Source organism: Podarcis filfolensis (genome assembly GCF_964270895.1).
Source record: "Podarcis filfolensis genome assembly, chromosome: 3".
Lineage (NCBI taxonomy): Eukaryota > Metazoa > Chordata > Lepidosauria > Squamata > Lacertidae > Podarcis > Podarcis filfolensis.
In genome coordinates, this window is record NC_139606.1 from 79,121,926 (window position 1) to 79,643,153 (window position 521,228).

The 521,228-nt window shown below is 40.8% G+C and overlaps 4 protein-coding genes and 5 long non-coding RNA genes across 58 annotated transcripts; 7 read left to right on the forward strand and 2 right to left on the reverse strand.

Annotated features, from left to right (window-relative positions):
* Window positions 1–101,420: 101,420 nt before the first annotated feature.
* CEP170 (centrosomal protein 170) lies at window positions 101,421–175,883 on the reverse strand. Of its 34 annotated transcripts, none has more exons than XM_083604224.1 (20): window positions 175,131–175,261; window positions 161,205–161,349; window positions 157,602–157,691; window positions 156,845–156,926; window positions 155,949–156,004; window positions 154,075–154,237; window positions 152,746–152,880; window positions 143,553–144,023; window positions 140,472–141,109; window positions 129,614–129,763; window positions 122,109–122,235; window positions 119,775–121,625; window positions 116,347–116,397; window positions 114,540–114,666; window positions 113,477–113,624; window positions 110,932–111,099; window positions 108,415–108,503; window positions 105,499–105,592; window positions 104,771–104,822; window positions 101,421–103,850 (listed from the first exon to the last, which is right to left on the reverse strand). In XM_083604224.1, exons 2-20 carry the CDS (start codon window positions 161,307–161,309, stop codon window positions 103,564–103,566), a joined length of 4,884 nt encoding a protein of 1,627 aa, XP_083460350.1. In that variant the 5' UTR covers window positions 161,310–161,349; window positions 175,131–175,261; the 3' UTR covers window positions 101,421–103,563. The 34 variants fall into 34 exon arrangements, with proteins under 34 accessions (XP_083460350.1, XP_083460348.1, XP_083460340.1 ...); XM_083604222.1 differs by having other exon boundaries at window positions 113,447–113,624; XM_083604214.1 differs by lacking the exons at window positions 116,347–116,397; window positions 175,131–175,261 and adding an exon at window positions 175,743–175,883 and having other exon boundaries at window positions 113,447–113,624; window positions 114,540–114,774.
* On the forward strand, window positions 126,898–133,536 carry LOC310758302. The gene is made up of 3 exons (XR_014545688.1): window positions 126,898–127,250; window positions 130,689–130,740; window positions 133,407–133,536. It is a non-coding gene; the product is annotated as an uncharacterized lncRNA (long non-coding RNA).
* SDCCAG8 (SHH signaling and ciliogenesis regulator SDCCAG8) lies at window positions 174,957–269,267 on the forward strand (the record flags this gene model as incomplete). Of its 5 annotated transcripts, none has more annotated exons than XM_083604262.1 (17): window positions 174,957–175,500; window positions 180,068–180,214; window positions 180,293–180,378; window positions 181,356–181,469; window positions 183,996–184,118; window positions 184,959–185,078; window positions 187,641–187,705; window positions 188,560–188,748; window positions 190,334–190,472; window positions 194,394–194,546; window positions 195,125–195,259; window positions 197,339–197,455; window positions 205,556–205,698; window positions 224,346–224,473; window positions 229,292–229,400; window positions 233,814–233,945; window positions 268,059–269,267. In XM_083604262.1, 17 exons carry the CDS (start codon window positions 174,972–174,974, stop codon window positions 268,210–268,212), a joined length of 2,583 nt encoding a protein of 860 aa, XP_083460388.1. In that variant the 3' UTR covers window positions 268,213–269,267. The 5 variants fall into 5 exon arrangements, with proteins under 5 accessions (XP_083460388.1, XP_083460391.1, XP_083460390.1 ...); XM_083604263.1 differs by lacking the exon at window positions 174,957–175,500 and adding an exon at window positions 176,240–176,393; XM_083604265.1 differs by lacking the exons at window positions 229,292–229,400; window positions 233,814–233,945; window positions 268,059–269,267 and adding an exon at window positions 212,916–212,965 and having other exon boundaries at window positions 224,346–224,440.
* Window positions 260,711–262,041, forward strand: LOC310758326. The gene is made up of 2 exons (XR_014545716.1): window positions 260,711–261,708; window positions 261,938–262,041. It is a non-coding gene; the product is annotated as an uncharacterized lncRNA (long non-coding RNA).
* Window positions 269,268–271,196: 1,929 nt separating the features above from the next.
* On the forward strand, window positions 271,197–275,397 carry LOC310758305. Its single transcript, XR_014545692.1, has 2 exons — window positions 271,197–272,864; window positions 272,903–275,397. It is a non-coding gene; the product is annotated as an uncharacterized lncRNA (long non-coding RNA).
* Window positions 273,336–382,960, reverse strand: AKT3 (AKT serine/threonine kinase 3). Of its 6 annotated transcripts, XM_083604323.1 has the most exons (16): window positions 382,444–382,960; window positions 373,257–373,400; window positions 326,860–326,985; window positions 321,632–321,743; window positions 319,924–320,068; window positions 315,646–315,777; window positions 314,625–314,690; window positions 312,412–312,480; window positions 310,705–310,827; window positions 304,962–305,090; window positions 301,122–301,336; window positions 299,186–299,273; window positions 294,114–294,173; window positions 285,094–285,196; window positions 278,682–282,234; window positions 273,336–278,414 (listed from the first exon to the last, which is right to left on the reverse strand). In XM_083604323.1, the coding sequence occupies exons 2-15, from the start codon at window positions 373,300–373,302 to the stop codon at window positions 282,149–282,151; spliced, it is 1,500 nt and encodes a 499-aa protein (XP_083460449.1). In that variant the 5' UTR covers window positions 373,303–373,400; window positions 382,444–382,960; the 3' UTR covers window positions 273,336–278,414; window positions 278,682–282,148. The 6 variants fall into 6 exon arrangements, with proteins under 6 accessions (XP_083460449.1, XP_083460450.1, XP_083460452.1 ...); XM_083604326.1 differs by lacking the exons at window positions 273,336–278,414; window positions 278,682–282,234 and adding an exon at window positions 295,404–295,518 and having other exon boundaries at window positions 285,146–285,196; window positions 382,444–382,958; XM_083604327.1 differs by lacking the exons at window positions 273,336–278,414; window positions 278,682–282,234 and adding an exon at window positions 295,404–295,500 and having other exon boundaries at window positions 285,147–285,196; window positions 382,444–382,958.
* On the forward strand, window positions 302,940–320,408 carry LOC310758304. Of its 2 annotated transcripts, XR_014545690.1 has the most exons (6): window positions 302,940–304,592; window positions 304,709–308,958; window positions 314,153–314,243; window positions 315,229–315,604; window positions 317,131–317,259; window positions 320,265–320,408. It is a non-coding gene; the product is annotated as an uncharacterized lncRNA (long non-coding RNA). The 2 variants fall into 2 exon arrangements; XR_014545691.1 differs by lacking the exons at window positions 302,940–304,592; window positions 315,229–315,604 and having other exon boundaries at window positions 307,839–308,138; window positions 308,790–308,958.
* A 54,209-nt stretch (window positions 382,961–437,169) lies between the features above and the next one.
* Window positions 437,170–445,199, forward strand: ZBTB18 (zinc finger and BTB domain containing 18). 5 transcript variants are annotated; one of them, XM_083605723.1, is made up of 3 exons: window positions 437,170–437,524; window positions 439,771–439,854; window positions 441,661–445,199. In XM_083605723.1, exons 2-3 carry the CDS (start codon window positions 439,842–439,844, stop codon window positions 443,241–443,243), a joined length of 1,596 nt encoding a protein of 531 aa, XP_083461849.1. In that variant the 5' UTR covers window positions 437,170–437,524; window positions 439,771–439,841; the 3' UTR covers window positions 443,244–445,199. The 5 variants fall into 5 exon arrangements, with proteins under 5 accessions (XP_083461849.1, XP_083461850.1, XP_083461851.1 ...); XM_083605724.1 differs by having other exon boundaries at window positions 439,798–439,854; XM_083605727.1 differs by lacking the exon at window positions 437,170–437,524 and having other exon boundaries at window positions 441,661–442,348; window positions 442,461–442,593.
* A 28,903-nt stretch (window positions 445,200–474,102) lies between these two features.
* On the forward strand, window positions 474,103–483,323 carry LOC310758973. 3 transcript variants are annotated; one of them, XR_014546142.1, is made up of 4 exons: window positions 474,103–474,241; window positions 480,487–480,666; window positions 482,277–482,442; window positions 483,134–483,323. It is a non-coding gene; the product is annotated as an uncharacterized lncRNA (long non-coding RNA). The 3 variants fall into 3 exon arrangements; XR_014546143.1 differs by having other exon boundaries at window positions 482,280–482,442; XR_014546144.1 differs by lacking the exon at window positions 482,277–482,442.
* Window positions 483,324–521,228: the final 37,905 nt, after the last annotated feature.

The following is a 521,228-nucleotide window of genomic DNA, read 5'->3' on the forward strand; positions in this document are numbered from 1 at the left end:
CTCTTCCTTACTTCCACACAATCAGTGTAACGGCTGGGATGTGCTAGTTTTGCATGGTGAGAGGCAAGCAGAAAACAGAGTTTAAGTGCAATTAAATAGCTGAAAGTGGAGGAAACAGTATCTGTTTAGGAATCTGATGCAGGATCGCTAGTTGTGGTGCATTTCAAAGGAGCCTGCTTGTTTCCAATAGGCTCTGCTTGTAGATTTGCAAATGAAGCCAAATATGACATAGGCACCCCACGATCTGAGTGGCCTCTCTTGCTAAAGAAAAACAAAACCTTCAGCATCTCCCATGGACTCCTGGGAAGCCCATATAACAGCACACGGTGGAGGAAAAAAAGATAACCTATAACACCATCTTTCTATTGCAGGTATATTTCCCATGGTGTTTGCAGCAGCATTTGCTGTGGCTCATGCTATAATTTAACTTCCATCTGTCTGGTTTCCTTTATCCATCTGGGAATTGCCACCATTAAAGAGGTGATGAAATTTTGTCAGTATTCCCCCAGGGCAGGCTGTTTCTGTCAGGCAGAAGGTGACTGGCAGAAGCCACCTGCCCCCTGAGACTCCTGCAAGAGACTGAATGTGCGGGCAGGAACAGAGGGCATGGAGAGAAATGCAAGCAAGCAGCACAGTTGTTAAAAGGTAAAGAGAACCCTGACCATTAGGTCCAGTCGTGACCAACACTGGGTTTGCAGCGCTCATCTCGCTTTACTGGCCGAGGGAGCTGGCATACAGCTTCCGGGTCATGTGGCCAGCATGACTAAGCCGCTTCTGGCGAACCAGAGCAGCACACGCAAACGCCGTTTACCTTCCCGCCGGAGCGGTACCTATTTATCTACTTGCACTTTGACGTGCTTTCGAACTGCTAGGTTGGCAGGAAGCACACCAAGGTCTAATCTGGTTCATTTGAGAGGCTGGGTCAAGAAGATCCTCACATCCCACCCCCAAAAAGGAAACTGCTTTTTACAGCCACATGGCACATGAACTCAACACATGAAGTGTATTGACTGAGGTGTATTGATGTGGGAATCTTCACCAGTTGCGATTGTGCCAGAGATGCTACTGTTCAACATACAGAAACACTGTCAAGAAAATGGAGGCAACCTTAGGGTAGAATTGGGGCTAAAGTAGATGCCATGAGTTAGGAATGGGAAACCATTTCAGATGTTGCTGGGCCACCACTCTCATCATCCCTGACCATTGGTCACACTGGCCACATCTGCTTGCAAGCTTCACCCACTTTTTGAAAAGGAAAAGAAGTTACAGTCATTTTTAGAGATACCCTCCCTTGTTCTCCCTGTGGAAAACAGAACTTTGTTTTTAACAGATGTAATTTGGTCCTAAATAACAAGTTGAACTGGAAAGAGTAGTTCCAAAACAGATTAGTCTCCTTCCCAGAGCCACAGATACAAGTCAAATATTGTGGTCAGTGCATACCTTTAGAACATGTAGCAAAAAAGAAAGAAAGAAAGTCACCAGCAGTAGCTACGGTATTTAGACATCTTTTGTGGCCAAAATATGACTACTTAATATTTATGATTTAAACTGAAGGATGATCCCAAAATGTATGACATGAAGAATAATTGAAAAGCTTTTTTTAAAAAAAAGGAAGATGAAGTAATGGCATGATGGCAACAGAGCTGGCCATATTAATTAACATGCTTGCTTGCTTGCTAGCTAGCTTGCTTACTAGATTTGTATAAGGCTGCCCAATAGCATTGTTCTGTGGTAGCTCACAGTCATAAAATGATAAAGGTAAAGGTAAAGGGACCCCTGACCATTAGGTTCAGTCGCAGACGACTCTGGGGTTGCGGTGCTCATCTTGCTTTACTGGCCGAGGGAGCCGGCGTACAGCCAGCATGACTAAGCCACTTCTGGCGAGCCAGAGCAGCGCACGGAAACACCGTTTACCTTCCCGCCGGAGTGGTACCTATTTATCTACTTGCACTTCGTGCTTTTGAACTGCTAGGTTGGCAGGAGCAGGGACCGAGCAACGGGAGCTCACCCCGTCGCGGGGATTCGAACTGCTGACCTTCTGATCGGCAAGCCCTAGGCTCTGTGGTTTAACCCACAGCGCCACCCACGTCCCTCATAAAATGATATAATACAATTAAAATTCAAAAAATACTACTGCTACTACTGTATAGTAAAACAACAACTTGCAAGATTAAATATTTCCATAAGAGTGAATACATTCAGATCACACACACACACACAGAGAGAGAGAGATTACACAAACAAACAGTAGTTCAAATCAGTAAATCATGTATTATACAAAGGGGAATAAACATGTCTTAATCAGACCCAGGGTTAAAGAAACAAGACATAAGTCACAGGTTGAACTAGGGCCACATTTTATTTAAAATATATGCAGGGGGAAATGAGAAGAGCAGGAAGCTAATGTAACTTCAACATTGGGTGAGCAAAACCATGTCCATTTCAAGGGGCATGGCAAGTCATAGCCTCAGAGCCTGGGCCCCACATTATGGTGAGTAAGGAGACCTTCCAGAAACACCCTTCACCTTCAAAGGGTGACCACCTGTTACCTTATCTAACCTTAACATTTCCCACACCTCTCTGCCAACCATGTGGCCAACTTAACCATGCAACCAAACTAACTTATTTAACAGCACTGCCCCCTAAACACCAACATCCCTGAAACCAGCACAGGTGGGGGGGACACACCCTGTTTGCTAAGGTGCAGGTGCAGGCAGGCAAAAAATCCCCACTTAGCCCTGAAGTGAGTGGTGATCCTACACTGGAACAAAGAGCAAATTGGGCAGGTGTGGAAAGATGGCCAGAGAGGTCATTAGGGGCATGGCCAAGGAATATTAGAGCTGCAACCACACTCTCCAGATGCCAGCGCTGGGGTGTATGTATGCATGCACCAAGCAGCCCAGTTTCCCCCTATCCTGGGCCGGCCACAACAACACTCCCAGATGCAGTGTTGTATGTCTGGTGTGAGTAGACTTGCAGCTCATGAGACTGGACAACACGTCTCAGGAATAACAGCTGTCTACTTCTTACCTATGGCAAGTGAATCACTTTTAGATAGGTATGGATTTCCCAAAATGGGGAAATTAAGGCCAAATTAAGAAGTCCATGGGCTTAATTTGACCCACAGGGCCAGAGGTTCCCTATGAACAAACTAGACTAAGTTTGCTGCTGATTGAACTTGGCAAATCTTGCCCTGCTGTTATTTCTCTTAGGAACTGGCATCAAAAGTTTTCCCACATTTTGATGAAAGAAAACATGTTTATTAGATCATTTACGTATTTTTTATTTTCCATTCCAGCCTGAAAGCAGAGGGTGATATTAATTTTAAAATGAAGATTACACAAAGAAAAGCATTAGAGGACAACATGGGGGTATAATTTGGAATATAATTAGGAGCACAATTATATCGTCCACATTTTATTTCTTAATAGAATACCTTGAGGGCTATTTTGTATATTAATGGGTAGTAAAGATTGTCAAAAAGATCTGCTTTGGGGGGGGGATCTGTTCATTATCTCAGATAGTGGAAACCGCTGCTAACATAGTGGAGAAAACCTGGACTGCTAGTGAAAGCATTCAGAACTAAGCTTTATTACTTTAGTGATTAAATACTAAAGTGGCTTTCACATACCAATAGATAAGTACTCCAGAGAACAGGAATGAGATAAAGGATGCCTTATAATAAGGAAAAAGAAAGGCTGAATTATAAAATCTGTACAGTATTTAGACTGCAAAAAAAAAAATGCCTTTATTTAGTTGTGTGGTTTCCTATAAGACAAGCAAATCTTCAAGTCATTTGTTTGCTTCCATGATGTGCTTGGTAGTCTAGCAACTGGACACATTAGCCGAAGTTTATCAGGTTTCATTCTGAACCCCAGGCACTTTCATGGAAGGCATATGCAGATATTGCTATAGTTTGAAGCTATGACTCATCCAGTCCAATTGACTTTAATGATAGAGAAGCACCTTTGCTCAGAGCACAACGCCTCCCAAGGGGTAACCATCAAAACCCTCAACTCATGAAACCGTTAAGCAGCTTATTATGCTTATCCATGCCTTGGAGATGCAAGGCTTTCTTCTGCTGCCTGATAACATCCATACTCATTTGATTCAGGCAAAGATGTTTGCTACTAGTGATACTGAGGTGTGCTTTAGCGCCTGGAAAACCAGAGCTCCTTTATTTTACTTATTGCATTTACTTTCTACTAATGGTCTCCAAGACAACTTATAGACAAATTAAAAACAGTGCAACTCAGGATGAAACAGATCCAGCCTTCATGACTCCTCATTTCCTAGTTCTGCTGGATCTCCTGTTTCCTAGTTCTGCTGGATCTCTCAGCAGCGTTTGATACCATCGACCATAACATCCTTATGGACCATCTTGAGGGGTTGGGAGCTGGGGGGCACTGTCATACAGTGGTTCCGCTCCTTCCTCCTGGGCTGTGTTCAGAAAGTGGTGGTGGGGGATGAGTGTTCAGACCCCTGGGCTCTCACATGTGGGGTGCCTCAGGGTTCTGTCCTCTCCCCCATGCTTTTTAACATCTACATGCAGCCGCTGGGAGAGATCATCTGGGGGTTTGGGCTGGGTGTTCATCAGTATGCAGATGATACCCAGCTCTACCTCTCTTTTAAATCAGAACCAGTGAAGGCGGTGAAGGTCCTGTGTGAGTGTCTGGAGGTGGTTGGAGGATGGATGGCGGCTAACAGATTGAGGTTGAATCCTGACAAGACAGAAGTACTGTTTTTGGGGGACAGGAGACGGGCAGGTGTGGAGGATTCTCTGGTCCTGAATGGGGTAACTGTGCCCCTGAAGGACCAGGTGCGCAGCCTGGGAGTCATTTTGGACTCACAGCTGTCCATGGAGGCACAAGTCAAATCTCTGTCCAGGGCAGCTGTTTACCAGCTCCATCTGGTATCTGCCTGCGGACTGCCTTGCAAGAGTGGTGCATGCTCTGGTTATCTCCCGCTTGGACTACTGCAATACGCTCTACGTGGGGCTACCTTTGAAGGTGGCCCGGAAACTACAACTAATCCAGAATGCAGCAGCTAGACTGGTGACTGGGAGTGGCCGCTGAGACCATATAACACCGGTCTTGAAAGACCTACATTGGCTCCCAGTACGTTTCCGAGCACAATTCAAAGTGTTGTTGCTGGCCTTTAAAGCCCTAAATGGCCTCGGTCCAGTATACCTGAAGGAGCATCTCCACCCCCATCGTTCTACTCAGACACTGAGGTCCAGCACCGAGGGCCTTCTGGCGGTTCCCTCACTGCGAGAAGTCAAGTTACAGGGAACCAGGCAGAGGGCCTTCTCGGTAGTGGCACCCTCCTTGTGGAATGCCCTCCCACCAGATGTCAAAGAGAATAACAACTACCAGACTTTTAGAAGACATCTGAAGGCAGCCCTGTTTAGGGAGGCTTTTAATGTTTGATGTATCACAGTATTTTAATATTTCCTGGAAGCAGCCCAGAGTGGGCAGGGTATAAATAAATTATTATTATTATTATTATTATTATTATTATTATTATTATTATTAGATGGCATAGCTTGGGATGGGTCCTTGGGATTTTCCAGAGTGACACCACCTATCCATAGGCAGCACTCTTCACTAGGCTCAGCCACCTTGGTTCTTACCTTGGTGGAATATGTCTTTGATCTCTGCCCTGCCCACCACTGGTATGTTGTCTCCAGAAGATTTCCAAGAAGGGAGTGAGGCCTTTGGGCTGAAAAAGGTTCCCCAGCCTTGGTGTAACTCAGTGAATACTCATAAGAAATCTTAGGTAGAATATCTCCTGGTTTAACAGTTAAGGAGGCTACATCCTTTTGGCTCCCCAAGAAGATGGTAGAACTCTTGCATTTCTCTATCAGCCTTGGGTAGCATCTTTTATGCATGACTAGAAGGGACATGGGTGGCACTGTGGGTTAAACCACAGAGCCTAGGACTTGCTGATCAGATGGTCGGCGGTTCGAATCCCCACGATGGGGTGAGCTCCCGATGCTCGGTCCCAGCTCCTGCCAACCTAGCAGTTCAAAAGCACGGCAAAGTGCAAGTAGATAAATAGGTACCGCTCCGGGGGGAAGGTAAACAGTGTTTCCGTGCACTGCTCTGGTTCGCCAGAAGCGGCTTAGTCATGCTGGCCACATGATCCGGAAGCTGTACGCCAGCTCCCTCGGCCAATAAAGCAAGATGAGCACCACAACCCCAGAGTCAGCCACAACTGGACCTAATGGTCAGGGGTCCCTCTACCTTTACCTTAGAAGAACTAAGCATTCTGCATTATACATAGGGAATATGGTGAACAGATACCCGAGCTGATACCTGATCTGACTTTCAGTAATCTTTTCTGTATTCTGGTGGATACATATGTTCTTAAACCATACACAGAGACTAATTCCAAAGAGCTAATGTGCTACATCAGATGTCCTCTTGAATGTCTTGCTGGCTTACACTAGTGGAGCCATATATTATTTTAAATATTAATGCAAGGATCATTTCTTCCAACATAATTAAACTTGTGTAAAAGCTTAGCCAACAAGATTTTATCTACTGCAATACAGTACAGTGGTACCTCGGGTTACAGACACTTCAGGTTACAGACTCTGCTAACCCAGAAATAGTACCTCGGGTTAAGAACTTTGCTTCAGGATGAGAACAAAAATTGTGTGGTGACGGCGTGGCAGCAGTGGGAGGCCCCATTAGCTAAAGTGGTGCTGCAGGTTAAGAACAGTTTCAGGTTCAGAATGGACCTCCAGAATGAATTAAGTTTTTAACCCAAGGTACCATTGTACTCATTGTCCTGAACCCTGGCCTACCTGGCAGCAAGTCAGTATATCAAGTCCCTGAGTCCAGGGTCAATCCACATGTCCAAAATCCAAACCAAAGCACAGAAATCATGGAGCATCCAAGCTGAGGTCCATCAACATCAGGCATAGGCAAACTTGGCCCTCCAGATGTTTAGGGACTACAATTCCCATCATCCCTGACCACTGGTCCTGTTAGCTAGGGGTCATGGGAGTTGTAGGCCAAAAACATCTGGAGAGCCAAGTTTGCCTATGCCTGATCAACATGGGCTGTTGAGCAGACACAGCACCTCAGCCCTGCTTCCCTTTTATACTTTGTATGCTGATTGCAGCATCTGGGCTTGATGAGGCAGGTGACCCTCACCTGTCCTGAGCCTAATCCAGCTGAGGAATCACACCCCTCCTCCCAGAGCTAGTGAGCCCCCCTGGCCTGCTAGGGCTGTGGGCCCTTGCCTGCCTCTATCTCCTGGAGCACCTCGCCTGCTGCTCCCTACGCCTCAGAGCCGCCGTTTTCATGGAGACAGTTAGGAAACGCTATCATATTGTAAAATGCTCAATAATGTTTTCTTGACAGCTGACCACTAACTGTGACAAAGTTTATGAACCTTTTTGCACTATCAGATTCTGCAAGGACAGATTATCTTGTCACTGATACTTTTGCAATGAATATCAACAGACACATTTATGTGCTCTTTCTCTTATGCAGCAATCATTTGACTGTGTTTATATTTACATAAATATTATTTGGCAGTGCCGCAGTAGTGTTCATTTTATTTTCTTGTAGTATACACTGTGCTGGGAGTGAACTAGATCATGCATACATAAAAAAAACTCAGCCTAGCATGAAGGCTTATCCAATTCCCATGAAAATCAATCAGTTCAACAGCAGGTCGTTTTTATCTGTTCTTTGTAAAGTTGGGTGAAATTATTGCTATTTCTTTTATGCCAGTTTTCAATACGATTCTGTACCTGAGTTCATCAGCTTTTTCTGCAGCTCTGCCCAGGGGATCATGCCAGCAAATTCCCTCTTGCACTTGGTGCCATTAATGTGGAATGCTTATCATGCTTCTGAGCATAATTTATATGACTGTGGAAACACACTCACCCCTAAATTGCCCTACACCACTACATCATCCTAAAACAAAGCCTTGTTGCATTTTCTGTTATGACTGCAAAGCAACCTAAAGAATATTGCCTTCTGTTCTCACCAGTATTTCATTCAATCCAAAGTCTAAAGGCCTGCCTTTTGAGAAAGGCTGAAGACTATGCCTTGTGTTTTGAATCTGCATATAGTGTTGGGCTGACAAACGTTCTGCCTGAGCCATACAACCACAACTGGTGCCGCCATTTTTTTCAGCTGGTAGTGGGAAGAGCAGGGAAAATACCTCCAATATGGCACCAGACATTCGCATTATGTTCAGCTTTCCTAGAATGGTTGCTCTTGGACAGCAGTCTCCTGTCCAAAGCGGTATCTCCCTAGAGCAGGGATAACTAGTCTAGCACCCTCCAGCTTTCATTGGACCACAGCTTGTATCATTCCAGACCACTGGCATCGCTGACTGGGGCTGATGGGAGTTGTAGTCATTCAATAGCATATGGAGGGCACCACATTGCTCACCCCTGCTCTAGAGTAACTGCCTTAGGAAGCCATGCTCAACATTTGTGCCCAGCAACAACTTCTTACTTTAAAAAAACAACACAACACTGTATGTATATATTGCTTTTCCACACAATGAAATTTTGTACACAATTTCCTCACTCTCCCTCCCAACTTCCATTGGAGGTGGAGCAGGCCAACTAGGTGAATCTTTCAAACAGAAGAACTCTGATGCCAGTCCTGAGTAGTTAGAGACATGAAATGAACAAAGACCATCACATTGCTTTGTTTGATTTTATGTTATTTTCCCCACTTCTGGCTGTTCTATTAGAAATGCAGGTTGCACTTAGCATATCAATGTTGTTTATTTTTATGTAGGGCATTTCTTATTTTTCAGAACCTGTTTACAGTTTTCTTCAATCAGAAAGTCCACATTTTCAAGATAAAGGATGAACTCTGCTCTCTCTAGCAATGATGAGTAGCAGCTGTTGTCAGCTCATTCTCTCCGTGAACTCTTATTTATTTCTTAATCTTGACAGTTGGAAAGCCTTCACTCATGTGTACCCTATTTTACTGTTCCATATTTTTTACTGCTCTGCTATAGTTCAGAGCACCAGTCTCTTGCCAGCCATCATTATTCATGTTCACTTTTTAAAACGAAGGCTGGGGAGGTGTTTTTTTAAAGGAATATAATGATAATTATATGTTATGCTTTTATTGCAAAGTTCTAATAAACAACAGGTTAAAATGTGGGATGCGGGTGGCGCTGTGGGTTAAACCACAGAGCCTAGGACTTGCCGATCAGAAGGTCAGTGGTTCGAATCCCCGCAAAGGGGTGAGCTCCCGTTGCTCGGTCCCAGCTCCTGCCAACCTAGCGGTTCGAAAGCATGTCAAAGTGCAAGTAGATAAATAGGTACTGCTCTGGCGGGAAGGTAAACGGCGTTCCCGTGCGCTGCTCTGGTTCGCCAGAAGCGGCTTAGTCATGCTGGCCACATGACCTGGAAGCTGTACGCTGGCTCCCTTGGCCAATAAAGCGAGATGAGTGCCGCAACCCCAGAGTTGGTCACAACTGGACCTAATGTTCAGGGGTCCCTTTACCTTTAAAATTTATTTAATTAATTTCAATCATCTCATTTCCTCCCAAAAGATCCCAATGCAGCAGACAACAAGGGAGAAAAAATACAATTAAACTTAAAATAAACAAAACATTTAAAAACATTAAGAACATCTTTAAGAAACACTCCAGACTACCAAATAATTTAGGGTTGTAGCCAACTCAGTTCTGCTTAGAGCAGATCCATTGAAATTAATGAGCCTAGGTTCACCATGTTCATTAATTTCATTGGGTCCATTCTAAGCAGAGCTAGCACTGGATATAGCCATTAGTTTCTCTACAATCTGCTCTCATTAAGAAAATATGTCAGTTATATAGGAAAAGTCCAGCTATTTGAATACCAAAGGGCATTATTAAAAGGGTGGGCGGAGAGAGGTATAAGCCCCAGGAATTTTGTGCCAGGCCACAGATCTGCTGCTAAATTACCAAATTAAACTCTGCTTACAGGGTAAGTAGACATCCTGCCAAGAAAGTGGCAAAAGCTACCTACTTTCTCATAATTAGCCTAGGGGAGGATGATGGTGGTAAAGCTTCTTGCATCATCATGGACCAGTCACTCCCTTGCAGCCTAACCCACTTCATAGGGTTGCTGTGAGGAGAGGGGAAAGGCACAAGGCACATGGGGAAACATGTTGGCACCGTTTCCCAGGATTAGCCCTGAGAGCAAGAACCAGCAATTGTCCCCCACACGGAAGCCAGTCCAGATCTGCACCTATACACATAAATTAGCATATGCAAATATTTTGCAAATTTGTGCCTTGTGCCTGTGCCCCAAGTCTTCCAAGTATCTAGCAGCATGGCTGCTGAATACCATATCCATAATTATTATCCCCCTGTCTAGAATTCTAGTCTAATAGAATTTGAATTTATTATAAAGAGCATTGGGAAACCAGAGAGCCAGCCTACACAGAAAACAAAGTGGTAGACAGTGTTGAGTGCATTTTTCAGAATGCGATAGTAAATTCACATATTTTTTGTTCTCATACAAACATGCTTCGACTTTGTGCTTTATCTACGATGTGCAGCTAATTACTTTTTGGAGGGGGGAGCAAGAAGAGCATTCAAAAATATGACCTAACTACCCCTATCGAAAATGCTACGTTCCAGAATACTGCCACCTCAATATAAAATGCAGAATGGCTATCAAAGACAAATGTAACCAATGAAACCATTTCTGTTCCAAAAAGAAATGTCCTCTCCTCTTACACCTATATATCTCTAGGTGAACACTCATAGGATTAAGAGAGCTATGTTTCAATAGAGTGAATAAAGGCAAGATCACTTTGGGCCATACATTTGATATAAATCTTCAGCAAGCTGGCTGTCTAAGATAGTAAATGTCTTCGACTTGCATGAAAAGCACATCCCTAAGTTGGCTGTTTCTGTCTCACTTTTTTGTTTTTTGTTGTTTTTAAAATGCTGGTGTTATCTGATTAGTTCAGCTAAGTGCAATAGACAGAATGCAGATGAGATCATCCAAGCACCTTCATCTTCACCAGTTGATGGTGTTTTTCCACATCCACGCTGGTTCTCCACCAACAATTGTGATGGAAGAATCAAACAAGTAATTAGCCAAGCTGCCTCAAGCATCATAAACCCTTTGGAAAAACAATCCCCATTATGATCAGTAATGAATTTATCCTGAATCGCAAAGCCCTCCTGCAAGTGGCCTCAGTAATGTAACTGCTTGGGTCCTAAGATAAACTAACTTGGGGATTGTGGCAGAGCTGCGTTCTCTAAGCAGGAGGTTCCCAAGTCAGCTATTGACGGTTCTCCCAAGGAAACTGTTTTCCTGAACAGTGTGGGATAGAATGAGCGGGACTACTGGTGTCATGATCCATGCAAGAGGATGAGATTCAGGGTATTTCTAGCTTCTTGCAGAGATAACATGGTCTGTAGTTGCCTTAGGCTTAGGAGTAGAGGCTTCAACCAGCACTGCTGCCTTTGGAGCTGTCCAAGGTCCTGTTCTTGGTGCTGATACTGACTGCTTTCTTGTAAACCTCATGCTCTCCTCAGCTGAGCAAAAGTAAAATTCACATCCATTGCTCTTTCCACTTTTGCCTCTGGCCTCACTCAGCACAGAAGTGTGGTCTCCAGAAGGCTGTCCAGAAGATATGAGGCCACTGGGCTGACAAAGTTTCTCCACTCCTGATTTAAAGGATGTTGAGGATGAGTGTGTGTGTGTGTGTGTGTGTGCGCGCGCGCGCATGTGCCTCTTTCTATGAATAAATCTCCCCAGTGCCTGGGTCAGTTGTGATCCTGACATAATGCTTTGCAGGCTGGTGGTTCAATCTATGGCATCTACATTTTAATAAAGGATCAGGTACCAGCAGGGAATGTGAAAGATCTCAGCCTGGACAGCTGCTGATAATATTGATCTAAATGGACAGTCTGACAGCTTCCTATTTTCCTAAGCCCAAGGACATATGATTGCTGTCGCTGTGTTTTAAATGCTGAAGCGCTTTAGGATGGGAAACTTCCTTGGAATCCCATGTAAGTTACTCTGACTATAAATGTAAGGAAGTGAAATAGTAATGCTTAGTATTAGCCTAGATTATGCATCATCCCAAAATAAATTATAAACTTATCAAATTTTTATTAGGCTTGACGTAAACTAACTGTCCCCACTGACAAAATGCCAAGCTGAATAATTTTTCCTGACAAGTTTCAATTCAATTGTTTGTTATGCACTGACCCCTCTACTGAAGTGTCTGTGCTCTTTACATACTCCCATGGACATAAGCAAAAAATTCCTGAGATTAGACATGTAGAGCCCAAACCCTTGCTTCCTTTCCCCATTTTAATTCAAATTTATGGGTCAGCAAGTGATGACAAACATCTAGACAATCCCTTGTTTCCCTTTTTGGTCCTGTTCATTTATACTAAATTTCATTACCACTCAAAACCTGACCACGTTTCATTCATTGTAGAGTAAAGAATGATTTTAATAGTAACCAACAGTTTGAATGGACATTAAAAAAAAAGAACATCTATCAACAAAGTCGATGTAAGCAATGACATTTTCTTAAGTCTTGTTCAGCTAAACTCCTGCTCTATTTTGCATGCTCAATAATTCTAAGTTGTTTGACAGATTCAATAAATGCGGCTGCTTCCTATTGATTTAAAAGGGGAAAGGATCTGGAAAAGTCATATTACTCTATTTTGTCTTTGTGTGTCAGGTGAAATCCTGGTGGCTTGTTCCACAAATCTTTGGCTACAATATGTCTTTGAAGTACAATGAATGATGGATACCCATCTAGGCCTGCTGCTGCCATCTATACATGTGCAGAACATTTACAGAAATAACTTGGTGCTTTAACAGAAAGGAGCATCAGAGCTTAAAAGGCTTCTGGTGAGCCTGTTTCTGGTAGTAAAAAACCAGAAAGCTGGTGTCCAACACTGACTGTAATAATTTATGTGCAACTTGCTCTTTACAGGAATTTGGCAAAATGGTGGATAAGAACATGACAAGTGCAGAAAGGAGGACAGGAAGAACCTTCTTATCTCACCAGCACTTAATTAATATTCCCGTCATTTTTTACCTATGCAGAACAGAGCAGCTTATTGTCTCTTTCCCCTCCAATTAAATTGTTCTTTCTTTTAACCATTCAAAACCCAGGTAACAGTACTGTTAGTATTCTTAGTAATTACGAATGTTAACAAAACAATTTTAATGAGATACATTTTCAAACACAGATTTATTAGTTGTCTGTCTGGAAATGTTTCTGCCTGGAGTTATGTCGATCCTGAACCGTGCTTCATGGATTTTGCAATTTTTTGTTTTTTCCATTCCTCATTATAATGTTCTGTGTTGTTGTTTTTCTATACTCATTTAGATTAACATGCAACCATGGTGCTCCATTTTTGTCATCGTAATTAAAATAATCATGGATGCAAGTTTTATAATTATAAGCATTCCTAATATAGTTAGAATTTCATTCTGGAATGTTAAAAAGGGCAGTGGAGAAGCTACTACTGGTTTTGTTCCCACTGGTGGTAGCCAATGTAGGGCCCTGGAACAGGGTGTTAAGAAAGCAGGGAGGAGGCAAAGCAGAGTCAGCAATGAATCAGCCAGATCCAAAACCAATCCAAATGCTATTCTCTTGAGTGTTCATTATTCAATGATATGTATTAACGTGCAATGCATATCACCTTTTAAAAGCTTCTTTCTTCTCCTCAAATGCACATTAAATATTATGGTATGCCTGGAAACAAAAAGCAGAAAATGAATTCCCCTTCTTTCTCCCCATTCTGCTCTAATTCTTAAAGCTCTTAGCAAGTACTGATCATTAAATTTTCACAACACAGCTCTGTTTCATCTATTTTGCCTGCATCTACTGTCAACCCTTTCAGCTTGTCAGGCAACACTTTCAAGTTTTCCTAAAAGGTGTGCTCATTTTCTCATTCTTGGAAATATTGCACTTATTCTGTCAGCTGGATCTTTCTGTAAGAGCCTTGACAGATGTTCAGAAAGACTGTCCTTACTAACAAAACCTGTGATGGTTCTGCTTCTGCTTCTTCATTCTGGCAGACCATAACCACACCTCTTTATGTGGGACACAGGATTAGTTGCCCTAAAGGATTGTGGATAAGCAGGAGAAATTTTGCAGGCTTTAGGACTGGGTCTGAGGAAGATGGGGTAGGAAGGGCCAAAGCTCATTGGGAGAGTGCCTGTTTTGTTTGCAAAATGTCACAGGTTCAACATTTCCAAGTAGAGCTGGGAAAGACTCCTGTCTAAAATGCTGGAAAACTGGTCAGGGTAAACAATACTTAACTTAGATGGGCCAGTCATCTGCTTCAGAATTTGATAGTTCCCTATGCTTCTGTGTTCTTATGTCCAACTGAAAACAATTGTCAAGGCTAGAGTATAGAAAGGGCATGAGAAGATGGAGGTGGTGTATACAGAATGAGCAAGGGTGATCTGAGATGCTGACTCCATGGATTTTGTAACATCATCATCATCATCTTTATCCCAGAAAACTGAATGAGATGGGACATTGTTCTGATTCAACAACCCCTTCTTACGTTCTTAAGTGGTGCAGGTATTGCATAAAAAGGTTGTGCCCATATTGGCCTACCCTTTAACATTTTTGCCTTTAGGTTTAGTCAATCTACCTTTGCTTTGGATATGCCATACATTTTGAGACTTTGAGGTTGGTTCTAATGGAGAGATCGCTCTACTTGTGAGGAGGAGGAGTGGATGTTATGAGGCTTTCTGAGGTCTCAGACAGACCAGGGTGGGTGGGTGATCCCTTGTTTTCAAGCAGTATTTATAGAAACATTGCCTTTATAAATGGCTGAACTGACTCATTTTGCATTGTTAGTCAAACTTAAAGATAAAGAATATTGTTTGAGGATCATCAAAAGTGATTTTTTCCCCTGAGTAGTTAATGGCATTTTGATTATCCTTGCCATTAAATTTCAATAACTCATCATTTTGCCAAAACTCTTTGGGGTTTTTTTTGTTTTTGTTTTTTTAGAAACCAAAATCAGAAAATGAGCTAAACCATTCTAGCCATCTGCTAAGAGAAGATGAATAAAGCATACAGTTTCTAGTTTGAGAGTGCTGTCCACTGGGATATAATATGAACTTTGGACCTAAGGAAACTGTGTTATATGAAATCTGAATGGCACAGAGAGTTAAATCTGTCTGTTACAGGTGACTGACTAGATGATCAATAAAACTCCTTCCATTTTTGTAATTCCAACACTTCACAGAGAATTCTATTGATTATTATAAATACTATTTGGTTCTTGAGTTGGGGTGAGTGGGTGCAGAGACAAAGTATAAAACCTTCAACATGATAAATCTAATGTACATTGCCAATTAATAAAATAAAAAAATGAGGGTTATTATGCAGATTTCCATTGTACATTTTCCTTCATTTTGGAAGGGAATAAGTTCTAAGGTAAACTCCCTATTCCTCCAATGGTAAGATGAAAACAAGGAATATTCCATGAAGCAGTTAACACACATGGAGTATAGGACTGTTCATAATTAAAATAATGTATTCCATTGTACATGGGTCTTTATAAACTATCTAAAAGATTCTTTTTCATTGTTTGGAAATTGCATTATTCAGATTGTGCTTTGTGTTTGACACTGATGGCCTATATTTACTGCATGTGTACCATAGACTGGGCATATACGTTGCATATAGATTCTTTGAAACTGACCTTGAAGTGCGCATCCTTGAACAAAGGAACTTCAAAGAGAGACTGTGATGTGAAATGATTGGATTAAAATGCATCAAGAGGTTCTACGCTACCATTTGGGGACTGAATTGGACAAAGGTTTTTTTAAAATCACATTACATGTCTTAATCGGCCATATGTTTGTGTCATCACCAACAACGGTTTTGTGCATGGCCAATGTGAATAGCACAATTATCGCTGGATATACCGTCTGCGTTCCATTTCCCTCTGACCTCTCTGTTTACAACCCCACCCAACCAAACTTATTTATAGCTGTAATTTAGGATAACACTTCATGCATCTGATGAAGTGGGGCATTGCTTGCAAAAATGTATACCGTTTGTAGCCACTGAGGTGCTACAATACTCTGTTGTTTTTGCTGCAAGAGACTAACGCAGCAACCCCTCTGGAAATTGATTATAGAATGATAACACATCACCCGTACATTGCTTATAGAAACAGAACAAAAACATGGTTCATAACCTAATTGAAAGCCACTTACTGTATCTTATAGAGTTGCAAAGAAAACTGTGCCATTGCAACACCATCCCATTGTACTGCATGTTGCAAGCATTTATTAGCTGCAATAATAGCTGTGACCAACTCCACACTAGCCATGATTGCTCCAACAATGACAATATTAATTATGTGTAATGTACTGCACATCCTCCTTTCTTCTAAATGATAACTTTTAAGAAACAGTGATATTAAAAACTGGTGATTAATTAGCTGGTAATTGCATGTACAGAACAACCTAAAATGAACCACGTAGGGGGTGGGGAGCTTGAACGGAATTTTAATGTCTTGCCTTTGAGATACGATGCTGTAATTTATTTCACTGAGCTCTGCAGGCTCCGGAAGCCTTTCATGGGGATTTACAGATATTGAATTCCCATTGACTAAAGGAAGCTTCCACTATAGTTTGATGGCACTTAACGACAGTACAGAGAAATGAAAGTACAAGGAGAAAAGTAACAAAGCACAGGGGGAAAGATCTTCAAAGTTAGAAACAAATCCTGCTCTATTGTTCAAACTAAGATCCTTGAAATGGTGTCCACACACACACACACACACACACACACACACACACTCTGGGCAAAAGGGAATCCTGACCCTTCCAGGGAGGAGGAAGAGGGAGACAGTATAGAGGACTGACCTGCTGAGAGCTAGAAGGACCCTGCCCTGCCTCTCTCCACCTGGCTTGGGGCAGGGCCTGACAGGCTCCATAAAGGATTGCTGCTGCTCAACAGAGAGGGCTCCTTTTTAAAATTGTTTTTATTTTTTATCTATGTCATTTTAAATTGTTATTGATATTAATGTTGTATTTTTAGTTTTAGATTTTATGATTTATGTGGAAATGGTTTTCCATTTGGTTGCGTGCCTTTTGATGTGTTTTGTTTATTGCTTATGACTTTTGTTATGTTGGTAATTATGTAAATCTTGTCATGTTGTAAGCTGACTTAACTATGGAAAGGCGGCATACAAATAAAATGATGGTGATGGTTTACAACAGGGGTTTGAGGGAGGTAGCAGCTTAGAGGCAGATGAGGGGGAAAGCTGGGAAATAATGGGAGAGCTGGAAAAAACACCCAGCTGACATGTTGTCATTAGAAAGCATTCCAGGCCCTTTATCTCCCAGAACCTGGCAAGCCTTAAAAGTAGGAGAGCAAAGAGCTCAAAGAGAGAGGGCACGTAGTAGCACCCAGAGAGGAGACAATGGACAAGGAAGTGGGAGAGACGGGGTTTGGAGATTCACCCGGGACAATGCCATTATCCAAGAGGCTGGGTTCTATAGTCTCTCTGTAAAGACAGAAATAAAAAAGGACAGTAAGAAACTTTTCCTTGTCTTTATTCTTTCCTGGGCAACCAGCCAGGAGCCACTGACAGCATCCTGACAACTACACTTGAATTGACCCATAATCCCTTTAAAGCCACTGAGGCTGGAACTAATAAAACAGAATAAAATCAAGTTGTCTCCATCTTTCATTGGGAAATTTATAGTGCAATCCTACACGGAATATATTTTGGCTGAGGATTTGGAAGAAGCCCCACTCATAGCATCACATAGGAAGCAGTCTTATACTGAGTCCATCTAGCTTGGTATTGTCTACACTGACTGGCAGTCTCTCTCTCCAGGATTTCAGAGAGTTCTCCCTCAGTCCAACAACAGCATTGAGGAAGGGTGGGGTAAGCATACTCCCAGTCGATGCTGTGTCCCCTTCCCTTCAAGGAAAGTCATGGCATAATGAAAATTGGGGTTGTCCTGCCTAACTTTGCTTTACTGAGAACCACAAGGCACATAATATAGGCAAGACAGAGTCATATTATTTGAAGAGATACTATGAAAACACTTGGGCAGTGGTTGCTGGTGTCTTTTGCATCATCATCGACGCAATACAGTGGTACCTCAGGTTACATACACTTCAGGTTACATATGCTTCAGGTTACAGACTCCGGTAACCCAGAAATAGTGCTTCAGGTTAAGAACTTTGCTTCAGGATGAGAACAGAAATTGTGCTCTGGCAGCGCGGCATCAGCAGGAGGCCCCATTAGATAAAGTGGTGCTTCAGGTTAAGAACAGTTTCAGGTTAAGAACGGACCTCCGGAACGAAGTAAGTACTTAACCCGAGGTGTCACTGTAGTTGGTAACCACAGCGTAGGATGTGCACACATTACCCCCTTCTCTGGCTCCAGTGCGAATTAAGTACTTAACCCAAGGTACCACTGTAATAGTGTTTGGGTGGTGGATTTATACTGGACTGTCCACACATCATTCTGCTTTATTAGCTGTTCTGCAGTATTTCCCCAGTGCTGGCCCAAACATGCTGGCCCAAACAATGTTGAAAGTGTGTTCAAGTATAACTGCCTTGATATCATCATGAGCACAAATCATCATGAATGCACAATAAAAAGGATGTCTGAAGGAGCCCCAAGTCTCCAACACTGCAGAAGAAGGCTGACCTGGTTAGTCCTCTGAAACTTCTTACTTCTCAGAGAAGTATGGAACGTATAACCATATGATTACACCCCTGCTTACGAAGATTTCAGAAAATAAATGCATTCTTGGGAGGGTAGTCATCTTGAGGTTTAGAACACTTGATTTTAAACCAGAATCCTTTCACACATCTCTACTAGTTAATCCCATGTTTGTGGAGCCGTGTGTATGTTATATCCTTAATAAAAATGTTGAAGCTTGTTTAGACTACCTAAAAGCAGCTGATGAGAGACTTTTACACACAGTTTATGATCAGCTTAAAAATCCAACCGAGTGCTGCCAGCTGTAACAGAAGAGCCAGTTCAATTTGAGGAAATGGTTTGGTACAGAGTGCTGACTTTATAGCATTTAGAAGAGAAAAGTTCAGTGCCAGCATAGTTGAGGGGGAAATGAACAGGTGTTGCGACTGCAGGAAAGTCCAAAACATGGCTTTTTTATCAGCACTGGCATCTGTTTCACCTTCAGCAATTAGAAACTGACTAATGGAATTCCAGCTACTGACGCCGCGCTGGGAAACAAGAAAGAATGAAAGAACAACAAATAAAGAGCAAGCCATGAAATGATGGGACTGACGCCCTGATTGCCCTCAGAAGCGCTTGAAATGACTTTAAAACATACACACACACAATGAGGGCCATGGCTGAGGGTCAACTCAAGGTCAGCAAGGCAAAACTAGTAATGATTCTGATGGCTCTCATCCCCTCTCAGCAAAGCGCTGGTTCTAGCAAGTTGCTTGCACTTTGCAAAAGAGCCTTTGAGTTGCCAGATTTCAGTGACAGAAACCTTTCAAAGTCAACAAATTGCAATTAAAGTGAAGTCTGAGGTCAGAGCTAGGCAGTCCAGGTTGAAACCAGCAATATATATATATATTGCTGATATTGGGTTTGTTTTGTGCTGAGATCAGGAAGCTGCCATGGTCAGTATGAAAGGTGCTGAAACCTTCCCAATCTGGATCAGGTAGCTTGAGCAGGGGATCTATAATCCACCCCAGCAAAGGTAATACCCAATTGAAATCTTGCTCTCCAAGGGGGCATCACTTTTGCATTCCTTCACTGATCAAGTTCTGTGTAGCTTAAAGGGCTCAGAAGACTGGGCAATCAGCTGATTAACAGGATGAACATATGATTGCGTGGGTTCCTGTAGATGAGATTGTGGTTGCTGTCCTCAGTCCTCCTGCTTAATGGTGTGGCTCAGAGCATGGTCTGCACCCAGATTTGCAGTTCATCTCTCTCCAAACAAACCATGAGCTGTAACCATCATTAGTTCTTGTGTTTACAGCTCATGGATTGTCTGGAGGAGAGAAACCACAAGCCTGGGTTTGTACAGTATGCTAAGCCAAACCAAGGCTTGGCTCATGGCGCAGAGCAGCAGGAAGACTGGGGGAGGAGCACAGCAGCCACAATCTCCTATTTGGGAAACCACACAAATTCATGCCAAGCTATGGTTTGTCTTAGTGTTATGGCGGGAACCAATTCAATGGGATGATGCTGAAGCCTTGTATTATGTTATTAGAAGGATTCTCAGCCCCCACCTTTCTGCAAATTCCCAGGTTGGCTTACAATTCTAGTGCAGAATACCCTCTCACAGTGCTGGCAGTCTACACATTGCCTGTGTGTGATATGCCAGGGAAATAACAGAGGGATTTCTGATGCTACAGCTGCAGTCACTTCCCTATGGTTGGTACCACATCATATCCATAAATATGCAAAACTGCATTGCTTTCCTAGTTCACATGGATACTTCCCATGCCAGCGCTGAAACACCATCCTAGTCCCTGTCACAGACATGAAAATTGCACACATTATTCCAGAAATGTTTTGAATGTTTTTATTGCAACTGATTACTCAACAGAATGGAGAGGCTACGGGATGGGGGACAAATTAGATTCAGTTCACACTTATAGGTGAACCTACTAAATTTGCACTTTTCCAATCAATACATGAACCATCCTTTGAAATTCACATTTATTGAAATTTTGTAGTGCAGTTCTCTAGCCAAGTAATGTGTACAGAATGCACAGAAAAGTACAGAAAGCATGGGCAAAATGCACATATCAGTGGAAAGAACACAAGGGAAATTGCTTTGCAAAACTGCACCTATTAGGCATAATTTTATACAAACAGTAATAATAATAGTAATAGTAATAGTAATAGTAATAATAATAGTAATAATTTATTTATACCCCACCACTCTGGGTGGCTTCCAACAAAAACTTCCCTAAACAGGGCTGCCTTCCCACATGATCAAGCCGCAGGTTGCTACAGCAAGGATAACTAACTTAGTAGAAATTTATAGTAGTAAATTTTCATGAGGACTTTAAAAATAAATAAATCACAAACTGATGTAGAAATGTGAAGAACTTAAGAGTGGGAAAATGAGAAAGTGAGAAAGACCGAAACTGACAGATCCGCCCATCTGTAAGGGGCTGCATTTCTATTTAAAACCAGGCAATGATTAACTGCACTAAATATCTGAGAAGACCCCTGACTGTGCAGAGCCCACGCAAAGGCCTTGCCCAGGCATGAGGCTGTCTAGGATGGCAGCCAAAATGAGCAAAAGAGCAATGGGTCTGCAGTGAAAAATGCAATCTGACCAGCTATTAACTACAATTAGTCGTCAGCTATTATTGGTGATTGTGGGGCGAGATAATCATGGCTTCGTTCTCTGAGTGATGGGCGAAATGTTTTTCCAAAATGCCAGGAGGACGCCTATGATAGCAAATGCCCTCAGATTATCTAATTATTGTGAAGTGATTTTTAAATATATATTTTTACTAACCAAACATTGCCACCCTATTATGCAGATTCAGTGTTAGAAGGATTCCACAGTCACAGTTAGGGAGAATATGTTTGCCAGAACGCCCCCAATTAAAAAAATAAATAAATAAACAAGCAAACAAGCAGCAACATGAGCTCTGCCTACAAGAAAATCAACAAATGTGGCCTTACAATGCTTTGGCATTTAAAAACCAATCAGTATGTTTCCAGATACTGATTTCCCCAGGGATCCTGCTGGTCATGTCCATCAAAGACACTCTTTAGCAAGAACACCAGCAGCTCACAAATGTGATAGGTATTGCATGTAATGGTCTGGGGATGAAGGGGTCATAAAACTGCTTGGCACCAAATAGCTCAGCTCTTCAGCCCCTCACTGGCTCTTCTTATGCAGCAAGAAAGGAGGGTCAGCGCAGGAGAGAAACAAGAGGGCAAGGGCAGGTCCCTGCAGGTTCACACCAAAGCCAAACATCTGCCTCTGCTTCTCTTCTTTCTTCTCACTGACTTGACAGCCACGCTCAAATTACAGGGAGGTGGATGGGGGAGCTAGGGCAGATGAGGGGAACCTCTAACTCATGGGCCAATATTGGCCCACAGTGGTTCCAATTTGGCCTGTGAGGTGGGGTGGCATCCCGTTGATGGGTGGGTGATAGCAGCTGATGGACGTGGAATTGGAGTTCAATTCTTTGTTGACTACATGTGCTGGTTTCCAACACAGAAATCAGCAGGATTTAACTTGCCGCTCATCAGCTGATAAGTGAGTGATGGTAAATCCTGTTCACTTTGGCTGCACAACTCAATTTCCTATGGGGCGCCAGCACAAAATGTACTGTTTTGATAAGGCAATGGAGGCATAGGCAGGCTTGTAAATTAAGGGCCCCCAATTTCCACACATCCCATAATTTGCTCACTGTTTGATAGTGGAATGTCCAAGGTTTGCTAACTCTGTCAATGCCTTCTCCCCTGGCTAGACAACAACTAGATGCAAAGAACAACTTGCCCCATTCATGGGCTTGGATCCTTCACTGTATTGTATTGTATTGTATTGTATTGTATTGTATTGTATTGTATTGGTAAATTTGTGTACTGCCTTTCACCCAAAGATCACAACATAAAAATTCAAAATGAGAACATAAAATAAACAATAAAACAAAAACCAAACCAAACCAATAACCCCCTTCCCACAAGCACATTTAAAAGGCTATTGAATGTTAATCTTCCAAAGGCCTGATTATAGAGAAACATTATCACCTAGTGCTTATAGATATGTTTTGAAAACGGTTTTGAAAACGGTATAGGTGCAATTTATTCAGAACAAAAAGCAAAATTAATTGTGAACAATGTAATTTCAGAAGAATTTAAGATTGAGAAAGGAACACGACAGGGCTGCCCAATTTCCCCACTGCTTTTTATATCGGTACTGGAGGTTTTGCTCAATATGATTAGAAGGGATCAATTGGTAAAGGGTATACAAGTCGGAGCCAAACAGTATAAATTGAAAGCATTCACTGATGCCTTGGTTTTAACATTACAGGAGCCAGAATCCAGCACCAAAAGAGTGTTACAATTAATTCAAGAATTTGGTCAGGTTGCAGGTTTTAAGTTGAATAAGCTGAAAACTAAGGTGCTAGAGAAAAATCTAACAGTGACTGAAAAAGAGAGGTTCCAGAAGGAGACAGGTTTAATATTGGTTAAGAAAGTGAAGTACCTGGGGGTTAATATGACTGCCAAGAATGTGAATTTATTCAAAGATAATTATGAAAAATGTTGGATGGAAGTGAAAAGGGATTTAGAAATATGGTCAAATCTGAAGTTATCATTGCTAGGACGAATTGCTGCGATAAAGATGAATGTATTGCCAAGGATGTTGTACTTGTTTCAAGCATTGCAAATTTTGGACAAGATGGACTGTTTCAAGAAGTGGCAAAGAGACATTTCTAGATTTGTCTGGCAGGGCAAGAAACCCTGAATAAAATTTAAGATTTTAACTGATGCTAAAGAAAGAGGTGGATTTGCCCTGCCAGACCTGAAGCTTTACTATGAATCAGCCGCTTTTTGCTGGCTGAGAGAATGGCTGCTTCTTGAGAACACGGACATTTTGGATTTGGAAGGTTTTAATAATGTTTTTGGGTGGCATGCAAACTTGTGGTATGACAAGGTCAAAGCGCATAAATCGTTTAAAAACCATATTGTCAGGAAAGCACTATTTAATGTGTGGATAAGATATAAAGATTTGCTTGAAAACAAAACCCCAAGGTGGTTGTCACCAATGGAAGCTAAGGCTCTGAAAAAACTCAATATGGAGGCAAATTGGCCGAAGTATTGGGAAATTCTGGAACAAGAAGGAGATAGATTAAAACTGCAGAGCTTTGATAAATTAAAAAACAAAGTACGAGACTGGCTTCACTATTATCAAATAAGGGAGATATATAATTTGGACAAAAAAATTGGTTTCCAGGTGGAAAAATCAAAATTGGAAACAGAATTGTTAGAACTAAAACTAAGAACCTGTCAAGAATGTATAACTTGCTGTTGAAATGGAATACACAGGATGAAACGGTTAAATCTGTTATGATTAAATGGGCACAGGATGTTGGACACAACATTATGTTTGCTGACTGGGAACAGTTATGGACCACAGGTATGAAGTTTACGGCATGTAATGCCTTAAGAGAGAATATTATGAAAATGATTTACAGGTGGTACCTGACTCCAGTCAAGCTTGCAAAAATTTATCACCTGCCCGATAATAAATGTTGGAAATGTAAAGAATGTGAAGGTACCTTTTTTCACCTTTGGTGGACATGCCCAAAGATCAAGACCTTCTGGGAGATGATTTATAATGAAATGAAAAAGGTATTTAAATATACCTTCCAGAAGAAACCAGAGGCCTTTCTCTTGAGCATGGTCGGCCAGTTGGTGTTAAAGGAGGATAGAACTTTCTTTATGTATGCTACGACAGCAGCAAGAATATGTATCGCAAAGTACTGGAAAACACAAGATCTACCCACCCGGGAAGAATGGCAGATGAAGGTGATGGACTACATGGAACTGGCTGAGATGACTGGCAGAATCCGAGACCAAGGAGAAGAGTCGGTGGAAGAAGAGTGGAAGAAATTTAAAGTCTATCTACAGAAATATTGTAAAATTAAGGAATGTTAGAAAGATGTTGGAATTAAACTATGTGGTTTTAGCAGAAAAGATATAAAGGATTAAGTAAAGAGGAATTGATAACAGGTGAAAATGTAAAGTTACAATATATTAAGATAAAATATTAAGATAAAAGCAAAAAGGGTAAGGATTTGCTGAAACAACTACTGAACTAGAATACAAAAAAGGGAGGTGAGAGGAGGTCAGGGAAATAAGTAAATGAAAGATAATAGATGGAAAGACTGATTTGTTTTTAACTGTTTTTATTTTCTGTATTTTGTATTTTTTGTTCTTTTTCTTATTTTTTCTTTTCTTTTTTCTACTTTTGTAATTTCTTTGAAACTTTAATAAATATTATTAAAAATATATATATAGATATGTAACGAAGGTGCCAGGCAAGTCTCCCCAGGGAGAGCATTCCACAAATGGGGAGTCACTGCAGAAAAGGCCCATTGTTGTGTTGTGACTTTCTCAAGGAGCGAGGCACACAAATAAGGGCCTCAGATTATGATTAAAGGGTCCAGGTAAGTTCAAAAGGGGAGAGGCGGTCCTTGTGGTATTTTGGTCCAATCACTGTGGGATGGTTCCATGGGTGAGTGACGGCTGTGTATAGCTGCAAGTATATCTTAATGGGATCTTTGTGACCTGTTCTCATGATTCATGTATAAGCAAAGGGGCAAACGGCTTTGCTTTCTTTACAAAATCATCCATATCTCACAGATTTTAAATACTTGTGCTGCAATGTGAATGCAGCCGCTAGGGAGTCAGCCCTTCTGAACTCAATGAGACATAACTTCTAAATGAACATGTTTACATATAGACTTCTCTTGGTGGAGACTGGTCTTTAAATACTGGAGACAGATATATTCATTGCCCTGTCTTGATCATAACAGTAGCATTAGACATTAATTGCCTGCAATTATTGAATGCAGAAAGGAAAGAGAAATTAAATGCAGCCCCTTAATTAAATGGAAAGAGAGCTCAAATGTGTGTGCTTTGGCTGACCTTGACAATTGAACTGGCACTGCTGAGGGAGATCCTATTTCAGGGGCAGAGCTGATTCACAAGGAACACGGGCCAAAGTGTTCAAATTTAGGCATTGGCACCAAATTCCATAGTTAGTTAAACAAGTCTGCTGGTATTCAGCTCCTGTGGGATCCCCTTCCTCCCACAGCCACATTCTTAAAATTCGTTCTTAAAGTGAAGGTTGGGAACGCTGCTAAGGCTGCAGCAGCATATCTGCTAGTTACAAATAGGATTGCATCTAAGCGGTCTTTGTAAGGTGCAGGTGGTCATATGTGCTTGTGGGGCACAATTCCAAGGCGCTGTTTGCATCCCTCTGACTCATGCTTGGTCATTCTCAAAACTATAACTATATATTATTTCCTACTGTGCTTTGAATTTGTGAGTGCTTTGCAACTTTCACTGAGATTTGTGGGGTTTTTTTTTAAAAAAGAAATTAGTGCATCTAAATGTGAATGCAAAGCAATTAGGATGGAGCATATTGGAAACACAAACATCCAGTTTGAAATTCCGGTTGGTAGAGCAGGTGCACATGTGCAAATTCAGAATCATAGACTTGTAGAGTTGGAAGAGACCCCAAGGATAATCTCAAACAAGAATCTCAACTAATGCATCCATGTCAGATGGCCATCCATTAAGTATAAAATGTTGTGAGAGCAGAGATGGAGGATGGCAATGGTCCATAGGAGAGTCATTGTGACATATTTGTCCAAACAAAACTTTACATTTTGTAGAGCTTCGGGGACTAAGGACCCTCTGGCCAGGACATAGTCAAGTAAGCTACCTAGAACTTATGCCTGAGAAGTGACAAGAGTATTCAAGCGGACCCTTGAAATTGGCAGACAAGATGAAGCCTCTGGATTGGCCATTCCTAGCATATGGTACCTATATGGTGTCCTCTTTTTCCCCTAATCATAGCACCGTTCATTTTATTTCAGCCTGCAATCCCCATCAGCTGCACATGACCTCAGACACCCTGAGCAAGAGAATACCTGCTTCTGGCGCAATCCTGCACCATCATCTGTGTCAGGATTCCTGCAATTTTCAGGTTTCCACATCTTACTAGTATATAGCTGTTTATATTTTATTCTCAAATGACAATGATGTGTTTCATACTCAAACTGGCAAAGGCCAGTGACTGATGTAAATAAGTACCTATCACTACCATATCTCTGGGGACTGATGCCCATGACCCTGCCCAGTGCTTTTTTCTGGGGGTACGCAGGGGTATGCAAACCCCTAAACATTTTGTGAATCTAAGTTTGGCCTCATTGAGGGGCAGCAGTTCAATATGAGGAGGAAAATGAGAGTAACCCTAAACATTTTTTTAAGAAAAAAAGCACTGCTTGTATTGCTTTTAAAGGGATTTTTAAAAAATGTTGCTGTAAGCCAGCCTCATGTTTTGCAAGAGGGCAGTAGAGAAATGCTCTTTAAAAATAAATTAGAAGGTATACAATCTAGTGAAAAAGAAGTCCAATTGATTTCAGCAAGAAAACGGTGAGCATATGCTTAACTCTCTTGTTGAAATCAATAAGCTATAAATGTGATTCACTTTGCCCATCGTGACTAGGTGCTTAACAAGCTATGGTATTAGCATTCGCACATGAAATAGGGGCAGAACACAAAATGAAGTCCAGATTTTACAATACATTCCTAGAATAAATCACACAAACCAGCCATGTCAACTGAAAGTATAGTTCGGCTCCATATTTCAGCTCCCTAAATTGATAGTAACTATGTTTTAGATAGGTACATGTGTTAAACATTAACGTATAGATGCTAAATATTTGCTCTTTAAGGCCACAGCCACACAATACAGTTAAAACCCTCTTATATGCTAGTTTGACAGTCACGTGGCTTCCTGCAAAGAAAGGGTGATGGAAACTGTAGGTGTGAGCAACTCTCAGCACTCTTAACCAACTATAGTTCCCAGTATTCTTTGGAGGAAGTTGTGACTGTTAATGTGATATAAGAGTGTTTTAATTGCATGGTGTGGATGTGACCCAACATTATAGAAAATGTATGAGACAATTAATTCCCATTACTTTTCTATCTCTGATTCCGATTCCCACCCCACACCCCCACGCAATCATATAGTGCCTGGAATAAACAAAAGCTAGAATGCATTTTTTCTAGGGGAAAGAGATGAAAGCCGGTAGTACGTTTCCTGCTGCAACCTTTAGCAAGCACTTACTGTAATTAGTCACAAATATACTCCAGTATCTTGAAAGTTCACTCCAACATTTAATTCCCCCCCCCCCATATTTAATACTTTCCTTCTTTAACTGCACTGTCATCAAATATGAATATTGAAGTTGTGCCTTAAATGTGGGACTTCTACTCTTTAAATTCTCTGCTGCTTTTTATGTCTTCACTACACTGAGATAACGAAAAGGGAAAGGGGAAACATTGCAAGTGTACCAATTGAGCGATGATGTAAAGCAGGCTCTTCTGGCGCTCTTGCCCTTTTCTTATATAAAAACAAGCTTCCAGGATCCATTTATAGTTTGAACACTATCTTTTAAAATGCTCATTAATTCAAAGGATTATCTTTTTGCTGCTGCTCTTGGTACAAGAATAAAATCTTTTGTTAGAATGCTTAACACAACCTGGGGTTATTCTGAGGCAACAGCAAGTCTGCAAAAAGGATTTCTCTTGCCCTGATTTTTTTTTTAACATCACCTATAAAATGTTCTGATTTAAACATAGATGTGAAAGGTTCAGCAAGGGTTCTATAGTTCCACAGAGGGCAAAGCAAAAGCTTATATGTTACAGCTGCTGTTACCTCCTAAAAGTTGCAGCCTTTGCTGCTTTTCTGATTTAAGAAACACATTTCAAACCTTGGGCATCAAGGTGAGTGGGGTGGGCTAAATTTGCACAGAAAGGGGAAACGTTTTTATACCCCTGTTGCAAATCAGAAGACAGGCTTTAATGAAAGTATTCCACATATTAGCATAGTAATAGAAGGTGGAAATGAAAATTCAATGAAAATGTGTACTACTTGCCATCATTAGCAGGTATCTAGGGGTGTGAAATAGTTGTGACGTTAAAACAATCATTATGATGAGAACAGAATAACACGTGTTGCTGAGATTCTGACTACAGCTTCCAAACCATGATAACTGAGATTTCAAAAAGAAGGACCTCAGAATTTGGCCTCCATGTGACAAGCCACACACTCAGCAATTACAGCCTCAGGTTTCAACGTGACACCCTCCCCACCCCCATAACAATTGCAGAAACAGGTGCCTGTTATCCCACTGGAGTACCAATCAAATACCTGTAGCAAAAGAAGGGGTGAAACTCACAATTCTTAGGGCTCTAAATGATGTAGTCAGTTCCAACAGCAACTGCTCCTCCTCCACACTGCCCCCAGTCCAATTGCTCCCCAGTCCCTTCACTCACTCACCCTTGCCACTTCATTCCTTTCTGTACACTCCGAGTCCAGAAAGAGAGGATGGATGAGTGGTCAGAAAGCAGCAGCGACAAGGAGGGAGAAGTGGAAACAAGATGGAGGATAACTGCAGCAACAACAGCAGCCACTGTCCCTCACTGTGTCCCACAGTCCTCCAGCCAGTAGGGGACGCCAGGGCAGCTTCTCGTGTGTGTGTGTGTGTGTGTGTGTGTGTGTGTGTGTGTGTGTGAAACAGCAGAGGAAAAAGCCCACTAAAGTAAATGAGAACCTTTTGCGTAAACATCAAGGTATTCTATTATCCAGCCAATGAGCGGAGATCAAATGCCTAGAATGAAAACATAAATAGAACGAAAATGGTAGAGACTGAATGCCTGTTCTCACAACTGTTCCTGAGAATGACAGGTGGAATATTTAGTCAAAAGTGTCAACTTCTACTCATGCTAACATGGGAGTGCTGACATCATTTGCAGATCTCAACATGGATCCACCACAGCAACGGTTTATAACAGCATGGGAATGGCAGATCCATACAGATAGCAGATCAACACAACCAAGCACCTCACATAGTGAATCATATTTTGTATCAGATTGTTATGTTTTGCATTTAAAATGAAAACAAATGAAAATAAGTACATAAATGGACAAGTATACGATGTGGCAGGGTGAATAAACATTCACATAAGCTGACTAAAACTGCCATTGTCAAATGCAGAAAAGGATTTGATTGAGACACTGTAACAAAAAGGAACAAAATGCAGGATCTGCAACAAGGCTGACTGAAAACTATTGCTCTTACTGATGTCTTGCTGTTCACTACCTGATTCCTGATTGGCTGGGATCACAGTAAGAAGGAAGACGCCATGAATAGTGGAGGGAAATGTTTCTGAAGAAAAGCAACTAGCAGAAACAATTGCATTCAACAGGATCAAAAAAAATTATTGATCTCTATGTTGTTCAGGAAGCATTTTTACCCAACCCTTAATGTTTTGTTTTAGCCATCAAACTCTTAATACTAATATAGGCTTTAGAAGGCTCCTCTTCTACAGTAGTAGACCACACACACTGCCAGCATCTTCCTTCACATCATTATTAGCATAAAAACCACTCACTCTTCTGTAGACTCCTCCTTGCCAGTTTCACTTATTGCTGTAGCCACTCACAACTGGGCTCCCTGCAGAGGCACAACATGCCAGTATAAACAATGGGTTGTCTCACCAAATTTCTATTGCAATCAATGTCAGTATTTTGCTGGCCAGTCTTCCCAGTCCTTCCTTGTTGTTTTCTGCTTCCCATCATTGCTTGCTGTTTTGTCCCAGTCATTGTGTTCATTTTCTGCTTTGCTCTTGACTCTGTTTGTTACACTTAAGAACTATGTTGGAAGAAGTCAAGCACAGCGCTATACTACGCACAGCAAATGAAGGATTGCTCTGACTTGAATTGGCAGGAGGTGCTAAGTTCAGCTCCGCTCAGGGGAATTTCCGTCAAGCAAGAACCAGCAAGCTGACCAGTTTAAAATGCTGCTACTAGCGTTTTTGATACCTCAGGAATTCAAGCAGGCTATATTCAGAACACAAAGAACAAGACTCAGTACGTCTGCAGTATGTGCTACATGAAGGCAGATATCTATCTAAGCTGCCTTTATCCTCTGGAATTCTTAATATAGAATATTCTTGTCTCCTAATTATACTCCTTTCTTTCTTTCTTTCTTTCTTTCTTTCTTTCTTTCTTTCTTCTATTAGGAAAAAGTGTGCAATATCCACCTCTCAGTTAAGCTAACTTCCATTCATTCAAAAGCACCAGGATTAAATCATACATTTTCTATTATGTCATTTTACAAATGCTCAAAGCAAGCCAGTAATCAGTTTCATAACTTGTTCGCTTTATATCTTTGGTGAAAACTTTCCACTGAAAAACCCGGACAAAAAGAATTGTGGGCAGAAGTAAGAAGGTAATTCAGTGCCATATCAGAGAGGCCTGCTGATGGCTAGAGTCTGCAAAGGGCTCTTGGGTCCAAACCTAAGACTTTCAATACTGCAACATGAACAGGCAGAGGAGGAGGTAAAGGCACTTTGTCAACATGAATGAGTCACTGGTGAAAGGGAGAAAGGATAGCAAAGTGTGTTCCACTGTGTTTAGGTTCCATTCTGATCAATATTTCAGTGAGTGGTTTAGAATCTGATGGCCTCTTCAGAATCGAGGATCCCAAGACCACTGCAGACAAGAGCAGTCAACACTACTTTCCTTACATGTAATAGTACGGAGCTTGAGCCCATCCATTCTCCATTTCAAATTTTTACCCACCTTGATTTGTAAGGTATTGAACTCTTGGAATCCACACCAAACATTTTACATATAAATACTGAGAGCAATGTAACCCAAGGAGAGAGCTGTAGCCCAAGATAGGGAAAGAGGTGATAAGGGAATAATTCCTAGCTACTTTAAATGATTTCAAATACCCAGGGTCTGATAACTGCACCCAAGCATGCTAAAGAAGCTTGCAGATGTAATCTCAGAGTCTATAATCTTTGAAAATTCTTGGAGACTAGGTGAGGTCTCTGCAGATGGGAGGTGGGGTGCAGATGGGAGGTGGGCAGATGTCCCCATCTTCAAAAGTGGGGGGGGGGGAGAGATCCAGATAACTACCAGCTGATGAGAATCAACATTGATACCAGGAAAGGTCCTAGAACATATAATTAAACAGTCAGCTTGTGAGCACTTAAAAAAAGGATGCTGTGATTACTAAGGCCCATCATGGGTTTCTCAAAACAACTCATGCCAGATGAATCTCATTTCCTTCTTTCTTTTTATTGTTACAAGCTCGGTGGATCAGGGGAATGCTGTGGTTGTAGCGTATCTTGATTTCAGTAAGGCTTTTGACAAAGTCCCCCATGATATTCTTGTGCAGAAGCTGATAAAATATGGGCTGGTTGAGGTAACTGTTAGGTGGATTTGTAGCTGGTTTTCTGATTAACCCAAAGAGGGCACATTAATTGTCCCTCACCATCCTGGGAAAAAGTGACAAGTGAGGCTGTCCTTGAAGCAGTCCTGTCTCCCCTCTAATATGCTGGATGGACCTCATGGTGTGGGGACTTTTTTTAGGCAAGCTGGAAATCAGGCAGTCCTACAGTTTTTCTGCTTGGAGACACATGGGAGGGACCTCCTTGAATAGCTGTCCTTTGGATTAGGAATGGCTGAGTGGTGCAGAGTGGCCAGAGAAAAGGAGATTGACAAGAAAGCATAAAATACATGTGGGACAGGAAAGGGTGTACAGCTTTGAGATTTTGAGAACCATTTTTTAAAGTGCTAGATATTTTCAGTGGACTGGTGGACTAGCCACCAATGCATCTAATTTTGACCAACCCTCAGATCTTAAAACAGTCCCCTCTCCATTATTGGTTATGGATGACAAACTGAGCAGGAGTGAATGTGATGATGATCCTAAAAAGGGCATGCACTGATTTGTGTCGCTGTAGCAGAAATGTGGCATTTAGGAGACAGGAGATGGTGCTTAAATGCAGCTCTGGCCAGAAATCCAGCCAACTGGACAGTGTTCAACCACAAGTAATGAAAATGACCAAAAGTTTGGAATGCTAAACCGATAAGATAGCCTGACAAACTTGGCATAGCTGCTGTAGAAAACGTAACACTAGCACAAGGAGGAAAATAATTAATTATCAAAACTTGAAAGTTGGATGAACTACAATAATAAGAAATTGCTTCAGCAGGTCAATGAAAACAGACAGACAAGTAGTGATTAATTTTCATTGTACTTTAAATTTCAGGAAGAATGGGGGGGCAGGTTATAGCAGGCATAGGCAAACTTGGCCCTCCAGATGTTTTAGGACTACAACTCCCATCATCCCTAGCTAACAGGACGAGTGGTCAGGGATGATGGGAGTTGTAGTCCAAAAACATCTGGAGGGCTGAGTTTGCCTATACCTGGTTTATAGCATACAGATACATACATACTCGCTACGGAGTACTGTATCAAGTAGGAATTGTGTACCAGTAGCATCTTTTGGACTTTGGAAATAGCTGAGGCATGTTACGTTACTGTTTTATTTATATGCTGACTGTCTCCCAAAAAGGGCATCAAGGTGGCCTACAAAGAATCACACACTAGTTCAAATACAAGCAATACAAATGACAGAAATTCAAGATAGGGAGGTAGGGAAACTGGCTGGGAAATCTCTGGCACTTATATCCAGTTGTGAACATGTCGCCCTGCTCCTGACCTCCTGAGCTCTGTGTCTACTGGAGAGCCTGTGCCATGACTTGCCTGCATAAACATTTCTTTCTCACTTATAGGTCTTTATCTGTGTGTTTTGGAGGGAAGCCAAAGCATGGGAAATGAGAAGGGTGGGATCATCTTTGCCTCAGGCAGCAAAATGTCTTTGGCTAGCACTGCCCACAAGTTGTCCTGAAATGTGGAGAGCCACAAAACAATACACCCCCCCACCCTGCCTGGAATCAGGACTAAGCCTTTGAAATTACTACACTGACGTGCCTTTCATTGAAGCGGAATCTTTTTCAAGTGGCAAAGACAAAAACAATAAAACCTGAATGGCCTCTTCTATATTAATTATTAACAACACATACTCTGCCACTGAAATGCCCCTACTGGAGCAGACAGAAGCTACTTAAATGCTCTTATTCTCTTCATAGTTATATGATGCCGCTGTGTTTTATATCCAACTGCAACCTTCATTGCGGTGACTCATGCATGCAACCCAGACAAGAGACTCCATCCATTCTAGGAAACCAGTATATCAGCTTCAAAAAGTAATTTCTCTGACAAGAACTGTAAGTGATCCATACTTCATTGTAAAAATGTATATTTTCTATTGTAAAATCCCCAATCTGTCAAGGACAATTTGAAATTCACTTGTACATGCAAGTTGGCCTCGTAGGCATAATCAGCATTGCACAAAACTTTTGTGAGGCAAGAAAATCCCACATCCAGGATAAAGGGTTTGCCCATCATGCTTCTATGTCAAGCACAGATTGCCAGACAAAATAACTATTTAGTGTTAGGGATGTAAGAAGGTATCAGTTTCCGTTTTGACCCAGGCTCATTGTACATAATGTTGTTTCCATTGTGCTGCGGTTTAGCTTTTGACAAAAGTGATGTTATTTGACTCACCGTATTTATTTATTCTTCTTTGTTAGATTTACACCTCACCTTTCTACCCAATGATGCTCAAATGGTGCATCTTGCCCAAGGACCCCCCAATAGCTGGAGTTGGCACTGTCTCAACCCCAGAAAAAATGGCCCCATTGAAACTGGGCAGCATAAGACTCTGAGTGCTTAAAAAAAGTGCATTTTTACAAGTAGATTTAAATTGCTTTTGAGCCTTTCCAGAACTATTTATGTGAATGTGTGGTCCTCATCAATGTGAAATAGAAAGCAGGAGAGAGGCACTTTAATTAGAACAGGAATTCTGGCTACTGTAGGTCTTACATTAATGGTACGAAATGATTTAGAGAAGAAATAAGTCCACTTGCATCAAAGCCATTGATATCAGAAGGATATTTGATGAGCAGACTGAGTATGTTTAAAGGTAGAGGAGATCATTTTCAGGGCCCTGACACATTTGAAATCTGAATAATGATTTCCAGTAAGGTTTGCCAATTAATTTCTGCATTTTATATATAAGACTTGGTGTAGCATAAAGGTCCAGTTTTAACAGAGAAGCTTGTTAAGTGATCTATCTCTAGGCTTAGGTCACATCTGTGCTGTGAGGATAATAAGACTGATGTACTTTAAAGGGTCCTTTGAACACTGAAGTGTTATGTGCATACAAAGTATTATTTTTAATTATGACAGAGTTTGGACAAAAATTCTATTATTTTGTCTAACTAGGAACATAGGAAGGGCCTCTAGGATCAGGGCTGTCAGATCACAGCTGTCCATGGAGGCACAGGCCAATTCTGTGTCCAGGGCAGCTGTCTACCAGCTCCATCTGGTACACTGACTGAAGCCCTACCTACCCGCCCACTGTCTCGCCAGAGTGATGCATGCTCTAGTTATCGCCCGCTTGGACTACTGCAATGCGCTCTACGTGGGACTATCTTTGAAGGTGAATCAGAAACTACAACTAATCCAGAATGCGGCAGCTAGACTGGTAACTGGGAGTGGCCGCCGAGACCGTATAACACTGGTCCTGAAAAACCAACATTGGCTCCCAGTATGTTTCCGAGCACCCCCATCGTTCAGCCCGGACACTGAGGTCCAGTGCCGAGGGCCATCTGGTGGTTCCCTCACTGTGGGAAGTGAGGTTACAGGGAATCTGGCAGAGGGCCTTCTCGGTAGTGGTGCCTGCCCTGTGGAATGCCCCCCCATCAGATGTGAAGGAAATAAACAGCTATCTGACTTTTAGAAGACATCTGAAGGCAGCCTTGTTTAGGGAAGTTTTTAATGCTTTATGTTTTATTGTGTTTTTAATATCCTGTTGGAAGCCACCCAGAGTGGTTGGGGAGGCCCGGCCAGATGGGCAGGGTATAAGTAATAAATTATTATTATTATTATTATTATTATTATTATTATTATTATTATTATTATAGTTCATCTAGTCCAGCATCCTGTTGTCACAGTGGCTAACCAGGTAAACCCTCAAGCAGGACCCATGGACAAGAGCATTCTCCCCTCCTGTGGTTTCCAGAAATGGGTATTCAGAAGCATTACTGCCTCTGTCCATTGATGACATCTATGACTGGAGGTGAAACAAAATGGCAGACCCACGAGCGTAATCAGCAGAGCAATCTTTTATTGCAAATATGCTGAACCTGAAGATATGCCACCACCACATTAGAACATTCCCCCACATCCAACACATGCTCAACTCAAGAGGAAAGAGAGAAATAAGCTGGAAATAAAATGCCTGGCGCTATGAAGATGTCACCACTGTTCATCTGTCCTAACATAAGGTGGAAGTGATGCCCCCACACTGCCCAGGAATGGAAGGAGCCAAGACTCCTGTGAGCCTAGAGGTGTGGCCATGATGATAACACACCTCCTCAATATGTACAATGCACATGACAGTGCTGGTGAGCAAAGTGCCTTTCCCTCCACAGTTCCCATTACAGAGGTCTCCATTGTATGCTCCAAGGGCGTACAGCACGGTACCAGAGAGCTATCACTCCATGTCATGTAGCCTATCCCTCTAGTTGTGGTCTTCCTGTGTGGGGTTTATATACTGGTGATGGTGTGCTGTGATTGGCTGTTGCATTATACTGTAACCTCTGCTCTGCTGTATTGTGGCTAGGTGGGAGAGGTGATCATCCACATGGCACAGAGCTTTTTAAAAATTGGTTTCCCCACCACTGAAATCAACGGGAAGGAAATCCTTTGCATCAGATCTGGGGATGGTGTCAAGTTGCACTGTGAGCAGGCATGGATTGAAGAAAGAGAAGATATAGCATGAGGGTGCCCCTTCTCCATGTTGACCATGACTCCACCTGCTTTTGGCCATTCCATCAGCATGCCTACAGCAGCAAAGGAATTTTGCTAGGGGAGCATTCTTCAAATACATCGGGGAAATCTGACTGCATACCATGGTGGTGATGTAGCTGGTGTTTCACAACCATAGGACGGTTCCCACCAAATCCCAAAGCCCCTCAACCAGTGCAGCTTCAAAATAGGATGGCACCCATACTTTAGCATTATTATTTTTACCTGGATATTATTGACATGAATTTTGCTTTGCTTCCGATTTATATCTCTTGCAAATATTCTCCATAATCTGCTGGTCAAAGAGACATCAGCTTCAAATTCAAAGATGTGTGCATGCAAGTTTATCTTTATTGTCAACCTTCCTCTCTCCAGAATGCTGCCCTGAATTTAATACAGAGAATATAAAACTGAGCTGATGTCTGCACATAAAAGCAGAGGACAGGAGCTGAAACAGAGAGTTGGCAGTCCTACTCACCATAAAGAGTACTGCTCTGTGAGTTCAATGAATCTTCTATCTGCAAAGTCAGGGGGCTGCAAAGGACCCAGTCATAATATATTACAAATACCAGCCCATCAGGTTAGATGGGTCACAAACTGTGCAAGCCTGCCCTCTGGTCATCTTTGAGCTGTTCAAGCAGTATGTGTTGTAATTTATGGGAGCTCAACTGCCCACATACCCAAGGGTATGCGTAAGAACACTGTGCATATATACAAAGGCATTAACCTGAAACTGTTGCTGGAATGAGTCAATACCAAGGGGCACAGTAGGAACAGAGTCTGCACTGTTCTTCATTATAGACTTATCCAGATAATATTTTCAACATATAAAGAAGGCTTCAAAGCAAACAGTGAAAATACCAGTCCCAGGAAGCAGAAAACCAGAAAAACAGCTAGTTTTTTTGATGGCAATGGTAGGGGGTGTGTGAAAATCAAAAGTAGTTTGTTTTATGCATCAAATCCTGGGACTGTGCTACTTCATGTGTCATGTTTTATCAACAGAATGTAATTGGAAGTCTTTGTCTTCTAGAAAGAGAACAGAAGCAGAAATGAACTATTAAGCCTGAGCAGCGGCATTCTGAGCTTATTCCTATGTCAGAGAACAAGAGAGTGTGGCGAATCACTTTGAGTATGAAAAATAGGAAAAGTCACACAACTCCTATCCTCAAGTGATGCCCACTACGCAAGAGAGGAGCATGATCAAAAACCAGTTGTGCCACACATTGTAGTACTATCATCTTACAGCAATGAAAGTTCACAGAATAGTGAAATTCTAATATATACATTTTGAACATGAAAATGAAAATGATTACTCTTGTTTTATACTGAGGACCAAAGGGAACCTTTTACCATTTTTTAAAAATGGCACGATGTAGCTATACACAATCCTATTATGGAGAAACTGTGTTATCATAACCCCATGATAACAATTTGTATGCTATGCTTCCTTCCAAGGGAGTTCTAGGAAGCAAACTTTTTTTAATAAAAAAAAATTCTAAAAACAGTTAAAAACATTGTCTCATTCAGTGATCTCAGGGCTGCCATGAACAGTGTCCTTCACCCATCAAGTCACATTTTGAATCTTCTATGAGTTTTCCAATCCACTGGCAAGAATAGTCTCTAAACAGAAAACAAACATTTCATAACTAAGAACAAAACACAAAATGGCTGAATTCCCTCAACTACAGATTTCTGTGTTCTAAGTAAAATATGCATTTTGAGTTGATTATAGCAATGCTATTTTTGGATATATAGATAGAAACAAATAACACTTTATCAAACAAGTCATAGGTATTGGCAGTATCTTACATCACTTTTATGTTTCAGGGTAATTGGTAGCAAGAACAGAAAGACAAGGCTATGCTAACAGGTTCCAACTTGCATATGTTTGGTGAATCAACTTGGTAGAGGCTGATTAGTTTTGAAATCAATGACTACAGACAGTTTTTGTTAGTGGTTCTTCAGGCAGCACATTTCCACAAAAATGTGGAAAATTCAGACATTCATCTTTGTAAAGTCACTACCTAGTTTCTTTTCCATCATTGTCCTTTGTTTATTGTAAATGAAAACAAAACAAAATACTGCAGTAACTCCCCAGGTGAATGAATAGGCTTCAAACTATATATTCGTATTTCACAAAAAGTGTATGCTTCACTATAGTTTTATCAGCATGTGAAGAATGTGTTATGTCCTACATTTGTAATATAAGGCAATAGGAAATGCTTATTTTTCTAGGTAAAATGGTTGTGATAATTAGCCCAGAAAATCTTTATGTAGCACTCCTGGCACTGTTTCCCAGGATGTTTAGGAATGAAGATAGTTGATATCAAATTACAGAATGTCTGTATCTATGAAATCTTCGACAGGATGTTTAGGAATAATGGTACCATTCATCTATTGTAATAGTGATATCGAACATTAGTCACTGAGTAAAATTAAATCAATTGATTTCCCTGGGTCTTCTCTGGGTATGCCTTAGCTGACTACCAGCCATTTTCATTCATGACTTAAGCTAATGAATTAGGCTGCCAGTCTTTCCTCCCATCCAGATACAAAGTTCTAAGTGTGGGTGAACCCCTTTGGTTCTTCACTCATCCGCATGCAGACATGTCCACCTGTCATGTAGCCACATCACAGGAAAAAAATACAGGCAATGCATGTTGAAGCCATTTATTACTTTAATGTGGCAGATCAAAAAAGACCTCTGGAACACCCACCCTGTTTGTTATTCTAACTGAAGATGCAATCAGTTCCTATCTGGATGTATTCTTTTCTGCTTTCATTATTTTTAGATCTGTGCCTGTCAAAACCTCATTAGAGAACCTCAACCTAAAATGCTCTAATTATTCCCAAAGAAATGTTTAGAGCACGTAAACAAATATCTGACAGATTGTTTTTTAAAAAAATGGAATAGCTTGAAGACATCAACATTATAATTCCCTCACATAGCAAACACATATTGTCAGTGCACACAATATTGTACTCACAAGAAGACTGCTGAGAAACATGATGGAGGTATCTGCATGAAGTTTGCAGAAGTACTTTTTTCACCTGAAGAAAAAAATGAATCAGAAACCACACACATCAGCTAAAAAATCAGTATGTTCAGTAGCTACCGCGTGCCAGTGAGAAACAAAAAATGAAAAATGTGGGTGGGGTGGTGGTTAAAATGGAATATCTGGAAAAGGCAATGACTGGAAGCCTGAACATGAGTGATCCCTTTAGAAGGTAAGAATAGATTGCAACATTTTGCTACAAATCCCACTTTAATTTGTTCTATATCTAAGCTGACTCCTATATTTCTATATTTCTATAGTTCTATATTTTAAACTGACTCCTGAGGCAGTATTGTGTAAATGCTAAAAGGGCATTTTGTATAATTCTGAAACAAAATGGGGGGGATGTGTTTCATGAAAACGTTTGCCCTTTGTGCAACTCACCCCACTCTTGCTGGTTTTGAACCCCACTATCAAAGGGTTTTGAGGGGGCAGGTGTCAGAGGAAGACTGAGGAGATCCTTAGCTGCTGAGGCAACAGGGTCTTGTCCTGATCCAGTGATTCAGCTGACTGGTTGGAAGAGAAGACAAACCTGCAAATGCACATCCCATTGGAAGTCATGCAGTGTGTCTGGACAACACTCACATGTTAATGCCATCCATCTACAACACACTATTTGTGATGAGGGGCGTAGCTTGATGTATCTCCGGATGCAAAGCCCAGTCCCCATTCTGTCCCCAACTAGTCACACAATGAAGAGAAGAGGAAACCTAAAGGGTGTACAGTTTGTTAACACGGACTGAAAACATTTCAAGCCAAGAGGCTCTTCCTCAAGGGAAACAAAGCCTGTCTTTTGAGATGAGCTGCTCCAAAGAGTTTGGGGTGCTAATTTTCATCATGTTACTTCAAAACCAGTTGAACAAATGAATTCCTGCTGTCCATCTTTTGAGGATCCCTCTTCTTATCCTTTCCTGTACTGATGTCCTTCCCTCCCACCTTTTTCTTCTTTCATGTGCTCATAAATACTTATGAGTGACTCCACATTGCTAGAGTTAGATTAGGGTCAAAGTATCTTGCAATTCCATGTTGACAGGCAATGAAACTGCCCATGAAATGTAACAAGGCAGGAGGGAACCTTGATCCAATTGTCTGGGAGGTTCCTTTCCTTCTTCCGCACCCAAAGTAGTAGCAGACGAGAAACAACAGCTATGAACAGGTAAAACAAAACAAAAAAACCAGTGAACAGAAAGTAGGTTCCTCACCACTAAATGAGCGCATATATCTACAGTGGTACCTCAGGTTAAGTACTTAATTCGTTCCGGAGGTCCGTTCTTAACCTGAAACTGTTCTTAACCTGAAGCACCACTTTATCTAATGGGGCCTCCTGCTGATGCTGCGCTGCCGGAGCACGATTTCTGTTCTCATCCTGAAGCAAAGTTCTCAACCTGAAGCACTATTTCTGGGTTAGCGGAGTCTGTAACCTGAAGTGTATGTAACCTGAGGTACCATTGTGTGTGTGTGTGTGTGTGTGTGTGTGTGTGTGTGTATATATATATATATATATATATGCTTCCCTATCCTCCCAAAAAACCTGAGCCTCTCTAAAATTCAGCACTGGCTTCATTTGCTATTAGGCCTGTTTAGGCCTGTACTCCTCGTTTTCTTCTGAGCTCTTGTCTCTAAGCATCAAACAACTGTGTAGTGATCTATGAATATGTCAAGGTCATATTTTCAAGTCAGCCTGGGAAAGATTTAGCATTATGTTATGACAGAGAAGGTGGTGTTGCGCATACCAATTTTCAATAAGCAAAACTCCACATTGTGTACTAAGCTGTTGTACACTTAAAAGGATTTAGAAATCCTGCTTGTTTATAAATGCTTCTTTGGTTTGCTAATCAGGGTATGATGGCAGTATTATCACCGGTAGCGTGAGATTCGGCAGTATGATCTGGAACAATAGTGTAATCCTTTCTGTACACAAAGGATGGTTGCAAAACCATTTTATTGATTAAAAATTCTAACACACACGAGGCATGAGAAAACCTCACCAGAATCTATATTTGAACCTGCCTTCGCTCTCTCTAGTATTTAGAGCTCCTAAAGGTCAAGGTACCCCTGACCGTGAGGTCTAGTCGCGGACGACTCTGGGGTTGTGCACTCATCTCGCTTTACTGGCCGAGGGAGCTGGCGTTTGTCCACAGACAGCTTCCGGGTCATGTGGCCAGCATGACTAAGCCGCTTCTGGCAAACCAGAGCAGCGCACGGAAACGCCATTTTACCTTCCCGCCGGAGCAGTACCTATTTATCTACTTGCACTTTGACGTACTTTCAAACTGCTAGGGCGGCAGGAGCTGGGACAGGGCAACGGGAGCTCACTCTGTCGTGGGTGTTCGAACTGCCAAACTTGCGATCAGCAAGCCCTAGGCTCTGTGGTTTAGACCACAGCACCACCCGTGCCCCTTTAGAGCTCCTAAGCTTTGTGTAAGCCCTGAACTGGAACTTTTTTGGACTCTGTTGCACTGGAGCACGTTATACAACACAAAGCAGATTCCCTTAAATTTCAAATAATATCTAGCCTTAAGACTGCCCACATGGGGTACAGCAGGGGGCCCAGATTTGTAGCATTTAAAAAAATGAAATCTATCAAATATATCTGAAGAAAGTTAGAGCAGAAAATGCAGAGGCAGCTGTAAGGCTTCAGTACTCAGCAGGCAGGCACTGGTGTTGCTAGGGGCGCTTATTCACTGTTGCTAAGCAATCAGAGGAAGAAAAATATGGCTGCTTCCATGTGGATATGGAAGGAGCACCCCCCCCCAAGAGCAGAAAAAGAAGGAGAGGCTAATGTTTTCTGGCCTGAAACTGGCTAGAGGAGGATACAGGAGTATGTCTGTCCTCCACACACAAATTATTTCATTCACTCCCCAAGTGTGCTGCCTTTGCAGAATGGAATGTAATTGGCTGGCTTTGGTGTTTTTATTTTACTCAAAAGTAATTCCCCTGGAAAAAAATGAGGCTTCCTTCCTGCTTAGGAAAAAAATGTGCTATTGCAAGCCCATCCCCAGTTTTCCTTGTCCCCAGTCATTACTAGTCTGCTTGTCAGAATTGGACTGTCACTTATCAATATACAGTAAACATACACAATAACAGAAAATGATTCAGCAAACAGCTTACAGCAGCAGCAAGTTAAAATTCCTATACAGTGGTACCTCGGGTTACATACGCTTCAGGTTACATACGCTTCAGGTTACAGACTCTGCTAACCCAGAAATACTACCTTGGGTTAAGAACTTTGCTTCAGGATGAGAACAGAAATTGTGCAGCGGCGGTGCAGCAGCAGGAGGCCCCATTAGCTAAAGTGGTGCTTCAGGTGAAGAACAGTTTCAGGTTAAGAATAGACCTCTGGAACGAATTAAGTATTTAACCCGAGGTACCACTATATGTGAAGGGACGCGGGTGGCACTGTGGGTAAAACCTCAGCGCCTAGGACTTGCCGATCGTATGGTTGGCGGTTCGAATCCCCGCGGCGGGGTGAGCTCCCGTCGTTCGGTCCCAGCTCCTGCCCACCTAGCAGTTCGAAAGCACCCCTAAGTGCAAGTAGATAAATAGGTACCGCTTTATAGCGGGAAGGTAAACGGCGTTTCCATGTGCTGCGCTGGTGCTGGCTCGCCAGAGCAGCTTCGCCACGCTGGCCATGTGACCCGAAAGTGTCTTCGGACAGCGCTGGCCCCCGGCCTCTTAAGCGAGATGGGCGCGCAACCCCAGAGTCGGTCACGACTGGCCCGTACAGGCAGGGGTACCTTTACCTTTTACCTTTACCACTATATACTGTAGACATGGATACTTTTTGTTCATCAAAACTGGCAAAATGTTTTGTGTATGAGTTTTGCTGAGAGTTGTGAAATTGTGCATATTTGTTGCTGCTTGTATATTTTTTTAATCTCAGTTTTACTCATTCAAGGCTGTGTCTTCCTGTTCCCACTTTTATTTTCCTATCAGCCCTGTGTTTCTTTTGCTGCTTGATTTATTTTTCAAAATCCCCTCCCCAGCATGGTCCTTTACAAGCCTTTGAACTCAAATTGTAAAATCTCACACAAAATGTATAGCTTACGTTATGAAATGAAAACCCCCTACTTTGGAGCTGTAGAATCTAGGGCACAGAAATATGATGCGTAGCAACATTTGCCTAAGTACAGACATGTTGGATTGTTTTAGGCAGACCTCCTGGACTTTTACCAGCTGCAACCAGCTGAAAGCCAATAGATGAAGCTGTTGGCTGTGTGAAGATGCAGTGAAGGGAAAAGCTGTACCTCCCAAATTTCCTGCTGCCTTTCATTTATTAAAGGTGCATTGGCCTTTCCAAAATAAGAAGGGAACACTGGTGGGTGTTGCCCATTTTGACTGGCAGGGTGCAAGGCAAGGGACCAGAGCCAATAACAGGCAGAGCTGCCCCAGCTGGTTGTATGTTAGAAGACAGGCACGACCCCATTCGCCCTGCTGAACTAGTAGCCTCTCTACCTGGAAGACTATCCTAGTAATATCCAATAATAATCTTTACACTGCTAAGAGATCCACAAGAAATAAGAGCCACGTTCTTGGTGGGAAACTAGTAAATTACAATACAGTACCAATTTCATAAGAAGAAAAAAATGTAGCTGAGCTCTGAACACAAGTAAAGATTTTATGATGAGTGTTTTTTCCATAAAACCTGAACCATCTCACTGCACGCTAAGATGAGCTTAATGAACTCCTAATGTGGGACAAGTGTTTTCTATTAGTGCTTAGATGTTGTAAAATGTCATTTATAGAGAATTACATGATCATTTCTGGCAAATGGAATTCTGATCAATACAGCTATGGAAGCCAGTCTAGCTTTTAAAAAATCCTATTCTGCGGTTCGTATGCACATTAGTAACTCCTGAAAGATGGTTAGGTTATTATTATTATTATTATTATTATTATTATTATTATTATTATTAATGCCCCACCCATCTGGCTGGGACTCCCCAGCCACCCTGGGTGGCTTCCAACAAAGTATTAAAATATAGTGGTCTGTTAAACATTAAAAGCTTCCCTAAACAGGTATCATATCATAGCTAGTTTTTTTATATATAATTAATACTTTAATCAAAGTTTTTACTAAACAAACAAGCAAAACAAAAAAAACCCACAGTGAGAAAAAGTAAAGGTATCCCATGAGGTGCTGGACTGGGTGAACAATGGTGTCTCTCAATATCCAAAGAATAATCCACAGGAAGTTCCAGCAGATCTCTTGGGTGGGTCACAATTAATGTTGCTGGTTTGCCCTGCTCCTCTCTTTACCACACCCCAACAATGCATGCAGTGGTACCTCAGGTTACATACGCTTCAGGTTACAGACTCCGCTAACCCAGAAATAGTACTTCAGGTTAAGAACTTTGCTTCAGGAGGGGGCCACTAGGGGGTGCCTTGGAAGATGGCGGATATTAACATCTATCCAGCTCACACGAGGTAATTAGAGGCTGATTATGGGGAGTATATCAGTCTCCCTTCATCTCTCCAGGGGGGAGAGATGCTGTTTTCACCCGCTGTTGCCATAAATCACCCCCGAGTTCGGAAGAAGGAGGGGGTGAGGCACTGGGTGCACAACCCTCGGCGGGCCTCGGAACTCCTCCGAAGCTGCTTCCAGGTGCGTAACTAGTTGCGTTACTTAAAAGGAAAAAATTGGGAAAGATAACGCACATGCTTCAAGAGAGGCAGGAGGTTTTTATCTGCTAACAATTTTACCACTGAAAGGAAGAAGACTGAGACGGACTGAGATGGAAGATTACATCAAAGCACTACAAATATGGTATGTGGATTGGAATGCCGGAACTAAGGGGGGGGGGAACGACTTTTTATTTCTTTTGCTCTATGTGATTACTAATAACCCTCCCCCTGAAGATCTGTCACAGAAATTAATTGCGAATGGGACTAAAAATGAATTGTGTGGGAATAATTATGAACTTAAAGGTTTTACCCTGTGAAGGATTTGGAAAGAAGAAGGGCTCTCTCTTGTGACGCAGTAAGAATGGAAACTTGATAAGAGACCTGTGTTGCTGGAGTTGGTCTTGGGGAGGGCGAGCCGAAGATATATTATTTTCGAGGAGATTGCAAACTGGAAGGGGCAGCCCTCCTGGAAAAAGACTAATTTATGATGCAACAGGTCGGAAAAGCTAAAGAGCGAGTTTCTAGACTGTATTTCATCGGAACGACAAAAATGGCGATTACTCGCTCGAGCGGAAAGGACTGTTGGAGGAGAGTGATTTACGAGAGAGCAGCACAAAGCCCACACAGAAATACAAATAAGACTGTCTTTTTCAACCCACTTGCGGAGCATATCGGAGGAAAATGGAAAGGAAAATGAGTAATGACAAGTATTGAGAAGAGGAGACTGGAAACATCATTCTTAATATGGAAGCAGAACAAATATTCGAGGATTGGACTCCTGCCAATCAAGAAGCATGGGTACCCCCCACAAAAATTTATAATTTGGAAAACAATTGGATTATATGATATGTATTGTTATAATTTGGACTAATTGATTTGATGTGTTTAATTTGGAAATATGAAACTTAATAAAAATTATTAAAAAAAAAAAAGAACTTTGCTTCAGGATGAGAACAGAAATCGTGCTCCGGCGGCACGGCGGCAGCAGGAGGCCCCATTAGCTAAAGTGGTGCTTCAGCTTAAGAACAGTTTCAGGTTAAGAACAGACCTCCGGAACAAATTAAGTACTTAACCCGAGGCACCACTGTATTGTATTTCTGCAGGACTCTCCTTCATTGTCTTCATGACTTTAAGGAAGTTATGTGTAGAGTTCTTTTAGTCCTCAACACCAGAGACACAATTTTCCAGACAGCCCAGCTTCTCTTCCATGTGATCTGCAGAGGTCACCACACATGCATTTTAATCTCAGCTACATTGGTGGAACTTGTTTGTAGAACCTCCATAATGCAGTTGTTGGAAGATGAGGGTGTGGCGCCACCCAACACAGAATTGCAAGTGGTGAGACCAGCCTCTGTGTTTATACCGCCCCGTTTGGAATTGTTACAGCTGCACGTTTCCTCGGTAAGAGTGCAGTTCTAGCCCTTGCAACGTATTTTCTGCTCCAACACTACCTTCCTCCACAATAGTCAACTGAAAGCCCCCAAAGTACATTCAGCTTCCAAAACAAATTGCTGTAATCATATCAGGCCCTGAAGCTTGTCCTGCTGCTCCTTCTCAGGTGTCATATTTGACTGACACCTGTACTTTGAAAGGATACAGCCAGAAACGCATATCATCACTTGTTGTTTATTTTTTAAAAGCTGAAAATCAGATTTGCACAGCAAATGTCCATGCCAAAAATTTAAGGCTATGAACCGAAGGGAAGAAGAAAATTGCAATATACAGTATATGACTTACCACCTGGAATTTACAGTTATTACTTAATCCACAAACATCCTAGACTTTGTACTGAAGCCAATTGGAATAATTTGATTACATTTCAGTGAGCTGTTGACAGGATAGTCTGTTATTAAATGTAACTTGTTATGGGACATTCTCTACAAAACAGGAGCTCATCTCAAGGGGAAAGTTTAAAAGGCTATGCTATATTAAAGCTGATGAATCCCTTTGTTTTAAACTAATATAACATTTATACTGCAGTGGCTGTAAAATTTCAGGGAATGTTTTATTGGAGGTGCAAGATACATGGTGTGTGTTTGTACACATGCACAGATCTGTAGCTCCGTGGTAGAGCAAATACTCAGAGAATGCCAGGTTTGCTCCTCCAGACAGGGCTGAAAGAGATTCCTGTCTGACCGCAACCTGCACAACTGCAGCCAGTCACTGATACCATTCGGCAAGATGGATTCTCCACCTTTGTTTTAGTAGGAAATCTGAGCTGTCTTGTTTTATTCCTTTTCTAATAATTTTCACTGGTTGGATAGGTGTCTGTTTCCATAGATCCTTCCATGTGGCAACGGACTATAATACATACACAGCGCTAAGTGTATCGAAATTCAAATAGCTCAAGAGGTATTACAGTGTCCTAATCCAGGCAATATTTTGAGGAGGCTGAAAGATGACAGAATCACACTCTGATCATTGACTGATCCGCCTCCCCCGCCCCCCCCAGTTTTAGTAGTTTTGTATTATGTTTATATTTTTCATAGCTGTTATTGTTAAGTAATGGGATAAACCCTACTCCATTTTCACTTTTGGGTTTACAGGGAAGATGCAAAGGGTTGCTCAAAGTATGGCAACAAAGATTAAATATCCTCACCTGAAGGAAATGCAACATCCTTGGAAACAGGATTTTCATCTCATTAGTGGTGGCTCTCGTTTGAAGGCTGTTTCTTGTCTGAATTCTTTTTCATAAGCTGGGGCTGACCTATAACAGAAAGGTAACTTTCCAGTCTCATAAATGATTAAAATGGCAATTGGCATTAAAAATCCTCAAGTCTTTGATAAGAAGCTTCTATTTGCTTCTGGCCTGTTCTCTTCATTTGGCGCTTCCTAAGTTTTTCTGTCTTCCTGTTCTCCTGGTAGCTGTCCCTCCCACCCCAGTTTCTTGAAACAGTTTTCTGTTTCTCTTTTCCTTTCTAAGATGTAGCTTCAGAAAGTAAAGTAGTCTATCATTTTATTTAAGATTTAATATGGCGTCAGTGAAAGGCCATCCTTCATCCTAAAAAAAATGGCTTTTGTTCAATATTTTACCATAATCCTATTTCTTCTGTATGGGACACCATAGACGGAACAGATACAACTTTCATTGAGAGCCTGGTCCTATATGTACCTGTGTAGCAGAACATGAGAAGAGTAATCCTGAATCAGACCAAAGATCCTTCTAGTCCAGCATCTTCTGTTCAACAGTGCCCAACCAGATGCTCCCAGGAAACTTGCAAGAAGGGAGTGATGGCAATAGTCTTCTCCCACTATTGACTCCTGAAAAGGGAGGTTCAATTTACCTGTCATGGCTAATAACCATTGATAGACCTGTCCTGAGTGCACTTTTCTAATTGCCTTTATAGGTTGTCTAAGACAGGTGCCATCACTACATGCTGTGGCTAAGAATTCCATAAATTAATGGCACACGGTGTGATGAATTTCCTCCAATTGGTCCTGAAACTTGTGCCTGCCAATTTCAGTGATGACCCCAAGTTAAGAACACAAGAAGAGCCTGACTGCATCTGACCAAATGCCCATCTTGTCCGGCATCCCACCACAGTGGCCAAACAGATGCTCATGGGAGGTGGGACAGGAACCCAGTAGCATTCTCCCATCTGTGCTTCTCAGTGACTGGTATTCAGTGGCATACTTCCTCAGATTCTGAAGGTAATATAGCCATGATACCTAGTAGCCACTGTAGACTTATCCTCCATGAGTTTGCCTAATCTCCCTTTTAAAGTTGTCCAAGTCACTGGTCACCACCACATCTTGTGGTAGCTGCATGAAGAACTACTTCTGCCTTCTGCCTTCTCTGAATCGCCCACCACTCAGCATTACTGGATGACCCCAGGTTCTAGTATGGTGAAACAGGGCAAAAAACAAAAACACACACAAAAACTATCCACTTTCTCCACACCATACATAATGTTATACACCTGTATTGTATTGTAAGGTGTTATACACCTTACTTGCCTTTCTTCATCTAACATAAAAGGCTCCAAATGTTGCAACCTTTTCTCACAGGTGAGTTCTTCCAGTCACCTCATAACGAAAGATGGAGCAAGCTCATGGAAGATGGAGCAAGTTTGTTTTCTGTTGCCCCAGAGTGTAAGATCTTAATCAATGCATTCCAATTACAAGAAAGGCGATTCCAGCTAAAAATTAGGAAGAACTTTCAGTGATAAAATGTATGTGTGTGTGTGTGTGTGTGTGTGTGTGTGTGTGTGTATTATTTATATGCCGCCCATCTGACTGGGTTGCCCCAGCCACTTTGTGTTGCTCACAACAGAATATTGAAAACACAATAAAGCACAGAACATTAAAAAAAGGGCTGCCTTCAGATGTCTTCCAGAAGTCAGATAGTTGTTTATTTCCTTGATATCTGATGGGACTGTGTTCCACAGGGCGGGTGCCACTACCGAGAAGGCCCTCTGCCTGGTTCCCTGTAACCTCACTTCTCACACTGAGGGAACCACCAGAAGGCCCTCAGAGCTGGATCGCAGTGTCCGGGCTGAATGATGCAGGTGGAGACGCTCCTTCAGGTATACAGAGCCACAGGTATACAGGTATACATTTATTTCTGGCAGCAGTAGCTGTTTGATATTGGAAAGGACTACCTCAGAAGGCAGTGGACTCTTCTTCATGAAAGTTTTTAAACAGAGGTTGGATGGACATCTGTCAGGAATTTTTTGGGTTGTGATTCTTGCCTTGCAGTGGGTTGAACTAGATGACCCTTGGGCTAGCCTGTTTTGCATTTTATTCAGCTCTACAATATTCATTTTCATTTGCAGGAGTGGAAGGTATTCTAGACCTTTTCATAACCTGCCACAGTGCCTATGCTAAATATGTTAAATATATAGAGGGGAAGTGGGATTGACCCTGCTGCCCCTACTCCAGACATGCACATCCTTGGCACCCACATTCTGATGATATGGACATCCTCCATATGCATCTGGGATGAGTGCAGCAAAAAGGAAGGTGAGTTGCCCAGCTGTCATGAATGTGGGTGTTAGGAAATTTGTCCGCCTCTAACCTCTCGATTCACACAAGGTGCCACAAAGCTATTGTAGCCTTGACTACAAAACTAAAAGCCTGTCCGACGACTAGAATTGCCTCTGCCAAGCAAATGGAGAATGGAATATTGAACGTCCCCTTTAACTTCCCACCATTTCCTTTTATCTCATCTTGCAGGCAGCACAACCAAATGACAGTAAGTGGTCATTAACGAGAAATAAATATGACTTATCTGTTTTGTTTTCAGACTTGCATACGCTGGGAAATAAATGGCAGCGAGGGAACAGCAGGTGCAGCCACACCAGAACACCAATGAATTAAATTTAGCCCACTTTAATGGTTTTCTAATGACTTCACCCCAGCCCGTAATGAGGGTGGCGAAAAGCACAAAACCTAGGAATGAACCTTGCAGAATCACACTCGAGACATCTTCCCAATTCAATTTCCTGCTCACTGTTCAGTTGCTAACAGGTTGGAAAGAATGAGGTGGATAATCCATCTAGCTGCTGCTCTTCTGTTATTTCACGTTCAGCGGCCCAGTGCACAGATGTTTCTGCAGCAGCCTTGCAGGTGGCACAAAGCCTAGCATCAATTTTCCATCACGAAGACTGATGCTCTTCTGTGCCTGCCCTGCCCAGGAGTTCACATGGTGCATTCATTTGAACCGATGGTCGTATATTGCCACTCAGGTGTGCCTCTTCAGCATACCTGATTCCACTTTCCATTAAGGCACAGTTATATGTGAACTTCCCAAGCTGCAAAGGAGGTGGATTAAATTGAATCAAATGCTTGTCCTGATGTAGAAAATGTGAACTCAGACATTCAAGCCATGGCATGCTTTGCTGTGGTTTCTTGTTAAGAGCTCAGCGGTGGGATGCAGACGGAGAATTGCTTGAGCTACTAGGTGATCTCTGCCAAAGATTGTGATGGAATGGTAGGCTGCAGAATGCTCTTTCTCATTCAGAGCTGCTCAGAGCTGCTCTGCTTTATTTTTGCAAAGGATTCTTCTGCTAAGCACCACATCCTAAACCCCCATAAGGAAGGCATTATGGGGCACAGCTTGTCTCAGCCATATGCAATATGGGCCAGTATCTGCTGGGTGCAACTAAATTAGAAAGAACTAAAAGTCTTAGTTACACCCTCTCCTGGAAGCAAATGCTGTACCAATGGTTACTGGAAGTTGGTATGTATTATGTCAGATTTACATTCTATTCATTTTTATTTTTATTTCTTGTATTTATCTTTTTCTCTTTCCTTTTTATTTTGGCAAATTTGATTCTGTTCATTTAGGCCTTAATTGAGACCATAGATTTCTCTTCCACTACAGGAGTTAAATTAGCAGAGCAGAGTTTAAAAGATACTTGGATCTAAAGAAGAGTAGGCAGAATTGTAGTTTCCAAGCTTCTCAACACACTAGGGCAGGCAAACTAAGGCCCAGGGGCCAAATCTGGCCCAATCGCCTTCTAGATCTGGCCTGCGGATTGTCCAGGAATCAGCGTGTTTTTACATGAGTAGAATGTGCCCTTATATTTAAAATGCATCTCTTGGTTATTTGTGGGGCATGGGAATTCGTTGAGATTTTTTCCCCTTCAAAATATAGTCCAGCCCCCCACAAGGTCTGAGGGACAGTGGACCGGCCCCCTGCTGAAAAAGTTTGCTGACCCCTGCACTACAGCCTCCATATGACCCCGCCTGCCACTCCTGAGAGTCACAACTCTCTAAAATGGTGTGTGTGGAGCTGCAACAGGAGTCGGAAATTGTAAGAATTTGACAGAGTGCCATTACAGGCAACTCCTAAGCAGTAAAATGGAATGCCAGTGACCATTGTACATTTACAACTGAGAAAGTGAAAGGAAGAAAGGACCAATTTCAAGTAGCTGAGACAGGATTATTCTCAATAGTGTTGAATAGACTCCTCACAACTTCCACCGAGTTGTATGAAACTACACTAACTATGCCAGAACAGCAGAGGAAAGTAACTGTAAAATAAAGAATAAGAAAGAACTGTATTGAAGAAGCTGAAAAGGGCAGGTGTTTCAAGAGGTCCAAATGTACTGTCTCATGTATGCATCCCTTATGAAATTGTCTCTAATTACACGTTATCAATAACTGGCAAGCGCCATGGGAGGGGGGAAGAAGATTTTTGAAGCTAAATCATTATCCGTGTTTATATCATCAAAGTGGCAAGAGGTCTTCCGAGAATCAGTTTTCATTAACTAGAAAAACAAACACCCCAGAATAATTGGATGCAAAAGGGAGATTGCTCTGAAATCCTTTAGAATGGAGTTGAAGTCTGCTTTGTAAGTGTTCCTAAGTCCCTGGAAGTGTGTATGAGTCACTTTGGCTCACTCCGGAGGGTAGAGTAGCACAGATAATTAGATGTTTGAAGGGATACTTTCACATATCTCTGTTGCCTCCCCTGTATTGAATTTTATTTTGTGAGCCCTTCAGGCCTGGGATAAATCCTATTGCACTTTGTAAACAGCATGCACAGTAAAAGCATTATGTAAATAGTAAATATTAATAATAGGAGCTAGAAACTTTCATGTTTAAAGCTATTATTTAGGAAGAATTATTCAATGCCTAATAGTATGCACTATATATATATTTATTATCATCACCATCATTAGTACAGATTCCCAAAAATTTGCCCACTGAAGAGCTCTGGCTTTATTTATTTTTGCTAAAGCACAGCAGCAGAGGAGTTTTTTTCAATGTCAAAAGCTTTATTAAAAAAAATACTATGTTACTCTGCTACAACAACAGCAACAAGAACACAGAGATCTTCAGAACTCCACAAGCAACATTCTATATAGCTTCACACTGTGAAGTCTAATGGAGAAACAAGCACTAGAAAGGCCTGTTCAAATCTGGAGTTTGAAAAACAGTATTGCCCTAATATGGATTATGGAGGAAAGTAAACCGCTTTTATACCCAACTCGAAAGACCCTGACCTATATGTCTGCAATTTGACAGTCTTTATCCACCCCAAATGGACGGGGACTCTTGTGCCTATAAATTTCATCCACTTTGGCCAAAAGCAGAAAAATTATGTGTGTTTTTAGATGACTCATTATTGTGAATGGAGAAACTAGAGCTTTGCTTTATACAGAGCAACATGGAACCCAAGTAACAGACTGAGGCATAGAAAGCACAGAACATCTCAGAAACAGATCATCATTTTTTTTAATTGCAGGAATACAGAAAGAAGTCAAATCTAGGAGCTGGTACATACCTATACCACAAACCCTCTAGAAACCAGTGGAACATTCAAGCATGTTGATGGAGTCTTCAGCCACAATCCAGGTTGTTGTTGTTGTTGTTGTTGTTGTTGTTGTTGTTGTTGTTGTTATAATTTGTATACTGCCCTATACCAGTAGATCTCAGGGCAGTTCACAACATAAAATCACAATATAAAAAACCACAAAATACCCAATAATGTGTTATGGGATAATGGATGGGTGTAGTACACTTCTGGCATTTTGCACTATAGTACCCCTCTCCCCTGAGTTGCTCAACAGTTTTTTAAACTCAGCCAGAAGAGCAGGCACAAAACACATACCGTCTTGAGAGTAGGAGAGTATATTTCTTAAAGCATCTCATATTTTAACTGCTTTGAAGTGGATTGTTTAGGCAGTCTATTAATATGTGCTCTCAGCAAGTGCATTTACTGTGCATCTGTGAAGCTGGGATCGATTGAATTCACACACCTCCTTGGACAGAGCTGGCATTCTGGGTACGCAGAGCATGCAATGGTTGAGTGCAATACACTGGAGGCTTGAAGACATTAATATCTGGAGCTACTGTAAGAGGAGGATTCTGCTTTCATAGGAAGAAGTAATGATTCCTTCTCAGGCTTCCTGGCTGCTGGCACTCAGCGAGGAAATTTATGACAAGAGCAAGAGCTCTCGGCATGAAGGACACGCCATGGTCAAATCTCTGGGTGATGATATATGTGTATACACACCGGTAAATGTAATACTGTAGTATATCCATCACCTTGGGCATTGCATAACTCATTTCAACAGTCTGAGATAGTGGAAATAATAAAGCACAGATTTAAAAGAGCATTTCCGCAGGCAAAGAACATTCAAAACTGTGCAACTTACTAATGTCAAGTTTGGTTTAGAGGTGGATAAGTGCACAGCCTGGACGATTCAAACCCATTTGGACATATAGACAATTATTATTTATTTGATTTACTAGCTGCCCAACACAACACATTTCTTGGTGGCTTTATACACAAAAGCCACCATCAAGTTTAAAAATAAAACAATAGTAAAAACAATAAAATCAAATAATGAAAAACAAAACAACCTTTTAAACCCCAGGCACATAGAAGCAGAAGTGTGCATGATTATTTATATATTTATTGCATTTTTATCCCACCTTTCCTGCACAGAGCTACATGGTTCTCATCCTTCCCATTTTATCCTCACAACGACCCTGTGAAGTAGGTTAGACTGAGAGCGAGTGACTGTCTCAAGGTTTTTGGCTGAGTGGGGATTTGAACCCTGGTCTCCCAGGTCCTAGTCTGACTCTCTAAGCACTACACTACACTGGTTCTCTCTCTACACTATCATAATCTGGGGAAACAGTTGCATCTTAACTTGGTGCTGAAAGGATGTTAATGTCAGTGCCAGGTGGGCCTCACTGGGGAGTGCATTGCATAAACACCAGGCTGCAACCAAAATGACTCTCTCCCTTGTTGCCACCTACCAAACCATTCTCAGTGAAGGCGCATTCTTTGTTCATTTTTAAAGTTAAAATGCAGCACTCTTCTTTTTTCCTCTGCTCAGTACTTTTTTTGAAAAAAAGGATAAAAAGTTATTAGCTGTAACTCAGATCTTGAGGATGAATAAGGGACCAAAACAATACAATAACCCTCATAAATGAACAGGTGATAAAGACACTGCTGACATTTGTGCATAGGGAGGTTTAAATTTTAACTCTATGGGTTGCTATCAAACAAAGCCTCTCACAAGAGGTCATTCCAGATAGAACAAGGCTTGCTTCTCATGTTGCAAGATCTTCGAATGGTCAGAGCCGACCCAGTCATTAGGCAGTGAGGTAACCGCCTCAGGCAGCAGATGTTGGGAGCCAACATTCTCCTAATTTAGCATGTTGCCCTCAAGGGCCTCTCTAAACAGCACCCTTTAAACTATCCTGTTACCCTCAGGTGCCAGAGAGGATGCTATTCTATTTCCAGAGTAACATTTAACTGTTATAAGAATATAAAGAGAGCCTGCCGGATCAGACCAAAAGGCCATCTGATTCAGCATCTTGTCCCCACAGTGGCCAATCAGATGCCTATGAGAAGCCCATAAGCAGAACATTGGGGCAGCAGCACTCCCTCTACTTGCAATTCCCAGCAGCTAGTATTTAGAGACAGGACACCTCTGGAATGTGATGTACAATGCAGCTACCAAGGATAGTAGCCACTGACAGCCTTACCCACCATCAGTTTGCCTCATCTCCCTCTAAAGACATCCAAGTTAGGGGAGCAAATTCCACATTTTATGCTCTAGCTGGCTTGTGCGTGTGGAATGCAGGAGGAATCATCTCGTCCTTTGCTTCAGGTAGCAAAATGACTTGGGCACGTGGTACGCCCAGCCCCGTAGAAATGGGTTACATACTGGCTATTGGAGGAGCCAATCCTCTGTTTGTGTAAATTGCTATATGCAGACAGGCTGGGGAGTCGGGATTGCCTTTCATGTATGCATTAGAACAGCACGGAAAGCAACACTGAGGAATCCATGGCAAGTTGCCGATGCCCTTGAGAAGTGTGTCCTCTGGATGATGGAAATAGTGGTGCTTTGATACTGTGTTTGACTCACTTATTACTGAAATCTGCCTAATACTTCAGAAGACAGACCCACGGCACTGCGGTGCAACTTAATAGTCAGGTGGTCTCAGAGGTATGCAGTCCAATTTTTAAATCGAGCCGGCAATATAAAGCAATCTGGGTTACACATCCTAAGATAATAAAAATGCAGAACCACAATTACCTGCCTATCCTGGGAAAGAACGAGCTCTGAATACATATAACGCAGAGATAAATGGGAACTGTTAGGGCAGACTCTGAGAATGAGCTACTAAAATGTGTAGCTTTAAAGAAGACCTGAAAGATCTCTCAGATTCACTTTCCAACTGCAGAAAAAAAAATGTACAGATTCAGGAGTTTGTCAAACTATCCTACTGTCACCCAGCCACCAGTGCATGTATACTCAGAAATAAGCCCCATTTAATCCAGGTGAGTATGTATAGAGTTGCTGCCTACATCTCAAAAACTTTCCACAGTTCACTTCACCACCACAACAGCCCCCTACAGAGCCTACTGTTAGGAGCAGTTGCTCATTCAACTCAATTAGTTTACATTGTTAGCTGCCTCCGGTTCTCCACACCAATCTATTCAGGAAGCTTAACACCCACGCATCTTACCTGAAATAAATCAAATATGGCACTGTTGTGCCCTTTCAATTTTGCAAAGCCTAATGCAAAACACAGCAATTTCCCTGTGGCAGGGATGACCTGTACTCCTTCCTGAATGGCAATGGCCATCCCCCCTGACCATTGGCTATGCTGAGTGGAGCTGGTGGGAGTTGGTCCAAAAGCATCTAGGGCAGGCACCCCCAAACTCGGTCCTACTTGGGACTACTGTTCCCATCATCCCTGACCACTGGTCCTGTTAGCTAGGGATGATGGGAGTTGTAGTCCCAAAACAGCTGGAGGGTGCCTGATCTAGGGGGACCACATTTGTCTGCATTGGGGATCATCTCCAGACTGGACATGTTTGGCACATTCAAGGAGATAGCTGATCTACCTGTTACCCCCCCAACCCCCTGCTTCCAAATTATTTAATAGACTAATTGTTCCTTCCTGGAGTCAGGCCTGCTTAGCTTCAGTCATAGAATCGTGCCCTGTGTCTTCAGATGCATACTTTCCCCAACAATTTTACCCACTGGTTCTGGCTTCTGTTTATCATCTGTATAAAATGTATGCTCATTTCTTTAATGGCAGCAGTAAGCTGTTGTGATCTTTGTTGGAGGTAACAGCAATGGTGGGCGGATGCACAAGAGCAGCAGCAAATGTGGTGAGGAAGCAGCAGCAGTGAACAAATCTAAACTTCTGGATTTGCTTCTAAAGCAAGTTTGGCATTTGGAATCAAATTAGAACTGGCCAGATGAGGGTGTTACACAAAGCCACATGAACAGTCCTACCCTTTGCGTGTTCAGACCCAGAGACCTCCCCCCTAAGTAAAGACACATTTGGCTCAAATTTTAGTTTTGGTTTTTGGCAGAATTTAAGCCACAGCTTTATTGATTACAGTGAGTAGTTGCATAGGCTCTGGGTCGACTAGCTCCCTGCACTCTTGCAGGCAGCGCTGACCCAGGGCACCAGCATAGGTCAGCCAAGGGTGAACACCTGGGTAGGCAAAAAGCCAGGAATGGACTATGTTAACCCCCCAGGTGCTCCCCTGGACTCAGGCACGGGCACAACCCCCTCTCGGGGGTTGACCAAACCAGTTGAGTCCCTGGATTCCTTTAACGGAATATCCTTCACATAGGGATGGCGAGAGAGTTCTCCCATCTCTATCACCTGAACCAGTGCCTATCCGCAACCTTACAAGTTGTGACAATTTGCTACGCGGCAGGCGAAACCCAAATGGCAACAGCCAATCAGCCAAGTGGGGAAAATTCCTGCCGTGCCCCTGCCCCAACAACACATTACACACAACGGCATAGCAAGGTCAATTGGAAAAATTGCCCTAAAAGTAGGGAGAGGTGGGCGGGTGTTCCGAATGCACGAGCCGAAAGAGGAAGCTCTGGGTCACATGCATGGGTATATATAGGTCCTTCGATCCATTTGGACTGCGCCCCATTGGCCAGATTAAACCCAACATCGAGGGACCTACCAATCGGGTGTTGTGGCTATCCAATCTTACCCACCCACAACACAGGAGGTCGGTCTCCAGGTATCACCGCAACATGTGCCCTCTTTTAGGGAGGACATGATTTCTCAACATGGCATTACTGGTACTTGCACATGAGCCACGCCACCCAAAATGATGACGTGGTACCAAATAGGTTGGCTGTGATTTCTTGCAAGATGTTTAGCTCAATAGTTGGAAAACAGGTGGTGATCTCGTAGTTTTCATGGCTGCATGTGTGTTTTATGATGCTGAAGTTCCTTATTCAACAAAGAGTGTGCCAACAGTCACAATACAACAAAAAATATGAATTATAATGTCCCATATTATACATCTACCCTTTGAGTTGCATCATCATTCTCTGGGGCAAAAAGAATTATTTTTATGCAAATCCGTGTTAATACACAATGACCTCAGTCTGCATTTATAAATTAGGGAACTCTGGCTGTGCATTGGTCCAAATAAACATTGGACCACCCCAAATGGCACATCCACACCAACAGAGGAATGTCTCTGTGACAAGCCATAGAATGGAGTCCAGCCTACTGCTTTTGCACAAGATGCTGTCAACTATAGCAACCCCAAAAGAAACTTCTCAATTTCACACATGAAATGAAATGTTTATTCAGTTTGCTCCGGCGTATGTGGTCTGACTTGTTCATTTTCAAATTAGTCATCATAATGATCATCCATCTCTTCCTCAAATGGATGTTGGCCGTCCTCTGAACTTAAGCCCTGGTTATCACAGTTGGGGAGTTTGCACACATAATTATATTCATCACTGTAGACTCAAGTAATTATGCTTTAATACTTCTTCATGAAAATGGCTGTGTCTTATGATGGGGCATCTTGCCAATCCTGTTCAAATGGAAATTATGTTCCAAACTTGTTGAACTCATATTATATAGACCTCTCTGCTTCTTAACAGCGGGAGATGGCAGCAGGAAGTCAACAATGTATAAGCCTACATTCTTTTCTAAACAGCAAATCTTCTGCCCTTTTTAATTGTTGGCTTTAGGACCAAAAGGAGTTTTATTGAGTAAATATATAGTAGATCTTGTTTAAATAGCCAAGCTGTGCAAAAATCTGAAACAGCAAGATGAAAGCAGGCTGAACACTGCAGCCAGTCTCAAAGGTGAATTTGCCAACTGTATATCAGAAACGAATTGTCTGTTCACTTTACCTACACAGGAACAAGGAAAAGAAATCTGGGCAGGGGGAAAGGAAGAATGCTATTGATTAACGTGTAACTGAAGCCGAGCTGCCCTTTCAGTGCTGTTGGCAGGTGTTACTACATTAGCTCTGGATTCATGTGTCTAAACACATCTGCTGACTCCTCCTCCATGCTCAGGGAACAAGTGCTTCTGGAACACTGATGACTGACACCAATTCATCTCAGTCATCTGAAAACTTTGCTACACTCTAGAGGGCAGGGTTCTGCCTTGTCTGATGGCACATCTGACCTAGAACTAGTATGCCATATCTAAAACATAAGGGAACCAGGCGTGAGTAACTGGGGTTGTTTTGTCAAGATAGTGGTGTGCCCTTGTAAGGTACTCAAAGGAGCAACGTGGACAAGATCAGAGCTCTTCCAGAAATGAAGTTTTATTGAGAACATGCAAAAAAAGTGTGATCAAGTCATTCGCTATGGAAGGCTGTCCCAGAAATGGGAGAGAGAGGACAGGTACTGTAGCAGGGGAATACTGTCAATGCAGATGTGCATTAAACTGCTTCAGCTCCTGAAGACAGGGACGAGGGGAATGTTGTGGCAAAAACAAAAAAGCTGGTGGAGGAATAAGAGTTAAGAGGAGAATGACTTTATACCTACCATTTGTTTTTTTCTGCATGGGGCATGAATAGGAGAAGGATGGCTATACAGTGGAAGAACAGGCACCTGGCCAACATTAGTCAAAAGTTATGGTTTCTTAACAAAAACATGGTAGCTGGACTTACATTTTAGTGTACAGTGCTTCTTAGAAAGGTCATTTCCAGTCTCAGAATTCTCTGTAGCCAATATGTAGATTGGTACAGTAAGGCTTTGATTAGATTAAAACTGAAATGATTGGCACTTATTCTATCAATATATCTCACACTAACTGAACAACAGATGGAGCTACCCACTTACTTTAAGGTGCTTGCAAAGGAGAAGGCTGAATTGATCTAGCTGAACTAGAAGCAGAAGGAAAGGGGATGTAAAACTAGATGTTTCCTGATATGATGCTTTGAGGCTGGGCCTAAGCAGCTTAGAAACTATAAAAACTGTTGTCTGAAGCTCAGGAATGTGTCTTCTCCTCAAAATCCTGGCAACAAGTCCCACATCTGAAGGTACAAAGTGTTTTCAACTTTGCTTTAATCTTGTAAGTATTTAAGCTCTTGCAGTGTGAGAAGGTGACTGTCAGTTTTCTTGCTAATTAATGAAGTGCCTCAAGCAACATTAGCAGCCTACATGTTGGTTGTGTATTATGGTCTGGATGGTGGGCCAGCCGTACCTCCCACCTCCATATCGTGGGAATGTTAAGGATAGTAGGAAAGGATATATTAAATAAGTATTATACTTCCTTCACTCACGCTAGTAAGTGATGTAGCAGAGCAGATTCCCCTCAATATAGCTGGAAGCAAGTTTGCAGATTCGTTTAAATGTCTTAGTTAAGATTCTTTCCTGGTGTCCCCTTAAATCCCTCTTAAAAGAATAAAGACATGATAGTCTTTCTGAGTAAAGTAACAAAAAGTTTACTCACATTTCAGTTCACGATATGATCCCTGAAAGACAGGCTTTACTTAGTGGTTACGCAACAAAGTGTGAATTCATCTCATAGGGAGACTGAACTCATGTGCTGCTGGCTGAGAGCCAGCAGACAGCAAAATTACATTAAGACAATAAAATGGCTGCAGGAGAGCAGAATGGCAGCAAAAGATAGAACAAGACAAAACTGCAAGTGAGAAAATGCTCTGCGTGACTCAGCTCTTTTATGGAGCCAGCCAGAGCTACGCCCATCTCCCAGGTCACATGCAGGGAGAGGAAGCTCCAGACCAGTGGAACAGGACATTACACTGATTGGATGTTCCCCTGCCTTTGCCCACTCTAGGGAAATAAGGAATGTTGCATTTGACTGCACCAATGGATTACATCCCACACATATTTGGGTAAATAAATAAAAAATTGTCCAGTAGCACCTTAGAGACCAACTAAGTTTGTTCTGGGTATAAGCTTTCATGTGTATGCACACTTATACCCAGAAGAAACTTAGTTGGTCTCTAAGGTGCTACCGGACAATTTTTTATTTATTTTGACTGCATCAGACCAACACGGCTACCTACCTGAACATATTTGGGGAGTTGCTGATTGCTTGTGAGCTGTAGCCGCCTTGCAACTCTTGAGTAATCTGTAACTTTAATCCTAGCAGTGTGGTCCTTTCTCTAGCTACGTAAGCAGACCCAAAATGCAGCATGTCATGGTTCTGCATGGAAAAGGACTATCGGGAGGGGCCAACAGGGCGCCTCCTAGTTGTTGTTGGACTATAACTCCCACAGCACCCTTGATGCTGGCTGGGGGGGTGGGGGTGTCAATTAGAGGCCAACAAAAACTGAAGTCCACCGCACTGGCTATCCCAGAGTAGAGAAGAAGAAGAAGAAGAAGAAGAAGAAGAAGAAGAAGAAGAAGAAGAAGAAGAAGAAGAAGAAGAAGTTTATTTATACCCTGCCCATCTGGCTGGGTTTCCCCTGAAGGCCACACCACTGAACAGGACTGTTGAATGCAATGTCTTGTGCACACCATCAGCCTGCACACACAGTGTTGTGCAAATGACATTGGTGGCTAGAATTCTATGCAGATAGTAGATGCAATGCTAGAGGTAGTCATGAGAAAAGACTCCATCCTACTATTGGCCAAATTGTCTCCCATTTCAGTGGGATTCGGCAATAGAACCAAGACCACTATTAGCAGGTAGCATAAAATGCTGGTGGGAGCAAAAAAACAGAGTACATGCATTAGAATTTTTTGTGGGGGGGGGGGCGGACAATTACGTAGAGAAGAAATCCCTAAAGGGTAATGAACCAGAGAAGTAATGCAGGAGGAAGGTATTTTTGAAACAGATTGTCAAATCAATCTCTCATTATACGCTGCTGCTTTTTAAACAGCATGTTTATGTTTGCTTCTTTAACAACAAGCTTTTGCTTCAACAAGGGCACATATTTTACTGCTTTCCTCCACAATTAATATTTAAAATGTATATTACACACTTTTGTAACTAGAAAAAACTTGCTGCAGGGATATGTCCTAGTTGCTCCGTCGCCCAGCAAATTCAATATGAATAAAAGCATTTAGTATCCATTATTTTTTAGCACAACCACAATTTAGCCTGAGAATCTTCAATGCGGAGTTTTTCCCCACCAGGGAATGGGGCTTTAAAAAGCTTTGAACACCATTCATGGGGAGGTTTTCCTGCACAAAATCCATCAACTTGGCTGAGAGCAGTACAAGAGCACAAGCCTGAAGGAAACCTTTCTGATAGTTTGTGCCCATGGCCCCCCCTCCAGGGTTCGAGAAACAAGGAGCACTTTGCCCATTTCAAAGCAAAACACCAGCTCAGAAATGTGACTGCCCCACTCTTGAGTGCATTGCATTTAAAGTTCAATCCCTTTCATTTCAAGAGTTCTCATTTTTTAAATGCATTCAGACTTTGACAGCTTTAGAAAATGGATTCTTTTTAAAGGGGTTACAACTGGCGCTGCATTTTATTCCTACATATCAGTTTGGGATGTAGACTGTAGCACCGCTGTCTGTTGATAACTTAGCTTAAATTTACCATTTTAGAGGTCTCCCTACCATCTTACCAAACTAAACCTAAAACAGTATTGTTACATGCCACTCCCATTCTCTGCTGAGGGGTAGCAAGATTCCAGGGAGTTCCAGACATTTACTCATGGTCTGTTTCCTTTCAGAAAATGGGGCACAGTGGAGACTGTGGTCGCATGGGTAGGCAAACTAAGGCCCGGGGGCCAGATCTGGCCCAATCGTCTTCTAAACCCAGCCCACGGATGGTCCGGGAATCAGTGTGCCCTTTTATTTAAAATGCATCTCTGGATTATTTGTGGGGCATAGGAATTCGTTCATGTTTTCCCTCCAAAATATAGTCCGGCTCCCCACAAGGCTGTTCTGAGGAACAGTGGACCAGTCCTCTGCTGAAAAAGTTTGCTGACCCCTATGTGGTGTCTTCATGATACAGTGGTACCTCAGGTTACATACGCTTCAGATTACAGACTCTGCTAACCCAGAAATAGTACCTCGGGTTAAGAACTTTGCTTCAGGATGAGAACAGAAATCATGCTCTGGCAGCGCGGCAGCAGTGGGAGGCCCCATTAGCTAAAGTGGTGCTTCAGGTTAAGAACAGTTTCAGGTTAAGTACGGACCTCCGGAACGAATTAAGTACTTAACCTGAGGTACCACTGTATATGATTTATTTACAGATATATACAACTCGAGCCTACAATGGAGGGGCTCACTGCATCAGCATCCAAGAGGGCCGTGCTTCTCCCATAGGCACAGCTGCATCCTTGGTCCCACAAGTCACATCCCAGCTCACTAACCTAAGCACTGGCCTTTTCTAACACAGACAGAAGCCCCCACCCATTGGCCCTTTCACACCTAGTCCTTTGATCCTGGTGCTAATGACCCATTACCCCAGACTAACATCTCAAAGGAAATTACCTGACTCTATTAGTTTCTAACACATGTAGATTCTAAAGGTGTGGTGAGTTGTCTAATAAAGAGTCTAGGAACTTTGGCTACCCATATTAGTTTTTTCACACATGCTAATTCCAGAGAATTAAAAGCATCTAACACACATCTAAAAACACACAGGTCTAGTAGCAACCAGTTTTAACACATTGCCCTCAATTAAATTCTAACACTAACTTGATCTGGAATTTAGGGTGTCTTGTATCCATAGATTCATAATACTATACATGCATTATTAATCCAGTGTCAATTGCTGTGATATTAATGTTTTGTTGGATCCTGGTACAGAAGCGTCTATAAAGGAGGAGTCATTTATGGCGTGTGTAACTTCATCAAAGCTTCAGAATTATATAAGGAAATAACAGCATCAACCGCTTCACAAACTTATCAGTGAAAAGAGATTTGTTGTAAAAAGTTATAAAATGCAGTTATTAAGTTCAATACATGGTATACCTTTCTCAGTAATAGTCCAATTGTCCAGTATAATGAATGAAATGTGGACTAATGCACTGCTTATGGTTTGCTTGTTCACTCCATCTGGGTTTGTTTTGCTTTGTTATTTACTTAATGGTAAGCACTGTTTAGAGGCAGTATCCGAAGGGATTTTGTACCATATTTGAAAAATGCAACTAGACTGCATGATTTTACAAGCCACTTGTGGCTGATTCATATAACCTATTCCAAGTGTCAGGAAGTTGCTTGCTGTATACTGGAGGGTATGGAATAAAGTGGTTATAGAAATGAATCAGGTCAGCCCATAGGGAGCTGAAAGATGAACCTTGGTAAACTCACTGAAACAGGAATGCCAATGGCATTTGTTTTTTTAAAAATATATATGAAAATATGACTTTTTACTAGGCTTCTAAAATGTTTTAGATTTTTTTGTCCTATTTCTATTGTATTCTTCCTGTTTTGACTTTATATTTCCAAAGTTTGACAAAAAGGTGACTTGGCCGTTTAAAAAATACATCTAAATATTTATCAGTTCACTGCTTCCGTATGCCTTGTCCAGTCTAGAACCGTCTTTAAAATTACATTATGACAGAATAACCGACTCATGTAAGGTACCCTTATTCCATGTGGGGGTGTAGCACCCTGCTTGTGGTTAACGCTTAGCTGAAATGAAATATTCAACGCAGCAATAGATAAATTAAAATAATAATTTATTTGTCAGACAAATAAATGAGAGACACAGTGGTATATGGTTACCAAAGCTCTGCCCACTCCAGCCCTGATGGCCAGCACTTATATTTCCTCAGCCCAGCCCCCTTGCTCCTCCTTTGGCTGCCTCTGTCCAATCAGCCTGGTTGAAATTCCTATTGGCTGTTTGCTAGAACCAATCATAAAAGAAACACCCATTTCCTATTACTTTTTATGGGAGACAAAGAGCTATATTTCCTTCTATCCATAAATGGCAGACAAGTAGCCATATATCTTACATTTGCCTCAACAAGGCACCTTAATTATCAGATCATCTTTGCCCTATTGCCCTATTGCCCTATTCACTCCAAAACAGATGGCTAATGGTTTTAATTTTTTTATCTTAAACAGAGATCTTGGGTTCACCTTCTCACACACCATCAATGAAATAAGAATCTAACATAAGAATCTAACATTTCTTACTTTCTAAATCCTTTGCATAATTACATTTAAGCCAATATATTTCATACATAACATATATAGATTTTTAGAAGCAAAGGCCTTTTCAAAGTAAAAAGGAACTTAGTAAAAACACTTTCCAAAAGCAACCCCTTAAATTTACACCCCCCTTTCAAGCCAGCTGCTGTTTCTATTAGCTCTTGCCCTTTAACCTTATGAAAATATGGCTCAAGTCTAATGGGAGGCACATGGTATTATATTTTGTTAAACAATAAATCCTACTATTTACCAACTCTTAATTAGTGTTTTTGCAGCTTGATTGTATTCTGTAATATGTGGGGACAGTGTAACCTTTTTGCTCCCAGCCTATAATTCCCTTTTACAACTTTGAGAATTTTGGCTCCTGCTATAAATCAGGGGGGGCCTTGTCCAGGAGGATAAACATCTGCCAAAGTCTTTAGCCAGCTGGTCTTCTGCCTGGCATAAAAACACACAAGCATCTGCAAATATATTTTTAAGCTCATTTTAAAATACAAGTCTTGATCAGATGCCTCATGGGGGGGGTCACACCCAGGCTCCCAAGGCAGGAAAATGTGTGCACTGGCTGTTGCAGATGCATAACACCCTGCAAAATCAAATCCCCTGCATGTATCCAGAAGTGTATCTATGGGCAATTTAAACAGAAGACTCCGTGTGTGAGCACACACGTGCTTTATTGTAAACCCTTTTTCAAATCAGCAGCCCCCCTCATTCTGCCCACTGTAGTCCATAAACAGGTTATTTGAACCCCAACAATTATCACAAATGTCTTGCAATGTAGCCTTGGGAGAGAGGAAGCAGTGCTATGGCATTTGGCCTATGCTAGAGGTGGGGCATCTTTCTCTAGCCCAAGGCCCACATTCTTTTCTAGGCAACCTTCTGGGGGCCACAGCTGGTGGTGGGTGGGGCCAGAGGCAAAAGTGGGCAGGGCAATGAATGTAAAGTTTGTTTTTGTAAACGCATCTCTTTGTTCCATCCAAGCATCCATCCTTGGGCCTGAGGTTCCTCACCCTTATACATGTATCTGGATTAGTTCAGCCAGAAATGGGTTCCTTTTTTTAAAAAAAAACCAAATTGCAGTAAAATATGGAAGCACTTTAAAGTGAATATGCAATGGTCTATTATTGGATGGAAAATGCAGCCATGGGTTCTTCCATTTGTGTGTCAACTGAGACCCACAAACTGCCTTGTATATAGGCCATCAAGCGATCCTGACCTGAAGACAATACATAAAGCAGACTTGTAATGAGCTACTGCTCCTTCAAGAAGCCACACCACTTTGCTTTAGCGGTTTGCTGCTGAGTGCTTTTGAAATAAATTGGTTTTGAAACATGCTGCTGAGGAATATCGCTTGTTTCTGCATTCAGTCATGCCTCTGCAGAGGCCTGTACACTCCGGAACACCTGTTATGTTTCCCTAGCTTTCCCTTTGGGGCAACGCTTGTTGTTGTTTTGCTGCTAGACTTTGCCCATTAAAAATCGAAAGGTTCAGTGCTTTCGCCGGAAAAAGCAGGGAGGTGAATTTGTCTGCTCTGCCTTACCTCTAGCAAAATAAGAACAGCAAGAAGCAGGGAGCATATATCTTCTCATATCCTGAGTGTGTTGTGTGGGTCAGCACCTCAGCAGGAACACTGCTCAGGATTTGCAATACTGATCAGAACGTATCACATAAAAAGGTGCATAAAAGCTACTTGGTCGCTCACCCTTGGTGGCAGGTATGACCTTTCAGTCTGAAAGCAGTTCTTAAAAAAACAAACAAACCAGCAACAGCCTGCATCCTGCCAAGAGTTGAACTGCAAATGGAGATTTTCTGCCTTTCAAGCCAACCTTCTCCACAGCCACCCTCCTTACCCAGACCAGTTCAGCCAATGACTGGGTTTTAACTACCAAGATAATACTGGGATTGTCCACTGTACTCAAGCTACCAAAAGTGCACCATCTTTTAGAATCATAGAACTGGAAGGGACCCAAAGTGTCATCTAGCGCAACCCCCTGCAATGGACAAGTCATTGACAGCAATGACTTCAGGAAACCTATACTAAATGAGCAATCTGGTTTGATTTGAGAGAAGTAGTCGAGAAAAAAGACCAAGTGATCCAGGATCCATCATCATTGGATTCAGAGATCCTGTCTGCTCCTCAAGGTCCTTGACCTGAGGAATGTCTGGTTTACCCTCTGAGGGCTCCATGTCTGGTATAATAATAATAATAATAATAATAATAATAATAATAATAATAATTAATTTATATCCCAACCTCCTCAGCCGAAGAAGCCGGGCTCAGAGCGGCTAACAACAATAAAAGTAACACAGCATTCTAAAATCAATTCATTCTAAAATCAATTCAAAATCAAATTAATGGCAACCATTGGGCTAGAGTTCTGTGAGGATTACCGAAAGAGGGGGTCAGACTGTGCCTTGTCCAAAGGCCTGGTGGAACAGCTCTGTCTTGCAGGCCCTGCGGAAAGATGTCAAGTCCCGCAGGGCCCTAGTTTCTTGTGACAGAGCGTTCCACCAGATCGGGGCCACAGCCGAAAAAGCCCTGGCTCTGATTGAGGCCAGCCTAACCTCCCTGTGGCCCGGGACCTCCAAAATGTTTTTGTTTGAAGACCGTAAGGTCCTCTGTGGGTCATACCAAGAGAGGCGGTCCCATAGGTACGAGGGTCCTAGGCCGAATAGGGCTTTAAAGGTTAAAAGCAGCACCTTAAACCTGATCCTGTACTCCACCAGGAGCCAGTGCAGCTGGTATAGCACCAGGTATACCAATCAAGGGTAGGCACAACACCTGGCAATATACCCATTTCAAGATAGTTTAATTCAACTTGTATCCTTCCGCTCCCTTCTCCCTTGAGGAAGGTCCAAAGCTCAGTGGCATGAAAAAGGTCCCAGATTTATACATCTCCAAGTAGGGATCGACGCAAAAACCTGAATAGATAATACTGAGCTAAATGAACAAATGGGTACACCTACCAACCTCATTTAATTTTTCAGCATTTGTCTATTTGCCAGCATAGTGACTCATAGGTTGGGACTATGAGCTAACGAGTGGATTATTGAAATATCATAATCCACTGTGAATACTGAATTCTCCAGATTCAGTCCTAACCACCCAATAATGCAGAATTAAGATAATAAGCCATTAAGCCCAAAGAAGAGGACATAATACAGGATGTTCAGTTTCAAATACCATTAAATCCCATGCAATCAACTTAGCCGCAAAAGATTATACTTAAGAATTAAAAATACCATTGTTGAAACCTTTATATGAATCTTATTAGCAGAGCTTAGCAAGATTCATTGTCCAAGCATGGTTCCCACTCACCATATTAAGGTCACATAACTCAAAAACAGGAATCTATATGCAAAGCCTTCAGGTGATGTCAGAAGACATTCTTTGTTCTGCAAGTTTTGAACTGTCCTCAGGACATCTTGTAGCATAGCAAGTTATTCCAGCAGAAGAGAGCTTTTGATGACTTTTCTAGCACTTTTCTAGGACTTTTGCCTTTCCTCGAAACTCTGAGATACAATTCCCCCCTGAAAAACCATTATATTAACAGCTGAGACAGATTCTGTTTCAACCCAAAGAACATTCACAGAGAGAAGATATTTCATCCCATCAAGCAATTTGCAGCTATAATATTACAGAATGAAGCTCTCACGCATCTCAAATGATCATGGAAATGGGTGACTGAGAGCGTGCCCCTCCACACACCAGCAATTTAGATGGCAAGCTGCTGATCATTGATAAAAGTGTTACAATTATTTTTAGGGATGGTGACAAAGTTAATTAAAAGCAAGCAAAGGAGTGAGATCTGTCAGAGCAGAAACTAATCTCTGGCCTTGCATGTGAAAGCTCGCAAGCAGCCTTCGATACCAATCTTTGGATAAACTTTTCACCCTGACCTTCTCATCACTGTTCTCCATCTCCAAGCTTAAACTCATGACTCTGTTTGGCTCACTGTCATTGTTTTGTGCGTTGGAGCTGTCTGTGTGCTCTGTCTGTTATCTTTAGGTGATGATTTATCATCCTGTGCCCAGGCCTTGGCATCAAACAACAAACTTCCATAAGACTTTTTTTTTTTAAATGCAGAATCCCTTCATTCCTGTAAGCAATCAGCAGTATACATTGTCACAAGCAGAAAAGAGAGGAAATAACCAATCTTTTATTTCTGAAGTTGTCATGCATTTATTTAGTTTCTATCAAATGCACATCCTTTTCTTCCATTACCCATTCAGTGATTTAGTCTTATGCTGAATTAGAAATGTTTTAGAATAGTTTGAATATTTAAAATCTTCAGAAAATTACTAACAGAATACACTGTGTAGGAAGCAGGGGGTTTGAGAAAAGACAAGAATCTACTTGACTACTTTGTTTTAGGTTTATGGCTTGCTGCTCTAAAAATCACCAATTTTTTTTAGTGTTGCTGTGTTAGTATTTTCCATTATTTCCATACCCTTTCTGTCTTTGATTGCATTGTATATTTGTATGCACACTGAATACAAGTGGCACACCTACTTAAAACCAGCAGGATTTCTGCCCAGTTGTGTGGGTGTGTTTACCCGGCCACACTATTCCTCTCCCCTCATGTTTAGTAATAACCATAGCCTCTGGATTATCTGCTACTATTGACAGTGGCACCAACATTTTTCTGAGATACTGCATAGAACGCAGAAATGTCACAGTTTCTGCCCCAGGAGGATTACAAAAGAACAAAGTATTTGATAGGAATGATATTGATTCAGACTGTCAAAAATTTTGCTCATAGAGTAAAAAATAGTAGACAATGATCTAATCCTCAAGATTGGTTGGGTCTAAACTTTTCTTCTACAAAGGTCAAAGCCAGAAATAGCAAAGAAAGGATTGAGATATGCAACACATGGATTCTAAACACAGAGGAAAATAAGCAGTCATATATTATCTGTTCTGCTATACAACTGTCATAAAACCAGAATATTGCACAGAACTATACATTCCTCTTTAGCATGGTTAAATTAAAATATAGGTGTGGGGTTTTTTTATAAAAAAACCATGGATCCATAGCTGCAAAAATGATTCTCAATGTTACTAAATAACAGATATTTAGTGTCTAGGGAATATTATGGACCCAGAGAAAAAGCTACTGGGAAAACAAGAAAGCTTTTTCATACATAGTTGTAATAGGGTTGCCATATTTCAAAAAGTAAAAACCAGGATGCCCCGAAATTTCGCCTTTGAAATCCTGGTAATGTCCGGGAAAATCTGGATGTATGGCAGTTGTAAAATAGCCTCTGAGGTGTTTTTTTTAATGCTCATTAGTCAAGGCACTGATCAAAATTTTATTCCATGAGACTGAAAAAGCATAATTTCAATTTTGGGAATAGGAAAGGAAAGCCTGGCTCTTGGATACATACAATATTAAGTCACAAAATGTGCTCTATGTCAAGTGCATTTATTGTGATCATGCTATTTATTCATTTATTTAAACAATTTATACACCACTTAACAACACTAGTCTCTAAGCATCTTACAAGGATACAAATATATTATATATCACAAGTAAAGCTCAGCTAAAACTATATAATCAAACTTCAGTTAAAATGCCTGCTGGAAGTTGTTTTGATTCCAGCCCACTCACAGAATCAACTTGATTAATTTGCTGTATTATATTTTTGGTTCTCCCTCAAATGGTTCCCACCAGATGGTTGAATCAATTATCACTCTATATGTTTATTCCTAGAGATGAGAGAAATAATGAACTTTTTTCAGGGAGAGCAACAAGGTCCCAGGTTCAAGCCTAGCATCTCCATGTAGGGTTGAGAATACCCCATGCGCAAAACCCTGTGGAACCATTGCCAGTCAGTGCAGACAATGATGAGCCAGATAGAAGTCTGTTGTAGTCATGCAGGGGTCTAAATCACATGAGGATGGGCTGTCTCTCCTCTGCTTACCTTCTCCAATGCACAGAGCAGGAGTGGGATCAGGGCCGGATTTAGGTTTGATGAGGCCCTAAGCTACTGAAGGGAATGGGGCCCTTTATATGTCCAGCTGTCCTTTGTCACGAACAAATTGTCACTGTTTTTTGTGTTGAATATTTTAGGGAGCAGGCGGGACCCATTACTTACATCATAGGAGCCTACACAAAACACTGTTGCTGTATGTAGGTTTAATTTTATTTGTTTTTTTATCTTATATTTTGGAAAAGTACATCCAGGGTTTATTTTCCTTTAATTTTTGGGGGGTGCCCAAGAGAGTGGGGCCTTAAGCTATAGCTTGTTTAGCTTATACGTAAATCCAGCACTGGGTGGGATTAATCAGGGCTGAGACCAGTGGGTACAATTCTAATCACATGTGGCTTGAACACTTACTTGTAGTTTCATATTCTTCATTTAACTGCCACTTTAATGAGATTTTTGGACTAGAATCTAGAACTCCCTCCCTTTAAGAATGATATTTTACTGGTTCCACTTATTTGGTATTGACAGGGGCTCTACTGAGTACTTATGTGGTATACCCAACTTTCCACACAGCCCACTTGGCGAAATATGAAAGTCATTACAACAGATGCATCAATATCCAAAGCCACAATACTCCAGGATGACAGCAATATTAATTAGCAGGAATCCAAATATTCTGGGAGGTTAATTTCTCCCTGCACCACACATTATCGGAATTGTACTCCAAAATACTTAAAGGATCTCTCTCATGTCCAAGAAAAGTCCAGGGCACTCGTCCATTTCAAAGCTTTTTCTTCTTCCAAGGACATAAAATATCAGTTACAAACAATGAATATTTAAGTTTAGGGTTTTCATAGCTGATGGCAGCATGACTGAGAAGATTTAGAGACAAAAAGATGTGTATTTCAGATGTTGGGTGTGAAAATTGAAAACTAAATTCTGATTCCATGTTGCTTAAAGATCAGAGTTAATGAACTGAAAAGGAGTTAAACATTAGTTTTTCAGTTCTAAAGTAGTTAAAAGCAATTTTAACTAAGTTATTCTCACAAAGAAAAAAAACTTTTTTATTTAGTTATGTCCTGTGTTTCCTGCAGTGAGCTCAAGGTAGCACATATGGTTATTTTCCCACCTTTTATCTTCACAACAACCCTGTGAGGTAGGATAGGCTGAGAGGAGGTGACCAGCCCAAGGCTCTATCACTGAGATTTATGGCCAAGTGAGGTTTTGAGTCCAAGACCACTCTCAGTCCCCACACAAGGTATGGTGATAAGCCCACATCCACTAAAATTCTAAAAAAAAATCCAAAATGTCCTGAGAATGAGGCTGAAAAATGGAAGCCTTAGGGGTAGAACTCAGGACCAGCTGCCTTAAGAGTTGTTTGGCAACTCTTGGGAAAGGTCTCCCTTGGAAGGTGGTGGACTCTCCTTCCTTGGAGGTTTCTCAGCAGAGATCGGACAGTCACGTGCCGTGGATGCAAAACATCTGAGAAACAGGAGGACAGATTTCAACAGAGCTCTAATTCTGAAGCACATCAATGGAGGAATAGCCTTCTGGTACACTCAAATTTGTCTGGTTGGGATTCGATAAGCAGAATATCCCCATCCCACTCCCCTTTGTTTATATTAGCCAGATGTAATGCAAACTCTGAAAATGAAAAACACTCAGATGAAATACACTTAATAAATGTGCCGCCAACTTCTTGTTTTGCTCTGCAGAAATCCCATCCATGCAGCTTGTCTTCACAAATGTTCAGAGTGCAAGAAGCAAAACACATCATACTTTCCATGTAACTTGCTCAGGCTTTCCCTTTTAAGTGTTGATGGCATTCAGGAGTTAATACCACCCTATTTCAGAGTCTAGGGAAGAAATCATAAGAACAGGAGAGCCTAATGGACCAGGCCAAAGACCCATCCAGTCTGGCACTTTGTTTCCTCGGTGGTCACCCAGGATGCCTTCCTCGGTATCAACCATCTTGGGCCTTACAATCAGCAGGAGAGGTCCTGTTGATGGTGCCACTGCCAGGGCTGCGATTTGGCAGTGTCCCATGACAGGGCCTTCTTAGTGGCAGTGCCCCATTTATGGAATGCCCTCCTTAGTGAAGTGCACCAGTCTCCTTCACTACTAACTTTTAGGGAAGACATGCTACGTTATTTGTTAAGCTGCCCCCTATACAGGGATCCAAGAGACTGATTTCTGAAACCTTTGCTCATACATGGAAACAGGTATACTCCGGCAGAAATGGTTCAGTTTCTCTTGAGTGACACTAATAGCTACCATATATGACACATAAAGTAGTGCAAATAAGATTAGAGAGACAGATAACATTGCTGCAAATTGTACAGGAGATTTGGAAATTTAACCCAAAGTTGAACTAGGTCTGAGCTAGCTGGCAGAAGCGCTTTTTCGGGGGGGACTCAGGGGGACGCATACCCCTAAACATTTTGTGAATTGAAGTTTGGCCTCAATGAGGGGCAGTATTTCAATATGATTAGGAAAATGAGAGTACCCCCTAAACATTTTTTTAAAAGAAAAAAAGGCACTGGCTGACAGTATTACCAATTTCTCTTTCTTCGTATTATTGCTATATGTTTTATATTGTTTGCAGACTGGCAAATTGTAATCCTTAGTTACAGAGTAGGAGTTTTAAACAACCTAAAAACAGTTTAAAACTCCTACTCTGTAACTAAGAATTACAAACTGTTTTTGGAAGTTTTAATTGTATTATTATCGATATGTTTGTTGCCCTGGGCTCCTTTGGAGGAGGATGCAGAATTTAAATCTAATAAATAAGAAGGAAGACGGTATATGACACAGGCAAAGAAATCATGTCAACTAATAAATGCCAAGTATGTGTGGAAACTGCAGAGCAAGGAGAGTTTATCCATCTAGCTCCTCCTTGCTCCCATTAGACCAGGTGTGAGGAACCCTCGGCTCTCCAGATGTTACTGAACCACAATTTCCATCATCCTTGGCCATTGGCCATGCTCACCAGAGCTGGTGGAGGTTGTCATTTAAAGACATCTGGAGGGTCAAATGTTCCCCACCCCTGCACTGACCCATCTTCCACTGTTCTGGCAGTGAGCGGCACTCGAGGCCCCGCTGCCCCAGAGCAGGCAGTCACACATGCCAACAGCAGAAAATCCTTTCAGTGCTTTCCATGAGTGTATTTGCAGAATTGTGGCAACCTGGTTGATATTCCCTGGGAGCACCACTGTCCTCATTTGTGTAAAAGGGAAGGACTGAGGAAAGAGAGCTCCCTCTTGAATTGCTCTGTGTCAGCACTATTTCTCAACGGTTTGCAGGATAACGTGCAGGAACGGCAAACCAAAGTCGACACTCGAAGGCCTGGCACCTGGCACTCGGCCTACTTCTGTCTTCCCTTTGCTCTGCTCTGCTCCAAAAGAACTCCAGAAGCTGACAGGGGAGACGGGCTTTCTCCAAGCCTGACAGGTAATTAAATCTTCACTCTTGTGCTTGGTGGAAACAGAGCTAGACATCAGTATCTTTGCCAAAGCATGTGAGAAGTATTTCTTAAGACTTCTTGGTGACCCTGAATTCAGCTTCCTGCTTTTCACACATTAATTTAGCTTATTATTTCCAGAGTCCAATATCTGAACACCCTTCAGATTCCACTGGAATAGTCCTCATAAGAAATCCTTGCATTGACACCAGCTTCAGTTTGCCCTTCAGTTTAATCTACACGCAAAAGGTACAATCCAAGTCCAGTTTTGCTATTGTCACTGTGGAATCATAGACTTGGAACAGATCTTCAAGGTCACTTAATCCAACTCACAGCAAACTGCAGGATCTTCAGTTACAGATAGGTAGCCGTGTTGGTCTGCCATAGTCAAAACAAAACAAAAAAAATTTCTTCCAGTAGCACCTTAAAGACCAACTAAGTTAGTTCTTGGTATGAGCTTTCGTGTGCATGCACACTTCTTCAGATACACTGAAACAGAAGTTGCCAGATCCTTCTATATAGTGAGAAGGTGGGGAGGGGTATTACTCAGAAGGGTGGTGGGAATGGGTGATTGGCAGATAGCTGTGATGAGCCTGTTGACGACTCTTAACGACTGCAATAGGTCTTACAGGAAAAAGCAAGGGGTGAGAAGGTGAAAAATGGCAGGATCTTCAGTTTAGGATGCAACTACAGCATCTCTGGCAGGTGGCTGCCCAGCCTCTGCTCAAATACTTCCAGCAAAGGAGGATCCCACCACCTCCAAAGGAAGTCTGTTCTACTATCAAGCAGCTCTCAACATTAGTCAGATCCATTGAAATCTACTTCCCTGTAGTTTCCGGCCATTGATTCTAGTCTTGCCTACTGCAGCAGCAGAAGACAAGTCTGCTGAATCGCCTGCATCACATAACTTCAGGTACTTCAGGATATAGAGACTCATATTGAGCAAGTGTTGGACTATATCAGGTTCTGCACTGACAATGTAACACAGAGGCGCCGGATAAAGATCTACCCAAACAGGAAGCCCTGGATGACAAGGGAGGTCCAGGGGTTGCTAAAGGCAAGAAATACTGCTTTCAGAAGTGGAAATAAGTCGCTGTACAGCTTAGCTAGAGCGGATCTAAAGAGAGGTATCCGTGTAGCAAAGGAGGCGTATAGACAGCGGCTGGAGAATCATCTACAAAGTAACAACACCAGGCAGGTGTGGCAAGGTGTACAAGAATTAACAGGGTATAAATCCAAGGATTCCCTGGCAGACGAGGGAGGGGCATCCCTCGCAGAGGATTTGAATGCCTTTTTTGCCCGTTTTGAAGTAACATCTGCAGCAACACCTGCTGAGGCTTTACCAGCACCACCACCATCACCACTCCCTGGGAAGGCTTTGCCATCATCACTACCATCACCATCATCAGTACAAAGGAATGTAGCAGTCTCTGTGGAAAAAGAAGAGATGAGGAAGGTGTTGAAGGGAATCAACCCAAGGAAGGCCACAGGGCCAGATGGGGTAGCTGGAAGGGTATTGAGAGACTGTGCAGATCAACTAGCAGGAGTTTTCACTGGGATTTTAAATCGATCCCTAGCCCAGGCTATTGTTCCATCCTGCCTAAAGTCCTCTATTATCGTTCCAATAGCAAAAAAACCTAACCCGGAAGATCTGAATGACTTTCGTCCAGTAGCACTCACACCTATAATCATGAAGTGCTTTGAAAAGCTGGTACGAAATCATGTCATTGCCTGCCTACCAGAGGGACTGGACACATTCCAATTTGCTTATAAAACGAAAAGATCGACAGAGGACGCTGTGGCGATTGCCCTCCATGCCGTCCTTGCACATTTGGAGCAGCGGGGGGGGTTATGCCAGACTGCTTTTTTTAGATTTCAGCTCGGCATTTAATACCATTCTACCACAACGTCTGATGTCTAAACTGGAAGATCTGGGGCTTCCGTTATCACTTTGTGGGTGGATACTGGACTTTTTGTCAGACCGCTCCCAGAGGGTTCGGTTGGGCCCTTATACCTCTAAAATGCTTAAGACTAACATAGGAACACCACAGGCATGCGTACTCAGTCCGCTCCTTTATATTCTCTACACGTACGATTGTGTCGCTGCTCACCCTAGTAATAGGGTTGTCAAATTTGCAGATGACACAACCGTGATAGGGCTCATCCCTGAAAGGGAGGGTGAAACGGACTATAGAGATGAGGTGGAGCGGCTGACAGAGTGGTGCAGAGCTAACAACTTGCTCATAAATACAAGGAAGACAAAGGAGCTTGTGGTGGACTTCAGGAGACAGAAGAGCAATATCCAGCCACTTTTGATTGATGGGGTCTGTGTGGAGAGGGTAACAACGTTCAGATTTTTGGGCATTGAATTACAAGAGGATCTGTCCTGGAGTGTCAACACAAGGGGGCTTGTGAAGAAGGCGCAGCAGAGACTGTACTTTTTGAGAATTCTAAGGAAAAACCATCTTCCGCAGAAACTGCTGCTTGCCTTTTATCACTGTGCCATTGAGAGCGTGCTCACTTATGGCTTATGTGTGTGGTACGGAAGCTGTACTACCCAGGACAGGATGGGGTTGTGCAGAGTTGTTAAGGCAGCAGAGAGCATTGTTGGCTGCCCACTTTCCACCTTAGAGCAGATTTATGCCACAAGGTGCCATAGGAAGGCACTGGACATAGTAAAAGATCCATCGCATCCTGGCCACTGTCTCTTCGAGCTCCTGCCGTCGGGATGGAGATACAGGACGATGAAGACAAGAACGAGCCGTCTTAAGAACAGCTTCTTCTCCAGAGCGATCTCAGCCCTGAATGGGAAGCCTGGACTTTGAAAGTCATCTAATCTTCCTTGCTGTACTATACTGTATTGTTTTAATTAGTGTTTTTATGGAGCAGTCAAGTAATTTCGTTGTCCCTGAGAGGGGGCAATGACAATAAAGATATTATTATTATTATTATTATTATTATTATTATTATTATTATTATTATTATTATTTCAAGGCCACTACCATGTCTTCCATTGATCTTCACTTTTCCATACCCAACTCCTCGTGGTATTGATTTCCAGACAGCAAACCATCCTAGTCATCCTGTTCTGGATGCATTCCAAAAGACGTGGATTTTCAGGCACACTGAAAATCAGCTAGAAGACAGCCATGAACAAAGCCACAGATTCTACTTCTGCTCCAGAAGTTTCCAGTGCTGAAGACATAAGCCACTGTTCAGTTTGTGCATGCTGAGATCCACCCTGGTCGAATTCTGAAGCACAGTGGCAGTAGGGAAACCAGATTCCAGCAGATCTGGTCCATGGTTCCACCTCCCAATTCTACAGGCTTCATCTTCTCTCTCTGATCTCTCTCCTCCTGGCATGATCTGTTCCCTTCTTTGTTGATGCAATTGTATACTGAAATAAATCAGTTAGTGTATAAAATACTAAAATATTATTTGCATACTGTCACTAGAAAGTGCATTTGTGCTATTTTGCAGCTCCTATATGTTCTCACTGGGCTTGGTTCCATAGAAGAACTTCCAGCGAATTATGCCATTTGTCTTTGTGTTTGTGTGCGTCTGCAACAGAACAGCTATTCTGCTAGAATGGGTACATTTTTATTATCAAGCTTTTGTCTTCATACTGCATTATTCAGTTGCACCGAAGGCATTATAATTAAACGTGTGTTAAAAACAGCAACGGTCTGAAGATCAAGCAAGGTGGGGTTGGGGTTTTGGAAGGAAAGTAGATTGTCACTTTTCTCTTGCATAGTATTCAGTCCAACCTTGGAACTAACATCTGACAACATAATGCCATAGAATATTTACAGTTGCACCAGAAGTCGCTGGAGGGAGAGGAAAAGTGCTTTAAGATTGACAAGTCACACAGCAGCAGCATCTGTTCCATAGTGCTGCACCGGAGAGGAAACGAGCCAAAATCCTGGTGTGGGAATTCCAAAATCTCAAAATACTAAGCACAGCTCATCCACTGTGATTTACTAAAGTGTGAAAGAGTCACAAGGGGCATGTAAATGAAGAGTAACTATGGCATGGAATGGAGGGAAGTAGTGCAAGCACAGAAACAGCCAAAAAGAGATGGATGGAGCTATTCATTCTAATCAGTTCCGTTCATATGAAAGTGGAGCTTGTGAACCCAAGCACTAGAGTAACAAAAGCATCCCAACATTAATCAACCCCCAGTTCTCAGAGTTCCCAAAATGAACAACACCAGCAAAATTTGTCGTACTGGCATTTATCTGTACTGTCTGCAAAAAGCTATAGTAGAAGATCCATATTTGCAGTCAGAGTTCCAGTATCTGGAACACTGGAAGTAGAAGCAAGAGATGCTATCGGTGCTTCATTTGTCACACAAGAAATGTTGTGACTCCAGGATGCTCAGAAACTCGCACCCTCTGGCCCCAAACTGCTCTCTCTCAAGTCCTGGGTGTGTGTAGCAAAACCACTGTGCACAACGCACAAGCTGGGGAGGGGGTGGACCTGTCACCTTTCCAACCTACAAGTGCGTAAATTAATTTTTTTTGCATTCTCCAGTAACTTTTTGCATGAGCAACTTTACTCGTAAGTAACATTATGTTCCATTGGCTGAACCCCAAGGGGAAGAGAATTCTGGACTTCCCACAAAGCATCCCATAGGCTGCCCAAATCCAAGGAATGCTTTCTTGGAAGGAAGTCCTACTTGAGTTTTAATGAGATTACCTCCTCCGTTAATCAAATTAAGCATTAAATATGATGGGCCTAAGCACACTTAAATCTGCACTGAATTGAATTTTGGTCTTCGAACATGGAATGTGAAATCAATTATCCTCTAGCTGACATTCTAGATCAGAATACCGCCTTTCTGGTTTTACCTTAAATGCTGGGCGATCAATGCTCTGATTGAATTTTGGATCCTCTCTCGTTTTTATTACATTTGTAGAGCAATTATAGAATGACTGATTTGTTTTGTATGACTGATTTTCATGTATTCAAATGGTAGGGTGCCATGGCTGGTCTCCTCAATACGTTATCAGCAAACCACACAGAGAACTGAAGGAAACATTGTCACAAGCTTGCCGTACCCCAATTCCAGGAGTGCAAGCGCATCCGTGCAGGCTATTGCTTTCATTTGACTTGTTGTTGGCATCCATCTGTCTGGGGAGACAATGAAAGAGAGCACTTTTGGGGGTGAAGTCAAACTGTTGGAAGGTTGCAACTCCTGCAGTGGCTTTAGAGACCGATATGGGAGAGATATATTTTGTTGCAGCTGGGGCAGATGAAGGTGTCTGGTTTTGCTGCTGCAGATGCACCATGACGTTTCTTCTCTGTGTGTTCCTCCCAGTGGGCATTCCTCCTCAGGTCACTGCTGTGGATGCACACTGGAAACTTGAGGCACTTTATAATGCTTGCATTCATTGAGAATTATGTAAGTTGAGCAGAGGCAGGAAGTATTAACATCCTGACACACATTCTAGGTGGGTGGGCAAGGTATTTTACCCAAAAGATAAACACACACTCTCTCTCCTCGGGCCTGTCTGAACTTGTCTCCATGGGACTTAATGGCAGCCAACCAAACTGCTTTCTTTGTGCTCTTTCTACATTATTTCTCAGCTGTTAGAAAGAGCAAGGTTAGCCCCTTTCCAGAAACTTTCTGGCCATTTCCTTAATTGTGCAAAGGCCGGCTTCTTCAGGACCACCAGTGCATATGTCTGAACAACAATGAATGGACTAGGCCAGGGGTGGGGAACTATGACTCTTCGGATGTTACTGGTCTCCAAGTCCCATCAGCCTTTGCCAGCAGGGACAGTTGTTGGGGGTGATGGGAGCTGTATTCCAACATCTGCGAGAGCCACAAGTTCTTCATCCTTCTGGTAGGCTAAACTTGCCTAGCCAGGTTTGATCATCTCTTTTTTCATTTTCTTTTTTTCTTTTAAAGACTAACTCATAGGATTTGCGGGTGGGGAAGTCTCTGACTTATCACCCCAGCTCTTTGCACTGTATTTAGAGTGAAACTGCTCCTGTTATCTGCAAATTATGACACAGTGATAATACCTCAGGCCCAATATGCCATCAAGCTCATACAGCAGTCCCGTAAAGTGGCTCATTCATTAACAGGTGTAGTGATACAGAAAGCAGGGCATAAATTTTCTTTCCAAAAAAATCCATAGAACATGAAAAAGGCACCAAAGTGGAGCCTTTTCACCATTCTTCATTCTGCCTTGGCTCTTTTTATTGGGTTTTTAAGTCAGTGTGTTTGAACTGCCATACACAGCAACTTTCTATTGAAAAAGGAGCTTTAAAGTGTTGAGGTGGTAAATTGCTTATAGTGAAATATTTGAACTTTGGAAAGTTCTTTATTACCACCAGCCAAGCCTCATTACTTGTTAGTAAAGGTCATATTAGTAAATGAAAGAAAATTCAATGGATACCTCTTTGCGGCAAAAAGCAATTTCCCCCTTTGAAATGTAGTGACCTTTCTTGTTTTCCAATAAATAGGCCCACTTCTATCCCAAGATACCTGGAAAAATGATTTATTTATAACTTCTCCCTATATGCACACAGAAATATGAGTGTTCACTCTGGTACCACAATGCCTTCTTCCTCTTTTTAATAATCAGACCATAAAAATGATTTATTAACAGTGTTTCCTTACCTAAGCCAGGCTATATAACTTTTCTGAGTCTCTTGGGCTTGCCGATTGGAAGGTCGGCAGTTCGAATCCCTGCGATGGAGTAAGCTCTGTTGCTCTGTCCCAGCTCCTGCCAACCTAGCAGTTCGAAAGCACACCAGTGCAAGTAGATAAATAGGTACCACTGCGGCAGGAAGGTAAACAGCGTTTCTGTGCACTCTGGTTTCCGTCACAGTGTTCCATTGCGCCAAAAGCGGTTTAGTCATGCTGGCCACATGACTCAGAAAAGCTGTCAACGGACAAATGATGACTCCCTCAGCCTGAAGTGAGATGAGAGCCGCAACCCCAGAGTCACCTTTGACTGGACTTAACCATTCAGGGGTCTTTTACCTACATTTTTAACTTTTATATAGCCTTTCTAGAGATCTGGCCATGACTCCCAAGAAGCACCTTGTTAGGTGCTCCAATAAACTTCCTCTGCACAGAAGTGGCCTTTTTCTTTTGGTGGCAGCAATCTGATTGATTTGTAGATTAAGAAGCTCATCTGTACATTTTATATGAAAAATGAACTAAACCAGAATGCAGCAGCTAGACTGCTGACTGGGAGTGGCCGTCGAGACCATATAACACCGGTCCTGAAAGACCTACATTGGCTCCCAGTACGTTTCCAAGCACAATTAAAAGTGTTGGTATTGACCTTTAAAGCCCTAAACGGCCTCAGCCCAGTATACCTGAAGGAGCCTCTCCACCCCCATCATTCAGCCCAGACACTGACATCCAGTTCCGAGGGCCTTCTGGCAGTTCCCTCCCTGCGAGAATTGAGATTACAGGAACCAGGCAGAGGGCCTTCTCAGTAGTGGCGCCCACCCTGTGGAACACCCTCCCATCAGATGTCAAGAAAATAAACAGCTATCTGGCTTTTAGAAGACATCTGAAGGCAGCCCAGTTTAAGGAAGTTTTAATGTCTGATGTTTTATCACATTATTATTATTATTATTATTATTATTCTGTTGGGAGTTGAGTCACCCAGAGTAGCTGGGGAAACCCAGCCAGATGGGTGGGATAAAACAAACAAATGTTGTTGTTGTTGTTACAAACTCAGAACATAATATATTCTCTCAGCAGCTCAATAACAAACTGAGCATGAGGACAGGTCCACTCGAAAGCAATCTCTGTTTTCTAAACAGCTCTATGAGAAACAGATTATCCATGCTCCAGTCATGAAGTGACAGACAGATCATCCAGATAAAACTATTTAGCAGTGTCTGTTGGATAGAAATTATTTTTAATTGTGACTTATATTCCACCTGCTGATGGCTACAAGGGTAGGGTGGGGCTCTTAGGGGAATAGTACTACCTCTGGTTGGGAATATGTTGTTCGTGCTCCTTCTGGAGTTGCTTGTCCACCTTTGGTTCCCCATCCTGCACTTACTTCTCACATGTGGCTCCTGAAAGCTGTCAGCATGCAACAGCAGACACACCGTGGGAAGGGCTTCGACTGGCCAGCTAAACCAGATGAGGGTAGCAGATGGGTCTCAAACTCTTGATGACTTAGGGCAGGGGTTGGCAAGGTTTGCTGGCCATGGGCTGGATCACTCCCACGGAGATCGTCCATGGGCCAGACTGGTGCAGCGCGACACCAGAAATTGTGTCTGTGTGTGTCTGCGGGGCCGGAAATTGCTTCTGCGCATGCCCAGACGCCGAAAATCGCGCCTGTGCAGAACCGACTTCTGTTGTCTGGACATGCGCAGCCGCGATTTTCAGTATCTGTACATGCACAGAAGCAATTTCCAGTACCGCTTGGTAAGTCCCCATGCCGCACCAGCTTAGCACAGCACACGGGCGGTTCAGTTTGGGGGCGGCTTGTGGGCCGGTAAAACGGTCTTCGTGGGCCGCATCTGGCCCATGGGCCACACGTTGCTGACCCCTGACTTAGGGACTTCCCCTGCATGTGAAGACAGGCTCTGGCAGATTGAGTGGATGAGGCCAACAGTGGTTCTAACCTCCCAACATCTGAATCACTGCCGCTTACTGGGAGGGAGAGGTGGGCATGGTGCAAATCCAATGCTCCAGCTGGTGCGTTTACACCATGTCAAATTCTCTACCTCCTTGCCGCTCCTCCTTTCCCTCCCAGTGAACAGGTGCTGGGAGGTCAAGTAAATGCTTCTGCCTCCTGTGCCATCCATTACTGCAATGATATAATTGCAGTACCATCCATCAGGAATTAGTATCATAAAGAAATCCCAACCAACAATTGAGAACCAATGACCCAAAATTATCCAAAACAGCAGCATACAAAATGCAGGGGTGCCTGGTTGGTTGGTTGGTTTCTAAGAGAAAAATGTTTATGTCTAATCAGTTGCAAAGAGGACAAACTGCCAGGTACTTCATTGCCCTTTGAAAACAATGTGATTATTAGAGTTGGGAAAAATTAATGGAGATTAAAACAATGCATTGCAGTGAAACACCTAACCATATTTAAGAAAAGTACATGAAACAGATATTGGAGAAAAGATCATGAAAGAGGAAGGAATAATAGAGAAAGAACAAAGTTAAGCACAAGGGAACTCATTAAATGAATGGTCTTAGCCGCACATTACTCTGTGCTGGATTATATCAAGCAAAGGGGAAATGTCCAGGAAAGAGAAAGGATGGCTTAATCAGGATAGTCTTTATTTATTAATCCGAGTAAGTTATGGAGGAGACATTGTCAAGAATTTATTGCATTACGAGCGGAGCCAAGCTAACTGCCCTTGAGACAGATGTCTTCTCTCTAAAGACAAGAATAGGTAATGGAAGTGAACACTTCCCCATCCTTTCTCTTGCCCTTTAACTATGCTTCAGCACTTTTCTAATGTAAATGACAGCTGGGCTGAACAAAGGAGAACGTTTTTACGCAGGCACAGAAACTTATTGCCCCTTGGTCAGCAAGGGTGCCAAGCTGGATCACAAGTGATGGTGGCAGCAGTGGTTGCTCTTACTTGGTGGCCAATTAGAGCCTAAGGACAATTCTAAGACCATAAGCACATGCAATCTCGGGTTATTGAAGAAAGCAAACAAATCCATTCAATGTTGTTGTTTTTAAAAGAACCATTGCAATAAGCACGATTTCTTCTTTTCTCTTAATTTGGGTTGCACCAAATTAACCCATACCTAGGTCTTCTCAACTTGTATTCCAAGGGCATATGATATATGCTCTGATACCTGCTGCAGAGGGACACGGGTGGCACTGTGGATTAAACCACAGAGCCTAGGACTTGCCGATCAGAAGGTCGGCAGTTCGAATCCCCATGACGGGGTGAGCTCCTGTTGCTCGGTCCCTGCTCCTGCCCACCTAGCAGTTCGAAAGCACATCAAAGTGCAAGTAGATCAATAGGTACTGCTCCGGTGGGAAGGTAAACTGCGTTTCCGTGCACTGCTCTGGTTCGCCAGAAGCGGCTTAAGTCAGGCTGGCCACATGACCCGGAAACTGTACACCGGCTCCCTCAGCCAATAAAGCAATATGAGCGCCACAACCCCAGAGTCGGTCATGACTGGACCTAACAGTCATAGGTCCCTTTACCTTTACCTTTACCTGCTGCAGAACCTGGGCTTTCCCTTGAAATTTTCGTCTGGCTGTGGCATCAACAGGGAGGGCGCGTTGAGATTGGGTGGGTATTTGAGGGTGGGATTTGACAGTGTAGCAGCAAATCTAGGTTGCACAATTAAAGTGGATTTGGTGGTCTTGCACAACAAACTCACTTCCTTCCCCAAACCTGACGTTTTGCAGTAAGGAAAGTGGTGGGAAAATACACTGGAAAGTGAGGGGTAACAGTTGCCTCAGGCAATGTCAATCTAAACAATCAGGATGAATGCTCCATTAAAAAAGTCATCTGGAAATGACCGAAATTAAACTTTCTCCCCCTACCAACTCAAGGCTAACCAGGCATCTCTGTGGCTGTTATTTATATAATAAAAACCAGTTTTAATTCATTTAAGTCTATCTATTCTATTGTGGTTTTAACTTTCTGTATGTTTTAAATAATGACATAAAACAATAAAATCACTAAAAGATTTATCTTTTTTGAAATAAATACAATAATTCATGTTAACATCATATCTAGTTTGGTCCTCACTTGAGCCGCTATGTCTGTGCAAAAAATGGAGATGTGGTTTTTCTGCATTCTTTAAAGGAATGGAATAATTTGCAGGAGGATAACTGACATTCTTCTGCAAAATATGCCTCAGTTGGTGTGGAATACTTATCCTCATTTAAAGGCATAAGATGCACTCCTATATAGCCAATGCATTCTATTTGGAGCGACATTAGGCGGGCCCATTAAGTCATGCCTCTTTATCCTTTACTTAAGAGTAAAAGTGCTGTAGAAAAAGTCTCTGCTGCATTGCTTTTGAAGAATGGGTTCGATTACCTTCTCTTAACAGGTCCTTGACATTTGCAAAAAACATCAGCCTACAAAATGCAGAGATGATTACTGAATGTTAATAACCTCTGTAGCCCTTCAATGACCTCAAATTGGTTCCTTTGCCCGTTGCAAGCTCTTTACTTATTGCCTCTACCTGTGAAATTTTATGGGAAACTTATTTTATATTTTTGGCTATTTAAAATGTATTTGTTCTGCAATGTATGCATGCAATTTAAGACAAATGCAATTTGTATTTCGTTGTGCTTCATTGATTCTCTAACTTTATACTAAATTACAGGATTTATTTGGGTATATTTATTATCATTTTAAAATGTTTGGGCAAAACAATGCTGTCTTATGGATGGTGTGGGGAAGGGGGAGATACTATGTCAGACTGGCATAGTGTTAGGCTGATTCTATGGGTGTGTGGGGACTCAGCTAGACTGGTAAAGAAAAAGCATTTTATATACACTGAATACGCGATATAACACAGTGACACCAGATGGCACTGTGGAGTCCCATCTTTCCCTACCGGATTTCCCTGTACGAGTTTACAACGTGTTTAACTGAATCACTTCTCCAGTTGAATCTCCGATTGAATCTCCAGTTTCCATCACCTCAGCTGGCATAACACTGCTAGTGGGACATGTTCTGTCTCCACTGTTTTGGGGAATGTTAAGTGGAAATAGTCCTGCTGTACTCTGGTTCTGCTTCCTGTAGGCATTTGAGAACAGGATGCTGTAACAGATGAGCCTTTGGCCTGGACCAGCAAGGCTGCTCTTATGTTTTCATGGCATCGATATTCTCAGAGTTTTCTGCTGCTCTAATGGGGAATCTGAGAGTGGTGGGGGGAAGGGCTTGGGTGCAATCCTGTGACCCTTTGGAGGCTGGTTGTATATGACTGACATGTGTGCATATGACCAAACAAGATGCCTTCATTTGCCACTCCAGGATTTAACTTCAGAGACCCCAGGGAAGAAATTGAACCCTGAAAAACGATGCTAGCAACTAATATTTAACAAGGCAACCCCAAATAGCAGAAGGGGGGGGGAGGGAGAGTGATTTACTACAGAGTACAAGAAAATTTAAAGAGAGTTGAAGCATATGAGACTGATGTATGACATCAAGACAGATAGCGTTTTAAGGTCTAACAAGAAGATTTATTTCTCTCTAGGGTGACGGGGGGTTGTGAGGATCAGACACTTAACATTAAATATTTCCACATTCTACATGCCCTCATTTGCACGCTGTTTTAATCTAAATAGTTTATTAGTTGTTCACTACCTGTCACCTTGGGGACAAGGACACAGTGAGCTCTTCATCTTTGCCCTTCCACTGCCTGCTCCTCCTTACAGCTCCTGCTCAACCCTCTATCCTTTTATCATACTCCTCATGTTCTGTGTACTGAATTAGTGCTGGGAGGAGAGAGCAATATTATTTTGCTGCTGCAGCAAAAGTGCTTCTGACAAAAGAAGCTGTTCTAGGCAGCCACCTGGGGCCCGTCTCAAGATAGGGGTGCTGAATCAAATTTTAGGTATGAAACATATGCTAAAGGGACAGTGTCTGAAAGATGTCCTGTAAAAACATAGAAAGAAGGAGTGTTACAGTTTGCTCTGTGGAACTCTGATGCTCTGATATAAGTTACAGTCATTTAAAAGACAAGATTGTATATTTGCCTGAGTTTAGTAGGCCTTACTCCCAAGTAAGAGGGCAAGGGATTTCAATTTTAGGATTATACCGTAAATCTGTCAAGTTTAATGACTTCAGCTGCTTGATGTTTGACATGTTGTTGAAATGCCTTCTTGATTTCAATGACCTTAAGGAGGAGCAAAAGTATATTTTACATATTAAATCCCTATATGTTTGTTAATTTGATACTTGATTAAATTTTGAGCACACAGTATTGTTTTTAAAACACGGACTTTCAAAAACCTGAAAGTGATCATTTCTGTTATTTTTAGAACCACACTGAGCATGGGGATTCATTACAACTATACGCATTATTCATCGTTCCTTATTGTTTTGTTAATCCCTCAGTTATTAATTTATGATTCCTCTGTCTCTTCCATTGCAAGCAGATGGCAACACTGGAAGCACAGGGGGACATTAAAATGCTATTGTTTTTAGGAATAAACTTCTCTAGCTCCACAGCTTTCAAGTTACCTCCTCATAGATTCTTTAGGATTTCCACCAAAATAGTACTGTAAATGATGAAGATACTATCAGAATACAAGGACACTGAAACATGCACTCACTTTCCTTACAGTAAACTATTTGCAGTAGCTGTGACAAATTTGGTTTCCTGCCAGTGGAAAGGTAGTTGGTGACAATCCTCACAGGATCCTTTCCTCTACTGCAGGAGAATGGAAACGAAACTGCAAGAGGGTACACCTAGTGGGCAGGGCAACTCTTTTGCCAGCTCGATTTCCTGCCGGCTCCACTATAGGTCATTCTTGGTGGCAGCAAAAGAGAAAAAGCAGGAACGCCAGTTTGGAAGAGATTTTCCTTGTTTGTGTATCATAGGTGCCTAGTACATAAGGTGAATTGTCTGACATTTACATGTTTAATAGTAGACAGCTAGATGGTGTAAAATAATTTGTTCCTGAAAGTGAAATTCTGAGGTGCAAACAGATTGCATACATTCCTTAAGATACTAAGATAAGTTGGTGATCATGATCCCGGCATGGGAGATTGAAAGCAAAAGCAAACTTTTGTCTGGGTATTCAATGCAATTTAAAACGCTCCTATTGAATTGTTAGAATGCATCTATCCACACCAACTTAGGACTTCCCATCTTTTGCACTCAAAATCTACCCTATTCCTTTACACAGAACTATTACAGTGGTACCTCTGGTTACAAATTTAATTTGTTCTTAAGTTGAAACCGTTCTTATCCTGAGGCGCACTTTCGCTAATGGCACCTCCTGCTGCGTGCGTGCCCCTGGCACGCGACTTCCACTTGCATCCCAGGGCAAAGTTTGCAACTGGGAGCAACTACTTCCGGGTTAGTGGAGCCCGTAACCAGAAGTGTTCATAACCAGAGGTACCACTGTATAAAGGTAGAGATAAGCAAAGAATACTCTTTTCTGTCACTCTAATGTGACTGATGAGGGACGCGGGTGGCACTGTGGGTTAAACCACAGAGCCTAGGACTTGTCAATCGGAAGGTCAGCGGTTCAAATCCCCGTGACGGGGTGAGCTCCCGTTGCTCGGTCCCTGCTCCTGCCAACCTAGCAGTTCAAAAGCACGTCAAAGTGCAAGTAGATAAATAGGTAGCGCTCCGGCGGGAAGGTAAACAGCATTTCCATGCGCTGCTCTGGTTTGCCAGAAGTGGCTTAGTCATGCTGGCCGCATGACCCGGAAGCTGTACACCGGCTCCCTCGGCTAATAAAGTGAGATGAGCGCCACAACCCCAGAGTCAGCCACGACTGGACCTAATGGTCAGGGGTCCCTTTACCTTTACCTTTAATGTAAATGGGCTGCTTGCAAACTTTGCAGGTACTTTAGGGGGTTTATTTCTTTGTGAACATGATTGTGTGTATGTAGCTGGAGCAAAGTTAGATCACTGTTGCTTTTAGAATTGGCGTATGAACATTTTTAGTGCTTCTTGATGTTTATAATTCTTTTGGCTCTTTTGTGATACCAAGCTTTTTTACATTGCAAGTAATCTTCAGACTTCTTTGATAATAGGTGTTGAACAGCTGAAATATATCACAAACTAACAATACAGAACTGTAATCAGATAGCATAATAGGAACTGTCTGAGTGAACAAATCAGGTCCAGTAAAACCAAATGTCTTTCAAAAGTAATGAGGCATTTCTTTTAAAACAGCATCACTGCAGAGCTGCTTTATAGCAGAGGAAAATATCAGCAAACCAACAGCTCCGGCATACAATTATACTTGCTACATTAAACTTTCTAGTACTACGCAAATGCTTCCCTTGGCTGATGTCTCCAGAGTCCAAACTAAAATAAAAGTGGAAGCAGACAACCCAGAAACTCAGTACAAACATGATAGCAATTTAATGAATCCCAGCTGAGCAAAGATCTGAGCGTTCAAAAACGTTTCTTTGAAGGATGCCCAGAATACACCACGATAAGTAAGTGGGATCCATTCTACCCTGATTCATAGATCTTTACCAAGAGAGAGATCCCTATGTACTCAGCTGCTGGACTACCTGTTGGTTGACATTTGGTGGTGGAGGGGCAGCCATGCACTGTCTGGAAAAAACTCAAAAGGTTGGAAAAACAACGCCCTCGCTAGTTCCTAGAGACTGGCCTTTGCAGAAGAACGCAGGCATCAGGAGCTTTTGAACTTCAAATGAAGTATGGTGATGCCTTGCTAGGCCATTTCCAGGCAGAATGAGCAATTCCAATGCAATTTCTGTGAGTGTTACTTGGCACATTAGCTTCCACGCATTCCTGTTATTTCAGGCTGCATGTATACGACCTGCCACAAAGTAGCTAGGTTGTTCTTTTTCAGATTCAACCTCGTGGGAGGGGGGATGCATGGAAACATAGTGTTTCTCTTGATGGGGTAACATTTCCTCTGAAGAAGCAGGTACATAGCTTGGCGGTCATTCTGGATCCATTGCTGTTGCTTGAGGCTCAGGTGGCCTCAGTGGCACAGAGTGCCTTCCATTAGCTTTGGCCGGTGGTCCAGCTGCACCCCTATCTGGACAGGAATAACCTAAGTTTTGTTGTCTATGCTCAGGTAACATCTCGGTTGGACTACTGCAGCACATTATACATAGGGCTGCCTCTGAAGATGGTTTCAAAACGTCAACTGGCACAGAGTTCAGTGGCCAAGTTGCTCACCAGGGCAAGATGGTTTGAGCACATGAATCTCGGATGAAGGGCAAGGTAGATACAGTGGTACCTTGGGTTAAGAACTTAATTCATTCTGGAAGTCCGTTCTTAACCTGAAACTGTTCTTAACCTGAAGCGCCACTTTAGCTAATGGGGCCTCCCACTGCCACCACGTGATTTCTGTTCTCATCCTGAAGCAAAGTTCTTAACCCAAGGTACTATTTCTGGGTTAGTGGAGTCTGTAACCTGAAGCGTCTGTAACCCAAGGTACCACTGTATTTTAAAAATACATAAGTAAGAGGGGGAAACCAGGATAGATATAGGGCAGTGTTAGATTTGTGGCTAATGTTGTGCATACAGTGCTTCCTAAACTTGCTTGGAACTGGGCATGAATACAGGAAGCGATGCTGTACCCTTTGTAACTCAAAAGTACGTTGTCTGCTCTGGAGCAGGGTAAGGGGAAATCCTCAAGGCACTTAGGGTGGCAAAACCAAACTTGTGCCATCCCTTCCTTTGTTCTGTGGTTGAATGTTTCTCTGCAAAGCTAAGTCCGCCTGTTGCGAGACATGATCATCCCCTTGCACAAACTCAAACCATCAGTCAGAGACAGGAGAGTTTCAATGGTGAGCTTCAGTGCAAGGATGCCACAGTATCTCGGTGAGAACATTTTGCAGTATCTCACAGATCTAAGGGGTCAGCAAACTTTTTCAGCAGGGGGCCGGTCCCCTGTCCCTCAGACCTTGTGGGGGGCCGGACTATATTTTGAAAAAAATATATATGAATGAATTCCTATGCCCCACAAATAACCCAGAGATGTATTTTAAATAAAAGTACACATTCCACTCATGTAAAAACACGCTGATTCCCAGACCGTCTGTGGGCCAGACTGAGAAGGTGATTGGGCTGGATCCGGCCCCCAGGCCTTAGTTTGCCTACCCATGAGTTAAAACACTGACAGATTCACGACGATAGCTTTCATTTAGATTTTGCCGAAAGCTTGTGTACTATTGTTCCCGGGAGAATTTGTGCTAGACTTTATACCGAGAATGAGCAACACTTCTGCTGTTGGGGTGTAATCTTGGGGAGGGGGTTAGTGCGGGAGTCAAGCCCTCACCCCCCCCCAATCTGTTTTTCCTGCACATCTGAACTGATAGCTTGCAGAGGGCTTTTGAAATTAGACAGAAGGCAGAAGGCAGCCCAGGGCCACAGATTACCCACCCTTTACTTTATACCTCCACAGTCAGAGACAGCAATGAGTGTTCTCTTGTGCTCAAGTCCTGCCTAGGGGGTTTCCCACAGGCATCTGATTGGTCATTGTGAGAGCAGGATGATGGATTAGATGGGCCACTGGCTTAGTCCAGCAAGCTCTTCTTGTGTCCTTATGGGAACCGTTTCCTGATTTCATTCATTATAGGGCCATAAATTCTGAAAAATTCAATTGATTTTAGGATGCTGGCTAGAAGGCTAAAATTCTAAGCATAGTTATAAATGGTCTTCTGCTTTCATGGTGACATGTATTCTTGCATACACACACAGCTGATAAAATGTCTACTCCAGTTGCTTCCCAGAAACTGTATTGATTTTCTTAGCAATCAGGGGATAAAACAATCCTTAATGACTTTGCTTAAGAACCATTCTTCTTCAGTGGACAAAAAAATAACCCTTTCCATCCCTCTTTGTTTGTATATCTAACAGATTGTTAGATATACATTGCTACAACAGAATCAAAAGAAAATGTCTAAATATACACATTATTCACCTGACTACTGTTCATAACCAAATACCATTCATGGTTCTTTTTAGAATATTTTAAAAAAAAATATTATTTCTTAATTGTTTCACACTTGGTTGTAACAAAACCTCAAAGTAGTTTACAAAAGAAAAAGGAAAGTAAATCATAAGAAAAGGATATGTTGAAGCCCGTTCATTCTAACTTGGCAACAAACAAGTGGTGATTATTTTCTCAATAGCCTTCTGAGTCTACATAACTCAAATAGACAACAACCCCCTTAACCCAACCATGACACCTCTTCATATACTTAACCATTAGGGAAGAGAACTATCCAAGGTCAGCAGTGGGGAATTAGTGGTCCATAAGATGTGGCTGGACTTCAATCCCCATCACCCCAGCCAGCATGGCCAATAGTCGGAGATTGTGGGTGTTGTGGGCCACAGGTTCCCCAGCACTGATGTAGATGTTTGTGGGGAACTCAGGACTCAAGGCACATGCACATCTATCCTGGAACAACCTCTGATAAATTCGCCATTTATAACTTGCCCTATCACAAGGCATCAAGGAAGTTTACAGCAATTTTTCATAAGCAAGATGGGGATCCCATAATACACTTTCAAATTATTTGATCAACAAACGTATGAAGGACTGGATTGCCATTGGCAGCAGGATGTGTTTGGGGAGATAAATATTTCACAATTTTAAGGGAGTGCATTCAGGCATTAGCCTCTGGGAAATCAATCATTATCCATGATTAATGGCTGCCTCGTAGTAAACAGCCCAGAGCAACAGCCAAAGATTAACATGACGTCCAAATGCCTATATTTTAAGTTTGGTTGAGCAGCTGTGTTTGTAAATCAGCTGTCATGTAAAATGCCACCAAATGCAAGTCATATTCTGAAGTTGTGATTTTGTTTAAATGAGGCTCAATAAATAATTGGAGCAGATTGCTTAACTTGCGGGGGCTTCTATGACACCATTTATCTGGCACATGGTGTTGAATAAAATCAGACTGCTAATAGACCATGTTCAGTGAACTGCATTTTTTCTTGCAAACTCAGTGATTTTAAGAACATTCCACAGAGACAATAATGAATCAAAATTCAACACTGGAGTTTTAATCCTTCAAGGATGAGACTTGTACTCAGTTTGCCTGACCGCTATTTGCATATTGAAATTAACACTTGATTCTCTTCCCATTGCATTGTACATGTTGACTTCTTGGTCTTGCGAATGTATCAATAGCAGTCCCAAATACGACCCATAAGAAGAGGGAGAAACCAACATAAACTTACAATCAGCTTGACTTCCAAAGAGAATGAACACCAGAGCCAAACAGTTGCCTCAGAACAGTAAAAGAATCAACCCTTAGAAGCAAAACTATATATGTATAATATTCCATGTTCGACTCAACTGTCCATTGATTTTATTGGATGGCTATAGTCTGAGTATTATTATAGAGATAATCAATGTACATAAAAGCTGTTATACACATTAACCAAACATCACGAAGAATGTGCACGTTAGACTGAATCTAGGATCATCTAGTCCAACCCCCTGAAATGCAGAAATATGCAGCTGTGCCATATGGGGATTGAACCTGCAAACCGAGTGTTATCAGCACCACTCTCCAACCAACTGAGCTGTCCGGATAAAGGACCCCTGACAGTTAAGTCCAGTAGCAAACAACTCTGGGGTTGCGGCGCTCATCTCACTTTACAGGTTGAGGGAGCCGGCATTTGTCCGCAGACAGTTTTTCCGGGTCATGTGGCCAACATGACTAAGCTGCTTCTGGCGAACCAGAGCAGCGCACGGAAATGCCGTTTACAAAGGAGCAGTACCTATTTATCTACTTACACTTTGATGTACTTTCGAACTGCTAGGTTGGCAGGAGCTGGGACCGAGCAATGGTCGCAGGGATTTGAACCTCTGACCTTCCGATTGGCAAGCCCTAGGCTCAATGGTTTAGATTGAGATATGGAACTACTACTGCACTCCGCTGGGATGTGGGTGGCGCTGTGGGTTAAACCACAGAGCCTAGGACTTGCCGATCAGAAGGTGGGTGGTTTGAATCCCCGCAACGGGGTGAGCTCCCGTTGCTCGGTCCCTGCTCCTGCCAACCTAGCAGTTCAGAAGCACATCAAAGTGCAAGTAGTTAAATAGGTACCGCTCTGGCGGGAAGGTAAACGGTGTTTCCGTGCACTGCTCTGGTTTGCCAGAAGCGGCTTAGTCATGCTGGCCACATGACCTGGAAGCTGTACGCCGGCTCCCTCGGCCAATAAAGTGAGATAACTGCCACAACCCCAGAGTCGTCCACGACTGGACCTAATGGTCAGGGGTCCCTTTACCTTTACTGCACTCCAATTCAAAAGATTCAACTGCTTTGAGACCTGCCTGTACAGCGTGGTATACAAATTAAATAAATAATCAGTATCCTCTCTCATTATCATCTATTGCAACCAGCTTAGATCTCTGGATGATCTGCAGTAGATTAGCAAAGGATTCTGGTTCCCTATTGCTTAGTAAGAGGCACAACAACAAAACATTTCTCCCCCATCTAAATTAAGCTGCTGAAATGAAGGAGACTAACCAGGAGCGGAGTTTTGTGTATTCTGTTCTGGTAGGGAAAACAAATTCCTAGGTTCGGAATGTTTAATTTTCACTGCGTAACAAGGATGGGAAACCTGTGGCCTCCCAGATGTGGTGGGACTACAACTCCCATTGTCCCTGCCCCCGACTATGCTGACTGTGGCTTGATTTTTTAATCCCAACATCTGCATTGCCACAGGTTTCCCACCCCAGTATATGTGGGGGTTTTTTTACATCTTGCTCTAGTTGTGGTTGTAAGTAGAAAAAACACAGCAGATCTGAAAAGTCTGAAGTCTGCTCAACGCTGGAGTAGACAATGCTGGGTTAAGCAAATAAATCCAGTATAGCACAACTTTCTCACTTTATTCCCACTTGCCTGGGAATAAGCCCAGTGGGACCCAGTGGGATTTCTGAGCAGAACAGTGTCAGATTACAGTACACTGTTATTCCTAACATCTCATACTTATCAAATATTTGCCATTGTTTTACAGCATAGCAGGAAATGCGTTAGAAAATGACTGTGCACAAATTCATCTCGATTTGGATCATATTTCTGAAAAGGTAGGCCAATGTGCCACCTAGTGTCTGCGAATGTTATCCAACGCATTAGAAACAAAGATATCAGGCAATTTTTACTGCAGATAACAGAAGCCTGAAGCCACCTCACAATTGGCGTACTGTGCATTGTAAAGAGACAAATACTCACTCCCCCAATCAAGTGCTTCTGCTTATTTATTTACCACCTCTGGGTTCTTAGGATGGCAAAAAGGAGGTGATCATCCTATTTTATCCTCCTGTAGGTTAATCTGAGACATGGTGACTGGCTCAAAGCCGGGAAATTGCTTTGTGCAGTTGGCAAAGTGGAACAGATGCATTAGGGATGCTCCACTGTACAGAGCAGTGTGTGTGTGTGTGTGTGTGTGTGTGTGTGTGTGTGTGTGTGGAGTTTGCAGCAGCTTTCATTCCCATGAGTTCATTTGTGTCATAGTTAATCAGGCCAGGGGAACCTTTGGCTCCTCAGATGTTGCTGAACTACATCTCCCAGCAGCCCCTGAAAGCATGGCACAAAGTCAAGGCTGATGGGAGTTGTAGTCCAACAACACCTGGTAGGACAATGGTTCCCTACCCCTATTATAAACACATGCACTGACAAAAGCAGCACTAACCCAAAGTAATCTTGATGCGATCATACTTCTAATTGCATTAAGTTGTTTTAAAGTGGTTGCATGCCCTGTTGTGTGCACTGATAAAACACTGAGGGGCAGGGCAGGAGCAGCTACAATCTGCTAATTTATATTTAGCTTCTCTTGTGGGTAAACAGAAAACTGACAGTATGACTATCTGCCCCCTAGTGCAACAGAGGAAGCGGCAGGTCTTTGACTCCAAGAGTTTTTAATAAAATAACATGCTGCTTCTAAAATGAATAAGGTTCCATACATCTGCGATGCTACACCTTTTATAGTAGAGGTTCCTCATAAATTCATCACCCCATGTTAAATTTAAGTGCCGCTAAATCTTATATTATAGAATGCCTCAGCTGAAAATAATGAGACCAGAACAGAGTCCAGCCCTTAGATTTCAGCTTGCTTTCATGACAAGCATTAATTGGTCTGACTCTGACCAAATATTTACATTTCTTAAAGGGAAAAAGCATTATGTAAACATGCAATTTCTACTTTTCCCTGATAGTTTCTGTGGCATTCTAGAGCTACTCAGCCTGTGTTTTAAGCTCATGCTTCAATCACCTCTCTTTATAACCTAACCATGGCCTGGGCCTGGGCCTAAGCAGTGTGTCCCGAACTACCTGGCAGAAAGTCAGTATGCCAAGTCCAAAGGTCAAAGTCCAGTGGTCAATCCACACAAGCAAAGTCCAAAGGTCAGGAAACACAGCCCAGGGTCAATCCAAGTAGCCAAGTCTGAAGTCCAGCAGTTAGGTTACAGCCCAGAGTCAAACAGTCCCATAGAGGTTCAAGGGCAACCAGGTCAAGATCCACCATCATGGGCAGTTGAGCAGACACAGCACCTCAGCTCTGCTTCCTTTTTGTACTTGATTGCAGCATCTGGGCTTGATGAGGCAGCTGACTCTCATCTGCCCTGAGCCTAAGCCAGCTGAGGAATCACACCCCTCCTCCCAGAGCTAGCAAGCCCCACCTGGCCAGCTAGGAAGCTGGGCTGTGGGCCCTTGTCTGCCTCAGCCTCCTGGAGCACCCCTCGCACTGCTTGCTACGCCTCAGAGCCTGCTGTGTTTGGGGAGACAGGGCCCCCTCTGGCTTTGGTGATGGGTCCTGTTGTTCTGGCTCCTGTGCATTGATCCCTGTTCCCTCACCACCCTCTGTCAACCTGGGAGTACTTCCTTCTCCATTCCCTCCTTTCCCCGGTGTGTCCTAGTCCCAGCTACACCTCTTGCCGGGATCCTCTTCTTCCTCTTCCTCCTCCCACCGTCCTGCCAGTTCATGACACAGTGGTTAGTTTGAAAAAGAGGTGATTCAAGCATGTCTAGAAGCAAATTACTGTAATATGCTCCCTGGCACATTGTACAAACTGAGCTATAATTCTTATAACGTGAGACATTCCAGGACCGAGTTCTGGCACTGAAAACAAATTCCAGAGCTGAGCCATTTGGTAGGATTTAAGACCTTGAGAAGATAAGAACAGACTATGCAGTCCTGCTGTTTCTTTCTTTTCCACAACAGGATGGGCTTGTTGAAAATCAGCCAGTCTTGATTCACTTGAGTAAAAGAAGGGCCTTGTGGAGAAAAACTACAGCCACCATTCAGAGAAATGTGTAACTCAATGTGTGTGCTCATTGCGGTTTCTTCTTCCTCTCTAAACAGCATGACCTCATGACAAGGCAATTGGGCAAAGCACTTTTGTGGTGATACTGTGTTGATAATTTTGGCAGATGATCCACAAGTCCCTGAAAATGGTTCAAAAGCTATAACCAAGGAGACTTTTTGCAGATCAAATGCTTTCCCCTCCTCAAGAGAACATGTTAGAGTAACATTGTGCTTATGCCAGTTCTTTGACAGTGAAGTGATGCAGGCCAAATGAATGAATTACAGAGGCCTCTAATGCAGTATTGACACAGTAAGCAACAATGGCAGAGATGCCTTCCTTCTCTCTCTCTCTGCGCCACTCCTTTTCTCCCTCTCTTATCTAGAACCATAATCTATATTCAAAGCCACTGTTAGGCAGGGATAGGATGATCTCATGACCCATTGATTGGCATCAGCTCTACTCAGTGCTTTTTTTCTTTAAAACAAAAAAAAAAATTTCCTTCCAGTAGCACCTTAAAGACCAACTAAGTTAGTTCTTGGTATGAGCTTTCGTGTGCATGCACACTTCTTCAGATACACAGATACACTTCAGTGTGTATCTGAAGAAGTGTGCATGCACACGCAAGCTCATACCAAGAACTAACTTAGTTGGTCTTTAAGGTGCTACTGGAAGGAAAAAAATTTTTTTGTTTTGACTATGGCAGACCAACACGGCTACCTATCTGTAACTTTTTTCTTTAAAAAAATGTTTAGGGGTACTCTCACTTTGACTCAAGAAAACCACCATTTTATAGTTCAAATTGGGAAAAATAAATACAGTAAATGGACAAAAGTATAAAGATTCACAAAATGCTTAGGGGTATGTGTCCCCTCAGAAAAAAAGCACTGGCTCTACTGAAGGCGAGGATCTGTATCTCTCTCTCTCTCTCTCCGTCTCCTCCCTTGCTAGTGCCTGTAATGCTGCTACAACACAGTTGGTTGCACCAGCAGAAAACATGTCTGATCCACTCTTTTTTGCTGGCTCTGCACTCCATAGCCCATATTGTTATGGTGGGTTTCCCCAATCCTCCAGATGTTGGGGGGAGGTGCATGCAGCAGGAAGTGGGGAGTGGTAAAAATCTGGTGTGCCTGGCACTAGCACAAATCCATTAGTTTCTACAGTAAACTAGTGAGTGGAAGGGAAGGGAATTCTCATCCAGCTCTTATTTAAAAGTGATCAGGAGAAAAACTCTGGGTTCATAATGCTCACCTTTGGATTGAAAACATTATTAGTTGCTAAGATTCAATAGAAACTTTTATGGTATCATTACATTTGGTGAATACACCTTGAAACTGTGGACGTGAAGCCTGCCTCTTAGCAGTATTCAGAAGTTCAGCGCAGGGCCAATTAAGGCACAGTGTGGCCACTGTGCTGAATTTTGAGCCAAATTTTGATTAACAGGTATATGAAAATACATAACTAAAATGTGGCACAACACACAGGAAGTCAGCCAATGTAACATGGTCTTTTATGTGTAGTCCAAATACACATAGTGAAACCCAAGCCCCTGGGAAACTCCTTACTAGAGCATACTCTAGTTTTAAGGGCCATTCTCCACCTGCTATAACCTATAGCAGAAATAGGAATGGATTGTGTGATTTCTGGACATATGCCATAAAGTTAGCCAGTAATATTGTATCCAAAATATCAAAGAGAAGGATTGGTCAGATAGTCTAAGCACCATTGGGGATAACCCTATCAGTTTGAACCATGTTGGCACGCAGTCTTTTTAATGCCCAAGATAAAGGTGTCAAGGCAAGCATCCAGGTGCTTACCATGTCTATAGTGGTGTAGTTTGTCTTAATAGATGGTTTACTTCCTCACAAATGGTTACTCCAGGTACTGCCCCCGCTTGGCTCCAATATGAAAAACGAAGTCAGGAATGAGGCAGAAAATGCCTGGAACTGAGTAAGAGAAGCTATGGTGCTGGTAGATAAAACTAAAGCACCCTCTCCGGTATGCTATATTTACTGTTAGGATATCCCCACCCCAACAAACTGGACAAATGAAAAGAAAGGCATTTGCAGGTAACTAAGATTTCCCCATCATAGGCTGTTTAAATAATATTTAGGATGGATACATGATCTCAACGATGCCTTTTGCAGTCTGTGTTATGCATATAGAGTCTATATGCAGGTTGCACCCTAAAGCCAGTGTAGCAGCTTCTAGGACTGAAAATATGAAGTAGGCTCAGTTATGGCAAACCCCAAAGTTCAGGGCTAGCTCAAAATGAGCTTGTCCATGGTGCTGGCCATTATTTATCATTGTTGCTGTTATTACTGTTATATTTGTATACCATCCACTACTTAAATCCTCTGGGTGGTTTACAGCATTATTAAAAGTACAAAATAATATAAATGAAAACCAATTCTAAACAATACAAATCAACACACAAACATGCAAATGTCAGCACAAACACAGCAGCATAAAATCAATCTAGAACAATCATAACATCAGAAGGCGAAAAGACACCGGTGCAAGGAATTAAGAGACCAAAAATGCCCGTCCGTTACAAATTTAGAGACCTGGGAGAAGAAAAAGGTCTTCTTCTGATGCCTAAAATGCCCCTTTTTGAATTGTAAGCATGAAATCAGGGACTGAATTATTTTTTTAGAGATCTCTAAGCTTCTGTGGGAGCCTTTTTTTTTTTACGGAGTAAGATGCAAATACTTTAAATAACTAAAAGAAAATAGAAATATGGTGAGCCTTTTGGGGGGTGGGGCATTTCATACAGAGGGTGCCACCAGCAGCCATTTTCTTTCCCCAAACTTACCCTTGTGAAAAGGAGGTTCTAAAAGCAGGGAAGGTGCATATCGACAGCCTCATAATTTGAACGGCCTGGGTGTTCAAACAGAAAGCCCATCATTTCCAAGAAGTCTGGGCAATGACATTCCCAGTTGTGCCTGGCTCAAAGGAATTAGTTAGGAGGTACTGAGAACTCCATTTCTCATACTCGCTTCAGAGAATCAATGCCATTTGAAGCATCCAGACCTTAAAAATGAGGTTGGTGCTTTAATCAGTCTCCAATAGACCTCTATAAACCCCTCTTGGCAGCACATTCAGGGAGTAGGACAACCAATGGAGAGTTCTTCTCTCATTATTAAAAACTGCAAACAATCTGGATTTTTTTTTCTGAGAATGCTCTATACTAATTACAAGCTGAGCCAGGAGCCTTTGCCCACCACTAGCACAGGAAACTTAAGATGTTTTCATCTAGATTTATGTAATAAAAACAAGCACAGAGGGATTACCAAGCTTTAATTAGCCATACTGCCATATTTCAATCGCACCCCCAACTCTACAGTGGGTACCCAGGAAACCATGAGCAGAACTCTGTTCACAGAAAGGGAGTTCCCATATTCTTGAATAGTGCAGGATATGCTACAGGGAGCTACAATTGTCAGGGTCTGCGGGAGGGGGAAAGAGAACCAGAAGTACAGATGCCCCTACTCTGCACCTTTTGTTTATGTAATGAAATTTTCCCTGCAAAAGGAGTAAGGATTTATCTATATGCAAGCTTGTATTGCTACATGTACATTGTTTTTAACTTCTACAGATCTCTGTATGAACACCTATTGTAGAATTAAAGTGGTTTTATTGTCCTTTGCACAAACATTGTCCAAAATTCAGCAAAATTAATTCTCAGACACAAAACACACAGTACATTTAGGAAAATATCCCTTCATAATTATTGAACTTGATTCAAAGCACATCATGAACATTTACTGGTTCACACAGTTAATCACACATGTATATCAAGTTATTGTATAAAGTTCCAGAAACACTTTATTTAAAAATGGAGCTGTAAATGCTTGTAACATATATAATAAATGTAACAAAAAAATAAATAAGGAGTATGCATTCATACAAAGAACATTATAAATGCAAACATTTATTACAGAACACAAAAGGTGTAAACCTCTGAAAAAATAAAAACAATTGTGTGAAGAGTGTAAATGTTTAATTTTTCCATATCTGTTTCCTATTTTCCCACATAGGTGTGTTTGTGGTTCTTCTCCCAAGCACTGAAATGAGAAATGATGATGGCCAAAACCTTGTAACTGCTCTCAATGTATTTTGTTGTACACCAGTTTAAATTTTGACAGCATCTGTAAACAAGTGTTTTCCTGATCTCTGTCAATAGTGAGTGGGACACAGAGTTTGACAAGAGGCAGTTTCCAATTTTAAAGCAAAAAAACAAAACTAAAGCCAATATACAACAGGGTTTTGGGGTTTTTTATTTTTATATCTCTACAAAAAATGTTTTTGTATATTTAGTTGGTCAAACTTTGCAATGACTTCCAAAATCCTGTACAGTTTAAAAATTGTACAGGAAAAAAGTAGTTTTAAACAAGTGACACATAAGATTATTGCTGAAATATTAAAGACTATTTCATAAAAGCTTCAAAATTGTATTTGTAACCTTAATATATAGACTGATGCAAAAACAGGAAACTTCCAGTTCTCAGTTGCATTTAACAGAAGATCTTGAAATTACAGTGTTCTGGAAATATAGGGTTATTTACTTTTGTTATTATTTCCGAAAGTTAAGTTACAGGGACAACTTTAAAGATAAATAGGCTTATATGAGATATTTTGTTAGCTTTGCTGTTAAGCATTATAAGCAAAAGGGCTACATTAGCAGTTTTCTTCCAGAAATTCTTATAACATATAAGACAGAGACTTACTAGAGAGTCTACAGGAAAAAACATGAACAATTTGGATGTCTGGAGTCAGTCAATTGACCAGATTATCACTATTCTATCTCCAAATCTTTTGAAGAAAATTTTACAACTCATGATCATCTCAAGGAGCACTTATAAATGCATTTTTATTTGACCTTGGTGACACAGCATGAGAAAGGATTTAAAGGAATAGACTTACAAAGCTATACATTTAAACTGGTTTCATAGTTCCAAAATGATGACATTTCATTCTCATCAACATCAAAAAGACATATTGAACAGGATCAGCAAGGGCCAAATCTAGACTTTTGGGAGGTGGATTTGCGCCATTGTCGTGGTGTCATCTTTTTTAAAATAAGGACAGTTATGATCACTTTTCTATGTACATCCAAGTTATTAGCCCCTATTGATACTGATATGTTCACCTTCAACTCCCACCAAATTCTTAGTGCAAACATAATATTCATGTAAACCTCATGACAATTTACATAGCAATGAAGTTCTATAAATCACAATGGTTTGAAATCTTCAGTATGCAACAATGAATGCATTGTCAAGCCGGTCTCTCCTTATATTGTAACGTGTCATGGTATTAAGATGCAGGATATCCTAATTCAGATCCCCTTACTCAGAATCAAGTTTAAATGATCAATAATTTCATACAAATTTGAGTGAAGAGGTTTAATCACAAATCAGCTTGGCACAGGAGACTCAGAAATTTAATAATGCTGGACTTTCATCTGCTTGCATATCATTTTAACAGTCTGCTGAAACTAAGTAAACTATGGAGGGAAAGGTTCAAAATAAGTGCTTGCAAAGCCCATACAATTACCACAAACTGCATTCTATGTCAATACCAATTTTACCTTAATGAGTCAGGAGGTGTGCGACATCCAAAGCATCACAGCTAAGTAGTTGGTATAACAAAGCAATGGCCCTTTTACCAAACTTTTTGTTACTTTTTGAACGATGATGCTAGGACTCTTTCATTGAATTCTGCACATTCAATACTAAAAGTTCTGACAGCATGTTGTCATTCGCGCAAAGTTGGATCTTCCTCCTCTCCGTCTGGATTGAACCGATTGAAATGTATGCTGAAATCATGCTCAGATTCAACATTGCCAAGTTCAGTTGAGGCTGGGGCAATGGTGGGTCGAACAGCTCTTGCTTCTGGCTGGCAGTTTGGCTGGATCTGAGGGTGGGCACCTTGAGAAACAGAGCTGGACTTCTGCTTAGGCTGAGCTGCTTGGACAGCGCTCGCCAATCCCAAATTGCTCATCGCTTCCAATGTCCCATCAGGATCAATCATTGAATTTATCACTGAATAAAGAAAGAGGGGGAGAGGTTGGTGAAAAATCACTATTAGGATTTTTTTCATTCAGCTCATCTCGTGGGATGGAGCCATTACAATAGCCACCCGAGCAGCAGTGTTGCTTTCATGTACCAGGAAGGGAGAGGCAAGGTGACAGGGAGGTTGTGAATGCACTGGTGTATCCAATCAGATGCTCTTGCCACTGTGTTCTTGCAGCCCCAACCTTGCCCATCCTGATAAGTGGCATAGATACTGCTGCTGGGAGGCTGTTGCACCCTGGTGATCAAGCCACTCCTGGTGCCAGAGTTTCTTATGACGGAGGGCAATATTTCAAGTTCTCTTAAGGATAAAACCTAATCAGCTTTATGCAAAGTTCTGCAGGGCCAGAAACATGAGGAAGGAGGGGCTTTGGATGGCAGGACAGGACCCGTGTCTGTGGTCATTGAAGAAGCAAGGATGGGTAGTGGTGCTCCCTGTAGTCATAGCAACGCACTCCTGTCAGTTGCCAGGGGAGGCAGCTGCAAACTGAGCAGTCACCTGTGGAGCCGAGAAGACCTTTCCCACCCATATAACAATCTATTGTGAGATCCACTATTTGCCCAGTAGCACACTGACAGGCATTCCACTACTATGTCTATAGCAAAAACTAAGGTCTGGAGAACAGAAAGTAGCGACTCCGGCAGTGAGCAGTAGGGTCGAGTCACTATCGATTCTCGCCTAGTAACTGAATAGATAACCTTGAAAGTGGGGTTATCTATTCTTTTCATCTATCATTCTTTTCATCCCCTTGTCTCTTTCAATATCCTCTATAACTTCTGTAGGATTGTAACTTTTTAAAAAAAATATCAAATCAAAAGCCTGACAAAACAAAATTATTTGTATTCTGGAAACCCTGATGTTCGCAACAACAGTATATAATATTAAATACCTTGTAGCTGCTTCTCAACTCTCTTCAGTTCTTGCAATATTGATGATATTTCCTGCATCAACACATAAAAAGCATTAGGTTTCATTAAGGGAAAAGCCACATTTTTTCACAGTATGTACATTACATTAATGATTGTACATATGTTAGGGGGAATGTAAGTCGAGTAGTTTATGTGCATAGCAGCTGGCTATTGTGCACCTTAATCAGACTTCATGGAGAAGACACAAAGCCTATCACACACACACACACACACACACACACACACCCCTATGTGTGTGGTTTGGCTGTATCTATATATCTGTCTGTATATTGTATTGTTTTGCTGTTTGCTACCCTGGGCTCCTTTGAGAGGAAGGGTGCGATATAAATTCAACTTATTAATTAAATAAAGACTTAAAACAAGGTGAAGAACTTTTAAAGCAGCTATAGTCTCAGGTACATTAGAAGCTGTCTTATAAAAAACTGGTCTACCTCATTCAGGTTTGTCTACACAAACTGGTATTGGCTTTTCAGGGTTTCAGGCAGGAGTCTTTCCTAGCATTACCTAGAAATGCAAGGGATTGAACCTTGGATCTTCCGCATGCAAGGAAGATGCTCTGCCACTCAGCTACAGCCACTCTTAGTGAAAAAGCATCCAAAATCGATCATCTTTAAACCTTCAGCAGCTGAGGACTGCTTCCCCTTTTCAACATTCTTACTTGAGAATGACAATTATTATTTCATCCTACCATGCTTGATGTTTTCACAATTGGGATTTCACTTTCAGCTCGTAGCTTCTTTTCAATGTCTTCCCAATTTCGGTCTTTGTCCTTAAACAAGACTCTGTAGCCAAAAAGCATGGAAGAGTGATTATAAGCCTTATGCTATAAAGACTTGCATGACTGCCTAACAATAAAAAAAATCACCACCTGCCTTAAAAATTCTAATTGAACACAACTCAAAATAAGATGGGCATTTACAGTCTTGTGGCAAGCCTATATTGTTCTTGCTCTTACTTGCAGGGGAGACAAAATTACGGAGCAATTAATTTTTACCCAGTTGTCATTTTCTCTTCAGAGTACGCACACAGACAAATCTAAACATTCCAAATGTTTTCCATATTTTGTAACAAACTACTTCGTAGTGGCTGTACTTCCAGCACTCTAGGAAACTGGAGGATGGAAGTACTGGCAAGGTGAAAAGAGGAATATCTCTTTTGACCTTGCTGGGACTGACACAGGACTTCATGGGTAGAGAGCTGGGAATGCACTCTCTAATAAAAATGGAGATAGGAACAGCGGGGGGCATTCCATAGGAGGAGGGAACAATTCCTTAGGGGATAAACTGATAGACTTTCATGATACATATATCCAAGGACTGGTGCCAATAGGAAATTTGACCATTAGAAAAACAGAGAGATAGGCTTGTGATGGGAGTGTACACTTCATGGTGACTAGCCCGCTTGATATAAAAGTTGTGGAGGTCATGCCTCATCTAGATAGAGTGGATGACAGTGCCTGGGAAGACTCAGCTGCCATGGTGCATGTCAGCACCAATGATGTGCTGTGGTCATATGCTCCAGAAAGCTAAGTTTGGTATGTGGTCATATGCTCCAGGAAGCTAAGTTTAGATTGCTAGGTAGGAAGTTGAAATTCGGGATAGTGTCCACCTGGGCATAGCAAAGAACATTAGGTGAAAGGACCATCAAGTGCAGCATTTTCACTCACTCAGCAGACAACCAGTTACTCATGGGAAGCCTGCAAACATATTCCGATTGCAAGATTCCTTTCCTCACCTGCAGTTCCCAGAAGCACCTATTCAGAGGCACACTGCCTCCAACAGTGGAGGCGGCAGAACTGCTATTTTTCTAGGAAAAGAGGTGCCAGAACTCACCATGAACGCCTCCCTTGTTCACTTAGAATGGCAATGGTGCCCCCACCTGAGAGGTGCCGGAACGGAGTTCCAGCTGGAAAAAAAGCCCTGGCTAGTGTTCATTGACAAGGCTTTTATATAATAATAATAATAATAATAATAATAATAATAATAATAATAATAATTATACCCAGCCACTCTGGGCGGCTTCCAACAAAATATTAAAATACAATAGTCTATTAAACATGAATGTGTCTAGGCCCCCTTTAAAGCCAGCTTAATGGCCATCAATGCATCTCGTAATAGCAGATACTATGGAATGTGCTGTGAAGAACTTTCTTGTCTGTTCTGAATCTTCTAACATTAAGTTTCACTGCATGTCCCTGTGCACCAGTATTAAGAGACAGGATCCACTTTCTCCCACAACATACACAATCTTATATACCTCTGTCATGACCATCCCTTACTCACAAGAAAAAAACCGCCTCTTTGTCAAAAAGTAGTGCAAAATATCTTGAGAAACTCACATAACTCCAGGAATAAGTGCTAGGTCTGAATTAGGCAAGACTTACTTGACTGAAATTATATTTTGGCTATTCTGAGCAATCCAGGATACTTGGTTTAAAATGCCATTCACAAGTTTCAATGAACAAAGCACATTTCAAACATTTTCATGAGATATAAAAATACTTTTAATAAACGAGTAGGAAATAGAGTATCAGAATAGTTTTTCAAGTTTCTGGCAAAGAGTTCATAGTTAGAGAATTAAAACTGAAAAGATGAACATTTATTTTAAAACTCGTGTAGTTAAACATGTTATACAGACAAGTACTACTTTTATTTTCGTAACACTGGTTCTGGATTTGAGCAAATGTGAAGGATCAACTCCCCTCTGTTCCATATAGAAGCAGTTTTCCTCCAGTGCTATTTTGACTAAAATTAGTAATGGGAATAAGAAGGCGATATTTTCTTGCTGTATTTTTTTTGAAAATTTGAGGGAAATGTTTTAAGATCTCACACATACAGTACATGAAAATGGTGTATATTTGCATACATGTGTCCTTACTTGGTCCTGCATTTGGCTCACTACTTTCTTCATAATCTATCATTTACAACCTTTCTACACTTAGTGTGGGGATTTCTTTTTCTAGGTCTTACATACCCTGCAAAGCATTAGCTGAGAAAATCATTTTGTTTTTGCAGCCTTCCCAGTAAGCCCTATCTGAAAAATCCCATTTGGTTCTTCTCCTTTCAATTATTTTGCACTTGGCATGGTCCTCTTAGATGTTCTCAATGTGACTTGATTATTAGATTTTGAGGAAAATGGGGGGGGGGGACACACCACTTTTCCCACTGCAAAGTTCAGTGAAGCCAGCATATGCAGACAGCCCTGTTCAGGGAAGTTTTTAGTGTGTGATGTTGTATTGTGCTTTTATTGTTTTTTGTTGGGAGCCACAAAGGCAACCCAGCCAGATGGGAGGCATATAAATAAATAAAAATTATTATTATTATTATTATTATTAGCCAGTCACTGCACATTACAAGAATATTGTTTTAACACTATATGCCCCCCTTCCCCTGTGTAAATGAGTTCATTGTTAATAGCTCAATTTTTAAAATACCAGTACTACTGCTAACAATAATATTTTAAGAAGACAGGAAGGGCCAATTTCTTCCTATTAAACCAATGATTTTACATGGATTTTAATGGAACATGATCTGCAGTCAAAAGAACACAAACATTTTAATAATATTTTTTGCAAGAGAATTTTACTGATGAGGGCACAGATTACCTTATTTTGCCAGCTGTTTTATCTATAGACTGTCTAATCTTCCGGGAAAACTGGAAGACTGAGGACAACAGCAAGGTATCTCCCATAACCTGAAAGAGTTTCAAAAGACAATTGTTCATTTAAATAATACAGTTTCTAGATCACCTTCTAAAAATGTAAGTGACAATATCATGGCTTTTTCTTCCTAAACGATTATTCTCATGTCATATACTTCCAATTTACTTTAGTTGGAGCACAAAACAATATTCAAATTTTTAAATCCATGCAACTTGTCAATATATGGAAATTGTCTTTAGCCATAAACATAGCTTTCATTGCAATATAAAAGCGCATTCATAAATGGAAAAATAACACTGACTTCAGCTGGCTAGATTCAATTCCCTGGTATTTGTTATCAGTATTTTATAAATTTACTGTTAGTATTAGTAAATGTTTGTAAAATAAGACAACTTCCAATAAACAAAACAATGTGCAGAAAAAGTTGAAATGTGAATTAAAAAGTATTGCAATTGAACAAGGGAAGAATCTGCTCTGTGAGCTACATAATGAAACATACAGTGGTACCTCTGGTTATGTACTTAATTCGTTCCGGAGGTCCGTTCTTAACCTGAAACTGTTCTTAACCTGAAGCACCACTTTAGCTAATGGGGCCTCCTGCTGCTGCCGCCGCGCCACTGGAGCACAATTTCTGTTCTCATCCTGAAGCAAAGTTCTTAACCCGAGGTACTATTTCTGGGTTAGTAGAGTCTGTAACCTGAAGCGTATGTAACCTGAAGCGTATGTAACCCGAGGTACCATTGTATTCAATCCAACTGTGAACTATCCAATGGCCAGCAGAAAATAAACACATACAAAACTCAATGGAATGCCTGCTGAATCATGCTCTGGACCCCACTCACCAGGGGCTCTTCTTTGTGTCCTTCATGTAGAGATGTGGAGGGAGCAAGATAATATTCTGGGCTCACTTACGTAGCCAGTGTACAGTACTGCTAAACCCTCTGGGATTCGTACCTAGGAAATCATTAGGAGGCCTGGCAAGACACTTTGGCATTGGCACTATGATTTGTTGCATCTGTCTGTTTGGTGGTGAGCTCAGGTGCCTGGCTCTTGTGGTGCTCCCCACTGTGGGGTCCCCTTTAAAGGATCTTGTGGTGTCACTTGAAGGTCCTAGGCCGGGGTCAGCAAACTTTTTCAGCAGGGGGCCGGTCCACTGTCCCTCAGACCTCGGGGGGGGGGGGCGGGGACTATATTTTGAATTAAAACAAAAATGAACGAATTCCTATGCCCCACAAATAACCCAGAGATGCATTTTAAATAAAAGGACACATTCTGCTCATGTAAAAACATGCTGATTCCCGGACCGTCCACAGGCCGGATTTAGAAGGCCCCCGGGCCTTAGTTTGCCTACCCATGTCCTAGGCTGTCGTAGGAGCTGGCATGCTGGTCACATATCAGTGTCACAGAATGGACCACACTACTGGTTCATGTCATTATGTACCTAAGCTGGGTGGTGGTACTGGTTAGCATTACGGCTGTCTGATGACTGGAACTTTGCCCTATGCCTAAGCAAGCATGGTTGGCTATAATCAATAAAAGTTGTGGCCTTTTTCATTGTTGTCTCAAACACATTGACTTGGATATCAGACTTTGCCAATTTTGACACTGCTGCCACAGCTCCCCATACAACATTCTTCTGACGGACCCCTAATCCTCAAGTATGGCTTTTTAGGGGCACAGTGGGCAGCGGTGGGAAAGCTTCATTCTGCGAACTGGTCTCACAATATTGCCACTGGTCTCACGATATTATGATTTGATGCTAGCACACAGTTATTTCCCATTTCATGACATTTTGGTTCACAGTCTGGTCTTTTCCACTGTTTCTAAAGTATGTTTCCTGTTTTCACTGATGCTTACATTGGGCCACACTGAGCTTTTTCTTTGTGAGACTAGGGATAATCTTCCCAGTCTGTACTTTCATAATAAAACACAAACATCAAGAGCAGCAAAAAATAATACGCAAGACAGTGCTAGGCAGTTCTACACTTGAACCAAAGCAAGATGACAATTAAGAATAGCCAAATTTAGGCTCATAGGGGCTCAAATTCTCACTCTGCTGTGAAGCTCAAAATGCATCTTGGGTCAGTCACTATCTCTTAGCTAACCCCATTCACATAAATGTTCCAGGGATAATATGGAATAATCCCACCTAAACTACTTTGAGCTCCTAGGAAGAACAATGGAATATAAAATGATAAAATGAACAAAGTAAACCCAACACCTCACCCCAAATTTGTCTTCCTCCTCAGCCTTCTGCCTCACTAACTCCAAATCCCTGCCTCTGTCTCACTAGAAACTGCCTAAGGGGTGCAGGGGATGAGCAATGTCTCTTCCTTATAGAGGTAGTTCATGAGGTAGTTTATCATGTAGTGCTTTGGTACTTAATGTTCAAACAGGAAAGTTATTGGCTCCCTGGGCCTTTCACTCGGCTCTTTATGTAAAGGAATGGACAATACTTACTTCATCCCTACTCCAGGTTCGACGACGTGTAATTGTGGGGGGCTCAGGTAGGTCTGTTGTCTGTGGTTTGGAATCATTAGGTCGAGTGCTGCCATCTGGTGTTTTTGCATTTACCACTGGAGGAATCTTCCTGAAGTTCAGACTTTCATCAAATACACGGTCTACTAGCTGAAAAAAAAATTAAATATATATATAATTAGTGAGAAAGCTTCACTTTAAAACCAACCAGAGTGGTGCATTATGAGGCTCGTCAGTTTAGATGGGTTTGCCACTAAAGAACAGAAGAAATCAAAATAATAACTAGAGTGTTCGATTTACTTGTATATTAGAAAACAAAAACAAAAAAATCATTTAATTTTGCCAAAACATCAGCAATTATTTTTGTTATGAATGCACAGAAATAGATATTAGGTTACAAATGCAATAGTGGTGTATAACTGCAGAACAAAAGAGAAAGGGGACTCATATTTATTTAGTAAAGATGTAAGTTCACATTATCTAACTCAGAGAAAATGCATATTTACATTAGCAGAAGCTTAGTAGTATGGTTAGGAAACAATAAAAAGAAACCAACATGAACATAATAAAAATTACACCACTTACACACAAAACATACCCTGCTACTCACAAAAAGGTACATAGAACATAATGTTGTTAACCGAGGCTTATGTACAAGAAGTTGAAATAAATCAAGAGTAACAACACAACAGGTGAACAGAAAACATCCAGGGTTGGCACTGAATTTAGCATTTAAAGGGTTGTTTTTACTAGATTAAATCTTGGGATTTAGTGCTTACCACCAGCCATCCACTACCTGAGAAAAATAAAAGAAACTCTACTCATACACCCTAAATGTTGTGTTCTAGAGGCATTTTCAAATTCCAGCCAGCTGATTATTCACTTGAATTTGTCAATGCTCAGTAATGGAAAAAAAAACCTTAATAATAACACAAAACCTTGTTTCTCATTTCTCTCTTTTATCCCACATATATGCGTCAGACACAAATATGGATTCTCTCTCGTTGTTGTCTCTGCAAATATGTTATCTCGTCAGAATCTGCTCTTATAGCTGGTTCAGATAGTCAAATCACCAGCTCACGTGACTGGTCTACTCTTTGGGAACAGTGTTAAAATTGGAAAAGGCTTTCTCAGCAGCAGCTTCTATGAGTTGAGACTTCTACATTCCCAGCACTTGCTGCTGGTGGAAGCTGCCACAGGACATCCGAGTGTCTTTAGTTAACTTTACATTGTTTCCATTAGATCAGCGGTGTGAGTGATTCTGACCAAGCTGTAGGAGTCTTTTGTAAATGGTTCAACATGTATTTGACTACTCCGCAGCTGGTAGCTGGTAACTCTATTCTGTTTTTCCTTCATTGTTCTACCTACTGAAAAGTGATGCGGGTGTGCTAAGGCAATCGTTCCACCAGGGCAAGTATATTAGCTTGCCAGATGGAGCAATTTCCCTCTCCTTTCTCCTGTGCACTGTTCTGGGGGTTCTTGAAACACCCCCTCAGCCAATTTCAAGGGGGATGAGGAGGACAGGGGGCAAACCTCCATTGGGGAAATGGAAGTGCTTGCACAGGACTTCTGCTGACAGGACTAATTAGTTGTATCCTGCCTACATTTTCCATATCTGAGAATTCCAAATTACTGTTGAAACAAACCCTCACACTTAGAAGTTAGATGGAGGCAACTCTAACAAAGAACTTTTATCCAATTGCTAAATTTTTCTCAGGAGCTTTTTGTTACTATGGTGGTGTGTTACTGGATTGCTCCTTAAAATACAGCTTCCCAGGAAAGTGCCAACCCTGAAATCAAACCAAATAGTTAAAAAAAGACAAACAGTAATACTGTTAAAAAGAGTTGACTTTATATTTTAAAATACTCTCACTGGTGGTCACAATATTGACCTGAACATGCAGGTTTTGCATATAGAAACAGCATGTCAGAGAAATGTATGACAGCATGAAATCATGCTAATTTAAATGTTTATGACAATTGTTATAATTAGGAAGGATGGCTTATAAATTGAATTAATAATAATAATAATAATAATAATAATAATACAATAATATATTAGGGAGGGGAACTTCAACTCAGTGAGTGAATCATTTAAAAGATTGGTAACATTCAGGGCCATCTAAGACCAATGAAAATGCAAAGCACCTCACCTTACGCACAGTATTTTATAATCCCTGTATATAAACAAATCTCTAATGCTTTCTCTTTACTAGGGAGCATTGAGATACTACTCACTTGCATCTGAGGCTATGACAAAGAAACAAGCAAAAGGTCTTATGTTCAAAGTAAACAGAAAAACCGACCATGTATTCACAATATGACTGTTCTTGCATTGGCCATTTTAACCACTGGGATTAATTTTTTTTTAATAGGCAACAATCTTAAAATTAAAGGAAGGGTATGCTGAGAATATGGAGATTCATGCACACACAGGTGGAAATAATTAAACTTATGTCAGAAGGATAAAGCAAAAGAAATAAAGAAAAGAAAGAACCTTATGCATTTCTCCATGAAGATCTCCTACCTCTTCTCTAGTGTCTATGGCAGAGCCAGGGGTGGTGGCAGCAGTGCTTACTGTGGTACTAGGAGCAGTGCCTGATGAAGTCACTGAATCTATCTCTCCTGCTACATCATTGATTTCACGTGCGATGAGAGCCAGGTCCTGACTGATCCTGTTAATAGTTAACACAGCATAATTTATCCCAAATAAAAAACCTCAGAGTTCAAAGTTGCTGTTCCTTACAATATGAAACATGCTACTGTTTTGAGTATTTTCTTCTAATCATAACTATCATAGGTAAGAGTGTTTAAAATAACTTCCAGCTTTGGTTGCTCTGGCAGATACCTAAGAAACACGGCTGTGCAAATTCATCATTCTTCTGCTATAATTGCACAAAATGCATCTCAACATTTTAAATACCTGAAAGCCAGGGCTGTACATCTTACCGTGTGCAAATGGGTCATTACAGTATATAGTTCCAACCAGGGAGAACTGCAGTGGCTTATAACCTAATAATTAACCCAAACCTATGGATTCAAGTTACAAGAAAGGAGATTCCAACTAAACATCAGGAAGAACTTTCTGACAATAAGAGCTGTCCAACAGTGGAATGGGTTACCTTGGAAGGTGGTGGACTCGCCTCCATGGAGGTTTTTAAGCATTTGTCATGTGTGATTTGGGTGGCATTTGTCATGTATGATTTAGTTGAGATTCCTGTATTGCTGGTGGTTGGACTAGATGACCCTTGGGGTCTCTTCCAGCTATACAGTTCTATGATTCTATCACTTAATTAACATTAATTAACGAAGTCCCAACATACTGGCACTAAGTAAATGTTAAATAGTAGCTACTTGTACACGTTTGTGAAACCCATTATGACAATTGGGGATTTAGGGCTGCATTTAGGAACACTATGATAGTATCTTTCACTGACAGTAAAGTAAGTTTATAGTGCTTCTGTGGTAAAGAAAATCAATTTTGTTTGAGTATAAACCCGGTTACAAAACAAAACACATTTCGTAATGGTCATTGATTTAACCGATAAGATGCTGTTTTTAAACCAAGTAATCATCCCTTGAAAGCCAACCTTGCTATTTCTTCTCGATGGGCAGTCCAATCTCGAATGTAGTCTTCCTGTTCCTTTATCCTATGCTTGAAGATATTGCTACTTTGCGTTGGTGTCCCTGTGCTCTGCAATCGAGTAGTTTTCAGGGCTGGAGAAGTACGTAGACGGGCATGTTTAGGAGAGTTACGGTTTGATCCAAATTCATCTTCCGAGGTGGAAGCATAATCAGTAGGAAAGCGCCTCCATCTTGAATTTACTAAATTAGTTTAATTATTAAAAAAGAATTATTATTGTATCTACTGCAAGGAATAAAATGATTTTAGATTTTAGAAACATCATGACAACACAACAGTTGTTGAATTCCAAACCCAAAATACCTTATACAAAAGTGTTTGCTGACTATAGCATAAAAAGAAAGCTACTAAAATTGTGTTAAATAATAAATGCTAATTTACAAAAATGTGAAAAAGGAAGCTCTTTGTACAATGGTGAGTTAATAAGTTAGGAACGCTACTAGTCTTCTATCTAAGAGCATGATATATATATATATATATCAGAACAAGGGCCCAATTCATTGTCACTTTCCAACACAGTGAGTGGTACTTTTTCTGCAAATTTTTCTCATTGTCAAAAAGCCTAACTTTCCATGAGATAATATAGGCATTGAGTATAAATAACTGAAGTAGTGTAGTTGCCAGAGGGGGGTGGAAATATCAAGTCTATTGAATATGAAATTCAATTTTGAAACATTAGGTGACATCCACCAAACATTGTAAGAGCATAGTGGACTTGAAATAATAATCTAATGTTACTTTCCTGAGGAACAGGAGTAACAATAGCAGGCAAAATGCTCATTTTCAGTCAGATGTTGGGGGCTGCAGGAAGAAAACACTTTTCTTGTCCACCCCTCCTCTTCCCCCCCGAAAAGGCTGTCCAGACTAATATAAATACAAGTCCTTGGAAATGTAACAGTACCCAAACAACCTAAGGGAACTGAAGATTCAAAACACTAGCTTTGTAGGTCAGTTACCTTGAATTATGGATCAGTCAGATAGCATGAAAGAATGTGGTGTCAAAAAGCTTGAAGTCATTTTTGCCAAGATTTGTTAAGTGCACAGATGACACTTTTAGACAGTACAAGTATTACTGTTCAGAAATAATTTAAATAAAAATAATTTACAATACAGTGCAATGTAAATTATTTGCATGTGTTGCAATGTAAAAATAATTGCAATGTTTTCAGATCAGATTATAATAATAGCTTGTAAAGATACATTGTGAATTTAGAATATAGCATTATTCCAGTACAATTAATTGAAGAATGAAAATATTTCATTGCCAGATAATATGCAGATGCTAATGAATAAGTCAGGCTTTACTTATTTTAAATTATCTAAAGTAGTTTTACTCTACCCTGCAGATGAAAAAGGTTCCTAGTGTGGCTTTCACATATTAATAAGACACACTGGAATATAAACACTTTTGCAGTTTCTCATTCTTAGTTTAAAAAGCTTTTTTAATAAGCAGAAAAAGCACTTATTTCTAAAAGCATGCAAAACAATCACTGAGGGTCAGAGAGTTGTCATGAGCTGGACCCGATTGTTGTTTTTGTTTTTTTGTAAAACATTGCAAATTGATTTGAATTTCCCTTTATTTCCCAGTTACTTCAATAGTCAGAGTATTTTTTTTAAGTTATAGTTTTATGAATTTGGAGCTAGTCCTGTAACCCAGCATTGTACAACATGAGAATTTAAAGTAATTGTTTTCCAAAAAACCAAATATTTAGGAGTGAAATCTTAGAAACAGAATATGATTTCTAGTACTCTACCACTGTAAGTTTCAACAGCAGGATCTGGGTCTGGGAGAAGACGGTATGCCTCTGTGTACAAAATATTTGTTTATCATATTAATGAAGATATACAGATTTAAAGCATTTGCTTGTATTAAGTAATTCCACTATTTTAAAAACACAGACGTGGAAAAAAATTGAACTGATTTTTGAGAATTCTGTTAAATACAAACTTAGACATCCAAATAACAGGCTACAACATAGCCAGGAAGAGACACAAACAGGAGTAACTTTCTTAATACTCATTTTAGTTCCATCAGTACCAAGAAGGCTAAAAAGCCTGCAAAAGAGTTGCTGCTCTGCTTTTTCTAACAGGAAACATGAGCTTGCTGTTTCGCAGAGATCAATGAAGCAAGCTCCCATTTCTCCTTAGCATAAATCTTTGTGAGCTGCAGAGAAGTGACTCTTGGGCTTCTTGGAACTTAAGAGATCACTTTTCCACTCTTTCCAAATGTCTCTTAAACAAGGAAGGACATAATAACCCGGGTGGCTGCAATGATATCAGAGGAGCTTCTGAGAATTTCCCAGTTGAACAGCATTTCCCAGTAGAACAGTAACTCTCTTGTGTCCCAAGAAGCTCTCTGGGTCAACAGACTAGAGCTACAACGGTTCCACAGGTAGGGCCCATTATGCATGTAACGAGCTCATGGAAAGGATGCATGAGGAATATATTGTCTGAATTTAGATGCAAACTGACCAGATCCACATCTTCATGACTAATGTGGAAATCAGAAGAGAATTGTTTTGTACCTCGATGAATTTGGCAATGAAATACTCAACTCAAAAAAATATATTGAAATACATTAAAATGGGTAATTTAGGTTAAAAAAGATTGAGAAATGCATATACTGAAATAGAATACCTATTTCAATATGTATTTTGTGGTAAGTATGTACAGGTGGCAACCATTTTGAGTGGGGGTTCCATTCCTGGCCCCCTCGTGCATAGGCCAAGTGTGCATAATCTCGCCCCATTTTCAGGCCACTTCTGGGGTTGGCAGTGACCAGCATGTGCGTGATTGCACATTAATTGGATGCATGTAAAATGGTCACTGCCTATAATTGAATGGCTTGCGACCCAAAAACCTGAAGGATCAGTTCTTCCCATTCCAGCCTGCCCATGCCTTAAGATCATCTGTTGACACTCTACTTCAAGTCTTCTCTACTGGAAGATCATTATATAATTAAAATGGACAGGGCTTTGTCAGTGGTGGAACCCTAGGTTTGGAATGTACTCCCAAAACAAGGGTACCTGGCATCTACTTTACAATCCTTTTGGCAACAGGTTAAGCCTTAAAAAAAAATCAAAAAAATCTAGGCATTTTAATTTGAATAATAGCTTACTTAGTTTTCCTTGTCATTTTTATCTGCTGTCTTTTATTTAAGATTGTTAATGTCTTTATCTTATTGTACTAGGAATTTACTAATTCATTATTTATATCTGCTGTATACTGCTCTATAATTGAACTTGGTGAAGGGATTATTAAAAAAAAGACAACAACTTCTAACCTGCTCTTGGTGTGATGCAGAATTAAGGAGATACAGTGGTACCTTGGGTTACAAACACCTCGGGTTACAGACTCTGCTAACCTGGAAGTAGTACTTCGGGTTAAGAACTTTACCTCAGGATGAGAACAGAAATAGCGTGCCGAGGGTGAGGCAGCAGTGAGAGGCCCCATTAGCTAAAGTTGTACCTCAGGTTAAGAACAGTTTCAGGTTAAGAGCGAACCTCTGGAACGGATTAAGTACGTAACCAGAGGTACCACTGTATTCAGTCTCCAACGGAAATTAAATTTCTCTTTGCAGTGGGGAAATTGAGAATTCAACTCTTTTTTTACTTTCTTCTCAATAAGTAACGTCTGAACAAATGCAGTTACTCATCCTGTATAAGAAGCATTACATATCAGAGCTGTTTTACAGCATCTAACATTGCGACATTTATTTTATTACTGTTTTTATTACCATATTATTACTATTGCCTATTTCTATATTCCTTCTTTTTTTTTTCATTTTGTAACTTGGATGTACTCTTTGATTCTGAGCCATCACTCTCTGCATACAGCTTTAAAGTTTTTTCAGTGAGTTTTTTGGAATTGTAAAACTTATTTTATTCCTTTAAAATATCTCTAATCTAGTCAGGCAGGAGAGAAAAAACTGAGGGGACTGCGCCTGCCTCCCAGAATTCTTTGCTCTCCTGCCTCCGTCGTGTGAAGAGAGTCATAACCCAACCCATTCGGGTCATCAGCAACCGCGTCAAATTATCTCTAGCCTACCCTTTACTGCAAGTGACCCCATTATAAATTATATAATGTTAGTTTATCAATTAAGAATGGGATTTCAGTTGTTGGGATACAATGATGGCAGGAAAAGGATCGTGCTTATTTTGTGCACCCAAGGATCTAGAGAGAGTGGGTAAAAATGGATGCCACCCAACATGGTCTCAAAAACCCAAACCCTGATTTACAAATAGTTTAAAATGACAGTTGCAGAAGTCCTAATGTCTCCAACAGAATGAAATTGTATCTACAAATGCTTTTTACCTAGTTGCGTATCATTCTCAAAGATAGCTAATAGGCCTTCTATCCTGTAAACATGATTCATATAGCCTTGTGTACACACAATATTTTTTTTCTATCTGGCTGCAGCTGCTCATACTATGCCAGATGCTACTCTGGAGGTTTTCCCAAACCCTTGGGCACGGCTTTTAGGTATAGCTGAATGACTATGATGAAAGAAATGCCCTGGGAACTCCTAGTGCATGCTTGGCCGTTAAGATCTTGGCCTGAATGTTTCACAAGGTGATGGATATGCAAATAATATAACCCCCAGATGGAGGCAGACAAAAACTAGTTATGCATGAAGATAATCCATGTGTAGACTGCTGCATTTCAGTTGTTTCCACGTGCGCTATACCAAACTAATGACTAGGTTAACATGCCTTTTCAGAGGCCTGTTATGAAATCAGGTAGTAATTCTCAGTCAACTGGAGAACCAAAGCCAAGTGTGATTTCTTATCTTTTCTTGGTGTATCTTAGCTACTGTAGATGCAATAGATAATAATCACTCGCCTCTCATAATCCAAATCCAAGTTCAAAATGCTATGCACTACAACACTAGATCTGAAAAAGAATCCTGACATCCCAAACATTATTAGTCTTACATGTTCCAGTTTTATAGCAAAAAAGCATTAATTTGGTTAAAAAGCTTATGAATAAATCAGCCATTGAGCAGTGAATCAGATCCAGCCAATCCCTTACCAAATCCCTTACCAATTTTCATTAGATTCAGCAACTTTAAAGCTACACTTTATTATTAAAAATGCTCCATGTATCCATGTAACCCTATCAACTGAAAAGTGAATGTGCTGACAGGATAAATTATTGAATTAAGGTTGAAAAACTCTCGTACCTGCTGAAGAATTATGAGCTGATGACAGAGATTTGGATTTGGAGTCCGAAAGGCGAGATATGCTGTTCGCTCTCATTCTAGGAGAAACTTTAGTGCTGTCTGCTGGTGGTGTTATCCTAATGCCACTTCTAATTATGGCTTCTGGAGTACGAGATGATGTCGTGCTTCTAGACATTGTTGCTTCAGAGTCACTACGCGCTGATAAAGAACCAAGTCTATTTCTCCGTGGCTGAGCAAGCAGGTCAATTCTTGAGATATTTCTCCTTCCAGATGGGGGTTTGGAAGTAGAACTTGTAGTAGACACCTCAGAAGCAACGGATGCTTTATCCGCATCCGCCAGTTCACTATCTGACACTTCACCAAGTCGCGCTCGACGTAAGAGAGAAGTCCTTGTGGGGCGAGGCCTTGGGAGAGTGGTTGATTTACTGGACTGCCCAGCTGATGCTGGAGAGGTCCTCAACTTGGCTGACTTGATACCTTCTGTTTTGGAATGTAAATGTTCATCTGCTGAGGTAAAAGATGTCCTTCCATGCGATTTGCCAGAGCATGTTTCCTGGTCGGAAGATAAGATATCAGAAATGGCAGAATGAGGTACGCTGGAAGTTTGGTCGTCATCTGTTAAATCTACAGAAGGCTGCCTTATTCTTCCACTGCTCTGCACAACCTTGCGTGCATCACCTCTCGAACCAGCATCTGAAGAGCGGCTTTTTGTTTTCTTCTCAATTTTGTCTCTAGCACTTGTAGAAGATGACTTTGAAGCATCCTTTGAAGGTGAACCAGTGGAGCATCTGTCTTTGTACAGGGTACTAAAGCTTTTTCGTTTCTGAGATTGCTTTCTTTCACTGTCTCCAGTAACAAGGCTAATTGTACTAGCTGTATCCACATCTGATTCAGGCGAAATCGAATTATCTCTATTATAGCTGGGAGTATCAGGTCCTTCGTCAGTTTTGTTTTCTTCACGCAGCTTCGCTTCAAGAAAAGCCATTACAGCTTCAGTGTCCTTTAAGATAAGTGTTGTATCTAGACTAGAGTCTGTTTCCACGGAATCACTTTTCTCACTTATTCTACTAGTGGATGTTAAAGACAATGATGGCGGAGTAGTTCCTGTCTGTTTATTGATGTGAGGGATCAGTTCTATAGGTATATTTGTGCTTGGTTTATCTATGGTAAAGCTGCCTTGTCTCACCAACGGCTTCGATGATTCTTTTTTATCCCCACTAAACCCTTTTGGAGTTGGACATCTTGTTGCATCTTCCGCTTTCCTTCTTTTCCCGTCACTTTGCACCACTTTACTTTCTGCTTTGCCAGAACCACGCCCTGACGCTTTCTCTTTATTGTCTGCTTTATGAGAAACAGGCGGCTCGTCTCTACTTCTTTCAGCTTGGTTTGGTGTTTTTGAAGAAGATAATTTAGTGGGGGTCCAATGTGCTACCTCCTTTTGTTCCTGCTGCTTAATTTTAGCCAAAGCTTGTTTTACCACCGATGTTTCTCTGCCATTTTCACTCTTCTCTTTGTCAGAAGAAAAGGAACTGTTGGAGTGAAGCAGTGCCTTGTCTGCTTTAGGAGACAGGCCATTCATTGCCCTGCTTGCTTTAGTCACGCTCCTGTCACTAATTTGCCCTATTTCTTTCTGGGTATGAGTTGGAGTTTCTTTCTCTTGAAGTTCAGTGTCTTGTTTTTCACCTATCTCCGATCGCTGGTGGGTTGTAACCTTTGTTCTTTGTCCTTCTGTGGCATTTTCCTCCTTCGGCAGCTGTGGAAGTGTTCGCCTCTTTCTATCTCCTTGGCTGGTCAAAGAGGCAGCAGAGGCAGCACTTCTAGCTGACAGGCCAGATTCACTGATGTCTGTATCTAAAACCAAATAAAATGTAGGAAAATCGGGAGAGGGAAAACATGTTAAGTAAAAGTACTTGTGTGGGATTCACCTGACAAGCCATGTCAGTGGAAGCCCTGGGCAAGGACTACCACTTCTGTAATAAGGAATACCCCCACAACAGCACCATAGCTGTCAACCTTCCCTTTTTTGGTGAGAAATTCCCTCATTTCAGCGCCGTTCCCCCACTGCTTCCCGCTGCTATCCTGGTTTGTTAGATATCCCATAGACTGTCTCCGGGACAGGTGAGGCTGAAATCATTACAGATGATTTCAATTGAAATTTAGAGGGAGCCTCATTTACTCTTTTTGTTTTGCTTCCCAAGGCTTTTAGCATCAAAATTCTTTACAAAGCACATGCTTTTAACAAACACTATTGCTTAAGTGGTTATGAGAAGACTAACAATTGAGCGATAAAGCATGCTGCTAGTAGTTGCTATGAAAGATAAATATGTATAGTACCATTTTCTAGAGGAGCATGAGCAAATGATTCCATCCGTACTTCACTTTCTTCATGTTTCGTATGATTAGCAGCCAGACTAGCCCACTGTGACACCCAGCGCTTGCTTCCAGATATACCAGTGCTTTCCTATTAACAGATTTCAACACAAATCATGCTTACATTGATTTAGTCATTTTAAAGAAAAAAAAATGGAAAAACATTCAGAAAATTAAGATCTTGGAGAACAAGTCTGCGTGCGTATGTGAATGTGCATGTGTGTGTGCGCGCACACACACACACACTCAGATTAAGTGAAATCATGATTCAGTCATTACCATACATTGACTGATGCCTTTACTGCAAGACTAATTAGGAAGGAGTGTCATCTAGTAGTGAACTTGTGGTTAGAAATTGGCAGTGGGCAGTCATTTCTTGGCTTAACAAACAGACATATAAGTTTTATACACCTATACATGTAGCTGCTTTGATCCTCCCTACATGAGTGGGGAAAACAAACCAGGAAGCTACAATTTACCATAGCTGTCCATTACAACTGAACTGCAGAACTATGGCTGACTGCTTCTGAAACAAGCCAATTACCAGAGCTTCACAGTCTGGCTTGCTTAGAAGGCATCAACCACATTTTCCTAGTTTGAACTTAATAGTTAATGGCAGCTTTCTGACTTGTCACCTTGCTTGCATGAAGGAAGTAGCAAAACTGGCTGCAGGATGCATATCCACCTCCCAGCCAATTTGATAATCCAAACATAGCCAGGGGCATCTATCCATCAAAGTTGCTATATTAGCCCTCTTTTATGCAAGTTTAGCATGTACGTCTGACTTTGCTGTTGATTAAGGCTATATTACACAGGCATTAGCACTGAAACATTCAGAGGCTACGAGTATACACGTGGAACATATATAACCACTCAACATAGTACCCTACAGGTTGGGATTTGATCACAGTGGGGTAGGAAAGCATAAAATAATGCCAATGCACTTCACATTTGGCAACCAATGTGCCCCTTTGGTTTCAGATAGTACAGAGGTAGATGAGTCTAAAAAGCCCGGGACACAAATTTCCACAGTTCTCTAGTGGCTATGGTGGCTCATTTGCTAGAAATAATGTATTTTGCGCTAACTCTGGAAGTGTATACTCGATTTTGACCAAACCACATGGGAAAATCTGGTGCAAGGCCAAGCTTTGCAGTGTTTGCCCTGCAGTCGAGATCACAGATCATGTATTGCGAGACTGTATTTAGCATAGCATGGAGAGGGAGCTTATTTTTAATTCTTATAATAAAGCTCCATAAGCTCAACATCAGTTTACTCTGTGAAAGTTATTTCAAATGGTGGGGAGAAGTGGGTCAAATTTAGGCTGGTCTTTGTAAGTATTTTTTGAGGCTTCGAGACTGAGTGAAAATATAAAGGACTCTGAAGCTGCAGTAAGTTCCTTGTCCAGTAGGTGGCTGTCAAAGCGCCTACTTAGGCTCTGCTGTGCCATCAAATTACAGCAGAAGCTGCTTTAGTTTTCTGAAGATTGTAAAACATGTGTGCAAAATGTTAATTCACGTGAAAGGACTTTGTATTTCCTGCTCTTGCATGTGTCATATTTTCTCCCTCAAGAACGCAGAAACCCATCTCTTCAGTGATGCATCTGCACAGCACTCACTATAAATCCCTTTAAAACATTATTCACATGTAAAATATGGACTGAAGCAAAATCAGTAATTAGAGGAACGGGTTGGCTTCAAAGTGCTGAGCAACTGTGTGGGAAATGATTATACCACAACCCTCTGTGATAGGCTGATGTGTGGAGATAAAGGCCCAAACTAAACATCAGACACAAACAGCAGCTGCTGGTGGGTGGTTGATATTTATCAGGATTGCAGCAGCCAGGGAGAAGAGTTTCTTAACCCTTTCCCTCTCTATGGTCCCAATCTGAATCTGCTATTTGCACTGGAAGAAAATTACTCCATTAGCAGCCGCGAGTGCCAAGTTTGGCCTAAGGATAACGAATATGGGGCTCTTATACAACAATATTCATGGTTCAGGGGAAAGAGTTTAAAAGAAATTTCTCAAACTTTATCAATCTGTACTATCCTACGGATTAAATTTAGTCTGTGGATGGTCTCAAATTCATCTTTGTCACTGCAGGCCCAGGTAGCCTCTTTAGCAGTTTAGACCCTGCATGACAGAAAAAAGTTATCCTGTCCCTGGTAATGTCTAGAACTGACTATTGGTAACATTTTGTAAATGGTCTGCCTTTGAAAACTATTTGGCAAATGCCCTTGGTGCAGAATGCAGATTCCAGGTTACTGTCACTGGTTGTTTTGAACATACCACACCAATACTTATAAAGAACTTCAGTGGCTGCCAGTTCACTTCTTTCTTTTTTTTAATAGTTTTTTTTTTGTGTGTTTCTGAACCCAATTCAAAGATCTGGCGTTTGCTTTTATAGTTCTATGTGGCTTGAGGTCCAGCTACCTGTATTAACTCTTATTCCTCTGTCAACCAATCTGTGAATTGAGGGAACCTTCAGCGGCTCTCCTAGCAGAAGCCTCAATATGAAAGGCAACTAGAGAGAGGTCCTTCAGGATTGTGACACTTGGTTCCTGGAACTCCCTCTACAGAAACAAATGTGATCATAATTTTGGTGCCAGGCAAATATGTCGTTATTTATTCAGTCCTTTGCTTACACCGTTGCCTTAATATACTTTTATCTGAACCTTGTATTTTATTCAACTTCAGTAAACCACTCTGGAAACAACACCTAAGGATAATATACAAATCTTTCACAAGTAAACAAACATAGCAGGTTGGTTGTGGGTGACATTCTCAGGGTCAGCTAATAAGAAACATAATTGTCATAAGATTGACTTGCATGCATTCATATGGGAAGAAAATATGCATGAACTCAAAGCCCCTGAATTTCTGTTAACTAAAAAAAAGGTCAAAAGGGCTGTCTCAACTGTGATTGTGTTTAACCAGGTAGCTACCAATTCACAGACTAGTTTCTTCATGTGATCATAGCCAGTTTGTTAAATTCTGTGGCACAATTCATGTGGTATGTATAAGTAGCCTCCAATATATTGTTAATTTCTAAATAAAACTGATCCAAATTTCAGTGCACTTATTTCCTATACCAAAGTAATTACATCACCATAAAATGAGTATTGTCACAGACACAGAGATGTGAGATTCTGTAACATCTTATTTTATATTATAGGAATACTTTCCAATATAGTCTCCTTTGGAAAAAACAGAATTATCAAATATTCCCATCAGTCTCAATGGGACTACTCCAAGGTAAGCAGTTTAAGAATGATAAACTGACTGAATTTTGGATTCTATCCTTGTCTGTTCCCATAGCTGCTTATTCCACATTTATATTCCCACCCTTACAAGCCATGTTTTTCATTATACAGTTCTCAAAATGAAAGGGATAGGAAATGACAAAAATAAATGATTAAACAACAAGACAGGTGTTTTTAAAATATAAAATAATTCCTTGAAAGGATAATCCTGCAAAATAGTTTTGCATCTTTGAAATATTAAAAGGGGGGGGGGGGAGAAAGAGTAATGAAACTTGAAAAGTCTGAGATTTCTCAGTATCTTAATGCAAAGGAAGCTTAGTCAAAAACCACCAGTAAAGGGGGGGGCACTAGGTGGTGCATCGGAAGATGGCTGACAATAACATCTCTCCGACCCACACAAGGTAATTTGGAGGCTATGATGGGGGTAATTAGCCTCCTTAACCCCCCCAGGATTGTGGGGGGGACGGCCCTTGCCTGCTGTGCCCTATACCACCCCCAAATTTGTGGGGGTGGGGGCACTAGGCACAAAGCCCTCCTGTGGGATTCCGGCACTCCTGGACGCCATCCCTGATTCGCGTCGCTAGTTGCAAGCATCTTCAAAAGAAACAATTTGGACGAGATAAATTGCACATGCTTCAAGGAAAAAGGGGAGTAAAGACTGCTGACAGAAGAGATCTCTGATAACAAGACAAGAATAAAATATGAGAAGATACGTCAAGATACGGTACGACAAATGACTGAAGGGGGAAAAACCTGCCTTCCTTTTTCTTATGTGATTTAACAAGAATCCCCTCCCCTAATGAGTCAGAAACTAAGGACTTAAGCTGTGGATTTAAGGCTGTGTGGAGATAAACTTTCGAACCAAAGCAATGTTTTAAGATGAAGCTGGAAAGCTAAGAGTTTTGGAATGACGCAGTTAAAAATGCCGTCGCCATTTTGGGAGGCATTGTTGGAGCTCTTGGGTCTGGGAGGAGAAAGAGAGAAATAGAGTTGTTTACATATCGTGGATCAACTCCTCGGTGGGACTTAAGAGCGACAAATGCCAAATTTATGATGGAAAGAGCGATGCTATCTACGAAGGAGATATATGGAAACCATCTGGACTTAGTGGAGGAACGGGAAGTCTACACAGGATTATTATTTTGCTTATCGGCTTAAGGAGACTAACAGAAGAGATCGTAAAGGAAAAATAGAAATTATATGAACAAGATATGATGTGGAAACACCAAGATAAGACTGGATAGAATTATGAACTTTGTCTGGACTGATTGGGACTGATTTGGACATTAACGCAGTAATAAGAAGATGATTTGAATCCCCCTTTGGATCTTGAAGTATGGGTTCCCCCAACAAAATTTAAAAATTTGGCTTTGTAATTTGGAATTATGTGATGTGATTTAATTTGATGTGATTGGCCAGTTAATAAAAATTATTTAAAAAACAAAAAAACAAAAACCACCAGTAAAGGATTAACTGTTACAACATACCGTTAGACAATGTCAGCAATAAAATAAAATACTTTAACTTCTCAGAAGTTTAATTCCACACATGATTTCCCTTATTCACCTTCTGAAGTTCTTCCAGGAGCCTAACCTAAAGCTCTCTCAATTGTTGGTAGTATTCAAATTATAGGACATATAGAATATGTATGCATTGGTTGCTATGGGTATGTTATGGCGTCACTTGCTACAGATTCTACAAGACAGGAACATTCTTTCTAAACCCTACTGAGAAAACTTCAAGACATGTTTTTATTTGGTATTCAAAACCATGGTACTTTTAAGTAATACCTCAATGGAATAGCTTGTCTCTGGAGGCAAAATTGAGGAATGGTAAGATATTCAGGTAATTTGATTTGCTGGGGCAAAATGGTGAAAGTTTCAGGGGTGATCAATATATTGCCCATGAACTGCACATAGGTCTTAAACCACCTTTAGAGCATTCCCAGTAACTCCAGCTTTCATTTCAACACAAAAAGCTTGTAGCTGTTCCTTGTTGCACTGATAAATTCTGGAATGTTGAAAACAGGATGTCCCAATATTAAGGGTTCAGAAACAATGAAACAAGCCCAAATAATTATAGAAAGTCTCTTTCAAGGCTTGACTCAGAGGAAACAGTTCCTGAATAGTAATACTTGTCATGGGCAAATGCATACTGGCATCTGCTATGTTCTTGGCAATGTTGCATAAATTTTACTATTCATAATCAAAATATGAATTTTTCTTATCCTCTCATGACATATTTGTGAGAAAGTTGCCTGCCTTAGAGTTAATATAATATAGATAGTATATCAACTTCTCAGGCTATCACCTCCATCACAATTCCTTTAGTTTTCTCTAAAACCCATATTCCAACTAAAACTCACAGAATATGGGTTGTTCTGTATAAAATGGCTACTTACCCAGCTCTGGGATGGGCAGCAGTTGTAGCCCATCATAGCTTCCCCTTTCCCCCCTGGGGAGTGAAAAGCCTCTTGGTATTGGCCAGTCATTGAGTCCTGCCCTGGCAGGGCACTATGAATGGCGGGATAGCCCACCAATGCCAAATTTGAACTGCCCAATGAGGGGCAGGCACAGGGGCAGAGCCTGGGTGCGGATTGGAGTGCAGAAATCTTTGCTCTGGTCCACCAGCCAGGAATAAAAGCCTCCTGAGCCGAGTCTTGCAGCTCAGTCAGCCAAAGAGCATAAAATATACTTTTGCTTCAGAATGCAAAGTAAGATGTTTAGAGACTTGCAGTAGAACATTTGCTTATTTTCAATTTTTCCATTCTATAACAATGAGATAACTTTATAAAATGGTGTTCACTGTGTTCTTGAAAATGGATTTTAGTAAAACACCATGCGGGTCAAAATGTGATTTGGAAACAGTGGCATGGTCAGACTTTTTCTACTTGGCATTGAGATTGCCCACTTAAGAGTATAGTACCATATTATAGTGTAATAATAAAAGTTTTGAATAGTGATGAATGGCATGGCTGAAAATTCTTTTCTGTGGTTCCTCCCTCTCAGCCCCCTCCCCTAAACACCATACTTCAGATTAATAGTGCCACTTCAAGATACATTGTAAATCCCTCATTTTATTTTTGCTATCTGTCAATGAACTTGACTCACTTAATAACTATGGGTTTTTTTAAAGGAAAAAAACCCCCAAAATATTAAGATACTGCTTGGAGTTTTCAATATAAATCTGATACAATATATCATCTTATATAAATCATATAACACTGAATATGGGTATTAAGGTTGCATACTCACATTTAAAGCACATCCCCTCTCAAGAATCATTGGATCTGTTGTTTACCCCTCACAGCACTACAGATCCCAGGATTCTCTTTTTTTGGGAGGTGGGGATGTACTTTAAATGCATAATGCATAAACAGCCAAAGAAACAGAACAGATGCTGCTTTACAACAGTTCTGGAAAAGAAAGTATTAGAAGGAAATTCAGCTCCATGTGTCAAAAATAACTGTGTATAAGAAAGGTAAAAATAAGGATTAGTAGAAGAGTAGTGTAATTTCTTCCCATATCTAAGCTTATGGAACGATGTCATTATGCATAGCAAAATCAGGTTAACAGTTACACATTTTATCTTGGATGTTTTTATCACCCCTTTCCCTTCATGTTCAGTTGAAACATACAGATGCTTATTGCATTTGCTGCTCTCTGTAGTTCCATCTATGGTTGCAGGAGTCTTTTTTGGTGTAAGAAAGTTTGGCTTTACTGTCATTCCTTAGACCTCCTTCGTGAAACTCTAAAATATTACTAGATACTATCAAAAGTTGACACAGAGGTTTATTATAGACTTAAATGCTATGCTGATTCCTGGGCACGATGGCAATGCCTTTGCAAAAGCACTGATCCATGAACTTTCCATCTGCAAAGATCAACGTCTTTCCATCTGCACTCACAGTCTGCATGTCCTTTTCCTTGCATAATTGCAAATTATATCTGCACAGTGGCATACATAAATGAAGTGCTGCACAGAAGAGCATGCTATGTAGTATGCGCAAAGGTCACAAGTGGCCATGGTTTTGCAGAGAAGAGATATAAGCTCTAACAAAGAAATCAGAGATACAATAATTTAAAAATTAGTTCATATTCTCTAAGGAAGCTTTGCTTGCTAGCTACTTAATATTGACTATATTAAGGTCCTCTCCTTTGTTGGTAGAGTAGAAAAAAGAAGATGACCCATCAAAAATTGAATTCTACCTCTGTGTCAAGAAATCCAGTTGTACTCAGTGGTCTTTTTTCTTCCAGCACTACTGTAGCAGAATTTATAGCCCAATCTTTTACTAAATCTTTCTGGCTCTCGTTGATAACAGGCCTATTATAATCCTGGCTGTCATCCACTCCAAAAACCTGAAAATAAAACAAATAATCACACACATTAACTGAAAGCCTTCCCAATTAAATTAAATTTGAATGTATGGGTGGTCCTCTAACAAATCAGTTAGCCAGTTAAAAAAAGAACAGAAACCTGAATAGCTTGTTGTGAAGTGTAAATCTTGCCAACAATTTGCTATTAAAAATAGTTTTGCAAGCAGAACTGATATGTTCCAGTTCTAGGGAAGGTTCAAGTAAGTTAACTATTCTTATTTTTCTAATGTTAGACTAATATGAAAAGAAGAGGGATGACCTAACTGTAAAAATAAAATAACTTCAAAATACTCTTTGAGGATTTTTCAAGCTTTTAATTTGTATATAAAGCTATGTTTATGCATTATTTGCTAACATCATGTGGATTATAAAGATTTCATTGGGTTTAAGAAAAATGTAGTTACTCTTGAGATATCTCCTCAATGTGCACAGTTACATATCAGTTTACTTGTGTTCCCTTAAAACGTGGTTAAGTTTGTGCATGCCTGCCTGAATGCAGCAGGCGAAAACAGCCCACAGCAAGGAAGCTACCATCAAGAGAAAACAATTACGCAAAAATCAATGGTAATTGACAAGAAGGGGACATCAGTCTTACTAGTAAAGCGAGTATGAGGTGATGCTGAAGACAGCTGCAGATTCCTTCTGCACTATGAGGAAAGATGTTAAAATACTTAAATTCTTTAATTCTATTGCAGAAACCAAAATGTGCCATCAGCACCCACAGTAGGCAAACATTACTCCTTAACACAGCCTCCAACTAATACCACATATTATTATATTAACTCTACTTTGTACTTATTAATAAAGTTCCCATCCTCTTCTCTTCCTTTTTTGCTGACTGATCTACAAAGGAGTTTACAACATCAGCTGAGTATACCATTTACCTATTTCTGTGTTTCTGTCATAGTACCAGCTTCCTTGTCCAACTTCCTCTACTCCACAGCGGGCTAGGGACAAAGGTAAGAGCTGTTTCCTAGTTCTGCTGGATCTCTCAGTGGCTTTTGATACAATCGACCATGACATCCTTCTGCACCGTCTAGAGGAGCTGGGGGCACTGTTATACAGTGGTTCTGCTCCTTCCTTCTGAGCTGGGTCCAGAAAGTGGGGGGGATGAGTGTTCAGACCCCTGGGCCCTCACTTGTGGGGTGCCTCAGGGTTCCGTCCTCTCCCCCATGCTTTTTAACATCTACATGAAGCCGCTGGGATAGATCATCAGGGGGTTTGGGCTGGGTGTCTATCAATATGCGGATGATACCCAACTCTACCTCTCTTTTAAATCGGAACCAGTGAAGGCAGTGAAGGCCCTGTGTGAGTGCCTGGAGGTGGTTGGAGGATGGATGGTGGCTAATGGATTGAGGTTGAATCCTGACAAGACAGAAGTACTGTTCTTGGGGGACAGGGGGCAGGCTGGTGTGGAGGACTTCCTGGACCCGAATGGGGTAATTGTGCCCCTGAAGGCCCAGGTGCGCAGCCTGGGAGTCATTTTGGACTCACAGCTGTCCATGGAGGCACAGGTGAATTCTGTGTCCAGGGCAGCTGTTTACCAGCTCCATCTGGTACACAGGCTGAGACCCTACCTGCCCACAGACTGTATCGTCAGAGTGGTGCATGCTCTAGTTATCTCCCACTTGGACTACTACAATGAGCTCTATGAGGGGCTACCTTTGAAGGTCACCCGGAAACTACAACTGTATTACAGTATTTTAATATTTTTTTGGAAGCCGCCCAGAGTGGCTGGGGAAGCCCAGCCAGATGGGCAGGGTATAAATAATAAATTATTATTATATTATTATATACAACTAATACAGAATGTGGCAGCTAGACTGGTTACTGGGGACGGCTGCCAAGACCACATAACACCGGTCCTGAAAGACCTACAATGGCTCCCAGTACGTTTCCGAGCACAATTCAAAGTGTTGGTGTTGACCTTTAATGCCCTAAACGGCCTTGGCCCAGTATACCTGAAGTAGCATCTCCATCCCCATTATTCTGCCCAGACACTGAGGTCCAGCGCCGAAGGCCTTCTGGCGGTTCCCTCACTGTGAGAAGCAAAGCTACAGGGAATCAGGCAGAGGGCCTTCTCGGTAGTGGCGCCTGCCCTGTGTAACGCCCTGCCATCAGATGGCAAAGAGCTAAACAACTACCTGACATTTAGAAGACATCTGAAGGCAGCCCTGTTTAGGGAAGTTTTTAATGTGTGACATTTTAATGTATTTTTAATGTTTGTTGGAAGCTGCCCAGAGTGGCTGGGGAAACCCAGCCAGATGGGCAGGGTACAAATAAATAATAATAATAATTTCCAAATTCTACTTACCTTTAAAGCTCTATTCATATGCTATCCATGCATAGAAGATACACGTACATAACAAACTAGGGCCATGCTTCCTGCCCCTGAGGTATGTGATGCTGGAGGCATGTGATGCTGGAAGGAGCATGCAACATGACCCGCCACCCCTATGTATTGAATCCATGTCTGAGTAAGGCTCAATTGTCTCCATTAACTCATTCCTTCTTGTTAATGTTCTTCTTTCAGTTAAGCAGACTTCATCTCTCTGCTTATTTACCACCAGATAGGAGAATGCCCCTCCTACATTTTATTTCCCCCCCTCAAGATATTTCCAGAGCTACCACAGACAGTTTTTCTGGGTCATGTGGCCAGCATGACTAAATCGCTACTGGCGCACGGAGGACCGTGACGAGTGCCAGAGTGCACGGAAACGCCGTTTACCTTCCTGCCACAGCGGTACCTATTTATCTACTTGCACTGGCATGCTTTCCAACTGCTAGTTGGCAGGAGCTGGGACACAGCAATGGGAGCTCACCCCGCCGCAGCAATTCAAACCGCTAACCTTCCAATCAGCAAGCCCAAGAGGCTAGAGCCACCACCCCAGTTTTAGATAATACTTTCTACAGAATGAAGTACAAATAACAAAATAACCTTTGTTATAATGGATTCAATGATTTCTTAAATAAGGATTTCAGGCTGTATCCACTGCTGTCCACGCACGAGCAGAAGAGATTTCCACTCATGCAGTGGGACTTCACAGTCATCTCTCTCCCCGCCCCCTTTTACATAATCTCAAAATTTGCTCTGCAGGGCCAAGGAGTTATCCAGGTTAGGAGGAGCAGATTAGGGTAGTGCATGCAGGAAGGAGAGGAAGGTGAAGTTCCATTTTGTGAACTGAGAAGGCCATATTATGAGTCCTAGTACTCCTGGAATTCTCTGGTGATGGCACAGCATAAAGGGCCTCCCAGACAGATCGAGTCTTCAGCAGAAAAGTAGAGGGAGAAGCACTCTTTCATGATGATGCTAAAAATTAAAATGCATGGGATATATACTATTCAACCTTTTCACACAGATGTTTGACAAACCTGAAGTAACAATGAAAATGTTATTTTCAATCTGTTTTACCTCTGAAAAAATCAGCACATCAACATGTCTAAGTATGATAAGAAGGAAAATTAACACTATGGTGTAGGCTTCCAATAGCTGCTTAAGCCAGTACAAGGAGCTTGGGTATCCCAGTGGATTTTCTTTTTATGGTTGTGTAACAGCGTTTTACTTTCTTGACAGCCAACTCCCTACCCCACCCCCTATATCACAGACTGCTTTTAGATCTTATAGGTTTCAGAAGAAGCTCACCAGATGCTATGAGGCTCTCTGAGAAAAACCCTGTCCTTGAATTAATGAACTTGTTACATTTGGATCCTGGCCACCATTTTAAAGTGATATTTAACCGAAATAAATTATTTGTCTACAGACAAGTGACATTAAACATTTAAGAAAAAGCAAAAGGGTACATGTTATTAAAGACTATTTTGGGAAAGATTCCTGAATACGTTAAAAGTGAACACAAATTATCTACTCTCTGTTTTTATAATTGTATAGTCTATTGTTGTTACCTGCCTTGGGACCTTATGGAGAAGGACAGGCAAGAAATCTTAAGCATACATACATACATACATACATACATACTAACTACAGTGCCCTGAGCAAACCATCTTCATTTATTCCAATCAGTTTCACTGAAGATCAATTTGAAAAATTCAAACATTTAAACATTTGGAAGTTGCATAAATTATTTTCTCTAATGTATACCTTCTGAATTATAAAGTTATATGTATATGGGTATACAGTTCTCAGAAAAGATCCAGGTAAGAACACCTTGCATTCTGTGATCTGCTCCCAAGAAACTACACCAAAAATCAAAAAGCCAAAGGGTGATTTAGACTTGTTTCAAAATATGTTTGCCATGTGACACAGGGGCAAGTATACTGTTCATGCAAAAGCGGCCACTGTCAAAAGCAGTTTGACATGGCATAGGGGATCAGTTATTTAAAACAAAAAAAGCCAAAAATTCCACTTTGTGCAGCCCTCTTTGAGCATGCCCAAAGTAGCTCCTTGAATTGCAGATTAAGTTTTTTTTTCGTTGTCTGGCAAAAGTAGTGGTAGTAAACTAGACTGAAACAAACCAAAACAATCAATTGCTCAGGCCACAACCCTACACACACTTACTTGGAAGTTATATTATTGAAATATAATTCTGATATAAATTTAAGATTGGGGTACCACTAATTCAAGTAGTTTGATACAGACCTGGCAGAAGTCCGTCATCAGCCAGATCAAATTGCTTCAGGACTCTCAATTTGGCAAGCCTTTAGAAAATATGAAATTTCAACACTCACCTTCAGAACCTGCATGAGCCTTACCATTGTAAACAAATGCACAACAGTGATGATGCAGCATTCCTAACACTATTTCAAGAATTCCAACAGGTTTTCTAACCCCAAAACCTATAAATCATTGCAAATAGTCTGCTCTGTTCTTCCACCACTGGTCATTCATCCTCTGTTGCTCATGATTACTATTTCATGCCTCCACCTCAGCAATATTATTATGCTATGCCAGTTGAAAGTGTGCCGACTAAGTCCTATTGTGAACAGGAGGTAATGGTAACTGTTGTGTGACTCACATATGTGTTGCTGCCTTTTAAGCCTTCTGGGGGGAAATTTGCTCCCTTCTGTTTATTTTTGTAGCTCATGCCTCAGTGTTCTCCTGGGCATGCCTGATTATCTGCTTTGAGTGTGGGTGGTCTGGTTTTGGCTCCAACCCAGTTGCTACAACTTAGTATCAGAAGGGGTGATACATAACATCTAGATCTTTTTATATTGTTTTACGCCAAAGAATTGATGCTTTTGAATTATGGTGCTGGAGGAGACTCTTGAGAGTCCCATGGACTGCAAGAAGATCAAACGCATCCATTCTTAAGGAAATCAGCCCTGAGTGCTCACTGGAAGGACAGATCCTGAAGCTGAGGCTCCAATACTTTGGCCACCTCATGAGAAGAGAAGACTCCCTGGAAAAGAACCTGATGTTGGGAAAGATGGAGAAACAGAGGACGAGATGGTTGGACAGTGTCCTCGAAGCTACAAACATGAGTCTGACCAAACTGCGGGAGGCAGTGGAAGGCAGGAGTGCCTGGCGTGCTCTGGTCCATGGGGTCACGAAGAGTCGGACACGACTAAACAACAACAAACAATATTGTTTTAATTCAATTAATGTTTAATTACCTTTTAATGAATATCCTTTCTATGCTTTAGCATTTTCTATTTGATCTGTGTCATTGTATTTTTATCTGTAACTCACCTTGCAAAAAAGGTGGGGTACAAATAAATATAGTAACAGTAACAACAACAACATCTAGAAGCCAGTTTCAGAAGGCAAATGGCTGCACTACTGTAAGACTAGAGAATTTTAAAAGTTTAAAAATGTTAAGTTTTATTGTGGATTACTTCCTTTCTGTGACCAGTGCAAGAATAAGCCCATGCACCTAGGGTTGCCACATGGAAAATGGAGCAAACTTGTTTTCTCCCACTCTAGAAACTAGAACAAATGGATTCAGTTTACAAGAAAGAAGATTACAACGAAATGTAAGGAAGAACTTTCTGACAGTAAGAGCGGTTTCATATTGGAAGGGCTCCCTCAGGAGGTGGTGGGTTCTTTTTCCTTGGAGGTTTTTAAGCAGAGGTTGGATGGACATCTGTCATGTATGCTTAAGTTGAGGTTCCTGCATTGAAGGGAGTTGGGCTAGATGAACCTCAGGATCCCTTCCAACTCTACAATTCTATGATTTCATGATCTGGTGGCCTGCCACCGCATTGTGCAATCCTCTTCTAGTTTTGTTTGAGAGTAGGTCACACTCCTAAAAACACATCAAACTAACAAGTTATTTGGAGGGACCACAGCATGTGTACTTATGTTCTGTGAAGCAGGTGATAATGCCAAGGAAAGTGACCTAGAACTGCAGGATAAATTTAGGGTGCAAACCAGAAAAGTGCAGTGAGGTCTGTGTTCTTTCAACCAGAAATCTCTCTCCAGCCAGCACAGTTTTCTTCACCTGCCATAAGCACAACTAGACAAACCAATAGGAATCTGGTAAGTGAAACTTGTAGGGAGACTGTAAAACACAGCTGAATCCAGGCTTTCAGCTTGCCACTCTCCTACTTGCTTAAGGCAGGCAATATCTGCCCCCAGGCAAGCAGCCAAGTGGAAAACTGCACTTGCTTTTCTTTCCACCAGCAGAGCAGTTTTCTGCTGCAAAGGCAAATGCTGCACTCATATCTCTCCAATTCTTCTGCTCTCTGGATGCTGAATAGAGAAAACAAAGGGAGAGCCACAAATACATCCCACAGCATTACACTTAGTTTTCTTATCTGGGGAAATGCAACAGCACAGTGCCTGCACGCACCTCCTCACTGTTGGCATTAGAAAAAGAGAGTATAATGTTGTGTTGCTGCAGTTGGAGAAAAACATTGACTAAGTACCAACCACCAGTGAGAACTCTCTACTGTATTGTTCAACTCTTCTATTTCTGTTACCCACGTACAGATGGTATCCCCATCATCTTAAAATGTTTATTTTAACTTTAAATATTAATAAAGCAACACTGGTTTTTCTTAAAAAAATCTCAATGACCTCTTAAAACAATCAAGTATAAACATTTCTACCCCATATTTTGTTTAATATCATTTCAAAAGTATTTCAGGGAACAATCCAAGGTCTTCACACCAGGGTCAACATTTGAAAATCAGTCACGTACTATGTTATGGGGATGGGTGATCACTTCTGTTTCAGATAGTAAGTTATAATAGTTGCTTGTTACTTTCCCTTTCCACTGAGGACACAAAACACACGCTTCATATCAATTGAGAACTGCAAAGTACACACTTTCAACATGCCATATTTTGTTATTTTTAAAATAATCTATTATGATGATGGTGAATTCCCAGTGTATTTCTCCTATGTAATAAACTCCTCAATTGAATGAAAATTACTGGGACTTTAGAAGTGCACCTGACCCCACAATCTGGGAAAAAAAACTTGCTTTACGTTTTGTTGTTTGGTTCAAATACAATGCACGTTTCATTTATATATCGGTACCAGCTGAGCATGGTGCATTCATTATTCACAGTGTTGTGTACTGAATTAACTTGAAAAGAATTGGGCTCCAACTTTATATGAAATTGTATCACGAACAGCAGAAATTTAAAGTGCATATGCATCGTTTTCTTGACCTTTAACATGCTATTTATTCATTATTTCAACTTTTATGCTGCCTTCTCATATAAATATATAAAAAGCAGTATGCAGTAAAGTAACATGTAATTAAGAATTACTCATCTGTTGAGAAATCATTAAAAATCACAAGTTCATACACTTTTACATAAAATAGCCAGAATACACAAATCTTTCAATCCAACACAATCAATTGAACCAATGCTTCCCACAAAGTGAAACATTCCTCTTGTATTTCCTGTTATCTGCAGTAGTAAGAATTTATTCAGTTTCTCCAAGAGTGAATAATGGATATTTTATTTGGCATGATTCATTTCTGAAGCAACTGGTTCAAGTTTTGATCCAAAATAGGATACTGATGTGTTGAGTAATTTTAAAACAAAACAAAATATCTAGAGATCAAACAAAGTTCCTTTTCTATGAAACGAAAAGGAGTCCATTTTCCTAGTCCTAAATCTGCTCACTTTGAAAATGAAAGTAACATGGAAGTTACTTAATAAAAGTTAAGTAAATTGAACTACAGTGTTACCTCGGGTTACAGACACTTCAGGTTACGCATTTTCGGGTTGCGCACCGTGCCAAACCCAGAAGTACTGGAAAGGGTTACTTCCAGGTTTTGGCGCTCACGCATGCGCAGAAGCACTAAATCGTGCTTTGCACAGAAGCACCAAATCATGACCTGCACATGCGCAGACGTGGCGCTGCGGGTTGCAAACGTGCCTCCCACACGGATCACGTTCGCAACCCGAGGTTCCACTGTACTGAATTAAAAAGATACAGGAAAAAGCTACAATTTAAAAACAATAAAGGAAATTGGATGCTTATTTAAAAGATATTTGCCATCTGAAATTTCAGTTAGATTATGCATCTCTTTAATTAAGTAACCTGGTTTAAAAAGGAAATGTGAATCAAATGTCAACATTTTAATAATAACATTTTCACTATAGCTAAATTTGCCTGTCATACCAAGCCATAGTTTAGCACAACATGAATGAACTGGAAAAAGCCTGAGCAAGCCTTAGGCTCATGTGTTCCCCTCTCCTCCTGCCATGTGGCTGAGAGCCGGAGTTCAGAAGCTTTTGCTTTTAATTAGCTATCGAACCATTACTAACATCATCTATAGCTGGTTTCAAACAACCCAATTTCAAACTGGTTTCTGAAGCTGGCTTGCTTAAATGAATTCTACAATTCATAATTGGTGTAAACCAACATTCTAGATCTGGCTGACACAGCAAGCTATGGTTAACCAAAAGTGGGACTGAAATGTTCTGGACTCCTCCTCCCAACTGTGAAGAAAGGAGGAAATACATGAACCAGAAGAGGGGTTGAGTTTGTTGCAGCTGTCATAATAAATTACAGTTTAGTATGACATACAAACATGACCCTTGCCTGCATTTTGATGTAAAATTCTGAACCAAAACGTATCCGATTTGAGGTCAAGCATCATACTGGGTGGGAAGCACAGGCTTGGGGACCGAATGCTGCCCTCCGGTCCTCTCCATCTGCCCCCTGGGACTCTCCCCATGTCATGTCTTGCCTTCTTTGTAGGCCACACAGACCCTCCTTGGGCAACACCCATTACTGGCCCTGATCCACATCTCCCATGCTGTTGCATGACTGGAATATGTCATTAACTGTGATGACGCCTCTTGCCTGCCTGGATGAAGGTTTAAAGGGGGTATATGGAAAAGCGTGTGAAGAAACCTTTGACTTTTGCATGGCTGGGATTTAGTCCACTGTACATGATGCTGAAAAACAACAACACTGCTATGACTAATAAGTTCCAACCCTGGCTTCCAAACGTTCAAGGCTCTTAGGCTTCAGGTAAATGATCCTGCTTAGTATCCTTACTATGTTCAGAGAAAGCTAAAGAGAAATCCTTCCCCATTTCTCCCCTAAGCAGAAAGGACAAGCACCAGAAGGTTTGGTTTATGCTTTGGGGGCTAAGATAAAGTCTACTGAGTTGTAAGCCAACTCAATAAACAAGCCTAGAATGTAATAATGTAGGAACATAAGAAGCACCTGCTAGATCAGGCCAATGGGCCATCTAGTCTAGCAAACTGTTCTTACAGTGTCCAACCAGATGCCCAGGGGAGGCATGCAAGCAGGAGCTAAGCTCAACCACTCTCTGCCCACCTTTAATTCTCAGCAACAGGTATTCAGAGGCTTACTGCCTCTGACAGTGGAGGTGGAACATATCTACTAAGAATTAAGTCCTATTAGGATTAGAATTGGTGTCTAAATGGTTATAGGAATTATAGCATGCATGTTTAGGAAACTGTAACTAGCTCATTTTCTCACTAAATTATTTTTTATATATTCCTTGGGTTGCATCCAAATTTGGGAACCATGGGGATCTGCTTTCGCTAAAGGAAGGGGAATGATTTTTTTGGGGGGGCACTTCCTTCTTCTCCTTACAGCCCCCTGTAAATCTACTGCGGGTGGTCAGGGACCCTTGGGAGCAGCACTAGTGGTGGCCCTGCCAGTGGGCTGCAGAGGGTCAATATGGCCAACGCTCACAGCGCTAGTAGTCTCTTGTACCATTGTTCATTGTGTATGTGAGGTCATCCATGGCTATCAAAAGGAGAGCTAGTCCAGTAAAGTTGCCAGGGAAAGAACATAACACCAGGAGAGAAACTTCTAGAGGATGGCAGACTTCCTATCTCTGCTTTAAATGGATATACTTGACCAAATTATTAAGGTTCTTTTTTTAAAGGGCGAGAGAAGAATCTTGCTAAATATTAATGCTGAACTTTAATAGTTGCTTAAAAGTTTGTTTTATTACAAACTTGATACAAGACAGGTGGAGTATCGGGCAACATAATCCTTGCTTCATTCTTTTCACTGTATAGCCGTCAACATGGTTGGAAAATAGAAAAATCTGTTTAACACATAGTTCGTATGTACTCAAGAAGTAGGTTCAAAATACCCTATTGCTGCCTAGTACATAGCTTGCAATGAGGGATAAAAAACTAAGAGTTCAAAATGTGGCTTTAAAAATAATATATTTTTTAAAACACCCTGATTTATTAGAATAATTGTAGTTACTAGGACCCCACCATAAACACCATGGATTGGGGTTTTAACAATGGCACTCTTATTTAAATTTCTTACCTTATCAATCATCTTGCGAGCTTCTACTTCCTCAGCATTGGGGTTTTCCAGTTCAATAGTGTAAGTACCTTTATCACTTTGGTCATCCTCCTCCTTTTCAACGGCCACCGAAACGACCGGGCTTTTAATCTTTTTCTCCATGTCCTCAGTTGTACTTGGTCTATTTCCAAGACTTCCAGAACTTCTCAATAATGCAGTTTGTAAGAAAGGCAGTGCAGCAGAAGGCTCTTCTGACTTTTGCTTCAGAAGTTTTGCATGTACTGCTCTTTGTTGGGCGGAGCTATTCTGTGAAGGTGGTAAACTGCCTTTGGAGTCGCCTGATGCAGGTCTCACTTTTTCAGTTCTTGTAGGGGGTGCTGGAGAAGATGTTTCAGGGAGCAGAACTCCCACGTTTTGAGAAAAGGAATAAGATCTCCTCTTCCGGGAATGGCCTTCATCAAAAAACTCGATCATAAAAGCAGTCTGACTAACAGTTGGCTGGTCTGAATGTTTCTCTGTGTCCTGGGATTTTGTGTGCAATTTTTTCTGCTCAGCATAATGATGCCTTAACTGTTCTTCAAGTGCTGCCCGTCTACTGTAATGCCTGTGTGCTCCGGCATTTTCTGAATCGCTCTGTGTCCCATCATCATGTTTATTTCCTGCAAAGACAAAACAAAACATAGAAATCTAGCTCTACATGAGCAGCAGTAATGCGGAAAGAACCTCCGAAAGTTAAGTGAATACAGAGACAATATTTGCTTTTCTGTTAGAAGCTCAACTGTCTGTTAGTAACAAGCTCTGCAAGCTTCCCATAGCAACAACAGACACATTCAGACTTGCCATGCACAATGGAGTCTTTTGCCGGCTAATCAGTGAGGGAGATGCATTTGAATTGTCTTATTCAGAAAACGGTCAGTTCCCAATCATGCTTGATGATGAAATGTGAATGTGCTACAACAGCTATACCAAAATTAGCAGATCAGTATGCCTTCTATACTGTATTAGTACCTAGCTACAAATAACTCAGGAGCCAGAAAACAAACCTTTGCTTCTAAACATATTCCATGAAGGGTAGAAAGTAAAACAGGAGGTAACAACTGTACAGTTGCCACTATCAGTGGAAAGCTTTTGGCAAAAGCTTAGGTTTGGAACATTGAGTTGTTTTCCCAGAATAATTTTCCAGTTAGTTATCAGTGTGGTTTCCGGAATACAATTCTTTATTAGCAGCAATAAACAATTATGGTTTTTCCCCATATAACGAATGGAGACGGAGCAAAACAGGGCAGCTTTGGATTTTTAAAAGAACCCTTTTATGACTGCAGCCCTGTACCCACTTATCTGGGAATAAGTCCCTTTCAACTCAATGGGGCTTAATTCTAAGGAAACATTTAGGATTGTGAGATGCCTAGAGAAAACATTCTAGGTGAACACTGAATATTTGAAAGTAAAGGAAGTTTCAATGTATACACAATCAAACATTGTAAGAAAATATATATTTAAAGAGATTAACAAGGTCTTAATATGGTTATACAAACAACAGAATGTCTCAAGGTATGTCCAAATAATTTCTGGTCTGTGCAGTCCTGCACCAATTCCCGTCCCTGCTGGGCTACCTCAGCACACCTAAGGCATGCTTGGGATTTGGCTATTGCACAGCCTTCATTCATAACCATTCCTAGCCAGAAAACACAAGCCCTTTGTAGCCTGCTTTTGACCAAGAACTGTTGTGCCAGGTTTGATCTGCTGCAAGCAGTCGTTACACAGCCTTTTGTCCATGCAATTAGTTATCTGGAAGCTCATGCTAGAGATGGTCGAAAATGGCTGTGGGTTGCACTGCTAATCTTCAGTATAGTTAACTGGTGCAATATATTTATGAGTATAGCAGTTACAAACTGAGAAAATAAAAAAGCCCAGAATTGTAGTTAGATACAAAGATGCTCAATTTACAAAGTATGATAAGAAGGTAGTCCATCTTCAGAACATTGCGATCTTCCTGGGATATGGGCTCTTCAACCTGCTGTTCTAAATTTATATTTAGTAGTAGAATAAATGCTGATTATGGAAATTGCACTAAAATTGGCTTGAGAATTCATTAAAACATGCTAATGGTATCTTATGCAAATTTTGCTCCTAAAGAGCAACCTTCTTTTAATGCATAATATGCAGAATTACTCACAGGATACCATTTAAAGTTTTGAGTTAATTAGTTACAGTTCTGGAAGAATTTTCAAATAAGAGTTCTAACTTATATGAATTAGTTACAGCATTCTATTTTACATTGAGTGTGCCAGAGTAAGTTCCTTAATAGAAGAAATAAAAACACGTTTCAGCTGAAATAAGTTAAAATATATACTTATTTTTGAGTGAGTATACTATGTATTACCATTACCAATGTCTGATCATAAGATCAGGCAAACCATCCTGAGAGATTTGTATGAAGTATAATAATATAACTGCCAGTCAGCAGGAAGACGTAGGTGAGCAATAAAGTGAAATAATGTTTTAAAAATATGAGTTGTAAAGGACTTTGCTTTAGTAAGGGTAATCTGAAAGGCAAACCAAAGGAAAGTTTTTCAGTCAAACTTAAATCACTGAGCTGATAAAAAGGAATCAGAAAATTAGAAAACAATTTAAACCTGTTAAAATTATTAAGTTGAAGTCTATGACCTATATTCACCAGCTTTATAAAGCTTGATGAAATGTTCATCTCCATTTTTCTTATGTCTGCCCAAAACCCATTTTAAGCAGCTTGAATCCCCCCTTCAAACATTCACCACTTATTGAACATTAAACTTTATTGAAAAGTGATGCTTGAACATGGATGCATTTTTAATCTTTTTTTAATACAATATTAGCAAGTTTGCTTTGGTATTTGTGTTTTGTAAATGTACCAATGCTATAACATCACAGGCTTTGAATAAAAAGGTACAATTTGGGGGGGGGTGTCCTGGCAGAACTGGTTGTCACTTGATGCTTTGTCTAAAACATTCTGGTCTGTAAGAATTCTAACAGTGTAGTAAATGTGTACAGTTCCAGTTAGCATACTTACGGCTGAATATTCAAGACAAAGGAAATAAATACAGCTGAAATTATTTGTTTTACCTTTCAGTCTCTTCAAGTAGACTGGAACATCACTCTTAATACTTTTTGAATCTTCCTCTGTTGATTCCCAGATCATTGTTGGGGGATTGTTTTGTGCTAACCAGTTTGCCACTTTGCTCTCCGGGGCCATCATCACAGTTTGAAGCCCAGGAAGATCCTGGGCACCAGAAGGAGAAGGCTTCTTAGATTTGTGGCGCTGATCTGGAGTGAATTTTGTAACATGATCTTTGATGGTTACTTTTCCCGGGGTGCTGTCATCAAATTCAATAGTAAATGAAGCATGCCCTGCCCCTGCTATGTGTGTGTCTTTTGTTGGGATCTCATGAATAGTACCCTCAGGTATTTGGGAATGTTGATGGAATTCCTTTGTAGGGATTTCAAAATAACTTGGCTCCCTACAGAAAGGATAATTTTCTTCTTCACTTGCAGCTGCAGATTGCTCCTCAGCTTGCTTGCCATCTGTGCTGCATCCTATTAAGAAAAACAAAGAAATTGAAATTCTCCAATATCGCAAAAGCCGAGGCTTCAAGGAATTTCAGAGTTCACATAAAAGCCAGGAGACAATTCTTGGGAAGGACATAAGAAGAGCCCTGCTAGATCTTGATCAAAGGCCTATTTAGTCCATCATCCTGTTCTCCCAGTTGCCTGTGGGAAGCCCACAAGCAATGCAGAAAGACTGAAAAATATAGCTCCAGAATTGCAAGTCTTCTCTGTTGATAGTTCCATATTGAAGACAGGCATGAAAGTACGCACATCTAACCGAAAGAAAGCTCACTAAGAATGCCAAAGAAACAAGTTCATGGGTATCAAAAGATTACACAATTGAATAGAGCCATGGGGAGGGGTATCTTTGTCTTCTTCATTTGCATGAAGTCCTGAAGAGTAAATATGAACTTGGCTTTAATTCAGATTTGACTATATCCCTGCCAATGGAAGCAAATAAGCTAGATTGCAGTGACTCAAGACACTTCTGAAAATCCAATGCCGAAAGTACAGTGCAGGAAAGGAAGATAAAATTAAAATGGAATGTAACGTCTATAAGCAGTAAGAAACATGCAGAAGTTTGTAAATATCTTGCTTTTTGATGGATAAAGAAGCCGGAGAAGAGAGGAACAATGTACATTCTGAATAAATGCTAAATCCAAGCTTTTGTGGAGCTGCTAGCAAAACATTATGCATTCAGCACAATAAGCTTGCTTGCCAAGTATTAGAGATTTGAATGCACCACAAGCAACTGCTGCTGAAGTGAATACTGGTAAGTCGATTCCAATGGCTGAATGGAGCAATATCATTTATTTTTCAAGATGCACATAAAGTAACAAAACAGATAACTTTAAAACACTAACACATTTTAAAGAAATCTACTAACATATTTACTCTGTGGATGAAAATGGTACAATGTCATGCAAATGCATTTTAAAATGGGCAGCACAGCAAACAGAATATTCACAATGATTTTCAGGAGTCATGTCATTTAATTTTACTATCGTTTCTTTAGAAAGAAGAAGCTAAAAAGCTGGGGCTATGTTTCATGTTAAAGTGTTAATAAATTCCAGCGCAACATACAGCTGAAGACACTGGGGAATGAACGTTATTGGCAAGGGATCAGAGAACTGGTACACAGTATCCTGTGATCTTCAGCCTCAACAGAAAAGCAGCCGATGAGGTTTACTTTGTTTTACCACAGTGTTAAAATATAAAATGCTTGTCCAATTTTAAAAGATTATTCCAATTAAGATTCGCAGTTTTATGCAACATCTCCTGCCAAGACTAAACTAAGAACTAGGAAAATTGCTCTGGAATGCACATTTTTGCTCCACTTTCTGTGCGAAAAGATAGGTTTTTAAATTACTTTTAAACCGTCTATCTTTTCTACGGTAATTACCTTGGTAGAAACTGGTAAAGAGATTTCCTCCACCTCCCTTGCAATTAAGATCTGTAATACATCCACTTAATTAAGCAACAAAAATTGCTCACACAAGAACGCATACATTGGCCCAGATCAAAAAGTGCTCATGTGCAACTTCTCATGCTGCTAGGTGCCTCCCTCCTGCTTCAGCCCACATTTCCATATCCCATATTATTCTGGAGGGTACTATAACCTTCAGGAACAGCTTTACAGGGGACTCAGGTGGAGAATGGGGTTGGAATCCCCTGTTGAACAAGTGACATTCTGCTTTTGTATCTTTGGCTTGAGGCCACTCTATAAAATGTCTTGGATTTTTTTAGTTATAGCACAAGAGACAAAAGCTACCAGTATACTAACTTTGGTGGGTTAAAAAGTCAACTTCCTCCAGTTAGGTTTTTGGACCCTGAATTGATGTTGCTGTTGCTTTGGGGAGCTGTGCTAAATCACTTCTTAAGAGGGAAGTTGTTAATAGATTTTAAATATCCTTACCTTTTCTAGTAAGCACTGTAGCATGCAAAGAGTTAACAGTTCAAAAATGAGTTCTCTGCCAGGATACTGTGTACTACAACAGTGATGGGAAACAAGACAGGCAAGTTGCTTAACTACCATGCAATGCAGAACTGGATGTACATGAAATGAATGGTATCTGTACAAGAATGACAAAATGTGAGCTTCTACGGATTTGAAATCAGGAAAGTAGCCGAGGCTTCTGGAGATGAAAAACAGCAAGGTTTTGCTTTCAATGGAAAACAGCACAGTGAAGGAAGCAAGAAATGCTCAGGGCAGAAAGCTGGTAGGGAACAGGAGGATAATAAGAGCAGGTGTTAACAGCAAAGCCAGGAGCTAAGAGCGAAGCTGGGTAAAGTAGTAAGGGGTGGCCTGCAGGGAAGTCCATGGAAGGAAGAACAAAGACAGAACAAGTCTGTTTTGATATGTGATGCTTTCGGAGAAGCAGTTAGGATGGATTCTGGATTGAAAGAAGTAAAAGTGCTTGTTTATATGAAGGAGACGGATTCTGCAGGAGTGGGAGCTAATAGACCAGAAGTGCAATGATACTTATCATCTCAACTGTTCTAGGAAGAATTCAATAGCTGGAGATTGAAATATTAGCACTGTGCTTTATCAAATACACTCTGTTACAATATATTGTTTGGCAGCCAAGTCATTTCCAACTCTGCTATCTTCTTGTAAACTCTTCACTATTAAACAGGCAGCTCAGCGCTCCCAATTTTGGGGTGTGTTCATAGTTAAAACCTGTTAAAAGTTTAAAGAATTACAGTGCAATTTACAGTTTAACATGTACAGTTTCATAGAATCTGACAATCATTAAGAATGCAAGTAACAGATGCAAAGAAAACTGTAGTCAAGAACCAAGAAAATCAAATCAAAGAGATCTAGCTGGAAATAAATTATAAAAAGTTTGCAACCAGCAAATATTCACTAACAAAGCTAATCTGTAATGTTCTTTTTGGGTGGGGCCGGTTATAAAGGCATCATGACCTTAGCAGTTCAATAATTGTTTCAATGGTATTTCTTCCCTGTAACAGATTTTTAACTAGTCAGAATGTATAAATGGAGATTTGTTTCAGAGCTCTCTGGATAACCACGAGAAACGAGAAATATATAAGTGGCACAGACATATAAGCATAATTAATGTTTTGCTGTTGGTTTTGGTTTTGTTTTGTTTTATTAACCATCAGTACTTCTAAGTTCAAAAGTACCCCTAAAGTGTGTTTGCAACTCCCCATACCCAAGTCAATTAGAAAATGTGTTTTGATAGAAAGTTAATAGCATAAGTGAACCTACAATAAAAAGATGCTATGTAGACTGCTCTCATTCAGGATTCCTGCCAACCAGTCATGCTCTCTCCTATGATATTACATGTGTTCCTCATTTCCCCGATAATCAGTCAGTATTTGACGCCCAATAATCATATTCAATCCTCACTCCACTGTATGCAATTTTTCTCCAAAAGCAGGGTTGTGGTTTTAGATGAGCATTTTTATACATCTGCAGATCCTTGGATTACACTGAGCTGATACCTCTTCCTTGTGTATTGATGGTGCCATTTTGGCTACCTAAGGAATGGCACAATTATATATGATGAAATTTTACAAATGTGTGCTGGGGGTGTATTGTCACTGTTCCTCAAACATTTAAAGTGATGATATAAAGCTAGCAAATCTACTCAGTTAAAACATCATTAATCTATAATGTAGTACAGTGGTACCTCTGGTTACGAACTTAATTCGTTCCAGAGGTCCATTCTTAAGCCGAAACTGCGCTTATCCTGAGGTGCACTTTTGCTAATGGAGTTTCCCGCTGCGCACATGCCTCTGGCATGTGATTTCTGTTCGCATCCTGGGGCAAAGTTTGCAACCAGGAGCAGCTACTTCCGGGTTAGTGGAGCTTGTAACCTGAAGCATTCATAACCAGAAGTGTTTGTAACCAGAGGTACCACTGTATTTCTTCCATGGGGAAAATAGTAGTTTGATATCCGAGATATTCTTTCACAAAGAACAAAAAAGGATTATGCTATAAAGACAAGATATAAAGACTGAACATTTTAACAACTAGTAAAAATGGCTCAAGCGGGCATACAAGGGGAGACAATCAAATTTCAGATACACATTTAAATCTGGAAATCTTTGTTCACAATCCCTTACTTATGCTTACTATTAAAGAAGCTTGAGCCTTTCAGAAAAGTCTGATATTTATAAATAATGTGTTACAGATTTTAATCTAGCTCCAGTTTCAATGCACCAAAGTGAAGAACAGTATATTAGCCTCAAAGGTCACAGACTTTTGTTTGCAACTCTCCAAATAAGGTAAGTACAATTAAAAATGGATTGCTCAGTAGATTGATTTTGTTTCAAAACCACAGTCTAGTCAGCCATATTTGGAACTAGAAAAGACTTTTCCTTTGAATTAATACCCTAGATTGTATGCAATGATCATTTCATGGACAGCATGGAGGACTGCAGTAGGATCAGCATAAATGGGGTGCCACAGCTTGCACCAATGAAAGCACTTTTGATTAAGACAAAGCTACCATTGGATACAACCCACTGAATTTTCTCGTGTTGCTTATCATGCAGTGTCTGTTTTTCCCCTGCAAGAAAATCCAGTTACTATTATTCAATATTTATCCCAGTCTGAAACTAATATCAATCTGAAAAAATGTGCTGTAGGCTTTGGAAGGAGAATCCATTCCAAGAAGTGACTAATGCAACAGATAACTTATATACCTCTTTCATATTCAGGACCATAAATCATATCAATATTCTTTTCTCATAGAAGGGAAGGCTTGAATCAGCACAATCCATTATAAACTTGAGTTTTGGGAATCAACAATAGACTTCAGCACTCTTGGGAGATCAGACCAGAGCACACCATATTGATGTTTATAGAGTACTATATTTAACTGCCAAAGATAATTGAAAGCTTATAGCCTTGAAATAAAGTATGTTACTAAAAAGCTAGAAACATTCAGCACACAGAGGTAGGCATTTATTTTTTGTAAGGATTTATTAAAGTAAGATATAAAAAGTAAGGTGACAAATAAGAGTAGTAGGTAGTTTAAAATAGTACATTGTATGTGTAATGTATGTGTATCTGCACCATCCTAAATCATGTTTTCTGGATCCATAGCAGAGAAAACAGATCAACATTACCAAATATACCAAAAGTAAAGTCTATAACACCTGATCTGAGCCCACTGAGGTTTGCTTGCTGGAACATTTTCCATTACAGGTTTCTACTAAGGCTGAAAAACAGTAATACCAAAATAATCTTATTAACTTAAGTCTATAAAGGCTAATTGTATCTAGTTGGCTTAGCAGAAACTAATCTCCTCTATCAATCTCCTCATTAAACCATGCCCCATCTGCTATATTATATACGTTCCCTTCAAAATAATACCAATTTTCAGAAGTGCAAAGTGGTGAAGCAGTTTTGGTAAATTGAGTATGCCAGTTCAGGCTTGTTTTAAGTTACTTACAAAAGTTATTAACAAACAACCAAGGCCTTAATTTATAAACTAGCTGCTATGAAGTAGACCAAAATCTCACATTGAATGCCATTAAATCTATGCCCAAGAAAATATATTTTCTTATCATATTTATATAGCAAACTGCATGCAAACTCCAATGTAACATTTATGTTTCATGAAGAAATGACAATGAAGGACCGATTACATGTGAAAAACATAACAGTGGAATAAAACTGAAAGTTGATTCTGAAGATATATTTGCATATAGATTCTGGCTCATTCCTACTCATGGAACTTTCATCCAAAATGCAAGATAATTTTTCTTAATATTTTTTTACATGGAGGAAAAAGACTATGATTGATTGACCGGGGTGACATGCACAGCCTCAATTGTCAACAAAAGCTAGTGCTCCTGTTGATGTCTTAAGCTTGTTATGGAATGAAAAGGAAAGCTACTGATGTGATTGCTCCTGAGTGCCTCTCCAATCTGTAGAAACTTGGTACTCAGATGAGCTCCATCCTATGTAATGGGCTGGACAATGGTTGGAGTGCAGGTGGCACAAGTCCCAGAGTGAATGAAACCAAACACTGATTGGTGATAACTGCACCTACCATGTGGCAGTGGCAGCAGCAGAGAAAGTGCATTTCTCTGCCACCACTGCATTCTTGGTAAATCACCAGGCAGAGCTGTTTCAGTGGATAAATGGGCTTATTAGGTCCAGTCTAGTAATGAAAACATTGCATGGGGGCTCCAGCCTAATGACAGCATGCAAGTAACCTCTATTTCTTTATCCACTTTCTTCATATCAGGTCTAATCTTGTAAACTTCTATCATGTTGCCCCTTACTTGCCCTTTTTCTAAACTAAAAAGCTAAGTAATCTATGTAGGGAAGTTGCTCCAGCCCACTGATCATTTGTGTGCACTTATTTGCAGCGTTTGCAGCTCTACCATATTTTAGATAGATATATACACTTTTTAATTTTTGAGATGCGGCAACTAAAACTGTGTACTGTATTCCAAATGTAGCTGCACAGACTTGTATTAAGGCATTACAATATTTGAGTTTTCATTTTTGATCCTTTGCCTTTTTCACAGTTACTGACTCAGGTGACATTTTTGTTTAATGATCCACAGTAACCCCAAGTTCTCTTTCCTAGTTAGCGTACTTTAATTTAGAATCCATCAATGTACATGTGGTTAGAATAATTTGCCCCACTGAACATCATTTTATGCTTACATTGAACTTCATTTGACATTTTGTTGGACTTTTCACCTACTTTAGTATATTTTACTCACTGTCCAGTTTGATATAGTCGGACATGACTAAATGACTAAACAAGAATCTTCAATAATTATGGCAATAATTATGGCACAATCTGCAAACAGGGCCACCTTATTGCTTACCCTAACTCCAAAAGCAAGATTGAATATAAAGAATTTTGATATATACATGTCAGGTTTCCCCCCTTGAAACATTGAATATAATATTAATACATGATTAGAAAATGACAGAAGGCTATAATAACTATGTGGTTCTATCTGACTAAATTATACTTGGAGTAGAACCATTATATTCAATGAATGTTAGTCATCACTAACTCAGTTCTATTGATTTCAACAGGTCTAAGAATGACTTAGTTGAACATAACTGACAGGCCAACCTATTTTCAGGTGTAACAGCAAGAATATGGGACACATTAGTGAGTTTAAGTGGAGTTGCTAACTTTTGTTTTTACTGAACTAACAGATAATTACAGCTTGTCAAATAGCCCTTACTAAAGCCTAAACTAGACATTATGGAGAGATGTATAAGCACCACTAATATGCATTTCGCAGATAACTTGTAGAAACATAATTATATCATAATTTCCCCATCCCACTTGCAAGGGGTAACCAATGAAACAGAGCAGTGGGCAAGGATATGCTAATATGGTATCGTTTTCCAGCTACATGTTAACTGTGGAAACATGCACCCGCATGTATCCCCAAAAGCTTGGGCTATGCCAGGGATGGGGAACCCATGGCCCTCCAGATGAAATTGGACTCAACTCTAACTGCCCCAGCTGATATGGCCAAGAGACCAGGATGAGCTCTGTAGTCCAGTAACATTGAGGTGTGGGGAGTGTGGGTGGCATAGGCTCCCACTGCTAGGCTTTGCAGTACAATCCTGAATTTTTCTACTCAACAGGACTTACTTCTAGGTAAGTGACTATTACAGCCTCCCTAATTCACCAGAAAAGAACTCTATACCTACTTTTTTATAGTACAGGTATTTGAAATACTTAACATTATTTTAAAAAATTACAGTAACATGCTATAGAAACTGTAGACAGAAGCCATGCACAGCCAAAATCCAAAATAAAACTATTTTCAGAGAAACTGCTTTGTTTTCCCAAATATGTAACAAGAGACATATCTTTCCAATGCATACATTTTATTCACATACACTTTTCATTGCATAGATTTAGTAGTCTATATGTATATCCATATCCATTTTCGTTACTTAAATGTCTACTACCAAGTGGTTAATATTCTAAAATCAACTGGTTTGTAAAAAAATGTTTGGATCACATCAAAAGTATACAAATGGAATTCGATTGAGCACTCTCTCAATTCACTGGAGTATCTGAAAGGTACAAAAGCCAGTGGCTCAATTCCATCTTTGGCACATTAGTTCATGACAATATAATTCCTAGAGGAAACATTTCATATCTTTTAAGTTTTGTACAACACAAAAAATACACTGAATCAGAACAGCTCTTGGGAACAGACAAAACTTGTTTTCACTGAGAAACTGGCTTTATAGTTCCTAGTCCCCAATAATACACTTTTAGGTTGCAATCTTATACATATTTTCCTGGGAGTAAATGAGTGGGGCTTACTTCTGAGCTGACATGCATTGTTAATTTCCCCTAGATAAGTGAATGGCTGTCATTAATTCCTATGGAGGGGAAAAAACAAATCTATGACATTTGATATGACTGGCACATTGTGACCAAAACCTGCCACCCGGCCATTGCCACTGACTGATCCAACCTCCACTGAAAGATGTCAGTATGTACACAGACACAGGGCCCCACAGTTTAGTGATATTTTCTTCTCCCTCCCACACCAGAATGGCAAGTATTTAGTTAGTTTACATGAATTTTATGCTTGAATTTACTGTAGACATTGTTCTCTTACCATTATTTTCTTAGACATGTGGACTGACTTCGAATATATACCAGGCCTACCAGATGTGAAATGGAGGTGGGGAAAAGCTACAAATGGATCTGCTTATAAATAACCTTACCTAAAACTCCAGTTTCTTGTATTTTCTCCTCAGGTTTACTATCAGGTTTGTAACCATTCCGTTCTTCAGCTTCATCCTCACCCCACCATGATGGTTGCCCATATAATGGTGTGCCCCGAGGCATGGCAGAAAGATCTATATAAACAAACAAAATAGATTAGTCATTTGGAGCGGCAAGAGTGACACTATGAGAAAATGGTAAAGAATAGAATATGGATTGTGGCTAATGTGTTTACACTACTTCCAAAACCAAGATACAGAGTACATTGGAGCATGTAAACAGCCTAAGCTATCTACATTCTGGATAAAATGTGCTAACGTATTGCTTGCCTAGCTGCTCACACACATTTAACTGAGCTGTGCTCGTTTCCTTGAGGGGCAGGTGGAACTCATCAACCTGGAATCCGTCTAGGAGAAGGACAATTCTGATCCTAAACCTCCACTTCCTTGTGGGATATTTTGTGGGATTATCTTAGGGAGTAAAACCTACACAAATCCGGAGCGGAGTCCGGTTGGATTGTGCCTTGTACGCCTGTTTCCAACAACTCCTGCAGCCAACTGGTGCCAAACATATTGCTCTGCTTTCCTTTGGGTCACATCAGTGAGGCCGAGAGGGAGGTCTTATTGCCTGGCCAGCCCAGGACCTCCATACACACTGCTCAGGCTTGTGACTTCAGGAGGGTACTTTGGTGCTACTATTGCAGAGGTTTGACTTAACCCTTAGATGAACACTCCATTGTGTCTCCAGACAGATAGATGCTAAGAAAGAAGGCCCCTTTGCTTCACAATGAATAATTATTTTCCACTTTCCTTCTTTTAATTTTTTTTAATGTCTCCAAATATGCTAGTTTGGCAAAGAAATACTTGTTTTAATAAAAGTAATAAAGCATTCACCGGACTTCAAAGCTGATGCAACAAAATTTAATTCACTTTAAAATGAAAACACATACAATGTAATGTGTCAGATAGCAAAGCCAAGCTGATTTAAGAAATACAAGGGATCTGACAGTTAATTGTAGCTTTTTGTTTCTATTTACACCGTAACAGCCAGAAAAGCACACTGTTAAGAGGCAAGTGATACAGAATGAGGAGTTCTTTCCTATTAGGCCACTACACAGAATGGAAATTTCTTTGCAGAACTATAACAATTAGGTACTATAACAAAGTAAGAAACAAACCTGGCAATTTTTACAATGACATATGAGGCAATTAATGGCCCAACTCCTCTGTACCTTACCTAACTCAAAACATCTTACATCTTACAGTGGCTTCTCAAAAGTTAATATATTTTAATAGCTAGAACTGACAGTACAAATTCATTTCTCTCACCTGTCACTTTCTCTTCAGATTTCAGTGTGTCTATAACTTTGTGGTGCACTTCAGCAATGGGGTCTTGTACCTTTGGCTGTGTAGCTTTGGCACCGGTTAGCTTTGATCCTTCTGCCTCCGAGGATTTTTGGGATAGCTGCAGTTGACTTGTAAACTTCTCATGCTGTATATTAGATAATTCCCCATCAAGCAAAGCAACAGAACATTAAGTATTCAACATTAAGTTTTAATAAACTACTATAAAATGAATCAATCAAGGTATTCAATATAAGCCATATTCAAAGCAGACCCACTCAAATCAACAAACTTAAGTTACCTAAGTCCATTGTTTGTACTGGATCAACTTAAGTTGGGTATCACCCAATATATTGATTCTAAACCAACTGGTTGCATTTGCAGATAATACCAAGACACAGTTTGTGTTTCCTAGCTGTGATCTGTCTGAATATATGAACCTGGCCCAGGAAATTAACCATGGATTATTTACAGAAAACATACCATGGTTAGCTGTTAACTTATGAACTGCAGCTCACTTTAACTATGGTTTGTTGTTAAGTCAGAATCCAGGATCCTGATGTAATACTTGCTTGTGTTGACACCCCAGCCACTTGCTTGACAAGCAACTAGAAAAGAAGGCATGAGGCAAGGGTAGCTAGAAAATGAAATTGTTCCCGGGCCTGAGAAACTGTGATTGGTGCATTTCTACAAGTAGCCTTCCCTCCTTTCCTGCTTGACAACAGACTCCTTTGCCTGCTCGCCTTCTCTCTGACAAGCCCTTCTTTTCAAACCAACTTCCCTAGCTTTGCTACTGCTTTACAAAAAAATATACATTTAAAGGGACCTCCAAATTACTGACATCTATTCAGAACTTTATGGTCAAAACACAATTCATCTTAGGAGGTTAACATAGTTGTTACACTTATGCAGGGAAACAGAAATAACTTTGAAAAGGAAACTTTGAAAAGGAAACTAATATTTTCTATTTCACACTTTAGGGTCTCCCCACACATACACAAACGTTGTTGGGAATTATTTACTTCTAACCGCAATGTAACCCCAAACATTTCCAGCTCTATTTAACACAATAGGCAAAACAGCAGTTACTTTGGGGGCTGGTTGGGTGAAGTGATAATGATTCATTTTTGCTTGCTAGGAAATGTTCAGGGAACCATTTGGTAAAAAGCCTCCCTACTATGGATTGGAGGTGCTGGTTGCTAATGTGGAGTAGATGTAGGGAGAATTTCCTTCAGGGCATGCAAAAGCGCCTACAGGGAGGCACTAGTTAATTCAAACTGCAAGCATAGCAGCAGCAATCAAACAGCAGTCATACAAGCTCCCCAAATGCTTGCATGGGGGCTGCTGCTTAGTGAGAATCAGGCTTCAGGAGTGCAGCAGTCTAACCTGAGAAACAATAAATACGGGCTATATATTTTTACCTTAAGCACTTATTATTTTTATGTTTTATTAATTTTTTATTGAGAATTTTCAACATAAAATACAATAAAAACCAAGCTAATCTAAAAAAGAGGTAAGAAACAAACCAAAAGAAAAATAAAGAAAGGAAGAAGAAAGAAAAACTAAACCTGCGTGTAATACCAAGCCCTCTATCACAATTATATATTAATCTTTATTTCACACACAGAAGAGTGAGCTCTCCCTGCTCTCACCTGGGAGCCTCCCCCACTTCCCTCAGCCTCACACCCTGAGGAAACATATCTGGTCTGCCTCTCATGGAGGTGCTTTTCTCTTCTGTCCACCACTTTCCTGTGTGTATCTTCATTTATGCCAACTATAAATCTTCAGAGAACCAAACATACATATAGATAGAATGAACAGAGAGCTATCAAGAGTTAAAAGTGACAGAAAATGCATACCTTAAGGGCTTCTTCAGGAACTCTCATCTCTCCTCTGACTACAGTAAAAAGATTAGTATGTACAATGCGATAAGGAAACTTAGTGATATTTGTCCAAGACCATTAGAAACTTCAAATTTTATGATAAGTATAAGGTTTTGGGGAGCAAAATATTGCTTGCAGCCTCCAAGTTTTAGAATGACATTGTTCCTATTTATGAATTAAGGGGACTGCATTGATAAATATTCTATTATATTGTTCTTCATTAATTTATGCTAGCAAATTTATTTGATGTGAATGTTTGGCATAAGCAAAATAATTCCAGTTACTGTCAGCCAATGTATGCCCATAACAGCAAAATATAAGAGCATTTTAGGTATTTGCCTAATTATGACATCAAACGGAACCTTAACTTGATTTGAAACATAAAACAGGTAAAGTTGAGAGTTGCTTGTTTGCTCCCCCGCCCCCGGTCCCCTCAATATGAAACTTAATAAATTTAGTGCAAGGTAGAGGAGAGGGGGAAGTTCTGTTGCATGAGCAGAACCATAGTGTTGGCTACAACCTCAAAAGTCTGTACAACTATGTGGAAGACTCTTCAAGTATACCTGGCTTCTGTCAGTAAAGTCTTAACATATTGCTACACTAACAACCATGACAATTTGTTTTCAGTTATCTCAACATTTCAGAGATAAGATTTTTAATCCATTTCTTTCTGCCAGTTGGTTTGTGAATTCTGAAATGCACCTCTACTCTCTTATTATTGTTAGGCAGTATTTACATTTATACCCCACTCTTTTACAAGTACCCAGAACAGCTTACCCAAAAAAATAAATAGAATTGTTAATATGTAAATTCAGGAAGAAGAACTTTTTTAAAAGCCAAACATAGCACTAACTCCTTCTTTTAAAAAAGGATATCATATCCAAATCTCAATTTATCATCAAGTTTTAGAGTGATGTATGTCTGTTCTGGAATTCGAACATCATTCACAAATGTCTGGTGGAAAAAGAAGAAACATATTATACCTTCTACCAGTAATGAACTTCTAAATGTGAATCTAATTCTTCTTGTAAAGTCATGGTACCACATGTCACTATTCAATTGCTGAAAATGTTATAGAATCAACCTTACTTGCCCAATAAAAAAATCAGAAAGGATATGTGAATATATAGAGATCTGGCTTTATTTAATGCCAACATGCCCTGGGCCTATCATGAATTACTTACAATTAATCTGCTAATGAAATATGCTATAAACTTGCTGTGCTAACACAAGCTGTTCCCACAATAGCAAGATACCTTTCTCAAAAGATACATGACATTTATGATTTTGTTAGACTGGATCTAGGGTAGAACCCCATGAACTGGATGCTTCTGTGAGTAGGATGTGGGTGGGGTTTTTTTGTTGGTGTGTGTGTGTTTTTTGCTGATTCCTGCCTCCATGAGGACGTCAAAGATCTGCTTAAAGTTTAAGCCCCGCCTTTCTAAAACTGTGGGGTGCTTCACACACAATTTGTAATATGCCATAAGGGTATAGCGTTTAAAGTAATGATTCTTCATTTCTTTCAACTTAAGTCTCCATAACAAAGTAATCACAAATATTTGTTCAGAGCTCTCTAAATTGTTAAAGCTGAACTACATCCTGAAAACAGAACCATCACATTTATCTTACCCCATTCAGACTGCCTAAATCCTTTACCAAGTGTTCATCAGTAGAGGCATCATAGTTGACTACAGCATGTTGCTTGTCCACACTACGTGACTGAAATATTTAGAAGATAATATAACATTGTAATTTGTATTAATATAAATATGCATTAAAGTAAGGAATTAATAAAACCTAGTTGTTTCAAAGGACACCATGAAGCTACTAGGAAAAAGTTATGAGACTAATGTTGTGAAGGGCTTTTAAGGTTAGAGAAGGGAAATTTAACCTGATACAGGGGCTAAAAATAAAAGCCAATGGAATTGTTCAAAAACAGCTGACAGTGACAATTCCTAGAAAAGCTGTTTATTTTAAAGGCTGAGATTTGCATAATCTGCAGAGAGGTAGTGTGACTATCAGGAAGCTCAGCAAAACAGTGGAAATGGTCAGATCTGGAGGGAATACTATAGCTAGCTGTTCTTTTAAAACAGATAACTCAGTAGAAAATAGGAAATATTTGTTGTTTAATAACCTTGAATAGTAATGGAAACAGGTTTGTGGGCAATAAATCATCTAACATAAAATCAAGAATACTCTCTAAATAGTGTTCTCATCAGTATAGCATGTAGTGAAAAGGGTAATTAATGTGAACTTGCTTCCTCTATTCTCCCAGCTATGCAGATGAACTGAACATACAAAATTTTATTTAAAAAATAAATCAGTAATTGAACCAGAATTTTTATCCTGTTGGTGTTAATTTGGAGTACCATATTGGAACAAATTTGGAGACCTTGTCCAACATCCTTAACAGGAGTCTAACCTCCAAATTTGGAAGATTCCCATAACCTGAGATATGAACAAACTTTTATCACATGTGCACAGCCCCTTTGTTTCTCTGCTCTTATGAGCCATGATTAACCAGGAAGCATATGATTAATCACAGCTTATCTCATCAAACTGTAAAACTTTGGTTACCAGCTTCAGACCAAGACAGGATATTAAATACTCCCAGTTTCCCAAATTGGATGAAAAAAGGAAAGTGAAGACTTCCTTGTTTGCTCATGCTACAAAGGGGGAAACAAGGTGCACATGGAAAATGTTTGTTCATATCTTGGCTTATTAAGTTCATCTCATCTGAACCAGTTCTGTGTCAAATTACTTGTATGAAAACATCAGGTAATGCTCAAAAAAGTAAAGGCTAAGAAGCTTGTTCATATTTCAGTGTATTAAATTGATCGTCTGAACCTGGCTGAGATTCCAACACAGAGAGTAGTACACGGCAACTATTATGAGAAACTAACTTTGAATCTGCAATACCCTCAATGGAAATCTATCAGTCATGACTAAATTGCTTAGCACTAAGCGGCTGACTAGAGTACCATCCCTCTGATCTGGACATAGCTGTGTACCTCTATGAAGTGTATATGCAGTTCTATCAGTCATTCAATAATTTAGAGAAACTAGAAAACGGGATTCTTACTGTAAGTGCCTACCTGAAAAGATGTGTTTAACTGACAACAGCACAAATCTGCTTGAGTCAAATCTAGCCACCTACAGATCACACAAATTGATTGCTGCGAGTTACTCAGACTACACTGCGCTACCCTGATGGTGGCTGCATGTGCTTACTGAGTGCAGCGCTACTAGACTTCCCAGTAGCCTACACAGCTGCCTAGCCTAATTTCAACATTCCAGCAGAGACTGGTCACTTAAGATTTTTACAGCTATTTATCCATATTAATATTTTATATTTCTTTGTCGAAGACACTCAGATGTAGCTAAATGCTTGCTATGGAACACTGCTTTTGATGCCTTACTTAGATGGTGAATCATAATTATAAAAGCTACAAAGATGCTTTTAGTACAGAGGTGATTTTAATACAGAGCATGTTCTACTTCTGCAGGATCTGATTTCTTTCCACAGGGCCTGTAAGACAGAGTTGTTCCACCTGGCCTTTGGCTTGGAGCCAATTTGATTCCCTCCCTCTCTTTCTTTTTTCCTTTCCTTCTCCTCCTGCGATGAGGCTACATTTTAATATTTTAATGTTTCAATATTTTAATTTTGTTTTTAAGTTGTAATCATTCAACTTGTTTTTATTATTGCTTGTAAGCCGCTCTGAGCCCGGCCTTGGCTGGGGAGGGCGGGGTATAAATAAAAATTATTTTTATTTTTATTTTTATTTAAACATTTAAGTGGTAGCCAACTTTACTTCACAAAACATGTGAACTAAGATGTAAAACGATTCAGTTTTGAAGTCCTGGGAAAATGCTATTTTCCTATGCTTCCCTCAAAAAAATTTTTTGGGGGGAAACGTTTAAATAGTACTAGGAACATGAAGGGGGGGAGCCAGGGTAGTTGCTCCATGAATTGAAGAGTTGCACTTCTGGAACTACCATTAGCCTAGATCTCCTTGCAAAGCTTCCAGACGACAAGTTGTTCCAATAATCCAATCAAACATTAAAGCCATGTCTATAGCACTACTAATTTGTTTTGAAATTTGGAACAAACAGATCTGCAGCAGTGTGTACTGGATATACAGTGGTACCTCGAGTTACAAATGCCTCAGGTTACAAACGCTTCAGGTTACAAACTCCACAAACCTGGAAGAGTTACCTCAAGTTGAGAACTTTGCCCCAGGATGAGAACGGAAATTGTGTGCCAGTGGCACAGCGACAGCAAGAGGCCCCATTAGTGAAAGCACGCCTCTAGTTAAGAACAGTTTCAGGTTAAGACCTCTGGAACGAATTAAGTTCATAACTGGAGGTACCACTGTGTAACAAAGAGCATTGCTGCATTTTAAAGACAAACAGATGTGTAGCCTACAGTCTCTAGTTCAGGCATAGGCAAACTCAGCCCTCCAGATGTTTTGGGACTACAACTCCCATCAGGACCAGTGGTCAGGGATGATGGGAGTTGTAGTCCCAAAACTTCTGGAGGGCCGAGTTTGCCTATGCCTGAACTAGTTCAAAGGCTTTGAAAAGGGTTCTGTTCCACAAATGCTTAAGATACAATATATCCGCTAGTCTCCATACTGCTACAAAATTAATATATGTACTGTTCTGGAACTTGCTACTGTGTTAACAAAATTACTTTTTAGAGCAAAGTGTTTCATTATTTTAAAAAGTGTTTTCAGATTTCAATTTTTTCTATTTCAGGACTCGAGGAAATTAAAAAATGGGGGAAAGGGATTAATCCTGATTTTTTCTAGACCTTCACATTTCTATGAGCCTCAAACTTTAATCAGGAATTAATTCACAACTATAATGTAACCCAAATATTCTCATATTGCTACCCAATTTCCTGCTTGTCTGAAGGCTAACTGTAGACAGAAAGAGAGGTTATGTTCTCACTTCATGATCAGAATGGTCCATAGGTCTATATGTTTATTACTCAGCCACATGTCAGACTCATGCCGGGTGCACAGGTTCACTAACTAAAGCAAATTAATACTATGCAGTCACTATAATCCTGCTCCACAATGTGGAAGAAAGATTAATTTATTAGAGGTTAAAGACTGGAGCAGCAAAACACTTAACATTTCAAAATATAATCCTCAAAAAGAAATATGTATCAAGGGTATAAAACCCCAACTTCCAGCATTTCACAGTTGGGAGAACTGACACAATTACCTGTAACATCAGCTCACAGTCATCTCTTCCCACAAAAATCATCTCTCGTGGCAGCCTATGACGGGTGCCTCCACTGCTCACCAAAAACCAAGATGTTAAGCTCATTTTCTGCTTAGCTGATAAATCCTCACAAGGCTACGTCATCCTGCAATAAGAAACAGATAAAGAGAGAAATATTTTATAGTTATTTTTATCTTCAGTTCTTGTTCCTAATAGGGTTTCTATATTTTCCAACACAGAGAAGCTGGACAACACAACTAACACATGATTTTCAGATTTATATCAGCTATACAGATAGCTTCACAAGCTACCTTTTCATACACAGATGCAAGGAAATAAACATGCACACCATCATATGTGAAGGACACCCATCTATTTTTCCATGTATCACACATTGGGAGTCTGCTGCTATCAATCACAGCTGCCCAATACATGTACATAAATATGGTACATGAAAAATGTACACATTCCCCCCCCCCCACTATTGCACTGTGACTAGAGATGGGAGGGCCTGGGGGGAGCAGAAAAATTGGGGGGAGGGGGACCAGAAACCTGGGTTTCCCCCTCCCAATTTTTCTGTTTCCCCCCCAGACCTTCCCATCTCTAATTGTGAACATCATAGCTAGATCATAGCTCAAATTTCTTATTGTTGTGTGGGTGTAGGTGGCATGCATAAACATGAGACAGTTTCTCCTTATAGATTTATTCAATTTATAGGGATGAATGAAAGAAGTTCAGTAGCTTTACAAGGCTGTAAAAAAATTGATCATCGGTTTTCAGTAAGCAGAGGATGTTTTAACAACCTATGGCAAAAATTATTTCAAGTAATGATTTCTGCTTCAAGACTTCTCATGCTCTTGAGGATACAATTAAAATGCTACCACTCACACACGAGAGAGGTATCAGTACACTTGGGATAGTCCCAAGGTTTGCCAAAACTCCAAAAATCTTTAGTGAAAAAAAACCTAAGGAAGGAAACCCAAAAATAGCTCCGTACAAACTCAATGTCATAGAATGCTTACTGACGAGAGAAATTTTGGAATGCTGCCTTACTTGAGAAATTGACTAACAATGTTGTGACTACAAAGGCAAAGCCAAGCCAGAAAAAGATTATGGCACCCCTTTATTTTGTACACTATGAGTTCTGTTAGGGGAAATGGAACAAAGTGGCTAGAGAGGGAGGGAAGACACATCTAGATTTCAAGAGTTTAGAACTGCTTTAAAATTTTCAATGAAGTTTGTTTAAAAAAGAGAGAGTGAAGACTGATCTCTCTAATTATCAAGGTAGGTCATTTACAAATTGATGCAGAGACGGAAGAGAGTGCTGCCATAGACATCAATGAGAAAATTCAATGTTTTTATATAGGTAGGATTGGGTACAAGTACATCTACCCCACAGTATCCACCAAAATCATATACAAATTGTTGAAACAGGCCCATGAGAACCGATCAGGCTCAGTCAGCATGCAATGCTGAGTTTTGGATGGGGTAGGGAGGAAAGTTAGTATAGTAAGAATGATATGGAATGAAATGACATTAACCCTGAACTGAAGTGTGCCACATGCTACACTGTTGCTACAGGGGCCCAAGTGTTTTATTACCACCTAGCCTGATTTTGGGACTGCTCAAAATCTTGCTCGCTACTGTATGGCATTTTGGTTGACCTAATAAAGGTATTCTCCTACTAAGTATTTTGAAACAAATATTGTGCTTTGACTTAAAATAGAGCAGAATCTAAAAGATCTAGAAGAACACAAACAAGCAGACTATACTTTTAGCGATTGGCAAGATTACAAAACTACTGATAAAAATACAACTAGCAGTGAAACATATTAAATTTAAAAATGTAAATCCAAATAACATTATACATTGAGATTGAACAGGAAGGTTTTTAAAAATAAACAAACAAACAGAAACAACTAGGTCAGGACTGACTAATCAGAGCACTGAAGCAACTGTTGATGAACAGAATAAATTAAAACTCCTGAGAAGGGTTTGTATATTTTTTGTTTCTGGCAGTCACAGTAGCTTTAGGTAGCACTTGCAGAGATAAAAGGCTGACAGCAGACTTTAACTTTACTGCTACACCTAGCAATAAGCGAACTGGCAGAATAGTGACAGATTTGCAACCCAGATACATATTTTAAACGTCTTCTTAGAACTCTTACCAACCTACTGTATAAAAGCTGGTTGAATGAGAAACCAAGAACACAATCCTATGCATATTTACGATTAAGTAGGTCACAGTGGTACTTGTGGTCCAATCCACACCTGTTCAGTAAGATTGAACCATAGAACAGGTGGGGAATGTCAGGATCTGGGGCTGAATGCAGTTCAGTTGAACCCTCCCCAGACCACACCTAAGTTCCCCTAGGACACACTCCTCCCAGGTACTATGCCTTGTAGTTATTTTGCCTGGCTGGAATGTGTCCTGAAACTGTGCTCATTCTTCTAGCACATGCTTCTAGCACACATGGATGGGCATGTGTGTGTGCACTATGTGGGGATAGGTGCAGGAGTGTTGGATTGGCTCCACTACCATGCATATACTGCATCAACCTCCTCACCCAACAGCAACCCCACTGTTGGCAAGCCAGGTTTGTTATATATAAAACCTTGTGACTGAAATGTAGTCTACTGTACAAAGGTAGGTGTCATATCCATTGTTCTGTCCACTTTTTTGTCCTTGGGCTGAAAAGGTTTCCCCAGTTCTGCCAAGTAGGTTTTAATGGAAGAGTCGAGTCCATTACCAATTATGAAGTGCAAACATGCATTGCAAGGAAAATGCTAGATGGACCACTGTTGTCACTCTACAGAAAACTGAAAATTCCTAAAAGAGCTGTATTTGGTTCCCTGATAGAAACACATAAAAATGAAGGTGACATCACACTGAATTTAAATACCTAACATCAATGCATGCACACTTTTAATGGAATGCACTAACCTAATAAAGTGTTATATTTTGGCAGGTACTGCAGTTTTCATTTGAAGGGAGTTGCACTGTTTTTACAGCTTTGGGAATTACATTCTTTAGCTGCTTTGTACATAAATTATTCTATTCAAAAGTGTGTCAAACAGATGATGCAACAGCTGCAAAGCTACCAATAGAATCCACATAATTCAGAACTTTAACTCCACATTCTGTGGGTGTAACCCAGTCTGGAAAGAACAGTTTCTCTGCCTGCCAATATCTGAGCTAAAATATTATCAATGAAATTATTAAAATATGAAAACACCCCCACAGAATATGCCTGTGGTTGGGGGTTAGAAACAGCAGTTACCCCACTCCCAACACAAATACACAAGATCAAAAGTCCACAAGTCTTGAAGACAGATGACTTAGTGTCAAGCAGCTGCTCCTATTACTTTGGAGCATTTGGTCCAGCAGCAGCAGCAGCATTTAGGTCCCTCACCAAAGATCAAGTTCTACCCAGCCTTGAAACATGTGAAGTAGGCTAAGCTAAATGTTACTGTAAATGGCTACAGCTAAATGGCTGTATGAAAATTTGATTTTGGGTCTCCATAATCCTAGTCCAGCACTCTATGCTTTATAGGCAATGGCCCGAGTCACTGATGATTGCTTATGCTCTTGTCTGGAGATACCTACAATTATAGTCAGGAGAGTACCTTTGCTCATGACTGAGCAAAGCTAGCAAGCAAGCAAGCTGTCTTCACTCCTGCCCTAGGTAACAAATGGAGAAGACAGCTTGTCTCTAGCCCTACAGCAGTCAGGGGCAAACATAAAAGCATGGCGATATCTAAATAAAAATAGGTAAACTGTTACCCACAGAGTATTCTGGGTATATTTGACTGCTTCTAATAATGACCCATAAACTGACTACCCTTCAGTTTGACTGGTGTGCAGCCCTTGCTGGTAATGACTAGCTTCAACAAAACTTACACAATTGCAGATCTGTTCCAATTTGAATCACATGCCAGTACAACTATCTAGAAAGGCAGGAGTGAGGGGGAAACATGTTTATGAGTTTTTATTATATTAGGCAATATTTAGCTGATGCAAGTACTGAGTAAGAATGCATATTTCTTTTACGAAGTAGTTCAGAAAAAGACTCTTCTCAAGGCAAATTTTAACACTAGCCCATTTCTTGAATTGTAACGCACACCGAGAGCATATGAGAACACACCCGACATCTGTTTTGAGGTATCTGGTTTTTTTCAATTATAGTTGACATCTCCTTTTGTTTACTGCTCTCATGACAAAGACTTCATCATTGACCAATTATTTAAATGTATCCCATTTCATCTCTTAAGACCAACTCAAAGCCTATTGCATTCTCAGCTCTGCCTAAATTATTCAAGACCTGTTTTTTAAAAGCCTTAATTGGTAGATCTGCATCTTGAGATAAATGAAAGTGAACATAAAAGGAAGAGGCACCTAAGACTTAGACCTGATACATGCATACACATTATTTGGGATTTAGGGACCAATAGGCCAAGGGATTGCAGTTAATCCCACTACCCAACCTGGTCAGCTAGTTGCTAATTCATGCACTGCCTTAATTCAGTTCTGTGGTATGCATGTGTGTTACTATTACCAAAACAAGTATACATAGAAAGGGGGAGATAGAAATGGTAAGGATGCATGATCTTGCAAACTCATTATAACTGCCTAAATTCATCATGCTTCTCTCGGGCCTTGATGTCAATTTTTTGAAATAAAGATCATGCTCAATTTGAAAACTAATTTTAGTTCATGGATAATCTCTGATCACTTCTTCAAAGCAGAATTTGGTACTTGCACAAGCAGATAGGAAACTTAAAATAATACTGTTCATAACTATGTAAATTCTAGTTATGCAACACAGATTTGTTACTTATTATTAGCTTGTTTGCCAAATAATTTATATCTATCTAAATAAAAAAAGTATCAATATTAATCACCAGCAAAATCTCACATACCCTGTTAGTTTGCCATTACGAATATTTTTCACCTTGTAGGCTGATATGAGTTCACAGTATATCCAACTTTCCCCGATTTACCTTACCTGATATACTTATCTCAATAATACTGAAAACACCTTAGAATGGATATCACTTTCATCAGTAATACATCTGTATTTCCCTGCTCAAGTTCGTAAGGTCAAGATTATGTCTTTAATTCTTTTCATCCACTTATATGCTACTGCATCTAAAGGTAATCAGATTACTGCATGCACGTTGTGCCATCAGCTTTCTTCCAATTGCCCAAGGTACATTTCCACCTGATCTCTCATTGACAGGACTAGATTATGTTTCTTCTATCAAATTAAACAAATATACAGGGATTTTCATAACTTAATTTCTTTTGCACCAAATGCATGTATCCACTAATATTCCTCAGTAATATAGGAACAGTGTTTTTGAATTTATTTTGAGGTTCTTTTCTTTCATTTCCCTTCCAGTTTATCTGATATGCATTGGCCTCAATCCACCTGACGCAGATTTATTTGGGTTTTTTTAATTCCCACACCAAGTACCCTGGACAGTATGGACAAACAATCTATAATTGAGATGATGCACCAGCCACCCCATAGCACCTACTTCTACACTGCCTTGGTCTGAAGATGTGGCTCTTACATAACCCTTGAAGTCCTAACAATTATTCTCCTGAAGCGTCACCCACTCCTGCTCCACATTAATGCATGAGTGTGTAACTGAAGAATAGAATACGGGCGCTTAAGAAATTGCAAACAGCTCTCACAGGGGAGGCAGAACCACGGGAAGATCTGCCAGTCTTATCAAGGCTTCAGATGATTCCAAGCCTTTGTTCAGACACCTTCTCAAGAACAGCCAGCAGGGCCCACTGGGAGCTGCCCAGGGTCCTGATTTACCTTACCTTATCCCAACTATGATTAGTATTCTTTACTTCTTTCTCTGAAGGCCCCAAGACCAAGAAGAACAGGATAATCAGGCATCAAAACCCTTCTCACGTTGTAGGTGTAGAACCCCAATGCTTAACTGAACCAGACACATCTGATACCCCATGTCATGTTTTCTTGGCTTTGGCCCAGATACAAGCTTCGAGAGCTTGTAATACTCACCTCAAGGAAGTGCTGAGCACTGCAGCCCTGCTCCCCAATAAATCTACTGTGGGGTTAACTCCTCCTCCACCAGCAGTTTTCTTTTGCAAGCACAGTCTATTTGCCCAAAATGCTTCACCTGGCCAAATATCTGTGAGGCTTGCAAATAATCTGTGACTGTTCAATGTGTGTGTCTAAGATCAAATTCTCAAAGCTCAGAAATCAGCCAAGACATCCCAATTTTGAAGAATATTACTCAGATTTCAAAGCTGATCTAATCTCAAATTTGAACACCTGAATTTAAAAAAAAAATGTGAGGAAGGTGTTTTACCAAGTGATATATCATTGTATTATAGATGTTGTAGTCTGTTGGGTTGAGCAAAAGACACCCTTTTTTTCTATGTTCTGGTCATTGCTTCACCTACAAAGCATGGGATATGATTAATAAATAGGTTTCCTTTATGCCTACCAATAAGCCTTCTAGCTAGTATTCATAATAAACTAATTGAAGAAGGTACTCAAGCTTAAAGGGTCAGACCATTAAGCAGAAGCTTAAGCAACTATTTTACAGTCTGATTTGAGCCAGAGACACAAAACTTCTTTATTGTCCCCCATACAAGACCACCAGAATTAGAAAGGAAGTCCAGACCACAATTACATCAACTCAAAAGCAGAAACTATGTTTAACTGCTGATGCCCCCCTCCCTTCTTCTTTACAAACAAAAGATTGCTGCCCTCTTTGCCAACATCCCAGAACTTTCCCTAAACAGTGGCTGTTTCTGGAACCAGGACCCTAAATTCTGATATTTATCTGAAAGCATTTCTGACCACATAGGAATGGTGTGTTTCTTGGAGGTCCTCAAATATAATAAAAATGATGTGAAACAAAATTAAAAATCAGTCCCACCAGTGATGCAGGACAGAAAATTTCTCAAGCTGTTTTTAATATTCTTTTAATGCTGTAACCCACGCTGGGACCTTAGAGTGAAGAGCAGGTAATAAATAAATAAATCCCTGTACTTTCTTTTCACATGGAAATTTTTCTATTTCACAAATTCATTAACAGAGAACAGATGCCAACTGTGAATAGGATATTAGATGTCTGACTTTCAAACTTTCAAAGTTTTTAGGTTTGTTTACTAAATATAAGTAAAATGAAACATGCTAAGTGACGCACATAGAACAGTATGCTTAAGAAATTAAAATCTGGTATTTCTGCTGAATTTTAAATGAAGGTAATGTATTTACTTGAATTTAAAATTTGCCTTATAACTACCTTAAAGAAAATATTAATACGACACTAATGAATGAAATTACAATATGTCCATTTATAAACATAATTTTAAATTTGCTTTTTTCAAAATATCAAAATAATTGCAAACACAGCAGTGGCACTCACATCATGGTTTTCCTTATACCCACTCTTTAAATGGTTAATTTGCAGGATGCCATAACGCTATTTTCTAGTATCTAACCAAATGATACCATTCCGGTTGCAAAATAGCCATCAACAATGAAGAATACATTTAATAGAAGGCATTATCTGTGCCTTAAGTTCTCTCTTCAAACTGTATAATCAATTTTTTGGCTAATACAAAAAAAAATCAGAAATATTTTTACAAATATATTTACCCAAAGATAATCATTCTTCCTAGTAGGAGACAGTTCCTACTGAAAGACAGTTCTTACACTGAATGAAGTTTTTTTGGCAGCTAGACTATAAGCCTGAATTGATCACACTGCAAAATCAATATAGCAGTTTATTGGAATGAACAGACAAGGTTATATCGAAAGTTGTTAAGTCGGCAATGAATGGACCATTAATGTAACACAGCTATAGAAGATGAAAATAATTGAAAGCATGTTGAATGCGATCATAAAACCATTCTAAGAAGGCCATCACCTGTGCACAAGACCTGAATCACAGGTTGTGCAACTGTTATGACAGGGAATATTTATCAACTACTTGATAACTACTGAGGGAGAAATGTAAATGATATATACTCCTAGAAGATAAATAGTGTGACTTGTGGGTAGATGAGAACATGAAGGCAACAGCTTTGAAAGAGAATATATTGTGTAATATCAGCATTTTTATGAAAAATAGCTCATAAGTGGCAGGTTTCAGGGAGTGGCCTCTTTTTAGGGTCTATTTCTTTGTAATGAGAACAGGCTAAAGACTGATAGTGTCTTGGCTTGTTTGTTGAGAGATATATAACCAGCAAAGTTGAAGTAAGTAATCTATTAAGCAGGTAGTACAACCACTCATTATTTGGATTCCCAAAAAGCGACAGTTGTCACACACATATATGGACATGGACACATACACACACGCAGAGGTTTAGCTAATTCTGGCAGTGAATTCTTTCTGCTCAAATTCAAGCTACAATAAACTTTCTCTGAACCTCTCATTATCCAAAGGGTATGATATTGCAAAGACTGGAAAGAGAAGATATGGTAAAGCTTGGATATATATTTCTAGCTATTACTCTCTTTATTGTGTACAACATATGCAAAACCACAGTAATACAGTGGTACCTCAGGTTACATGCGCTTCAGGTTACAGACTCCGCTAACCCAGAAATAGTGCTTCAGGTTAAGAACTTTGCTTCAGGATAAGAACAGAAATCGTGCTCCAGTGGCGCAGCGGCAGCAGGAGGCCCCATTTGCTAAAGTGATGCTTCCGGTTAAGAACAGTTTCAGGTCAAGAATGGACCTCCGGAACGAATTAAGTACTTAACCTGAGGTACCACTGTAGGTACATTCACAGTAAGACAAAATGTGTAACATGAAGAAAATATGGTAAGGGAGAATTCTGTGTTAGGGATCGTTAAGAAAGGGTTTGAAAACTACACTGCCAAAATTGTAATACAAAAAGGTCCCATTTTACAAACAGTGCATTACCCGGAGATTGTTCATTGGCAGGTGTTGCATAAAACTATAGTAAAAAAGGGAAACCATGATGTGATCACCTGCTCCCTTATATTCCAGGCCAATCACTGTGGTCTTTGTGTGAGTCACTGTTGGTGGTCCTCTATGGCTCATGCTCACCAGGAGCTGTGTGCTCAGTGATATGGGACCATTTCTATGGAACTCCCTCCCAGCTAAAATCAGATGAGACACCACTCATTTGAACTTTCAGTCCTTGGTGAAGATTTCAACAGGCATTTTTTTCTGATTTCATGGTTAATTTTAATTGATTTTATCTTTATCATATAATCTGTAACATCACTGTACATCACTTAGACACTTAGGGTGTTGGTATATAAATTGTTGAAATAAAATAAAACAAGTAACTCCAAACCATGGAATTAAGAGCTGCTTGTCTGTTCAGCATTCCCATCTCTGGCTACAGTGATCTCAAGAGGCAAAGCAATGACCATTACCATTTGTTTATCACAAATTATGCCTTGCTATAATATCTGGCCGAATAATAATAATAAAACCCTGGAAACAACTGCCTAGGCAGATGTGTTTCAGCAGGAGAAATTCTTCTTCTGAGGCTGTTTTTGACATGCAGGTCTGGACTAATTTTGATTTGATTTCTTCAAGCTCTCTAATTTTGTTGGAGTCTTGAAGTTTTATCAGAGTGCTGGTAACATTTATGAAGAGCTAATATAGCACAGTGATTGCAAGCATGAGCTATGACCTGGGAAGTCCCAGCTCAAATTTCAGCTCAACTATGAATTCACTGGGTAGGGGTGAGCATAACAGCAAGCCTTCTGGATCAAACCAAAAGACCCATAAACTGCAGTATCATGTTTTCCACAGAGGCCAAGCAGATGCTCCATGAAATACAGAAGAAATGCATGAAACAACAGCCACTCCCCCATTCTTGTTTCTCAGCATCTGGTATTCAGTGGCAAAATACCTTTGAATATGGAAATCTTAAGAATAACACTCAAAATCAGATTGTAATATACTAATGTCAGTAGTATGTATACCTTACAGGATTGTAGTAAGCAGGGTGGGGGGTTTGCTTGTTTTAAAAAGACTTTAATATTTCAATTATTTTCAGTGGGTGGGATTCAACTAATGAGTCCCATCAGCGGAAATCATCCACCTTCCTCGCTCCCTGAAACTGGCTCAAGTGGGATCTTGAGAACTCATGGAACAGCACACGGGGGGGGGGGGGGGATTGGTCTGTCAGGCAAGCCAAAATGCTTGTCCTGACGGAATGAGAACGTTAGAACAACACTGAATTCCTCCAGTATTTTCTTTTTAAAAAGAGAAGTTTAAAAGGGAATTAGTATTTAATACACATATATATCAAACAATAAACATAAAAGTGAATCATGAATCATAGCTATCTATTAAACACCATGTTAACAGTGAGAGAACCATGTGGGGATCTGACTTCTAAGATTATAAATGACACTATAATTAATGTATTATATTTATAACTGTAGGCTTCTTATAGGACTGAGAGACTAGAAAATCACCAGTGTCCAGGGTCCAAGAGACACCATCCTGTATCTTACTAAAACCACTGTTTGGGGATGATAATGGGCTAGATGAGGACCAATAAAGTGAAGCTGGATGCAAACAAGGCAGAGGTTCTGTTGGTGAGGAGCTGACAAGTTCCTCTGATTGGTAGACTGGCTGTTCTAGATGAGAATGCACTCCCCTTGAAACATCTGCATAGTCTGGGAGTATTTCTGGATCCATCTTTGTCACTGGGCGCTCAAGGGGCCAGATGGACCTCCAACAACAATGATTCTTGGACCGGGAAAGTCTTGCCACAGGGATTCATGCCCTGGTAAACTCATGCCTTTTAGTGTCATATATTACACCTATAATCTGTGATCTGCATGCCACCCATTCATTTTTGAGTCACATATAAGGTGCTGTGATTTACTTTTAAAACCCTAAATGGCTTGGAGGACAAATACTTGTCAGAAGAGTTTTGTCTTTCCTGGCATTTGCCAGTCTTGCTATCTGAGGGTGATCTTAGGTTCTGACAATGGGTAAAGTCTAAGGGTGGGTGATTTCTCAGCTGTAGTACCCTGCCTGTGGAATTTCCTGCCTTTGCAAGCCTCTTTTGCTTTCTATGACCCTCCAAGGTTTGAGCAACTCAGTTACTGGCAAACATATTTTCTAACCACCTCACCCCTCTATGACACTAGGAAAGCTTCAACAGCGGCTTCATCATCAACACTGCAAACAAACCTTTGGGTATAGTCTAAATTACTAATACACAGTACAGATTCTTAGTTTTAAGTACTTGTTCATTGAAAGGCAAATGTAAGATCTGTCACTCAAAACACATTAATACTCAAGCACTGGGCCTTGATTTGAGCCAATCAGAACCTACTTACAAGTACAAAATGCTATTTACCACAAACGTATATTAAGAATAGTACAGTGGTACCTCGGGTTAAGTACTTAATTCGTTCCGGAGGTCCGTACTTAACCTGAAACTATTCTTAACCTGAAGCACCACTTTAGCTAATGGGGCCTCCTGCTGCCGCCGCGCCGCCAGAGCACGATTTCTGTTCTCATCCTGAAGCAAAGTTCTTAACCTGAAGCACTATTTTTGGGTTAGCGGAGTCTGTAACCTGAAGCGTATGTAACCCGAGGTACCACTGTAATAGTTGTGATAGTCATGAAGGTAGAATTTAAAAAAGGGATACAGATATCAGCCTTTTTAGTGTGGAGCTGCTCTCTACCATTCTCTCGAGACAAAAATGGGAATATGTAAAGTCACACAGGCATTTAAATAAAAGAAGTACAGCAGAGACAATGAGATAAGGTTAATATATAAAGTGTAAAGGAAAGGGAGGAAAGAAAATGACAACATTGTTTGTGCACATTGTAGGAAATTAGGGAGCTCCAGATCTCAAAACAGAACAAGAGCTTCAAAATAATTTAGCTAAAACAAAGATTTATGCTAATTACACTATCTTTACAGACATTCTCTCTACTCAAAAAACAGGAGACTTTATGAACTATGAGACCTTTTAAAGTTCCATGAAGATGAAGTATTCTAAAGTAAGAGACTACTAGTAAGAAAGTGAAGCAGCTGCTATTCTATCAGCACCCATGGTACAAATTATTCAACCACTGTTGAATTTTGTTGCTGGACCACATACACCAGTCTGGCCAGAGTGTCCAAAACAACAACCAAGTTGTTTAACAGATGTATATAAATAATCTTATGTTAAATATAATTCATTGCCCTAGAATACCCTTTTCAAGTGCAGAGTAGTACCAATGTGATACACCAGATCGGCACAATCCTAGTCATAGTTTAGGAACTTGGGTGCATTGCTTCAAATAAATATTTTATTAAGAATATCTTTTGCACTTAATGAATGTGAAAACAACTGAATCCAAGGGATTCCATTTTAGATAACACATTGTCTGGTTGCTCTGAAGTTCTGTTTTGTTTTTATCAGCATATTGTACTTGCTTTGGTTATACACAATATTGTTGGAAGCACTTGCTTAAAATTTGTTTAAAAGCTAACAAGTAGCTCAAATAGCAACTTATTTACAATGCAATGACTGCATGCAAGCATCATATTCTGAATAGTTACAGCCCATTTTTAACGTATTTAACAATTTCCTGATCAGAGGCTGAAGCAACATCATGCCTGATCCTGGAGACTAACTAGATTAAGTGAATCATAAATGCACCAGAACACAATTTTGAGCAGAAACACTCCTCTTCCCTTCCCCCATTTCTAGCATCAGGCTCCAAGTAATGAGTGGATGAGATCACAAAAGAAGGCTCATCTGTAGAGCTGTCATATGGTTTTCAGTCCAGTCAGCTTCCTCTTTCACAAAATACTGGATATTTGAAAACCAGGCTAAGATTTTTATTGCCTTTGTAACCAATCCATTTCACTTCCAAGAAAGCTGCTATGACTACACATATCTCACTCATGCACAAAATGAATGACTTGCAATGATGCCTTCCACAAAAGGCCGTTACTTTCCCGGTCTGTGTAGTTTTCGAGAAGCCATATGCATTTCCCTAGGGATCCTTTTCATACACAGAAGACCACAACGGAAACGAATTCACAAAACAATTATCAGAAGGAACATCAGCAGAAGGGAGGGGGGGGGAGAAAATGTGCATAGAAATGTAAATCCATGCCTCGTTTTAGATAAAGGCTGCTTACAATCAGAGCTGCATGCCAGGCTGAAAAACAGAAGCTTCAAATTATTATTATTATTACTAATAATTATTAGTATTAGTATTACTACTACTACTATTGCACACACCCGCCTTTTCTATTTATCGGCCAGATGGTTTTTGTCGTTGTTGTCGTTTCCTAAACGAGGGCCCGTAAAACGAATCGGAAGCAAATGGACAGATGAGAATCCACAGTGGAAAGGGAGGGAGGGGGGAGAGAGAGAAAGAAGGAAACCGATCCCAGAAGAAAACGCACAAAGCAAAGAAGCTGCACTCACGCCCCTTCTAGACATGTTTTCCACGCAGAAGCGTATGCGAGCTGACGAGAGGAGAACGGGCTCGAAGCCTCCACCCCACTGGAGAGAGCGCCCGGGGGGAAGGTTTGTTATCTTGGAGGAGGAAGGGGAGGAAAGAGGAAACGGTGGTTTTAGCAGCTCCATCTGTATCCAATCTGGGCCATTGCAACCCCCACCCCTCGCCTCCGTGCAGCAGCAGCCGCAGCCTTCTCTGTGGAGTCCCAGAGGGACAATGCTCAGCGGGCAGGAATAGCAGAAAGCCCCCGACGGGAAACGTAGCATTGGAAGAAGCGCCAGTGTCACTGAGGGGCATGCGAGGCACCCGCCTCCCCTGGAGGAGGAGGGCGAGGGCAGCAGGCGGAGCGGGAGGCATACAATGCGCCGCATTTAGGGCTCCATCCCCGGCCGGGGGAAGGGAAGGCGCCGCGGCGCTCGGGCGGAGGGGTCCCCCCGCCCGCAGCATCACTCACCCCGCTTGGGAAAGGCAAAAGCGCTGGCTCACAGGCCCACCATCTTCTCCACAGAGAGGAGGACGAGGAGGGGAAGGGCGCTCGCAGACTCCCCGCCTCTCAGTGCCGCTCTGGCTGTGTAAGCAACCGCTCGAACGTTATTCCCAGCATATAGCGGCTAACGGCGCGGAACAGGGGGAAGCTATTGCGCAGGCGCCGCCTCAGCTTGCCAGCGCGGGGGGAGAGAGAGAGCGAGCGAGAGAGGAGGGGGGAGGGGAAATGAAAAGAATGGATTTGCAGCGCCCCAGCACGGAACCACTGCGCATGCGCGCTTCCCAGCGAGCAGGCTCGCACTGCGCAGGCGTCCTGCTCCAGACAATGGGGAGCAGAGGTGATGATAATAATAATAATAATTAATAATAATAGTCTCCTCTCCATTGGGAAATAGAAATGTAGAGTTTGGAGGATACGTTAATGGGACGAGAAACATCATATTTTGTCCTATGCCATCGCTGCACACGCCTTGCTTCTGTGGTGGGCGTGAGCGAAGAGTAAAAAACGCGCCCGAGAGCGCGGTTGGGTTGAGGGGGAGGGATGTATTGTGCGCACGACCTCAAATGAGGATGAACGCACCTATTGTGGTACCGCTGGCAGCCGCAGACGTATTGTTCTACGTTGTTGTGGTACGAAACAACTACAACTCCCAGAAGCAACTGCGGCGAAGCCTTGTGGGCGTAACGCCATAGTAATGGCGCGTTGCATGCCGGGCAGGGGGCCTGGAACGCTTTCTGCCTCTTTAGCGCCGCGCGAGGCGGCGGGGCTTCCCGTCTGCCTCAGGGGGAGATGTCGTTGCCGCCTGTCGCCAGCTTCGTGGCCGGCCTGGGCAGCGCCTCCTCGCCCTCCTCCTCCGTCACCAAGCGGGTCCTAGAAAAAGACCGTTGCTTGGTTGTCTAGCAACGAGCTTCCTCGTGAGAGGCGTCGGAAGCGCGCCGCTCCCTATCCTGGGAGTTGTAGTCCCTCCGCGGTCAGCGTTCCCATACTGTTGAGCGGTAGTAGGAGCAAGGCTGGACTACAGCGACCGAGAGCCACCGGGGAAAGCCTAGAAAAAGGTTTACCTCACACGCCTCCTAATGCAGGAGTCTGTCGGGGCCACGGAAAGAGCGGCGGCTTGTAGCCCGAGACCCGCCTGGGGAAGCTCGCCGAGTTACTCTGCCTCCATGAGGGAGGCCGGAGGGGAGTCGGGCTTGGCGGAGTCTCTGGAGCGGTGTCAGCAAAGCCTGCACGGTGAGAGAGCGAGAGGCGGGAAGGCAGGTTGGGCTCGCGGGTCCTCCTTTCAGACCCCCCCCCCCATGAATTCCTGTCGCCCCCCTCAGTGCTGCTCAGCACCCACAGGTGCGCCTTGCAGCGCTTCGGGGATGCGTCTCTAGAAATGTGCACCAAGCCAAGCCCGTGGTGGCCCTCTGTGGGGCAGATTTCTGCAGGCGTGGTGGGGTGTGCCGCTTTCCACTTCACGCAGAACTGTGTGCATCAGGCTGAAAAGTAGCGGATTCTCCAAAACTGCAACTGCCAGCTGTCGGGTATTTGGTCTGCCTTGGGTTCACTGGTGCATTTTGTTTTTTGTTTTGTGTTTAATCGCGGTGACACCTCTTCCCACTCTGTATACCCCATATCCTGACCCTTCTGCCCTTATGTGAGACTCTCCCATGTCCTAAAGGCTCCTTAAAGGCTCTTCAGGGTCTCCCTTCTGATAAATGCCTTTTTATTGAGAAAGATGATTGAGCTGGTGGTTGCTGTGCAAGTTGCATCAACTCTTCAATGAAACTGATTTTCTCAATCCTTTTTTGGCCTGGCTTTGACACAGAAAGTTCAGTAGAAGGTGTGTGACCTGCTGATTCTCCTGAACCTCTGTGCTGCTTTTGATACCACTGACAATGGTGGCCTATATAGGCTGACCAGATTGGGAATTGGGAGGCAACAAGTGGTGGTGGTTCCCTTCAGAAGTTTTGCTCCTGCTTGGATGATTTCAGTAGATGGACTGCAAGTGGGAGGCAACTGCTTGACTTCATTATATTAATGTTGTCGCCCCCTCCCTGCCCCACACACTATTTAACATCTAAATTCAACCACTGAATGTGGTCATTTGTACCATCTGTACAGTATGACATCATCTCTGTTTGTTCTCTTTATCACACCCAAGTGATGTATGGGAAGTATTGAATGTTTGGAACCAAAAGTCAACCAGGAAGGTGGTGTTCAAGCTGTTTGGATAGTGTTGCACTTCCCCTAAAAGAGTGGTCCCAAACTATTTCCCCCACGGACCACTTGAAAAACATCTGAAGGTTTTTCCCTGTATGTTATAGCAGTTGTAATGTCCTATGTTAGATACAGTAGGATTTTAAACCGTATTGTTGTATGCTACTCCAATTTATGAGCAGTATGAGATTCCAGGGTCCGTGTCTTTATGATATATGGTTTATTTACACACATACACAACCTGAGCCTATGAAGCAGGGGTTCAGAGCACCCTAAAAGGGCTTTGCTTCTGTCATAGCTGTGGCTTTAGATTCAAACAGAAATCAAGAATTGCGTTTGGGAACCCTTGCTGTAAAAGAGCAGGTTTACTACTTAGGGTACCAGTAGATCCACTGTTTTAACTGGAGATGCCAATGGCATCTGTGGTACACCAACTTTGCTTGGTGCATCAGTTGTGATCCTTTCTTGTAACCTCTTCACTGAACTATCACAATGCAATTATGCAAGGCTAACTGGAACTGACTTTGAGGAACATACTGTGCTGATGCTTAAATAGCTGTGCTGGTAACTGGTCCCATTATTTAAAAGTTCATACTATTACCCATAAACTCTTAAATGGCTTGAAGGGCTGCCTTTTTTGACATGAGCTTGCCTTAATATTTTGTTCATTAGCAAAAACTTCCTGCCATCTAAAGTTAGGTGGATGATGACTGGCGGGGAGGATATGTTTTGTTGTGGTGACTTCTATTTGCAATGCTGTCCCTAGGGAAGCTCACCTAATACCATCTTTGATGTCTGTGATGATTTTTTTAAAAATCTGCCCAGGCCTTTTAGTATGTTGTAAAGTAAGTGTCAGTACTATCTTTATAGCACCATTGAATTTTATTGCTGTTTCTGTGCTTTCAATGTTTTTATGTGGAATTTTTGTTGTATTTATTGTTCTTAAATTGAATACCCCAACTGGAGTCTTGCACTGATAGGTAGTCTATAAATTAAGTTTTAAAAAGTGTTCAATGTTCACCCTTTGAGCACTTTCACCAGATCTGCTATGCTTCTGGGGTGACCGTTTTTCAAAAGATTTGGAAATGGCAGTTCATTCATTTTGTTTTTAGGCAAAAGTTCATCTAATTAAGCTACAGGAACATGAGGTTGTAAAAAAGTGATAACGCTAACTTAGAACGAGGTACTTGGCAAGGCCGCCTGCTATGTCCAATGCTGTTTGCACTCTTTCTGGAATCCATAGCTAATCTCATATGAAATAATAATCACATATCTTAGTATCAAGTATGGCAATGAAGAGTTCAAAACTGCACTTTATGCTGATGACAGCAGTGATGGAATTTTCATTCACTGCCTTTGTGAGTGTTTTTAGCACCCTCAGTGAATCCAATTATAAGTAACCCCAACCGAAAAAAGCAAACATTTTCTTATACAAGCAGAAAACAAAGTCATGCAGAATAGACACTCAGAAGTACCTAAGACATACCACCAACAAGAAAATAAGTTTCTTTTTTTTGCAAGTGCACAGCACAACTGTTGGAGGCTGCTCCTCAGGTCTGGCACTGCGATTATTGATTTCCTGTTCCAATTCCCACTTGTTCCTGCAACACTGCTAATGACTTCCACAGTAGAGGAACCACTGGGGCTTGCAGATGAGATGGATGCAAGTCAGACAGGTGGGCAGTAGATTGGCTATATTATGCCAGTTTGGTATTATATAGGTTGGGTATCTAGCAAGCCAGAGTTAGGGGGGCTAGCTGTCAGTTGAACTGTGTGATGTTGATGCACATTTTATGAAGCAGCCAGCCACCCATATTCCTGAGTCCTTTGGAATATTGAGCTGCTGATTTTAAACTAGAGTGGCTCCCTAAGCATAATTTGGCTGTTGTTGCAGAGCCATGTAAGATGCATATATGACACTTTGCACACATACCCAAAAAAAGGGGGGGGGGAGAATACCTTTTAAAAAAATAACAAAGATTCATAGTTGCCACTGGTGCATTAGCAAACATCTTTGTGGACACCTACCTGTGCTGTAATCCTATATCTCCTTAGCAGAACTCAGTTGGAATTATTTCTGAGTAGATATTCTTAAAATTTGCATTGCATAAAATGCTGAAGTACTTTGAATTTTAATCCTCTGCACTAACCAAACTCAGTTGAACTCAGTCTTCCTTCAGCATATAGGCACAAAACTAGTTTTTACCATTAGAATATTTCTTCCCAACTCTATAGGGTTGCCATATTTCAAAAAGTACAAACCAGGACGTTGTTGAGCTTTTTCTAGGAAGACTCCCAAGGTGGGATTTCTCTGTTTACTTGCCGAAGATCCAGGACATACCATGTTTAGAGTAAGAGAAGGAAGGCAAGTTTATAACTGTTTTGTGGGGGAAATGAAGTATATTTATAATATACTTGTGTAATAAAATACAAAAAAAGTAAACCCACTTATTTTCCTAATCATATTATAAGCTATTTAAGCAATATATACATCCTGTATAGTTGTATATTACTATTGGAAATAAGCTTTTTTTATTCTAATATTTTTCTCTTCCTTAGTTGTTTGTGTTGGTTTCTTCAGTGGTTGTTGTATTTAAGTATTAACTTTGCTAATTTCCTTAGGGTTCTAATGGTCAGTCTCATTACATATGTTCGAACATCAAGGAATGTCTATATAATTATGATTATAATGCTGCTGTTCACAGACCGCGCTACTAAAAGCTACGCTCAATTGAAGTATGCCTTCGGTGAAAAAGATCTGGCAATGGGAGAAGGTGCTCAGTTATTTTCTAATACAGATCCTAATGAGAGTGAGAATAAAGCTTGGCAGGAGCTACAGCACAACCATGCAGGTTTGAAACTTACATTTTTGGGTTTTGTTTCCATTTACAATGGCACGATTTATAATTTACCTTGCCGATTTTTTACAGTAAATCAACTTAAAACTTTATTACGACAACAAGAAGAAAAAGAGACTGAAACATCCCCATCGAGGAGGAGGAGAATGTCACCCACAGTAAGCATTATCCTCTTTTTTCTTTTTAAGGAAACAAATAATTACATGCCTGATGGCAAAGTATCTATAGAAGTAGCATTTATGCTGTCACACTTGGTGAATCACATAGACGTTCCACAAGGCATTAATGGGCTAGTTAAATGTGTTTATTAAAGATGTAAACTTTTAAATTCATTGCTGTCTAGCTTTACTTCAGCCCCATAAATCTGGCCAAATGTATGCAACATGCGCAGAGCCCAGCAGCAGGAAATATATGGAAAGCAAGTGATCTGTATTTACTGTTATTATAATATGTGAATAGAACACCAACTAAAGTCTGATGGTGTTCAAGGCAGAGGTGATGGAGTTCTGAGCTGCTCATGAGAGCCTTTTCATGCAGTTAAAGATCTGAGAGCCCATTCTAGTGTGTGTGTAATTATTATGTTATATATTATATTATTTGCTCAGGGGGTAGAGGCTGTTTGTAAAATGTCGTTTGCAGGTTGTTTAGAAGAATACTTAGACCTAATTTTTGCTCCATTGGAGCAATACTCAGCCTATCAACAGCAAGTAGACCATGTTGTCCCAAAGCCGGAAGTCTCTCAACAAGAATTGCTTCCATCTTGTCTGGATTCACTTGCAACATATTAACCTTTATCTATCACCTGAGAGAAGGAAGCCTGCTTGTATAAAAGTATTAATATCTGAGGAACAAAGTGCTAGGTAAAATGAAACTAAATTCAACAAATGAACGCTAGTGCTGGCATACTCTCTGTTTTAAGAGCTTATCCTAAGAGTAAAGTATTTATGATCTTCTAAGCACTCTTAATGAGCACAGAAGAAAATCTGGCTTTGATTCAATAATCTTACTAGATATCAGTTGCAGATAACACTTAATGTAAGTTATTTAATTTTAAAGCATTTGTTCAACATAAACATTGCTGGAGAGGGTCTTGCTTATAAATGCTTACTGTGCCTAACTGATTTATTTCCTGCAGAGAACATCTAATGCTACAGATCAAAATTTGCCTGCCCTTTGTGATCTCATTTCTATCATTAATGACCAGTCACAATACATTAACCACTTAGAAGCTGAAGTCAAGTTTTGCAAGGTATTGTACATTGTGCTTAACCTACTTACTACTTGTTCTGTCATGTGGATTACATTGTGTATATTCAGAATTGAAACAAAACATATCACCACAAGATAGATTATGCCATCTATTTCCTGTTGGTTAGAAGCAGACCTCAACCAAAAGATACAATTTATCTTCAGTCAAACATATCTTCAATAGGAACTAAACACATAGAAAAAAGGACTGTGAGCATTATGTGACAAGATGCTGGTACATTTCTGTTCTTCAGCCTCTTTAGTTGCATCCTTATCATGCTAATTGCATATCCAATTGCACACTTGCCCCACAGCACACATGTACTTGCAACCACATATTCCTCAGTTGCACACACGCCATATACATGCCTGTCACTATGTTCACATTTAACACTTGCAAACTCGCTGGCCTTCTCCAGATGACCCATGAGCATTTATCCTGATTTGCTTGCACAACTCTTATGTGGAGGTTAGACTACATCAAGCCTGTTTGTTTGTTTGTTTGCAGGGCAGTTATACAGCAAGGAGCATTCATCCTGCATTCATCCTGATTTGCTGGTGGGAAAATCATATGTTGAGCCCAAACTTTTCAGTGCATTCCCTGACACTTTCCAAGCCAAAAAAGTCTGTTTCTTTTTTTAAAGTGGATCTGTTACGTTTAGGCAACAGAGTGCTTTAATAATAATAATAATAATAATAATAATAATAATAATAATAATAATAATAATAATAATATCATCTTTATTGTCATTGCCCCCTCTCAGGGACAATGAAATTACTTGACTGCTCCATAAAAACACTAATTAAAACAATACAATATAGTACAGCAAGGAAGATTAGATGACTTTCAAAGTCCAGGCTTCCCATTCAGGGCCGAGATCGCTCTGGAGAAGAAGCTGTTCTTAAGACGGCTCGTTCTTGTCTTCATCGTCCTGTATCTCCGTCCCGACGGCAGGAGCTCGAAGAGACAGTGACCAGGATGCGATGGATCTTTTACTATGTCCAGTGCCTTCCTATGGCACCTTGTGGCATAAATCTGCTCTAAGGTGGAGAGTGGGCAGCCAACAATGCTCTCTGCTGCCTTAACAACTCTGCACAACCCCATCCTGTCCTGGGTAGTACAGCTTCCGTACCACACACATAAGCCATGAGTGAGCACGCTCTCAATGGCACAGTGATAGAAGGCAAGCAGCAGTTTCTGCGGAAGATGGTTTTTCCTTAGAATTCTCAAAAAGTACAGTCTCTGCTGCGCCTTCTTCACAAGCCCCCTTGTGTTAACACTCCAGGACAGATCCTCTTGTAATTCAATGCCCAAAAATCTGAACGTTCTTACCCTCTCCACACAGACCCCATCAATCAAAAGTGGCTGGATATTGCTCTTCTGTCTCCTGAAGTCCACCACAAGCTCCTTTGTCTTCCTTGTATTTATGAGCAAGTTGTTAGCTCTGCACCACTCTGTCAGCCGCTCCACCTCATCTCTATAATCCGTTTCACCCTCCCTTTCAGGGATGAGCCCAATCACGGTTGTGTCATCTGCAAATTTGACAACCCTATTACTAGGGTGAGCAGCGACACAATCGTACGTGTAGAGAATATAAAGGAGCGGACTGAGTACGCATCCCTGTGGTGTTCCTATGTTAGTCTTAAGCATATTAGAGGTATAAGGGCCCAACCGAACCCTCTGGGGGCGGTCTGACAGAAAGTCCAGTATCCACCCACAAAGTGATAACGGAAGCCCCAGATCTTCCAGTTTAGACATCAGACGTTGTGGTAGAATGGTATTAAATGCCGAGCTGAAATCTAAAAATCCACGTTAATTATTCTGGCCTAAATCTCTAGTATGAGGTTGAATCCCTGATGCAAAATACTGACAGTCTGGAGGTGGCCAGTGAGTCACTGAAGTAGACATGTTTTCTTTGCAGGTTGCTCTTATTATTTCTTGACCTTTTGACTAAGATGAAGTTAGTGTAATTTGCTCTTGTGAGTCTTTGCCTCTTATTCTCTGCTCAGCACTAAATAAGACATGCTTCTTCAGGTTATATTCATGACTTCTAAGGGTTTACTGATTTTGAGCTCTGGATACAGAAGGTTCTGTAAAGCTACCTAAGCACTGCCAGAGTAACTTCAGATAATAGAAATATGCATACTACAGTTTTAAGGAATGCAAAGTATCTACGCCTGGGCTGTTCTTGTTTTCAACATACTTTTTTTTATTGTGCTGCAGTCTGGTAGTTCAGAATAATCCTTTATATTCCAGGAAATGCTCTTCTGGTGTAGAAACCTTCCATCCATGTGGGAATTAGCCTCATAAGTGACTGAAATGTCTGACATTTGATAAACAATGCTCTCCCCAAGCAAAAACATGTTTCTTCACTATGTATTTAATCAGATTTTATGCAAAAGTGGACATTAATCTTTTATGCTACAGTCAAGGGGACCGGAACAGATTTGAGAAGAGCATTTCATTGCCGCGTTTAAAACAATTTCATTACCATCCTTTTTACAGTATACATATTTGACTTTATAGGAGGATTTATCTGAACTGAAATCTCAAATATGTACAGTTGTGCTTGAAAATGAGAAACTCCATGATAAACTGGAAGTAACAGCAGAGCACACTTTGAGAGAACAAACCCTTCTGGATGCCTCAGTAAGTTTTCTGGAATTTATATATGTCAGTTTATATTGATTATATACAGCTGTACTTCAGTAACAAATCTTTAAAATATATGGAACTTGAAAATACAAAAAAAAAGTATAATATGCAATAGCCACACAGGTTATTTTACTACAGTCATAGCTCGTGTTGCGTTCCGCTCTTGTTACGGACTTTCAGCTTACGAACGTGACAAACCCGGAAGTGTTTACTGTGCAGTTTAGTGTGCAGAAGAGGCACTCTAGTTGCGGACTTTTCAGGGTGCGAACGGCACCCCGAAACGGATTAAGTCTGCAACTAGAGGTACCACTGTATTTGTATTTGTCATGATCTGGTATGCACAGTGTTTTTATTCTTTTTACATAGAAGTGATATGCACTGAAAATAAAAGTGACTTTTGCTAGCCATAGGTGAGTGCTAAATTAAACCCACCCACCCCAATCACCCTTTGTTCTTTCTAGCTATACTTTTTCTGACTTAGAAGCAGAAGCACATAATTTTCCTTCCGATCATTGCACAAGCTGGATGTAATTTCAATTGTTTGGCTTTTCTGCCCCATCTCCCCAATACAGTCCTGAACAATTTCTTCTGGAAATCACGCAACCTTTAAAAAAAGACATGGGATATGTTGCCAGGGTGGGTTGCAGTAGAAGAGGGCAGCTTGTGGAAGTGTACTACTTGCATAATATTTAAATGCAACACAACGCTATTAACATGCCCTTTGTGTAACTTCATAGGATATCCCATTTTCATATACTGCGTAATGTTTTTGTTTGATGTATGTATAGATATGAAATGGGCACAGACACTGAAAAGCTATTGTTCCTGTTTCAGGGAAATACACAAAATGCCGGTGGTGATGATTCTCATGTTTGTGAAACTGCCAAATCGTCTCATATCAATGAGCAGGCTACAGCAGCTACATTTCTGGTCGATAAATGGCAGCTAGAACTGGTCAGTGCCTATTAGAAACCCACTGAACTATTCATATGGCATTATTTTATTTACTCTTCTGGAAAAGGAAATTACTTAAATGTCATCACAGAGAATTATGGATAAAACAAATACTTTTAAAGTGACCAACATAATACAGTTGGATCCACAGCTTGCAGAAGGGAGCTGGCAGAAGCTGATATTTCTGTCTCCTCCTTCCCCAAGCATCTCCCCAAAGCCTGAGGTTTGAAGACCCTGCTCACTTGTGTAGACGGTTGCTTGGAGGCTGAGGAGGAAAGTCAGAATGTCGGAATTCCAAAAATCTGTTGGAAGCTTGCAAACAGTGCCCAAGAGAACAGAGGGAGGGAAAGTTAGCTTCTGACAGTCACTTTCTTTGGATCTTTCTCTCAAACTAATCAATAACATGGAATGTGACTTTTGAGTTGGAGAGAACTGTTCCTCTGTATACAACTGGAGAGTTTCCTTTCTGGATCTGTTCAATGTCCTTCAAATTCAGCATTCTGGTCTCTGGCAGGGGCTGATCAGATGTGCCTAGAAACCTCACAGACATGATGCTTGTCCTCCATACTGAGTAACCAAGATACAGGGAGGAATTCAACATTGTGCATCTTCTGATCAGTCCATCAGTGCAAGCATTTTAAGTTAATTGATTTAACTATTTGCCAACTGTTGCTTGATAGAATGTTTTAGCAAAGTAATAATAATAATAATAATAATAATAATAATAATAATAATAATTTTTATTTATACCCTGCCCTCCCCAGCCAGGAGCGGGCTCAGGGCGGCTAACAACCAATAATAAAAACAAGTTGATTGAAATACAACTTAAAAAACAAAATTAAAATACAAGTAGTAGTATCTTTAATAAAATCAAAGATGTTAACACATGAAATTTATTTCCACATTACTTCAGGCATGTTACACGGCCCCTTCTGACAGTGTCTCGCCCCACCCCGCAGTCTCCCCCTTCTTTCTATTTTTTGTAGTGCCCAAGGCTACAAAACAATTGCATTGTTACTATTTTTGTCATATTTTTATTACGCTTGTTTTAAGATGATGATGATAATAATGATAATAATAATTAATAGTAATATTTATATCCCGCCCTCCCCAGCCGAAGCTGGGCTCAGGGCGGCTAACAACAATAAAATAATCCAACATTCTAAAAGCATTTCATTATAAAAATTAATTAAAATCAAATTGATGGCAACCGTTAAGCAAAATTCTGTGCAGATTGCCAGAGGAGGGAGTCAGGCTGCGCCCTGACCAAAGGCCTGGTGGAACAGCTCTGTCTTGCAGGCCCTGCGGAAAGATGTCAGGTCCCACAGGGCCCTAGTCTCTTGTGACAGAGCGTTCCACCAGATTGGAGCCGCAGCCGAGAAAGCCCTGGCTCTAGTTGAGGCCAGCCTAACCTCTCTGAGGCCTGGGACCTTCAGGATGTTTTTATTTGCAGACCGTAAATTCCTCTGTGGGACATACCAGGAGAGGCGGTCCCATAAGTACGAGGGTCCTAGGCTGTATAGGGCTTTAAAGGTTAAAACCAGCACCTTAAACCTGATCCTGTACTCCACCAGGAGCCAGTGCAGCTGGTATAGTACTGGATGAATGTGATCTCGCAGCGAAGACCCTATAAGGAGTCTTGCCGCGGCATTCTGCACCTGCTGGAGTTTCTGGGTCAGTCTCAAGGGCAGCCCCACGTAGAGCGAGTTACAATAATCCAATCTGGAGGTGACTGTCGCGTGGATCACTTGTTACTTACAACAAAGATCTGTTGTTACTGTAGCTTCCTCCAGTATTCCTTATTTTTTACTATCATGGGTCTCCTCGGTTACTTTGGTTTTAATATGCCTTTTAGCAAATGGTTCATTTAGAGCCTATTTTTCTGTTTGTGTGATTGGTATGTCAGCTCCCACTCATTCCATTATGACCCTCATGAATATTCATTGCTATACTGCAATTTGCTGCCCACACCCATTTATAGGGCTGCATAGAATGTATGTGTTCTGTGTTGTTTTCTCCTTCCCATAGTCATTCCTCCCTACCATCTTTACCTTTTTCTATTGTGGGCATGCATGCATGCAGGAAATACTTGTGTGTGCACTTGACAGGAAGGGAGGTCATGCCAGGTAGAATGGACAGATCCATTTCTGTAGTGACCCCATGGCTATTACTGTGTAAGCTCCTTACTATGATGCAATACAAACTCACTCCTCCTTGCTAGTTTTGGTAGGTGGGCTCTAAAAAATGTTTTTGCTATAGGGTCTAATAGGTTGTAGCCTCTGTTTTTAATCCTGTAGTGTTATGACTGCCTGTGATATATTGATTTGAAATGTTTTTACTAATATTCTGTTATTGTCCTTGTGTTGTTTATATATGTTATATGGTCTTAAATGCTGTAGGTCATGGTAGGAAAATACTATATTTTGAATGGCTGTTAATGTATACAAAATTCATTATAATTTTATTAAATTTAAAAAATAGGTCTTTATTATTATGATCAGATTTCTTGACATGTCTCTTACTTGTAGTTAAATAAGCCACTGTATTTATTTTGTTTTAAAGGAAAATCTAAAATGTCTCTATCAAGAACAGACAGAAGCACTTGAAGCTCAGGTTCTTTCCCTAAGGTAAAAAAAAAAATCTTTTCACTTCAGATTGGTATCTGCCACCTGAATGAATTTTGTTTTGTTTTGCCTCATTATAACTATCCAAAGTTTAGCATAATAAAACAATTTTTTTCCATCTCTGCCGTGCTAAGCAGCTGGTCCCTTACCTTTCTCACCCTGATCTTGCCACAGTGATCCATGCGACAGACAGGCTTGATTGTTGTAATTTGCTCAACGCGGGGCTGCCCTTGAAACTGACCCAGAAACTCCAGCGGGCGCCGAATGCCACGGTGAGGCTCCTTATGGGGCTCTTGCCACGGGATGATATCCATCCAGTGCTATACCAGCTGCACTGTCTCCCGTTGGAGTACAGGGTCAGGTTTAAGGTGCTGGTTTTAACCTTTAAAGCCCTATGCAGCCTAGGACCCTCGTACTTATTGGACCGCCTCTCCTGGTATGCCCCATGGAGGACCTTACGGTCCGCAAACAAAAACATCTTGGAGGCCCCATGCCTCAAGGAGGTTAGACTGGCCTTGACTAGGGCCTTTTTGGCCCTGGCCCCGGCCTGGTGGAACACTCTGTCGCAAGAGACCAGGGCCCTGCAGGATTTGACATCTTTCCACAGGGCCTGCAAGACAGAGCTGTTCCCCCAGGCCTTTGGCCCAGTCTGGACCCCCCCTTTTTTTTGTTATAAGACCCAGTATGTAAGTGGCCTACCTAACCCTTTGCACTGGCTCATGTAAGACCAGCACAAACAGTTGGGCCTGGTGAGCACTCAGATAAGGGGAACTCTGCTTCTGTCTTTCTGCCATATTGATGGTCTTTTATCCAGCCTTGTTTCTTGCTTATGGTGTTGTATGTCATTTCCTTTCTAGAAAAGAGTTATCAGAGTCTCAAAAAAAGTGTGAAGATCTGAGTGGAAGATTAAAGCATCAGCATTTGCTCAGTGCAGCAAGTAGTTCCATCAGAGTTGGTGGCCTTTGCCTACAATGTGCACAGCACGAAGCTGTTCTTTCCCAGACACATTCAAATGTCCACATGCAAACCATTGAAAGGCTAACAAAGTAAGTAGTGGGATAGTTAAATCCTGAATTAAAATAAATTATTGCAAGGTGATTTTTAACAGCATTTAAGTCATGATTTGGGTGTCATTTGCTGTGAGGTTCTGCACAAACTCCATTAAGTGCAAAATCCATTTTCTCCAAGGTCACCTTCCTTTCCACCTCTCTCACAACAGTGTGCTTTAGTTGTTTTTGCTGAAGTCTCGGAGGAGACTTCATGAAGAGAAATTGAAAACTTTGGATAGAATATCGACAAAACACGTTTCATGGGTGTTTCTCTTCCTTCTTAGCCCTCTACAAAACCATGTTCCTTGAAGCATAACATAATTGTGCTTTTATTTCTGTGTGGCCAGGTAACTTTTATAGCAAAAGCAGGAGAATTCACTTCAGTACTTTGTTTATGTTGTGTATTGCTTTGCATTTGACTTGAAACCCATTTCCAGGACTTCAAACCCCTGTTGTGCTTATCAGTCATAAAGCTAGTACGAAAAGGATTTTAGAAAGGTTGCTGGTGAGTTACTTCAGATATCTCTGCTCCACTCTGGGAATGCTGAGCCATTCAGGCTGCCAGACTCTCTCCATCATATTTGTGCGTCTAGGTTTTTATGGTCCCTAAGCTTATTTTTCTTACCTATGGTTCTTTTCTCTCCCTTGATGCAACAAGAAGTATTCATACAACATCTCTAGCGGGTAAGAACCTAATTTACATAAAAAGACCCAGTGTCCATCTGGACACCTAACAAGAAGATGGGAGAGGCATCCTAAATGCAAAGAATCCAAATTGTTAACTTTTTCTGTGTACTTTGAGAATAACATTAACATACGATTGCACCTTGAATGTAATAACTATCTATGGTAACCCAAGAGAAAGTTCCATTGAAATAAGTGTGATTTTCCTGTAAATTTAGATAGGATCAGTCTGTCAATTACTGACTGAGGGCTTGCATGAATAACCATTCACCATCTCTGACATGCATATCTAATAATCTAGGTCAGAATTGTACATTTGAAAATGTGCATGGTAGTATTGCTTTAATCATTGGCAACAAGCATTTTGCCTGCCTTGCATGTGTGGCTTATTCCTGTTCTTGCCTCCCCATTAAACATACGCTATACATCACAGAGAATAGTTGATTCCCTAGTTTACATTCTGTATGCATTCCTTTTATATTACTCTCTTTTAAACAGAGAGCAATGAAGAATCCTTTACTTTCTGGTTCTGTGCTGCAGATTATACAGCCTAGGGAATCTATTCTAGAGTTGTAAAGATTATCAGTGTAGTTGTCCATATTCAGTACTGTAGGTTAATGTGGGATCCATTCTTTATCATTGCTATAATCACAATTCTATTTTGTTGGATGCATTGAACTTCATGTATTTTTTTTCCTTGACTGTGTGTGTTCTGGTGGGATGCTGCCCAGTTTGCATAAATTGTGATGTACATGTTACTACTACTCAGCACATCGTGAGAACTCACATCGTAATATAAGTTTCAAAATGTTGCTAAAATTAAACACTGATACTCATTTTAAGTGGATTTTATTTCCTTGGTTAATTTATATATTTATTTCCTTTTAAAAAAAAACAGTGAGCGAGATGAGCTAATGGCAGCACTTTCTTCAGTCAGAGTAAACCTAAGTGAAATGCAGCAAAGGGAATCTAACGCTTATGAACAAGTGAAGCACGCTGTACACATGACGGAAGAAGCCAATTTGGAAAGAACTAAGGTAAAATAGCAATACCTTAGGCATGCCTAAGGATATACTTCTGATTATCCCTTGCTTCGACAAATAACAGAGAGACAGTTACCTTCAAGTCTACTGTGCTTCTCAGAGATGTCTGGCTAGCTGCTTTACAAATCAGAATGCTGGATTAGATGGGTCTTTGGTCTGATGTGATCGGGCTGCTCTTGCGGTTTTGTTGGGGTTCTGAGCCTTGTTAGATACTAAAGCAGTGACTGACTCTGCTCTCCGGATGTTTCATTATCCCTAACTAGTGCCTGTGCTGGCTGGGACTGATGGGTATTGGAGCCTAGCAACTTCTGGAGGCCCCTGAGTTAGCAACCCTTCGTACTGTAGCAAATATTACTAAGAGAGAGATGCTACTAAATAAAAATTACTGTGCTGCTCTGGCATAGATCAAGTGATATTTCCTTTCTTGCCCAACCTTCAGTGAAGTGCCTGTGTTTCCCCCCCTGCTCTCTATTGCATCTCTCACTCCCCAAATGTTGATTACTACGATACTTCCTTTATGTTTGTTTCCCTTCCTATCCAAATAACATTTTGATATGGAGGGGAAATGGGCATGGTGTATTATAAAAGTTGACCAATTAAACAACTAAGTTTCTTACACCAATATGTTATCTGTGGGGTTCGTGCCCAACAGAATAGAACCGGTCTCAGAAATATATGTCTTGGTTTTCATTCATCTTGAGAATTAAGAAGGAGTGTGTGTTAAGTTGGTTTTGCCTCCCAATGCCGTATTTCAGACAGTCTCCACTCATATTTCTTACAGGGCAAGTATTACAGTTTTCTTAGAAATGCTACTCCGTTCATTCCTCTCTGTTCAAATCGGGTTTTATGAACTTTGCTTGCTGTTGGTCAGGCTTCTAAGCTTTCAGAACTCATACAAGCACTGAATAATTTTTATCGTTTATTTTAGGGTGCAGTGTGAATAATATTAAACAGCTTTAAAAACATTTATGGTAGTGCGTTGTCTTGATAATGAGTGCCATCTGCTGTGTAATTAGTAAATTACCTCTAGTTGTGAGAGGTTTATAATCAAACATAACTTTCATGAAGGAGAAGATTATATTGTATAAATGGGAAAATATTTTCCCATACTATGATTTCAAATAAGTTCTGAAAAGAATACAACTGACCTCAGTTTCAAGACTTGTGGTTTGATTGTTTAAAATATTTATAAATCATTCAATGTTTTTAAAATCTTTTAAGTGTTCTACATAAAAATAGTAAACAATAACTTTAAAATAAAAATGCAACATCGAACAGTATTATTGTTGGCATCCATCTGTTTCCAGAGACAATGGAGTGCACCTCCAGGGGTGAAGTCAAACCACTGGAGAATCGCATCACCTGCTGTGGCTGCAGAGACCAGTAACCCATAACTGCTGCCTCCCGCATTGTTTTTGTTGTGTTAGCAGCACTGAAATGACCTCTCCAGGGCACAAGTGTTTGGAGGTTTTGGGCTGCCCAGACAACAAGACCTCTCTCCTCTCAGCCTCGCTGATGTGGTCCAAAGGGAAGTAGAGTAATATGTTTGGCACCAGCAGGAGTTGCCAGAAGGATTGAACATTATCCAACTGTCTTAGGGAGTCCACTCTGGATTTGTGTAGGGTTTACTCTTAGTATTTTTGTTCCCCAAAAATGTCCTGCAAGGCAGTTGGTAAAACAGTATAAAAGGATACAAAAACAGGAATTCATCCAAATAAAAACAAGGTCTGATCTTATTGGTCAGGGAGAGCCTAGGCAAAAAGATATCTTTAGAAGACTTTGAAGCAACCAATAGTTGCTGCTTCATATACAGCTGCGGGAAGAGCATTGAAGAGTAGAGGGGTCCATTTTCAGGTTAAAGTACTATGACATTCTAGAACATGCCGTACCATGAGTAGAAGGTTCCCCAAGTGATCTAAGTAATCTTACATGTCTATACAGTGGCAGATGGTCTGTTAGGTAACCTCGTCCTGTTCAGGGGTTTATATGTTTACACCAAGGCATTAAACATGGCCCAATGGCTGATTGAGGACTCTGTGCTTCATCAAGGGTTGTATCTAATGCTGCTGTGGCAGCAACATAAGACTGCTCACACACACAGTAGAGCTTCCCGTTGCTATCCTCCAGAGCAGATTTTAGGGGCGCACAGGGGGTTACAAGGGGGAGAAGATGAAGCCCTGTTTCGCAGTGTTCAAAACAACCCCGTGCTATTACTTTTTTTTTTTTAAGGCCACATGTAGACAAACACGAAACTGCTGCAGGCAAAGCCCATCAAATTATGTAAACAATTTTTGAGGATGCCATGTGCAGAGTAAGTTGCTTGAGGATTCCATGAAGCAGTACCAGCCAGTGACTCATTTACAGAATTGAATCTGCTTCTGTTCTACTCTGTCTTGGTTAGAATCACATTGTTCATTAAGTGGATCAGTGCCTGCAAAGGAGCTCAGAGTTCCTTTATTTTGAACAGTTGTGTACAAGAAGGTATTTTTACTTCTGCACAATAAACTAACTACCAAAATTTCCTGTTGTGCGTTGCTTCTGAAAGGATATAGGAGCTCTATTGTCCTTTGCTTTAGGTTACCCTAAAGAGAAGCAAAAATGGGGATTCCCCAGTGGGCATTAGGAACCCCCTCCCAGTGGGTAATGTGTTATTCTTATTGCCTGAAGCAGGAAAAATGTTGTCACGCCACAGGAAGCTCTGCAAATACCTCTCCCTTGAAGTTTCAATTCATTTCTCTTGCTTTGCTTATACAGTATAGCATTTGCCTAGTTCCTGTTCTAGCTTGCTATTTTTCTCTTCTTGCTCATTCTTACTGTTTTTCCTCAAGGTTTAAAAGAAGCTAAGAAATACCTGCCTTCCCATTTAATAATTACAGTTGTACCTTGGTTCTCAAACAGAATGCGTTTGAAAACCAAGACGCAGCTTCCGACTGGCTGCAGGAGCAGCGTCCTGCAGCCATTCGGAAGCCACAGAAACCGCGCTGGATGTTTGGCTTCCAAAAATCGTTCGAAAACCAAAACACTCACTTCCAGTTTTCGATTGTTCAGTAGCCAAACTGTACGAGTTCCAAGGTGTTTGGCAACCAAGGTATGACTGTATTTTAGAAATGCTTGTTTTTACGAAAATGCTAGTGTCACAAAAGAAAATACGATTTGCTTGTCAAGACTACAACTTCACTAAACTTGCTCTGAGATTGTAACCAGGCTTATGCTCTTAAGAAAGCATTGGGTAAGAGTACAGCAATTATATTTATGCTCAGAAAGTAAGTTTCTGAGGCTGCAATCCTGTAAACATTTACCCAGATGTAAGTCTCATAAAAAATCAGTGGAACTTATACCTGAGTAGACTTGTGAGTCTGGTTTTCATTGCATGCTTTGAGTGAGATGTACAGTAGTACCTCCGGTTATGTAACTCTCTGGTTACGTAAACTCCAGGATGCGAAAGCGGCAAACCCAGAAGTATTTGACTGGGTTTCGCCGCACGTGCATGCGCAGAAGCGGTTCTCAGGTTGCAGAAATTATGGGATCCGACCGGACCTCCAGAGCGGATCCCATCCGCAATCGGAGGTACCGCTGTACTCTAAAATTCACAGTGAATGTTAGCATACTTGCATCAAAATCCTGTTAAGCATATAGTCTAGTACTGATCTATTTCTGTTGGCAGTCACAGTGATCGGTTCTCTCTTACGGTACAATTTTGAGCAACAAGTGGTTCTTGGGCAAGATTTACAAAAGTTATATCTATTCTTGAAATATACTATGCATCTATATATAGCCATATACTAAATTATTTAACAGAACAATGTTTAATCTAGAATTTTTGCTTGTCAGTTCTACTTTTTCAGATTTAAGTCTTGTTCTAGTTTTAAAAATGAGCTATTATTTTCAGTCTTTAAAATATGACCATTTCCACAGGCTCTAGTCCAGTGTGAACAACTTAAAAAGGAGATGGAGAGAAAGAGAGAGCGTCTTGAAAGGGAATTAGCGATACAAATAGATAAGAGGGCTGAAGAGCGAGAAGCAGTTCGTGAAGAAATGAAGAAAGAAAAAGAGAACTTGTCATCGTTGGTATTTTAAACATTTTCTGTATAAGCATTTTGGACTGTAAACAGTTATGCATTCTGCTCTGCTGAAAGGCAGCAAAAGTTTGGACCTTTTTTGCCTTGTTTCATCCCCCACCCCCCATTAAAATTTCATAGCTAGTTTTTAAAGGGTGGGGAATCAATATTGTGTGATCTCCACAATCGGGATCAGCAGAACATAGCTGAATTCTCGTGACAAGCATGTGGTTGTCTGGTGGAAGCGGGGAAGCAGCAGTCACTTTACACTTAATTTTCACACTATTCCAAAAATATTAATTACCCCTGATGTGGACTATCTCTATATATCATGGTGTACATGTTTCCTCTATATTTCAGCAAATAAAATGTGTGTGAAGCAGCCCGGAAGTAACACATTTTCTGCATTTGCAAGAGTTTATGTATTGTTATTGTAAACTCTAGGTTTTGGGCTTCTTCTACCTTTTAAATAACAGTGCATTGACCTTCAGCAGTCTCTGAAAGCAGTGTATTTACCATTTGAAACATAACAGTTTTTAGCTTTGTGCTATCATTTTACTGGTTAATTAAGGTTTTGTTTTGTTTCAGGTTATGTCTTTATCTCAGAATGTGGCTAGCTTGGAGGGTCAGGTTGACAGGATTACAAGGGAGAAGATCTCTTTAGCCAATCAGCTGGAAGAAGCTCAGAAACAAAATGCCTGTCATGATATTGAGATAAATAAGGTAGAAATGCATTATGAAAACAGAGTAATCAACTGATATTGATATAAATAGAGAGTGGTTTGATGCCTTGTACGTTATGCATGCTAATTGGGCACACTTTTATGATTTAACTGTTGCAGCACTCTTTGGATAGGTTTTTTGTTCACAAAATATGCATACATATATTGATAAATCCTTTGTAGTACAGTCATACCTCGGGTTACAACGACCAGTTCTGTGCCAACCAAGAGCTGCTTGTATAAGGCAGCTTCCTTGTGTCCTATGTATAGCTGTCAACGTTTCCCTTTTTTTAAGGGAAATTCCCTTATTCCAAATAGGATTCCTCACAAGAAAAGGGAAAAGTTGACAGCTATGTTACAGATGCTTCGGGTTGTGCGATTTCAGGTTGCGCACTGTGCCGAACCCGGAAGTACCGGAACGGGTTACTTCCGGGTTTCGGCGCATGCGCAGAAGCACTGAATCATGACCCATGCATGCGCAGACGCGGCGCTGCAGGTTGCGAACGTGCTTCCTGCATGGATCACGTTCACAACCCAAGCGTCCACTGTGCTTTTTATTCTTTTATTAATTAGAAGACAGTCCCTCAGGTTCTGATCTAATTCTAGTGACAGCTTCCCATTTCTACATGTGGGAATGGGAGACCTGAATGTTTTATTCTTTATTCCGTAAACTATTCACAGAATGTGTTAGAATCATAGAACTGTAGAGTTGGAAGTGGCCCCAAGTGCCATCTAGTCCACCCCCCTGCAATGCAGGAATCCATGACAGATGGCCATCTAACCTCTGCTCATAAACCTCCAAGGAAGGAGAGTCCACAACCTCCCGAGTTGAGAGCAATCAAATATGGTCAATAAATAAACTTGGTGGAGAATAGCTATTTCTTAATAGACTCCGTATTAATTACACGAATTGGTCCATGTACTATGTGACAGTAGATCATTGCTGTAAATGCAGAAGGCGGAAATAGTCTTGTTTATAAAGCTAAAATAAAACTTTACACTTGACCTATCAAGCAGCAGATCATTCTTACAGGGCAGGGGGGAGGAGTATGTGTGCTTGTATAATTTTTTTAAAACTGGTGTCAGAGATACTGTATTGTGCATGCAGGCATAATTTGCACAGACACTTTCCACACGGCAATCATATTAGAAATAATGGGTGATATCCAGCCAAGTCATATGGGAATAGACTCACTGAAATCAATAAAACAATTACATTGATTTAAATTGGTCTACTCCAAGTATGATTTAGTTAGCTTTCACCCAGTGGTACTAGAAAAAAATATGTTGATGTTTGGATACTTGTACAATGCAGTATTTCCCACAGTTAGGAGCAACTCAAATATAAAGCCTAAATGTAATTTTGAAAAATTAATTGATTATGGCTATACCAACATGGAAGGGGGGAGGGTTGAGTTGTAACACTTGGGAGGTATTTGTGCCCCACGAAAAGTGCCCTGTTTCAATTATTTCAGAGAAGAGACTTCATGGACACGAATATATTGTAGCTTGTATTGAGGTGAGTGGGGAGGAAATGTGTTCATATTGCCAATTCTGCAGGGACAGCACTTGCTTTCTTGCTGTTCTGCACAGTAATGAAACTACCACAGGATAGCAATGAAGAGATGTTGTTTCTGTTGCCTCAGTAATGGAATGTGTGTTCCTCCCTTTCCCACTGGCACCCACTAAAAAGGAGGGAATGCAACTTTGTTGTGTCCAGCAATGCCACCACTTAGTGACAACATCACATCCAACGTGTGATCCCCTATTTGCTGGGATCATCTGGATTGATAAAATACAGAAAGAAATTGGTTCAAAGCAGTAGCAAATAGGGGAAACAGTAGCTGCGAGCAGTTGTGAACAGCCATGAAAAAGCATAGGATTAGGAGGCTTTTAACCATGTGGGCTGGTGAGTTTGCACCACTTTTATTTTGAAAATATAAGTCTGACTTAGCCCTAAAATAAACTACTAAACAATAGATTTTGAAGATAACCAGCAGAGGGCATCAAAAGCTCTCCTTGTAAATAAATATTGCTCTGTATCCTGAAACTACACACTGTTATCTATTCAATCTAACAGGTGTGTGGAGAAGTACGCTATCAGTTGAATCATGCCAAAATGAAGAAGGATGAGGCAGAAAAGGAGCACAGAGAGTATAGAATAAAAACTGTAAGGGAACTTGAAATTAAAAACCAGGTAAGAGACCATGATCAAGCTGTTGTTAGAAACTTGAATATGTTTATTCTTCCAGTAGTGATAACTAGTTGTTATACGTTCTAAATGGCAAGAAACCAGCTATTCCTAATAATATTTTTTCCAGAGAGTTTTTATCTTTAAAAAGTTGTAGATATAAATAGCAATGCAGTACTTAAAATATTCCATCGTATGCCATGTGTAAACCAACATGCTCTGTGTATATATTACATAATATCAATTTATATACATTTGTTTGTGGTCTACCAAAAGTTAAGACACAGTAACCACTGTCTAATGTTAACAACAGTGTTTTTAAAAACACAAGTTAAAATACATATTCTGTTCTGTCTTGCCTTTCTAAAAACTTATTTTTATTAATTAGAAATTTATAAGATATCCAAAAATAAGTTACTGCTCATGTAATACTGTATTGGCAATTTGTAGGCTTACTACTTGGTTGTGTCTTTCAGACTAGGGAATTTAACACTGGGTACCTGTTAGAATGCATTTCTTATTAGTAAGCATTTAATATTGGGATAAACCACTACTAAACTAGGAAATTGGACATATTTATACTGAATCCTCTGAAATCCCTTGTTATACTTTGCCTTTCTGCCAGTTTCAATTTTCACTGGCAGCACTACAGAGCTTTGTATTAAATCCCTGTTCTCATTAAAATGCACATATATGTTATGGAACATGTAGTGCTGTGAATTGAAACTGCTCTGCTGCCAATAAATAGCCATTAAAATATTATTCAGTACAGGAATGGTGTGACTTAACATTTTTGTAGAGTTTGTGAAAGGAAACTAATCCAAAGAACTATATCCAGTTCTATTCTAGAGGGTCCTTCAACCTCCAATGTGTGGGTGCCCCTGGTGTATGTGGAAGTGTTTTCTGTTACGTCAAAGCCACCATTAGATACAGCTTCTTTAAATCATTTGGTTATCTCATATCAGTACAGGTGCCTTCAAAGTTTTTTGTAACCTTGTTAAGGCCTACAGAGGCTTAAAACAATTTGATATTAACTTGGGAGATAGTGCAGCTATATGAATTTGTATACTAATGAATTGAGAAGTATGAGCAAGAACATTTTGCGTGGCTCATAAACATGCTGATAAACTTTTGAACTAATGGTAAAATACCAATTTGGAACTGGAACCAGTATTTCCCTATAGCACGCAGTCTGTGCAGACTGCTCTGGTGGCAAGTTATCTGTTGGAAGCAGGGCATGGTGCAATGGACCCTAGTGAGAACTGCATTTCTACAGTCTGCTCCCAGAGTAAACAAGGAGTAGGGCCTAAACCCACCAGGACATGTATGAATCTGCCTCAGAAGTGATTATGATGTCCAGAAGTTTGCTGTGATTCGAGTGTGGGAGTAATAATGACTTTAGGAAAGGGCCATAGTTTAGTCATTAAACAGATGCTCTGTGTGCAAAATCTCCCAGGTCCAATCGCTGGGATCTCCAGATGTAACTGGGTCTGAAATCCTGGAGCACTGCTTCCCATCTTCTCAGAAAATACTGAGCTAAATAGACCGATAGCTTGGCATAGTATAAGACAGCTTTCTACGTCTGTAGCTTATGGAGAACATAGCATCCTAATGCAACAATAGATTGGGGGCTGTACGCCAATAACATAGCTGGAGCCAGCAGCAGGCATGGCAGGCATATACATAGACAAACAAAAAACACTCCTTTTTGCAGCAGAGAAGGGCAGACTACTTATTACCCTTTCAAGGAAAAAGAAGAAGGGGAGCACAATTGTCCTGAACTCTTGGCCTACCTGGTGGCAAGTAAGTATGCCAAGTCCCCAGTCCAGGGTAAATCCACATGTCCAAAGTCCAGAACAAAGCAGTCTCCGAGATCCTGGAACACCCAAGCCCAAGGTTCATCAACATGGGCTGTTGAGCAGACACAACACCTCAGCTTTGCTGCCCTTTTATACTTTGTGTGCTGATTTCAGCATCTGGTCTTGATAAGGCATGTGACCCTCACCTGCTCCAAGCCTACTCCAGCTCTGGTGATGGGTTCTGTTTCTCTGGTTCCTATGCACTGAGCTCCATCCCCTTGTCATCCTCCGTCACCCTGTGAGTACTTCATACACCAACCTCTCCTTCCCTATCCCCAGCTTGCCCCCCGGTATGTCCCAGCCCCAGCTATACTCCTCACTGGGATCCTATCCCTCCTGTTCCTCTTCCCCATTGCCTACCAATTCATGAAAACAGTTTACATGGAGAGGAATGTGCACAGGGGTGAGTTTCCCCATAGCCTCCCTCCTTTGCAGTGGTGCCCCCTCAGCTCCCAGGCAGCTAATTTTGGTGGCTGGTCACATGTAGGCCAGAGAAGCAGCAGTTATGGGATCACAAAATGGTGCAAATATGGAAGACTTTACTAAAAAGGAAAATTGAAACATAGGTATAAGCAGCCAAACAAGTGTCAGGAACCTCCCTTTCCAGGAAAAAAAAGAAAGCCAAATGCCCTAACATTATTAAGTCTGTAGTGGAGAGCCCAAGCTACGGGGAAAATGAAATGTTCTGCCACTTCTGGATCTTGCCGCTTCTGTGATCAGATTTGCATAGTAGAGACTGGCCTAGAGAATTCAGACACGTATTGCTGTAAGCAGTTGAAAGATAAGAAACTGAATGAGCTCCAGTTCGTGCGTTGCCTGTTGTTGGTGTTGTAAATTAGCGCTAGAAAATAAATCAGAATTCATTGATAATTGTACTGGTTTTTTCCTGATAATTGTACTGGTTTTATGGAATACGGCGTAGAAAAGAGTAAATGCATATACAAAACAACTTGTAGGAGTAGTGGTTGCTAAACACTGCCCCAGACTAGTGGAGATTGACATGTAATGTCATTTGCATGGAAACAGCAGCTACCAATTTCAAATAAAACAATGAATGAGAAGAAGTTACCAAATTAGCAGCAGCCAAGGGTGAGACCAGTTCAGATTCCAGCAGGAGAAGCAGGGTTCAAAACCAGAAGGCAGGCAGGAGCTTGGAGATGACTCCTGGTTGTGATCAAAGAAAGCATTGTAAGAGGTGGGTGAATGGAAAAAAATAACAAAAGGAAAGCAAACAGGCAGTTCCTGCACATCTCCATTACCCCATAGGAAGTCGTTCCCCCCCCCCCCCCACTGTCCCCATCATGGTCCCAGACTCAAAGGGCCAAGGTTGGGAGCTCCATTACCTGTCAGTACCATTGCTTATTGGTGGTGGTGCTTGTTTTAATGTCCCCTTGTGCCCAGTGCAACCACTGCTATGCACATGAGGTTGGGTGGGCAAGCAGAAACTGTTAGTTGGCTCTGTTACCTCTTGGAAGGAAAGAAAACAGAAGGAGTCATTGGCCCAGCGGAGGGGTTCCTCTCATCCTGCAAAAATATATTAAATTAATAAATTGATCTTTACATAAACATTGGTTTAATTTGGTGAATAAAAACTCATTTTCTGGGAAACTCTTTTCTGAACCAATTCCATTGAATGTAAGGTAACCTCTCCTCCAGCAGAAAAGATTCAGACACAGTGGAGAGAAGTGTTCCTAGTTACTTAAGCTAACATGCCGTCTGCTCACCGTAATTTGTGTTTCAGAAGGGCTTACTCCCTGAACGTGGAACTAGACCGCTGACTTGTATAGAGACACTTGTCCTAGGCAGACGTTATATCAGTGGCTACTAGTCATAATAGCTATATTACCTCCAGTATAAAAAAATGCATGGCTCCGGATACTAGCTGTTGCAGCTCATGTGCTGTTTGTGGCCTTCCCATGAGAATCTATTTGGCCACTGTGAGAACAGAATGTGTAATTGCACTTGCTCTTTGCCTTACCCCAGCTAGGGTGTCAAACAAACTTCTTTGAGACCTCCCCATTCCTTCAGCTATGGGGGTGGGAACCAGACTGATAGCAATGAACTGGCCCAGTCAAGACACTATTCCAAAGGTATGCATTTTACTTAGTTTTGAGATTCTATATTCCACCATTCAAATATTTTCCACGGGGGGGGCGGGCTGTACAGTAATGATGAAAACAAAAGTAATAAACTGGTTAGAACTGGGGGCCACAAGACCAGCACTAAAGCACCTTGTACCAATACTGTGACAAAGCACATAATGATAAGGGCAGACAATATCACAACAAAAGAGCATGTAATTTGCCAAGGCAGATCAAAAATATGAGCTCTTCAAATGGAAGGAAAGACAGTCTCCGCTCCCTTGTAGTGGAGTATGTCCGGGGGACTCAGTGACATACAAGCAACACTGGCTGAGCCAAGATACTCTGATGCCCATGGAATGGCAACTGTCATGGACTGGCAGGATGCAGAGGCATGGGGGGGCACCAGCTGGGGAACCCCCAGGCAAAGAAGGCTCAGAGCCAGGTGATTGGTGGTGGGACAATGAATGGTCAGAGGGAGAAGAGGGAGCCTAACAGACTACACTGTGACAAAGTTTGGCCTTGTCATCAGTATTAGTCACCATTGCATCAGCAAGACTTGTAGCTGAACTTGGGCCACTTTCCATCACAAGGAACTTTTGAACTTTTTCACGGACAGAAAGATTTAGTATTACCAACCTCCTGTTCTGACCTTAAAAACAACTGCCTGAACGTGCATGATACCTTCTGGTCATGCATAGGACTCAAAAAGTGTACAAGGCAAGAACTAAGCCTTTTTGCAAAACATAGAATCTGTGTTCACATAATTTCACTCTACTTCTATGGGCCAAAAGGCGTCAGTGACCATCATGGCCTGGTGGCTCACGCCCTTTATTTCATTAGTTTACACCTCCCTAAAATTGGTCCTTCCTGAAGGCATAGTTGCCCATCTTATCTGGTCAGCGGTGGCTTGCACTGCAATTTTTACCAATATTCCTTTCAGATGGTATGCAGGACAGCAACTGGGACCCACCCAATCTCTTTCATTAAACACTATAGCATGAATTTACTGTATTTGCATCCTTGGAGGCAGCCTTTGGCAGGCACATACTCCAACAAGTGCTTCAGAGCAATTAGTCACCTATCTTCCACCCAGGAATTAACAAGGTTGGCTTTTGAACATCCCTCTTGGTGATTTCCTTGTGCCCACTTGAGAAGGTTCTGAAAGGTGTTTCTGAAGGGACACTAGGACACTACCCAAGTCCATCCTATGCAGGCTATTATTTCTTCCCCAGTTAGTTGCTATAGATTCAACTGCAGATAGCAGGAGTCTGTCATGTCACTATACTGTTTCCCCTCATTTGGTTGTTTCCTTATCCTTTTTCTTATGCTCTCAGAATGTATGGAAGCCTGCATTCCTTTCTGTGCTCCATCAGAAGGCAAATTGCCAGTGAAAGGGAGGGGGGAATTGGAAATCCTCTTGGCGTAATGACGGTTTTTTACAGCCTTCAAGCGATTGGTGGATGACAACCCACTTGGTGGTATCCCAGTTTCTTTTCCACCATGGCTTCATTCTTTAATTATCTGTTGCCTCCTTCAGTGGGTGGGATGTTTTAGTCCTGCCTTTTTTAAAAAGATGAATGTGTTTTTAGCTTTTATTCAGTTTTAGTTCTATGTTGGTTTTAATGTACATGCTATTTTTTGTAAGTCATTTTGAGTTACTTTTTGTTAAAAAAGCAACAAATTCAGTTAATAATAACAACATACTACAATACACTTAATTCAATAAATAATAATAACACTCCACTCTACAGGAAGCCTGGTAAGGCAGGTGCAATTGATATAGCCTACAATTACTCCCTCAAACCGATACTGGTACTGCACTTCATATGAATGCGACTGGTATAGATCAATTCCTTTTGCCTTGTCCTCTCAAGTCTTGCTTATACAGGTCAACTTACCCCTGCCAGTTTGATCCTCACCTGCTGTATTGGTTACCACTGCCTCCACCCAAAGGAAGAAACTCTTATAAGAATATAAGACAACAGACTTTGGATACTGTGTGGCTGTTATTATGTAGAAAAGAAAACAAACCCAGAATTTGCCCTGGCAAGATTTAACAAAAATGTATTGTATCTGTAAGCATGCATAGAATCAGGTTGTTAAATTGAATTTTTTCATTTATTATTTAGATACATAGTGACTGAGAACATATTTAATTTGAAAATAGGTAAACACTTTATATGACATAGGAGGTTTTATGTAACATAATGAATAAGTACATTCTATAACATAATGAATAAGTACATAATTTTGTGACGTAAAAATACATTGCTTATTTTACATCTTAATTCTCACAAACTTGTTAAGCTGCATTAGAATTACACTAATATTCTTAGTGTTTTATACATATATCACAAGAATTGTATTTTTATTAAACTAAGGTTTCAATATATAATTTTTCTGCACTAATCAGATCCGACAAAAATATACAGTAAGCAACAGTTGATAGTAGTTGCTGGGCAAACCAGTGTTCTCAATGAACTGAAGTGTTCATGTTCTTCTATTGATAGGGCAATAAATATTTATAGTTTGAGTGGGGTTAAATGGGGTTAATTCTTTTCTGGGTTATGATCACTGTTAATAACAACCATAACTGATAACCACTTAGTGATGTGGGCTGCAAAAGGTGGTGAATTGTCTAACATTGCCTCCCTATCCATTCTACCGATAGAAACCCCTGCTCAATCAAAGAGTCTTCCAGCAGGAGAAGAGCACCACTGGATGTAACCCACTTAATATTTCTACTATAAGAGGGGGCCACTCCACCAGGCTACAGCAAAGGGGAGAATGGAGGCAGGGCACTCCATCAACTCTGTTGAGAAATCAGTTTGTGCTTTCCCTCTCCATCAACTATCCTCCAGTACCAGCTACTCTTATCAGGCTGCAGTAGAGGAACCAGCAATTTTTGGCTCCTCTCAAACTATTTTCATTTAAATGAAAGAACTTGGTGGCTAAAAACTGCTGACTTGAGTTTGCTTCCCCACCCCAATCACTCCAGTTTCCTTTAGAGTATAAGCCTAAGAGTCTTGTTTGTTATTGATCTTATGTTATCAGCTCTGGAAACACTCATGGACAAATAGAAGGGTGAAAATGCTTTAAATAAATAAATAAATTTGCCATAGTTATTCATGTATGTGAGTTGAATATAGAAATTATATTTCCATAGTAATCCGGAATCCTTTTTTAAATATGAAAATTAGTTTAGGATCTGGAAAGAACATTAAGTTAGCGTTTTAAGTGTAACACACATTTCTGGGTGAAATTCATTTAAAATCTTTATCTTGGGATCTTGGGCTCAAACTAAATGAGAAGCTCTCTGTACACAACCAAGATTAGCAGACATAGTATTGCCTTAAATCCCTAGGCTTAAACATCTGGCAGGTAGAGGGAGGCCATTTTCAGCAAAAGTCTTTTTATGTTGGAATATGCTTTTTTGTTGGTCCGACAGAACCTGAGCTGATTTATCTTGAGGGGATGGTATAAAGCCCATCTGTTCGCTTTAAATATTTCCCTTGAGAAAATAATGAGAGCTTATATTTATGCCTATAGTGTAGAATTATGAGGTTGTCTTGGCTTTAGTTGACAGTTGTCAAATTATGTTTGTTTTTTGTTTTAAACAAATGCCTTTTCGATATGTGTGTGTGTGTGTGTGTGTGTGTGTGTGTGTGTGTGTGAGTGAGAGAGAGAGAGAGAATGGGTCAAAATGTCAAGGGGGAACTGGGGACAGGGACTTAGAATGATCAACCTAATTTCTACAGCCATAAACTGTTAAAAAAGGAGTCCTGGATATACTTAATAGTTTCTTATTTAATAAGAATATTACCCTAATAAGAATATGGTAATTGTGGTGTTGGAATGTCAATAGGCTTATTTTCTATGCAGGACTGCTGATACTGCTGCATTTATCTGCCTATTACAGGTAGTTATATAAGTTTGGGGGAGTTTATCTAAAGCTAGTAGCACTGAATAATAAATAATGAAATTAGTAGCTCAGTCTTTCTCATTCTCATTTCAATTTCTGTTGTAGGCAGGATTTTATTTAAAGTGCCCTTTGATTATTATTATTTTTGTTATAGAATGTATATATGTACAATGTTTGTGATGTATATAACTTCCTTTATTGTTATAATTGAATTTGCTGTGCTCCTCTGTGTGTTTTTAAGGAAATAGAGAAATTGCAAGTGGAGCTCAATGAATATAAACTGCGTTTGGAGCAAGCACTGCAGGATACAGCAAGAGCTAAGGAAGAATGTCTGAAACAAACAGAATTGCTGGGTAAAGCTGAGCACCAACTGCACCTCACCAGGTACCCCTTATCGTACATGGCCTTAGCACCAATTTCAATTTTATCCTGCAAATTTTTGCCAGCAGCTTATCCACAGTTGTTAGAGATTGATTCAGTGCACAGCTTTCAGGCATATTAGAAGTGAAGATGTACTGAGCAAAACATTCAGACAAGATGAAGCGTGGCAGGGATTTAGTGATAACAAATCTATTCATCCAGAGTATTCTTTCTGTTCATCTAAAGTATTCTTCAAACAATCACAGTGTTAAATGTCATCTTAGAACAATTTGTAGTCAGTAAAGGTTATATACACCCAATTGTTCTTTCAAGATTCTTTGATGCAGTTGCTTTAAGGAACAATTGAGATTATATAGCACATTGCTCTCGAGTTCCTTATTGATATGTAAAAGCTGAAAATAGCTATCACTTTCTTAGTTACAGATTATAGTTAGCTGCATGCATGCTCTTCAGAGAAAATTGATGATCATGCATAAAACAGTCAATTCTATGCCAAAAATGTTTGTGTGGTAGACAAGCAACTAACTACACACACAAAAACTTTCTGAAGTTTGTGCATTTTTCTCTTAACAGTAGCCCCATTCCTCTTAACACCTGCCTGCTCCCACTGAGCTTGATTAATTTAACACTTCAAACTCATTACTGTTTCGTTTTTTAATCTATAGCATGAACTGCTTTCTGGAATGGAAGTCAAGATTTAAAAGTATGCCAGAAAGCATTTAGATTTGTAGTATTAGTTGGGTCGAGTACATGTATTGTATGTGCATACAGACTCGCACAATGGATATGAATATGGGAGATTATACTATGCTTCTTAAATGATCACACCATCCTCTTTTTTTTAAAGAAATGATGTAAATATAGATCATGGGCTAGTAGCAGATGGGAAGAAAAACACCCTTCTTACAGCCTGTATTTAGAGAACAAATATGCTAGAGGTTAATGAACTTGAAAAAAGTTTTGGGTAAGTTGTTAAGACAGCAAAAGTTTTGATTTTGCAGGACTTCTTTTATAATGATTTGTTGTGATAGTTAACCAAATGGTTTACCAATTTCCATCCGAAGGCTAATCATACAAGTTATGAAGCTGTGTGGTGTCTTGGAGAAAATCCAAATTGTAGATAGCTTTTCTGAAAAACTTCCACATTCTTAATAAGGTATACTAAGAGCTTAATTAAGTCAAGCATCCAAATAAGTGATTCACATTAATGATGAGACAATACTACTTCAGGGTTACATAAGCATGTAGTCTGCAGAAAATTGTTTTAGATGTTTGATTGCAGAAGATGGATGGGTTTAACAGTGATATTCGGCTTTGCTTTCTTATGGCTTAAGAATTGTTATTGTTGCTATCTTACAGCTTTCCAAAGTATAACTTGTCATGACAACATTTCTCCAAGTGATATTTTCCTCATATTCCCTTATCGTTCTCATGTTGGTCTAACAACCAGACTTCCTTATTTGTGATAATGTGAAATGGGTGGGGAACTGCAAAATCCTGGTCTGATGAATCACTCATGACCACCAGTCTTTTGTCATTGTTTGCTTTCCTGCGCTGTGTTTTCTTATCAATTACTTTTGTTATGGTTTAGCATCATATGTCAGTGTTATAGTTTTAAATTGTGGTCTTATGCACCTTGAGTCATAAAACGAAGTACAGATTGCATTTGTCTCCGTTTGTGGAGCATTGCTGTTTTGAAAGACGTACGTCATTTTTGTGGGTGGCTTTTCGTGTCTGCAGGTGTAGTTGTATGTTTGGCCCTTCTAACACAGCTGAAGTTTTATTAAAGTTGCACCCATAAAGAAAGTGAGGCTGCTTCTTTCCTCAGGTAGACAATTCAATGGTTAATTTTAAAAACAAAAGGAATTTTAGGAACATCAAAAGCAACCTTATACCAAGTCAAAACACTGATCCATCTAATTTAAAGGTTCAGTTAATTCCCACATAGTATAGTATTTCTGATTGTAAATAACTAAATAATTGCAGTTAGATGTCTTGTTAATATGCAGATATTGAAAAATAAAACAGTTTAGGGGGGAAAGCACAAGCATGCATGGCATCTGAACTCAGTTATAGTATAGTGACTTGAAAGATTCACACATCCTGTCTTTGTGGTCCATCTGTCTCCATTCTCTTAACCTTTTATCCACCAACATAACTAGAAACTTGCTTTAAAAAATAAGTGGCTGTCTTCGTGTTCAGAAACAGCTCAACTTCACACTAGGAATTGAGATACTGTATGATTATGATTTCTAGCCTTTTGTAAATACAAGCATGATATAAATTTCCAATAGAAAGAGGAATGAGTGTTGTAACTAAGTGCAAATATGTATTGTTATTCCTAATTATGACAATTTTTTACAAAAAAATATGAAAAATCTGCCGCACTAAATTCTGTAACAACCCCCCCCCCCCCATATATTGCAGGGGCATCTTCTCGCATATGAAATTGAGGTTTAAAACTGTCACTCGTCAACTTTTTATTCTCCAAAAATGACTTCTCAAAAATAGTGCTTCCTTCTACCCAAAAAAATAGTTTAGTTACCTGTAAAAAAAATATAATTGTTCATATTTGGTCATCGTTCTGCTTTTTTCCACTAAATTTGCGGAAGCATGTTTTTTATCTATTTATATTTCATTTATGATCGTGCTAGTTTTGATGGCAAAAATTAGGCTCGTGTTTCAGTGGCAGTAAATATGGATTATAATTTTATTCTGTTTTAGAGATGGTTGAGATGGTTAACAAAATAATAAATACTTAAAACTTCAATGCACTTTGGTTTTCCATAAAGTTCCAAAAAGTAGACTACTGTTCCAAAAGTAGACTACTGTGTGTGATTCCTATGTTTCAGTCATGGGTCACTCTTATTTATTCTGTCACATTGGAATGACAGTCACTTGTCTGAAATGATGCAGTAAAAACATATATGGGAGTGTCACCCAGTTACACTGCTTCTAGGTGTGTATTTACAATTGCTGTCAGGCATGCAAGTGTCCTTCAATTGTTACAAAAATATTAGGCTAATCCATGGTGGAAACATAAATGCCTATAATATGTGTCGTGTCTTGCTGACCCAGACTGTGTGAGACTTCTGTGGGTGGGAATTCCATATTACGGTTTCAGTGCCTACTAAAGATGTTTTTATTCAGACAGACCTTCCCAGAGGGGTGATTACAGCCATGCTGACTGTCAGTTTTATGAAATGGCAGAATATAATTTTATATTGTTTCTATATGTTCTTACTATAGCCTTTTGTTTTTATAGAACTCTTGTTGAACATCGCTTTGAATTTTTCCCCAATATGAAATGATTCATAACTTTATTAAATAAATAAAATAGATCACACACTCACACACAAAACTGGCTTTGTACATGCCCTTGCGGTCTTTGTTAGTTGTGCAGATGGTAAACTTGAAAGTGTGCTCTTGATCAAGCCTGAAGGAGGCAGTGAGACATGGAGTGGAGGTGGACAGAGCTTGCTTGACAGAGCACAACATTAAGGGCTGCATAGGTTACTTTACTGCTGCCTTGATTTGGGCTCAGGAGGCATTCTGTAGACCTGTATCTTTAAAAATTCTTGATCATTTGATTCATGCTTGCATCTTTTATTCCTCAATCCAGTTAATATTTCTGTTGTGTAAACAGTTCTAAATATAATTGGTTGAGAGAAATCCATCAATACCATCCAACTGTTCTAATGAATTGGAAAAGTGAGATGGGTGATTGGCTGAACTGATGCCAAATAGTGTTCGTTGGCTATTTATTTTTATTAAGAGTGAGTAAAATTCACCACTGTTCTACAGATCCTTTGGATTATTACTTGCTCTGATACTCCAGACAGCTCCCCGCCCCCATTCAACTAACACTGAAGTGTAGGTGAAGTGCCTAGCTCAATGCTTTGGTCTTGTTTGCAGTCATCCATACTCTGGTTGCTTCTTACATAGATTACCATAACACCATCAGTTTAGAGCTGCTCTTGTAAATGGTTTGGAAGTAGTTTATCCCTGTTTTCTCCATGTCCTAGCAGGATAGGTTGCAGGAAGCAGTTAAGATAATTCGTTTTTAACCGCACTGGGACCGATTCCAAGGTGTTGGTTATTATTTACAGAATCATAAATGTCCAAGTCCAAGTCCCAAGCAAAATGTCTTTGCTCTCTTATTTTTTGGAAAGTGAAATCCTATAGTATTTGGTTAAGGCTTTCTCAGTTGTAGTGCCACAATTAATGGAATGCTTTGACCGGGGAAACCTGCCTAGAAAGGCAATTAATTTTCAAAAATAACAATGTATATTAATTTTTTTCTTCTTTTTCCATGTACACAAGGAACTTCAGAACATAATGTCTAATGTTTGCTGTAGTCAGTTTACGGTCTACTCATATGTCTTCCTAGTTTGTGCCTAGGACAGAGGTTCAAATGCATACTGTTAGTCTTAATGGGCTTGAAAACCTATCTATTGATTTTCAGACCATTTTGCAGCTTTTGACATTTACTGAAATGGTGGGTACAAGGTATTGGGAACTCCTAATGAGAGTTTTACAAGCATATGTTGATGGTTTTATTCAACTCAGATTCATTTCTGCGGCGCTTGTGCCTAAGAAGCTCCATGAGGATTGTGCCCAGTTTGAACAGTTAAAGTGTCAAATTATTCCATATTATTTTGCCGGTAATAGTTCATTGGGTTTACATTTCAGCAGAAGAGCTCAACGTTATTCCATGACTGAAAAGCAGAAAAATCATTTGAAAATTACATTTTTTCAAGACAATGGTTTTGAAGGACATACAAAAGCGATTAGCAACACCGCATCCATTTTAGCTTCAAATACCTACTGTTTATCAGTGCTTCTAGTAGCCTCTAGCACACTTTCAACAGCTTCATTGGCATTAATTGAAGTCCATGTATAATAAATAAGGCACATAAATTAAACCTGTCATTCTGTTGCCCAGGTTCTTGCAACATAACTAAGTTTCTTAGGTTATGCTTTTTTGGTTATAATGTTGGCAGCATGCTTTGCTAGAAGATTGAATGTATGTGTGTTCCTAATATGTACACTACTGGTTTTCAAAAGAAATTTTTCACTGCCACTCATAAATATTCCAGGTACTTAATAACTACTGCTGTACTTCTAAATATTGTCTGCTACAGAGAAGCAGAATTTTATGGGGTTCTAAAAAATATACTGGCATATGAGATGTTCACTCATATTTATATAATTGATGTGAAAAATTGTAACAGTCTAGATTGCATTACTGACTAAATATCAAATGAATACACACCATTAAAACTAGAATCCATAATAGCACATATCAATGGGAAAATATACTTGGCACAAGAATGATTCTTAATTTTTTAAAATATGTAATTTCAAAAAGATTACCTGGAAACTTATAATTGAAAAGAAGTATAAAATCCTGAAATAAGATAACATGCTTAATAAACTCCTTAGTGTCTGTTTTATATGTTTATTTTTCATTAAATTTAGGATTGCTTGTAGTTCAGTCAACATTTATTCCTATCTGTTTTTCATATACAAAGGCATTGGGATGCCAGGAAATAAACTGTTAACGGAGAATTAACTTCTTTGGCATGCTTTCATACTTATCTTCCAAATTAAAGAAAATGAAATGGGCAGAAGCAGAGTGTAGATTACCTCCTTTTTGTCAAAAAATGGTGGGAATTTGAAAATTAATAATAAAAAAGGGAACAGATGCAGTAACATGCCAGAGGGAGATTAATGTGGAGAGTAAAATCTGTGAGCAACAAAACTGAAGCAAACTGAATCAGTGGGAGGTGGTTGTACAATCAAAATCAGGATAAAAGAGAAATTACAAACAACCCTGCACTTGTCAAAGTAGTAGTAATGAAATCCTGACTCTGCCAGCAGTGAGAACCTGTGTTAGCACTTTGGGGTAAGGATGGTAGCCGGGTGCCAGGTAGGAGGGCAGTGTTAGGTTGCTGGGCAGCAGCCATCTTGTGTAGAACAGATGGCACTGAAAGCTGGCAGGGGAGGGGCTCCTTAGCAGAACTAATCAGACAGTAACAGATAGGGCAGCTGGGAAGACTGACCACAGAGAGGGAAACTGCAGGATAGCTGCAGAGTTCCATGATGTTTACAGTGGTGTGCCCATTGGTCTGATAGAAGACCTTGCAATGCCTTTTTACTGCAGAAGGCACAGAAAAACTTTTGTTAACTGGGCAGTTTATCTGAAAATTTTGCAACATAGGGAATGCATAAAGCCAGTGATGAATTGAAGTTATGAATTCATGAAAGTGTGTGTGTGTGTGTGTGTGTGTGTATATATATATATATATATATGCGCATACTTACATTCCTTTGGAGTTAGAAGCATATTGCAAGACTTATATCCCATGATTAGTACGTTTTGCTCATTTTCATTTCAAAGTGTGTTCATTTGAAATAAAGTGAAAGCAATTTGTGTTAATTCAGATCACATCCTGGTGTCATTGATACATGCGGGACGCGTTAGGATTAGGAGCTATACTGAAATCAATACAGTTTGTAGTATTTTTCTCAGTGCCTTTTAATAAGGGGGCACCAGATTTTGCCTTCTGTGCATAATAATCACTGTGTCTCAGGATGTTAACTTTTAATCACGACATACATCTTTATGTTGCCCAGCCACCATTCAGTAGTAGTCAGGGCTGCTGGTTGACTTGTGGAAAAGAAATGTTGAAATAGTGAGGCCAGAAAAAAGGGGGGGGGGGAGAATTGTGTATTAAAATTGATTTAAATGCTACTGAATAAATTGACCCGATACAAAGGATCCTTACCATAACTAAGTGACCCAGGATAAATGATAAAAACACTTTGAACAACAATAAATAGATGTGCATTATATATCTCTTTGTTGAACAAAGAAAATTGCGGCTCCTACTTCTGTTTTTCAACTTCTGTATTTTTCTCTTTGCAGAAGGTTTATGGCTTGGCTCAATTATTCATTTTGAGAGGGGAGGGGAAGAAACATTACAGGGATTTGAAATAGGTGGTATAACAGAGCCATATGCTATTTGTGCATCAGTTTCTGCAATATATCTAATTTGGGGCTGTCGGGAAAAATTAGACTTATTTGATATAGCAGCCTATTAGTAAATGACTCCGGTAGATTTGAAAGTTGCCATTTGTTCTCCTTAACTGAATCTTGCAAGCATTCTGTTTCCCAGAGCTATTCTGTGAAAATATCTTGGTTCTTTGTCCTGCAGCTGTACAAACCACAAATATTTCCACAACTGAAAAGAAGGTCTTGCTTCAGGTAATTTTATAAAAAGGGGTTGGAACAATTAATAATCCTCTATTGTTTTCAAACTGCGCAAATCTGGTTGGGAAACTTACCCATTCCCTTGACTGCCTAAAATAGTGTAACGTGTTAATTTAGTTATAGAGATGTAAATAAATTAGCTGCTCTGCATTATTATGGAAGGAGATATTTACCTGCCATCATTTAGCCCATACGTTGCTTTATGATGACAGATATCAAATGATTTGGAATAAATCGGCTCTCTTGTTTTCTGGCAGTGCCTGTAGTAATCATTACTACGTTGTACTTTATAAACTGTCAGTTAGCTGCTACCTTGTTATCTTCTGTTTTATAATTATTGTTCTTTAAAAAAATATAATATTTGAAATCACAGTGTTTCCAAAGCCATTAATGAAGTATTAATTGGAGAAAGAAATATGCTTTAAATTCTAACAGCTAGCCATATTGTGATCATGTTGCTATATCTTTAGTTTTTTTATTACTTGAAGGGGGATAGGAGATTTTATAGCCTGCTTCATTTTCCCCCTAAAATGAGAAGAATTTATAAATGCATCTGATGATATAGAGCAGTTCATTTGCAAAATTTATACTGATACTAGTCTGGTAAGGGAAAACTAATGCACATGCCCATCGGTTGTTGAAAGATGCCGGTTATCTATATTTATTACAGTAAATATTTGTGAGTGACATCCTATTATTATCCCCCCCCCAATTTGTTCACATGGGAGAAAGTTACTAAACATTTTTAAATTATAAAATGCTTTTAAGAGCATGTCTATCAGATTTCAAAGTTTTGACATTTACAAAATATATTATTTAGTCGTTGGGGCTTCTAGCATGTATTTTATGTTGCAGATATGTTTACAAAATATGGTGAAAACATAAATGCAATCTTGTGGTGCAAATTTAAAATACTATATATCTATTGTGCTGCATAAGAGCAACTGGTGCCACTATAATTAAAATACACATTTACATTCTTTCTGTGCGAGGGTCATTAATTTCTTTCCTGGGGAACTGTAAACTACTAGCCTGAAAGAGATTGATTCTTCAAGACTTTAAATGAATGTTATTTATTTGAAAGCTGAATCACTGACATTGTTATAATCATGTTTTCTACATAAATAAATAAACCCTTTATAGTCTCCTATATGCAAAAGGAATTTGTAAAAGAAAATGCTTTATTACTTTACCCTGGATCCAGCCCTAACATGGCATAGAAATAAAGATGAGGAGCAGAAAAACCTCAAATGAGCAGTTACTTATATCTTTCCCATCTGGTAACTCTCTTCCATCCCTGGTCTATTTGATTATGACAGGGAGCAAACTTCTTCCCTGCTCAATAGATGCATTTTATCCATGGCAGCATGACTGCCACATCAACTGTCCCACTACTCTGAGTCCTGTCTGCCTCGTTCCTGCAGTCTGTGAGCATTTTGCAGCAGTGCAGCTGGTATATGGCTTCTTGTCCTGACTATGGCTATTCCATGTTGCCAGCAGAGCGTAACTTGTAAGAAGCTCTAAAAGCAATTAGGTGCATAGGTAAGAGGATAGGACGCTATACAGTAGACCTTTCTGGAAGAGTTATTCCCTTGGTCTTCTACTAGAGTAATTGAAAACCCAAGGGGCATATTATTGTAAAGACAAGAAGTATGCACGATACATTAAAAATCAGATCCCGAATTGAATGGCTATTTTTTTTATATTTGTGTAAATAATGTTTAAAGCTTTTTGAGGATCCATTTATGGCATATTAAAAAATTATATTGTTGCTGTTCAGGGAAAGGCTGAGACTAGATATTTTGTTGATAGTGTTGGATAGCATTTTTTAAACAGTTAACAAAGTGGAATGGTGTTTCTGCTAACTTTCTGACACATTTTTCTCCATGTTAAAGAAAGCTACCTTGTAATTTGGATATCGCTCAAGACAACAGTTTGTAAGGTGTTTATTTTTTCAGATAAGTAAAACCGTTTAAGAGGCTGGTTAATAATTCAATAGTATGTGGCTATCGGAACCAATTTATGAAAAGCAGATGCATGCCTGAATAGCTCTGCATAATAGATCCTAGGAACAATATGAAATGTCTCAAAGTAGCTGCACGGATCTTTCTGTTAACTTGCGTAAAGTACTTGAATAGCAATCTGGATACTCACACGGACCAAATGAGTGACATTTTTTAAAAGAAAAATTATCACTGCTGTTTTTTAAAACGTGACCAGGTTAGTTACTAACCTAGCTATAGCTGTTATTTAGTTCTAATGTAATACTGTAACACAAAATATTATACACTAAGAATTTCTGTGTGAATGAGGACATTCCTCTGTTCTTTTCTAATCCTTAATTATGTAATTTTGTTCATAATTTTCCATCTCATTTTTGCCTTAACTTAAACAAGCTGTATTTTATTTCTGCTTTTCTGCACTCTTTTTGGTCATGATTTTCCCTTTTCTCTATTGCATAGTTGCTAAATAGGTAAAGTGCACTGTGCAAGGTTTTACAGAAAGGGGGAAATTATTATTATTATTATTATTTTGCAGGATTTTAAAATGGCCATTAAATTTCCTCTTATTTTACTTCTCTATTGTCTTCTCCACACTGAAAAAGTAATTTTCACAAATGGATAACTGTCCAGCTTTGTCTTTTGCTAGGGATTAAATCTATGCCGACAGTTCTTTTGACAATGACCTTGAGGGGCTTTGCATCTTGAAGAAGAAAGCAGAAGCTTGCGGTAAACAAAGTTCACTTCTGACAGATGGATTGAATGACAGAAAGGTTGCGAGTGCCAGAATAGCCCTGGCAGAGGAGGAAATGTTCAGTGGAATCCAACAGGAGAGGAGGTGTGAACAGGTGCAGGGTTGCTGACGGAAGGGGAACCAGATGGAAGGAGCCAGAGCCAGTTTATTTAAAGGAAAAGGCAGAAAACACTGAAAGGCTGCACAATCAGTGGCTAAAAGTGTGCATGGAAGAAGGTAAAAAGCAGACAGCAAAACTGCACAGTGGGATATCAAGCACTTAGCGTAATGACAGTAATTGTGAGTTTAGTTGGAAAGTTGCTATTAAAATCCATTCATCCATTGCTCTCAATAACATAAAGTGTTTAAAACACTTTTTAAATTGACAAGGATATTGCTTTGTCTGTCAATTTTTTGTAATGTTAACACACAAAAGTTATGATTAGGAAAATGTTGTAGTTCAGGCAAGCCAAATCAAGATGATAGCAGGATAAGACTTGAGTATTATCTACAGTGTAATCTCCAGATTTTTTTATCCCTTTTGTGAGAAAATACTACTTTTTGAGAGAGAAAAGAGAAAAAACCACCCTACCTCCGAAAATCTTATCTTCTGTGAAATATTTGTAACTTATTGTGCATTTTTGCACCTGTTAATTGTTGCTCAAGCCTTGTAGAAGGGCGCATTAATGTGTGAGATATGATGGAACCTCTAATTTTCTTATGACATTTGAGGTCAGCTTACACCTTTTTTAGTACTCTCCCGTTAGGATGAACATCTGAAGACCTGCTGTTTAACTCTTAAGACAAAGTCCAAAACTCCAATATCTGGCTAATTTGCTCAGTGTTACAACTATGTGCTGGATTGTGAACTGGTGTTCAGTTGAGCTGGGTTGTGTATCCACTTCTATTTCAATAACCATTTGTAAAAAGTCATAACTAACTTACATGTGTCTTTGATTTTTCTGCATCTATTCTGCCATAGATTAGTATAAATGCTTAATTTTTAAAATAAAGAATTAAATAGTAACAAAACATTTTCAGTATACATATAATTCCTACAATAAATGTATTTTTTCAAAAAATTATAAACAATAATTATTATTTTAAAAGAATCATCCATAGGAACATTAGCTTCTTTTAAAGCTTCATAATATACTACTGTTCTAAACTACCATGATTACATATGTATTCATCTGTACTTTTTATATGGCAATGGTTACCGCTGGCCAGTGCATATCTGTTTTCTCCCACAAAATTATATAAATGAAGAACTTTGTTTTTTAAATTAGTGCTACTCATTGCTCTTCCTTTTGACATCCTTTATGACTAATGATCTTTGACACATTTGTATGCTCCTATAGCATAGAGTGCCTCCGTTGTAAGTTTAGCGCAGAATTGCCATCCTTCATTCACTCACTTTTTATAAGACATCCACATGATCCACATGGCGCCATCATCTGTTCATTGCTGTATTTCCCCTGTGATTCTTCCATCTTTTCTCAGACTGTAGAAAGCCCATTTTTTTTCAGAAGAGTAATACAATCCCCACAGGTGACCACTCTTCCACTAAAAAATAAATAAATAATGCTTTAGTTTCTTGCCCTATCATCGCTCAGCGCACATTCATAGGAAGCTGCCTTACATTAAGTCAGATCATTGGTCCATCTAGCCCAGTACCGTCTACACTTACTGTCTACGACTCTCTATGGTTTAGGCAGGGTTCTTTCCCAGCCCTGCCTGAAGATCACAGGGATTGAACCTAGAACCATCTGCATTCAAAGCAGATGTGCTATGGCCCTTCCCTGTTATAACATTTGTGGTGAGTGCTAATTTTATGACCCAATTTTTGTTTTTAAAATCTTTTAATTGCCCTAAAATGCCTTACTGGTTATAATTTTTTAATGAATTATAGCATCAAAGCACCATAATACCATAGCATTATGGCAGTATAACGCTAAATCCCTGTTCCATAAAGAAGAAGAAAAGGCTGGAAAAGTGATTTTAAAATAGGGTTATAAAATGTCAGTTACAATTTCACTTGTGCTACGAGTTCACCCATCTAAAAGCAGCCTTAGTAATGCAGCTATTGAACAGAGTGCTCTAGTTCTGGGCAGGACACTGGTTTTACCAGAATGTACCAGTCAAGTTGGGAAAAGCAGAGGTTGATAAGACTCTCCATGGAGTCTCTTTCTCTCCCGTGGACTTCTGCTGGAGGCATGCGTGTGGAAGTGCTTGGATTATTGCCGGAGTGGTACTGTTACAGGTGCCACATAATACTCATTCCGCATTTGTAAGATATCAGTCCTACCCTTTGGAACTCCCTGCCTATTGTCATCATGCAAGCACATGCCTGCTAAAAACATTTTTGTTTAGCTACCCAGATACCCAAATGTAGGGAAAAAATACATATGTTTTAATATGTGTTTAGCTTATAACTGATATAAATCAGAGTGGCTGGGAAAACCCAGAGAGAAGGACGTGCTATAAATATCATCATCATCATCATCATCATCATCTTTGGCGATAACTCATAGCTGAGTAAGATTGTCTTCCATAAACACGGTTTTAACAATGAGTCCATAAATGACTGTGGAGGCCAATTCTGGATCCACACGTCCTTCCACAGTGGAGACATTGGTTTCAGGGCGGGAGTTGATCACGGTGTAGATTTGCCAAGCGCTCCTTCTTCTTAGCACATTTCTCCCTTGCGCCCTGAGTTCGAGTATCTTCAAAGTGCATGACACCTTTGGTAAAGGCTGTTCTCCAATTGGAGAGCTCGCAGGCAATTAATAATAACAACAACAACAATAATAAATATAGCTGTTTTTAACTTTTTGCCGATAATTTTATTGTTTCACTCTTTTTGTAAACTGCTTTGAGGTGGTGATTGTTGTTTTACAATCAAGCAGTATATATACTTTATGAAATAAAATATGTTGGCCCATCGCGTATTCCATATGTAGATCTTACCTGTGCCTCTCAAAGGTTATACCCACATGGTGTCCATCTGTGGTCCATATCTGCATCGCTGGGAAGGAATGGAGCCACTGGTTGTACATATGGGACTCCAAGAGCATGATGCAGTGCACATGCACCAGAACAAGGGTTGAGGAATGAGGAGAGACAGAAAATGGCTCAGTGGAGTTCTATAGGATGGAGGTTGGATTGTGCCGTTTTGGGCCTGTGGGCACATTTGCAAACCAGAGGGGCTGTTGTGGACTACACTTCAACCAAGCACACACCACAACCTATTATAGTGGTTATAATACAATACTTCTGTCAAGCCTAATTTCTTCAGGGAGAGGGAACCATATAGGCGCCTGTAAATGCTTTTGCAGCCACCTATGTGCCCATGTGTGCCACGCTGGCAAGCCGTGCCTTAGTATATTATGAAAAATTCTGCAGCATCTTGAAATTTGGTAAAACACTTCTGCGATGAGCTTTTCTGCTTACTGTTAAAAAAGCCTCGCTGATCCCAAATGCATCAAACTAAAAAGTAGCTCCTGTATTACTGAATTTTTTAACAATGCATTTCAGCTAAGGAAACCAAGATGAGTCATCTTCAGATTCAACAAAGTGTTTACATAATTATTGAGTTAAAAAATAGCCCAGTGTTCCAGACAGAGAGGTGTGGGGTTTTTTTGTCTTGCTGGTAGAAATGCAATTCTAACGTTTGAATCTAGCACACAGAGTAAATTATCAAATATTTTCATATTACAAAAAGGTGGGAGACTACATGATTCCTGGGCATTTTGAGACATTTATGCATGGAAACGCTGGTAGCCTACCACCCATTTCCAGCTCCTGCCCTAGCTTCCTGTGTAAGAGACCGTGGCTATTAGGGAGTGGAGTGAAGTCTAATACTGGTACCCTTTGCCTGGGCTCTCCTCCCAGCACCCCCACTTGCAAATGCTTTATTGACATACTACAGAGGCTTATGAGGTATTCCCTCATTATTATTTTTTGTAAAATGCTTATTTACAATGAAGCAGTAAATAGTTTTCATGTAGTATGCTGCTTAGTGAAACACGGAGCTCACTTCCAGTGAGGTGCCACGTTGAATCTGGGAAACACACCACTTACAGTGTCCAGCTTTCTTGTAGTTTGTTTGCTGTATCAAAAGCAGTATCTCATGTGGTGCTTTGCAGCATTCAAGAGACCGCTTTTAATCCAGCAGGTATCCTGAAAAATGAGAGAATTTCCTCTCATTTCATTGTGATATGGGAGGTAAAAGCTGGGATTAAAGCTGCAGAGGCAAGAGGGCACATTCGTAGCAAATCCCAACATTCATGTTGGTCAGGCAAATAGATTTCCTTTCCAGCTGTCTGAGATTTCTCAGCAGTAGATGAGAGAACATCCATAGGCTTCTAAGCATGTTTTCCTGTTGGTTCTGTGGTATCTTCTCATGTAGCACTGGGCCAGGAAGTCACCTTGATATAGATCTTACACAGCATTTTTAACTCTTGAACTGTCTCCCAAGTATTTAGTACTTGTGTGTGTTGATCAAGTAATAGGTAAAGGTAAAGGTACCCCTGCCCGTACGGGCCAGTCGTGTCCGACTCTAGGGTTGCGTGCTCATCTCGCTCTGGAGGCTGTGAGCCGGCGCCGTCCGAAGACACTTCCGGGTCACGTGGCCAGTGTGACGAAGCTGCAGCTGGCGAGCCAGCACCAGCGCAGCACACAGAAACGCCATTTACCTTCCCACTATAAAGCGGTACCTATTTATCTACTTCCACTTAAGAGTGCTTTCAAACTGCTAGGTGGGCAGGAGCTGGGACCGAATGACGGGAGCTTACCCCGCCGTGGGGATTCGAACCGCCGACCATACGATCGGCAAGTCCTAGGCACTGAGGTTTTACCCACAGCGCCACCCGCGTCCCTAGATCAAGTAATAAGAATGTATAATTATATAAACTGGCACTTTCCCCTGATGTACTAGTGTTAGATCCTTTCCTGCTTACCACTAAGATTCACTTAAAGGAGGAGAGCAACTATATATAGGCAGTGTTCTTTCTTTTTCAACACAGTATCTACATAGCTGTCAACTTTTCCCTTTTTCTTGCGAGGAATCCTATTCGGAATAAAAGAATTTCCCTTTACAAAAGGGAAACGTTGACAGCTATGGGTATCTATGTGTGTTAAAAATCTGATATAAAATAAATAGAGTGGTATCTCACAAAAGAGCTAACAGACTCAACCAATAGAATTTAAGCTAGAACTTATCAACTAAGAATTTGTTCCACAATGTATATACATCCCTCTCCAACTGCAGTCCTTACTTTCACATCAAGAAATCCTCTCACAGGAAAAACTCGTGCACATTGATGACCATACTCATATTGCATTATACTACAGACTGTCCTCTCTTTTTATAGATGTTCCCTTCTGTTCTTGCTGCTCTCAACAGGGTTTGTATCCAATGTTAGTCTTACTCAGGTTAGAACCACTGAAATTAATCGGGCATAGTTAACTTAGGTCTGCTCTTAGTAGGATCAGTACTGACTCCAACCCCAGAGTTCTCAAATAACCACCAATCTCCCAATGTGGCAGAAGTCTGATACCAGGCCTGAGAACACACACAACTTTTTCAGTCCCCCTAAATGGAGAAAGACAGGTCTGCACCAGTTTAGTCTCTTTGAAGCAGTAGTTGTCTCTGCTTCCCTTTCCCTTGCCTCTGGCAGGAGAGGTCTACAATAACAGAACATTCATTATGCCATCCAAACCACTCCTCTCATGGATAGTCAGTTTTATGCTAAAGCCACTGCAACCTAGAAATAAGGCCTTTTCTGGGGCACATGAATATAAGTGATACATGGATTGGCAGAAGATGAGGAATGAATGTGCTTCCCTACAAACCTCAAAAGGCAACTTATAGTAGGATCTTAAAATAAGTTCCATAAGAGTTCAAAGTGTTTTCCTCCTCAGGGACAACTAATGTGAGGGAGTATTTCAGGCTAAAAAGTATGTTACATTTAGGGTATTGTATGACACAAACTGACAAAGAAAACATCCCACTTCTAGTTTTTGTTCCTCACCAAAAGATGTGGTGAGGCAGCTTTCTCTTCCCACTGTCATCTAATCAGAAATAAGGCCTAGATTGCCAGAGTCTCCTTATAGTTTTGTTCATTTTCTTTAGCAATCAGGGCTTCTGTGAATCTTTCCTTATTTACATGCAGGCATGGATAAACTGTGCTTGCAGATCAGGAATGTAACTGATTTTGTAGTTACAAATGCAATATTGATCATTTCCCCCTCCATTAACATTTACTTTGCTGAAATATTTCTTTAAGTTTTCAAACAGCTTCTGTAACCTTCAGATAGGCAGCCTCCGTGAGGAAGATCACCTGCATTGGACATGGGAATTAGGTCAGATCAGGCATAGGCAAATTCCGGCCCTCCAGATGTTTGGGACTACAATTCCCATCATCCCTGACCACTGGTCCTCTTAGCTAGGGATGATGGGAATTGTAGTCCCAAACATCGGGAGGGCTGGAGTTTGCCTATGCCTGGGTCAGATAGGCACAATACACTCTTAATGAAAGAGCATGTACTTGACTCCCTGGTCCACCTACCTTTATAATCTATTTTACCTGTAATGGATACCATCTTTAATAGATAACTTACCTGTGATAGATACTACAATCTCAAAGAATGGAGCAGCTTTCCCTATCAGTGGGCAAAACACAGAAAGATGCAAGATTAGAGAATTGGCTTATTCTTTGCCTGCCCTGTGTTTCCCGAAAGAGAGGAGGAGCTGCCTCACACCATCAGCCTTTGGAGCAGCAGCACTGCACTGTTTCAAAACAATAGTACTGTTCTTAGCTGTCTTTGCCTTATAGTAATGGGAGAGAAATTTTTGCCAGAGTCTGTGGAGTGCTGCTCCAGAGCTGATCTGATGCACTGCAACTCCATTCTGCCTGTTTATGGGTGTGTGTGCACTCTGCATCTCACCCTGCAAGAAACAGGTGCTTACACCTGATTAAGTACCAAATGTAATGGTAGCAAATGTAATGGTAGCAGTCAACTGCAGTTTAACATGGCGGAATCAACCTCAGCTTTCTCCTGGGCTTGCACCAACCCACCCACCTCTCCTTCTCTTCCGTAGCTGGTTGATGTGTAGCAGCTGCTGCTTTTTAGAAAAAGAAAGGCGTAACCTAATTCTGAATGTCTTACAATTTCCCTCTTTTCTTTGAAATTCCAAATGGGCAGAAGGGAGAGGAGAGCCGTGGATCAGATCCAAGCAATTTTGAAGGAAACTGATTTTCTAGATTCATGACATTTGGGGTTTAGGCAGTTTTGGCACAGAAACTGTTTTCGTTATCCTGTACGATGACCTCTGCTGGTCGGCAGGGGAAATGTGTCCCTGTGAATTCTCCTTGACCTCTCAGCCAGCAGCTTTCAATTCCATCAACCACGGTATCCTTCTGGAGCAGCTGTCCAAGTTAGGGGTAGGTGGTACCAGTTTGTGATGGTTCCAGTCCTACTTGGATGGTTGTTTCCAGAGGCTGATGCTTGGGGGAGTGCTGTTTGTCCCTGTGGAGCCTTCAGTATGGGGTTCCTCAGGGTTCAATTTTATCCTCTGTGCTGTTTAACATAGAGGTCTGGAGGGTGGCAGCATGAGAATGGGCCTTTTTGTGGAATGCTTTCTATAGGGAGCCTTGCCTGCCACCTTCATTATGTATCTTTAGGTGCCAGGTGACAATGTTTCTCTTCAACCAGGCTTTGACTGATTAACATTCTATGTCCTTTTTAAATGTGTTTGTGGGAGGGGGTATTATTTTTTGTTTTTATTGCGTATTTAGCCGGAATTTGACCGTCAATAACAGTGCCCTGGCAACTTTTGCGTCTGGATTTTCACTTTTTGAAATCTGGCAACCTTATCCAGAGCCACCCAGACTCTTAACATAAGACTGCTTATGACCTTGCAGTCTTTGCAAAATCTATTATTGGCAATTAATTTTTGTTTTTGTTTTTTATTATACCTGTACCTTGATACATTTCTGAAAAACTGATGAAAAGGTGTGTGTTTCTTACCAAAGTTGATTTTTTGGGGGGCAGAATTCATAGGAACAAAAAGTCATCTTTGGAAAGCAGAGCTGCTCTAATTTGTGACTTCGCCATATGAAACTTGATCAGAACATTCTCAGTAGGAAATTGGGGCTAGCAAATAGCAATATGCCTCCATATATATGCAAACATGTGAAGCATGCAGCCTTATTAGGGGGCCACTACCAGTCTACCAGTATTTTGAACATTTGCTCCTTACCCTCTGAGTTGCCATTGATTTGATCTTTGCATTTGACCCCCTGATGCCTCCCAGACCACCCCTTTCCTGCCTCTTCATTTCTTTAGGATAATGTCTTAATTGCTGCACATGCAATGGTATGATCGAAATGTAATATATTATTGCCTTTGTTTTGTTGCCTTTTAAAATGGTTGGCATTGATGTTTTATTAATTTGTCATTTTATTATTTATTGCTTGGGGTATTAAACAGCACACAACATACAAATGAATGTAAATCATTCTTTGGCGTATAGACTTACCACTTATTTTTGTTTAGAAATACGTTTGACATTTCTGCGTGCCCCCCACTACTTCTTCGTCTTCTTCTTGTTGTTGTTCTTCTTCTTTTTTAATAGGTTAGAAAAAGAGAACATTCAGCACAGCTTTAGCAATGAGGCAAAGACCCGAGCCCTTCAGGCCCAGCAGAGAGAGCAGGAGCTGACACAGAAGATGCAGCAAATGGAGGCCCAGCATGATAAAACTGGTAGGTGGTAGGGAAAGATTAGAGCCTGGGCATTCACTCACAAGCCCGGCCCACGCCTTACTGTGAAATGACATCAGGAACACCTGTAACCTTTGGCTGGCCGAAGGGAGCAGATGCTAACTACACCGGAGATTCCGAATTACATATTAGTTAGCGTTTAAAAGAGAAAATGGAAAGTATTGCCCACTGTCTGTTGATTTCAGAGTGCTGCTCTCACATCTGTTGCACCATCTGGATTATGAGTTTATTTACCTGTGTTCAAGAAACGTAAAGCTGAGAGGGACCACAACAAAGTAGAAAAACAAAGGACTTGTTTTTGGCTGGATTTTCAGGCACACATGTTATATAAAGAAAATAGCATCAGAAGCTCTGCAGGAAATGCTCTGAGCTTACAGTTAAAGTCTCTTGAATAGCATTGAACAGTTCCCACAGTACACACATTATAGCTACTCTAAAAGCTTAATGAGTTTGCTTCAGAATCCAAACTGGAGAAAAGCTTTAGCCATTAATCGGTACTTAATTCACTGTCGCAGCTGGATGTAATTCACTGGCTCCAAATTAATATGTTCCTTTATTTAATCTTTGCAGGCTCACACATTTTTAGAATTTGTATTTTCTGTCCTCCTCAAATCTAGATGGATCTTTAATCCTTTGCAGCAGTGAGAGAGAACCTGAAGAATGCAGTTTAAATTGATAAATATAGGACATTGGTAACAGCTGGCAGCATGACTGGAACCTGATGTGCTTCAATATTTTGGCACAGCTGACCTGTAATTCTTTACCTTTTATAGTATGAAAGTAAAACGGATTTACAGAATTGTTGACAGTCAAAATATTATGTGTGGTCCTTTTATATCGGGGGTGGACAAATTGCTTTTGAGGTCCACATCAGAACTATATCATGAGCTGTAGAACGGCAGCAAATTTGCATATTTAAGCTGTAAGTAGCATTGCTCACAGAAAATATGCATAAATTGCATATTTTAAAAACCTGAATCCTGAAACTACAGTTGGTGGATGTGTTGCTGTTGGCAATTCAGTGAGCCCCCAGTAATGCATTTAAATGTGTGTACAGACTATAAATGTTGCTAATCAGTTTAGTAAGACGGGGAATCATATTTGTGTATTTGCCTTTTTAGATCATATCCCAGCCCTCCCATAATCTCTGTATCTGGCTTAACCAACTATTTATCATTTCTTGAAAGAGAGGAAAAATAACAAATAGCTCCAGTTCCCACTGAAAAGTATATAAACTTCCCCAAAGTAGACAGTGACTTTGGGGGAGTTGCGCATGGCTTGGGTGTATGTTCTGCCCTGATCATGCCCTCACTTGATCCCTTAGCCAGGGGAGAGGGGGGAGTTAGATCCCTGGTGGGACAGAGGACTGGCCAGATTGGAGGTAGCAGTCAGTTATCAGGGCATTCCAGAAATTCAGGACTGATGTCAAGCATGGGGAGGCCGTCCAAAAGTGGGTGTGGTCCAGTAAGCAGGGTCATAAGGCAAAGCCAAGGTCAAACACAATGGGGTATTCTAAAGCTGGGCAGCATTCCAAGAGCAAGGTATCAGCAGAGGCCAGCAACTCAGGGTTTGTTGGCATAAGGAAACAGGAGCAAATAGCTGGGCTGCACAAAACTAAGTGCCTGTGTTGTTCCAGCAACAAATAGGCTTCAACTGGGTGCTTATGCAACCTGGTCACCCAGACCTAGGTGCAGCTGGGAAGCCCAGCCTGCCAAGATTTCCTGTTTCCAGAGAGGTTCCTTATTCCTGAGGAACCTAGTTCTTCTGGGCTTTCAAGTATGCACAATAGATGACTTCCTGTGCCTACATTTTCTGATGTGATGTTCCCTATGGATTTCTGAGCCCAATTCCAGGTATTAATGTTGCAGTATAAAACTTAGAACAGCTTGAGACCCAGATATCTAAAGGAGCACCTTTGCTTATAGGTGCCTACCTAAATCTGCAGTCCTTCCCATTGTCCCTTTGTCAAGTAAACTGCATAGTGTGATGGCATGGAATGAGTCCTCTGTGGTAGCACTCCATCTGTGAAATGATCTCTCCCTGGAGATGTTTCTGGTCCCAACATTGCTCACTTTTCAGGGCTTTTTAGAGTGCCCCTGGTGATGGTGGAATATATGTGTGTGTGTGTGTGTGTGTGTGTGTGTGTGTGTGTGTTTGTGTGTGTGTGTGTGTGTAGTTATTTTAGTTTATTTTTGTATTTTGATGCTGCATTGTGGTTATGTTATCCACCTTTTGAGGGAATATGGTGCTGGTGGTTTTATGATTTATATGACTATTACTTACTGTTTTATGCTGCTGGTTTTGTTTTAATATTATTGATAATTATAATATCATTTTATTATTATAAGCTGCTTTGGTTTCTTTGATAGAGAGCAGGGTATTGAAATTTTAGATAAATATTGATCGAATGATTCAATCAATTTGTCCTTTCACTGTTCAGAGAAATTTCTTGTCCTGGCAATCACAGTTTCTGCTTAGGTACTCAGTGACTAGCTGCATTGCCCTGGAGCACATGTGTGATCTTGTCTAGCTCCTGGGATGCTTCTCAGAGTATACCATTCTTAGAACAAGATTATCTTGCCTTTCTTAACATCCTTTGCTAGCCTGGATTGCTAGCTCAACACTGAACTGACAGCCATCTCAGTTTCAAACTGTGTTCTGTTTGAATTATGCAGCAGTGACACCAATCCTAGCAGGCCAATCTTTGCTAAAAATGAATGCAATTATTTGCTTTATGGCTTCATTCTACACAAGTGTATTAAGGGAAAGGGACTATTTGTGGCATCTCTCTGCATTCTATACAGCACTTCTGCGTATAAGCAGCTGTGACTTGGCATAGATGTTCAGAACAAGTTGTCATTTACTTTTTCCTTCCTTATCTGTAAGATCTCACTTAATTTGCTTGCTTTGGAGAATAGTATTTTGTGCCCATTGATAATTCTAATATGAATAACAAGAAAGGAAAAGTTAATACATATTGAACACAAATATCTCATCTCAAATGCAATTATATTAAATTGCTTCACAGATGAAGGAACTAGAATTTTATCTGCTATTTAATTGAATACTCTGGTTTGTTTTGTTTTTCATATAGAGGTCTGATCATAGTGCTTGCCGTATTCCATATTTTCCCTTGACATTTCATTTGATGAATTAGTGAATTAAAGTCTTCAATAATTTAAGATTTTTGCTATGTTGTGAGGTACAAAATTTCAAAGCTCAATTCTCTCCCCACCCTAACCTATACCCATGGCCTTTTTCACATATATTGTCTTCATTTCCCAGTGTTTCCCATGTCTACAGTAAATTGGAGCTGTTGGCTAACAACAGCAAGAAGCTGTTCAGTTAATAATTTCAGTTACATATAAGGAAAATATTATATTTGCATTTTCTGAAGATTGGTCAAGTTATGGTGTCTACATACCAACTTTCTGTATGTTCAGTTTTCTCTTAAAGACATCTATATTGTGCTGTACAAGTCCTCCTTAACTGATGTTTCAAATATACTTCCACATATTCTGTGATCCATCCAGCAAACTAATATGACTCAAATGATATATTTTGTCTATCTCATGTGGAAGTTAGTTTGATTGCATTAGCTGGTAGAACATGAAATGTATTTTCTAAGGTCAGGTGTTTGACCTCTAGACCACTATAGTTTGGTGCTATGCAGATGTCCTTGGCAAGGGACCATATACAAGAATTTAGCAATCAAAAGAGGAATGTGTTTTGGTATCACTGGAATAATCTTTGTAGTACTATAGAACAGTATATAGTGACAGATCATAACATGAACATGTTAATGATTATCTGCTGTGAAACTGCTCATTAGATTCATGTGGAACTACAGAACACTTTGTCATTATAATTTCTCCTAAAAACCATTACATTTAGGACTGCTGGAAAGTGTGTAATGTGTGACAATATATATGCATCCTGTTTCATACACAGAATTACTTTCCATGTAGGAATTTTATCAGTTTGAACTAGTACTGTTGGTAAATTTCTCCACGTTCACCGACCCTTTCACCAGGGATGGATTGGAGCTGGGAATAAATTTTGGTTATTTTTCTAGAGCTCCAAAATGTTGGGTTGTTTTGGAGTTTTTTTGTGGGGGATGATGGTCTTATCATTGCAGAAGCTTGCTCTGTATTTTTCCTTTGTTTAAAACAGTAGAAGCAGTGCATTGTCCTCACTAAATCATTCCAGAGGTACTCTGGGAAGGCAGCATGGTGGCCAGACCACCACTGGAAATTGGAATTTAGTCATACCCACTAAAATTGATGGACATGACTTAATTGGGCCTGTTAATTTTAATAGGTCTACTCTGAGTGAAATTGAATTCCATCCATCATGACCATAGCTACTGCCACCAAACCCACACAAAAAAAAGGGAGCGCAGACCATTTCAGCCCTCAAACCTTCCCGCAAAAATCACAGTCCCTAATCTTGGGATTTCAGGATGGTTCACTACAGCTCAAGTTTGAAGCAACCTTAAAATGTTAAGGGGGAGACAAAAAAATTGGTAGGGGGCTTCTCTGACACAGATTTAGTCATGGGCAAGTAAGATCAAGATGCTCAGGAACAGGCTTGAGCATGTGGTTTTCTTACCGCTATTGAAGGGACTTTCCTATTACGACTTTCCATAGAGATTAGGATGCCAATTTCTTTAATTGAAAACTAGGTTCTAGCATTAATATAACACTTTAAAATGTTGCTTCTAAAATGTCCTGTATTGCATTTCAAACTTTGTATACGTAGAATATAACATATGCACATTTTTTTATGTATGATTTCTAGTTAATGAACTGGATTCCTTGCTGAGTTCACAGAATGCGCTCTTATCAAAATTAAAAGAAGAGTGCTGCACGTTGGCAAGGAAGCTTGAAGATATGACAGAAAAAAACAGGTAGGCAACATTTTTACTCTTTGTACACAGGCTTACTGCTTACGAGTACCTAATAGAAATTTGTGAATTGATAAGCCATTTTTATAGCACTTCCAGTACATAATTCAGTTTAGTATTATGTTTCTAATCTTCCATATTCCTTAACGTATACATTAAATGTGAACTAAATCACATGCGCAACCAGGTCTGCCTCACTGTTGAGGTAAGGTGAGCACTGGCGGATGAAGGTGGGTGTGGTCTGCCCCGGGTGCCTTTCCTGAGGGGAGGTGACATTGCCGCCCCGCCTACCTGGGCCGCTTGCAGCATGCCCCATCCCTGCGGGCTGCTAGCCCCGCCCCCAGGTGCACAGCATGCTAGCTCCACCTCTAAAGGTGAGGCAGCTGCCTTTAATGGTGGAAGCCTAAGAGGCAGACCTGCCTCACCTCCGCCACCAGCAGCACTGGTTTCCATGGAGATCTTGCCAAAATCTTAAAAGATCTCACGAGTGCACAAGGTCTCGCAAGATTTTGGCAAAATCTGTCTGGAAGCTGGCACTGCTGTCAGTGCTTTGTGGATGCCACTGCACAATGCAGGTAAGAGAGCCATGGTACCAGCGGTGAGGCAGCAGTGGGGGGGGGGGAGTGAGGGAGGCAGCACATTCCCATTTCTCCTCAAGCAACATGCTGCCCCTGTACACAACCAATGTGGGCAGACTACTTTCTTTTTCCATTTCCATTTCTGTTCACTTAGGTTAGGATAACTTGATTTTTTAATGTAGTGTGAGCCACGGGAAAGCCCTCAGACAAATATCACATGCACACACCTGTCACATTAGAGCTACTTACCGCATGCCCAGCTTATACACAATTAGTGTTAATATACCTGTGGCACTAATGTAGCAACATGTATGTGGACAGGTGCATGTGGTAACTGTATTCAGACATGATAGAGACTACATAGACTGCTGGCACATCTTTAAATCAAATCTTGCATAGTGGTGCCTTTGAGGTACTTATCTCTTTCCGCTTTGCCCACTAATTGGTGAACATATAATCCCACCTTGCAAAAAGTAGGTGCTTATATCTGATAAATGCCAAATGTATTGGCTGCATTGAGGCATCACAATAAATTATGGCCTATCTTGACAAACAGAAGCCTAACCTCCTTCTGGGCTTGCGTTGTCCCACCTCTCCTCTCTGCCTCCAGCATAGCTGGCTTGGGATATGGCACCTCACCAACACTACTAAGAAGTAAGAAGTAGACACAGCTTTGAGTCTGAAGCCCATACATTTGTTAATAAGCTTCAGAATGTAGTAAAAGATCCCCTTCTCTTCAGATAGTGTGTGATGAGATCTGTCCCCAAACTCTGATTTGTATGGAAGACTCACATGGTTATAATAGTGTGCTATTGTTCAAACAGCATTTCACTTTCTAATTGAGAGACAATAATGGTGAGTTTCATTGCTCCAGTTAAATGATATATATTGAATTGTAATGGTTTACACTTGCTCCTTCACCATCACAGTTTATTCTCTGATGCTGACTGGGTTTGTACCTATTTTGCTCTGTAGCTGTTGGCATTAGCACAACACTTTCTTCAAACTATAAAGGGCACCCATGGATGCCCAGGGCTTGGAGCAGGCCTAAGAGATGCTGCTTAAATGCTTGCTAGTTTTTTTCAGCAATTGCGTAGCTTCTGCCAGGAAGTTTCAAAAAGAAAAGTCCTTTCCCAATTATGTGTAGTGTAGTACAGATAGGTAGGTTTTGTGATCCCCCCCCCCCATCACTGGTCTCACCATTTTTCTGATTGAGCTTCACAAATTAATGCCTATTAAATACTCACATTCTTTGGGTAAGATTGCCTAGGATTGGAATTAAAGATGCATAAAACATTTTGAGGTCTTCTGTTGAATATACTTAGGTTGCCTGAAGATGAATTTACATTATGGAAGTGGGTTGCAAACATGCTTTACTGTGTTCGGATATTACCTTAAGTAATGTATTAATAAAGCTAGCCTTCAGGCGTAATTGGTGTGTAGAATCTATAATAATAAAAATTGTAATGAGCGAAAATTTCCCTACATATCTGGGCGGATCTTGGAAGTGCTTGATTTACTCCCCTCAAGCTGCACAGTTGACACTGTGTACACATGCAAATGTAAAAATACAGTCCTACAGTGTTCTCTGTATAATTTTGCTTACTCTCTTTTTGGGTTGTCCCAAAGTTTGAGGCTTGTGGATTGATGCTTGACACTGCCCATTGTGTATTTGTGATTTGCGTTTTGTAATTAAGGGCAACAATGGGAGTCCATTGGGTCTCGTTATATATAATGGTTGGTTTAATTTGTTTCACTTCTATCTTGTTAATTGTAAATTGATCATTAAGATTTGAATTCTAATCTGTCACTAGGGTTGAGTGTATTGAAGCTAGAGAAATGATCCTGTTTTTAATCACTGATGATGAGAAACAAATTTTACCATTTCAGTGCATATTGCTGTCCATATATTTTAACACTATATTTTATGGTGTTATAAATATTGTTAAATGACTTTTAGTGTAGTTTTACTGTTTGACTATAATGGATAAATTATATTACCATTTTGGCAACAGTAGGCATCCAACTGTGTGAGTTTAATTGAAGTAAAGAACACGCACCCGGTTGAACTGTTTTTCGGCATGTTTGATTGGTGCTCTATTAGAAGACGGCAGTCATTACACTGAAGCACTGTGAGGAAAACATTTGCCCAAGGTAGAGAATCAGAATGCCAGACATTCTGAAAAACCTACTACGGCAGTGATACTCAGCCCCTTTTCTGAATTATTGAGTTTTCAATTAAAATCAATAGAACCTACCTTACATTTAATTATAATACTATGAAATGATCAGATTCGTGAGAAATGAAAAAAACCATTCTAATGGACAAAGCATCTAGGTTGGAATTTCTATGCTGCCTACCAAAGGTTGGAGGAAGAAAGCTGGCCATGAGCCACCTTTGTACATATCCTAAATGTTGAATTGATTTAAAGGATAGTGCAGCTTTTTGACAGCATCAGATTTAGGGGGGCTTCCTGATGTTTTATTTTGCAATACTGTACTACTGCAATCATACTATTTCCATCGCTCTGCTTAGAATTCAGGCAAACTTGTTGGGCAAGTAGCAAAGCCTAGAGTCCTAAGCTAGACTTCACCCAAGGAATCCCTTCTGCAATTAATCAGTTGGACCCAGCTCTGTTCCTGGGGGCGCAAGTAACCTCAGTGGCTAGAAGCCACTTTTACCAGTTCTGCCTGGTATGACAGCTATGACTGTTTCTGAACTGGGAAAACTTGGCCACAGTAGTTCAGGCATTGGCGCATTGGTGACTTCAAGATTGGATTACTGCAGTGCACTCTATGTAGGGTTTCCCTTGTCTTCAACCTGGAAACTGCTGCTAATTCAGATTGCTGCAGCATATCACCTCTGCTGGTTGCTGAGGTGCTGGTTGAACCCAGGTCAAGTTCAAGGTGTTACTGTTGTTACATAAAACTCTTAATGGCTTGGGATCGCCTTGCCCGGCATGTGACCACTCAACTTCTTTCATCTGTGAAACTGGAACTATTACAGGTGCCACAATACTTTTTCTGCCCTTCTGTGAAATCTTTCTTTTATTGTGGGAGTACCTACACTTTGGAACTCCCTGCCTATGGGCATCAGGTAGATACATCCACTGTGTTCTTTTTGGTGCCTGCTTAAAACGTTTTTGTTTTGGCAGGTATTTCTAGACATGTAGGTGCTGATGTGCTTTAATCTTCTTCTTCTTCTTCTTCTTCTTCTTCTTTTTTTTTGCTTACTGCTTATTTTAACTGTCTTTATGGATAATGTTAATATTTCTTAGAAACTGTTTAGAGGTTTTGTTACTCTCCAGCAGTATATAAATTTTGTTAGGTAAAACAGATAACGAGAAAAGAAAAGAGATACTTTATGTTGAACAAATCTGTAGAAATCAATTTATTTTCCTGTACTGTTTTATTAACATTTGTATAAAACCTTTTTGTAGTGTGGAACTTCTTGCAGTGTCCAGTCCATTTCTTGTGCATTTATGGAGGTGTAAGTTCACTGAGTTCAGTGGAAATTATTTCCCATTAAAAATTTAGGATTGCAGTTTTGCAAGAACTTTATAATATCCTCTTCTTGCCTGGTGGTTCATATCAAAGAACGTATAGTATTGTATAAGGTGAGTTTCATGCATTACTAATAGCCATCTTTCTTGTAACCCATCTGCCAAAAAAATATTCCATACAATTTTTAAGCCAACTGCTGCAATACTACTTATTTTAATTTTAAAAGTAAGTAAGATGCTTCCCATGCAGATGTATACTGGACTTTTGTTAAGGTGGTTGCACACTGCAGGATAAAATCTGGCAACATCCATCATCAGTGGGCTTAATTCTCCAGGTCTGAAGTCAGCCAGCTTACTCAGGAAAATGAATATGTCCATGACAGACTTGAGAAAATGCTGAAAAGGAATGATGAATTGGAGGAGCAGTGTATCCAACATGGAAGGATGCATGAGAAAATGAAGCAAAGGTAGGAGGATTTAGTAATTTATCCCTATGTGGGTCTACTATAACAAACCTTGTGGTTCCTTTGATGTGCATGTTCTTAAGGAACAAGACCAAACTACAGTGGTACCTCGGGTTACATATGCTTTAGGTTACATACGCTTCAGGTTAAAGACTCCGCTAACCCAGAAATAGTACCTCAGGTTAAGTACTTTGTTTCAGGATGAGAACAGAAACCATCTCCGGCAGCAAGGCAGCAGTGGGAGGCTCCGTTAGCTAAAGTGGTGCTTCAGGTTAAGCACAGTTTCAGGTTAAGAACAGACCTCCGGAACGAATTAAGTACTTAACCCGAGGTACCACTGTATTTTAGACTATGGTTGCATTGTGTAAATATTCTAGGTGTTGTTTCAATACACATACACGGTATATTAAGCATGTATACATGCACCCTATATTAAACATGCACTTAAAAAACCCCCCAGTTAATTTCACACACGATTTCAGGCTGTTTATATTGTCTGTACTAACACTCATATGAATGGTCTAAATATATGTTATTCAAATAAGCTTGTGTCCTATTTAAGCAGCAAGTATGTTTGTGTCCTAATCCTTCATTGATTGGCATATTTTTCACTGGCTTTTATTTTAAACCTTTTTTACTTCCTTATCCGTAAAACTTGAAATCTCATTTAAATATCAACAGAACAGCAGTTACCTTTTAAATAAAATGTTTGAACATAGAATGTATTTTAGCTCCCTACCCAGTAGAGGCTAGCATTGATTTTGATTTTAGGTCTAGGCGCCACACTCTCCTTAGCAAGAACGGAGTGGGGTCAAGTCTCCTTCGTTTCCCATGTTCCTCTTGCTGAGAGAGAGGTGGTAATTTGTATGGTTACAGCTGACCCAATGAAATACTACAGAGCAGTCGTTGCTGAAAAGTTGTAGAGCACTTGAAATTTTTCTGATGGAGGCTATTCTCTCCCATCTCACGTGATTCCGCTTTGTATTCAGTTGCAAATCAAAGCTCTTGCTTGTTGCCTCAGAGGCAGCTGACCTTCTCTAACATGCCATCTGCAATCACCCCTACATCTGCTTAAGAAATGCCACTTCTCTGTTTTTTTCCTCTCGCTGAATTTCTAAATGTCTTACTTGCTGTTTATGAATCTTGTCGTTTATAATCCTTTGGCCCAATTTCCAGTCCCCTTGGTAATATTCATATCAGAATCTATTAAGTTGCATTTTAGGAGTCAAATGCTTTATAAATGGCAACGTGTTTGCATTTGCTGATTTGGTAATTTTATCTACATTATGGACTGTTTCCTTATACATCCATTCTCTGCTAACTACCATTTTCTCAAAGGAGGGACTCAATTGGATGCCAGAGGACACTTTCCTGCTTTATTGTTTTCTTCATGTCATGTCCCACAGTTTCAATCTCAAAGGACCCTCAGAGTGGCTTTATCTCGGTTTCTGCTTGTCTCAGTGAGTTGATGTGGAATCTTGAGTGTCTGTCTTTTCTGTTCACAGAAAGAGAGATTCAGACCTTTCTCTTTCTTCAGGTTTGTTGAGGAGAAGGAGTAGGACTTTTTCCTACCCAGTGAATCCCCCACAGACAGCTAGTGGAATAATTCAGAAGGTTATTACCATTTTTGAATGGAGAGAATTCTGTTGACAGCAATGCAGGGAGTTTTCATGGCTTGATCTAGGGTTCTGATTGAGGGAAATAATAGTACCGCTCTATTATGCCTTGGTCAGACCACACACAGAGAACTGTGTCCAGTACTAAGCACCACAATTTAAGACGGATATTGACAAGCTGGAAGGTGTGTAGAGTAGGGCAGCCAAGATGATAAAGGGCCTGGAAACCAGCCTTATGAGCAACAATTGAGGAAGTTAGGTATGTTTAGCCTGGGAAAGAGGAGACAGCCATATTCAAATATCTAAAGGGCTGTCATATGGAAGATGGAAGAAGCTTGTTTTCTCCTACTCTGGAGGCTAGGACCTAAACCAATGAAGATTCCGACTAAACATCAGCAAGGACTTTCTGAGAGTATGAGCTGTTTGACAGTGGAACAGTCTCCCTCGGGAAGTGGTGGACTCTCCGTCCTTGGAGGTTTTTGAACGGAGGTTGGATGGCCATCTGTCATGGATGCTTTAGTTGAGATTCCTGCATTACAGGGGATTGGTCTAGATGGCCCTTGGGGTCCCTTCCAACTCTAAGATCCTATGTCTTTAATGCCTACCTATGTATTCACATCAGAACCAGCCATGTTTGTGTATGTTGGGAGGCACTTTCAATCCCAAGCAGTACTCTTCAGGCTTTTGACGCCCCTGAATGACAGTTTCTGACAACTTCTTCACATTGTTAACACCACCAAATAGAACGCTTTGAAGTGCCAACCTATTGGTTAGAGCTTATCTAAATTTACCATGTGAATGAGAATCCCCGCCAGAGTGCAAGTTCTTCCAAACTGTTGACCTTGTATCTTTTTCTTTTATTTTTAGAGCAGAGTAATAACACTCTGCATTTTTCACCACTGTACTAAAATATATACTTGGCCAACGTATGAAACATCATTACCATGGCAGTGCCCTAGGGCAGAGAGAACAGCTCAGAAATATGATAGACAGACAGGGTTTTAAAATGCTAAGTCCTCTCTTGTTTCTTATCTCTGAATGAGGCATGCTCATGTATTTATAATTAACACAGAAAAGTTATATAGAACAAAAATACGGTTTAAAAACCATACCTTTTCATATAGAATAGCCACTCTTTGCTCAGTTACACTAGCTTGTCATCTTCCTGATACTTGTAACTCCAAAACACAGTTTTAGAGTCTATGTAGCTCCTTTCACTTGCTATATATATCTATGTGCACGATTAATATTTTTTAAAGGGTTTTTAACACATACTTGATCTCTTTCAAGTACCACAGTTCAAAGGAAAAGCCTAGAGGATTGGCAGTTTGGGGCAGATGTGTGTCTATTCCTCAGGCATCAGTGGCTGTATGTTAACAATTTTTTTAAAAAACGTTACAGCCATCTGTGTAACAAGACAGCAGAGATCTGCACTTGCCTGCTACTATAAATAAGAAGGAATCTTGTCTGGCTTCAGAGAAGTTGGATTTATAAAGACTTGATGTGTCAAATCCTAATTGTGTACCATGCTGCTGGGATGTGTTGGCAGCCAAGAACCTGAAGTGGTCTTCCCTTCAGACATTTTAGGGAAGCACAGCATTTCTGGAAGCTGTCTCTCTAACGTATGTGTGATTTGAAGGTTGTGGTTTTTTTAATGTGCACTTCACCCAACGGAATTGCCTGCTTTCCCCCTTCCTTCCTGCTTTCTCTCTTTCTCTCTCCCCTCTCCTCCCACATAGACAGTATATATGGCGAAACAACACTATTGTGAACTTTAAATCTTCAAGTGACCCATTTAATTCAATTGAGTGAAATCATGGTAAAAGGGTGAATGGTTGCAATTAACTTAGAGTTTCTACAAACTTTTTAGAAATCGTGCAGTCAGATCTGTTTAGAAAACGTGCTGTGGATTAACAACCAGTTTGTTTTTACTTTTTAATTGGCTTTCATTTTTTAAAACCCTAGGGTATGATCCAGACCACTATGTGTTCAGCTCCCACACAGATGATTCCCAAATGATCAATAAAATCTGGTTTGCTTCCTATTGTGCCCCTGTGTACACACAAATGGGCATGAAAACAATCAGCACAATAGGGTGCTAGAATAAATGGGCAATTTGTGTACATCTCCCATATTTTCGTTCAACTCTCTTTCCCATCTTGACATAAGTTACTTGTACTCTGGGACCCATGCCTGGATGTAGACAGAAGGAAAGGGGTGTGTAAAAGAGTCTTCGTGTGAGGGTCTGGCACCTGTGGTTATCTGGATTACTTTACAAAACAGCTTAAATTATCTGTCATGTGCAGCAGGTTTAGTGTGGTTTCTGCACAGAGATGGATGCTATGTTTGTGAAAAGGTTCTGCCCAACACACAAAAGAAGAACACTTATACTTCTATCAGTTTTACGGCATTGCATAGATGGATATTGTTGTAAAAAAATGTTTTTCCTAAAGCACTAGTTTATACCTAGAAATAAATATGGCTATCTACCTATATGAACGTTTTGCAGCACATGAATTGCTAGACTGAATGGGTACATTATTGTCCTGAATTTCATCATACAGATTTTTTTAAAAAAGCTATTTACAACAATCTTTGGTGCAGTATGACCAACTATTTAGCAACTTACATTCAAAATAAGCAAATAATGTAATGATGTAGAAATACATTGCCTGCAATCTTCACATTTCTGAATGTTTAGAACAGGTAGCCAACATAGTACCCTCTAGATGTTGCTAGACTACAACTCCCATCATACCTGACCATAGATGATGCAACTGGAGTTGATAGGAGTTGGAGTACAACAACATTTAGAGAGTACCACATGGACTACCTCTAGTTTACTATATGAAGAAAGCAATGATGCAAATCCATGTATCGGATTGTGTACAATAAGTATATAAGACTATTTAGGTCACGCTTGAAAAAAAATATTTGGCAAACATTCTTGATCAGTTTCACACCATTGTTTTTCCAGCTGAAGCATGGCTGAGTCATATGATGCATTTATTTATGCCCCACAATGTCACTCTTTGGAGTCAGCCACAAGTAGAAGAACTAAATGTCACAAGTAAATGAACTCCTTCATATTCTTAGGTACCTTTCAAACATTGGAGCTGCTAATAAGATGCTTGTAAAAACAGGATATTGTTGTGTTATGAGCACACACACTCCTATTTTAAATTCTGCTTAAGCCATACATTTTTTCTTCTTAAAGTGTTTCTGCCGTGGCCGAGATTAGAATTTGGTACCAAAAAATCCTGTTTGCATGGCCCAAACTTTCAGTATGTTTTATCTTAAGGAAAGCTTCAAGCTGCTAATCTAAGATCAAAGGATTGAGTCAATGCAACATAATCCTAGCAGATTTATCAAAGAAAATTGTCTAAGTAATACTAGATAACAAGAACAGCATGATATATCCCATAACAGGCTTCTGTTTCAGAAGCTACTCAGGAAAATACCCATGGACAGAAGTTACCGTCACAGAAAATACCCTCCTTTTACTTTCAGATCCATATTGTGTAATAATTCTTAACCGGACTCTGCTTCTTCTAATAACATATTTCTAGTGGTGTGGTTTGCCTTTTAATGGTGTATATTTAAATTCCTGTCCAATTACATCTGTCTTACTTTTCTTCATTCCATATTATGGATGCATCTGTTTTTTAAAAAGCTTGGTTTCTGTGTAGAATTGCTGCAATATTTCAGAATGCACAGTACGGGGTTTTGCAACTACCAACCAGAGAAAGATCCCGCACAGCAGTTCAGCAGCAAATACCCACTTTGGGTATTGAATAATAATTGAGATCTTTGTGCCGGCCTTACATGAACTCCAAATAGCAGTAAAATCTAATTACCAGCCCATTTGGTAAAGTACTTTAAGTGGTACCACATTTGCTTGAATTGCCATGCTCTCTGTGACTTAAGGTATTTGGAATTCTTTTTTTCAAAGAGAGAGAACTTAAAATAAGTACAGATGAGTATGCCACAAAGCATTGTTAAAGAAGTATTTCCAAAATTACATATTTGCTATTAATAGTTATACTGGGGACTCAAATGGAAGTCATGTTGGGAAGCAACACAAATTAATTTTACCTCTACCGCATGGGTAGGCAACCTAAGGCCCGGGAGCCAGCTACGGCCCAATTGCCTTCTAAATCCGCCCCGTGAACAGTCCGGGAATCAGCGTGTTTTTACACGAGTAGAATGTGTCCTTTTATTTAAAATGCATCTCTGGGTTATTTGTGGGGCATCGGAATTCGTTCATTTTTATATTTTTTCAAAATATAGTCTGGCCCCCCACAAGGTCTGAGGGACATTGGACCAGCCCCTTGCTGAAAATGTTTGCTGACCCCTGCTCTACCTCATTTAATTCAGACAAAGGTATTTGTGCATTGTGGCTACTTAAAGCACTAGGTAGTGAGGAGAACACAGGAGGAAGGAAGTTTTTGTTCCAAAATGTGCGTTTTATCAGGAAGCTTACCTGGAGATACTTTTGGCAGCTAACAACATTTGATATCTACAAGAAGCCAGCTTGCTTATAGTTGTAATCTTGTATTCATAGGAGCCAACTCCTAGGACCCAAGGTCCTTCCCCCCATAAAATGTTTGAGGGAGCCAGGCCAAGTCGATCGGCATTGCCATTCAAATGGTGTGTGTACACCGCATCTTGTGATTATGTTGGGTAGTGCTTACCTGCCCCCCCCATATTTTATTCAAATTGGCACCCCTGCTTGTCTTTACTACTGCAACATGCATTCTCCTTTATTGTTTTGGGAATCATATTCTACGAAGCAATCTAATTCTCTGCACAGTTATTTGGAGAGCATGGTATCAACATAGCTTTAAGTTTACCAAGTCTATAAATCATGATTGTGCACCCATTGGAGGGATATTTCTTTTATGCTGCTGAGGCAATTGCTAAGGAGACATGTATTTTTTTCTGTGACAGTTGATATTGCTTAGTTCTTGGGTGGATCTTTATCTGGATCAGGATCTGTGTTGGGTTATGTGACTTACCACTTGCTAAGTTGCTGCTTCTGTCAAAGGCTGCAGTGATGCTGAGCTTCGTCATTTCCTTTGCTGTGTCCATTTGGTTTTATAAATTTTTACAATAAATTCCCTGAATTCCAACTTTGTGGAACTTAAATAACAGTGCAAGTTCATATGGTCCTGCTATCTGCTTCTTCCCCCAGAAAAAGAAAAAGAATGAAATGAATGATTTCTGTCAGCTAAGCATCATGTGTTATATTATTTCCGTTAACCGTTTTTTTTTTCAGAAGGCTTAGGAGAGTTTGGCCTGACCAAGCTAAGATAAAGCACATCTGTGTATTGCAAAATTCACAGTTGGACAATACCCTTATTAGAACCAACCAAAATGACACACACTGTAAAAGCAGATGGTCTTGAGCATAGCTGAACAGCGCTTTTTTTTTCTGAAACAGCAAAAAGACAGAAAGATTTTGTGGTTGCATCTTTGGTTTCAGCAACTGCAGTGTAGGACAAAACTGAGTGCTAAAATACCTTTGGGATGAAATTAAATGTGGGCCTCCTCAAAGAAGGAATACTGTGTAGCCAAGGACTGTAGTATAGCTGGCACTGTGCACATGTTAAAACTTGAGCTTTGCTCAACAGAACAGTGCACACTTGTTTCACAGAGGAAGCAAACCTTGGCATGGACTGGCTGCCCATATTGAAAAGAGATCGCTTGCAGAGCCAGCCCAAGACATTTTGGCACCTGAGGCAAACCACAGGGTTTCCTACCAGGAAAGAAGGGGTGAGTGAAGATCTACATTAGGAACTAGGAGGGAATAAAGATCTACATCAGGATCTGCTGCCCCTGTGGATCCTGCTGCCCCTAAGGCAATCACCTCACCTTGCCTAATCAGGGTGGGCCAGCCCTGATTACTTGTATGCATGAGATTGAGAATTGTAAGAATTCCAAATGTAGGCTAATGCCTAATCATATAGCCTATGCTATTTGCTAACTTCTAGCACACACACAAGCCTCTAGTCTTCTTTAGCCCTGGCAAGAGCAAAAGTCTCCTTCCAAGTTTTACCTCCAGTTCTCACATGCAACACCTCCGTCACTCAAGTCCAAATATGATATGAACTTAAGTCAACTTTATTCTGATTGGCTTTTGTCCTGCATCTTTGCCCAAGGACCATCCAAACATTCTACGGTGGAAAACATATATTTATTCACTTGCAGTGATGTAGCAAATTCACCTGTTGGTTTGTCTTTTGTGTCCAGCCTCATCCTCAATCTAACCACCTTTTGTTTCAGGTAAGACCTCCTTGTAGGAAACCACATTTTAACTCTGTGTCACTAAGATACCATTTTGTCCTAATTTGGTGAGTTCTCTCTTCACGTATGGCTGTATTCAGCTAAATTGTTGAGCTAGCGGAAGTTGGGAGCAAGGATTCCCCAGAGTGCAATAAGAATTACCCTTTCTCCTCCCTATGCGTGTCCTGTGACATCCTCAGATCTGCTCCGGGGTGTTGGGGGGACTTCTCCCCAACAGATGTAGGTGGCACAAAGCAGGAGGAAAGAGGGGGAATTCTGTTGCACAAGGAAAATTCTTGGCTTTAACCCACAAGTTGATCAATGCTTTACGTCGAATGGTGCCTCCAAGGGAGTGAACTTCCCCAATCTCAGCTAGAAGCTAGATCCCGTGCCTCTCCTTCTATACCTCATTCCCTTGTTTCATTTAAGGTTAGTTGGGAACTGTAAGAGGACATAAATTTTTGGAACTTCAATCAGCGAGTTCTAAAAAGCCCAAGTTACTTGCTTAGAGATCGTTTGGTGTGGAGTTCAAGGGCAGCCTACGAAGACCAGCATCCCTTTGGTCCCACACCATCATGGCCAGTGTCCGTGCTACACTTTTCAATATTTTCAGACTGTGGCATACATTCACAGGCTTGCTGCCTGGTTGCTCACAGAGCTCCAATATACAGCCACAACCCTAAACACTTCGGTCACAGTGAAATTTAGAAAACCTCCTTTCATTCTCTTCTCCTTGGACCAGCTAATTATTAACTTTGCTGTTTTTCATGATGACTGCCATTTTAATTATGTGAATAAACAACTCTTATACTTTTAAACCCTAAATTGGGATTTAGTTGTTTTTGCAAATCCCCCCAAGGAAAGACACAATGTAACATCCCCCATGATATGCAACAATCTCCAGATTGAAGAACCCAAATATTTTATGGTTTGAGTTATTTAGAAAAAATGTATAAACTGGTTGAAAAGCACTTTAAAATAATATAAGCAATTTTCAATAAAGCAGAGGTAAAATCAGCAAAAGGTCAAAATCAGTATTTATTTCAGGGTTGTTGAAATAACATTATTAAGCAGGCATCTAAAACAGTATAGTGAGAGTGCCTGCCTACTATTACTGTCCTCCTTTGTTCACCAATATAACTTACATATTTTTTTTTTAAATACATATTTATTAAAGTTTTAGAAAACAAAGAATTCATCATTTCAAAAAGTATCATTTCCATACATAAAGCTCAAGAAAAACAACAATATATGACAGAAAAAGGAAAAAAAATAAAAGAAGAAAAATAAAAAAACAGAAAAAAGAAAAACACTCTTTCTTAAATTTATAAAGTTCCATGCCCCTCTGTCTTGACCTCCTCACATCCCCCTTTTTTGTGTTCCATTTTACTCCAATCAGATTCAGCAAATTCAAAACCTTGTTTCAACCATACTTAATGTTATATTCTAATTATTATGTCCCCATTTTCCATTTTTTTTTTAATCCATACCTCATCTTATAAAATATGACATAATATTGTTCTATTCATAACCCCTTATCCTTTTTTTTCTTAGATTCTTCTTTTCACACACCTTTGGCCAAGGTCACACAAACCCTGTTAATTTTACTTCCCACATCCTATTGACACTCAAAGATTTTACAGTATTTTTGTAGATAGTCCTTAAACTTTTTCCAGTCCTGTTCCATCGATTCTTCTCCCTGGTCACGGATTCTGCCAGTCATTTCAGCCATCTCCATGTAGTCTATCACTTGCGTCTGCCATTCCTCCACGGTGGGTAGATCCTGTATCTTCCAATATTTAGCTAAAAGTATTCTTGCTGCTGTTGTTGCATACATAAAGAATGTTCTATCTTTCTTTGGCACCCATTGGCCAACTATGCCCAAGAGAAAGGCCTCTGGTTTCTTGGGGAAGGTACTTTTAAGTACTTTCTTAAGTTCATTATATATCATTTCCCAGTAAGCCTTAACTCTTGGGCAAGTCCACCAGAGGTGAAAGAATGTTCCCTCAGCTTCTTTACATTTCCAACATTTATTGTCAGGCAGGTGATAGATTTTAGCAAGCTTGACTGGGGTCATGTACCACCTGTAAATCATTTTCATAATGTTCTCCTTTAAGGCAATACATGCCGTAAATTTCATACCGGTGGTCCACAACTGCTCCCAATCAGCAAACATAATATTATGACCTAGATCCTGCGCCCATTTAATCATTGCTGATTTGACCGTTTCATCCTGCGTGTTCCATTTCAACAGCAAGTTATACATCTTTGACAAAGTCTTAGTTTTTGGTTCTAACAGTTCTGTTTCCAATTTCGATTTATCCACCTGGAAGCCAATTTTTCTATCCAAATTATAGGCCTCTCTTATTTGATAGTAATGAAGCCAATCTCGCACTTTGTCTTTTAATTTTTCAAAACTCTGCAGTTTCAATCTGTCACCTTCTTGTTCCAAAATTTCCCAATATTTTGGCCATTTAGCCTCCATATTGAGCTTTTTCTGAGCCTTAGCTTCCATAGGTGACAACCACCTTGGGGTTTTACTTTCCAGCAAGTCTTTATATCTTATCCAGACATTAAACAAAGATTTTCTGACAATATGGTTTTTGAATGCCTTATGAGCTTTAACCTTGTCGTACCAAAGATATGCATGCCACCCAAAAACATTATTAAAACCTTCCAAATCCAAAATGTCTGTATTTTCAAGAAGCAGCCAGTCTTTCAGCCAGCAGAATGCTGCTGATTCATAGTACAATTTAAGGTCTGGCAGGGCAAATCCACCTCTTTCTTTTGTATCAGTTAAAATTTTAAACTTAATTCTAGGTTTCTTGCCCTGCCAGACAAATCTAGAGATGTCTCTCTGCCACTTCTTGAAACAATCCATCTTGTCCAAAATTTGCAAGGATTGAAATAAAAATAGCATTTTAGGCAATACATTCATTTTTATAGCTGCAATTCGACCCAACAAGGAAAGCTTCAAGTTAGACCAGATTTCTAAGTCTTTTTTAACTTCTGCCCAACATTTCTCATAATTCTCTTTAAATAAGTTCAAATTTTTCGCCGTCATATTAATCCCTAGGTATTTCACTTTCTTAACCACCGTTAAACCTGTTTCATTCTGAAACCTATCCTTTTCCATTGGAGTTAAATTCTTCTCTAATACTTTAGTTTTTACCCTGTTTAGTCTAAATCCCGCCACATGACCAAATTCTTTAATCAATTCCAAAGCTCTTTTCATACTGGATTCCGGCTCCTGTAAAGTTAGAACCAAATCATCTGCAAAAGCTTTCAATTTATATTGTTTGGCTCCGACCTGAATGCCTTTTACAAATCGGTCCCCTCTTATCATGTTTAGCAGCACCTCCAGGACCGAGATAAATAATAATGGAGAGATAGGGCAGCCCTGACGTGTTCCTTTTTCTATCCTAAAATCTTCAGTCACCACATTGTTTACAATCAATTTCGCTTTTTGTTCTGAATATATTGCTCCTATACCATTTTCGAACCCCTGACCCACTCCCATCCCTTTCAAATTCTTCTTCATAAAACTCCAAGAGATATTATCAAAGGCTTTCTCCGCATCGATAAAAACTAAAACAGCTTTCGTGTTGATATTCCTTTGCAACAACTCCAGAATGTCAATTATATTTCTTGTATTATCAGACAGGTGTCTGCCTGGGAGAAAGCCTGCCTGGTCCTTATGTATTACTTCCATTAATACTTTTTTAAGTCTGCTAGCTAAAATGTCTGCAAAGATTTTGTAATCCACATTCAAAAGGGAGATGGGACGGTAGTTCTTTAGTTGTGTCTTTTCAGCTTCTGTCTTGGGTATCAATGTGATGTATGCTTCTTTCCACGATTCAGGCGCCTTTTTCCCTTCCAAAATCTCATTACACACCTCCTTTAATGGTTGAATTAAGAGATCTTTCAAAGTTCTGTAGTATTTGGAGGTTAGTCCGTCCGGTCCTGGAGATTTGCCCAGTTGCATGTTCTGAATGGCACCTTCAATTTCTTGTTCTGTAATTTGCTGGTTCAATACTAATTTATTTTCTGAAGATATTTTTTGTAATCCATTGGTTCTTAAAAATTGGTCTATCTCAGTTTCTTTCTGCGGCCCTTGCGTATAAAGTTGTTTAAAATATCTCTGAAAGCACCTTCTAATCTCCTCGGGGTTCTGTATGTTTTTTCCGTTGATCTCAAGATTTGTGATCGTATTTAACTTCTGTCTTTTTTTCAGTTGCCACGCCAATAGTTTCCCACATTTATTAGCTGACTCAAAAGTCTTTTGTCTCATTTGTTTAATTTTCCACTCTATTTCTTCATTAATCAATTTCATATATTGCACCTGATATAACTTAATCTCTCTTAGAATCTCTTTTGAGTTTGGTTTAACTCTTAACTTCTTCTCCCCTTGTTTTATTTTTTCCAAAATTTTCATTTTCTTCTCATTTTGAGATCTCTTTTTTATTGCATTCTGTTGAATCAAGAACCCTCTCATGACCGCTTTGCTTGCGTCCCAAACCGTTCTTTTTTCAACCGTAGTTCTCATATTAATTTCAAAATAGTCTTTCAGAGTCTTTTGGGCCTTCCTTACGATATCTTGGTTTCTTAGTAAGGTGTCATTCATCCTCCATCTGAAGGAGCCGATAGGTGTTAGTTTCATTTCCATCTTTACCGCATTATGGTCGGAGCAGGTTTTTGGGCAGATTTCCACCTTTTTTATTTTAGGTGCCAGGCCTCTAGTTGTCCAAATTTGGTCGATCCTTGTCCATGTCATTTTGGCTTCAGAAAAGAATGTTCCCTCTCTACCTAGGGGATTTTTGGTCCTCCAAATATCAATCAAATCCATATTGTCAGTCAGTTCAAAAAAGGTTTTTGGTAGTCTGCCCTCTTTCGTTATGGTCTGTCTTTGTGCTTTATCCATGTTCGTGGACACCACTCCATTCATGTCTCCCATCATAATAATATTGTTATAGTCAATAAAGTCCATCAACGTCTCATGCAATTTCTTGTAAAACTCTGATTTCCCCTCATTTGGTGCATAAATTCCTAAGATCAGAAATTTCTCTCCTTGTGTTTGGATTTCTATTGCCAAAATTCTTCCTTGTTCATCTTTAAAGAGAAGCTTTGGTGATAGGCTTTCTTTTGCATAAATTGCCACACCTCTCTTTTTAACCTTGTCTGATGAGATAAATTCTTGGCCTAATTTTTTATTAATTAACACTTTTCTGTGCAGCCTAATCACATGTGTTTCCTGCAAGCAAATTATGTCCAATTGTTCCTTTTTTAATAAATGAAAAACCTTCTTCCTTTTTTCCGGGGAGTTTAGACCGTTGGTATTCCAACTTAGTAGTTGCAGAGACATGTTGAGATGGTGTTATTTTCCTCCTGTTGCTCCCAGAAGTGGCGTGTCTTTAGGATCTTTCAATTCCCCAGGTGCAGGTATTAGACTTGATGATCCCAATCCTGGATCGCTTGGCTCTTCAATCCCTTTCTGAAGGTCTTCTCCGTAGTCGTGCAAAAATTTGTCTTTATCTTCCACCGATTTGATTTTAACTTTTTTCCCTCTGAAGGTAAAGGAAATCCCTTGGGGGAATTCCCATCTGAAGATAATCCTGTTGCTTCTCAGAAGTTGCACCAGATCACCGTAATTCCCTCTGAGCTCCAACAAATGCTTAGGAATATCCTTATAAATTTCCAACCTTGATTCTTGGATCTCTAATGGCGTCTTGAAGTGCGCACTCAGGATTTTGTCTCTTTCCTCCCTCGTTCTGAGGGAGATTAGACAGTCTCTCGACTTAATCTTCCTCCCTCCCTTTCCCAGTCTGAATGCGCTCACAATTTTAAAGTCCTTTTCTTCTTCCAAGGGCCAAGATTGTGTAAATTCCTTCGTGAGGTACTCAGTTAGATTTTCATTGTCAATTTCCGGTACAGATCTGATCCTTAAATTGTTTTCCTTATTTTTCAGTTCAATCATAGACAGCAGTGCCTGGTGTTCTCCTATCTGTTTGCGCATAGGTTTGATTTCTCCCTGAACTTCTTCAACTTTCTGCTTTGCCTCTTCAGCAATTTTACGGTTTGCGGTAGTGTCTTCCACCAACTTTCCAATAGTTTGTGCATTTAAGTTTACTTGTTGAGTCAAATTGTTAATGCTTGCGGTGTTTTGGTCTATCTTGTCTGACTGGTCAGAGACTTGTTTACTTAAGCCTTCCAACTTTTCAAATATTTTATTTAACACTGAAGTAAAGTCCCCACCTGAGGCCATTCCTTCCGGCCTAGGTTGTTCTATATCTTCCACTTGTGCCACAGGGATTGTGGGGACAGAGGATCTGCGCAGCTGAGAAGTTAAAGTAGTTTGCAGTGTTTTGGCTTTGGCTGATCTTGTCCTTCCGCTCATAACCCTTCTTATCTATGCGTCAAGGTCGTTCTCACAGTCTGTCTTTCTCATGGAAATCCCCAAATCAACAGATGGAAAATTCCCCCAGTAAGTTGCCAAACCAAATTATTCCACTAGAGGGATACTGTAGTCAGGAAAGCTCAAAGATGTCGCAGTTCATAAAAGTTGAAAGTTCCCTCTAGACGTTAAACAATATCCAATTTATAAAAGACCTTCAGACTCCTCTTAAATTCCTTAAATTTCCACAGAGTTACTCTTTGGCAAAGATAAGTTGTCTCAGCAAAGTGCGAGATATAAAGTAACAGTTCCAAAGTAGCCTTCAAATTCCAAACCCTGGCAGCTCAGTAGCCAGGGATTCAATGTTCTACGGTCCCGAAGTTCAAAGGAATCGGCTGGAAAAAGCTGATTTTTTCACCCTCCTCCCCTCAATAAAATTGAGAGGGGGTCTTCAAAGCTTGATGTGAGAGTTTGCAACTTATTTATCCCAAAGTCTGGGGCTTGGGTTTTTAAAGAGTCTTTGCTTTGTTCTTGAAACAAAACCCGGGAGACGGACTTCCTGGTTGCGTCTCCCGCTTGTGTGCCAAATTCTTAAATTTGTCTTCATAAATCAAATAAAGTCCCCCACTTACGGGTTGAAGTTTGTAGCCGAATGGTCCCAGGAAAAGGGTCAGCGCTCACCGGCAGCAGCTTAGCGGCATCACTCCGCAAAAAGAGCGATCGACTCACAACGCCGCGCCACCCCCGACACGATCCGGAGCTCCTTACGGGGTCCCTTCACGTAGCGGAGGAGCGCTACAGGCGCCCGCCGAGTCCCACGACCACAGGCTATCCCCACCTGTGGGTTTCTAGCAGGGGTCTCCGCTTTGCCGTAGCGGACGACCCGTTTCTGCGGAGCTTCCCCTTCACGAGTGGAAGGGGACCGCCATTACCGTTCGCGCCGCCCCCGGAAGTCCAATATAACTTACATATTAGAGTAACGTATGATTAGGGACATGTTCAGGCATGATAACTATTGGGAAAACCATTAAGCTGAGAACACAAAGCTTTCTGACTGTCTTACATCCTTAACTTTTTTTGGAATCTATAAGTTATTGTAGCCTGTACCATATTTAGTATATACTGTGAAAATCCAGTGCACTGCATTCATTTTCAGTGTGCATCTTTGTTGAACATTACAGATAAGCAATTTAAAATGGTGAAATGAGGCATGTGTCAAAAGGTCTTTAGAAGACTGGATATGAGCAGAGTTGGCTGTCAAAATGTCAGTCCCATGTCAACAAATCTACAGGATACGAAAGTGCCTAGCATCTTGTCCTCTTTGGAGTTCCATTTTTTTAAATAGCAGTGAGGCATTCTGGGAAGTGCATTTCTGGGGATTATTGCATTTCTCAGGTGGCTGAAATCACTTGCCCTTCAGCCTTATGCCTTGCAACACCACCCGAGGCAAGCAATAATCCCCAGTAAAGCAGTGCCTGCCTTGTCTTATTGCTTAATTATTATACCTATTTAATGCTACTTAGAACATTGTCAGCTGTTGAGAAAAGGTAATTATCACTAGTCAAATGACACACACTTTTTTGGCTGCCTTACGGATACACATTTTACTGGTACCTTGATACATAATGAAGCCTGATAGCAAAACTTTTGCTTGTCTCTTCTTCAAGCCCCAGCTGTTTCCCTGCTAAATTCATCCCATCTGTCTCCCCTTCCGTAAGGCTGTAGGCAGTATAGCATAAGTACAGAAGCAGTTCAGTGCTATTTTGGATAAACATAGCTGAAATTTGAATCCTTGCCATTTGCAATGCACACATTTTGTTTTACTGCTGTAAAGAGAGCTGTCAAAATAAAAACTACATGGATAATTCACTGAAATGCAGTCAAATGTAAGGAAGATTAAAATGGAATACACACAGAGACACACACTTAGGGTCAATTTTTATATAAGTTGACATGGAATCGATGACCTCTTAACAGCATTGAATCTTAAACACATGTCATTGTATGCAACAAGCACTCCAATCCAGTGACCAGTATAGGAGATCTTATCTCCAGAGTCCATTGATTTACAGTAATATATTATACATGGAACAAGTAATTTACAGGGTTTTACTTGGGCTTTCCCTCATGGGCTTTCCCTCAATCCATGGTTTGGGGTAATTGTAATCAATCCAAATCAAGAGTAGGATCCATATTTCCATATCTACATTGTTGTCTTGGGAACTGGAAAGTATTGCAACTACTGTTTATGCAACCACTTTCATTTCATTTCCCAGCAGCTGTTACATCACATTGTTTTTGTGGAGTTAACTGGTTGCCCCTGAAAGAGAATTAGCTTAATGACTGGGTAATATTATTAATACAGTGAGTAGTATTCTGTGTTTGGATATTTATTTTTAGTGAGAAAGAAGGCGACTCAATAGCCAATGAGATATGGTCTACATTCCTGGAAGCAGAGGCTCAAACCCAAATTTCTATTTCTTTCTAAATACGTAGATTCTGTGAAACTTAGGAACTCTTAGGAATATGGCTATCAACTCTCTGTTTTTCATTTCTTCACATCACTGTCCATGAAGCAACCACACAGTTTCTCTGCATATGAGTAAACTCATCATTTTTTTCCTACCAGGATATCTTGTCAATATGTTGGTAAATTTGTATTTTTGAAGCTCATTGGTAATATTTTTTACTTTTCTCTGCTTGAATTGACTCTGATCAGGTACTACAATTTCCGTTTATCATCTGACCTTTTCATTTTCAGTATACATTTCTGGGCTTTTGAGGAGGATCAACGGATCCAGTTTACCCAAGATAATGACTTTTTGGCGAGCTGGGATTCCTGTCCTTTCAATGCTAGTTTTATGGTGTTTAACTTGATCAGGAGTTTCCAGGGGTATTCCTAAGATAACGGGAAAAGGAAGCATTGGTATACACAGTGCACTGACTATGATAAGCAAAAAGTTAAATAACGCTGCTTATACTTTCTCTGGATTCTACATAGCATTCTTCTCAGATTCTGTCCAGGCAAAGATTGAGCCAAAATTAGCCCAGCACATTCATTCTTCTGCCTCAGGTGAGAATCTTCAAAATGTTGCAAATTAAAACTGCTACAAAGGAAGAAATGTCTCCTGGAAATGCAGATTTCTTTTTCAGCACAGAATTAGGGAATCCTAAGAAGGAAGATGACATTCCTAAGTGTAGACAGCTGAATAATAGGCGATGCAGAAAATTGTCTAGAATTATCACATTGTTTTGAAATGACATTAGACCTAGCATGAGGAACAGCGACTTTATATGAAGAGATTGCTCTTCTAAAACACATATGTGAACTAGAAATTCAGGCTGCTGCTGCATCCAATCACATATTGTAACATCATCATCTAGCCAGAAAACTCCAAATGTTCAGACATTGCTTTTAGATAAGAAATACTTCTTTGACCAATTAATTGTGACTGTAATTTTTAGAGCAAATTTTAAGCTTTATTGTTTAAGAAAAAGCCTACCAACAATATGCAGTTTCTCATGCAGGTATTTTGTAAATATTTAAAAATACTAATAATATCTAAATGCAGGGTGGTTTCTAGAGTTGCTTAACATTAATTTTTATATATGGATAAATTTATGCATGAGAAAAATGCTTAATTTGTTGAATGGTGTTTTCCACATATGGCTAAAATGGTCTCATGTTTAAACATATAAAAAGATGCATTAGCACTAGTAAAGTTATACCTGTAACACTATTCAACATATTTAAAGGGATGAACAATATAGTACAATGAGAAAATTCTCCATAATTTATCATTTGAAAAATAGATTGTTAGTCGTTTAGCAGGGGGCAGGGAGTCAAAACTTTAAAATGATACTAGAATATGGGGTGGGGAGGAGAATATTTATAGGATATAAAATCCCCACAATGCCTCCTAGCCAGTTGTATTTGGTGTCAACCCCCCCCCCCTTTGTTTCTGCTCTATTTATTCTGCTTGTATCTCTCAGGGTGGCTAAAAACACACAAGTGAAATTTAGCAATAGCACATATATTCTGACAGTAGTGACTTTAAATTTCTGGTAAAGAAATGTATTCTGGATTAGTAAATTTTAATGTCTTAAGATCTGGTGTCTCCCAATGTATTCTCATGATCATTAATCTGATTTAGCAGTACTGAGCATTGTAAGTTTTGAATTAAGCATTGTAGGTTTTGAATTAAGGTTACCAGACGTCCCCGTTTCCCGGGGACAGTCCCCGGATTTACAAATCAGTCCCCTGACAAAATCCATTGAAGTTGAAAAGTGTCCCTGGATTCATTGAAAAAAATCTGGTAACCTTATGCTAAGAGGTCTGTGGTGGAAGAAATGATGTGTGTGAAAACAGTTGGAAGCTATAGGTATTCCTCATAAGTGTATTTTTATTTTTTTATTTTTTGTCAAATAGCAACTCGTCTGCGATACCTAAAGTAACCACTGATGGCAGCAGCCTGCTGAAATAGTGATTTTAATGTCCTATTTCCCCATCACCGCCACTGTTACGAAAAAGGAGCAATGCTGCTGAGTGCTCCAGATGGCTGGAAAGCATGTTGATGTTGTGGGACTGTACCGTGGGAACAAGGGACAGTCTATTCTGTGCACTGAGCACCGGATGTTAGCTCAGAGTGTCACATGACCCTGTACTGGAAGTACATGGGAGGAGTTATTCTCTCTCTGCTGTTGGTGTTGAGAGAGTGCAGACACGTTTTCTCTGTACTGCTGGAAAGACAGAAATAAAGGCATGTAAATACATTTCTGTCTGTCTCTCTCCCCTCCCTGGGGATGGGGGAGGAATGGTGTGTTCTTCTCACGTTTGAGGAGGATCGCCGGGATCTCGCCTTGTCTTGCCGGGAGTCGCTGACGGGGGAGATCAACAAGGAATCCAAGCCGGGCACCTGGAGGGTGGCCAATTCCTCTGACTAAGGCTTGATTCCGACAGCAGCCTGCTGAAATAGTGATTTTAATGTCCTATTTCCCCATCACCGCCATTAGCGCTTATAGTGTAACGACTGGAAACATGTGCTGAACTGAGGCACTCATTATTTTCATCCATGAATCTGTGAGCCTGCCATCTACTGTGGCCTAACCAAAAATGTCAGCACATAATTTTTAATGGTCTAAGAAGAAGCTAACAGGCAAAAGTTATTTCTAAAGCTGATTCAGATGCTGCGCACTGAAACCTGTCCAGGCTATTCTGCCTTTGCAGCTGGGGATCACCTGTACGGACACAACTGGCAGTGTGATCCTTCTCCAGCTGTAGGTGCAACCCAGCCTTGGAGAATTCATACACAGGTTAGGAGTCGTAGGTGAATGAAACTATCAACAGATCATCAGCCTAGCATGGCACAGAAGGTCCCACTGGAACAGGGGTACAGGGAGGCTCACAGTGCAAGGTAGAAAGCTGCACTGTTTTTCTAAGCTTCCATTCCTAAAATTGTGTGCATCACTTTGCGGATTGAGTGCCACAAAAATGAGGGCATTGGGAATTATGAATGAAGGTGTTCTTAAGCATACAGCTGCAAGATGTGAACAAGGAATATAAAGGTACAGTGGTACCTCTGGTTATGTACTTAATTCGTTCCAGAGGTCTGTTCTTAACCTGAAAACTGTTCTTAACCTGAAGCACCACTTTAGCTAATGGGGCCTCCTGCTGCTGCCGCGCCACCGCAGCGCGATTTCTGTTCTCATCCTGAAGCAAAGTTCTTAACCCGAGGTAATATTTCTGGGTTAGCGGAGTCTGTAACCTGAAGCGTATGTAACCTGAAGGGTATGTAACCCGAGGTACTGTACTTGAATTTGTGATGCCAAAGTAGAAGTCGATTTTCACATGTTCCTAAACAGAGCATCTTAGAACTAGAATTCTGCTCTAGGCAACCTGGGCTTTGACTCATCTGAAACAAGAAAAGGTTTTGCACAGGAACAGCTAAGCAGTTTCCAAAGCTCCTTGAAATCTTTTTCATCCATAGCATTCTGCTGATTGACTAGCACACACTTACTCAAGCAACAGGACAGTGCCAAATGGCCCTGAAGGTAGGGCCCATGTACTGCCACTGCTAGATTCACCCTGGTGTAGTTTTTTAACAAAGCATTCATGCACTATATAGGTACTTTAAGTTGGTGAAGCAGTACCGCTGTGGGTGCATTTTCTGCCACTTGAAGAAAAGTGTGAGGTTTTATATTTGCAGTCCTGCTACGACCTTACAACACACTTGTCTGCACAGCAAGGCATCAGGTTGGTTCATTGAGGCTCTTTAGCTAGAAAAACCTAATTAAGGCTGAGCCATGGTTTGCCTCATTTTTGAGTACTCCGTACTTGTTGCTGTATTTTTAGTATGTGAACTTTGGTTTTTAAAAAAGTTGAAATAACAATTTCCCCCTTTACAAAAACAGCTAATGGGATTTTTCTACAACTTGCCAGAAATACTCATTTCCAGGCAGAGAGCAAGCATGGACAATTTCACACTTAACGTTGAACATTTCAGAAAGTTCTGAGTGCTGGAAAAGGAAGTGTTATACTGAAAATTACAGCTGGCACTATTCTCTATCAATCAATATTCATTTGAACAGTTAGCTGTTGATCTAAGGGAGTAAATGCCATCCTGTCAGGGGTGGGGCTTCCTTCCTGACTTTTGAAAATAGAACGACTTCTTTGTGTGATGCATGTGTATAATTATTCTGCTTTGTGTTCAAGTGGGCTTTTAGTACAATGGTTCTGTACCTTCACATGGACACAGAAGGCATGCTGAGCATGAAAATTCATTAAACATAATATGCATGACTGCGAGGGTTCAAGGGAGGAAAAGCATACTTTCACTTATGCTTGATGGTGCTCATTGTTCTCTACCACTCTCCCTTCAGACTTACAGTCAACTCTTTTTAAAGGGACTCTCGTACCCAACTGGTGTGTCTCTGTACGTGCCCTTGCTTGCATGCAGCGGACGCATACTCTGGACACAACTGCAAAGTCCTTTAGGTTTCCATAGATGTTGCACAAGTACCTTCATACAGTTCTGAGATCCCTCTGTGTGAGCGTAAATATCTCTGCTGGTGCTAGAAGCTAAAGGAGCATGCCAAAAAGTGAGGGAGCAGAAGGAAGCTGGCCCCCAGCCAGATCTTTTGACCATTTTTCTTGATCGTGTCAGGGTCAAGGGGGGGGGGAGGACTTTTAAGAACAATGGGCTGTAGAAGGATTGGACTGAAAGCATAGAATGCTACGTGTGAGCAACCCAAAGGATTAATTTTTAAGTCAGACTCTTGTAACATTTTGCTGCACTAATGTTTCAACAAAGAGTTGATTCAGTACTGGATACACATTTTGCACCAGTCAAGTGTATAAATTGTAAATAATATGCAAACAGAAGCTTTATTGTTTTATTATAACATGTGAGGTTTTTTTAAAAAATGATAATGCTTTTAGCTCTTAATTTTTTTTTTAGAAAAATCACTTAGAAAGAAGTCAAATAAATAATGCTAATGCAAATAACATTATGTACCTAGTAGGCAGCATTACTTATTACTGTCTATGGCATTTGTAGCTGCATGACTTCCTTTTGAATCTAAACATCCTAATTTATCCTTAATGCATGCTGACATTTATCTCTCAGAGAATTTGTTTCTATAGCCTACCTTGTCTGTAGCTCCAACTTTACCAGTTTTCTTTTGTGTTGGAAATTAGTTGTGTAAAACTTTACAAGATATGCAAAATTACAAACCACTAGAAAATACTGTGAGTAGAATTTAATTTTTGCAGCCTGTCTTGCTGGCGGCTGGATTCCAAAAAAAGCAGGCTGGATGCATGCATGCCAGTGCAACCAGGATTTTAACAGTGTCAATAATCTTTGCTCATCATACTTCTCCACACACACCCAAAAATCTGTGTCTCTGTGTGTTCATACAGATTTACTCACATACAAACCTTCACTCTGCCGGTTAACAAAGCAATGGTTCATTTATTGTGTCTTTGATTCTTGTTTGGTTTACCCCCGACAAATGAAAACCTGTCCCTCTCTTCAGTGAATTAGCTGCTTGTAAATAAAATTTCTGAGGCTTTGGTGTCTGAAGTGGCAAGGATTAGAATAATGAAAAAGCACGTTCCCTTTGACTGTAGTTTTTCATTCATTGTTTTTTTTTTTACTTCTCTGCTTCTAATTGTTGCTTGGAGAATTTACTTACTGTAACAATGATTTATTTTTCTGCACACATACAGTACATATGTAAGATTAAATAATCCCTCTCCGTTAACTGCTCGCAATATTAAAATTACTTGATCCGTTGGTTGGGTTTTTGCTTTTTGTTTTGTTTTTTGAGAAGGGGGAGCCTTGGAGGGAAGAAGTAACGTACAAGCAGATGTGCTGCTAGATCTACAGGCTTCTGCCAACCATATGGCATCTTAAAGAAAGATGGTTGGAGCGTCTGGATTAGCAAAGAGTTGGGATGGAAAGCCATGTGTCGTGTTGGTACAGGCAGTTGTTTTAGCTCTCTGTAAAAGGCTTCAGGAGATTGTGTAATGGAACAAATGGTACTGCAAGCCTAGTAACAGCCTTACCGCTGCTGGAGAGGCAATTGGCCCCCAGGCGCCTACTGCTTCATCTTTTTTTCTCTCTCTCCCCCCCCTTTCCTTTTTCTTTCTTTCTTTCTTCTTTTCTTTTTTGCAAATGTATTGGAAACTCCATGACTTGATTCTAAACTTTTTGCTTGCTTCTGCACAATACATTGCTGAGGCTTCACCTTAGCTGCCTCTTTCTCTAATCCTACACCCCCGGAGAGAACCTACAATCAGGTTTACTTTAAATGAAATACTGTAAATTGAAAGTATTTGGACATTTTGCTAGAGTTTTTGCAGTGTCTTATGGCAGGCTATGCTCTGCTGGCATGCCCTTTGTTTAATTGGGGTGGGGGTGGGGGGAGGAATAGCATTTTAAGCACACCAGTTTGGCATTGCTGTTTTATTTGCTGCATTTTTCTTTTTACTCCAGAGAAGTGCATCATCCCACCTGCGCTAATGGATTGAAGGCAGGTATCAGGACTATATTATCTGGATTTGTGTGCCTTACAGGAAACTTCTGTGATGTACTTCCTTGTCCTTGGAAATTGCTAGATTTTAGACAATGAATGTTCAGACATTCCTATCAGTTTTAACTACGCGTATTTAACAATTCATTGAAGAGTTATTAATAAGCTATTGGTTTGGAAAGGCACTGGTCTGAAATGGAAAGTAGGCCATAGACTGTCAATAACTCATTTTGAGAAAGTTGAGGGAGTTTGGGCTCAAAGTTTGAATATTTATCAAAAAGGTAACTCGCTTATGAAAATATGCAAATAATCAGTAATAAAGATTCACACTGTGAAATTCAATTAATATTTTATTTTATTTTTTGCTAAGTTGTTAATCAGGCTGAATATATCAATTAGAATTTCAGCTGTAATATTTAGAAGATTCTAAAAGAATTTGCATTATTTGTGAAACTTGCTAATATGGGTTCTCCCAGAGCTCCCGTACCTGCAAGCACAAGTATGCCTGCCATCCCCACAAGAAAACAAAATGAGCACTACAAATCTGGCAGGAGTCAGGACAATCTAGTGAATTGTCTAAAGCAGAGGTTCCCAATTAGGCGTCTGGGGATCCCGGGGTTCTGCAAAACGCACTGAGGGGGTCTGTGGCCCCTTGCCTTGCCTCCTGACCAATGATTTTTTTTTGGTCATTTTTGCATGGCAATGTCACAATTTTTATGGTCTTTTTTATTTTTATTTTTTAGTATACCTGAAATCCTCTGCTTATTAGGGACTAACCCACATTTTGTTCAAAAACTTGCTTTGCAGAGATAACTACCAGAGAGTTATCAAAAGTTTCAAAAGCAGGGGGCCTGTGGCTTGGCGTTTGAAAAATAGAGGGTCCTCAGTAATTAACTAATTGGGAGCCACTGGTCTAAAGCAGCATTTTGTAGAAATAATTTTGGTTGGGGCGTGATGAGGTGGATAGTGTAAGTGCTGGGAACTGATCGATCACATGTCTGCTTGCCCCTTCTTCACAGAAGGCATCTGAAGGCAGCCCTGTTTAGGGAAGCTTTTAATGTTTGATGCATTATTGCACTTTAATATTTTGTTGGAAGCTGCTCAGAGTGGCTGGGGAAGCCCAGCCAGATGGGCGGGGTATAAATATTATTATTATTATTATTATTTATTTATTTATTTATTTATTTATTTATTTATTTCATTTAGCAGAGAGGAAAGGCAATACCTGGCTGTGTCCAGGGCGTCCCATAACACATGCCTCCTTGTGAGGGGAAGTAGTTGTGAGGCCACTCCTGGAAAACTACGACCCCAGATCCAGAAGACTGCAGAAACTGCTGGGCAGTTGCAGGCATCCCTTTCTTAGATGAGGCTATTGAGAAGGTGGTCCCAAGGCAGCTCCAGGCATTCCTGGATGACACAGATTATTTTGTTCCTGTTGAATCTGCACTTAGGCCTGGGCTTGGTACTGGACTCCAGAAGAGGTGCTGTAATGGTGCTTGAAAGCAGTAATAAACGTGGATGAGGGTAGTTTAATCCCAACAAGATGGAGCGTGGTTCATCTGTTCAGGGAGTTGGTGTTTAACCAGTTCCTGGAAGGGTCAGGAGGTGCTCATAGATCTATCATTGTCAGGGAAGACTCAAGTGGCCTCAGTGGTATACAATGTCAGCTAAAGCTGGCATACCAGCTGCAGCCTCTCCTGGACAAAGATATTTTAGCCTCAGATAGCCTTACTCTGGTAATTTCCAAGTGCTGCAGTACGTTCTGTGATGAGGCTGCCTTTGAAAACTGTCCAGAAGCTACAATCACTTCAAATCAGTTCAGCTAGAAGGCTAAAAGGGACCAGGAAGTGGGATCCCATCACAGTTCCTTTGAGACAACTTCATTGGCTTCCTGTTTGTTCCTAGGATCAATTCAGATGTTTAGCTTTTGAAGCCCTACCTAACTTAAGATCCAGGTATTTGGTGGGTTGTATTTTCCTGTATCCGTCTGCCTGTTGAGATCTAGATGTGAAGCTTTTATTCTGGTAGCACAAGCATCAGGAGTAAAGGAGAGATCCTTTTCTGTGGTGATACCTTGCCTGTGGAATGTTTTACCAGACAAATACCTTTCATTTCCCTATGCTTTTAAACATTGCTGAGTACTATGATTTTGTTTGTAGTTGTATTATTTCCCATTTGTTAGCTGCCTATGGTGTTTTGCAAACTGAAGGATGGAACAGAATGTGCATGTAAATACATAAGCAAAAAAAAAGTTGGATTCTATTTGGAATAGCACTATCAATTATATAGAAGACTTCACTTGGTATAGTACATTTGAACATTATGATAAGCATCTGAAAGCCAATACATTTGTGACTTGTTCTTGGACTTCTGGGTGCTGCTGAATTTGTTTATCTTACCGTGAGCAACATGTCCAGTGTGCCTTTTTCACTTGTCTACTAGAAAATCAGTATATATACAAAATACTTTAAAGAGAGACTTCTTATCACCTGAAGCACCTTGTTCTTAAATTCTAATAATGAATTTTTTGCCTTGCATTTTTTCTTTATTCTACATGAATCTTCCTTCCCTGCTCTCCTAAAATCAATTGTTTTAAAAAGTTCGGCTCATTACAATGTGTCTGCATCAGAGGGCAGATTGTGCAGCTCATAAATGAATGGGTTGTTTTTGCCCATCACAGCAGTCCTTTCAGTCTTCATCTAGAATTTGGCATCTTAAGGCTTCAGGACTGGATCCAAAGGAGTGCTGTATTTTTGTTTTAAGTGCATACGCACACACATTAAAAATGAAGAATGATTGATTTTTTTTTAATGGAGACAGTGACCAACAAACGAACAGAGTTAACAGAAGCTGATACATTTATCAACATTGTTTTCTAAATTTCTTGAAATGCCTGATGTCTCTTCAGGCCTCCCATACGCTCTGCACAAGCCATCAAAAACCGAGTAGAGAATTCTCTCTTCGTTCTGCGCAGCATGCTCAAACACCACATGCACTGTCTGCTATGTGTCACTTCTTATGAAGCTCATGCTGGGAGGCTCTTTTTAAAGGCAAAGTGTTTCTGAAGAAAGGAGTTTGGATTGGGCAGCTTGCTGCAGACGATCTTTCTGGCTCAGTACTGAATTAGCATAGTGGTGGTTGTGCTTAGTTTCATGCTAGAAGGCAGCAAAAACTGGCGCTTCAGAGCCGTGGAGGAGGAAAATAAGGGCAATGGAAGTATATGGCAAATGCAGATGAAAGTCTTGTTTTCATTTGCTAACTGAAGGTGTTTGGCCTGGAATTTGGACTTCAACCCCAAGGTTTCCTTTAATAAGCATGAAAAATGCTGCCAGAATGAAGGGGAAATGTCATTCCCACCTGTCAGAGTTGACCTGTGGGGAGTTGGGAAGAAAAGTCTCCCTGACCCACTCTATACCCACAGTGTAATAATGGTGACTTTAGCTTCAGTTCTTTGTCTGTAAACAACAACAATAATAATAGAAGTTTGTTTGTTTGTCCGAAGGGAGTTGTAAAGATGAAATAAAAAATTGTAAATTCTTCATGAAACTGCTGGGGAGGTTATCCAGAGATTAGAGCATGAGGCACCTCAGGTTGCCGAAACTACCTCTGGCTTTGGAATTGGACCACCAGTCACAGAATGGTGGTAAGATGGAGGTGGTGTGGAATATACTCAGTTGGCAGTTACTGGCACCATATTGATGTGCAGTCCCTCTTCTCAGAAATTGCAAATGGTTAAATTCTTTACTACAGCTATTTCCTTGTAGTAGGGAGTTCCACAGTTCAACTTCCCTTGAGTAAAGTGCAGACATTGGCTCTGGAGGCATTATAACTCAGTCTTCCTATTTAAAGGCCGAATTTGCTGATCCAAGGAGAGAAGGCTTTTTAATTTGTATTTTCCTTCTACCCACCCTCATGCCTCTCAAAGTATTTTTATTCCTCTCCTGACATTTCTTTTCCTGTACTTTCACGCTTAGCTTGTACCCTTTCCCATCACCCCAAACTGTCATTTTCTTTCACCCCTCCTGCCTGCTTTTACATTTGCTTCTTCTTGCCACAACAGCTTCCCGTTTTCATCCCATTCCTCTGTGTTCCTTGTTGTGGTTGTTACTACAACTATTAAAATATTCACTTCAGTTCCTTGCAAGGCACCCTCTGACGCATTCCCCTCAAAGCAAGGGGACCTCCACCCCCAAATGTCTACATCTTCCAGACCTCTTTGTTCATTGCCAACTTTTCTTCCACCCTCTCCACATGTGTGTATGCACACACGGGTTCTCCAGCTCCTAATGCCTGGTATTTCTTCTGAGATGGAGGTAGCAGCTGTCACCTTGGCATGAGTCGGGAGACGCTTCCTGGATGACAAGAGAAGACTGGGGCATGAGTGGCTGTGTGTGTTTGTGGAGGGCAATAAGTGCCTTCTACAAAACGTATTTTATATGCTGTTTTCTGTTAACAGTGGTACCTCGGGTTACATACGCTTCAGGTTACAGACTCCGCTAACCCAGAAATAGTGCTTCAGGTTAAGAACTTCGCTTCAGGATGAGAACAGAAATCGTGCTCCAGCGGTGCGGCGGCAGCAGGAGGCCCCATTAGCTAAAGTGGTGCTTCAGGTTAAGAACAGTTTCAGGTTAAGTACGAACCTCCGAAACGAATTAAGCACTTAACCCGAGGTACCACTGTATTATTCTATAAATTTCTATACCACCCTACAACCGAGGATCACAGGGCGGTTTACAATGTAAAAGCACAAAAATACATAACATACTGACAATTTTTTTTAAAAAAACCCTCCCAGTTTAATAGGCCGTAGATTGTTTCATTAGCTAAAGGCCTGGGAGAAGAGGAATGTTTTTGCCTGGTACCTAAAAATATGTAAAGAAGGTGCTAGGTGAGCCTCCCTGGAGAGAGCATTCTACAAATGGGGAGCCACCACAGAAAAGACCTGTTTTTGTGCTGTCTTGCGGACCTCTCGCAGAGGAAGCACATGAAGAATTACTTTTAATAGTAATTCTTACTATTAATAGTATCCATCTCTTTTCCTTTCCCCAATATTCACTCCATATTTTTCTCCTCACAAATCTGTCCCATTCCTTCTCCAAAATTTCTGAGATGGGGATTAAATCAGCCACTATCACTAGCATCCCCTCTGGGGCAAGGGCTGAGTCTTGCCCAGCCTGTTGGGAACTGAGCTAGCTCCGGCCTACCTCTACTCAGCCCCAGCAATACCCTGTTATAATTACAGTTTTTTTGATGTGAAGAGCTCTTGGAAACTGATATTAATATCCACAGTGTTGATAGATAAATATTAGTTTGTGAGGAAACCACAATGCAGAGAATTGGAGACAGCAACATCACCAACCCTATTTGTGATGATGTTCAGGAAACTCCAGCATAGGTTAATAGAATGGGATTTCTTCTTCAGTTTTGAGTTGGGTCTTGTCAGTTTTTGTTTTGGCAATATCATCAGATTTTTATGCATTTTTCTAAGTACAAATAAAAGTAAAGATGTTGATGGAAAGAACTGTGTTTTGACTAAATACTCCTCTTCATATCTATGATGTGAGGGAGTTAGCAGAGAGGCTTACAAAATTAAATGTAGTTAGAATTACTTATTCATGTTTCCTTAAAAGTGAGGTCACTATGTTTTATGGGGCTTATTCCCAGATATTTGTGCAAAGGATGCAGCCTTAGTTCTATTTCATTTAACAGTATTTAATCATTTGTCATAAATTTAAACATTGCATAGGACTGCTTCACACTGATATACATTGCTTGATGACCAGCAGCTGAAGTGAACTGATTCAGTTATGTCTCAAATGTGTGGGGTGATATTAAAGTTCTTTCTGTGGTTTTTTGACCCGTAATGGCTCATTCATACATAGAAGTCACCACAAAATGCTGTAGTTATCAAATGAAGATAATGCATACGTACACACACACACACCCCCTGGCATTTCAGTTAATTGCTGTGTTAACTTCACAGATTACCATTTTCTCACATAGAAACAATATTTTTGTAGTGTACTGTAAAGTGAAGCACAACTGTTTTTCCTACTCAGGTTGGATTGCTTCTGCATGCCTCTGTTGCCCATCCGTGAATTTGCAGTGCCAAAAACATGCTGTGCTTCGCACATTCCAATAAACTCATATTTTTCTACACAAAGAGAACTCCAAGCAGGAGAAAAAAACACAGTAATGTGTGAAGCCCTAAATGGTGACACATCTCGGGTGATTTGGGAACTTCGGGAGTGTTAAAAGAATGAATGGAATACGCACTGCAAAGCTCTTTGCCTATTAAAGGGACTGAATTATTTAGTGTTTAGCTTGAGTATTCAGAGGTCAAGAGGGCTGGCGTCTTCCTGGAACTGAAATCAGTCAGCAGAGAGCACTGTCATTTCCCCACATTATTCCCAACGCAGCCACCACAGTAATAAGGTTTTATGATATGGAAAGATTTTGTGGGGGGTGGGCACTGCAGGTTTTCTGGAAGGTGGAGCAAGCTTGTTTTCTCCTGCTTGGCTAGGACCCAAACCGATGGCTTCAACTTACAGTGGTACCTCGGGATAAGAACTTAATTCGTTCCGGAGGTCCGTTCTTAACCTGAGGTACCACTTTAGCTAATGGGGCCTCCCGCTGCTGCTGCGCGATTTCTGTTCTCATCCTGAAGCAAAGTTCTTAACCCGAGGTAATATTTCTGGGTTAGCAGAGTCTGTAACCTGAAGCGTATGTAACCCAAGGTACCACTGTACAAGAAAGGAAATGCTGACTAAACACCAGGAAGAACATTCTGCTGTTACGAGCAGCTTAACGGTAGAATGGTCTCCCTCAGGAGGTTGTGGACTCTCCTTCCTTGGAGGTTTTAAAGCAGAGGTTAAATGGCCATCTGTCATGGATGCTTTAGCTGAGATTCCACAATTGCAGGGAGTTGAACTAGATGACCCTCAGGGTCCCTTCCAATTCTATTATTCTAAACACTACATAAAAACAGTCTACTGCGTCAGGCCTATGGCCCATCTAGTCCAGCATCCAGTTCTCACAGTGACCAACAGGATGCCTGTGGGAAACCAGCATGCAGGATCCAAGCACAGAAGCCTTCTCCCCTCCTGCGCTTTCCAGCAACTGGTATTCAGAAGCATTGTTGTTGTTTAGTTGTTTAGTCGTGTCTGCCTCTTCGTGACCCCATGGACCAGAGCACACCAGGCCCTCCTGTCTTCCACTGCCTCCCTTGGTCAAACTCATGCTGGTAGCTTCGACAACACTGTCCAACCATCTCGTCCTCTGTCGTCCCCTTCTCCTTGTGCCCTCCATCTTTCCCAACATCAGGGTCTTTTCCAGGCAGTCTTCTCTTCTCATGAGGTGGCCAAAGTATTGGAGCCTCAGCTTCACGATCTGTCCTTCCAGTGAGCACTCAGGGCTGATTTTCTTAAGAATGGATAGCATTACTGCCTCCCAACATGGAGACAGAGCATAGGCATCATGGCTAGTAGTCATTGATACCTTTATCATCTGTGAATTTTTCTAATCCTCTCTTAAACCCTTCCTAGTTGGTGGCCTTCACTGCCTCCTGTGGCAACGAAGTCAATACTTTTAAGTACCCACTGCATGAAGAAAACCTGGGAAGACCAGTTTACCATAGATGAGTGTGCAAGGAATTCTCAGAAGATTCCTTCTTCCCACTTTCAAATCACTTAAACTCTCTCGGATGGAGGGGGAGCTATTTTCTCCAGCGTTTGACTTCACCTGCAAAGTCACGCAGCTGCGTTATCCCTCCAAGATCTAATATTGAAATGTGGGCTCTCTTTTCCTAAGTGGTTTATTGCCTTTTTGCAGAATTCCTTTGGCTGCCGACTTTCTTCTGAGTCTTTCTGTTCAGCTCAATTGGTTTCTTTCAGTTACCGTGGTAACCAGCAGATGGGGTTCTTTGACAAGGGTCAGTAGGGAGGCTGCCACCATATACGGGAAGAGTGGCTAAATAACAAAGCTTTCAGTGCTGACAGTTCAGCAATAGCCAGCCAGGAGTAGTTATCAGATTACTTATATTAAAACCTAATTAAGATGTGTGCCAGTAAGTGCAGCGTGGATATTGGATTTGGTGATTTAGCTGCTGCCAGTTGCTGTAATTCAATCTCACTGCTATGGCACCTACAGCTTTGCAGAGTACAGTAGAAATCGGTTGCATGCATAATCCGATGGTACTGGAATGATGCATAATGTAATCGTTTGCTCTCTTCCGGCTTAGCACCTCAATCCTGACCTCATTATATATATTTATAGCAAACTGGAGAGCGAAAGGATCTCTTCACATATTATGAACTCCCTGCCAGGTGAGCTGTTGCAACCAATGCTGTGACGTGTCATATATTTACCAATTTTACAATATGGCGGTCAGTTCTGGAAGATGATTAGTTTTACTTTGGGCTGGTGGAATAGGAAGAGAACATTCCAGAAGTAAAAACTGGAAAGCACTTGTTTTGGGGGGAAACACATTTAAAAAGCCTTCTGATAGCATGCTGCAGAGCGCAGGATTCCAAGCACTCTTTCCCCTTCTCCTTGATTTCATTCCTCTATCTCTCTTTCCTTGCCCTGCCATTCATCAGTATCATTTTTGTTGGAGAGAGAGCGTGTGTGTGTGTGCGCGCGCGCGTGCACGCGCACCTGTGTCCAATCCCAGCTACATTAAATTATTTGATTGTTCTCCATTAATGCTCATGGGCATCAATTTAAAATAGCTTCTCAGTGTAAACCAGGAAGTGGCCATTTCAGACAATAAGATAGTTATTTCTCACTTTTATACGTTATGCTTCTCTGTTCTAGCCACTCTAGTCCATCACTACCTGCCTTCCACCAAGTTGCTACTCTCATGTATTCGACATCCCATGCCATTGAGTTATTATAGGACTGTTTGAGGGGTGGGTTTTTTTGTTTTTCCCCTGTAGACTTTTTCCTCACTAAAGATTTTGGAGTATCTGTAAAGCCTGCCAATACTTTTCTCTTGTGTGTGATGCTATCTACATGTAGTAGCACGGAAGGACCCAAATCTACTATCATATATAGTAATACAGTCTAGACCAGGCATAGGCAAACTCAGCCCTCCAGATGTTTTGGGAGTACAACTCCCATGATCCCTAGCAAGCAGGACCAGTGGTCAGGGATGATGGGAACTGTAGTCCCAAAACATCTGGAGGGCTGAGTTTGCCTATGCCTGGTCTAGACCCTAGCTTACATGCCATTTATCTTCCTGCTCCAGCTGTGTAAATAAAGATTGGGGGCAGGGGGATCTGGTTTTCCCATCTGTGTCAAGTGCCTCTTTAGATTGGATGTGATATAAGTACTTGGATGGGAGAGGAAGGCAAGTTGTTGCATTTGTGACTCAGCAGTTCCATTCCCAGGTTCTGCTACTATTTGCTCAGGAAAGTGCTGAACCGGAAGGGGGTCAGGCTATGTGGCTGCAACTTTCTAAGTCTAAATTTACTTTTTAGTGAGACAGAAGGGGGATAGGTGGATATATGCTGATAGGTATGTCTGTAGACATATTTTATGACTCTTTATGCTGAGTACTTAATGCATAACGGAGGTCTGTAAACTCAGTAAATCACTCTTAAACGGGACATGCTTTGCTGACCTTACACATTCTGCAAATTGTGTAATCAGTGGACACAGTTGGGAATTCCTGTTTGGTGTCAATTGAATGACAATATGTGTGTGTGTGAGAGAGAGAGAAAGAGTAAGAGAGAGAGAGAGAGAGAGAGAGAGAGAGAGAGAGAGAATGTATGTTAATAAGTCTGGTAATTCATTGGTGGAACCTATGAAGCTATGAGACATGGTATTAGTAATATTTGAGGTATCTTTCATGTCCCTGAGTAGGACTATGCATACACTTCGTATTATGAGGTGGTTTTCTACCAATGATCAGGGCTGGGATAACCATTAATCAAAAATAAGCATCAAGGGAAGGGGGCACCACAGAAATTTTCCATTGTCGGATTTACCATGGATAATATGGTGCAACTGAACCAGGTTCCACAAAAAAGGCTCCTACAATAAATGAATTTAGTAATAATAAAATAGTAATAATAGAGATTAATGATATACATTAATTTTGGAAATACAACAGAAATAAAGTGTGGTAACTTGAGTCCCCTGAGCTCACATGATGGTTCTTATCTTGGTCATGTTGGTTCTCCCATTCAGTCGTCCACTGAGAGTGAGTTTTTTTGGGGGGTGTCTCCAAATTTAGAGGTTTTTAAAGGCCTTGGTGCGAATTTTGGAGGTAATTATTTGGAGGGAGCAAAATATTAACCACATCGATTTTGGAAGCATTTGTTGTGTCAACCCACAATGAAATTACCCAGAGTTTCATTTTATTTGTGACCGATTCTAAGGCAATATGTAAAAAGTGAGTGACAGTTGACTGTCATGTATATAGTGTGATTAACAACAAACATTATTTTCCATGTTACTGTCGGTTTTGTTTCACTTTGAAAAGCAAAAAATATTTTGTAGTTTGAATTATATATATATGGGGACAACGAAATATTAAGTGCTTGGGGCCTCGAAATGGCTTAATATGGCCCTGCCAGTGATACATATTGGCAAAGGTAATTTTGTGAATTCTTACAGATAAGATTTCTAATTTAAAAATAAAAATACTTGACAATGTGTCTGTGCAGGGGAAGAATGTATACCTAAAGGACAGCTTCTACCATGCGCTTCACTTCTGGAGAAGCCTTGGGTCATTCCCTCCCATAACTGCCCCATCAGAGCAACCTCTTTTTATCTGTTTTTTTCCAGGTTACAGCAGCTTGACAAGCATTGCCAGACTACTGCCCAGCAGCTAGTGGAGTTACTGAACAAGCAGAATGAGCTGTACAAGGAGAGGCAGATGCTTACTGAGGAGGTGGAGTTCCTGAGGATTCAGGTACCACTCAGAACCAGGAAAAAATGAATAAAAGCTAGAGAAAAACGCTTGACCACCAGTGACTAAAACAAAAGAACCGGTCCAATCCAGTTTCAACATCTGAATCCTGTGAATGCAAATTCAAATCATCACCTTCATACAGTTGTTGATCTGGACACTCTAAGCTTCCCTCTACTTCCCCAGTTTTTGCCCTTTCTCCTTCCCTAGAAGAAGAGCTCATTTGAAGGTTCAGCTGTCATAAAAAAAACCACAGCCATATTTGGACATTACATTTCCAGTGAGCACTGGAAAGAGTGCTGTAGGTGCCAGTTACAAAAAGGCACTGGCGCATTTAAGAACACAAAATGGCCGCCACTGTGAAAATAGCAGGCATCCCAACTAGACTCGCACCCATGAGGAAAAAAGGCACAACATGTTGCATTTGTTCAGAGAGGTGTGCTATTTGCACAAAAGAGAGGGGCAGTGGGTGTCCAGTTCTGGTACCCTGTGAAATTGGGGCATGATTTAGGGGGCAGGCTCAGTGCAGGAGGAACAAACTCTCTCATACGTTGTGGATTTTGGAGGAGATAATTGCTGCGATTTTTTGCAGCTGCCATAAGAAGTACTGGTGGGTGCACTTGGCACTATAGCTGAACATGATATGATCCAGTTGTAGCGAGTCTTGAGCTTGTGTGCTCTCTCTTCCTTTGAGGAGTTCAGAAGCTGTCACATGTGCTTTGGTCATCTGAACCAAGAAACTATGGGTTGTTTAAAATTATTGTGTATGACTAACAAAGTGTTCTTTCCTTACATGGGGCAAATAACAGAAACCTTGTGCTATCTATTCTGAAGTCTGACTAGATATGGAATATACGCAACCTTCTTTTTATAAAAGAGCTGCTTCTTATAAAAATCATAAAATTACTACCTGAGCTGGTAAAAATTAAGGTGCTGGCACACACATGTGACTTGATAAATGGTAAAATGTCTCTCCCACCCCTCCCCTCTCTACCTGCAACCCTATCTCCCTTCTCTACTGAATTTGAGATGAGTTTTAAGTTTATATTTTATTCATATATTTCAAATAAAAAATATTTAAGGTCCTTCTTTTGAAACTGCACACATATATTAAAATCGCCGTTAACAATATGGTCAGTTGTCATAAACAAAATCAACTACTGCATGATGTGTCCTTCTTACTAAACAACAAGGGAGCGGGTGGCGCTGTGGTCTAAACCACACAGCCTCTTGGGCTTTACGGCCAGAAGGTTCCAGTTCTGCCATCATTCACCACCAGGGGTCACTATTAGAGGATCAATTATGATTGAGCATAATCAACAGTTTCTCTGCTAGTCCTTACTGGTTGTACAGAAATGCCAAAATGGAGCTGGGAAAATGTTTCCAGCTTCAGGGTCACATGCCTGGAAAGGTTACCCGTGTGGGGAAGTCAGTGGTGGGTCAGCCAAAGCCACATATAAACCCCATATGAACATCATTCCCCCACCCCCTTCATGCACTATAAATGACAATGTATGAATGGTAGTGGGATGTGTGTGGATCCCCTCTTCTTGTGTGAAAGGGACCTTGTCTTAGCATAAAGCGGCTTCCTCTTGATACAGCGGCCCATCCCTTGTAATCTGATTAAATTCACAGTAAACTGTATTTTTGCACAAACCTGCCATATCTAAGAAAATAAGAGGCAGGGAACCAAATGTGCCTTCAAAGCAAGGGCTCTGTTATTTTCTGCTAAACACGAACAGTGTTTAGAACTCATTGAAACCTTGATTTTCCAGAATGAAGTATTGCCATGACAGATGCTTTTTGCCTCTCAAATGGTCAGCTTATGCATGTTACACGCCTTTGAAACAATTTTTTGTTACACAACAGTGCCATGTTCTCCACAATTGGTGAACCTTTCTTTTGAGACCTTAACCACAGGAAGAAAGCAATATAAATAAACACTTGGTGCTCTTGCAAGTGACAGAAGTCAATCTTTGGTTTTTCTCTTTTAGTTACCCAGTGCGCTACAGCTGCGACACTGAGCGGCTGAAGCTAACTTGGAAAACAGCCTTCATTAGATGAAAATACTGTATCCAATTTCAGCTTGTTGACCTGAAGCTCTTAAATAATTAAATCTTTGCAAACTTATCTTGTTGCTCTGGAAGCAAGTCATCCCTGTCTGCAGATTTTGTGAAGTGGTTCGGTCTTTTTGAAAATTCAAGGCTGCTTGTTCTTCCTCACCCAAGAATACGTCTGGATCTATTTCTGGGAAGTTACCCATAAATTCCATTGCAGGGGATGTGACACCATCACCTTCCCCTGCTTTGGGTGAGAACTTGGAAGCATACAGAGGGGAAGCACAGGTCACTTTCTCTTGCACTTACTTTGAATGCTTAACGCTACCCTAATTTAAAATAGTTTGCACCCCCACTTATTATTGCCCCCACTCAACTTATTATTATTTTTAACTTCCAACATTTATTGCTTGCCCCTTATCAAATTCTAGATAAGGAGAAGGGCTACAATTGCTTCAGGGTTGCAGAGCAACTTCCTTAGCAAGGTTAGAAACTGGTCTGGTTTTACAACTTTTGACAGAAGGTACAAAGCATCCATCTTTTGAGAAGCGGATGGCAGGGAGGGGAAAGAGCATTGTTGGCTCATTTCTGTGGTATATTGCTTTTATTGCTACTTCTGGATTTTTTGCTGGAAGTTGCCTCATGGCTTGGAGAGGTGATCTTTAATTGTTCTAAATAGGTATGTCACAACATACATGTCTTTGTCAACCTTTAAGCAAGGCACACAAGTGTATCTTCCACAGATAACATGTTATTTATTAAGAACATGGGTAGGCAAACTAAGGCCCGGGGGCCGGATCTGGCCCAATCGCCTTCTAAGTCCGGCCCGCGGACGGTCCGGGAATCAGTGTGTTTTTACGTGAGTAGAATTTGTCCTTTTATTTAAAATGCATCTCTGGGTTATTTGTGCGGCATAGGAATTCGTTCACCCCCCCAAACATAGTCTGCCCCCCCCCAAGGTCTGAGGGACAGTGGACTGCCCCCCTGCTGAAAAAGTTTGCTGACCCCTGATTTAGAAGCTTGTGTCATTTAATAATTTACTAAGCACCTGAAACATAGCCTTTGTGTATTAGAACTATATTTATTTTATGATCCATTTGAGATTTCAAAACTTTTTCCAAAAATAAGAACATAAAATGTTTTTCAAAATCAAATTTTATTATGGTTCAGAGACAGGAAACTTTTAAAGGTGTATATATTGATCCCATGACCTCAGCTGCAGGATTTTGCTACAGTAAGACAACCATGTTGCAAAGTTGTTGAGGACTTCAGTAAGCATCTGAGATGGATAGATATCATTTAAACAATACTACTGCGCAAATGAAATACTGGTGGTGATCTTTCTCATGGATTTATAAATGGTCCCACTGCAGTGAATTTTCCTTTCCCACAAATAACACCAATCATCCTGAACTGAATATTTTTTCCTGCTAAATATACTTACATGGAAATGTTCTTCACTTTTATACCTCAGGACTCTTTGGTTTAAGACTGGTATCTCCTTAGTGCTGGTTCATAGTGTTGTGGGGCCAAAAAGCATAATGGTCACAATCTTTGTTGCTGCCACTCCCCTCCAAAGCCAGGAGGGTAGGGGTTCAATTTAAAGAATACGGCATGCGAGTGCCAAGGTGTTAAACCTTCACTTCCCAGCCTGTGGCTTATCTCTCTGCAGTCCAACCAGGGCTGGTATTGACGCTGAAGCTTGTAAATACCTGTCTCGGAAGGTGAGCTTGCCCTGTTTGTAATTCTCTTGTTGCACCACAAAGACATTCTGTAAAAACTGTTAGTTGTCTGAGAGAGTGTTGCCGAGTAGAAAGCGACTCCCTTTTGCTCTTTAAATTAGACCACCTCCTCACTTTGTATGTGCTCGGTACAGAGCTGCATTTAAAGAAATGGGTCTGCTGCAGTGCATCTAAGTTTGGTCCTTAGAAGGGACCTTGCAAACTTCTGCATCCCTGTGGCATCCATCAACCACAGCAAGCACATGCTGATGTCCCTCCATCTACCTCTTCCTTATCTGATGAATTAATAAGAGAGATCGCTTAAGAAGGAACCACTATTGGCCATGGCTGCTGAATATTGCTACGGCCTTCTCTTTTCTTGCAAGATTTGAGCCACACTAGAGAGGTAAAGAAGAAGCTGCAAGACTACTTTCATAGTTTCTCTGGTGTCAGCTGTTTTTCTTCTGTACTTCCCCTTCACAACTTCAGGCAAAAACAGCCGTTCCTCCTGTCTACTGGAAAAATCAAAGGTGCTGCAATGGTGATTCTTGGGCAACCTAAGTAGCAGCTTTCTCCTTGCAAGAAGCATGACTAGAAGGAGGCTTCTCCTATAGATGCCTGTAGCAGCTGTCCGAGCCATCAGCATGTTTGCGTACCAAAACTGCTTTCTATATACATGGTGTTGCATAAACACTTGGCGCAAACAATCTCTTGTCTTGGTTAAGATATCAGAAGAGCTCTTCAAGATCACATACTTCTTTTGCTTCTGGCTTATGTGCTCCTACTTCTCTCCCTCTGTCTGCGCTAGATTAAGTCTGCACTGATTTCATCACTAATTAGTTAAATCAGAATTTGAAATCAGCTTCCAAACTTAACATCAAAATCTGGTTTAAGGCTAGCAGTAGTTAATTGTTAGCTTAGTGCAGACATAATGCCAAGCAGTCAGCACTGGACAGGGGGAGTCAAAGGGAGATGAGGAACAGTATGTGAGTTCATTGAAGGAGAGTAGACAGTCCAAATCTCTTAAATATATTCAATCTGTACCAAACCGAAGAGGCTGACAGAGGAACATTTATCCAGTGGCAAAGCAGCAAGTTCTGGGTTGCATGTCATTTTTAAAAAGCTAATTTTTTAATAAATATTAAAATGAAAGTTATTAATTTCCCCAAGTAATATTTTTATCTCCGATAACTAATTGTAAGAATCCTGGCAAAGAATATTTATCAGCAGGTGTTACTGATGGACACTAAACCGTGTTCAGAATCAAAGTCTTCGATCCTCAATGTTTTAGATATTTTGGTAACAAACCTAAAGACTGACAACATGTTTGCTTTGAATATTGATTACCAAGGCAATAATTTCATTTCAACCTTAGAAATACATAATAAATATTTATTAAATACATGTTTTAAAATGTTTCTTAATGTTATCCACCCTGCGCTTTCAGCAAGCAACAGGGTGGGTTTAAGAAAAACAAGCCAAATAAATAAAGGTGTACATGCTTGACAGAAGTAAACAGAAGACGTGTAAGCTATGTCATTTTACAAAAATAAAAATTAAAAATGGCTAAAGCAAACAGCTATGCAATTATTAGAATTCTCTCGAGTATTAACTCAAAACAAATTCTAGAGCTCAATTTCAATCTACATGTTTAAGAGGACGAGTTCCACACTATTTCTGCCTCCTGTCATCAAAAAGGACTTAATAGAGAACAATAGAGAGAACACATATAACTAAGGCACAATCCAGACAAAGTTTAAGGTGTGTAGTCCCATTGATTTCAATGGGAAGTTCAGCACATGCATAACCACCTGCCTTCCTCCTGGAACACAACTCTTTATCACTGTGCTCTTCTTAACAGTTTGTTCCATCTCATCTAATCTCGCTATCTGCCTTCTCATCCTTATCCCCCTCTCTTTTAAGTTAACTAGCTTTCTAGCTCTTGTCAATCATCTTTCCAGTGACTTGACATTACTTACACATAATGTAGCAGGTGTGGAAGTTTCTGCACAAACTCCTCTCTTTCCACTGGTATCAACTAACTTCCTATAAATTCACTGAACAGTAACAGAGCCTTTGACTCTCTCGCTTTCTCTTGGTCTTCTAAAGCATTCTACTGCTAAACTTCCTATTCTTCCATTTTGCCACCCTGCTAGATGTCTGCCTTACATAACCAACTGCATATGCTGCAGTCATTGACTGTTGAACGTGCTGTCAAGTGATGCCGTCTGTTTACCACCATGACATCACAGATCAACCACCTCACATAGATGCCAACTCAAATACAATGCATATCAATGGAGACAATCCACACATTCAGCTTAAGAGTAATAACCCAATGAGATCAATTGATAAACAAGAATGTGCGAGCCAGCCAAAAGGCCTGTTTATGCCTTAGTTACTTCTCACTTTGACTAGTGTAGACTCTACTTGTCTTCCCCCTCCCCAATCCTGATTGCTTTCACTCTGACCAAAACTCCGTCAGAATTATCAATGACTAGTTACAGGCCGCCCATCCAACTACATTTCTGGTTCTTCCATTGGCTACCCCTCATCCTTAGGAATGGTTTCTCTTTCTAGCCAGTGATAGATCATTTACTTCTTCAGCATCATATATATCAGTTTTGCAATTAATTTCAAATGTGGAGCCATCTTGTAAATTGGACATTCCAACATGGTGTGGGAGTATGTTTGAGGTTGGTGTGAACATTAAAATTTTTGTTGGAATATTTTATTATTAGTGTTTTAATGTTCTTATTTCCATTTCAGGTGGGCTAGTTGATGTTGTAACTATCTAAAACTGAAAGTGATAATGCCAGAGACAAAAATACTGTACAATAGTCAGTGAATCAATTCAAAGGGTGGGTGGCATTGAGATATAAGCTACACTACTTTTAAGAGTGGTAACTGTCCATCGCCGGTCAAGCCTGGAATTTTTAGTTACTGTGTTGGCTATCAGATAGCGATAGTAAGGCAACACAAAATGTAGGTTATGCTACAGATGCACAAATCTCAGACAGTTAGAAAAAATATGGATAGTCAATTGTGTGATGGCTAGGTTTTGTTAAGATGTTTACACGTTCTACATTATGAGTGAAGTGCCCACAACATTCAAAACGGAATTGCTGGCTGAAATGTACTGTGCTCAGGGTTCCTGTTGATTTTGTTTCTTCACATGTGAGAAGGTTGGTATCATTTTATGGAATTTTTATATTGTTATTGTTTTGCTGTTTTTTTATCTAATTCTACTGTAAGACCTCTTGATTCTAAACGAAAAGTGTAAGAGAAATTTAATTAACCGAATTTAACATAGCAAAATTATTTACTACAGTCTCAATATTTTAATAATTTGGAGGTTTATACATTGTATCACTTATCTATTTTACTATGTCTGTAGAAATATAACCTGTTCCATTAAAATAATTATGTAAATATCAGTAAACTTTGAAATGAATTCTAAAGATCACAAATTATTTCTGGACCTCACAGACCAAACACATGATAGATACCATGTGTATTCTCATATGATATGGAAACACAACAAAATGTTTAGTTTTTATACTTCTGCCTTGTTGGAATCGATGCATTTCTCAAGATGGTTCCACATCTTCAACTAAACTTATAACTGTTTTCTACAGTCTTGGAAAAGCAAGCATTGTCAGAATTATCAGTTTTCGTACAATAATTTCATTTGTCACCCCACTTATTCTTGTTCTGGTCTTTTATGCTCTCCATAACCTTACTTTCTCATTCTTCTCCAAGTTCCCATCCATAGCCTTTGCCTAGAATCTTTCATTTTGCACTTTCTCTATCCTTTTACACCTTGAATGTTTTCCTAAAATAAACTCTTACAAATTCTTTTTGTCCCTTAATAGCCCTTCTACTCATTATCGTCCTCCTCATTATGTCTATCTACAAACTTTATAATAAGCCATGCATCTTTTTGTGTACTCTTCCAATTCTTTATTATTTCCCCCCATATTACCTGGACTGTGGGTTTTTTTGGACAGTGAGTATCTTGCGCATCACTAGCACTTGGTGTATGATTTTAGTTATGGAATTTTCAACTGTTTGAAAAGAAAAAACCTCCATAAAGGAAGGCAGCAAGTTATAGTAAATTTCCAATAAACATAAAAAATTGAAATCAGCTAACAATGCACATAGCATTATCTGTCAATTATCACAGATATGATGAGAATGTACACACATCAGAATAAAATTTTAGAATTGCTTTTAGATGGGCTGCATATTACGATATATACTTTTCTAAAGTATACCACAGCACTCAAGATATCTGCAGTAATTTGCAATTGCAAAGATATTGCTTTTTAAAACCATTTTCATGAAATAAAGTTGCTCTCAAGTCATAGATAAAACTAAAAACTCTTTTGTTGCAACCTTTATACATGTTTGCACCTCAAAAACAAAAGCAACAACAATAAACACATAAGTAGCAGATTGACATAGTGCTTTATTTAAGCTGTCTTTACGAAGGAAAATAATGTGCATCCCTATCATATATGTGTAAAAATACTAAGGATGTACAGTGTACAAAAACGGCTGTTGTTATTTCACATCCTTGTGGGTCATATGCTTAAGGAAATAAACAGTTTAAGTATGACCAACAGTAATACGGTTTCTTGGATTTTTTAGTGTCTGCTTAATGTCCTTAACCATAGGACTAGATCTGTCATGGGTCTAATGAAAGAACTAGCAAGGTCAAGAAATTTCACAAACTCTAAAGCTACAGGGAGGTAATTCAATTACCATTTTTGAGTTTTTATTTAAATAAATACTTTACATTTCATGCTTGCCTGTAATGCACTATACCAGGAGCAAGATAAGGAAATTCTACTGTAGACGGTACAAACAGTAGCAGCAAAGTGTGTACATTGAGGTGTAATATAGAGACCCTGCAGTTAGTAAGGAAAAACCTTACGTTTGTACTCTAGGAAAAAGCACATGGCCTGTGCAAGAACTGCCAGCTTCAAGAAGCAAACAAACAAAAACCATTTGAAAGTTTTATAAAACAATACTGGAATAGAGGCTCTGCGATTAGCAAAGATGTTTTGGAAGAATTGTTAGTGTGGAAAGCAAAGTTTGTGTGCAAAACTGCCAAAACATAAATAGAAATGACCTATTTCCTCAAAGGTGGCTGCAGTACAAGAGGGCACACACGATGTCTTGGAAGCCAGTACAAGCTGGAGTCAACAAGTCTGAAATGTACTATGTTTTTTTCAAACTCCTGTCAAAGTCTAGCCAAACTCAAGAGGAAGCTGTGACGAAGCAGAAGAGAGGTTTCAAGAGTGTATTTTAGCTGCAGCTTTGATTGATTTATGAGTATGAATTGAAGTTTTCTCTCAACCTCCAAAGGGTCATTCGATGTAGGAACATGAACTCAAATATCATTTTTGCTTTCTTTTCCCTCCCCACATTAAATGTAACTTAAAGGTACAAAGTTCTATATGCAAACAATACAGTAAATGCAGACAGCTGACCTGAAATATCGAGCCACCTTTAATTCTTCTGCTCATCAGGCCAACAACATGGGTTACAGAGGGCTGTAGCCAACCTTATGCAAGCGGAAGTTCACTGCTGCCACAGTTCAGTTCTTGCCACATCCGAGCCCAAGGCAGAGGAAAGCTCAAGTCAGACTTCCACTTGCACAATGTGGAATACAACAACAATGACCCGACCTGACAGGTGACCCTATTAAAATATTTGTGACACTATTTGGAGCCTTCTTGAGCTGACCAAAATAGTCAGAACAAGACTATTAATTAACATGCCAAAACTTATGCCTTGTATAGTCTAAGAACATATGTAATTCTGTGGGCTAATTTGTAATAAATTAGAGAAATGTGACTAGATAGAAATTTCTATGGCATTCTCCTCTGTAGTATTGTGAGGAGGAGGTTTCCCTGCACCTTCCTCACCTCCAGATCCTCCTGTCAATTAATGAGACGGCAGGGAAAATTGGGTCAAGTGAGGAACCCAAAGCAGCGTCTTCTTAGTACATAGTACAGAGGAAGAGTGACGGTGGCAGGGACTATGGAACAAGCTGAAGAGACTATTGTTTCCTAGTCTCCAGTTAGTGGCTAGATTTCAGCCTGGTGTTGATCTCTTTGCAACTTTGGATAAACCTAAGTTCTCCATACTATGACCTATGCTGAATTGTGAAAGAGGCGTGCCCACATGACAGCCAAAAGGGCAACTCTGCAAATCTTCCATGGTTTTCCTAAGCTTGCACCCCACCAAACATTCAGGACAGCAGTCATATAGATATGTATAATCTCCTGACAAATAAGAAACTATTTGCACCTGTCAAAACCTGTCCCAAACCTTCCATTGCTAGCTACCCCTGCTCTGAAGATGCCAGGAAGAGCTGGACTGTTTTTTTGTGATGCCATAAATGCACTGGAGAACAGATTACTTGAAGATCAACATTATGATACTTAAAACAAACAAAAAAAATTTTTTTTCTTTCCAGTAGCACCTTAAAGACCAACTAAGTTAGTTCTTGGTATGAGCTTTCGTGTGCATGCACACTTCGTCAGATACACTGTGCATGCACACGAAGTGTGCATGCACACGAAAGCTCATACCAAGAACTAACTTAGTTGGTCTTTAAGGTGCTACTGGAAAGAAAAAAAATTTTTTTTGTTTGTTTTGACTATGGCAGACCAACACGGCTACCTATCTGTAACTGGAATTATGATACTTGCCAAACTTCACTGATGGGAGTTTTTATAAACATAAATGGAGAATGACTACCCCCAAAGGATGCATATGTACTTGTGAGCAAATGCATGTAAAGGAATGCCTCTGGAATGGTACAGCACATCTACTTTAGAAGGATGGTCTGATTACATCCATTTATGAAATACCATGGGTGACGCCCAACATAGCGTGAGCAGACTCCCCTTTCCCCCACCATCCCATCCTCCTGAAATCTGCTGTATATGACCTCCCAACCCTCTAGAGCAATTTCAGGGGCTGCAGGAAAGGGTTATCTGATACACCAATGGTATCCATGCTGCTGGCAGATGACCGCTGTTGGATTGCACCCCGTGTATTCCCTAGCCAATCCTACGACTGAGCTGATCAAATAACCAGCTATCCAGCACCTTAGAAATCGACACAAGGCAAGCTATGGGGCATACAACAAAACAAGTGCAATGCATGCAAAAATCAGTGGCATGTGTCTTGGAAGAGGAGTCCTATGTGGCAATGAAAGCAAATAATATTTTGATGAGTAAACACTTTCAGTCTTGTGTCAAGGCGAACTTCAACTGAATTAACCAACGTCACTGCTGGTTTACACAAGGAATCCATCTTTTTGTGTGTTTTATCTATTTCATATTCCATCTCCAATTCAATGACTAAATAGAGCAGCCAGGCCTGCAAATGGAAACCCCTATTAGAAAGCTACCATTACCTTTCTACCAGCCCACAGAATAAGAGCTTGCTTATGTTCCCAGACCAACAGGCTGTCATTTCTGAAATCAAATTTATTGCTAAGGCAAATACACTAATTTTTAAATGGTCATTAGAATAAGAATTTGAACGATTTGGACAATTTTACTGTGTTTTTCAAATTGTGGAAGTGGGACAACATGGAATGACTCCCACACCGCTTAACCTATTGCATGGATTTCAATAGCTTCTATAAATAATATTCTAACACTGAGATATAGCAGCTTGATAATTTTGTTATATCTAAATGAATATTTATATGGATTAGGAAATATTTAAGCTATGGAAAGGCATACTTGTTCCTATCCATCAGGGCGGTTCCATGTGCAGATCCCATGCTTACCTAAGAAAGGGTCCTGCGCAGGGAAGTGATTCCACATCTAACCCCAGGGCTGTGCATGTGGTGCCCCTTACAAGATTAGGCTGGTACAGATCTGACACACAAAGTGGTGTTAATGCTTTGATAGGGCTGCTCATTTGATTGGAGGCAAAGGTTAAAGAGCTCTTCTCTCCCCTTTTCTGCACTAAATGGTGAGGAGAACTTCACAACTGACTGCACTGTCCATCTGGCCAGCAGAGAAATTCCTGCATATAAGAAACACAGGATCGGGACCACCATAAATATTATCAAGTGATCACATTTGGTATACACTGGTCATAAAACAAAAGTTCTGTCTAGCCACTGAGTCATTCTGATTGTTTGTTACTACTTCGGTGTCACAACCTCTAACACCAAGTGTAGACGTAGTTATATTCTGCACGCCATCCACTCAAGAGGTGTCCATTAATCATGACCTACTGTGGTGCAAAGATACAATAAAATCTACTTTGCTTATGGAAAGTATGTGTTTGTCTTAGCTGCCTTCATAAGATGCCTACATGCCTCTTGATAGCCCCGGCATGTCCCACTGCCTGCAGTGGTTTTCATTCCAGGACATTGAAATTCTCAGCATCAAGAGGCTAAGACGTCTGCATGTAAATATTATTTTCTTCTCAGAAGTCATGTACACATTCATACACAACAATCGTAATACTAAGCTAAATCACAGTTTGTTACAGGAGTTGAAAACATAATGAAGCCAAGATACTTTGATGATAACCCCATGGAGTGGCATTCGGTGATGTCATTACCACTGGCATGCAATGTTATTACATTTAGTGGCTCATTTGGAAAATCCCAACTCCCAGCCCCAAAGGCTGTATTAGAGATTGCCTTCCCTCAACAGGTTTACATCTTAAAAGAACAAAATAATGGATTCAAATATCCTAGTCAATAAATATGATGAGAAAGGTAATTCAGTACACTGACAATGTTATGTCCGTTGTGGCCAGAAATCAAACATCACTTTTAAATGGCTGTTCCCGTCAATCTAATATATTGTTTGAAACGTTATAGCACAGGGGTGTTTGTTGTAATCATTGTGGACTTCGTATCACTGAAAAGTTCAAGTGACTATCATACCACATGGAGTAGAGAGTGCATGGCGCTGGGGTTTTCTCTTGACAATAATGAAATGTTTCCACTACAGAAACCTGATTCAAAGTACAGGGTACACTTTCAGAGTCTTGTTAACATCTTCACATGGGAGAAAAAAGTGCATTATTTTGTTCAGCTTGTACAGTCCTTCCATACTTTACAAAATAAATTTTAAGCCTCTTCTAGGATATAGCAGCATTTGCAAACATGATACATACAATCGTCACTAAAAATAAATACTATTGAAGTGTAACAAAAATAATTCCGTTAAAACACCTGAAGAAAAAAGCTAATTCACAAACTCAAAAGTAAAAACATGTAAGGCAAACTCCTGTTTACCTTAGTGTACAAATTTTGGTGAAAAGCGATGTTGTTATGCCTGTCTACATTCTTCAGCCTCCAAAGGTGATGTATATCGACAAAGAAAAAGAAAAGTATGAGAGAGATGCAAATCATAAGACCTTTAAACAACTTCAGTTGCTGCTTTTATGTCTTAAATTCTTGCATTTTAAAAGTTCAATTCTCCATAATTGCACGTGAATCTGGAAGTCTAAGTGGAGGCTAGGTGATCCCAGCCTTTTGCTTCTTGTGTAGTATCCAACAGTAATTAAAAAATAATATATATATATATTTATATATATATATATTTATATATATTAACAATTATAAGTCCTTCTCCGGAATGTTTTCATCCAGATGTTAATGGCAAGTCTGATTCAAGTGATGATATGCCTACCAAAAGCTTTGCATATATACACCACCACCTTCTACAATTCCTTGTTCTGTCCAGCTCAAAGAGATGTGAGAAATCATCACAAACCATCGTATTTTTTTCTAGAATTTGATTGGTCTTCTAGAAGTGAGGAATACGTCTCAGATCAACGTGTCTTTTAGCCTTTGCTCTGAGAAGACAAGAGAATGATAACCAGCTGTGCACAAAATGCACCATTGAGAATTTGTCATCTAACACCACAACATTTTTGGATTGCTTCTTACTGTTACTTTCATGCTGAGACAGTGGACAGCAGTAACAGCAGGGGACCTTAGACCAATATAAAATGTCATGCAGATAAATCAAAGAGGCTGACTGGTCAGGAAGGGAACTTGTTCAATTTGGAATGATCTCTGAAAGTGCTCTGCTATCCTAAATAATAGCAAGTACTGGTGGTGATGTCAGGAATCATTTTCAGTGATAAATCTAATATGACCGTGAAGCAGCAGAACAAAACAACAAGCTATTCCCGTCCACTTGCAGAATAAGAAAACTGGGGGAAATGTGGTCGTCTTTCGTTGTCCATGCAGTCCATACCATCTTCATCATCTGTGGAAGGGAAGTTTAAAGGTAGTCTCAGAAAAATGCTTTTCTCACACAGTTAGTTTTTAAAAATAGTGTTTTACTTTGATATAAGGTATTTTGCATATATTGAAATATAGCCATATATTGTAAGTGGGGAACCCGCTGTATTAATGGAGCTGCGTGTGCTGGACAGGGTCTTAGTACTGGAACCTACAAGATTTGTGTCCTCTGGTTTAACAAATACAGAAACAATACAAGGAATCACTTTGCAGATTTCAAGTTTCTTTTTTCAAATAATTTTTGTACCATTCATTCTAATAGCCGTTTGAGTTTTCCCATACTTGTTGCTTATGTAGCTAAAAGCATAACAAACACCCAGGCACAAAAGAGAGTACAAAAACATCTTCTGGGAAGGGAACACAAGAAGGGGAACCTACAAGAACCCCAGCAGAGCGACTGGGGGGGGCCCTCAAAACTGGAAGACAGAATGGTGACTGGAGAAGATAAAAGAGATTTTTAAAAAGTAAAGCAAGGACCATCTCACTTTCTGAGTAAGTCACTTCCTTGTTCACTCTGAACAGCTATTTTTAAATGTCCCAAGGGATGTCAGAGCTGCCCACAGAAGTCTATTGAGAAAACTCAAGATTTCTCTGTTGAAGGCTAGTGTTTCAACCCCACTCCTACCCTCCAACAAACCCAACACACAGCAGCAAATGCTTAGTTCTTATTCAATGTGGTGGTGTTTTTTTTAAAAAAAGCCTGCTGATACAAATTCCAAAGTGGTTAACTCTTCATATTGCAAGCTAGAAGGGGCTGCAGCTGGGAGAGAGCTGCTTATGACAGCTCTACAGTGGAATTCACTACAGGGCAGGCTTTCAATGGTTTGCCACAACACTGAAGGGGGATCAGAATCCTACTGCAGGCTGGGCTGAAGTTGGGAGAAAACAACAACCCTGCAGTGCTATCCACTCTTTTTATCTCAACATTGTAGGTTGGACTGCGAGAGTAGGACACAACAATGTCATCATATAGCTCACTCTTATATCAAGTTGGAGGACTGCGCTGAGAGAAAAAGTACCGTATTTTTCGCTCTATAAGATGCACTTTTCCCCTCCTAAAAAGTAAGGGGAAATGTGTGCGAATGCAGGCGGGAGGCTCTGTCAGCGCTCCCTTTAAAGAGCCGCGTGGAGTGTGTGTGCAGCTCTTGGGGGCTTTTCCCGAGGAGGGAGAAAGGCTGCCCTTCTCCCTCCTCAGGAAAAGCCCCCAAGAGCCGCACACATGCTCCACGTGCTCTTTAAAGGGGGCGCTGCTCTTGGGGGAGCCTTAGCCCCGCGCAGCCTCTCGCGGGCAGGGGATGAAGGCGCTGCTTTCCTGGGAGAGGCTGAGCGCGGCTAAAGAAGAAGCCAGGACAGTGAGCGGGATCCCACTGGCTGTTCCAGCTTCTGGCTTAGCCACGGGATGAAGTCTTCGCAGGGGAGTGGGGAGCCTTCATCCCGCTCCCCTGCGGAGGCTTAGTGCAGCTATCCCTGGCTTTTGCGGGAGGTGGGGGAAGGGACAGAGCGTGCGGCCCCAAGAGCTTTTTCCCATACTTGTGCTTATGCTCCCTTTAAAGAGCGCGTGGCTTTTGCCAGAGGAAAGCCAGTAGGCTTGCTTTCGCTGAAGCCAAGAGGGCAAGAGGGATTGGTGCGCACCGATCCCGCTTGCTCTCCTGGCTTCAGGGGTAGCCCCACAAAGCCTCCTGAGCGAAGATGGAGGAGCGCTCCCTCTTAGCTCAGGATTCTTTGCGTTCCTTTCTTATTTCTTGTTTTCCTCCCCTAAAAACTAGGTGCGTCCAATTGTCCGGTGCGTCTAATAGAGCAAAAAATATGGTAGCTCGTGACAGCTATAGAATTTATTGTTAATATTGCAGGTCAGAAGTGGGGTTCAGGTTGGATACCCAGTCAAAAATTCCCCATGCCTCTCAAGTTGCACTAAGGGTCAATCCAGTTAAATTTCTCCCAGGCCAAATCAAGCAAACATATTTTCCAGAAGCCTCGTGTTCCCCATGCACACTGGTTGTGCTTTTAAATATTCAAAAAGTAAACAAATATTCCACATGAAGTGAGACAAAGTGACTCTTGACTTAAATTACAACTTTTGCTCCTTTCAAGCCCCTCAGCCGCAGGTTCAGGTTACATGCACAGACTCACAACAGGGATACGCTCCCAACATTTTGGGGTGCCACTGAAATTCATAAAACAATTGACAGGAAAACTTAAAGAGAATATATTCTATTAAAGTTCAGCAATTTCTTCTGCAATATCCTATAATAAAGGTAAAGGCTATTTAAGCAAATATTTATTAATTAGACCTTTAAGCAGAATAAACTAAAGCATTATGTTTAACATACAACACAAATGTTGAGAGGTTCTATCAGTATAGTTCTTTAACATGCTAATAAAACAATGCCAAATGAATACCATGTATCAAACAGTTACTCATGTTAAATACGCTGCAGCACTGCTCATTCCATGGAAATTTCTGAGTGTTTCCTCATTCATTTTTATTAGAGTTGGGATAGGAACCCAAGAAAAAAGTTTGAGGAGACAGAAAGTGAATTCAGGCTCTATCATGGAGGGCCAGTGTGTCCTTAATCCTGAAGCGTGCATTCTTCCGTTACAAGAACATCATTTAGGAGAGACGCTGCAACCACACACCTGAAGGATGTGATGCTGTTTCTTTGCTGGCAGAAAATGGGTACGTACTTTTGTAAACCAAAAAAACTTTAATAAAAATACATCTTAAAAAAGAATGGGTACGGTATGTAAATTTCATTTTTCATAAAAAAATTCTCTAAATCCACGGAGACCCTTAAAATGCTATAAACATTTCTGAGATACTTACATTTTTCAGGTGGTGTTATTGTAATAGTCTGAGCAGTAAACTCTTCATCAAAATATCTGGTGTCTGTCTCAGACGTCACTTGAGGTTTAAAAGGAGGGACAAGCTGAAAGAACAGGGAAGAAAAAATGCATTAAGGAATACGAACACAATAAAGCTAAAAACAGGAGTATATAAAAGAGTACATGAAGCTCTTCTGGCCCAGTAGCTAGAACAAAGAGCTGGTACAACAATGATCCTGGATTGAAAGTCTACCTAAAAACCAGTTTGTGGCAAGCCATTAGGCCACAGTTTTTGCTATTCTAGGTCTTGAAACTGCAAAATGAAAAAGCTGCTGGTCTGCTTCTTGTTTATTTTCCTTGTGGTTGTATATGGATATTTGAATATTTTGTTGCCCACTGTCCTGATCAGAGCTGCTTCAAAGTTTGAGCATCCTCTTCCTACTCTGGCAATGTCTATGAGCCACCAGTTCAGTTTCCCAACCTGCCCTGGAGTTTCTGACATAGTATCACTCCAAGGCATGTCAGGAAAGTGGCAGCCCACAGACCCAGCTCGCTGGCACAAAGGACAGCACCCATCTTGTGATAAGTAAGAAGAGAGCAAGGAGGCCAGGTGAAGGTAACATCAGGACCTGCTCCAATCAAACTGTCTCCTTCCCAGTTCTACAATAATAGATGCAATCAGCCTTGTGAGAAGGAAGAAGGGCAGGAAGTTCCTCAGTTAATTCTTATGATATAGTGTCAACACACATTCACACAGACATTTCATTTTTTGCCTTCTGTACAACAGGAATGTGTGGCTGCTACGAGTATCTCCATGGGGGAATAGAACATTGTCTGCAAAATATGGCAGCACTCATGATCACATGTTTAAATGACTAAGTGATTTAATTCTGTTAAATTAACTTTTTAGGACTTGGGTATTGCTAGAATTCAGATGTTATGTCAAAATAATAAATAATGTGTTGAAGCATTTTCATAGGGCGGGATTCAACAAATGAGTCATGTCAGTGGAAGCCATATGCAAGGACTTCTGCTTGTGCAATGGGGCTTTCCCCCTTCTTCTCCCCCTGCACGCCCCCCTTAATTGGCTCGGGGGAGGGGTATTGGGAGAACATGGGGGGAGGAGAGGGGGATCATTTCGTTGGGCAAGCCAAAATGCTCACCCTGATTGAACTCTTGTCTTAGCGCAATGTTGAATTCTTCCCATAGTAATATTGTTCCAATTAGTTGATTTGTAATTTATATCCATGATAAACATGCAGCTATAAAGGCCAATACCAGATCCACTTCTGATACCACAAAGAATTTCATTCAATGCAGAGGGAAAGTAAAATGTTACTCTACATCACCACAACCAAAAGTTTTTGAAACAAAAAACTGAAATATTCAATTGCATGTTAAAGAAAATAAGAATACTATGCATATTTGTACTATAGTCTTATTCTAAATACTAACAGAATTCTACAGTTATGCACAATTATGTACATTATTCTCCTAGTGGGTGAAATCTATTAGTGCTGTTCCACGCACACAATGGATTTTGATCCACTAACTTAAAAGAGGAAAGCAAGCCATTTTCTTCCCCCTGCCACTGCAGCCCCATACCCTCCCTGAAAATTGGTTCCAGGGTTTTGGGGGCCCTCCTGAGCAGTGTGGAAAGTGGCATGGGTAGGTGCACAGATGGGGGGATCACCTCCACGCCCTCTTACATTGGCAGAAATTCCTGGAACAACTGAATTTCACACACTGTACCTTGTATGTTGCATCATTCATTACTACTAGTGGCAGCATTTTAAGACATGTCTGAAGTGTCCACCACAAGGTAACTCTCCCCCCCCCCCCAGCCCCGTGCTGCTCCTGTTGCATTTTACAAGCAAAAACTTTGTAATAAAAAGCAATGGCTAGGTAGCTCAACCTATGACTCAAACATGTTTAATCGCATCTTGAATAACAACTCACTGCATTTACAAAAAAGTTTATTATTATCAGGATATAAAATTCCTAGTTACACCAATGTGCACCACTGTATAACAACAACATTCAATGTGTTTCAATTAACTGGGTAAAACTGTAATATTTTAAACATTTTAGTGGCAAACAAGCTGCTTTTGACTTTCACTGTGTTTTGGTATGAATACAACACTTAGCAGTACCAGCATTTTATTATTTGTACCCCGCCCATGTGACTGGGTTGCCCCAGCAACCCTGGGCGGCTTCCAGCATATACAATATAAAAAGAAAGGGTAGGTATATAGGGCAGCATTGGGAAGATCCCATAAAGATACAAAGTGCAGTGGAGGAGCCAGATGCTAATGAGGTTTCTACAAAGTAAAAGCCTGAGAGAACGCTGTAAAAAATTTTGAGATATGGAGACATGATCCACTCCCTTCAAGTGCTGTTCTGTCCAACCCTTGGGGAAGGATGGAGGCCTTTAACTTCCCATAATCTAGGTACACTGCAACATGCTCAGCCATATTATATAATGGAAGGACCACACACATTTAAAATATGAGGATGCGGTGCCTCCACTGCTGACCAATATCACGTAAGTAACATGTGTGCAACACCCTGACTAATAGGAAGGAAGGATCATTCTACAAAAAGCTTTCACACAACCTTCCGATTTTACATAAACAGTGGCTAATCTTAATTATGATTTGTTGAAGCAAGCCAGCTTCACTTTAAAGTTGGCTTGCTTTAAACAGACTGCAGAAGCCATTCCAGAGCAGGAAAAAGGGAAGGTGGGACCTTGTGAACCTGGTAGAAGGCTACACTCATTCCTGTTCTAATAAACCATGGTTTACTGTGATGTCCAAGCACAGCCATTATGTACATTAAGAATAATTTCTCAACTGTGCATGTTGTTGTTGTTTAGTCGTTTAGTCGTGTCCGACTCTTCGTGACCCCATGGACCAGAGCACGCCAGGCACTTCTGTCTTCCACTGCCTCCCGCAGTTTAGTCAGACTCATGTTTGTAGCTTCGAAGACACTATCCAACCATCTCGTCCTCTGTCGTCCCCTTCTCCTTGTGCCCTCCATCTTTCCCAACATCAGGGTCTTTTCCAGGGAGTCTTCTCTTCTCATGAGGTGGCCAAAGTATTGGAGCCTCAGCTTCACGATCTGTCCTTCCAGTGAGCACTCAGGGCTGATTTCCTTAAGAATGGATAGGTTTGATCTTCTTGCAGTCCATGGGACTCTCAAGAGTCTCCTCCAGCACCATAATTCAAAAGCATCAATTCTTCGACGATCAGCCTTCTTTATGGTCCAGCTCTCACTGGCATCTTACTGTAATTATGGCATCTTACATTTGTAATTATGGCATCAACTGTGCATAGCAGCTTTTAAATCGATCTGTTTTTATTCATTACATTTTTCTATACTACTCTTCTTCATGGAGCTCAGGTGAGATAGTGAGCCTCACAACTAAATGGGGGTTTGAACCTCAGTCTGCAAACAGAGAAAACACAGGAAGCTGCCTTATACTTAGACAACTGGATCATCTAGCTCAGTATTGGCTAGACTAAAATAAATCAAATTTACATACTGATGATTAGACTACACATTATATGCAATGGCCCTGATCCAACTATGCAAACACACAGCTGATGGGTCTATGCATGTGTAAAGTAAAAAAGGTAAAGGACCCCTGGGCAGTTAAGTCCAGTCAAAAGCGACTATGGGGTGTGGTGCTCATCTTGCTTCAGGACGAGGGAGCTGGTGTTCATCCACAGACAGCTTTCCGGGTCATGTGGCCAGCATGACTAAAGTGCTTCTGGTGCAATGGAACACTGTAACAGAAGCCAGAGTGCACGGAAACACCATTTACCTTCCCGTAACAGTGGTACCTATTTATCTACTTGCACTCGTGTGCTTTCAAAAGTGCTGGGTTGGCAGAAGCTGAGAAAGAGCAATGGGAGCTCACTCTGTTGTGCGGATTCGAACTGCCAACCTCTCAATCAGCAAGCTCAAGAGGCTCAGTGGTTTAGACCACAGCGCCACCCACGTCCCACCTCTATGCACATGTAGTCCTATTTAAAAAGCAGTTTAGCAGAGAGAAGGTTGACTAAATCTAACCGTTCAACTGGATCTCTTCCTTCTCATAAAACCGACAGCCACCATTACTCTTTTAAAAAATAGCTCCATGCACTCAGTCATGATAGCTGGATTAGGGAGATATAACATGTGCAACAATCATTTGAGTATGTGCTTTCTCATCCAACTACACTGGAGCAAATGCATTTTATGTTCTCAAAGTAGCAAATAAAAGTTCAGAGCTGATACGTAAGTCAGTATTACATAACCTCAACCGCATTTCCAGGATTAATTCCCAAAATAAAAAGCAACACCCTGCATTCCTTCAAAGTTTCTTAATACAGTTGTACCTTGGTTGTCGAATGCCCTGGAACTCGGATGTTTTGGCTCCCGAACGATCGAAACCCGGAAGTGACAGTTTTGAACGTTCTTTTGGAAGCCAAATGTCGCACGGAGCTTCCTGCAGCCAATCAGAAGCAGCGATTTGGAAGTCGAACTTCCTCCCGGGCTGTGTTCAGAAAGTGGGGGGGGATGAGTGTTCAGACCCCTGGGCCCTCACTCGTGGGGTGCCTCAGGGTTCTGTCCTCTCCCCCATGCTTTTCAACATCTACATGCAGCTGCTGGGAGAGATCATCAGGGGGTTTGGGCTGGGTGTCCATCAATATGTGGATGATACCCAGCTCTACCACTCTTTTAAATCAGAACCAATGAAGACGGTGAAGGTCCTGTATGAGTGTCTGGAGGCGGTTGGAGGGTGGTCAATTCTGTGTCCAGGGTAGCTGTTTATCAGCTCCATCTGGTATGCAGGCTGAGACCCTACCTGCCCGCAGACTGTCTCGCCAGAGTGGTGCATACTCTAGTTATCTCTCGCTTGGACTACTGCAATGCACTCTATGTGGGGCTACCTTTGAAGGTGACCCGGAAACTACAGCTAATCCAGAATGCGGCAGCTAGACTGGTGACTGGCAGCAGCTGCCAAGACCACATAACACAGGTCTTGAAAGACCTACATTGGCTCCCAGTATGTTTCCAGGCACAATTCAAAGTGTTGATGCTGACCTTTAAAGCCCTAAACGGCCTCGGTCCAGTATACCTGAAGGAGCATCTCCATCCCCATCGTTCTGCCCAGACGTCCAGCGCCGAGGGCCTTCTGGCGGTTCCCTCAACAGTGAGAAGCCAAGTTACATGGAACCAGGCAGAGGGCCTTCTTGGTAGTGGCATCTGCCCTGCGGAATGCCCTCCCACCAGATGTCAAAGAGAACAACAACTACCAGACTTATAGAAGACATCTGAAGGCAGCCCTGTTTAGGGAAGCTTTTGATGTTTGACAGACTACTGTATTTTAATTTTTTGTTGGAAGCCGCCCAGAGTGGCTGGGGAAACCCAGTCAAATGGGCGGGGTATAAATAAATTATTACTATTGTTATTGTTGTTGTTATTATTATTATTCCGTTCGACTTCCAAGGTACGACTGTTGTTCACATTTCCAGGGTACATAGGCGAAAAATATAATGGAGCAACACTAGAAGTGTAAGAACATAAACATAGTTAAATAGAACTATTATTGAAAAAGTACTGCATTCTGCATCCCAAACAGCTAAAATGAAAATCAGTTCATACGCATGAGTGCCACAATATATCAGACACACATCCATTGAGTCAAGCAAGACATTTCTATTCCAACACACCATTCCTGCTTTAACTGCTGTCCCACTTTCAGCAGACTTCCTGGTTTGGTAAACCAGATTTCCATGATGTCTACATCATTAAGCAGTCTCTATAAAATAGGTTTGTAAACCAGGATTCTGTTCTTCAAACTTTGGTTTGTTAGGTAAAGGTAAAGGTACCCCTGCCCGTACGGGCCAGTCGTGTCCGACTCTAGGGTTGTGCGCTCATCTCACTCTAGAGGCTGGGAGCCAGCACTGTCCGCAGACACTTCCGGGTCACGTGGCTAGCGTGACGAAACTGCTCTGGCAAACCGGCACCAGAGCAGCACACGGAAACGCCGTTTACCTTCCCGCTATAAATCGGTACCTATTTATCTACTTGCACTTAAGGGTGCTTTCGAACTGCTAGGTGGGCAGGAGCTGGGACCGAACGACGGGAGCTCACCCCGCCGCGGGGATTCGAACCGCCGACCATGCGATCGGCAAGTCCTAGGCACTGAGGTTTTACCCACAGCGCCACCCGCGTCCCTATATGGTTTGTTAAGAATCACTTAAACCAGGAAAACCTTGCAAGGGAAAGAGAAGAGGGAGTGCTCCAGCAAGCCCACAATATACACTGGATCATGTATGTTACAACGGAACTGATCCACTGTGCTGATTGCAAAGGGTATTCAGAACACGAAAAAATCCATCCAATATTTGACAGCAAGCCATGGCTTGTTAATCTTCGATCCAAGCCATAGTCCTACTAAAGATGTTGCTACAATTGTTTATGTTTAACTCAAATCTTATTTGATTCAGATGCTCACACGCTTGCCTACGAGAGTTGTGCAGATCCAACTGTAGACTTCTAACATAGCAGGGATAGTGCGGTGCTGATTGCGCCTGCACAAGGGCGCTATACGTGGAGCTGCCAACATGCCTGCCGCATCAGGACCACCAAGCAAATCCAGGCCACAGTCTCATCAAAGCCACTGTGGCTTGGTCGCTTCCTTTCATTTGAACTTGGATTAAGTTCGCTTTCAAGCATACTCGGAGGAAAAGCAGTGCAAAAGCTCTCCCACTCTATTGCTGCAGTTATATGACAGTTCCCTTCTAATTCCTCTTGCATATTATGCACATTGAAATCTAGACCTTTAGTCAAGCTTAAGCCCTACTAGTCAACATAGTTCATTCCTAACATCCCATATGGCACTGGAGATGAAACAATCCACAGATATGGCCATTGTTGCCCGCCCTCCCTACCCAGTGAACTGACTTGCTTTAGTTGAGACTTTACTAACTTCACTGCTTAACAAGTTGCACATTTGTGTGTCATGAAGAAAACAGCACAAAAGGCACAAGCAGATACCACAGAGCTTGAGTCAGGTCTCAGAGTTCTGTTTTTACTGAGCCCTCCATGCCATACCCCACACTGTTCTAGAAGGGTCCCCCAACCCTCAGAAGCAGTTTGGCAAGGGGCTACGGCAGGTAAGGGAGATCGGTAAAAATTGACAGCCCCACTTACACAAACAGAAGTGTTCTCTACCAGCATAAAGCAACCATCAGACAAAAATATAAGCATGTTAACATCATTAGCAATATTCATTATTGAGAAGACTGCCTGTTCTGGATAGAGTTGCATTTCCCCTAAAGGAGAAAGTTTGCAGCTTGGGGCCGCTCTTATAGTCATCATTGTCTCCTTAGGCCAGGCATCCCCAAACTCGGCCCTCCAGCTGTTTTGAGACTACAATTCCCATCATCCCTGACCACTGGTCCTGTTAGCTAGGGGTGGTGGGAGCTGTAGTCCCAAAACAGCTGGAGGGCCAAGTTTGGGGGTGCCTGCCTTAGGCCTAGGCAGCTGGTTTACCAGCTACAACTTCTGCTCTGCCAAGATACTACATGCTCTGGTAACCAATGCCCTCTCTACAGGGAACTGCCCTTGAAGATGATCTAAAAGTTGGATCTACTGCAGCATGTGGCGGCCAAGTTACTGACCAGTGCCATAAAGTGGATTCATGTAACAGCTATAATTAAGGATTGGCACTGGCTGCCTGTTTGCTACAGGGCCAAATTTAAGATGCTGACTGTGTCTCTAAAGCTCTATATGGCCTACAGCAGTGTTCCCCAACCTTGGGCCTCCAGCTGTTTTTGGACTACAACTCCCATCATCCCTTGCTAGCAAGACCAGTGGTCAAGGATGATGGGAATTGTAGTCCAAAAACAGCTGGAGGCCCAAGGTTGGGGAACACTGGCCTACAGCACAAGTATCAGAAGGACTGCATCCCTTCTTACCTGCCATCCCATTACTTAAGATTTGTGGGAGGCCCTGCTCACAGTTCCGTGAGCATCCATAACTCGTTATGTGACAATGTGGAACACAACCTTATCAAACTCTCTCTCCATCAAGATCCATCCCTACACTGTTATGCATTAGATTAAGATGCATTCATTTCCCCAAGTTTATAGATATGGCTGATATAAAAGATAGACTGCTGTGGGACTCTCTAGATTTCTAATTTCTTGGTATGTTGTTTCACTCCGAGACCTATTTTATACTGTGGGTTTTACTGTTCTTGTGTATTATTAATATATTGTTATGGGGGCTCTTGGGTTGAAAGGCCTAATACAAATTTAATAAATGAAAATGTAATCTCAGTGAAATAATCCTGAGAAAAAAGCAGCAAATACCAAAATTTTAAAAAACCTATAGACTCCTGTCAGATTCAAAACTAAAATATAAAAGCATTCCTTGCATAAATCTAAATGGTATTTTTGACCCTCAAAATATGCCATAGTAATTTACTAGCAGAAAATATAAAAAGCCCAACTTAGTTTAATGCTGCAAAACCTATTAAAAGTTATGTGAATGCAAGTCTCAAGAAACAAAATGAGACTTACTTCTGACTACATATGGGATTGGGCTCTTACATTAAGCACTTTTAAAATAATGTCTAAAGAGTGACCAAGACTGTACCTGTTCGTAGGTCACAAAATTTTACTTCCATTTCCACCATTCCAGCTATCACAATGTTTCTCCTTCCTCACAAACTCCTGGCATAACTTATTATCCTCTGCCCCCCTCCTGAAGTACCTTGGTTGTCTGTGCTGCTGGTTCCGTCTCATAGATCTTTTGCTCCCAGTGTACAGTAGGGTAAGGGAGCGACACAGCACTTTCCAATTGCACTCTTGGGATATTTATACTCTAAGTCTAATGTTATTTATTGTTAAAAATAACTGTACACATTACATCCTACAAAATATTCCTCTGGTAACAGAAGTTTATGGAAACTGTCAAAACAAATCACCCAATTTTAGAGGGAAACCCTCTAAAAAACATTACCAGCTTCTGAAGAACTCTTGTCAAGAAATGAGGAACCAGCACATGGAACTTCAACACCACCTCCAGAAGAAAATAAGAGAAATGCAGTAAGAAACCCCTTCCTAACAATATTCCTTCTATAGTGGCATCATGAAAAATATAATAAAAAATATACGTTAAGGAAGTGATGAACATCAAGAGTTGAGTTGGGTAAGGACACAATGCCTGATGTTTAACTTTTTTAAAAAAATGAATAAACAGATGTTCTTCCTTTGTTTCTAGATTCTCTAATGAGAACTGTAACAACTGCACCTCAAAAAAAGTTGCTAGAAAATCTAGGAAGTGCTCTAAAACTGTGCAAAAAACACCCACTATAGGTTAGGTGTAGAGAACAATTTTACACAAATAGCATTGGAGATGACTTAGTTCCTACAGTAACAACTCACACTTGTCAGTGTCAATTTTTCATGCAGATGCTGAAACAGATAGACTGTAACACTGCGAATCTTTTAGGATTTCAGGACTTTTGGGGTGCCATGTGGCAAACATAATCACGGCTAGGATCCAGAGAAGAGCAAGCAAAGTTCTGCTTGCACAATGGGACATTATTTCAAGTGCAGTGCGTTGTGCAAAGACCACTCCTAAGGCCAAAAGGACACTTCAGAGTGGTGTGGAATGTGGTACAGGGCTACAGGTAGAGGAGCTGTGAAAACAGGGGTTCCTTTGATCCAAGCTTACTATTTTACAGTAAATGAATTGGTTGAAAAACCTACCCTTGATCTAAAGCAACTGCTGTCTGCATCTGCTGCGCTATAAGGACACAACACTGTCTTATATAATGTAGGATAGTCCTTTTCTGGGCTTTATGGATTAAAACCCAAAACAGTAGTGACAGGGCAGTGCTGGCCTTGTGGCAGTAGTGTCACTTACCAAGATGAGGTGGGTGGGACAAGGTGGTAGCAAGATTTGGGTGGCACAGGTGCACAACAGAGCCAATCTGGTGCTTCCATTGCCCTGGCCTTGCCATTATCTTGCCCCTGCACTAAGAAAACAGCAGCGACACCACTAACAGGAAGCCAGCTCCATGGCACTGCCACGCCAGCTGACCCTGCCCTAAAGTATACTGAATAGGAAGCTATGGTTGGCTCTTCAGCACTCCTGGTGACCCATCTGTTAAGCCATTAAGCTAGCATCTGCAACCAACCTAGCACCGCTTCAAGTTCCAAATTGCCTTCAGGAATAGAGTGTGCTGGAAAAGTATGAACAATGGTTGCCATGTCTAAGTATGGAAATGGTCATTAGCCTACTCACCAAATGTAGTTAAAGGAAAGCATTACTGGCCATGTCACAGCGATGGCCAGAAAATCTATGTGCAGCAACAGATTCAGAAGCATCACAAGACTGCAACCTAAGTGAGCAGAAGAAGCTGAAACACCATTAATTACTTGTGTCCTCAAGCCTCCTAGATCAAGCAGCTTTCTATCAATAATTATTTGGGTTGGGCTCCCCCCCCCCCATGGATACAGCTTCAGTTGGTTCATCTGCAACCACACCCCAATCACAGACAGACACTATGGAAGCATGGAAGCTTTGTGATAGACACACCATCCTGCCTCTTTATCTATCAGTAAAGAGAACAAACATAGCTTTCTCTGTATTAACACACTGAGCAGGCGACACCCACTTTCATCCCAGATTCTGGTATAGGAATGAACTACATGGAATCAAAATGAGGGAACAACCAAAAGCAAAGAAAAAACAAAACAAACAAAAAACCCTATCAGTTTAAAATAGTTGTGCCCACAGCACCATTACTGAAACCACAGCAGGGGATGTACGCAATCCAGACTAATAATTTTTCTTAGCTTGAATGTGTTGCATACAGACTGGACTAATAATGCAATTACCACTAAAGCGTTTTGGATATAGTCAGCTGTAACTTAAATCTAAATATATATTTACTATTTGAATCTGTGCTATATTTAATAATAAATACTAAAAGAATAATTTATATACGTGACCCCCAAATATGATGTACAGTGGTACCTCGGTTTAAGAACAGTCCTGTTTAAGAACAATTCAGTTTACAAACTCCGCAAAACCGGAAATAGTGTCCCGGTTTGAGAACTTTATCTTGGTCTAAGAACAGAATCCTAACAGTGGAAGGGCACTGGCGGTGGGAGGCCTCATTCGGGAAAGCACGCCTCAGTTTAAGAATGGTTTTGGTTTAAGAACGGGCTTCCGGAACGGATTAAGTTCGTAAACTGAGATACCGCTGTACTTAGATCACAGAAAGGTAGACCATCAATTCAGTGCCATGCATATAGGCTGTATTCAACATTAGTCATATTCCAAGTAGACCTGCTGAAATTAAAAGGACATTAGCTCCATTAATTTCAGTAGCTCTACTCTGAGTAGAATTTAGCTGAACACAACCTTAATAGTTTAAGGAGCTCAGATATCTCATGTGCAAGCACCTAAGGTGAAGGAAACACCACTCTCACTTTTTAATTAAATGTGAGCAGCTACAAGTTCTAAAACTGAAATTAGAAACAAGGTTTATGAGCTGGGATGAGGATTATGGAAATTACAGACTGCCATCACCACCAACTTTTTTGACAATGCCCCGCCACCACACACACCACTGGCATGCGCCCCCATAAGGCTGTCTCTGAGGGAATGTGACCCTTGGAATGAAAGCTTTCCCACCCCTAAATTAAATACATTTGCCATATCCCAGGAAAAGGCTAACGTAATTTCAGCAAACAGCTTAACATCTATGATAATAATGTGTAAACCAGAACAAAACAACAAATAAAATGTGAATTTTCAAGAATTCATGATAACAAATCAAACATTTTATTATTTTAATGGAGCTTACTAAGGTTTCTTCACAACCTGTGTCAGTCCAGAATCAAAGGTTTGCCATGCCTCGTTTGCACAAGCTGCCTCTGCCCACTTTTAGCCCATCTCCTCTCCCCAAGCAGCACTTCTACCCCACACCATTCTGAAGAGTCCCTCAACCTTCATAAGCAACCTTTCGTGGATGCAAGGAGCTGTGGTGCAAAATAAGTGGGGAAGTCCCCTTCCACTCATGGTTCTTGGGTTCCAACCCATTGAGGTTTTCTGAATAATTCCTCACCTGCTGGCTCTTGCTACATGTTCCATGAGTCTCTTAGTGCAGATTGAGTTACTCTGCCAGAAATTTACACCAATGCACCGTACTATGTGGTTACATTCAATCAGGGTTGGGAAGCCTTTCCTGGCCAGTGGAGGACCAAATCTGACAAATAGGTGCTATCAGTGATGCTGAGCTAACCCCAACTGTCGGGGCTTCAAACTGCAGCATGGTGCTGTTTGAGAGACCTTTTGCAAAGAGCCCAGCAGTGAGGGCTCTTTGCAAAAGGGCTTTCAAACATCCCCACACCTATTTTGGCTACATGTGCCTGTTACTAGCAGAGCAACAGGCAAGTGCAGCCAAACTGAGCTAGAATAAACCCCTCACTCACTAATGGACAAGAGGAAGGTTCAATCCTGCTGGCTGCAAGGGCCTACTTCACCAGGACATTCCCCATGGAGTTGAAACCACAGGATTGACTCCCCAGCAGGACTGAACCTTCCACTACCTGCTGATGAGCAAAGGGTTCAAACTTGCCAGCTGCAGGAGTCTGCTTTGCCAGCACATTCCCTACCGCTAATGCACTGACTCCAGCAGGACTGAACCCTGTCCTCCTAACAACTTGATGGACAGGGAAATGACCTTGCAAGCCGACTTGGACCCTTGGTGGGCCAGTATCGACTTGGCCAGTGGTTCCCCTTGCTTGCATTAAATGATTTAAAAATAATAATATTTTTTTAAAAAAGGAATCTACTAAATAAAGTACAAATCTGACTTGCTTTATTATTCTTTCATTTGGGCCTCGGTCAAAACAGTATTTAGTATGTGTTTAATTGCATTTATTTTTATAAACTTTACTACTTTAATTTTTGGAAAAGTTCAGCACTTGTGGATGGGGAAAATGTTACATGAACAAATCAGTCTGAAACAAAGATTGACCTAAAACACCATTTTTCACCTTAACAGAGGAGGCTGCCAAGGTAGAATAAGACAGGAAAAATTCCTCCAAGGCTCAAACAGGAATTGAAGGTTCTAGAGAAGGGATGTTTGCCTGAGAGGCTAAAGAATATTTAAAACCCTTTAAGAAACTTGAATCAATTTCATAGAAATACGTTTTTTGAAATAAAAACAATCTGTCAAGTCATGATGAATTACACTAGAATGCCCTTCAAAGGTAATGAGACAAGATGCAGCACAACAGCATAAAAAGTATATTTCTGTAATACAAATATCCTAGCCAGATTTCCTTTTTGACTGTCACACATATATTTAAAACATACCACAGTTATCATTTGCAAAAGAGAATCAAGTAAAAATGTATTACATTTGTACAAAGAGATGCTGCCTAATAGTTCTCTTGCGATGATTTGAACAGAAAGCAAGCAAAAAGAATTGTTACGTTCAAAAATATATTTTTATGACAGAACAAAGTTTTTTTAGGATGGAGTAATTTATATTTAGGAAGAATGATCTCAACCTAATTGGGGTGGGGAGAAAGACACTGACATTTCATAATTAGGAATGGATTAATAGCCATACAATTTCTGACTGAGAATACCCAACCCAAATTAATGCAGATGTGTAGCTCCTCTTAGTTATTCCCAATTTTTAGCTTCATAGAAAAAACTAAATTCACCCCCTGGTCCCTATCCTGGATGGCTAGTAGTTTGGGCTGTAGATTGGCACACACAGAAGTGACTTGAAAACAGAATTCCACCTCCACTTCTAGCTGTCATAGGGTGCTTCTAGGTTTCTGACATTTCCAAGTCATATTTCAGTAGTAGAGAAATGCACATACTTAAAGATCCCACTGAAACCAAAGGGACTTAAAAGCACTGAATTTTGGTCTATGGTTTCACTAGGTTATGGAACTATGAAAATTGCTGTTTTCCAGATGTTTACCTTTATAAAAAATATAACTGAAATCTAGATGTTCAATATCTTAAGCATTCAGTGCCATCCTACACAAACCTACCTTTTTATCATATACATCTTGCCAGTTCACTCCAGCAAAGAAACTGTGTCGCATAATTTCTTTAGCATCATCTGGTCCTCCACCAAGACTATTTGGGAAAGTATAAATTACATAAGTCTTATTAGCAAAAAACAAAGAAGCGGGATGCTCTTTTTACCTATGAAGTTTAGCTTCACCAAAAATTAAAACCATTCTATGAACAGCACAACATTTGACGAATATGTTACTTACCTGTTTGATGTGTATTCATGTTGGAGGTTAATGGATTCATTTTTTCAAAATTAAGAATACGCACATCTAGTATTAATACCCTCAAGAGCAAAGCTTGGAGTTCATGTATTCCCACCCACACTAGCTACAACCTGCAATTCAGTTGAGCAGGTCTGGGAATGCAGGGAGTGCTCATGTGGAGAGATTTTTTAAAAAATCATTTCTATTGCAAATATGTATTCCACATAAGGCAAGTGATACACAAGACACATGAAGTACTTGCATTTCCTGTTCTGTTTTAAGTTGTTCTAAAATTAAAAAGCAGTTTTGCATATGGGGTGTACTATAAATAGGCCTCAAGACTCTTGAACTACAAAGACTTCTAGTAACCTGAGCACAGATTTTGAAACACAGCAGATAAGGACCTTTCCCATCCCCTACAGTACTTCTGCATCTGATCTACATTTATATTTTATTTTATTGCCTGCCATGCCTTGGAATTCATCCCAAATGTGACACTTCCGTGTTGAATTTCAATGCCTGCTTTCACCTCTCAAATTTTTTTTTTCTTTTAATAATTCTATTACTGTTTAGGTTCTCATCTCCCTGCTTGCTGTAAAAGATAACATCTTTTACATCATTAATCAACATCTTTTTCACACTCCTTCCACCTTCTCTCCTTTAGTATAATTAGGCTATCTTACATTACCATTGTAAACATTAGGCCATGGGTAGGGGATCATCTTATAAACAAACCTTTGGCTTGATTTTGAATTGGCAGTAGAGGGCAACTAGCTTGTTCATCACACCACTCAAGAGCTCCACATCTTTTAATTCATATATGCAGAGCTGCTGCTTTTAGTTTATTTCTAAGTGATATTTGTGTTGTGGCATTTTTAGTCATTTATTGAAACCACTGGGAAGATGTATTTGAAAGACAGGATGAAAATCTAAATGTGTATTAATAATTCTGACACAGCATGTTCTTTCCAAGCCTCCAACTCTATGGAACATTAATCAGGAATGTGATTTCGGAAGATTATGAGCCCTAAGACATACTTTAGCCAGCCCTCGAGGTTGCTTCTGCACTACCCACTTAATCCCGAGTTATCATCAGGCTGGTCCGTTGGAGAACAGAGCATACAAGCAAAGGTTAACTCCTCCTGGAGGCAGTGTCAAAAGGTACCTTTAAAAAGGAAACTTCCTGTGGTCCGCTAGAATGGGAGGTAACCTTTCCTCAACTTCAAGTTCATAATAATCCCCAACCGGTGAGTGACCCCTTTGAGGAACCTCTTTGACCTTAGATTGTTTTCTCACACAGAAGTGGTCTACCAGGGGGAAGACACTGCCTAGGGCCAATGCCTATCTCCTGAGGGTGTCTAGAGCCAGGCCTTGGTCATGGTCTGTCTTAAGAAAATCAAGGATGACTCCAGTGCCTGAAGAATGAACAAAATGCACAAAAATCCCTAGAAGGGCCTGCTGCTCTAGGGGCAATATTTGACCTGAAAACATTCAACCCTCCCCTCAATCAATCTTTATTGTGGTCAAAGACCAGGCAGCAGCATTCAACCCCTTAAGCAACATATACAGAATGCTGTGCAGAAAAAAAATTGCACAAGGATTCTGGCACACCCCAGAACTAGTCATCTATGTGTGCTACAAACCTTTAATGTACTTTAGGATGAAAATGCCTACTTGGGCATAATTGGCATTCTTTCAGACTTACCGTTTATTTGGATCTTTTATCAGGAGACCTGAAAGTAGTGATTTTGCATCGGATGACAATGTTCGGGGAAATTTTATATCCTCCATTAGTATTAGTTCAAAAAGTTTTTCATGATCTTGGTTGTAGAATGGCAACCTGCCACACATCATTTCATACATAACAACTCCAAGGCCCCACCAATCCACTGCACGGCCATAGTCATTGTCTTCCAAAACCTAAAACAGGAACAGAAAGGTACTGAAATTTACACTAGTCATTACATTAAAGGGTGTGTGTCCATTTTATAGTGTAGGTAGCCTGACCACTATTAAACATTTTATTTCATGTCGTATTTCATGACTCCGCCCTTTTTAAACCGGGTGTAGTACTTGTAAAGTAAGGGAGTCTCCCTCACTTTCATCAGCCTCTGCTTCCACTATGAGAAGACAGGTGTGGCTGCCACCAGGTCAAGGGGGCTCCCCTCACATCCTCTTCCAGATGTCTGTCTTTGAACAATGCAAACTAATCATGCTACAGGGCATGAGTTGGAAGGCTGGGTGGGGATGTGGGAAGAACTTAAATACTTCCTTTGTAATAAACATGCACCAGTAAAATAGTTGGAAGCAAGGAGCACTGGAATTCATCCATATGCAAGGGCTGAAGCTACACTAGACCCAGTCAAGCCCCCCAACTGCTAAGTAGATGAGGTAATGTGAAAATTCAGTAGAAGCACGTGTGGAGAGCCAGCGCTAGCCTCCTGACACTGGTGTTGCTATAGCTTACCTGGATAGTGCCGGGAAAGGGCAAAACATAGGTAAGTGGTTTGCAGATGCGCCAGCACTTTCCAGTTAAGCTGTAGAAATGCCAGTGTCAGAAGGGTGGCTCTGTCCCACCCGCCAGCTGCTACAATGCAAATATCTTAGGCTTAGGTGTATGTCAAGTATTTACAAAAATGCTTTACTTAATTAAAACAAAATATTAGGGCTTTTAACCATAATAATGTTTTAGTAAGTTATTGATTCTTCAGGCTAGGTGCCTTTCATTGCAGTGCTGCTTGTGTGGTAAAATATTTCCTTTTTCAATATTGTATTAGGAAAATATGATACTTGCTTGTTACTGAAGAATGGAACAAGTTATCTTGAATGTTAAGCACAGTAAAAAGCAATACAACTACCCCCCCTTTTTCTGCAACTAAATTTTATTACTCTAATGTTCTCATTCCACAGATGTTTACTCTAGTAAGTTTTACAGTACTGACTTCAATGGGACTTACTTCCAAGAACATGTGCGTCATTTGTTTTATTCATTATAAAATATACAAAAATATGCTACGATACAATCATCATAATAAGACATTTTATAAGGATTATTGTAAAATAATTTTGTCATATACGATCAAGGTTTCATCCCGAGTTCTTGTTTTGTTATCTGTAACTTGGCAATCAAATAAATTTTTATTTTTACACTATTACAGAAGTGCATTTTTCTAGGTTTCCAAAGCCACCTTATTCAACCTTCCCCATCTGTCACCATCTGCTTCTTTTTAGCATGCACTTTTTGTGTGATCACATAAGCATGTGAAAAATAAGTAACATTCAGATGATTATCCACTCGTACATTTGAGGACTGGGCATAATAAAAGTCAACTGCCAAAAATGTACTTAGCACTTAATTTTGTTGGGTCTTGCATGTGAGCTACATTGGATTTTTTAAACTGTTTTACAATTGGAGGATTGAACAGGTATTGCTAACTCAACAGAAAAGCTGGAAGCTCAAATAATTAGTTTAGCTTCTGATTGTGTTGCCTTTTACAGATGGATTTTCATAATGTATTTGCAATTTTTTAAAAATTTTGTTGGTAAGGTCTTCTGATAGATGTAAACTGTTTAAGAGATTTTTTTCTAACATTAAATAATTAAATGAACAGAATAATAGTTTCCTATTTTTCTCAAAGAACATAAGCACTGAAACATCTCTCCAATTAAACAGGAAAATTAAAATATACTGTATTCTGAGCCATTCTTTGAAGGATGGGTGTTAAAGAACTGTAAAGAACTGAACAACTAAATTGACAGGCTTAATTGGATTCTAATACTGACAACTGTGCAAGAACTCGTTTGCTATCCACCTAGTACTTTTTCTGTTTTTATGAGGCTTCCAGTGGTCTGTCATCTGAGGAACTTACAAATTCTACACCTGTTTAGCTTCAGTAACAGTGAAGGATCAGACAATACCAGACAGGGTGTACATCACACCCTGCAGGATGGGCATATAAAGGAAGCACAGTTACAATGCAGACGTTGTGCAACATTTCTACAAGAGGTTCCTGTTTAGAATTTGTTGAGTTTGAATATTACTGTTACTTGTACAGTGGTTACCAAGAGCACCAACTTTCACACACTTGCAGCCTATATTTGCCATAGAAATGAGAGCAGAGCTTTCCAAACTTTTCATGTTGGTGACGCACTTTTTAGACATGTATCATTTCGCAAAACAGTAATTCAGTTTTACTAACAAACCGGAGGTTAAACTAACCCCTTTCCAGTGACACACCTACACATCACAGCTGACACACTAATGTGTCACAACACACAGTTTGGAAAGCTCTGGGTTAGAGCCCAACAAATGGGGGTGCTAAGGTCCTGGGTCAGGTACAGACCCTATACAGCATGATACAAGTGAAATAATGTACAAAATAAACCAGCTGCTTTATCTAAACATAGATCTAAATGCAACCACTTAGGATCTTGATTTCAATCGTTATTACAAAAAAAGGACCCAGTTATCTACTGCTTCAACTGAAAGAAAGACAGGAGACAACTATCACCTAGAAGCTTCCTTATCACACTAAATAGGACTAAGATGTTTTCTGGCACATGGCTCAGTTCACTGATATAAATGAAAACAACAATTGTCCTATTAGTACCACACGAAGGCAAAACAGCTATGCCAGTTGGTATATGATTCTACTGTATCTCCATCACCACATGAAGCTGTTACAATGGTTGCATCATCCTTTGATAGATGCAAACTGAGCCTGTCTTTCTCATGCTAAATCAAACCAGGGTTTAGTGGGAATGTGTGGCTGCTGGAGAGCAGGTTGCAGTTGCTTTGCTCCGCAAAAGTCTCTGCACTCTTAACTGGAAAAGGGGGCATTCTAAACCTTCTTGACCCTGAGAAATAAAACCCACTCTTAAAGTTGGTGAAGAAATTAACTTAGATAAATATTAATGAAAACTTGGCAAAACTTAACTGGAGCTATATCTCAAAGCAAAATATTTTCTAGCCAGGGCTGCCTTCAGGTACAGGTACTTTAGCAGTGTTCCTTGAACTTCCTCCAGTCATTCCTTAGAACTAAAATTCCCATCCCATTATTTTCAACCATGTAATCTGTGTCTTTCTCTTTTTATGCCCTATATTTAGATAGCTGAGTGAGAATACTAAAGAAGCATGCTCCTTATTTTTAAGAAAAAGCTTCACTTACAACTAAATGTACATAGGAATTGATCTATAGAAAGAAAATATTTTAATAGTTCTGCTGTAAAAATTACTAGCTTGAAAATAAATATTTGTAACAAAATAAAAAATTCCTTCCAGTAGCACCTTAGAGACCAACTAAGTTTGTTATTGGTATGAGCTTTCGGGTGCATGAACACTTCTTCAGATACACAGATACACATAAATATTTGTGCTAATGTTTAAACAACATTTAAACATCCTCATGATAAAAGGCTATAAAAAGTATTAGCCCTTGTAAAAATATTTTCCAGTTTTCAAATATACCAATTACTATTGACAAGTACGTTGTAATTAAGTGAAATATTACATATTTAAAATGTACAAAGTAAAATGCTGACATACCTCTGGAGCCAAGTACTCTGGGGTGCCACAGAACGTTTTCATAGTAGCTGCATCTGTGATCCCTTCTTTGCAAAGTCCAAAATCTGTAATTTTTATGTGTCCATCTTTATCCAACATTAGATTCTCTAACTGTATATTACAAATAACACAAAAGTGGTTTTTAAACATTTAAAGGGAAATCACTGTTTAACAAACAACCAACAAAAAAAACACCCAGCAACCAGATGAGGCACTGGAAATTAGTGATCAATTCTCCAACGTTTCGAACTTCTATTATAAGCATTTGCTGGGTCCCCAGTTTTAATCGGAGCCCACAGTGCTGGGTCAATAATGTTTAACCCTTTCCCCCTGTTACATTTCCTTAATCCTATTCCCACACATACACAATACTATTTGCCAAAGAGTCAAATAATAGTTTCCAGTGGCAAATTAGATGCTTCCCACAGCTACTTTAAAGGGAGGGGAAAATAGAAACAGCAGGAAATTTGATCACAGATCCTTTGTATCTTGTCTAGTTTGGTCCCATAGTTTGGTCTTGTGTCATTTACAGCATCACAGGATGATTGCCATTCTGATGATAGTATTTTTATAATATAATAATTTATATTCCTAGTTCAGATAACCAGATCTAAACTCACTTTGCATACTATTTGCAGTTGTAATTAGAGAATCAAATATGAAATGAGCTCTAGAAGCAAAAGGGGGAGAGAGAGAGACACTGAAAGTAGTGGCCTATGAACTTTTCATTCCATCAAGGGTGATCAGCAGGACCTTGTGAACCACTTCATTTGCTGCACGGCAAAAGTGAGACAACACAGTTAAATTTAATGCCAGCTGCTCATTTTGGTGGGCCAAATTGTAAGACAACTGCTGCTTGCTTGCCTGTTTGCGATTCCTCAAGAGCACTCCACAAGCATTCAGAGAAATCACCGTAAGACTGGATGGGAGTGTGAATATGCGAAGACCACACGTGATACATATAACTCTTATATGTGTCAACTGTTTACTTTGCCATGTACAGATAAAAAATTATTCCTATTTGCTCCTCTATACAACTACATATAAGTAGCTCTCATTGAACTCAAAATGACCTACTTCTGAGTAGAAATGCACTGTATGATGTTTATCAATGCTGATCTGGCAATCTGATCCAATTTGCCCATTACAGTGATAGAAAATATGGACAAAATATACTGTGTCACTTAGCCAAATAATAGTATTCTGAACTGTGCAGAAATCATATATAATCATGGAAGAATACGTTATCACATCATGCTAGCAGCATAAAACGAAATGTATAAACCTGCTAGATTCTAGAACAGGAATGGGGAACTGGATCTGGTCAGTAGATCAGACTCTTATCTGCCTCACCCCGGCAGGCCAAGCTTTTCAGGTGGGTGCAGTCATCCACCTGCCGATCCCGCAATGTCACAATGACATCAAGTGATCTCCCAGCACCAAGGACTCTTCAGAAGCCCCTTTTAAAGCACTATGTTGCCCAGGACATTGCCCAGGGATTTACAGGCACCACCAATGAGCTATTCCTGCAAATCCCCTTTTGGCTGAGCCAGGTTTTTTGACATCATATATTACATTATTATCAAAACAAAATTATATACTGTTTAACTACAATAGTCTCTAGGCAATGCACAGCTGATGTTGGGAAAGTGGGTATGGTTTGGCATGTCAGAGATGACACTGTGGGCCAAATGGGGAAGCCTGATGGGCCTAATTAGGCCCACAGGGTAGAGGCTTCCTACCTCTTGCCTGTTCTAGAAAACAGACGTTTGCTTACTGTGTGACCTTTTGCTCCCAGTGGAAAATGGAAGGCAGCCCTATTCCTTGGAATGGTTCCTCCTTCTGGATCCAGAATCCTCAACCACCAGGCCAACTGGCAAAGTGAGAAAGACCCTCTATCTGCTATGAAACACCCCACTATAGGATAAACATCAACTGTAAACAATGGGAGTCAAAAGGCATCAATTCTGTAATGCTCAGCAAAAGTGTAGAGACACCCATATAGTCACCCTACGTATCTCTGAGATAGAGAACTGGGCGCAAGCCATCAAAATGAATTTCAATAGGAACAAATGTAAGGTTCTGCACTTAGGCAGCAAGAACCAGATGCACAAATATAGGATGGGGGACAGCTAGCTTACTAGCAGTACATGTGAAAAGGATCTAGGGGTCTTTGTGGACCACCAGCTTAACATGAGTCAACAGTGTGATGCAGCAGCAAAAAAAGGGCAAATGCTATTCTAGGTTGCATCAAGAGAAGTATAGTGTCTAGATCAAGGGAAGTAATGGTACCACTCTATTCTGCCTTGTTCAGACCAAACCTGGAATAATGTGTCCAATTCTGGGTGCCAAAATTTAAGGATGTTGACAAGCTGGAACGTATGCAGAGGAGGGCAACTAGGATGATCAAGGGTCTAGAAGCCAAGCCTTATGAGGAGCGCTTGAAGGAGCTGGGTATGTTTAGCCTAGAAAAGAGGAGACTGAGAGGAGATATGATAGCAATCTTCAAATATCTAAAGGGCTGTCACATGAAAGATGGAGCAAGCTTGTTTTCTCCTGCTCTGGAAGGTAGGACTTGAACCAATGGCTTCAAGTTACAAGAAAGGACATTCCAACTAAACATCAGGAAAAACTTTCTGACAGTAAGAGCTGTTTGACAGTGGAATGGTATCCCTTGGGAGGTTGTGAACTCTCCTTCCTTGGAGATTTTTAAACAGAGGTTGGGTGGCAATCTGTTATGGATGCTTTAGCTGAGTTCCTACACTGCAGGGGGTTGGACCCTTAGAGTCCCTTCCAACTCTACAATTCTATGATTCTGTGCCCTTATAGACAGCTGACATAGAGAATGAGCTGCTACCTCCTTCTCCAGGTGATTTCCCCACAGCCCAATATGAGTGGACAGTAGCCTCTTTCATCCAATAGGAAATGGTGAACGTGGTCACCTGGTTACCCAATGAACCCCCACTAAACATCACAAAGAGAGCTCGTACACATGGCTGTGCTCTGAATGCAATGTTCCACTCACGGCTGTGGAGCTCGCAAATTGATACCATTCATGTGATGGGAGAGGGGATTGCTTGGTGCAGCTGGAGCTTTGGATACCATTGCCGGCCTTCTGCTGCACGAAGGTCAGCTGCCCTTCCCCTGCTTTAAGAAAAGGTATGCTAAAGCACTAAGAAGGACCCATCACTGCTCCATGCCCCCACATGCCTTCCTGGCAGCTGCTCTGTAATCATTTCTGCAAGGGGGCACTGAAGCACCAAGTGAAGAAGCAGCCACCTTTCCACTTTCCAAAAGCTTTGTCCCCCACCACCCTCCTGCAGCCATTCTGCACCACACATGAGTAAGGAGTGGGTGGGTGGTACCCTCCACACTACCTACAGCTAGTTGCTTCCTGCTGGCTAGGGCTTCTAGGTGGGTAGAAGGGAAACAGGGGAAAGGGGAGCAGCAGGGAAGTAGGGAATTGGAGTTTAGGAACCAAAAAAAGAGAGAGGCTGGAGGTAGGAAGAAGGGGTACAGAAAAGAAAGAAAGAAAGAAAGAAAGAAAGAAAGAAAGAAAGAAAGAAAGAACCCCCAATATTACTAGGTCCTTAAGGACACAGCCAATCAAAGCAACAGGCAGAACCAATCTGGTGAATTGGATGGCCCATTCCCCTGGGTGAGAAGGAAATAAGATTCTGGATCCTGCTTGCCACAGCAAGAAAGAGGGACCATCCCAAGGAACAGGACTGCCCTCCATGTACCAGTGAGAAAATTAACTTACTCCTTATTCCTTCAATGTCACGTGAAACCTACCAAAACCTTTCACAGGCTGTTTTTAAAAAGGCATACAAATAAAATGGAAACTAGAGCACAGACTACCAGATTCACATTCTTACAAAACATCCTACAAAATGGGAAGAGGGACAATGGTATATGACATTCTCCAAACACCAGTTGTGATGATGAACCTCTTCCTGGTACACTCATATCACTCAGGGTAAGTACTTGAAAGATGCACAGTTCTTATAACTAAGATTGTGTTATAAATTTAAAGGAAAAAATGAAGTCTGATTATATGAAATAACTATATTCATTGTGATGCAAAACTCTTTGCTGTATTATGAACAGTAGGGGAGAAATGAGATCTGCCAATTAACAACATTACAGATGTCATTGCTCTTGCCAATCTGTGAATAAGGATTCTTGTGATGCTCTGCCAAACAAGATCTACTACACTACAATATTGGGAAATGAATATTAGCATAGAAGGATGGGCAAACTCATAAAAGAATTTCATGGAAGTATCAGCACACCCAAACTAGAGTTCCAGATATTCAGATACTTCCTTCTGTGGGTTCAGAAATCCACCTAATCTTACCAGTGGCAGACTGTAGTGCCAACATGGATCAGTAATATTGTTACCCCTTGCCAGAACTTAAGATTTGGAGCACATCTAATATACATATAGTTACCTACTGGAAGCACTTCAACAAGAGCCTATGAAGTCAGTACCCCCTTGGTCTACAGATGCTGGTCACATCCACACCATATATTTAAAACATATGGGTTCCCCTAAAGAATCCTAGGAACTGTAGTTTGTTAAGAGCGCTTGGAATTGTAGCCCTATGAGGGGTAGAATACAGTTCGCAGGATCCTTTGGAGAAAGTTAAGTGCTTTAAATGTATGGTGTGGATGTCACTCTTGTGTTACTCTCCTTTGGCTCAGTGATTCTACTCATCACTACCCCATTGGAGTGAAAGTTTGTTGAAGAAGACTGGGGCCCTTTAAATGAAGAGCCTCCTCTCAGTGAAGACAGAACCAGTTTCTGAAACAGAGCTCCAGTTCCTATATAACAGGCAACATCTAAGCTTAGCCCTCATGCATTGCTCAGCCTAAGTCCTGCATGGAATTGCCCTTATGTTGCTTCTTCTCTGCTGAGGTCAGTGCTTGCATGAAAATACTTCAGCGAGAATCTGGTCTATTGAGCCCCTTCTCTTCAGTTTCTGCCAACGCACAGGAGAACACTCTCAAAGTGGTGCACCAGTGTAGTTTGACACACCAGCCAGGCTTGCTCATATCTTGGGTCTAGGATCTAATAGCTGTTGGTGGGACCACTCTAATATTGGCACTTACTGGCATATGTTTGGGACTGTCATTTTGATTCTGTTTTCTGGGATCAAGGGTTGAGGAACATTACATCCATAATTAGTAAACAGGCAACTAAAGACCCAGTTACACCCTACTGTTCAATTCTTTAATTATATTCCTCCTACTCACAAGACTACCTATCTATAACCGAAGGCTGAAGGATGCATTGAATATTACACTGGACATGTGGAATAAAAAAACTGTATATTGTTTTCTCGGAGAAGCTAACTCACGAACATAAGGCACCAAGGGTTCTGCTGCACTACAAGATTTTGTGGCTGTATGGGGGCCTTTTTTACTTATATGAACATTCACATGATGAATCACCTCATTCCAGCCAAGTACACAACATACATATTCATCTTCATTCACATAACAAGGACCAACCTTCCATATCAATTGCCTAAATAAATAACAGAATACAGATATTATAGACTGAAATTGGGCATTGGGTATTTTACTGAACTTCAATCTACAGTGCACTTTTTTTCCTCGGCTAGTTACTTTTCTTAAAACAGTGTAACTTTATAATTACTTTGTGTTTGTCCCAATAGTCTTTTCAAAAACAACATTTTGATTACTTCTCTTTTTTTACCTTGAGATCACGGTACACAATCTTTCCAGAATGCAGATAGTCCAAAGCAGAAACAATTTCTGCACCATAGAAGCGTGTGCGATCCTCAGAGAACACCCGCTCTCTCGACAAATGGAAAAACAGCTGCAGGGTAAACAGCAGGGACAGGATTGCAATAATTACTGATTTAGTGGGGGAAATTAACAGAAACATAAAACACCTCTCATCACCATATTGTGATGATAGATAGTGTACTCTCAGTGGACACTCAGCACTCTTAGACAGCAGCTGGCTTATCTTTTCCAGGTTTCCAAGGGGAAAAAACGAGCTGTTAAATCAGCATTTTAATCAATATACCAATCTTGTTTAAGGCATTCTGCTTGCTACCCATTTAACCTTCAGTTACCAGAGGAAAAAAGTGCATCATCATCATTCTCTAATTTTTTTCTTCCCCTGTCCCCTCCCTCCATTTTTTATTTTTATTTTTTAGCAATGAAGTCATTGGGACTATTTACTATTCATACACACAACTGCAAGGTACTGCAGTACAGAGCTTTCCAAACTGTGTGTCATGACATGTTAGTGTGTTGGCTGCAGTGTGTAGGTGCGTCACACAAATTTAACCACCAGTTTGCTAGTAAAACTGAATTACTATGTCGCAAAATGTTGCATGTCCAAAAAGTGTGTCAGCAACTTGAAAAGTTTGGAAAGCTCTGCTTATGGTATATTGCAGGTACAGTAAATTAATCCAGTTTATTTCTTAAGAATGGCTATAAAAGTTCCCAGGAACACTCAGAAACTATTTTCATCAGCCTAATCACGTGAAGTTAATATTTTCTTTCAGACAATGCAAATTCGGTATAGCATTGTATCGGCACCAACACTAGATCTAGTTTACAATACCTAGGGTTAGCAAAACCAACTTCACTATACTCTATTGTAGAGCATTGAAGGGAGTGATGGGTACGGAAGTAAGAGCCAGACACTGAAGACTGAAACTTGCAAGTTTCCTCCAGATTAAATTTCACGTTCTGACAGTTGATTCCTGTCTGCAAGTACACTATTTCTAGTACAAACAACTAACAATCACTCTCCCTCACACAGAGACAAAATATTTACTTTAAGAGAAGCATCTACGCCTAAAGTGGTGGCAAAACTGTCTGACAAAATTGAGGAAAATCAAAAGTAAAGTATGAAAAGAAGCAAAGTGATGTTTAATTATTTCCAAACGCAATCTTCAGAAGCTCAATATTTTTTTAGACTTGGCCACTGAGATGCAAGAAAGAAAAGTTTGTAAGAACTTTTTTTTTGCCATTTAGCAATAATTCAAGACACTATTTATTTATGAAAAACTCTGGCATAAGGAGAAGTGCACTTGGCCAGGGAGGGCCCTGGATCCCCACTTTAAACTTCTAACAGGAGATATATAATGAACTAAGAGCACAAGAAGAGCCCTGCTGAATCACACCAAAGGTTCACCTAGCATTCTGTTCTTGTGGTGGCCTATGAGAAGACAATAAACAGGACACTGAGCAAAAACATGATCTCCAGCAACTGACATTCAGAGGTATATTGCCTCTGATACTGGATATAAAACAGCCATCATGCCTAGCAGCTAAAACTAATGTTTTCGTGGTTTTAACAAAGGAATACATGGACAAAGAAAAAAATGAATATCTGTAATTCAAGGGATCAGAACAGCACCACAAACCACATTGTCTGACTTACCTCTCCTCCATTGACGTATTCCATCACAAAACACAAACGGTCCTTTGTCTGGAATGAGTATTTCAAAGACTTAAAGAAAAAACAAACACAAAATGCAGTTATGAATAGCTTTCATATCATTTCATATCATTTTTTATTTAATTAATGTGCAGCACAACTGGATACCTTTCTGCTAAGAAGTAAGCTACACTGTGATCAAGGACTTATTCCAACTAAGATGTTCAATGATGTCAGTGGAATGAACTTTCACAAGCACAATGGGACTTGCCGTTCCTCTCCTCCCCCACCCCAAAGTCTCCCCATGTACTCCAGAGTGTTGGAGGGCTCTCTGAAGCAAATTGTGGAAGGGACTGCAGCGGGGGACGGGAAAGGCATGTCTGCTTATATGGTGGTGGGTATCAACCTCAATAAGCATAGGACTGGAGAAATAAGGTGCATAAAAACATAATCTCTTTTGGCAAGAAAGAGTATTCAACTGAAAGCAAGTTCAATCAGTATGCAAACCAATTAAATCCCCAAGAGTTATACCACATGCTGACAAATACCTATATATGATGTGAGCAGTTATGACTGCAAATCCAAGAATTGGGAAAATATATATTTTTAATGGTCATAGAATTAATGAAAGATTCCAAACATTTGCATCTGAATATCAATATCTAACCAAGTCTGTATATTTATTCCTTTATTTTGATACATTTATATTCTGCTTTTCTTTTATTTCTATCAAAAGAGGCTACAATCAGGTTAAAAATAATAAAACAAACACATGTCCCATCTCACTCCACAAATCTATTAAAACAATCTACAGTTAAAACTACCACCACAACAGGTTCAAAAGCAGCATTCATCCAATTCAACATCCACTGAAACTCAAAAGATCTGTTGAAAACATATGGGTGTTTTCCTAAACACTCATCCTAAAACACCAGAAGTGACCGAGTGGGAAGAGTTCCACAAATTAGAAGCCACTACAGAAGAATGGTGGGGGTTTTTTTGTAACATGAAAATTTCTCAAGTACAAAGACAGTATTAATAGTTTTTGCACCACAGACTCCCTTACAGCTTAGGATAAGTTAGATGAATGAGTTGGGAGCAAAGGAAAAAAAGTAGCACAATTGATTACCCTTTGAAACATTTAAAGAATGGTGGGGGAAATGTAATTTGTAATTTGTACATTCTAAATCCTATCTCATAATTTATAGTTCTTGTGACTACTGCAACCCAAACATATATCAGGATGTAAAGGAGGGTCCCATTACTGCTTCAATTTCCTTTTTAAATAAACATGTCACAGTTTATGAAGTTGATAAGAGCTGATGTCCTCCATCTGTTTAGTCCAGCACCATCATGTGGACATTAACACTGGTAATTGGCAAATCTTCAAAACATAGCTGGTGATGCAAATACTTTAAGACCAAAAATGTCTTGGGTCCTGGCAATGGATGGGTTTACCAAAGGAACTGACATCAACATGGCAAATCATCAGGCTCCAGAGTACTTTCTGGCTGCATTTATCAGGGTTCTGTATATGTCCTGTCTACATAGATCTTTTAGAATACTGGCTGGCATTAACTGGTGGTTATTATTTGTTACTTAGAGAAAGACTTTCTAGATAGAATAGAGTCACTACCTATACAAGCCTGGAAATTCTTCAGAACGGAATTAATTTTTAAATGATATGAATATTTTAACAGTTTCTATATTTACCAATACTGAAGATAAACTTGTGAAAAATTAGGTAGTGAAAACACCAGCTAGCACTGAAAAGAGGAATTCATCTGACACAAATATGAGAAACATCATCTTTGAAAAAACTCTTCTCTTATACTGTAAGTACAAGAGGCTCACAAACCTGGTGGACAGTAAAACAGAAAGATGGGTCTGAATATATCACCTCCTTCTACCCCCTAAGAATCAAAACAAAAGTCAAATAGGAAGTTGGCAGAGAAGACAAGGTTCTGTTCTACAATATTTACTCGTTCCTCCCAGTGGTATGAAGACTGATTTCAAATCTGACATAAGGTGAACTGCAACACAAATGTTGCTTTCACTGGCTCTGAAACAGCAAGTTTAAGAGATGAACCATGTTCCAATATCTCATGCAAAAGTCAAACATGACCCCAAAGAAGGGATTGAAACAGTACTATACAGGAACCTGTAACTTTTCCCTCTCATATAGCTTTACACTTAAAATCATAATTTATACTCACCGTCAAAAAAGGATGTCTAGTGTTTTTCAGTACTCTGCTTTCTGTAAGTGTGTGAGCCACTTCATCCTAAAGGGTAAAAAAAATGTAACTGTAGTAATGAATATTTGAAACAAATATATTTGTACAACTACAATACTTAAGTGCCCACAGTATCTTTGCAAGGTAGGATGGGGGGGAAACCAGAACGCGCGAAGGCCACACAACTGTGACAGTAGAAATGCTTTTAAGTTTAGTTAGGTGCTAAGTATTTGTCCTCAATATCTATGCAAGGGAGGAGGATGGGGAGAAAATAAAAATAATTTGGCCACCTATGCCACCTCTCTAACCCCTAAGGTACCCCCACCCAGATATGGAGTCCATCAGCCACCAACACTTCTTAAGCACAACAGCTTCTGCAAATCACTTAACTGTACCCACAATTTTAAGCTTTTCAGGGTGCTTCATATGCTAACTAATGGTTTGGTCACGCCTAAAAAACAAAAAAACATGGATGCAGCATCATGTGGGCAACCTGGACTGGTGAAAATTGCTGCAAACTATTAACAAATCATGATTGGTTCAACCACTTGTTAATTTGTTCTAAGTAATTCTACTGCTATGTCAGCAGGCAGACAACTTTCAAGATTTGTCTTATAGATAAGGTCTATACAAACAAGATTTGTAGCAGAGGAAGGAAAAAAACTGAGTAAAAACTGAGTAAAGTCAGAAATCAAACACAATAGGAAAGTGAAAGAGGAATAGGAGAAAACTGGAAAACACCAGAAAAAATAATGAATATTTGAAAGTAGAAGAACTTAGCTGAAAGGAAGATCAGTGAGAGCCGGGAGAAAACGATCAGATCTGTCAGGCAGGAGAGAAAAAACAGAGGGGACTGCTCCTGCCTCCCTGAGTTCTTTGCCTCCATCACTCAAAGAATGAGGTTACCCAACCCACTTGGGTCATCACCAATACTCTCAAATTAAGCTATTTTCAGCACACAGGTATATTTATAAGTAATAGTGTATTAAATATAGAAGTGTACCTTTGCAATAATAACTTCCTTTTTCAAAATCTTCATAGCATAATATTTTCCACTTGCCTTCTCTCGAACCAGAATAACTTTGCCAAACGTGCCTTTGCCAAGTAGTTTTAAGTAATCAAAATCATTCATTGTCTGTATGGAGCACAAGACTAGGAATTAATAGGATTTACACCTTGCAGATGTTGTATTCATTAAAATGCTGCTGTCCTGCCATGAAACACCACAATTACCAAGAAAAAGGCACAAGTGTATAGATCACATGGATGAAGTTCCAAACAGAAAAAACCCTCTGTTGTAAGGTCACATTTTTAGCTCCCTTGTTTGTTTCAAGAACGACCGATATGTATGGACAGTTGTTTGCACCCGGGAGATGTGCCCATGTATAAAATGTCAGTGATCCTATATTCCATAAGTGACTATACATTACACATAAGAATAATTATTAGCTTTGACTGATTGTTGTTGATGCCAGTTTAAAAATGATTATGAACTGCAGAGGAGCCAAGGGACGCAGAAATACGACAGCTCACTAAGCTTTCTTTAACACCATAATGCTGCTGGCTCTGAAGCTCCACATGGGCAGATTTTCTGAATGTACATGGTCTGCTGATCATATACCATGCCAGTCACAGACTGCAGCATAATGCCAACAATCAGCTTGTTTATTTTGAGTACAGAGTTTGCAAATTGTTTGTTTTATCTGTTATAAGAGAACAAAAATAAAATTTCAGCAATCTAAACAAGGCCTTAGAAAATCAAAACATCAGTACACAAACCTTGTCTGCTATAAGAAGTTTCACAACAGAAAGAGGGATTTTATTATGGAATAATCTCATTGAAGAAAAAGCTTCAAAAAAAAGGAAGGGGGACAGCTTTGGCAACTAAGGATTGATTAAAATATGTTTCCCTGTTGGTGGCTAGGCGGGAAAGAGAACAGTGTTACTGAATCTTTAATATTTGTAATGAAGAGGGAATTTGTAGCTTGACAAGTTGTAGCTTGTCATGAGCTCAAATCACCTTTTCTACAAAACCAAGTTGTAGGAGCCTGTCCTTTTTTGCACCTGACCATCTTGGGTGGAACTTGGGACCTTTTAGTTATAGGTTGGGCATAAATGATAGCTTTCCAAATATTTGAAAGTTAACTATTGTTTGGAACCTTAGTAACTGGAATGCCAGGTGTAACAAACTCCTTTGATCTGCTATAGTGCAACAGTGCCACCTAGAGTGTCAGGAATTTTGTATGCCCACAAAGAATCCTAAACAGACAGCTATTCACTATTTTGTTTCCGAATATATATCCTCAAGTTTAATCGACTTTTTTTGTTTAAAGAGAAATATCTCACTAGAACACACATTAAGAACATATAGTAGTTAAAGCTACCTCTTGTATTCTATGGAGGCTTCATAAGGTTTTGATAAGTTCTGTCCCTGTGGGCTTTTGGAAAGTAAATCCAAAGTTCATCTCTTTGTTTATTTTTCCTGCAGCTAAAGAGCTCTCATCAGTAGGGCTCAGAAATTTTCCAAGCAGATGAACAGCCTAGGGCAAGGGAACCCAAGATGGTACCCTACAGAAGTTATTGGACTGCAACTTCTATCATCATTTATCACTACCATGTAATTGATTTATCAATAACATGGGTCTTACTAAGCTATACTCAGGGTGAAAGGTAAAGGTAAAGGTACCCCTGACCATTAGGTCCAGTCGTGGACGACTCTGGGGTTGTGGCGCTCATCTCGCTTTACTGGCCGAGGGAGCCAGCGTACAGCTTCCAGGTCATGTGGCCAGCATGACTAAGCCACTTCTGGCGAACCAGAGCAGTACACGGAAACGCCGTTTACCTTCCCGCCGGGAAGCACTTTGACGTGCTTTTGAATGCTAGGTGGGCAGGAGCTGGGACCGAACAACGGGAGCTCACTCTGTCGCGGGGATTTGAACTACCGACTATCTGTTTGGCAAGCCCTAGGCTCAGTGGTTTAGACCACAGCGCCACCCGCGTCCATACTCAGGGTAGACCCACTGAAATCAATGGACTTAAGTTAGTAATAATGCCCACTGAAATACAGCACCCTGTCTACATGGCTCCATTGTACCAAAATTACAATGCAGATGCAAACACAATAGAACCAACAGCTGTTGGTGGACTCATACATGGTTCAGGGGTGGCTTGTCTCTTTGCTCCAATGCCACAAGCATGGCAGAACCACCTGATCTCCTATGCACTATTTGATGCCACAATAGGCAAAAAAATCGGGGGGGGGGGATTCTTGATACTTAAAAATGTGTTTGAAAGGAAAAGCTTTGAAGTAAAATCAGATTAATGATGATAAAACAATTTTTTATTTAACTTAAATAAATACTTTGTTTCCTGTACAGATTTATTCCTTGGAACAGAGCACTTGTCTTTCTTTGTTTCCTAATCTGATTATGTTCTTCACATAAGAGTACCATCTGCTACAAGAATCACTGGTCTTAGACATAGAAATATGTGACAAAGCTAATGTATAACATTAACTATGTACAACAATCAATGATATTAAGATATTAAAATGGATGGGGGAATAGATGTTCAATCCTGGTATCCAACAAAATATAGGCACGTTTAAGGGGGTATGCTCAATGTAGGAGAGGCTGAGTCAGTGCAAACAGGAACTGAACAGGAAAAGCTAACAGTCTTGCAGAATTGTGGGGTTTTGAAGGGATATTTATCAACACCTTTTGCAAGTGCCATAGGAGGTACTGGTGGGCACATCACACTGGAAATCCCTGAATATACTATGATATAATATTAACAACTAAAATCATTTTAGTCAAGTTGTCCAGCGTATCAATTAATAATAATAATAATAGTGTTACCAGTAAATGTTTGCTTTCATGTTATCCTGTGAATTGCCTTGAGACCTGTGGGTATAGGGCGGTATATAAATTTAATAAATAAGAAATAATAATAAAGGGGTTTGGGAGGTTAAAAAGTCAAGGAAAATACAAGCAATATTATTCTTTAATATAATACAGGCCTGAATTAACTCTGAATAATTGCTCGCCTTGACAGATACAATCAGCCCCTTCCTTACTATTATTTAGGAAGGCACTAAAATGTTTTTATTCATTACTGATTTTAGTAAAGGTGCCTAAGAGGCAGAAGCCTCTATTTTTATTAGGATAACTGGCTGATGGAAATGAATTAAAAGATTTGAAAGGTTTCACCACTGCTATTATTACTAGCATATAGTTTGAGATTTAATATGGTTTTAAATTGTTTTTACATAGTATAAGCTGAATGGGAAGATATTTTGAATGGTGACATAAATTCATATGATTTAAAAATTTTCTTTGTTGTCTACTATTAATACCTGCTGAATATTAAGACAACCTACATGAAAGGTTTTGTGTTAGTAACACCTGAAACAGTATTTATTGGTCTTAAAAGAAGTATATTTGACACTGATTACATTCTGGCTTCTGAAAATTGTTTTCCATCTGCAGTTTGTATTGTTTGGCAAGTTTTCAGCTAGCTGTCACATTTCAACATCTGTAGCAAAACATTTCATATCAGCTCTAAATATAATATTGCACTTGCGGTATGATACAATTTACGAACACCCCACAGTCAAGACCCTACAGTTACCGCAAAGTCCAAAATATGCCAAGTGTAATCTATGGAAATGATCCACAAATGTTACAGTGCTGCACTGATCAGACTGTCCTTAGCACAGGCAGCTGTGCCCAAGATAGCTCAGGGATGCATGGTCATGTGACCATTGCCAAACAGCTAAGAGCTCTCAACTAGCCAGGAAACCATGGGCTTGTGGCCTTTTGTGGGGAAACACTGCAACTGATTACAGCAGTCTTGGAGGCTGCTTGGTCACTGGGTCGGAAGGTAAGGGTCAATCCACTGAAATGGAAATCCTTTTCAGAATCAATACAATATATTTTAACAGTACAGTTCTTTGTTTGAAGAAGGAATAATTTACGCAAAGATAGCGTATTTTTAGTTGCCAGGCATACAGATCTTTAAATTTATTTTAACAGTCACAATAACAAGAATGACAATATCATGAACAAAGCATCATTTGTCATTGTGTCTGATATGGAATGGCAATTTAGAAGGAGTTAAGCACAATGCTGCCATTAGAATTTCTGGAATTTGAGCTTTCCAAATTTCTTATAATGAAATTCACAAAATTACTGGAGAACTGAGCTCACCATAAATTACAAGCTGAAATATGCCAATGCAGTAAGATCACACTTTTAAAATGTAGGAAGGAATCTCCAATTACCTTTCTTTTATGGTGGGTTGTGGAAGCATCCATCTCCTCCTCTCCTATATTATCAATCTGTGAGGTTGGACTGCAGTTCATTCTTTCTTCTTCCTGCCTCTGAAGCCTGTCTGCTACTGCTTGGATGGCTTCTGTCCATTCTTCCCTATCAAAAATAAGTCAGTTTTATTAATAAATACATTTCATAAATATTCAACTAAAAGGGACATGACGGAATACATACATAAACCGTGTAAAATATAGAAAAAATGGAGGGCAATCAAATCACCTACTGCATTTGCCTTTCCTGTATACATAGCAGCCTGTGCTCAGGTATTTCCTTTTGTGCTGACTTTCCATAGGCAGATTTCCCATGATCAGAAAGCTGTGCCCATGAGAGAGCTACATGCTTAACAGCAGATGTAAGGAATCAACTGGACCAAATACCACATATTCAAAGATCTACAGCAAAAGACTATTTCATAAGAATTGAATGGTATTGCAAATGTCTGTGTATCCTGTCCAATCTTTTAAGCTATGTTGGAGCTTTGTGCTCAGGACAAATGATCTACAATATCCTTTAAAGGCATGCTCTTTACCCAAAAGCTTTTCTGAAATAAAAAAACCCAGACCTGCAATATCCTGATACTATATAGTTTATATAAAAATTATTAGTATTGATTAAATTTCTATACTGCCCCTCATCTGAAGATCACAGTGTGGTTTACAATATAAAATTACAGAAACACATACCATAACAAACAAAAACAATAATACACCCAAAAACATCTTTATTCCCTCCTCCTTAAGATACCCCTGCTCAGTAGCCGGTAGAGAGGGGTGGGCTCAATGCTTCCTTCCCACTCTGGGCATAGAGCATTGGTTAAGTTTTCATAGGCACACGTCAGACCCTTCCACAGCACTCCTGCTGAGGAAATCACTGGCTGATACTGTAAGGTAGTAGCATACTACAAAAAACATAGGTTTTTCATGCTTTGTCAAGCTGGGTCAGCTATTTCCTAGTGAATACTACTGAAGCGAATCACCCCGTTTCATGCTTGGACAGGCAACTATATTCACTTAACAGAGGAAGTGGAATAACTAGGAGAATCACTATTTGCTCTAAGTAGTACGGGGACCTTGGAAAGTGTGTCAATTAATTGATGGTACTGGAATTTTTCTTCTGACTAATATTTAGAATCAAGGTATAAGAACAATTAGAATACATTAAATTTATGAATACACCGATAAAGTTAGGGATAAAGTTAAATGTAGAGAATAATGAAAGGAAACACAAATCAATATGCAGTTTAGCAACCAGTGGTTACCAGAACCCAATTGACAATGCAAAATACAGCAGAACTCAACATTAATGAATTACAATACATTATTACAATAAATTGCAAACTTGCAATCAACATCAACTACTATATCTTCCTGTATGTTGATACTTTATACTTATAGGGTAAAACACACCTTTTTAATTAAATAAACTAACTAACTATGTACTAATACACAAGACTGAAATATTATAAAGCCAACTAAAATGTTATAAAAATATTAAAGATGCTATGCATGAATTAGAAATATTTTGTGTATACTTATTCACATCTTTTGAAAGAAATGCACACGAAGTCTGAAAGTGTCACACAAAACTAGAAGTTGCAGCAAATCTTTTCCTTATACAAGTTTGCCTATATAACAAGAAGCACTTTCATTCATTTCTTACCGTTCTTCTGGCGTATCTACGTGAAATGTCCTTTCTATCACAGTGGTCCATTGAAGACATCGGATAATAAATGTGTTTGGTTTTGGTCTCTCTGTTTTCATTAGCTGGCATTCTGGGGAGGGGGGTGGAGAAACATTTTTAAGATGCTGCTTTTTATAATATGGGGATATGAACTAGTTTGGGGATATGGGGATATGTTCCAAGTACATATACTTTTTATATCAATCCAACACATTATTACACATTAGTACTTAAGGCTGCATTACTAGAATGAATGATGCAAGGAGGGAGCTGCAGCCCATGCTAGGAAAAGCATTAGTAAGGGAACTTTAAATTAATTCAAATCTACAGGGCCTGTTGAGCTGCAGCCAAGGGATGTAATCTCTTGCAGATGTAATCTCATAGCCTCTGACTATAAACATCTTGGAAAACAGGTGAGGTCCCTGCTAGGTTGGTTGTAGTGAAACAACTCTAATGATGCTGGTGAATTTCAGAGCTCAATTCAAAATGCTACTCTTAACCTTTGAAATTCTACATGGCTTAGGACCCAGGTATCTGTTGCACTTCCTTCTTCAATCTGTTCATCCATTTAGATCATCCCAGGTCTTTCTCTGCATGTCCCTACAGCGTGGAAGGTAGCAACTGGAGAGTCTTTTCTGTGGTGGCTCGTCACCTTTGGAATGCCCTTTCCAAGGATGCCCACCTAGAGATCTCATTACTGTCATTTATGTACCAGACAAAAACATTTGTGTTGTTCCAGGCTTCTAAGCACTGCTCTCATAAGCATTATTTAACTTAGAACAGTTAGAGTTTATCAGCTGTTGCTGTTTTAATTTGCTGTATTAGTTTGATTTTACCAGCTGTTGCTGTTTTAATTTGCTGTATTAGTTTGAGTTTACCAGCTGTTGCTGTTTTAATTTGCTGCATTAGTTCGTATGCATTGTTGTTGTTTTTTAAAAATGTACATTTTGTTTCTCACTACTCTGTTAGCCACCCATGGAGCATAAATCTATGTTGAAGGTGACATGTATCAAATAAATAAATAAAGCCACTCAATTACTTTGTATTGCTCTATGGATAAATAGAATGATCAAATTTTCACTACATGCATGTTAAAACTCACTAAGTTCATCATCTTAAGCCCTTCTCCTGATGTCCCCTATCAGAGAGCTTTGGAGAGTGGCAACAAGGGAAAGGGCATTTTTCAGTAGAGGCCCTTCATCTATGGGATGCTCCTCCCAGCAACAGCTGTCTTGTGCTGACATTAGCATACTTTCAGCACCAAGTTAAGATGTATCTCTTCTCCCAAGCTTTTCATTGTGATAATCATGCTTAATAATGTTTGAACCTGAACTCTTATGCATCCAAAGCATGGGGCTCCATCTTTGAGCTAGATGTCTTCCCCTTAAATAAACAAAGCTATGAAGGACTATTATAATATTCTTTATTAATAAATGAAAACTGTATGGACCTATAGAAAAAGAACGTTGGAAAATAATGAAATGTACAAAATGTATTAATCTGGCGATCGGTACTGGCTCAGAATGTTAAAGCCATTGCTGGGTCACTACCAAGTGAACACTGCAATCATCTCCTCTTCAAGTTTGCTGCTATACATAAACAAATGTAATTAAAAAGATGAATCTCAATTAAAAAACAGTTGGAACTCTAGAGTATCACTGAAAAAGATGAGCAAGCCAATAAAAACAGGAAGGCCCAGCATGATAGTTATCTACAACCAAGAAATAGGGATCATTATTTTACAGCTTTCATTCTAAGTATTATTCAAGACAATTGCAGTCATAAGAGTTTTAAGAATTTAATAATTGGAGTGATCAAACACTGTCACAATAATAAATAGGAATATGATGTTAGCAAAATATTCCAAGTGTGAAAAAGTTTCCCCTTTTCCTGTTCCATGGCCAGGATGGTGAACATTATTTTGAAGGCTTTCTGAACCACTGGGATCATTTCTATAACATAAAACAACGGTTTTGTCTTAGATGTAACATTAAACCATAATTTAGCACCAAAAAAATGAGGTTTATGCTTGTGTGCTCCCATCTCCCATCTTGCTATGGCATATCTCCACCCACACTTTAAAACTAAAAACACAAGTTTGAGCCTGGCCTGGCTAAATTATACTTTAAAATATCCAGAGTTTCCTAAATTTGGGCACAAAAAGGGCTCTGGATAGTTTAAAAGCAAAAGCTTCTAATCTATTGTGACCATGCCAAAGGAGGAGAGGCTCATGCATGTAGCACTAAACCATGGTTTAGAATTATGTGTAAAAATGCCCAGTGATTTTTCTTACCACATCCCTAAAATGTCTGGCACACTCAAAAATATTGTAATATTGCAACTATTGGCTTGAAACAAAAACTGCACTAGTCTCTAAATGACACGGTTATGTTAAACTCTCCTGAACAGCTCTTAACTACAAGCTGTATATCAAAACATTTTGTTTATCTTACACCATTCTGAACCACAGATGACAAAGTTTGCTTGAAGCTGTAATTACTCTGTAAAGCTGGGAAGCCAATTAGACGGCCTAAAACCTGCCAGTTCCAAAAAAAAGCTACCAAAAAAACATATCATCTGTTCAGAAATTATTAAAAGTTTAAAGTTTGAATTGTTAAATGTTTAACTATTTAACCTCCAACATAGTTTTCCCCATTAAGGACATTCAATGTCCTCCATTAAGGACATTTAATAATCTGAAGAGTCTTTTTTTATTAACATTTCTCGACATGTTTAAGAACAGTCCATTTCAAGAACCAACATATATACAATATGATGCTCTCCTAAGGCCAAAACCACACATTACATTTGTCAGCTCCTGCCAAAAGGCTACCGTATGGTAAATTACCTTCACTCCCTCTGTAATTATGAAGGTAACTTACCTAGGTCTTGACATCATGGAAATGCTCATTTCCCTGACAGCAGCAGCCAAGAATGTTCAGTGGGATCAAAGAAGCACACCTCAAGATGTTATGGAGGGGGAAATTAAACATGTGGTTGCTGCATTTGGCAGCTACCACACATTTCATGTAATGTGTAGCTCTGGCCTAAGTGAAGCTTACTAAATGCATACGTCCAGTTCAACAATTTTAGGCATTCTATGTGGATGTCAATCCATGAGAAATATTTGAAATTATCTTCATCTTAATGAGCAATTCTACAGAGCAGCTTAAGTCCCAGAAGTGATGTCTACAACTGCAAGGGAAGTGCAACTTGTATGCTTGCTCAACCCAAAGAACCTTTGCTTGCACTTATTTTCCAAGGCCCCCTCCTGCTATGATTCCTTGGGCATTTTTAACAAGTCATTTATACACTGCATTTCTGCTCTCAGAAGAAAACCCAGGGTGTTTACAACAATAAAACACTTAAACAAATACACAAGCAGGTGAGTATTTTTAGAAAATTCTAAATCCTGTCAGAATCCTTCTAAGCTATTTAAGAGGAGAGAGACACAATATATGCACTATCTTCTAAAGTTTCTACAGATAAAAAAGGGGGCAGAGCAGAATTATATAGTTCAACTGCTTCTGTAGCTGAGGAAGTGTCAGCAAACACAGCTATATTGTTATATGATTTGCTATAGGTTTTGAACTACAAAACATACTGTATTAACATGCTAACACATGTTAAATAGAAGCAATAAAAATAAATAATAATAGCAATAAAATTATGCTTCCTCGTGGCTCACTGGAAGCTATTATTTCACTATTAGGTATTGCGACTGACCTAGTACTTACATATTGTTTTATTTTGCAATATAGGTTATGCATTATAGTGAGTTTTCAAATTAAGAGCAGCATATATAAAAATTCTAATTTGCAAAATCTACTAAGTTTCTGAAACATTACTGCATTATTAATGGGAACTGATATGACCATATTCTTGGTTTTGTGTGCATGGAATATTAACATTATTTTTACTGACAGAATGTTCTGTGTGGATTCTTTCAAGAAAAGTGCATGGGTGTGGCATTTTTTGATCTTATAAAGTGCCTGGGTGTGACTTTTTTATCTTGTCATTTTGGAGGTCTACTTGACTTGTAATCAGAATAAATAAAATGAGAGGTGTGTGACATTCCCCAAATATCCCCTTTGAACTGGAAGCTCAAATAAGCTTAATATACCAAACTATACACTTAGAAGAGTGTTCCCTACATGATGGCATGAAATTGCATCCACCCCCCAAGGACTGAGGGTACAGCAGCCCACAACAAACAGGGTCATCACCAATCATACAGAGGAACTACTCTGTAGGAGTTCAAAAAGATCCACCACCCACTACAAGGTGGTGTCTGAAAATTCGGGATCCAGTACAACATCATAACATCTTGATCATCCAGCACCACAATCCATTCTACTCAGGAATAAGTGCTTATGCATCAAAGGATGTAGCTCTTTAAGTAATGTGTTGTCTAGATCCATATCTACCATATACTAGACAACTTTGCCAAAAAAAGCTCCACTTTTTGAAATATGGCAACGCTACCATTCTCTTTCTATTCATCCATTCATTCATAACACTCAATGCCACCACATCCAATCAAGATTTTAGGGCACTGAAACTGCTGATAAATTGCAGTTGTAAAGCAGCATTTCTGATATACTAAGCTACTGATGTTCTTTTTCCCCAGAAAACTTTTCTGTTGTGATCCTTGAAGCAGATTAAAATAATTTCACTGTTAAAATTGCTATGATTAATGACTTAACATCAACATTTTCCTAGGAAACAGAATGAATGGATCCTTATTTTTTGTAAACCAAGAAATATTAATGTGAATTGCAACACTGTGATGCAAACATTACACCATCTTAGCAAAGCAACTTATGTAGTTCATCTTTTTTTAGATTTGCTTGGAACATCATATTGCATTTCTATTAAAAACTTATTTTTAAATCTGGAGAAGGCTCCACTTAACTTCCTTATATAGATATGTATGTGAGTTTTGCATACATAGCAATCCTATATAAAATATACAGGTTTCAGCAGATGTTTCCAGTTACCAGAGTTTGGGGATCTAATAACTATTTTGTGTATGAAACTTCATACAGGAGCTGGACTTGGGGGAAAAATATTTCAAATTTCTAACCAAACCAAAAGGATATTTAAAATACAACACTAAAAACCTATGCCTTTCCAAAGTTTTTCAGTGTACTGTGAGTTTGATGATCTGTTAAAATACAATTTGAGTGGTTACTGAAGATACTCACTTGCTACTGAAAAGTTGTTAAGAGGATATGGTAGATCCACATCTTGCGGCTTTTCCTTATAGCCTATGAAAGAGCCATCTGTCTTCAATAGGAAGTATCTTGGCCTCCAGTTTTTTATATATTCACCTATATAAGAAAAGATTAATTCAAGGATTAATATGAACTTATATTTTGAAATATTCATTGTAGCGTTGCCAAATGATAAGAAAAAAAACTGGATGGGTCTCATCCTGTTTGCTTAACAAGAGTTAGATTTGCAGACATTAGTAAGTGAAACCTTTTCAAAAACGTACCTAAACATCCTCTTCTGTGAATCTCTGCAGATCTAACTGTTGTTAAAGGCACAGTAGCACAGGTTGATAAAAAGCTTACAAACCTAGCTTGTTTAATTCTCTTCTACTTTTAATTTTTTAAAAACAAATACTGTTTGGATATTCATTCAAACGGGGTTCATTCATTCAAACAGGATAGGCAGAAGAAAGATTGTTATTTACTTGTAGTTCACTGGATGAGTCATAGTAGATTGACAGCGGTTTCTGACTCCCAATAGCCACAATAATTCTTTCTCCCTCCTCAAAATTAGCCTATTAGAAACAGTGACCTTTACTATCTCATATGCAGAGTCTTCCCAGTATATACAGATCATGGTGTATAGTAATTGACTTACCCAGTCCTAGAAGTGGAAGGAAAAAAATGAAGTGGAGTGGTTTCATTTGGATGGGGCAGGGGAGGAAGTGGGATGTTTTTGCTTCAAATTAGGCCAGATTCAATTATGACCACAAAAAAGAAGCAGACTGTTGTTAGGTCCACCGGAAAAGAAGGTGGATGGTGTCCCACTGTATGTTGAGCACCAGCTCTGCCCATAAACCACCATTTTGAATCTAACTTCTCTACCACCCTGGCCCCTATTTTGAACAATTTTGATGTACCTCATAGTTACAGTAAAAAGAAAACAGACATTGAAAGCATGTCATTTGTCCCTGCTTGAATTAAAAAATGTTTATCTGGCAACAGCTTATTTGATTCAACTGTGCTTTTGTGTTTTGTTGCATTATCTTTTGATAATATGTTCATGTGTGCATTCCTCTGACTGGACATCTAGACATTCACAAATGTCTAGGAGAGAGTGTTTGCCTTCAGGCAAGGAGAATGCCCAACACCATTTCCCACAAAGGTTCGTTGGTGCTGCAGCTTGGAGAAGATTAAAAACAGCTGGAATCACTCCTGTTTTTCCCCCAAACCTCGGTACAGTTGAGATAAGACTGGGTTTAAAATAGGCAGGGATTTCTCAGGGCCAACTGGATGATACATTCAATGCAAGAACATGTCTACACCATCTTCTGTGTGACAGCTGCTAAGATATTTGAAGACTGTTATCATGCTTTCCCTTAATTTTCACCTCTTCAGGATAAACATACCTAGATCTTTCAACTATCTCTTGCAAGGATTGGTTTATACATGCTTCACCATCCTGGTCACCCTCATCTAGACATGCTCCAATTTGTCAATGTCCTGCTTAAAATGTGCTGCCCAGAACAGGACACTGTATTCTGAAGTGGCCGAACCAGTTCAGAATAGAGCGGAAGTATTACAACTAACAATCTTGACTCTGTGCTTCAGTTATTAGAGCTTATGATTGGCAAGTGCACTGCATTGCTGGTTTATATTCATGCTGTCATCAGCTAAGAGTTTTAGATTCTGTCAAACAGATCTCTTTAATCCTGTATGTATCCTTTTGATTTTTTGAACCTAAATATAGGAATTTAATTTCTCTTGTTTTCAACCAAGCATCCAACCTGTCAAGATAGTTTTCAATCTTGATTTTGTCATCTATTCAGTTTACTAGTCCTCTGAGTTTTCTGTTATCTGCAGATTTGATAAGCATCCCCTCTATATCCTCATTGAACCCATTTGTTCAAATAGCTGTGGATTGATATGGTAGTAGTGTAATTCAGCCCACATTTACTATTTCATCAGCAAGGATATTGTGGGAGACTTTTTTGAGTGTCTGTTGCAATCTGCTGACTTACCAAACTAACAACTCTATCAATTAATAAATGAGATTTATTAATAATAAATGAGGTAAGTCTGAATTTTGCTAAAAGCTCTCTGCAACAATTTTAGTTCTTATAATATTAAGGTGTGTTTACCTTTGGTTTCATATGAAAGACAAGAGTGATAGAAATAACCACATATGTAAAGTGACATTTCCACACCCTAGTATATAACACGAAAGGCAAGGTCGAATATTCACATTTGAAAAGCTAAATTGAGTGGACCAGTAATCCATAGAGTAAAACAGAGGGAAACACTTTGTGATAATTTAATCAAGTGCAACTCTGGAGTAGTTAAGATAGCAGTAGTTTTGCTTTAGAGTATTATTTTCTATCCAACTTCCTGCTGTGTTAAATGTAAGCTAAATTATTATTTTGCTTACATTTACGCCTTTTAGGTTTCAGAAACATACTCCTTATAATTAAGGAAGAGGTCTCTAATTTTGTACACTGCATTGGAGAAAACTGAGTAATTCACATCATTTATATATCGGTCAAGCTATTTAAAGCTACTACAGAGCATTGCTTAAAATAGGATTAAACTAATACATGTTGTATCGCAGACATTTCAACTTATTCTTCTTAGAAAATAAAGCACAGGAAGGTCCAAACAAGGCTGCAGCTGTGGATTCAGGAGAAACTTCAAAATTCATTTGTTTCAATTTTTTCCCAGTGGAAGGGTTAAGTACATGCTTAACTGATGCTCTTTCTCTCTTTCATAATGTTAAATTAAATTGGGGAAAAATAGGTCATTAAGTTGTTGACTTTAACGTCTGAGTACATCTGGCCAAAATTATGGATCTTTCAACCCCATTTATTTCAGGGGGCAAAAATGACTTTAAAATGAAAACATAAAGGGTAAAGGAACCCCTGATCATTAGGTCCAGTCATGACTTACTCTGGGGTTGCGGCGCTCATCTCACTTTATTGGCCTAGGGAGCTTCCAGGTCATGAGGCCAGCGTGACTAAGCCACTTCTGGCGAATCCGAGCAGTGCATGGAAATGCCTTTTACCTTCCCGCCAGAGTGGTACCTATTTATCTACTTGCACTTTGACGTGCTTTCAAACTGCTAGGTGGCAGGAGCAGGGACCAAGCAACCCCGTCACGGGGATTCGAACAACAACCTTCTGATCGGCAAGTCCTAGGCTCTGTGGTAACCCACAGCGCCACCCGTGTCCCCAAATGAAAACATAGATTACTATAAAAAGAATGCTGCTGTGCTAAGTGGATAATTTGTTGTTTCTTTTTTGCTCATTTAAGGTGAAATCTAACAAGGCTTCCATTTCCACTCCTCCCCTCCTGTAGTCACTCACGGAAGAAGAAGAAGAAGAAGAAGAAGAAGAAGAAGAAGAAGAAGAAGAAGAAGAGGAGTTTGGATTTGATATCCCACCTTTCACTCCCTTTAAGGAGTCTCAAAGCGGCTAACATTCTCCTTTCCCTTCCTCCCCCACAACAAACACTCTGTGAGGTGAGTGGGGCTGAGAGACTTCAAAGAAGTGTGACTGGCCCAAGGTCACCCAGCAGCTGCATGTGGAGGAGCGGAGACGCGAACCCGGTTCCCCAGATAACGAGACTACCGCTCTTAACCACTACACCACACTGGCTCTCAACCACAAAATTTGCTACAGAAGATCATCAGAGAGAGATTCTGGGGGCACACAGGGGCTGAAAAGAGGCAAACAGCCAGATGCCTCAGAAGCATGCTATGGTTGATGGTACTGAGTTGCTGAAAGGTCCAACAGAACCAAATGAGATGCATTCACTTTTCAAGTTCCTAGTACAATATGACAAAGGCTGTTTCACCCTCGAAACTAGGACCAAGATAGGAAAGTATATAAATCAGGCTGATCCAACGCACAGCCCAAGGGCCATATGTGGCACTCAGTGCCTTTTCAGCAGTCCTCAACATTTGATCCCGCCCCCACAGCCCTTGTGTTGCCCTTCCAAAGCCAGGTAAGCGAGGTGCTGGGCTTTGGGAAGGAAACATGAGGGCCCAGACATGAGGTGGGGAGCTCTAGGACCCTGCCAGAGCCTCGCAACTCCTTCCCAAATCCCAGCCCCTCACTTAGTTGATTTTGGGAAGACAGCACAAGGGATGGGGGAGTCTAATTCTGCCCCCCATGCCACACAACAAGGCATTGTTTCATTGTTTCATGCCAAAGTACTCTTGCAGCCCACTTGGTATGAAATGTTGGGCTATGCTGATCTAAATAGCGTCAACCAAGAAAGCCTGGAGCTGTCACCACTTGCTTCAACATCTCATTCTAAAAGAGTAAGTTACACTAGCCAAGAATTATCAAGGGTGGTTGGCCTGAAGGAGGCTTTTTATAGTTAAGTTCTCACAACTTATTTTCTTCAATGAAGTTGGAAATAGTGATGTAAAAATTTCAAGAAATCTTGAAGCCATAGGGAAAACTGTTTTTCCCTTGAGGGGGTGGTTTTATAAAAATAAGAAATCTGAGGGAAGGGAATCGGAAAATATATAACCATTTACAGATTGAAAGTCATTTTATTATTTTTGGAACATAAACTGTATCATGGATAACTTGGTTTGCCATAAAACTATGTTGTATATTTAAAATGCAGTTTATTCAGAAAATAATTGCAAAATGAATTTTCTTTAAGAAATATTTCACAAATGGAGCTACCAGCTACTAAATTGTAAAGGACCTCTTTGGCCAATTTATGAGGAGCAGGCCAAAAAAAAATAAAAACAGAAGAAACAATCAACATTAGAAAAATCAAGAAAAATCAAGTGTCAAGCAGACATACAGCATTTATTTCCCTAAAATGAACTGAGAAAAAGAACTGGGGAAATCAATGAATATACATGAAATTTAATCAGCCTTATTTTCTGAGCTAGTGCTATCAGTTTCAGTTCCTGTTTCTCCTCCTTCTTAGATTGAAACAAGTTTATCTACCCTTTCAAAAGCAAAGAAGGTGTTGATCCCTTCTTCTTTCTCGTGTGATAATCACAGTGCCCCCAAGAGGTAGAAATACATCTTGCTCTTGCATTTGATAAGTTTTTCAGCTTACAATTCAAGGATTGCTTGTCCTCAGTATACAGGAATTGCAATTATCTATACTGTCTTACTTATAAGTCTTCTGTTTCATAGTTTTTAGACATCATAGGGGTGTCGTTAACATTTTAACTGCCATTCTAAAAGAAAATATTCTGCACTCCTTTTTTCCATTTTTTTGGGGGGGGAGGGACAGACTTGGGGAAAATATTTATACCTAATCCCTGGGCTTTCACATCTCTAGTTGGAATACAGCTCTCAACCAGGGAAACATGCACATTTTCCACCACCCGCATGCCCAGTCCCCTTCTAGTGTTCTTAAACAGCCAGGATGGATATTGGTCTGGAACACAGGTCTTCCAAGCAACTTGTCCATATTCTCAGGCTGAACAAGCAGAAACTTATATATAAAAATAGGACAAACACACACTGGAGCCACAGTCCTATAGATGCTGCTCTTATATACAGAGTCTAAGCTAGAATAGATACACATGGTTTTATCATCAAAGTGTTATGACAAACTGGTCGCTGCTGAGGGATTCTCCTAACTATCTTTGGGGCTATTATAATAAATAATAATAAATATTATGTAACAATCCTCTCAGCAAGCAGAAATTTCCAAATGGTAAAACTGTGTCAATGCAACAGTGGCAGAGAAGTGTAATTTCTTCACTGCCATTAACCACCACAGAGGACGCCTTAAAATGAGGTCTACCTCATTTTTAGTCAGATTGGTCTTCAATTTTCATCCCCTGTTGATATAAGTGTCTACCCAATCAATTTGTTTCCCCTTCAGAAAACTAAGGGGCATAAGTTCTACCAAAAGAAAGTGCACCTGCCCATATCATTTCTCCAGTTCAGAGGTCAACTAGGGTGTTGACAGAAACACAAGCCCTGGTAGCAGAAAATCCCCCCCCCCCGAGTGAATTAACATCTGGAGGGTCACAGGTTCCCATCCCTGGCCCCAGGGGTGCCAACTTCAATAAAATATTGGGAGTCAGGTAAGACCTGTCCCACATAATCAATCATATGATGCAGTGCGCGCACACCATTTGAATGGCAATGCCCATCAACTTGGGGGGCCCAGCCCCCTCAAATATTTTATTGGGAGGGCTGGAGACCCCTCAGCCCCAGGAATTGGCTCCGATGCCTGGCCTATATCATTTAAGAAAAGTTGTTGGCATCTGCCTGTCTCAAGTGTCAATAGAGTGCACTTCTGGAGCTGAAGTCAAACCGCTGCAATAGCAGCACTAAAGTTACCTCCTTGGGGCACAAGCCTGGGCAGCGTTGTTTAACCTGGAAAATATATGTCCCTGAATATAACACTTCTAGTAAGAAGATGTGTTCACATGTTTCAACTAAATTAGGATAGCATAACTGGAAGGAGAACTTTTACCCATATGGATAACAGTAGAGGAAAAGTCATCCTAACAGAAAAATCACACACGAAAAATATACCTAATTCACATGTAGAGTTAATACACTAGAATTCTGCATTAGACTTCCTAAAAGGGAGCAACAGCTGCTGAATAGACAAACGTGAGATTTCTCTCTCCTCTTTCTCTCATATACACACAATGCCCCCCCCCCAAAAAACTGTTTGAAATGCTTTATCAATTTACTAAGCAGCCCCTGTGTTGGGGAGAAACCAAGTAGACAGGATTGCTTAATTTCAAACTAGGTTATGCCTTTATAAGCCAGGTATAAATACAGAGATGCCCTTTAGAACCAGACATAAAAGAATACAGCAAAATAGAGGAAATAAAACAAATGAAAACTACATTAAAGATATATAACAAATATAAGATGAATAAACAAACAGGATTTCAAATGAATCAACCTTAAAAGGAGTTCCTCAGCCAAAAAATATTTGTTATAAAAACTGAATTTACTTACCTTGGCCCTCTGAGGGCAGTGTTACCTAAGATTAGACATTAGAATATTCTTTTTACCCAGAATGACAACTGTCGGTGCCTCAAAGAAAGGTTGTTAGAAAGTTTGGATTCTTGTGCTTTGTATTTGTAATATAATTTCAATTTTCAATTTTTAAAACTAAGTAAGCCTTAATTATTTTTAGAATCAAATAGTATTCCAAATAAAGAAAAACAAATGTCTGTGATTTGGCTAAGCAGGAAATATTCAGCCATTTACTTCAAAATATTTTAAACAACTGCCAATACACTTTAAAAATCAGAATTAAGAGTCCAACAACTAGGGGTGGGTGGGTGGGTGCGGGTGTGTATAAAATCTCACACAAGAACTGCAACTTACATAGTAGCTGTCGAAGTTAAATAAATGCAAAACTAACTAGAGTTGAAGCTCAAATATTGTCCCAGGCTAGCAATTATTAAGAAATAGGGGGGAAATAGTAAAAATAACTATTCAGTTAGACAAAACTAGTGAGTATTACCATTTCCTGATCTTAATGTGAAATCATAACAAACTTTTAGACTTTTGGAAACAAATTTAGGCAAAACACTGGTTTTCAGAAATGCTGGGACACAAAGAAGCCAGTATTTTCCTCTTTTACCAATACCATTTAAAACTACAGTTATAGGAGAAACTCCCTCTTTTCCCAAAGTACTGTCCCTAAAGTCCATTAATAAGGTTTGTACATCTGATAGATAAATTAATTAGTTGGTAGAAACACCACACTTGTTAAACTTAAATTGTCACAATACTTTTTTCAAATAAATTAATTTATAACGTTTAAAAACCACAGGCAGATGAGGTTGTAAACCGCCCTGTGTTCTTCAGATGAAAGGTGGTTCAGAAATTTAGTAAATAATAAAATAATGAAGAAATTCAGGAATAGCACAATAAAGTCAGGTCTTTGGTAAAATTAGTTTCATTTAAATCAAATGGTGATTGCAAAGCTCTCTACAGTATGCATGATAGAGGGGTGTCCAAATGAGCATGTTTGACTTTCACTTCTCCAGAAAAAGAAGAGGAGCTCCTACTTCACTTCTGTAATTTCAGAATAGAGCTACGTGTGCAGCTGGGGTCCATATTAGTCCTTTGTACACATAAGGAGTCCTTTGTACACATAAGGAGTGTACACATAAGGAGTCTCTGCATTGGGTAAATGTATTAAGGACTGCAGTGCCATCTAGAATTGTGAATCACTGACTATAAAAGACAACACGTTCCCTTTTAAATTTGCTGCAGAATTAGGATTTATGTAATTGCAACCCCATTTATTAGGGAGTAAATACCACTGCGGCGACTTAAAATTACTTCTGAGTAAACATGTATAAGCTCAATATAACTAGAACCATCCTCCTACAGCGAACACAAAAATTATGGTCACTTTTCACAAGTGTTTTTAAAAAATAACTTTTACCATGGAAATCTAGTAACTTTACCATGGAAATCTAGTACTAGCACATATAATGTACTAGCTTAATGGGTAGATCTTAAAACTTCTCTATTCCCAAATACATCAAAGAATTGCATCTCGAGTCACAACAATTCTGCAAATTATTAATTGCTCATTAATTATTTAAATAATCCTTACAGAAAAACTGAAAACTGAAAAAACGATCATGAAATATACAATGAAAGATGTGTAGTACTGAAATGAAAAACTGGTGCTTAATCCAAGAATTCTGGAAAACTTTCAATTTTTAAAAATTAATTTGCTCTGAACTTAATACTTGGGGGGTGATCCATCGTACCACCACATCCTCCCTACCCGACTGCCATGTACACTGCTCTGCAGTGCCCTATCACTGAGCCCTCTTCCCATGTTACCAGCCCTTCTGATGCATGGAAGGGCTGGATTAAGGCATAGGTGTGTAAATGCACTAGTTATTAAATGAAAGTACAAACATGCTTCCAGAATCCTTGACACATACTATCAATGGCTCTGGAAACTGTGCTCTCTCACAACTAATCAAATTAATCAAGAAGGAAATTATGCTAATCCCACATTGTGACTGAGTCAACTGTGTAACAAATAACGAGACTGGAATTAGTAACTCCTGTACAGTGGCGTAGCGTGGGGGGTGCAGGGGGGGCCGGCCGCACCGGGTGCAACATCTGGGGGTTAGGGTTAGGTGGCGCAAATCCACGGGTTAGGGGGTGCAAATCCACGGGTTAGGGGGCGCAAATTACTTGCCTTGCCCCGGGTGCTGACAACCCACGCTACGCCACTGCTCCTGTATACTTTCCAGAAAACCTGATACCTTAACCAAGAGATTATCAGCATTCTTATTATTATGTGAATTCCAAGGTTAAAGTCCTATGTATGATACAGAATGGCTTATTTCACCAATAGAAGTTTTGTGTAAATGTAATTGTACTAGATAAAAATGGGATTATATTTTCTAATTCTACTGTAATACAATTATGGTAAAATACGTAAATTGTCGTAAATTACATTCTTTCCATCTCTAACAAAAATAATGGGCAAAATACATTTCAGAATTCTAAACTGGTATGTTTTAGATTTGACTGAATTATACCAGGACGCTAAACATAAAACTAATCAGGATTCAGGGTTGTCGTCTATCTATTTCCTCTCTCTTTGGCAGTTAAAAATATTTCAGGACAATCATGTGTTAACAACATGGATTAGAAGATTGTGTTCATTGTTTTCGCCTCTGACATGGGTACTCCCAACGCATATATGTTCTTGAATTTGCAACCAATTCGTATAAATCAGTCCTGAGTACTTATCTAACCATATGAGTTAGACATATTTCAAAGCTTTGCACATATGGTCGAAGTGATCTACAGCCCTAATATTCATTAATTATTCATTATATCCTTCTACAGTGTTTGACCAGCACTGTCGGGGGGGGGGTGCTTTTCAGTAACTAGAAAAGCAAAAGTTTCAACATGTTTTAACTCTAGAAAGCCTGATGGGTTTCTTGGAAGATAACTACATTGTCAAATAACCCCAGAATCTGTTTTGTTCTGACACTTTATTATATCTTAATATTTTAAACAGCTTGATGTTATAGGAAACATGCATTATCATCCTTGGATGGCTATCAGTGCAAAGATGCATATGTCTTGAAATCATCTGGAGTTCAGAAAAAAAAACAGATTTCAAAAAACAGACACATGTTCAGACTTAAATATTAAAGCTGCAGAGAGCAAGTGAACATATATGTCTGCTCAGAACTAGGTTTGACTGAGTTCACTTGAAGCTTACATCCACGCAAGTGGATATAAGACTGCAGCCACAATCTCACTTATTTCAGAATGCAATTTTTTTTATTTTGAGAGATTTCTTCTCCAGTCTATGTTTGCAAAAGAAATTGTTTACAAACCTGCATGTTTCTCTGTTACAGTATTTTTATGTACCTCCCAATGTGGAATAAAAATGTATGGATTTTAAGAAAAGCTGAGTAACCACCATGGGCTGGCACAGAAGGAGGCATTTCTCACTCCAACTTCTCATTAAACAGCCAACTAGAGGAAACATTTTGTGCAATTCAACTTTTATATCACTTTCACCGGTTGTCCAAAATAGCAATTTCATTCTTCCCTAGGAGAGAAGCGCCTAATATTTATCTGTATACTACAACAATGTATATACAGTCGTACCTTGGTTGACAAACGGAATCTGTTCCAGAAGTCCGTTCAACTTCCGAAAACGTTCAAAAACCAAGGCACAGCTTCCAATTGGCTGCAGGAGCTCCCTGCACTCAATCGGAAGCCGCAGAAGCCACATCGGACGTTCAGGTTCCAAAGAACGTTCGGAAACCGGAACACTCACTTCCGGGTTTGCAGTGTTCTGGAGCCAAAACGTTCAAATCGCAAGGCGTTCCACCATCAGCTCCGCTGAGAAAGCAGGTTCCTCCTTCCATCAACCATCATACGGCATCAACCAGTCCATCAGGCAGTAACAGAGGGGGAAGAGAAGGGCAGCAGAGCCACTACATGAGAATAAGCCGAGATACAAGCTATTCTCCTGAAATAGCTTCCATCCCAGCTTTCTAGCACAGGATTTGGGCTTCGTGGACGGCTCCACCACACAGGTTGTTGAGCTGAGGAGGTGTATAATTAATAAGTTTTATAACTGAGAAGATCCACTTGGAGGCACAGGGTGTCATATTATGAAAGATTACCAAAGTCCACCCCTTAGCTTTCCCAGGAGTTTTCTCACTTCTCCTATAAGCATGAGCAGCATGGACTGCTTTATTTTTTATCTATTAATTTTGTATACAACCCTTCATGTGGAAGATTTTTTTAAAAAAAATTGAATGTTTTATTGGTTTTAAAACTGTGTAACAGAAATAATCAATAGATGTTAAAGACAAAATAAAAATAAACAATCATTCATTTCTTAATTGATACTTGTTTTGTACATCGTTTTGTAATTAAATTTAACGTGACCTCTGATCTTCCCATTATGTTCCCAAATTGGATTCCTTGAATACGCACTTAACTTTATTTTCTCCACATTGTTTAACTTACTTTAAATTTTATAAAGTTATCCATTACACACAGAAGATCATGTGAAGATCACTGGGCAGTTCACAACATGGTTTTTTATTATTCATCTGCAAACTATAAATAAATAACAGGCCATCAAAATAAGGCATTATTCCAGGGGAAGGGAATCTGCGTCTTTCCACATGTTGTTGGACTCCCATCAATCCCAGCCAAAAGCGCCAATTGTCATGATACTTGTATCATTTGGCCTCTATGGTGTTTTTGTGTGTCTCTGTTTTTTTGTGTAAAACTAGTGCTCCATTGGATCATGAAGGGATTAACTTCTACTTAGGATTTTCAGCTGAGGGAAGCTATGTCTGAGATAAACTCCACAGCTGTGTAAGTTTGAAGACCAGGCAGGAAAGTTGTTTATATATACAGTATCAGCTAAGCCAAAAAGGCAGCAAGAGTACACAGCTAAGGCTTCTTTGAAATTATCTTTTTGGTGATGACAGAAGCTAGAATGAGGAGCTGAGTGGTATTACATTGGTTTTGTAATAGAATGAGGCTTGTAAGAAAAGGCAATGCCCTTGCATACATTTCTTTTAAAGTTCTACATTTACATTTGTGGGTTCCCCCCTCCCTTTTCGTGTAGGATTTAAACATTCTGGATATTGACGAGACTTGCCCTTCCTATAGAAATGAAGGGTTATATTCATCCCATCCCATCAGCGTAAGGATTTCCACTTGTGCAAAGGGACTTTCCCCATCTCCTCCCACCATGCACCTCTTCCACCATTCCCAAATCTGCCCCAGAGGGTTGAGTAAACCCCTAGAACAGATTTAGGGACATGTGGGGGGGGGAGAGGATCTCACCAGGTGGAATTTTTATTTAAGTCAAAGTCTAAGGGTGAGATTAGAAGAATAAAAAAAACTGCAACTATATAGATACTTCTTATTTGGAGGTACTAGCTATAATTTTCTGTGCTCATTTTAATTATTTTCCAGAATCATTTGGTCCTCATTTTGACCCCTAATAGGGCTGGGTGATGTATTGATACATCGTCCAGGATGGGTATGAGGGTCAGACTGTGATGCCGATTTCCTGATTTCTGTGCTAGGCGGTATATTGCGGGTGGGGCTTGCCTGCCTGCCCGCACCTTCACGTCCTTCTCCAGCCAAACAAGCGAGCTGCTTCCTCCCTCCATTCCTCCTCACACGGGGCCACAGAGGCATCTCCATGTCCTGCAGTGCCAGCTTCTCTTCATCACCTCCACATGCTGTGGGGTGGGTGCTGCACTCCAGTGCCTTGCATGGGTGGGGGCTGGTGCTCTAGTGGATGGTTCCCAGTGGCGATGCAAGCAGCAAGGGATAGAGTTTCATGTGGGCTGGCGACTCGGGGTGCACCGCCACTGGGAGGCCAACAGTGCCCTGGGATTCCTTGTTCGGGTGCGTGGATCTTGCCTCTCTGAGCAGCCCAGGGCAGGGCAAGATCACGTGGATGGCTGCCGTGGGGAGTTGCAGCTAAGCCACGTGACTTGGCGCAGCTGCCTCTTGAACAAAAGAAGGGCAGATACAGCAAGGTAAGGAGTAGCAGAGCCTGCACATGGTTTCGCTGGTCCTCTGTGTGGCTGGCTGCAGAGGACTGGTTGCCTGCTGAGGGGTGCTGGAAACCTGCACTGGAGAGTCAGGGACAAGGTTGTGTACGGTGGGGCTGCCTGGCTACTGCAGAGCCAATACTGAAAGTCTGGACAATGTATCTCGGCTGTTTCTTCCTCCCCACCTTATTTACTCCTTACTCCTTATTTCAGTCATTGTGATATATCAGTATATCGCAATGTTTAGCTGCTGATATATTATGATATGGAAAACCAGATCTCGCCGAGCCCTAACCACTAATGAAGAGTTAGAAGACACTGTTCAGCTGTAACATGATGGGTCACTCTTGCAAGAAAAAAAGGAAGTGGATCTGGTACTCAGTCCCCTTACAACAATGGAACTCAGTGCCATAAAACTGATCACACTGTCCACCTGTTTAGTAGATTCCTGCACATACCTCATGAAGCAATGACAGGTACATGCACACCCCCAGGGTTTCTATAAAATGTTGAGCACATTTCACCCAGTCTAGAAGGTGATCTCTTCAGGAGAGATTCATCAGATTAGGACTGTTATTCCTAGCACTTCAGGCAGCAGTTAATTATAATATCGTTCTACATTAAACAACAGACGAGAGCATTGTCATAAAGTCAAGAGTAGAAGGCAAACCACTTAGTCTTCACCTAAGGCATATCCAAAACTCTAAAGTAGCCAAAGCCAAGTTTAACAAATCTGTCATAACAACTATTTCTTGTTCTAGCCAAAGTGGATGAACTGAGCTATTTCTGTCTCTTTTCTTTCAGAGATTTTCAGATATTTGAAGGCAACACTTGATCCCTGCCTGTCTTTTCTCTGGTAACTATGCTCAGCTGGCTTCATCTGTTTCTAAGATTCTTTTTTCTAGACCCTTTGTAACAGTCTTCTGAAGCCTTCCCAGTGTGCCAACATCCTTCATGAACTGTGGTGCTCATAACACAGTGGTCCACATGTGATCTGTCTCATACTTTGTCTAGAAATACTTATGAATGAAAACAAGAGATGATGTACTTGGTACATCAGCAGTTTCAAAAGGAAAGTTCTTACTAGACACAGTCTAATCTGTTTTACTTTCCAAATGTTTTTCTCAAAGAAAATCTAAGTAAAATGATGCTTCATCAGAGGTTCATGGCAATGGTAATTTTCATGCCATCATCATATTCATCATATTATAAGCAGTATCTTTATTATCTTAAGAAAAGCCAAAAACCATATTTTGTTTCCTAAAATAAAGGACATACAAATATAATACATAAATACACCTTTATATCTCTCAAACAAACTCTCATAACAAACTAGCAATTTGATTATCTATTCATCTTTCATTTTCATTTCCCAAAATCCATTTGTTTACATCTGAAAGCTATTTAATCTTTTATTGTAAGATAACTAAAATCAAGATGACTAAAATGTATGAGTAAGCATTCCTTCTGCAACCGTCATTGCTCTTTTTTACATCTGCTCTTAAAGGTAAAGGGACCCCTGACCATTAGGTCCAGTCATGGATGACTCTGGGGTTGCGGCGCTCATCTCGCTTTACTGGCCGAGGGAGCCAGCGTACAGCTTCCAGGTAATGTGGCCAGCATGACTAAGCTGCTTCTGGCGAACCAGAGCAGCGCACAGAAATGCTGTTTACCTTCCCGCCAGAGCAGTACCTATTTACCTACTTGCACTTTGATGTGCTTTCGAACTGCTAGGTTGGCAGGAAAAGGACCAAGCAACGGAAGCTCACCCCATTGGGGGGATTCAAACCACCAACCGCCACCCGCCATCCACATCTGCTCTTAGCACCACACTATTATACAGTACTTTAATACGCAATGTTATGTAATTATCCTTATCTTTCTTATCCTCCTAGCTATCTTATAAAGACTACTACTACTTATCCTTCTAGCTACCTTATAAGGACTACTACTACTATTCTGAAAAGCTCTGCTTTGTAACTTTATTTAAGGGATCCATCACTGAGACACAGAGCAGAGAAGACAGTGATTGGATAGTGAATATCAGAGAAGGAAGATATTGTGACAGGTTACTGAATAAGAAAACTGGGTGTCTTCTAAAATGACCATAACAATCATTTCTAAGTATTTATTTATCTAGAAATTATCTAGAAAGGCTGTGTGTGTGAAGCAGCATCACTTCGTATGGTGAACTCTAGTGAACATTGTAACAGTAAAAATCCCATTCAATTCACAACTACAAATACTAGAGAAATGAAGCTATTTAATCATGCAAATGCCATTCTAAACTGCAAATATTTTGCACTCATTGATTTGTATCTAAATGCATAAAGTATTATCAGAAGCCCTAATTCACAAGGAAGAACTAATCTAAATTACTGCCTGCAAAACTGGAATGAAATACCTATTTGGAGTATAATCAATTATGTTTACATAGAAATAAACCTTCAGTTCCTAAAATATACTTGTGGGACTGTAGTAACATATGTGTATTAGTATTTAATCATCAAATTTAAACATACTTACTGATACCAAGCAACATAACTTGGGACGGGGAGGGGAGGGGGAAGGGGGGAGAAAGAAGAAAAGTAGGAAAGATGTGACTGCTGTTGGGTTAATATAGCTAACACAGTTAAGCTAATACATAGAATAACATGGGAGGAAAGAAATACTATTCTCATAGGTACTGATCCATCCGACCTTTCCAGAATAATTTGAAATAAAGAGTAAGGGAAGTGAACATAAGTTTCTGAAGTCAACTAAGTGATGATCTGCATATAAAAAAATGAGTTTTCATGATTAGCATTTTCTGTATACAAATGCAAAGTGATGACAGGGATGTTTAACATTTCACTTTTAAGATGCGTATCCAGAATTACTTGAGAGAACATATAAAGCACCTGTTTATACTGTGGTTGCTATCAAGATAATTGCATTAGTCCTTCTCTTTCAAGAAGTCACACATTTATCAAACTTAAAAACTATGAAGCAAAGTTGGTTTAACTATTTGAAAGGTTTCTTTCAGCTATAAATGATGAAGGGCGGGAAAATATTCAACTCCTGAACTAATAATCGGGACGAAAGGAGGTGGGGAGGAACAAGGATAATTAGTGTGCATCCTCCCCCCCCCCCCGCAACCAGCCCCCCACATACATTTATTCTGTATATGCACACACAGCAGCAGCATCATAAACCGTCTCAAGTTCTTGCCATTATTCAGTTCGACATCTGCACATGTTTATGCGTCTCTCCAAACAACCTCTTGAACACCCTGCTGGAGCTGTCATTTTTTTTTCTTCTCCCTATCTGGCAGATGGCAAGTCAACAATCGGCATCAACAGCAGCCGAATATCTCTCCCCTCCATTCTACCCCCCCAAACAGACACAATAATAACTTCTTTGTGCTTTGCCACAATGCAGCTGCTTAAACCATTTCGCTACAAGGCTGCTTTGCTTTAATAAAAAAAATCCCTTCTGTCAAGTCTAAAAAGCAGCATAATGTTAAGCAAGCTAAAGCCACAGCACAGCTGCAAACGGGCAGACACATTGACAGCTCCTCCCTTAACAAAGCCCTGTGAATTGAAGGGGGTTCATCTGAGGCTCACACAGTAATTAGTATAAAAAGTCCGACAGCCTCTATTATGCTAGGGAAAAAAACTGGACAGAACTGGGCTGCTGTTTTGCGTCAAGAGTTCTGCTGCAGAGTAGATAAATCATGTTGGGTTTTTCCTCTCTCCTTTTAAAGACAGTAATAAGGAGGATGAGAGAAGCTAATTTGAAAACTTGGACACAGTAATTGTACCATATGGTGAGCATTTATCCCTTCTGAAATACACGCAAACAGTCACTTACATGCACAGTGCTTTGTTTTACAGTTGTTATTCTCTCTACCACATTCATAAAGATGGATCTGAATATCTGATGCTCCAGGGAAGTTAAGCATAATTAGCAACCAAAATGCCTGGGCATAGTACGTTAGCCTTGTACATAAATCTAACAAATTCTAAACAATCCTAACACCCCTCAAATAATAGTTCATTTTTATTGGAGGGGGGGTCACAATATAAATAGTTGAATAATAGCATTTTTTAAATACAAAATACTAATTATAGTCTTTTCTACAAAGCACATGTGAACAGGCCATTATGCAAAATACAGAAGTTCATATGAGAAAAGTCACAGCCGCACAACATAAAAATACAAGATGTCAAAACATCTGTAAACATTTGTCGAGAATTAAATATCAACTATGTTGTACTGAACAGCTGAAGAATAAATGCCTTGGTCAAAAACATGGACACTATAGTTGTGAGTATATTTCATAAACTAAAAGTTTGCATGAGACTTATCCCTCTGTAAGGGAAGAGTGTCTATGTCTCTTATTTAAATTTCTAGTTGACTCCATCACAAACCAACAAGAAAACAAAAAATGGAACTCTACATAAGATATCCATTAAAATATACTAATGCTCTTTACCTGCTGGTTGAGCTCCAGTCACTGAAACTCAACCAAACTGGAAAAGTTTTTACATACTGCATACCACATAACCAACCACAAAACCAGAAGCAGCACTACTGACAGGTAAATCAGAGCAAAAAAATGTCCCAGTTTATTTCCAGGTCCAACACATTTTGTGCGGGAAGGGAGATCCTTCTTTTATTTCGTATGATAATGTATTTTATTTTATTTTGTACTCAGAAGCCCATTTCCTTTTTATGTTGTTCAGATATTTGTAGTGACCCCAAGGAAATATCCTTTTTTGAAATGTCCACACCTAGAATGAACCATATTTCTACAACCTGGAGTTTTCCTCTCCTTTTTTAACAGTACATATAATGACTGAAAACAATAAATGCTTATACCTGTGCATTTATAGCAATACTGGTTCAAGAGCCAGCTTGCCTATAACCAAAGTCATAAGAGCAATCAATTCCTACTTAAGGTCAATCTTATATTAATGAAATGACAGAAGTTTCAAGGCAGTGGTTCCCAAAAATCTTTCCCCACCCCTCCGGATTGCATGGAAACTGCTGTGGGTCTTCAAAGACCACTTAATGATTTTTCTGCCTGTTATGCCATCTGTAATGCACTGTGCTAGATTTTATAGACAAGCCATGGATCATCTGCGTGAAGCTCTCGGACCACAGCCTGGGAACTCCTGGTTTTAGGCAATCAACTGACAAATTGTCAGAATATAAAACACACAAAAAAATCTTATTCTCTGCTGCACTTTTCTTGTGATCAAATGACGCTTTTTGCTGCGTGTGTATCTCACTGCTGCAGAGTTGGTGTGGCTCAGAATATGAGCTATAAGCAAAGATGTATAAACATCACCTTTAAACAAATTGTATCAAATAGTTGTGCAAGCAAAGGGTAGCTTGTGCAACCAATATTTCTCTTCCCCTCCATCTCCCTGTAGCTCCACAACATCCCTCCATCTGCAAAAGCTATCCAGAGGGTCAAGGGTCCTGGGTAGTGGAAACTGTATGATACAGGTCTGCAGTGGAAGGGTGGAATTGCCCAAAATTGAGTGGAGGGCTATTGATGTACATGCAATTTCTGCACTTGAAATTATCTAGATAATAGGTTATTACATTATACAAGGTTGGATTTTCATAAACTGATGATCAGTTATGGTTATTCCCTAGGAGCATTGATCTTAAGAGATTCCACAAAAGATTATGTAGTTACAATTTCACATTTCCTTCCTTCCTATCTATCTATCTATCTATCTATCTATCTATCTATCTATTGCTATCTATTGCATTTATATCCCACCTTTTCTCCAAAGAGCTTGAGGTGGTGTATATGGTTCTCTACTTCTTCATCTGATCCCCATGACAACCCTGTGAGATAAGTTAGCCTAATAGGCAGTGACTGCCCCAAGGTCACCCAGTGAGCTTCACAGCTGAGTAGGGATTTGAATCAGAGTCTCCCATGTACTAGTCTGACACTCTAACCACTACACCACACTTAGTTTCGCTTTTTCACTGTCATTTGTCTTTTGGTGCAGCAACAAGTATCAGTTCAAGCATAGTTGAGAGCAGTCATACTTTAAACTATGTTGACTGCCAAAAAAACTGAGATTTTACAGCAGTACAATACTCGGTGAAAACAAAGTGTCTGCGCCTAGATCAGATCTTCTCAATGAAAAACTCCTTGAGTGCTCCAAGTGATGTACAATATCTGTGCTTAGTAAATTCATCATCTATTATCTTACATGAGAAAGCAAACATTCCTGAATGCCTCCAGCTAACTTACATTCTATTTACTAATCCATGTCACAGACTCAGGAGGAAGCATGTGCTAGAAGAAGAGTGCTGTGATATCCTGATATATAAGGTACTCATTGTATTCTAAAGTATTCCTGACTTATGGTTAACAAGAAAATCCTTAGATTGATGACAGTGATCTATACATGCCTTTTAAAGCTGATAATCACTTTCTAAAATATGGTGCACTGGATTCAACACAAACCTAGTACTTCACCCATTTATGTTGAGAAAATTATAATCTCAACATGTTTGGCTATTTAAACTTATGCCACAAAAGGTCAAACTGCTAGAATTTTAGGAAGATGTAAGCTTTCCAAGGGGACACAGGTGGCGCTGTGGGTTAAACCACAGAGCCTAGGACTTGCTGATCAGAAGGTCGGCGATTCGAATCCCCACGACGGGGTGAGCTCCCGTTGCTCGCTCCCCCCTCCTGCCAACCTAGCAGTTCGAAAGCATGTCAAAGTGCAAGTAAATAAATAGGCACCGCTCTGGCGGGAAGGTAAACGGCGTTTCCGTGCGCTGCTCTGGTTCGCCAGAAGAGGCTTAGTCATGCTGGCCACATGACCCGGAAGCTGTACGCCGGCTCCCTCGGCCAATAAAGCGAGATGAGCACCGCAAGCCCAGAGTCGGCCACAACTGGACCTAATGGTCAGGGGTCCCTTTACCTTTACCTTTAAGCTTTCCAAAAGAGCAGTGTGGTGTTTGTGGCTGAATGTCCTCTATAAGCTTCTCAAAATTAGAGGTATATGAGATTATCATAATAATCTTTCTACGTTTGCAATGAGCTATCCCCTCCCCAGACAACTTGGGAACAATCCTTGCTTTGAGACAGGCAAGAGGAAACAGTGATGATACTAATGATGCCTCTGCTCTGGGGTTCCAGTCCCCCACAAAAAAGCCACCTTAGTTAGAAACAGGGGGAAAGCTGCTCATCATTATCACCATCATCTTGATGCCTCTGCACTGGGCTCCCCCCGCCCCCACACTACCAGACAACTTTGGAACAATCCCTGCTTTACTGCATGTAGTAGAAACAATGAAGGGTTGCCATATATTCATACACACATCATATTCAACTAAGGCCCTCTCAAGCAGCTCAATAGGAGGATTCATACATGTTTTTCCCCCCACCACATTTTCAAAATGCTTCTCAAGCAGCTACCTGCCAACCGTTCCACGTGGCCAGCAGGCAGCAAAACAAGTGAATCGTGCACATTTTCCCCTACCGCAACACATATTTTTAAAGGCCTCTCAAGTACTGCCTGCTGACTGCTCCATGTGGATGGCTGGCTGGCAGGAAGTAAAACAAAACAGAGCAACCAAAGATCCAAGAACTAGAAAATCAGACAGAAGAAGGCAAGGGGGGGGGGAGAGAGAGCAACCCTTTAGGACCCCAGGGTGTTTATTGCCTGGTGTCCAAACAACTCATTTATCTACCACAGTTCTGACACCACTCATAGGCTAAAAATACTGACAAGGAGTACACTTCACAGAAATTGCTAGAAAGGTACCTACATATTTTACTTCATGATTTTGTTTAGAAGGGATGGAGACTTAATTTATGTTTTAATGAAAGCTCAGAGCATGAGGCCCCTGCCTGAGCATATAAACTACTAAGGAAAAATATCAGGGGTGTATGTATTGTTTTTAGAAAGCGCTCCTCTAAAAAGTATCCAAAAAGTCTGGAGGTTGTTGTTGTTGTGTCCAGATCTTCGTGACCCCATGGACCAAAGCACGCCAGGCACTCCTGTCTTGCACTGCCTCCTGCAGTTTCATCAAATTCATGTTGATAGTTTCGAGAACATTGTCCAACCATCTCATCTTCTGTCATCCCCTTCTTCTTGTGCCCACAATCTTTCCCAACATCAGGGTCTTTTCCAGGGAGTCTTCTCTTCTCATGAGGTGGCCAAAGTATTGGAGCCTCAGCTTCAGGATCTGTCCTTCCAGTGAGCACTCAGGGTTGATTTCCTTAAGAATGGATACGTTTGATCTTCTTGTAATCCATGGGACTCTCAAGAGTCTCCTCCAGCACCATAATTCAAAAGCATCCATTCTTTGGCGATCAGCCTCCTTTATACAGATTTTTTGTCGGCAAGGTGATGTCTCTGCTTTTTAAGATGCTGTCTAGGTTTGTCATTGCTTTTCTCCCAAGAAGCAGGCGTCTTTTAATTTTGTGACTGCTGTCACCATCTGCAGTGATCATGGAGCCCAAGAAAGTAAAATCTCTCACTGCCTCCATTTCCGCCCCTTCTATTTGCCAGGAGGTGATGGGACCAGTGGCCACGATCTTCGTTTTTTTCATGTTGCGCTTCAGACCATATTTGCACTCTCCTCTTTCACCCTCATTAAGAGGTTCTTTAATTCCTCCTTACTTTCTGTCATCAAAGTTGTGTCATCTGTGTATCTGAGGTTGTTGATATTTCTTCCGGCAATCTTAATTCCGGCTTGGGATTCATCCAGTCCAGCCTTTCGCATGATGTATTCTGCATATGTTAAATAAGCAGGGAGACAATATACAGCCTTGTCGTACTCCTTTCCCAATTTTGAACCAATCCGTTGTTCCATATCCAGTTCTAACTGTCGCTATCTCACACTCAAAAACCACCAAAAAACAACAACAACATCAAAACTAATTGGACTGTTATGTTGAGAGTGCATGTCGGAGTTCGTCTTTAGTTTTCCTTTTCTGTGATCCATCCCTTGGAGCTCTCCTGGCCCCAAGCCGTCACTTGGCTCTGCTCAATGACCCACCCTTGCATCGTGGTGTTCACCTTCTGTTGTCGGATATATCTGTTTTTATGTCCCTGTGTTTTTATGTTTGTACATATTTTATGGGCTAATAGCCGTAAATAAATAAATAAATAAATAAATAAATAACTGTCGCTTCTTGCCCCACATAGAGATTTCTCAGGAGACAGATAAGGTGGTCAGGCACTCCCATTTCTTTAGAACCCCCTCATAGTTTGCTGTAGTCCACACAGTCAAAGGCTTTTGCATAGTCAATGAAGCAGAAGTAGATGTTTTTCTGGAACTCTCTTGCTTTCTCCATAATCCAGCGCATGTTTGCGATTTGGTCTCTGGTTCCTCTGCCCCTTCGAAATCCAGCATGCACTTATGGGAGTTCTCGGTCCACATACTACTTAAGCCTGCCTCGTAGAATTTTGAGCATAACCTTGCTAGCGTGTGAAATGAGCGCAATTGTGCAGTAGTTGGAGCATTCTTTGGCACTGCCCTTCTTTGGGATTGGGATGTAGACTGATCTACTCCAATCCTCGGGCCACTGCTGAGTTTTCCAAACTTGCTGGCATATTGAGTGTAGCACCTTAACAGCACCATCTTTTAAGATTTTAAATAGTTCAGCTGGAATGTCATCACTTCCACTGGCCTTGTTATTAGCAGTGCTTTCTAAGGCCCATTTGACTTCACTCTCCAGGATGTCTGGCTCAAGGTCAGCAACCACACTGGGACATCCCTATCTTTCTGGTATAATTCCTCTGTGTATTCTTGCCACCACTTCTTGATGTCTTCTGTTTCTGCTAGGTCCTTACCACATTTGTCCTTTATCATGGTAATCTTTGTACAAAATGTTCCTTTCATATCTCCAATTTTCTTGAACAGATCTCTGGTTTCCCCCCATTCTATTGTTTTCCTCTATTTCTTTGCACTGCTCGTTTAAGAAGGCCCACTTGTCTCTTCTTGTTATTCTTTGGAAGTCTGCATTCAATTTCCTGTATCTTTCACTATCTCCCTTGCATTTTGCTTGCCTTCTCTCCCCCGATATTTGTAAGGCCTCGTTGGCCTTGGAGATCAAAATGAAGCAGGGCAAAGGCTAATAGAGTTCTTTCAAAAGAACAAGCTGGTCATTACACTCTTTTCCAACAACACAAGAGACGACTCTACACATGGACATCACCAAATGGGCAGCATCAAAATCAGATTGATTATATTCTCTGCAGCCAAAGATGGAGAAGCTCTATACAGTCAGCAAAAACAAGACCTGGAGCTGACTGTGGCTCAGATCATCAGCTTCTTATAGCAAAATTGAAGCTTAAACTGAAGAAAGTAGAAAAACCACTGGGCCAATAAGATACAATCTAAATCAAATCCCTTATGAATACACAGTGGAAGTGAGGAACAGGTTTAAGGATTTAGATTTGGTGGACAGAGTGCCTGAACAACTATGAATGGAGGCTCATAACATTATACAGGAGGCCGCAACAAAAACCATCCCAAGGAAAAGGAAATGCAAGAAAGCAAAGTGGCTGTCCAATGAGGCCTTACAAATAGAGGGGGAGAGAAGTCTGGAGGTAGTAGATGACAAAGTGCCACTACATAAAAAGCAGGAAGATTTGGTAAATTCTAACCAACATTACAAATAAGGAAAGAGGCTCAGAGATTACAGAGACGATATAATTGAAGAATTAATTAGGTATTTTAAAACTTTGTATAAATTTCAAATGCCAAAAGTAAAAGAGATTGTTGTTGGCTGTGCCCACCACTTCCCCACAGGAAACTGGAGCCTAGCCAAAGTAACAATATTTACCCACTGATCAGCACAAGGAGAAACCTTGCTCGGATCCCTGAAAAGAGCAGGACTGAAATCTCTATTCATCTGATGAGTGGAAACTTCAATCCTGCAGGGAAATTCACCCCTGTGGTTAAGCTTTGACAAGTAGGTGATACGGCCCACCTATCAGTCACCTGCCATCAGGTCACATCACATGACTAAAAAATGGGTGGCTCCACCCACCTGTCAAAGTTGCTCAATGGAGATGGGGAGATTAAAAAATCTGGTCACATTAATTTAATGACGTCACAGGAACAGTAAACGGGCAAGATAACTGTAATTCAAGAGGGAAAGATAAAGATGCAACATCATTCAGATTCCATAACTGCAAAATTTTAACACTGCTATTTGCTTTTGTTGTTGTTTAGTCGTTTAGTAGTGTCCGACTCTTCGTGACCCCATGGACCAGAGCACGCCAGGCACTCCTGTCTTCCACTGCCTCCCGCAGTTTGGTCAGACTCATACTTTAGCATTCCAATCCCCTATAATGAGAAGAACATCCTTCTTTGGTGTCATTTCTATAAGGTGTTGTAAGTCTTCATAGAATTGGTCAATTTCAGTTTCTTCAGCACCAGTGGTTGGTGCATAAACTTGGATTACTGTGATGTTAAAAGGTCTGCCTTGGATTCGTATCGAGATCATTCTATCATTTTTGAGATTGCATCGCAGTACAGCTTTTGCCACTCTTTTGTTGACTATGAGGGCCACTCCATTTCTTTTACGGGATTCTTGCCCACAGTAGTAGATATGATGGTCATCCGAACTGAATTCGCCCATTCCCGTCCATTTTAGTTCACTGATGCCCAGGATGTCAATAGTTATTCTTGCCATCTCATTTTTGACCACATCCAACTTACCAAGGTTCATGGTTCTTACATTCCAGGTTCCTATGCAATATTTTTCTTTACAGCATTGGACTTTCCTTTCGCTTCCAGGCATATCCGCAACTGAGCGTCCTTTCGGCTTTGGCCCAGCCGCTTCATCAGCTCTGAATCTACTTGTACTTGTCCTCCGCTCTTCCTCAGTAGCATGGTGGACACCTTCCAACCTGAGGGGCTCATCTTCCAGCGTCATAACTTTTATATGCCTATTGTCTTTGTCCATGGAGTTTTCTTGGCAGGGATACTAGAGTGGTTTGCCGGTTCCTGCTCCAGGTGGATCAGGTTTGTCAAAACTCTCCACTATGACCTGTCCATCTTGGGTGGCCCTGCACAGCATAGCTCATAGCTTCTCTGAGTTATTCAAGCCCCTTCGCCACGGCAAGGCAGTGATCCATGAAGGGGATCACTGTAGTAATAGCTATTTGCTACTAGAATAAATAAAATCATCACCACATACATTAAGATCTTTAACAATAAGTACATGAAGAACATTACATATTATAGGCCACATAAATAAAAGTCAAACTCCAGCTGCATATGTATTGTTGGGCACTAAAAAGGCTTATGACAGGCTAGAATGGTTGTTGCTAAGGAAATGTATGGAATTTATGAAAGGTTTTGGATTAAGGGGAAACTTTTGCAAATGTATAAACACATTCATCTGGGAGATCGTGACCAGGACATTTGCGAAGGCATTTTGAGGGGGAGGCCCAGAGTATTGTCCAATGGTGTATGTAGGACCAAGAGACATGGATGGTAAGATAGCTGAAGCAGTGACCTGCAAGACCTGTACCATGTTTGCCTTCCTGTCTGAGAATGTACAAAACTACATCTGCAGCAAGTGAAACCTGCTTGCTTTTCTGGAAGAGAAGGTAAAACAACTTGAAGCCTGCCTATTCAAACTTTCAGCTACTGGTCAAGATGAGGAATTTAACAGAGCAGAATGAACTATCCTGGAACAGCAACGCAGGTAGGGTGCCCCAGAAAGGAAGATCACCCATTGCAGGAGACGAACCCCTGGAGGAATGTGACACACAGAAGCAGAACTGTCAGGAGCCACACTGTGTCTGCAAAATAGATTCCATGCCCTCACCTCAGACATAAATTATGGGCCAGAGGCACAAGGACAGCAGTTGCAGACGTTAGAACACACCAAGGTAGCTGTGGAAGATATAGTGCACAGAATGATTTCTGCCACTCCCTAGAGGAGAAAGAGACCTGTTGTTGACAGGCATGGAATGTCCAGTGAGGAATTAACTCTTTACTGTCAAAAGTAAACCTGCAAGTTAGGGAAAGGGAAGGAAGCCTATGTCTCTCAGCTATTCCTAGGTATGCAATTACTGAGGCAGTTGCCGCAACAGAGAGGCCCGCACACAAGCAGATGAAGACTCCACCTGCATTTAACCTTTTAGTCCTCTGCTTCAATCCTCTTCTGGTCCTGGGAGACAGTGGAGCAGGAGAAGCATGTGTGGAAGCCCTTGATTCTATACCAGCCTGATCTATCTCTCCCTCCTCCTGACCCTGTTCTTCTCGCTCCAATTCTGCAGCTTCTCCTGCCTCTGCCTCTTGTCTTCCGGTTGTTACAGGTTCTTGCAATTCACTGATCCCTTCTTCCGAGTGAGTCTCCAACCCCTCTTCTCCCAGAGCCCACTCATCAGAATCCATCCACCACTCCTCAGTGTTCAGCCAGTCCTTGACACTTATGGTGGTGGTAGGTGATTCCCTACTGAGTGAGAGAGAGGAAGCAGTGTCCAGAGGTAACAGGATGTCCCGGGAGGTGTGCTGTCTTCCAAGTGCAAAGATTCACAATGTGACAGCGAAGTTTCCAAATCTTATAAAGTCCAGTAACCACAACCCCTTCCTTCTGATTCTTGTGTGTACAAACAGTAATGCCAGACACAGCCTTTGATGTATAGCAAGGGACTAAGAGACTCTGGGAAGGAAGCTGAAGCGCCTTGGGGCATAGGTTGTTTTTTCATTATTTGTTCCTGTTGAAGGTCATGGCCCAGGAAGAAGAGAGAATACTGGAAGTAAAACACTGTCTACACAGGTGGTGTTCTCAGGAAAAGTTTGTTTTCTTAGACCATGGTTTCTGTGAGCTGTACCTCACAGTGGTTGGCAATAATGTGTTTGCTAAGCGTCTCGTGAACTTGATCAGGAAAGCTTTAAACGAAATCCTGAGGGTGAGGGAGACAATATTACACATCAGGGGAACACCTGGTACTGGGGATAATAGCTTCATTGATGCACAGGAAACTGAAGTGGTGCTACAGAAACCAGCTAAAGGCCAGTAAACTACAAGAAGGAAGCAGCTGGAAGGAATGACTCATGGTTACAGTTGCCTCCATACTAATGCACAGAGTATGGAAAACAAGCAAGACAAACTGGAGCTCTTAATATGGGGTGGCAAATATGACTTAATAAGCATTACTGAAGCCTGGTGGGATGACTCATGATGGGAATGGAGAAATTAAGGCGTATAACCTGTTCAAAAGTAATAGACAAAACAAGAAGGGAGGAGGAGGAGCATTATATGTACACTTGTTAAGAGATCCATTACCTGGAAGGCCGAGTATATGAGTAAAAATTGTAGGAGAGGGAAACAACAGTGACCTTACTGTGGGTATCTGCTGTAAACCTTCAAGCCAGACTGAAGATTTGGATGATGCCTTCCTAGAGCAGATTACCAAACATTCAAAAAGGAGTTATAATAGTCATAGGAGACTTCAACTACCCTAATATCTGTTGGAACTTAAACTCTTCAAAGAATGTAAGGTCCAACAAATTGCTCAATTGCCTCACTGACCATTTCATTTCCCAGAAGGTGGAAGAAGCAACAAGAGAATCATCTATCTTGGACCTGGTCCTCACCAACAGGGAGTAAGTGATTGATAAAGTGGAAGTACAAGGAACCTTGGGAAGAAGTTATCATGTCCTCTTGGGTTTCATGATACAGAGGCAAGGGAAAGCTGAGTATAGTCAGACATGCACTCAGGACTTTAAGAAGGCTAGTCTCAAGAAGCTTAAGGAACTACTGGGTGGGAGTCCATGTTCAGAAATATTCAAAGAGAGTCCAAGATGAATGGGAGTTTCTTAAAGATGAAATATTGGAGGCACAAATGCAGACAATTCCAGCAGGAAAGAAGATTGGGAAGCATCCAAAGAAACCAGTGTGGCTACCTAAGGAGCTTATAGATGAGCTGAGATTTAAGAAGTGCATTTATAAGAAATGGAAGAAAGGGGAATTCACGAAACAGGAATATACACAAGTAGCCAACAGTTGCAGGAGAAGATCAGGTAGCTGTTTAACATCTACATGAAACCACTAAGTGGGGTTATTGAGAGGTTTGGAGTAAGTTGCCAGCAATATGTTGATAACACACAGCTCTTCTTCTCCTTTACATCTATAGGTGTGGCAGTGGATGTGCTGGACCATTGGCTTGCCTCAATAATGGATTGGATGTGACCAAACAAACTAAAGCTCAATCCAGATCAGATTGAGGCACTGTTGGTGGGTGGTTCCCTAGACCAGATGGATGGGAGTTCATCATGGTTATACTGCTTCTGAAGGAGCAGGTACACAAGTTGGGGGTTCTTCTGGATCCCTTGCTGTCACTTGAAACTCAGGTGGCCTCAGTGGCACAGAGTGCCTTCCATCAGCTTTGGCTGGTGGCCCAGCTACACCCCCTGTAGTCCATTGAGACCCGCATAAATTTCAGGTTGTATGTGGAGATAAAACTTTCTCACTGATTCAGGTATTCAACACACAAGTAAGTATGATATCAAATATGATTGTGTGATGGGTTCTACCAACATAATAAAGACTGGGGGAGGAATGTGTATTGTTAGTTCCCCCCACACAAAAATGTTGGACCCCCCCCCCAAAAAAATTCAATTTAGGGTCATGGTGGAAGGAGAACCTGGGTCATTTGGCTCAGCTGTGCTACTAACTCAAAGCAAACTATAAGAAACTAGAGCAGTGGCACAGTTAACTCAAAAAACCTACTGTGAATCAAACAGAAAGGTAAAGATACCTTCAAAACAGCCAGCAGGCAACATCTTGCCACAACTATTGTTATCTACTGCTGCCAATCAGCATTGTTCTGGTTATACAAAGACTCCAGTGCACCAGACTGTTGCTAATTATGTATATGCAAGTGATTAGCAAGCACTTGTTGCCTCGTTCACACCACCCTCCAAACAGCAGCCTTTGAGAGGAGAATAGACTGCAAATTTATTGAGAGAACACTGTTAATCCTTTGGGGAGAATGTAAATGTAAACAGGACTACTCTACATCAAGGTGCTTTGACAACAACAATCATCTGCATAAACACATGCTCAACAACAAACAGGTGTTCTATTTCACAACTAGCGCCCATTTGATGCTTTCAAGTAAGCATTATGCACAAACTGTTAGAAGTACTTTGAAACCAGCTGCAATTACTATAATTAGCTGTTTTCCTGCACTTTCCCCCTCCTACCTGTCCAATAGTGCTAGTTGCAAACCATAAACTAAATAAAAAGATTTTGTTTCTTAAAAAATTACAGTCCAACAAAGGAGATACTTGTTAACAAAGGAGTTTATCTCACTAAAAGAGCAAAGGTCTATCAACAACCAACACTTTCAGCACAAATCTTATGGGAGTGAAAGAGGTGAGCAGTGAAGCATATAAACCTGAAAAAAGATCATGTTTGCATTCTGAGTTACTGTTGCCTTTTTAAGACTGCATTCAAACAGAGCTTCCTCCATAACAGCAGCTCCAAACATGAAGTGGAAGAGAAGGTTTCTCACAAAAGAGGAACCAATCCCCATGTGCTACAACTGCTATTTTTGTGCTACCATTTGTTGCACCAGTTCCCTGTGATCTCACTAGTCTGTTTGGCCTAACAGAAATTGGTACAAAAATTCACAATGTGTGTCATTGTAAGTTAACTGAAACAACTAGTAGCAAACAGCAATAAAATGGATTACTATCGGTCATTTCAAGCTGATCATCTACCAAATTATTGTATAGAAACACTTACATTATTCCTTCAAAAAAAGTCTCCTTATTGGACTTCTCACTCCTTTTCTCAACCTTTAATTCCGTCTACACAATAAAATTCACTAAGCCAAGTGAAAATTCAGCTTTCATCAAAGGCCTTTCTGTTTTCGCACTGATTTCACACAGGGGGTGAGGCACACTAATTACAATATGGCAAAAACATTAGTAGACAACCTCTTCCATTATGAGCAGGCTGAATTTTGTCAGCACTTAACTGAATTACCAGTTATTTGCAATTATTGTTCTGTGAAGGGGGAAACTATTGAACAAATTTCTATAACTGGTTTATTTTTCCTCTTTTTGTACAGTAGTTTTTCTTCCTTTTGAGAGGATGATCAACTCCTGATGCACTGCAGTGAAAATTATTTGTTTATTTATTACTATATTTTTAACTGCCCTTCAGCACAACTGTCAAAGGGTAGTATGTAATGTAATGAAATTTAATAAAATCATTAAAACCAGTTCACATAAAATATCTACATAAGTAATATAGCAACAAAGTCATACTGAAACCAGACATCGCCCCTCTCCACTTCTGAAAGCCCAATGAGAGAGGTGTGCCTTCACCTGTTGTCAAAATGAATAGTTTAGAGGCAAGGCACACCTCAGTGGGAAGATCATTTCACAGCCATGTGACACAGCCATCACCACAGAGGCTCTTCCACAGCCCCCACACTACACTTCATTCAGAGCTGGGATCATCACTAAGACAACCTCACTTGCTGAATGTATTGAACAGGCAAGTTGTTACTGGAGAAGAAGACACACTCTTAGATATTTGGGCCCCAGGTCATTCAGGACTTTAAAGGTCAACATAAGAACCTTGAATTGGGCCTGGAAGACAATAGGCAACCAGTATAGCTGTTTAAGAATGGGTGTAATATGTAACATGCCAGCTGCTTCCACCAATTTTTAAAAATACTTTCAAAATCAATTCACAGCATAACTTTATTCCATAAATGCATTCATGTAGAAATTTCAAAAAGTCAGTCAATAGCAGAAAAGTGACAGTTTACACTGGAATTGTTTTTGAGATGCACTATTGGTTTGTCACATTCATTTGACGAACACAGAACGGAGTTGTCCTCAATATATCCTGTTTCAAAAACAAAGACAATGCAGGAAATGGGTTTTAAAGGATGGAATGATTGGTGATGATGTCACCCTAATGGAACATATGAACAAACAGAACCAGCAAACATCAACTAATAACCATAATCTGCAGAGGCAACAATGCTATCCCAAAATCAAAAACAAAAAGGATTGCTAGCACATTTATAGAACTATCTGGACTTTTAGAGATTAATAAAAACTTACCAGATCAAAACAACAGCAAAGATGAGTAAGAGCATTAAATGAGTAAAAGCAAAGATTATAATTTGAAGTAGTACTTCTCTTACGGCTGGACTTTGGGGCCCATTTACAGGGTCCCACAGCCGGAGTGGGGGAATGACCACTAGAGGAGGTGTCAGCAGCAGATGCTGGGGAGATGGTGCAAAACAGACAGCACCCAGCATGAGTAGCCATATATACACACCAGTTACTGCTGCAGCATGACCAACCACTGGTACTGCTTGTCACAAGATCCCCTTTTGTCTCTCTTTTTTACGTTGGGGGCACTACACAATAAAGTGCCTGCTTCCAAGGTACCAACTGTAATTTCATTTCCCAATTGTTTCTAAGTCCCATTAGGGGAACTGAGGACAGCATGGTGCAGCTGGAACCTCATCAGCAGGCACTCCTCAACACTGCCTGGTAAGCTGGGGTAGAAAACAGTATAACCAGGGCAGCACGGAGAGAGAGTAGGTAATGGCACATCCAAGTTGGCTAGACCTGAAGAGGAGAAAGTAGGGCAGCAGTAGCAGAAGTCAGGTGCTGTCCATGGGGGTGGGAACAGTGGCCAAGGTGACAGCAACTCCCAGATGGTGTGCTCCCCAAGGGAAAATGTTTGTTTTCTTGGAGTAAATACACTTTATATTTATAAAAATAAAAAGCAGCATGTATTCAGTCTCTCCATTATGTAACAGTTCGTTAAGAAAACACCAGCTACTCTGACAACTAGGCTGCTTTGCCAGAGTGGCTCTGTCTAAATCCTAAAGCAGTATTTGGCTATGCACTGAGCCTAGTAGCTGCCTGTGATCTGAATGCCAATCAACTGTGATCTCCCTGTTGACCGTGTCGTCTGACAAGCCAGAGACTAAAAGGTCTATTTGAGGTCAAACAACTGTCTGGACTACTTTCATAAGCCTACAAAACTGGAAACAAAGCCAACACTGCTTCCTTTTTTCTTGAGAAGATGACAATAAAAACAACAACACTGGCTGTATCAGTCTTCCTAAATGTTATTTATGCTGGAAAAAATACTGTAGGATTCCTCTGCTTCTATTTGTGACTCTTATGGCCCTTCCAAATGATTTTTAGAAGTCCAGATTTTATGCACTTGTGTGATAGCCTTGCTGTGAAGCTTATTTTAAAAATTACTAAAAATTCCTTAAATACTGGAATTTTAAATCTTTTTATATATTTTTTCAGGAAGTGTATGTAACAATGCAGGCTTCTGGCTATTTGACCACTTTGGTTTATTTATTTATTAAAAATCTGCATCCCATATATACATTTGAAAAAAAACTTACAGCCACAACAATAAAACAGAAATAGGCACACAATTAGCTTTTATTGTTAGGCCAACCCACATCATCCCCATGACCTTAATCCAGGTTCCCAGATGAGGGTAACCCACCCCGAGGACCACCTGCCCCACCTTGGATCCAGTTCTGAATTAAATAGCCAGGAGGGGCAAGGGGTATTAAGATATTGTTCTCCTTTCCTCTCCATCCCCTACCAAGAGCAGCAGGTGTTACTTCTGCGGGTGCTCCTTTGCAAGCGGCTTCTCTGCAGATAAGTTTTCTTGAGAGTAAGAGGGTAATATTAAATAACTTCTACCATTTATTATTTATTGATTTTTTTCCTGTTACTACATTAAATGTCTCAAAGTGGCATACAAAACTGCATGCTGAATCTAGACACATCAAAAAAGCGTTCCTGGAAAATGCGTTGTAAAATTCATAATGGGAAATCACATTGGCGAAAGATGGGACTCCACAGCACCATCTGGTGTCACAGTTTATAACGCATATAAAACACTTTTTCTTTACTAATGTAGGACTTTTATGCATGAGCCTACAAAGCAGGCTGCCTGGGTGATGATCATTCATATAAAAAAATCTTGCTTTGTATACTGAGCTGTATAACAGCTTCTGAGGAATATGGTGCTTCATTCACTGTATGGTCAAGCACATAGGTCAGCAAACTAAGGCCCGTGGGCCGGATCAGGCCCAATTGCCTTCTAGATCTGGCCCACGGACGTTCTGGGAATCGCCATGTGGATCGCCAACGCGAGCGTTCCTTCCCTCTCCCTCACACGGTGGTGCTTTTCTCCTCAGGGACGGAGCAATCTTGTCCCACAGTGGGCACCGTCAAGAGTCAGCTCGCCCGCCTGCCCGCCTCAGCAGGGTGGCGCTGTGAAGGGGCGCTGTGACGCCGGCTGCTGGCTCCTCCTCCCTCTCCCTCAGTCCACCTTTCCTTCTTTCTCTGCACCCCTTTTAAGCGCTGCTTCCTCACGCACTTTCTTCATTGCCGCTTGCCTCTGTCCCTCCTTCATTCCTCCCATGGCGTTCAGGTAGGTCATTGCGGTGGCCACGGCCGCCGTTTATGGGTGGCTCTGTCTTCTTCTCCGCAGTGCCTCTCAGGAAGCAGCAGCAGCAGGTAGTGGGTAAAAGCTCCGGCGACGCCCCGGTTCCCCTACCTTCACCCGCGGCTCCTCCGCCGGGGATGCTGCTTCTGTCTTCGCCAACCAATGCAGCCTCCTACCCCACCATGGCGCCTGGCTGGCTGGAGAAACCCAACAGCGGCTATTGGGACAACAACTGGGACAGGTAAAGCGGAGCATCTTCAGGCCTCTTTGCGGGCGGAAGAAAATCGTTCATATTTTTTTCCAAAATATAGTCAGCCCCCCCCCCCCCACAAGGTCTGAGGGACAGTGGACTGGCCCCATGCTGAAAAAGTTTGCTGACTCCTGGTCAAGCATTAGAAGCTGGACAAATTCTTTGATAGGAATGTAGAACGGGTAAGGACAAGCAAGTGAGTGGATATATTGAGGCTTACTTCATCCTAAAAGCCTAGAGGCTATGATCAGTTTGAGGAATAGAGCCACAATAACGAATGGGACAGTGAGGAACAAGAAAAACACAAGATTAGGAAAGTAGTTCAATAGGGCTGGGCAATATATCATCCAAAGCCAGTTTAAAACCCGTATCGTGATATCAGTTTCTAATTTTTGACCTGGTAATATATTGTGGATCATGGTGTGTGTGGGTGTGTGTTATGCAAAAATCACAATAGGGGAAAAACCATGAAGCCAGTCAATGCCTCTGCATAGATCCATCCTTATTTCAGACACTGCGATACTTCAGTATATCATGATGCTTAGCTGATGATATATCACAATGTTGAAAAACAGATATTGCCAAACCCTAGTACTAAAAATCCTATAGGCCTTGCTCTACCACATCCAGCAAACTTAGCTAGTAGTAGTAATAATAATAGTACTTTTAGACTGCCCTTCACTTCACAGAATCTCAGTGTAGTATACAAAATATAATCAATCTAATAGAACTAAAACAGTATATTTTAAAATCACAAAAAGAACCATAAAAAAGTTCTTCAGTGGTTGTAAAATACAAGTAACAGAACTTAAATTCTGTCCCTTCCAAAAGCCTGAGTAAATATATTTATCCTCAACTGACACCAGAAAGTCAGGAAAGAGGGAAATAGCCATACTTTCAATGGGAGGGAATTCCACAAACAAAGTTCCCACGCAAAGAACACGCTATCCTATGTTACCACACAACAGGCTTCAATCGTTGGCCGATTCACAAGAAAGGCCTCCCTTGAAGAATTCAGTGCCCAAGTCGGCAGATACAGGGAGAGTATAAGGTAAATGGTCCAGGTTTTTCGGGGCTTTTGAGAGGAAGTCTTCTCTTTGAAATCTCTATGCAAAAACCAAAAGACCTATCTAGGTTCAGCACTGAGCATTATATAGACAGTTGACAGACCACAAGAAGTAGTATATTCCAAGTATGATTTCATAATTCCACTACAAATATGAAGTAGTAAAGTTAACTTACAACGAAACTAAACCTAGTTAAATACAATACTGTATACCAAAGACCTTTTATAAGTCATACTGAAAAAATGAAAATTCTATTTTTAATTTGCTGCTCAGGCATTAGAAAGGTGCCTCATAACGACCATATGTTACTCAAATATGTTATCACACCTACTATTTCATCATATGTCTCCCAAGAAATTAATTAGCTCTAACTTCTTCAACTTTGACAAAAATGTCTTCAGTAAGTGATATTACTAGCTGTTGTAAATACTTCAAAATTCAAAGCTTTTCTAGTTTTTATTTAACCTTTTAAGTATTATCATTTAGCAGCATTTAAAAAGCAGATGTTCTTTTGCTTATCAATTTCTTAAACATTATATTTACACTTCCTCAAAATAAAAAAACACAACATTTTGGTTACACATTTTAAAAATATTTCATTTTTGTTTGTAACAGCATACATCTTACCAAGAACTCTTAACTGTACAAATGTAAATAATGTAGAAGAAGAAGGCTATCTCAAAAGGTGCACATCATAACAACCCTTTTTGCTAATGCATGTTTTTTATGTGAATTATTTTGCATGGAGAAAACCTCATTCAGGTGGTTTCCCACCTGCAACTCTTAAGTTGTAATGTGGAAACAGGTTTAGTGCCTCATCTGCTCTTTGAAAGAACTGTACAGTCTTTCTCTACACATGACAACAGGTGTATACCCTCATCTTGTTGAGCAATTTTAGAAGCAACATGTCTTTGAATATAAGTTGTGGAGCAACAAAGGCAAGAGCAGGCTACTTACTGCAGTCATGCCCTGTTTGTCTGACTTCACAAATACAGCAGAGCTCTTTTTACGTTCTTACCCATTTTTCTGTTTTGCTACCTACAGAACTCTCTGCGGGTGCACGTCTTCCTTCACTTTCTCCATGTATCCTACCTTATTCTATGAATGTACCTTGAGCCAGTCAGCTCTCCTTAAAACATAAGCTGGGGGCTACAGATAAGTGAGAGGTGAAATGGAGCTTACTGGCAGTCATGAGTCAAATGCTGAATGCTGAACATGTGGTCACTGAGATAAATGAATAGATGAGATCTGGAATTCTCTTACAAGGCTGAAAAGCCCAAGATTTTCTCCATTTGCCTGGTAACTCCTGAGATCCTCATCCTCTGCTACTAATTCAGAGGAGACTGTTACATGTGGCAGTGGAAGAAAGGAGTGCCTGGCGTGCTCTGGTCCATGGGGTCATGAAGAGTCAGACACAACTAAATGACTAAACAACAACAACAAAGCCAGACTCACTATGATATATATTACATTGCTTTATTAAAAAAAAAAATTAAGTATCTACTGCACATCATTCTGGACCATAAAGAAGGCTGATCGTCGAAGAATTGATGCTTTTGAATTATGGTGCTGGAGGAGACTCTTGAGAGTCCCATGGACTGCAAGAAGATCAAACCTATCCATTCTGAAGGAAATCAGCCCTGAGTGCTCACTGGAAGGACAGATCGTGAAGCTGAGGCTCCAATACTTTGGCCACCTCATGAGAAGAGAAGACTCCCTGGAAAAGACCCTGATGTTGGGAAAGATGGAGGGCACAAGAAGAAGGGGACGACAGAGGACGAGATGGTTGTATAGTGTCTTCGAAGCTACAAACATGAGTCTGACCAAACTGCGGGAGGCAGTGGTAGACAGAAGTGCCTGGCGTGCTCTGGTCCATGGGGTCACGAAGAGTCGGACACGACTAAACGACTAAACAAGCACATCATTCTAAATTCTGAAAATTTGTGACTTCATAAAGACATTCTAAGCAAATTAATCTTATATATTTCATAAAAATTAATATAGTTAGAAAAAACAAGCAGCAATATTCATTTTTTTTAAATTGCTTTTAATATATGGATATATTTTATGTGAAGACCTTTGAGTAACTGCTAATAAGAGAGTGGAGATTGGGTCAACATATCCCTATAGCTTTTTACTGAGTGGTAAAAATAGTCTTTATTTATTTATTTATTTATTTATTTGATTTGATTTGATTTGATTTGATTTTTTGCCCACCATGAGACCCAATGGTAGGTTACAACCATTTTAAAACACAGTATTAAAATCAGTTAAAGCAAATGAGTCAGTGTGGTGTAGTGATGGAAATTATTTGAATGCAAACTGTTTCCCTGGAAAGAAAAAGTATTCATTTTAAAAACAGTTTAAAAAAAATTATTTCCAGGGTAGTAGTTTGTATTTAAATCCCTCTTCTAGTGCTTTGAATACAAACTGCTTTGCCTGCAAAGACTATAAAATGCTTCAGTTTAAGTAGCATTTTCCCCTCGGCATATGCTTCAAAGGGGCTCCCTCTAACACAGCCTTTCTCAACCTTGGGTCCCTAAATGTTGCTGGACTACAACTCTCATCATTCCTAGCCAGTATGGCCACTGATCAGGGATGATGGGAGTTGTAGTTTAAGAACATCTGGGGACCCAAGGTTGAAAATGGCTGCTCTAATGGATGATCAGCTGATTGTCCATTAAAAGAAGTCTCTCTGAAGGCAAACTCCCAGCACTGAAAGAGCATCTTCAAAGGTGGTTGCTCTAACTGATGATCAGCAGTAGTTACAGCGACTGGCTTTGAACTTTTGACAGTGTCAATCACCTCACCCCATTATAATGTCAGAAGGCTGACAAGTGGATGGTCCTGCCCACCTGTCCAAGTTCAACAAAAGGCAGGGTGCTTAAGAGGGACATAAGGATCACTGGTATCTGAAGAAGTGTGCACACAAAAGCTTATACCCAGAGAAACTTAGTTGGTCTCTATTTATAAGGATCTAGCCCAATCATTGGACTGAGTTCCCCCCCCCCCATGGACTCGGGGTTGCCACAGAGAATGTCCTCTCCCAGGCCACTACCACCCCAAACATCTGACGGCAGTGAAACTCTGTAGGCATTAGATGATTTACAACACACATCTATGTATGTTTACTTGGAAAAAGTTCTGACTATGTTCAATAGAGATCACTCCCCTCTTAAGTGTGTTTAGGACTTCAGCTTTTTACAGTGGTACCTCGGGTTAAGTACTTAATAAGTCCGGAGGTCCATACTTAACCTGAAGCACCACTTTAGCTAATGGGGCCTCCTGCTGCTGCCGCGCCACCGGAGCCCAATTTCTGTTCTTATCCTGAAGCAAAGTTCTTAACCTGAAGCACTATTTCTGGGTTAGCAGAGTGTGTAACCTGAAGCGTATGTAACCTGAAGTGTATGTAACCCGAGGTACCACTGTATTATAATTCTATACACTCAAGAGTAAGTCCAATGGAACTCAGTGAGGCTCAGTCCCAGGTAACTGGGTGCAGGACTGCAGCTTCAAACAATTAATTGGTTAAAAGTCATTGAACTGAATCCAATAAATCAATTAAAAATCTCTAGTCACTTCTGAAGCCAAGAATATTATTATTATTATTATTATTACTTATAAATTTAGGATACCGCATTCAAAAATCATGAAATTGTCTTTTCAAAGTGAATCAGAAGCATTGTTCTTTTCCTCAATTTTATCTCACTTAAGAATGTAAGAGCTCCTGCTGTATCAAAGCAAAAGTCCATGTATTCCAAAAACCTGTTTCCATACGTGACCAAACAGATGCTTCTGGGAAACCTACAAGCCATGTGGAATATAAAGGCAAGGGCCCTCCACTGTTATCCCATCTCCAGCAACTGATACTTAGCAGCTTATTGCCTCTCAATGTCCATCATGACTAATTGCTATTCACATACTCATCCTCCATGGATTTAGCTCATCTCCTCTTAAAACAATTTAAGCTAGGGGCCCTCACCACATATTGTAGCAAATTTCATAAATTAGTTATGCTTTGCATGAAGAAATACTTTTCTCTGTCTGTTCTGAATCTACTGCAAATGTTCTAGTATTATGTGGGAGAAACTCCTTTAGTCAATAGTCAATATTCTAACAACAGTTGCACGACTGCACGGATTATGGGGAAAAAATAGGGGTGAATCAAATAGTTCTTATTGCAGAAAAGTGACCTTGTAACAAGTCATTAAGAAAAATTTACTCAATATCATCACACAGAATCTAACATGAATGGGTTTTTAAAATAATACATATACAGTGGTACCTTGGGTTTAGTACTTAATTCGTTCCGGAGGTCCGTACTTAACCTGAAACTGTTCTTAATCTGAAGCACCACTTTAGCTAATGGGGCCTCCTGCTGCTGCCGCGCCGCTGGAGCACGATTTCTGTTCTCATCCTGAAGCAAAGTTCTTAACCTGAAGCACTATTTCTGGGTTAGCGGAGTCTGTAACCTGAAGTGTATGTAACCTGAAGTGTATTTAACCCGAGGTACCACTGTAAACAGTAATAGAAAACAAATGCAAACTGTGGCTAGTATTCATAAAAATTAATGAACTCATGTTAACTAATCTCAATGGGACTATTATCAGTAAAACATAGTTGAATACCACCCTGTATCTTTAAATTTTAGGCACTTCTGTATCAGAGACTTTTTATACCATATTATCAAATGTTGCCTTTCTTAGTGACTAGAACAGTTTTTCTTCTTAAAAAATATGTGAGACCACTGAGCCAAGTTCTAAAAGGGGATCCAGCAAACTGTGGGAAATTGCAGTCAAATATAACTAGCAAGTTTATGGTTAATTAATGCATGAAGGGATTAAGACCACAGAATTGAATCCCTAGGTTCAGTTAGGTCATGCCCCCTCAACTCTGATGAAGGAGGAAGTGAAGCTTCTTACTTCATTCTCTTCCACCATATGAAGCTGACCAGGCAACACATCTGGGTTCAAGGCCAGACCACATGCTCAGAAATATTTCTCTGCATTTTGTAAACCCAATATTTCTACCTGTGTTCTTCTTGCTGCTGCATGGAATAGCACATTAATCTAACCTTTGGAATCAGTAAAGCATTAAAGCTTACATATGGGGTGGTCTGTTAATTGTGAGAGGGATAGAAGGGAAAACTCTTCAACTGATAGAACATCGCATATCAGTTGGCAAGAATGCTATCACTTGAAAAGCACTGCTAAACACTTTTAAGAGCACTGTCTCAGGGCTGGACATTGGGAAGCAAGAAGGTTAGGCAGCAGGACTCAAAGAAACATCTGGAATACAGTGGTACCTCAGGTTACATACGCTTCAGGTTACAGACTCCGCTAACCCAGAAATAGTGCTTCAGGTTAAGAACTTTGCTTCAGGATAAGAACAGAAATCGTGCTCCGGTGGCGCGGCGGCAGCAGGAGGCCCCATTAGCTAAAGTGGTGCTTCAGGTTAATAATAGTTTCAGGTTAAGAATGGACCTCCGGAATGAATTAAGTACTTAAACCGAGGTACCACTGTACTAAGATACACCGTAGCTTGGGCAGATCTTATAGATCAAGGAAATTTCTACTCAAACAGGAAATCTTTTATACTTCTTTCTGCTCATAAGAAATGGTCACCTTGAGTGGAGTAAGTTCAAAGAGTTCTTCACTAGGAAGTTGTGTCATCATGGCTAACCACATGGGGCCTGACTAAGCAGTTTCTGACATTGTACCCCACATAAAGCTAAAAAAAGTTACTAGGGAAAAGAAATAGTAAGATTAGAAGAGTTTTTCTTCTGATCCTTGTAAGGATTTTAAGATGTGTCAGAAGAACACTTGCAAGCTTAAAGTATCATAGACTTATTGGGTGATGGCAGTGTCGAAGGATACACACCATCAGACCCAAACCTTGCAACACTAACCCCTCCCCCCAAGTCAAGACTGCAAACTTTCAAGTTTTCAGGCTTTCAAAAAATAAACAAGGCCTAAGAACATTAAATTAAAATAGCAAAAGAAGAGCTTTTCTGGATCTACTTCTGGGATGGGTTGGAACACAGGGATTATATGTTTCTATGTACGTACTGTATGTATTAAATGTATCACTCTATGTATTTAATGTATCACAGCTATACTTCCAAATATAAATATGGAGAGGGGAGAGAGGAAAGGACTGGTTTTTCTAGTATACTGAGAGGACTCAAAAACTTCCTAAGGCTACTCAAATTAAATCCTTTTCAAACAATCAGAGCTTGTGATTTTTCTTTCTAAAAAACAGAAAGCACACTGGTATAATTTGCACACTAAGGGCACAATCAACTTTGTTTTTAAATCTATTTTTCTTTTATTTTTCCATTGTTCTCTTCCATAAATTACATCACAAAGCAGCAAAAATAAATAACTGCATGGTAAAAGCTAGCATACACCTTTAAACTTCCTGTTTTCCTATTCCAAAAAGATAACACACCAGTTAATTAAGATTTGTATACATAATAGGAGATGTACCGTATTTTTCACCCTATAGGACGCACCGGCCCATAGGACGCACCTAGATTGGGGGGGGGGGAATAAAGGGGAAAAAATTTTTCCCTCCCAGGCACGGGGCTGGGGTGGGGAAAGTCCGAGCTTCCCCCACCCCAGCCCCCAGAACAGGCAGCTCTCCGCACGCCGTTGGAGGCCAGCGCGAAGTCCCGCCGGGCTCCAGCAGCTTTGCCATCGCTCTGGGAGCTTGCGGGGCTGGGGAAGCCCGAGCTTCCCCCGCTCCCAGAACGGGTCCCAGAGCAATCCCGAAGCTCCGCGCAGCTTCAGTAATCGCTCTGGGAGCTTACGGGGCTGGGGGCAGGCTTTCCCCATCCCCAGCCCCCAGAACGGGTCCCAGAGCGATCCCGAAGCTGCGCACAGCTTTGCCATCGCTCTGGGAGCTTGCGGGGCTGGCGGCGGGGAGAAGCGGGCTTCTCCCCGCCGCCAGTCTCCAAACCACGTCGGGAGACAGCGGGATGGTGCGCTGCACCTCCCCGCTGTCCCCCAAGCTTGTGGGGCTGGCGGTGTGGCTCTCCTGAAGCCTGGAGAGCAAGAGGGGTCGGTGCGCACCGACCCCTCTCGCTCTCCAGGCTTCAGCGAAAGCCTGCATTCGCCCCATAGGACGCACACACATTTCCCTTTCATTTTTGGAGGGGGGAAAGTGCATCCTATAGGGCGAAAAATACGGTAATTGAATGGGAGATGTGCTGATAATATTTTATTATTGTATTCTGAAATTATTTACTCTTGACCCTGAAATTTAAAGACCACAAAATTGATGAGGTCAATCCTACACATGCTTACAAGGTATAAGCCCCATTAATTACAGTGAAATTTATTTATGAGCAGATATGCAGATGATTGTATGGTTAGAATTAAGTAATTCACAATACCAATCTAAGTAAGTTCAGGGCTGCAGAAATCGCAGGTGCCTAATGCAGGCTCCCAAGGATATTATTTTTTCCAGCCTGCCACCCAAAAGTGAGTTGTTTCTTACAGCATTTGGAGGCTGACAAAATATTGGAATGCTGTAATTTATCCCACTTATTACAAATGTCATTTATTAAAAAGAATCATCAATGGCAAGATTCTGGGACCTCTGACTGTCAAAGTTCAAGGCCTTGTACTGATACTGTTGTTTTACTCCTGTTAAGCAGTAGCCTCGTGGTGACAGGTTACGAGAGGAAAGGGAAAGAGCATTGCTTTGAGCATTTATTGGGCAGAGCCTAGATCAGGTAAATTCATTATGATTGGTCTGGGTGACAACAGGCTCTGCTGGCTGGAGGTTCTAGTAGTCAGTTGAGATTTTTGTGAGTTGAGGAGTTGGGAAAGAAAGGAGTTTGATGAAGAAGATGTGAGGAAAAGCTGGGGAGGAAGCTGAGGCTTGGATGTATTAATGTAGGGTGTTATTAACGTATGTCTGGTGAAGATGAAAAGGCAGCTGGTGGCTGCGTTAGTCTGAGAGGATGCCCTATGTAAAGGTTTTACCAAAGTAAAGTAACACAAGCTTAGTTAAAGTGTCTAAGCAATCAGAAATACAGGCTTCCCAAACTATGGTCTGTGGATCTGCATTTAAATATCTCAGGCAGCACATCCATCACATTAAATATTCATATTGATTTTTATTAGTTCTTTTATTTCTTATATTGTATAAGGAATACAGGAAGCAATAAAATACAATTAGAAATCATACAGCAACTACAGCAGGAAGAAAAATAATTAAGTAGTCCAACATTCTCCTTAGCAAGTTTCAAGTGGGGGGGATTTGAAACCACTGCCTAAGAAAAAAAGCCATTTAGAGGCTGATATCGGCAACAGTGTCTCTTAAGACATCAGAAACTGTCACCAGGCATCTTGACTACCTCAGTGTAAATATACCAGTGGTTTTCAACCCATTTGCCGTGGCGCCCTGGGGTGCCTTGAATGATGGTCAGGGGTGCCGTGGGCAACACTGACCTCTGTTCATCTTTCCTTCCCTCTCTCCTCTGATGCCCTCTCACATCTCTGCCTCTCAAAGGTTTGCACAGCTGTTTGATGCAGCAGCCCTGGTTAACAACAACAACAACCATTACTAGGAAGTTCCAATTAACACAGGAACATACATACACATTGCAGGAAGGAAGATTAAGGCTTCTTTCTGAAATGCTATATTTTGTATACAAAGCGTGTGTTGTTGTTTCCTTTAATTTCCTGTAAGAATCCCAATTGACCAATCAGGAAGTAGCACCTTTCAGCTCCTGATGAAAGATGGGGGTGGGGGCAGAAATCTCTAAAAACCTGCACAGCAAAATGTAGCACAAAAATAGCGCTCAGACACCCTTCAAATCAGGTTTAGCCACAATTGCAACCCACCTCCCAAACCCAATTTGTTTTCAGCATCATCCTATGCACTGATTGAGTTCAGTGGGGCTTACTTTGCTCCCAGGTAAGCAGAGATGATGAATTAGCAAGTTCCACAGAAGGGGCCCAAAATAGCAAAAACCAACATTTCCTGATCATGACATAACTGGATCCCTTCTCACCCAAACAGAGAGCAGTGCCTAACTACAAAGTCAGTCTAGAGCTTCTGATGTTTAGAACTTTTACTAAGAAAAAGAATGCACTTGCATATCTGCATGAAAGAGCATACCTGTGCCTTACTATGTAATTGAGCCTTTGCCTCTGTGCACACATGAAAGCGTGAATACATACATGCTTTCCAGAATGTGGACCACTGTCCAGTTTGAAGTTGTAACACTACCCTACCCTCAAACAAGTTTTAAAAATAGCGGCAAGCAACAGATAAAACAGAAAACAAAGAAAGTATGTTAAAACAAAATGCACAGAACTCACCATTTTATATCAATATGTATGAATATGCATATGATGCCTTCCTGTGTAGAGTTTTTATTAAATTGGGTAATATCCAATTGTTGCATCCTGCTTGTGCAAGAACTTCTGCTTGTGGAAATGGGTTTTCTTTCTTCTACTTCTCTCCCTCTGCAGCCCCCCATTCCAAATTTGCTCCTGAATGTTGGGAGACACTCCAGAACCAGTGGCCCAAGGGGTGCACAGCAAGGGGATCTTACCCATAAATTGTTCAACTTCTAGATTCAATATAATGGATTTTAACTTTTTCAACACTTACTAAGAACAATTTAAACTCACTGAGCTACTTAAACCATTTTACCGTTAGAACATTGGTCTGAGCACAATGTTCTCTGATAGTATTTGGATAAGAGTTACGGAACACTATGTTGCTAAAGCAATGTCACACAGTGATCCCAAACAGTTTCTTAAGATTCATATATATTTAGAAATGAGAAAGATAAAGGCTGCAATCAATGAACTCTTAGTTTGCAGGAAGTACCTCTGAACTCAGTGAGACTTCTTAGTAATTCATGTGTGTGATCAAAGCAATATGTTAAAACTGCCTTCAGATTAAAGTGCTGCTACCTGTAATGGGCCTGTCCCAACCACCTGGGCCTCATGCTGTTTTAGGAAGAGAGATCTGGACACAACAGAATGTACCCCTCTGATTGCACCCACCCTTCCACTGTTTGTGATACTTGCTGCCACCAGGTAAGAGATTCTGGACTCAGCTACACTCGTAAAGATAAAGCACTTTATATGCGTTATAACACTGACACCAGATGGCACTGTGGAGTCACGTCTTTTGCCAACAGGATTTCCCTGTAAGAAGTTTTCAACACACTTAACTGAATCGCTTCTTTGATGCGTCTAGATCCAGCCTACGTCTTTGTTAGGCTGCCCCTTTTCAAACTGCCTCCAAAGGTTTTCCAGGGTCTCCCTATTGCTTCCATGAGTGGCACATTATTGTTATAGACATGAAGTTAGGACTCAACAAGACAAACAAGTGAAACATACATTACCATAGTATACAAAAGCATATACACCAGGAAAAATATGCACTCGCATATAAGATACAGGCAGTTCAGGGCAGTAAAACCCATTCCTCACATTACCCATTAACACCTGTTATTAAAAGCATAAATATACTACTATGAATGGGTCAGGTGGGAGAGAATTTCAGAACAGCTATTATCCATCAATCCCCTTAGTATATAATTTACAGAGATCAGGTAGTCCTAGGAAACACTGTTCTAGATCATCTGGGCTGCTGTTGCAGTTACAGTGGTACCCTAAGTTATAGATGCTTCAGGTTACACACTCCGCTAACCCAGAAATAGTACCTCAGGTTAAGAACTTTGCTTCAGGATGAGAATAGAAATCGTGCGGGGTGGCGCAGCAGCAGCGGAAGGACCCATTAGCTAAAGTGGTACTTCGGGTTAAGAACAGTTTCAGGTTAAGAACGTACCTCCAGAACGAATTAAGTTCTTAACCCGAAGTACCACTGTACATGTTTATTTTGCTGGGCTAAAGGAGCAGGGTTTGCATTCATAAACTGCTCATGTGCACTGGACAGCTCCTAGTCCACATGGATGATTATGGAGAACTGCCCTCTCCTCACTCACTCAGAGCAGTTGATCTACTGCTGCATTTACCAAGGGAGAAGTTAAACCACTAGCGGGACCCTGGTATGGCCTTCTGTCCTCCCCCTCCCCCACTACCTCCAGGGTCTCCCCACTTCCTTTTGAATCACACCTCAGGTTCCCCGTTAAAAACCCTGATTCATGTTGTCCTTTGGTTGTCTCCTAAGGATTTTGGCCCACTTGTTCCCCTTTCCTCCTCTTTCTATCTTCCCAGCCATCTCCTCTCCACTGTCCTTTCTTCTTAGTTGCTCTTCTTCACCCTATCTCCCTTTTCACCACCAACTGCTGTTTAAATACAGCCATGCTGGTTTCCAAACCAGCTCCTTGCCCGCCACCTGATGGAGGCTGGGCCTCACCTTCAATTCCCAATTCTCTTGCAAGCCCCTAGCAGCTGCAACACAGATGCTTTGCAGCAGCTGTAGCTTGAAGCCTGGTAAAGGTGCACACATCGCTGCCTCCCCACACCACAGACCAACAACTACTAAATGAAGGGGAGGAAATACAGCCACTATCCATGAACAATTCTTACAGGATAGTATATTATTTAATTCAACACTTACCCCTTTTCTGAACCCAACCTTCTTTCACAATTGTAACATCGCTCATGATAGCTCCACAATGAGCCTTCAATTCAGAGAAATATTGTTTTGCAGTATCGCTTCGAGTTTCAAGTCTCTTCTGACTTTTCTGTTTCCTAAATCAACCTGTAAGTATAAAGGGGAAAAATTAACTTGACGTGTACTGTTGCTTGGCACCCAATCCACTCAAACAGCTCTTTTTCAAATGGTTACTATTTAGGAACTTTATAGGCCACCTTCCCCCTAAAACTAACTTACAAAAGTTCAGATCAGTTACATAAATATCATCTAAAAACAGCATCGGGGGGGGGGGGCGGAATCACAGTGTTAAAAGCATAGATGAACAGAATAGCCTTTACCTGGCACCTAGAGGATAGCAATGATACTACCAGGCAAATATGCCTGGGAAAACAAAAACAGTGCTTTAGCTATGTCACTGATTTCAAGAACAAGCTCACTGCTAAACATTCTTGTCAATATCCGAAAAGTTGTTTTGCTAGATGTTGATCCTTGCTGACTCAGAAAAACCAAACCATTTGTAAAAGTCAGAGCTGTGAACTTTAGCTGGCCAATCATTTAGATCAATCTGTTAAACCCCTTTTGAATGATTCAAAATAGCCTTCTCCAACCTGCTGCCCTCCAGAATTTGTTGCATTACAAGTCCCATCAGCCTATACAATTGGCCATGCTGGCTGGGGCTGATAAAGTTCAAGTTAAACAATGTCTAGACAGCAGCACCATGATGGAGAAAGCTGGTTGAATGGATGTGCCTAATTAATCAAGTAACAAACTTTTTTTAGGGAATTCTTTTAAATACAAACATTTACAAAACTATGGAGGGTGAAATGCCATTTTGGAAGAGCCCTTACCCCTTCTTTCCCACACCAAAGGGAATGCCCCTTCTAAGAAGGTTCACACTCTGATATCTAAAGACATCATTTAAAAACAAAAGCAATTGCTTATTCTTATAAAAATATATCAGTGTTCGAAATTAGCCTTGCAACCAAGTGAAGGTGCATGGGCACCAGAATGGTGCCTGACATCTCCACCATCTGGGGATCATTGGATCTGGACTATTTTCACACACTAATGGGACATCCTGTAGAATTTTATCAGTTAGATTTTATCTGCACAATCAGAATGAATTTCAGGAACCAAAATGTTTTTTCTGTGTATCCTAAGCAGGAGCAGTGAAAAACATAGTTAATTGTTGCTGCTTATCTTCACTTACCCCACCCCACTGCCCTGCTCAAAGCTGTGAAGAATATCTCTATGTTAGGAATGGCCCATGTCACCATTAAGAAAAAGAGGTAGTATTGTCCCTGTAAAAAGTGACTTTAGAGCCATCTTGCCCAAAAATGGCAACTAGACATTCTGTTTTGGTGACTGTAATCTTGGTTTAAGGAGCCATTTGGTGCCTAGTTTATATATCTGAGTTTCTAACACTAAAATATATAGAGATCACAAATCTGCTTCATCATGTTTATTTATTTATAAGAATTCTTGCCCGCCCGTTGCCATAAAGTCCCAGGGCAGGTTATAAGAATAAAATATACAATAATAAAAACAGAAAAACTGCTACTATTATAAAAAAGTAAAACCATTCCAAATGCAGCAAAACAACTTCAAAAAGAGAGGTGGATACCATAAAACAGTGACAACATTATCTCTGTCCAAGAGACACCATAGCCAGCAAACTAACCAGAGCTGGAAATAGACACTCCTAGTCACCAAGGCTACCTGAGTGATAGTGCTGGATCCAAGAGAATCACCCAGGCTGCAGACCTGCTCCTTCCAGGTGATGGCAACCCTGTCCAGAATGGAGCATCTTCCCACCTCCCAAACTTGAGCACTTGGAACACAGAACACCTGCCTTTTCAGGATTCAGCTTCAATTTATTGTCCCAAAGGCTGACCTTCACGACCTCCAAGTAATACGCCTAGTCCTTCAACCTCCTCCAATAGAGCTGGGTGTCATCAACATATTCGCAACAACTCATTACCAAACTCCAGATGACGGCTCTGAGCAATTTCAGGCAGGTGCTAAAACAACCTGGATAATAATACAATTCGCATGCCACTGAACAATGGCCATGAATAACTACATTCTGGAAATAGCTATTAAAGGTAGGATCAGAACCACTGAAGTATAGTGCCCCCCAACCTAGGGATGGAGGAAAAATGCAATTAAGTTTGTATTTAAAGCTACCACATACTGAACAAATGAACACTGAAACACAGCCATCCTATGAAATTCACACTTATCTGAATTTTGTAATGCATTTCTCCAGCAATGTGTACAAAAATACATACATCCTGGCAATGTGTGCATAAAAATCCATATATTAGTGAAAATAACATATGAAACTGCAATATATTATAAAAACTGCTTTGGGGGTTGAATTACAACTAGCAGGGATAATGCAAGTTTGGTATTCCTCCATACCATGTGCACAACTGAACAGATATCTGCAACATTAGAAAAATGAATCCAGGTATCCCCTTTCACTCTCATCTCTCTTCAGTAGAAGAATATGAAATGAGCTGTGCAAGACAATAATTGGAACAGGGATATGAATGCCTGTAGTGCTGCTACCCCTTATATCACAGTGGACAACAGCAGCAATGGATGCTTTGGTGAAAATGCATAGAAATCCTTCATTTCAGTTGCCCACAGAATTCCTATAAAAATGATAGCACTACAGTTAGCAATTCTAAACCTGTTCATAAGGTATTCCCTCTTCATCAAAATGATATGTTACTGTACAGTACTTTTAAGAACATATACTCTGAAAATTCTGATACCATGAGCTCCTAATGCAGAAGTGGGGGAGCTGTGGCCCTCCAGATGTTGCCGGACTAAAACTCTCATAATCCCTGACCTTTGGCCAGGATAACTGGGAATGATGGGAGTTGGAGTCTTGGTGTCTTAACATCCGGAGATCTTCATGTTCCCCACTCCACCTAATAAAGTGCTAAGAATCACATATTTTAGTATCTAAAAGCAGAAATTGGCCAGTAATTCCCAGTTCCATATTGACATGAAAGTTTGAAAACCAGATCAATTACTAAACTTAAGAGAGAACTAAAGTTTATCTGTTCCTGCACTCCAAAATAAACCTTGGTAAAATCCACACCATATAGCTCCATGATGGATCATGTCAGTGGTCCATTTAGTCCAGCATCCTGTTCTCACAATGACCAACCTATGCCTATCAGCGGTGTTAGAAATTCAGATATATAAGCTAGGCACCAAGTGACTCCTTAAACCAGGGTTACAGTTGCCAAAATGGAACGGCAAGTTGCCATCTTTGAGCCAGACAGTTTGAAAGTTGTATTTTTCAATACAACTTTTTGGTTCCTGAAATTCATTCTGACTGATATAAATCTGATAGAATTCTACAGGATGTCGCATTAGTGTGTGAAAACAGTCAAGAACCAATAATCCCCAGGCATGCACTTCCTGATGATAGAGACGTCAGGTGCCATCCTGGCACCAAGGCATCTTCACTTGGTCACAAGTGGCCGATATCCAGGTGCAAAATGCACCAGGCGCCTGGCTAATTTCAAACACTGCCTATAGGAAGCCTACAAGCAGCATCTGCCCATCTGTGATTCCCAGCAACTGGGATTGAGGAATACTGCCTCTGACAGTGGAGGTGGAAGATGGCCATAGTGGCTAGGAGTCTTTGACAGACTTATCCCCCAATTTGGCTAATCCTTTTAAAGCCATCCAAGTTGGTAGCCACCACTGCCTCCTGTGGGAGCAAGTTCCATAGTTTAGCTATGCAGTGTGTAAAGAAGTACTTTCTTTTATCTGTCCTGAATCTTCCAACATTCAGCTTCATTGGAAGATAATGAGTGTCATGAGTGAGAAAAACTTTCCTCTATCCACTTTCTCCATGCCATGCAGAATTCTGTAAACTTCTATTACGTCACTTCTTACTCACTTTTTCTCTAAACTAAAAATTCCCAAAGGCTGCAACCATTCCTCATAGGGGAGCCCTCTGATAATTTTGGTTGCTCCTTTCCACCTCTATACTATCCTTTTTGAGCTGAGAAAACCAGAACTGTATACAGTATTTCAAATATGATCACACCATAGATTTGTATGATATTGGAAGTTTTATTTCACTTCCTTTCCTAATGATCCCTTTTTCACAGCTGCCACACACTTGATCAACAACTTCACTGAGCTATCCACTACAACCCCAATGTCTTGTTCCAGGTCTTCCACCAGTTTAGACCCCATGAACATATATGTGAAATTAAGATGCTTTTGCCCTGACATGCATCACTTTACCCTTGTTTACACTGAGTGGCATATGCCATTTTACAGCCCAGACACTCAGTTTGGATAGGTCCTTTTGGAGCTCTTCGCAATTTATTTTTGTTTTAACCACCTATACTTCCCCAAATCTGCCTAAATCTGACAAAGTATTGACAGTCTGGCCAAAATATAAAGCAATTTAGTCTCAAAATGTTAGAGAGATCAAGAAAAGAACACTATGAAATCCACAAGAACCTTTGAGTTCAAGAAGTACCTCAGAGACTTATCAGAGAATTACATATAAGACAAACTGCTGCTTCTGGCATAAAATAGTCTTACTTAAGCTGTAGATAGGAAGATACCAGTTTGGAACCTAACTTGCTTTTTGTGAATGAAAAAGTATTCCATCAATGGAGAAGCACCTTAGGATACAGGTGGATACAGTTATGCACCACCATCTCTTTCTATATATTTCAATGTTTAATTGTTTATATTTAAATAGTATAGTCATGTCCAAGATTGCAAACATGAGCTTCTCTATTACATGAGAGATAAATATGCTTTCTTTCTCTTGTGCTAACTCAACTTTTGAGAAAATAATTATTATGAGAATTCAGTTATCTCTCAAAATTTGGATAATACAGCATTTATTTCATGGCTGTTAACTTTAAGATAAAGCTTTTTGTATTTATTCACTGAAGGCCTGAAACAGTATCTAGTCAAGTCAGTGGAAAGAATAAAACACATATATTATTAATGTCAGCTAAGGTAGATCTTTTCCTAAAGCATCAATTTCTTTCAAGATCATGGCACACAAGTAACTTTATACATGTGAGTAAAAAGCACAATAGCAATTCTACAGGATGTCTCTTAACAAGCTCCTGTACTGAGGCAGTAACTGAGCATCAACATTCAGCTTCAAAAGCCCCATAGTGGGGACTCTGCTCTAGTCCTGAAGATAGATTTCTGAACTCTCTATTAGACTTCCAAGAATGACATTTCTACTGGATTTCTAAACACAGCTCAAACCATTAGAATGTCATTATCCAAGCTGTATTCATGTGAATAAATGTGTTACTCCTATAACGGTTCCTCAGGAGTACATGTCTAATTTCTATAGCATTTATATGATCTTCATGAACATATGGTCCCCCCACCATTTCTCATAAAGAGAATAATGTTAATGCAAGTAAAGTCACCTATTTGCATCTATTTACTTCAATAAACCATTTTTTAAAAGTGTCAAATGTTCAAAAAATTATTCTTCATGCAGTCGCCAAGTTTCAAATTCACAGCAATACTGTCTCAATGCAGTTAACTGTAAATAATAATAATGTTGAGTAAATCTTCAACTGAGTAGGTGTTTCTTCCAAGCAAATATGCATAGACTATAACTCCTGCTTATAGTTTTTGTGTGATCCCAATGATGATGAAATATATCTGTTTTAGAACATGTCAAAGACTTAGAAAATCCAACAGATTTAGGTTTTCATACATGGCAAAAAAAAAACCCCAAAGCAGTAAAAAACCTTACACTTTCTGCAAAATAGGCGCAATAAAATCATGTGTTGCCATAACAAGAATCTAAACATATTCTAATGATTACTGCCTAATTTCCTGTTAAAGATCTATCTAGATTATGAACTCACAAACATACTAAAAAACTTTTTTGTTTCATATAGAATAATCCTATCCATGTTTACCCAGAACCAAGTCCCACTGTGTTCAATTGGGTTTCCTTCTTGGTAAGTGTGCATAAAGTTATGGCCTAAGGAACTTGCTCCTGTAGTATGTATTTTAAACCTACACCCTTACAAACCAGTTCTAATCCCATTTACTTCGAAGTAAATCCCACTTAACATCAATAGGACATGAACTCTCAAGGCAAATAAATTTAGGATTTTAGCCTAAATGCTCAACTTGTTGCTCAAGTGTATTAATGTTTTAATACTCAATGTATTTGATTTTTAATATTACATCTTGTTGTTCCCATCTTTACAGAGGTGCTCAAAGCATAAGGAATAATCTGTCAGTTAATTATGTTATAGATGAAACAACTTAATGAAGTATTCAAAGTATAATTCTGCACACAATTTAAGTTCCCATTTGTCAAGAAAGCTTTGAAAAATGTATGTCATTATTTGCATACAGGCAATATTTTCAATTTAGACAACAATATATCATATGTTAAAGCTGCAAATATATGTACATAGAATCATAGAACTGTAAAGGTGGAAGGAACCATGAGGGCCATCTAGTCCACCCCCCTGCAATGTAGGAATCTTTCACCCACCGTGGGGCTTGAATCCACAACCCTTAAATTAAGTCTCTTGCTCTACTGACAGAACTATCTACTGGGGGAGGGACCTTCTTTGAACTCAGTGGAAATTACTTCTAAACAAACATAACTAGAATGAGTTGCTAGTTTAAAAAAAGAACAGGTAGTACTTTTAAATGGCATTGCTTACATTTAAATCAGATAAACCAAAGCAATAGGTTTTGTTTCCATGCATATTTTCTTAGGAGTAAATCCCACTGTACTCAGTGACACTTCCTTCCAAGGAAACATGCAGAAGACCATACTGCCTATCTGTTTCACTGTCAGCTATTTTTGAAATTTTTGATAACAAATAGCGATAAACACAGTACACTTTAATTGTACTTTGCAATTTAGTTTTTAAAAGTTAAAATATAATAAAAGAAACAAACATTAAAACATTTCCCTTGTCATAGGAAAAGAGAAAGCTGAAATCTCTAGATAGAAAATGACTTCTTCTGTGAGTTTGTTAGCTAAATATACATATACAGAACTTCTGACAGTGGATATAATTGTGTGTACTATACTCTTCTTCTGAACCATTCATCTGGACATCCATGTTTGCCTCATCCAATCAAGGCATACATACATTATAATTAGCAGTCCAATCCAATTAAAGATATTGGGGTCAATTTAAAACTCTTCACAGGAAAACAAACAGAACCACAAACAAAATCTGCTTAATGAACACTCTTAATGATGTCAAAACAAAATAGTTTTTAAGTACTGTACATTTTTTTGTCTTGTAACTACTCTTGAATTGCATATACTTTCTACAAACAGGCAAAACAGAATACATTTAAAAATAAAAATAAAATTACACATAGTGTATTAGAGCTTCCTTTTAATTTCATAGCATTTTAATGTCTTTATGTCCTAGCAAGGTTGGCAAGATACCCAACCCCAATATTAGAGTTTCTCAGATGTACCCCAAAAACAGCTATCTCTAAGCTCTCTGAAGCATGATTGCAAATAATCTATTAGCTACTAAAATATATTGTTTGCAAATTAAATTCAATCTTCAGATTTACTTTGTTAAAAACAATCCAGTGTGTACTAATAATACATGTTAGATTTGCCAAATTTTGAGAATACTAGATTACCCAACCTTCAGTACAGTAATCTACTTCAGTTTAAAGTCCAGTCTAAAAGAACTTCTTTGAATTAAGACATAGACAATAAAAAACAGATCAAACTATTTCATTTATTCCCATCTGCCAGCATTATGACAGACCATCACATATACGTTTATAAGTAATTATAATAAAACTTCAATGAAAACATGCCAAATTATTTGAATACCATGAAAAAGAAATTTTAAGTGCTCTTATATCTAAATTTCTTGTGCCACATTGTGCTTTTTAAAGTAGTGTTTTAAGTTTTGTTTACAAATAACTGATTAACTTCTAAGGATGATCCTATTTACTAACAGGCCTTTTTTTCAAACTGTAACATGTGTCACTCTATTCAATCTCCTCAGATCATGGTCTGTACAAGTAGGAGGTGGGTAAGAAGCAGTGTCTGTCGAGTAATCATGTACTGTACATCAACTCCTCTATGTGCAAAGCAGCCATCATAATGGCTGTTCCAGCAAGATTGATGCGCAGGAAGAGGTTGGTTTGTTTACTTGCAGCCACAGCTGCCAGCAGCACCAGCAGCAGCTCCAGAGCAATACACTACTATGAACAGAACAGACCATCCTCTCCTATTTCTATTCTTATCACACAGACACGTTCTAAAGAGACGAGGAAACGTTTTTTACTCATTAAACTAAGGCCATTCGCTTATATACATTTACCTCTGAACCACGACAGAGGGTGGGGGAAGGAAATATGTGGACGTGTGAGGAGTCACAGTGACCGCGAAGGTGTGTGCGTCGGGGGGAGGAGGAGTAGCTGAATGTGGGGGCTGAATATTATCAGGAGAGACCAGGTGCGCAAGGAACGCTCTGCGCCCTCCTCCTCCTCCCCGAGCATCCCCTTTAGATGAAAAGGAAGCCACATTCCATATAAATAACTGCGCCCGTGCGTGCGCGCGCGCGCCGCTGTATGTTGTGCCTCGTGGCCAAGCACACATCTCTCTCCCTTTCCTCCCCCCCCTCCCCGCGCGTCTTTAATGTTATATAACCTCTTGTGTCTCTACAGGAGCCTGTCAGGCCCCGCCAAACACACACACAGAAACACACGCACTAGTAGTCTAGGGGACTTGTTATATTTTCTATGCTGTGAGTGATGGCTGGCGAAGGAGGAGCTGGGGAACTGCCGCCGCCGCCGCCTCCTCCCTCTGTCAGCACAAGGATACTGACGGGGATCATCACTACTAGGCCCTAAATGTGTCGTCCCCCCTTCAGGGTGGGAAGCGGAGAGGAGGGGGGGCGGGGACACACCAGAAATTGGGGGAGCCGCCGCCGCCTGTGCGCCAAGCCGCAGCCGAGGAGGCATCCCCACCCTCCGCCGCTCCTCCCGCCCTCACCTCACCTCACGTGCCCCGAGAGCAGCCAGCGCCCAGCCAGCCAGCCAGCATCCCCCGCCGCCCATCCTCTCCCTCCCTCCCGCCCGCCATCCCAGCTCCACGCTCGTTTACCTGAGGCGGAGGCGAGGGCGGCGGATGCTCGGCCGTTGGTGTGGAAGTGGCGGGAAGGCGGAGGCGGTTCCGGGCAGGGGGGCCCCCCGCGCTCCCTCCTCCCTCGCCTCCCCCACAGCACCGCCGGGCTCGGCCCTTCGTTTCCCCTCAGCGCTGTGGGGAAGGGTCCAGGCCCCGGCCGGCGAGGGAGACGCAGGGGCGGCGGCGGCTACATAAGACAGCGGCTTCTCCTCCCCGCCCGCTATTCACGGCGGCGCCCGCCTGGGCAGCTCGGCCGCAGCATCCGCGGACGTCAGGGCGGCGGCTCCCGCTCCCGGCTCAGGGTGCCCGGAGCCGCCTGGGGCCCAGCCTTCGGTCCGGCTGCCGCTACAGCCGCCGCCGCCGCCGCCGTTGTTTCGGCCGCCTCCGCCAGGCTCGTTATTGACTTTCAGGAAAACTCCCGACGTCACTGGCTCCCCCCCGAGTGTCTTCCCCTCCAAGGCGGCGGCGGCAGCAGCAGCGGCAGCATCGGCATCCCCCAGCTCTCGCGAGAAGCGCCGATGTGCGGAGCGGGGGGCTGCCAGACAGAGCAGGGAGGGAAAAGGCGGGGGGAGCCAGACAGAGCGGAGGGAGAGAGGGAGGGAGGCGGAGGTGAAGAGGATGAATGGGAGGGAGGGAGAGGCACGCAGGAAGGAGCCGGCGGGGCTGACCAACCGACAGGCGAGGGTGGGGGCGGGGAAGGAGGGCTGAGGTGAAAAAGAGACGGGGCGGGATAAAGGGGAGGCAGGAACCAGACAGGCCGCCAGACGCGGGAAAGCTGAGGGAAAGGAGGGTGGGCGGGAGCGAGCGAGGATGAGGGGAAAGCGGGGAGGAAGAGGCGCTTCAGAAAAGGCCGCTGCTGGGAGGAGCAGGAAGGCGGCGAGGGTAGCTCTGAAGGCGCCCCCACCGAGGGAAGAAGAAACCAGAGCAAGGCCGGAGCCAAAATCCTCCGTCCGGCCAGATTTTGAGTGGTGTGCCCCTTTCCCAGGCACGAAGGGGAAACAGCGCCCAGAGCATAGCTGTCAACTTTTCCCTTTTCTTGCGAGGAATCCTATCGGAATAAGGGAATTTCCCTTAAAAAAGGGAAACTGACCGCTATGGCCCAGAGATTGCCATCATCATGGTGCTGCTGTTGTGTCCAGACCAACAATGAAAGGCGTCACATTATTATTATTATTATTATCATCATCATCATCATCTTTATCGGCTGTGGCTTTCTTCCCTATCACAAAAGTTTTCAGGTTGCAGCTTACAACAAGAAGCACCTTGTATTTCTCCACCCACCCACCCACCCATCCATGACAAATCCCCACTGAAGTGTTTGAAAGTTGGCGCTTCAACAGGGCACTCTCAAGCCTGCCCTTTTTTCACACGCGGAGAATGCACGTGCATTCGCAAACAAGTGAAGTGCATATTTCTATTCCGATGTTTATCGTTCTTTAAAAATAAAAATTGATTTCCCATTTTGCAGAGCAACTGCTGTCGGTGTCGAAGAGTTCTGAAGAACTCGGAAGCTTGCTTGCTGTTTGTGAAAATTTTGGTTGGTTGTAAGGTATTGCCTTGCTGTGGATTTGGGTATTCCATAGCTATATTTTACACCCAAATAGTGTTAGCTGTGGAAAATGAACCTTTGGTTTAACTTGGGTGGGAAGCTAGTATTCCTCCAGATACTGCTAAATTACATCTCCCATCATCCCTGACCATTGGCCATGCTGGCTGAGGCTGTTGGGAGTTGGTACAGCACATAGAGGGCTACAGGTTTCCCATTTGTGACATGGTAACTTGAATACTGAAATGTCACAGTGACCTTTTTTAATGCACAATCAGCACACAATTCTACATTTCAAGTTCAAACATGTACTTCAGACTACAGCTGTTTTCAAAGGAAAGAAAATGCAGAATGCATATAGCATTGAGATAAAATGAATTTTTTTGTACATTCAAGGAACAATTTGTTTGATGTTATTAGCAACACTTAGTATTCTGGACCTATCACTGTAATCCACCTATAAATCTGGGTTTGTTATTATTGTGTATTACTTTGAGAGCCGTTGTGATTGACAAATATTGGAAAAGAAATAACCAAACCGCAATCCTATGCATATCTACTCAGAAGAAAGCCCCATTAAGTTTAGTTGAACTCACTTCCAGGATTGCATCCTAAATAAATATTTCAATTCTGTGATGTATAGGATTGCATCCTAAATAAATATTTCAATTTAAATACCACCACTTTCACACCCATTTTTAAGGGAGGCAGTCAATGAGGTACAAAACACAACTCAATGTGGTATAATCCCTTGATGTGGTATAATCTCTGAAGAAGATTGAGAGATCAGAATGAAAGTAGTTGTGTTTTCATGTTGTAACATACCCTGGGACCTTAGGGTGAAGGGTGGGTAATAAATAATAAAAATAATATTATTCAGAAAATAATTATCCAGTTCAAACCGTACCCCCATTTTGAAGGGGGACACACCACTCCATATTCCAAAGAAATCTTTGAGTGGCTTACAACACAACATGATCTCTCCTATAAAGATTTTAGAGATAATTGCCACCTATTACCATTTACAAATGGAGTTGTGTGTGCTCAGCCACCATACCCATTTACAAAGGGAGGTGTGCAAAATAATTATATTATTTACAATACCCTTCAAATAATGTAGTTTGCTAGTAATTATGGTTAAGCAGCCACTTACAACTTGAACTTGTATTTAATATAGTTGTATTATCAGTGGGAATAATTAGTGCAGTCTGATCCTCTCTGCATGTTTATTAAGAAGTAAATCTTAATGAGCTAAATGTGCCTTACTTCCAATAACTGCATAGGATTGCAGCCTTAAATTAATAATAATATAGGAAAAACTGGCTATATATTAAAACTTCTAAGAAGAGAAATGCAATGTTTTGGAACAATCCAAAACATTGTTTGATTTTTTTTAAAGTCTCTCAAGTAACAATTTGTTTTCTAAAGTTCAGAGGCCTAGGAAGCCCATATACTAGCATGTTTATCCCAGGGGAGGACCAGTAGCTTCAGTGGGAACATAAATTTCTCATAGATTATTATAAGAGTTGCATCACCTGAATAGTTCATGTATTTATTTATTTGTTTGTTTGTTTGTTTGTTTGTTTGTTTGTTTATTTTATTACTAAAACTTCAAAACTTACAATTAAAACTTAAGCAATGCAATAAAACAACAAAGTTTCACATTGTCTCAGTGATCCTTAATATAGTCCAGTAAAGTGATAAGACAGCATTATGTCCACATAGGAGATGCAGGGTTAGGGCAGAGAGAGGAACAGAAGCATGGCTTGCCTGAGGTTATTTATAATAATGAAATTAGAACTACAGTTCAGTTCTGTAGAAATACACTTTTTTTTTTTTAATTAGTAGTGACTTTTAGATGGATATTGTAAAATTCTAAACAGGAAAAGAGTATTTTCACAACATTACAGTGTCAATTGTTGTCTGTAAATATGGCAATATGAACCCATATCCATTTAGATTTTATTATTGCTTTTAAAATACTACACTCTAATTTCACAAGATTGTAACTTGAAGGCACATTTAATTACCAATAAAACAATCTGTTGCTTTAAGGAAAAAAACAACACTTATCTGTTATTAATAAACAGATTTCCTAGAAAAAGTTTGGGCAATTTGTATGTTTAGTATTACTTTGTTGCTCTATTCCTAGAATAATCAGCATCCTGTTTTCTCAGTACAGTAGTTCTTTACTCATTTGAATGGTTTGTATTTTCAGGAAGTGTTTTGCAGAGGTACACAACTCATTTTATTGTTTGGTACTATATTTTAGCAGGAGCACTCCATACTGAACAACACAGAACTTTCAGTCTTTGCAGCACAGAACAAGTATTTTAAGAAGTGAAACCACTGTTAGGAAGATGAAAACATATTAGCATAAAAGGGGATCATTTTAAGTCAGTGTCAGATAAAATGAAAAAAGATTGTTTTAAAACAATTCACAAGTGGCACTACACACCCAAGAAATACCAGGTTAAGTTCTTGTTAAAGTCCTTTATGTTGCAGAGGGTGTAAACAGCTAGATTCTTATTTCCATATATGGTGGAAATGCAAACTTATTTGATTATTTTGGAAAAATTGTCTTTGAATAAGTTTGTTTTCTCAGGGGACAAGTCACAAGTGATACAACCTGATCCAAGGCTGCTTTTATTAAATCTGCTTATAGATTACCATAAACATTTACTGTTTAAGGAGCTTCTAAGCTTCTTCATGTCCATAGCTAGAACTCTATTAACACATTATTGGGAAACCGCTTCTAACCCAACTTGCGGGATGGTGGGTTTGACCATGGTACATAGCTCTTACGAAGAAATTAATGAAGTATCTTAGAGCACTAAGGAATATGTATTCCCAACTATATGCATAGGATCACAGTCTCATCTGGCTCAATATGTTCACCCGAAGTTCAAATACACTTTCTTGCTGAGTGATCCTAGTTAAAATGTGCTGTCACACAAGTTTGTAAAAGATTTCAACAAAATTAGGATTTCTGCCATCGATACTGCTACTGTCATAATTAAAGAACAAATAACTGAACTAGGAAGGTGTATGTATGAAAACTTGCTTCTTATTTGTTGTTGTTGTTTAGTCGTTTAGTCGTGTCGAACTCTTCATGATCCCATGGACCAGAGCACGCCAGGCACTCCTGTCTTCCACTGCCTCCTGCAGTTCGGTCAAACTCATGTTAGTAGCTTCAAGAACATTGTCCTCTGTCGTCCCCTTCTCCTTGTGCCCTCAATATTTCCCAACATCAGGGTCTTTTCCAGGGAGTCTTCTCTTCTCATGAGGTGGCCAAAGTATTGGAGCCTCAGCTTCAGGATCTGTCCTTCCAGTGAGCACTCAGGGCTGATTTCCTTCAGAATGGATAGGTTTGATCTTCTTGCAGTGCATGGGACTCTCATTCTAAGAAAATGAGGGAGGTGTTCATGGTGAGTTGCGGCACCTCTTTTTCTAAAAAAACCAGCACTCATAGGAAGGCACTGAATCAAATCCAGCCCAGCACTTTCTTTGGGTGCAAGATGCTGTCAAATATGATATAGTCAAAATATATAGTTACAGATAGGTAGCCGTGTTGGTCTGCCATAGTCAAAACAAAAAAATTTTTTTCCCTTCCAGTAGCACCTTAAAGACCAACTAAGTTAGTTCTTGGTATGAGCTTTCGTGTGCATGCACACTTCTTCAGATACCTGGTATCTGAAGAAGTGTGCATGCACACGAAAGCTCATACCAAGAACTAACTTAGTTGGTCTTTAAGGTGCTACTGGAAGGAAAAAAAAATTTTTTGTTTCAAAATATATAGAAATGAAAAAGGACCTGGAGATGTACACTATAAATTATACACAGACACATCCAGATGAGTGTCCTCTATGAATCACATCTGGCCCACTGCTTTCTTAGGGTGCAAGGCACTGTCAAATATGTCACCTTTACACCAATAATAGTCAAAATGTGTATAAATGAATATGTAGCCAGTAGTGTACACCACAAATCATACACCCACCTATCTGGGGCAGTGTCCTTTATGCAATGGTGCTGAATTGCACCATGCCAAAAACTTTCCTTAGGTGCAAAATACTGTCAAGTGTGTGAACATATGCTAATAATAGTCAAAATGTGTAGAAATGAACAAGGAACTGGTGGACCTCACAAAATATGTTTTGTGCCATCATATATCATTATATGAGATGGCATTGAATGTAGGTTTTTAGGAGATTGGTCAAGAAAATCAACTGTTAATCAGCTATTTATATTTCTTGATGCTATTTTTAATTATCCTTTAAATATTTATTTACATTTGTTGTTTTTAATGGTTGTTAGCTACCTGGAGGCTTTTTAAAAATGTGGCAGAATAAAAACAGAAGAAGTATATTTGCTGAACATTGTCAGATGAAGCGGACAGAGATAGATTACTGAGCTCATTCATTGGTAGGAAAAAGTATTCACGACCAATAATCTTTTATAGTCAGATTTTAATAACAATAAGATTCCATCAGCAAGTTTTAAGTGGCATGATAGATTTCAGTGAAGGCTTAAGCTGCTCTGTGCTGCTTAGGCCAGTTAAGTGAGATTTATAGCAGATTTATAGTGTCACCCAGGCAACTCGTAGCCAGTAGAACGTATATAACTAGTGATATTGACACATCCATGTATATGTACAACTATCTGTATGTCTACATATACATACAGTATGTAGTAATCTGGTGCACAATATGTGAGTTATATTTAATGTTAAATCTTCTGCCAACATGCATCAGTATCCTTGGCACAAACTTTGGCATGACAGCAGAAGCTGGATCAGTTATTAACCTTTTAAATATTTTTCCTCCATAGTTTAAAATAAAGGAGTTCTCAGCAAGGAATAGGAACTTGCAACTAGTAATAAGAAGCAAACGTATTCACCCATCTCCTAGTAATGCCAAGATTTGAGTAGGGTGCTCCTGAACAGATGGTTTAACAGACTAAAGCATTAGTTTGCTGATCCTCTGTGCTTGCTAATTAATTCTTCAGTTTACTAGGATTTAAGATTATTGTTAAAAACAAGGCCCCTCTTAAAATAAATTTAGGTAAATCAAATTGTATTAGTAGAAAAAGCTTTTGTACATAACCTCTAGAAATCATACACATGATTTAAATTGTTTAATAAGTTCACAAGTTATCTTGTGTTTCACAGGTAGTAAATTTCCTAACTTTAAGTAACAAAACATACCCAAATAAGGAAAACAGAGTTTAGTAGTTGTACAGGAAAGAAAGAAAAATAGCAGCTGATTGTTGGAAATTCCCTAACTTTATCTTTCCTGCTATCCTTGCATAAAGTAGGAACTACCTACAAATGCATCAATAGAAAGAGAATTTATTGAAGCCCATGATTTCTACCTCATTTCCTATCCCAAAATTTCTTGAATATTTTAACTTCATTTATTTATTTAAAATCACTTCTATTCCATTTTTGATTTAAAAGGTGGTTACAATAAAATGGTCCTAACAAGACTAACCAAACATAACATAAATAAAAGGTGCTGCAGAGTGGCCATTTGCCGAGGTTACGTATGCCTTTAAAGTTAAGCATGTGCTTCCTATTTGCTTTTGGAAAACTCCGTGGAATGAGCAGTTTTGGAATGAGGAGGGTGAGAGAGCAACAAATGATGTCTTGGGGTACAGATGAATCAGACTTGAGTGAGTCTATTTATCCACACAGTAGTCATTCTGGCTATATCATTGCAGAGCTGTGATTTTACTAACCCTTATCTTTTAACGGCTCAGAGGCAAGGATTAAACATTGCAACACAGCCCCTAGGAAACAGCCAAGACCTACCATGTTTCTTCTGTCTGCTGTTCTCTCTGTGGAGAAAGTCTTGTGTTTTGGTCCTACTGCCGCTCACTTTTTTCCCCATTAAAAACAATTGTCGCTTGCAGGACTCTCGAAGCATTTCTGTGATCGATAGGGATTCCATCTATTTATTCAGGGTCCCTGTCCAGCTGAGTTACAATTTTTAGGGTGGTTTTTTTTTGTTTTTGTTTTTTTGTTTTTTGTACTTGGGCAAGCAGAGCAGAATGGAGATTCTGGAACAGTACTAATCACCCTGCTGCCCAACTGACTGCCCAACCTGTCCTGTTACATTGATGTACTGAGACAGCCCCATGATTATCAAGGATGCCATGTAATCCTGAGCTGGCACCCTGGCAGCAGCCTTGGCATAGATGTTGAAGTCCCCACACCACCTCTGAGACCAGCAGCAGCTGAGACACAGAGACTGTGGAGCAGCAGAATAGGTGGTACACCAACAATAACAAACCCTCAGATCCTATCACAAGGCCGATAGGCTTTTGTAAGAGGATGGTGGAACATTTACGAATGATGGCAACATGGCCCTCCCCACCCCTTCAGTCTGGACTGAGTATCCTTACAGGCAAAGCTGGACTGCCCAGCTCACATATTCAGGTCTCCATAAAATAAGTGAAAAGAACAATGTTTTGCTATGCTCTGTGACTAGTCTCTTTGGGCCCTAGGCTCGTGACTGTGCTCTGAATTTTTGCTTGAATTGCTAACGTGTCCCAATGTACATACTCTGTGTGTGTGTGTGTGTGTGTGTGTGTGTGAGAGAGAGAGAGAGAGAGAGAGAGAGAGAGAGAGAGAGAGAGAGAGAGAATATGGCTTAGAAGTACAACAATTTTATCTAAATTGTTCCTGTTTTCTAGAAATAATAGTTTTTTGGACAGTTTACAATCTCTCATTCAGTCAACTAAACAACAGGGTTGGATTGAAATTTCCTCTAGCAAATTAAAAGTGTGTTTTTCATAGTGTTCCAAATTTGCCTTAGTTTTGGAAGACCGAATTACAATTTTTAAAAGATGTTTCAGTAAAGAAATACCTTCACCGTAAAAGGGGGAAATGACAAAACAGGGGCATCCATTAGCCAATTTCAAAGAAGGCAAAATGTGTTCACTTCCAAAGCAAAAGGAAAGATCCTTTGTTAGAGTAGATAGGTACTAATTTGTTTTGAGATATTTCCACATTTACTTTTATATACCCATCAATTTGTTTTGTTTTGCTTTTGATCTATTTTAGCATATAAAGGAATCATGTAAAGGAAAGAATGCAATATCTAGTTTCTCATTTGTTTTAGAAGGACAGTAGTTATGCTTTTGATGGAACACATACTGTCTTTGTCATCTGATTATAATAGATGTCTTGATTGCACTTTGGCCTGATTATACTTAATTTCATGATGAACTCATGTGTTTTCCAGGCCAGAAATATGTCTTTCCACTTTGTTAGCTGCTCCTGATGATGAAGCACCCAGATAATTTCTTGTTGATTAAATTCATCCTTCCTCTCCAGTTTTCTGACCAGGTGTCCAAAACTGTAATTAAATTGGAGAAAACTTCTAAATTTGAGTTTTTAGCAACACTGTTTGTTCTGAGCTCACCAGCTGTACATTTATTTCCTTTGGTAAAATCTCTGTCATTGTATTGTTTCTTTGACACTTTATAATCATTTGAACTTACAATTTGTCACTTGAAGAATGCCCAATTATTTTAGGACAGTGCTCTATCCAAGTATGGGCCATAGGGCTACTGAAAAAAGGACTGCATTCGTTTCAGGTCTGTTTTTTCTCACTTTAATTCTGATTTAATTAGTTTGGTGTACACTAATATAAGCATGAAAAGAATCCTCTCTAAAAGAGATATCATTTAATGGGATCTGCCTTCTTTACATAATAGGAACATTATGGTTGATTGCGGCAATGCAAATTGTTCTTGGTGCTGCTGCTGCATAAGTATGTATCCATCCCGAAATATTCCATGGCAGTAACGGATAGCAGTCATCTATTAGCTGTGCATGGAAACCAGTGGAACAAGTGTGACTTACTTAAGTCCCACTGATATAAATAGGATTCATGACTGACTTTAGCTGGATCATGGACTTCTGCTTCTACCTCTGCCACAATGATTTACATTACCGAAGAAACTACCTCATTATAAGCTCCACCCAGCCAAAGTATGATCATTTGCATTTTATCGCAACATAATTGTTGTGTGACTATTTACCACATGATCAAAAGCTACCTTCTGGAAGATCTTGAGATCCAGCACACTCAAATATGGAAGATATTTGGAGTACAGTGGTATCTCGGGTTAAGTACTTAATTCGTTCTGGAGGTCCGTTCTCAACCTGAAACTATTCTTAACCTGAAGCACCACTTTAGCTAATGGGGCCTCCAGCTGCCGCCGTGCCGCTGGAGCACGATTTCTGTTCTCATCCTGAAGCAAAGTTCTTAACCCGAGGTAATATTTCTGGGTTAGCGGAGTCTGTAACCTGAAGCGTATGTAACCTGAAGCGTATGTAACCTGAGGTACCACTGTACTTGGAAAAAGTCATAGCACTAGGCTTGTCTTCTATGTGGTTGCTGCTAAAACACACACAACGCACACACATTATGCTACAGCAACTCCATAATGTAAATACTCATTGAAGTCAGTACCATATGAATACTTTCCTGTGAACAAGTCCCATGGAACACAGTGGAACATAGTTTTGAGCAAAGTTTTGTAGGATTACTCTAGTAGACTCAAATTCTAAACAGCTTTTTGAAGCAGCAGACCTTTCTGAACATGGTAAGTATATATGCATTTGAGTAAAAACAATTAGCATTGTATTGTTATTCTGTGATATTGGGAACATAACAAATTTCTTTTTAATATACTATTCTGAATTATCTCTCATTTCTCTGAGATTCTTCTTGATTCTGAATGGTTCTTATGTCATATTTCAAAGGGGTATGCTATTTGTACCTTAACAGCTATATATATTTAAGAGTTTCTATTTAGTACTGTCCAATTGTATTTCCTCCACACAAGCTGACCCAAAGGTTGTTGTTGTTTAGTCGTTTAGTCATGTCCGACTCTTTGTGACCCCATGGACCAGAGCACGCCAGGCACTCCTGTCTTCCACTGCCTCCCGCAGTTTGGTCAGACTCATGTTTGTAGCTTTGAGAACACTATCCAACCATCTCGTCCTCTGTCGTCCCCTTCTCCTTGTGCCCTCAATCTTTCCCAACATCAGGGTCTTTTCCAGGGAGTCTTCTCTTCTCATGAGGTGGCCAAAGTATTGGAGCCTCAGCTTCACAATCTGTCCTTCCAGTGAGCACTCAGGGCTGATTTCCTTCAGAATGGAAGCGTTTGATCTTCTTGCAGTCCATGGGACTCTCAAGAGTCTCCTCCGGCACCATAATTCAAAAGCATCCTGTAGCTTATATTTATTTATTTATTTATACAATACCTCAAGGACCACCTCTCCCCATATTAATGGACCTGGACACTGTGATAACCTTCTGAGGCCCTTTTTGTATGTGCCTCCTCCATGAAAGGTCTGGAGGGTGGCAACATGAGAACAGGTCTTTTCTGCAGTGGCTCCCCACTTGTGGAATGCTCTCCCCAGGGATGCTCACTTGGGACTTTCATTGCATATCTTTAGGCACCAGGCAAAAACATTCCTCTTTTCTCAGGCCTTCGGCTAATTAAAAATTCTATCACCTTTTAAACTGGGGTGTGCGCGCTACTATTCTTTATATTATTGTGTTTCTATATTGTAAACTGCCCTGTGATCCTCACATAAAGGGTGGTATAGAAATAATAATCATTATTATTATTAAAAAGTTAATCACCTTCAACGTTGCCATTGAGCGATGAAGAAAATTGTTTTTTGAAACTTGAATTTTTCCATAAGAATTGTATTGAATTCTGTATTGTGCCACCATCATGAAGAGCTCCCTCAAGCGTGATTAAACTGAAAATGGTAGTATGCGACTTTAATACTAAATAAATAACTGGTTCCTAATTCAGACAGTTTCAGTACCTTGGAGAGCATTTCCTTCCATTCCAGTTTCAACTCAGATAAGTCTCTGCAATAATTTGTCACTGGTGTTGCTTTTACAAAAGTAAGGAAAATTTTGGAACTGATTCTGAATTTTATTATATGCTACTGAAAACTTAGGAAGCAGACAGGAGAGAGCCGATGGTAGCCTGAGCATGGGATACAGGCAAGGTACAAAGTTAGCAAACAAGCAAATAGGCCGCAAGTTAAAACGATAAGTGTCAGGTTGTGGGGGTTTATTGTATTTATTTTTTTACAAGTTATTCCCAAAGAAACTAAAACTTCAACAATGTACTTGAGGCAATTGTTTTCTAGGCTATATGAGCCTTTTTGGTGCATGTCTTTCACCTGCAGTATCTTCATGGAAGGCAGAGTTATAAAATGTATTTGCAATGGAGAATTTCCATGCATGCAATTACAGTGATACCTCAGGTTAAGTACTTAATTCATTCCAGAGGTCCGTACTTAACCTGAAACTGTTCTTAACCTCAAGCACCACTTTAGCTAATGGGGCCTGCTGCTGCTGCCGCACCGCCGGAGCCCGATTTCTGTTCTCATCGTGAAGCAAATTTCTTAACCTGAAGCACTATTTCTGGGTTAGCGGAGTCTGTAACCTGAAGCGTATGTAACCTGAGGTACCACTGTAAAGGATTTTTGTTTTAAATCAGAGCTTTCTAAACTATGTGTTGTGACACGTTAGCGTGTTGGCTGCAGTGTGTAGGTGTTTCACACAAATGCTCCCTGTGCTTCTCCCGGGGCTGGAAATGTGTTAGTTTAACCTCCGGTTTGCTAGTAAAACTGAGTTACTGTGTCACAAAATGATGCATGTCTAAAAAGTGTGTCGCCAGCACGAAAAGTTTGAAAGCTCTGTTTTTAATGGAAAAAAGGTTGTTAGTCTGCTGATAATGCAACACAATAACTGCTAATTATTGTCACACCCAGGAGCAGCCACAGGGTTTCCACACCTGCTGCTTGCTAATTCTCTCAATGATCAGCAAGGTTGAGTGGCAGTCTTTTCCCTGGCTCCACCACTCTCCAGATGTGCACCAAGTACTTTCATTTTAGCCATTTAAAACAGTATTTAAACCAACAGCAGAGGCAGAGGAAGGTGAGAAGTGCAGGACGTGAAGACACAGACAGTGGCATTTGTTCCCCTCACCACCACTGAAGCAGACCTGGTAAGTTGTCTGCCTCCACCCACTGAAGAAGCCCATCACGCCACCAGAACTCAGGAAGAGAGAAGGTTGTGGAAAGGCAATTGTTTTTTTGTTTGTTTCCAAAACAAACGGAAAAGGGTAGAGGGCCTTTGCAAGAGCCTGGGTTCACAGGTTAAAAGTGTGGATTTCTTGTCCTTCTGAATTGTGTCACTGTAGAGTGAGCATTATAGCGGTACCTCAGGTTAAGTACTTAATTTGTTCCGGAGGTCCATTCTTAACCTGAAATTGTTCTTAACCTGAAGCACCACTTTAGCTAATGGGGCCTCCCGCTGCCGCCACACCGCCGGAGCCCGATTTCTGTTCTCATCCTGAAGCAAAGTTCTTAACCCGAGGTACTATTTCTGGGTTAGTGGAGTCTGTAACCTGAAGCGTCTGTAATCTGAAGTGTATGTAACACGAGGTACCACTGTATAATAATGCATACTCCAGTTTTGGTGGTGTGGTGGGCTTCTTTAGTGGGTGGAGATAGACAAATTACCAGGTCTGCTTCAATGGTGGTGAGGGGAACAAATGCCACTGTCTGTGTCTGCACGTCCTGCACCTGCCACCTTTGATGGCAGAAAGTGAAGAGGAATTAAATAATCTCTTAACGAGGGTGAAAGAGGAGAGTGCAAAATATGGGAGGCAGTGGAAGACAGGAATGGCTGGCATGCTCTGGTCCACGGGGTCACAAAGAGTCGGACATGACTAAACGACTAAACAACAACAACAACAACAACAGATATACTTTAGGTTTATGTAACTTGTATATTAAAACTTGTGCATTTTTTAATATATATAACAAGTATATTAATTCTATACTAGAGGTATGGCTTTTCCTATGTACCAGTTCTGGTGTGCTACTGCAAAATACTGACTGTACTGATTCTTGACATACTTTCACAGAAACAAACAGGAAATCAGTTCCTTTGGCAGTTTCTTTGAAGCATGCTTATTTACTGCATCAGCCTTTTATCTTTACATATCGCAGGTCACTTGTTACAGAACTTGACACCCCATAGGAGTCAGGCATTCAGAAAGAATTCCCTTTGACTGTTCTGTTAGTTTGGTTGAGTGACTGAGGGCAAATGTATGACCTGGCTGACATGACCAACACCCAAATCAATGACAGCTGATTTCTGGGTTGCGGTGAGATTTCAGTGCATGGCTTGGCTATAGGCTCAGATCTCTTATGAGCACGTTATGAGTCATACACACATAAAAAATCACATGTCTTATTACATACCCACCTAGAATCTGGGTACATGGCTGAAACAGCTGGATAACTGGTTCATTGTATTACAGAGACTCATCATGCCTATACTGCACACCAACCCTTTCTGTGGGGTTCTTTGAAGTAGCCCTGAAGGTGTGCTTGCCCTCACTGATTGTCATGTAACGAGCCACCAGATAATAGTTTCTCAGGTTGTCATCACTTTCCAGCTTGGTCAGTTAAACTTCAGTGTTTATAATAGTCCAGTGCTAGTCATAGCTGACCCAATATATTTTTCTGCCCAAGAAGAACAATGTACATGCAAAGCAATGTAAAATGTATATGCAGAGCAATCCTTCAACAGATAACTCTCCTAATTCTGATTGAACTGAGGATGGTATACTAGGGCTGGCATATGACCTATCTGGGATTCGTCCGCCAAAACTAATAAATAGCTCCAAAACTTAATTTTTGTATCCTGATTTTCACTTTTTGAAAGATGGCAACTCAATGGTATACTTGCAAGCCATACACTCCACTCTGGGCTTCTGTGAAATCCATCATAATCACTACCATCCATTGTGCTAGGCACTGTATAGCATTTGAAAAATAGCATCTACTTCAGATGGCTTAATTTAAATACCAGTAAGACATAACAGGTGGCTGTAACATATGACAGTAGGAGGGGAAGGGAGGAGAAGGCATGTGCAACAGTAATAAGAACATAAGATTATGTAGATGTGTTGTGTGCATAATAGACAGAGTTACTTTTAAAATTAATGATTCATGGGTGTTTTGTTAGACTAGCTGGAATAGATCTTGATTAGAGGGCTGTCTGCCTCATTGTCAATTTTTAAAACCATTATCTAGGATATTTACATAAAAGATTGCTCCTATATTTCATTTATGCTGCTTTATTCCCATCCCAGAAAGATCAAGAACAGATATTCTGGATCCAAGAGCTTTTCTAATTAAGGAGCTCAATTAATTGCTCATAAAATATGAAGTGGAGGGGAGGATCTGCAGACAGCAAGAGAATGTTATTGAATATATCTGTCTGCAAAGTTTCATCACTTAAACAGGGCTGACCCTTCCACAAAACACACTTTAGGTGGAATATACAAAGTTGCCTTCTGCCAGATCAGTATACTGATTAATCTGGTGCAGTATTTTCTACACTATGGCTATACATGGATCCCGTGATCTGCCCAGGGCCCTGTTATGGGGTGAGTCACCCTGTGCCATTGCCTGCCCCACTCTGGATCCATCCCTAAAGCAAATCATGTGGTTTTAAAATCCTTAAAATCCTTTAAAAATATGGTAGGGAGGTGGTAACTCCAGGTATGGATCCTTCTGCCTAACATCTGTTAAACTGGTGGATCTGATAATAATAATTTAATAATAATTATTATTTATACCCCTCCCATCTGGCTGGGTTTCCCCAGCCACTCTGGGCAATTCCAATAATAATAATAATAATAATAATAATAATAATAATGCAATAAAATATCAAACATTAAAAACTTCCCTAAACAGGGCTGCCTTCAGATGTCATCTAAAAGTCCTATAGTTGTTTATTTCCTTGACATCTGGGCGGGGGGGACGTTCCACAGGGTGGACACCACTGAGAAGGCCCTCTGCCTGGTTCCCTGTGACTTTGCTTCTCGCAGCGAGGGGACCACCAGAAGTCCCTCGGCGTTGGACCTCAGTGGGGGTGGAGACACTTCTTCAGGTATACTGGGCTAAGGATGTTTAAGGCTTTAAATGTCAGCACCAACACTTTTAATTGTGCTCAGAAACATACTGGGACCCAATGTAGGTCTTTCAGGACCGGTGTTATATGGTATTGGCAGCCATTCCCAGTCACCAGTCTAGCTGCCGCATTCTGGATTTGTTGTAGTTTCCGGGTCACCTTCAAAGGTAGCCCCACATAGAGCACACTGCAGTAGTCCAAGCGGACTACTGATGCTGTGTGGTGCTGCTCCTGCACATGGAAGGATCCAATGTGTGTGGTGTTGCTTCAGGGGCCACAAAGGAGGACAGGCCTGGTGGAAAAGGCTCCCACACCTTCTCTAGTGAAGATGCAGCTACCCAGTGCATTCCTCCTTTTGTAGTTTTTCCTTATTCTATCCCCCACCTGCCTCCATCCTGCCTGATGCCTTGCCCTCTGACACCCCAGATGGCTCTGGGCCGCTTAACAAAATCTGCAGTGATCTGCGGCTGCCTCAGCCTGACTCGAACAAGGTCTGGATCCCTACGAATAGGTCTAAGTTGGGCTTGAGATTTGGGCCTCAGCTGAATCCAGTGAACAGCCTTCCTCTATACAATACCAGAGTAGATAAAATGGCTTGCTGGAGATGTTGCTGGACTAGAGCTCCCATCATCCCTGACTATTGACTATGCTGGCTGTGTTTTTCTGGAAATGCTGAGGATTGACCCAGGCAGAGGCGGAGCAACCTGCTCCGGTACCCGGAGCGGTGCATGATGCACATCCAAGGGGGTGTGGTGCGCGTCCTGGGGGTGTGGCACACAACCCCGGGGGGTGCATGGCGAGTGGTGCACGCTCCAGGAGATGCTGCCAATCAGGGGCCGGCATTTTGTCACCCCCCCCCTTGGAATGGCACCTGGGGCACCCCCTGCCTCAGAACACCCCTGGACCCAGGACCTGATTGTGAAGCATATGCTCTACCAGCCCCTCCCAGGTGACAGCATTCAGGAGAGATTACTAGGAAAGGGTGAAGGACAAAAGAGTCCATTGGAGCAAAAAGCTGAAAGGAGGGTGAGATTAATTTTCCTGGCTCCCACTTGCTGATGAGCAGAGACTCACATGGTGGCTTTTCCCAAACGTTGTAATGACGCATATGCAAAACCACTATTCAACAGCAGGCAAAACCCACAACTGCTCAAAGGCACAGATCTGCAAAGGCACAGCAGGCAATATGGCTACCCAAGCAAAGACGTTGACCCAACAAGGCCATCCCCCCTGCAATCCTGTTTTAAAGGAATGGGGTGGGCACAACTTGGTTCAGCAAGCAGTTCTACTTCTTAGCAAGCAGTCTAGCACTCTGGCTTCAAGGCTGGACTTGCTCCATCTTGTCACACCACTGCTGGTGTCTCCGGGACCTAGGTGACAGGGGGAGGTGTCCCTGCATCCTGCAAGGTGGAGGGGCAGGGGCAGAGTTCCTCTCTGGAAGGGGCAGAGCTAGACCAGTGGGGGATTTAGAGGAGCTTGACTGGTTTGGTTGCACTGGGTGCATAGCCTCAGGGGCATCGCTGGGGATGCCACAACTATGATTTAGAATGGTATGCGAAAGGCGGAGGGATGTCGAATTTTGGTGTTGCACAGGGCGCCGCTGAAATTTGAGACCTCAAGGTCCACCACTGGCTAGACTTGATGTCTGACACCTATGGAGGTGGAGTGAGCACAGTGGAAGCATAAGAGATGGACTATGACAGCTTTGGAGAGGACGGTGGGACTTGAAGTTCTCGCTGCAGTGGCTGATAGGGTGTGAGAGCAGGTTGAGGGGAACACACACACACACACACACCCCAAGATCTTCAGCATTGGGCTTCCCTGAAACAGACAACAACCTCCCACACCCCCTGTTCAAGCCCTTCCCCAGGGTCCTCTGCAAACCATCCCTTGGGATTAATCTTGGGAGGTACAGTAGGTAAGTATGAGTTAATGGAGAAGAAAAGTGACCCTGCTCAAGTACAAGCTGGAAAACCAAAAAAGAATAGAGTAGAATGCTTTAAATGTTTAATTGTTTTATTGAATTGTTGGGGTTTTTTTTAATGGTGCTGTCTTTCTCAAGATGATGTCCTTAGAAAATGGGCTTTGCATTTTTCAAAAAACCAGGGCATGACTTTGAGGCTACTTTCTAATTTTCTGTGTTCAAACATCCCGTTTCCTTTATTAGCTCTCAGAAATCTCTCCTCAGTTAACTCCCCCCATCCACCCACACTTTGTTCTCTTTCATTTGTACTCTTCTTGGATGATGAGTTGTCAGTTCTATTGATTCAAACTGGTCAGAGACAGTTGCAGCTTGAATTTATGCAAGCCATTTGTTCATTCGCCACACAATATTATGTCTCTACGGTGACATGCTGTTTGTCTGCATGGCAATGTGGAACTCGGATAAAAACACAGGCTTAACCTCCAGTATAATTGCTCCAATATTAAAAGCTGTTGAGTAGGAAGGGGACACAAAGTTTCTCAATGCCTTTGCAAATTGTTGTATCTTCACATATGTATTCCCTCTGTTGCCACCATATCACGTTCCCAGCACTCAAACTACTATAGGACGTTTCTGGGAAAATGCAATTTCCTATCAGCAAATATGAGTCATTGCTAATATTACCAGTATGTGGAAAGTGTTTGTGTGAGACATGAAGGCAGCTATTAGATGGTGGCTATGAAGTGCACAACTTGTGGCACAAGTTATCTCCACAATTTACTTGCCCACACCCTCTTCGGGCTTTTGTTTGTTTGTTTTAGTATGCTGGATGTGGTACATTTTTAGTAATTGAGCAATACATCCTTGTTTTCTACAATTCAAGTGTCTTTAGCACATTATTAGATCACCCTTCCTCTAAGGAGCTTTATTTTATCCTCACACCAATCCCATGAAATTGGTTCAGTTGAGAGATAATTCTTTGCCCAAGACCACCTAGTGAACTTCACAGCTGATTGTAGACTTGAAACCAGACTTCTCCAGTCCAGGTCCAGCTGTACCATGATAGTTGTCTAAGTGGGCCTCTGACACACACACACACACACGCTCACACACACCAAATCCAGCAGCTCCACTGTCTCCACAAAGAATACATATCCAAGTTTTGCTCATTGATCACCCAGCCAGCTAAATTATACTGGTCCTTTATATTGCCTATGGAAGACAGGATCATGGAAAGCAGGTATGTAGACTTGTTTTCTTGTCACTGAAGGAGAAGAAACCGGACAAATAGATTGGAGGAGGTAAAAGAGAGACAACCGAAAGCAAGCACATTATCGCGCCAAATTGGTGAATGGGCTTGAAATTGACAGGTGCTCTAGCCTGCTCTAGCCATCCCCAGTGCTACTGCAACCCCTGCTCACCCGGAATTACTACAATCTCTTCTTGCAAGCGGGTTTTTCTTCCTAGAGAATGTGGATATTTGCATTTCAGTTATTTGTTGGATGGTGCTTTCCCACTTCGTAACGCAAGCAAAAGAGAACTTATATTTTCCTGCATTATGTGCTGCTGTCCAGGCATGAGGTTCTTACTGACACTTCATGTGCCTCCCCTTCCCAATGCTGCTCTCTCCCCTTGTTAAAGTAAGTGGCAAACAGCAGCATAGCTAAGCCCACCATTCCAAGAAAATCCATATGAGTATAGGAAGCGGCCTTAGTCTGAGTTCATCTAGGTCAGAACTGACTACATTGACTGTTGATAGCCCTCCAGGGTTCCAGACAGGAGTCTTTCCCCAGCCCTACCTAGAGATGCCTGGGATTGAACCTGAGACCTTCTGCATGAAAAGCAGGTGTTATTCCAGAGCTATGGCACTACAACAGATTGGCTAATGTGTGGGCTTGCTATTGTACACATAGAGAACTTAGTAAGTTGCCTTTTACCAAGTCACATTATCTGTCCTCTGTTTACCTCAGTGTTGTCTACTTTGACAATACAGTGGTACCTCGGGTTAAGAACTTAATTTGTTCTGGAGGTCCGTTCTTAACCTGAAACTGTTCTTAACCTGAAGCACCACTTTAGCTGAAGGGGTCTCCCGCTGCCGCTGCTGCGCAGCCGTGCAATTTCTGTTCTCATCCTGAGGTAAAGTTCTTAACCTGAGGTACTATTTCTGGGTTAGCGGAGTCTGTAACCTGAAGCGTCTGTAACCTGAAGCATCTGTAATCCAAGGTACCACTGTACTCTTGAGCAGGGTCCCCCAGAGTCTCAGGCAGATATCTTTCACTTTCTCACCTGCCATCGGACCTTTTAAAGCAGAGGCAACAGACAATAAACCGAGGACTTCCTGTATGCAAATCGGGTGCTATGCTACTGAGCTACAACTGACAGGGGCATTGCTCTAAGGCCGGTTTGTTGTTTAGTCGTTTAGTCGTGTCCGACTCTTCGTGACCCCATGGACCAGAGCGCGCCAGGCACGCGCTCTGGTCCATGTAGATATACAAAAAGGTAGATATACAAAAAGGTTAGAGGATACCTTCAATGGCTGTCTTAATTAGCCCTCAGTTAGGACTCATGGGTCTGTGGCCAGTTTTCGATAGGTACCTGATTGCCCCACTTACGGCCTTCCTTTTATCCTGGTTTTGTCAGAGTTGTCCACTGTGGATCTGGTGGTGTTTTTCTGGATGACTCTGACAAAACCAGGATAAAAGGAAGGCCGTAAGTGGGACAATCAGGTACCTATCAAACATCCTCCCCCTCTGTAAAACACCCAGTCATTTCCCTGAAGAAGCAGGAAGCCATTTTGAAGCATTGGTGGAGAGCATCACTTACCCACCCTCAGCCTTGGTCTTTGTCTCTTAACAATATATAGCAGTGTGCTTTTTCCACACTGCACATTACAGCAAGAAGGATGGCAGCTTTAGAAGACAGAGTTCTTGCCTGAGCTTTCTGAGGGGCAAGTTCATGTCTCTTCATAGCAGATCGTTTTTCTCTCCTGTAGCTTCTCTTACACTTCACCACACTCCTCAAACAACAGTGTAACATTTTTGCCTGTATGCCTTTTTGCCCATTCCTCACCCCCCACCCTGCCCTGCTCTCTAGCTTGTGGGCTGCCTAGCCATACATCTCTTGATTATCTTTACATGCCTAATGCGTATTAGGCCCTATATAAATAAATAATCCCTGCTTACAAATTCCCCAGCTTGAGGAAGTGATTAATTTCTGCTTTGCCCTCGTAACCCATTTATAAACTAGGGATAGTGCTTTCCTACCTCCCAAAGACTGTGTTAAAAATTGATAAATGGTTCAAAAATGCCCAGGTACTATGCAGCAGGGATCCAATTGCCATCTGTCTGATGGTCAACAACTGACCTGGTCAGCTGCAGTCATAAAAAGAGAACTGTGATGAGCCTGGCTTGGTATATACGGCTCACCCCAATTCTGACAGGAATGAGCTGCTTCTCAGTCAGCCTGGCATCTTTTTCAAAGACCTATTTGCAAATACATTGTTTCTGTTTACATTTTTACAGTAAGAATTCATTCAGATGACCATCAGCTCACTGGATTTGGCTGCTGAACAGTGAGAGAAAATTCAGTCAGTGAGATTAAACCTGGTATTTATTTATTCATTTTAAATTTGCTTTATGGGGCATTGTTGTATAAAGATCTGGGTTCCTCTGCTAGTTCTAGTAGCACCTAAGCTTGCTGACTTTGAGACTTCAATTACCTTGTCCCAAGACACATGTCATGTGTTAACCCTTAAAGGTTGTACCAAGAATGATTGTCTTTACCCCTAAGCAGTTGCAAGCCTATCTCAAACGGCCGAACTAGACACAGTGTTAAATGTGTCTTTGCATTTAACATGCAGCATTTTGGGTTTTCTCCTTTTATTTTACTTGAGGAAAGATTTCCTCCGAATGAAAATACTATCCTCAAAGGAAGGATTTTCCTCAAGACCACAGCAGCAAATGGAAGCAGGGTCATGGTAAATTCTGAAGTGCAGGCGCTCCTCATGACTACTCCCATAGCTATGCCCCTTCTAAGACTAAATGACAAAAATTATTTTTTGATCAATGCAGACATCATAGTTTCAATATTAAGCCAGGTTTTTTCCTGATTCCCTTTCTCCTGCCACCCTGCCCTGCTGAAGAGTTTTGATAGACTCTGCTGATTTGTGACATTTTGGTTTGTCAAAAGAGATATTATTATTATTATTATTATTATTATTATTATTATTATTATTATTATTATTATTATTATTATGTGGCAGTTTAACCATGCATACTAATGGAACCTACCTCTTCCTTTCAATAGGCATTTCAATTCTCACTTTACTCATAAGCAAGTGTTAAAGGAAGGTTTATTATTTTAAGGATGCAGTCCTCTGTACTGACAGTAAGGCTTACAGCTGAGTAAACATGTAGATGGTTGGTGCTATGTGTGGTCTTGAGGATCCATTTTCAGAGACTTCCATTTCCCTCCCATATTCTTCCATTATTCCAAGGGTATAGAGAGAACTGGGAATAACCGTTAAACTGGTCTAATACCAGTTGCACTTGCAGATACAGCTTTGCAAATGTCTAAAAACAATTCACGACAACAAAGCACAACTCTGCCAGGTCAGAGGTATTAAAAAAACCTATATGTAAGTACGGTGAGAAGGCAGGCAGTTGCTACCTTAGTTTAAATACCACAAAAACAGCAGGTGAAAACATGTGAGGTAGAACTCCAGACATAGGCAGTTGCTAAGGGAGATACTTTCCTCTTGACACTGAGTTCCAATGCAACAATTGGACGGACTAGAAAACAGAGTTTCAGTCTGGATTTCTCCCTATTAATTCAATGGGGAGTAGCATTAGGTACTATGGACTTAGGTACTTGTGTTCCTGTGAGGGTTGGGTGGGTTCCAGAGAGTGAGAGCTGCTAACCAGCTGCCTTTTGTTTTGTTTAAGTTGCACTGAGGATGGCCCTGATTTAGTAAGGCTGCCTGGCAAACTTTGAGGCTGTTTTACATAATATGTGAACCATGGGTATTCAAGGTTTCCAGCAGAAATTAAGCAGCACAGCCCAACTGGCTTCAGTGAAGACAGTCCTGATTTCAATTGATGTTTTATCTCGGAATTATTCTGCAGCTTTGAAAGCAATTCTGTATATTGGGGCTGGTGAAATGGTCGTCATAACCATTAATGCAGTTTGCAGGCTGCATTCCATAGCTTTATTTCTTATAGGGTTTCTCCCCACCCCCACCCCCAAACTACACAAGTCTTTAGGAAAGGAAAAACATTGTCCAACTTGCAGTCGTCACACATGATTTAATACGATGAGGGCAATGCTAACAGACTGCACAGTGACAAAGTTGTGTTTACAGATAGATGGCTAAATAGATGTTAAGCAGTTGTAGTTGTGATTTAGTAATGATTCTGTCTTTACAAAAAAGTGAAATAGAATCTACCAGCTAAAACTAATGAGCACAAAACTACATTGATTTGGCCCAGGGTGGACAAATAGAACATCTGGCATATTTGGCACCAATGACACAGCTGGCATTGTTGGAACCGTTTCTACAGAAGGTACAGATGCAGAAATGGGAGAATTGGTACAAACAGTGCAGATGGAACAGTTGGAACAGATGACAGTGGGCAGAGCTGGCGATGCTGGCACAGGTGTCATAACCTCAACAGCTGGCACAAGTTGTGACAATCCTGGGATTTCTTAGTGCAAGGCACATGTTCATTTTGGCTTTGGCTGCAGAGAGATAAGAGCATTTTATAATTAGTAAATGTGCCATTTAAAAAGGAACTTTCTCCCCACTATCCTTAAGGACATCCACCTCCAACTGTTAAAGCTTGGAATGCAGAGCATTTTTGCAAATTATAATTTCCCAGAGAAAGCTGCAATTGATAAATACAGATTTAATAGAAGGCAATTAAACACTTTTTTTAAAAAAGGAAAAATCTCATATAGATAATAATCATGAATAGGATTTCTTCATCAGAGATTTGTTGAAAAACATGTTCAGATCTATATCCTGATTATGGAGATTAAAGCAAGCTTTGTCTTAAAGCCAATGCTTGTTTACCATCAAATTGGTGGGCTATATTCTCTTCTATTCTCCTGAAGTGCAGTGCTTCACAATGAAATGGAGGATGATAAACAGCAATGTGCCTAGAGCAGGATTGGGTTACTCCTGCCAAATATGTGTTACCTGTTTGCTTTTTTAGGAATCGTGTACAAAGCTTAAAAACAAAGAAAATGTTCATTCCTTGTTCCGGAAAGCCTGATAATCCAGAAATAGATTTTAAAATACACATATTCAAAAAGGCTTATAGTTTGCGAGTAGCTCTCACAATTGGATTTTTAGGCCAGGCTAAAGAGATAAGTGAGATTATGATGCGCCTGTCAGTAAAAGGCAATTCTCAAAGTCCCACTGAAGTCCAGCATGATGAGCTACACAATCCTAAGCATGCCTGTTCAGAAGCAAATCCCGTGATGTTCAGCAGGCGTTGTTCCCTTGTGCTCACGGTTGTGGTCTAAGAACCCAGGATGAAGCTGTGCAGATAAGGAGGAAAGGTCGTGCCAATAGAAGCAGGCTTATTCTCAAAGGCTGGTGTCACCAAGGGCAGACTTAGCCCTCAGCTCAAGGATTGGCACCACCACCAACATTTGGGTGCCACATATTCCTGTAGGGAAAAGTAAAGCACTCCATTGGAGACACTCTATCCATAAGGGTGAAACCTACTATCCACCTTGGAGTGTGCAATATGTCTCTCTATCCCAACACACACATGCTGCAGCCATGCTAACTATCAAGGCAGTGGTAATACTATACAAGTCCTTCCTCCCTTCAGACCCTGATAACTAGCTCAGGTGGCACCAGAGCCTGACTCTGGGGAATCACTTCAGAAGGGGGCTTAGCCCCCACCTCTATAGCTCCTCTACTCAGAGGGACCCAGCAAGGGCTGATTTGTCCGTGTGTACAGAGAGCACAGCCGCACAGTGTTACTCTGCGATATACCCTCCGATATACCTGCACTCTGTTCCGATTGGTCATCATGATGGGCATTTGACTAGGCACCTCCGATACGTGTGTGGCCATGCGCATTGTGCCGAAACGAGAAGTGACCCAACAACATCACAAAAAGGGGCAGAACAGGGCAGGGGTGTGGCGGCCTTACACAGGCCCTGCCAATGTGCGCAGGGGTCCAAAATGTAACCCCCCTGCAAAATCGGTCACTGCTTGTAATTAATGATAGTATTTTATTTACACATACATACCAGTGGTGGGCGGGGCAAAACAGGCCAGAACAGGGGTAGCCTGTAGAGAGTACCTAGTGCTTGATAGTGATGTCTGAAGGGCCATTTTCTACTCCCAGGCCGGAGGTTCAAACACTTTCATTTTAATACAACAGATTGGGAAACTGAGGGTTCAAGAAAGTGACTTTCCCAAGGGCCTGCAGTTTATCAATGGCAGAGGCGCCCCTTGAGCCTAAACATGTCAGATCCAGGTCCCACTTGCTGCACCACAGTAAAGACTCTCCATCAGCTTTTCGTCAAACATTTATTCTGAACTGTTTAACTGTTATTTTCTAATGAAGCTGGAATTTGGGGAAGGGCCTTAGTATAGCATACAATTTGCATGCAGAAGGACCCAGGTTCTATTCCTGGCATAGCAGCCAACTCCTGGGGGCTGAGGTCCCTTCACACACCCCCACAATAAAATATTTGAGGGACCTGCCCCCCTCCAAGTTGATGGGCATTGTCATTCTAATGGTGTGCATGCATCGCATCATGTGATTGGTTATGTGGGGCAGGGTTTACCTGCCCCTCCCCATTTTATTCAAGTTGGCACCTCTGGTGTCTCCAGGTAGGGTTGGGAAAGACCTCTGCCTGAAACCCTGGAGAGCTGTGGCCAATCAGGGTAGCCAATACTGAACCACGTGGACCAGTGGTATGACTCGGTATTAGGCAGCTGCCCATGTTCCTAGTTTGGGTTCAGACAAGTCTTCAGGTAATGCACTATCCTCTATCTCTCTTTTTTTCATGGTTCTGCCAGACTTTGGTTTTGTGTTATTCAGTTCTGTCTTGCCTCCAGGCTTATGGCCAAAGGCTGTGAGTCACTGCATCATCAAATGAGTGATCAGGATGCACAGCAGATTACCAGGCTAGAGTAATGTCAGGTATCGCAATCAGATTCAGGATGTCATGACAGTACAGCATAGCTTCTTGGGTCAGAACTACTGGCACATAAGAGCACATTTTGAGAAGGGAGAGCCCATCTCTCTCTCTCTCTCTCTCTCCCCCCCCCCTCCCTCTCACACTTAATCTTCACTGTGTTAAGCCAATAAAAGTGAACCTGGCTTTGCTTTGGCAAACAGGCAGCTGAAGCCGACTTCTCATTTTCCCACAGGGAGTGAGGGATGAAATATTTCCCCAATAAGCTATGGCGGTCAAGTTCCAAGCCCCAGTGCTCTGGGTACCCATATTCTTATGATGGTTCCGAATGGAGGAGCTCTGTGAATCACCTTGTCTCTCTGGCAGGGCTGGCTCAAGACATATAGGCACCTGCGGTGAACCACAAAACGGCCAGGGGAGAAGGGGTGAGTGAAGATCTACATCAGGAACAAGGGGGTGGGAAGAAAGATCTACATCGGGATTTGCTGCCTCTATGGACCCTGAGGTGGTGGCTTCAGCTTGCCTCATGGGTGGGCTGGCCCTACTCTGGTATCCATCCCTTAGCCCCTCCTCATTGACAAAGGGCAACTGGGTCCCAATCTTGCAGTGTCCTTGTTTCTTTGGATTACTACCACCTGGTGGCAAAACGGCATTGTTGTTGTTTAGTCATCTTAGTCGTGTTCGACTCTCTGTGACCCCATGAACCAGAGCATGCCTTGGGGACTCTTACTTTCTTCTCAAAGCTTTTCCTTTTTTATGTCCATGGAGTTTTCTTGGCAAAATACTGGAGTGCTTTGCCAGTTCCTTCTCCAGGTGGATCACACTTAGTCTAAACTCTTGGCCATGACCTGTCTGTCTTGGGTGGCCCTGCATGGCATAACTCATAGCTTCTTGGAGTTAGTCAAGCCCCTTCATCACAACAAGACAATATCTGGCTCTAAACGTAGTTGGGGAAGTCATATTGTTCAGAAACAGCAAAGCCCGATTGGGCATTTATGCGCAAACCCTGTCAAAACTGCTCTTCTGTGAACAACAAACATTGTCGTCCAAAATGCGCAGCACAGAAATGGGTGGAGATTATTCATCTCCACATGACGGTTTGGGCCATGCACCTTGGTGTTTGGGGCAGAATTGCAAGTGACCCAATATACAGCAGTGTGGACGAGTCCCACTTTTCTCATGCAAGATGCTGCAGTAGTTTCATCAGCATGCAATCATACGCAATGGACCTCAGTTGATTATACGTGGCCCTAATCTTCCAGCTGTATACAGAGATACCAGATGATGGTAGTAGGATGGACGTAGATGGGCAGCTAGCTAAGAGTTGCAAAGATGCTGCCCCAATTTCAGTGGTGGTGGGCAGAGGAAGAAATAGTCAGGATGGAGGGGCTGACCACCACCTGGGGTGGTCCTTGTCCCCTGTTTCAGCCCTCCCACTCCTCCAGAACTTCATGGGAGCTTATCTGTTGGGCCCTGGTGGTGCTGTTAGTGAACGTCAGGTCAGTCCATAATAAGCCTTAGTAATACATGTCAAGTCAGCCCCTCCAACCTGTGTCAGCACAATGAGCCAACTGCCAATTGCCTGCCCCAGACATGGTTGCACTCCTCCTGAAGGAGCAGGTATGCAGTCTGGAGATGCATCTGGGTGCAGCTCTGTAGCCTCAGGGCCTGGAAGCATCCTTCTCCAGCTGCGCCTGGTATGATAGCAGTATCGTTTCTGCACCAGGAGAGCTTGACCACAGTCAACATTGGATTACCACAATGCACTCTGTGTGGAGCTTCCCTTTTCAGTGGTACCTCGGGTTACAAACACCTTGGGTTACAAACACTTTGGGTTACAGACTCCGCTAACCCAGAAATAGTACCTCGGGTTAAGAACTTTACCTCAGGATGAGAACAGAAAACGTGTGCCGGCGGCATGGCGGCAGCGGGAGGCCCAATTAGCTAAAGTGGTACCTCAGGTTAAGAATGGTTTCAGGTTAAGAACAGACCTCCGGAACGAATTAAGTTCGTAACCAGAGGTACCACTGTACTTGATCCAGAAAATGCAGCTAGTGCAGAATGTTGCAGCATGATTGCGAACAGAAGTGAGATCTGTCTGCATATAACACCGCACCTCAGAGATCTATACTGGTTGCCAGTTTGTTACCAGGCTAAATTCAAGGTGTTAGCATGGTTACATAAAGCCCTTTACAGCTTAAGGCCAGATTGCTTGCAAGATTACCGTACTTCATATGTGCTTCCCTGACTCCTCTGATCTGCAGAACCAGAACCTACTCCTACTCTATTGACATCACACAGGCACCTTCGCTGTATTCTTTTTGGCGCCAGATTAAACCAGTTTTGTTATGGCAAATCCATCCAGACATATTGACATGTTTACTGCTGATTTTAATTATTTTAAATATTTCAACTACTTGCTTTTAACAGTTGTACTGATCAGTTTAATATTGTAAACCACTTAGAGGTTTTGTTACAATCAAGTGGTATATGAATTTTGTTAAACAAATAAGGAATAAAATATATAAACACTTCATTTATTTTAGTTGGTGCTAGACTTTATTTCTCTTATGTAATATTTATCTGTGAACATAGGGCTCTTTATGATGGGCAACTATTCTTTATAAAGTCTTAGCACCTCTGCTTTGCAGTATTTTTAAATTCAATATTCCAAACATCGGCTGACATTCCAGCTAGCAATCATTCCCTGCAATGTCCCTGCATGTTGAAGGGACTAAAGAACAAGGCCAGGCTCTCTAAGTGATCCTTCAAACATGACAGTTCCCAACAGAAAAGATAAAATCTATGTAGGAAAAATATGTACAAAGCATACATGAAGAACACGCAAGCGACAATTTTGCCCTGAGTATATTTGTTGGGAAGTCAGCTGGGAAATTTATTTTGTTTTTGAAATACATCCAGATTTTCAATCTGTACCTTCAAAAGGTTATCTGAGAATAATGCTGGGCAAAAAAGCCATATGTGGCAAAATGCATTTGTAAAGAGATCATAAACAAATGTGACCTTTTAAAGCAGCAATGGCCAATCTGATGCCCTCCCATAAACTTCCCATAAACCCCCAGGAAGCCTGGCCAGTGGTCAGGGGTGGTAGCAGCTACAGTCCAGTTTGGGCTGAATGTGGCTCCTCCATCCTACAGGGGTGGGTTGCCCATTGAGAGGGTCTGCTTGTGAAGATTTATGGAATTCAATGAATTCTTTAATGCTTTGGTGGATTTTCTGGCTGACCTGGGTGGTGTTTCTGCCAAGCCTCTCATCACACTGTGGAATAGTGAGATGTGTGGAGTCGTTTTCACAAACACCCCTGAGAGCCATCGCTGTATGGGTCGAGCATATTGTAATGCACTGCAGATGAGGATGCCCTTGAAGACGACTTGGAAACTTTAGCTGGTCCAGAATGCAGTGGCCAGATTACTGGAGTAATCCATTTAGTATTCACCTAACCCCTGTGGTGGGTGGTGCTGTGGGTTAAACCACTGAGCCTAGCACTTGCCAATCAGAAGGTCAGTGGTTCAAATCCCCGCGACGTGGTGAGCTCCCGTTGCTCAGTCCCTGCTCCTGCCAACCTAGCAGTTCAAAAGCACGTCAAAGTACAAGTAGATAAATAGGTACCGCTCCGGCGGGAAGGTAAACAGCGTTTCCGTGCGCTGCTCCGGTTCACCAGAAGCGGCTTAGTCATGCTGGCCACAAGACCCGGAAGCTGTATGCCGGCTCCCTCAGCCAATAAAGCGAGATGAGCACTGCAACCCCAGAGTCGGCCACGACTGGACCTAATGGTCAGGGGTCCCTTTACCTTTAACCCCTGTTTTAACACAGCCACACTAGATTGCCCAGTGCTTCTGGGCCCCATTCAAAGCACTCACATTAGTGTTCAAAGCTCTAAGTGACGTAGGCCCCATATATCTGAAAGACCGTTTCTATCCCAGCCAACCTGCTCAGGTGTTAAGATCTGCAAAGGGGGCTCTCTTGATCATTTTGCAACCCTCAGAGGTGCAGGGAATAGCAGCCGGGAGAGAGCTTTCTCTGTGACAGCCTCTAAATTATGTAGAGCATTCAGAGGGCAGCCAGGTGCTAGAGGCCAGAATTGCCAGTGAAGATCTTGGGTTGTTCTTTTTACAGTGGAAGTTTCTTGAGAAAGTTACTGGTCTACCTAAAAATGCCATATTTACACCTACTCAGCTGTTTTGAGAGTCCATCCCTATCACTAAGGTTAGGGTTCATACATATTTACAAAAGGGAACATCAGTGAAACTTTGGGAGCATGTTTGACCAATTGCCTTCTACCCATTCTGCTATTATCTTCCCTAACAACCCTGCTTGCCCAAATTTTTTGATCCCTGAAATGCTGTGAGGCAAATGTGACCCACCTTTGCTTCCGGAGTCAACTCAGCTTGAGGTCATGAACATCAACATCACAAAGGATCGCTTCACAAAAGTAAAAGAAACACTGAAGCCTGTCAGGGAGAAACACTTGGGATTTAATGTATTTATATCTGACTGTAGCCTCATTGCTACCGTAATCTACTTACTATGTTGGCTTTCCCTCAAAATGGATAAGGACTGGTGGGTCTGTGCAGCTACCACTTAACATTTTTTACCCTGTCTCTATCCATCTGCTACAGCACACCATGCAGGAACATTGCACGGAGGCAAACTGTACACTATAAATATATTGTTTCTGCTGGCAGACTCTACAGTACCCTTTCCCAATCTGGTTTGCTCCAGATGTTTTGGACCCCAAGCCCCAGCAGGTCCAGCCAGCATAGCTGTGCTGACCAGGGCTGATGGGAGTCCAAAATATATGGAAGGCACCAGGTCAGGGAAGGCTGCCCTACAACTTCTATTGAAGGCAACAGCCCCTATAGCTTGAACAAGGACACAGTCTTTGGTCTCACCTGAATACTCCATTTTCCAAATTATTTTTATCTGTACAATAGGGGGTGGGTGCACAAACAGGTGACATTATTTCAATGATTGTGATCTATGATGTTTCAGAGCCAGAATAAAAGGAGAGGAGAAGGGTGCAATGGGAAAGCAGAAGCATGTGAGATGTAAGAAATTGTGGGGGAGGTGTCAAGGAGGGTACCATGCAGATCTTAAGAAAAGATCCTATGAGTATATTTAGCCATCTAGCAAGTTATTTTAGAAATACTAAAAAAAACCATCATTTGAGGTCTAAGTGAAGATGAGACTGGTAGGACTGGTTTGCTTGGTTAAACATTTCTAACATATGACAAGTAATTCTGGCACGATGAAACATAGTTCATCCTGTTTTTGTGGTACACATTAATTTGGATAATATGCCCCAAATTTGGATGTTGATATAATATTCCTCCATAGCAGAATTCTGGACAAAATAATCTATAGATGCATTCTAGTCCTAGGATTCTGTAACAGGGAAGTCTTCTAATCATCTGGTATAAGAAATGTGCTGATCACCTTCCGACCCTGACTTGAATTTTGTTGTCATATTCTACTCCATAGAATAAGAAAATCCCTTTGAGTCAGTAAGAAACTACATGAAACACTACCTTTAGTTTTCCTGCTGATCTTGTGCCACTGAAAAGCAGTGCATGGTTTTCTTGGGCGTCGGTGGAGTAGCAGAGCTGAAGCCGGTACATTTGCTTTCTTCTCGCTTGGTGGAAGACATCCAGTATTTAACAGGATCAAGGACAGGAGCAGAAGCCTGGAGAAAATTCTCAAAGGCATTCAGAGAAAACAGCTGTCCCAGATAGTGATCGCTAGGCAGAGAAGTTTCAAGAAGGGACAGAAACACCAGCAGCTGGCTCAGGAAGATCCTCCTAATCCCATTCAGCAACTGCTCCCTGTGCTGCCTCTTCTCCAACAGCCTTTCAAGAAGAAATGCAAAAAGGAGCTACAGTCTTCTATAAGGTCGAGCTTACTGGCGTTGAAACACAGGGATGTGAGGGAAGCTCTTATGGTCAGAGTATTTAAATCACTCTCACAAACATATTTGTACTTTATGCAAGTCAAGTACCTCTTGGGAAAGAGATACAATAGGGTTAGGCAGGATCCCATCTTTTAGCAACTGTGCACATGCGAACTCCCTCACCACCCCCGCCCCTTCCCTCCCTCCCTCTCACACATACACACACAAAATGGCAGCAGGTGAATCTTGTGCAGCTGCTGCTGCTGCATAGCTCAGGTCATAGGAAGTCATGCCTTTAGTTTCAGACCAACCAGCTGAATTTTTCTGAGGGGATGTGAGACAGGCAAAACAAATGCATATACACTGGGAAGTAAATGTGTCAGCGTGGGGTAGTATTTAGAGTGTTTGACTAGGACTGGGGAGGCCAGGGTTTTGCCCCAGTCCTAGTCAAATACTCTAAATACTACCCCACGTTGACACATTTACTTCCCAGTGTATATGCATTTGTTTTGCACCCATGAAGCTCACTGGGTGACCTTGGCAGGCAGTCACAGTCTCTCAAGTTCCTAACCTGCCTCACAGGGTTGTTGTGGTGACAAAGTGGAGAAGGTGAGAAGCATGTAAGCTCCCTTGAGCTCCTTGGGGGGAAAGGTGAGCTATGCATGTAAATAATAGGGCCTAGTCAAAGGCTGCAGTCCTAAACCCACCTACTTGAGAGTAAAGGTAAAGGGCCCCCTGAACATTAGGTCCAGTCATGACTGACTCTGGGGTTGCGGCGCTCATCTCGCTTTATTGGCCAAGGGAGCTGGTGTACAGCTTCCAGGTCATGTGGTCAGCATGACTAAGCCGCTTCTGGTGAACCAGAGCAGCGCACAGAAATGCTGTTTACCTTCCCGCCGGAGCGGTACCTATTTATCTACTTGCACTTTGACGTGCTTTTGAACTGCTAGGTTGGCAGGAGCAGGGACCAAGCAACTTGGAGCTCACCCCGTCGCGGGGATTCAAACCACCGACCTTCTGATTGGCAGGTCCTAGGCTCTGTGGTTTAACCCACAGCGCCACCCGCGTCCCTACTTGAGAGTAAGACCCAGTTAATTAAATAGGACTTACCTCACAGAGATCTTAAGGGTTGTGTTGTTAGTCTCTTAAGCACCCGAAATCATTGTTTTGTGTTAGCCACTAGCTTGGTCTCCATCCTTGGATTTCTTAGGCAAGGAGATCCTGTCTTGATGTGTAAAATGAGAAGGCACCAACAGTGCATAGTGGGTTCAAGAAGGGTAAATTAATTAATTAAAGACAAAAACAGAAACCGGCATTGGGGATTTTCCAGTTACATATCTTTGTGGCAACAACGTATCACGGGTGCGTAGTGCAGCATAATCTCTGAAAGCCCTTCATTCTCCTGGTGTCTCCTTTGCCACCAGTTGGAACAAAACACAATCCTCTTGCATCCTGTCAGCTGTATCTATGGTAACAGCCAAGCATCAGGTCTTATTCTAAAAACATGTCCTACAATATTCAAGTGCGGTGTTGTGGACCACTGCTATGAAAATATGATGATAACAAGTCAAAAAACAATTGTGCTAAGGAAGGAAATGGTCAAGGTGGAGGGGATGCCTGCAATTATAATGGCTGAAAATAATGGAACTGCACAAAGTACTAGTCTGAAGAACACAAAGAGATGCTTTCTAGGTGCAAAGAAGAAGAGCGAGGAAAGCAGAAAAGACTTTAGGCAGCCTTTGCCAACATGGCACCCTCCAGATGTTTTGAACTACAATTGCCATCAGACCCAGCCAACAGCTGAACAGGAGACACAAGCCAAACATCAGAAAAGATCTGAGTAAACAATTGGACTTTGAATAGATATTTAAAGATTCCAGTGATTGGGGATTTCCAAATTGTGTTTGGGAGGGAATACCAGAGGTGCTATACCTTAAAAAAAGCCAGTTTCTGCAAGATTTGCAGATGACCTGCGGGTTTAAAATAATAATAATGACAACCCACTGGGCTCAAGAGCAGACCAGTCTAGTTTCTTAGCCACTGACATTCACCATTCCATGCATAGAGAACCTGAGTGAAACAAGCACTCCCCTTTTGGAACAGGTGGCAGGTGAGGGAATTAGCTCCTGTGTATTTGTATAAATATGTGCCAAACTGGTTTTAATCTTATTAGTTTTGGACATTTATTACAATGGACATGTTGCTATAGAATAGTGTGGTTATACTTAGGAACCATGCCTTATCTGGTGTTTGGGGCATTTACCAAATGTTGGGTGTTTTCTTGAGGGCTTCTCAGAGGCATTTGGTTGCCGCTCTAGGAAATGGGATGTTGGGCTAGACAGGCCTTTGTTCCAGCAAAACTTTCCTTATGTTCTTCTCAGCGAATACTTATCTTAATCTCACTCTTTTTGTGAGTCTTCTCTGTACCTTTGAGGCCTCCTCCCTTTCCTTCCCACTCACAACTGAAGACAAACACCAGACTAAGGCTTGGTCTAATCCAGCAAATCCCACAATTAGGTTTGTGGTAGAAAGGTTTAGAATGAATTTTGTTATTTTTGCATCTTGTGTGGGGTACGCTAACAAACAAGACTCCCCTATTCCAGTGAAACAGCCACAGCAGCTAAGGCAGGCAGCAATAAGCTAAACATTTATATTCTGAAGTGTTTTGTTTTTTAAAAAAATTCTGCAATAATCATTTTAGATGTGACAAACTGCCTGGCAATAATTTTGGTGGAGCTGCTCCCCTCACAGACGTCTCTCCGCCCCCTTTCCTGGAGCTTGTAAAGGAACAGAAGTCCTGTCCATTCCGAGTTTTTAAAAGGGGAGGGGAGGGTATAGATAACAGAACAGAGCAAATAAATAAAGCAAGCAAGATTTCAGCCTTCAAAGCATATCACTTAAAAAGTTGCCAGCCACTCCATGGTTTATGCAGCAAAACAAAGAAGTCTTTGTGGGGGTGGTGAGCAGCACACATTTCCCCTTGCAGCTGGCACTGGAGGTAAAATAGCTCTTCTGCCAGTTGTGGCCTACTTCACAGATGTCCCTTTGTTCCCCTTTCACAGTAGCCACAATTTTTGCTTAAAGTTTTTATCCCTTTTCTCTTTCCTAATGTAGTCAAATGAATGCCAAAAACCAAAACAGTCCTTGATATCAGCCAGAGCAAATTTGTTGGTATTGGGTGTTGAAGAAAGGTGAAGATGAGGAAGCAGAATTGCCCACCCCCCAAAGTAAATAATTTTATGATTAAAACTACTCGGTTATAGTACATAAAGTGGGGGGGGGGGGAGCTGATGCATAGAAGCCGCTTCATTTCTGTCCAACACCAACACCACCCTGATTTACTAAAAAATGGGCAATAGAAAGCTTTTCTAAGAGTCCTTAAAGCAAAATCAAATATATAGCCATGTCATAAACATTGGTTTGAAGCTTCAGTCATGTTAATATATAAACTAATTGCTTGCATACATCTTACATAAAAATAATGTCTCATTAGAAATCTCCATTTACACCATATTGCCCCCTATGACAATGGCAACATCTGTAGCCATGGCACTGCCTCTACGTTGTGATGCCATGTGGATTTGTTTAGTTAGTTCTGCCATGGATGTAGGATTGTCTTAGTGTGCAGGTAGTTTCAGTGCACCTGGAAAATGCCCTTAGTTATGAGATAAGCCACAAAGTACATCTGATGTTCTAAGAATTCTATGAACTGACTATATATGGCTAACAAGTACAGGGTGAGTCTTTTAAAAGAGGCCCTGTGGAACATGTGTGCTCTGTATCCACGGGGCCTCTTTTAAAGGACTCACCCTGTATAATAAAAATTAAAGTATAATATATACTAAAGCCTGTCTCCACTATATATATGGCTGACAAGTATTTCAATTTAGCATTGTAGAGTTTTTTCCCCTCCTGCTGACATAACTCTCTTCTTTTTCAATGTTATTTTCAGGAGAGGAAATCAACTTTCAGAACTGCCAAATATACCAGACAATGTCTACAGATGGGTTGTTCTGCAGCTGGAGGCTTTAACTTTGTAGTATTTATTTGAAATATCAAAGCCAGCCCACCAAGGCTAAAACACAGTGGGCAAAATTCACAATGTTTTGGCTCCTAAGCAAATAGCATTTGAACTTGGGGCTTTTTTCCCCCTGCTGAAATGTAATTTTATGCAGATGAGCTTTGCACAAAATTCATTAAACAATTACATCCTGGTGCAGTTTTCATATTTTTGTAAGGGATCTGCATAAGCACTAATTAGGTCTAAAACAATGTTGCTGTGCAAATTGCAGTGCTGATTGTTCGAGCCGTCTTGCATTCCGCATCTGCTTTGCCATAATGATTATATAGGTGCATGCAGTACAAATGCCAGCTTGCCACATTTTCATAGTATAGTGCTAGTTTATTTAAAACAGCACTCAACTTGACAATACTGCTATTTAAATATTGCAGGGACTTCCGTAGGTAAAAATCTCAAAGTGAAAATAAGTGACATGATAATAAGTTTCAAAAAGTAATGGGCATTCCATTAACAAGAAGCAGGCCTCAAAAAAACTAAGTCCAGCCACTTATTGTAAAAGAAGTGACACTCACAAGACTGCTTGTTCAAAGAGAAAAAGTGCAACTCTGAAAAATGACATTAGAAAACTAGCCACAGACTCCATTCCTTTGTTTGCAAGTTCCCAATATTAGATAGGATTGCTTGCAATATTGCCTATTTTCATGTGTCTAAAAAGAATGTTGCGGTTCTGATCTGCAGCCCTCCCATTACTGAAAACTCTGTTAATTAGGGTCTAAATCCACAACAGTTAAGAGGTCAAATTCTTCTTCCGGATACAGTATTTTGAAACCCGCTAACTTCAATGAAGATTATGAGAGACAATGAGATTGACCTGGGTACTCATCTCTTACTACAAATAAGGCTCTAACCCTGTGAACGCTTAGGCAAAAACCCCATTGAACTCAATGGAAATTACTTCTGTGTAAAATCTTATCCAGGGTACTTTTGGACCGGAGATGTTCTTATTCTATGCAACCTTCCCCCCTCCAAGAATTTTCTGTACATAACAAATAGCATTTCTGCCATTTCCAAACAAAGAAACCTTGTTTGTTAGCAAAATGAATATTTCACTTTAAAAACCAGTCTTCTCTTTAAAAACAAGTTTGTGGCACATTAAAGATTAACAGATTTATTACAGCGTAAGCTTTCGTGGAAATCTGTTAGCCTTTAAGGTGCCACAAGGCTCTTTGTTGTCTTTGCTATGGCAGACTAACAAGGCTACCTCTCTGGAGATTGTCCCTTTGGATCTCGCTGTTCTTGATGCAGTACGATAGGTGATATTTGAAACATTTATCTGACAAGGACATTTGTATCTGTTTTCCACTTCAGTGAGAATCGAGTCAATCAGCAATTATGTGTTTCAGCGGCACTCAGGTCTCCACAAATGGTGAGTTCCCTTATTACAGAACAAGACTGAAATATACTGCAGTGAAGTAGTTCAGATAGAATTTGCAGTGTGGTCTTGTGCTTTTGATCATACCAAAGTATAAATGCATGCAAATCCTAAGGAAACGAACCCCATTAATTCAATAATTCAATAATTAATTCAATATTTCTTAATAAGCCTGTCATGCCATGGTTCAAAGCATATACCACTTTCCATACAATAAAAAAATTAAACCATATAAAATATTAAAGTAATACAGCAGTGAAAACAGCAGCAATAAAGCATTTCACTTTGGATACAATTCCATCAGCTGGCTGTTCCAATAAAAGCAAGAGGTGTTACATACTCTCACTAAAAGCAATCATGACCTTAAACTGTAGGATTGTTAATCAGATTGAACCTAGGAGCACAGGAAATTGCCCATCTAGATCGCTACTGACTACACTGGATCAGATGAGTTGTTCCTAGCTCTACCTGCAGATACAAAGGATTGAACCTTGTAAATACAAAGCAAGTACTCTTGCACTGAGCTCTGTTCCTTTCCGAATTTAACCGCTCCCATCCATATGATTATGGGACATGGGTGGCGTTGTGGTCTAAATCACTGAGCCTCTTGGGCTTGCCGATCAGAAGATTGGTGGTTTGAATCCCCACGATGGGATGAGCTCCTGTTGCTCTGTCCCAGCCCCGGCCACCCTAGCAGTTCGAAAGCATATGAGTGCAAGTAAGATAAATAGGTACCACTGTGGCAGAAAGGTAAACAGCATTTCCATGCACTCTGGTTTCGGTCACGGTGTTCCGTTGTGCCAGAAGTGGTTTAGTCATGCTGGCCACATGACCCAGAAAGCTGTCTGTGGACAAATGTCTGTGGAGATGAGCTCTGCAACCCCATAGTCGCCTTTGACTGGACTTAACCATCCAGGGGTCCTTTACCTTACCTTTTTTTTAAACCTTTAGGTAGTTCTTTTTAAAGTTGCCCAACTTGAAGCAACATTTTCCTCCTCCCCCCCATCCTGTGCATCTTGGGTTAGATCCAGACATCATACTTGGAGCAGAGTCATTAAAATCAATGGGATGCAAGTTAGTCCTAACTCACTTAAATTCCCATGGATTTCATTTGGTTTACTGTAGGGATGGAATGGCTATGGAAGTGCCCATCAAGTTGCTAGGTAGACCCCATTTATGAATCTGGCAGCTTTGGTCCTTTAGGTACTAGGCTAGAATGTTAGACTAGGATCTGGGAGACCAGGGTTCATATCCCCACTCAGCCATGAAGGTCATTGGGTGACCTTGGGCCAGTTACCATCTCTCAGCCCACCATTTCAACATTGTGAGGATGAAATGGGGAGGAAGGGGAACCATGTATACCACCTTGAGCTCCTTGAGAAAAAAGGTGATATATAAATGTAAGAAATACTGTAAATAAAAATAACTCTTACATTGCTCTCTCTTTCCTCACGTTCTCCTGACTTTGGAAGACCATGGTGAGGTTATTACAACAACAAAAAACATTATTCACTTGTCAAATCCGGCACTCTTATCAGACACCATTCTGGGTGGGCAAAATGATAATGACAAACCAATTACTAGGAACCCCACTTCAAACTGAGAACATTGCTGATTTACCTGAAGTATCAGAGTGATATTCTTGTATGTTTCGAAATGTGGGCTGATGCCATAGCAAGCGTGATCCACCCTAAGCACTACTTTTCTGGCACAGCAATAATTGGGGCTGGCATCAGAGTGACCTAGATAGTTATAACAGGAATCTGGTTTCCATGCATACTTTTTTAAAAAAATCCATGAGGTCACATTAACTTATTTGGAAGATATAATCCTCAGGAGACAACATATATCCTAAACGAAATCCACTAGGGGGTGTAGAAGATGCAGTAGCTGGAACAGAATGTTTATTGAAGGAACCAAAAAAATATGGTGGTGTTTAAATAAAATTTAATATATGGACCACGGAAATACAAAGAATATAAAAATTCAGTTCAATTCCAATCCTTCCCTGTGTTTGTGGCTTAACATGTGTCAGTTGGCACATTAACAGTAGCATATGGGTTGATCTGATGTGAGTTACTGCATACAGTATGTTATGTTCAGACCTAAAGTGTGTAATTCTTTTGGATTAGTGTTGGCAGATCTCAGTGTTTCAGGGAGCCTACAATGTTCATAAATGTTGTGTATCCATAGGATTTTCTGTTGTACTTGAGAGCATATTATCTGAGCATATCTGATGATTACAAACGCTAATAAATTCTTATAATATCCAAACTTCACATGGCACATCAGAAATCGTTGCTCCAATATTTAGGCACCAAGCGATGGTGTAACCCGTTTAAATTGAGAAAGGAGAAAGCACAGATGCAGAAGAAAGTGCTTTATAGTGACCCAGATCTTGTAGTTCAGCCCAGCACTGTCTGTGCTAACCAGCAGTGGTTTTAAGACTAAAGCAGGAACATGTATTCTGCATGGAAACCACAATCTCTATGACTGAGCAACAGCCCCCCCTTTTACAAATTGAAAAGTAGGTAGAACATTCTAGAATGCGAAATGGAACCTTTTGGACCACTACAGCACAGTCATAGCCCCTAGAGCTGAAAGCAACAAGCCAAAGGAAATCCAAGGTGCCAAGGAGATGCCTAGTGTTTGAAACAGTGCCATGACCTGCTTAACACACATTAGTGTCCATCATGGCAGAATCTGAAGGCTGATAGAGTCCAGAGATATTTCTGTCAAGAGAACCTAATCAGCCCCTGCTAGCACAACCAAAGGTTGATGTAGCACAGCAACATCTGGAAAGCCACAGTTTCGCCATCCCTACTGTCATCTAGGCAACTCCCTGCTTCATTTCAAATCAGTGTGCACCCTGTAACTTCTTGCTGAAATTCTTTATAGCACAAATGTTCTGGCTTATTTGTGTCCTGCTTTTGTTGTGCTATAGCCCATCCAAAGAGCATTGGAGAAACATCACAGATTGTGTTGAGAGCATGTTGCTGAAAACACCAGCAGCAAAACACCAGTCTGGAGAGGCCCTTATCTGCACACTTTACAGTATTCCATTTCTCCATGGTCCCTTAGGATGAAATACAAATGAGAGCTGTTGACAACATGATCTTTATGTCAATCACTGATGATTTATGAATGGCAGATCCTACACATTCTTAGTAGAAACAACAGCCAAAGAAAGAACCTATCCCAGCTAGTATTCAGAGAAGGCTTCCTAGAACTAATTGTTAATACTATTTTTGGCACACAGTTAATACAAAAAAACTTCCTTCAGTCTCCCTTGAACAGTCACAATAAGCATATGGCAAAGGGGTGGAGAGAGTAACTAGAGAACAAATGCATGTGGACGACATGCTAACAAGGAAATGTATGAATGAGCATGAATTGCCATTAAAGAATAAGTATACTTTCAATGCAAAGCAGTTTTCAGCAAAGGGAAATGTGAAAATATGGGTGTAATGATCTAATGCCAGTCTTGAAACACTGCTAGGCAGTTGGAACTTCAGCATACGAAGTTAATGGGCACCACAAAATGTGGAGAGCCATTCAGGAAGTATACTGAATAAAGATACTGAGCACCAGCAAATGACTGTGAATTTGGCTTATCCATTGGCTCATGTACAGAGTGCCTGTCAAAGCCCAATTTGTTTCCACTTTAATTTTTTATTCATCATTATATCTATCCCAACCTTCCTCCAAAGGAGCTCAAGGTAACGAACAAGAGACAAAATTTTAAAAACATCATAAAAACAATCACAGTACAGATGCAGCCTGGGAAAGATCTCATCTTAAAATACTGCAGTAAGCTTCAGTGAGCACCAAAATGACAACTGAGATGGCACATGTCTAATATTCAAAGGGAGGGAATTCCAATGGATAGATGCCACAAAACTAAACCTGATTCCTACTTTGTGCAGGCGGGCCTCACCTGATGAGGGCAGGGATCAACTGGGTGTACAAGGGGTGTATTTTCTGTGGAGGAATCATGTCTCACACATGTCATGTTCACAGCTGAAATCATGTTTAGCATAAAGGGTGGGAATGCCTAAATTTGCATGCCACTCTGTGACGGAAGGTTTAATTCTCCCACTGTATGTCAATCCACACCGTGATTGTTTAAAACTCTCTTTATCAAACCAATAATTAAAGATGTGAAAAGACTGAAATAGAAGGGCTTCTCGATGTGCCAGGAGGGACTCCCCTTGGCCTAGAGTGGGAGGATGAGTTGATCACACAGATTAATATCAGTTGTTGACCTGGATCAAATATCTGCAAATTAAAGAAAGGTGTCCACTTTACCCAGAAGCATTATAGGTTAGATGTGTTACCATTTGTATGTCATGTAAAATATGATTTCTTTAAATAAATTCACCTTGACTTTTTTGTGATAAATAAGTGCCTGTGGTTCATTTATATTTGCCCTCCTATGGCTACTTGCCCAATACGACTGCAAGGTTTGAAGGACTTTCTGAAGAGTTTTAGGCTCCTCATAATTGCCGGGAAGCTTTTTTTAATAACAAATTTTTCAATGTGGATTTCATCAGGGACCAAGTCAAAGTCAGATGTGGTGATAAAGTTTCGGAGTCCCTGCTTCCCACCTTGATCTGGATCCTCTAAGCATGAAGCAATTTGAAGCAGGCAGCACATTCCAGAAAGTTCGGATTCATTTGATTTATGAATTGATTGTAAAAAAAATGAGTTGTGGGGCTGACGAACAACATACAATGAAACAAATACACTAGAAGTGTTCAACCAGCTCCAATCACTTTCTGTATAAAAGAGTCCAAAGTCTGCAAGAAGGGTGCTGTGGTCTAAACCACTGAGGCACTTGGGCTTACTGATCAGAAGGTCGGCGGTTCGAATCCCCGCAACAGGGTGAGCTCCCGTTGCTCTGTCCCAGTTCCTGCCAACCTAGCAGTTCAAAAGCACGCCAGTGCAAATAGATAAATAGGTACCACTGAAGCAGGAATGTAAACAGGTCTGGTTTCTGTCACAGTGTTCCGTTGCGCCAGAAGCTGTTTAGTCCTGCTGGCCACATGACCCGGAAACCTGTCTGTGGACAAACGCCGGCTCCCTCGGTCTGAAAGCGAGATGAGCGCCACATCCCCATAGTCACCTTTGACTGGACTTAGCCATCCAGGAGTCCTTTACCTCACCTTTACCTTTTTACATAGTTAAATTATGGGACTCAGTTCTGACAGGAGGCAATGGTGGCCATCAACCTGGATGGCTTTAAAAGAGGATTAGGCAAATTCATGGAGGACAAGACTGCCAGTGGCTACTAGCCACAATGGCTATGCTCTGCTTCCAGAGTTGAAGGCAGAATGCCTTTGAGTATCAGTTGCTGGGAACTGTAGCAGGGCAGAGTGTTCTTGTGATCATGTCCTGGTTGTAGGCTTCCCACAGGCATCTGGTTGGCCACCGGAGAACAGGATGCTAGACTTAGAAGGGCCATTGGCCTGATCCAGCAGGCTCTTACATTGGACTTTTACTCTAGGCAGAAAATGTCTAAAACCAGCGCTGCTGCCCCACCTCAAGGTTTCCCTGTTTAGACCCAGCCCCCATGACATCACCAATGCCCTTCTAATGCCCCCAGTCATCTTTGGATATCAGTGTTAATGGCTGGCTAATCCCCCTGCCAGCTGAAATGCTTCCTGTACCAGCATTGTACAAGATGACGATGAGGCTGAAAATCTACGCTGCCGAAATCAGTTCAATTTTTTTAAAAAGTGAGCAAAGAACCGATAAAATTTTAATCACTGTGTTTGTCATTTTTCTGCTCTTCACAGAGTGGCACAAAAATCGCCTCCATATTCCTCTCCCACATGCTGTCCTAAATTTCTCTCCCAAAGTTTTACTTTTTCTTGGAATGTCTCTATGTACCAGATGACAGTGAGTTGCTGTGTTAATTGCTTGATTCTTTGAAAGGGACATTTATTGTACAAAACTCCTACCATATGTATGATAAATTTAAGTTTTTGCCATATACCACAACTGCCACCTTTTACACGGCCTTTTAAATGACTCCATTCAATATGCATTACTTTAAAAAAAAATAAGGTGACCTTTGATTCGTGCAGGGTTTCTTTGTCGTTGGTTTTTTGAGTGACAGGTACAATATATGGCAAAGAAAATTATTACATACAGAGAAAGAAAAAATAGGAAATGGTTGTAAAAATGTGCATTCTTCACTTGGGAGCAAGTCTCACTGACCTACGTGTTGCATTTTATTGCAGTTGCACTCTATCTATTTAAAAGCACCTCACCAACACCAGTGGAACTTACCTGATGTCCAAACTAGATAGGATGTTGTTCACACAATTGGCAATTGTAAGAATAACTTTGTAAAAAGTAAATGTCAGGTGTGGGACCCCTGAACCAGACTGGGACCTGGTCATTGGGGGTTCGGGGGCTACTGCTCTCCATTTCATGAGATCAGGTCTTAAAGTCCCTTACCTCATCTTTCAATCCATATCAGAGGGCTCATGCCTGCAATTTACTTTTTAAAAAGCCATTGATGAAATTGCTAATTGCATTAATGGCACATCACCTGGTTTGGTCCTGAGTCGGCATGGTTCAAACTGGCTTGCATGTTGCCCAGTCGATGTGAACCACACTTTCCTGTACAGTGAAGAATTGTGGAACATTGTGCCGAAGTCCATTTCGGCCCAGGAGCAGAGTGCTGCTCAGATACACAAACCTACTTGACTTAGGTTAATAACGAGCTGCATGCAATGATAAAGAATGGTGATGCCGGAGACAGAAAGGTCAACCTGCTACTCTTCATGATTTGCCCAGAGAAGAAATGATAATTTTGGATATACTTTGTTCACTTGCAATAGCAAAAACAAAATGATGCTGCAGAAGAAAACCATCTTGTTACACCCCCTCCATCTGTCCCCTGCTGTGCACCCACATATCCCGTCATTCTACAAATTAATCTTTCACACATTTTTTAACAAGGAAATGTGTTAATGTTATAGAAGAGAAAATAAGGAAAACAGAGAACAGTGTAATGATACATTAAAATTACAATATATTGGCAGCCACAGATATGGATTGAGGAATCTGAACATGAGTCTGAACGGTCCCATCAATTCCATGCCAATGGAAGGTAGATTAAGAGTTATGACAGAGCAACCATTCTAGATGTTTTATCTTTTTCTTTTGCAGCTAAATGCCACTTTAATTATCTTTCCTGTAGTTGTATCCAAAGTGTTAGACCCTACAGGTGGAGCTGGCAGCAAAATAATTAAGTATGTGATGGTTTTCTGGGTTCCATTCTCTGCCTCCTTGCCCTGAACAGGCACTCCATGGCCAGTGACTACACCCAGTCCTTACTGGGCTGTTTCAGTTTTCCCCGAATGCTAAATATTGTTTGCACTATTACAAAACCTTGGATTTCCCCCAAGCAATCCTGTTCCTGCCACCCTCTTAGGCATGGTGATGCTGCTTTGGTTACATAAGAACAAAAGATGAGCTCTGCTGGTTCAGACAACAGGTTCATCTAGCCCAGCCAGGCTGTTCTCATAGTGTCCAACCAGATGCCTATGGAAAGCCCACAAGCAGAACCTGAGCCCAAGAGTGAACTCCCCACTTATGACTCCCAGCCACTGGTATTCAATGCGCAGGTGGTGCCGTGATCTAAACCACTGAGCCTCTTGGGCTTGCTGATCAGAAAGTCAGCGGTTCAAATCCCCGCAATGGGGTGAGCTCCCGTTGCTCTGTCTCAGCTTCTGCCAACCAGTGCAAGTAGATAAATAGGTATTGCAGTGGAGGGAAGGTAAATGGCGTTTCTGTGAGCTCTGGCTTCCGTTACAGTGTTCTGTTGCGCCAGAAGTGGTTTTGTCATGCTGGCCACATGACCCAGAAAGCTGTCTGTGGACAAACGCTGGCTCCCTCGGCCTGAAATCGAGATGGGCTCTGCAACCCCATAGTCGCCTTTGACTGGACTTTATCGACCAGGGGTCCTTTACCTTTTCAGAGCCATACTATCTTCAACAGGGAAGGTAGAATATAGCTATTGTGGCTAGTAGCCATTGATGTATTTCACAATGAGTTTGTCTACTACTCTTTCAAAGCCATCGATGCTGGGTGGCTCCTCTTGTGGGAGTGAATTCCATAGTTGCCTATGCACTGTGTGAAGAAGTACTTCTCTTTGTCTATGCTGATTCTCCCAACATTCAGCTTCATTCGATGGCCCCGAGGAAGTGAGGAATTTTCAGCCCCAATATGCATCATTTTGCTGACATTGAATTGCATTTGCCATTTTACTACCCATTCATTCATGCAGTCTGGAGAGATCCTTCCAGAGCTCTTCACGATGTCTTAACCACCCTGAACAAGTTTATATCATCATCAAGCTTCCTCAGCGCTGGCCCCCAAGTCTAAATCACTTCTGAACAAGTTAAAAACAGGTCCTTATCCTTGAATGACTCCACTTTCTACATTCCTCCATTTCAGGCTCAGCAGAAAATGCCTTGCACTTTTTGGTATTTACTCCTTCAATTGGAGATCCTGAGAAGATGGTTCAAACCCTAAAACATGTGGCCAAACCCTGAGACACTGCAGCCACTTCCTTTGATCAGCTGTGTCAACCAGGACAAGATGGGGAGAGGATTCCTTGGTAAGGTGACACTAGCCTTTGTTACATTTCTCTTGCATATTAACATTTGGGCAAGAACAAGGGTCATAGAAAGCTAAAAGGGTGAAAACCTGGGCTTTATCCAAAGAAGAATATTTAAGAACCCACCAAAAATGTACACTGAAAATAACTGGATCCAAACAAAACACTGGAATACACAAACAGCAACCACCGCACAAAGGTATTTCAGTAAATTAACTGATTTTATTGAATCAGTTTCTTGAAACACTGGTAGCCTTCATTATGGGAATCTGTTAAAATGGGATTTGTTTTACAATCCCCTTTTGTGTCCCAAAGACACAAATGGACACCATTTCTTACTAAGAAGGAGAGAGCCGGCAACAGTCATGACTCCTTTTCACACAAAAAATAAAACAACTCCAAATATTCATTTTAAAAATATATTGACATAATAATTCTATATCCACCTAAAATAGAGAGACATATATTAGACTTGCAGCCCAAATTTATCCAACAAGTATATTTTTAATACTTCTTGTGGGATAGTGCCCCATTTAAAAACAAAGCAAAAGCCTAATACATCAATTAGCTGTTGATACAGTATTAACCATGAGGAAGGAGCACAGAAATATGTTTAATACAGGAGTTATAACTATATTTTGGTTCTTTTAAATGTGTTGCATGTGTTTTCTTTTAGGACTAGGATTGATAGGTGGAAGACATGGCATGGAAGGAGAGACTGTCCAAGAGCTGAGAGAAACATAGCATGGGATATGAATGGCCTAGGTGAATTGTACCTCATAAAAGAGCCTGAATGCAGTTACCAGTGTACAGTAAACAAACACTTCTCAGTATTGCTGCAAAAAGAAAAGTATCTGAATCAGGTGCCTGAAAATACACTAGAAGCCTCCTTATGGACCTCACAGTTTAATGCTCATTTAAGCAATAATACATGCATCCAGGTTGAAGATGAATTATGAAAGGCCATCAGCTGTAGCTATTGCCTTGTGCCATTTAAAAAAGGAGCTGCTAGTTTCACTTTGTTTTATGAGCTTAGTGTAGCCTGTTGTTATTGGATCTGTCACATAAAAGCCAGCAAACCATGCAAATGAAGATATAATCTTTTATGCTTTCACAGTTTCTGGATAAATTGTTTTGTGCCATTCCAAAGTGTTTCCCCAACAACTAAGTTGGAGACTCTGATTCACGTACTGTTCTATCCATACAAATCCAATTGACTTTAGAAAGCTTGGACAAGTTTAATTGCTTGAGAGGTAGAAGCAAAAGTTCTGGATCCAAATCTAAGTATATTGTCACCTGAAGAGATAGCTTCTCTAGTGAGAACTGTGGGGAATTACAGTCAAACGTAACTAGCAAGCTTAAGGCTAGTTCATGCATGAAGGGGTTAAGACCACATAATTGTATTCCTAGCCTCAGCTAGGTCACGCCCCTCACTTGGAAGGAAGTTATGTTTCCTCCTTTCTTCATTCTCTCTTTCACCATGTGAATTCACCAATACAGGATGTACCTGAGCTTGCTCACTACGAGCTCAAACCACATGCTTAGAGTTCTTTCACTATATTTTGTATCCCACAATCTGATGCCTTTCAGTTGTTGTTGGACTTCAATTCCCATCAGCCCCTGCATAGCCAATGGTAAGGGATGATGGGAGTTGTAGTCCAGCAACATCTGGAAAGCACCAGGTTGAGCAACCTTTGAAGCTTGAGAGTTTGAAACCCCCAATATACAACATGTAGCCCTCACTCCTGGTTGCAGCTGATGCGATAAATAGGCTCAGTTTCTTCCTGTTGTAAGAGCTATGTCTTGTTTTGTTGGTCACTGGAAGGAAGAGAGAGAATAGAAAAGCTTCCTAGTTAACAACAGAAGGGCAAACTGATGCCGTTGCTGCACACACTGGCAGGAAGCATTATACAGAATGCAGCAAGTTCTCAGATTAATCACTGTTCTTCTAAACTTGCATCTTCTCTTCTTAGCAAATGATGCCTAGTCTGAACAGATGACACTACCTGTCTTTACACACCTTGCCGAAAACTTCCATTAAATTAAATTGGTTTTATCTAGGATTCGGTTCCCTTGGATACCTTCTGTTTCTTTTTTCTTTTTGCTGTTGTCCTTGTCTTCCTGCAATTTGGCCACTTTCAAATTATAGTTAGCTGTTCCCTGAAGAATTCAGACAAGATTATTTGACTGCATGCGTTTTTTCCCCCTTAGCGGTAGCTGCACTGTCAAGTTCTGGCACTTTTGTGCATATTTGTGCATGCCCTCTCCTTTCCCATACCTTTTACCATAAGATAATAACATATGGCATCATGCAATTAGATGAGTTGGTGAATGAACTGAGCAACACAGACAGACTGATTGGAAGAAGACAGCTTCTGTCTCTGTAATCAGCTATAACAGGAAGTGAAATGCAGCATAAGCATTAGGCAGTTTCGGGGACTTTGGAATTGGACAGATTTTTAAAAATAGACTTAAATTAATAATAATGCAGCAGATCAGTAAAACGGACCAAATTCACGGGGCAATCCTACTCTCGGGCTGCACCAGATGGGTGAGGATAGGATTGCAACTAAATCCCCATCCTTCTGTAACTACCAGATTATGACAACATAGTGATGTCGTTATGCTATCATAATATTAAATCAGTGTAAATCCTACGCTAGTATAACTACAATGGCATAAGGGAGGAGAAATAGAGGATTTGGGGGCACAGCGTGCAAGGATCAGAGAAGTGACCAGTTCAGGTTGGATTCTATCCAAACCCAGTGCAACGTCCTACCTTTCTACTGATTCAATAGCCAAAAAATAAATAAAACAGCAGTATGACCCATAATAATAATAGTAGTAGTAGCAAATAATAATAATAATAATAATAATAATAATAATAATAATAATAATCCAGCAAATAAGAAAAGTCCTCAACCATCAAATGCCTGGGCTTATCAACTGAGAAAATAATGTTAAGGAAATATATTTACGGTATTGCTAAATTGAAAGATCTTAGCACAGAGCCATTGTTCCTGTATGTTCTAGGAAGTTAGAAGCTTTCGCTTTGAATGGGCCCAAACACAACCGTGTGTATTTGTCCTGTGCTGACTGAGCATGAGGCATCAAGCATCAGGGTTAGTGTTGCTTGGGGGTTATAAACTGAAGCTGGCAGAGTTTTTTTCTAGATTCACTGTAATATGTCCTCCCGTGAGACTTTTTGTTTTTTGTTTAGGGGGAGAAGGGGATGAACGGGATTAAATTGTTTTAGTCAATGAGAAACATTCCTGTTCTCTCTGGCTCATGAAAACTCATCACTTAAAATTTTGCTTGTTTTGTGTATTACCTAGGGATGCCTGACATGAAAGGTGTTTTATAAATGTATGTAGAGGCCAGATGTATTGCCAGATGTTGTACAGGAAAAAAATGCACTCCAGCTAAACAGCTCCTGTTTGTATTTAATTTTTCTCTCACAGAGTCTTAGGGCCAGAGACGATATGACAGCAGCAGACTCATGCAGAATCTGGTTTGCCACCAGATCCCTATAAAATGATGGTGTGTGTGTGAGAGAGAGAGTGCAATTTAAATGGTAACATATGCAGGCAAGGAGCATAAAAGTCTCACTGATTCCACCACCAATGTTTCCATCCAAGAGCACTTTTTATTTTTTTTACCTGGTGATGGCATGGGGCTGGTTCTGTTCTTCCCGTACACCGGTCTGTGTTGCAATTTAAACCACCATCCCATCAATCCAGCTTGATTCTGAATTGCATTACACCTAGTTGCAAGACCTATGAAATCTCCTTTGTCCATATATGCCCACTCGACTACTGCGATACTTGTTCCATATTTGTAATAAGTCACTCTTTTAATGTGGCAGCACTCACTTTGGAACTCCCAGTCCATTGACATCAGGTAGACATCTTCACTGTGTGCTTTTTGGAGCTATATCTAATTGTTTAAGCAAGCCTACCATATCAGCAAATTTACAAACTTTCGTTCATAATGTGTAATTCCCAAAGGCAGAAATTCCATTTCTTTTTCAGAACTCTCTATAATGAAACAAATAATAACATCTCAAGATGTGTAGTAAGATTTTGAAATTTCCATTGAAGGAACTTCAGTTGCCTTTTAATTGCTCTTCTAACCTAACATCTACACTTCTTTTCAATTAGAAACTTTCTTAAAGACTTTCACAATGAAGCTGCTGGGAACACAGAATTCAAAATCCTCCCCTAATGCAAGGAGCAGCAACAAACCACCCATGGCTTATGCTGCAGGCACAAAATACATTTACAGTGGTACCTCGGGTTACATACACTTCAGGTTACAGACTCCGCTAACCCAGAAATAGTGCTTCAGGTTAAGAACTTTGCTTCAGGATGAGAACAGAAATCGTGCTCCGGTGGGCGCAGCGGCAGCAGGAGGCCCCATTAGCTAAAGTGGTGCTTCAGGTTAAGAACAGTTTCAGGTTAAGAATGGACCTCCAGAACGAATTAAGTACTTAACCCGAGGTACCACTGTAATGCACTTTTATAACCCATGGCTTCCCCCAAAGCATGCTGGGAACTGTAGTTTGTTAAGGGTGTTGAGAGTGGTTATGTGACCTCTCACAGAGCTGGTAATTGCAACTCAGTGAGAGATCTCCTAACCGTCTTAGCACCCTTAACAAACTGCAGTTTCCAGGATTCTTTCGGGGAAGGGATGTGCTTTAAAAGTTTGTCATGTACAGAGCCTTAGCACTATGTTCAAATGGAGAGTCGTGACTTACACAGCCCCCAGTTCAGATGTTAACATTAAACCAGTTATCAGATCATGTTTGGTTGCTCCTGCATGGGCTAGGGGAGGAGGGAAGCAGGGGAGAGATCTCTGTACAGTGGTACCTTGGGTTACAGACACTTCAGGTTACAGATGCTTCAGGTTACAGACTCTGCTAACCCAGAAATAGTACCTCGGGTTAAGAACTTTACCTCAGGATGAGAACAGAAATTGTGCTCCAGCGGTGTGACGGCAGCAGGAGGCCCCATTAGGTAAAGTGGTGCTTCAGGTTAAGAACAGTCTCAGGTTAAGAACAGACCTCCGGAACGAATTAAGTTCTTAACCCAAGGGTACCACTGTATTCACAATGTGGCACAATGGTTAGCGTGTTGGACTAGGACTTGGGAGATCAGGGTTCAAATCCTCACTCAGCCATAAAGCTCACTGGGTGACCTTGGACCAGTCACCATCTCTTGGCCTAACCTACATCACAGAGTTGTTGTGAGGAGGAAATGGGGAGAAGGAGAACCAAGTGCACCACTTTGAGATCCTTGGAAGGTAAAAGCTGTATACAAATGTAATAAAAAGTAATAATAATTTCATATTTTACCGGTAAGCTGCTATAGCATCTAGACCAGTGAGCATTTTGTAGTTAAGAAAAAATGATCCTGCTTCCCTGAACATCATAGCTAGGAAAACAAAAAAGGAAAGGAGAAGGAAGCTCCCCTGGCATATGAATAAATATATGCAAAAAGTGGAGAATTTTATTGACCTATGATCCTAAGAAAGGGATAGCTGCTAGCTTTGGACAATCCAAAGAGGAATGTCGCACTTTTCTGTCTCCCAATATTCTTCTCACAGTAATTTGCAAACACAAAAAATCAAAGTTGCTATTTTAATATCTGCAGTAATTCTATTTGTATTCTTAAAATAATTTCCAGAGTGGTAGATGTGTTAAAAATTTTGTAGCAAAACCAGAGTCTTATGACACCTTAAAAGCTAGCACATTTATTATGGCATAAGCTTTTTTTCTGGTAAAGTCTAAATCAAAGAAGCTAGAGTTTGTTTCATCTGATTCTCTACATTACATATTTCATAAACCTTCAATTCTGTCATTTGTAATAAAATTTTCAAAACCCTCACTTCTTGCTCCGAGTTTACCATCTATAGCCACCATCTTACAAACAAGTGTTAATTTCAAGGTTTCAAAAAATTGCCTACTTGAGTAAATTTATGTATGTATTCATGTTTACTGAGCTGACACCTAATTATGCACTAACTAAAGGAAGATATAAGAAGTAATGATTGACAAATTTATTCAGTTTATGGAGTTTGACAATAGTAAGTTTTGTGTATTTCACACATTGTACAGTGAATCAAATAACATTTTTGCTACACCAACATACAAAAGTTTTTTAGTAGTAAAAAATAACAAGTACTGACATAAGCGGTTCAAATGAATGTTGTATAATTTATGTTACCTTACCAGTGTGCATGTTACTGCAGCATATGCTCTTTCAATGCCACTCTGGTAATGTCAGACGATCTAGGCAACAATGGCGGCAGGTGCCTATGGGAACTGGCAGGGTGGAAGGTGGGGAGACCAACAGTAAGTGGAGCCAGAGCCAATAGCCAGCAGAGCCAACTTTTGTCCCTGTCACCTTCCCTGCTCAATTCTATTAGGACAACACTGAGACTAAGAAGGAGGAAGCTGGCCAGAAGTGGCACACCTTAGATTGACTGCAACTAAGATAGGTTGCAAGTAACTGGGTTGGTTACAAGAAAGAAGGCACACAGGTGGAGGCAGACTGAGTTTGGTCCCCATTGGCACTAATGTGCAGACCTCCACTGCAGGCCAGCCTGACCCAACCAGTCATCCTCCAGTTTTTTGGTCTATAACTGCAATTAGCCCCAACCAGTAGTAGACCAAAGCAACTGGAGCGCACTGAGGTGTGTGTGTGTGTGGTTTTTTTTGGGGGGGGGGCAATCTAGGACATATGATGAGTTCTTGATGCAGTTACTTAGTACACCAGCCTCTCCCCACTTAGGGCTTATTCACACTTACCATTTGCCCCACACTTTTGAGGCACAGGCTCATGCTTTCAAGCACCACATCCAAGCACTTTCCCCACCACCACCTTTCCCCGAAAAACCTGATCTTTGCTTTGATTTACTGGTAGAGAGTAGGTTTTTGCAGGGAAAGCAACGGGGGGCTGGGTACTCAGACAAGGAGCTTTAAGGAATGGACCTGTACCAAGAAACCTAGCACAAAAGGAAGTCAGGACGAGCCATTTTGTCTCCAAGAGTAGCGTGCTGTTCCTAGGTCACTGGTTCTCAACTCTCATTATGATCATCAATAGTGTTTTGAGTTTTATTTGTTTTCTAATGTAGACATAGCTACCTAGAGTCTTTTTCAAATCAATATTTATGATCCCTCCTTGTGATTCTTTTATGTTGTAAGATTCGGATTACTATTTCAAACTCACACACTCTCATGACTTAAAATGTAGGCACTTCTCCCCATTTGCCTTGGTTTGCTCTCCTATGGTAAAATTGTGTTGTAATGCTTGTTTTCAGTCACTTGGTGTTGGTTTAGTGCTGTTTGCTTCAACATCTGTGAAGATATAGCACACAACACAGTAGTGACACCTAGTGATAGAAAAAGGGTATTAATATTCTTAAGACTAAAGAGACTGCTGTTGACTGCAGGGGAGCCTGGAAACAGACATCCTTTGAACTATGGAAGAACATAAAGTAACTCTCCAGTTCTGAATGCTGTACATTAAACAAACCATTTAGAGGGGAAAAGGAAAGCTCAACTACATAACACTATTTTTTAAAGAAAATACTGCTCTGTGGTGGTTTTTCTCTCTCATTTGAGTTTTAATATAAACCAATGTATACTATGACAGAAGGAAAACAAGCCCAAGTTGGGTAAACTGTTGTTAGGACATACCCCAAAGTATTACTTTTAGAACCTAACAGTCCTGACTGACCTTGGGGCAAAAGTGCAATGCTATTTTATTATTTACTGAATTTATATCTTGCCCTTCCTCCCCAAGGAGCCCAGGATGTTGTCCTTTCCTTTATTGAAGTTGGTGATCTAGTAGCTCACTAAGAAGCAGTCGTGGTTTCCTATTTTCATCCTCAGTGCATAGTTTCTAAAAGAAGAACTACAAGTGGGAGGAAACCGTGCCTTTTGATCAGGAAGCCCATCCCCACAATCCCATCTGGAGTGCATGTGTGGCCAGGTTGCGAATTCTTTTAGCAGACTTTTTGAAACGAAGGAAGGCTTCGTGGTAAGAGAAAAGAGATCTTGCCCCTTTAAGATCCCTGGCAGAGGCCAGCTCTCCCTTCTTCGCGGAGAAAACGGCACCTGTGCAACTTCGGCCTCCCGCGGAAAAGACGAAAGGAAGTGGCTACGAAAAGCCTACGGAAAAGGAGCTTCTCCCGCGCAGGTTGTGCGCGCAGAAGGGGCAGCCGGAGAAGATCCTGGTCCTTTTCAGAATAAGAAAGGACGCCCCCTTAAAGTTCTCCACGCCGCCCCCCTGCAAACATAGCGAGCAGCGGGGAGTTGGGAGCCATTAAAAGGTAAGCAGAAGTTACAACAGATGAGGAACCGCTGCTGAGAGCCACTCAGGCAGCAGAGGAACTTGCTGCGAGAAGTTTCCCCTCAGCTCCTGCGGAAATGACTGGACGGGCATACAGCCGCAGAGAGGGCCGCATCCCCAGCAGGTCTCTGGTCCCGGGCAACCCTTCAGGCAGGCCTCGCCTCCCCCTGCCTATCCCACCCGAGACCGAGGGCCATTATTCCCCACCATGCTTTGCGCCCAGAGAGTGTGGGGTTGAGCGGGGGGCGGGAGAGGAGCATCCGCACAGCTGCTTGGGTCTCCCTCCGCTCCCTCCCGAGACCGCAGAGCAGCAGCAGCAGCAGCAGCAGGGCGCGCGCGGACTGACCCGGGACCGCGAGTGCCCGCCCCTTTCCCAGCACCTTCCCTGCCCAGCCTGGTGGCGCCGGAGCCCCGCCCCGCAGCGCTCCGATTAGCCGCAGCCCCGAGTTTCCTCAGCTTCCTTGGCCGGCCATTGGGCGGGCCGGGGCTGTCGATTAGCGGCGCCCTCGCGCTCCGATTGGACGGAGCTGCGCCGTGGGCCGGCTGCGCTGTCAGTCAGGGGAACTGGTTCGGGCAAAGGAAGGAAGGAAGGAAGGAAGGAGGGGAGCCGAGGAAACATCTGGCTGCCGCAGCCCGGGCCCGTCTGTGCCGCCGCCGCCGCCGCCGCCGCCGTGCGTGCTCTTGCGCTGCGTGCGCCGGGCTCCCCGCCCCTCCCTCCTCCTTCCCGCTCTGCCGGCCCGGGATTCTCCGGGGCGCTGCTGCTGCCGCTGCTGCCATGGGGAGCCGCTGAGGCAGCGCGGGGGCCGCTTCGCTCCCACCTTCCCCCCCCGCCTTCTTCCTCCCCCCGCCCCGCTCTCGCTGCCCCGCGGGGCGGCCCCTCACTCTCTCGCTGCCTCGGAGGCGGGGAGCGGGCGGGACGCCGGCGGGGGGCGCGGGGAGCCCGGAGCGGCGGAGGGGGGCAACGGCGGCCGGAGGAGGAAGAAGAGGAGGAGGAAGAGGAAGCGGCGGCGGCTCAGGGAGACTTGGGGGCCGCTCCAGAGTGTGAGTCCCGACCGTGACCCCCCGATGGGACTGGGCGGGCGGAGGGGGGCTGGGCTGAAGCGACCCCTTGCCGGGGAGAAGGGGAGGCGAGCAGCAGGTTGTTGTCGCGGGGGGAGGTAGTTGTGGGGCAGCTGAGAGGCTCCGGGGCGGTTAAGGAAACTTAAGTGTGCGGGGTAGGAAGTTGTGGGGGGCAACGGGAGGGCCCTCGGAGGGTTTGACTGGTGCGGAGGCAACTGGTGAACTGGTTAAAGTGAACTGGGTGGTGGGGAGAGGGCTCTGCGAGGGGAAATCTCCCCCTCCAAAGCAGGAAGCCAGAGGGTCTTGTGGGGGTGTGGGGAGTTGGTTGGGGTTAGGAGCAGATGAGGCGTGGCGTGTGGGTCAGTGGGTCAGGGTGGAAAGTGAACATTCCTGAATGGTAAGGGTGGGGGTGGAAGCAGGTGTGTTTCTTGGGGCGGCTTGTACAGCGCCAGGGGCAGCTACGTGTGGACTGGAGATGTGGGGCAAAGCAGGTCCAGCCCCTGAGCAAGAGGTTCGCAGCTTCCCATGCAGGGTGGGAGAGTGAGGAGGTTTTGCAGGGGGACGGGGACGAGGGGGGGCTGGGCTGAGCTAAGGAACAGATGGGGGGAACAGAGATGAAGTCCTTTGTGTGTGGCAGAGGCAGTGTGTATGTGTTTTGTTTTGCAGCTCAGGAGGTCAAGGGGGGTAGGTGATCTGGGGAGCAATGCAGCTGTGGAGACAAGGCGGGGTGGTTGAGGAGAGAGCTCTGCTCCCTCCAGGACTCTTGTGCTCAGTTCTTCCAGCTACTTTCCTTTTGTTGTTGCTCTGGTTACTGTGATCTGGTCTGTTCTTGCATTTGTCTGCTTTCTTCTGTCCTGTTGGTGCTTCTTTTCCTCACCCACCTCCCCCTTCTGTGCATTTGCTTTGCTTTTTGGTTTCTCTGCACTCTTTACAGAGTGTCAGAGGGCTGGATTAAGTTATAGTTGGTTTAATCGCCAACTTTGTTTCTCCATGAAGAGTGAAAGTGTGGGTGTGGGTGTTAATCTGCCCCATATTCACCCAGTTTCTTTTTCGAATTTCTGGTATTCTGATAAGAATGGTGGCAACTAGGGCAGGGCTTGGATTAGATGATGGCTACTGCTATAGGTGTGCATAGTTATGAATAAATGGTGCGGAGAAGTTAGTTCATTGAGCGTAAAGTTAGTTGATGGCCTGGGAAAGTCAGTCAGGGAGACTCATTCTGCTGTGTTGTTCATTCTGCTTTGTTGAACAGCTCATTTCATTTTAGTTTATTGCTCCTTTATACATGATACTATCCTGTCAAGTAAAAAGAGATCAAAACAAATTTTCCCATGCTCAGTAAAAAAAGTTACATGTTTTAGTGTAGGTGGTAGTACTGCTGCCCCCATTCATTAAAATCAACACATTATTCAATATTTCACACCAATATTTGACAACCCTCATTTGAGCAAAAATGCCATATTTTGCAGTGCAGAGGACAAAGTATTAAAAGGAGAAGTGTTCTTATTTTTCTATGTCTTGTTTTTTCAAGTGCAAAATGCAGTACAACTTGAATTTGGACTCCCTATTTATTTTATATTAAGTGTTCTGAAAGAACATTGGGTTTCATTACTATATACAAATTCCTAAGCACTCTGTTTTTTACGCGAGTAAAATACTCTGACAGAGTATGGTATTTGTACAGTCTTTAAAAAAATAAAACAAAGAACCCCTTCGATGTACAAAGAAGGGGTTCATTGAGTTAAAACAGTTGGAGGAAAGTCATCTGCTAAAACGAACCTCTGGGTTCAGTTAAAATGGTTTGGTATGGCTTGAGTAAGTTCTCAGTGTATGAAAGACTCTGCAAAGTTGTGACAGAAGGGTTGCTATACTGTATATGCAGTGGAGCCCCATATGTTTAAGGGTTTTTTTCCCTACTTTTCTGTGTTAGAAAGTTTTGAAAAAAGAGACTTTGAAGTATTTTGTTTATACTAACAGACAAGAAAAGTTCTCCTAAGAAAAAGCTGGTGGCAGGAGTGTAGAGGAGTAGCATATGGCATTAAAAGGAGCACAGCTGGAGGTAGCATTTCCATCTGAACATGATGTCAGAGCAGCTGACAGCCTGCCATCCCTCAGCCTTTTATTCTAACACACAGACAGAGAGTGAGTGTGTTTGCAGATCTGTGTGTAGGGAAGGTATCTCATTCCTCTCTAACATCATCTCCACTTTGCATCTGTCTCTCTCTTAGTCTGCTTTTTTTCCACCGATCTAACAGACCTGGAGCCAGCAAGACTCGGACAAAAGGACTTAATCAGGTTTATGTGTGCTAAAGGTAGGAACAGCAGTAGGCTAGCTACAGTGTATTTCTCTCTTGGTGTTTGCTTATCTAATTTCAGAATAAGAATCCCATTACTTGTTTAATGAGGTTTAGGAAGAACAAGTACAATTCAGTGAAAAGGGGATAAGAGTTTGTATTGTAATTAAGCTTGGAATATGTATTGACCTGTTTGTTCTTGTGCAGTTGTATCAAAAGTAACTCTTAAATGATGTAGTTCCCCTATTTTTATTTTCTCGGTCAGTAAGACAGCAATTCATACTGCAGGGGATAAATGTTATGGCCATACAGTAATTAAATATTCTGATGCCGCTGCTACTTAAGGATAAAAAAGAAGGGTTTGAAATAACATGCAAGATAGAAACCAAAGTACATATGAATTCCTTGTGTGTGGTGATTTTCACTATTCAACTTTATTCTTAAAGCCGCTGAGAACTCCAGAAATCCACAGCCTTACTCTTTCTGAAAAAAATTGGAAATCATTTGTGGGTTAAACTTTAGAACCCCCCTCCTTCCCCGGAGAATAACTTCGCTAGTCTCTTCTTTTTCTTCCTTCCTTGGGTATATATTAAGGAAGTTCATTTCAATACAACAATAATTGTTTGAGGGGAGGTTTTTGTGTTCACGACTAATTTAGAACTTGTAGATTTGAGCTGCCTGAATTGGCCAGACAGCTGTAATCGCACTCCTCTATTCTTAATCTCTTTATCTGGGCAGCAGCTGCCATATGGCCACAGTCAGCTGGATCAGATGTTTATAAGCTTCCTTCTTCGTCCCTCTCTGTCCTTTCAGCCTCCTAATTTGATCACAGCTACCTTGTGAGCTGCCCTCCAATCTTTATTTTTAGCCCTCTTAAGGATTAGGATGGATGTTGGCTGTGGGGCACTTAAAGTGATTGTATTGTAAATCTTCTTGCTTTATTCCAGCAGTAGTATTTTATAGAATATACTTGGGACAGGATTATAACTTTTAAGAATATATCTCTTTGCCCAAAAATGCAGCTACTGTATATAACTGCTTTAGCAAAACTTGGATTGCAAGTCACAGAAATGAGGAAAATACTTAAAGCCTTAAAGTAGAAACTTCCAGTGCTTGTTTCAAAAATCTTCTCTTCTAAAGAGGAATCACACAGACAAAACTACCAGAATAATGCTTGAAAGAGAGGGAAAGCAAAATTATTCAATCTTTTTTTGAAACATTTTTCTTATTATAGCATATTGGTCAAAGTATTCTCCAGAAATGAGATTAATAGAGGGGCAACCTCTTCTGTATAACTTTCACTTGTTTACATTTTAGTGTGCTCTTTTGAAGTTTTTGCCTATGAATTAGGGTTGCTTTTCAAGAGAGAGGGAGAGACAGAATACTGAAAAGACTAGCATTCCCAGATGAGGCCAAAATTTTATCTCTGCCAAAGCAATTTAGAAGAGCAGCCATTGTCATCTTGATCAGTTAAATATTATCTTCTATCCCTTCGGTGTAGAATTATGCATGCCACATTTCAAATTTTTGCTTCTGCCCTCACATTGTAAGATTTGTTGTAACATTTAACTTCATCAAGCTTAATACTTGACCCCCCCCCCTCATCTGATTGTAAAATAAGCTGCTAATATATCTCTGGAAGATGGAGAAAGAAGATAGTTGAACAGAAAGAAGCTATGAAAAGTTGACTAATTTATCCATGTGATTTGTTGCATGCTGTTGGAAATACGGCTCGTTAATAACTTCATATCTTGCAGAAATTGTAAATGGGTGGGCACATAACTGATTACTTCCAATGCTTAACTAAGTCTTTTTTCCTCCTAGGTTATGAAGACAGCATGGAGTTTCCTGACCATAGTAGGCATTTACTACAGTGTCTGAGTGAGCAGAGACATCAGGGTTTTCTTTGTGACTGCACTGTTCTGGTAGGAGATGCCCAATTCCGAGCACACAGAGCTGTACTGGCTTCGTGCAGCATGTATTTCCACCTATTTTACAAGGACCAGCTGGACAAAAGAGACATTGTTCATCTGAACAGCGACATTGTTACAGCCCCAGCTTTCGCTCTCTTGCTTGAATTCATGTATGAAGGGAAACTCCAGTTCAAAGACTTGCCCATTGAAGATGTGCTAGCAGCTGCCAGTTATCTCCACATGTATGACATTGTCAAAGTCTGCAAAAAGAAGCTAAAAGAAAAAGCCACCACGGAGGCAGACAGTACGAAAAAGGAAGAAGATGCCTCGAGTTGTTCCGACAAAGTGGAGAGCCTCTCTGATGGCAGCAGCCACATGGCAGGAGATATACCCAGTGATGAAGATGAAGGAGAAGATGAGAAATTGAGCATCCTGCCTAGCAAAAGAGACTTGGCGGTCGAGCCTGGGAACATGTGGATGAGATTGCCCTCGGACTCGGCAGGCATTCCCCAGAGTGGCGGAGAGGCAGAGACACACACAACAGCAGCTGGAAAAACAGTAGCCAGCCCCTGCAGCTCAACAGAGTCTTTGTCCCAGAGGTCTGTCACCTCCATGAGGGATTCGGCAGATGTTGACTGTGTCCTGGACTTGTCTGTCAAGTCCAACCTTTCCGGAGTTGAGAATTTGAACAGTTCTTATTTCTCTTCGCAGGACATGATGAGAAACAACCTGGTGCAGGTGAAGGTGGAGAAAGAGGCTTCCTGTGATGAGAGTGATGTTGGCACTAATGACTATGACATGGAACATAGCACTGTGAAAGAAAGTGTGAGCACTAATAACAGGGTACCGTATGAGCCAGCCCACCTGGCTCCTATGAGGGAAGATTCTGTTCTGAGAGAGCTAGATAGAGAGGACAAAGCAAGTGATGATGAAATGATAACTCCAGAGAATGAGAGAGTTCAGGTGGAAGGGAATATGGACAGCAGTCTGCTCCCTTATGTCTCCAACATACTTAACCCTGCAGGCCAAATTTTCATGTGTCCCCTCTGCAACAAGGTCTTTCCCAGCCCCCACATTCTGCAGATTCACTTAAGTACGCACTTTCGAGAGCAGGACGGGATCCGCAGCAAGCCTGCCACTGATGTCAATGTCCCGACCTGCTCCTTGTGTGGTAAGACTTTTTCTTGCATGTACACCTTGAAACGTCACGAGAGGACTCATTCAGGCGAAAAGCCGTACACTTGCACCCAGTGTGGAAAGAGCTTCCAGTACTCCCACAATCTGAGTCGCCATGCCGTAGTTCACACACGGGAGAAGCCACACGCATGCAAGTGGTGTGAACGCAGGTTCACACAGTCCGGAGACCTTTACAGACATATTCGCAAGTTTCACTGTGAGTTGGTGAACTCATTGTCTGTCAAAAGTGAAGCACTGAGCTTACCTACTGTCAGAGACTGGACATTAGAAGATAGCTCGCAAGAACTTTGGAAATAGAATTTTTATATATATAATTAATATATATATATATAAATCTATATAGTTGTGGTACAGTCTAAAAGCAGTCTTGTTTCCTTGAACTGAAAGTTTGGCCATTAGCTTGTTTTATGCACTTTAAGGCGGCATGAACATTTCATTACTTAGTGCTCTGATAATATGAACTATAGAAATGAGACTAATAGACTTCATAAATGTTTCCCCATCAAGTACTTCTTTTAAACAAAACTGCAAATGAAAATAATGTGATTTTTTAGGCTCTATTTAACCTTCCATGCAACACTGCATCATTTCAAACTCCATTTAAAACAAAAAGCAAACAGAAATCCCCTCCAGTGTTTTATCAATTTGTTTAAATTTTTTAAAAAACTGCATGCATCTTTTCTAGCTGTGGGAAACCTGAATGCTTTTAGACCCAAACGATAAATTTCCGAAATGCTGGAGTATCTATTTTTAAACAAACGGTTGAGATATTGTAATTTGTGGATTACAACAGTTCCCAATTAAAAAACAAAAACCACCAGATTTTTGAAAATACACTGGAATTGCTGGGACTGTGTGAAGGTTTGCTTGGGATAAAAAAGGACGTTGCAGCTTCAGCAGTTGCGAACTGTGCATTTAAAAATGTGAATTACTGTTGTATACTGTAATTGATTAAATGGGCTGGGGGGTGTCAAGGAAATTGACAAGTTGTATTAATGCTCTCAGTTGAGTCTTGAAAAGTAAATATTAACGCTACGGAAATGCATGCGTTTCAGTATATTTTTGTCTTTGTTTGCATTGTATAACTTTAATGAGTGAGTTTTAAAACTTATTTAATTTTTTGTAGGAAAAAAAAAACACCACTGGAAAAATTGGTGTTAATGAAGAACATAAATGCACTGTTTTTTATTTTATATAATTTAAATTAATTGCCCACTGTCTTTAAGTTGAACAAAAGCTACATGTTGATTTTAGCTATGTAAAGGAAGATAGTAATGTTTACAAACAGGCTTAGAGATTTGCATGTGCAGTGTACATTTATCAAAAAATCTGATTGCACAAAACTCATGCCAGCTCTAACTTTAGATGCATACATTACCCATATGAGCATTTTTAGAATTCCTGCTGCACAAATTAACAATAGGTCATTCATTTTTCGCCCCTTGAAAAGATTCTATGGAGTGAAAAAGCCCCAGGCTGAAAGGACTAGAAAACCTTGATTGACATGGGGTGGAATAGGGTGGGGTGGGGGAACGGCAGGAGAAAAGTTGGGGGAGGGTTTGTGAACTGTGTATCCAAGCAGCAAAGTCTGCAGCCTGACGTGTGGTTTTAATGATCAACACACGGGGCAAAAGCATTTTGCACAGTGTTTGTTTTCCTGTCTTGCACTTACAAATAAGGTCTATGGGAGTAGCATGGAAAATTGTTTTTTCTTCTTTCCGCTTTTGTTTAGAATTTGATCGCCTTAACTACTGTAAACATAGCCTATTTTTGTGCTTAAGAAAAACTGAATGGAAAACTCCATTGTGTATTGCTGGACTGTTTTGGAAATATTTTGGTCAAATGTATGTTAATTTGGCTGTAATGGCATTTAAAACAAAAAAAAAAAAGCTGTGAAAATGGCCTTGGAGCATTATTTTTAGTTACTTGAATAGTCTAGGTTTTAAAAATACATTCTTTTTATTAATTTAGAAAAGACAATCAGTGTCTGAGAAAAATGGACTACTTTTGGAATTTTTTTGTGGACGTGAGTGATTGTTTTTTCGGGGGGAGGGGGGTTGGCTTTTAGTTTCACATTCTTCTTTGGTTCTAAAAATTAGACTGACATCTAGCTTTGACAATCATAGTATGTTTTATTTTCCTGAGGGGGAGGGGGAATAACTTATAATGCTGTTTAGTTTTGTACTATTGGTGTGTTGGTGAATTTTTAAACTGTGTGCTAACTGCAATAAATTATACATACTGAGAAATCAATTAGTTGTCTTCGCCCCTTTTTAAACACTTAAACTCTAGACAATCTTCTATAATGTACTATATATGTCACCTTTTGTCCAGATTCCTCTTGGTGACTTTGATTTTAAAAAGTAAGACTATTTCACAATCTGTAACAAAAATGATTTATGACAGGCAAATGTAACATTTTAAAACGCAGCGTTAAAAAAAATTCTCTGTTCTACAATGAGAAAGAATAGTTACTTTGCTATTCAATAAGTAAGACTGTTCTAAGTTTACGAAGGTGTTAAACTCTAAAATCTGTCAAAACTTATTTATGTTACATATGTGGACAGTGTGAATTGGGATGGGTAAGAGAGAAAAAGTAACAATTTGATGAAATTATTAGTTAACAGCTGGAACCCACAAAACCGAAACAGTGGCTGTCCCAAATCGTTTGCATTCAAGTTACCTGAATTTGCCCTAACCACTTTTCATTATGTAAGAATAAAGAGCCTGTCTCTCAAATTCATCAGTGAATTTATCATATTTTGGTAGACAAGATTTCCTAAAAATGTCTAGGCAAAACATTGAAATGGAACTCCTTTACTAATTGTGTGGTGAAAAGATATCTCCTCATTATAGAAGAAGCTGGGGTTATGATCCTAATCAGGATCTAGCTACTTTTGAAGCATATACTATGGCGCACAAAAAATATTGAGAGTATTATGTACTAAAGGAAAGCTATACTGTATTGCCATTTAGTTAGGTACAATTTTCACAGTACTTAGTGCACTTCATCCCAGTTTTTCAAACAATTGTTGTATGTAACCTCAACATACATTTAGAACTTTTTAAAAAGAAATTTTGTTACATGAATTTATTTAAATCTTGCACTTATTAAAAAAAATGCTGTTTTCTCATAGAAGTCTATAACAACACTTGGTTTAGACTTCATTTTTGTGAACTGTAAGATCACTTATGGACAGTAAAATTCAGATTGCAACTCTAAGTATAAGATGCAAAGTCTAAAGAGGCTTGTTTCTCCGAGATGAGAATTTTCAAATAACGTAGAGAAAATCTGAGATAACTAAGCGTCTCTATGAAGGAATTTAGCATCCACTTGTGGACATAGTGTCAATTTCTTCAAACTAGCCTCTTCTTCCACCCAAAGCTCTTGGAAGTCTGGAAGAAGTTGTGATTAAAATAAAGTTCCGCAATGCTTCATTTAAAGGTGTGTTTGGGAAATGAACCGAACAGGTACCTGTAATCTAAGAGCAAATGCTCAGGCTCACTTCTGTATATGCGGAGTGCGTATTATTGCCACAGATAAACTGTTTTAATTCCCAAGTCATTCGTTTTTCCATATGAAAATGAAACGGTCCTTCCATGGGCTATGCCACTATCTTAAGTGTTTGTGATGCTCTAGCTTGTAATAACATTGTGTGGCACAATCCTCCTGGGGTGCAGAATGGTAGTACAACACCTGGGTATAAACAGGAACAAAGCTTTTCTATCACCCTTGTCAGCAGAGCTGGCATTTGTAGGTCAGCTGGAAAAGGGTTTTTTTTTAAGGGGGGTGAAGCAGTGACAGAAAATGACTCAGAATTGTACAATGCTGTAATCCTAAACATCACAAGGATTATTACACTTGGAACTGAACTCCGTGAATTTGATTGGTCTTGCAGCAGTTAAAAGACTGCAGTTAAAAGCTGGAGACTTGTTCTTGTGTGCATCACACAACTTACCGAGCAACAAGGACATAACTTTTGCTAGTAATTGTTAAAATGCAGTATTTCACACTTTATTATGGAATGTCACAAGTGTGTATATGCTCATTCACAGCACAGGGGAGGAGAAAGGCAAGATTTTTCTTTTTTTAAAAGACCCTGCAATGCAATGATGCAAGATAATATAGTGTTCAAAATAAAACTATTATACAGTTGAAAATAAAACCTGCTATTTACATTGCTGTTTGCTTTTCTTACTAGCAGCTGCATTTGTTCACCTGTTCAGGAAGTATGCTGAGGTTCACTTTTCCTGCTGAATTAAAATATTTGCTTTGCTGCAAAAGCAATGTTTGAGAAATGTAGTGTCATATCCAAAGTTATGCGCCTTTGAACATGATCATGGGCATTTTGCTTCTTTTCAGTTGCCTCAGACCTTTGGTACAAAATCCTGTTTGGAATAAATTTCACATACTTTGAATGCTTCTTTATGTACAATGCAAATACTTGGTTGATAGAAAATTTTGCTTAACAGCTATAGTTCTTCCAGTTCAAATTTAAAGTGAGCACATTAAATTCAAATGAGAATTTGGAACTATGCATGTATTTTCAACATTAAAGCACGCATGAGTTATCTCGATAAGCATAGAATATGGTTAAACCGCTGATCCAGCTATGATAACTTGTCTTTATTTAAAGAGTTCAAGGATGGTTGGTATAAAAATACTTCTATAATAATTGAAGATGTGGAGAATAAGAGGGTTCAGTTTAGGATAAGAAAAATTGAGTTGTCTGTTGTCAATTTTGTAAATTTTTGTAAAATTGTTAATTTTGTCAGCTGCACTCAGTTGATATTTGTGTTGAACGCATTTGGATGATTTAGCGCACTGATATTACAATTTTTATCCCTAACTAGAACGGCCTTTAGAACCCCCACCCACCCACAACTCTTTAGCGAAAAGTTAGGATTGTATTATCCTCTGTCACTACATTACAACAGCAAATGCAAAAAGAATGCTTCATGGTTAAAGCCTAGAGCAATAAGCTCATTCTAGTGTAATAAAATCCAACTAAACCTGTTAGCAGCTCTTACTGATGACAGATCGTGCATTTTTGCCAATATTTAGGGGGCAAAAGCACTGCTTTTTACCAATTTTAACTATCCTGTTAAATGCTGTTTTCACCTCACTTTAAGCTGCAATCTGTACCTGCTTTAGACTGAAAGTAGTCATGAGTTAAACGTCATTTGTAGTTACTGTTTGTAATTGATCTTCTAAATGCTGTCTCAAGCAAGAGGGGTGAGTATCCAGTAAAATCTTGGTGTGTTTTCTCTCTCCAGTTCTGCTAGTTTATATGGGTCATCTTAATCTTTACAGATTAGTGCATGAAACCCATCTTCGAATTGGGACAAAAGTTACCTAGAAACTGGGAAATTAATGTTAAAAATGAAGCGCTTGCACCTACTAAAAGCACATTTTACCATTTTTATTCATTTTAAATTTCCTTGCTCCCTGCTTTTTGTAGCCGAGCATGAAATGTTGTATTATTTTATTTTATTTTAAAAAATGGGTTTGGGTTTTAAAAAAATGTTTCTGGATGGATATTACATTTACAGAGGCAAATTGCTTACATGAATGTATTGGAAAGACATTTTTGAAGCATTGAATACACATTGCCACTGAACGTGTAGACAAAGGGAGCAATCCATTAGGTATCTTCTGTAAGCTCCATTGAATGGAATGGATGCTACTCAAGAAAAAGAACATGAGCTGCTCTTGTTCAGCTTCCATTAATTTCAGTGGGACTTGAGTATGAGACGTGATGAGTAATTGTGTGATTTACTTTTCTCTAAGTTGATAAATGGATTAGACATAGCATATCCTGTCCGTCTTAATTCCATATTGATGAGCAGTACATGAAGGGAAAGTCTATTGCACTGTAAATAGTTAACATGCAGAATGGAGGTGACTTAGCCAGAACAGAATACAAAGTACTTAATAGCAGAAATAAACTTGTTAAATAACTATACTTGCCTTTTAATGTTTTTATTGCAGTGTTACTAATAAATATTGGGCTAATATACATCATGTTGCTAAAAATGAAAAATGTGACTGGAGGGTGTTTTGTACTGCTGATTTAAGTGTCGCAACTGTCACTTCTCAGTAGCAAAAGTGAGAAGACATTTCTAGGGTCCCTCCCCCTGACAAAATAATCACATTTTCAAATGGATTAACTGCCTGCTTTATCTATGGCGTTTGCTGTTACTTTGTGCTCTTAAAAAGAAAGAAAGCAAAGTTTGTGATCACTTACAGCTCCCAATACTTGATGAAGTAACCTCTCTAAAGTATAATGTAAATTCAAGGTAAATTAATAATTTTAATAATGCCCCTTTAAAATGTATAGCATATAATTAATACTTTGCATAAATTCTATATTTCCCTCATAAGCAGCGCTATTTTTCTGGGGGGACGCAGGGGTACATTTTGGCCTCAGTATGAGTAGGAAAATAAGACTACACCTAAACATATATATATTTTTTAGAAAAAAAGCACTGCTCATAAGTATTTCTTTGACATGGATAATTTAAAGTAGAATATTTATGGGAATGCATTTAAGTGACAATAGATAACTTCAGCAGCGCAGGAATTTCCTCCCAAGCAAAGTATTGTACTATCGCAAAACTGCTTAGCAAAAGTGACTGAAACGTGACTGCATCAGCTGTTCAAAGCATTCTGTAATGATGAAGCTGGGATGAAGTTCAAAGCAGAAATAAAGGAGCTGCCTTTATAATAACTCTTTCAAATGAATGAACAAGTCTCCTAGTTCCTTGCCCTCTTAACATAATCTATACGTTCTCAGCCCCCTTACATGATTTTTAGTAACTACAAAGAAATAAAACATACCTGTGAGGACCCCTGTGTCTGAAGCCGGCTAGTTCTGTGGGATAGAGAACATGTACCTTTTCCCTCACAATTTGCTCTCAAGAATGGGTTTGGGTTATTAAGAGAAATCTGCTTGAATATTTATTCCTGTGTGTTTGAGTTCTGAAGTTAGAAAGCAGTCAAATTAGAAATGGAGATAATTCCCTTCTAAAATAAGAGAAGGTGAAGCATCAAGACTAAGAGACTCCATAAGCCAATGTGCTAGGTGGAGAAATGGTTGAAGACCAAGCCACATTATTTGCAAACAGGTGAAAGTAGCCTCAAGGCGCTTCTTGAGATGTCCCCATCAGAGGAGTCAATGTGGGGTGGGGAAGGGTGCTGAACCCTTACCCCACCTGGCATTCCTTTGCACCAAATCTCCGTGTCCATTTTTTTTTACTTGAAATGCAAAATATTGTTTTGGGTTAAGTGATATCTCGACAGCATCCCTGTTGTAAATGCTCTCTTATCTGCCCACTCCATTGCCTTGGGCAGGCTTTCATCAGCCCAGTAAAGCATCTGACCTGAGCCCAAATCCTAAAGCAGTATCATGAGACAGTGCCTTATCCATTTGTCACTATCTGAGACAAGATTCCTTTTCTTCTATAGAGCGTTCCTATGTAGTAGACATGCAAGCCACTACCTGTGCACCTTAAATTGGACAGCAAACCACAGTAGGCTGCCGTTTCAGAGCTGAACCCTTAAAGAGCATACGTTCACCACTGACACACATAGAGTTAGGGCAGCCAAATTTGAGCTTGGAGTAATACAGTTATGGAACAATCTCTGACAGCATTTAATGGGGCCGACTCTGCTTCTCTTAGGCTCCTTATAAAATGGCAGGTCAAAAAATACCGGTCCTTCTCATCACATAGTGGCATGATTTGGAACACATATTGAATAAATAATTGAATTAATAATATGTTGTAACCTTGCTGACGATACAAGGAGCCTTTTATCAGGAAAAGTATCACCTTCCCCACACTGTGTACAGTGGTACCTTGGGTTAAGAACTTAATTCATTCTGGAGGTCCGTTCTTAACCTGAAACTGTTACATGAGTAACTCTGTTCAGCATCCGAACAATGGTTTGTTAACTGCCAACAGACCTCAATCTGAGACCATGTTATGTTGTTGGCCTACAAATTTTGGATTGTGTTAACTGTGGCTTGGCTTCATATGTGAACCCAGCACCCTACCTTAACCACGGTCTGTTTGACTAGCCCACCTCAGACCCTCACCAGGCTACAAACGCACAAGGCAAGAGCAGCTGGAAAACAACCCCAACTTTGAAGAAGAAAGCCATTATTTGATTGTCTGCAGAACAGCTGTTAAACCATGGCCCACTGTTATGTGCAAGCTATAGTCTTATCAACGTGATAAAGTCACATATCCCTTTCATTTTAAAAAAATATTTATTTGTCATCTTAATATTCACAATCTCTTTCCTTGATATAAAGGGCGCCTGCCTGTACCCGCACTGATGACATTGCTATAGTTCAGGTATTTAACATAATAATGACACATGCTCTCCAATCTACTGCTTTTTGCAACTTACACTTTAATGGATCCAAGCATGGTTCTTCAGATATTGCTGAATGACACAATCCCCTCCTAGAATTTGACAATAATGCCCCTGATAGCATGCAGAGCACAATGGCTGTACTCTTTAGATTGTGGCCATTTCCAATGCAGGATTTGTCGAGAAAAGGACTGTCTGGCGGACTGTGTGCCCTGGGCAGAGATGAAAAGGATGGGTGAGCAGCTGATATGCAACACCTCCAGAATATGTTTCAGGACAGAGCTCTTGTATGTCTAGTAATCAAATGTCAGACAGTTTCTTCTGAATCACTACAACAGGATGGCAAGTTTCTTCCAGTTTTACATGTGGAGTCAAACTATGGGTTATATTTGCCACAACAAGGCCGCTGCCAATAGGCTTTTATTGCTAGAGCAGTTTATTGTTGTCCTTGGAGTGCCAATACGCATGTGCTGGTAGCCCAGAGACTCTGCATGGGGGCCATAATTTACAACAGTAAGCTGCACTAGAACTCCCATCTGCAGCAAGGGGGCACTAGTCCCATTGAGCCTATGTCAAAATTAATATGTAGAGCAGCTTTTAAGGTGGAATGAAATATTGTAAGTAAACAGAAGGTTATGAACCTCACCTGTGCCAAGTCAAGGTGGAGACACAGAGGGAGAATCTGCAGACACAGCATAGGGGTGTACATTTGTTTCAGAACAACTAAAAAATTAAACTGAATGTAGCCCATTTGCTTCAACTTTCATTTCTCCAAAATATATACTGTGAGCAACAGGAAGGAGGGTTCATTTCATTTCATCCTCCTCATCGTCCCTCATTTGGGGAACGGCAGCTGAATTGATGCTTTTGAATTATGGTGCTGGAGGAGACTCTTGAGAGTCCCATGGACTGCAAGAAGATCAAACCTATCCATTCTGAAGGAAATCAGCCCTGAGTGCTCACTGGAAGGACAGATCGTGAAGCTGAGGCTCCAATACTTTGGCCACCTCATGAGAAGAGAAGACTCCCTGGAAAAGACCCTGATGCTGGGAAAGATGGAGGGCACAAGGAAAAGGGGACGGATTTTGTTTTTCATTGAATACCTTGCATGTTGCCTAGTTCCAGACATTCTGGGAATTTGGTTCTGGTGGCAGCGATATATCAAACTTAGCTTGGTTTGATATATGACCGTTGTATTTTGTGTTTTTATGTTATGAACCACCGTGAGAACTACAGGCGAAGGGTGGTATACAAATTTAATATAAATAAATAAATTAGATTGGCTTTTGTTTTGGCCAAGCTGAAGTTTCATTTGAAGCTACGTGTAATCTGTGGCCTTTGCCTTCATAATTTCACTCCATCTTTATATTTGTATGGTATGCTTGTTTTTAGTTGTATATGGTTCTAAAGTTTTAAATTGCGAGGTGCGTGAGCAGTAGAAAGGGTGGATATGAATCTCGAAATAACTAGATGTGCTGCAGGCAAATGAATTGTGGAACAAATGATATTTTTTAATAACAAAAGTGAATTGAATAAAAAAATGCGAATTTATTGTGCACCCCAAGCAAAAATACGTGCTTATTTTTCCCTGTGTTCCCTCAGTATCATGGATATAAATGTGTACAAGCTCAAACAAATTCCTTAAAAAAAAAATGAGTCAGGATCTGAGACAGAGACAAGTCTTACTGAGGGAGGAGCAAACAGAGGTGGGAATATTTGCATTAGAGGATGGATGGATGCGGCAATAGCTGAGTAACTCCTCTCCCGTCAACTCCTTCAAGTGCACCACCTCAACCCTTCATTTGCATTAACTGACACATTTCTAAAGTACAACAGTAGTTCCTTGTTAACGGCAAAAAGAGAAGAAGAAAAAGATATGACTAATACATGGTGATATGCTCATTCCATTCCCTTCATTTTTTTTGTTATAACCTGACCTACTAAAATCACGTTTGAAATATCTATTAGGATCGCAACAATAAGCACCTGTTGTTAAGCCTGCGCAGTTGTCTTTCATCCTGTTGTTTGCAATATTGCTTTTTCTTATCTTAAAGATATTGGATAAAAACCTGCTCATGCAGGTAATGCTACAGAAGTCAAAGGTCTTGAATGGCTTTCTGAGAGCCAGGGCCATAGGCTGTTTCCCACAAATTACATTTCAATTGTGTTGAGTTGGTGGTGGTTTGGGAAGTGGGGTTGTACTTCCTGTGTCTGTTAATGAAAAAGAATAAAAGCACATCAACAAAAATGTACTTGGTTTTAAGAAAACTTGGTTCTACTCTCTATGTTGCTTTCACATGTGATGCATTTCAGAATGAAAGGGATTCTTAACATTGCCTGGTAAATTTTCCTAAGATGCGGTTAGATCTGGCGCGTCCCTTTTGTGAATGGATGAGCTCCTGCTGGAAGAACAACAGGGAGGAAATTTTCACCGATTCCCTTTTTTGCTCTCCCCAGTGCCACCTCCCAAGCGGCTCTGGAGGGTTCCAGAGCAGCTTTCTGGAGGGCTCTTGAGTCTACAGGGGAGAGGACAAGCAGGGGAAAATAATTTCCCCGCCTTCCTCCAGAAAAGCCACAGAAAAGTCACAAGAATTCTGAATCCAATCCGTGGTCTTCAGCCAATGCAGTCTTTGCACTTGGTATGAATGTTGCCCGTTACACTTAATAAAACGATTGTCACTAACAAATTTAGGGTCTTGCCATTTATGGTATCTGTGTATCTCTTTCATACGTCTGAGGAAGCCAGCTCCAACATCGCACATCAGATCCAGAATGCATTTCATCTCCTTTGCTTCGTGGGTGACTCAACCTCCTTTTGTGTCTGGATGGATTTAATTTGTAGCTTTTAGGATTCTGGTAGTTCCCTATGTTTATTTTTGGTTAAATATTCGTATTTGTTGAATATTTAATTGTTTGTTTGGGTGAAGATTTCACTCTTAAACGGAGAGAAAAAGCAGCTTGATGCCATTGCCTGAGTCCAAAAGAAATTAACTGCTCCATTGCACAGATTGGAGTTGGGGGGTTTTTTCACTGAGAAATTGGTACTGCTAATACACTGTTAATTTAATAAGAGGTCTGAGGATTCTCAGTGATGAGATTCTGCATTCACATTAAACAATAACATATATAAGAGAGGTGCTACTTCTGTTTGTAGAAAGGCTTGATGTTTTTCATTTATTTTAAAATCTAAAATTACTGGGTGCATCATCCTCTCTTGCTTTTAACAGAGGGAAGCGGAATGGGATAGTAATTAAGGGCCTTCGTTTAATGGGACAATGGTTAAGGTAAATGGACTTTCAGACCTGGGCCTGTGATGCCCATGATGTAGTAGATTATGCAGGTGAATATCAAGGGGGGATGCCACGTTTTCCAACACAGGTGACAACTTTGCTTGGCTGGCATGGCTAACAGTCCTGAACAAAGGATATGTAAACTGGCATGGCTTAACCTGCAATTATTAAACCAGAATAAAGGAAGGTTTTTTGGGGTTTTTTTTTAAATCACTCTAAAATATAATTTTGATTTTCTAAAGATGAACCGGAAAATGCCGATTTTGATTCATCTTCAGTTTGATTCACACGTAATGTACAGGAAAGTATGCCGCACTGTAGCACCATCCAAACTCTGTGAATGGGGCAATGGGACATCCAGCACGATCTTATGCATGTATGAGAAGTAAGTCTCATTGTGTCCAATAGAGCTTGCTTCCTGGTAAAAAGCATGTTTAAAATTGCAGCCTTGGTTTCTTTTTCTTTCTTTTTTAAAAGGCAGTATTATCTGTATGACTGTGTCTGGACAAAAGCAGGATTTTTTTTTTTACATGTAAAAAAAAATACATCTTGGCACAGTAGATATGCAAATGCCAGAATACACTAAAACCACATTTAATTGGACCCACTTGCCAACTTCTTGAACACAGCTTGGATTATTTCACTGGAGGCTGCTTCTGTTAAAAGCTGGGGGAGGAGGAAGTGGCATGCTGTCAAAACTTCAGATTCCCCCCCCCCCCACTAGAAGTACACTTGTACCAGGAGCCAAGTTTGGAGGTATTTTACTATATTTAATGATTATTATTGCAGATATTGTAAACATATGCATTGAAGTAGATTGCAAGTTTAGTAAAATCACATTGCAACGTAGCGTTGGCTTTATTTTCACTTTTCCTTCTCCAGCTTATCTGTCATTCACGATGACTTTGACTGAAGACATCCATGCTGCTATGTAATTTAGGCTGCATGAGATGACACTTGAGGGTTAAATGAGCTGACAGGCGTTTATTCTTCTTGGCTTTCGGAGACTGTCTTCTGTCTGATGGCCAATAAAAACAAACCACATAATGGGATTAAAACGATTTCTTTTAGGGTGGCTCCTACAAAGTCAGAAATAGAGGGGGAAATTAAGATTTTGAGAGGTTCCATATAACTGTTTTGTGTCTGCTCACCACACCACAAAAATTGGCTGCTTGCCATATTAGATAGCTACATACTTAACATGGTAAGTTACCATTTGATAAATGGTCATCTATAGCCATTCAGTGTTTACTACAGCAGGTATTTCAATTAGGCTTGAAAGAAGCATTCTATTGTAGCCAATGAAATAGGCTGCAGTGTGTGTGTGTGTGTTAAAATCTTCTCTAGTGTGCCAATGTGCCCATAGCGCTGAAAGGTTGGCAGTACCCACATTAAAAATAACCCCACCTCATTTCCACTTATTTTGCATATTTTTTCCACATCTGCTTGCAGTCATTGTTTTAATCTGCTGCCACCTATGCACTAATTTCTGCTTGAAAAGAATTCTTGAGTGCGTGGTCCTAGGCAAGTGACGATCACATAGCGAACTTGCTGATGTCACAGTATTGTACAGCCTATCACGCTTGGCTATCCAATGACATTGCTGAGGTCCAGTGAGGTTCTTCCATTGCTCTCATCATGAAAGTGGAAGTGGGGATGTGTTATTTTCCAGGAAACTGGGTCGGTGCTTGAGGTCTTGCCATGTCAAAGTGCTGACTTTGATTTACAAGCCTTGAGTTGGACCCTTCAGATCTTAAGGAACCGACTCCTCTCTGCACCCACCCTGTTCTGTTGATCTCTAAGTGATCAGCATCAGACAATCTTATCAGTGTGCAAAGTCCATAAGATGAGGGCACATAAAATGTCCTCACAGGCTGTTCCACAACCACACATGACCTTTCCTTGGTGGACCATCAAACCTGAACATCATGTGGAAGAATCTTATTTGGGCCAAGATTGAAACAACAGGAAATCAGCTAGAAATAAGGATATACAATGATTTGCATTTCTGTGTGTTACTATCATAACTTACGCATTTTAGTCTTGATGTTGCTTTCTGCTTGACAAAATTAACTAACCTATTCTATTCTCTTGTGTTCTGTTGTTTTCAGCAGTTTTCAAAAGTGAAACTAAGATGTAATTTTACTATTATAGGTTTGTGGGAGCTAGGCACTTCTAAATTCCTGGAACCAGTAAGCGTTAGAATTTAATCAAAGGCTGCTAATTCTGGAAAAATGCCAGCCTCGTGTGTATTAAAACAGTGTGCAAGACCTGTATGTATTGAGCTGCATGCTAGACACGTCTAATCCTTTGGAATCAACAGGTGTTAAAGGCTAATTAAGCCAGGCTAGTCTTCTGGGTCAGGTGATAGCCTATGGGGATGAGCCATTAAGACTACAAAGAATCAAAGGAACTTGGGGCCTCTTCCTCAACTCAGTTAGTTAGAAGCTAAAGCCAGAGCTTAGAGAGGAGGTTAGTGTTAGGAGGGATGTGATTGAGAAGCAAAGCAGCAGGCAAAGCACAATGGCCGATGTCTGTTTGAACCCAGGGCTGCAGCTATGGGAGAAGCCAGAACCTCTTAATGCTGTGAGCCCCTGCATTGTAGGCTCAGGCTGCATATATGCCTAAATAAACCATATATCATAAAGACACCACAGTCTCTGCTGTGCCTCATTTCTAAAAGGAAACACAACCCCCCGGAATCTGGCACCCCTCAGAGATTGGGGTGGTGCACAACACAATGCAACTGCTCAGGCCCCAAAGGTTGTTGATGCCTTTCAATGCTGTCTGAGAAGCACCTTTTACCAGCTGCGCCTGGTTCAACAGCTATGACACTTCCTGGACCACAGCTGTTCAGGCATTGCTGACTTCAAGACTACGTTAATGCAATGCACTCCGTGTGGGGCTTCCCTTATGCTAGATCTGGCAAGTGCAGCAACTAGAGAATGCTACAGCACAGTTGCTGACAGGAGAAAGGTCTGGTCAGCATATAACACCTCTGTTCAAAGATCTGCACTAGTTGCTGATTTGTTACCAGGCTAGGTTCAAGGTGTTACTATTGTTATCTAAGTACAGTGGTACCTCAAGTTACATACGCTTCAGGTTACAGACTCCACTAACCCAGAAATAGTGTTTCAGGTTAAGAACTTTGCTTCAGCTTGAGAACAGAAATCATGCTCCGGCAGTGTGGCGGCAGCAGGAGGCCCCAGTGGCTAAAGTGGTGCTTCAGGTTAAGAACAGTTTCAGGTTAAGAACGGACCTCAGGAAGGAATTAAGTACTTAACCCGAGGTACCACTGTACCTTAACAGTTTGGGACCAGTTTACTTGTGAAATTGCTTCACCCGATAAGTGCCCATTCGACTGCTTCAATCTGTAGAACGGGCACCATTACAGGCGCCACATAATATTCATTCCATACTTACAATAAATTGGTATTTTGGTGTGGCAGCACCCACACTTTGGAACTGCCTGTTGACACCAGGCAGGCGCTTTTCCCATACTCTTTTTGGCATCTGCTGAAAATATTTTTCTTTAGGCATGTACAGTGGTACCTCGGGTTACAGACACTTCAGGTTACAGACGCTTCAGGTTACAGACTCTGCTAACCCAGAAATAGTACCTCAGGTTAAGAACTTTGCTTCAGAATGAGAACAGAAATTGCACAGCGGCGGTGCTGCATCAGTGGGAGGCCCCATTAGCTAAAGTGGTACCTCAGGTTAAGAACAGTTTCAGGTTAAGTACGGACCTCCAGAACGAATTAAGTTCTTAACCAGAGGTATCACTGTAATGGCTTTTATTATTAATACTTCTTGCAAATTGCTTTGAGATTTCACAACGATCATATGGTATATACATTTTGTCAACAAAACAAAATAAAACCTAATCTTTTTCACCTTCCAGACTGCTCTCCGCTGAAGAGTTTTCGGAGTTTGCTGTGTCTCACTAGGGAAGTTGAAGAGAGTTAAAAGCAAAGCAAGGAAGAAAGTATTTCATTGGCGGCAAAACAGGACTGCTCTCTTTCTGTACAATGTTGAGCATTACCTCTGTTTGTGATCATGTCCCCTCTTGTATTGGTGATCTGTTGCCTCTCATTAGAAATGTGCTGCTGGGTAAGGCAAAGGTTGTTCAAGGACACCAACACAGCATTTCTTGGCACAAAAAGACTGCCACTATTGGGAGAATTCCATCCCATCAGGCCAAACACAGTTCAACTTTATTCTCTTTGTCGGTTTAGGTAAAGCTAACATCTAAACTATCCCTTTCTCCAAGACACACAGATGAGAGATTATCCTGAGTAGCAGGCAGCGCAGTTTTGATGAATTGCGAAACCATAAGAATATATCTGATTGCTTTTAACACTTTTTTGCCCAATATCCTGTAATCTTGTTATTAGGATTGAAAGCATTTGTTCATCACATTTTAAAAGTGGATTTCTCTTCCTTCTTCTACTTTATGTTGTTTCCCCCACGAGCAAAATGTAGACCATAAGCTCATTAGGTCAAGAACTCTGAAGTGCTCCATAGATCAAGGGCACAATATAAATAATATTTAACGAAAATGAAAAGTTTTGCACTTTTATACAGCCTGCGTGAGCCTATCTTGAGTTCTGACTTTTTCACTTACACTGCAACAGCTGCCCACTGTATCCTGTGCTTGATAAATGGGACATTGCTGCCCTCCCTCCTCCTGAAAGCCAGAAGGCACTCCCTTGATACAAGTTCCAGCAATGGCAAGATGGTGCTGGAGCATTGTGTAGGTCTGAGAAAGGAGAGAGTAAACTAATACTCTGGGGAGAACACTAGAAGGCCAGAGTGTGATCCTCAGATTTACAGCAGAGAAATATCAGGCTGTTTGAAGAAATGGTTGAAAGCAAATGCTTGATTGCTTATTTGTTTGTTTGATGTGTGTGTGTAGATATCGCTTTGAAATATCGCTTAGACAGGGACACTGTAGTGATGAATTTAGGAAGCAGGTGAATTAACTTCTGTAAGTGCCATCAGTTGCAATGGAAGAAATAAAGATAGGGACAAATCTCTCAAGAAAATCAAGACTCCTTAATCTAACCACAATCAAGCACTTTTATGTCTAAGCTATTGAGTTAAGAAATGAGTTAAATTCCAAAGTGAACTTTTAGAGGGCATGCACATGACACATTTGGGCTATCAGAACTGGACAAAAAAGCCCCCACTCCTTTATTGTCAATTAAAATATGTTGCATTTGAAATGTGTTGATTATTATATATAGGTGGTAAGGGCAGATGGGGCTTGTCAACCTGGGAAGGTAGCCCATCCAGGAGAAGGAAAGCTCTGGTCCTAAACCTCTGCTGTCTTGTGGGATATCTTCAGGAGATGCCTACCCAAATCAGGAGTGGAGTCCCTAAGACGATAGGATGGCGTCTTGTATGCCTCCTTCCAACAACTCCTGCAGCCCAGCTGGTGCCAAACATATTGCTCTGCTTTCCTTTAGACCACAGAGGGGAATCTTGTTGTATGGGCAGCCCAGGACCTCTATACACACTGCCCAGGCTTGCATCCTGGGGAGGTCCCTTTAGTTCTGCTAACACAGTGGTTTGACCCAGAGGTGCTCTCCATTGTCTCTCATGGCAGACAGATGCCAACAATATAAGTGGTTATAAGCATGGCACATGTGGGCACCACAGTGCCTCCAAATAACCCCTTGGTGTCCACCAAAGCCCCCTGATATATATATATATATATATATATATATATATATATATTGCTTCCCACTCCACCCCTCCTTTTGGTTTTTTGGTCAGGGGATGAATTTCTTGTTTTTGGCTTGTCTTTTATTTGTTTGGGGGTCAACTGATGTTTAGCCTGTTGCGAGGCGGTTCTGAGTAGTGCCAGTTTGTCTTCTGCGAAATGGGTATTTTGTGGTGCACGTGACAGTTTTTTAGACTTTCAAATGTACCCATAGATCCAAAACGGTTGAGACCCCTCTAATCTAAAGAGTCTGGATATTTAGAATTGTGCTGCACGGTTCTCAGTTACTTTCTGAGAAACCTTTAACGTTATTTGTAAGGTTGAAAATATCTTGAAGGCATCATTTCATTTCTATAAATATCTCGTTTAATATAAGATAGGGGCTGGGGAATAAATCTGCAGATTCCTAAAGGGTGTTAACCAGCCAGATGGAGATGGGATGTGGAGTGGCGTAGTGAGAATTAACTAGAAGTATTGGGAAGTCTGGTTATAAGGTTGTTTTTACATCTTTACCCAGTTCACACAACAACAGTTCTCTAATCAGAAGCACGGCAAAACCCAGTGGATGAACTCCTGAAAGTAGGTTCTAGGCTCAAATTCTAGTTTAGTCTTGGACTCTTTGGTTAATCGCCATGATTTTTTTTAAAAAAATAAAAATAGAATAGGAGTATTGACCTACTGTGCTGTGCAGGAAAAAAACAGATAATGCAATTTTTGTGAAGCTTAAGTCCAGTGTCAAATGGAAGTAGCTACTCAGGGCTCTGGGCTTTTCTTTTGAAGATCTGAAATGTTAGTGCATGTGCTGTTGGAAATAAATCTGTGTTAATAGGCGAACAGGCTGCTATGGTTTCTCAGCTTGAGGTGATGAGTAGTACAGACTGTGGTGACTTGTGCTTGCTGTTTGGAAGACAGATCAGGGGATTCCAATATGTTCGCAACAGTGTTTTTGTACCACTATGTCAGAACATTGACCTCACAGATAACGTTCCATGTTCTCAGCCATAATAGGTTCCCTGTCTTTTATCTGAGTGGTTATTCTACAAATGGCACGATACACTTTTGAAAAGTAGGGAATGGATTGGTTTTAAAGGGCTTTGTAGAATTCTGTTCGAGGCAGCGTTTGGCAACGCAACACTCCAAAACGGCATCACAAGGGAGAAGCACTGCTTTTCTGCAGCCTGGTTTAAAGCAGAGATTTTAAAAGGCCAATGGTTAGGAATGATGGGGGTTGTAGTTTAGCAATGTCTGGAGGGCCCCAAGTCTGTCCACCCCTGTCCCCCATTTAAACTGTTCATAAGAGCAGCTCACTGATCTACCATTGGCTAGTCTGACAGTTACTATAGGCAGAACTGAGCATGTCTGATTTTTTTTTATTATTTAAATGAGACATCTACCACTTCTCTGCAGTTCCCACAAGGGCTATCAGTACAATATCTGAGCCGTCCATGCTGCTCTCACGCACAAGGAGTAATTTTCCAGACACAGAGCTGCGGATGCAGAAAAATGAGAAAGTTGGATCTAGTTTTGCAGCAAGGGATATTAAGATGGCTCCAGCTGATATTTTGCAGACCGAAAAGTTGTTCCTCCTTTATCCAAGGAGCAACGAGAGTTCAAAAATCTGGTGCAAAGGTGCCTGGAAAAGAATTAATGTGTTGAAGCATTTCAAACAGATACGCTCTTCTTCAGTGGATGTAGCCTAGCTATCGAAAGCCTGGCTCAGGTCCAGAGATTCTGCTGCAGGAACAGAAAGCACTTCTACTGTTCAGGGACAGTTGCCAATGCCAGCTTCTCTGTCTCTGCAGTCCCACACCCCAGTGTCCCCAGAAAGCCACTCTGGGGGGCCTTGACCCTCCAGAGCTGACAGTTTTTGGGCACAGAGTGATTACAGGAGTGAGGAGATCTCTCTCTCTCTCTCTCTCTCTCTCTCTCTCTCTCTCTGTGTGTGTGTGTGTGTGTGTCAGAGAGACGGAAACACATTTTCTACTATGAGAAAGTAAAATTAGGGAAGAGCTACAGTTCAGCAGCAGAGCACATGGTTTGCATGCCAAAAGTCCTAGGTTCAATCTAAGTCATCTGGCAGGGTTGAGAATGACTTCTGACTGAAACCCTGCAGAGCCCTTGCCAGTTAGTGTAGACACAGCTGAGAGAGATAATCTGGTTGTAAATCAGATATGATAAAAGGCAGATTCTTCCATTCTTATTATAACATTTGCCTCTCTATCCCCGACAAGAAGCACAGTTGTTGGAAGTGAATAGCTTTTCAAATCACTTATTCATCATTATTTGAACTTTTGTTCTTGCTCTTTAAAAAATGTATTGACTCTCACTTTTAGTGCCTTCTCCGAGGGCCTTTCACCCACTACTTTTTAGCTGTACACCTTAGACTTTCTCACTTGCATTTTTAGAGCTACACATGGTAACGTGACAAACAGGTATTTGAAAGTGTTTGATGGACAGCTGTGATGGGCTACAGTTCCCTGCTTTGGTGTGCACTGGGTAGCAGGCCTGGTTGCTGTGTCATGTGTGAAACAAACCTCATTGGCTTATCGTGATTTTGACTTTCGGTTTCTTTAAGCTTTGAGAGGGGTCTGTCACTGCGTCTTCAAGCTCAAGGTGTAACAATGCCTTGGAGGACCGTTTCACTTATCCCACTTACATCTTGTGGGCGTAGCTACGCTAATACTGCAAGGCAACACCATGTCACAATAAGCCATCTAAAGGTTCCGTTCATGTAGACTGCAATGTGGAATTTATGAACCTGTCAGTTTCCGTTTTTCTCCATTTATTGTCTTTCCAACTTGAAGTTCAGTTCACCACATTTTTGCATCAGTTTATTTATCAGCATTTTTAGTGTGCCTTTCTCCTACTAAAGACATTTTTGGGTGCAGATTTGCCTGATGTGCTGCATCTTGTATGTTTCCTGACAGATGCATTGCTATGCACACTTTCCCCCGGTAAATGCATTTTTGTATATGTTACTTGATCAGAGAACCACATTGCAAATGATGGAGAAATGTGGATTCCCAAGGGAGGCTGCATTGTGGTTTGTGGGTTGTTTCAGGAAGTATGAATTAGGTGACTCTGAATTAAAATGCAAATGGAACCAAATTTATCCCTATTCCAAATGACAATGGCCTGACTCCTAAGATCTATTCCGCTTTTGCCCTGGTTATGAGAGGTCCACAAACTATCTCTCCTACTAAGGTGCTTCTTGCTTCAATGTGATGCTTGTTTGGACGAATAATAATAATAATAATAATAATAATAATAATAATAATAATTTATTTATACCCTGCCCATCTGGCTGGGTTTCCCCCAGCCACTCTGGGCTGCTCTGAATAAAATATTAAAAACATGATAAATACATCAGACATTAAAAACTTCCCTAAACAGGGCTGCCTTCAGATGAAGACTTGCCTCTTCTGCCTGGCTTTTGGAGATGAAGGGGTATAATAAATCAGATATTGTTTTTGTCATGTATCCTCTGCTATTTTATGTTTCTGTTTTCATTTAAATTGCATTTATTTTGCACTGATGCTTTAATGGGTTTTTAGAAAACCACACTGATGAGGAACACCAACCTGTGATGTATGGCTGTATGGTGAAAGGCAATATTGGGACACTTAAACAAATAAACCCTGCCTCTTATAAGGTTTGAATCACACATTTAGTCTGGGGAAGTAAAATGTTAGTTGAGGTTGGAGAGAATGCTGAAAAACGGCAAATCTTAGTGGGCCAGTGATTAACGTATACCAGTGTGTTGAATGCCTAGGCTCATACAAATGCAGGCACATTTTGAAATGAACTGTCATGCCCTGGAGGGTAAATCTGCTGAGACTCTAAAGGAGAACTCTGCAAATATTGTGCCAATTATAGAGCTGCCTGAGGTTGGCATTTATTGCAAAAGACAATGGATTGTCTATTTTGTGTCACACTTAATGGTTTCCTTCTTTAGCTCCCTGATGAGCGCCACCTGTCTAACCACACCCATGCAGTGCCACATTTTTGTGCAGGCCACTTAGCAGCCAAGATGGCAGGGGGACACACCTGTGGCTCATGTGGTTGGGCGGGGAGAGCCCAGAAATAGAGGGGAAGGATGGGGTGGGAAGAAGTCAAGACTGAGATGGAAGAATAAAGGAGAAGCCCACTGCAAGCACTCAGTTCAGACCTCTGGGGAAAAGAGGGGAAAGTGGTAAGGGAGAGACAAAAAGCCAAAATGGATGGAGAGATGGCATGGGAATGGGAATGGGGAGAAAGAAAGATAAGTACAGATGAGCTCTGGCCATTTGTGGTTCTGGCCCCACCCACCACTGAATTTGTCCCTGCCCATCTTATGGCCCTAGCAGATTCCCCTTGAGGGAAGGCAGCCCTTGGCCAAAAAAGAGATTCCCCCTCCCCTATTTTAGGACAGGCTGAAATGACAGGAGCTATTGTTCTTTAGGGAAAGGTGTTCAAAGATCAGTGGTACCACTACCTAAAAGTGAGGGCACATCCACACCATACATGTAATCACATGACTTCCCCCAAAAGAATCAAGCGAGATGTAGTTTACTCCTCACAGGGCTACAGTTCCCAATATCAACAACAAACTACAATTCCCAGGATTCTTTGGGTGAAGCAATGTGTTTTAAATGTATGGTGTGGGTGGGACTTGAGTGAAAATATGTTCCTGTGGGTTGCTTCCTCAGTTACTGCTGTGCTGGGGAGAGAATCACTTTTTATATGGCAAGAGTCACTTTTTGTATGGCAAGGGTGAGGAACAGTGATTTTTACAACAGTAACTGTGCTCTGCTGTATCCCCCCCACCCCCCAAAGCACCCAAGTATCTTATTTGGGAGTAAAACCAGTGGGGCTTAATGTCTGAGGCGGCCTGCATGGGATTGGGATTGAGATGGGTGTCCTGTAGCAAAGAGACAGTCATGGTAGGAATTGAAGCGGTGCAGTCTTTACAGTGGTATCTTGGTTTAAGAACAGTCCAGTTTAAGAACAATTCAGTTTACAAACTCTGCAAAACTGGAAATAGTGTCCCGGTTTGAGAACTTTACCGTGGTCTAAGAATGGAATCTGAAAGGTGGAAGGGCACTAGCAACAGGAGGCCTCATTAGGGAAAGCGCATCTCAGTTTAAGAACGGTTTTGGTTTAAGAATGGACTTCCGGAACAGATTAAGTTCGTAAACCGAGGTACTACTGTATTCTGGATTATTTAACCCAGAATTATGGGAATGTTCAGGGATGCAGGAGAAGATATATTGTTTGATTATATCCTTTCCAACTTGTGTTAACAAGTTCTACAATTTAACATTCCCCTTTTTAAACTTGCACAGCGGATGAGTTTGCTCAGGCTCACTAAAGCCTCTAAAATAAGTTATCTGGTAATTTCCCCTTTAGTCCCTCATAAAAGAAATAGACATGACACAGTCCTCTATAAAAGTATAAAAAGAGTTTACTTACTCACTCAGTCTGTTCACGGATGGATCCCAGAAGGCAGACTTAAGTTTCAAAAGTAATATACCTGGAATCTATCCCATAAAGAGATAGTCTCTTTGTCCTCTCTTGGGTGGAAGCGAGCATCTTAGGCTAAGCCGATGTTGCTTCTTAGACAAATATAGTCAAAGAGAGAGAGATGGCGGCCAGTCCTATGCTTTTGTTACCTGCACAGGTGAGGCCATGCCCACCTCTGGTCACATGTAGAGGAAGTCTGTCCCAGCCTAGGAGGAAACAGGAAGTTCCGACTGGCTGGTCCAGACGTCCCCTTTTTATGTCCACTCTAGGGATGTTGTATTTGACTGCTCTGTGTTTCACATCCCACAAGAATGCTATTGACTCCAGCCCTGTCTGCTCTTGGCATGTGGCCCCTGGAAGATAAGGGAAGGCGGCAGGTTCAGGCTGAACATGGTCCCCCACTTGTGATGTATGAGAATGACAAATAGATAAGCAATAACTTTTTACAGTATTTCTTAATATCTTAGACTGTAAAACATGAATAAGATGGGAATGTTAAAAAGTCTTCTGAATGAAAGCAGCACCAGACGTTTCAGGGAGGACACCCAAATGAAAACACATCACACATCTGGCCAGCAGGACTTTCCTTCGAAACTGCTTTGAAGATAAATTAGACCTTTCCGTTGCTCAAAGCTATATTTTCTTTTTCACTGAACTTGGCGTAGCTGTTGCTTTTGCCTAGCTGGCCAGCACTAGGGTCAGCCCTCCAAAAGTTCCAAAGCCTTTGTTGCCAACCCCATGGGAGGTGCAATTGAAACTTGTAGCTCAGCTAATATTTGGGGGTAAGTTTTAGAGCATTGTTTGAACCTTCCTTGACTCTTTTGGACAGGGTTTGATAAGAAAAGAAAAAGGCAAAAATCTAACTTCAAAAGTGCCCACATTGTCATTCAGTCTCTGTTCCTCTCCATTCTAAACTTAAATCTGGTGAAAGCCTGTTGAAAAAAAATCATGGTTAGATTTTCCCTCATGATTTAAACTGAAATGGTGTAACTGGTCTCTTAGGCAGAGCCCTCTAATGCAGTTTTGGTGTTGGATAGGGGTGGGTGATAAATTTGATTCAGTGCACATTTAAAACTGTCAAATCTGTCAAACTGGCACTTTCTAAAATGATATGTGAACCAAAACATAGCCATCCTTCAAAATTCGCATATATCTGAATTTTGTGATGCAGTTCACCAATGAACAACATTTACAAAAATGCATATTTGGAGGGGAAGCATCTGCATAAAAGTGCCAATATTAGTCAAAATAATGTGCAAAAATGCATTACAAAAATGTGCACGTTAGTCAAAACTGCATATAAAATGGAGCTTGTTAGGAGAAATTTGCACTAAAATGCTGGTGAATTTTCATGACGGTTTAAAAATAATGATTTGCAACTGAGTTCAAGATTGGGGAAATCATGAAACAGAGACAAACAAAAGGGACGGGTTGTTATTATTTATTTATTATTATTTATTGGATTTATATTCTGCCCTATACCCGGAGCTCTCAGGGCAGTTCACAGACCCCTAGTGTCAGAGATGGGTTGCTAGTCTGCTTCGAATACCCTGCACTGACCAGAATCTTCTGGCAGTCGTGGTCTGTCTTACAGGAAATGCCTCTGCTGAATACTTGTGTAACTGTTCAAAAAAAGAAACCCGGCTAATTAAGCAAAGCTGCTGGTGAGGGGAAGTAGGGAGGTGGTTTGCTTTTTGCAAATTCTGTAATGGGGGAAAGGGAAAGTGGTACTTGGAAAGAAACAACCGCTGGCAACCTTGGTTGCTTTTGGACGGCTATTTGGAACACAAAAGGATATCTCCCCCCCCCTCGTTCCTTCTTGTGCCTTCTGTCTAAGTGCAGCTGCTGAAAAAGTCCATTTTGCAGGCCTTGTATTGATTATGCTATTTGTCCAAAAACAGATGTAGTGAGGGAGGAGGAGGGGAGTAATGGGAACGCTCCGTTTAACCTTCCCTCCCAAGCAGCAGCCCCCAAAGTAGCACCACACAGTTATCTTTACAGTATGCTATGGGGGAGGAGGAAGGAAGGAAGGAAGGACTCTGGCCCTGTCTGCTTGTGTTAATTGATGGCTTCTGCTGCAGCTCTTCACACTTTAAAAAAAAATGGAACAAATGTTTTTATTTATAAGTGTAAAAAGAAGAGAAAAAAAGCCAAAGCAAATTAACAGCTTCATTAGAGTGTCAAACTAAAGCTTGAAAAGAAAAAGGAAAAAAGAATGAAAAGAAACTATATTCAAAACGCTTTGGAGTCAAAAGGCCTGGATGCATTTACAGCAAAGCAAAAAGGTGCAGGAGAAACTTTTCAAAGGAAGAAAAGCAGGGAAACAAACTGTAAACAAGGCCAAACTTCGGGGTTTTTTTAGTTCAGCTGCCTACATGGAGACTTGGTACGCACACTCAAATTTAAGATTGTTTTAAGACTGTGTTTTATTTGGATTTGTTATTGGGATTGAGTCTTCTCCAACTGAGCGGAAGGCAAGTTAGTGCAAGGGATAACTGTTCCCTTCCTGTCCTCTCTGCTGGAATGCCCAAAAGTTGCTTCAGAAATTTGGTGGAGCCTACCAACCATTGTGGATTGGGTTGTCCGGGGCTGAAGTGGGCGGGGACATTGCCTGAAATCAGATGGAGGAATTGAATGTTGTGCTCCACTGGTACAAGATTCTCCCCCTCAATTTTGGGCAGTCCTCTCTTGCAGATCCAGGTCACATAGCCCACAAAGCTTGCTTGTTCCTCCCAGCCTTTTGGGGAGGCTTTTTGAGGGGTTCAGGGGAGCTGCAGGGGAGAGGAAGTGCCATTGTGTGAGCTGTTTTCTGCTCATGCACCAAATGGATGCATCCCATTTATTTCCTCTAATCCGAATGGCAGCATATTATTTTCAGATACAAGCAATCAATAAATAACTCAAATAGCCAGTGTGTGCTCTTATTTTGTTGGTTTTGTGCAAGTGTGTTTGCCTGCTGCATTGGGTTGTACTACTCATCCTGGAATTAGATCGGATGATGAGGGCTTCAATCTTATGCATCGTATTGCAGCTACTTGTTGTTTGTCTTTTGTCTTTATACCTTACACAAGAAGTGAGGCTGTGTGTAAATGATAATTTACATATTGCAATATTTCCTGCACTCTATGTCCTTAGGTGCCTCCCAACGCCCAACCCCCATTTCCCCTACCTTGCAAACTTGTTCTTCAGAAATTCTTAGTACTTCAGAGAATTGCTGGGGAAAGGCAAAATTAGTTCCCAAAGCTTGGTGTCTATGATAAGTAACACCCTCTTTTACCCAGCCTGTGGTAAGATTTGAAATGGATATTATCTTCTCCTTGAATTGACATGAGCATTCACAGAAATAGAGTTCAGGGCTGTTCAGTCACCTATGGTATTCACAATGCTAATTCTTTCTTTCAGACTTGACTGTACCCGAAGCTAATCAACATGGAACTAGGAGTAAAAGGTACGCCCAATGCTAGATCAGGCTTATTGCCACAGTTGCACTGGAGTGACTATTGTTCTCCACAGAAATTACCTCAGAAATTACCTCAGAACATATTCAGAGGCTTGTTAGTGATGCTATTTCCTTTCCCACCATTCGTATCGCAGTGCCTTTGACTGTGATGAACTCCTTGGCCAGAAGGAGTTATTACTGCTTACTAAACTCTTTTACCAATTACTGTATATATTTCTCTTTTTCTGAGACTAACATGTATGTCTCTGAGATGAAGCCATGCATAAGCCAGGCTTATGCTGACAAAATTATAGTTAGCTGAGGCTCTCAGGTTTTAAATCTGTATGTGGTTTTTATTGTGCCTGTGTATACTTGTTGGAAACCATTTTGGTATTTTTATGGAAGTGTTTTTATTAATAAATAAACAAGCAACGAGCTGGACAGTCCAAGGCTGTTATGACCACTCTTTTGAATGAACTTTTCTCTACATCAGGGAAGGCTAATGGGTGGTGCAAAGGCCACATGGCAATTCTGCCTGACACCCAGTAGCCATGTCATATTTTAAATTGCGTCGTGCCTAGGAAAAATCGCCTGCAGCACTCACTTGTGGGACCTTTACAAAAGTTGTGTGAGAGAAATAATTCACATATTGACGTTACATCTCTCTTTGAGTGTGATATGAAATATTTTGGTTAATAGCTACCTACAGAAAGTGTGCCAATACATGGCATTTCGTGTACACGCTTTTGCATGATTAGGCATGCTCCAGAAAGGCAAAGAGCCATTGCCAGTCAGCTTCCTGAGCAGTCTTTTGGGAGGAACCATTTTCCTCAGTTTTCCCTCACTGATGACTTCACCCAAGCGCATATGTTTCATAAATTTGATAACTTGGTATGAAACAGTGCCAACTATAATGCAGAGCTTGATGGCTCCTGACGCAGGAACTCATGTGACAGGCTGTCCCTCTCCCACACCACTTTCTGGACAAGAAAGTGGCCTCCCCTTATACAGGTGTTGACTGTTGCTGTTCTAAGAAGGGCTGCTATGTGGAGAGAGGAATCTTGGCCCATTCATTAGCCAGCTCTATCCACAGCTTTTATAGATAATATTTACATTTTCCTCCACAGTTGTGAAATATATGGAAGTATGATGTCAAGATCTGAGAGTGCCTCTTTCATATGACAAGATGCAATCAATAAACCATGTGCCACGTGTGGTTATTGTGCATGTCAACTCATATTTCCCATGTTGCTCTGACTGCAAGTGTTTGTGTTGTACCTTTCCACCTCCAAAGCGTTGATTCTAGAGTTGTTATTTTGGGCTCAGAGTAACTGCAAGAAAAATCACATTCCAAATGTTTCTGTCAAAAGGAGGAAATGTAACGAGCAAGTCAACAGAAAATTCCACTTGTCAAACATCACTTGCCTGTATCTATGGCTTTTGTTATGCAACCTTGTGTTCGGGTGAGTTGTGTGAAGTAAACAGCAAATTGACTTCCTAGTAACAGATCCTTTGTACCCGCTATAGAATTTTGGTCATGTGGATTGAAGCCCTCAGCTGAATTACATTTCCCTCCGCCCTCCCATGCAAAACCATTTTTTTTCTCACTTGAAAGCATTTGGATCCCTACCCCCACCCCTCCTTGTTGTTGGAAACCACCAGATTGAGGTTTTGTGGTTTTTTCTCTCTCCAATGGACAGCCAGGCAGATAAGAGACTGTATCCATAAAGAAGAGTTTGACATTAAAAAAATTCACACACTTTTGAAATTGACTGTCAAATCACTTCACATCTGTACCTAAAGCAAACAGACATAATGCTAACAGCTTGCTAGAACTCAAAAATGCCACCCACTAATCAGTCCACCTGTGGAATTCTCAGTCCATCTTGCAAACCGTGGAATTGACTGCCAAGACGCTTGACAAGAAAATGTATATTAGACTGTTGAGGAAGAAGGGAAATGGAGTGCAGTGTGCGATGGCATGAACAAAATGCACTTGGCGCGCAGCAAGCAAATGGATTTGTTGAAGTTGACTTGTAATTTGTTAACCTGGCTTCAGGCTGTGTTGTGTGTGAATATAGGTGGTATCACCTAAAGCCAGCGCTTCTTAAATCACCAGATCAGACCCTCGAAGTGTCCTTTTTTTCCAGGGACAATCTGGATTTACAAAAGCCGTCCCGGTTTCTGATTTGATCTCAGGATGTCCCTATTTTCAATGGAGAAATGTTAGAGGGTATGGACTTATCCGACCCCTGAGCCATCTGAAGGCAGCCCTGTATAGGGAAGTTTCTAAATGTTTAATGTTTTGTTATGTTTTTATATATGTTGGAAGCCACCCAGTGTGGGGCAACCCAGTCAGATGGGCAGGATATAAATAGTAAAATTATTATTATAGTGTTGCATTGGCCATGTTCCAATGCAACACTTCAGGCACAAAGAATAATATTAGAAGACTGGAACATGGCCAATTAAACATGTTACACATTTCAGTTAGGTCAGCAAATTTCACATGTGAACTCTTTTAAGAATTCTTGGATGGATACCTTTGACCCATACGACTTTCCTTTTCAATTTTTTTTTTTTTTTTACCAATCCTCTCATCTTTGACAAATTTCCTCTTTTGAAATGTTTCTGTGCTGGACTTCCTGGGCAATTGTCCACCTACATATACTGTATGTTGAATTTGCACTGAGGTCACTGTTTCTAATCAATTCAGCAATGGCTACATCTCCCACCAGGATTGCTTCCCTTTTTTGTCAATTCAAGGACCAACTGGTCTAGAACACAGTCATTTAAGGTATCCAGAAATTTTCCTTTTTTGTCATGATCTAAACATGTATTTATTTGTCCATTCTTCAGCAAGACATGTTCCACTATATCCATACAGCATATGTTCAAATTTATGATAATAATTTGTCGGGAATTTAGAATGCTTCTTGTCCAGGGCAAGTTATAATTCCCACATGAAAATCCTTCACAGCCAAGGACCCAACATACTATAATGAGTTTGACTGCCTAGGTAGGCATGAATGGAGTTTATCCCATTATTTTGCTTGACAAACTTGATGGGTGACCCAGAGATATAACAAAAGGAGCTGGATCATCCTCGATGTCTTTCAGTCTTTCTCTAATCTTGGAAATGTGAAGTCCATCAGAATTTGGCAGAGGGAAAGAGAGAGAACTAGAAGCAGTTGCTGCTTGAGTTTGGTTAGAAAGAGAGCCAGACAAGGGAACTGTGAGTTGACTGAAGATGAAGGACCCTAGGTCAGTTAGGAATCTCATGCAGGATCAGTGGTTGTGCTGCCTGTATTAGTAATCTATTTGATCCCATTATGCTCTGCATGGATATTTGTAAATAGACAGATATAACAAAAACACTATATGTCTAGCATGCTCTGTCATCCAAAGGAAGCAAAACCCAGTAGCCCTGTCTCTGAGTTTCTTGCCACTCAGGGAAATGGGGAGCATGCAACTCTGAGACCACCTGCTCCTGTATTTGCCCCAGGGGCTCCTGTGTTTTATGAAGGGTAAAACCAGGGGCAGGCAACCTAAGGCCCGTGGGCTGTATGCGGCCCAATCGCCTTCTCAATCCAGCCCTCGGACCGCCCAGGAATCAGCATGTTTTTACATGAGTACAATGTGTCCTTTTATTTAAAATGCATCTCTGGGTTATTTGTGGGGCCTGCCTGGTGTTTTTACATGAGTAGAATATGTGTTTTTATTTAAAATATATCTCTGGGTTATTTGTGGGGCATAGGAATTTGTTCATTTCCCGCCCCCGCCCCAAATATAGTGCAGCCCACAACATGGTCTGAGGGACGGTGGACTGGCCCATGGCTGAAAAAGGTTGCTAACCCCTGGGTAAAACCATCAGCCTCAAGGAGTAGAGCCTTTATTGCAATTGCCCCCAAAGCTTTGGACTGACCTCCCTGAGAACAGAAACTGTTCCATCCTCAATAGGTCAGTTGGTTAGAGTGTGGTGCTGATAATGCCAAGGTCACAGATTCGATCCCTGTATAGGACAACTGCACATTCCTGCGTAGCAGGGAGTTGGGCTAGATCAGTGGTTCCCAACCTTTTTTTGACCATGCCCCACCTAAGCATCTCTAAAATCCTGACACCCCCCCCCCGGTGACATATAATTCTTATTATTCACAAAGTGGAGGATGCCTAAAAGGCCATTAATTGTTAATAACTCATTCTTGAATTGCCCCCTTAAAAATCAAATTGCCTCCCTGTGGGGCGTGTGCCCCATGTTGGGAACCACAGGACTAGATGATCCTTAGGGTCCCTTCCAACTCTACAATTCTATGATTTCTTCCCCCGTGGCCTTTTGGATAGATTGTAAAACCTATGGGGTGCTGAGACAATTTGAAGCCTGTTCAGATTTTATTTGATGGCTGCTGAGAGTCGATTTGTGAAAGGCATGTTATGTTTAATTGCTGCTTTCAAAATGTTTGTTGATATTTAATTAAATTGCATTGAGCATAGGAAAACTGGTCTGCAAATTATTTTGAACGAATAGTATTTCCATGTAACTCAGGAATCCTGTATAGCATATTGGCAAAACTTCGCTATCTGACGGGCAACTCAAATGGCACTGCAAAGGATTGGAGGGGTCAAGGAAGGTATTAACAGGTAGCTCCTCTTCGTGGATAACATTCTGCTATGAGTCTCTTTGATGAAAAGTGCTCACTGCCTTAATGTAATCCTACACGTGACTTTTCTTGCGATCTGCACGATGGTTGTTGTTTTTTTACATCTGTTTTCCCCCTCTTCCCGACTTAAGATTTCTCACTCCTTTTGCTAAAGGTTTCTCTCTATTAATTACTTCTTCGCACCTGGATATAATTACCATTCACAAGAGTCTGCCTCTTTTCAGGCTTAACTCTCAACAAGGTTTTCCAAGAAAGCATTCTTCATGACTAAAGACTGCCTCCTGAAGGATGGGACAAAGAGGTAAGGTTTTATTTTATAATTATAATTATGACTATAATAATAATAATGAGACTGATATACAAATCTAACAGCATCTGATAACTATCTAAAGTAACATTCTTCTTGTCCTTCCAGACTGAAGATAAAATGCAAAGATCTATTGGGGGGGACAGACAGATGGGGGGAGAGGATTGTAGCATGTGATGTGCAGAATAATTTGCATCTCCCGTTCAGGATAGGAAGGTCACACAATCTGTAGTGCAACAGCAAAGGGCAAGCAATGCCTTACTTCTTTAGAGGTTATTTTCTATATGGTATTCCAAGCCTACAAGTTCACACAGAAGTCCCCCCCCCCATTAAAAAAAACCCCTTGCATTTGTGTGAATCCGAATGTTATTTTAACATCTGTTCTTTTAAGGCAGTTAGCTCTGGGAAGGCAGTGTTCTTTGCCATAAATTTAGGTCATTAATTTGTATCTGTTCTTTGTTTATTTAAGAAACAGGACAAAGGGGCAGCTGCTGAAACATTTGGCTGTGCCGAGGGGTAGTGGGCTGAACATGTCGGAGTTCTGCGTACGACCAGCTTGAGTTTGTATCCACAGCTACAGGACAGAACTTTATGGAGTCCTTTTGCCAAGCCATGTGGTGCCTTCCACTCTGTGGTTTTGCTCTAAATACCTGGAGGTTTTTGGAAGGAAGGCATGACAGGGAAGATCTGGAAAGTGGGGGGTAGCAACTGCAAATATATATGCAGGCTGCCCCCTTTTTTGGAGGTGGGGGGGATAAAGAGGGTATTCAAATAGCCATTATTTTTGCTGCATTGGCTTAAGTGCTGCAATTGGCTAGCAAAAGTCACACTCCGCACAGCAAAAATGACCTATTTTAATTAGACATTTATAAACAGAAGTGGAATAATACCTGCTAAATTGATTGTTAACTACATTTAATGTTCTTAAATTGACCATTAAATTGGAATAATTTCTAGTGAACTCTTGATACCATAAAAAGGGGGGGGAAATGTTACAGAGGTTTTATTTATTTTCATAAACCTAATGGTCTCGAGGGAAATTAGGTACATTTGCAGGGGTTGCTTCTTCTGTGTTGACTCTCTGTGACTTCCAATCAGTGGCATCTGGACTGCTAGAAAACAGCATGCTCTCAAATGGGGTGGCTTTAACCTCCTTGAAGAAGCACAGCCATGCAGTTTGAGCTGTGAACATTGTTATCCATAGGTGACCCCCAGTAATTATATAGCTCCAATGATTTTTGTCACTTTTTGCTCACGAAATAGCCCACTTTCTGTGGCACAAGAGGGAGGCAAAACATTGCAGTACAACTACCCAGTCCACTCAGCCAGTCTCTTATAAAGACTTTTCAGCATAGAGGGGAGAATTCAGCCCGAGACAAATCTCCCTCTCTCACACACTTTGGAATAAGCAAAGGAATGCAGGGTGACAAGCAACAAGTGATCAAATAAATAGATTAAAAACAACTCCAGTACGGATTGTAGATGCAGGCTGGGAAAGATCTCTACTTAACTACGTTGTTGGAAGAGGAAGGTCTTCAGCAGGTGTCAAAAAAGGTAAAGGTAAAGGTACCCCTGCCCGTATGGGCCAGTCGTGTCCGACTCTAGGGTTGTGCGCTCAACTCACTTAAGAGGCCGGGAGCCAGCGCTGTCCACAGACACTTCCGGGTCACGTGGCCAGCGTGACGAAGCTGCTGTGGCGAGCCAGCACCAGCGCAGCACACGGAAATGCCATTTACCTTCCCGCTATAAAGCGGTACCTATTTATCTACTTGCACTTAGGGGTGCTTTCGAACTGCTAGGTGGGCAGGAGCTGGGACCGAAAGACGGGAGCTCACCCCGTCGCGGGGATTCGAACTGCCGACCATACGATCGGCAAGTCCTAGGCACTGAGGTTTTACCCACAGCGCCACCCGCGTCCCTGTGTCAAAAAAGAGCTAGTGCCTAATATTTAAGGGGAGGAGATTCCAAGGGGCAGGTGCCACAGCCCTGAAGGTCTGATTCCTACATTGTGCAGAGCAGACCTCCTAATAAGGTAGCGTCTGCAGGAGATCTTTAGCTGTAGCACATACTGATCAGTTGGGTATATAAGGGGTGAGTCAGATAGGGCTTTATATAGGGACGTGGGTGGCAGGGTGGTCTAAACCCCTGAGCCTAGGGCTTGCCGATCAGAAGGTCGGCAGTTTGAATCTCTGTGATGGGGTGAGCTCCCATTGCTCTGTCCCAGCTCCTGCCAACCTAGCAGTTCAAAAGCATGCCAGTGCAAGTAGATAAATAGGTACTGCTGTGGTGGGAAGGTAAACGGCGTTTCCATGCACTCTGGTTTCCGTCACGGTGTTCCATTGTGCCAGAAGCGGTTTAGTCATGCTGGCCACATGACCTGGTAAGCTGACTGTGGACAAACGCCGACTCCCTCGGCTTGAAAGCATGATGAGTGCTGCAACCCCATAGTCACCTTTGACTGGACTTAACCATCCAGGGGTTCTTTACCTTTTTACCTTTTACCTATATACCAATATAAAAGTCCATCCCCCTGAACCTCACCTGGTAGCTAACTGAAAGTCAATGCAGTTCTTTCAACAGTAGGGTAACATGTTGGCCAAATCCTGCCACAGTGAGGGTCAATTCACTGCATTTTGCACCAAGTGCAGCTTCCAGAACAACTTCAAGGGCAGCCTCACATAGAATGTATAAGTGTACTGTGGTCAATGATATCACAAGCCACTGAGAGATCAAGGAGGGATATGGCCCCACTCCCCCTGTTCTTCTGATGAAGGTCACTCATCAGGGTGACCAAGTTCAATTCAGTTCCATAACCAAGCATGAACCCAGGTTGAAATGAGTCAAGATAATATAATAATAATAATAATAATAATAATAATAATAATAATACCCCACCGATCTGGCTGGGTTGCCCCAGCCACTCTAGGCAGCTTTCAACACATACAAAAACATAATAAAACATCAAACATTAATAATAACAATGTGATCCAAGATAAAAAGTCACAATAACTTTAAAAAAACAACCTATATCAAATAAAGCAATATTCAATAGTCCATTAGAATCTAATAGTAAACATTAAAATGAAGCATCAGCAAATAATAATTAAAGAGTTTACATTTATTACAATAAAGAATTACTAATCTATAATCATAAAAAAGCATGAAATGTTTTGGCATAAAATACCACAAAATGTAGAAAACCACGTAAAAGGATCAAATTGAGAAAAAAGGACACACAACTTATAAAATTACTTTAAGAAATATCCCTGAGCTCCTCTTCTCTCTTCCAAGCTGCTTCTGCTGTTCTCCAAGTCATGGTCTGGGAAAGGCTCCCAGGGCTGGAGGGTGAGGCAAGGCGGGTGGGAAAGCCATTGGCTGATGAAGAACAAAAGTATCTCTCCCCTCACAGTTCTTCCTCTGGAGCAGCTCTCCCACAAAGTACTCCCCATCCAAGAGTACTTGCAATGGTTGCACCACAACCCTCCCTGGTGAGCTTGCCTGACAGCAGAAGCAGCGAGAGTGGACAGCAGTGCTCCAGTCAATGCCAGGTATCTGGGTCTGGTAGTTGCCATTTTTATTTCCACAATGTCCCTAACATAGCATTATTCCAAAGCATTGTTGAGAGGGAGGTTCATCACACATGCGTAAAGACTGTGGTAAAAAAGTCATTATATAGAGAGAGAGCAGGGGAAAGGATTACCACCTTGAGAAGGCGCTGAGTGGTTCCGCCTCCCCCCCCCATCAACAACTTAATAAGTTTTAAAAATAAAATAATAGGAGAAGAAACCTAGTTCATGGCAGAGCCTCTGCAGAGTGTATTAGCCCCCAGGATGGGAACTGATGTCATTCTTCTAGGCCTTCAATGCAAAGATGCAAAGATCTATTGGGAGGAAGATGGGGGGAGGTGAGGATTGTAGCATGTGATTTGCTAGGATGGCAACTGATGCAATACTGTCGTACTGTAGTAATCACCATCCTGTGACTATATGAAGCTGCCTTATTCAGTTAGATGATTATTCAATCTAATCAAATATTGTCTGTTGGGCAGTGATCTTCCCTAGGACTTATATCTGATTTATTTTTATTTTTTAAAAAAGCTTATGATGCCAAATACTGAACCTGGAACCTTCAGTATGGAAAAGATGGGCTCTCCTACTGAGCTACAAATCCCTGAAGGTGGGAAATAAGTGTAAGAATAGTAATAAATGCTTTTGTAAGAAAATGTAAAAGATTAATTAGCAGGGATCGAGAAAGCCAGTTGTAACACATCCATCTGCTGATTAGATCAGGAACAGATCTGGAATGCTGGTTATACTTAAACCAGAAGGAAAGTACTTTAAAATAATGATTCATTCTTCCAGTGGTTGATCAATCATGTGGTGTCAAACTATCTTCAGAGCTTGATACTACATCTAGTATTTGGAAAATCCCATTGCCTAGAGATTCATTGCTCCATTTTGAAAGTACTATATCAACCAGAAGGTTCTATTCCATTTGGAAAGTACTATGTCATTTACTGAGCTCCAGAGGACATGACTTGTTTTGTAACATCAGACTAGTTTCACGGCAAAATAAGTCAGTATGTCATCCTGTGATGTCACCTGTTCAGTCCCAGTAGCTCTTCAGGTGTCATCTTAAATCTGACTGTTACATAGAGGTGGGTTCATTCCTTGGGTGCTTATACAGGGAAGTACAACTGGCTTAACACATAAGTTTATGACTTGCATTAGAGTGATTGGGAAATGGCATTCATGAAAAGACTTTCCACTAGTACATCGTAAACCATCCCTGTGCCCAAAGGACGAGGGTGGTTAACGGCATGTAGGAAGCCTGACTTTAATGCTCCTGGAAAGGAAGTCAAAGTAAAAAAAGTATGGTAAAAGGTTTAAAGAAGTGATCCTGAGGGGTGGTACATGCCAGGAAATGAATCTTTGGCTTGTGATACAGACATGGCTGTTCCATGATAACATCAGGAACTGTGGAACTGCACCTGTTGTGCAGGTTCCTCTTGGACAATACAGCTCACAAGGTCCTTTGTAGACATGCATGCAGGTATCTGTTTACTTGCACCTTAAAACACCAAAACACTTTTGTCCCTGGAATTCCACAACAAACTTCCTCCAAAGCAAGTGTTTGTTTCACACTGGGCAAAATGGAAGGTTTTCTCCACTCTCGTGGTCCCTTCCAACTCTACAATTCTGTGACTCTAATATCAACTTTTGTCAGGGTAAATGTTAAGCCTACATTTTTTAGTAGAGGCTCTGGAATTCTGTAGTAATATTCCCAAATTGCTGTGAGATTGCTTTCATTTTTAATATTACAAAAGCAATTTAATATATGGAGGACTGCATGTGATTTTGTGCACCATAATCCAATTTTTAAAATCTCCTCCCCAAATACATGGTTGTCATAAATACTGGCAGACAATCTGCTCATTCTCTGGGAATCCATGACTAACTCTTCATCCTGTAATGAGTCAGCCAGTTTCTTGTTTATTTTTCCTGAGGTACAATGCAAATAATTTCCAGATTCCTCCCCCCCCCCCACACACACTTCTTTGTTCCACCTGCTACTTTGGGCCTTCATGCATTACTGTGGTCCCTTCTTTCGTTAATCTGGGTGCTCTACATCTTCCTGAAATTGGGTGGAGGCTCTATGAAGCAACTACTTTTATAGTCATCAAGTACTATTTTTCCTGGTCCCCAATATACCCTTCCAATTCTCATAATTACCAACAGAGGTCTTTTTTTCCTTTCCATAATGTACAAAATGATCTGCCCTTTTATGATTGCCTTGAGAATATCCCACAAAGCCAACGGTGAGGGAGCAGATGCCTCATTCAATTCCAAATAGAAGGAAATCTGTTGTCTCAAATAATCCCTAAATTCAGACACTTTCAGCCAGCTATTACCAAGAGACCACATTTTAAGAGCAGATGTGTTATTAAGGCTGAGAAATGTTATGAGAACTTCGTGATCTGACAAATAAATGCATTTCTATCAAGCATTCCAACATTTGGTTTTTTGGGGGGTGGGGGGAGTACATTTAAAAAATAGATCCTATTGCTGATGAGAGATGAAATCTTTCTTCAAAAACCACACTGTATTTTAGCCATTGCCTAAATATTATTGGATAACACTGGCAGGCATTCATTTGATCACATACTTTTCTTACAGAATACATTTTCTCTAGGGAGCATGAGCAGAATGTGATGTTCTACGTTGTGTCCATGTTTGTAGGACATGTTCCCATGTTTCTGGGAGAAAGTGGCGGGACAAGAGGAAGTGTGGAAGAACCCTCAGGATTGTTTATGCTGAGTTGCAGCAACGACCCAGGGTTTCCGACTGAGGCTGTTCCAAGCCAGACGGGGAGCTACTGTTAAACCTTGAATCTTTTGCATGCAATGCAGGTAGATTCAGGTAGGTAGCCGTGTTGGTCTGATGCAGTCGAAATAATAATTAAGAAATGTCCAGTAGCACTTTAGAGACCAAAAAACACGAAAGCTTACACCCAGAACAAACTTAGTTAGTCTCCAATGTGCTACTGGACATTTTGTTATGCAATGCAGGTGTTTTACTACTAAGCGATGGTCCTTCCTCTCAGTGGATAAGAGGGAACAGTTTATTGAAAGGGATAAAAAGCCCTTCTTTATTGCCAGCTCTTTTGAATTCTTTCATGGTATGGTCTCCCAGGCCAGGGCTTCCCAAGCTGTGGAATGGTCCATGGCCTTCATTCAGGTGGTGTGTGCTATGTCTGTAGAAATACAATTTAAAACTAATGCAGCATCTATCACAGCACATTATGATTGCTACAACAGGCAAGTGGTCCGTCTAATCCCCCAGCAATTTTCAAGTGATCCATGGGAGTTGGGGAGGTCCTAGACAAATCCAATAAATGAAAGGATTAAATGACAGCTACTCCTGAAAAACAGTTTTCTAGCACTTTTTAAGATGCAGAAGTTTTTTTCTCTACTGCTGCTTTTAGTGCCACATCCGTTTTTTGTTTTAATTATTATATATTGCCTATAAGGTCCTTTTAAATCCCATATGTGGACTTCTTCTGAAGTTACTTTGGCCCAGTTTGCTCATACTGATAAGCCAAATTATGGCTTAGTGTGAATGAAAAGAAGTGTGAGTTCCTACACCAGGCACCCCCAACCTTCAGCCTTCCAGATGTTTTGGACTACAATTCCCATCATCCCTGACCACTGGTCCTGTTAGCTAGGGATCATGGGAGTTGTAGGCCAAAACATCTGGAGGGCCGCAGGTTGGGGATGCCTGTCCTAGACCACAGATCATGGGTACATTGTTCCTCCCCTGATCTTTCTGCTGCCCTGCTAATTGAGACTAAGCCATGGTTTACTGAGCATCATTGAGAATGATCGTGATGGATAGGTAGTTAGCATCATATATGGGCCTCATTTACATAAATAGCAGGGCTGTTCCTGAGCGTCCCACATCTTCAATGAGGAAATGAGCATGCAACATAAGAATAATCCATTTCTCAGCCAACCATGTGGCTGGACATGAGTTGAACATCCCACCATGCAGTCAAGGGTGCAAAGTTCCAATGTTTGAGGTTCTGCTTTGACATTCAGTGTAAGACCTCTGCCTGTCCTGACTGAGCAATGCTAAATTTGTGCCCAAGTTGTACCATTTCAGAGTATAGATGGGGCATCATATGACTGAATGCTTCTCCATAAAAAACAAAATCTCTCCTCACATGGCAAACTAGCATGTCAGGGGGAAAGGTGTTAAGTCTTCTTTCTGTCATGTTAGTTTTCTGTGGGTAAGTAGAGGCTATCTCAGTCATACTTAATCTGCAAATTAAGCAAATTTGCATAAGTGTGGCCACTAAACACATTTTGCCTTGATAATTGAAATCAATTCTTCTAAATTAAATCATTAAAATCACATCCAGAAATGCTATCAACTGTTTTAACAGTTGTCTTGAGCAATGATTTAGTTATTATTTAAATTAAATCCTATCAAGAAAATTGCATAATGTGATCACCTTTGGCATTTATCAGCAGGCCTGGCATCAGCGCATGACATCCTTGAAAAGTCCCAACACCCTGGCAGGACCCACCATTAATGCTTGCCCTGGGTCTCATTTAAAAATTCAGCTGTGTCCAAGAGCCACCATTTTAATTCCCAACAATACCCTGGAGCAACACTATGACAGAGGCATTCTGGGTAATTGAAATAGCACTTCCTGTATCTAGCCACTCAGGGGTGGTAGTGGTGGGGCTACTTATTACTGCCACTGGGGTAAGTTGGATGGGCCCACAACATAGGAAAGGCCCAACAGAGGGCTCTTCCCCAAAGTTCCCCTCAAACTTGGATCTGGTCCTGTCAGAGTTCTGTACTATATATTCCCAAGTGTCTTATTCTGCATGTTTTGCATAAACAAGAAATCATAAGGCATGGGAGGAAGAAACACGCTTGCAACCCACTCTGCAAAGCTCAGCGTCCAGGAAAGCCCCATAATAGTAAATGGGATTTGGCCTGGCAGAGCATTCTGAAGAATGCAGTCTAGATCTGCTAATTAAATCACAATAAATAACAGGGATTGATGGTTGGTTTTACCATTTCCTTTATTGTCTCCGACCCATCCTCTTGCGTTGACAAATGGATCTCCTTAACCTCTGGTGGCAGCATTCATTTGAGCCTCTTTAGACAAAGATGAATGAGATGAAATCCTGGCAGTCATTCCCACACTCTTAAAAAATCAGTCATAAATCTAAGAATGCATAGGATTCTGTTTCCTGCAGATATATCCTTGCCTTTCTGCTAAGGCTGCCCCTAAAATATATGATATATGTATTCTGTTTGTTCTATTCTTGTCAGCTATAAATGTGACTTTATTCCAATTTTGTCTTCAAAGGTTTGTTGAGAGGTTCCTCTGTTTGCTAGATGCATCTCTATTCCCTCTTTCTGTACACTGATTCTCACTATTCCGGCACAACTTCTAGACTGTTTCCTTTTGGCTATGCAGCTGCATATTACAGAAGAAGCCTGGCGGTATGAACAAACGACCGTTCAGGTTAGCAGTCCACCGCTATTGATTAACCCCAATAAACTTGTGAGAAACCACATTTTATGCTAGGGATTTTATCATACACATCATAGCTTGTTTCCTGCCCAAAATACACGAGTCTGGGAATGGGTGGGGCTAGCTCTACCTTCCCAGTGCCACTGCTTGCGCTAACATTGTTCCAAACCTAGAGTAAGATTTGCTGAGTTTGAAGGGGGCCACTTTCATCCCACAAAGGGTTTCCAGCACAGGGGCAGCCCTTGTGATTGAAATGATTGGCATGCTTCAGGTGGTTCCCTTCAGTCTCAGCCAATCACAGGCTGGCTTGCGGTTGCTGGCACATGTATTATCAATGGAGGGGCAGACCTAGGCTCAAGCATTCTCAAAGGCCCCTTTTGCATGTTCAGCAGCAAATGTCATAAGTGTCTGCTTATGAATTTGCTACAGAAAATAAGGAGCTCTGCAGCATTATTGGTGTGTGTGGTGGGGGAGAATATCTGGGATTTAATGACAGCTAAAGTGAATGGTGGTTGCACGCTGCAATAGGATGGGATGAATTGTTCTCTGCTTCTTCTAATCCTGTCTTTTATTTATTTATTAAAAAAATACTTATATACAGCTATTTCATATGATATATTTTTCTAACTAAGGAAGCTGATCTCAAGAAATTAGACCTGTTGAAAACTACTAGAATGCAGTTTAGTACATATAATGCAAAGTTAAATAGTACAAAAAATATGAAGCATTCGTCAGAATATTTTCCTTAGTTACCAAGACTGAAACTGATGGTATCCACAAAGAAGTACAAGGACACTCTGTGCTATAAACTAGGACAATGGGAAGGTGTGTTTTTCTTTACCCAGTTCAGGAAATCCTGTGCGTCTTGCAAGGGAAAGTAACATTTTCCTTCTCTGACCTACAGCCTAATTTCAGTCAGAATTTCACTGCTACGAACATCCCAGGCCAGGTGGGGAAAGGCCTGCAAGGCAGGGACCAGTTATCCCAGGACTCATAGCCTAGATACAGTGAAGGACAAAATTCCTTAAAAGCAGCAGAGTGAATTTCAACAGGTGCGGCATTTCTAGACCTTTGCCCTTGCCAAAGTTGTATTTTCTTCACACTTGTTAAGAGCGCAGGAACTTTGTCATATTTTGCATATAGTCCTCCTTGAGAGAGAAGGACACAAAGGAACACCAGTTTCTGGAAAGCACAGGAAGAGAGAGTGCTGTTGTGCTTGTGGGTTTCCCACAGGTATCTGCTTGGCCGCTGTGAGAACAGGATGCTGGACTAGATGGGCCATTGGGCTGATTCAGCCAGCTCTTCTTATGTTCTTAATCTGTTGCAGAGGCCTGAGTAGCGTGAGGAGTGGGTGAAGGGGGTGGAAGCTGAGAAAACTGCCTCTTCCACTTCTGCGAGTGGTTGCCTCCATTGAATACAAACCCCTTCCATGAACAGAAGGGTGCCTTTGCATGGGCCGCTGATCAAGCAGGCATTTCTTATGTTCTTATATTTAAGGATGCAGGTAAACATAAAACGTCTTCAAACAGATGATAAGTGGGTCCTGTCTTTCAGCTGAGGGTTAAATGCAGATTCCTCGATTTGAAAAGGGCAACCGCAACTGTTCCAGAGCAGAGGGCAGCCCTGCAAAAGAAAAAGAAAAACCATAAGCAGCATTTGGCCAACATTATCTTCAGCTGAAGTATCATTGTTTAGAATTTCCCGACGCTTGGGAAATAACTGGTGAGCAGAACAGAGGACTGTGAAAGTCATGGGAGATGCCTAAAGCACTCCTGGGCTGCTTACATTTCTTACTTTTAGACGAGCCTCAACGAAAGCACCTGGCTATGGCTTCAATATACCGCTATGATGATCTGTTCATACATGTATATGAAAGGGGGGAAATCTGCCAGATACACTCATGCAAAAAAAGGGTTATGTTGCATGAATGCCTCCGAATGACATTTTTGTGCCCCAGTGGAAATTACAATGATAATTTAAACACAGCTGTCCTGCTGTGCATTTGTATCTATGGCCCTGGAGGATGGTGACATGTCTTAATAGCAATGGCTGTCCCAGAACAAAAATAATGAGAGAAACATCTGTCTCCCTGTTACTCTTCCTCCTCCCCCCTCCCCGCAGACAAATGGCATTTCTGATTCAGATTTGATATTTGTACTGGGCTGTCAGAAAACAAAACGAAACCTGCCTCGCTTTTATTTTCCCAGAGTCTTTGTTAAGAGCATAGCGATGGTTCCCACTTAACATTGCCATTTCTATTATATATATTTCATATTCATTAATTTGGAAAAGATCATTATTTCCTGCCTGTGGCTAGAAAGAACAGCTGAAACGTGGGAGTCCAGACTGCAGCTGGGTGAAGAGAAGTTCTGAAAAAGATTCGGCAAGTGAAAGCTGCTGAGTCACTTTTGCTGATATTTGCGACCTCTTTTATTAGTGAACTTCTGGAGTTTTGTGTTGAAGAATGTTAATGAAAGGAAAAGCAAAATAGCACAAGCCCACCATGTTCTCTCAAGATGTGTATGCATTGAGTTATCCTTTCACATTGCTGATTGCTTTGCGTTCTCTCACATTTTCTCCACTTTAGTCAAACTTTTAGCTGTACTATTATCACCTTCCTTCATTTCCTGTCACTTGCAGCTTGTATAGTTGCATGCTGGATACCAGCCCAAACGAGGCTGACGCATAAATGCTCAAAATATAGTGTGTGCTCATGCAAAGTGTATAATTCTTTCTATGTATGGAAAACACTCATCCCTTCCATTAGCTACATTTATATGCTGTATTTATTTATTTCATTACGTTTTTATCCTGCTCTGTCTAGGGATGGGTGAATCTGCCAGCTTTGGTTTCCTCTTAGTTTCTCATATTTCCAGCTCTTTACATTTTCACATCAGTTTGTGATTTTCTAAAATAATGTCCTCATGAAAATTTATCAACATTTTATTGCAAATTTATCCTAATGTTCACATATTTGTATGCAGTTTTGCCTAATATGATCGTTGTGAGGTGGTTCCCCTAATAAAATGCATTTCTGTATGCTATTTGCAGTAATATATGCATTTTTAATGCACATTTTATCTTAGGAGGGTGAGAAAAGTTCTCAGGGATGACTCACACCCCAGCCATCACACCCAGCCAGTGTGGTGTAGTGGTTAAGAGCGGTAGATTCGCAATCTGGGGAACCGGGTTTGCGTTTCCGCTCCTCCACATGCAGCTGCTGGGTGACCTTGGGCTAGTCACGCTTCTCTGAAGTCTCTCAGCCCCACTCACCTCACAGGGTGTTTGTTGTGGGGGAGGAAGGGAAAAGGAGAATGTTAGCCACTTTGAGACTCCTTCAGGTAGTGATAAAGCGGGATATCAAATCCAAACCCCTCCTCCTCCTCCTCCTCCTCCTCCTCCTCCTCCTCCTCTTCTTCTTCTTCTTCTTGTCTTCTACCCTGATCATTTATCCTTCCCCTCCTAAGAGGTTATTGCTATATTATTTCCCCTGAGTGCTGTTTTCCCATTTGGAAAACCAAATAACATGACATGTTCGTAGCAAAAACACCTCTGGTTTTAGATAATTAATATGAATTAAAACACACCCACACCAATAAAATCACCTAGCACTGAGATCTATGTTGTGTGACGGATTTCCTCCAAGTCCTGAAAACTTCCCATGGACCCTTAACCTTTGCCCCTTTTCTATCTAATCTGTCATCTTCCCCTCTTTTTATATACTTTCCCTCTGTCTTGCAGATGAAATAAACTGTAGGAAGATAACACTTCAATCACAGATGGTACAACTGTAAAAAAAGGGGGGGGAACCTTTGCATTTTAGACAAATATAAATTAAGTCCATGTAATATGTATGTGTGGTGACATTTATATTCACACTCTTAACAGCCTTCTAAACTCTGAAGTACACTGACAAAAAAAAAACCTGTGAGATTTTTCATGGTTTTTGTTTTTTGTAAGTTAACTTGGATTTCAAAGAAGGGACAGGAAAAGAAACCACATAAACATCCAGGTTTATACTTGGCTTGCTGAATGTAGGTCTGAGTCACATTTTTGTGTCAGCCACAAGACCCTTCCTTGGGAGGAAGAGTTGCTTGTTAAGTACATCTGAGGAAACAGGATTTGGGAGGCTTAGTTTCAAGTCTTAGAACATTGGGGAAATTCCTCTTGTCAGATTTCCTGTGTGAAGTGACATTCCTCTGATGGAGCTATGGAGTGGACGGACTCGGGAACCAAGGCAATGGCATTGCCTCTTGCAGAGCTTCTGAGGGCAGACCTTATTCTTCCTCTCAGGTCTTAAGGAGTAGAGTCCTTTGGGAACAGTAAGGAAATTTTCCCTGCCACATGAGACACAATTAGTTTGCGTGAATCTAGTTTCCTCTGCTTGAATCTAGTTTCCTTTCCTTTCCTTTCCTAGTTTTGTTCAATCCACCAGGCAATAATATAAGTATGCAGCTTAATGCATCAGGCCATCGTTTTAAAAATTAAGGAAACAAGAGTTCCTTTAGAACTTCCCAGAAAAAGTGCTCTGGTGAAATGAATTACAGTGGTACCTCAGATTAAGAACTTAATTCATTCTGGAGGTCCGTTCTTAACCTGAAACTGTTGTTAACCTGAGGTACCACTTTAGCTAATGGAGCCTCCCACTGCTGCCACGCCGCTGTCACCGCCACACGATTTCTGTTCTCATCCTGAAGCAAAGTTCTTAACCCGAGGTACTATTTCTTTTTTTCTTTTTAATAATATTTATTACTTTTAAACAATACAAAAAAGAAAAAGGAAAGAAAAAAAGAAGAGATAAAAAAGAAAACAATACAATACAATGTATAAACAATACACAACACAACATTAACACAATAAACTAAACAAAACAAAGCAAAAACAATTTAAAACACACATTATACCATTTCAATATCATATCTTACATTCACTTGTTTCAACGACCTCCTCACACCTCCCTTTTTGTATTCCACTTCTATTGATTATTTCAGCAATTCCTTTCCATCTTCCTCTATTTTCTGTCATATAATTGTCTTAACATATTTTAACCTTATTTTCCCTTTAATACTCCAATAATCTATTTGTACTTAATTCCTTCTAACATTTCTACTAAAGCCGTATAACTTCATTCCAACATTTTTCTAACACTCATTAATTTTACAATATTTCTATAAATAGTCTTTAAACTTTTTCCAATCTTCTTCCACCGTCTCTTCTCCCTGGTCTCGGATTCTGCCAGTCGTTTCCGCCAATTCCATATAGTCCATCAACCTGGTAATCTTCTGTCCGAGGCTCTTAACTCTTTTCCAAGTCCCTTCTGCAAATCTTCTTTGTATTTATACATGCACTTTACTTTGTCTTCTACTGATCTTATTTTTATTTTCCTTCCTTTGAGACTGAAGAGTAGATCTCGGGGAAACTCCCACCTAGAGATGATTTTATTCCTTCTTGACAGGGCAACCAAATCTCCGTAGTTAAAACTAAGATCCAAAAGATATTTCAGGACGTCTTTCAAAATTTCTCCAAGTCTGAAGGCCCTCACAATTTTAATTTCTTCTTGACCCAAGTCCAGGTCCCGAAAATCAGCAAATTCCTGTGTGGGGGGATCTATCAAACTTTCCTTCTCCAGTTCAGGTAGGGCTCTGATCCTCAAAATCTGATTTTCTTTAAATTCAATCATAGAAGGCATCAACTTATGGTCATCAAGTTGCATCTGTAAGGCTGGGGCTCTCTCTCTCTCCAACTGTGTTACTTTAGGTTCAACGGCAACAACTTTCTCCCTAGCCTTCTCTGCAGTTTGCCATGTCAAAGTAGATTCCTGTATCAATTTCTGAATAGTTTCTGTATTGATGTTCACTTTTTGTCCCAAATTATCGATTTTAGTAGTTACCACATCCACCTTCTTGTTGAGCTGTTCCAGTGAGTCATTTATCTTACTTAATGCAACCACTAAGGCCTCTTCTGTCAACATTCTTTTTTTTTTAATTTTTATTGATTTTAATTTGTTTTACTACATCAAAAAGGCTTCGGGTTTTTTTATAAAGGTATATTTGAGGATTTTTTTTTAGTTCATTGTAAATAGATTCCCAGAATTTTTTGATAGGCTCACACAACCACCACATATGATAAAAATCGCCCTCCTTGATCTTACACTTCCAACATAATTTATCACCAGTTTTATATATTTTTTCCAATTTTACGGGCATTACGTACCACCTGTACATCATTTTATACATATTTTCCCTGAGTGTTGTACATGCCGAGAATCTCATACCTTTATTCCATAATGCCTTCCATTTGTCGAACTCTATGTTATGTCCGAAGTCCATTGCCCATCTCAACATTACCTCCTTTACTTCTTCATCCTTGGTGTCCCATTCAAGTAACAGGCTATACATTTTCGATAGGAGTTTTGTTTTACTTTCTAGTATTTCAATCTGGAATCTAGATTTTTTCTCACTTATCCCATTCTTTTTATCCTCAGTCCATATAGAATTAATTTGGTGAAATTGGATCCATCCTGTCAATTTGTTCTTTATTTCTTCATAGGGCCTAATCCTCCAACCGGTCTCTGTTTTTACTAGCAAGTCTTCATAGGTCCATCTTTCTCCTTCGATGTTTGTTTTTTTTATTGTCAGGATATCAGTTGGTGATAGCCACCAAGGGGTCTTCTGTTCCAATAATTTTTTGTTTCTTTCCCACACTTCCAGCAGTGGTCCTCTAAAAATGTGGTTAGAAAATCCTTTATGAACCTTTCCCTTGTTACGCCATAGGTAAGAGTGCCAACCAAATCTTCTATTAAATCCTTCTAGATCTAACAAGTCTTTATTTTTAATAACAATCCAATCTTTGACCCAACAAAGACACGAGGCTTCATAATACAACTTTAAATTTGGAACTGCGAATCCTCCCCTATCTCTTTGATCTGTAAGTAATTTACTTCTAATTCTGGGCCTTTTCCCTTGCCAGATAAATTTAGAGAGCATTTTCTGCCAATCTTTGAATACTGAGGTTCCCCTGATTATCGGTATATTCTGTCAACATTCTTAACCGATTCAAGGTCAGTCCCAGAATCTCACAGCTTTTTATCTTGCAGCTGGAAATTCCCCCAGCTCAGCTCTTGTAACAGTTTCAAAGGCTTCCTCTAGAGGGAAACAGTTTCTATTTGTATTGGTCCTTTTAAACACAGTTCAAACAATAAAGTTAGTTTCAATTTTCAGTTACTTTCACTCCTTTTTAAACGCAGACGGAGACGATGGAAACAATATATTTCTCTTATTTAACTAGCTGTCAGTGAACGTTCTAATCACGGTCAATGAGCATTCTAAAGCACGTCAGTCCTGCTGGCAGCCCGTTTCCAGGATCGGAGCGGTGGTATTTTAATTCTGTTTGCTCTCTCCTGCAGGTATATTCAGTCTAAAACTCTCCCCCCTCTTCTCCTGCCACCAAGGGGGGTTTAGTATTTTTTACCGATGGAAATTTAGTCCTTTACAATGGGCTTTCCGTGACTTCAGCTTGCATCCTCATTGCTTCAGTCTATTTACAGAAGGGGAAGGTGGACTTCCTGTTTTGGACCTCCTCGTTTCGACACCAAATTAAGACGTTTAAAAATCCAATTCTCCGCTCTACTCACAGGTAGTTGCTTTAAGATCAAATTGTCCACAGGAAAAAGTCAGCGCTCTCCGGCAACAGCTATGCGGCTTCACTCCGTGGAAGAAGCAGTCAATTCGGAGCACCGCACCGCTCACCCCACGTCGCTCCGGATCCCCGAAACCGGGTTTCCCCGCGAGTAGGGGAGGCGCAAAAGGTGCCAGCCGAATCCCATGTTCACAGGCTTCACCCGCCTGTGATTTTTAGTGGGTCTCCGCCTTCGCCGTGGTGGCCAGACCCGAAATTCCACGAGCAAATTCCTCCCGATCAGAGGAATTCTGCCATTACCGGAGGCGCCAACCCGGAGGTACTATTTCTGGGTTAGCGATGTAACCTGAAGCGTCTGTAACCTGAAGCGCATAGCTGTCAACTTTTCCCTTTTCTTGCGAGGAATCCTATTTGGAATAAGGGAATTTCCCTTTAAAGAAACTATGCCTGAACCAGAGGTACCACTGTATATGGATTTTACAGAATCATGGGAACAGTAATTCAGCTTCCCTAAGAATCCTCTCAGAACTCAATGTCTAGAACACTGGTGGGTTCAAGGGCTGCATTACTCCAGTAGACAACTGTTGGGAGCCTGCACTCCAGTAGTTGTGGGGCTAGACCCACACAGAACCATGCATATTTATTTATTTACACAAAATCTATATACCACTTGATTGTAAGAAAACCTCTAAGCAGTTTAATATAAAACTGAACATTAAATGCAAGGCTGAACTGCGAGTCCTACCTTACAGCTATTCAAAGGCTCAAACTATGAAATGCAGCTGTATCCCAAATATTGCATACATACAATTGCAAAATTCTTGGACGCTTTTCTTTGTATTTGCAAGGAACACAAGTCTATCTCTCTGGTGAGCCGCCCAGCCCACCCACTTTGAACTTCTTGCAGATAACTGTGCCACAATTGCACACTTTGCATAATACCGAAGGCTTTTTCTCTGTCAGCTGCTCCCTGGGTGTGAGGGAGGGAATCCAGAGGACCAAATGAAATATGGCTCTAGTGGCATCTGGCTCATAGACTAAGGGTTCCCCACCCCAGTATAGAAATATGGCAGAGCATGTGAAGGTAGAAAGCTTGTTGAGAGGCAACAACCTTGAAGGATAGAATGAGAGAGGAAAGAGAGCAGCAAAGTTCAGATTTTAGAAAAGTGAAGGCTAAAGCAGAACAAGGTTTTGAAAGCGCTAGGGAAAAAATAAGTGGCATGAAAAACAAAGAAATTGTTTTTTTGACTGATATCCTAACAGAAAAGAAACCTCAGCTAAGAACCAGAGTTATTCTTATAACAAACAAGAGCAGAACTTCTACCATACTTCATCCAGATATTGCCGGGTGGCGGTATAGCAATGTAACTTCAGGCACTGGGTTGCAAGTTGGTATAATTCCAGAAATTCAGGAAAGGTTAGGAAATCCATTGTGTGTGGATGCCCTCACAAAAATGAAAACTGAATCCTTTCTGTTCCTTTATACAATGAAGATGCCACAAAATCTACTTAGTTATTTCTGCTGTTTCAAATTATCTTGAAAGCGGATGGAGTTGTTTTAAAAAGCCAGGAAAGAAAAGCAGCACAGCTGACACATTTAGGTGGGATTCATACTTTATTTAGGGAGGAAAGGAATTCATGATTTGGAAAGAAATGCAACATACTGTTTGTCCTTTAATGCTCATTACTTAAGCATAAAGGCGCATTATGAAACCGGATAAGGTGGCTCCCCATTGTGAATAGGTATTAGAGGACATATGCTAGGCATTCCTCTTAATGGCACTTTTTGGCTCTTGTGGGCTTATACTTAGCTTGCTATACCTTAAAGATAATAGTCACTGGTATCTCAGTGGGACTGTTATATGCATAAAAAAATTACAGGCAACGATTCCTCCTAAGTCTCTGAATAGCTGGCTAGAAAGTCACTTTGTAAGGGACAGCAGTTTTGCTATGAAAGGGATTTTCCCTCCCCAAAATCATTTTAGTGCATGTGATTCTGCTGGGCAGGAGCAGAGAGACATAAAAGTGAGGTGGAAAAATCTAGGGTTTTAGGAAGGCTAGGCATGGGACTTCGGGGTGGGGGAGATATTTGATTCAGCTCACATTTAAAGGTGGATCTACCTAATTTGCATTTTCCAAAACAAAATCTGTGAACCGAAACACAGCCAGTATTCAAGATTCACACTTGAAATTTTTCAGTGCTGTTCTCTGGGCAAGTAATGTGTACAAGAAAATGCATATACAGTGGTACCTCAGGTTACATACACTTCAGGTTACATACTCTTCAGGTTACAGACTCCACTAACCCAGAAATAGTGCTTCAGGTTAAGAACTTTGATTCAGGATGAGAACAGAAGGAGGCCCCATCAGCTAAAGTGGTGCTTCAGGTTAAGAACAGTTTCAGGTTAAGTACGGACTTCCGGAATGAATTAAGTACTTAACCTGAGGTACCACTGTATTGGGATGAAGTACAGTGGAACCTCAACTTACGTACTGCTCTACTTATGTACGATTCCAGTTAAGATCTTCAGTAGGTGCTTCGACTTATGAACTTTCCTATAGATGCAAACAGAGGCCTTGCCAGCAGTCCAGAGCTCGCCCGGCCGGCTGCGGAGCAGCGCTGGAGTCTCCGCCACTGGGGAGAGGATCCCCATCCCACCCCCGAAGCTGTGGAAGAGGTGCCGCATGCAAGAGGCACAGCAGGGCGCACTGCAGCCCCAAACCCCGCTGAGGAACTAACCTGAGGGAAGTCCAGAGAAGAACCTGGCCTGGCAAGAAAATAAAATGACCCTGGCCAAAGTGAATCAGCTCTTTACTGACCCTTGCCCCACCCCCAGCTTGTAGCCAGGTAAGCCCACCCACCCTCAGTGCATGTAAGGAAAAAAAAGTAAATTTTTTAAATCTACAATACTGTCTTATTTATTTTATAGTGCAGTATATTGATTATTGCCTTCATTTTATGGATCTATGGTCCCATTAGACAGTAAAATCTGTGTTAAATTGCTGTTTTAGGGGTTGTTTTTCATCGTCTAGAATGGATCAATTCACTTTTCCATTACTTTCTATGGAAAAGTGCGCCTCTACTTATGTACGTTTCTAGTAATGACAAGACCTCCAGAATGGATTATGGTTGTAAGTAGAGGTTCCACTGTGTGCCTATAAGTGCATATAATATATTGGTGTAAGTAACAGATAAAAACACATTATTTTAGGGGGAACTGCTTTGCAGCAATGTGTACATTAGTCAAAATGTGCATTGTGGGAGAAATTCGTACTAAAATGTTGATGAAGTTTGGTGAGGGCTTCTTTTTTTAAAAAAAAAGTTGTAAACTGATGTGAAAGTGCGGAGAAGTGAATTTAAGATAGGGAAAGTGAGATAAAGCACAGTGTGCATGAACCAAAGCAGCCAGCTTTGTAGAATCTGGGCAGCAGTGCTCCCAGCCAAAGGAAGAAACAAACTATGGAGCTGAGCAAAAGATAAGGAGATGTAAAGTGCAAATAGAAGGACCACATCCAGATAAAGGAGAAAGCTAAGTGGAAGGACTGTGAAGCAGGGCCTGCCCAAGACATGTGAAGGACAAGATAGCACCTCCAATTCCACAGAAAAAGCCAACCAGATTATTTGTTTATTCCCCCCCCCAATACTGACAATAGGACAGTATCCTTCATCACACCAGTGGGCAGCAGGTTAGCTTTAAGGGTTGCAAGGCAGGTTGTGTAACGACAAGCACAGATCTTTCCCCCCAACACCTTGCTGCCACTTGCTGCTTTCCATTGTCTGCCATTTGAGGCGATCACGTCACCCTGCCAAGTATTAGGACTGACCTTGTTGGAAAATGCAGGGAAGTTGAGGAAACAGGTGCCATTTAAGAACAGGTGTTTGAGGGCATCCACGGAGATGAGGTTGTAAGAACCTTTGGATATGAGATCCTTGTTGTTGTGGACTGGAATACCCCGACCCTATTTTCCTAGGCTCAGGTATCATGCATCAATGGAGGCTGAGGAAATTGATGACACGCCAGAGCTCGGTGCGAGCCTGGTCAGATCCAGTGTGTGGTGGTGAAGAGTCATGTTCCATACTCTTTCCATGACTAGAGAAGATTCTGGAAATTTGTCCAGGAGCCCTCCTCAAAATGTGCTAGATTTCATGTATCTGCAGAATCCGGCAGTATGTAACTCCAGATCTCATTTCAAAACAATCCCATGTAATCTCTTCTAGACAATTAGCAAATCTTTACTAATGAATCCAATCAGATGGCTGTGGATCTCTAGAGGGAAATCAGGATTTATTAAAGTTTCACCACCAATTATATTGCAACTGAAGGCAGACATTTTACCTTTGGTTGCATCAGTGCAATCCTAATTAAACGCAGCCAAAGCACAAGTTGATTTATGTTCTTGCAAATAATCTACAAATATTTCACCATACTTGTTAAGACAGAGCACTTTGATGCCAAGCTAAAATATTTCCATTTCAATCTATGCAGCTGATGCATCAACCTTACTTGCCTCAAATTTTGTTAGCAGGCCAGATCATTTGCATGTGTTTGCACCAACATTTTCTTTCCTGAAACTTTTGTATCCAGCTCTACTCCTGGCACATTTTTCATTAGTAGCCATTTTACTTCTGTTTCACTCAAACTAGGAGTATTCATTTCCAGACATTTCGAAGCCATGGGGGAAAGTGTTTTTTTTTGGGGGGGATGTTCATGGGAGAAGTGAATTTTATTGAGAATATTGAAATATATACAATACCTGCTTTCATATCAAACCAAAACTTATTTTACTGCTTTAAAAACTTAAAATGCACATAAATTATACTTTCTGGCATGCTTATCACATTTACGAAACAATCCTATGTATGTTCACAAGGATGTAAGTCCCACACTGCTTAGCAGTGCTTACTCCTAGGTAGGCATGTATATAGAATTGCAGCCTCAAAAGTGTAAATGCACTACTGTGCAATTCTATACAATTTCCACAGAGTTCTGTTGGAATTTAATCACAGATAACTGCATATAGGATTGCAGGGTTCCACTATGCAGGAATTTAATTCTCTAATGCTGTAGATTGCCTAACATTAAAAAAATATATTCATACTACATATTTTGAGTAAAACCTCATTTTGAAAGAGAATGTATTTCTTACAAGTTTCCTCTTCTTTTCAGTGCTCCCCAAATATCAAATGAAAAATTAGGAAAAGGTCTGGCGCGGGGAGGGACTCTGCCTTCTCCCGATTGCCTGTCTTTTTCCTGGATTTTATCATCTCTAAATTACTCTCAAGCCCTGTGTGTGTGTGTGGCTGACAGACAGTACAGGCAGTTAATGGGTGACACTGGCAGGTTTATGGTGGCTCCTTGTCAGGTACCTTCTTGCAGGGGGGAGATACCTTGCACCCCCTGACTTTGACACCATCAGCAGCCTGGGTTTTTCTGTACCTTTGTTGGGAGTTGGAGCTCATCTACTCCCACCTACTGCCAGTCGCCTCCCACCAATCTCCCCCTGTTGCTACCACCATGTTTTTGGGCCTAGGATGATGGCTGGCTAATGGATGTGGGCAAGTTATGCTGCAAGGCCACCTTCTGCTGCTCAGGGCCAGCAGATTCCTGCCGCCATTTTACATTACGGAACTGCTTGGTGCATGGTGGTGGTGGGGACAATGACTTATGCCCCCAAATCTGGGGCTAATTGTGCCATTGTAGTGAATACTTTCAATTCAAGAGGCAGAGAAAGTTGGTCCAAATCTTCACTAAACCTAGACTAAAGTTATTTCTATAGAATACATGGGACAGTGGTTAGATTTTTGAGAGATTAACTGGGAATCTATGCTAACCCTGCAGAGCCAAACAAGTTCTTCATGCTGTGATCCTAAGTGTCCTTACTCAGGAAAAGAACAACCAGAGCCAATGGGGGGTTGTACCAGTTTGTATACATGCTATCATTTAGCAGGGACAGATCTTATTCCATATTGGGATATTATACTGAAAGAAAACAGGGAAGAACAGAGTTCCGATCTAACTTGTTCCTATCCTACCTTCAGTCTTTAACTGTCCTTGCTATGTCAAGTTAGAATGGACCTTTTGGGAATGAAGGGAGGGGTAGAATAATGTTCAAGGCATGGGAAGAGCTTACCAGAGTGCTTCTGTCCAGTATGAAGCCTAAGAGACCATCTTGAGCTGTTCTATATCTAGGTTATGTTGCAAATTTAGAAGACCTCAGAAATCTGTTTCATCATTTTCAGATGCTTTTGTAGCCACCCACCCAAATCCACTAACAGTTTTGAACATTGTATGGCTCTCCTATCATCGAGGCCTCTCTTTCTTAAAAGCGCCATATGGAGTCATGAGACAGCCTGTCTCTCCAGAACTGGGGAGTGGGGAGAGAGCAGATTGGCGCTATTTAGCCCCACATGGCAAGTATTTCTTAATTACCAATGGTATGATCGGTACCATATCAAATACAGAGGTTAAGAGCTTCTTCCACATCTTGCCTGGTTGGGAATTGTATTCTGTGATGGTTCTCTGCCAACTTTGGTGGGGCAAATGGTCTGTCTCCTTCTTCTTTCCAACCTATGCCCACATCCCCACGAAGATGTAACAGAAGACTGAGAATTATGTCAGGATTTTCCACTAAAATTTTATTCAGTTATCAAATTTTCAGTATGCCAAAAAAAACGCTTGCATTTTTCAGCTTGGCTATTCCATACTAAAGTAGTATGCTAGAAGAATAGCTAGGAACACAAAAGGACACCTGTGCAGTCAGCAGAGCACATGGCATCAGAGGAAAGCATCTCTCTTTGGGTTATGGCAAACATGTGTCACCCTCCTTCCCTCATTGTAATCATGTATCTCATTAGCAAGTTTCAGAGATACAGCACGTTTAAAAGCACAAAGCTAACGCTGCCTAAAATCTCCTCTCTTTCTTCCAGTCCTCTATATTTTGATAATCTATGTTTTTTAAAAAGAGTAAGGCTCTACTGATGGGGGCAGGGGCTAAGCTTAAGGCTTCCAACCAGAGTCAAACAACTTGAGGCCTTGCAGGAGAAAATCGGAGCATGAAATTCTGAATAGCAATAAAGGACAGAGCATGGGATAGACTCGGTGCTTTTTTTCAATGGCACGTAGTACCAGCACTCCTCTCCGCAAACAAATCTTGCAATAAGGTAAATATAGAGTGGGGTCAACAGGTTGCACTGTTCCCCCTCGGCTGCCCCAAAATGCACTCTCTCCTGCTGGATGCGCTGCCATGCCACTGCCTCGATGCGCCATGAGTGGCTAGGCGAGCATGAGCACAGCTTCCCTTTCATCTCTGCTGACTCTTTCCATGTCTGCTCAGCAGGGGAAGGGGAGGGGAGGGAGGGAGAGAGAGAGAGAGAAGGGAAGGAGGCAGCAGCCTCTGTTGCTAGCACCGCTGCCCTCCACTCTGTGACTGGGGCAAACCCTAGAGGCAAGCACAGACTGGTAGCTGGGAGGAGGGGAAGGGAGGAGAATATTTTGTGAGAACTCAGATATTGTCCAGCTGTTTGTTGGATGTTGACTATCTGTAACGGGCACTCCAAAAAGCATTGGATTTCAGTATTGGTAAGTTAACAGCTGATATTTTGCATTATTTGATAAACATGCAATTATTATTATTATTATTATTATTATTATTATTATTATTATTATTATTTATTTGTACCCCACCCATCTGACTGGGTTCCCCCAGCCACTCTGGGCAGCTTCCAACAAAGATTAAAAATACATTAAAATGTCACACATTAAAAACTTCCCTGAACAGGGCTGCCTTCAGATGTCTTCTAAATGTCAGGTAGTTGTTTATCTCTTTGACATCTGATGGGAGGGCGTTCCACAGGGCGTGCGCCACTACCGAGAAGGCCCTCTGCCTGGTTCCCTGTAGCTTTGCTTCTCGCAGTGAGGGAACCGCCAGAAGGCCCTCGGCGCTGGACCTCAGTGTCCGGGCAGAATGGGTGGAGACGCTCCTTCAGGTATACTGGGCAGATAGCACTGACAGCTGGCATCCAGGCATATATCCCATTGGTATTCAAACTTTTGACCTTCATGGAACACCTTCTGCATCAACCTCTCTCAAATTTCTTTGTGTCTGCCATAGAATATGCAGAATTGGATTCTGGGGCATGTTCTAAGTTCACAGTACACAGAGATGTTGTGAGAACTCAGAATTCCAAGCTATGAATTGAGACTGTCCTAGAATTGGGGCAGGCAGAAGAAAGACTGGGCTCTACTATAGTATATCAACAGGTGATTTAGAGTAGATCATCAAGGATTTCTAATAGTTTGATAATATCATCAACAAAAACATTTAATAAAGAGTTGAGGTAACCCTGGAAGGAATTATTACATGAAAGATTGGTGAGCACAGTGTTGGTACTGGAAACAAATTACTGGCCTGAGCATGTGCTCAGAGGCACCCAGTTCCTTACTTTTAAATGTACATTCACCACCTTGAAGCACTATTTTGCGCCTGGCTCTGGGTGATAGACCTCAGGTTTCTAGTGAAAAATGAATGTTTGCACATTACAGAGGAAAATCACTTGTGGGGGCCAACATGTTGAGAGCCTTCTGAGAAACTTTCGGAGAGCTTCGGGTACCTCAGAAAATAGACTGAAAACCACCAAAGTATCAGAATTAACTGCTATTTTAAGACTGGCGTTCAATGATATTGACAGGTGACATTTAACAGCTTTTAAAAATCATATGCATTTGACAGATAACATACTTCAGTATTTAGTACCTGACAGCATTTAATAAATAGCAAGCAATGATCATTAGTATTTGATGACTGTTTGTAAGACTCCATATCTGAAACCTGCTGCAAGTAAAAACAATCAAGCGTTGCTGACATCTACAGCGTTCAATTTTCAAATTTTGAGCTGTATTTTGAATGTGAATTTTGAAATGTAACATTGACCATAGCCTCCGAATAGTTTATTCTAAATTGGGAATTGCTGGTGAATTTTGAATATTTGCAAACATTTGTTTCAGCTCCAGCCTATGCAAATCAGAGAAATTCTGTTGGACGGCCCTCTGAAAAGTGGCGGGAGTCAAATATTGTCTTTCTTTTAGCAAGTTAAATGTATGCAGGCATCAACAGACGGTGATTATGAGAAATCCTGCTTGAACAAAGTAACAGTATTCCCTTCCCTCCTACCTACTGCCAATGGCACAAGAGTGGGTGGGGAGCTGCCCATAAATAGTTTGGCTGCTGTTTGTCAGAAACAACAGTTGAAACATCCTTTTAGAATTGCTACTTCAGCATGTGCTAAAAATGACAAAGCCATCCAGATTAAATGGGTCCGCTGAGAGCCTTCATTCCAAGGCACGGCTATAAAACTATTGGTGGGTGGCCGACATCGCTGGCCCCCCTCATTATAATTTCATTGTGTTTATATGGCCTACTGCACCATGGAAGTCCCCAGTTTTTTAATGTATTTCATTGACTGGGGCAGTTTGACATTCATATTTATACATCCTTGTGGCATTGCAATGCACTCTTCTGTTCTTGGTGTCCAAAGCATTTCGTAAAATGGTGTGAGGAAGATGAACGTTCAAACCTTGGCCCCATGAACTGGGCTATATTGTCATGAGGTAACTGAAAATTGTGCTGGTTTGCAGCATACTTATTATAACCCCACCTATTGTTTTCAAATTAAACCAGAAGTAAACATAATATAAACATGTTAGTACCTTAATATTAGTACCAAATTAACAACCCATCGGCAAAAATACAAAGACTTATAAAGTTATAGTTAGCAAATGTGCCTTTCTCTTTTTCTTTGCAGAACTTTTATTTCAAGTTATTTCTTGTCATGAATGTGGAGCAGTTACCACCTTTGGTAGGACTGCCAGGTTAGGGCAATGTTGTAGGAAGAGGTTTTTATAGTAATAAGCCAAATCACTAAGTGAGACCTTTTGTTAATCCCCACATTAGCTCTCCTCGGTATTTGGGAACAACAGAGAGGTATTTAATGTTTTGCTTAGGACAAACATTACCCAGCAGGAGTGGCAACTTGAATGAAATATTGCGGGGGCCCAGGTAAGCCCCACCCTGCATAATCGGTCACATGACACAGTGCACACACACCATTTGAATGGCAATGGCCATCAACTTTGCAGGGGCTTGGCCCCCTCAAATATTTCATTGTGGGGGCTGAAGCCCCCACAGACCCTTGGAGTTAGCTCCTGTGTTACTCCTATATCAGTTGGTCTGTTTATTTATGAAAACAGAAAGCAAGTATACTTGATTTCAGGATAATGTGTTTGCAAGCGCATGGAACTGTTAGCTGACAGGGGTGCATTCCCCAAATATCGGTATCACTAGACCCTGGGAAAGGAATCAAGCAGGTTAAAGCTATGGTGTTTTAATGTTTTTTACCTTGGCAATGCCATAAATAATCTTATTATTATTATTTGGCTTTTTATTCCTATTACCAATACATATAACTGTCTGTACTTCATTTCTGTATAAATACAATACAATAACAAATAACTAAGATGATGAGGTTGAATCCTGACAAGACAGAAGTACTGTTTTGGGGGGACAGGGGGCAGGCAGGTGTGGGGTACTCCCTGGTCCTGAATGGGGCAACTGTGCCCCTGAAGGACCAGGTGCGCAGTCTGGGAATCATTTTGGACTCACAGCTGTCCATGGAGATACAGGTCAATTCTGTGTCCAGGGCAGCTGTCTACCAGCTCCATCTGGTACGCAGGCTGAGACCCTACCTTCCTGCGGACTGTCTCACCAGAGTGGTGCATGCTCTAGTTATCTCCCACTTGAACTACTGCAACACGCTCTACGTGGGGCTTACCTTTGAAGGTGACCCGGAAACTACAACTATTCCAGAATGCAGCAGCTAGACTGGCGATTGGGAGCAGTCACCGAAACCACATAGCACCGGTCTTGAAAGATCTACATTGGCTCCCAGATGTCAAAGAAATAAACAACTATCTGACGTTTAGAAGACATCTGAAGGCAGCCCTGTTTAGGGAGGTTTTTAATGACTGATGTTTATGTTTATTATGTGGAATAATGAACTGAAGAGCAGAAGAGCATAGATGACATCACAGGGAGAGAGGCCACCTTTAGGTTACTATGACAAGGAGTCTAGGTGTGTTTATCCCTTTCGGACCTTCGTACACAATGCAAGAAGGTTGGCTTCAAGCTGATACAGGTGGGGGCATGGTGTGGGGAAGCAACATGCATAGTTCTGCTTCTCCCTATGTGAGTTCAGGAAATAACACCTGACCCTAGCTGATTCAGCTTATGGAAGGTAAATTCACCCAACTGAGTATTCTTACAGTAATACAAATGTGCAGAAAATTATTTTCCAGACCTTTGGCATGAGGCTGGAGTGAAATGGAACCAGTAGTGGAATTCTAATCCAAAAAGGTTGTTCCTGGCCCTCACAGATGATACAGGGTTGCACTGTAAAACCACCGTAATCCACACCACTACAATGCGCCGCACGCGCTCAAGAGCAAGAATGATGTGCAGAACCAGAAACTCAAGTACACGATCTCATCCACAAACTACACATCAACTAACGTGCATCTATGAAATGCATCACCAGGGAATTGAACATTCATAAAATTGATACATTTTAAAAATCTGTCTTAGAGGACAGGTCAGAGAAACTTACCTTACAGATGGAGTACCGTATAGTAAAGAGTTCCAAGAGCAGCTGGTGAATCCTTGACAAAGAAAGGGGTTAGGAAAAGTGAACCAAGAAGTCACAAGCTGCTCACCAACTTCATACACACATCAGACTGCTTAAATTGTTGCTTGGCCCGGCCAAGCACTCAGCTGCACCCAGAAGCTTCATGTTCCATTGATCGGCCTGTGCATTTGTTGCACTTTCCAATATTCTAAAACTAACTAATGGAGGGCTCGTCCATATTGCTGTTTCATGTGGATTGTAAGCTCCAAATCACTGCCTTTCCACACTTTCTGCTCCCACTATTCAGATGTTTTCATACCCTCTCCCATGCTCAATAGTTGCTGAATGAACTTCCTTTAAGAGGTTGTGGGTCGTGGTTTAAAACAACTACTCTTTGTTTTAAAAATGAGAGATCCTTTATACAGTAATGAAAGAAAGCCAAACCTCAAAAATGTTCCAGATAGCCAGCACTTTGGGCTAAATATCATTAATGTGCAGTGTGCATTCTTGACTCCTCCAGTGTCCTGATGTGACGTCAGGACATCACGCCGAAGGTCAGCCTCCCTCCAATCTCCTTCACAAGTTGGCGCCTCTGCTGTAAGGGAAGGCAGATGAGATTCTGACAATGAAATAAATATTGTGCTTTCTTCTCAGTAACGGATGCTTAAGCGGTATATGGATAGAGGTGAGAAAGCCAAAGTCCAGCAGGGGAAGCACTATGGCTTTTCCTATTCTTTGTCACCAACATATTGATAGTTCTAATTTTCTAGGGAATGGCACACACGTGATCTTAACTGGGTTTCCACATCTCTTAACACAGCAGGAATATCTATTTCCACTTAGAGCTGCCAAACTGTCTCATCTCTAAGCTTAAGCACACCAGGCAGCAACTCCTGATCTGAAAAGGCGGCAGGGGAGGACTGCATATATTAATACTGTAAACATAACATTTTATTTCATCAATAAAATATTGAGGGTGATATCCAATGTTAGTCATCCTTAGAGGAGACCCACTGAAATCAAAGGCCTGCAAAAAAATACTTAGGTTTATTGATTTCAACAATGCTTTTGTTGTTGTTAAAAAGGAGGTGCTTGTTCTCCTATCTTGATTGTGAAATGCCTCTCCCATACCCTCTCCTCTTCTTGTGCCCCCTCCTCCCTTCCCTATAATTGATAATAACAATTATAAAATACGCTGATTTTAACCTTGCATTCTTCTGATTGTTCCATCAGCACAAACATTTTGTCTTGCCAGATGGAATGATCCCTCCCTTCTCCTCCCCGCTCTATGCTGCTCCGTGGGTTCTCCTGACCCCTCTCCAGCCAACTGGGGAGGAGGGGAAGACCACCCACAGGGCTTCTGCTAATAGGATTCTCAAAATATCTAATCATTTATGGACAATGTTGATTACTTCCAATGATAAAGAATTAAACACCAATGGTCACATTGCAGTGTGTAGCAGAGCACACACTGTTTGCCATGGGTGTGTGGAATAGTTCAAAATTAAATAGAGGAGGGTTCTTGATGCTCACCTCATGCCTACCAAGGGAAGCCAGTGCTACGTCCTGCTGGTCCTTGTTTGTAGCAATCACACAATATTGATTTTTCTACACACATGCAAAAGCACAAGTGTGGATGCTGTTGTTGCCTAATACCAAAAGAAGCATTCCCAGGTACCAGGGGAAAGAAACAAGGTGCACACTATCTCTTGCACACACACTATCTCTTGCACACACACTCTCTCACACACACACACCATATACATGCATTCACCATACACATACAGGCCACAAACATGCATTTCCCTGTCTCTGTCTCTCACTTACTCTCATGCCACCTAGATCTCTCCCTCTGTCCAAGTGCACCTCTTCCACCGTCAGAGACCTCACATACGTACTTCCTTATCTCTCACATGCACACAGATAACATCCAGATCTCTCCCTTCCTCCATCCCACATGCACACCCCACAAATACATCTCTACCTATCTTGTGCAAATCACACATACATACCTTGCTCAGTCGTACACATGCTACATGAGCACTCCACCCACAATTCAGAAAAGTTATTCCCTGGGGCAAAGGAAGTACCTGCTATGCAAGGATACCCCCACCCTGACTTCCCTCTTCAACCATTGGTTTCATAGGACAAATTTCTCACGGTGATGAATATTGTGTCCATTTATCTTCTAAGGTCCCCGTGCATATATACTACATCAGCACAAAACATTTCATTTTCACCAACAATAGACTTCACAGCTAGCTTTGTAATACAAAGATCCGCATATTTTGTCCTGGCTATCCCCTGTCTTCTGTTGTTCTTAAACCTGGCCTTATATATTTTACTTCTATTTCAGTCTCACCAACTTCCAAGTATGGCACAACTTCTAAGCATATAGTAGAAAATAACTCTCATTGAACTAAATGCTGAAATAAAGGAAGGACAAGAAGCATATTAGAGTGTGGGTAATACTGGAACTTAAGCTCAAAAGAAGCAGCCTTTCAGTCCAATTTTATTGCCATAATAGAACTAAGGAAACCAAGCCTGTTAACTTTCTGACCCACTGATGGCACATTCTGAAATATCTACAATTGGTCTTCCAGTGCATTGCTGTCTAATATTTAGCTTCTGTGCAAGAACAATGCCACTTAGTTTTAAATCTGTGAAAAATCAATGGTTCTAACAAATCTCTGCTACTTGACTATTTTGTTGTATTCCTTTGACCAGAGGAATAGCAGTCTCTTCATCCCCCCCCCCCCAGCCAGCCCCAGTTCTGAATAGCAGGATCGGTTTCATGAGACATTTGGATAGGCCTATATTCACAAATGAATAAAAATGAGTAAAGTCTTCTGAATCAAAGGTAAGCCAAAACTGGAACCCAGAAGCACAAGGCAACCCAGAGAGCCCATCTGCAGCCAAACCATGCAGCAGACCCAGACACAGCTTAAAGGCTGGCAACAAGACTGCCTGCAAAATCTGCCAAGGAGCCAGATGCTGTTGCTTCCAAAGCTTGGCATGAGGGTCCCCGATTGCCATCCAACAGAGAGGGAAAAAGAGGAATGATATAATGTGGTGGGATACAACACATCCCACCTCAACCTATTTCATTGCTCATCAAAAAAAATGTGGAAGATGGTATTGGAAACATATCATTGTTTTTGGAAATACATACATTAGCCACAACAGAACACATGCCAGTTTGGAAATGGAGTACTTGCTTAAATGTATGTGTGACTTTAAAAATAAAAATAAAAGATTGGTGTGTGCGTTAGATTTGGGTATATCTATATGTAAGGTGCATCCTTGTGCATTTCCTTACTATCACGGTGGTTATTGTCAAAACAAACGCATGCATATATCACAGAAACAATGCTGCCTTCTTGTGATAACATTTCAAAATTCTCTACCTTACTACAGCTGCCCTTGTTCAATTTATCTTTGGAACAAGCAGAAGCAAGCTGATGATTTTAAAATGTTCAAAAAGAAGAAAAACAATTGCCATCTGAGATTCAGCGCAGGGAATAGCATTTATTAATGCTTTTGCCTTGCTAGCCTTTCCAATGCACCATTGAAATGCAAACCTATTAGGTCATTTTAAAAAATACATATTGTTTTTACAAGAAGGTAACAGCAAAAAAGTCTCAAGGCTATTGTATTTGTTGCTTTGAAAAATTATAAACAGCAACCAATTTCCCACTAATATATCCGCCTATTGTTTTTCTTAATATATTCTCAGAGGATTTCTATAGCATAGTGTGAGACATGGAACAAATATTGTACATAGGAGCATGTCAACGAAGGAGGCAAATTAGGCAACCTGCTGGAGCAGAACCATCTAGGTGGGTGCCCATTATTACTTTGAGAGTCCAAATGTTGGTACTGCTTCCAGCATAGCTGGTTCCCTGTGTGAACTGCTTGCCCAAGAATTCTCTGCAACCTTGAAGGAGTTATGAGGGGCACACTCAGACTTTTTCAGGTTACCTTGCCTAGCTTGTTGGTGCACCCTTCCTGCATGCACTGGAGCTGGTGCGCATGTTGTCATAAGCTTATATGTGAAATGGGAGCTGTTTGACTAGGAACAAATACTAGTGCAGGCATCTAGGTCACAACTGCTGAAACGAGAATGAAAGTCTGTATAGCTGGAGTGCTTAATATGGCACCATAGGTGCTTATATAAGCACAAACCAGGCAGCTAACTGGTGTTACTTATATTAAGCCCTGCAGCCCCACCCTTGCTGGTCCATCATCAGGAACAGAGCTTGGCAAATATGTCTCTAGGTGAGTGGTCCACCATAGAATGTCTCCTTGCTCTTGAAGGCCAGGAGGCGATTGTGGGTGTCCCAAGAAGAGCCCAGGAAAATAGCTTGGGGATCTAAGGGTGGAATCTAAGGGTGGGGAAAGGGCAAATTGTCCTGGTCTTAGGAAGTACTGTGGCCTGCAGGGACCTCCCCTTCCACCAAGGCTGCAGTCCTAAACCCCCTTTCCTGGAAATAAGCCTTACTGAATTCAACAGGACTTACTTTTGAGTAGACTTGCTTAGGATTCTGCTGTTAGTTGACATTTTCATCCACTATGAGCCCAAAATCTTTATCCTGGTTAGGTAAAGGTAAAGGAACCCCTGACTGTTAAGTCCAGTTGTGGCCGACTCTGGGGTTGCGGCGCTCATCTCGCTTTACTAGCCGAGGGAGCCGGCGTTTGTCCATAGACAGCTTCTGGGTCATGTGGCCAGCATGACTAAGCCGCTTCTGGCGAACCAGAGCAGTGCATGGAAACATCGTTTACCTTCCCGCCAGAGTGGTACCTATTTATCTATTTGCGCTTGACGTGCTTTCGAACTGCTAGGTTGGCAGGAGCAGGCACTGAGCAACGGGATCTCACCCCATCGCAGGGATTCGAACCACCAACCTTCTGATCAGCAAGCTCTAGGCCCCTGTGGTCATTACCAATTCAAGCATTTGAATCCAGCATTTGAAGTTAAGATTTTTGCCTCAATGTACTTAACGTAGAATCTGTTTTGCCATTTTGTTGCCCATCCACCAAGTTTGGAGAGATCTCTTAGGAGCACTTTGCCAGCCCTCTGTGTTTTTACCATTTCTAAATAATTCGTTATAAACTGCAAACTTGGCACTTCACTGCTGTATCATTTATGAAAACTTAAATAGCACTGGCTTTGGGGGAGCCCACTGCCCTCCATATTGAGAGCTGCCGTTTTACATCTAACCTTTTCTTCTTGCACAGTTGTGTGAACTAATATGTAATAGGAATACAAAAACACTATTAAATCAAACTGTCATTATAAAACATCATGGTCCAGCGTCTCCTTGTGAGATGGATTTCTGAATTCACCACAGCTGATTGATCAGTGGGAGGGCTGACATGCTTTCAGCTTCCATTGGCATCAGTAGGTGTTTTGTCTGAGTAAAGGGTTAATAAGGATTTCAGGATTTATCTCAGTAGGAGATAGATAACCTGGGCTTATACCATGATAAAATGGATGAAATCTGTCCTTAGTTGAACTCCTTTAATAGCTACTTAAGAAAGCAAACGTATTCTCTTTTTTATCACAATAAACTGAATGCCAAGTGTGCATTTACACTGACAAAGTATATGCACTTTATTAGTTTACCTATTGTTTAAATATAAGGAAGAACTAAGGCCCCTTAAAAATATAATCTTGTACTGACACCTTCCCTGAATCTCTGAAATGTTTTGAAGACAAATAGGGGGCAAGTTAAAATCAAAGTAGGCAGAAACATGAACCTCTTATTTTCCAGAGCAGGACTGATATAGCTGCAACTCATTGGATTAGCTCAGCTCCAACCCAAAGAGCTTACTCTTCTCTTTGTTCACAGCTTGAACGTGGGCTTGTTGTGTCGGAATAGGTCTACTGAACCCAAACAGATGAGCATACTCCAGTGCTTAGGAGAACATTTTATGCTCATTATGCATGCAACAGAATGCCAAAATGTGTCCCCTGGAATCAGAATATAAGGTAAAGAGGACATGCTGTAGTCAGAGGCCTCTAAATTTATGAAACCCAAACCCTATGCAGAGAAAGCTTCAAAACTCACCAGAATATGCTATCCATAAACACACACATGCACACACATCTGGCTGAAGATATTGCATTTGCTTATTATGGGACATGGCGTGTTCCTGGCAGATATTAAAGTGGCATTTGGGAGGTCTGTGAATCTGGAGTTGATAAATGCTAGGGAAGGAATGTGATGGTGTCTGATAGAGCCCTGACACTACCAGCATCATTATTTTCTGTGGGAATTTTGACACGCTTGTCATACTAATTGGCACTTGACACGTTCTGTGTCAATCCCTGTGACCACAGAATTTCAGAATCCAAAGGTCCCTGATTCCTGTAGAGATGGTGGCAAAGCAAGGAGATACTGAGCTAATGATAAACTGAGCAGATACTGACTAAATAAGTACTGTAAATCAGAACTCCAAGTTGACTCCTCCAGGCGTGGTGTTGCTAAGAACATTCAGAGAAGGACTTTCTGACATGGTAAACAAAGTGGTAGTGGGTGTGTGCTTTCTTGTGTAAGGCCAGCCATATTTTAAAAAATAGATGGAAGCAAAACATCAGCTAAACATCCCAAAATGTTATGATCTAAGCGCCAAATTCATCTCTGCCACAACTAAGGGACCATACATTATGGAATGTCATGAGCTATCCATGATTTGTGTCATTGCAGAGGATGATAAATCACTGCTAAGGACATAACAACCAGCCTCATCACCACAACATAATAGATCATGATGTATCAGGATCTTCTCTGAAATATTATTTACAGTTAGCAGGGGGTTGGAATGTCAATGTAGAAACCGATATTAATCTTCCCTGTACTGTGCCAATGTGTACAGCCAGGTCCCTGCCTTAAGAAGAGCAGGGGCCATGATTTTCGGCTGCAATAAGGCATCTGAATGGAATTTAATGTTAATATCTGTGGGGAAAGTGGAGCAAGCTAAAAATAATCTCGCTAGTTATAGCTTCTTAACTTTTATTGGTATGCCATGATATAATTCTCTGTCTCATCTGAGGTATATATAACAGACTAGACATGCTGAGAAAATCTTTCTTTTTCAAGCATCACTGTGGAAGTGAAGGAGTGAAAATGCTAACCAAAATGTAACCTCACAGAGGGTATTACTGCAGCACTCTTAAGTCATGGAGTCATGTTTCCCTGTGTGACAGATTTGGGAAGCATACCTATAACAATGTTTATCAGAGGTGCCAACGTGGTGCCCTCCAGCCACTGTGGACTACAACTCCTATCATCTGGGGGCAAACATCTGGAGGGCGCTACATTGGGGAAGACTGGTGTATACCAACTACACTTTTCCCCTTCTTTTCCTTTCAGCTTAATCAAAACTGTCTTATCAGGAACTTATGTGGGTCAATATCTGTGGCTACACTGACTTTCCATTCATGGCTCCCTTGATGTACAAGGGATGTATGAATTCATTGTTACAAAGATACTTCATGAACTCTTTCAACAGTTTTCCCACCAAGGACACTGATTTACTATAAAGGAGATCTGACCTTTGTCTGACTGACCACATTCATGGTCACTCTTCCTACAGGTAACCTTTACCAGTTTTAAGAAGGATCTAGATGAATCTATAAATATGTTCCCATTCTAAGTATGGCACTCTGACCCATAACATTTAACTTTTCTGTTTCATCGTAGCTGGAGTCTCTGTGTCATGTTTCTCTTATTATATAACTGAATTTATGCTGTGTTTTCCTGAAGAAAATTTTAGTTTTGTTTAACAGTACCATACTTAGTTTTCCTCTGGGATCTTAAAAGATTTTGTCTTGCACAAAGTCTGTTTAATACACAATCAAACCACATTACAGATATGCAGAGGACAAATTGCTCAATAGGTTAAAAAGCCCTCTCTTGAAAACTGAGATACACTGCAGCCCTGGCTCTCCAGTCTCTCCCATTGACCAGTCAATGACTAGTCAAGATGACGTGACTCTGCCTCTAGCACCAGAATTTATGCTTGTTGGCTGGATGTCAATGTCACATCTTCTCCTCTTTAAGGAGGGAAGTGCAGAAAAGGGACTGTCCTGCATAGCTTTGTCTACTGTGAACTTATTCTCATGTGCACACCAATGTGTAACTTCAGAGGGGATGGGCACATCTCAAATGCTGCTATTAGAAAGAAGGGTGAAGCCATGACTCTACTGAGGTAATTTTTTTAAGTGGGGCAGGTGATGAAGAGAATACTAACTACATTCCTAACTGTGAATTCCTGGGCCCCGTAATCCACCTGGATATAAAAACAGGTGTAGCAACAGCAGCAAATGGAGTTTGCCTCCAGTTGAATACTTAAATTTACCCCAGAGTAGTTTTGAGAATGAGCATGTAGGCCTCAGAATACCCTCTCATAACTTTGCTGCTGTTTATTTGTTTGGGAAAGACCTAAGCACATGTTAATCTTTCCATTGACAGGAATGCTTTCGGGGCTGGACACCAAGGTATAAATATTTGCAGATAAATAAGTTAAAGCTGCAGCCCTATGCACAATTATTTGGGGGTAAGCCCCACTATGTTCAATTAGATTTACTTACAAGTAAACACATATATAGGGCTGTACTGTAAACATACTTACCTTTTAATTAGTTCATTGCCACTGCGTTCTGCATAGATCTCATAATTAAAATATGGATTATTATGTATATCTCAGTCCACAATCTGTCAAATTCACGCACTGGCAAAGTAGTCTGGGATTTAGGCAGATGTACCTGTTTGTAGGATTACAGCCTTAATCCATACTGTCATCATATAGGAATTGAACCCTTATTGTGCAAATGTTCAGGGGGTTTTCAGACCTTTGATATAAATCTCTTTTCAGAGCAAGAAACAAACACTGTCAAAATGTGAAGAGCAAAAAGAAACTGGTCTAATCGTATTTCAAATACTCCAGTCACCTACATTTCAAAAAACATTTTTGCTGTTTAGATGCTTATCCAGAGATTTCAGATGGGAAAACACACAAGCATTCTCCAGAATTTCCATCCTTGTTTTCTAATTGGATAGTATTCCTCATTAATGATGCTGCTTGAGCCTGGACAGTGCTAATTGTCTATGGTTCCTCACTTGTTTTCCTCTAAATGATCAGTCTTTTGTTCAAGCTCACAAAGGTTAATTTTTGTTCTCCTCACTGGAGTGTGGCGCACATCCAACTTTTGTTTCATTTCACAAAGAGCTGAGTACAGAAAACCTGGTGTCACGTCCCAAGACCAAATTTAAGTTGAAGAACCAAAATGCCCAACCTGTATTCAAAGTTGGCTATTCTACAGTTGCTGACATCTCTTTCAAATGTTCAATTTGCCAAAGAATTGATGGTTCCACCTAGGCCTTCCAGCAGTCGATGTTTCTTTGAAGCACTCAAGTAGCCACTCTGAGGCAATCAAAACTAGTCTGAAGTAAATGGTGGAATGCAGCCTTGCAAATCTAGCATCCCAAACAAATACAAACTAAGTGAGATTCTAGGATTGAACAACCTATCCAAATTCTTCACCAAACTGTACATCTTCCCTGTCACTTGATTGGATTAATTCTCATCAGTTTACAAATTTGCTTAGGTACATTAATGAACATTTGATTACTAGTCACTACCTTGGTAGGATATTTGTAGTTTGTTTGTTTGTTTTAAAAAAAATATAATTTGTAATATATTCACGTACATATGAGACAGTAGTTGTCATCATCACTGGGGATTTGACTGGCTATTTCATGATTATTTTTTAATCTACTTGTTTCTTTTAGTAGCTGTCATGAACTTAGGATGGTCAAGAATCTCAGCCTCTAAAAAAGAGAGCAAATATTTTAAAAGTGTAACGCACACACGCCACTTTTCAACATAGTACAAACTTCTGATACGGAATAATGGCTAAGGCTGCAATCAAGAGAGTTCATCCTATTGAACTTCTTTGGACTTTTCTGAGTAAACATGTATAGGCTTGCATGGTACAATTGTGAGCAAAAAGCCTTCAATTCACATCTAATCTCAGCCACATTATCTCTAGGAGGCCTTAGGCAAGCTACCCTTCTCTCATCCTCAAGCCCCTATCTGAAAAATGGGGATAATAAGTAATGGCAGCCAAAAAAGGGAGGCAGTGCCCCCAAACTAATGCTTTAAATGAAGATGTTCAAAATGAATCACATTATCTGCACCCTCGGGTGAATTACCTCCAACTCATCTATGCGGCCATGATATCAAAGACAAAGAGGTCTACCAGCTAAACTTAATATGGCATCCAAGTTGGAAAGGACACAAAATATTACACACTATTTTACAAGATAATATGAAACGTCCCAACTGTCATGGCCCCGGACCAGGAATCCTCAGAGGAAAAGTCTTCCAATGATGGCAACCCCGTAAAACAGATGGATCCACTCCCTTGATTGTCCCATTGGAGGTGCAGACCATGGAGCCTGCATCTCCTCCTCTAAACCCTAAGGATATCCCTGTAAACCCACAACTTGAAACTCCAAGGAAATGGAGTAGCCAATAGCTGTCCAGATGCAGCATTCAAAGAATGGGGCAACTAGTCAATGAATACTTACCCTAGGCTATAATGATGGTGTGTATTCTGCCTTTGCTACAGGATCATCAACTAAAATTCACGCTCTAATCCCTCTCCAAGGTGCTGATCTTGGCTTTCCCAGAGTGCTGGAAGGAAAATGTGCTGTATTTGGACTGTTGATTTCATAGGAAGCCACTTTATCCCACGTCAGACCATATGTCTGCATTATCCATTACAATTAGAAGAAACTTTCTAGAGCCTCAGAAAGAGGTCTTTCACATCACCTCCTACCTGATGTTTTAAAGTGGAAAGCCCATGGGTGGAACTTGGGATCTTCTGCCTGCAAAGATGTACTCTGGTCCTAAGCTATGGTTCTCCTTTGCGGTAGTCATCTGAAGGTAGGAAAATGCATCTTTCCAAACAGACTCCACTAAAAGACCAAGAAACACACCAAGATGACTCCAGACCAATTGCTGAAGCAAAAAGCCATAGCAGGCAAGTTGCATCACTGCTGATTGAACAGGAACTAACATTATAGAAACTACATTCCAGCCCATTCCTCACCAAATTGGTGCTCCAGTGGCACAGGCTAAAAAATAAGTACCCAATCACAAGCCCCAATAAAGCCATTAATTCTTTAATAACCTGTTGGAGCTGGGTGTGAGCTCTATGATGCAGACATTTATCAGGGCAAATGGGCCATGATTCCCTATCTCTTCTAGTAGTTTGAAAATGCTAGTGCAAGATTCCATCAGTTTTACTATAAACCAACCGCTTTGGTTTTATTATAAAATTGTCCCTTGAGACAGAGTTATCCCCAAAAAACATGTCACAAATAAAGAGCATTAGCCTTTTTAACATGCAGCCTTCTTGTTGGTTTTTCTTGTGTATTTTTTATGGCTAGTTAATCTCCCTCATTATATTGGCTTAATAGTCCACCATGCCTTTCTGTCAGAAGAGAACCACACAGGGGTTTGTGTTGTTTAATGCTGTACCACAAAAATATAACTGCCCCCTGCAAAATTATCTCTTACTCTTCTGTCAGAAGAAACAAGGCTGGAATGGCTGGAAACATATTTCTGACTTTGACAGGTCACTGTTCTCCAGTTTCCTAAATCTGCAGCTTTGTACTGTATATTAGTCCTGCCAGTTATGTAGACTAACTGAGCTTGCATTTAGTTTTCCAAACATTATCTTTGCTCCATTGCTAGAAGGCTATATTTGGAGGCCTACAGTGTCTTGACTGGTTATTATCCAGTCACAATCACATTTACTCATAGTAAGTCCCAGCAGTCACCAGCACAGCCAAACCTGGCAGATTAGTCTGAAGCTGGCTGGCTTGATGAGAGTTGTAGTCTAAAACATCTGGAGGGCATGAGGTTTGGGAAGATTGCTCTAGAATGCCCTTGGGCAAGAGAAGTCTTGGGTAGAGAAGATGTGGTCACCTCAAGAGAACTGGGCCAGGGCAGGAAAAAATAGTAGTGGCAGTTACAAAAACTGTGGATGGTAATCAACAAAGTTTTACTCAGAGGAGATCCACTGAAATAAATGAACGTGATTAAGATAGATCCATCAGGTGGGATTCAACTAATGAGTCCCATCAGCAGAAGCCTATACAAGGACTTCTGCTTACACAGTGGGGTTTGCCTGACATTTCCTCCTCCAACACCCCTCAAAATTGGATTTGGGGGTTCAGGAGAATCCTGGAACAGTGCACAGGCGGAGCAGAGGGGAGGATCAATGCTTCTGGCATGCTGAACTGCTTGTCCTGACAGAATGATAAACACAGCACAACACTGAATTCCTCCCAATCTATCAGGTTCTCATTTTGCCAATGTTAAGTTAACAATATCTGTGTGCCTATTTCTCCTAATATACACATTTTTCTATGCAATTTTGTCTAATGTACATATTTTTTTGCAAAGCAATTTTTGCAAAGCAGTTTCTCCCAATCCAATGCTTTTTCGTATTTTTTCTTGACTTATATGCACCTTTATGGATACTTTGCCCTTGTATATGCATATTTTTGTATGCATCCCTTGACTTACGTGGCTGGAGAACTGCGTTGGCTATGCTTTGATTCGCATGCTGTTGCAGAAAGTGCAAATTAGGTAGGTCTGCCTTGAAGTGTGAATGGAATTTCTCCCTGCACCACTAACTCCAGCTGAAGACCCAGGTGAAGTAACTGGGGTCCAGAAGACTGGTGTTGCAAATAACTTCTAGATGCCTGAAAGGAAAGGAATACTTACCTGCACCTGCTGTAAGGATAGTTGGTGATAAGAGAGTGAGATGCATTCCTCTAAACTGGAAGCCCCAGGGTCTGTCTCAAGTGCAGGAAATTGCTTTAGGTCTAACTGGATTGTAACCTTGAAGTCCAATCCTATATGTACGCTTACTTGGAAGCAAGTCTTATTCAGCTCAATGAGACTCGCTCCAAAGTGTGCACAGGACCACATTGGCTTAACATTAAAGCTGAATTTTGAATCATCTCACTTTGAGCATGTGCCCTTCATCACGTTCCAAAAATAAGTCCAAAAATATGGTCATAAGCAATGTGTGGTGTCTGTTTTCCTCTTTTTCTTTTAGAAAGAGAAATCACTTGGTTAAGAAGTATTGGGTCTATGGATGTCTGAAAGCCAGGAGTAGCAGACCTGTGCGCATCCTATTGGTTCAGCTGCCAATGTATAAAGTGGCAACTCTGTTAAATTTTTTCCAGTGGTTCAACTTGGAATGGTGTGAGCTAAAGCCTAATAATAATAATACTGCACTGAAGCTGATAGCAGGAAAAGAAACTGGGTTTTTTCCCATCCCCACTCTTCTTGTAATACTCTCACATTTCTTTTTCATTTCATTTAGCGACAAGAGCTGTGTGTGAATGTTGTTGAGACTGGTCAATCTACTGCCCATGTGGTGAAATATGGGTGTGCTCTTCATAAACAATGGTGTAAGCTTTTGTCCATGCACCCCCCCAATGATATCATATATATATATATATATATAGCTAGCTTGGTTAAATCATATTTTTGCATTTTAACCCAAACCTGGTCCTTTTTTTATGGGTGGTAGTTGCAGTTTCAGAAAACTCAAGTGCTAATGAAAATCAGACTTCTTTTTTCCATCTAGAGAATTGGTCAAGCTTTGCATGATAAATATTTATTCAAGTAAAGCAGAATAGGCTGGCTATTATTCCAACAGAATTCTGAATCACTTTCATTGTCAGTTAAGCGCGGGCTCCAAAATCTAACATGGAATTTCAATTATCTAGAACTACCCAAAAATTATAACCTGTCCAAGCAGAACTCTAGTGTACAAGCTGTGAACTCAGCAAGACAATGACCTGGAATGTGTTGATTTATTTTAATCTTTCTCCACAGCGTGAATGCCCCAAAATGTAATTTAATTGTTCTTTAGCAAGAAGACTGAATAAGCAGAGAATGGAAGCCACCTGAAAAGGGTTTTCCTTTCAACTAGTAGATGGGTGGTTTGGGCTAAAATCCCTGTGGAAGCAAATATGTAAAAATAATAGTTCCCCATGTAGCAAACCTTAGCTACTCTGGGTCTGTTGTCCTGTGGAGAAAGGACATCATGACTCTGCTTTTATTATCTAGCTGTGCTCCATGCTGTCTGTTCCTCTATTAATCTCTATGAATATACAGTATTTATAACTAACAAATCTTTCCCTGTGAGCCAGTGGTTGACATCATTTCACCAAAGGCAGCCCATAGCTCTGTGTGAGCTGACAACCTAAACTAAATTAAAATCCAAGAAAACAAATCAGAAATGTCACTGGGAAATATAAAATCAGTGCATACGTTTACGGCATTTTATCATAGGATAGTGGCACTTCTCCAGAGAGGTGAAGATGCTTGTCTTTTTCGCCATCACCTTTGCTTTTCTCTCCTGAAAACCACACAGAACCAGTCCTTAAGAATGGATAATTGTCAAAACAGGGTGGGTGTTCTTTTGAAAGGGTTCGCTGTGTATATAACATAATTGTTTGGCATTTCATATTATGAGATAGCAGCCATGGCCCCGAACTCTCAAGCAGCAACCTTTCCGGAACTTTTATGTGAAAATCACATAAAAGTGAGTGTCTGAACAATCCCATTGACGCATCATGTGCATGGGCAACAGACTCAAGCAGCATCAAGCTATATGTTTCATGCTGCTTGGAAACCAAGCCTGGTCACTGACTCATATGCAAACGTCAGAATAGAGCCTCATTATTGGAGCTATGTGCGAGGAACACATAATGCCTGACCACACCAGGCAGTGTTATCACTCATTCTTTTCCATATGCCTAGGGAGAATTTAGATAAAAATAAATTAAACACATATGTACATTATGCAAAGAGTGTTCTTGAGCCTTGCTATATTTGGTTCCTGTGATGTGTGTCAAGTTTTGTAGGCCAAGGATGACACACAGCGATGTGAAGGATGGAAGGAAGCAAAGTAACAGTGACATGGGGTAGGCTTTAATGCAATTGCAGCTTTAAAAGCACAAGGAGCTACCGACGGGATGCTGGGTGGCATGCAAATGAGAGGACTAGATAGAGGGTCTGACTGACCACCATATTTGGAACCAACATCTTAGCTAGCAATATGGGGCAGTGGCAGAAAAGAGTGTGTCTAAGGCTGCAACCATAAACACACTTACCTGGGAGTGAGCTCCACTGAAAACAAGAGGTCCCGCTTCTTAGAAATGTAAAGGTTTGCACTGTACATGTATTTAGGTAAAGGGACCCCTGACCATTAGATTCAGTCGTGGCCGAGTCTGGGGTTGCGGCGCTCATCTCGCTTTATTGGCCAAGGGAGCCGGCATACAGCTTCCGGGTCATGTGGCCAGCATGACTAAGCCACTTCTGGCGAACCAGAGCAGCGTACGGAAACGCCGTTTACCTTCCCGCTGGAGCAGTACCTATTTATCTACTTGCACTTTGACATGCTTTTGAACTGCTAGGTGGGCAGGAACTGGGACCGAGCGATGGGAGATCGCCCCGTCGCGGGGATTCAAACCACCGACCTTCTGATCGGCAAGTCCTAGGCTCTGTGGTTTAACCCACAGCGCCACCCGCGTCCCTCGTACATGTATTTACTGCAGTGTAATTATTCTTCACTTGTGGCATACTTCATTCTACACTGTAAGGTTCACCGGAGGGGGAAGTTGTACAAGATGACCTTTTGATTACTTCCTGTTCCATCGTTCCATGAATTTTCTAATGATCCATTTAAAAAGGAAGGTTACTTATTTAGGCCCCAGCTGCACGATACATTTAAAGCAGCATCATACCACTTTAAACAGTCTTAGCTTCCCTCCAAAGAATCATTGAAAATGTGGTTTGTTAAGGCTGCTGAGAGTTGTTAGGAGACTCCTATTCCTCTACAATTCCCAGAGCTCTGGGGGAAGAGGGACCAAGTGTTAAACCATTCTGGGAAGGGGTTAATCTAGGGAGGGAGAACACATGGCCCTTGAGATGTTGTTGGCCTCCAACTTCCATCACCCCCGGCAAGCATGGCCAACAGGGAGCAATGAAGGAGTTGTCACGCACCAACATCTGGAAGATTACAGGTTAATCACCCCTGGGCTGCAGCATATTCAACTGAGTGCTGTAGCATATTCCCAAATCAGGGGTACTCTGCCTTTTATCCTGTGACCTATCTACATGGCGGTAACACCCTCATATGCCTTGTCCCAATTCCCCAACCAGGCGAATCCTAGACCCAAGGAATTATGGCCTGTGTATAGACAGCATAAGCCAATTGCCCCTGCAATATGCATTGCCCACATGTAGATATAGTCATTTGCCTGGGCGTTTTTATACTACCCAACATACAATATACCTATCTCAGGGCAGTTTACAATACAAATGTCAGTCAAGAACAGTAATAAATCTACACTAACACCCTTGAAGGGGACGGGCATACAATTAGAACATGGTATGCTTAATTTGCCTAGTTTTATGTCTAGACTTTCCAAGAGCCTAGCATGAACAATACATTGTGCACATTTAATTCATGCCCTATAATGATTGCCTGCTCCATTGAAAAGATATCTTAAATGTTCCTCATTGTGAAGTTCACCTTGCTTTTTTGAAAAAAGCTGCCCCTTATATTTGCAGCATTCCACCTGCTCCCAGAGAGTTTCTGGGCTGTTGGATTTTCCATCCATGAGCTGTTCCTCTTTCAGATGGCCATTTATCTGCATTTTAGATCCTGGAGGTTGAGAGGTATGGCTGAAACTGTGGGGACAAGAATGGCTCAAGTGCCAAAGAGTGGGTGCCATAAATATGAGTTCCTCTCTGCCAAGTTCCACTAACTCCCTCCTGTGACTCTTTCCAAAATGGAAGCTCCACCTCATTCCCATTTAGTTAGAGCTGGATCTAGCCCTGAATGCTGTGTGGAGATTTGGCAGCCGGTGGATGTTCATTGTTGTAAATTGCCATCCAGACACAGATGCCAAGAATCAAACTGCGGCCCACAAATCTGTGCTCAAAAGGCCCTGTCTCTGGCTCTTCTAACTCACTTGGAGCATGAGAAGAGACTCCCAGGGAAGACCTGTTGAAGCTGCACTTGTCAATGTGAACAAATGACCCTCTTGAGCTGGTCAGAAATTAATAACAAATGAAAAGACAGAAGGTTCAGGCTTGCTTTCCTGTGACTTGTACACTAATCTCATTACCAAAATATTAACATTCATATCTAATAGCGGTAGGCGACGGTGACAGCTCCATTTTGGGAAGGTATGCTGATCATAATCAGTTGAATTATGTGGTTCCGGTTTCACTGAAATGCATTTAAGCTTATTTAATGCATATTCTGTTTCACAGTTATCTTCACTACCTCAATATATCGCTTGATTTTGACACTTAAACATCTTTTTCTTTTTTTTTGGAAGGGTGGAGATCTTGCTGTATGCAAAAGACAAGTGAAATGTGTCCCTTTTTTTGTTTAACCTGATACCCTATGATAGTCTGTCATGCTATTCAGTTTTAGAGCTGTTTTGTATGAGGCTCCTCATATAATCAGTTTTTAAAACCTCCATTATGTTGTTCACTGAGCTGTAAAGGCACATTTGTGGATGAAACTAGTCAACAGACAAAATGCACTGTATCCAAACCAGCCCAACAGAGTGTAGTGAGTGAGCCTGTGGGTTGCTAGTTCTTACTGAGGCCTAATCACTCACCCAGGTCTGACAGAGAACAAGAACTGCTACACAAAATTCTACTGCTGATTTGAGAATGTACTCTTTATATCAAAGATGAGGAGGGTACTTTGAGTATGGATACCATTTGCCTTTGCCACATCAACACCAATGCTCCATGTTTCTCCAGACCCACAGATATTATTCTCAAACCAATTCAAACAATTTTGCATCATTACCAAGTATATTGATGATATCTACAATTAAATTGTATTAACCATCAGTATATTTAAATTTTATGTACTGGACATGGGAGCCAACTCCTAGGAATCAAGGTCCCTTCACACACACACCCCAAATATAATATTTGAGGGGGCTGGGGGGCCCAAAGTTGATGGACATTGCCATTCAAAGGGTGTGTGTGTGCCATGTCTTGTGTTTGATTATGTGGGACAGGCTTACCTGGGCCTCCCCAATATTTTATTCAAGTTAGCACCCCTGGTACTGGATGCTTTTGTATAATTTCATAAACTGTGTGTCATCCCCACCCCACCAGTCTAAAATAAGGTAGGTCTGTGTTGTCGTCTTCATTTTTTGTATGAAAGCAACTTCAGACCTGAGTAAAATGCTGAGACCGAACCTTCACATGTTCATGAACACATTGAGCAGTTTTCAGTGTTTTACCTTTTTTTCCTAGAGAAGTGTGAAGAGTTTGCTCCCAACCCTTCTCTTGGCCACAAATTCTCTGGCTGCTGCTTGGCAGCTGGCAGGCACACAATCAAACACCTGTGTGCCAGATATGTACAGCTGTATGGGTGACACATGATCCATCTGCAATCCATATCAAATGCCATTGCCAGTTGCTTTATTCTGGGCGGGTTGAGGGGTGTGTGTGTGGAAGACCACGGCCTCG

Excerpts from the sequence above, each read along its gene's own strand:
- AKT3 (XM_083604323.1), bottom strand. The coding sequence starts at position 373,302 with ATGAGCGATGTTACAATTGTGAAAGAAGGTTGGGTTCAGAAAAGGG. Across the intron at positions 320,069-321,631 it reads GTAGATACGCCAGAAGAACG|GGAAGAATGGACAGAAGCCA; the intron begins GTAAGAAATGAA and ends TATTTTTGATAG. Across the intron at positions 312,481-314,624 it reads CTAGACATCCTTTTTTGACG|TCTTTGAAATACTCATTCCA; the intron begins GTGAGTATAAAT and ends TTTTTCTTTAAG.
- CEP170 (XM_083604214.1), bottom strand. The coding sequence starts at position 161,309 with ATGAGCTTAACATCTTGGTTTTTGGTGAGCAGTGGAGGCACCCGTCAT. Across the intron at positions 122,236-129,613 it reads CTGGATTTCTTGACACAGAG|GAAAGCACTGGTATATCTGG; the intron begins GTAGAATTCAAT and ends ATCTGTTAATAG. Across the intron at positions 111,100-113,446 it reads TTCATGGAGAAATGCATAAG|CTAGTAGACCGTGTATTTGA; the intron begins GTTCTTTCTTTT and ends TTTTTTTTTCAG.